This window comes from Gobius niger (assembly GCF_951799975.1).
Source record: "Gobius niger genome assembly, chromosome: 22".
Taxonomy (NCBI): domain Eukaryota; kingdom Metazoa; phylum Chordata; class Actinopteri; order Gobiiformes; family Gobiidae; genus Gobius; species Gobius niger.
In genome coordinates this window covers 2,303,909-2,880,624 of record NC_136873.1, presented here as the reverse complement: position 1 = coordinate 2,880,624, position 576,716 = coordinate 2,303,909, and the positions used below count along the sequence as shown (strand labels likewise).

Genomic DNA, 576,716 nt, shown 5'->3' with positions numbered 1-576,716 from the left:
TTAGCTTTCAAATGAGGTTGTTGATCTCCAGTCGAGAAGCTTTTAGATTTAGGTAAAGCCCAGTATAAAAAAACATGAATCAAAAAGGAATTCCGTGGAGTATGGTATGGTCTTTCCGGACAGGACTTTCCGTGGGAAAGGAAAACTGTACAGCTCATTCAGTTTCCAAAAGTCCGTTAGTGCAGGGGCTTTGATCAATCCCATGAATATAGTGATGGACAAAACGGAATGCATCTCCTCCAGAGTAACATCAGTCCAAGGATTGGATGGTGGATTCATGTTAACGCTCCCATACTGATTGTTGTTGTGAACTCTTGTCCTTAGAATTGAGCTTGTGAAGTGTTGGCCAAAAAGTTGCAATGGACTGTACTTTGCAGTGGAAATGAGCTGGCACCCTGGTTCACGTGGTGGGCGAAAAATGGGCTGGGTAAGCATTATGTCAGGACGGTCAACACCACACCATTCCTCTTCTGATGTTTCCAATGTCAGTCTGGCAATGGCTCCTCTTCCCCTCCCTCTGTGTGTCCCTATACCTGTCTCTCTTCTTGTCCCGCCGCCTGCCCCTCTGTGTGTCCCTCTCCCTGTCTCTCTCCTTGTCCCGCCGCCTGTCCCTCTGTGTGTCCCTCTCCCTGTCTCTCTCCATGTCCCGCCGCCTGCCCCTCTGTGTGTCCCTCTCCCTGTCTCTCTCCTTGTCCCGCTGACTGTCCCTCTGTGTGTCCCTCTGCCTGTCTCTCTCCATGTCCCGCCGCCTGTCCCTCTGTGTGTCCCTCTGCCTGTCTCTCTTCTTGTCCCGCCGCCTGTCCCTCTGTGTGTCCCTCTCCCTGTCTCTCTCCTTGTCCCGCTGACTGTCCCTCTGTGTGTCCCTCTGCCTGTCTCTCTCCATGTCCCGCCGCCTGTCCCTCTGTGTGTCCCTCTGCCTGTCTCTCTCCTTGTCCCGCCGCCTGTCCCTCTGTGTGTCCCTCTCCCTGTCTCTCTCCTTGTCCCGCCGCCTGTCCCTCTGTGTGTCCCTCTGCCTGTCTCTCTCCTTGTCCCGCCGCCTGTCCCTCTGTGTGTCCCTCTCCCTGTCTCTCTCCTTGTCCCGCCGCCTGTCCCTCTGTGTGTCCCTCTCCCTGTCTCTCTCCTTGTCCCGCTGACTGCCGCTCTGCCAGTCTCTCTGGCATGACCTTCTCCTCTCATGTTCTCCACCCTCGGCATCTTTGCCAAAGGTTCTGGCTCCGAATCAGCTTCATCTGGTTGCCTAGATGTAGAAAACAAGCAGAATGTAATACAAATAAAATATAAACTACAGTATTATCTAACAAACATAATGTGGAGTAACAATAACCCGTCCCACTATTCCCCCACTGAGTAGACAATTCACAATTTATAATCCAGAAATGTCTTCTCTTTAGTGATGACATTTACTGTTCTGGCCCTGCATTAGTGGCCAAGCTATTTATTTAAGTAGCTCTAGCAGCCAGAGAGCACATGGCAGCACCGGTGAGAGGTCTTCTTCAATCCAACACCATCTGTGGTTTACGTCTGCGTGGCATCGGCTGTATGTAGATTTCTTTTCCATTATTGTTTGATATATGTTTTATGGTGGAATTTATTTTAGTTTGTTACATTTTCGGTAGTTTGTGGCTACGGTACTTGTTTGTTTATGTTTAAGAAGTCTGAATCTGCCCTTTAATCTGTTGACGCTAGAATTCACCTTTGTTAAAAGAGTGAAGGACAGCATACTTACTGTGCACAGACACAGTTGCTTCAATGAGAACTACAGAGCTTGGTTCCCATTCTGAGTCAAAGTTAGGGTCTGGGCCCAGTCAGGATCTGATTCCTGTCTGTCGAAGACAAAAATGATTTTAGTTTTATTCAGTACCATGAAGCATAAATACAAGGGTACAAAGCTAACAACACTAGCATTTTATTCTGAGTGGGAATCCCATAATACACTATTATAAAATAAATATATAAAGAATATTGTTTGACTGGCAAAACTACTAAAGTTACACTTACCTATCAAGAATGTCATCTAGCCCCTGACGAAACATGTCCTCCGCCACTGAATCCACAGAAGAAACGTCGCTCCAGCCTCAGAAAATCACCATCATCAGCAGGTCTGGTGCACTCCTCGACAGCTTCTTTCGAATTCAAACGTACATTTTGAGGGCGCTGAGCCATATTGTTTCCTCGAGAAAACAAACAAACACACAAACAAACCGCACGAGGACACACAACCGTTCGCTTGTACACGTTTACACACAATAACTCGCTGTAATTCAAGAAAGTAATACACCGGCTCTGTCAAAACACTGGGCGAGTTACACCTTCCTGTATTCGACAGCTTCTGGGCTTCCCGCCAGTGACATCAGAATCAACACGTGGCGGAAAGTGGGCAAAGACCATTTCCGTCTCTGAGGACCTGATTCAATGTTTCTCCTGTCAGTCACTCCATGCACGTTGACGATTGGGGGTGGCTCTTTGGTGTTTGGGGAACTCAAAGAGTTCAAAAGGAAAACGAGGCACTCACTTGACGATCAACCCAGCACAATAGAGGCTATAAAGGCTGTAAATAGTGAATTATGATGATGTGGGAAGATTACCTTACGCCGAATTTACACCAGAGGAATTACAGCGCGTAAACGTTGTAGCGCAGCACACGCGCGTCACTTTTTTCCACTCTAACCTATCATGATATTTACACTAGCCTTGTTATACGCGCGTCGGACGGGCGTATTGACGCGAGGCTGCGCCTAAATTAGAATGGAGTTCTAATTCGGACGCGGCAAATTCCAGAATTTTAGACGGGAAAATGGTGCAGTCTTTCAAAGTAAACTTCCGACACCCTGTCAAAATAAGTTTTCTGTTGATTTTTCGAAGTTCACAACACGCAGCATCCTTGTGTTTGTGATGGCCACAAGGTGTAGAATAGGGATGGGCGGATCGATACCAAAGTATCGATATATCGATACCAAACGGCTACTTTTTAAGTATCGATATTGGGCAAAAAGTATCGATACTAATTTGCATATGTAAAAGGAAGGCGGGGCAGCAATTATCAACACAAAAGGATGATTTATTTCTTTGTTCTGAGCCAAAACAGTCACAACAGCAAAAGATTGAACTGAGCCAGGCATATCATTCTGGTTTAGGTTCTGTTTGTCATTTAAATATTAATTTTAAATGTTGTTTATGTATTCAATTTCACATTAGTATTGTTTAATTAACCAGTTAAAGAAATATAATTTTAATTGACCAGTTAATTATATATAACAACCAGTTTTAGAAATGTATATTGATTGAAATACATTCACCCATATGAAATGACCAGTATCGGTATCGGTATCGGTATCGACAAAAAAGACCCCAAAAGTATCGGTATCGTATCGATTCCAAAAAATGTGGTATCGCCCATCCCTAGTGTAGAAGTCACCTTGCTGATGACGCTGCTGGTTTATTGGATGTACCCATAGTCTGTTGTCTCTCCTGTCTCCTCACTTCTTCTACCAAAAGAAGAAAGGCCAAGGTGCACCTTCTACTCGGTGCTGTTTCTATAAATAAATACACAAGCTAAGCAAGGTAAGCTAAAAAAAAGAAAGAAAATCATTTCATGAATTGGCGGAGCTCGATGTACGACTAGCAAAACGTATGATAAATCATGAGAAATGTTATTACTCACCCATTTTATAGGCAAAATGATCCCAAGTGATTTGGGGAATAGCAGAGACACACTCGTAGCTTTAGCTGCTCTGACGCCGTATGTGTAAATTTGCGCTTTCGAAAATGCGCGCGCATCACGCGCCGCGTACGTCACATCCAATAACAGCTCCTGGTGTAAGTTCGGCGTTAGTGTTTTGTTTTTCTCGTGAATGAATGGCACACAAACAAGATAAATGGGATGTATTATTTGTCACATACATGTGCAGTGAAATTTGTTTTTGTACCTGACTCGAATAGCAACAAGGACAGTATTAAAGTATTGAAACAGTTGATCACATGCTATTGACAAATATCACAATAGTAAGGCCTATATGAGACAATATGAAATAGGAATAAAAGGCCGCAAGTTTGTGTTGTTTTGTGCTGTAAAAATCGTTGTTTGTGTTGTCATCGTTTTTGAGACATTGATGATTGTTTACTTGCATGCAGTGTGTGTTGACACGTGTGCGCGCTTCAGATGAGGACAGGCATGGACGCCTTAAGGCTCTAAACTTTATAATAGTTCAAAAACAGAACCAGCACAAACGGAAATCTTTACAGCACAAACAGCACAGATATAGAGGAAGCGGTTGACACCATTTTTACCTGTTTTGGATCTTTATAACGAGCAGGGTGACCTTCTGTCCAATAAAACAATCATTAATATCAAAAAACGATGTCAGCACAAACCAAGATTTGTACAGCACACCACAGCACAAACGCTTGACATATTTCAGATTTAAATTTGAGCATGATGAGGGGCTAAGTTCACGGAAGTCTAGTAGCTGTGTAATTGCATTACCTGCCACTCGCATTGTGCGACACAATTCTAATGTTTGTGTCAGTCAAACGTCGCTTTGTCATTGCCAGCAGCGCTATGTACGAAGCGACCCCTTTATATAAATATGCTATCAGTGGCTAGCCTAAAAGTAGCATACAGTGCCTCTCGAAAGTATTCATACACCTTGAACTTTTGCACATGTTGTCATGTTTACAACCATAAATTGGTTTTTACTTAGCGTTCACACACAAGTAACAGACAACTGTGAAGTGAAAGCTAAATGATACATGATTCTGTTATTTTTCAAAAAAGTGAAAAGTGAAAAGTGGGGCGTGCATAAGTATTCATACAGCATTTTTGTGAGTGCAATAAATTGCCTTTAAAACATTCCTAATGACTCCAGAATGTTCACACCTTGGCCTAACCATTAAATAGAGGCCACCTGTGTGTAATCTACTCTCAGTAAAATTTCAGCTGTTCTTTTAGGCCCTCGGAGCTGTGGTCGGAGTGTATTGGTCACTAAACAACATCATGAAGGTCAAGGAGCACCAGAGAGGTCAGGGATAAAGCTGTAGAGAAGTTTAAAGCAGCATTAAGTTATACAAAGATTTCCCAAGATATAAACATCTCACGGAGCAACTGTTCAATCCATCATTCAGAAATGGAAAGAGTAAAGCACCACTGTCAACTTACCAAGACACGGCCGTCCACCTAAACTAACAAACTAAACAAGGAGAACACTGGTAAGAAATGCAACCAAGTGCCCCAAGATAACTCTGGAGGAGCTGTGAAGTCCTGCCGCTGAGCTGGGGGAATCTGTACATGGGACAACTATAAGTCGTATCTACACAAATCTGGCCTTCATGGACGAGTGGAAGAAGAAAGACATTATTGAAAGGAGGCCATAAGAAATCCCGTTTGAAGTTTGCTAGAAGTCATATGGAGGACACAGCTCCATGTGGAAGAAGGAGCTTTGGTCAGATGAGAGAAAAATGTAACTTTTTGGCCCAAATGCAAAACGTTATGTATGGAGCAAACCTAACACTGCTCATCGTCCGGAGTGCACCATCCCGAGTGTCAAATATACGGGGGGGAGCATCATGCTGTGGGGCTGTTTTTCCTCTGCGGGGACTGGGGAGACTGTAAGAATAGTTGTGAAGATGGATGGAGCCAAATACAGTGACATTTTGGAGGAAAACTTGCTGGAGTCAGTAAGAGAACTGAGGCTGGGGCGGAGATTCACCTTCAGCAGGACAATGACCCTAAACACAAAGATAAATCTACAATGGAATGGTTTAAAATAAAAAAATAAAAATAAAAAACATATTAATGTGTTAAAATGGCCCAGTCAAAGTACTGACCTAAATCCTATTGAAAATCTGTGGAAAGATCTGAAAACTGCTGTTCACAAACTCCTTCTCCTCCTCCTTCATTTGGACATTTGAATCACAATGTATACATGATGTAATAGGCAATGGAAAGTAACATCACAAAGGTTAGCAGCACATGGTCCAAGGCTAATGGGCCTGAGGTGTTCTACCTGTAACATGGGAGACAATTTACCAGCCTTTAAAAAGTAACTTCACAAATGATTTCCAAGTCACCACACACCTTTAATTACTCTTTTTTTTAATGTATTTGACTTGCATGAATTAATGATCCTATACCTCAATTTCCATATAGTCCTACTGAGTACACAGGTTGCATTCACATAATAGAATTCCATTTCAGTTGGGAGAGAGATACTGTTTGTGAAATAAATGTCTAATACGAAAATGTACATGATTGGTTGATAGCAATTGGATTCACATACTGAAAGTCCTTTCTACTATCCAACATCACACACGTTCATGAAATCATTACACCACTTGTGGACGCCTTTCTGAAGAAATAATTAGACACTGATGTTTGTTTCATGTGAATTAGCCCAGGAATTACAGAAATAAGCAATACACTAAGATGAGATATGTGAGATTTTGATGAAGATCAGACCACATTGTATGACCGATTTGAAAATAGCATGGGGCCAACACAATATGACTATACCTTCAGACACAGGCCCTTAGTGACTGTATGGATTGTACAATCCTGCCTGCAGCTATAGAAAATCAATCTCAATCAAATATAAACTTCCTTGCATAGCTGTTTTGTACAATCCATTTGAAAAAATGAAAGCAAAACTTTACAGTGACATCTGAAATATGACTTTCCCAACAGACACGAAAAAGGCATGTGTCGCCACTTAAAACTCACCGAAAACATCAATCAGCACCTCAATAACCATGAATTTTGGGCTGACCTATGAACAAAACTCACCATACCCAACAACCCCACAAACCGGCACCGGCTCAGAAAGGCCTACATCAACCGGATCAAGGTATGGTTGTATCCCAATCCTTCATCAGTGTAACACGACAATGTACACGAAGGGCATGGAGTTACCAAAAAACAAAACATTTATAATCATATTCACAAGTGTACACCAACATAATACAACAAGAGTGCTTTGCATAAAAGACACAACTCCAAATATTTGAAAGGTACATTGTGGAACAATTATGGTAGAAAAAAATCTTACTGACTCAGTGGCTGTATGGGCGATCAGCATGGCGCCCTAGCTTTCTTTCACAGTGGCCCCTATGACGCACAAGGATTGTTTTGTAGGGTTTCTGGTTGTGTCTGCTGGTGGAACTGTCTCCATGGATTGTGCATATAGGATACGTAACCATGGCAATGGCTCAATCAGAAATCCTACAATAAATAAATAATCCTTGAACATAGAGGCCACAATCATAGAAAGCAAAAGAGTCATGCAGACCACACATACAGCCTGTCCGCCACTATAATGTCAAATATGCAACAGCATCAAGTTCAATTGTTCCCTATAGCACAAAGAGTTCCACACCTTCAGTCAGTCACTGTAATTGTCACATTTCAGACACTTTGTCGTGTAGTTTAAATCACAACTGGCAATACGATAATGCTGTCAGTCATCACCAAATTCACTCCCATGCCATTTGTGACATTGCTTTCACTACAATATGGCCACCTCATTGATCCATCCATCCATCCATTTTCTTCTGCTTTATCCGGGGCCGGGTCGCGGGGGCAGCAGTCTCAGCAGAGATGCCCAAACTTCCCGATCCACACACACCTCCTCCAGCTGTTCTGGGGGGACCCCGAGGCGACACCAGGCCAGCTCGGAGACATAGTCCCACGAGCGTGTCCTGGGTCTTCCACGAGGTCTTGTCCCACTAGGACATGCCTGGAACACCTCCCGCGGGAGGTGACCAGGAGCCACCGCATTGATAGTATACAAATATAGACGTCTTCAATATGCGCCTAAAACATCCTACATGTTCTTCCTTATGCTTCTAATGACAGGATGCTGCAGCTCAGGACCCACCTCCCTCCATCGAGGAAGAATTCGGTGCATCCCTCGCCCCCTTAGACGGCGAAGAAGACGAGCCGCAAGAGCCTGACCCATCTGTAAGAGGTCACACAATGCAACAGAATGATACGCACATTTTGATTACACAATCAAGTCATATTGAGTCACCACTGATGCATAACTTACTTCCTTCTTGTCATTCCAGGCTCATCACAATTCCACAAAAGATTATTTTACAACTCCACTACCCGGCCACCCAACCTTTTTCATTATCAATAGATCGCAACGGGAACAACTCCGGAGCACTCAAAAACGATGCCAATTTCAGGGACTACAGTGGACCGATGTAATTTCACACGGAATCAGAACCATACACCCACACTGCAGCTTCGCCTTCACAGGACACAGGGTCAAAGTGAAAGGCTCAACAAAAAAGGCACCCCTTTTCAAAGCAGGAGCGTACTGTATGTGTTTGCACTGCCCTGCAGAAGTGGATGTTGTGGTGCATGATTACGCAACACTGAAGGCTGAGGTCACCTTTCGAGGTGACACAGTTTGTCACAGTGTGGATGAAATGATTGCCACTGAATTGGTGAGCCTGGCGCTCACTATGTGAAGAGACTTGGTGAACTGGCAGAAAATGTTGTGGAATCAGGGTGCCGGGACACTGCAGTGCCACCGAGAGTGTTAAAAAACATTACATGGAAGGACAAAATGGCCAAAAGAAAACACAAGAAGGAAATATTAAGCCACCAAAAACTGATTGAGGAGAGGGAGAATAGCAATACCTCAAACACAACAATACAAACATTTCCCTGTACCCCAAAGGCGCAATGTTGTGGTCGGAGAAAAGCCTCGCCATTCTACATGAAAGAGCAAAAGATGACATTCTATACATTGATGCCACAGGCAGTATACTGAAGTACCCACAAAAACAATGTGGCCCATTCTACGTATATGAATTAGTTGTAAGGCACCCCCATAAAGTCTCCTCCCCACCGGTTATGATAATCTGTGATGGCTCAATGGCTCTCTTGCAGGCAGTAGTGCAGGCATTCTGCAACATGAGCCTGGATGCCATCTTAACAGAATACTACAGTATCATAACAGGAACAGCCACGGACACACAATTTTCCATTCCAACCATTCACAGATGCTTAAGTCATATAATGAAAAATGGCAAGTCCCTGGCTAAAAAACAGTAAGCAACACAGCAAATAACTAATTACATAAAACATACATGACAAGTATATCCTAATGACAAGCTGTTCTCCAGCCCATGTAGTGGCCCACATGCTTTGTCACACTTTCAGCACCTGCAACATATGCTGCTGTGTATGGAGCCAGTGGTGGAAGAGGCCATATCCCTGAGGAACCGGAGGTAGAACACACATTTCCTTTGAGTTGTAGTCCCCTTAATGTTTTGTTTTCTATCTGACATTGTCCCAGGAATTGGAATTAAACAACACACCATTCACAGAGCACTTCAATAGACTACTCAACAGTTGCACCCTGGACAATAAAGGCCCACCTAACACTTACTGTTCATCAACATTCATGAGAGCTCTGGAACGGTACTTCCTCACGCAAGTTGTCCTGTGGAGCAGCTTCCTACTTGGTATGTAAGCAATTGTGGTTCCATGAACTCAGGGATATGGAAAGCGATTGATCCCCCACAACCTAGCCTTGCCTTAAAGTATTTTCATGCCCAATCCATGCCTTAACATACGTGTGTAAGTGACATTTCATTTTTAACCAGGGGACACTGGCCGACATGGGAAAGGGCAGGCCTACGCCAAACTCACAATAAAATATAAGGAGGTGTCCAAAAAACCTGTCCAGGTAATCTGTTCTAATTCCTGAAGACCTGATGTACATATATGTACGCCAACAACTGGAATGGCCTAAATACACTTCAATGCTGTTTTGCAGAACTTCACAAAGGACAACAGAACCCAGGGGACCATGGAAGAATCTCAATGGGATCTGAAAAACATTCGATTAAGGGGCAAACGGTTCTGGAGGCTGGACGACCTCATCATCGCCTACCAAGACAGCCATGTAGCGCTGCTGCGTGAGTTCGGGGACCATCTAATCCCACCTTACCAGGGTAATTCACATACACGATTGTGATGTGTGAATGTGTCTCACTTTGTTAAACTTGAAACAGAAACATCGCATATTAGTAGAGAAATGGAGGAAGAGGAGGAGGAGCTCCACAAAGAGGGGCGTCTATGGGAACCTGCCCATTCGCCAGGCCTTCCCCTACAACAACATGAAGGTAACTCCAGTCACTCCATTGAGATGGATCATTATCCTTTTAAAACACGTCCACCATTGCGGCCCAAAGTACCCGTATGACGCGTCACCTGTATCTATGCTCGGTCACTTTTCTGGGTTTCGTAAGTGCTCGTTGTTGTGATAAAAATCGAGTTTTTATTTCACTGTATTTGCTAGTATAACGTCTCAACTAGAATTATTTGGCTGAAATACAAAGAAGGACTACAAAAGTGTTTTATATTACATTTTCATTGGTAAAATATGAGGTATTGTTTTTTATATAGCATTTATCTGTACAGTACTGTACTGTACTGGATCCAGGACAGATGCAGAAATCATGCATATTTTGTTATGTTTCAATATTGGTTTTATTGGTACTGTAGCTATGTTATCTGAAAAGAAAAGTATAAACATCCACTGAAGTAACTTATATTATCCTCAGACATGACTGAGCCCCCACGAGGCAGACCTGCTCATGGGGAGTTCAGAGATGGTCCTTCATACACATCCAAGGTAAGCTGATGTAAAATATCTCCACTGTAGCTCATGCCAAAGAATTAGGTTTATTCCTTTTGATTTAAAGAATATATGACTTTGTGTGTCATGTAGGTCTAAATTACTGGTGTCCAGCTGACTTTGACTGGCAAGATCACACTGACGTAAGAATAGAGTTCGGGAATGTGGCGTCATGTCGCTAAGCATTATGGGATTAGCAGCAATTGTAAACTAATGGAGGTTTTAAAAGTTAAAATACTGGAGTAATTGTTCACATTTAACACACTGTGGTGTCCAAGTGTTTTAATGTATTTACCAGCAGTAACTCAGCAGCTAACGGAATGGTTCCACTGTTTTTTTCTCCACTTTTTATACTGTTTTTAGCTAATGTTAGGCTATGGAAATGTATGCTAACAGCTGCAAAGATGGCGGATCTCCATGGTAACTGTGGACATTCCCGAACTCTATTGGAGAGTGGAGAGCAGAAGACAGGGTGAATGAACAGGTGACCTATGGCAGGACAACCAGTAGTTCTCTGGAAATAAACCTCTTATATATATATATGTTATTCATTTACAGAAGACCTGAAGCATGTGCGGACAGAGTATGCTTTGGGGTAGTACAGATCCAGTCCTTTCCTGATGCTGCTGGTGCTTCACTGTCCAATGTAACATAATATTGTAAAAATGTCTCCACTTTGGCTTGTGATAAAGACAATATTTACTCCTTTTGATTTGCAGTAATCTAGTATGGATTTTGTGTCACTGAAGGTTTAACTGGTGTCATGTTTGGGCTCACCGTCCTGATGACCAAAGAGGATCCTTCAGTAATCAGTGAGGAGAGCTTAAGGTCAACAGAGGTGGGTCATGGACATGTGACGTGATACATAAAAATAGCTCATGGTGGACATTTTTTTTTTTACACCCTGTCAGGAGGGGCTTCCCAGCCACATCCACCTCACTCTGAAGGAGGTCTGGGTGTAAAAGGCTCTACAGCGCTGGGACATGTTTAGGTCCTTTTATACTTCAGCAACTCCACACTTGTGGGACGCACGGGGGAGCCAATCAGGGAGTTTGCGACAGCTGCAGCTCCATGGACGAGCCGCTGACGTGCACCTGCTGCACAAGGTGTCTCAGTATCTGCAGAACACAAGCGCCAAGAGTGGCTGATCCTTTTACAAAACAAGGAAACGCACAACACACTCCTTCAGTCTCCCTCTTCCAAGTTATTTTCCATTAATATCTTGTTGCTTATCTGCAAGGTACATCCTCATTGGCATTGGTGTAAGTTTTTTTTTTAGTAGTAGCAGCAGCATCAGTAGGAGTAGTGTAATATTGCCTTGTTGGTTACAGTATATTGATCTATGTATGTATATGTTCTCCTATCCCAACATGTAAATTAAACAGTATTTAGAAAGTGTACAAACCCTTTATGTAGTTATGAAGCAGTTCAATACAAAAATCTTAAAAATGTACTTATATTTGGCAACACTAATCTCATGAAGTAAAACAGAAATCAAGGTTACAATTCATTAACTAATTAATTCTTAACTCTAATGGACTTATGGGAAGTCACAATAATTAGTTATGTGTTGGAAAATGACATGTCTATTTGCAAAAGCCTGGCTCTATAAAAGAACGACAACCTTGTGTGAACCTTGTCAGCATCAGGCAGACATAATAAGGACGTGGGAGTCCTTATTGTGCAATATTGTGCACATGTCCTGGCAGAATAGTAGATTATATTAATGACTATTTTTTAAGGAACATTCAAAAAATATGTTTTCACTCATAGATAGTTGTTTCACCATAAATGGTGTCACACACCTGACTATGAATGAAAAAAACAAACTTCTGTATGATCTTTAAAGGGACTATGCGGAGTCATTTCCTCCCCTACCTCTAAAATCCTGCACTGTCACTCAAAAAGGTGTTACTTCGGGTCAGAAGAGCCGTCATGCACGTTCTCAATAAAGATGGTGCAGTTACACTTGTGACCTGAGGTGGCACTTCAAGTACGAGATGGTGCCAGCAGTGGGCACGGCGCTGCATCTCTTAGTCCTGACTTGGCTATTTTTGGTTCAGATTTCCACTTTCAGCTATCAAAATGTCTCAGCACTAATTGTCAGGGGTGGGAGTAAGTCACTAAATGCAAGTCTCGAGTCAAGTCCAAGTCAATCGGTCATGGGGTCAAGTCAAGTCATAGCTTTTGTCAAGTCAAGTCAAGTCTTGCTTTAGCCGGCAAGTCACCTCAAGTCACAAATGCCAGCGCGTCGACTTTTCATGTGTTTAATCTTGAGAATAATAAGTGCTTTCTCAAGATACCGTAGTTTTGAAAATTTAGGCTAAAATCATTTGGATTTGGATTTGAAGTCTAATTAATATTTAAACGCCAACAGTCAAAATATATGTATTACAAATAAACAGGCTATGTATGTCTATGGGGGGGGGGGGCGACTTAAAAAATATGAAATATAGTATTTTAAATATGAGCTGCTTTTCCCTGCAGTCTGAAAGATAAATATAAAATAATATTTTTATTTTTGTTAGTTTCTGGCAGTTTTTCTGTCAGTGGTTCCCCTGTACTGCCCCAGCCCCTGTATACTCGGATTCGCCCCTGCTCAAAGTAGATTCCGCGTAGCCTTCAGTCCCGCTGTCACTGGGCTGTGTGCGGATGCGTAAAATAACCTCTAAATGCTGTAAACTTTGTGTGAACCCCTTAAAACATCAAAAAGCCCCCAAGATTTCTGTCATTAATCCAGCTCTTACGCATCGTCGTTCTGGAGGCTCCGTCTGCGCTGCCCATTGTTTCAAACATTTTCCTGTCCATAAATCTCCACCTCTTCACTCTGTCGGAAACTCTGTGGAAACTGGTCCTCGGGTGGCGGACCACTTCCCCCTCTGTCTTCCTCCCTGCCCACGTACCTGTACCGCTATGCTCCTCCGTGGATCAGCTGCGCACACCGGCGGAGCAGTGCTACGTCCACCGGCGGAGCAGTGCCGCGTCCACCGGCGGAGCAGTGCCGCGTCCACCGGCGGAGCAGTGCCGCGTCCACCGGCGGAGCAGTGCGGAGCAGTGCCACGTCCACCGGCTTCCCAGGGCGATCAAACGTGGCGTGGATCCAACTAACCTACGTCGGCTACTCCGGGCCCAGTCGACGGATAATTCCGCTATTCAGCTGGCCTTGTTCAACATAAGATCCGTGGCGAACAAAACACAAAAGTCTTGGTCATGGGTCATAATTTCTTCATGACCCAGGACTTGGATTGTATGCTTCTGACAGAGACGTGGCTTCGACCTGGTGAGGTTCTCGCCTTTTCAGAGCTTGTACCCCCAGCTTGCTCATTCTTTAGCTTCCCTCGCACAACAGGGAAAGTCGGAGGACTAGCTACTGTTTTTAAAACACAACTAAACCTTCGAAAACTTCTCTGTGCGCGTTTTGAAAGCTTTGAGCTACAACTCTTTGAGCTCAGACTGAATGCACCGGTCCTATGCGCTCTTATCTATCGCCCTCCTAAATCCAACAAGCGGTTTATAAAGGAGTTTTCAGACTTTGAGGCAGATATTGCTTTGAAATGGGACCACTTCTTTATTGTTGGGGACTTTAACGTTCATGTTTGTGAAACGAAACCACTGGACCTAGTGATATCCCATGGCTTTAACGTGACTATAAATGACATTTCTGACGTGGGTATCTCTGACCATATGCCTGTGTTGTTCTCGATCGCTATGTCTCTCCCTAAAATGAACTGAGATAAAGTGTCTTCTATTCGCTCCTTAACTGCTTGTGCGGCGTTAGATCCCAGTATTGTCCCTTTATGCTCTGCTGTTTTGGGGGATTTTGAACCCATTTCGCTGTCTGATCTGCTCAAGACTGTCCAAACTCTGAAGCTCTCAAATTGTCCCTTAGACATCATACCTGCTAGGATGTTTAAAGACGTCTTGGACTCAGTTGGTCCCTGTATTTTAGATCTGCTTAATCGGTCACTCCTAGAGGGGTGTGTCCCAAATACTTCTAACAGGCCATTGTACAGCCTATCCTAAAGAAGCATAATTTGGATCCATCTGTCTTGTCCAATTACTGGCCTGTTTCTAAACTACCTTTTATATCAAAAATGTTAGAGAAGGTGGTGTATGACCAGCTCCAATTGCACCTTAATTCAAATGATGTTTTTGAAAAATTCCAGTCTGGCTTCAAGTCCTTGCACAGCACAGAAACGGCGTTGCTCAAAATTTTTATTGACCTTTTAATTTCTGACTCTGAAAACAAATCTGTGCTAGTGCTATTAGACCTGACAGCTATCCTTCTTACCCGCCTCGAGTCATGTGCAGGAATTAAAGGCACAGCGCTCAGCTGGTTCCGATCGTACCTGACTGACCGGTCGTTTTCTGTTAACCTGGGTTCTTTTAACTCAAGCAAAGCTCCTCTTGATAGTGGAGTGCCCCAAGGTTCGGTTTTAGGACCCGTTTTGTTTTCACTGTACATGTTGCCGCTCGGATCTATCTTTAAAGGAATAGGCCACCGTTTTTACATACTGAGATATGCTCTTACCTCACTTTAGCCGAGTTAATATATCCCCGTCTGGTCTTTGTCCGTGCGCTCTGCCAGGCAAACGGAGCACATACGCAGCCTCTCCCACATGTCATATAGCTCCAAAAAAGCTCACGATAGAAGCTACCAAGCTCTTCCACATGTTCCCTATTTAAATAAAGTTACCTGAAGTGTTTTCATGCGAAGTATATTTACACAGAAATGTAACGTGTCGATTTTATAAGCAAATAAAAAGAGGGGCTATATTGTGAGGCGTAATGATACGAGGAGCAAAACGTCCGCGCAGTAACTCCTAAAGACTTCCCCCGCTCACTTCCGTCAATAACGTTTAGGAGGGGAAAAAAAACAACAAAAAAACGGTGGCCTATTCCTTTAAAAGACATAACATATCATTTCACTGCTTTGCCGACGATGTTCAGATTTATCTCCAATTTAATGAAAAATCCAACTCAATCCAAGCAGGCCCACCTTAATGTACCCATAGCCCCCCCCCCCCCCCCCCTTCTTTTTTTAATCGATAATAACATTGATAGTTTCTCTTATTGATACTGCTCTTTATCATTTCGCTCAACAATTCATTAAAAAATAGGCTATAAATTAGGCTATAATATGAAAAAATATGACCTATTTTGACATAAACTTCCTCGAAGCATTTTTATAAAGCTAATGTAGAATGGTTATTAAAATAACGGGATTTAAAACTATTTCAGAGGGGCAGACACTATTTTTATGAACGAGGGTCGAAGGATATTCTCAGCCCTTCAGCGTCATAGTTTCTGCAGGCATGTATCTGCAGGCGTGTATCTGCAGCGGCTCCGCGCCTGCAGGTATATCGTATAAAGAAGCTGCGGCACAAAGCGGCATCAATAAGAGGCGTCGTTAATGAAGGAGTCACGCGGTTCTGATGGATTACTCATCAGAACCGGTCTTCTTGTAGATATACTTGTTTCTGCTCCAGTGGGAAAAAAGAGCCACTACAAGGAGGCTGAAGAGCCGCAGGCGGCTCCGGAGCCGCGGGTTGCCGACCCCCGTGATAGGCCCTTGAATACGGTAGGCCCCTGGGCTCCAGCCCCTGCTAGCCCATTGGTTAAGGCGTCCCTGAATCCAAGCCCTGCAGAAATGTCTTGATGATGTAAAGGACTGGATGTCACTCCATTTTTTAAATTTAAACAACAAGAAAACAGAAATTGTCATATTTGGCCAGCCTGAGCTTCCTGTTTTACTGGTGCATGTAGCTACCTATCCTCTTTCTGTCGTCCATTTGCAAAGAGTCTTGGTGTTTATTTTGATGGTGCTTTTAAAATGGACAAACAAATAAGTTCTGTGGTAAGAACAAGCTTCTTCCAGCTGAGGCTTTTGAGCAAGGTCAAACCCTACCTACCACCATGCCAACTTGAGAGAGTGGTCCATGCGCTCATGACATCACGGCTGGACTATTGCAACTCATTATATTACGGCCTTGACCAGTCGTCCATCCCCAGACTCCAGCTAGTCCAGAATGCGGCAGCTCGTCTGCTCACAGGGACCAGACGACAGGGACCAGACGACAGGAGCACATTACACCTGTGCTTTCCTCTCTCTACTGGCTTCCTGTGACTTTTAGAATCCAGTTTAAAATGTTACTGTTCATGACTTGGCATCTTCGTACCTAAAAGACTTGCTGAATTTGCACACTCCTAGCAGATCATTGAGGTCCTCGGACCAGTTGCTCTTAGACTGCCCACGGTCCAAACGAAAAACCAGAGGAGATGGAGCCTTTGCTGTTGCTGGCCCTAAACTCTGGAACTCTCTGCCTCTGCCAATCAGAATGGCCTCCTCTGTTGACAATTTCAAGTCGTTGTTGAAAACGCATCTCTTTGCACTGGCTTTTAATCCAAGTTGAGCTGGACATTTGATTATGCTGCAGTTTTTATTTTTTGTACATTGTTGAAGCGATATGTTTTTTGTGTGTCTGTACTTTTGCACTGAATATGGAAAGCACTTTGGGGCAGTACTCTGTTTTTAAATGTGCTATATAAATAAACCTTGACCTTGAAGTGTCATGTACCATTGATCATTGCTATGTGGGGGGTACATTGAATATTATGAAGCACCCACTCTTGTGACTTGGAAACACAACATTCTTCGTAAACCTTTATTGACATTGATTAGTTATCTGTATAGCATTAGTCACGTAGCTATCACACATGTGGACACAGTACTGAAAGATGAATATTTTGGAAGAGGAGGATTGGGACGCTGGATGTTAGGTTCCTGAGGCACTCCTACAGATCCTCGTCAGGCAAAGTGGCAGGAATATTTATGTTCTAACTCTCCTACGGCGGTGTGTCGGCGCCGACACAGCTGCGCATGCGCTGTTCTTTTCCCCATAACTGCAAAAGTAAACACGCAATCTTAAAAAATTTAACTGTGTTGGAAAGCCAACCCCTTGCGCTGTTTCTCAGTGTTGTTGCCATTACGGTAGGAAGCTTCCTTCGCGTGACACACGTTGTCCAATCACAGGCAAGAAATCAGACGGATATACGCTGCGCGACTGGCGTTCTGTGCAGAGTAGTGGAGATTTTGAGCGAGAGTTTTGGTGTCAGCGAGTGTTTTTTGGAGAATTTGGATTGTTTGGAGAGTTGGAGCGAGTAGGAGAGAGGTGCAGCGATGTCGAGGAGGAGCTGTCGTGTGCCCAAACCCCCCCGGAGGTTTATCGAAGAGGGTGACACTGCGGTGGACGTGTATGGTGGTAGGATAAGTTAGCATGTATGTTATCTGTGTAAAACGATCATAGAGGCGCGTAGCGCCACTTTTCTCTGTTTGTAACTGGGGCGCGCGTAAAGTTTGCCGCGGTTATCTTCGCGGGAAATGTAGATTCGCAAAACTAGGATTTTCATGAGCTACCGCAGACTATGACAAGTTCACGGTCTTTCCTTATGATTTTTGTGTCAGAAAGACCTAGATCTCAAAATGTATGGCATGTTTATTGCTAAATTGAACCCGTGTAGCTTTTCTCTATGAAATCTGCTAGTCTGAATGTACAAATAGGAAATTGAAGTGCCAAACTTATTATTTGAACAGATCAATATATACGTTTTTCTTTGTAAGTACTCACTACTGTGATGTTATACTCACTGTTATATTGAGTTTACTAATGTACATAGCTTCAAGAGCATGTTTTCAGATAGTACATGGGGTAGGCAATACAATAAAGTTTACATGCATGCATGCTGTAGAAACAAGTAAAGAAACTATGGCTATTTTCTGAAAGAATAATGATAGTTAGTAAAAAGTATTGATCATTGAAGTAATTTCATATTATACTAATGTGAATGTACTTCACAGTAAATAATGTGTATTTATTTCTTTATAGGAGGCCTTGTGAGAGGGAAGCCAATGGCCATGCTTTGGTCCGTGGCCGGAGCAGGGTCAGGCTTGGCCGCTCTGTGGAGGGTGGAGACGCCAGGAGCAGGTCGCCCATCAGGCCCGCTCCAGTGGCGTGGAAGAGTGTGGAGGGGCCTGATGTGGCGCCAGCCCAGCCGCCATTCTGCCCTAGGAGGACGCCTGGAGTTCAGCCTCCCTTGAATTCTGGGCGACCCACACCCCTGGATATCTTCCAGTGTTTTTGGGATGCGGAGGTGTTGCGACTGCTGTGTCGTAACACAAACAAGAACGCAGCCAGACTCCAGGCGAGGGGCAGGAAGTATCGGTGGAGGGACGTGACAGAGGCAGAGATGAGGATTTTCACTGCCCTCTTGCTCTACATGCCGCTGCTGAAAACCCCCAAGCAGACTGACCTGTGGAGGAAAGACACCATCTTCGACGTCGGCTTCCCCTCCACAACGATGTCCCGGGATCGTTTCAAAATGATCCTGGCGTCCATCCACCTGAGCGATCCCAAAGATGATGTGCGCAATGACCAGCGGAGAGGCCAGGCGGGCTACGACATTGCCCACCGTGCGCGGCCGCTGATGGAGCTCATGCGCACTCGCTGCATGGCTGTGTACCACCCACAGAAGCACATCTCGGTGGATGAGCGGATGGTTGCCACCAAGGCCAGGCTGTCCATCAAGCAGTACATGAAGGACAAGCCTACGAAGTGGGGCCTGAAGTACTTCGTGTTGGCGGACAACAATGGCTACACGGTGGACTTCAGGTTTGTTTTTGTTTTTTATTTATTGTCTATTTTTATGTACCATGAGTATATAAAAATACAACATATCAATTTATCTTCCTGCAGGCTGTACTCGGGGAGGGCAGAAGTCAGCTCTGGCCACGGGCTGACTTTCGATGTGGTCAACGCGCTGGTGAGGAAGGAGTGGTTGGGGACTGGCTATATTGTCTACTGTGACAATTAATATACCAGTCCCCTGCTGTTCAACCACCTGATCCAACAGGGGTTTGGAGGCTGTGGGACCTACCGCCAGGGGAGGATCGGGGTCCCCAAGACGCAGGAGAACGCTCTCACCAACAAGTCTCCGCGGGGATCCATCCGTTGGCTTCGGGCTGGGGGGCTTCTGTTTGTGAAGTGGATGGACACCAGGGAGGTCTCTCTCTGCTCCACTGTCCACTCTGCGGACGGCGTGGAGACGGTGCTGCGGTGGGGGAAGAGGAGGGAAGACGGGAGCGTGACGCAGGTGCCCATCCCCCGACCAACTGTTGTAGGAGACTACAACAAGCACATGGGGGGTGTGGATAGGTCTGACCAGCTCCTGGGAACCAACTCTGCGCGGAGGTCCACCAAGCGTTGGTACATGACCGTCTTCCGGCACATGTTGGACTTGGCTGTCACAAACAGTTTTGTGATCAGCAGGGAGCTGGCAAAGGCTCGGGAGGAGAGGCTCCCCACACGGCAGGAGTTTCATGAGAGGCTGGTTGCTCAGCTCTTTGGTGACCTTGCGCAACCCCCGCCCCCGAAGCCCGTGCAGCAGCACTCGGATCTGCACACCCCCATGGCGATCAATACAGCACAGGTGGACAAATCCCAAAGGGCCAGCATGGGACGCCGCAGATGCCATCTCTGCCATCGCTCCACTCCCTGGCAGTGTAGGGCTTGCCTTTTGCCATTTTGCGCATTGTTGACCAGAAACTGTCAAGACTTTTTTTTAGAAGCCCACCTTTTGTAAATAATGTAAATGTGTATATAGTTAGTTTGTGTTCATTTTCCAATCCTGCTTCACTGAAAGACCAAAAAAAAGAAATGTTTTTAGTTATTTGTTTTTATTCTAGTTCAACTGTTCTTACACATTTATCCTATGCAGTATTGTAGAAGGCCTTTTTAGAAGCCCACTTTTTGTAAATAATGTAAATGTGTATATAGTTAGTTTGTGTTCATTTTCCAATCCTGCTTCACTGAAACAGCAAAAAAAATATTTACTTATTTGTTATTTATTCTAGTTCAACTGTTCTTACACATTCATCCTATGCAGTATTTGTAGAAAAAAACAACTGCTAGATATCCAAATGGAGTAGGCATGTAATGAGGATCAAAAGCACATGAGGGTAGCACTTTATATGTGTCTGTTACAAGCAAGACAACAGTTATGCTTCAAGGTGAACTATGTCAACCTAAAAACGCCTGGAATGTTCTTCATATTGAAGACTGTACAAGCTAAACTAGAAGCCTAGTGAACATTCTATTTTGTGTGAATGCATAACATTGCCTAATAAAAAAGGCTAAAATTAATTTCCGTTTTTTGAAATGTTCTTCTTTTACAACAGCAATTACACATTAAGTAATAATGCTATGTTCTTGAAACTTTAAATATATAAAGAAGTGGTACTTTTGTGAATAACTGCCAAACCACACATTGATATCTCTTTTTTTGGCCCTACAAGACAAGTTACAAGGAAAATATTCCAGGCGGATTTTTTATATCAGTATTGCAGTCAGACCACAGAGAGCTAAGCCACTACACAGCTGATGTCGTCGTCTTTGGGACTAGAGAGCAGGTTGCCCGTTGTGCCTTAAGCTAAAGGTAATGCATAATGATGGAGGCAAGATGCAATGCACAAGAAAAGAGTAATCGCTGTGACAAATGACAAGCTTCTGAAATGCACGTGTGGTATTTTGCAGATGAACTTTGAACTTTATGATGGACTGATTATATTCGCTGACAGTAAATGTCCAATTTGAGGGGCCATTGACATACAGTCAGTACAGAAACAAATGTTGAGCGAGAACACCACTTAAGGGCCATACTTACACAAGTGTATTATAAGTAAAAGTACCTATCTTACTATTTTGTAACATTAAAGTGGCTCACAGTATTAACGGATTGGGGACCCCAGCTCTATGTAATGTGGGCAAGGCAGCACAACTTCACAGAAGGGCACATGGTTGTGGTGAATGTAACCACACACATTATGGACTGGACATTGGGCACAAACATCATGACCCTGTGTTACTCAAATTACATTTTGTAATTATTACTTATGACTAAAGACCTAATGCTGAGCTTCCCCTCTGTTCCCGACACAATCATACTGGACACATCAACAGCAAACATGGCCAAACAGAGGGAATGCTTGGCCCTGGAGTTATTTGCCAAATCAGGTACAGTATTGGAATCTTGTCAATTAGTTGTCACTAATGTTGTTCAAAGTGTCATCAACCCCAGTATACACAATACAAACTGCTACAACCAAACTATACAGAACAAAACATATGAATAGATATTGTGAGAATAATGTAATCCACAGATGAAAAATATGACAGATTACAATGCATATATTTATATATTTGAGCCAATAATATAACATGCATATTTTTATATTCTTGCCACATTTTACTACCATATTTACTACATGTACGTGATGCATAACAATGACGTGCAACTTGTATTACTCCATTTCAGTCTTTGATGCCAGTAAGCACTGTGCCATGTGCACCACTGATTCAGATCTTCACGTATTGGCTTGGGTACGTATTGGTTCATTTCTGTATATGATCATAAAGTTCATAGCAAGATTGCACCAAGAAGTGAGAAAGACATACTAAATAGGCAGGGTCTGCCAGTACATTGGACCTAATTCAAATATAAAAGAATAAACATTTAAGTAAGGGATAATGTATAGAACGCTGGTCATTATCGGGAAAATAAGCACCAACTGAAGGTGCTTATTTTCCCGATAATGACCAGCGTTCTATACATTATCCCGCTTATTATACGGCCATTTGCCAACTGAACACACACAACATAAACTTTGTACACTTTTATGAAGGTCGAAAGGTTTATTTAAAGGTCCTATATCATGCAAAATCGACTTTTTGGAGCTTTTAGCCATGTTGTTATGCTATTTCCTTATCAAAAACACCCCCAGAGTGGTTTGTGGCTTCATTCACGCAGCTCTCAGTAATCCTCCTGAATCCTGCTCTCTGAGGCTCCGCCCTCTCCTGGTGAACGACTGAGTGTTCAGTTGTGTCGTCACAGCGGAACGGAAGTGCTCAGCGTCTGTAATGTAGTCTCTTAATTCTATACTTACAGCGTGATTTTAATTTGTAAAACAGCTTTTTCATTATTTCTGTCGTAAGAGAGATGAAAGAGGAAATTTTTTTTTAAAAAAAAGGATGTGCCCGAGGTGCTTCCAGGTCAGCTGTGGCCAAAACAAACACATCCCTGAGCGTCTGAACAGATCAGTCATGTTTGCGCTGCAGCTGAAGATGGAGCTCGTTATAACCTACTCTGGACACACCTGTTCTTTATTCTTACCTAACGATCATGTCACGGAGAAAAAGAAGCGCGTTTGGCTACGGAGTTTATTCAACCTTTTTCACGAAGAGGCCACTCGTCTGTTTTTTTCTCCGGGATTCAGCGACTTTCACCAAAATATTGTTTTTCTGTGACTGTCTCTTGATGGATGTTTGATGAACCTTCGCCAGAATCAAAGTGGATTAACTTTTATAACCAACGCGAGTCCCATAATGTAAACAGCGATGGACCAGAGCGGTGAGTCAATCCAAACGCGGGTTAGCTTGTGTGTGTTAGCATATTAGCATGTGTGTTAGCCATTTATGAAGCTGTGTTGCAGATGTCAACTCCGTATAACTGCATCGTGAAGTATCTTCACTTATTGTTGTTTATTTATATTACGGTAAAGTTGTATGTGCGGAGAGAATCAGAAAACACTTATATTTATCACAAAAATGAGTGCTCCATAATGGTAGAGGTACAATATATCATATACATGCCTATACTTAACTTTGGAATGGCTAAAATAGCATGATATAGCTCCTTTAATGACTTCCGCGACAAATAGTTCCCAAAAGTTTGCGCGTTGCTTGGCAACGTTTTGCTAGGCTAGAAGCAGCAAGGCTAGTAGCTAGCCTAGCTACTTAGTTGAAGGCGCAGTTGGAGGAATGGTGGTGAATCTATGGGTAAGTTGAAAGTCAGACTCACGCTAACTTCACGAGCGATTCCCCGACTTCTCTCTCAGTGACGGGACAGATAGTGTCGCTACTACGTACGTGCGGAGTGATATGAAAGCACCAACTCCGTTGCCATTGGCAGCGTCATTATTTTTTTCAGAGGTCCTTTATCAGAAAATAATGACCGGTAGAACGTTGGGAAATCCCATTCAAATCAACAGAGCTTCTACTTACGTTGTGAAGAGCCGTACAATAAATTACGTTAATGTAAATTGTATTGTATTTCTATGTATTATAATATTTATATTACAGGTCACCAAGCTAGCTGCCATTGGGGGCCAAGACCCTAAAAGGGTAACTTGGAATATACTGGGCCATATCTTTGATGACCAGAGTGCGCGCCGGGTTAACTGGAAGGGGGTTAATGGGAAGATGGCTTTTAAAGATATGGCCACAAAGGAGCTTGTGCTGAGTGAGTATTGTCTGACCGATGAGGTGAGTTTAGGAAGCAAATTCATGACCTTCCTTTTTAAATTTAGAAATGTTGCTTAGTGGATTATGTTATCCAGTCCTTGCATGGCAACAAACAAGATGATTTATAAACAGTAGCAAAGTATAGGTGTTGACCCATGCACCATCATTCAAATTATTTTTGCATTAGCATCTCATTCAGCTTCATCTGGTAGTACTAAGTCTGCAGTTTTAGTCTCCCAATTATGCATTAATTATTTTATTGTTGTTCTTTTGTCCTTAAGTTGAATTCACTTGGTCCTGGTCCACAGTCCTGTTCAAATTCTGTTTAACATGTCTCTTTATGTGTTTTTAGATGCTGTGAAGAAGAACCACCTGTGCTCACAACCTACTGACATGGAGGTTCACCATCTCACCATTCGGTGGTTCAACCTCGCAGCAGACAGGGGGCCTGGGAGGAAACGTCCGACTGTCGCAACTTAAATAGTTACTTTTTAAAACTTTTTTTTTAACCTTTTTTCCCTTCTTTTTTGTTGTGTTTTTGTAGCACATTTTTGTCTTTTCTGTTGTTCTTTTGTGGCTTTTTTTGGTCCTTTTTTGGCGTCACTTTTTTTGTCCCCTCCTCCCGACCACCGCCAGTCCCTGCTCCGCGGCTACCTCAGCGGACCCACCGGACCCTCCTCCGCCGCCATGGCCCTCAGCGGACCCGCCTCCGCCGCCATGGCCCTCAGCGGACCTGCCTCCGCCGCCATGGCCCTCAGCGGACCTGCCTCCGCCGCCATGGCCCTCAGCGGACCTGCCTCCGCCGCCATGGCCCTCAGCGGACCCGCCTCCGCCGCCATGGCCTTCAGCGGACCCGCCTCCGCCGCCATGGCCCTCAGCGGACCTGCCTCCGCCGCCATGGCCCTCAGCGGACCTGCCTCCGCCGCCATGGCCCTCAGCGGACCTGCCTCCGCCGCCATGGCCCTCAGCGGACCTGCCTCCGCCGCCATGGCCCTCAGCGGACCTGCCTCCGCCGCCATGGCCCTCAGCGGACCTGCCTCCGCCGCCATGGCCCTCAGCGGACCTGCCTCCGCCGCCATGGCCTTCAGCGGACCTGCCTCCGCCGCCATGGCCTTCAGCGGACCTGCCTCCGCCGCCATGGCCCTCAGCGGACATGCCTCCGCCGCCATGGCCCTCAGCGGACATGCCTCCGCCGCCATGGCCCTCAGTGGACCTGCCTCCGCCGCCATGACCCTCAGCGGACCTGCCTCCGCCGCCATGGCCCTCAGCGGACCTGCCTCCGCCGCCATGGCCCTCAGCCAACTTTCCAGACCTGCCTTCGCCGGAGCCACCAGACCCACCTTCTTGGCCCCCAGACTCTGCTCCCTCCTCCGGACCCCCTCCACCCTCCCGGGGTCGTTGCTGTTGTTGATTGGGGGGGTTGTTTTGTGTTCTGTCCCCTGTTTTGGTTTGGTTCAGTGTCTAGTCTTGTTTTATTTTGTCATGTCTGTTCTGTCCTTGTGGTTTTGCTTTACTTCCCTTGCGTTTACTACCTGCCCCACCCTAATGGGGCAGGTAGTAAACGATGAAAAGACTTGTAAACAAGCAGAGCTGCAACTAACGATTATTTTGGTAATCGATGAATCTACCGATTATTTTTTACAATTACTCGATTAATCGCTTGGCTGTGAAAGATTCATGGAAATTTTATTTTTTTTCTATTTTTTTATCACATAAAGCTAAAGTGGCGCCGCTTGAGGACACGTGGATGGAGTAAACTTAAAGTAAACGTTTGTAGGAGGCTCTTTGTGCTAATTCTGCTTTCTGATTGGACGAGACAAAGACAGATATTTATGAAATTTACGATGTACAAAACACTGCAGACCCTCACTTTAAAAAACAAAGTAGGTTTTCATCCTAAAATACATAATTGTCAATGTCTTTTTTGCTCAATTTTAGCCTGTGTTTACTAGAAAACGATTAATCGATTACTGAAATAGTTGACAACTATTTTAGTAATCGATTAGTTGTTGATTAATTGATTATTTGTTTCAGCCCTAAATTAGACCCCTGTGTTTTCCCTTGTCCGGTTCATTGTGCTTCTATCTGTGCTCCATGTGTGTCTTGGTCTGCTTCCCGGTCTGGTTTGTAAGTTTTTTGCCTTGTTTTTGTCAGTTCTTGGACATTAAATTTGATATCAACTTGTTTTAGGGGGGGGGGGGGGGGGGGGCAACTGAAAAATCACTTCATTTACCATTTGATGTTACCTCCACTACAGTATCAGATACCAAATTCGATATGCAAACAAGACAATGTCTTGCCACTCGTGCAAATGCTTGATCAGCAAGATTTGCAAGAACAGACAAGTGCCTTTGCAGGTCTGTCTCGCACCTCCTGGAGCCGCCACCTTAACGTGGTGGAGGGGTCTGAGCGGTAGGGTCTCCCATGGCAAACAGGTCCTAAGTGACGGGTCAGACAGAGAGTGGTTCAGAAGCCCCTTATGAGAGACCAACAGGCCCGTTTAATCATGAGTATAATCGCTAGTTACAAAAATTACAAAAATGATCATTAATATCAGTCACTGGGTCCACGATCTCTCTGTACAACACCAAACATTTCCGGGGCCCCGAGTGAGTGGAGTTTGCATGTTTTCTGTGTAGGTACTCCGGTTTCCACTAAAACATGTACAATTGGCCAGGATGAATGATGTGTGTGCGTGAATGAATGATGGTGGTCATAGGGACCCTTTGCACAGATGTGTGTCTTGTCAGTCGACCCCAGAGGAAAATGTAGCTGCAACTTACTGCCACTGTGTGTGGCATGAATAAAGTACAAATCCCTTCCACTTTGTAAAGCGCTTTAGCAAACTTGTCTCATGTGAAAAGAGCTTTACAAATAAGCGTCCATGCCATGCATTCTGCAGTGACTGTCATATGCAGCTGCATTGGGATAATAGTCTACACGTGGTAATGAAACTTAATTCAAGACACAGCAGGTCAAAAGTTCAGTTAGTATTTGCCAATGTGTTAAAATGAATTATATTTTGTCTTTCAGTATTTTCTATGGTGGTTTTGTGTTAAAATGAAAATGACAAAGAAGAAAAAGTGCTGTAAGTACCTGTATTGAAGACCTTTACATAATGGCATTATGAAACATGACATGATCAGTCTCATCCATGTTTACGTTTTTCCCCGCTGGTGTCATTTCAGATCCTGTCAGAAGAGGGGACTATCTTTGACTGGACTATCTTTGACTGGATCTTCACCAGGTGGATGTAGCTGCAGAAGAGGAACCCGGCGAACTACTTCTACCCCGACCTACTGCTTCAGACAGACCATACACATCTCAAACTCTGAACACCCAACTCAGGCTACTGTGTATAAGTACAATATTCAATCATCTATTTTATTGTGGGGAACTTTAGGGGGGATTGATTCTTTGGCCGAGCTAGTAGTTTGCTATATCTATATATATTGTTTTTTTAAAGGGGGCTGCACTCAATGTTTTGTTGGTCATTGGTTTTACGTCTCTATTATATTTATTTTCATTGAGAAGCCAACTGTGACGTAAATAGTCTTCAAATTTAGAAACCTATAGCTGATCATTTTGTTATTAAAAATGTCAATATTAATATTTGTTATTGATTAACTAAATACATTTGTCCATCTTGAGGATTATGCATATTTCTACGATTTAAAGTCTATTAGAATGTAAAGTCTTTTAATCCATAGTTTTTTTTACTGTATGGTTTGGCTTTGCCAAATTTGTTTATTAACAATTTCCTTTCAAATGCTAAGCTAGTTTTAGGCTAGATGCTAGTCAGATCACAAAGTTATGAGTGGATCAATAATAAAACGAGAAGGCAATCATGACAAAATAGACACATACGCGGCAGAGACGCCGCACGGATCTGCGGTGGATTAACGTCCTCAGGAAAGCGCATCCGAAGCGGGTCCAGAGCGTATCCGCGAGGTTGGCCGCGGGTCAGCAGCGTCTTTGCCGTGGACCCGTGTTAAAAACGGCGGGTCCGCGGCGGAGGTGTCACTGGTCCGCCTCCGCGCAGCGGACGAGGAACGGATCCGCCGCGATGTCAAGTGAACTCCAATGCGGACCCGCTTTGCGAACCCGCCGTGGATCCTGACACCTCCGCCCTGCGCGTCCGCCGCGGATACTTTGTGCTATGTGGGTAAAGTTGTCCATCACATGCACTACAAAAAAGTGGATTGTTTGAGTTAATTAATCATAGAATCTACGTGTTCTGTTAAAAAATGCCGCAAACCACGCGTTCCACCGCGGCCCCGTGAACTGTCACCTTTTCACTATATATGTGTTTGCCTGACCAGCCATACTATTTTATTTATTTCAAACTGTTTATTCTACACAGGAGATAAGTTTACCACTCTCTAAAGTATATAGAAAATATGAAGGGAAAAGTGTGTATGGCTGGCCAGACTATCCTATCGCAGCTCTATAAGGCTCCCTCTGTGTACTGTACTTTAAAGGAGCTATATCATGCTATTTTAGCCATTCCAAAGTTAAAGAGCTACTAACCCCTCCTTCCAGAGCCTCAGCCTCAGAGCCTCAGATTTGAAAATCTCAACAGAAAGGGGGCGTTGCCTGGAGGACTAAGGGGCACGCGGGAGGGGTGAGGGGTGGGAGGGGCTTCGGTCTGTGATTGACAGGCTTGAGGCTTCTGACTTCGACGCTGCACCTGCAGCACTCCTCGTAAACAAAGTCTGAGCATGGGAGCATGGAGTTCCAGCGAGCTAACTTATTTAGCAACATGTTCCACTGGGACAGCTCTACAGCTCGCTCTACACAGGGGGGGCATCGTGGCAGACAGCGGCCTTGTACCTGAGGCGCTGGGTCATTTATTCCTGTCATTTACAAAGCTAGCGGCTTAGCATTGAGCTCGATCGATGTTAGCATCGCAGCTAACTGTCCTAGCTGCTTTCAGAATTTACCGATCTATTTTAGATGTAGACTTTTGCTGTGGTCTACGTGAACATGGGAGATGTATCTCAGTGTCCTCAGCAGAGTGTGGGATATAGAGACGTGGCTATTTGTATTACAAAGATTTTTATTATTTTATATTATTTTACAGCAAAGTGCACAAAACATATCACATAAATAAATATATGTAGGCCTGTATTATTGAGCAGGAACACTGTCTTTTTGGAATTGTTTTTGGTTTGCCATTGAAGATGTGAAACAATCATCCAGGTCATGTTTCTCTAAAGGCTTGACTGTAACATTGTGAACCCAAAGAGCCAGTTAGCCCTAAGTAAATAACCTGAAGTCATTTCTATTACTAAATTTAGTGAATTAAAGGTCTAACCAACGTAACACATACACTAAACTACCACTGAATGATGACACTGTAGAGTAAAGACTATAATGAAGTATTTATATGAATGCTTTTTTTAGTTGAATATTGAAATATTAATGAAAATTATAGATCTTGTTTTGTACCAGTTTTCTTACTTGATTCTGTACTTCTGGCTCTTACAACAGTGCAATTTCCAAATTGTAGCACAATTTCTTTGGTAAAACTTACTACAAACTTACTACATCAGACAGCTCATATTTCACTTGAGGTTGAGCTGCATGTGGCCTCACTTGGTCTTCATAGATGTGTGCAATAAACAAATTGAACAGACAAAGTTGACTGGTTATGTTATACAATACCAACTAATAATTATACATGCAGTAAGTTTTCAGCTTCTAGAGACAGAAAGTGGTGCTGCATACACCTTCCTGTGACATATCTGACAGAACATATACAGGCTTCATTTTTTTTTCACTGCCCACAATTAAATCTTGCATGAAACATAGATTTTAATCTATTACGTTGTCCAATGGGCACAGAGTGGTTCAGGCACAGGTGCTTTGTCTGTGTGCTCCTGGTATGGGAGAGGATCCTCGACCACACTTTCAAACAGCAGGGCCATTAGTTGGTCAAAGTAGACTGTAAACAAAGCACAAAACATTTGTCCTTGTAAAAGCATTGGTTGTGTTGTTTTTAATGTGACATACCTGAGGTAGCTCTGGTCTTCATGGCTCTCACTGTGTCGTCTCCACGCTTGAATTTTGGATACACTATGACATACAGCAGCATATGACGATTTGCCTTTTTTAATCATAATTCAAGGCACCAACCTGCACCCTAAAATTTCACTAATAAACATTAATATGCAGTATCCATTTTCTAAACATTTCAAAGCGATACAATAACTAGTGAATATTTGTTGAACCTCTAGGATTCATTACCTGGCCAGCATTCCTTTGAATAAGAAGCCCAGACTATTGTGAGAGAATCAGACTATGGATGCCTCAATATACAAAGTGTGGTATTGTGGGCTTATTCTAGCTTAATCTTTCAAAAAACGTGGTGTTTACAAAAGAGTAAGAGTCTCTTGCATGCTGCTGTGCCTATATAGAATTATAAAGAATTACATAGAATAATAAATTGATATGTGAAGTGTAAATGCATCAATATAAATTAGATATTGGGAGTAGTTGTAATTACACATACTTGATTTTGGCCACACTCTTGCATCATCCCTAACAAAAGGCCTGTGAAGACAGCGAGGGAACAGGGGGTTTACCGTGGACATTCTGAATGTAGTGATGCCCAGATGTCCACTCGGCCACAGCCTTTGATGGTGACCAGTAGAGATGGTTCATATAGATGGTTCACAATGCTTTTCTTCCACCTCGTCATTTCCTCCGTTCACCTTTTCTTGCCCAGCGCATCATTTTTTTCCAATCCTGGGACACCCAACAAAGACAAATATATATATATATTGTTACATGATATATAAAATTAAATCACAGGCAAAATTACATAATTACATGACAAAAATACACATTGGACTTTGGTTAATGGTTAGCACTATAGTTTAGCTCTATAATCTACGTCATTTATTTGCCATACAAAATGACCAAGTCCAAACCTTCTTCAAATCTGTATGCAGTACAGGTGCGTTGGTCACCTTATGTCTTCTTGAAGAATCTGGACCTGTGCCTGCTCACAGCGTCCTGTTTGTCTGGCCTCTCATATTGTGCACAGAGTGGGTTCAGGCACAGGGACTTTTTCTGAATGCTCCTGATACAGGAGAGGATCCTCCACCACACTGTCAAAGAGCAGTGCCATCAGCTTGTCGATATAGACTGTAAACAAAGAATACAACGTTTGTCCTCACTGACTTATAAGCGTTGAACTCATTTTGTAAATGTGACATACATGAGGTAGGTTTCGTCTTCAGGGCTCTCACAGTCTCCGTGTTTGTACTTTGGGTACACAATCGCATAGCTCAGCACACCCTCTACCGTCGTGGCGTAAGACCTATTTGCATTCTCATTGTAATGCAATGCAGCAACTTGCAACCTGGGGAAAAAAGTATGTTTACATATACTGTATATACACAGAACATAAACATTTTAAATACTTTCTGTAGGTATTACCGAGCGAACATTCCTTTGAAGGACAAGCCCACACTTTTAGGGGAGAATCTGATAATCAGACTGTGGAAAGCCTCAAGGGTTGATGTGTGGTACACCGGACAAAGCGTGGGGCCAATAGAATGTCTGTGAGTCTCTCACACGCTGCTGTACCGCTTCACGCTTGCTATACTTACTTGGTTTGAGCCACACTCTTGACCCTTCCCCAACCAGAGGCCCATGGAGGCACTGAGGGAACAGGACGTTGTCATGCGTGTGGACATTCTGCATGTGGTTGGCCACAGAAGTCCACTTGGCGACAGCCTCTTGTCCCGAGGAGGACGTAGAAGCTGACCAATAGAGGTGGTTTACAAGGCTTTTCCTCCACTGGCCAGCGTCCTGGGTGCTCTTTCTCTTTCCCAGCTCATCCACTTTCTTCCCAATTCCTAGGTACAGGGTTCGTACAGATTTTCTCTGGAGGTTTTCCATGACTTTTCCATGATCCTTAACAACATTTCCAGAACCCCAATGCCATCATTTTTTAAGATTAGGCCGACTGTAGTCGAGACCAGAACACTAGAAAAAGATCAATGATACTGAGACCAAGACCAGAGCGCCTCCTGACAGGGCTGCAAACTCGGGCTTTTTGAAAAAGGTGACAGCAGGCGTGTGCACGCTCCTGTGCACGTGCCATAGAGCAACACTGAGCAAAAACAACTGGTGAATCACTGGGAATTGATAACAGTGTCACACACATTGATATATTATTTTGAATCAGTTTCTATGATGTGCTTCTCTAGAATTGTGTGTCTGACAGATACATCAAAGTGGGGGTTAGTATAAGGTTTGGGGTCCCCCCCAACAAATTTATAGCTTATCATCCTTATTATCCTGCATTCTAGTGCAATTTCAAGCGTGAGAATGGCCCTAAGATTTAGTCACTTTAAAAGAAACATTTTTTAGTTTTACCTTTGAAACAACTTTAGCTCACACAATGTAACGCACTAAACATCTCACTCTTTTAGCTCTAGTGATGTTTCTGAGCTGCGTGGAGCAGAGGGGGGGGGGGCAATAGTAACATTTAGGCTCAGCGGCTGAACTTTTGGATAAACTGTACAATTAATGGTACTTCTGTGAGCTGTTCTGTCATTGACTTGTACTTGAGTAATACATAAGAAAAACAGGCAAAAGACACAGCCAGGATAAAATACTAATCCTATCGCACGCCTGACGTTATAGCTTTGTTACTTTTAGAATTGTTTTAATACTGCTGTGAAGGCGAACCTCCGGAGATGCGTATTTAACCTACTCTGACCACGGAGACGATAGAACTGCATGTTTTATTTTACTAACGTGACGTTGTTCAACACACGACGCGATCGTGATGAAACAAACACTCATTTTTTGTTCGAGTTTTGTTCGCTGTGAGTTTTCTCGTGTAATCCGAGCGTGATCTGGAGTGGCCTGAAGCGCTGCTCGGGTTGTTTGGGAGCGGCTCGGACACACAGGTAGAAGCTTATGTTTCAGTCGGATGCTCTGAGAGCGTCCGGACACAAAACACTGCGTAGCGCGCGGTACCTGCTATAGTCCCGTTGTTTCGTTATTGCCAAAGAACATGTGTGTATAAAGCACCGGAGTCCTCGTGATCTAATGTTGCCAATTTAAACACTTACATGCAAGAGCGGAGAAACAAGGTCCTTGATTCTTTACTCGCCTGAGGAAAAGTCCATCTCCAACTTCACGTTGTCTGCATTTCCACAGTTACGCGCGGGAGTAGCTAAACTTTCGCTTCTCCGCTTTGCTTCCTCTGATCTTGTGTTCGTGTTATTATTCTGAAGCAGCTCCAATAATGTCCTCCATGAGCGCATTATTGTCATTCTAGCTCACATTAGCTGTTCAGGGAGCCCGGCTCCTACAGACCAGGTGGGGGACCTGTCGCCACTACAGGCTGAACCACTGCCTGAATCAAAATGTGCGCCATGATTCCTGAATTTCTTATGATTTACCCATTATTTTTTCTACTATATTTTAGGATTCTGAAATAAGTTTCTCAAAATTCCAAACAAATTCCAAAACTTTTCCAGGGAAATTTGATTTTGAAATTCCAGGACTTTTCCAGGATTTCCAGGACTGTACGAACCCTGTAGGTATTAAAATATATATTTACTAAATGCACAATAACCATAATATTACACAGCATTACCAAAATGCATACCCTTTCCCATGTGCCATGGGTCAAAGTAGTGACCGATTTCCTTTCTTTCCTCTCGTAAAAACCTTTGCACGCCGGTGTGTCGGTCCGTCACAATGGCCTCCACATTGACACCCCTCTCTTCCAGCATGGTCAGACTCCGCACAAAGCCCTCCTCCTCCATGCACACGCTGTTTCCAACCGCATTGCTCTAATAAGACAAAAAAATAAGAATAAAGAATTCTATCATAATGCACAGTGATCCCAAATTACATAGTTACATTTTTATTGTAATGTTTTACCTGGACTAGCTGGATGTCAATGACTTTGTTACACGTCAGATTCATCATGGTGTAACGGCCATACTTGGCTGAATGTCCTACATGAATGCAAGTTGTACATTAGCTGACTTTTATTAATACTTCTGATAAATGTTAATGAAATGTATTTACCAGGTGAATCTGCCCGCATGTCCCCGCCCAGTGTAACAGAGCCGCTTTCAAGAGCCTCCCTGATGAGGTCATCCTGCTCCAGCTTCCACTGCCAGTTGACCGTAGGGATGAGGAGCTTTGCCTGGTGCCTATAGAAGCACTGCTCTGACAGTCCCCGAATACTGGAGGCCCCCAAGAACTATAAAATTAAAACATCTGTTATCATCGGATAATATATGGAAAAATAAAATGTTTTTGTAGTACCTTTGAAATCTGGCTAAAGGATGAGCCGGTGAACAGCACAGCAGCACAGAGCTGTAGGTTTCCAGCTGGGATGTTGTTCACCATGGGCTGACTGGACCACTGACTGGAGAACTCACAGCGAGGACACTGTTGAGTGACCCGCAGCAGTGTGCCGATGGTGATGGTGTCCACAGCACAGCGACCAGTGCAGACAGGACATCGCCTGAACAGCTCCTGCAGTTGGTCCTCAAGAACAATATATTTTTTGTCCTTGTGTGGAGGGACTTCAGCAGGAATGCTGCATAAAAGAAAGGATATTTCATCCCTCAAAAAACAGGAAGCTGTATATATTTTTTCAATTAAAACTCTTCTTTTCTTTTTACCTTGAACAGTTCACAGTGCTGGTACTGTCATCGATGTGGAAGCTGGGGTCAGACGCAGACACCTCACACCTTCTCCTTTTTAAAGGTGTAGAGGCTGCTCTGGGACTGTCAGGAAGAGGGATTTCCATCAGGTCCCCTGTCCCACAACCGACGCTTGTGTAAGCGGTCCGGGCTCGAGTAGCTGTACAAAACACAAACAAAATAAACACGTTTAAAATGGCAGTAATTACACAACTTGTGTCTAACTATATTAAAAAACAAAAGTGGTGACTGTTTTATACATAAAATGACAGTACTGTTTAAAGGATAAATAGATTTCACCTTTGCTTCGCCTGCTCGGCTTCACATTGGCCTGGACACTTGCATGCCATGTAATGACTGGATCAGTCTGGCAACCAATTTCTCTGCTCACTTTTGGCTGAAAACATAACAATAAATAATATTCATAAAGTGCACACACACGTGACATGCACATAGATTGTAAACCTGTATTGATGATTTACAGGAAAACAACCTAGGATATACTTAAGAATATGCCACCCTATAGCAGATAAACCAAATATTTGTATCAGGTTCATTCTGGCTACAGTAGCTACTAAAAACTTCCAAATGGTTTGGCATTTTGAAAAGCTGCGTCCAAATAGGTGTAAACTTTGGTTCAGTTCAGAAAACTTGTCAACATGAACATAATTAGCAGAATTGATCCTACTTTGTGAACCTGTTCAACAACAACGGCAACAACAACTATACTGATTCTGAAAGCACGTAAGAACAGCTCATATCTGTGACCACAATGACCACACGGTCCACCTGGAGAGGTCAGCCCTCTCCTCACTGACCACACGGTCCACCTGGAGAGGTCAGCCCTCTCCTCACTGACCACACGGTCCACCTGGTGAGGTCAGCCCTCTCCTCACTGACCACACGGTTCACCTGGAGAGGTCAGCCCTCTCCTCACTGACCACACGGTCAGCGTAACTTTGCAGACGGATGCATTAGCAGGCTGCCCCGGGCAGCGAGTAGACGCGCTTATAACCGGTGGCTGCTGTTCCTCAGCCACAGTGAGCGAGTGCGGGACACGTCGCCTGGAGCTGAGGCTGCACAGTCTATTTACGCGCCATATTTTTTCAATAGATCTACACGACTCATGTGATTGGTGTTATCAGAGGCCAAAACGGAGAATTTGATTGAGACACTACAATAACGATCTATTCTGACGTGCACATCAATATTCTATATACTGTACATGACTCAATCTTTCAGCAAAGTAGCTTCTACTGACAGACATGACCGGGACAGAGTGAACCAAGTGCCTCTTTTTACAGCAGCTACAATCAATGCAATTACTACCAAATCCAAAATGGGTAAATCATCATTATTTTTCTCACTCACCTCACATTGGCCCGAAGTCGTCCTGTTGGCGGGGCAGCAGTGTCGGTGGGCTAAGGCTCAGTCGTGGAAGAGCAAGGGTGGGGACGGCCTCGCTCTTCAAACGCAGAAGACTAGCATAGCCCAGTTCAACCTCCATGAAGTTGGCGAAGGAATCGCGCGTAAAATGGTCTTTGCAAACTCCAGCCTGAGCAGGGAGTTCGCAGTCTCCCCCCAAGCCAATGGCGGGGGCGCGTCCACTGGCGCCTCATTTTTAAGTTCTGCGGAAACCTGTGCAAACCTACAGAACTGTGGCACCCCACTACGCTACACTTCCTCCCCATCCTAACACAGTACAAATAACACCTAACAATTAAAGTATACACAATAGAACACTAAAAACAATACTAAAGGTGATACTTTATTGATCTCACAGATGGAGAAATCTGACAAACAAACAAACAAACGCCCTAAGCTAAATTGAGCTAACTAATCTAACAATAAAAGCAACTAGTGACTACAACTACAATACTATTCAACTAACACTACTAAAACTATACAATTATCTATAATAAACAAGCTATCCTAATAAAATCTACCTAAATGCTATGACAACTAATCGCAAACCTGACAATCGATGAAAATATTCTCTCGCTATTCCAACTCCAACTCGCTACGGAGGCGTGAGCGAGACAGTGTTGTTTTCGTCAACGAAGGCGATAACAATATCTTTTCGTTGACGCCCCTTTTTTTAATGACGATAACGTAACGATGACGAGCTAAAATGAGCTCTTTGGGGACGAGAACATGATGAGACGTTTAAGGGTTTACGTCAATGAGACGAGACGAGACAAAAATGGGAGAAAGTTTTTTGTCAGATCAGAGTTTGTGCGCGGAGTGAGAGAACACACCGGTAAACGTGACCCGGAGCGGTGCCGTGCTGCTCATGATGCGCCCGGGCAACGGCGCCGTGATGCTCGTGATGCGCCCAGGCAGCGGCGCCGTGATGCTCATGATGCGCCCAGGCAGCGGCGCCGTGATGCTCATGATGCGGCGGCGGCGCCTCTTTCTCTCTCTCTCTCCCTCAACAAATATGCACTAAACTGCTAAAATAGTGACAGATACACGTAGACAACACTATAAGATACCCATTTATATAACTTAGCTAGAAAAAAAAGTTGATTTGGGGATTAGTTGTTCTTTAATGATATAACCTTTGTTCTGCTAGCATTGCTTAAAGTCTTCTCTGGATTAGCCAGGGGAAAGTAGTGATCATATTTACCTATAAACTTGAAATGTTTAAACAAGACAATTTAAGTCTGTTGCGACCAGAGTGGGCCATACACTTAATCGTTTATGGCACTATGTGCTCTAGGTAGAGTATGCTGCCTTTACGTCACAAGAGGAAGTTCATTCAGCTCCGACAGTACACGGAAAGAGGAGTTCGCTCGAAAGGAAATCTTGACCAAATAGGGCCTTTAAAGGAAATGACCCTACAGAGACAACGAGAGGCAAACTGGGGGCAGGAGAATAGGGGCTTTTGGAAAGTATAAAAGAAGGGAACGCAAGCAGCCGAGTGGGCTTTTTGCTTCAGAGCACCTCCAGAAGAACGGCGAGGACGCAGACCTTCTCAGACTACGGCGCTGAAAAGCCCAAGAAACGCCGAGTAGATAATTCGCCATAGAAGCTGCAAGTTCCTCTTCCTCTCGCAGAGACGGGACTGAAAAAGGGGAAGAATAGCGACCGGCTCTTCCTGAATCAGACAGCTCCATCCTCCCGCAGACAGCGGTTGAGGGCTAGAGTGAGACCGTGCTGCTGACAGGAAGTCACCCGACTCCACCTCTCGGGCCCGCACTCTTGAGAGAGCACGGTGGAGACTCAACGGAGCGCTGTGAAGGCCATCACATTGGCTTCGGAGTACCGCCGCTAAATTGCATAGAATAACCTAAAGAAGATCCCCCTAAGCCGGCTCACGGCGAGGAACGAGACTAGAGACTGTGGAGGCTGAAGGAGGAGACCTCGGTGCAGACGCGTCGAATTGCTGTAGATAAAACTGACATTTTCCCTCTCCTTGAAACCAATAGAAGAAGAAGTGCCATAACTCACAAGTTCAACAATCATCTCAGAACTGCAAAGTTATTGATAATATCTAGTCATAGGTCCTTTCTTATATAAACCTAGTATAGTCATTATATGTTTTGTTATATGTGAATCATGATTTGGCAAATGAGCAGAGCTGTACTTTCATCTTTTCCTGCATTAAAATAACCAAATCGTAAGTTCATCTCTCATGTCATTATTTGGTACAAAGTCTTTTGAATGTAAAATGTTAGGTAGTTCCCCTTTCTGCTCAGAAATAGTTCTATGGGTATTTCTGACAACAACGAGACCAAACACACGGCAAGCTGCTAAGACTGAGGGGGTCGAGGTGAGGATCTCCGGGAGTTGGTGTCTCGACGGTGATTTCACAACGGCGGAAGCGGGGCAGACCTCACAGCAGTAGAAGTCAGACATTTTTGCCGAGCAGCTTTTGTCTAGGTCTCAGAAGTGGCAAAGCCCACTGAGGCATAAGGAGACAGGACCCTTTAAATGGAGAAGCTGTTGTAATGCCAGGTTCTCACACAATGCCAGGTTCAGGCCTACCCAGATCGTATCCCGAACTGTTAACATGACTGAGTGTGAAGCAGATATTGAATATTTTGAGCGTTAAAAATCAATGTTTTAAAAGAATTCTATAAGAAACGGGGACACAGTGTTACTGAGAAGAGAAAAAGAACTCGTGGCCCTTAAGCTAAACCAATAAATAAATAAAAAACAGTGGTTGTATTAAGTAAATAGACGTACTTGTTACAATTGGAGACTGTCCTCCAACAGTGGTCGACACGTGGTCGTTTGTCTAATCCCTGAATTACGACCATATAAGACGTTTACTAAAACAGCGCCCCCAAGCTCCCATTGAGGGCATGTACATTACATTTAACCCGATTCAGAAACGACTTTGCTTTACGTAATGTTTTTGACCACTTGCGGTGACGACTCCAAAACTCAAACGCAAAGAAATAAATCACAAACTTGCAAAATCAGCCCCACATGCAATAAGTAAAGCAGTCCCAGATCTCAGCCCCGCCACAGCTGTGGAGGAACTGAACGTCCAGCGGTGCCAAAGGCTCTCCAAGCGGCTCTGCTATTACGCATCACACCTCGCCAACCGCAGCAGCGGCGACTATTCACCACTCTCATCATTTACTATATTATATGTGAGGCTGTAGGTTATCACCATTTTACTCACAACAACAGCGACACCAAAGCACAACTCACCATTGACGTCTTCATGTCTTCTCCTCCATATGCGTCTCCAGCTCCATCTCTCTCCTGTCACTTCCATCTCTGTCCTCAAACGTCCTCGTGTCTCCCGTACGTCCGGTTGTCCGGTGACCGCGGCGAGCCTCGGATCCGCCCCGGGTTCCAGTGCGTCTGATGCCGGGAAACACCTCTGTCACCCCGGGAAAGTCTGGCCTCGGCTCCGCTGCTGTTCTCCACAAAGTCCTGGTCTCTTTCTGAGTTCCTCTGGAGAACGAGCTCCAAATGTCCCGATGAAACTGATGTGGTTCATTTCTCCGCAGTTTCGTCATTTAAAGATAAAACATATAAAACATCACAGCTGTGTTTAGCTCGCGGGTTTTTCAACTAGATTTGACGGACACTCGCTCTGTCCAATGAAAACACGTGAATCAGCTCGAGGGCGTTTGGGCAGGTGAGGCTGCGCTCTGATTGGCTGAAGCGTCTGCTACGTCATATCCAGTAGTATTTGTTTATATTTATCTTATATTATAAACAATCTGAAATAAACTGTTGTAGAGCATTTCCTCTGATGCCTGTGATTTATATGGACAATATTACACATGGTATTATTTTTCTATTCAAACTAAATGTCTTGATCATAATAGTCATTCTACATGTATGTGTTTCTATGACATAATGAGCTAAACACGTGATGCAGATTAAAGGTTAAGATCATTTATGTGTCATTACAAAATGTGTCTCTGCATTTGGCCCCTCCTTCGACTGAGGCGAGCCGTCAGGAGCAGTGGGCAGGAGCGTGGAGCATCCGGGGACCATCTCCAGATGTGGAGCCAGGCTGATGGTCAGAATCACCTGCAGGAGGATTCACCTAATGCACATGTTTTATGTTTTAAACAAATGTAATAGAGACACTGCAGATGTGGCACTTTGTGTTCAGTGTGAATGTTTCGTCTGATTGTGTGTGTGTGTGTGTGTGTGTGTGTGTGTGTGTGTGTGTGTGTGTGTGTGTGTGTGTGTGTGTGTGTGTGTGTGTGTGTGTGTGTGTGTGTGTGTGTGTGTGTGTGTGTGTGTTCTCGTTTTTATATTCTAGTGGGGTCCGCAACCTGAGATTTGACTCACCTCATGGGGACCAGTTTTACCTCGTGGGGCCCGAACCCCGGACCCCACAAGTCCCACCATAGAAATCAATGGAAAATGCAATTCTAATGTTCCTGATGCCGTTTCTGTAAAAATCTGGAAAAGGCCCCTGGAGGTCAGTTTTCCTGACTAAATGTGTGTAAGTGTGTATGTCCTGGTGGTCAACAGTGGGTACTGCAAGGACCCCACAAGGATCCTTGTGTGTGTAACTTAATGGCCAGTGGCGGGAAATGGACGGTCCCCATAAGGACATTTGTGATGTGTGTAACTTGGTGGCGGGAACTGGACGGTCCCCATAAGGATGTGTGTGGTGTGTGTACCCATGTGATCAATATGAATATTGCAAGGTCCCCATAAGGATATTGTGTTTTGAATATATTGTGTTACATAAAAGTACTAGTACAAATCTATATATAAACTTAATGTGCTCTTTGTATTTAAATACATCTCAATTCAATAACCATGGCCAAACAAGGAAATATTAGCTAGGACTGAGGTCAGTGTTTGCCAAAGCTTGAGCTGCTAATGGCATCTAATCATAAAAGAAAAATCATAGCCACTTAGACAAAATAAACCTCAAAATGATGTAATGTACTTCACATGCATATGTAAATTGTTGGCGCAAAGCAAAATCTTTGGGCAGTATGTGTCCCATCGAGACATATAGCAGCGTTGGCATAGCTGCAGCTAACACCACCTAGCATTATGTTAGATTACCAATTCCTTTCATTCATAGCACATACAGTATCAGGTAAACACCGTGGCTCAGTGTTGGTTTTGTAGGAGCTGCTAGTTGAGGAGCACAATAATAATAATAATTTGCACATGCACAAGAGGGCTATTTGTTATTTAGCATCCCACCTACCCACCGGTGCGCACCGTCTTGTTTAATTTCGTAACAGAGAACAAACTCTTGCATGGGTGATGCAAGTATCGTTAGATTGCACGTTACTAGGAAAACTGAATTTGCAAGTTGTTAAAGAGATGACTAAAGCTTATATCTAAGATGGGTTACAATATAAATATAAACCACCCCAGGACACACTGTTGGTCACACAGAACAACATTATCTCGGCTAAAGCAGAGATGAGATCCTGAGGTTCCCAAATCGCCCGGAAATGCTGTTCATAAAGGTAATGAACGGAACCGGGGGAAAAAAGGAGGGAACAGACAGCCCCTAGCCCCAGACACGGGGCACCCCCTCTTGTAGACCTACTAGTTGTTTTTTTTAATGTAATGTTTAATTATTACTATTTTTTTTAAAAGTTACATTTATCTGCTAATTTCAACAAAAATATGAAATAAAAATGAATAAAAAAGGAAACACATTTCATGAGAATCCAAGTCCGCACACCGCATATGCACCCATCCCCCACTCCATGTGCTCACAGAGTGAAGACCACATAGTTGAAACAGTTCATGTAATGTTTTTTCCCCTTTGACATATTTTAAACATGTTACATTTCGCTGAAACGCGGAAACATCAAATAAAAATGCATAAATAAATCATTTTAAAAGGACACACATCAGAGTCCCCACAAGGCCCACCTTGATGCCCTTCCCCCACTCCATCATGAGGGAAGGACAGGTGGGCGCGTTCAGTATGGCAGACTGCAAGAAGCACGGTTCCTGAGATTTGGAGTCCCCACACCGCATATGCGCCCATCCCCCACTCCGTGTGCATATAGAGTGCAGCTCGTGTAGACCTGTTTTGTGTGTTTGTTTTTGTTAATGGTTAATTATTACTATTTTAAAAAAAAGTTATATTTATCTGCTAGTGGCAAAAAAAATTCTGAAATAAAAAATAAATTAAAAAGGAAACACAGTTCCTGAGATTCCGAGTCCCCACACCACATATGCGCCCATCCCCCACTCCATGTGCTTATAGAGTGAAGACCACACAGTTGAAGGATTTTGTTATATATTTTTTTCCATTTTAAATATTTTAAACATGTTACATTTGCCTGTAATGAGAAAGCATCAAATACAAATGAATAAATAAATAATTTTAAAAGAACACACATCGCGGTCCCCACAAGGACCAACTCGGTTCCCCTCCCCCACTCCATGTGCTCGTTGAGGGGAGGACAGGTGTTTGCGATCAGTGTGGCCAGGCAGACTGCAGCACACGACGGACACAGGGATGAAAGGCAACAGAAATGAAACCAGGGTAAGTCAATCATAATGTTCCTGTTATATTTATTCAAATTAGCTATATTAGCTTATTTGAGTTTCGATTTCTGCAATTGCAAATTTTACACATTTTATGCGGTCCTTGTGTGCAGTACTGCTAGTTGGCTAGCTTAGCTTGTTGGTCTTTAGTCTATTTTGAGTCAGCATTAACTGTATTTTTTTTTTTACCTGTGTTGTCTCAGATTTCTCTCAGTCCTAAAGTATTTTGTTTAAGTGGAGCTCTAATGTAAAGCTTGTAGCTCACCTCATGCCTGCATCATGTTAAGTTTAGTGCCCTCCTTCTGCATATGAGTGCAGCATTTCATTAATACTGTTTATTGTGACAATCAGCAGTTACAGCGACAAGCCATGTCATATTTAGAAGTGGGCAGTAAAAACACTGGCTATTAATCAGGATTCTAGTGATAAGATCCAGAAATATATTTTATTTACAAGCAAGAAAAAAAAACTTGCCTCTCAAAATGCAAGACCTGATAGATTGGTTTCAGGAACATGCCTTTTCTGTGTTATGTACACAATTTTGGGACTTTTCACCATTCAACTTTAGAATATTTATTTAATATATTTAATTACTTTTAGAACAAAGTATGTCACAATGCAATGATGGACAACTAAAGAACTATAAGCACAGTATAATGAAATGTTGTAAAAGTCTGTATCCAGGACTTTAGAATGAGCGATCACTATATAGTAAAGTGTTTTGTGTTGCAGAGAGTTTACTTCAACCCTCAGGCTGAAGGCTCATATTTTTTTGCTCAGTTTGTCCCATTATATGTTTCAGGTAAAGAAATTGAGTAAAAAAGCGAAACCCCGGAAAGCAGCAGCAAAGTCCAAAATGAAAGGGGTTAAACCAGCTCAGGAAACAACTGAGGTGCTAAAGGTAAAATAATAAACTGTTGCAATGCTTTTGACTTGTGTTAAATTGGGAAAGTCATCTACTGACAATACTGTTCTTCTTCCATAGAATTCACAAGATGCTCCTGGAAATCAAACCTGCATGGATGTTGGCCACTCAGATATTCTACACTCCAACACAACCAACACTATTTCAGTAAGTTTACACAATAGAATTGAATGAACAAGCAGTTTTCTGATTTAAGTTCACAGATTCCTTTTAGTTTGTCTTTAATAAGAAACCACAAAACTTGGTGTAAACTTGAATCATTGCATTCTTCCATAGACTACACAACATGGTACAGAAAACCAACTCTCTATGCTTGCTGATGCTGCTGCAGATGCCCCACCCCTGGAGAGAACTGAAAGTGTATTTGTAAGTTCTCACAGCAACAACTTTACATTTTTATTTTCCTCTCACTTCTGACACCCATTTAGTCTCGGGTGAATGGACAACTTTATGATTGGCCCCAGTGCCATCACAAACACATTATAGCGACACCTATAGGGACACCTACACCTATAGGGACACCTATAGGGACACCTATAGGGACACCTATAGGGACACATATAGCGACACCTATAGTGACACCTATAGGGACACATATAGCGACACCTATAGTGACACCTATAGGGACACATATAGCGACACCTATAGTGACACCTATAGGGACACATATAGGGACACATATAGTGACACCTATAGGGACACATATAGCGACACCTATAGTGACACCTATAGCGACACCTATAGGGACCCCTATAGGGACACATATAGCGACACCTATAGGGACACCTATAGCAACACCTATAGGGACCCCTATAGGGACACCTATAGGGACACATATAGCGACACCTATAGGGACACATATAGCGACACCTATAGGGACCCCTATAGGGACACATATAGCGACACCTATAGGGACACCTATAGCAACACCTATAGGGACCCCTATAGGGACACATATAGCGACACCTATAGGGACACATATAGCGACACCTATAGGGACACCTATAGCGACACCTATAGGGACCCCTATAGGGACACCTATAGGGACACCTATAGGGACCCCTATAGGGACACCTATAGGGACCCCTATAGGGACACCTATAGCAACACCTATAGGGACCCCTATAGGGACACCTATAGGGACACCTATAGCAACACCTATAGGGACCCCTATAGGGACACCTATAGGGACACATATAGCGACACCTATAGGGACACATATAGCGACACCTATAGGGACCCCTATAGGGACACATATAGCGACACCTATAGGGACACCTATAGCAACACCTATAGGGACCCCTATAGGGACACCTATAGGGACACATATAGCGACACCTATAGGGACACATATAGCGACACCTATAGGGACACCTATAGCGACACCTATAGGGACCCCTATAGGGACACCTATAGGGACACCTATAGGGACCCCTATAGGGACACCTATAGGGACCCCTATAGGGACACCTATAGCAACACCTATAGGGACCCCTATAGGGACACCTATAGGGACACCTATAGCAACACCTATAGGGACCCCTATAGGGACACCTATAGGGACCCCTATAGGGACACCTATAGGGACACCTATAGCGACACCTATAGGGACCCCTATAGGGACACCTATAGCAACACCTATAGGGACCCCTATAGGGACACCTATAGGGACACCTATAGCAACACCTATAGGGACCCCTATAGGGACACCTATAGGGACACATATAGCGACACCTATAGGGACACATATAGCGACACCTATAGGGACCCCTATAGGGACACATATAGCGACACCTATAGGGACACCTATAGCAACACCTATAGGGACCCCTATAGGGACACCTATAGCGACACCTATAGGGACCCCTATAGGGACACCTATAGCAACACCTATAGGGACCCCTATAGGGACACCTATAGGGACACATATAGCGACACCTATAGGGACACATATAGCGACACCTATAGGGACACCTATAGCGACACCTATAGCGACACCTATAGGGACACCTATAGGGACACCTATAGCAACACCTATAGGGACCCCTATAGGGACACATATAGGGACACCTATAGGGACACCTATAGCGACACCTATAGGGACACATATAGGGACACCTATAGGGACACATATAGGGACACCTATAGGGACACATATAGGGACACATATAGGGACACATATAGGGACACCTATAGGGACACCTATAGCGACACCTATAGGGACACATATAGGGACACATATAGGGACACCTATAGGGACACATATAGGGACACCTATAGGGACACATATAGCGACACCTATAGGGACACCTATAGCAACACCTATAGGGACCCCTATAGGGACACCTATAGGGACACATATAGCGACACCTATAGGGACACATATAGCGACACCTATAGGGACACATATAGCGACACCTATAGGGACACCTATAGGGACACCTATAGGGACACCTATAGGGACACCTATAGGGACACCTATAGCGACACCTATAGCGACACCTATAGGGACACATATAGCGACACATATAGCGACACCTATAGGGACACCTATAGCAACACCTATAGGGACACATATAGCGACACATATAGCGACACCTATAGGGACACCTATAGCGACACCTATAGCGACACCTATAGCGACACCTATAGGGACACATATAGCGACACCTATAGGGACACCTATAGCGACACCTATAGGGACACCTATAGCGACACCTATAGGGACACATATAGCGACACCTATAGGGACACCTATAGGGACACCTATAGGGACACCTATAGCGACACCTATAGGGACACATATAGCGACACATATAGCGACACCTATAGGGACACCTATAGCGACACCTATAGCGACACCTATAGGGACACATATAGCGACACCTATAGGGACACCTATAGCGACACCTATAGGGACACCTATAGCGACACCTATAGGGACACCTATAGCGACACCTATAGCGACACCTATAGGGACACATATAGCAACACCTATAGGAACACCTATAGGAACACCTATAGCGACACCTATAGCGACACCTATAGGGACACATATAGCAACACCTATAGGAACACCTATAGGAACACCTATAGCGACACCTATAGAGACACATATAGCGACACAGATAGCGACACCTATAGGGACACCTATAGCGACACCTATAGCGACACCTATATAGATATAGATATATCTTCAGATTTTTTCTGTCCTTCTATGCAGCTTTCTCAAGAGTACCTGGATAAAGCGTTTCCTCATTCTGAAGATGTGGTTCCTTGTTCTGGTGACGACTCTCTCAGCCTAACTGTGAGCAGTGGCTCAAAGTACAGTCCGTCAAAACAGTCCATACGGGAAGAATCCACAGAAGAAGCAGGTCGAGTGTCAGACGCCATTTTCAACAAAGCAGCCAAGGGAAAAAAAGTAAAAAAGTACAGAAAAAGAAAAGTTCCCAGTACTTCTAAAGACTCTGAGAGTGACTACTATGATGGCTCAAATGATGAACCAGTAAAGAAGAAGATGAATGTGTCCACCATGAAGCTACGGAAAAAGAAAGATGGTGGACGAGTTTATAGAAACAAAATGTCCAGGCAATTGACACGTACACACGGTAATGAAAGAGACTTTCCCTCAAATCGAAAGAGCGTAATAACAATTATAGTATTGTGTCTGTCCAGAGAAAGTGGTGGAGGCTGAAGATAGTGACTTGTCAGAAACAGAGAAAAGGCTGGAGACAACTTTGCAAGGTGAGCTTTTTCATGCTGTGAAACTTTATGGAAGTCACTGTAGGTTAGCAGAAAGTTGGAACATAGTTAGAATCTAGCTCATTGCATTTTGAATGTCTCACCGAGTGGTTTCACTAATAATTTCTGTCATTGTGACAAAGCCGGTCATGGGCAATTCTTATCAAAGATTATAATGACAATATTCAGTCCATATTAGGGCTGAAACAACTAATCAATTCATCGACAACTAATCAATTATTGAAATAGTCGACAACTATTTTAGTAATCGATTAATCATTTTCTAGTAAACACAGAGTCAAAGAGGGCAAAAATGAAAATTGTGTATTTTTTATGAAAACCTACTTTGTTTTTATAGTTAGGGTCTGTAGTGTTTTGCGCATTGAACATTTTATAAATATCCATCTGTCTCATCCAGTCAGTAGCAGAATTGATGTAAAAAAAAAAGTAAATTGGAAGACAGGAGACCCTGTATCAGGCACCCACACTTGGTTAGTGGTGTTATGTTTTTATGTTTCCTGTGTTCAGAATCAACCATTCAAGGAGAGCAGCGGAATGTGGGCCCTAAAGGTGCCCATCATACAGGTACTTTATTATTTATTTGATAGGGACATGTGTGAACAATGAACATGTACAACATCTACAACATTTATAGCCAAGGCTAATTTGCAATGTCCGTCCCTATTTGCTGTCTAGTTTAGATTGGCCAGGCACTAGGGTTGGAAAATTATCTGAATCTTGATAAAATCCTTTTATTGGAATTCCATTGAATCATGGAGGACACAGCAACACAGCACTTACATATTTGTGTTGAGTAAATCAAAATGAAAAGACTAAAATCATCCAAACTTCCAATGACCTAATATCCATTTTACTTTACTGCCAAAGGAACAGGTCGGTGCTTTGTTCACATGGAGAACAAACATGAAGATTGATTAAATATGATTATATTATTATAAATGCAAAGTTGACAAATGGTAAATGGTTTCAACCTACAGTATATAGCACTTTTCTACCCTCCTTTATCTAACTGGTGTCTGTGTGAAAACTGTCTCGCCCATTCTTTTTTGATTCATTTTTTTTCTGTTCTAGAACCTGTGAGAAAGACCTGGTCAGCTGATGAAGTGCGAGCGGTGGAGAAGACCCTCATGTCGTTCATACAGGAAGGAAAAGTTCCAGGGAAGTACGATTGCATGGCTTGCATTGAGGCCTCTCCAGAAGAACTTCAAAATCGAACCTGGTCAGGCATTAAGTTCTACATTAATAATCGAATCCATGCAGGTAATAAAAGAAGCGCAAAAAGAGCTCGATAAAGAGTTCGGTGCATCATTCAATCGATTTTTCTTTTAATGAACAAAATCAATCTTAAATGGCTTATTTTCAAATAATCAATCTGACACTTAAATAGAAATACACATTTTGAAAGCACAGGCTCAGGACGTGATTATGTCATTGATTTTCCTTTTATTTGTAAACTGCTGTTTCATCTTTTATTATTAATTAACATTACAGTTTTTCACTTGCCTGGCCACCCGCCCACTACTTTTTTTTGTTTCTGTTCAAAAGACCATCTGAGATTTGATTGGCTGTTTGCAAAGTTCCAAAACTAAAGAGTTATTTGTGTATATAAAATAAAATGTTTTATAAAATCAAATTTGTATCTTTGTAGTAGTAGACAAAGAGTAATCAAAAGGATTACTCGATGTGTTGCACTGATTTTCTTCATATTAAAGCAAAGAACCAGTCATGACTATAAAAATACTGTAACACAGATATAAAGTAACATAATGGGGACCGGAGTGGGGGGTGGGATGGGGGGTGAGTGGGTCCCACAAGACTGTGTCATGTTAGGGTGACCCTACTGACTAGAAAACACGAGTGTGTTGTAGGTTTCAGGTGACTACTTTGTTAAATAAAAATTATCATGATTTTAGGAGTTAAAACCATGTCTCTAACTCATTCAGAAAGGGTGGACCCCGTAAACACCCAGTAAACCGGTGTGTATCTGAAGTTCAAAGTGACCCCTGTGTTAGCAAAAAAATATCATGATTTTAGGAGTTGAAATGACGTCTCTAGCTCATTCAGAAAGGGTGGATCCCACAAGGCTGTGTCTTGACATGGGACCCCACTAGGTAGTATAAACGGGTATGTGTGTGTGTGTGTGTGTCTGCGCAGATGAGCGGCTCTGTCACCAAAACAAAAGACAAATCCCCTCTGGGGCTAAAGACGTTTATCTTATCTTATTATATCTTATCTTATGTTGTGGTGCAGATGAACTCCACACTGAAAGGGAATTGAACCCAGGACCCTCTTGCTGTGAGGCCAGAGCACAAACCACTCAGCCACATGTGCCGCCGTCATGTAAATCATACAGACGACTGTCAAGTGTGTTTTAATCTATAATAGAAACCACCTGGGCGCCGCCATGTTTATTTCCCATACCGACTTTGAAGCTAAGCAGGGACGGGCCTGGTTAGGACTGGGATGGGAGACCGTTTGGGAACACCAGGAAGCCTGGCGACAGTACTGAGTTTGTGCGTGGTTGGTGGTGGGGGCTGATGTGCGAAGACTGGGTGCCTCGCTTATCATCACCGAGTATGGGGTGAATGAATAATGCATCACATTGTTCAGCAACTGTGAGCGTCTGGAAAAGCGCTATATAAGACTAATGCATTATTATTATTATTATTATTATTATTATTACATCCGCGGCCGGCCCCCACGTGACGGTCCCACCGCCCGCGGGCATTGACCACGGGTCCATATGGACCGCGGTGCTGCTGTCCGAGGACAACCCGCTGTCACAAAAACGCGAGTGCACGAGATCTGACTGCCGTGCGTGTCTGACTGCCGTGCGTGTGCGCGCAATCAAACAGGGCGATGTGTGTGTGCGCGCGTGTGTGTGTGCGTGTGAATGTGTGTGCGCGCGCGCGTGCATGTGTGCGACTGTTTTCTCCTCCGTGTGAGTAAAAGCGAAAATGAAACTACCACTTAACGAGTGCATGGCCTGCACTGCATTGTTTTTTCCTTTTTTTTTTCTTTGCTGCTGTACCATTTGTTTTCTATTTTGCTTTCACGTATTGTGAGCCCAGAGGTACATTTTATTCTAAAGCAGCTTTGAAAGCATTGCCCATTTTATTGTAAGGTTATAAATACTGTCTAACAACGATCATTAGGCTATTTCAGTTCAAAACCTACTTATTATTTTTTTGATTGCACACTACCGTGATGCACCAAACCACGGGTCCTGCACCGTGAACCAAACCGTTAGAGCTGAACCCCTAATATTTATCCATAATTATTCCACTGTCTCTTCAATTCTATTCTCTGAGTTTAGCGACCATATTGTGGTTGTAGTTTATAAGAAAGGAGCACGGGTGCATCAAACACTCCAATTGCAGATTGTTTGAAATTATTTTTAGCATTCATTATTTTAAACATTTGTAGTGGCCACAGTTTTTGGAATGGGTTGGGAACCACTGGTCTACAGCTGAACTGTGTGACGGGTTGGACATTTCTTTGTAATCACTCACAATCTCAGAATATCAAATGTGGAGACTAGCGAGGCCCGGCCGAAGGCCGGGTCTCAGCTAGTAAAATATAGAAATGTAAACATGACTTTATCAAATAGTAACAAATGAGGAGGTTGCATTATTTCTGATCTGTTTTGTGCAGAGGAACATCATCATCATCATCATTCCCTATGATGTAAACTCTAATGAACAGCTGCAGGGACAGATGTGCTTCATGGAGTTCTGGACAGTCCAATTGTGTCCAGTTCTTTGGGTCCCTTTGTGAGTCAGTGTACGACACTGAGATGGTCAAATGTCCACACTCACTTTTATGTTACATGACTTAACACTGATGATCCACATGTGGCTGTGGCTCCTCCTGTGGCTCCTCCTGTGGCTTCTCTTGTGGCTTCTCTTGTGGCTCCTCCTGTGGCTCCTCCTCCTGTGGCTCCTCCTGTGGCTCCTCCTGTGGCTCCTCCTCCTGTGGCTCCTCCCGTGGCTCCTCCCGTGGCTTCTCTTGTGGCTTCTCTTGTGGCTCCTCCTGTGGCTCCTCCTGTGGCTCCTCCTGTGGCTCCTCCTGTAGCTCCTCCCGTGGCTCCTCCTGTGGCTCCTCCCGTGGCTTCTCTTGTGGCTTCTCTTGTGGCTCCTCCTGTGGCTTCTCTTGTGGCTCCTCCTGTGGCTCCTCCTCCTGTGGCTTCTCCTGTGGCTCCTCCTCCTGTGGCTTCTCCTGTGGCTCCTCCTCCTGTGGCTCCTCCTGTGGCTCCTCCTGTGGCTCCTCCTGTGGCTTCTCTTGTGGCTTCTCTTGTGGCTCCTCCTGTGGCTCCTCCTGTGGCTCCTCCTGTGGCTTCTCTTGTGGCTTCTCTTGTGGCTCCTCCTGTGGCTCCTCCTGTGGCTTCTCTTGTGGCTTCTCTTGTGGCTCCTCCTGTGGCTCCTCCTCCTGTGGCTCCTCCTGTGGCTCCTCCTGTGGCTCCACTGGCATCACATATGATCAACCAACACACACATGCACCCACATGTATGTGCGAACCGTCACGGTCCAGATGAAACGTAACATGGTGAAAACTATTCGAAGTATGTTTTTATTTCTTTATTTTATTATTGTTGAAAATACTACTTAACCTTAATGTTTGTCTGATTAAGGTTTAATGTTGATAAAGCAGAGAAAAAACATAAAACAATGGTGAAAATTCTGATATGTGTAAAAAATACCCCATAAAAAAAAATCATAATTCTTATGATAAGACACAAGAACATTAATACAGGTTTAGATTCATTGCGGTTTGATTCATTTTCATTTGTGTTATTCAGTTTGCCGCTCAGTTTGTAGATAATAAGAAATGTATAAATAAATAAAATCAAATACATAAACCCCTTTATTTTTTCTTCCCACCTGTACACCTTTCGCTGTAGGGTTAAATCCTGCTTTAGTCCATGTAAATCACAGGCATCAGAAGAAATGCTTTATTTTATTCACATTTATGACAGACTTTTTTCTGTTTGAAGTGTTTTGAGGAACTTAAAGTTTAGAAAAGATCTGTCTGAGGTAAAAGCACCAAAGCGTCGGGGAAAAAGTGACGCCACAGGACGAGTTCAGAGAAACGGAAGCTTCTTATCGTTCATTCTGATCAGTGTGAGCTCAGCTTAACTCACAAACACATTATGTCTTCATGTTTCTTTTTTCATTTAAACATATTCTTTGGATTCATGTGAAAACCATGAAAAAGAATCAGTTCATTTGGTGATTTGTTTCATGAGGGTTTTGCTGTTTGAACATTTGGTCCTGAATAAAATTATAACATTTCTGCAAAGAGTTCAATTCAAACATGAAATATATTCATCAGGTCCAGTTTATGGTGACAGTGGTGCAGATGGTTTTTGTGACATTTTTGTCACTTTTTTGTGACATTTTTGTCACTTTTTTTGTTGAATTTTTGTCACTTTTTTGCTTAATTTTTGTCACTTTTTTGTTAAATCTTTGTCACTTTTTTGTGACATTTTCGTCACTGGTTTAGCTCCATCGGGCGAGAGCAGGGCTCATATCCACGAGTTTGTGAGATCAATCCTGACCTCCACCCACTGGGAAGAACATAAATCAGCCTCTATGGTCTGACTGATGTTATACAGGGACGGTCTTGACCCAAAAGTCCCGCCCTGATTGGAGCAGCGCTCGGCTGTTCCTCTGATGACGTGGATTCCGTCGAGAAATCATCTGAGGAAGCTCCATCTCCTCATCGTCAGCCGTGACCAGGAGTGTCCAGAAGTGTCCGAGCAGTGAGGAGGGGGTTAGAGGAGCTGTATAATTAATATGTCCTTATCAGAGGAACCTCAGGGTGTTCCTCATCAGCCCATAAGGAGCTCAGAACAGTTTTGCTGCAGGACATTTCATGAAATAAAAACAGGAGCTTTTTATAACTCAGCTCATGCAGCGTCTGAATGAGAGTTTCAGACGGTGCAGATGGAGTTCCTCCCGGTTCAAACACTGACGCCTCAAAACCTGAGGAGCAACATTAGGAAACGAGGCGTCACTGCTCCCTTTGGCCCTGTAGACCCTAAACCCCTGTGTCCTGTTGGGGCATTTGTGCCACTTTTTGCAATTTTTTGCTTTTGATTCAGAACTTTTTCCAGGTATTTTAATATTTTTTTGTGACAAAATGTATTTTGACAAACCATCCATCCATTTCCTCCTCTTTATCCGGGGCCGGGTCGCGGGGGCAGCGTCTCAGCAGAGGCGCCCAGACTTCCCGATCCACCACACCTCCTCCAGATGTTCTGACCCCGAGGCCACACCAGGCCAGCTCAGAGACATAGTCCCACCAGCGTGTCCTGGGCCTTCCACGAGGCCTTGTCCCACAAGGACATGCCTGGAACGACCAGGAGGTATCCGGAACAGATGCTCTGTTTTCACATAATTATGTTAATCCACTTCAGTTCTGCACAAAACGACCAAAGTTTGAAGAAATATCAACATATTTTACTATTTCATCACTGATTTTTTTTAAATGACCAAAAAATGAACACACAAATAAAATAAAAAGTGAGTTTGGGCAGAATTTGGATTTACTTTTTCAAACACTGGGTCAAAGATCAGGTCGTTTTTTTTAGTTTTTATGTAAAGTTGAGTTTTCACATTTTCTCCCATTGACTCCCATTATAAACTCACTTTTTCATGGCTCTGCCGTCACACTGTGGTTTCTTCTGATCAGAGGAGGAAACTTTCATTATTTTTATACTTCAAAGTGAATTTCCAGCATTTACCCTGAAAATGCATTTCCAATGTATTTCTATGGGAAAAACCCACACACACCCTCAACACCACCAACACACCTACACCCCTCCCCAGGCCAGAATATCCCCCAGTAGTAGTAGTATATATAGTATGTAGTATATATATAGTATAGTATGGTTTATATGTACAGCCATACTTATGAACATGTTTGTAATCAAAACACCTGACAACTCCCCCCACCATCGACAACCACCCCCAACTCACAAACCCTTCAACACCCCCCAGCACCTCCCCACAGACCTCCCCCAACGCCCCGTATAAGCTCCTCCCCCACGAGCCTCAGAACTCCACAGAAACAGCCTCACTGTGATGTTAGGTGTGTTTGAGATGAGCCAGACGGACGCAGTTTTACAGCCGACTGCAGACGCACGGTGCATGCCGGTTAGATTTCTGTCCGACTTGCTCCAGACGGGCTCTGATGTCACGGGCACGTGGGGCACGGAAAGATTGTGAGACCCCAACGAGAGCAGCCGACTGGATCAGCCGCTGCATCTCTCCAAAGGCAACTGCAGCGGCTCCTCGGCCCCAGTGCATGATGGGAAAACACCCACCTGTCCTCACGCTCAGGTGATTGGATACGAGTCTGTGTGATCAGAAACGTGCTCCTCGCCCCCTCCCCTCTCCTCTTTAGATCTGAACAAATAAACTATGACTGAAACTCTTAAAGTTATGCATCGCCCCTAAAATAGAGCTCATGTTTGATTCTTTTCAGAACAAACTAATGATTTAAAAGGACGTGTTTTATCTCACAATCTTGAACAAACAAACGAATGGGAAAGTTTTCTCTGATGAAGAACGATGTCTCTAGAGTAAAGGAAACAGAGCAGGAGGTGAATTACTTTTATTTAGGATAAACTTTAAATGAACGCGATATCTGAACGAGACGCTGCGTGATCAGAGGCCGCTCTCGTTGTTCTCTGCATGTGGAGCGGTCGGATTGAATTCAGACTTTTTTTCTCCGCCCTTGTTGCGCCGGCTACTCTCGCCGATCATCCAGGCGAGAAGCAACGGCATCTTAAACACACCTATTGTCATTCCCATAGAAATGAATTTTCAGGGAAAATGCTTGAAATTCAGTTTGAACTGCAAAAATCACTAATGTTTCCTCCTCTGATCAGAAGAAACCACAAATAACCAAAAAAGGATGATTTTAAGAAAATGTGAACAATTGTGTGTGTTCATTTTTTGTGTGTTTTTCAATTGGCTATAAAATATTTTGATATTTTTTCAAACTTTTATAGTTTTATGCAGAACTGAAGTGGATTAACACAATAATGTGAAAAAGGTTTAGTAGTCGTCTCTTCTTTTCATTTTTATTTAGTCATATTTTAATCAACACCATATTTTAGTCTCATAAACATGTTTTAATTTAGTTTTAGTCCAATAGTCTGCAAAAACATGACTTTGACTAAAATGAGGAAATATTTGAGATATAAATGAAGGCAGTTCTTGTTTCTGCAGAAAAATCACAGGAGATGAATCTGATAATAACGTGTTGAAAAACAGGAAACTCAGCCCTTCGAGGCCACACCAGGCCAGCTCGGAGACATATGGCTCGGTTCCACCCTCAACACCACCAACACACCTACACCCCTCCCCAGGCCAGGATATCCCCCACACACCCTCAACACCACCCCACCAACACACCTACACCCAAATCAAACGTGAATTAAAAACCAAGCATTTTGAGCAGGTTTATTTTATTCACATTTATGACAGACTTTTTTCTGTTTGAAGTGTTTTGAGAAACTTAAAGTTTAGAAAAGATCTGTCTGAGGTAAAAGCACCAAAGCGTCGGGGAAAAAGTGACGCCACAGGACGAGTTCAGAGAAACGGAAGCTTCTTATCGTTCATTCTGATCAGTGTGAGCTCAGCTTAACTCACAAACAAATTATGTCTTCATGTTTCTTTTTTCATTTAAACATATTATTCTTTGGATTCATGTGAAAACCATGAAAAAGAATCAGTTCATTTGGTGATTTGTTTCATGAGGGTTTTGCTGTTTGAACATTTGGTCCTGAATAAAATTCTAACATTTCTGCAAAGAGTTCAATTCAAACATGAAATATATTCATCAGGTCCAGTTTATGGAGACAGTGGTGCAGATGCTTTTTGAGACATTTTTGTCACTTTTTTGTTACATTTTTGTCACTTTTTTGCTGCATTTTTGTCACTTTTCGGTTGAACTTTTTGTCAGATTTTTACTGTATTTTTGTCACTTTTTTGTGACATTTTTGTCACTGGTTTAGCTCCATCGGTCGAGAGCAGGGCTCATATTCATAGACATTTCATGAAATAAAAACATGAGCTTTTTATAACTCAGCTCATGCAGCGTCTGAATGAGAGTTTCAGACGGTGCAGATGGAGTTCCTCCCGGTTCAAACACTGACGCCTCAAAACCTGAGGAGCAACATTAGGAAACGAGGCGTCACTGCTCCCTTTGGCCCTGTAGACCCTTAACCCCTGTGTCCTGTTGGGGCATTTGTGACACTTTTTGCAATTTTTTGCTTTTAATTCATAACTTTTTCCAGGTATTTTAATATTTTTTTGTGACAAAATGTATTTTGACAAACCATCCATTCATTTCCTCCTCTTTATCCGGGGCCGGGTCGCGGGGGCAGCGTCTCAGCAGAGGCGCCCAGACTTCCCGATCCACCACACCTCCTCCAGATGTTCTGACCCCGAGGCCACACCAGGCCAGCTCAGAGACATAGTCCCACCAGCGTGTCCTGGGTCTTCCACGAGGCCTTGTCCCACTAGGACATGCCTGGAACGACCAGGAGGTATCCGGAACAGATGCTCTAGCCACCTCAGCTGCTCCTTTCAACGTGAAGGAGCAGCGACTCTACTCCGAGCTCCTCCCGCCGTTAAAATATTGTAGATGAACATTTTTTCAAACTGTTTTCACATAATTATGTTAATCCACTTCAGTTCTGCACAAAACGACCAAAGTTTGAAGAAATATCAACATATTTTACTATTTCATTGCTGATTTTTTAAAAATGACCAAAACATGAACACACAAATAAAATAAAAAGTGAGTTTGGGCAGAATTTGGATTTACTTTTTCAAACACTGGGTCAAAGATCAGGTTTTTTTTTTTTAGTTTTTATGTAAAGTTGAGTTTTCACATTTTCTCCCATTGACTCCCATTATAAACTCACTTTTTCATGGCTCTGCCGTCACACTGTGGTTTCTTCTGATCAGAGGAGGAAACTTTCATTATTTTTATACTTCAAAGTGAATTTCCAGCATTTACCCTGAAAATGCATTTCCAATGTATTTCTATGGGAAAAACCCACACACACCCTCAACACCACCAACACACCTACACCCCTCCCCAGGCCAGAATATCCCCCAATAGTAGTAGTATATATATATAGTATATATATAGTATAGTATGGTATATATGTACAGCCATATTTATAAACAAGTTTGTAATCAAAACACCTGACAACTCCCCCCACCATCGACAACCACCCCCCAACTCACAAACCCTTCAACACCCCCCAGCACCTCCCCACAGACCTCCCCCAACGCCCCGTATAAGCTCCTCCCCCACGAGCCTCAGAACTCCACAGAAACAGCCTCACTGTGATATTGTCATTCCCATAGAAATGAATTTTCAGGGAAAATGCTTGAAATTCAGTTTGAACTGCAAAAATCACTAATGTTTCCTCCTCTGATCAGAAGAAACCACAAATAACCAAAAAAGGATGATTTTAAGAAAATGTGAACAATTGTGTGTGTTCATTTTTTGTGTGTTTTTCAATTGGCTATAAAATTCTAAAATATTTTATATTTTTCCAAACTTTTATAGTTTTGTGCAGAACTGAAGTGGATTAACATAATAATGTGAAAAAGGTTTAGTAGTCGTCTCTTCTTTTCATTTTTATTTAGTCATATTTTAATCAACACCATATTTTAGTCTCATAAACATGTTTTAATTTAGTTTTAGTCCAATAGTCTGCAAAAACATGACTTTGACTAAAATGAGGAAATATTTGAGACATAAATGAAGGCAGTTCTTGTTTTCTGCAGAAAAACCACAGGAGATGAATTTGATAATAACGTGTTGTAAAACAGGAAACTCAGCCCTTCGAGGCCACACCAGGCCAGCTCGGAGACATATGGCTCGGTTCCACCCTCAACACCACCAACACACCTACACCCCTCCCCAGGCCAGAATATCCCCCACACACCCTCAACATCACAACATCAGCTTAACTCACAAACACATTATGTCTTCATGTTTCTTTTTTCATTTAAACATATTATTCTTTGGATTCATGTGAAAACCATGAAAAAGAATCAGTTCATTTGGTGATTTGTTTCATGAGGGTTTTGCTGTTTGAACATTTGGTCCTGAATAAAATTATAACATTTCTGCAAAGAGTTCAATTCAAATATGAAATATATTCATCAGGTCCAGTTTATGGTGACAGTGGTGCAGATGGTTTTTGTGACATTTTTGTCACTTTTTTGTGACATTTTTGTCACTTTTTTGTGACATTTTTGTTACTTTTTTGTTACATTTTTGTCACTTTTTTGGTTGATTTTTTTGCCACTTTTTACTGTATTTTTGTCACTTTTTTGTTAAATCTTTGTCACTGGTTTAGCTCCATCGGTCGAGAGCAGGGCTCATATACATAGACATTTCATGAAATAAAAACATGAGCTTTTTATAACTCAGCTCATGCAGCGTCTGAATGAGAGTTTCAGACGGTGCAGATGGAGTTCCTCCCGGTTCAAACACTGACGCCTCAAAACCTGAGGAGCAACATTAGGAAACGAGGCGTCACTGCTCCCTTTGGCCCTGTAGACCCTAAACCCCTGTGTCCTGTTGGGGCATTTGTGCCACTTTTTGCTTTTGATTCAGAACTTTTTCCAGGTATTTTAATATTTTTTTGTGACAAAATGTATTTTGACAAACCATCCATCCATTTCCTCCTCTTTATCCGGGGCCGGGTCGCGGGGGCAGCGTCTCAGCAGAGGCGCCCAGACTTCCCGATCCACCACACCTCCTCCAGATGTTCTGACCCCGAGGCCACACCAGGCCAGCTCAGAGACATAGTCCCACCAGCGTGTCCTGGGTCTTCCACGAGGCCTTGTCCCACTAGGACATGCCTGGAACGACCAGGAGGTATCCGGAACAGATGCTCTAGCCACCTCAGCTGCTCCTTTCAACGTGAAGGAGCAGCGACTCTACTCCGAGCTCCTCCCGCCGTTAAAATATTGTAGATGAACATTTTTTCAAACTGTTTTCACATAATTATGTTAATCCACTTCAGTTCTGCACAAAACGACCAAAGTTTGAAGAAATATCAACATATTTTACTATTTCATCGCTGATTTTTTAAAAATGACCAAAAAATGAACACACAAATAAAATAAAAAGTGAGTTTGGGCAGAATTTGGATTTACTTTTTCAAACACTGGGTCAAAGATCAGGTCGTTTTTTTTAGTTTTTATGTAAAGTTGAGTTTTCACATTTTCTCCCATTGACTCCCATTATAAACTCACTTTTTCATGGCTCTGCCGTCACACTGTGGTTTCTTCTGATCAGAGGAGGAAACTTTCATTATTTTTATACTTCAAAGTGAATTTCCAGCATTTACCCTGAAAATGCATTTCCAATGTATTTCTATGGGAAAAACCCACACACACCCTCAACACCACCAACACACCTACACCCCTCCCCAGGCCAGAATATCCCCCACACACCCTCATCACCACCCCACCAATACACCTACACCCCTCCCCAGGCCAGAATATCCCCCACACACCCTCAACACCACCCCACCAACACACCTACTCCCAAATCAAACGTGTGAATTAAAAACCAAGCATTTTGAGCAGGTTTATTTTATTCACATTTATGACAGACTTTTTTCTGTTTGAAGTGTTTTGAGAAACTTAAAGTTTAGAAAAGATCTGTCTGAGGTAAAAGCACCAAAGCGTCGGGGAAAAAGTGACGCCACAGGACGAGTTCAGAGAAACGGAAGCTTCTTATCGTTCATTCTGATCAGTGTGAGCTCAGCTTAACTCACAAACACATTATGTCTTCATGTTTCTTTTTTCATTTAAACATATTATTCTTTGGATTCATGTGAAAACCATGAAAAAGAATCAGTTCATTTGGTGATTTGTTTCATGAGGGTTTTGCTGTTTGAACATTTGGTCCTGAATAAAATTATAACATTTCTGCAAAGAGTTCAATTCAAACATGAAATATATTCATCAGGTCCAGTTTATGGTGACAGTGGTGCATATGGTTTTTGTGACATTTTTGTCACTTTTTTGTGACATTTTTGTCACTTTTTTTGTTGAATTTTTGTCACTTTTTTGCTTAATTTTTGTCACTTTTTTGTTAAATCTTTGTCACTTTTTTGTGACATTTTCGTCACTGGTTTAGCTCCATCGGGCGAGAGCAGGGCTCATATCCACGAGTTTGTGAGATCAATCCTGACCTCCACCCACTGGGAAGAACATAAATCAGCCTCTATGGTCTGACTGATGTTATACAGGGACGGTCTTGACCCAAAAGTCCCGCCCTGATTGGAGCAGCGCTCGGCTGTTCCTCTGATGACGTGGATTCCGTCGAGAAATCATCTGAGGAAGCTCCATCTCCTCATCGTCAGCCGTGACCAGGAGTGTCCAGAAGTGTCCGAGCAGTGAGGAGGGGGTTAGAGGAGCTGTATAATTAATATGTCCTTATCAGAGGAACCTCAGGGTGTTCCTCATCAGCCCATAAGGAGCTCAGAACAGTTTTGCTGCAGGACATTTCATGAAATAAAAACATGAGCTTTTTATAACTCAGCTCATGCAGCGTCTGAATGAGAGTTTCAGACGGTGCAGATGGAGTTCCTCCCGGTTCAAACACTGACGCCTCAAAACCTGAGGAGCAACATTAGGAAACGAGGCGTCACTGCTCCCTTTGGCCCTGTAGACCCTTAACCCCTGTGTCCTGTTGGGGCATTTGTGCCACTTTTTGCAATTTTTGGCTTTTAATTCATAACCTTTTCCTGGTATTTTAATATTTTTTTGTGACAAAATGTATTTTGACAAACCATCCATCCATTTCCTCCTCTTTATCCGGGGCCGGGTCGCGGGGGCAGCGTCTCAGCAGAGGCGCCCAGACTTCCCGATCCACCACACCTCCTCCAGATGTTCTGACCCCGAGGCCACACCAGGCCAGCTCAGAGACATAGTCCCACCAGCGTGTCCTGGGCCTTCCACGAGGCCTTGTCCCACAAGGACATGCCTGGAACGACCAGGAGGTATCCGGAACAGATGCTCTGTTTTCACATAATTATGTTAATCCACTTCAGTTCTGCACAAAACGACCAAAGTTTGAAGAAATATCAACATATTTTACTATTTCATCACTGATTTTTTTTAAATGACCAAAAAATGAACACACAAATAAAATAAAAAGTGAGTTTGGGCAGAATTTGGATTTACTTTTTCAAACACTGGGTCAAAGATCAGGTCGTTTTTTTTAGTTTTTATGTAAAGTTGAGTTTTCACATTTTCTCCCATTGACTCCCATTATAAACTCACTTTTTCATGGCTCTGCCGTCACACTGTGGTTTCTTCTGATCAGAGGAGGAAACTTTCATTATTTTTATACTTCAAAGTGAATTTCCAGCATTTACCCTGAAAATGCATTTCCAATGTATTTCTATGGGAAAAACCCACACACACCCTCAACACCACCAACACACCTACACCCCTCCCCAGGCCAGAATATCCCCCAGTAGTAGTAGTATATATAGTATGTAGTATATATATAGTATAGTATGGTTTATATGTACAGCCATACTTATGAACATGTTTGTAATCAAAACACCTGACAACTCCCCCCACCATCGACAACCACCCCCAACTCACAAACCCTTCAACACCCCCCAGCACCTCCCCACAGACCTCCCCCAACACCCCGTATAAGCTCCTCCCCCACGAGCCTCAGAACTCCACAGAAACAGCCTCACTGTGATGTTAGGTGTGTTTGAGATGAGCCAGACGGACGCAGTTTTACAGCCGACTGCAGACGCACGGTGCATGCCGGTTAGATTTCTGTCCGACTTGCTCCAGACGGGCTCTGATGTCACGGGCACGTGGGGCACGGAAAGATTGTGAGACCCCAACGAGAGCAGCCGACTGGATCAGCCGCTGCATCTCTCCAAAGGCAACTGCAGCGGCTCCTCGGCCCCAGTGCATGATGGGAAAACACCCACCTGTCCTCACGCTCAGGTGATTGGATACGAGTCTGTGTGATCAGAAACGTGCTCCTCGCCCCCTCCCCTCTCCTCTTTAGATCTGAACAAATAAACTATGACTGAAACTCTTAAAGTTATGCATCGCCCCTAAAATAGAGCTCATGTTTGATTCTTTTCAGAACAAACTAATGATTTAAAAGGACGTGTTTTATCTCACAATCTTGAACAAACAAACGAATGGGAAAGTTTTCTCTGATGAAGAACGATGTCTCTAGAGTAAAGGAAACAGAGCAGGAGGTGAATTACTTTTATTTAGGATAAACTTTAAATGAACGCGATATCTGAACGAGACGCTGCGTGATCAGAGGCCGCTCTCGTTGTTCTCTGCATGTGGAGCGGTCGGATTGAATTCAGACTTTTTTTCTCCGCCCTTGTTGCGCCGGCTACTCTCGCCGATCATCCAGGCGAGAAGCAACGGCATCTTAAACACACCTATTGTCATTCCCATAGAAATGAATTTTCAGGGAAAATGCTTGAAATTCAGTTTGAACTGCAAAAATCACTAATGTTTCCTCCTCTGATCAGAAGAAACCACAAATAACCAAAAAAGGATGATTTTAAGAAAATGTGAACAATTGTGTGTGTTCATTTTTTGTGTGTTTTTCAATTGGCTCTAAAATATTTTGATATTTTTTCAAACTTTTATAGTTTTATGCAGAACTGAAGTGGATTAACACAATAATGTGAAAAAGGTTTAGTAGTCGTCTCTTCTTTTCATTTTTATTTAGTCATATTTTAATCAACACCATATTTTAGTCTCATAAACATGTTTTAATTTAGTTTTAGTCCAATAGTCTGCAAAAACATGACTTTGACTAAAATGAGGAAATATTTGAGACATAAATGAAGGCAGTTCTTGTTTCTGCAGAAAAATCACAGGAGATGAATCTGATAATAACGTGTTGAAAAACAGGAAACTCAGCCCTTCGAGGCCACACCAGGCCAGCTCAGAGACATATGGCTCGGTTCCACCCTCAACACCACCAACACACCTACACCCCTCCCCAGGCCAGGATATCCCCCACACACCCTCAACACCACCCCACCAACACACCTACACCCAAATCAAACGTGAATTAAAAACCAAGCATTTTGAGCAGGTTTATTTTATTCACATTTATGACAGACTTTTTTCTGTTTGAAGTGTTTTGAGAAACTTAAAGTTTAGAAAAGATCTGTCTGAGGTAAAAGCACCAAAGCGTCGGGGAAAAAGTGACGCCACAGGACGAGTTCAGAGAAACGGAAGCTTCTTATCGTTCATTCTGATCAGTGTGAGCTCAGCTTAACTCACAAACACATTATGTCTTCATGTTTCTTTTTTCATTTAAACATATTATTCTTTGGATTCATGTGAAAACCATGAAAAAGAATCAGTTCATTTGGTGATTTGTTTCATGAGGGTTTTGCTGTTTGAACATTTGGTCCTGAATAAAATTATAACATTTCTGCAAAGAGTTCAATTCAAACATGAAATATATTCATCAGGTCCAGTTTATGGAGACAGTGGTGCAGATGCTTTTTGAGACATTTTTGTCACTTTTTTGTTACATTTTTGTCACTTTTTTGCTGCATTTTTGTCACTTTTCGGTTGAACTTTTTGTCAGATTTTTACTGTATTTTTGTCACTTTTTTGTGACATTTTTGTCACTGGTTTAGCTCCATCGGTCGAGAGTAGGGCTCATATTCATAGACATTTCATGAAATAAAAACATGAGCTTTTTATAACTCAGCTCATGCAGCGTCTGAATGAGAGTTTCAGACGGTGCAGATGGAGTTCCTCCCGGTTCAAACACTGACGCCTCAAAACCTGAGGAGCAACATTAGGAAACGAGGCGTCACTGCTCCCTTTGGCCCTGTAGACCCTTAACCCCTGTGTCCTGTTGGGGCATTTGTGACACTTTTTGCAATTTTTTGCTTTTAATTCATAACTTTTTCCAGGTATTTTAATATTTTTTTGTGACAAAATGTATTTTGACAAACCATCCATTCATTTCCTCCTCTTTATCCGGGGCCGGGTCGCGGGGGCAGCGTCTCAGCAGAGGCGCCCAGACTTCCCGATCCACCACACCTCCTCCAGATGTTCTGACCCCGAGGCCACACCAGGCCAGCTCAGAGACATAGTCCCACCAGCGTGTCCTGGGTCTTCCACGAGGCCTTGTCCCACTAGGACATGCCTGGAACGACCAGGAGGTATCCGGAACAGATGCTCTAGCCACCTCAGCTGCTCCTTTCGACGTGAAGGAGCAGCGACTCTACTCCGAGCTCCTCCCGCCGTTAAAATATTGTAGATGAACATTTTTTCAAACTGTTTTCACATAATTATGTTAATCCACTTCAGTTCTGCACAAAACGACCAAAGTTTGAAGAAATATCAACATATTTTACTATTTCATTGCTGATTTTTTAAAAATGACCAAAACATGAACACACAAATAAAATAAAAAGTGAGTTTGGGCAGAATTTGGATTTACTTTTTCAAACACTGGGTCAAAGATCAGGTCGTTTTTTTTAGTTTTTATGTAAAGTTGAGTTTTCACATTTTCTCCCATTGACTCCCATTATAAACTCACTTTTTCATGGCTCTGCCGTCACACTGTGGTTTCTTCTGATCAGAGGAGGAAACTTTCATTATTTTTATACTTCAAAGTGAATTTCCAGCATTTACCCTGAAAATGCATTTCCAATTTATTTCTATGGGAAAAACCCACACACACCCTCAACACCACCAACACACCTACACCCCTCCCCAGGCCAGAATATCCCCCAATAGTAGTAGTATATATATATAGTATATATATAGTATAGTATGGTATATATGTACAGCCATATTTATAAACAAGTTTGTAATCAAAACACCTGACAACTCCCCCCACCATCGACAACCACCCCCAACTCACAAACCCTTCAACACCCCCCAGCACCTCCCCACAGACCTCCCCCAACGCCCCGTATAAGCTCCTCCCCCACGAGCCTCAGAACTCCACAGAAACAGCCTCACTGTGATATTGTCATTCCCATAGAAATGAATTTTCAGGGAAAATGCTTGAAATTCAGTTTGAACTGCAAAAATCACTAATGTTTCCTCCTCTGATCAGAAGAAACCACAAATAACCAAAAAAGGATGATTTTAAGAAAATGTGAACAATTGTGTGTGTTCATTTTTTGTGTGTTTTTCAATTGGCTATAAAATTCTAAAATATTTTATATTTTTCCAAACTTTTATAGTTTTGTGCAGAACTGAAGTGGATTAACATAATAATGTGAAAAAGGTTTAGTAGTCGTCTCTTCTTTTCATTTTTATTTAGTCATATTTTAATCAACACCATATTTTAGTCTCATAAACATGTTTTAATTTAGTTTTAGTCCAATAGTCTGCAAAAACATGACTTTGACTAAAATGAGGAAATATTTGAGACATAAATGAAGGCAGTTCTTGTTTTCTGCAGAAAAACCACAGGAGATGAATTTGATAATAACGTGTTGTAAAACAGGAAACTCAGCCCTTCGAGGCCACACCAGGCCAGCTCGGAGACATATGGCTCGGTTCCACCCTCAACACCACCAACACACCTACACCCCTCCCCAGGCCAGAATATCCCCCACACACCCTCAACATCACAACATCAGCTTAACTCACAAACACATTATGTCTTCATGTTTCTTTTTTCATTTAAACATATTATTCTTTGGATTCATGTGAAAACCATGAAAAAGAATCAGTTCATTTGGTGATTTGTTTCATGAGGGTTTTGCTGTTTGAACATTTGGTCCTGAATACAATTATAACATTTCTGCAAAGAGTTTAATTCAAATATGAAATATATTCATCAGGTCCAGTTTATGGTGACAGTGGTGCAGATGGTTTTTGTGACATTTTTGTCACTTTTTTGTGACATTTTTGTCACTTTTTTGTGACATTTTTGTTACTTTTTTGTTACATTTTTGTCACTTTTTTGGTTGATTTTTTTGCCACTTTTTACTGTATTTTTGTCACTTTTTTGTTAAATCTTTGTCACTGGTTTAGCTCCATCGGTCGAGAGCAGGGCTCATATACATAGACATTTCATGAAATAAAAACATGAGCTTTTTATAACTCAGCTCATGCAGCGTCTGAATGAGAGTTTCAGACGGTGCAGATGGAGTTCCTCCCGGTTCAAACACTGACGCCTCAAAACCTGAGGAGCAACATTAGGAAACGAGGCGTCACTGCTCCCTTTGGCCCTGTAGACCCTCAACCCCTGTGTCCTGTTGGGGCATTTGTGCCACTTTTTGCTTTTGATTCAGAACTTTTTCCAGGTATTTTAATATTTTTTTGTGACAAAATGTATTTTGACAAACCATCCATCCATTTCCTCCTCTTTATCCGGGGCCGGGTCGCGGGGGCAGCGTCTCAGCAGAGGCGCCCAGACTTCCCGATCCACCACACCTCCTCCAGATGTTCTGACCCCGAGGCCACACCAGGCCAGCTCAGAGACATAGTCCCACCAGCGTGTCCTGGGTCTTCCACGAGGCCTTGTCCCACTAGGACATGCCTGGAACGACCAGGAGGTATCCGGAACAGATGCTCTAGCCACCTCAGCTGCTCCTTTCAACGTGAAGGAGCAGCGACTCTACTCCGAGCTCCTCCCGCCGTTAAAATATTGTAGATGAACATTTTTTCAAACTGTTTTCACATAATTATGTTAATCCACTTCAGTTCTGCACAAAACGACCAAAGTTTGAAGAAATATCAACATATTTTACTATTTCATCGCTGATTTTTTAAAAATGACCAAAAAATGAACACACAAATAAAATAAAAAGTGAGTTTGGGCAGAATTTGGATTTACTTTTTCAAACACTGGGTCAAAGATCAGGTCGTTTTTTTTAGTTTTTATGTAAAGTTGAGTTTTCACATTTTCTCCCATTGACTCCCATTATAAACTCACTTTTTCATGGCTCTGCCGTCACACTGTGGTTTCTTCTGATCAGAGGAGGAAACTTTCATTATTTTTATACTTCAAAGTGAATTTCCAGCATTTACCCTGAAAATGCATTTCCAATGTATTTCTATGGGAAAAACCCACACACACCCTCAACACCACCAACACACCTACACCCCTCCCCAGGCCAGAATATCCCCCACACACCCTCAACACCACCCCACCAACACACCTACACCCCTCCCCAGGCCAGAATATCCCCCACACACCCTCAACACCACCCCACCAACACACCTACACCCAAATCAAACGTGTGAATTAAAAACCAAGCATTTTGAGCAGGTTTATTTTATTCACATTTATGACAGACTTTTTTCTGTTTGAAGTGTTTTGAGGAACTTAAAGTTTAGAAAAGATCTGTCTGAGGTAAAAGCACCAAAGCGTCGGGGAAAAAGTGACGCCACAGGACGAGTTCAGAGAAACGGAAGCTTCTTATCGTTCATTCTGATCAGTGTGAGCTCAGCTTAACTCACAAACACATTATGTCTTCATGTTTCTTTTTTCATTTAAACATATTATTCTTTGGATTCATGTGAAAACCATGAAAAAGAATCAGTTCATTTGGTGATTTGTTTCATGAGGGTTTTGCTGTTTGAACATTTGGTCCTGAATAAAATTATAACATTTCTGCAAAGAGTTCAATTCAAACATGAAATATATTCATCAGGTCCAGTTTATGGTGACAGTGGTGCATATGGTTTTTGTGACATTTTTGTCACTTTTTTGTGACATTTTTGTCACTTTTTTTGTTGAATTTTTGTCACTTTTTTGCTTAATTTTTGTCACTTTTTTGTTAAATCTTTGTCACTTTTTTGTGACATTTTTGTCACTGGTTTAGCTCCATCGGGCGAGAGCAGGGCTCATATCCACGAGTTTGTGAGATCAATCCTGACCTCCACCCACTGGGAAGAACATAAATCAGCCTCTATGGTCTGACTGATGTTATACAGGGACGGTCTTGACCCAAAAGTCCCGCCCTGATTGGAGCAGCGCTTGGCTGTTCCTCTGATCACGTGGATTCCGTCGAGAAATCATCTGAGGAAGCTCCATCTCCTCATCGTCAGCCGTGACCAGGAGTGTCCAGAAGTGTCCGAGCAGTGAGGAGGGGGTTAGAGGAGCTGTATAATTAATATGTCCTTATCAGAGGAACCTCAGGGTGTTCCTCATCAGCCCATAAGGAGCTCAGAACAGTTTTGCTGCAGGACATTTCATGAAATAAAAACATGAGCTTTTTATAACTCAGCTCATGCAGCGTCTGAATGAGAGTTTCAGACGGTGCAGATGGAGTTCCTCCCGGTTCAAACACTGACGCCTCAAAACCTGAGGAGCAACATTAGGAAACGAGGCGTCACTGCTCCCTTTGGCCCTGTAGACCCTAAACCCCTGTGTCCTGTTGGGGCATTTGTGCCACTTTTTGCAATTTTTTGCTTTTGATTCAGAACTTTTTCCAGGTATTTTAATATTTTTTTGTGACAAAATGTATTTTGACAAACCATCCATCCATTTCCTCCTCTTTATCCGGGGCCGGGTCGCGGGGGCAGCGTCTCAGCAGAGGCGCCCAGACTTCCCGATCCACCACACCTCCTCCAGATGTTCTGACCCCGAGGCCACACCAGGCCAGCTCAGAGACATAGTCCCACCAGCGTGTCCTGGGCCTTCCACGAGGCCTTGTCCCACAAGGACATGCCTGGAACGACCAGGAGGTATCCGGAACAGATGCTCTGTTTTCACATAATTATGTTAATCCACTTCAGTTCTGCACAAAACGACCAAAGTTTGAAGAAATATCAACATATTTTACTATTTCATCACTGATTTTTTTTAAATGACCAAAAAATGAACACACAAATAAAATAAAAAGTGAGTTTGGGCAGAATTTGGATTTACTTTTTCAAACACTGGGTCAAAGATCAGGTCGTTTTTTTTAGTTTTTATGTAAAGTTGAGTTTTCACATTTTCTCCCATTGACTCCCATTATAAACTCACTTTTTCATGGCTCTGCCGTCACACTGTGGTTTCTTCTGATCAGAGGAGGAAACTTTCATTATTTTTATACTTCAAAGTGAATTTCCAGCATTTACCCTGAAAATGCATTTCCAATGTATTTCTATGGGAAAAACCCACACACACCCTCAACACCACCAACACACCTACACCCCTCCCCAGGCCAGAATATCCCCCAGTAGTAGTAGTATATATAGTATGTAGTATATATATAGTATAGTATGGTTTATATGTACAGCCATACTTATGAACATGTTTGTAATCAAAACACCTGACAACTCCCCCCACCATCGACAACCACCCCCAACTCACAAACCCTTCAACACCCCCCAGCACCTCCCCACAGACCTCCCCCAACGCCCCGTATAAGCTCCTCCCCCACGAGCCTCAGAACTCCACAGAAACAGCCTCACTGTGATGTTAGGTGTGTTTGAGATGAGCCAGACGGACGCAGTTTTACAGCCGACTGCAGACGCACGGTGCATGCCGGTTAGATTTCTGTCCGACTTGCTCCAGACGGGCTCTGATGTCACGGGCACGTGGGGCACGGAAAGATTGTGAGACCCCAACGAGAGCAGCCGACTGGATCAGCCGCTGCATCTCTCCAAAGGCAACTGCAGCGGCTCCTCGGCCCCAGTGCATGATGGGAAAACACCCACCTGTCCTCACGCTCAGGTGATTGGATACGAGTCTGTGTGATCAGAAACGTGCTCCTCGCCCCCTCCCCTCTCCTCTTTAGATCTGAACAAATAAACTATGACTGAAACTCTTAAAGTTATGCATCGCCCCTAAAATAGAGCTCATGTTTGATTCTTTTCAGAACAAACTAATGATTTAAAAGGACGTGTTTTATCTCACAATCTTGAACAAACAAACGAATGGGAAAGTTTTCTCTGATGAAGAACGATGTCTCTAGAGTAAAGGAAACAGAGCAGGAGGTGAATTACTTTTATTTAGGATAAACTTTAAATGAACGCGATATCTGAACGAGACGCTGCGTGATCAGAGGCCGCTCTCGTTGTTCTCTGCATGTGGAGCGGTCGGATTGAATTCAGACTTTTTTTCTCCGCCCTTGTTGCGCCGGCTACTCTCGCCGATCATCCAGGCGAGAAGCAACGGCATCTTAAACACACCTATTGTCATTCCCATAGAAATGAATTTTCAGGGAAAATGCTTGAAATTCAGTTTGAACTGCAAAAATCACTAATGTTTCCTCCTCTGATCAGAAGAAACCACAAATAACCAAAAAAGGATGATTTTAAGAAAATGTGAACAATTGTGTGTGTTCATTTTTTGTGTGTTTTTCAATTGGCTCTAAAATATTTTGATATTTTTTCAAACTTTTATAGTTTTGTGCAGAACTGAAGTGGATTAACACAATAATGTGAAAAAGGTTTAGTAGTCGTCTCTTCTTTTCATTTTTATTTAGTCATATTTTAATCAACACCATATTTTAGTCTCATAAACATGTTTTAATTTAGTTTTAGTCCAATAGTCTGCAAAAACATGACTTTGATTAAAATGAGGAAATATTTGAGATATAAATGAAGGCAGTTCTTGTTTCTGCAGAAAAATCACAGGAGATGAATCTGATAATAACGTGTTGAAAAACAGGAAACTCAGCCCTTCGAGGCCACACCAGGCCAGCTCAGAGACATATGGCTCGGTTCCACCCTCAACACCACCAACACACCTACACCCCTCCCCAGGCCAGGATATCCCCCACACACCCTCAACACCACCCCACCAACACACCTACACCCAAATCAAACGTGAATTAAAAACCAAGCATTTTGAGCAGGTTTATTTTATTCACATTTATGACAGACTTTTTTCTGTTTGAAGTGTTTTGAGGAACTTAAAGTTTAGAAAAGATCTGTCTGAGGTAAAAGCACCAAAGCGTCGGGGAAAAAGTGACGCCACAGGACGAGTTCAGAGAAACGGAAGCTTCTTATCGTTCATTCTGATCAGTGTGAGCTCAGCTTAACTCACAAACACATTATGTCTTCATGTTTCTTTTTGAATTTAAACATATTATTCTTTGGATTCATGTGAAAACCATGAAAAAGAATCAGTTCATTTGGTGATTTGTTTCATGAGGGTTTTGCTGTTTGAACATTTGGTCCTGAATAAAATTATAACATTTCTGCAAAGAGTTCAATTCAAACATGAAATATATTCATCAGGTCCAGTTTATGGTGACAGTGGTGCAGATGCTTTTTGAGACATTTTTGTCACTTTTTTGTTACATTTTTGTCACTTTTTTGCTGCATTTTTGTCACTTTTCGGTTGAACTTTTTGTCAGATTTTTACTGTATTTTTGTCACTTTTTTGTTACATTTTTTTCACTTTTTTTTCTGCATTTTTGTCACTTTTTTGTTAAATCTTTGTCACTTTTTTGTGACATTTTTGTCACTGGTTTAGCTCCATCGGTCGAGAGCAGGGCTCATATACATAGACATTTCATGAAATAAAAACATGAGCTTTTTATAACTCAGCTCATGCAGCGTCTGAATGAGAGTTTCAGACGGTGCAGATGGAGTTCCTCCCGGTTCAAACACTGACGCCTCAAAACCTGAGGAGCAACATTAGGAAACGAGGCGTCACTGCTCCCTTTGGCCCTGTAGACCCTTAACCCCTGTGTCCTGTTGGGGCATTTGTGCCACTTTTTGCAATTTTTTGCTTTTAATTCAGAACTTTTTCCAGGTATTTTAATATTTTTTTGTGACAAAATGTATTTTGACAAACCATCCATCCATTTCCTCCTCTTTATCCGGGGCCGGGTCGCGGGGGCAGCGTCTCAGCAGAGGCGCCCAGACTTCCCGATCCACCACACCTCCTCCAGATGTTCTGACCCCGAGGCCACACCAGGCCAGCTCAGAGACATAGTCCCACCAGCGTGTCCTGGGCCTTCCACGAGGCCTTGTCCCACTAGGACATGCCTGGAACGACCAGGAGGTATCCGGAACAGATGCTCGAGCCACCTCAGCTGCTCCTTTCGACGTGAAGGAGCAGCGACTCTACTCCGAGCTCCTCCCGCCGTTAAAATATTGTAGATGAACATTTTTTCAAACTGTTTTCACATAATTATGTTAATCCACTTCAGTTCTGCACAAAACGACCAAAGTTTGAAGAAATATCAACATATTTTACTATTTCATTGCTGATTTTTTAAAAATGACCAAAACATGAACACACAAATAAAATAAAAAGTGAGTTTGGGCAGAATTTGGATTTACTTTTTCAAACACTGGGTCAAAGATCAGGTCGTTTTTTTTAGTTTTTATGTAAAGTTGAGTTTTCACATTTTCTCCCATTGACTCCCATTATAAACTCACTTTTTCATGGCTCTGCCGTCACACTGTGGTTTCTTCTGATCAGAGGAGGAAACTTTCATTATTTTTATACTTCAAAGTGAATTTCCAGCATTTACCCTGAAAATGCATTTCCAATGTATTTCTATGGGAAAAACCCCCACACACCCTCAACACCACCAACACACCTACACCCCTCCCCAGGCCAGAATATCCCCCAATAGTAGTAGTATATATATATAGTATATATATAGTATAGTATGGTATATATGTACAGCCATATTTATAAACATGTTTGTAATCAAAACACCTGACAACTCCCCCCACCATCGACAACCACCCCCAACTCACAAACCCTTCAACACCCCCCAGCACCTCCCCACAGACCTCCCCCAACGCCCCGTATAAGCTCCTCCCCCACGAGCCTCAGAACTCCACAGAAACAGCCTCACTGTGATATTGTCATTCCCATAGAAATGAATTTTCAGGGAAAATGCTTGAAATTCAGTTTGAACTGCAAAAATCACTAATGTTTCCTCCTCTGATCAGAAGAAACCACAAATAACCAAAAAAGGATGATTTTAAGAAAATGTGAACAATTGTGTGTGTTCATTTTTTGTGTGTTTTTCAATTGGCTATAAAATTCTAAAATATTTTATATTTTTCCAAACTTTTATAGTTTTATGCAGAACTGAAGTGGATTAACACAATAATGTGAAAAAGGTTTAGTAGTCGTCTCTTCTTTTCATTTTTATATAGTCATATTTTAATCAACACCATATTTTAGTCTCATGAACATGTTTTAATTTAGTTTTAGTCCAATAGTCTGCAAAAACATGACTTTGACTAAAATGAGGAAATATTTGAGATATAAATGAAGGCAGTTCTTGTTTTCTGCAGAAAAACCACAGGAGATGAATTTGATAATAACGTGTTGTAAAACAGGAAACTCAGCCCTTCGAGGCCACACCAGGCCAGCTCGGAGACATATGGCTCGGTTCCACCCTCAACACCACCAACACACCTACACCCCTCCCCAGGCCAGAATATCCCCCACACACCCTCATCACCACCCCACCAACACACCTACACCCCTCCCCAGGCCAGAATATCCCCCACACACCCTCAACACCACCCCACCAACACACCTACACCCCTCCCCAGGCCAGAATATCCCCCACACACCCTCATCACCACCCCACCAACACACCTACACCCCTCCCCAGGCCAGAATATCCCCCACACACCCTCAACACCACCCCACCAACACACCTACACCCCTCCCCAGGCCAGAATATCCCCCACACACCCTCAACACCACCAACACACCTACACCCAAATCAAACGTGAATTAAAAACCAAGCATTTTGAGCAGGTTTATTTTATTCACATTTATGACAGACTTTTTTCTGTTTGAAGTGTTTTGAGGAACTTAAAGTTTAGAAAAGATCTGCCTGACGTAAAAGCACCAAAGCGTCGGGGAAAAAGTGACGCCACAGGACGAGTTCAGAGAAACGGAAGCTTCTTATCGTTCATTCTGATCAGTGTGAGCTCAGCTTAACTCACAAACACATTATGTCTTCATGTTTCTTTTTTCATTTAAACATATTATTCTTTGGATTCATGTGAAAACCATGAAAAAGAATCAGTTCATTTGGTGATTTGTTTCATGAGGGTTTTGCTGTTTGAACATTTGGTCCTGAATAAAATTATAACATTTCTGCAAAGAGTTTAATTCAAATATGAAATATATTCATCAGGTCCAGTTTATGGTGACAGTGGTGCAGATGGTTTTTGAGACATTTTTGTCACTTTTTTGTGACATTTTTGTCACTTTTTTGTGACATTTTTGTTACTTTTTTGTTACATTTTTGTCACTTTTTTGGTTGATTTTTTTGCCACTTTTTACTGTATTTTTGTCACTTTTTTGTTAAATCTTTGTCACTGGTTTAGCTCCATCGGTCGAGAGCAGGGCTCATATACATAGACATTTCATGAAATAAAAACAGGAGCTTTTTATAACTCAGCTCATGCAGCGTCTGAATGAGAGTTTCAGACGGTGCAGATGGAGTTCCTCCCGGTTCAAACACTGACGCCTCAAAACCTGAGGAGCAACATTAGGAAACGAGGCGTCACTGCTCCCTTTGGCCCTGTAGACCCTTAACCCCTGTGTCCTGTTGGGGCATTTGTGCCACTTTTTGCTTTTGATTCAGAACTTTTTCCAGGTATTTTAATATTTTTTTGTGACAAAATGTATTTTGACAAACCATCCATCCATTTCCTCCTCTTTATCCGGGGCCGGGTCGCGGGGGCAGCGTCTCAGCAGAGGCGCCCAGACTTCCCGATCCACCACACCTCCTCCAGATGTTCTGACCCCGAGGCCACACCAGGCCAGCTCAGAGACATAGTCCCACCAGCGTGTCCTGGGCCTTCCACGAGGCCTTGTCCCACTAGGACATGCCTGGAACGACCAGGAGGTATCCGGAACAGATGCTCTAGCCACCTCAGCTGCTCCTTTCAACGTGAAGGAGCAGCGACTCTACTCCGAGCTCCTCCCGCCGTTAAAATATTGTAGATGAACATTTTTTCAAACTGTTTTCACATAATTATGTTAATCCACTTCAGTTCTGCACAAAACGACCAAAGTTTGAAGAAATATCAACATATTTTACTATTTCATCGCTGATTTTTTAAAAATGACCAAAAAATGAACACACAAATAAAATAAAAAGTGAGTTTGGGCAGAATTTGGATTTACTTTTTCAAACACTGGGTCAAAGATCAGGTCGTTTTTTTTAGTTTTTATGTAAAGTTGAGTTTCACATTTTCTCCCATTGACTCCCATTATAAACTCACTTTTTCATGGCTCTGCCGTCACACTGTGGTTTCTTCTGATCAGAGGAGGAAACTTTCATTATTTTTATACTTCAAAGTGAATTTCCAGCATTTACCCTGAAAATGCATTTCCAATGTATTTCTATGGGAAAAACCCACACACACCCTCAACACCACCCCACCAAATCACCTACACCCCTCCCCAGGCCAGAATATCCCCCACACACCCTCATCACCACCCCACCAACACACCTACACCCCTCCCCAGGCCAGAATATCCCCCACACACCCTCATCACCAACACACCTACACCCCTCCCCAGGCCAGAATATCCCCCACACACCCTCAACACCACCCCACCAACACACCTACACCCCTCCCCAGGCCAGAATATCCCCCACACACCCTCAACACCACCCCACCAACACACCTACACCCCTCCCCAGGCCAGAATATCCCCCACACACCCTCATTACCACCCCACCAACACACCTACACCGCTCCCCAGGCCAGGATATCCCCCACACACCCTCAACACCACCCCACCAACACACCTACACCCCTCCCCAGGCCAGAATATCCCCCACACACCCTCATTACCACCCCACCAACACACCTACACCCCTCCCCAGGCCAGAATATCCCCCACACACCCTCATTACCACCCCACCAACACACCTACACCCCTCCCCAGGCCAGAATATCCCCCACACACCCTCATTACCACCCCACCAACACACCTACACCCCTCCCCAGGCCAGAATATCCCCCACACACCCTCATCACCACTCCACCAACACACCTACACCCCTCCCCAGGCCAGAATATCCCCCACGCACCCTCAACACCACCCCACCAACACACCTACACCCCTCCCCAGGCCAGAATATCACCCACACACACCCTCAACACCACCCCACCAACACACCTACACCCCTCCCCAGGCCAGAATATCACCCACACACACCCTCAACACCACCCCACCAACACTATTGGCAATAAAATTCTAAAATATTTTGATATTTTTTCAGACTTTGGTAGTTTTATGCAGAACTGAAGTGGATTAACACAATAATGTGAAAAAGGTTTAGTAGTCGTCTCTTCTTTTCATTTTTATTTAGTCATATTTTAATCAACACCATATTTTAGTCTCATAAACATGTTTTAATTTAGTTTTAGTCCAATAGTCTGCAAAAACATGACTTTGACTAAAATGAGGAAATATTTGAGATATAAATAAAGGCAGTTCTTTTTTTCTGCAGAAAAACCACAGGAGATGAATCTGATAATAACGTGTTGAAAAACAGGAAACTCAGCCCTTCAAACTTCAGACGCTCTTCAGTCTCTCTTCAGACGCTCTTCAGACTCTCTTCAGTCTCTCTTCAGACGCTCTTCAGACGCTCTTCAGACGCTCTTCTTCAGACGCTCTTCAGACTCTCTTCAGACGCTCTTCAGTCGCTCTTCAGACGCTCTTCAGACGCTCTTCAGTCTCTCTTCAGACGCTCTTCTTCAGACGCTCTTCAGACGCTCTTCAGTCGCTCTTCAGACTCTCTTCAGACGCTCTTCAGACGCTCTTCAGACGCTCTTCAGACGCTCTTCAGACTCTCTTCAGACTCTCTTCAGACGCTCTTCAGACGCTCTTCAGACGCTCTTCAGACGCTCTTCAGACGCTCTTCAGACTCTCTTCTTCAGACGCTCTTCAGACGCCGATGAACATGTCTCTCCTGGTCCTGCTCCTGGTCTTGTCTCTTCGTGGTCGAGGTAAGGGTCACCTGTTATAATAACACTTTAAACCGTCATAGACGTAGAGCCACATTGTGCCGTAACTCACTGTGATGCGACACAGACTTTGTTCATCCTTATTTCATCATGTCTGAGACTCACAAAGCGTTCCAGTCTTTGTTCATCCTTTATAAGCAGTAATTATCTTCATGAATATGTTTAGAGTTTATAAAAGAGACAAATCCTTTTCCTGCCCTGAAGACGAGCGAAGTGAAGCTTTGCAAACTTAAAGCTGCAGCGTGTAACTTTTCACCAACACATAGAACAAAACATATGCAGGAAATTCAAAACCAGGATTATTGTGACTTTAAAACATAGAGTCTGGGATCACAGTGGAAGTTGCTTTTCTCCGCCTCGCTCGGCTGCACTACAAAAGCCAAAGGGATTGTGGGAAATGAAGTGCCGTGAACACGTTTGCTGACAGAGGACTGAGTTGTGTTTAGATTAGAAACGTGTTGCCCTGACGCTCCGCAGCTCCTGCATCCTTTCCTCTCATCACCAAGATCTACTTACATCTGCAGAAATGCTTCATATTTGACAGAAAGTGCCGTGTGTTCAACATATGGCCTACATTTAAATAAGCATAAGTTTATTATTCTAATCCTAAACTGTAAGAGGAGAGTCTGTGATTGTAGCTGTAGTGATGGGTCTGTCTGGTGTGTGGGAGAAGCAGAATAGTTAAAATAGTTTTATTCCCAAACTCTTTCTAACAAACGCGAGACGCTGCGTGATCTGAGGCTCCTCCCTGTTCTCGGGGCTGAGATCAGTGGGGGGGTCCGTCCCTTTACACCCGTCTCCAGTACGTGCTAGTGGCAGGCCGTGGTATTGCAGCCAGCAGCCCAAAAAGCCCTTTTTGTCATAGACACTCATGTAAAAGGAGCAGCCTGTAAAATGGTCCTCAGGGCATCTGGAGTTTCAGACTGAGGCAAATATATTTCTTTAAAATTACTATTTTTAGGACATGGACTTTTTTTCTTCGTAAAAAAATTGTAAAGCATCAAAAATACATTTTTAAAAGTTTTCTAATGACGTGACGTCACCAGGGCCGCAGACGTGCGCGAGCGTGTGCGTGACGACTCATGAACGAGCAGATTCTCCCTCGTGTGATTTAGCGGCTGAAGTCTGAGCAAAACAAATGAACTGGACTAAAAACAAGGATAAACGCGAAATAACAAACATCTCAAGTAAGTTTATGTTTCTCTAAGTCTTTAGCCAAAAACTAAATACGAAATGTATGATGAATATAACATGTGTTTATAGCATTGGATTATGGTTAATAAGAAACAACTAGTCTACATGTTATTAAACTCATTTCTGAAAACTAAATAATGACACTAATAACCTGTAACTGTTTTATTAATTTAAAAAATATTACCAGCATTTAATGTACTTATGTACTTACACCATTATTTGTGTAAGTAGAATGAAACACAAAAAAATGCATGATTTCCGCATCTGTCCTGGATCCAGTACAGTACAGTACAGTACAGTACAGTACAGTACAGTACAGTACAGTACAGTACAGATAAATGCTATATAAAAAACAATTTCTCACATTTTACCAATGAAAATGTAATATAAAACACTTTTGCAGTGCTCATTCTTTGTATTTCAGCCAAACAATTCTAGTTGTGACGTTATACTAGCAAATACAGTGAAGTAACAACTCGATTTTTATCAATTCTATCACAATATCAAGACTTCCAGCACTTACGAAACTTCCCAGAAAAGTGACCGAGCGTAAGTTCATGAGCGCGGCTACGTACGTCCGAAGGTCCGCTAAGCGCCCGGTTGTTCCAAGAGCGGCTAAACGAGCTTTTTAAGCCCCAAACTGACAAACTAACCCCCAAAGTCATCGTAGCATAGCAGGTTATTCGCCTGAAATGGCCTTAAAAAAACATTTTGTATTTAAAGAGCGATGATATGAAGAGATTTGACTTTTTGCGTAATGGCGTCCGCTCAGCTCTGAGGCTTCGTCGGCCGCCGTGCGCTCACGCTGCTTTCACCCACTCGGGCCGTGGGAGCAGAGATACAGGTGACGCGTCATACGGGTACTTTGGGCCGTTATGGCGGACGAAACTGGAGTCATGCGCCACTGAGCACCTCTATGTAAAGAGACAGGAGCTGGGACAACATGCCTCTTCCATGTATATATTTCTATGACTGAGATGCTGCGTGATCTGAGGCTCCTCCCTGTTCTCGGGGCTGAGATGTGTCTGCCTTGATTAGAGGCGCCTTTCTCCGCCCTCTGACGCCACCGCGTATATATATATATATATATATATATATATATATCGTCACCGCAATTTTGTCATTTTTTTGTTGAATTTTTGTCACTTTTTTGTCACTTTTTTTTAATTTTAGTCACTTTTTTTTGTTGCTTTTTTGTTCATTTTTAGTCCAGTTTTTTCACTTTTTTGTTGCAATGTTTGATTGATTTTTGAATATTAAAATATTTGTCTTTCAAGTATTTCTTCATTCACAAATGAAGTTTTTTGAAGGATTTGTCTCCCCCAATACTAATATTTTGCTGCTAAAATAAGCAGATGTTGCTGTAGTTCTTCTCACATCTGCATTCATCTGCTGCTGCCTCTTTGCTTTGGCTTTAATTCACGTTGAGCTGGACACTCTGATGATGCTGCAGTTTTGACTTGGTGTCCTATTGTACATGTTGTACATTGTTTTAGCAGCAGATTTGGGTTTGATTTTTCCGTCTCGTATGTGGGACGTGGAAAGCACTTTGGGTCAGTGCTCTGTTTTGAAATGTGATATGGAGATAAAGTGACTTTTGAAAGTGCAGCGTTTCTGGGCTCATATCATGGTCTGTGCTGCCCCCTGCTGTCCTGTTTCTGCTACAGTCGTGTCATCTCTAATCTGTGCATGACACCTGCTGGAGCAAAACTGCCTGCATTACAGCAGCTAAGATGAAGCTGCAGTTACAGCTAAAGCTGCAGCGCCCTCTACTGGGCACATGTGGTATTACTCATGTTTGGAGCCATAGAAGTATACAGTGTACAAGAACAAATCCAGAGACAAAGGTACAGGCTGAATCCGTCCAAATCTTTACACTTCATATAACATTCTTCCTTTGTCCCTATAATCTCAGGCGTGAGAAGAGACAAACTTATTCATATATTTCAATCATGTGGTCTCTACAATAACTTAGTTTAGTCCCTGGTGTCTTATAGTAACAAAACTATCCAGTTACACATGTACATGAAAGACAACAATGCATTACTTTAAGTCAACATACACAATATGTTACACTTTATAACAAGTGTGTCATTGTTCATGTCCTTTCCCCAATACATGAGCATTATTATTCATTATAAGATCATCACAAACCCATATAGTCTTTATATTACACATACATGTTTAACTGCTATATAACATGATCGATATTTATTCATGAGAGGTGTTTACAGTAAACACAGATTTGATGTTGATGGTGTTTGTTAAAAGGAGTCGATTTTGTCACTTTTTTGTTATATTTTTGTCACTTTTTTGCTGCATTTTTGTCTCTTTTTTGTTACATTTTTGTCACTTTTTTGTCAATTTTTAATGAAATTTTTGTCACTTTTGCTACATTTGTGTCACTTTTTGGTTGATTTTTTGTCACTTTTTTGTCACATTTTTGTCAATTTTTTGTCAAATTTTTGTCACTTTTTGGTTGATTTTTGTCACTTTTTTGTTGCATTTTTGTCACTTTTTTGTTGCATTTTTGTCAATTTTTTGTTAAATTTTTCGTCACTTTTTGTTGTTTTTTTGTCACTTTTTTGTCGCATTTTTTTAACTTTTTTGTTGGTTTTTCGTCACTTTTTTACATTTTTGTCACTTTTTGTCATATTTTTGTCACTTTTTTGCTGCATTTTTGTCACTTTTTTGTCACCGTTTTGTCACTTTTTTGCTGCACTTTTTTCTTACCGTTTTGTCACTTTTTTGTTACATTTTTGTATCTTTTTGTCACTTTTTTGTCACTTTTTTGTTCATTTTTAGTCCAGTTTTTTCACTTTTTTGTTGCAATGTTTTATTGATTTTTGAATATTAAAATATTTGTCTTTCAAGTATTTCTTCATTCACAAATGAAGTTTTTTGAAGGATTTGTCTCCCCCAATACTAATATTTTGCTGCTAAAATAAGCAGATGTTGCTGTAGTTCTTCTCACATCTGCATTCATCTGCTGCTGCCTCTTTGCTTTGGCTTTAATTCACGTTGAGCTGGACACTCTGATGATGCTGCAGTTTTGACTTGGTGTCCTATTGTACATGTTGTACATTGTTTTAGCAGCAGATTTGGGTTTGATTTTTCCGTTTCGTATGTGGGACGTGGAAAGCACTTTGGGTCAGTGCTCTGTTTTGAAATGTGATATGGAGATAAAGTGACTTTTGAAAGTGCAGCGTTTCTGGGCTCATATCATGGTCTGTGCTGCCCCCTGCTGTCCTGTTTCTGCTACAGTCGTGTCATCTCTAATCTGTGCATGACACCTGCTGGAGCAAAACTGCCTGCATTACAGCAACTAAGATGAAGCTGCAGTTACAGCTAAACCTGCAGCGCCCTCTACTGGGCACATGTGGTATTACTCATGTTTGGAGCCATAGAAGTATACAGTGTACAAGAACAAATCCAGAGACAAAGGTACAGGCTGAATCCGTCCAAATCTTTACACTTCATATAACATTCTTCCTTTGTCCCTATAATCTCAGGCGTGAGAAGAGACAAACTTATTCATATATTTCAATCATGTGGTCTCTACAATAACTTAGTTTAGTCCCTGGTGTCTTATAGTAACAAAACTATCCAGTTACACATGTACATGAAAGACAACAATGCATTACTTTAAGTCAACATACACAATATGTTACACTTTATAACAAGTGTGTCATTGTTCATGTCCTTTCCCCAATACATGAGCATTATTATTCATTATAAGATCATCACAAACCCATATAGTCTTTATATTACACATACATGTTTAACTGCTATATAACATGATCTATATTTATTCATGAGAGGTGTTTACAGTAAACACAGATTTGATGTTGATTGTGTTTGTTAAAAGGAGTCGATTTTGTCACTTTTTTGTTATATTTTTGTAACTTTTTTTGCTGCATTTTTGTAACTTTTTTGCTGCATTTTTGTCTCTTTTTTGTTACATTTTTGTCACTTTTTTGTTACATTTTTGTCACTTTTTTTGTTACATTTTTGCCACTTTTTTGTTACATTTTTGCCACTTTTTTGTTACATTTTTGTCACTTTTTTGCTGCATTTTTATCACTTTTTTGTTGCATTTTTGTCTCTTTTTTGTTACATTTTTGTCACTTTTTTGTTGCATTTTTGTCACTTTTTTGCTGCATTTTTGTCACTTTTTTGTTGCATTTTTGTCACTTTTTTGCTGCATTTTTGTCACTTTTTTGTTACATTTTTGTCTCTTTTTTGTTACATTTTTGTCTCTTTTTTGTTACATTTTTGTCTCTTTTTTGTTACATTTTTGTCTCTTTTTTGTTGCATTTTTGTCTCGTTTTTGTTACATTTTTGTCTCTTTTTTGTTGCATTTTTATCACTTTTTTGTTGCATTTTTGTCTCTTTTTTGTTACATTTTTGTCTCTTTTTTGTTGCATTTTTGTCACTTTTTTGTTACATTTTTGTCACTTTTTTGTTGCATTTTTGTCACTTTTTTGCTGCATTTTTGTCACTTTTTTGCTGCATTTTTGTCACTTTTTGTTACATTTTTGTCACTTTTTTGTTGCATTTTTGCCACTTTTTTGCTGCATTTTTGTCACTTTTTTGTTGCATTTTTGTCACTTTTTTGCTGCATTTTTGTCACTTTTTTGTTACATTTTTGTCTCTTTTTTGTTACATTTTTGTCTCTTTTTTGTTACATTTTTGTCTCTTTTTTGTTGCATTTTTGTCTCGTTTTTGTTACATTTTTGTCTCTTTTTTGTTACATTTTTGTCACTTTTTTGTTACATTTTTGTCACTTTTTTGTTACATTTTTGCCACTTTTTTGCTGCATTTTTGTCACTTTTTTGCTGCATTTTTGTCACTTTTTTGTTACATTTTTGCCACTTTTTTGCTGCATTTTTGTCACTTTTTTGCTGCATTTTTGTCACTTTTTTGTTACATTTTTGTCACTTTTTTGTTACATTTTTGTCACTTTTTTGTTACATTTTTGTCACTTTTTTGTTGCATTTTTGTCACTTTTTTGTTACATTTTTGTCACTTTTTTGTTGCATTTTTGCCACTTTTTTGTTACATTTTTGTCACTTTTTTGATTTATTTTTTGTCACTTTTTGGTTTATTTTTTTCACTTTTGTGTTGAATTTTTGTTGTGCATCATGTGCATCATGTGACGACCCTGCTCTGCTGCACCACACTTTTTTGTTACATTTTTGTCACTTTTTTGTGACATTTTTGTCACTTTTTTGTTGAATTTTTGTCACTTTTTGGTTACATTTTTGTCACTTTTTTTATAACATTTTGTCACTTTTTTGTTGCATTTTTGTCACTTTTTTGTTACATTTTTGTCACTTTTTGTCACTTTTTTGTTCATTTTTAGTCCAGTTTTGTCACTTTTTTGTTGCAATGTTCTATTGATTTTTGAATATTAAAATATTTGTCTTTCAAGTATTTCTTCATTCACAAATGAAGTTTTTTGAAGGATTTGTCTCCCCCAATACTAATATTTTGCTGCTAAAATAAGCAGATGTTGCTGTAGTTCTTCTCACATCTGCATTCATCTGCTGCTGCCTCTTTGCTTTGGCTTTAATTCACGTTGAGCTGGACACTCTGATGATGCTGCAGTTTTGACTTGGTGTCCTATTGTACATGTTGTACATTGTTTTAGCAGCAGATTTGGGTTTGATTTTTCCGTTTGGTATGTGGGACGTGGAAAGCACTTTGGGTCAGTGCTCTGTTTTGAAATGTGATATGGAGATAAAGTGACTTTTGAAAGTGCAGCGTTTCTGGGCTCATATCATGGTCTGTGCTGCCCCCTGCTGTCCTGTTTCTGCTACAGTCGTGTCATCTCTAATCTGTGCATGACACCTGCTGGAGCAAAACTGCCTGCATTACAGCAACTAAGATGAAGCTGCAGTTACAGCTAAACCTGCAGCGCCCTCTACTGGGCACATGTGGTATTACTCATGTTTGGAGCCATAGAAGTATACAGTGTACAAGAACAAATCCAGAGACAAAGGTACAGGCTGAATCCGTCCAAATCTTTACACTTCATATAACATTCTTCCTTTGTCCCTATAATCTCAGGCGTGAGAAGAGACAAACTTATTCATATATTTCAATCATGTGGTCTCTACAATAACTTAGTTTAGTCCCTGGTGTCTTATAGTAACAAAACTATCCAGTTACACATGTACATGAAAGACAACAATGCATTACTTTAAGTCAACATACACAATATGTTACACTTTATAACAAGTGTGTCATTGTTCATGTCCTTTCCCCAATACATGAGCATTATGTAAGGATTAAACAACGAGGAGCCGCATTAGACGGTTATAATGCACGACGCGGAGTCAAGAACACCACGACACGCAGTGGAGTGTTGTTCCTCCTGCATTATAACATCTAATGCGGCTCCTCGTTGTTTAATCCTCTTATACCAGGGTCCCACAAACGTAACATTTATAATAAGTATTTGTTTCATTGACTAAAGTCACTAAATCTGCCAGACTACGGGACTATTTTGTGTGGGTTATTAGCCGGTCACTGAAGGCTGGTCTCAGAGCGAGTCATTCTCCGCAGCTATTACGAGGATCTCAGTCAGGCTCAACGACACAACATCAGCACAGAATCACAACACAACAGGACTAACCCGGAAACACTTTTCCCTGGAAGGAAACACCGATATGCGGCACTCGTGGGCAGGAGTTATTTACCTTTTACAAGGTTTAACCTGAAGCTAAAGCTAGCTAGCTCAACCAGCTCAACTGTTTATGGAAACAGCTGCGGTGGAGTCGCTCACACCTGGGCCCCCCCAACTGAAACTTTTATGTTTGACTTTACTAATCCAGACAAATATGCTTCAATGCTCATGGAACCAAGATGGCGACAGCGTGAGAGTGTGCAGCACAGGTCTGTCTGAAATAGTCTGCTACATCCCTTACAACTGCAAATCTTGACACTGAAACTGCTTCAAATTGTTCACTACAATGGCAAATGAAGATTTACCAAACCAAAACTTTATGCAAGTCCTGCTGGACAGCTTAAATCAACTAAAGGCGGAAATGCTGTCCCACATGGACGCTAAAGTAGATCCGATTCATTCTCAGCTCAACAACATTCAGCTTTCCTTGAACACCATCGGGGAGCATGTGGGGTTGCTAGAGCAAAGAGTTGGGAAAACCGAAGACGATGTTCAGGATCTTCAAACAAAGAGCAGAGAACTGGAAGAACAAAATACTCACCTTTTGGCCAGGGTTGAGGATTTGGAGAACCGGAGCCGAGCGTCCAATCTACGCTTCATTAACATCCCAGAAAAAGCAGAGGGCAGCGACAGTGGCGGCTCCAGACAATTTTGATTGGGGGGGCAATGGGGGGTCCTGGTCATTTCAAAGGGGGTCTCATGAAAACCAACAAAAAATATAGTGGACACGGCTAATAACTGCATATTACTGCTGCTAAACCATAAAAACAACACAGCAGATCAACTACTTTGTTTTAAATCAATGAATCAATTGCAGTTTGCAAACAATACACTCAAACTTTAATTGCCATATTCACACCTGACACAAAACATATTTACAAAATAGTGGGTGCAGCGAAGTTCATGAGGTGTTGCAGGGATTCTTATGTTTGTATTTTTTATGTGTCAAATAAATATTATTAGGGACGGGAATCGATTTTTACAAAATGTTTACAAATGAATTGCAAATCTAATTCTAAATGCCTTCATGAACTGCCTAAAATCTCCTGACTAGAATTTACTTTGGCTTTGAAAAAGGCCAAAACATTTCTCTTCAGTCTGTGAGCCCCCCCTGCTGTGCTGGTCCTCAGGGGGTCACCAGTTCTATCACTGAAAAGCAGGACTGTTGAGGTCAAAAGTGAGGTCACATGTGAAACCTACAGATGTTATTTTAAATAATGTTACATCCCATCAGGATGTACAAAGCATCAATGTTGTTGCATTATGTATAGAAAATATCATTAGCATAAAGAAGAATTTACATTTTATCAGCTAATGTTTGATGTACTGTAACTTTAAAGGGGCTGGAAGCAAGTTCGCCATGTTATACTCACTACTGCCACCTCAGGCCATATGTGTAACTGCAGCTTCTATATTAAGCTCGTGCATGACGGCAATTCGGGCCGAAGTGACACATTTTTGCGTGACCGTACAGGATTTTAGAGGCAGTTGTGGTGAACAGGTCTGAGCTCATTCTACACATTAGGACATGGCTGGAACATGTAGGGGGAGGAAAATACTTAATTTTAACATTTTTAAACTCCTTATAGTCCCTTTAAGCTCTTTAACATTATGTGGTCATAATGCATTTGGTGGGAACAGGTCTCTATGGTAACGCTGAGGGGAGGGGCTGACTCGCTCTCTCATTTGGTCCATGTTGAGAAGAACTCAGACAAACGGAGTGATGAATGCGTGGTGCCTGTGGTACCTGTGGTACCTGTGGTGCCTGTGGTACCTGTGGTACCTGTGGTGCCTGTGGTGCCTGTGGTGCCTGTGGTGCCTGTGGTGCCTGTGGTACCTGTCTCTTCCCTTCAGTTCAGGGCGCTCGCTCTGTGCGTGTGAGCGGCAGCTGTGCGGTCAGAGTGCAGAGCTGACCCTGTGAGCAGCAGCTGACCGCGGGGCAGGCGGGCCAGTGCACTATCAAAGCAAAAGGTGGACATTGCGTCCGTGAGCGGCAGTAATACTACGTCAAATTGAACACGCGGTTTGTGCGTGACCAGATCCTGATTCCGCTGTGGAGTTTACAGACTTCCATCCGCCCGGTGCAGTTTCATTAATGTCGCTGCAGCTGCTTCTCCCTCAGTCAGCCTCGCGCTCAGCGCATGTTGAAAACAGTGAGACATGCGCCGGTCGTGGCGTCACCGCATGGACAGAAACGTGACAGTCACTGCGCACGAGAGACAGACACAGCAGCAGCGGAGATCATCAGGCCCGTCACTTTCACGGAGGAGGGATTTACATGTATTTAATCAAGAAGGGGTTGGGGGGTCTAATGGGGGGTCAAGGCGTTTTTTGGGAGGGTCTTGAGACCAAGACCCCCCCTGGCCCGCCGGTGGGCAGCGATGTCCTTGGCTTCATGACCCAGCTGATCGCACATCTCCTGGGACGAGAAAACGTTCCTTTTCCCTTGGCCTTCGAGCGCGCCCACCGCACCCCGACTGGCCCACCACCTGACGGAGCCTCCGCGCGCCCCGGCGGCGGCTGAGCCAGACCGAGGCCCATACTCATCAAGCTGCTGAACTTCCAGGATAAACTTAGGATCCTTCGCTTGGCTAGGGACAAGGAGCTGACGTCAAAGGCACTCGGATCCACATATATCCAGACTTCAGCGCGGAGCTCACAAGGAAACGACGTAGCTTTGACTCTGTCAAGCGTAAGCTCCGTGACCTCAACATCAAATATTCACTCCGATATCCATCCACTTTGTGCGTCACTATCAATAACGAAACCCAGTTGTTCACTTGCCATAGAGCTGCTGAAGCCGCTTTTATGTGCACTACAAACTCTCCAACTTAGACATGAGCTTCTGCGTAGAAGTCACGCTGTGTTATTAATTAATTAAGAAACAAGTGCACAACAAACAATGTCCGATGGTGAATTACCCGCTGGATTCTTTGTTTTCTCGTGGATCTACTATATCCTGAACTATTATACCTCCAGCTGATTTTTTGTTTACAGTTTCTTTTCTTCTCCTCCTCGTGGCTACCACAAACCATGAAGATAAGCGCAGGCTCTGCCCCCTGCTGGATTTACACGATATCACCAGCCACCTGGCACTTACTGATATTAGACATAATAGTGTCTGTTCAAAACTTCAGACAGACCTGAAAAATAAAAACGACAATGGTTCTCTTTGTTGGGACTGAGTTCTGCCCTCTCACAGGGATGCTGCGGTTCCCTTTTTTTTGGTGGGTGGGGAAATGCAGTCTTTATGATTCTGTTTTTTGTGTGTCTTTTTTTCTTTTCTTTCTCTCTCTCTCTTTTTTTTTCTTTCTCTTTTGTTTGCTTTTCTGTACTTTGCCGTTTTTGTGTGCGTGTATGTGTGCGTGGCTGTATTATTGTCTTTTACTGTTTGCCCTTATTCAATCAACTGTTCCTCTGTATTTTTTTGCTCACAACTTCAAGTATTGTGGTACTTGTTTTTTTTCTATTTTTTGGCAAATGTCTATGCACCTAACATGGATGATAAGGACTTTTTTGTTAATTTTTTCTCTAATATTCCTAATATTGAGTCCCATCGTCTCATTATTGGTGGGGACTTTAACTGCTGTCTGAATGATGTTTTAGACAGATCTTCCTCGAAGCAGTACGCACATAAATCTACCTCTATAATTAACTCCTTCATCCATGACTACAGTATATCGGATGTTTGGCGTAAGTCTAATCCACATAGACGTGATTATTCCTTTTTTTCCTCTGTCCACCACACGTTTTCATGGATTGACTTTTTTTTGGTAGACAACAATTTGATATGCTCTGTCCAAAATTGCCACTATCAAGCCAGAGTCATTTCCGACCATTCACCTCTAACTATGGACTTGCTCTGCCCCATTTTTTCTTGTCCCCCACCATGGAAATTAAATATTAGACTTCTATCCAAATCTGACTTTCTGACAACAATTAGTAAACAAATCAATGTATTTGTTGAAATCAACAGTACACCTGATATAAGTCACAGTGTTCTATGGGAATCTCTGAAATGTTATGTAAGAGGCCAAATTATTTCCTATGCTTCTTTTGAAAGGAAAAAACACTTATCAGTAATTGAAAATATTACCAATAAGATTTCAGAGATCGACCAATTATACAGTATCACTCCATCAAATGATCTGTACAAACAAAGACTCCTCCTTCAATCCGAGTTTGATAATCACTCTACAGTTAAAGCAGAGGAGATGCTCCTGAAGTCCAGACATGCCTATTATGAATTTGGAGACAAACCGAGTCGGCTCCTGGCACATCAGCTGAGGAAGTCGATGGCAACTAAAATCATCCATGAAATTCAGGTTGGTGACACACTAACCTCTGACCCCGGAGAAATCAACAGTGCATTTTTATCATTCTATACAACTCTGTATTCTTCCGAAGCAAAAAATATAGATGAACTTCATAGCTTTTTTGACCATCTGGATGTTCCCCAAATTCATACTAGTGCAGTTGTGACGCTTGAGAGCCCTATTACACTCATTGAGGTTAAAAGAGCTATTTCCAGCATGCAGAGTGGCAAAAGCCCAGGTAAAGATGGCTTTTGCACTGAATTCTGCAAAAACTTTCCGGATCAGCTGGCACCTCTCCTCCTAAACATGTACAATGACTCTTATACAAAAAATATTCTTCCACCGACTCTACGAGAATCTCTGATATCTCTACTGCTAAAGAAGAACAAAAATCCTCAACATTGTTCTTCCTACCGCCCAATTTCATTGCTTAACATTGATGTCAAAATCCTTGCCAAAATCCTTGCCACTCGTCTGGAAACAATAATGCCTGAAATAATCTCTACTGATCAGACTGGTTTTATCAAGAACAGATTTTCATTTTTTAATTCAAGGCGAGACACGGCAGGTGAAAGTATTGATTTTTCCCGCAGTGGTGGAAGTGGAGATTTGTATCTATTTTCCTCCCTTTACATCTTAGTTTTCATGTCAGATATAAAAATGATGATGTTTATTTTATGATGTTTTGTCTGCGAGGTGGGGGCGACCCGGAAGTAGAAAGTCCGTCTTTCCCGCGGGTTTTCATTCATAAATATTGACAGATTTTACATCCACGTGTCCTGCTAAGGGGCCCCGTGATGACGCTTTCACCCAAATATGGTGTTTTTCCTCCTACGAGACGCTGGAGCGGAAAAGTGGAAGAACGGGCCGAGCATGAGCACTCGCTACAAAACTTCAGGGCTGGTTTTCTCTGAATGAGAGAAGCCGCACTCGGGCAGAGCCTGAGCCCTTATAGAAGCTCCCACAGACTCCAAACTTTACAGTCTGAGACACAACAAGGTTTTTAAGGTTTTTTCAGAGGGATTTTTTAATATCTAATTCCTAGCCTGATTTACTCAACTTTGAAACCAAAAAAACAGGCGGAATTTGAGTTTTTACAGATTTTTTCACTGATGATTAGTTTATTGAAAAACTAAACAAAATATCCAAAATCCCCTCTGAAAAAATCTTAGTCACTAATATGTCAATAAGGTAAAACCATAACATTTAATCTGGCTCAATTCATTATTTTGATTTCGTTGCCCAAAATATAGACAATTTTGCCCATTTTAATGCTCAAAATGCCTTATTTTTATGTGAAAACATAAAATGACAGAAAAAATGCAATACATTTTCTTCTCATATTTATATCTGTGATGTTCAGCAAAAGTTTCAAATTAACAAGGGTAACAAAAAGATGGCCGCTGTGAGGAACGTGAGCTGAGACCGTCTCTACACAAGTCCCAGTATTTAATGTTATAAATGGCATAAACGCGCCAGTGACATAAGATCGAAGTCGTTTCGTTATATATATCCACCTCTACGCAATTGGTGAGATAGATAACTACTCACGAGTGTGATTTGGCTAAAGATAAGAAGCCTCCAACGCTGAGAGGCCTATTGTTCCCCTGCAGCCATGCCAAAACGCGGATCAAGGGAATCTAAACGCGTCCGTGATCAACTATCTTCTAGTGATTTGGACGAAAATGCAACATTTACTCCGGACGATCGAAAAATGTTGCAAGCTATGGTTGAAAAACTTGGAAAACTGGACATTTTGGATGAACTGAAAACTGACGTTGCAGAGCTAAAAAGATCAGTCGAGTACAATCATGCTGAAATGGAGGAAATAAAAAGTAAGTAGTAACAAGCCTGAAACTAGAAACTACTAGACTGACAACGGAGAATGAGAAGCTAAAGGCGGACCTGCTGGAGCTCCGCTGCAGGAGCATGCGGGACAACCTGCTGATCATGGGGATTAGCGAAGATGTAGGAGAAACTTACAGCATCGCGGAGAACCTCGTCGTATTTCTGCAGGACCAACTCGGCATCCCGGAGGAAGACGTCAAGAGGATCCAAATGGAACGAGCACACAGGATTGGCAAGCGCAAGGAGGATGGTAAACCGAGACCTATGGTTGTGAAGTTTACTAGCTCCAAATGCAAAGACGGAGCGCTTGCTCTCTCCAAAAGGCTGAAAGGCACTACATTCTTCATAACCAGCCAATACCCAACGGAAGTGGTGGAGAAACGACGTAAGTTAATTCCAATTATGAAGTCCTTTAGGCAGAAAGGACAACAAGCTCGTCTTGTTGTCGATAAACTGTACGTTAACGGTGAGCTGTACAGACATGGGGATACACGTGAGAAACAATAACAATGTCGCGCAGTGATTGCGTCATCGCGACATCACCATGACGACGGCTTGACTAGCATGACTTGACATTTCGTTTGGAGCTTTTCAGTTTATTCTGGGACTGGACAATGTAGTTAGATGTTGGGAAACGGTCAACGAAGGTTTTATTTTGGGGGGTATGTGTTTGTTTGTCCTGTGTGCTGTGGGTGTGCATGTGGGGTGAATGGTGTGTCTGTGGGTTTATTAGAGGGGATATGGATTTCCTCGGACATAGCAGGTGATACTGTGGTTTTTAGTTACAAGATTTTCATGGTTATGAATCTTATGGTATTAAAGGAACCAATAAAATATAATGAATTCACTCAGGTCTCATGATTTATAAGAACAATAATGAAGCTGGAATAATTAGTTATAATTGTAATGGTCTTGCAGACAACAGAAAAAGAAAACTTATATTTATGTGGCTGAAGGAAAAAAAACAAGATATTTTTTGTCTTCAAGAAACGCATTCAACAAATTTAGATGAAGAAAAATGGAGAAAAGAATGGGATGGTCCGATTTTCTTTTCACATGGTCACAGAAATTCAAAAGGTGTAATGATTTTGATTAAAAAACAACTTACTTTTCAATTTAACTCTATGGAAAAAGACTCACAAGGACGCTGGTTAATATTGAATATGATCATTCAGGGTCAAAATATTTGTGTTTTGAATTTGTATGGGCCAAATGGTGATAAACCTTCTTTTTTTTAAGAAATAAGGGAAATGTTGCAGAAACAACAAGGGGAAATTATTACTGTGGGGGACTTTAATGTTGCCTTGGATAAAGTGATGGACCGAAAAGGGAATTCTTCAATAGATTATCATCCTCAGTCTTTACAAAAGATTCAAAATGTTATGGATGCATTTGATTTAATTGATATCTGGAGATTAAAGAATCCTAGGTTAGTTCGGTATACATGGAGAAGACAAAATCAGGCAAGTCGTATTGACTATTTTTTAATATCATTTTCATTGCTAAGCAAAGTGACTGCAATATCAATTGATGACAAATTGCGCTCAGATCAAAATTGTATAGGATTAAATATTGCAATTGAAGATAATACACGTGGGCCTGGATATTGGAAGTTTAATCAAATGCTTCTAAAGGATGATGAATTTATTGAAAAAACAAAGCAATTTATTACTGACTTTTTTAAAAATAACGTAGGATCTTCAAATCCCCAAATAGTCTGGGAAGCCTTCAAATGTTGTTTTAGGGGATGCCATTGCGTACTCTTCATGGAAAAAAAAAAAAACTTAAAATGGCAGAACAGGAATTAAAGAAAGAAATTGAGGATTTACAACAAACTATTGATAGCAATGATAATCCAACTAATGAGCAACTGAATCTTGTAGCAGCCAAACATGAGGAGTTAGCAGACTTAGTTGAAAAACAACTATTGAAAAGTTATGATTGCAATAGAGCAATCTGGATGAAAAAAGGTGAGAAATGTTCAAAATTCTTTCTAAATATCCAAACAAAAAATCATTCAAAAAAGAACATTTCCAAGCTTATTCAAACAAATGGAAAGGTATTGGCTACACACACCACATTGTTGAAAGAAATGGAAAATTACTTTAAAAATATTTTTTCAAATCCGGTAATCCCTCCTGAAACTACACAATTTTTTCCAGAAAATTATGAAAAAAAATTGAATTCAGAAGAAAGCCGATCGTGTGAAGGCCTCATTAGAGAAGAAGAGCTCATGGAAGCTGTTAAGTCCTTTCATCCACGGAAAACCCCAGGATTAGATGGAATACCTATTGAGGTTTATCAAGTATTCTGTGAAGAGGTTAAGAAACCATTGCTTACTAGTTTCAATTACTCATATACAACGGGTTCTTTGTCAGACAGAAGGTCTTATTTCTTTGTTATTGAAACAGGAAGTAAATGGTCAGTATAAAGACCCAGTTTATCTAAAAAGTTGGAGACCAATAACACTTCAGTGTTACGATGCTAAGATCCTGGCTAAATGTTTGGCTACAAGACTAAAGTCTGTTTTGTCAAACATTATTCACCAAGATCAATCGGGTTTCCTACAAGGAAGAAACATAGGAAACAATATTAGACAATTATTAGAAATCATAGAAAATTATAATACGGAAAATAAAAGAGGATTAATCTTTGTAGCCGATCTGGAGAAGGCATTTGACAAAATTAGCCTAGATTTTATTTGTAAAAGCTTAACTTTTTTCAATTTTGGCTACTCCTTATTGCACTGGATCAAGACGTTATATAATAAAACAAACTGTAGAATTATCAATAATGGATACATCTCTGGGACAATACCTCTGTTAAGAGGCTTAAAACAAGAGTGCCCTCTGTCTCCATACTTATTTATTATTGCTATGGAAATATTGGCTATAAAAGTTAGATTGAACAAAAATATTGAAGGGCTCAGCAACAATAATATTGAAAGTAAAATAACAATGTATGCAGACGATACAAGCTTCTTCATCAGCCCCAGTCCTCATTGTTTACAAAACCTTCTAAATCTTTTGGACATCTTTTCACAGCAATCTGGACTTAAGCTTAATTATGAAAAATGTAAAATATTAAGGATCGGAAGTTTAAAGGGAACGTTGTTTTAAATGGAATGCAAAGTGCCTGTTGTGTGGACAGATGGACCAGTTAACATACTTGGTGTTGTTATCCCAGAGAATCTGGAAGACCTAGGTTCAGTAAATTACGATAATAGACTAAGAAAGCTGGATAAAATACTGCAATTATGGAAAGGGAAATCCTTAACTTTATATGGTAACATATCTATTGTCAACTCTTTAATTATTCCTCAGTTTATTTATCTATTTTTGTCATTACCAGCTCCATCACAAAACTTTTTTAAGGTTTATGAACAGAAGGTGTTCGATTTTGTCTGGGACGGCAAGCCAGAAAAGATCAAAAGAAAGGTTTTGTACAATGAATATGGGGGTTTGAAACTTCTTTACCTTGAAGCTATGTGTCTGTCTTTAAAAGCATCAATTGTTCCAAAGATGTATCTCAATACTGAGTGGTACACAAGTGTCCTGCTGGACAAAAAACATGTACTGTATCATAAGAAATTGTATCCGTTTCTACAAGTGATGCCTGCCCATTTTCCATATGTAGAGAGTCTGCTGGGAAATATCTCGGGGTTCATAAAAGAAACAATCCACTCATGGTGGTGCTTTCAATTTTATGTACCGGAAAAAAGAGACGACATTTTGCAGCAGATAATATGGATGAACTCTAATATTCTAATAGATGGAAAGCCTTTCTTTTGGAAGAATATGTTTGAAAGAGGAATCATTTTTGTCAATGATATTATCAATGTGAACGGTAAGATCATGGAGTATGATGAATTCAGAACTACGTATGTTCCAGCTTTTCATTTAATCAACTAACAGGAGTAATTGGGAAAAAATGGAAACAAGTAATTAATTATGGAACTACTAAATTATATGTCTGTAAACCTCCAATAAGAAACTTTAGTTGGCAAAAAGGAATAAAAATAAATAGAAACATATATAATTTTTATTTAATAAAGAAATCTCTGAAGGCTGCCCCATATAGCACATGTGGAAAATTAAAAATTAATTTACAAAACTACTATCGATGTGCAAAATCGTTATTTTCAAATGAAAATTATTTATAACTTCTTACCCACGCGTAAAATGTTAAAACTGTGGAATATGACAGAATCAGATGTTTGTCGTTTTTGTTGTCAGGAGTCGGAATCCACCCTGCATTTGTTTTGGTATTGTCATATTGTGTCTTTGTTTTGGGTAGAAGTTGAAAAAATGTGTTTAAGGATTGGTTTGTTTATTAAGCTTGATGTGGTTTCTGTTACATTGGGAGAATTCATTGACTGTCATGATTTAGTTAATTTAATTATTGTACTCGGTAAAAGGTTTATTTTTAAGGCCAAAAATAGATATTCACTTAATATTGCTTTCTTTAAACATTTATTCAGAATTTCTTAACTTTAGAAAAGTATATGGTTGAAACAGATAGTGATGACAAAAAACACAAAAGTAGATGGGATGGTCTCAAATGCTTATTTTGAAAGTGTCATTTTGATTGGATTATATGAAATCTGTTGTTTTCCAAATTTGAGAGTACATATAAATGATAGTGTGTGGTGCTGAGCCCGACCTGGACATGATCTGGACTGGACCTGGTTTTAAGAACCCTATAGACCTGGTCTGGTGAAGATAATGTCCTATATTTTTTTTGGAAAAAAACAAAACAAAAACAAAAACAAAAAAATAAACAAAACAACAACAAAAAAAGTAGCTAAAATAAAATTAAAACAATTATGCATGAATTTGTAGTTAATGAAAATGGTGCTGTCAATGGACCAGCAACACACACAGTTCCTGTGCCACAAACTTTGTTTTCTTTGCAGACTGCAGTGATGTATATTATTGTGGGAGCCAGAGTATTGACACTGTCGGTAACAGCCCTTTTGTGTGAATGAGTGTGAATGAGTGAGAATGAGTGTAAATGGGGGTGGAGGGAGGGAGGGTTTTTGGGTTGGTGCACTACCTGTAAGTGTATCTTGTGCTTTTATGTTGAATGAATAATAAAAAATAAAAAATAAAAAGTTTCAAATTGACATCTCTACATTTTTTTTTTTTTCCCTATTCACCTGCTGTGTCTCGCCTTAAGGCGTCTTTTTAATATCATATATCACCCACTCAATTTACCGGTCCCTGAAATGGTAATTTCCATGGATGCTGAAAAAGCATTTGACCGTGTAGAATGGGATTATTTATTCTTTACTCTTGAAAAATTTGGTCTTGGCAAAAAATTCATCTCTTGGGTCAAATTACTGTATACATCTCCTGTCTCCTCAGTCCGAACTAACAATACTTTTTCTAATCAATTTATTTTACACAGAGGAACAAAGCAGGGCTGTCCACTTTCAGCCCTCCTCTTTGCATTCGCCATCGAGCCGTTGTCCAAAGCCCTCCGCCATAGCCCAGTGATTAAAGGAATTACAAGAGAGGGACAGGAGCAGCGAGTATCTCTTTATGCAGATGATCTCCTCTTGTTCATCTCTGACCCCGACACGAGCCTACCTGAGGTTTTCAATATACTCAAAATATTTCAAAAATGTTCTGGGTATTAATTAAACCTAGAGAAAAGTGAGTTATTCCCCATAAATAGTGCAGCTCTTAATTACCCATCTGGGTCACTTCCTTTCAAAACTACCCATCAGTTTGTTTATTTGGGCATTACTGTCACCAGAAAGTATTCCGATCTTTTCTCCACCAACTTCCAACCACTCTTTGAACAGACTAGGTCCAATTTGAGGTCCTGGTCATCCCTCCCCCTTTCTGTTGCAGGCCGCATTAACTCTGTGCAAATGAACATTTTACCCAAGTTTACATATCTATATAAAATCATTTTTTATGAAACTAAACAGCATTATCACAACTTTCATGGCAATGAATGGAATTGCCATGAAATGGCAAGCCCCCCAGAATATCTTGGACCACTTTGCAACAACCAAAAAAGACATGCATCGTCCCGAAATGGATGTGAACCGTCCCAAATTTTGCACGCACGCACACTCGCTTACATAAACATTAGGGCTGCAACTATCAATTATTTACATCGATTTGTCGAGTAATCAGATATGTATTACTATTTATATTGAAAAACTACATTTCATGACTTTAGAGCAGATTATAAAAGGAGAAAAAATGTTTTAAACAAAGGATTTTTCTGCTAGAAATAACATCATTTATTCTTAATTTCTTAGTTTGTCCCAATTGCAGCAACATTTGACTCTCATTAAGAGACGCCTGTCCTTATGTCCATGATGAGGAGAGAGAGCAGCTTCATAGCGTCTTTTTAATGAGTACTTTTATTCCTTTTCAAGTGAAGTAGGTCCTGACTGGAAACAGAATCTTGAAATGTTCTGCTGAAGCTCAGGTGATTGATGTCTTTGCCGGGATCTCAACCAGAGGAGTTTCCTAAAAGAGGGAAAACATTTCAATTATTTTTGTCATAGTATTGCTATAGCAGGGATCAATGTATCATTTTTTATGGTTCATAAATGTATTTGTTGTGAGCAATGAAAGGATGGATATGAGAAATTTAAAGTATAGATGAAACAGTCTGACTGTTGGAGTTTTATTCTGCTTTTTTAATAGTGTGACCACCTCACATAGTTTAATTAAACAGACCAGTGGGACAATTTGGTAGAACTTTGAAGTACAGAGAAATTAGTTTAGTTTTTTAAAGATGAGGCATTTTTTATCCCACTAAAAAGACACACCTTTTCATTATTACAACTTTTATAACACTGGCGAGCAACAGAGTGCAATATATTATTAAGCAGTTAAACACAAAAATCATGAGGGCTTCAGTGATAAAGTGGGACATGTTAAGCAGGGAGGAGAACAACACGGCTCTGCAGGACAGCCAAAAGAGGGACAGGTGGTCACTCTATGTAGATCTGTGTTTTTATTTATCTTATTAATTTAAATCGTAGATACAGCATAAAGATATTTAGCGCAAACCACTTTGCAGCGACGGAGGAGTAGAGGGGGGGAAGGAGAGAAGTTACCTTATCATGTCACACTTTGAAGTAACAGTGGATGAAAGTGTAGATCGTCCTGATGGTAAATCATCACTGATGCAGCTGTCAGTATTGTTGTGGCGGTAGCGGAGCGGGGGGAGTCGTGTCCTTTCGCCTCGTTCGCCTCCGTCCCGTCTTCGCCTCTCGTTGCGGAGTTTCTTCTTGTTTGAGCCGTGTTTTGATGATTACAACAGCCTGGTTCTCCGCTCTGCTACCTGGCCCTGCCCGGCTACGAGGTTTAGCACAGCGCGCTCCGCTCTGTTGTTTACAACCACAGAGCTGCGCTCTTCAGAAGCGGCCGTGCGGAAACAAGCGCCACTTAGTTCCGAGCGCGTAGGCGGCCCCGTTTCATGCGGTTTTAATGAGAAATATTAATTAAGCAAATCATCGAAGCGGGAAAATATTATTCAAAGCATTTTACTAATCGAGTTCATTGATTTAATCAATGAATCATTGCAGCCCTAAAAATACATATATATTAAAAAGGCCTATCGTCCCGAGACCGTCCCGGGTAAGATCTCATCTCGTCCCGTGCATTTTTTTTTCCGTCCCCGGGACGACGGGACTACGTTAGTGTCGAGCCCTGCCCTCATCCCTGTCAGCTTTAACTTTTTCTAATACACCTCCCCCATCTGAATATACTAAGAATGTTGTTGTCAAAAATACTGTCAAAATTTGGTTTCAATGTAAAAAACATTTCAATTGGATATCTTTCTCTCTAAAAGCTCCAGTTTCCTCAAACCACCTTTTTAAACCATCCTTATCAGACAAAACTTTTGCTGAGTGGGATGACTTGGGCATTAAATCATTCACTGATCTATATCAGAATGATACATTTATTTCATTCACCAATCTCCATACTAGATTTAATATACCCAACCGTGACTTTTTTCGTTATTTACAACTACGTGACTTTTTGTCAAAAAAGGTCCCTCAGTTTCCCAACGCTCCACAAAGAAATCCTGGTGACCTCATTCTAGCTTGACCACAAACATTTAAGAGTGTAATTTCAATCCTATACAGCAAAATTTTACAAAACGACAAATCTTGGTCTTCTGTACTAAAAAGTGAATGGGAGACTGAGCTCAGTGTGACCCTCAGTGATGACCTCTGGCTTTCAATTCTCAATAGAGTCCACACCTCCTCTGTCTGTGCCAAACAGTCCTTTATGCAATGTCAAATTCTGCTTTTTTTTCTAAAACTTGAAAAAATTAAGTTTACCCTGCGCGGAAACTTAGCGGAGTGACATCCCATGCACCCACCATGGTCTGGGTGAATACTGGATTCTGATTGGCTGGTGCATTATTTTGGTATAACCGCACACGTAGTCCGGTAGTTAAATCACTGGGATATCACTCCGCTGTGGCATCGCCATAGCAACGCATGACACAGCTGAATCAGATAAACACGTAATTAGTGACTGACAAGAACGTATGAGATGGATTTTGTTTAATTTCAATGTTTTTGGCCAAAACAAAAGGTTTCCTAAATGTTTGTAGAGGAGAGTGAGCAGCTAGGTTAGCTACTGTTAATAACATATGAGCTTTACATTTCTATTGAAAACGGTTAAGGCTATTCATCATTTTCAGGCGTACATAAAATGATCCTGCATTTAAACATATTTGTCTGGATTAGTAAAGTCAAACATAAAAGTTTGAGTTGGGGGGGCCCAGGTGTGAGCGACTCCACCGCAGCTGTTTCCATAAACAGTTGAGCTGGTTGAGCTAGCTAGCTAGCTTCAGGTTAAACAGCGTAAAAGTGAAATAACTCCTGCCCACGAGTGCCGCATATCGGTGTTTACTTCCAGGGAAAAGTGTTTCCGGGTTAGTCCTGTTGTGTTGTGATTCTGTGCTGATGTTGTGTCGTTGAGCCTGACTGAGATCCTCGTAATAGCTGCGGAGAATGACTCGCTCTGAGACCAGCCTTCAGTGACCGGCTAATAATCCACATAAAATAGTCCCAGTGGTCTGGCTTATTTAGTGAGTTTAGTAAATGAAACAAATATTTATTATAAATGTTACGTTTGTGGGACCCTGGTATAAGTGGATTAAACAACTCGGAGCCGTGCATTCGACGGTTATAATGCACTCCGCTGCGCGTCGTGGTGTTCTTGACTCCGCGTCGTGCATTACAACCGTCAAATGCACGGCTCCTCGTTGTTTAATCCTTACTTATAAGATCATCACAAACCCATGTAGTCTTCATATTACACATACATGTTTAATTGCTATATAACATGATCTATATTTATTCATGAGAGGTGTTTACAGTAAACACAGATTTGATGTTGATGGTGTTTGTTAAAAGGAGTCGATTTTGTCACTTTTTGGTTACATTTTTTTCACTTTTTTGTCACTTTTTTGAGGCATTTTTGTCACTTTTTTGTTACAGTTTTGTCACTTTTTTGCTGCATTTTTGTCACTTTTTTGTTTTATTTTTTGTCACTTTTTTGTTACATTTTTGTCACTTTTTTGCTGCATTTTTGTCACTTTTTGGTTGAATTTTTATGACTTTGTTGCATTTTTGTCACTTTTTTGCTACATTTTTGTCAATTTTTGGTTGATTTTTTGTCACTTTTTGCTACATTTTTGTCACTTTTTGGTTGATTTTTTGTCACTTTTTGCTACATTTTTGTCACTTTTTGGTTGATTTTTTTGTCCGTTTTTTTGTGATTTTTTGGCACTTATTGTCACTTTTTTTGCTATATTTTTGACACTTTTTTGTTATATTTTAGTCACTTTTTTGCTACATTTGTGTCACACCTTGATTTTTTGTCACTTTTTTGTTGTTTTTTTGTCACTTTTTTGTTATATTTTTGTCACTTTTTTGCTACATTTGTGTCATTTTTTTGGTTCAATTTTTGTCATTTTTTGTTAAATTTTTGTCACCTTTTTGTTACATTTTTGTTGCACTTTTGTCACGTTTTTGTTGCATTTGTGTCACTTTTTGGTTGATTTTTTGTCACTTTTGTGTTGAATTTTTGTCACGTTTTTGTTACATTTTTGGTCACTTTTTGGGTTGATTTTTTGTCACTTTTTGTTACATTTTTGTCACTTTTTGGTTGATTTTTTGTCACTTTTTTGCCTGGGGTGGCAACACACTTTACAATGTTGAATGTTTATAGCGGGGGTCGGACTCTCTAACTGTCCGCATACGTTAGCATCGAATTTCTCCTTTTTATTTCTACGGCAAACGCAGCCAGACAGAACTTCTGCTTCTTTCAAACAAATAACGTCATTTTAAAACATCTCTGCGTCATGTGACCAACAGCAGCCATTTTACACGACTCCTCTGTTTCAGGAGCCGCACCTGAGAGCGAGAAATCAACAGGTAAATACAGCACACGCTAACCACTGTGCCACCGACACACTAACCACTGTGCCACTGACACACTAACCACTGTGCCACTGACACACTAACCACTGTGCCACAGACACACTAACCACTGTGCCACTGACACACTAACCACTCTGCCACCGACACACTAACCACTGTGCCACCGACACACTAACCACTCTGCCACTGACACACTAACCACTCTGCCACTGACACACTAACCACTCTGCCACTGACACACTAACCACTCTGCCACTGACACACTAACCACTGTGCCACCGACACACTAACCACTCTGCCACTGACACACTAACCACTCTGCCACCGACACACTAACCACTCTGCCACCGACACACTAACCACTCTGCCACTGACACACACTAACCACTCTGCCACTGACACACACTAACCACTCTGCCACCGACACACACTAACCACTCTGCCACCGACATACTAACCACTCTGCCACTGACACACTAACCACTGTGCCACTGACACACTAACCACTGTGCCACTGACACACTAAACACTCTGCCACTGACACACACTAACCACTCTGCCACTGACACACACTAACCACTCTGCCACTGACACACTAACCACTCTGCCACTGACACACTAACCACTCTGCCACCGACACACTAACCACTCTGCCACCGACACACTAACCACTCTGCCACTGACACACACTAACCACTCTGCCACTGACACACACTAACCACTCTGCCACCGACACACACTAACCACTCTGCCACCGACATACTAACCACTCTGCCACTGACACACTAACCACTCTGCCACTGACACACTAACCACTCTGCCACTGACACACTAACCACTCTGCCACCGACACACTAACCACTCTGCCACTGACACACACTAACCACTCTGCCACTGACACACACTAACCACTCTGCCACCGACACACACTAACCACTCTGCCACCGACATACTAACCACTCTGCCACTGACATACTAACCACTCTGCCACTGACACACTAACCACTCTGCCACTGACACACTAACCACTCTGCCACTGACACACTAACCACTCTGCCACCGACACACTAACCACTGTGCCACTGACACACTAACCACTCTGCCACCGACACACTAACCACTCTGCCACTGACACACTAACCACTCTGCCACTGACACACTAACCACTCTGCCACTGACACACTAACCACTCTGCCACTGACACACTAACCACTCTGCCACCGACACACTAACCACTGTGCCACTGACACACTAACCACTCTGCCACCGACACACTAACCACTCTGCCACTGACACACTAACCACTCTGCCACTGACACATTAACCACTCTGCCACTGACACACTAACCACTCTGCCACTGACACACTAACCACTCTGCCACTGACACACTAACCACTCTGCCACTGACACACTAACCACTCTGCCACTGACACACTAACCACTCTGCCACTGACACATTAACCACTCTGCCACTGACACACTAACCACTCTGCCACTAACACACTAACCACTCTGCCACTGACACACTAACCACTCTGCCACTGACACACTAACCACTCTGCCACTGACACACTAACCACTCTGCCACTGACACACTATCCACTCTGCCACCGACACACTAACCACTCTGCCACCGACACACTAACCTCTCTGCCACCGACACACTAACCACTGTGCCACCGACACACTAACCACTCTGCCACCGACACACTAACCACTCTGCCACTGACACACTAACCACTGTGCCACCGACACACTAACCACTCTGCCACTGACACACTAACCACTCTGCCACCGACACACTAACCACTCTGCCACTGACACACACTAACCACTCTGCCACCGACACACACTAACCACTCTGCCACCGACACACACTAACCACTCTGCCACTGACACACACTAACCACTCTGCCACCGACATACTAACCACTCTGCCACTGACACACTAACCACTCTGCCACTGACACACTAACCACTCTGCCACTGACACACACTAACCACTCTGCCACTGACACACACTAACCACTCTGCCACTGACACACTAACCACTCTGCCACCGACACACTAACCACTCTGCCACCGACACACTAACCACTCTGCCACCGACACACTAACCACTCTGCCACTGACACACACTAACCACTCTGCCACTGACACACACTAACCACTCTGCCACCGACACACACTAACCACTCTGCCACCGACACACTAACCACTCTGCCACTGACACACTAACCACTCTGCCACTGACACACTAACCACTCTGCCACTGACACATTAACCACTCTGCCACTGACACACTAACCACTCTGCCACTGACACACTAACCACTTTGCCACTGACACACTAACCACTCTGCCACTGACACACTAACCACTCTGCCACCGACACACTAACCACTCTGCCACTGACACACTAACCTCTCTGCCACCGACACACACTAACCACTCTGCCACCGACACACACTAACCACTCTGCCACTGACACACTAACCACTCTGCCACTGACACACTAATCACTCTGCCACTGACACACTAACCACTCTGCCACCGACACACTAACCACTCTGCCACTGACACACTAACCACTCTGCCACCGACACACTAACCACTCTGCCACTGACACACTAACCACTGTGCCACCGACACACTAACCACTCTGCCACTGACACACTAACCACTCTGCCACTGTCACACTAACCACTGTGCCACCGACACACTAACCACTGTGCCACTGACACACTAACCACTCTGCCACTGACACACACTAACCACCCTGCCACTGACACACTAACCACTCTGCCACTGACACACTAACCACTCTGCCACCGACACACACTAACCACTCTGCCACTGACACACTAACCACTCTGCCACTGACACACTAACCACTCTGCCACTGACACACTAACCACTCTGCCACTGACACACACTAATCACTCTGCCACTGACACACTAACCACTGTGCCACCGACACACTAACCACTCTGCCACTGACACACACTAATCACTCTGCCACTGACACACACTAACCACTCTGCCACTGACACACACTAATCACTCTGCCACTGACACACTAACCACTCTGCCACCGACACACACTAACCACTCTGCCACTGACACACTAACCACTCTGCCACTGACACACTAACCACTCTGCCACTGACACACTAACCACTCTGCCACTGACACACACTAATCACTCTGCCACTGACACACTAACCACTGTGCCACCGACACACTAATCACTCTGCCACTGACACACACTAATCACTCTGCCACTGACACACACTAACCACTCTGCCACCGACACACTAACCACTCTGCCACTGACACACTAACCACTCTACCACCGACACACTAACCACTCTGCCACTGACGCACTAACCACTCTGCCACTGACACACACTAACCACTCTGCCACCGACACACTAACCACTCTGCCACCGACACACACTAACCACTCTGCCACTGACGCACTAACCACTCTGCCACTGACACACACTAACCACTCTGCCACTGACACACTAACCACTCTGCCACTGACACACTAACCACTCTGCCACTGAAACACTAACCACTCTGCCACTGACACACTAACCCCTCTGCCACTGACACACTAACCACTCTGCCACTGACACACTAACCACTGTGTTGTTTCAGAGTCGTTTCTGAGGTTGGTCGGTGGGAACAGTCGGTGTCAGGGGCGGCTGCAGGTGCAGAGGGCGGGGCAGGACTGGACTGATGTGATTCCACGGTACATCCCTCTGGGGTTTGTAAACAGACTGTGTGAGGAGCTGGACTGTGGTTCTGCTCTGAGTCTGGAGCTGAAAATAGTTTCAAAAAGAGGAACAGTTCGTCTCGATCCTTCCCACTGTCTCGACTCTTCACTGATCGACTGTTTTCACTCTTACACTGATGACTTTTACACTCGTCGCTCTGACAGGCGTCTGGAGCTGAGCTGTTCAGGTGAGTCTTAAACACTACAATCATAAATTATCCTACTCATAGTTTTCAGCGACGTCACTTAAAGGTCAGTAACCATGGCGACCAGCGCTGGAAGAAAAACTCAGTTTCAATGAAAGGACTCACACACAGGAGCAAAGACTTAACTGAAGTAATAGTATCAAAGTATCTACTTTCAAAAGTAGGAGTAAGTTGTACTTTAAATAAAAAGTGTTTGAGACGGGTTGAAAAAGTTTTTTTTTCAGACTTAAACCACTTTTCTGTGAGGTCACTGTGAGGTCACTGTGAGGTCACGGTGAGGTCACAATGAGGTCACGGTGAGGTCAGACAGTCTTTTTCTAATCAGAGGTAAATGACTGAAAACACATGGGCAGTCGGTGAGTTTGTGATTCATGATTCTGTTTCAACATTAAAGCAAAACCGATAATATCGCCGCCGACTGCCCTTCACTGATTGGTTTACTCAACTTCCTGTTTGTTTGTGTGAGTTACGCTGCTGGTACAGCCGTGAGGTCACAGTGAGGTCAAAAATGACCTCGACAACGTCGCTATAGCAACAGTTTGGACGGAGACTCTTTGAATCAGTTAAAATGTCAAAGTAAAGAGTTTTCCAATAGTTTTTTAGTTAAAGGTAAAGTAATAGTTTATTTTCCACTGACGGCGACGCTCAGACCCACATCTGTGACCTCATGTGTGTGACCTCATGTGTGTGACCTCATGTGTGTGACCTCATGTGTGTGATCTCATGTGTGACCTCATGTGTGACCTCATGTGTGTGACCTCAGACTGTGACCTCATGTGTGTGACCTCATGTGTGACCTCAGACTGTGACCTCATGTGTGTGACCTCATGTGTGTGACCTCATGTGTGTGACCTCAGACTGTGACCTCATGTGTGTGACCTCATGTGTTTGACCTCATGTGTGTGACCTCATGCGTGTGACCACAGACTGTGACCTCATGTGTGTGACCTCTGACCTCATGTGTGTGACCTCATGTGTGTGACCTCAGACTGTGACCTCATGTGTGTGACCTCAGAATGTGACCTCATGTGTGTGACCTCAGACTGTGACCTCATGTGTGTGACCTCAGACCTCATGTGTGTGACCTCATGTGTGTGACCTCAGACTGTGACCTCATGTGTGTGACCTCAGACTGTGACCTCATGTGTGTGACCTCAGAATGTGACCTCATGTGTGTGACCTCAGACTGTGACCTCATGTGTGTGACCTCAGACTGTGACCTCATGTGTGTGACCTCATGTGTGTGACCTCATGTGTGTGACCTCTGACCTCATGTGTTCCCTCAGACTCGGTGCGGCTGGTCGGGGGGCGGAGCCTGTGTTCAGGATCTCTGCAGATCCAGGACACGTCCTTGGGCCAGTCCTGGGCCGGGGTCTGTGAGGGGGCCTTGGACCGTCGCGGGGCAGAGGTGCTGTGCAGGGAGCTGGGCTGTGGGGCTCCTCTCCTCCAGGGGGCGCTCTCTCCTCTGGGGCAGACGTTCCACTGTGAGGGCCCTGAGTCTAAGCTGATGGACTGTAACCGGACCAGGACCGGCCCAGAGACCTGCCCCACTCTCAACCTCACCTGCAAAGGTAAAGGGGCGGGGCCAGGGGCGGGGCCTGTAGAGGGGCGGGGCTCACCTATGTTTGTGTGCAGAGCCGCTGAGGCTGGAGGGAGGAGCCAGTCGCTGTGAGGGGACGGTGGAGGCGGATTTCAGAGGAGAGTGGAGACTAGTGATGACCCCTTTCCCCTGGGACCTGGAGTCTGCGGCCGCCGTGTGTCGAGACCTGGACTGTGGCTCTGCTGTTTCTGCAGAAGTGAGAGACGGGTTTGACAGTAAAGTGTGGGGGGTCAACGCTTACTGTGTGAAGAAGAAGAACTCTGCTGTGAGAGACTGTCTCTACGGTGATGATGACTCAGGTTCTTCTCGCATCCTCTTCGTGGTTTGTTCAGGTTGGTTTAAATCCTGAGTTTCTTCTTCTCACAATCTCTGCTCAGAGTCGGTTCATTGAATGTGGTGCTGCCCCCTAGAGGAGGACACAGATAATCCTACTCAGTTACTTTTAGTACTTTTATTTAACTGTTTCCACTAACTGTACCTCGATGATCACACAGTACTTTTACTTCTACAGTAGTTTATTTTGAAGTAACAGTACACATAAAAAACTAACTTAATCTTAAATTTACAACTTTACTTTCCTTCGGCTAAAGTTCATGGATTCATCTTTGGAAACAAAGAATTTCACATTAGGTTTTGTTTTGTCTCATTAACATGAAACTGAAACATAAATCAGACTTTACTCCAACAGTTACTCGAGTATTTCACCAAGTACTTAATACCCTTACTGGAGTATCTGTCAGTACTTTTACTTTGTACTTTGAGTGAACTCATTTTAAAGCATCAGATTAAAGGTTTGAAATGAAGCCATTTGGATGATTTTATTTCATTTCATTAAAGGCGACTTTTCTAAATCACTGGTTTGAGTTTTAAATTTGAGACGTGGATTCTAAAGGAAGAACACGAGGCAGCGCGATGTGAAGAGGTGAAGAGTGTGAAGGCTGCGAGTCCTGAAGCGCCTCAGTCGACCTCGTTTAAAAAGAGACGCCCTCTCGCTATGAGGTCACTGAGGTCAAAAATGACCTTGATATCGTCGCTATAGCAACAGTGTGGACGGAGACGCTTTGAGTCAGTTAAAATGTCAAAGTAAAGAGTTTTCCAATAGTTTTTAGTTAAAGGTAAAATAATAGTTTATTTTCCACTGACGGCGACGCTCAGACCCACATCTGTGACCTCATGTGTGACCTCATGTGTGTGACCTCATGTGTGTGACCTCATGTGTGTGACCTTATGTGTGTGACCTCATGTGTGTGACCTCATGTGTGTGACCTCATGTGTGACCTCATGTGTGTGACCTCATGTGTGTGACCTCGTGTGTGACCTCATGTGTGACCTCAGACTGTGACCTCATGCGTGTGACCTCATGTGTGTGACCTCATGTGTGTGACCTCATGTGTGACCTTATGTGTGTGACCTCATGTGTGTGACCTCATGTGTGTGACCTCATGTGTGACCTCATGTGTGTGACCTCATGTGTGTGACCTCATGTGTGTGACCTCAGACTGTGACCTCAGACTGTGACCTCATGCGTGTGACCTCATGTGTGTGACCTCATGTGTGTGACCTCATGTGTGTGACCTCATGTGTGACCTCAGACTGTGACCTCATGTGTGTGACCTCATGTGTGCGACCTCAGACTGACCTCATGTGTGTGACCTCATGTGTGTGACCTCATGTGTGTGACCTCATGTGTGACCTCAGACTGTGACCTCATGTGTGTGACCTCATGTGTGACCTCATGTGTGACCTCATGTGTGTGACCTCATGTGTGACCTCATGTGTGACCTCATGTGTGTGACCTCATGTGTGACCTCAGACTGTGACCTCATGTGTGTGACCTCATGTGTGTGACCTCTGACCTCATGTGTGTGACCTCATGTGTGACCTCAGACTGTGACCTCATGTGTGTGACCTCATGTGTGTGACCTCTGACCTCATGTGTGTGACCTCATGTGTGTGACCTCATGTGTGTGACCTCATGTGTGTGACCTCATGTGTGACCTCATGTGTTCCCTCAGACTCGGTGCGGCTGGTCGGGGGGCGGAGCCTGTGTTCAGGATCTCTGCAGATCCAGGACCAGTCCTTGGGCCAGTCCTGGGCCGGGGTCTGTGAGGGGGCCTTGGACCGTCGCGGGGCAGAGGTGCTGTGCAGGGAGCTGGGCTGTGGGGCTCCTCTCCTCCAGGGGGCGCTCTCTCCTCTGGGGCAGACGTTCCACTGTGAGGGCCCTGAGTCTAAGCTGATGGACTGTAACCGGACCAGGACCGGCCCAGAGACCTGTCCCACTCTCAACCTCACCTGCAAAGGTAAAGGGGCGGGGCCAGGGGCGGGGCCTGTAGAGGGGCGGGGGCTCACCTGTGTTTGTGTGCAGAGCCGCTGAGGCTGGAGGGAGGAGCCAGTCGCTGTGAGGGGACGGTGGAGGCGGAGCACAGAGGAGAGTGGAGACCAGTGGTGACCGATGTCCACTACTGGGACCTGGAGTCTACGGCCGCCGTGTGTCGAGACCTGGACTGTGGCTCTGCTGTTTCTGCAGAAAAGAGAGACGGGTCTGACAGTAAAGTGTGGAGGGTCGTCACTTACTGTGTGAAGGAGAAGAACTCTGTGAGAGACTGTATCTACGATGATGACTCAGATCCTTATCGCCTCTTCGTGGTTTGTTCAGGTTGGTTTAAATCCTGAGTTTCTTCTTCTCACAATCTCTGCTCAGAGTCGGTTCATTGAATGTGGTGCTGCCCCCTAGAGGAGGACACAGATAATCCTCTGCTCCCATTGGCTAAGGCGGGGAGTACTCAGTTACTTTAGTACTTTTATTTAACTGTTTCCACTAACTGTACGTCGATGATCACACAGTACTTTTACTTCTACAGTAGTTTATTTTGAAGTAACAGTACACATAAAAAACTAACTTAATCTGAAATTTACAACTTTACTTTCCTTCGGCTAAAGTTTATGGATTCATCTTTGGAAACAAAGAATTTCACATTATGTTTTGTTTTGTCTCATTAACATGAAACTGAAACATAAATCAGACTTTACTCCAACAGTTACTCGAGTATTTCACCAAGTACTTATGTACTTTTACTGGAGTATCTGTTTGGGTAAGGACTTTTACCTTCTACTGTGAGTGGAATCATTTTAAAGTAGCCTGATGAATATTGTGGCTCCTGCCCATTGGTCAGTTTAGTCACATGACCTTTGTAAAATAATAAACCTATTATTTATGGTAAATAATGTGAGATTGCAGGATAAATGGAGCTCACAGACTTGCAGACACATATATAGTGAGGAAGGTGACAGTTCACGGGGCCGCGGCGGAACGCGCGATGTGCAGGCAGAACACGTATGATTAATGAACTCAAACAATCCACTTTTTTACAGTGCATATGATGGACAACTATTAACTCAACACTAAACTTTCATTTTGTTTTAGAACTGTAGTTCTAATGGCTTCAGTGGACAGAGAGAGTAAATGTACACATTATTTGTACATAATGTGAAATTCCAAATCAGGTTCTGTTCATCAGAAGATGCTGTCTTCTATTTGAATTATTATTATTAAATTATTATTAATACATATTATTATTTATTAAAAAAGGATCAAATATTGTTACATTTTAGATTTTTAAATATGGATTTTAAACTTGTATTGACTATTTATAGAAATATAACTGTACAGCAGAATATGCCGCCCTATACCATACAAACTAAAATGGTTTCAGCTTTTTCAGGCTACAGTAGCTACTAAAAGCTTGGAGAGGTCAGCCCTCTGCTCACTGACCGCAACCGCACATCAAACGATCGCAGAGCGCGCACACCTGCCCGGTGAATTTAGCCTCACAGTAAATGTGGCTATGTTAGCTTTACAGGTTAGCTTCTAGATGCTCTCACGTTTCACGCGGTTATTATCAAATATGAAGCTACAGTCGTTACAAAACTGAGATTAGTTTGGTGCTCGGTCTCGTGCACAGTTACACGCTGTGTCGGCGTAACTTTGTTGTGCAGACTGATGCATTAGCGCTGCAGCTACGAAGTAAAAGCAGTAAAAGTTCACTTGTCGTAATATAAAGCGGTATAACTTTCACCTCAGCGTCAGCGCGATGTCTCATGCGGTTCATCGCCCTCAGTGGTGCGTCTGTTGGAGCGGGGTTAGCGAGTAGACGAGCCCACAGTCAGCCGGCGGATGTTGCGCTGCCCAGGTGAAGTGAGCGAGCGTGAGGCAGCGGCTCACTCAGCCTGGAGCCGGAGGCTCCTACGGCTGAAGCCACGGGGAAATGGCATATTTGGCCGGATCTACACGATTCACATGGCATTCATGGCATGAATGGCATTTTCCAATGCCATTCATGTCAAAACGGTGAATTTCGTTGAAAGGCGACAGATTTTCATGTATGAGCTGAACTAAACCTGATCTGATCAGAATCATGGAACAGGTTTAGGCACTTTACTCGTGCTTAAAGTTCCAAGTTTGGACTTTCATCACGGCTTGATTTTCAATCCGTCAAAATTACAAACGTCCTTCACGTCAAAGGTTAAAACATCCTGTAAATGACGTGGAGTTTCTGGTTAACGTAGCGTCTGCTCCTCAGATCTGCTGAGCGTCCCGGAGGTGTCTGTGTCTGAGGGGGTGTGGGCTCCGCGGGCAGAGGGCGAGCTCTGGGGGCCGCGGGCACAGGAGGGCGAGTGGGCGTCGCCGGGAGAGGGCGGGGCCTGGGTGCAGATGGGGGCACATTTCCGGGTCAAATGCTCCGTGGAGCCGCAGTACCCGGGAGGCTCCTTCCAGCTGCTCTCTCCCACTCTCAACCTCACCCTGCCGGCCGTCAATCACTCCGCCCACTTCCTGTTTACTGACATAGGCCCCGCCCACAAAGGGAACTACACCTGTGTTTACCTCCTGCAGGTGTTCAACCACAACTTCACCTCCTACAGCTCCCTCCACATCCGTCCAGGAGGTAAGGGGTACGGGGCGCCGTCTGGGACACAATTCAAACACACCAGTTCACCATAAAACACAGCTCTTCTCCTCACACTTCTCTTTAACTTGGACGTGGGAGTCACTTCTGCTGAGCCCCCTCAGGGTGAAAACAAAGCCCACAGTTACATATGAGAGCTCTGGGGTCATTTCTCCTTCTGGGATCAAATATTCCTCCACAGAGTCAGAGCCAGAGGACAGACACTTCAGTCCACTGTCAGAAGACCATCGAGAGCTGTTTTATTTTGTGTGGGAAAAGTTTAAAGTTTATCCATCGCTTCCATCTGTCAGGAATCATTATTGGGGAAATAGCTCCCCCTGGTGGCCGTGTATCATAAGCCAAACTATTCTGTTTATTCCAATGTGTGTTTATTCTGAGCTATTGAATATATCTCAAATATGAAGAGAAAGACGTGTGTGTGGTTGGGTTGATCACGGCCCTTTGACTCTTTAGATTTGGCCTAATTAATGATTCTCTGGGTCTTAAAACACACATTAACCTTAGCAATAGTTAAATTAAAGTAAAACCCTCTGGTTTTTTGCTCAGTCACGCAAAAAGACCAAAGATGTTGCTAGCATTTAGCCTCTCCCAAACGGGAGTGAAGTTAGACGCGACCGAGCTCTTCCACGTTTATCCTATTTAAATACAGTTATGTTAGTAGTTACACGATCCACATATAGAAAGGGCTACTATATTGTAAAGCGTAATAACACCTTAGGAGCACTTTGACTTTACTGCGTGGAAGTGCTCCTGGTGTTTTTACGCCTTACAAGAGCATTCCTTTAATAAATTCCCATATCGTAATGTGTTATATTCCTTAGTTACTGAAAAAATAAATATATTGTTATGTAATACGTTTCCCCCAACTTCTACTGTGAGTGAAATCATTTTAAAGTAGCCTGATGAATATTGTGGCTCCTGCCCATTGGTCAGTTTAGTCACATGACCTTTGTAAAATAAAATAAAATGGAGCTGAACTAAACCTGATCTGATCAGAATCATGGAACAGGTTTAGGCACTTTACTCGTGCTTAAACTTCCAAGTTTGGACTTTAATCACGGCTTGATTTTCAATCCGTCAAAATTACAAACGTCCTTCACGTCAAAGGTTAAAACATCCTGTAAATGACGTGGAGTTTCTGGTTAACGTAGCGTCTGCTCCTCAGATCTGCTGAACGTCCCGGAGGTGTCTGTGTCTGAGGGGCTGTGGGCTCCGCGGGCAGAGGGCGAACTCTGGGGGCCGTGGGCACAGGAGGGCGAGTGGGCGTCGCCGGGAGAGGGCGGGGTCTGGGTGCAGATGGGGGCACATTTCCAGGTCAAATGCTCCGTGGAGCCGCAGTACCCGGGAGGCTCCTTCCAGCTGCTCTCTCCCACTCTCAACCTCACCCTGCCGGCCGTCAATCACTCCGCCCACTTCCTGTTTACTGACGTGAGCCCCGCCCACAAAGGGAACTACACCTGTGTTTACCTCCTGCAGATGTTCAACCACAACTTCACCTCCTACAGCTCCCTCCACATCCGTCCAGGAGGTAAGGGGTACGGGGCGCCGTCTGGGACACAATTCAAACACACCATCCATCCATCCATCCATTTTCTTCCGCTTTATCCGAGGCCGGGTCGCGGGGGCAGCAGTCTCAGCAGAGATGCCCAAACTTCCCGATCCACACACACCTCCTCCAGCTGTTCTGGGGGGACCCCGAGGCGACACCAGGCCAGCTCGGAGACATAGTCCCACCACCGTGTCCTGGGCCTTCCACGAGGCCTTGTCCCACTAGGACATGCCTGGAACACCTCCCGCGGGAGGCGACCAGGAGGCATCCGGAACAGATGCCCGAGCCACCTCAGCTGGCTCCTTTCGACGTGAAGGAGCAGCGACTCTACTCCGAGCTCCCGGGTAACTGAGCTCCTCACCCGATCTCGGAGGGTGCGCCCAGCCACCCTGCGAAGGAAACTCATTTCGGCCGCTTGTATTCGCGATCTTGTCCTTTCGGTCATTACCCGAATCTCATGACCATAGGTGAGGGTGGGAACGTAGATCGATCGGTAAATCGAGAGCTTTGCCCCGACTCAGCTCCCTCTTCACCACGACAGACCGATACAGCGACCGCATCACTGCTGACGCCGCACCGATCCGTCTGTCCATCTCACGCTCCATCCGTCCCTCACTCGTGAACAAGACCCCGAGATACTTGGACTCCTCCACTTGAGGTAAGGACTCCCCACCGACCTGTAGAGGGGAAACCACCTTTTTCCGGTGGAGAACCATTGGCCTCGGATTTGGAGGTGCTGATCCTCATCCCGGCTGCTACACACTCGGCTGCAAACCGCCCCAGAGCAGCTGAAGGTCCTGGTTCGTTGAAGCAATCAGAACAACATCATCCGCAAACAGCAGAGATGAGATCCTGAGGTTCCCAAACCGGACACCCTCCGGCCCCTGGCTGCGCCTAGAAATTCTGTCCATAAAAGTAATGAACAGAACCGGTGACAAAGGGCAGCCCTGGCGGAGACCAACACGCACCGGGAACAGGTCTGACTTACTACCGGCAATGCGAACCAAGCTCCTGCTGCGGTCATACAGGGAACGGACAGCCCTTAACAGAGGGCCCCAGACCCCATACTCCCAGAGCACCCCCACAGGGCACCACGAGGGACGCGGTTGAACGCTTTCTCCAGATCCACAAAACACATGTGGACTGGTTGGGCGAACTCCCACGAACCCTCAAGCACCCGACGAAGGGTATAGAGCTGGTCCAGTGTGCCACGTCCAGGACGAAAACCGCATTGTTCCTCCTGAATCCGAGGTTCAACTATCGGCCGGATCCTCCTCTCCAGCACCCTGGAGTAGACCTCGCCGGGGAGGCTGAGGAGGGTGATCCCTCTGTAATTGGAACACACCCTCCGATCACCCTTTTTAAAGAGAGGGACCACCACCCCGGTCTGCCAATCCAGGGGCACTGTCCCCGACCGCCACGCGATGTTGCAGAGACGTGTCAGCCAAGACAGTCCTACAACATCCAGAGACTTAAGGTACTCAGGGCGAATCTCATCCACCCCCGGAGCCACCGAGGAGCTTTCTCACCACCTCGGTGACTTCAGCTTTGGTGATGGACGAGCCCACCCCCGAGTCCCCAGCCTCTGCTTCCTCATTGGAAGACGTGACGACGTAATTGAGGAGGTCCTCGAAGTACTCCTTCCACCGCCCGACAACATCCCCAGTCGAGGTCAGCAGCTCCCCACCCGCACTGTAAACAGTGTTGGTGAAGCACTGCTTTCCCCTCCTGAGGCGCCGGATGGTTTGCCAGAATCTCTTCAAGGCCGACCGATAGTCCTCCTCCATGGCCTCCCCGAACTCCCCCCAGACCCGAGTTTTAGCCTCCGCGACCGCACGAGCTGCAGCACGCTTGGCCTGCCGGTACCTCTCAGCTGCCTCCGGAGTCCCACAAGCCAACAAGGCCAGGTAGGACTCCTTCTTCAGCTTGACGGCATCCCTTACTTCCGGGCGCCACCACCGGGTTCGGGGATTGCCGCCGCGACAGGCACCAGAGACCTTACGGCCACAACTACGAGCAGCCGCATCGACAATGGAGGAGGAGAACAGAGTCCACTCTGACTCCATGTCCCCCGCCTCCCCCGGAATCTGGGTGAAGCTCTTCCGGAGGTGGGAGTTGAAGACCCCACCGACAGAGGGATCCGCCAGACGTTCCCAACAGACCCTCACAACACGCTTGGGCCTGCCAGGTCTGACCGGCTTCCTCCCCTGCCAGCGGATCCAGCTCACCACCAGGTGGTGATCGGTTGACAGCTCAGCCCCTCTCTTCACCCGAGTGTCCGAGACACGCGGCCGGAGGTCAGACGACACAACTACAAAGTCGATCATCGACCTCCTGCCTAGGGTGTCCTGGTGCCACGTGCACTTGTGGACACCCTTGTGCTCGAACATGGTGTTCGTTATGGACAAACTGCGACTAGCACAGAAGTCCAATAACAGAACACCACTCGGGTTCAGATCGGGGAGGCCGTTCTTCCCAATCACCCCCTCCCAGGTCTTACTGTTGTTGCCCACATGGGCGTTGAAGTCCCCCAGCAGAACAATGGAGTCCCCAGTCGGAGCACTATCTAGTACCCCTCCCAGGGACTCCAAGAAGGCTGGGTACTCTGCACCGATGTTGGGCCCGTAGGTGAGAGACCTGTCCCCGACCCGGAGGCGTAGGGACGCGACCCTCTCGTCCACCGGGGTGAACTCCAACACGTGACGGCTGAGCTGGGGGAATATGAGCAAACCCACCCCAGCCCGCCGCCTCTCCCCGCGGGCAACTCCAGAAAAATGGAGAGTCCAGCCTCTCTCCAGGAGTTGGGATCCGGAACCCAAGCTGTGCGTGGAGGTGAGCCCGACTATATCTAGCCGGTATCTCTCAACCTCCCGCACAAGCTCAGGCTCCTTCCCCCCCAGTGAGGTGACGTTCCATGTCCCGAACGCCAGAAGCTGTGCATGTGGACCAGGTCGTCGAGGCACCTGCCTCAAACACACCAGTTCACCATAAAACACAGCTCTTCTCCTCACACTTCTCTTTAACGTGGACGTGGGAGTCACTTCTGCTGAGCCCCCTCAGGGTGAAAACAAAGCCCAGAGTTACATATGAGAGCTCTGGGGTCATTTCTCCTTCTGGGATAAAATATTCCTCCACAGAGTCAGAGCCAGAGGACAGACACTTCAGTCCACTGTCAGAAGACCATCGAGAGCTGTTTTATTTTGTGTGGGAAAAGTTTAAAGTTTATCCATCGCTTCCATCTGTCAGGAATCATTATTGGGGAAATAGCTCCCCCTGGTGGCCGTGTATCATAATAAAACCTTAGGAGCACTTTGACTTTACTGCGTGGAAGTGCTCCTGGTGTTTTTACGCCTTACAAGAGCATTCCTTTAATAAATTCCCATATCGTAATGTGTTATATTCCTTAGTTACTGGAAAAAATAAATATATTGTTTTGTAATACGTTTCCCCCAACACTGTCGATGTGTTCCAGTGTCCGGCTTCCAGACCTTGGTCCGAGTTCTGGTCCTCCTCCTGCTGATGTCGCTGAACTTCATCCCGTACTTCTTCTACCGCCGGGTACGAGCTCACGTCCTCACTCCGCTCCTCACTTCCTGAACCCGTGTTTCCGTGTTTCCTTGTTACCGTGGTTACACACTGGGCCGGGCAGCACGAGCTGGGAAAGTGATTGTTTTGTGCGGTGTCGTTTCAGGCCGCCAGGGGGCACGAGAGAGCACAGAGAGCCAGGAGACGCAGAGCCCGCCCTGAAGAAGAAGAACGCACTGACGTCGTTTTTGACCAGCTGTGATCCAAATACTTCTGTGAGAGATCCACCGATATATCAGGTCGATATATCAGGTCGATATCTGGGTTTTCTTGCCTCATCTAATGCCGATAAAAGCAGAAAGTGTTAAAAACTTCACTTTTCTTTTTTTAAAGGGGAACTAAGAAACATCACAATGACAGTTTTTTATATTTCAGACATTTGCTGATAATTTCTGAACCATAAGTGATAAGAGACTTGGAATCTGCTACATTTTGTCTTAAAAAGAAGTGCCAATTATAAAGGAATGTTCATTAATCAATCAGACCTGTGCCCCTGTTAAAGCGCCCCCTATTGTCACGCTCAAAACTGACACATTTTACAGTTTTGAAGCTTCGTACGCAGGATTATAGATGAGACATTTGGAAAAGGGCTGGGTACCCTTACCCTCTGAAGCCCCGCCTTAACCGAGTTCATTTTCTCCAACTAAGCTTTACCCAAATCTACACTGCGTTCCAAATTATTATGCAAATGACATTTTTCTCTGATTTTCTAAATTGTCAACTCAAATGAGAGTCAGAATAATTTTCAAGTCTTTAACTGGTAGAGGATCATTTAAATGTGGTGGAAAAAATGTCCTAGTGATAACAGTATTTTTTTCAAAAATAAATATAGTAAAAACCTCAAAATCCACTGTTCCAAATTATTATGCCACTCATCGTTTCAATACATTTTAAAGCTTGTAATTAACTGAAAATGGTCAATTGTTGTATTTGTAGCATTAGGAGGTCATACTTACTGAAATCAAAAGCTATTTCAATCAAAAAAATATTAACAGGTCAAGTTATATTTTACCAAAGGAGCCCTTGTGTGATAGCAGCTACAAAATTCTTAAATCAATTAAAATTGTGAGTTTTTGGACAGTTTCTGCTTGGATTTCTTTGCAGGATGTCAGAATAACCTCCCAGAGCTGCCGTTTGGATGAAAACTGCCTCCCACCCTCATAGAAGTTTTTTTTGTTGAGGCTCCAAAGGTTCTCAATAGGGTTGAGGTCAGGGGAGGAGGGGGTCCACATCATGAGTTTCTCTCCTTTTATGCCCATAGCAGCCAGTGATGCAGAGGTTTTCTTTACAGCAGGACATGGTGCGTTGTCATGATGAAGAGGATTTTGTTCGGGAAAGCACGGCTCTTCTTTTTGTAGCATAGAAGACAGTGGTCAGTCAGAAACTCCATATATTTTTCAAAGGTCATTTTCACACCTTCAGGGAGCCTAAAAGGGCCTAAAGGGGCCGACCAGCTCTCTCACCATGATTCTGGCCCAAAACATGCCCCCTCCTTACTGACGTCACAGCCTTGTTGGGACATTGTGGCCATTCACCAACCATCCACTACTCCATTGATTTGACCATCCAGGGCTACACGGCGCTTATCAGTGAACAAGACTGTTTGAAAATGAGTCCTCATGTATTTCTGAGCCATTGCAGCCGTTTCTGTTCATGAACATTTAATTAACCGTTTAGGGGAGGCCCGGATAGAAGGTTTATGCACAACTGCAGCCTCTGGAGGGTCCTACACCTTGATGTTTGGGAGACTCCAGAGGCACCAGCAGCTTCAAATACCTGTATGCTGCTTTGTAGCATCAGTTCTCCTAATCTGATGAGTTTGTCTGGCAGAAACCGTCCATATTGTGCCTTTATCTGCACAAAACGGAGTGTGCTCTGAATCATCCACAAATCTCTTATCAGTTCGATGATTACACTTAATCTTTCATGAAATATCGAAGGTTTTCATACCTAGACCAAGGCATTCAACTATTTCACGCTTTTCATCAGCAGAGAGACCCTTTTTCTTTCCCATATTGCTTGAAAATGATGATCTGCTTAATAAAGTGGAACACACTTTTCAGCAGTTTTTCCCTTAACTGGACTTAACCTGACAACTAATTATCCCAGGTCTCTGAGATTAATGTCAGTGATTCCTAGAGCCCCAAGACACGATGCCATCCATGAGTTTCATTATTATTGTTTTTTTTTTTACCTTTTTGACACAAAAATCCAATTTGCATAATAATTTGGAACGCAGTGTATAAGGCTGCAGTCAGGACCGGCCCTAGACAATTCGGCGCTCGAGGCAAGATTGAACTCCCCCCTCCAAAAAAAACAAAACAGACAGTTCTGCATTTCTTGACCCAAATAGCATTCTGAAGTTGTCTTTTTAATCACTCTTGAACTATGGAAAAGGTTAGTTTTATAGTGTTATGCTACATTATATTATGATTATTATAATAAAAAAGTTGAAATAAGTTTTTACGTTAAGTCTTTTTGAAATGGTGTCATTTATTTTGAGCGACTGTTCCGTCTGTTTAGAGCAGGGGTGCCCAAACTTTTTGTCTCTGAGGGCCAAAATGAAAATGTGCCTGTGGGCCGCGGGCCAAACACAGCGATTTCAAGCATAAAACACAAATAACTGCAAATAATATTACTTACTTTAATTTTTTTAGGCATACGTGTGCAAATAACAGGCTACATTACAACAAATGCTAACTATGGTAAAAGCCTAGTTGAAGTGCAACATATGCAGCACAAATTTGCAGCAATATAGTGCAGAATGTAAACAACAATAAACCTTGTATCTTCAACCATACAAAATTGCAGCAATATAGTGCAGAATGTAAACAACAATAAACCTTGTATCTTCAACAATAGTAACTACTCAGTGAGAGACATGAAGCTGGTCTTTGGACATTATTAGCCTATTAATGTTAGGTTGCAGCTGGGTCACTGACAAGGTGAGTATGTCATCAAGATGTGAGTCAGTCAGTGTACCTCTGAGTCTGGACTTGTTGAGGGTCATGACACTAAAAGTCTGCTCACAGATGTAAGTGCTACCAAACAGTGAAAGCATCACCTGTGCATGCTTCTTTATCTGTGGGTACCTTTCTAGTGAGACCTGTGTATAAAAATCCTTCAGATTCAGTGACATGAATTTATTCTTTAGCTCAGTATCACACTGAAACTCAATGAGCTCCATCTGAATGTGGTCTGGGACAGAGTCAGGAGTAACATTGAAGGGTTGAGAGAATAGTTCCAGATCATCAGCATTCTTTCTGAAGTCCATAAAACGCACATCAAACTCCCTGTTTAGGTTGCTGTCAAGTCCTGCATATTCAGGCAGCCTCTCCTCCACCAGGTTTACTTCTCTCAGGCTGGGGAAGTGAGCCACGTTCCCTGGGCACAAGTTAACAGCCTAAGTTTTGTCCACAATCATCAGTACATTCACTTACTTAGTAACTCAAATTCACAACAGCAACCACAGTGACTCGCGGCAATACATCTACAATAAACACGCACCGCACCATGAAGACCGCACATAGAAGCGCACAGACAGAAGCTGCGCATACGTAAGTCGAGTTTGAAGACATTTCCAAACATACGATTAAAAGCAAGCGTGTAGTGTACATTTGTATGGCCTACCTGCAGAAAGATGACGAGAGAGTAGTCCCAGCTTCATTTGAAAGGCCTTCACGTGATCAAACAGCTCCGTGATAATCTGCTCTTTGCCTTGAAGCTGAATATTCAACAAGTTGAGCAGGTCCGTGATGTCCACCATGAAACCAACGTCAAAAATCCATCTGTCATCGGTAGGCACTTGAATATCTCCGCCCTTGTTTGCGAGAAACTCCGCGATGGCGTGGCGCAGCTCAAAAAATCTTTTGAGAACTTTCCCTCTGCTCAGCCACCGGACCTCTTGGTGGTACAACACATCGCTGTATTGTGCATCAATCTCTTCTAAAAGGGCTCTGAACTGGCGGTGTGAAAGGGCTTTCGATCGTATGCAGTTTATGATTTTAATGACGTCGCGCACCACATCTCCCAGCCCAATCGATTTGGCGCACAGCTGTTCTTGGTGCAGGATACAGTGGTACTGTGACAGCTTACCTCCACATTGGGCAACCTTCTGAGCAAGCAGTGTGGCAAGGCCTGCCTTTTTGCCAATCATTGCCGGGGCACCGTCCGTCGTTATCCCGACCATTTTCTCCCAACTCAAATTGCACCTGCCCAGTACTCGTTTGACAGCTGCAAATAAGTCCTCACTTTTCGTAGTTCCATGCAGTGTCTCAACTCCAGCCAGCTCTTGCGTGATTTCCATAGAGTCACTCACTCCTCGAACAAATATTAAAAGCTGCGCTGAATCAGAAATGTCCGTGCTCTCATCACACGCCAGTGAAAACGCCGTAAATTCTGACGCTTTGGCTTTGAGTTGTTCCTTAATGTCCTGACTCATGTCTTCAATCCGGCGGGTCACGGTGTTGCGGGAGAGGCTGATTTGAGACAAGGCTCTTACCTGGGACGGGCACATTAATGACGCCGCTGTAGACAGACACTGCTTGACAAAGTCCCCTGTTGAAAAAGATCTTCCAGTCTTAGCGATTAGCGCTGAAATTTCATAGCTGGCTCGTGTCGCGCTGTCCTGTACAGCTGAGGGCCGTGATAGAGTGCTTTGCTGTGAACGGAGTTTAGCTAGCAGCTCACTGGACTTCTTCCTTCGCGCTTCTCCTTCGTACTTAGAAAACGCTGAATGCTTCGTCTCGTAGTGGCGACGTATATTGTACTCCTTTTGTACAGCCACGGACTGACTGCAGATGAGACAGACTGCCTTAGAATCAATGTCTGTGAAGAAGTATTTTTCTTCCCATGCTGTTTTAAAATGCCTTCTATCTGTATGCCACTGCCTATTGCGCTCCATCCTGTTCTGGTTAAACCCGCGAAGGTGACGCTACTGGTAGCTAGGCTCAAATATAAACAGACACACACACACATTTTTTTCTCTTCTGTATCATGGAAATAGAATGCACGACACGAACCCACACAATACATTGATAGAAGATAGCACATAAAATATTAGTTCTAAAAAAAAAAAAAAGAAAATTAATGCGGTGGATCATCAAAAGTGGGTCAACCACTGGCGGGCCAACAAAAATGGGCCGGCGGGCCAAAGTTGGCCCGCGGGCCCCACTTTGGGCACCCCTGGTTTAGAGACAGTCATTATGTTAATCTTAATTTTTATACTTTAGTTTTATTCTTGTATCTGTTATTGATTATGTATTTCCTGCTGTAAACGCTTTGGTGACGCAGATCAAATGGAGACGGATGAACAACAGAAAGATACAGTGATGGTTTTGCTGATTCTGCTCCTTTTATGATACATTACTTTTATGATATTTTACTTTTATGCTATTTTACTTTTCTGATATTTTACTTTTCTGATATTTTACTTTTCTGATACATTACTTTTTTGATACATTACTTTTTTGATATTTTACTTTTATGATATTCTACTTTTATGACATATTACTGTTTTGAGTTGATTGATGTATTAGACAAAAAAAACAATAAAACTGAACAAAACCTCTCCATCCCAGAGTGTTGTCTCTGTTTGATCCCAGTGGCTCTGGTTCGTTTCTCAGATCAGAGATAATAAGTTCAAAAGTAAAACCTTCACATCCTTCAGAAGATCCTGTTCTGTTTGGTTCAGATGTTCAGAAGATCCTGTTCTGTTTGGTTCAGATGTTCAGAAGATCCTGTTCTGTTTGGCTCCTCCTTCTCACGGGGTGTGGGTGCTGATAATGAGATAGTGATAGTGAGAAAATATCCGTAAGGGCCCGATTTACACCTGACTTTATTTATGGGATAAATAAGTTCATATTCCACCAGAAAATGGCTTAAAAGAGATTCTAAAGATTCTATTTTCCCCTTCAGCAAAGCCACGCCCCCTTTTATGACGAGATGTCGTCTGTATCCTATACACCGCGTTCCAAATTATTATGCAAATTGTATTTCAGTGTCAAAAAAGGTAAAAAAAAAAAAAAAAATTCAATGAAACTCATGGATGGTTTTGTGTCTCGGGCTCTTTGAATCACTGACTTTAATCTCAGAGACCTGGGATGATTAGTTTTCAGGTTAAGCCCAGTTAAACCGTCCCAAATGTGAATGACAGAGTGATATAAAGACAGAAAAACACCGCCGCGCCTTCTTTTTTTCCACTTCTCTGTTAAACCAGCGGCACAAACAACTCATTTCATGACCACAGCCCCACACACGAAACAGCACAACTTTATATCACCAAAAGTTCAAGACAACCACCTTTTCCAGCAATATTTCAACCACGAACGGCACTTACCGAGTTTGGAGACTAACTGCTCAGCTTCACCTCGCCGCTAACGGCTAGCCTCTCCCCGCTTTCTCCGCTCGCCTCTCTCTGCTTTCTCCACTTTCTCCGCTTTCTCCTCCGCTATCTCCTCCATCTTGAAGCTGACGCCTGTCTCATTTTCTTATTAAATCCACTGAAATACGTCCCGCTTCTTCATGTCGCCAACTTTTATCTCTACTTGACAGAACTATAGCCAAGTTGAAGGCTTCGTAGTAGCAGTAAGCTAGCACTGCGGTGTTGTGACATTGTTGACACCGTTGACCAATCGGTACACGCACACGTTTTCCCGCGCTCACAAACACAGACCTATAGACACAGACGGCATCTCGTCATAGAAGAGGGCGTGGCCTCGCCGAGGGGGAAAATAGAATCTTTTGGGAAACACAATTTTTCACTCTTTTTAGCCATTTTCTGGTGGAATATGAAGTTATTTATCACATAAATGATGATGCAAAATAATTTGGAACAGTAGATTTTGAGTTTTTTTTTTACTATATTTGTTTTATTTTAAATACTGTTATCACTGGGAGATTTTTTCAACCACATTTAAATGATCCTCTACCAAGGGAGTAACTTCATGTTCAAAGCTGATGGGGACATGCTGTGACGTTGAGGAGGGGAAAGGTGGTCAACCCAATCACCACCCAATGTTTTTTTCTTTTTCTTTCTATGCTACAAATAAAGCCAAAACTGTGTAGATTTTACCTGCAAATTACATTTACAAATTTCAAGTTTGTCTGCTCTGGAAAACACTTAACCAACACAACACATTTAAATGTGAAGAATTATCACAATAGTTAATAGCTGCCTAACTGAACCTCATTTCAAGAGTATGTATAACATTATTTAAACCATGAAGACAGATTCTCCTATACATATACTTGATCTCCCTTTCACTATGAGCCATTTCCCCCTTTCAAGCAATATTTTAGATGATTCATTTCGATGCATGTGCTCTCTCCTAAACACTCAGATTGTATAACAAGCCTCCTCAGCCATCTCCAATACAGCAGCAAAAGAACACCATCTTTGAGGATTTTTGTAACCATATTTTTGCCTGCCCACAGGCCTAAGCATCAAATGTTACTCATCCATACACTTATTTACTCTATTTACTGGGTTTTAGTCTCTCCACGTTAAAATGGAAATCCCTACTATTATTTCTACCACAAACCTGGCTCAGCTGGGATACTGCTGCTGCACCCGTTTCTGTACTCTGCTGAAAAACACAAAACACAAGATCTGTATAATAATGAAATAATAATAATGACACAGCTGATGATGCTGGAGTAGCCAATTTTCAAGTCCCCTCTGTATCGCTGTCCTTATCAGTTTGGACATCCTGACCCTCTGCAAGCTGATAACAGAACTTTGTTCATTTACTAAACAATAAATGTCCTTTTTCTTACACATTGAGCTTTTTTTCCACAACAAATGGCATTTTACCTGTAAAACTGAGCTGTCTTTATTTGAAGACTCGAGCTGAATGCCTTTTGATGCCTAGTAGCGACGAGCCGACATACATGCTTTGTCATTTTGAACTGAAGTTGTCAGTCTGACATAACTGAGACTTACATGTTGTTGTTGGAGGAAATAGCCACGGATATCTTGTTTTTTTTCGGTGGCTATAATGTTCTCATCTCAGTGTGGGAACTGGAGACTAAACATCACGCTAAACTCTATCCATAATGAACACATGAGCCGTCGCTGTAGAGTCGTGAACTTTACTGGGTTCATTCACCGGCACAGAGTGAAAACTGTCAAAAAGGACAGAAAAATAAACAATATTACCAAATATGAAGTGCCTGTAGGCTTTTTAACATGACAATGCATAACTCAATGCAGCTGCAATTAGCATAACTGCGATTAGCATTAGCGTTTTTTAACATCGTTTTTAAGCATAAAGTATACAACATTTTTATGAAATAGAGAGTGATATCCGAACATAAACAACAGATGTATGTATTGCAACAACTTACGACATTGATATGTCAGTCCTGGGTAGAGGATGCGAACAGATTGTGCTGCTGCTTCTCAACCTGATGGCTTCCCTGTCTGTCCTTGTGTTTACCAAAAACAGGAAGTGAAGTAGCTGTGCGTCTAACTAAATGGTCTGACCAGAAACAAACTAAAATTTGCTTAGCCTACCAAAATAAGACATTTTACATTTTTACAAATATTTTATGGACATCACAGTGGCATTTTCTAACGAAAGGTCGATTTTTCGAAAATAGCAAGTAGCTACCCCGCTATTCCGCCGGTACCGTTGTTTTTGAATTTGATTGACACACTCGTTAAGTCACGTAGTTACGTACGCCACACAACCAATCAGATTGCATCTATCCAATCAAGCAACCGATATGCGGGGGCAGCGGGCTTGTCGGGCATTTGCGCACCTTCGAATGGCGTCCGCAAATGTAGAAAATTGGTTCAAAATATTGGTGGGGACTGTCCCTGCCCAGTCAAAGTTGGCGGGGACATGTCCACACCAGTCCTTCAGGGAGTTACGCCCTTGCCTCCATCCAGACACCCACAAGACAGCACCCCAGCAGCCACAGCCAATCACCGCTCCCGAGGCAGAGGCTTCTCCAGAGGAAACTGGAAGAGCAGAAAAATTGTTAAAATAAATAAAAGTACGTAAGTAAAATCGAATAATAGGATAATAAAAAATAAGACCGAGAGGTAAAATACATAAATACAAAATAAATATGAATAACTATTAAATGTCAATTTAATTAATTATAAGGCGCTGATGAATAATAATAAATAGGCCTAACAAAAATAAATATCAATTAAAAGCTAAGCTAAAAAGGTGGGTCTTGAGCCTGCTCTTAAAAACATTTTCATTCTCTGCAGCCCTGAGCTCCTCCTCAGGTGGTTCCAGAGGTGAGGGCCGTAATATTGGCAAGACCATGAGTCTTTCTGTTGACTTTAGGAATAACTAGGAGACCCCTGAGGAGGAGCGAAGGGGCCGTGAAGGTTCATAAGGTAAAAGCAGTTCTGAAAGATAAGAAGGACCAAGACCATCAAGACATTCAAAAACCATTAAAAGAACTTTAAAATCGATCCTGAAACACACAGGGAGCCAATGCAGCGATTCTAAAACGGGTGTAATGTGGTCCCGCCTCCTGGTCTTCGTCAGGACACGAGCCGCTGAATTTTGTAAAAGTTGTAAACCTGAGATCCTCTTTTTGGGAAGACCAGAGAGCAGGGCATTACAGTAGTCGATACGACTGGTGATAAAAGCATGAGCGTCTCCGTGTTGGCCCGAGAGAGAATGGGGCGACTCTGGCTATGTTCTTTAGATGGTAAAAACCTATCTTTGTGATATTCTTAATGTGTGGAATAAAAGTCAGCTCAGAGTCAAAAATCCCGGATTCATAGACAGTGACTGTAGTTTGGGTAAGAGTTTCTCTCTCTGGGCCTCAGGACCGATGACTAAAACTTCAGTTTTGTCCTGGTTAAGCTGGAGAAAGTTTTCTGCCATCCAGCATTTGATTCTAAAATGCAGTTAAAAAGTGCATCCATTGGCCTGGTGTCATCAGGAGACATGGAGATGTATAACTGTGTATCATCAGCATAACTGTGAAAGTTGACTCCATGTCTCCTGATGACATCACCAAGAGGAGCATATACAGATTAAAAAGCACTGGGCCTAAAGTTGAACCCTGGGGCACACCACATGTCATTTTATGGACCTTAGAGGAGAAGGTATCCACACTTACCATGAACGTCCTGTCTGTGAGGTAGCAAGTAGTTAGGATTGATGGTTTCTGACGCAGCTACGCACTCAAACTGGATTGTGCTTTAGATCAGCTGCATAACTGACTCTTTCAACATAACTGTTATCAATAAAAAGTAGATCTATTTTTTTTTTGTCTCACTCCAGTTTCTCCTTGATGCAAATTGAAGTTCTACTTTGAACCTTGTTAAGATCCAACCATGCAAAGTTTGGATGGTTTGCATGGTAGACACTTTTCTTCATTGGTCTTGCACTTCAGATCAGGACTGTAGTTCATCAGTGTCAAAAAGGAATCCTGTTATTTCCCCCAATATGAAAAATTGAAGTTGCATTCAAATTTTGTAAGATATAATTTATGATGCACTATCTTCAATTGTATTAATGTCTGTTTTTTGCCCTTTTAGACAAATGATGCTCTGCTGAGGCTCCTCCACCATGCCTGCCCTGCCCTCGCCAACTGTGGGGGGTTCCAACTCTTGAGAACAAAGGGAACCTCAAGGTCTAAATTTTTAGACCTTATGAATTGCCCCAGTGGCGGCTACACCCCACTTTTCCTGGACCAGTTGGCCTCTATTGGGCAGGCCATGATTTATGTACGTCCCTTGCAAAGAGACATTGACATTGAGGTAGGTCTTTTATTGCTTTCATCAGAGTGGCACATGTGGCAGTAATTTTTTTTATTAATGTTGCACTCCTACTATTCGTGTTTAAAAACAAACTTCTTTGTTGAAGGTTGTGGTTAAAGTGCATTTAACACATTAGACACAATTTTTAACATAGTTAACACAATTACATTTAACATTTTCCTAAAGATTGTTCCCAACTTTCTTGTTGTTTGGCCATTTTGGGGATGTCAATAGTTTCACTTGCTTATTGGACACCGACAGGAAGTGACATAGAAGAAGGTCAACCATTTTAAACTGTGCAATCATGTCACGTCAATGGCAAATGCATGAAATAAACTGCTATGGAAGCTAAATAGGCTATATGCTATAGGCTAAATCAGGGGTCACCAACCTTATTTCAGCTGAGGGCTACTTTAAGAGCATTAAGTTGTTCGAGGGCTACCAGTTAAAAACAAATCCTAAAAACTTAAACGTACACTGTTCACTTATAGGATATTGACCCCATATCATATTAAAATAGCTTTATTTTAAACTCATACTGAGTCACAAGACCCGAAATAACTGTAATTTTAAGAATTAGATTCAAGAAAATGAAGTGTTTTACACTTAAGAAAAAGTCCCAAGGGCTACTGGACATGCCCCAAAGGGCCCCTGGGTGCCCGCGGGCACCACGTTGGTGACCCCTGGGCTAAATGCTATAGGCTATATGCTATAGGCTATTTGCACGCTTCACTTCCGCGTTTGAATTAAGCCAGATAAAGAAGTTCCAGTTCGACGCCGAGCGCTGTTAGTAGATGACGATGGCTGAGTCTCTCGAGTTCACGCGCTGTTTGCTGGAACTTCCTAAACTATCAATCAATGATATACAGCGGATTGTACGTTCATCTAGCTCAACTCCACAGAGCCTTATGGAGAAAGGCTTCAAATTTTATGTTTGTTCGTATATAACCTGCTTTTGAAGGTAAGTCACTTATGCTAATGCTAACTTGTAACTAGCATCACAATTCTGTGATAGAAATACAGCACTTTCTGTTTTAATTTAAGACCTTGTTGTAGCAGGTTGACATACTAAAGTAGGGTAATGTTTCAAATGTTATGTCTGTCATTTCCAGCAGTGGCAGCTATGCCATTAATAAAAGGGGAGTTGGACTATTTGACACCTATAATGTATATACACATTTTTTTCTGTACAACATGTATATTCGAAATTTAGATTTACAACCTACAGACTCCCTCCTGGAACCGCCACCTTAAGGTGGTGGAGGGATTTGAGCACCCGAATGATCCTGGAGCTCTGTTGTCGGGGGCTTCGTGCCCCTTGTAGGGTCTCCCATGGCAAACTGGTCCTAGGTGACGGGTCAGACAAAGAGCGGTTCAGAAGCCCCTTATGAGAGACCAACAGGCCCGGTTAATCGAGAGGCCGTCCTCCCTCCAAATGGACTAGTGTGAAGATGGATGGATGGATGGATGGATGGATGGATGGCACCTACAGACTGACGCATAGGGACCTATTAAGCTCCCTTTAACTCTACTGTTTAGCACAATTCATAAAAAAATATACACCATTGTATTTGAAAACTCATCTTCAACAGTATTCTGTATGTTTCAGTTTACGCTCCGAGATTCTATACCAGTCGTGCTGATCAGGAGTTCCTGCTCTTGTGTAGCTGGGAAGGCAATGTGCAACCATTTAGTTGCCCTCCTGTACCAAACTGCTCATTGCTCTCAGTGTGGGAAGTCAGCTGTGCCACCCGTCCTGTCATGCACTGAAACTGAGCAAAAGTGGCACACACCTCGAACTATGTTTTTTTTTGCATGCAGTATTTGTTGTTCCATAGTACTTGTCATCAGTCACTCTCCATGTACTTTGCAGGGAGTAAAGCCTGGACCTGTGGACCGTATGGTTGTTAAGGCCAAAGCAGGAACTACTAGCGGAATAAGGTATAAGAAAGGACTTGATCTCCCAATGGAGAAATTCACTTGTTACATTGGCTTTCAAGAACATTCAGAGGGTGCAAAGAGTGCGATGTGCAATCAAAGAACAGCATAATGTGAAAACAAGTAGTATTAGAAAGAGGTATCTTATGTACAGTGAATGCTGTGCTGCGCATTTGGTATGAACTATTTTTAGTTCATCCTTTACAACGAGTTTAGCTTTGGGCCTGATAAAAGGTAGAAAAGTGCTATACAAGTTGAGTTCCTTTATTGTTTTTATCAACTATATTGTTATATTTCACTTGTAAATTTAGACCGGTTTTAAATCTGGTGATACTTACAAAAAAGCTGTGTGTTTTATTAAAAAACACAATTCATCAAATTTAATGAACTAAATGTCACACATTAGAAGACGTGATTTTTTTTTTTCGTGTTGAGACTTTAGTAATTTTGAAATAGTTGGTTCAGACAAACACTTTAGTTACTCACTTGTCACCGCTTGATTAGACAACGTTGCAGTAAAAGTAGTACAGTACTGTACAGTATTGTCATTAAAACTGGGGGGAAAAAAATCTTGTGTACTTTGAAATATATAAACAGCAATATTCATTCAGCTTTTTTTAGATCCTCACTCTACAAGGGATACAGTGGTGAGCTGCCAGCCCCGTCCACCCTCAACCCTTCAGCTCACTGGGCTGCATTTGACCCAAGCGTCCTGCCCTTGATCTGCCGCAGGAACAACTCGAGCGACAAACCCCTTGTTGACTCTCAGTTTGGAAAATTGCAGGCTGGCAGTTTTCTCTCCTATCACCATCCTCCTCCATCGTCTCCTCATGTTATGACCACACATCAGGATGCACCGCCTTTTCCAAAACTACCACTGGATGACGACCACATGACATCGACTGACTGTAGTTTTGTACCAACGAGCCAGGAACAGCTTCATCTGCACTCTCTGTGTGTAACATTGTCTCAGTCTCGCCTCATTGAAGCCTCAACCAGAGGTCAAAGTGCAGCACCTGAGTGGCATCTTCTGAGGAAGGAGAGGGTGACTGCATCTCACTTCAGAGAGGGGTGTCATGTGAGAGGAGACTGATCATACAGGGGGTGAGACAAACAGCACACATGAAGAGGGGGCTTGACATGGAAGCAGGAGCTTCAAAAGACTATGCGACCATGAAAAATGTCAACCTCACACAATGTGGGCTGGTTGTGCATCCAGATGCGCCATGGTTGGGGGCATCACCTGATGGGCTGGGGTATGATCCACTTGAGAGGCCAGTGTTCGGCCTGGAGGAAGTGAAGTGTCCCATCGCTCAGAGCTTTGTTGACTGTGCGTACCTTACAGCGCAGCAAGGCCAGCACAAGCTAAAGGAGAGTCACTCCTACTATAGGCCCTTTTCACGCTGATGTCACGAATCCGCCATTATACTTCCGTGCAGTGTATAACGACTTACTGTCCGCGTTACTCTAATGGAATGAGATCGTGTTTTTCAATCTGAAGTGTCACATCTTCAAGAAAATCACCATGGACGTCAAGTGGAAGGTATGTAATCATTGACAACATGTCATATATTGTGTAGGGAGTAGAAATATCACCCAAGAACAGCCGTGTGATGATAGAGAAGTGAGTTTGTCCAGAAGCTCGTAGCCAGTTGTAATGCTAACACATGCTAACATGTGTTAGCATGTGGGCAGGTTTCTTCTGGCGTATTTGCTCACATTATTAATCATCGATAACAAGTTGTCCATTGTGTAGGGAGTAGAAATATCAGCCAATGATCACTGTGTGATGATAGAGAAGTGAGTTTGTCCAGGAGCTCGTAGCCAGTTGTAATGCTAACACATGCTAACATGTGTTAGCATGCTAACATGTGTTAGCATGTAGGCAGGTTTCTTCTGGCGTATTTGCTCACATTATTAATCATCGATAACAAGTTGTCCATTGTGTAGGGAGTAGAAATATCAGCCAATGATCACTGTGTGATGATAGAGAAGTGAGTTTGTCCAGGAGCTCGTAGCCAGTTGTAATGCTAACACATGCTAACATGTGTTAGCATACTAACATGTGTTAGCATGTAGGCAGGTTTCTTCTGGCGTATTTGCTCACATTATTAATCATCGATAACAAGTTGTCCATTGTGTAGGGAGTAGAAATATCAGCCAATGATCACTGTGTGATTATAGAGAAGTGACTTTTTCCAGAAGCTTGCAGCCAGTTGTAATGCTAACACATGCTGATGTGGGAAGGTTTCTTCTGGCGTATTTGCTCACATTAATTAATCTGTGTAAACTGTTGTTTGGTTTCCGAGTTATAGATCTGTAGATGGTGTTGCAATCTGTTCACTTCAAAATATAGGCTATCATAGCTCCAAATGTAATGCAACATTAGCAATATGCTACTGAAGAGTGAGAAACGCTTGACTATAGGTGTTAACATGCCGTCACGTCCGGCAACACAAATGTATTTTATAGACGATAATAGTTCTACGGTGGGTCAAAACAATTTTCACAAACAGAGCATTGCTGCCCTTGTGTGGTAAAAGAGCTGTGATTTAAATAAACAGCTCTTCATGACGGAACAAATCAGCTGTTTGTCCACCATTCACCAAGAAATTGCAAAAATCGAGGAAATAAACAACAATGATCCTGCCTAACAGTTATACATTTGCTTGTTATTAATTATACATTGTATGTGTACATGTGTTATATAGGCGACGCTTAAAATTTACATCTTAAAGAGTAAAGACTACCCACTGTTTTATTTCAATTTATTACTTTGTTGCTCCTTATATCCCACCTAAATCTTCTGTGCTAATTAAAGTTTTTCACTCTGGGCTTTCTTTTTTTGTAGGATGGCCCAGTCATCACGTGACGTCTAACATTTATCCCATTACTTTCCAATATACTGCAGAGTGAGGGGACTGTCAGATGTCACAGGCGCATCCTCTTCAGGTAATATTTCAGTAATTGTGTAACATTATGGATAGAGATCCAAGTCTCACTCGTCTTTGTTGGAGTTGCTCTGTAGCAGACACGGATTGCATTGAATGACTGTGTATAATAAACGCTTGTTTGAAGCTACATAAAATGAAGTTGATGTTCTGTACCAATAGACTTAACTGTATTTTTTTTCAACAGATAACCTTCAACTTAAATGATGTCCCGGTTACTGTGCAGGAAAAGTCCTGTGGGGAAGGCCCCCAAACAGCACACGACAGGTAATGATTGGCAATATGAAGCCTCATGAACGAATGGGGTCATTGTGTCAAATTATTAAAAAACTAAAGCCTCATTTGAATGATTGAAGATTTGAATGTATTAAAATCAACAAAGTAACTTATTTTTCTGAATTTTATCTGAATGCCTCTGTTGAAATATTGTATGTGGAAGCATTTCCATTCACCAAGGCATTGGTCACATAATCTCATGGTTCATGAAGCATGAAGGTTCATTTTGGAAACATTGTTTGAAGCCTTTTTCCTTCTGCCCATCATTGTCAATAGGACCATGGGCTTTAAAAGTGTGCCTGTTCCTTTATCCATAAAGTTTTTCTCTGTAATTCTTATTATTAGCTCTACTGTCAAGTAATATGTATCTGTCATTTTAGGAAACTGCACAAGAGAAGTGGTGGTAAAAAAAATCCACAAATACTACAAAAATATAACTATTTGTACAGAAAATCAACATTTTGTGGACCTTCAAACATACGTATATTATGCAGAGTCATTCACAATAAAGGCCTGCAGCTAAAAATAGGAATGAATGAGACTTGGATCTCTATCCATGCTACATGACTGCTGAAATAGAAACTGAAGATGATGTGCTTCCTTGTTTTTCTTCATGGGCTTATGGCATCTTCCCCTGACAGTCACCTCACTCTGTCTGCACTATATTTGAAACTGATAGGGAAAATGGCCGTAGCAAATGGCTGGAAATAGGCCTCTGTCTCTTTAAGACGCTCCCTGACTCTTTCAGACACGCCCCCTCCACACGCTGTCTGTGGCATCACAACACTGCGCTCATTGTCTCCACAGTATTGAATCTACGATCGGTGCTTTTTAATTTTTATTGTTGGAAAGGAGCTGCTGTTTATCACTTTGTGAACAATGGCCACACAGGATATGATTTGGAGACGAACCTTCCACACCGGACGCTTGGAAGGGGCTCTTGCCTGAAAAATAACTGCTGTTTGGAGGCTTCTCTTTGCATCTGCCATGCCCTATGGATCTCTAACTATACCCCCATGGACGACACCAGGATCTGCAGGAGCCCATACGATTCAAAAGACGGACATTATCTGTGCAGGTGGACAATGGTTTTTCGAGGTTACCCGTTAGCTTGTTATAATCGACTACAGCTCATTGTTGATGAAAAGTCTGCAATAAACCACAAATGTGTAAAGCCAGGCTCACTGTGTGATCATCGTAAAGGCTGCTTCAAGTAGTTGCTGCTTTATTGACGTTATTTGTGCATAATATGCTGCCTGTTTTCAATGAATGTTGTGAAGGTGAAGGTTGTTAGCTTGTCGCGGCTAATAGTGCCTTAGCTCCGGGAGAAAACCACTCGGCTACGACTCACTGTAGATGAAATGTGTGCAATAAACTACACAATCAACAAGCCCGGCTCCGTGTGTGATCATCATAAAGGCTGCTTCAAGCAGTTGCCTGTTTTAGTGACGTTTTCAATGCATAATATGCTGCTTGTATTCAGTGAATTTTCCCGTTAGCTTGTCGCGGCTAGCTTGTTAGCTCCGGGAGAAAGCCACTCGGCTATGACCCATTGTAGATGAAATGTGAGCTATAAACTTCCAAATCAACAAGCCAGGCTCCGTGTGTGATCATTGTTAAACGGTTCTTTATGTGTGTGGTGGTTTTATTGACTTTATGTGTGCAGATTTCTCGTTTTCACGTGATGACACGAGGTTTAGCTTAGCATTAGCTTTCTCCGGAGGCTCTGTGCAACATCAAGGCCCAGCGCAGAACCAGTCACTGAAATAAGCGTTCTTGTCACCGGTTTTAATCCTGGGTGTTTCGGTAACAGAAACACTGATGTGTGTCTTTGTAAAAGTCTCAGAGCTGCTGTAGCTCCGGTTCACAACACATGAAGCTAATCCTCCATGATGACTCTGTTTACATCTTAGGGCTAGACACTGCGGGGAGGGGGTTCTGCTGAGGAGCAGTGGTTGGTTACTCGGCTGGTGGCGAAAGGTCGGAGGCGTCTGCCAGGAGATGGAGGCGTTCCGAGGAGGACTCAGGCGTTTTATCCCTAAAATGGCCGCCATCAGAGTTTTTACAGATTACTCAAAAATACGTGAATGTGCCAAGGCAACACTTCAGGCATGGTTTTAATGAGGGAATGACTTAATAACATGATGTAAAGCTTGAAAAAGTCGATTTTGCATAATACCCCCCCTTTAACAGTAAACAACAATATGAAAAAAACATCATACCTCTTGCCTTCCATGTGGTAATCAACTTTCGGGCCTGAATTGGCCTCAGGACCGTAATGAGGTCAGTTTCCTGTACGTAGCCGAAGTCGTTGGAAGACTCCACTCCCAATGTCTGGAGGGTTTCCTCCAAAATGTCAAGCATTGCATCCGATAGTTCCGGTAGCGTCACGCTGATGGCAGCACGCATTTCATTCTGGGGTTCATCCATTTCTGTAAAAGACAATCATAAAACAAAACAAAAAACACATTTATTTACATTCCATGCACTACAGTTTAGTTTGTTAGTAGTCCATGTTTGAGTGGGACCATTTCATGTTCATCCTTCTTATAGGAAGACAAAGGATAGAAATCGGCCAAGTCAGTGATTTTGATGCATTGCATCTTCGTGGATTTCTTTACAGTGTACATGTGGTACTAAGGGAGGAATGTTGACACACAATGTAACACAACTAGATAAACTGTGTCATTTTGTACAAGAATAAGCTGCAGCTCACCGATCTCCACATCATCACTACTGCCTGTCACAACAAAATGTCCATACTTGTATGTAGTTCCTTTGTACACCATCACTGTGGTAACCTTTGTGTTTGTTTCTGTGAAGCCAAAACTTCTGACAGCATCCTGAATGTTTTCACTGTACAGACATTGGTAAAATGTACCATTATTTATTTGCAAGAACTGATTTTTCTATGGCTGCAAAAAGATAGGCCTGCAGCACGTGGTGTCTTTCAGAGAGCGTGAGGCAAAGGTTCTTGAAGTTCTTCAAGTTTCTTACGCACCTTTTGAAGTAACTGTGCTTACTTTCAAAGCGCAAGGTTCACAGACGGATAAGAGGGCCAAATGTAATGATGAGGCGAGGATAGAGTCGCAAGTAGTGATGTTTAGGTTTCAACCTCTGGGCAGGGAATAAAGATTTTCTTGCATATAGATACTCTTCAATTAGTGTATCCAGATGTGCTACCTGAGCTACGGAGATTTTTTGTACACATATCAATTCGACAATATCCTTGAGCTGCACTGTCAGCTGCCACACATCATCAGTTTCATCAAGCGCTTTATCCCCTATTATAAGAGGAAGCAGTCTCAAAAAGTTCCAGTTTTGGACAGCCTGCCCTGAGAGTTTTGCCCCATTAGGGTTAACTTCACAAGGCTTGGTACTGGCATCAGATCCATTGTATTTGAACTCTTTAATCCGTCTATTCAGCAGCGTGTAAGTCCACCATTTCTTGTTTTTTATGAAATACTTTATAAAAAGAGATAAATCATAAGACACAATCCCTTCAAAAAGATTATGCCCAAGACATGGGGACAAACCTGGCTGACATACATGTTTCAGGCGGTTAAAAATTGACGGGAACTTGACCCCGTCTACCTGAGGGGTATCGACTGTCAAGTGATCAACAGCAGTGTTGTGGTTGTTCACACGCCTCACTTCTCCCCATACATTGGGGTCTTCACCCTGAAACTGAGTGCGAGTTACTAGACAGTAGCGACAGAAATGTTCAGATGTGCTGAAATTTTCTGTAAATCCCCAGATACAGTGTGAGCCCAGATTGTCACCTGCAATACAGTACAATGCTCCTTTGAGAGTGGTCCCTTGTGATGTAGTAATGCCAACATCCTCTAAATCTTTCAAATCTTGAACCAACTTTGCAAATTTGTGAGATCAATAAAGGATTATCTTATCTTAAATACTTTATTCTGGCCAAATGTTTTAAAATCCCTTTCTCTGCACAGAGACACCAGCAACATGTTGTCTGTGTGTGAGCGAATATGATTTTGAAAATTTGCCACAGATAGATAAACAGCCAATATTTTGTGTTTTGACTTTGCAGAACCTAATGGGTTGACAACTTCAAAGGCGTCTTGATACAAAATAAGTTTCAGGAATGATGGGTTTTCAACAAAAAACAAATTGTTTTTGTATAGGTACCCATCAAAGCTATCTGACGGTGGCTCTTTGGGGTCCTCTCCAGAAACACAATGCAACCACAAAGCAACAAGGGACTCAAGACTCTGTTTGATTAGCGCATAATACATGAAGCGTTTAGTCCCATTCTCATCCTCTCCAAGAAACATTTTCACAGGCTCAACATAGTTTTAAATACTCATTTCTGGAATATGTGGTCCTCAATGGTCCACTGTGACATGCAGTAAATAGGTTGGATTTCTTTACAGAATCACAGACCTTGTGGATGTCCTCATCAGATAGCGATGTGTCCTGTTTGAGAAGGGATGAGAGCCTGGCCAATGTGTAAGTCTGTCCCAGGTCATGAATACTACACATTTCTTCAACGATTGCCTGTATTACTGAGGCTGGCAGCAAAAACTGACCCTGCAACTTCACGTAGAAGAGGCAAACATTTTTAAGATAAAGTTCTCAAAGTTGTCAGATACCTCTGTCTCACACTCATTGGGTGGATGAGTCTCTCTGTTAGCATCTACTGGCAATGTTTCCACTTGCTCTTGTGACTGTGTAGAATGAGTGGAACAACACAAAACTCTTTACAGTGCACCGACACATGTACAAGAGAACAGCTTATGCTTACGGGAAATATGAGAAGATAAGAGGACTTTTTGACAAAAACTTGTTCGCAACCGGTCACTGGGCATGTTACACCCTGACCTTCAGCAATGTGATTTTTGAGATGGCGCAGTAAAGATTCAGAGTTATTACATGTCCAATTGCATAGGGACAAGGCGCATTTGAAGGCAGAAATAACAGGCCTGATTTTAGGCGGGGAATAGCCATTGTGCCACCGGTAAAAATGCGCCTTTAAAGCACAATACCTTTTGAATGTGCACTTACAACCGAAACACTTAAATATTCCACGCGGTGCATTACTGTGGAACTGGCAATGAAGCACATACGGATTCAAACTTTCAAAAGATTGGCCACAGAAATTGCAAACACACATTTTACAGCATCATGGAAACGCACACAGGAATCTGTCCTTACTTCAACAATGGTAACGATGAACCGCCAAAATTGGTCACTAGCTCAACTGGGCAACAGCCAGAAAGATTTGATATAAGACAATCCACAACAACGAAAATAATTTCATATAAACGTAAAAAATTGTTATCCTTACCTTACGTAATTTCGCCGTCTCCGCCTCCTCGCTTCAACTCTCCTCCACGTTGTCGTAGCATGCACTAAGCTCAAGCCAAGGGGCCCTACACTTCAGCCTCTCAGAGAAAACGTCTAAAAATCCAAAAGGCGAGTCTGCAGCCGAGTCAGACGAAGCTTTTGCGTTTGACTAATGGCTGCACACCTCGCTCTGAGCTGAGCTGTGCCTCGACTGTGTGCGGCGCGCACACACCCACATCCGTTTCCCGCTCACTCGTACGTTTTATAAAACAGAAAAAAAAAAAAGAGAAATAAATTAATTGATTATCTGAAAACCGCGGAAAACCCGCAGACATACGGCGCGGCTGGAATTTTCAATATTGTTTACTGGTTAACAGAGCCCATGTGCTCCTGCGATGATGAGAAACCGCCCCTATTTCCCCCCTTATTGAAAAAGCAGTTTACAGAGCCTTGGATTTGCCTTCGAAATAGTGATTTTGATCAAGTCAACATTGATTACAGCAAGGCAAAAAAACGCGGACAGTTTTTTTCACCCGCGGAATGGCTTTAAAAACCGCCCAATTCCGCGGTTTAACCGCGGACCTGGCAACCCTGGACCAGTGTGGGGGATGGGGGGTTCATACCAGACTAGAGCAGTGGTTCTCAACCTTTTGGAGCCGCGACCCCCATTATAACACTTAAAGGTGTTTGTGACCCCCCGCTCTGGTCTGGAGAATTCGGAACATTATGGAGATAAGTATTTATATTTATCTAGGTTCGAGAGCCGGACCACACCTCCTATACGCCTCTTCCGCCCGCCGGCCTATTTAAGCCCCCCGACTACTAACCTCGTCCTCTCGTTCGGAGTTTCCGGCCCCACCCTCCCTCCCTTCTACTAATAATTTTTTCTGCTATTTCTACAGATAGGGGACGAGAGCCCGTGAGCTTCCCTATCTGAAGCCCCAAAACGACAACGCCAACGTTCTAAAATAAACATCTTTTCATACATCATACCTGAGGTTGTGGTTCTTGTGAGCGAAATCCTACATAATTCTTAAAAAACAAAGAAAAAAACAAATGGCTAAAATAAAATTCATCAAATTACGAACATATAATGGCACTCTGGTAAAATAGTAAACACATACAACAACAAAATATTATAATATACGTTAAAAAAAAGTATGTATATTTTATCTACATGATCTGGCGACCCCCCAAATTCGTCTCGCGTCCAGGTTGAGAACCACTGGATTAGAGGACAGTTAGCATGTATATATGCACTTGTCATTGTGTCCTTGGGCAAGACACTTCACCCACCTTGCTTCCAGCGTCTGTGTACATTGGTGTGTGAATGAGAGGGTGACTGGTTCCTTTCATGTAAAGCGCTTTGAGCGTGATGAAGGTAGAAAAGCGCTTTACAAGTTGAGACCATTTACAATTTACCACAGTATTAGTAGTGGTATCAAATCAAAACGTTTTTTTTTTTTTTTTTTTATCTGAATAGTTTTATTAGGTGTTAAAAGTATAGGCTGTGGAGTTAAAAGGCCTGAATGTAGGGGGAGCTTCTCAGACTTTGTCCAAACAAGGATTTTGGCCAAATTTGGCCCGCGGGCCCCACTTTGGGCACCCCTGCTCTACAGTGTCTTAGGGCGTTTTCACGCAGGTTCTAGTTAGGTCGACTTAAGGGACTTTCAGCCCGACAGCTGCACTTTAGGGTCAGTGTGAATCAGTGGTTTTGCTCGGGATAATTTCTCTCCTTCATTTTGAAGGACAGGGTTGAAAAAATCCGTCATGAGCAATTTTTATCCTTCATGAATTAATCTCTCATAAGTGTTTTTTGGGTTTTTTTTTAAAATAAATGTTTACATATACACAGCAAATTTTGTGACTCTGAAATAAACCCTTTTGGTGTTAATTTCAACACTTTTGAGGTCCAACTAAAAGTACTCCTTTAAAGGTGTAGGAACTGAACTCCCATGAAAACATTATTTATGCATTATTATCCTTATTTTGGAGTAGAAATTACCGCTTAAATGGAGTTTATGTTCAGTATATATAAAATATAAAGTGACTGAAATGATAGAAAAATATGCATTTTATTTAGCATTGACACTAAAACTTCGTAAAATTGAATACATTTCTGAACATTTAAAAAATATATAATTCATTGTACATTTTCTTTTGGGGTACAAATACAGTGTTTACACATAGCAAGTCAAATTTAAAGCTTAAAGGCCACTTTAAAGCACAAATACAAGATTATGAATTACTTACTGCCAACATTCTATAAAGCAGAAATGAGGGAATTTTCAGTAGCAATACATTTTCAGTAGCGAAATCTATTTCAAAAACAAATTCAACATACGGGTAAACCTTTGAGCACAAAAACTGCAGCTGAAAATGTTTGACCACTTTTTACTTATATGTTTTGCACTAATAGCTATACCCACTGAAACCCTGTGACAGAGAACAAAGCTGCTTTAGAAAAAACAACTCTCAGACACCAAATAAAAGTGTCCATTAGATCCATATGACATTTCAACATCAAAACATTTAAAATGGTGAAGCTGGTCCACTTTCATAACAACAACGTTGCTAGGACAGATTTCACTTATTTGAAAAGCATGAAAGTGTTCATCAAAAAAGCATTTACATATTTCACCAAAACTAAAAAAACTATCACAATGAAGAATGATCGAACGAATTTAGCAAAAAATGGGCGCATCTTCATCAGAACCAGAGCAAACAAAAAGTCCAACCCGGTGCTCCGACCCATAACATTTGACCCAGTTTGTACATTTCACAAAATCTTGTAAATCAGTATCGAAAGATGTAGCTACATTAGGTCCAAAATCCAGTGCATCTTGTGATCGGACCAGATTCGATGTAGTTTAAAGTCATGCATTCCCAGTGATGTGCAATGGCAAAGTGGTGTTTGTTTGCGAGCGAGATAGTGAGATTCTTAAAGTTTTTCACAGTATTCTTAAAAAATGTGTGTTTAGCTTCCATTCTCATTGTCCATACATGTATCAATGGTCCAAGTTCTCACACATCTTGGGTAATGAATCAAGAAGTGATGTTTCGGCAGAAGATTTTTAGTGGGATAAAGTTCTTTAAATAATTAGTGATGCTCAATGAGAAGATGCTTCAAATACACAGTCATTCCTTCTGTGATTTTGTATGAAAAGACAATGTTCAAATTATTTAAACACAAAAGCAAAAGGTGCCAGTGCATGTCATCCTGAGGAATGAAGTCACCAAATATTAAAGGAATGTTTTTTAGTAAGCACAAAGTTTGTGAGGCATTCAATTCAATTCCATGACCGCTGCAATCAAGGTTAATGTTAGTTGGTTTGTTTTTGCTTTCCATGTATCCATAATTAAAGGCATACATTCTGTTCAATAATCTTTCTTTAGGGAGAAAATGTGCACTCAAATGACCCAGAAGTAGCTTAATTTCAAATTGACCCACTCTCTCCAAAATGTCATGCATTATGTCAACACTGTAGTTTTCTGCTGTATTATAATACTGCAAATCATGAAGTATGCTTTTTCTTTTAATGCTAAACAAAGATGTCAATGTCATGTCATTTTCCAAACAGGCATAGCATTCTTAGCTGGGGACCTGAGCCTTAGTCTTTGGTCATCCTCTGAAAATATTTTCTGAGCTGATGTTAATTAGGCAAAATTGACAATAATATTTGGCGCTAAATGATTCCATGTAGTGTGCCACGAATTGGCAAGTCAGAAAAGTGAGCAATCACTCCTTCGGTTTCTAATGTTTTCAGATCTCTAATCAGAGGTCTCAGGATCTCATCAAGTCCATACTTTTTAGCATCTTGTGAATGAAACAAGGACACCAGATGAATATTCATTAAAGTAAAATTCACCCTTGGGGGTAAATTTCCCAAAATGAAGTATCCACAGCCTAATTTATGAATTCCCTTTTTTTAACCCCAGGGGGTTTGCACATTCAAACTCATCAAAGTACAAAGTACATTTTAAACTAATCGGACCAACGGTTTTCGAGATATTGCATTCTAAATTGATGCCTTTCAGTTTAAGGTATCATAAATGATGCCTTAAACTGAAAGGGCTATGAGACTGAAGTCACAGCCCTGCCAAAGTTCACAATGAAATGTTATTCACTGCCATCATGGATATTTGCCCAACGCTAACACTGTTTACAGACTAATGTGAACTGAAAACAATGTGAAAAGCAGACAGAATTGCTACTGGGACACTACTGGCAAATATAACCCTCTGTGACTTTTATATTAACTCCAGTATTTTATATTTTAAAGTCCAAGTTAATTTAAAATAGAGGTTAAATAACAGTTAATTCATATTACATCTTCTAAAACACTGAAAACGAATGGATAATTTCATGTTCAGGCAATGGTCAATTTGGTTATATAATACTAACTGACCAGTGACGGCTGAGTTTTACATGCAGTATACTCCATCCATCCATCCATTTTCTTCCGCTTTATCCGGGGCCGGGTCGCGGGGGCAGCAGTCTCAGCAGAGATGCCCAGACTTCCCGATCCACACACACCTCCTCCAGGCGACACCAGGCCAGCTCGGAGACATAGTCCCACCACCGTGTCCTGGGCCTTCCACGAGGCCTTGTCCCACTAGGACATGCCTGGAACACCTCCCGCGGGAGGCGACCAGGAGGCATCCGGAACAGATGCCCGAGCCACCTCAGCTGGCTCCTTTCGACGTGAAGGAGCAGCGACTCTACTCCGAGATCCTCCCGAGTAACTGAGCTCCTCACCCGATCTCGGAGGATGCGATGCGATGAAAGGGTACCTTTGCTAAAGCATGTGGCATTCTTATGGGCATTATCTATGCTGTTGATCTGAAATACCCCCCAAACCTGATGTGCACCTTTGAGACTTTTCAGCGACTATTTCTTGGACTTGATCCTTCACGTCCCAAACCTTCCCAAAGATATATTACTCTCCTTCGGAAACTGTCTTTAAGGTCCTATATCATGCAAAATCGACTTTTTGGAGCTTTTAGCCATGTTGTTTTGCTATTTCCTTATCAAAAACACCCCCAGAGTGGTTTGTGGCTTCATTCACGCAGCTCTCAGTAATCCTCCTGACCTGCTCAGTTGGGACGTCACAGTGGAACGGAAGTGCTTTACGTCTGTAATGCAATGTCTTAATTCTATGCTTACGGCCTGATTTTAATTTGTAAACCACCCTTTTCATTATTTCTGTTGTAAGAAATAAATAAAAAAATAAAGGAAAAGGAAAAAAAAAGAAATAAAAAGGATGTGCCCGAGGTGCTTCCAGGTCAGCTGTGGCCAAAACAAACACATCCCCTGAGCGTCTGAACAGACGTCATGTTTGCGCTGCAGCTGAAGATGGAGCTCGTTATAACCTATTCTGGACACACCTGTTCTTTATTCTTAACTAACGATAATGTCACGGAGAAAAAGAAGCGCGTTTGGCTACGTGGACAGGAGTATATACAGTCTATGGTTCAACCTTCCTAAAGAAGAGGCCACTCCCGTCAGAAGTTGTTTTTCTCTCCGGGATTCAGCGACTTTCACCAAAATATTGTTTTTCTGTGACTGTCTCTGATGGATGTTTGGGGAACCTTCGCCTGAATCAAAGTGGATTAACTTTTATAACCAATGCGAGTCCCATAATGTAAACAACGATGGAGCAGAGCGGTGAGTCAATCCAAACGCGGGTTAGCTTGTGAGTGTTAGCATGTGTGTGTTAGCTTGTGTGTTAGCTTGTGTGTGTTAGCTTGTGTGTTAGCATATTAGCTTGTGTGTTAGCCATTTATGAAGCTGTGTTGCAGATGTCAACTCCTTATAACTGCATTGTGAAGTAACTTCACTTATTGCTGTTTATTTATATTACGGTAAAGTTGTATGTGCGGAGAGAGGGGGCGGAGTTAACTGAATCGAAGCGTTTTTTCTTATGGGTTTGAAAAATACCTCCAGAAAACACTTATATTTATCACAAAAATGTGTGCTCCATAGTGGTAGAGGTACAATATATCATATACATGCCTATACTTAACTTTGGATTGGCTAAAATAGCATGATACAGATTCTTTAAGGAGAATATGCTCATGCAAGAAACAGGTTGATATAGTAATTATCGTGACAGCTGGATCTTTGTTTGTTGAAGTTATTGGAACTGGGATCATGGTTTGGAGGAGCGACTGAAGAGAAAATAAGGAAAGTTAAAGACTCACATTTTCAGGTAAATATTTTGAACATACTTTTCTAAAAAGTGCAATATCATTGATGCTCGTCGAGACACAGCAATTCGCTCAAGCACACAATAAATGCAGTTTGTCAAATCATACGTACGTTTGTGATCATTTATTTGTAAAATGCAACTAAAAATGCTAGAATGCAAGATAAACTGATGTTAAGCCAACTTAAAAATATTGCAAATAACAAACAAATTCAAGTTGTTAACATTTTAAAATGGGTTAAACTCAAATAAGCAAGCAACCAACTCAAACAACTAAATCAATGCAGATATTCATTAAGTATGTATCAGTTAATAAAAGGTTTTACTGTTGAGAAAATCAAGTTAGCTCAAATTGAAAGAAGTAATCAGTTAAAGACAATTTCAATTCAGTTGATACGTAAACGTAACGTAAAAAGACCAATGGAGAGGGTTGCCTCAATTTTTCTCGTTGGGTTAAGTCATTACTTTTTAGATTGTAGATAGATAGACAGAGACAGACAGACAGAGATAGATAGAGAGAGAGAGAGATAGATATAGATATAGAGAGAGATAGTGATAGACAGACAGACAGATAGACTGACAGATAGACAGACAGATTAGCTAAACACAGGTAACAACTGCAAAGTGGGTGGGGCAGAATAAAGTCAATAGAGCTCCACAGTCCCGCCTCCTCTACGGTCTGGAAGTAAAATCCCCCTTTGCTTTGTGACCGTATTGATTTTGAATAAAGTCTTTAACTCTGTAACTGTGTCAGCTTGGGCTGAATCTAGCTGTGTGGTTCTAAAGCGACCGCAAAGTCAGATACAGGTGAAAAAAGCACGTATGAGATTGATCTAGTTTAACTGCGAGCCTTTGTCCTAGAACTATATTACCCAGGATGCTCGGGAGTCCCATGATCTACTACGAGGCTTTTGATTGGTGGAGCTTCACGTGTTTATTTATTGTAATGTAGACGACATATTATAAACAATGTATTAAAACATAATGCAGGCAGATAGTTGATGTTTTATCCATATCTATCACTGAAAGTAAGAAAAACGTCAAAAAAATGTTCCCAACGATCCAATTAAATGAACCACCATCATTTTAATTCCCATTAGCAGGATTCAGATTGTTTAATAGTGAAATAATATAGAACTTTTGTCTGCAAAGTAAAAGAAACTGGCCGTGTTTGCTGAAAACCTGGTTGCCTTGACCAGCGGGCGCGATGTCGCAATGGTTCTTGGGATACGGAGTTTCTATAGTCAGGAAGTGAATGATGTCACAGCCTTGTACCTTTGCCTTTTCTTCAACATGTCGTCTTCTTTTTGAACAGAAATGAAACACTTTATGGTCACGAATTGCTACATAGCTGATTAGCTTTTGCGGTGACGTTAAACTCTTATTATTCTAATATTTGAACTTTTAGAAAATCGACGGCCGTGTAGACAGGGATTTTTTGCTTCCGGACCGGAGCAACAAGACCGCAAGGGGCGGGACTGTGGAGCTCTATAGCCGCCGCACTGGAAGTGTAGTGAGGATGCAAGGTGGTTGTGCTGCAAAAATGTGAGGACCGGCAAAAAAGTTACACAAACTTGGTTAAAACACGACAAAAATGTGACCAAAAAGTTACAAAAACCCAACAAGAAATTTACAACAACGTGATGAATACACAACAAGAACGCAATAAAAACATGACAAAAAGAGATGAAAACATGCTTCAAAAATGTGACAACAACGTGGCGCCAATGTGTCAAAAAGGTTCTGATCACTTTGCAGGTCTTAATTTTGAGGCATTACACCTGGGGCTGGGCGATATGGCCAAAAAACAAAAAAATGTTTTACTCAGTTTGGACAATTACGATTTTGATGGAGTTGAACTTAAAAGGTCTCCTGATTCTTTTATTACATTCATTATGTCTTATTGAGTAACAAATTTTAGTTTTTTGGTTTCTTTTTGAAAGACACTAGTTCACTGTTCAAATACCTAACGCTTTTCGGCGGATACGGAACTACTTCCGTCTTCGTCAGAGGCGTCTCCTCTGAAACACGCAAGGTATTTGAACAGCTTTGTTTGTTTTTGCCCAGTGTCTTTCAAAAAGAAACCAAAAAACTAGGTCTCGTGATATTTCATGATGAAGAAAACTGCTCCGTCCTCATTTATATTTAGGTTAATATAGAGCCTACAATTAGGCCCATTTCAAATTATTATTATTATTGTTATTATCGTCAGGGCGACGTGAAAACAGGAAGTGACCTCCCTCTCTCCTGGTGCAGCTGAATTGTTTGCCTTTTTCAGTGAATTGTTTGCCTTTTTCAGTGAATTGTTTGCCTTTTTCAGCAAACCACGTTGTTTTTCTGGATACTTTTGTTCGTCTTTACCGTGTTTTTGTGGAGGTTTGGTGGATTTGTTTGCTTTGAGAGTCCAAAATGGTCCTGAAGAAAGCAGCTTTTTAAAGGTGAACAAACTGCTAGCTTATCAGCTAAACCCATTTGAGATCTACAAACATCTTCTTCTGAGACACTGAACAGTGAAGAGGCACCAAGAGCCCCCACACCTGCAGCACGGAGGAGGCGTCACAAGAGGAGCTACAGGAAACAACAAAAGGGACCAACGAGGAGATGGTGATAGACTGTGGAGGGAGCTGTGCAGGAGGAAGAGGAAGGACGAGGTGGAGCTGACCAGTGCAGGACACCACGCTCTGAGACGGGGACAAGCCCAGGAGGCGGTGCACCGTTTCAGATAATCATGCGGGTGGAGTGGCTGAAGGACAACGAGATCATGGACCCGGCCGAGGACAGGAACTTCTACATCACCGTGGACACAACCTGATCATCAAGCAGGCGCGTCTGTCCCACATGGCCAACTACACCTGTGTGGCCAAGAACATCGTGGCCAAACGCAAGAGCTCCACCGCCGTAGTCATCGTCTACGGATTTCCCATCAACCAGTGCTCCTCCTGTGACCAATGATCTTTCACCAAAGAAAAAAAAAAAGAGTGGTGCCATTGAATGGTGCTGCTGCCGGATGCTCTCTCATCGAATGCAATTTCTCCATCTGTGAGATCAATAAAGTATCATCTTATCTTATCTCTTATCTTATTATTATTATTATTATTGTTATTATTATTATTATTATTATTACTATTATTATTATTAGTATTAGTATTAGTAGTAGTAGTAGTAGTAGTAGTAGTAGTTGTAGTAGTAGTAGTAGTATTTATTTCTGTTTTAAATATTCCTTGTGTGCTCTCAAAAGTAAAACTTCTCATCCCCTTGAGCTCTGCTGTGCTTGAGTCTCCATGGACACTCAAGGGGAAAGGGGCGGAGTTATAAAAATATATGCTCGTAAAGTGTATGAAAGGAAAAGGTGAAATGATTGTGTATTAATACTTCAGATTCCTGGTGAAAGTCTTCGTTTCCATTCTGCAGAGGGTGATACATTTCCCCCAAGAAGATGCCCTGGAACAGGTGGGATCTGGCTTCGCCCGACTCGCTGGTCACGAGGCCTTCCAGGGCGCCGTCGGTGCCATTGACGGCTCCCACATCCGTGTTGTCCCCCCTGCAGAGCCACAAAAAAGATTCTATATAAACAGGAAACAGTTTCCATCCCTGGTCCTGCAGGGAGTGAGTGATGCTGAGGGTCGCTTCATTGACATTTTTGTGGGCAACGTGGGCTCTGTCCACGATGCTTTAGTTCTCCGGAGGTCACCCTTATTAAAGAAGGCTCTGTACCCACCCCAGGGATTCTTTCTGTTAGGTGATGGGGAGTACCCGTGTCCGCAGCACCCCATCACCATTATGACACCGCACCACCAGCCTTTGGCCAGTAAGACACCTAATCCCTGCAACAATAACAAATGTACATAATGTAATTCTGTGTTTGGAACAGGTGAAATGGAAGCACGATACAACCGCCCCCACGCCAGGGGTCGCAACATTGTAAAGCGCACTTTTGGGGCACTCAAAACGCGATGGCGCTCCATTTTTCTACGTGCCCTTGAGGTCAGCCCTCGGTTCGCTCCGAAGGTGATTGCTGCCTGCTGCCTCCTCCAGAACATCTGTGTGGAGGCAGGAGACGTCCTGGAGGAGGAGTTAGAAGAGCAGGAAGAGGAGCAGGAGGGAGGAGATGGAGGCAGAGACGGAGCAGAGGACGTCTCTGAGAACGTTCCTGTGGCTGACGGAGAGCTCTCCGGAGTTGGGCTGCGAGCTGGACTTGTCGCCCGGGTCTCTGCACCACAAGAGTTGGCAGTATTTAAGATGGATAGATGTAGTCGTGTTCAATCAGACATAAAATGTGAATATTTTTGTGTACATTTGTAATCAAATCTTCATATGTAAATAGTTTTCTTTTTTTTTGTTAGTTTTGTTTCATAGCTTCATTATTGCTAGTTGTAAATATATTTTTTGTGTGTGTGTCATAAAAATATAATTAAATGTCAATCATTGTAAACATCCATTTTCTTCCACATCACATTGCACCAGCCCCTTATGGCTCCTCCTGCAGGCGGTGGGTCCACAGAAGGACGGCCTCATGGTTCTAACCGGGCCTGTTGGTCTCTCATAAGGAGCTTCTGAACCGCTCTTTGTCTGACCCGTCACCTAGAACCAGTTTGTCCTGGGAGACCCTACAGGGGCACGAAGCCCCCGACAACAGAGCCCCAGGATCATTCAGGTGCTCAAACCCCTCCACCAGGTTAAGGTGGCGGCTCCAGGAGGGGAACATGGCGTTGCAGTTAAAGTCGAGGAGTTGTAGCATTGCAAGTTTGTGCACACTGGTTTCCGCTCCTGTAAAAACAGCCTGCACAATAGGGTGAACAGGTCTAACAATGGGAAACTACACTATGCAGTTGTGTCCACTCATACATGTCGAACCCGAACTACATTCAAAATGAATGACACTTCTTTTTGTTCACTAATGTTTATTTAAAATGTATCTACTAATTTTCCAAAAAGGTTCAGATATTTATCTGCCCTTTCAGCAGCTCTCTCCCTCTGTTCTTCTCTGGCAACCATCTCCTTCTCTCTTTGTTCCTCTCTCTCAGCCTGTTCTTTCAAAAAATCCAGCAAATCCTGCCCTCCACCTCTCTTTCTTCCTGTCTGACGCCTGTGGTCCTCAACGCCTGTCTGCTCCTCTCTGCCCTCAGTGGGAGCAGAGGCCAGTGTCACCACCCCACCGAATGTGGCAGACATGCTGGATGCCACGACAACGGGGGGATTTATGGAGTGCTGCCCCCGAAGCGCAGCATCCAGCATATCATACCACACCCAGGTGGCCTCTGACACTCAGGAAAATGTATTCACAAATAGCTCATCCATTTTTGTCTCTATACAAATAGGTGAATGAACTGGGCTTCATTGGAGGTCCTCCAGGTGATCAGGGCTCGCGTTTCCTCCACTGTCCCTGAATAAAGGTTAAATGTTATTCATGTGTTATTTCACCATAAACAAGAATAGTGACAAATTAGGCGCCCAACAAAGAACGCTAGGCTCTGATGCAAGTATAATTTCACTACTTTCCAACTTACATGTGTGGGTTTTGTCCTCCGCCATGTTGAGTTCTGTTTCTTTCCTGGATGAAATTAAAAAGTTTTCCTTTAATTACAGATAATGTTTATTCATAATACGTTTGCAGAAAGATGTGAAGATTTATGAGGATGATCAGTCGAGTGTTTACTAATTTGTCATGAAACTACACTATTGTGAGCATCTTACGTCAGATATTAGCTAAACTATCACCGGTCTACAGTCACTAACAAACATTTCTTCTTTTCACGAGTTTAAGGCGAGACACTGGAGGTGAATAGGGAAAAAATGTATATTTACAGATATCAATTTGAAACTGTTGCTGTCGATCACTGACATAAATGTGAGAAAAAAATACATGGCAAGTTTTCTATCTTTTCATATAAGAACAAGGTGTTTCATGCCTAAAAATGCCACAAATTTCCCATCTTTTCGGCGACGAAATCTGAATAATGGATAGAGCTACATTCAAATTTATGGTTTCATTTTATTGGTAAATGAGTTACCAAGACTTTCTCAGAGGGGATTTAGGATTTCTTGTTTAGTTTTAAAATAAGCTGTTTTTTAGTGAAAAAATATGTAAAAATGTAACTTTCGCCTCATTTTTTGACATTCAAAACTCAATAAATGGGGCTTAATGGATTAAATAATAAAAAATCCCTCTGAAAAAATCTTCCAAATAGTGTTCAGTCCAAGGCTGGAAAATGTGAAGTCTTTAGGTCCGACTGACGTGGACATAGTGTCGCCACAATGACAGAAAAAATGTGTTTTGAGAAAAAGGCCCTTGAAATTGCGTTCTCCCATATAAGTCTATGGGAGAACATTGAATCAGCGCAATATTTAAACATGTTATTGTGAAGATTAGGCGTATTTTCTGTTTCCGGGTGAAAGCTTATATGTTCAGAGACCAATTTGGCCCAAAACCTGAAAACTGAAAAAATTGAGTTTTGCCTGTAGTGTCTCCCCTTAATTACAATCGAGCCGGAGAAAAACAGCGGAGCTTCGTAGAACTGTAGCCGAGTTAGAGCTCACTCTGCTCGGCTACAGCTCACAGCGCGGGCCGCTAACTTTCCTAAAGATGCTACATCGTACATTTACTTGGGATTCAACCGATAAACAGACAATTGGGTTTGCTTGACAAGTGGACGTTTCTCGCCCGAAATCGCCTCAGAAGTGAATTTTAGTCGAGAAAAAGAATAAAGGCAACATTAAACTTACCGCATTCACTTTTGCCGCTGCTGCCCTGTTGCTGCCGCAATGCCTTCTGGGATACGTCGGTCTCCGAGAACGCAGCGAGTCTGCTCTGATGCAGACTCGGTAAAGGGGGCGGGGCGAGAACAACAGTACTCGGGCCGGCTCCGATGACGTTTCACAAGCACGGACAAGAACGCATATTGAGAAACGGCCACAGTAGCAATTTGAGTACTTTGGTAACCATGGTTACTGAGGGCTCACAGCATTTTCCCACGATAGTTCCATTATCTTTGGTGCGTTTCACAAGTGCCTTTTTAAAAATAATGAAATAGATCAAATTTGTAATTCTCATGGTGTGATTTTGTCTGTGTAGTATGTGTGTGTGTGTGTGTGTGTGTGTGTGTGTGTGTGTGTGTGTGTGTGTGTGTGTGTGTGTGTGTGTGTGTGTGTGTGTGTGTGTATGTATGTATGTATGTAAGTAAGTATGTATGTATGTTTGTATGTATTAGAGATGTGCGGGTCGTCTTTATTTCTGACCCGCACCAACCCGACACGCTGTAATTTAAATCCGACCCATCCGACCCGGAAAAAAGCCTCTCAGCTTTCTACCTGACGCTACGAAGTTGCCCTCCTCAGGTCAGTAAGATGCTGTGTCTTTGATTTTAGTTCTACCTTGCTTCTTGTTGATGCATTACTTTCATCACATGTGCTTGTCATCATGTGCTCGGGCACGGCTATTGTGACGCATTTGTAGTGGTGATCAAAGTCATACAGAAGCGATTGTCCAGCTGACATCTAAACATAACATGCTATGGCACGTTTACCCCTAAAACTAAACATTCAACTAAACACACTCGACTTTTGTGGCATTTATGGATAAGAATGCACTGTATGTAGTAAGCCAACAATACAAGGACAAAACCAAAAAAGTGCGCTTTGTAACCCGACCGAATCCGCGGGCACCGCGGGTTGACCGCGGGTTTCAGGTCGACCCGCGCATCTCTAGTATGTATGTATGTACCGTAAATTCTCTAATACTGGCCTGTATTCCATCAGAGGCCGGGTCTCTGACAGAGGCCGGGTTTGCGGCTGGCGGAGGCAAATTAAAGCCGGTCTCTAAAACAGGCCGGGGCTTTTATTAGAAACTATAGCAGTAGAAATATTCCCCATGTTAGGAATTTGTCTCATACTGGTGTAAATGAAAACTCACGTGTAGGAAGTAAACAAACGGGAACCCGGGCCGAGGGGGACGCTGTGGAGGAGCTGATCCGAGCGTAACTTTGACACAGATTTAGCCACTTTTCAAGCCTCCTGTGACTATATTTGGAAACAGGGCAACAAATGTTGTGTGACCCTCCAGGGCAGGGCTGGCTAACTAGTCAGAGACCAAGAGCCGAAATTTTCAACCTTGATCCTGTGAAGAGCCACAAAGACACCGACCATTAGTGAGATCCCGGGGCGGTAGTTTATTGTGATTAAATAGAATGTGACCGTTATATTTCATCACAATAAACTATAACTTTATGCCTCGCCTTTTTCTTTGTTTGTTCAATAATTGTGTTAGATTTAATGGTTTTACTTCTCACCATGATTGAAATACATGTATATTAACTGACATTTTGTGCTGTTCTGCTCTGACTGAGACAGAATTATTTTTTTTAAACTTTTTTTTAATGCTGGGGTGTGTTTGTATGTGGGGCCCTGCTCACTGAGCCCCCTTCTCTGATTCGCCCCTGGCCTGTGCGCTCAGTGCCTGCAGCTTCGTTCTGACTGGACTGTGCATAGAACACACTCTAGGCTGCACAAAGTTCATAAACTTTAACCAGGAGCCTCTGGAGGATCTGAGATTCTCTTTTATGTTGCATCTGTTACAGTTACTGTCACATGTGAAAGAAAAGTCAATGACTTTGCGTATTTCAGCGTTACGATGTCGCGCTCCACATCATATGCTTCAAAAGAGCTCCGCTTTTTGCCATTTCCTAATTTAGATCTTTTTCTGTGAACATGAGGCCAAATTTCATCAAATAAAGATCAGCTGATCAGGAACCTGAAAAGCACAGAAGCTGATCCCAGAGCCCCGATCTGCCTGCCTGTTGTTTAATCGACATCCTGCTGCACGGGCACCTTTTACACGCCGCCTCGAAAAGGAGAGAGACGACTCTCATTCATGTGTTTAGAGATGGAAACTAATAGATTGACTATGGTTGGATTTTTGGTCAAGATTCATAAAGACTGTTGCAGTTTATCAATTATTTTGCAAAGAGCTGCATTGTATTAAATATCACCAGTCATTCAAAGAGCCGCACTCTGATTGGTCAAGAGCCGCATGCGGCTCGAGAGCTGCGTGTTCACCACCCCTGCTCCAGGGTTTTAGTAAAGTCACCATTGCGTCTTCAAAGCACGTCCAGCTGCTCCGTGTGCAGGTCAGTTCCACGCCTCAAAATAACTCTAAAATAATCCGGTCCGCGGTAAAAACGAAACAGAAACCTGCAGTGACATTGATGTCAATGTTCCGCTAACAGCAACGAAACACTTCCTGTTGTCCCGACAAAATAAAAGGCGTATGTTCCAGCCGCTGGGAGAGGGTTTGAAATGTTCATTAATAAATGAACCTAATATTTTAGGTGCAAATGGACACAAGTCTCGTTTTTCTTCATTTTCCTGGTCGTCCGCTTTGCTCAAATAGAAATAAAGGCCTGTCTCTAATTGTGGCCTGGTTCCAATAAAGGCCTGGTCCTAGATGCCCTTGAGTAAATAAAGGCCCCGGCCTATATTAGAGCATTTAATATAGTATGTTGCAAAAGCAGGACATTGAATCAGCCAGACACACACACGCACACACACATACACACACACACACACATGCACACACGCACACACACACACACGCTCACACACACACACACACACACACACACACACACACACACACACACACACACACACACACACACACACACACACACACACACACACACACACACACACACACAGGAGGGGAGGGGAGGGGGAAGAGGAGAACAGACAGGGATCATGACAGTACCCCCCGTCCTCAACGGGAGCCTCCAGGCGACCCCCGATGGAAATCGCGAATGAGAGACCCAATAACGCTCCTCAGGACAGGACAGCCCCTATCCCAGTATCTGAGGCGTTCACTTCTACAACAATTTGCCGTGAAGAATCTGGATGAGCAAGAATTGGAGAAGAAGAAAAAAGTTCCTTTAACCCTTGGAAAGCATGTTTAACCTCTTTCGTCCATTCAAAGGGTACCTTAGGGGAGGTCAGATGAGTCAGAGGTGTTGCAATCACGGATAAAGCAACGATAAAAGTAAGCAAAACCTAGGAAACGCTGGAGCTGTTTAACGTTACCAGGCGTTGGCCACTCTTCAACGGCACGGATCTTCTCGGGATAAGACCTAACTTGCCCACTCTCCACAATAAAACCGAGAAAGCTCCACCGAGCGGTAGGGGGCATGACCAGTCTGTTGGACGTGTTGGGACCGTCAGACTGGTCACGCCTCGGAAGTTAGAGCAGCTGATTAGTGACACATCACCACACGCTGGTGATAGACAATTAAATTCCCTGATGACACCGTGATTGTGATCCTCCTGTATGCAGGTCGCTGCCCTTCCTCATACTACGCAGAGATAAACTCCTTCATCTCCTGGTGTGAGGACCACCACCAGTCACTGAATGCAGTCAAAACAAAGGAGGTCATTTTTGATCCTAGAGCTACACAAAAACATGACCCGGTGGTGATTGGAGGCAAACAAATCCAGCAGGTCAAATCTTTCAAGTATCTCGGTGTACATATTAATGATATGTTCAAATGGGATGTGCACATCAACTGCGTTTCCATCAAACAAAATGCGAATCTTTTCAAAATGCGCTAAAGCAAAGCGTATAACAGATGCGAATTTTACGTTTTTCCATCAAGCTGTTCTAGCGAATAACGGCACTGTTGTAACCATCATTGGGCCATACGTGGGTCCGGTACAAACGCATGGTCGCCCTCCTGACCCAACGAGGAAACGTATTGCCATCGCGTTGTACAAGTTGGCCTCCTGCGCAGAATACCGGATCATCGGTGAGACTTTTGGGGCCAGATCTTGTGGCGGCGCACGGGGCGACGCAGGCTCTTGGTGAATTATTTTCTGAATGGCGGCGCTATATGTGCCATTCCCCTCCGCCACCTGTGAGGGGGCGTCACAAGAGGAGGTGACTGCACTGATGGAAACACGGCTGACATTCACTTCCTGGTTTACATTGCGCTGTCTTGCGTTCTTTCTTAAGCTTTAGGCTCTCACAGGTCAAACTAAAATCTTTATTTACCCCATCGTCTCGAGAGAAAAAGAGCTACAGCGTCCGCTGTGGCGCGGATCGGCCCGCGCTTGGCGTGAACGCGAAGCAAAACAAAAGCACATGTTCACCCCACACAACCACTCTCCTGGACGCGGAGTCGATCTGGTTGGAGGAAAATGTGTGTCTCCACCCACTTAAATGCGCTAAGTCTGGAGTAGCAAGATCACAAAGTGCGCTCCTACTGAGTGCAAAATGTCACGCTATCGTCTCCGTTTTGATGTGCAAGATCGGGCCCTTGGTGTCAGCAACACCACCGTCCATCGATGTGTCTACGCTGTTTGCAAGGCCATACAGCAAACAATGCTTACGAATTTCATCAAGCTGCCAGATGTTGCGGAGGCAAGAGAAATTGCGCACCGAAACGCACAGGCGCACGTTGTCCCACAAGTGTATGGCTCAATTGATGGGACCCACATCCCAGTTCTGCCCCCCTCAAATGGATACAGAGACTACGTAAACCGTAAAGGATGGCCCTCCATCGTCCTCCAGGCGCTGGTGGATGATACGTATCAAATAAGGGACATTTGTGTTGGAACTCCTGGCAGTGCACACGATGCGGCTGTGTTCATAACTTCAAATATGTACAGGTAGGCTTGTTTTAAAATGATGAAATCATTGCAAACGTCATATTTCGTTAAAGTAAAAAAAAAATCATTATGTTATTAATGTATAGCTGTAGCGCCAGCTGCATTAAAAGCTATAGCCTACAATAAATTTGACAATAGGACTCATTTTTCATCAGATTTCCAGAGCGACATCCCCAGGACAACATGGATGTGAACAAGAGGCTTTTAACGCGCACCTCAGTGCCTTAAGGGTTAGGGTAGAACACGCATTTGGGCACCTTAAGGCGAGGTGGCGCATACTGGCAAAACGTTCTGATGTGCACCACTCTTTCATGCCAACTGTGGTAGCCGCTTGCTGCGTCTTGCACAATATGTGTGAGAAAGAAAAACAGCCACGTCCACCAGCCGACCAAGATGCTCCTGATGTTCAACCTCTGGCTGATCAGCACCACCATGAGCCGCCCAATGTCAGAGCACATGAAATCAGGGCTGCTCTTGGCGCTATGTGTCCGCCAGCTTGGAGTCCTCCTGTTTTTTTATATTTAGTAGTTGTAGCAGTTGATACAGAAGTACATTGTAACATTTTTTATATGGAATATAAGAATGAGCCCTTTTTTCATTTAAACGTCTTTATTCAATTATAATTTCAATAATTAACACTGCACACACATTTGTTATTTTACACAATTATATTACACAATATTTAGCGTAATCATTAATAAAGTGAATAGATTGTTGGACAATGGATTTTGTATTTACTTTCTTGTAAATTAAAATACGATTGGGGGAAAACATTGCTTTGATTGTGGGTTGAAGCGGTGACATGGTTGGGGTGTGGAAGGAGAGGGCCAAAAATGATCAGGTGCCCTGTTTGCCGGCGGATTAGCCATGGTCTCCATCGCACGGGCCTGCCTTTCTGCAGCGGTTGCACAGCGCTTGAAACACTCCATTGCTTTTCCCAGGACAGAGGCGATATTATCAATGTTTTCTTTGTCCTTTTCTGCCTGCTCCTGCTGCTGCCGTAGAATCGCCTCAAATAACGGCTGGATCTCTCCACCACGCCTGGAGTTTGAGGAGCGGGACCAGAAACTCCGTGTAGTACTACCACTTGATACTGGTGTGGGGGACTCGACTGGAGGATCGCCTCCAGCCGCTGAAACATCCAATTCTGTTTAAACAAATATTATTAATCGGCATGTTTCTTTTTTTTTTTTTTTTTAAATACGCTAAAGGCTAAACAAGATACCTTCTGATTCGGCACTTTCTGAGTCTGGCATGTCTTCACCATCTCCATTTATATCTGAACGCACAAACATGGATTCGATTAGTGAGGTAAAAAATATCTTTGCAAGTAGCTAACGTAATAAAATGGAAAAATAGATCTAACAAGTTCAACAAATTAAATTAATTAATTAATTAATTCTGTCTGGGCGCTGATCCCCGGGTGTGCTGATGCACAAACGGAGCTTGGAGATGGACTCCGAAAAACTCGATTATCAGGCAAACCTTTAAGTTGGACAATGGGAGGAAGTGAGTGTCTCACCTGTCCTACCCAAGCCCCGGGCTTCCAATATGGCCGCCTGTTGATTTCAATGGCCTGTGCTCATTGGCGCAGCGAGCCAGAAAAAATTCTTACTTCCGCGTTAGTTCCTGGTCCATTGGGCCCAGAGAAAATTTTAACGGCTATTATATGCTTGTATAATTTATATTATTCATCGTTACGCCCATATTAGTGGTCATTTATAATTTCAATTAAAAAACACAATGAAAGGCGGATGTTTATTGCAGCTCCCCATGATTCTCAGCGCGACGAGAACGCGCACCGCAGCTATGGACCGCGGCAGCAGGAGAGTGCGGCAGGGTTATACGCTGAGCAGGTCCAGATCGCTCAGCCTCGCCATTGATGCAATTAAAGATCTGTTCTTCACTTTTTGAACTGTTTTTCCTACGGTTAAAAGATTCATTTCACTTGTACAATTGACTATATATCAAGTCATTTCTGTAGTGCTTTGATCAAATGTGCGACTATCAGGAATCCTTTCAGTGCCTATTGGTGTGACATCATTATTAGGATTATGACTATCTATCGGAGTTTTATATAAAAACATTTGAATAGGTGTCCACATAAGGTAAAATACCCTGTCATTCTAAATGCTAATGTCATACGGTTTGTTTTGCGTTTGGACAATTTTGTTACTTAATAAATATTGCGTTTTGTGTCTTTCTTGTGATACTGTGATGTTACAGACTTTTCTTTTATACACTTAAATCAATTGAATGTACACGGGCACATCTATATTTTAGGAAGGTTTTGTAGCTAAGAGTTTGTCTTTATAACAAATAAGATACGAACACGGTTGTGTGGATATAACCTGCAAAAGTGATGTATCACATTTTCACATTAAAACAACAATGAAAAAAATATAAAAGACAAACGATCACATATGATGTTCAAGTCTATACTTACGAAATCCATTAATCCACTATATTCACAAACCACATGTGTAGATGAAGAATTTGAACCCAATAACTGGAAAGATTAACCTAATGTACATAGGAAAAGTTTATTTAATAACAATTACTCAAGAAAAAAAGTAGAGGGGGGGCAAAAACATATTTGGGGAAAATGTATCTTACAAATTACAATTGACTATTAACAATTCTTTTGATTGCCAATGTCCGGAACAGCAAGAACTATTTACAATGTGAACTATTTACAGTGTGATGAGGGAACACATGCGCGCACTCAACATCCAAAAAAAAAAAAAAAAAAAAGATCCTGCTACAAAGAATGTTCCCCAACATATTTGCAGAGTATAGGCCTACAACACTATGCACTAAAAAAACACAATCACCGGGTATTGTCCTGATTGTCAATTATTTTGATTTTAGACCCGGTGACAGTATTTTTCCAGTGCGTTGGCAAAGTCTTTTAAAAAAATGTCATTTCCCAAATCGGTGAAATGAACCTGGTCTCTCAAAAATAGATCAGGGCAGTCAAACTTTATAGCAGGATGTTCAATCATGCAACCACCAATACTTACAAATACCCTCATCACATTATTTATGAATTTTTTGGCCCGGTTGATCCGCCCCGACCTGGCGTTCCTCCACAGGCGTCGATCTGTCAGGGTGGAGAAGACGATCACCATCTCCGGATACTGCCCGTGGAGGTCCATCAGGTCCCGCTTCATCGCTGCGATAATGTCCACGCTCTTGGTGACTCCAAGGTCATTGCTGCCGCAGCAGATGAGCAGGACAGCCGGGGCGGATTGGCGTTGGAGGGTCCGGCGGAGAAAGTGGACCACGCCGTCCCACTTTAGGCCTCCAAATCCAAACCATCGGATTTGGGCAGCCAGACCCAGATTTGCGCCTGGAGTCTGCGCTGCCCTGTCACGGCCTCGGCGGACGTAACTGTCCCCGACAATCCAAATAGTGGGTTCTATAATGCAGTACACAGTATAAATCTTAGATATTGCAAAGCATATTCAGAGGTTTATAAGAGCATTGATATGTTTACCATGCAAGGGACAGTCATGTGGAGCAGCTGGAGGACTCATGTCTTTCCTAATATCTAAAATAAATTAAAAAAAAAGTTAAGACTTGGTGACTGCAGAATATAGAATTGTACAAATCAACATCCATAAATAAACAGTATAACATACCTTTCAGTAGTGTCGTGGGAATGGGGACTGTGCACTGTCTTAATGTAGGACTAATGTAGGCAAATGTATCAAAATTTGATGACTATGGGGGCGTGCCATGATCCATCAAAATTGATGGACGGTGGGGGATGGGAATTTGACAGTGACAGTATAAAAGCTGTCAAAACCTTCCCACGCTATGACCTTTTGGCCTGTTGCAAGTGCAAAACGCAAAGATGCCTTCTTGCTCTGCCATCAACTGCACCAATCGAACGGATCATGGGAGGATTCCACTTTATAGGTAAGATTAGGCTATCTGTTCATTAAATAAGGTGTTTTGTAATAGAGTATAGCTTCAGACATTCATTGAGTCTTGCCAAGGAACTTGCTTATTTTGAAAAACTATGCGCCATTTTTAAACCACTGCACGCATTGCAAAGAAAACGCAGAGTACATTGATACTACATTTTACAATTGTGACATGATTTTAAAAGATTTATTTCTTGATCCCACATATCTAAAGTGTAATGATAGCAGGACTTTCTCTTTCCAAATGCGCTTTAATATTAATCTTAATTACATAGTTATGTGAAAATGTGCCCAGCTAAAGGAGTCACAAAGCACTTTTCTTTCACAAACCAACATTTTTGTTTTTTCAGTTTTAGTGTGACTTGATGCTGGTTTGAAAGGAAAAAAGTACATATATTCACATTTTGATTTCACAATGCCAAATAATTACACTAAACACCCAACCTGTCTTAAACCATTAATCATATTGCAATACCCATCCAATACATATACATGTGTAAAAGAATGCTTTGTTTTTATTCAGACAAACTCTGGTTAATAATATGTATATGTAATAACATAGACAATCACTTATGAGTAAACTATCACCACTGAGTATGGAGTGAATGAATGATGCATTGCACACAATTGTAAAGTTACTTTTAGCATCTGGAGAAGTGCTAAATAAGACAAATGCTATACACTGCATGGCAACTCAAACTTTTGATAACAATGGGGGGAAAAACGTGTTATATTGTGTGAACAAACATCATTTATAGCCCTAGGCTACTGTAAGTAATATACTGTAATGGTAAATTTAGCAATGGAGAAATAAATTACACTTGAAACAGCACAAAAACGCAATACAAATTTCTTTCTTCAATGTTTCAGGTTTCCTGTGCGTGACAAAAAGAGGAATTCACAGTGGGAGCAGAGAGTGAAGCGTAAAAACTGGGTGCCCAATAAAAACTCCAGGGTGTGTGCAGCGCATTTTGAGGAGGAGTGCTTTTACATCAAAGGTGGGAGAAAGGTACTAAAACCGTCAGCAGTTCCTACAATTTTTGACTACTTCTCAGAAGGTAGGTGTCTGACAACTCGGGCAAATCCCACGAATAATGCCAACTTTCCTGTAGCAGCTAAGGACCACACATACACAGGCTACACAGCCAACATGGGCAACATTGAACTCACTAAGGTAAGTGTTTGTGAGTTTTCAACAGATGAGGCCCACGTAAGCAACATTCATGATGCAGAACTGACAGAAGATGGAGATCTTGAGTTTGAGGATGATGAGCCACCAATGTCATGTGTTCCCAACCAAGTTGTAGGTTGCACCACTCAGGACCATTGTTATGCAGTCACAGGATCACCTAGAGCTGTTAAGCGGCGATTGGAGACTCAGTTATTTTCTGCAGAAGAAAAGGTGGGCCAATGTCGAAAAAAACTCAAGAATGAACAAGCCAAGAACCGTCGCTTGCGGACACGAGTGGACTCCCTGGTGGAAGTCATCAAAAAGCTGAAAGATAAAAGCCTCATTTCCACCGGATGTGCAAAGATGATGGAGAACTCATTCAGTACAGTGACAAAGGAAATTCTCACAAGACTGGAGAAAGGTAATAAGTCAAAAGTGTCCGAGGAATTGCGTGCTTTTGCTTTGACTCTCCACTTCTACTCTGCTAAGGCTTATGCCTATGTGCGAGAGTGTTTTGACTTGGCCTTGCCACATCCAGACACTCTCAGGAAGTGGTATAGTGGGGTCTCTTCAGATCCAGGCTTCACCGAGGCGTCTTTTATTGCTCTTCAGGCCCGTGTACAGGAGAGGCATAAGGTAGGCAAGGAAACCATTTGTGCTTTGATGCTGGATGATATGGCAATTCAAAAGCATATTGAATATAGCGCTGGGAAATTCCATGGATATGTGGACCTGGGATGTGGCATTGTGGACGACAGTCTCCCACCTGCAAGAGAGGCTCTTGTTCTGATGGCTGTTGCCATCGAGGACTCCTGGAAGATCCCAGTGGCATATTTCTTCATTGATTCGCTCACAGGTGAAGAACGTGCCAACATAGTGAGTGAATGCCTTCGCCGCCTACACAGTGTTGGGGTAAGTATAGTTTCTCTTACCTGTGATGGCCCATCATGCCATTTCTCCATGCTTAAAGCACTTGGCGCCAACTTTGATGTTCATTCAATGAGACTTTCTTTTCCTCATCCAGTGTCTGAATCGTCAGTTCATGTACTTCTGGATGTTTGCCACATGATTAAGCTGCTCAGGAATGCGCTGGCTGATGGAGGTACACTGCAAACCTCAACAGGTAAGATTCAGTGGAAGTTTCTTGTTGAGCTGAATAAGCTCCAAGAAAAAGAAGGACTCAGACTAGGGAACAAGTTGAAGATGGCACATATAAAGTGGGACAGGCAGAAGATGAAAGTAAAGCTTGCAACACAAGTTTTCAGCAGCAGTGTAGCTGATGCTCTGGAATACTGCAACAAAGACCTGCATTTGCCAGAGTTTAAAGGCTGTGAGGAAACAGTAGATTTCCTGAGGACAATGGATGCTGCCTTTGATGTTCTCAACAGCAGGAACCCTTTGGGCAAGGGATACAAGGCACCGATGAGAACGTGGAATAAAGACCGAACTGCAGCAATCTTGCAAAAAGCAGAGGCAGCTCTGCTTTCCCTCAGAGACAGCAACGGCAAACACCTGCACTCTGGAAGAAGAAGAACATGTGTTATTGGGTTCATTGCCAGTGCCAGAAGTGCTCAGAACATCTTCCATGACATAGTGGAAAAGGATAATGCCCAGTGCCGCTATCTACTGACCTACAAACTCAGCCAAGACCATCTTGAGCTTTTCTTCTCCTCTGTCAGAGCACGTGGTGGATTCAACAACAATCCCACGACCAGACAGTTCACTGCAGCCTACAAACGTCTTCTTGTCAGGCAACAGGTGAAGACTGGAACAGGCAACTGTCTCCTTCTGGACAATACAAACATCTTGGGTGTAACACCTGCGTCCATTAACACCACGCAAAGGTTCAACCTCCAACCTGTCATGGAGGCCCAGTCTGAGCATGACTACATCAACTGCCCTGATGTCGATGCAATATCTGAGTATAAAGATGCTGCAATCAACTACATTGCAGGATTTGTAGTCAGAAAAATCAAGGAAAGACATCTTTGCTCACCCTGTTCTGAGGCCTTAACATCGGACTCCTCCATCCACCCTTTCATTCAACTGAAGAATCGTGGAGGATTGCAGAAGCCATCACATGGAGTAATTGCAGTTTGTAGAGAGGCAGAGCGCTGTTTCCAGCGCATTTTAAAAGCAACCTCTGGTAAACTTCCCCAAGGACGAGGGCTGTCTGCAGCTATTGCAAATGAAGTTCTTTCTTACAGCAAGGACAAGACTTTGTTTCCAGGGCTGCACAGTCACATGTTTGATACCACTGTTGAGGACAACCATGTGCATCTTTTGGTAAAAATGACAACTTCCATATACTGCACCATTCGGCTCCATCATTTAGCTAAAAGGGAAACAGTGAAAATGACTAAAGAATTGGTTAGACGCAAATTGTCGAAGTTGGTTCACTTTCACCACCAGTAATGCACAAGTGGGTAGCGGCATTTATTGTGTTGAAGCAGTATAGGCTTATATTTTCTGAACTTGATACCAGCAGGCTCTTGTTGGATGGCTTAATTGTGTGACCTGTGAACAAAAGGTAAAATAGTTACCTTCTTGTTTTCACTGATACTTGGAGCTTGCATAAATGAAGCACAAGTGGTAGGTGAAAACATGCTGGTCAGGTTGATCCACAGTGGCGGCGCGGCTCAGTCGCAGTGGCTCAGGACCAACACCTGACACTATTTGGTTGTATGCATACGATGACAAAAAGTGACAAATGGAATATCTGATACTTGGAGCTTGCATAAACGAAGCACAAGTGGTAGGTGAAAACATGCTGGTCAGGTTGATACTTGGAGCTTGCAAAAATGAAGCACAAGTGGTAGGTGAAAACATACTGGTCAGGTTGATCCACAGTGGCAGCACACCTGACACTATTTCGTTGTATGCATACGATGACAAATAGTGAAAAAAACACTTACTTACTTTAGCAAAGTATGGCTCACCAACGTAGGGACCTTTGTCTTGAACTTGGAGCCACACTCACACTCCCAATATTACATACTTGTTATAATAACTTTTTGTGTTCCTTATGAAAAAAAAACTTTTATTTTAACATGTGGACATACCGACGCTTTACGACCACAGGACAGTCATCCCCAGGATGTGTCCTGTGGTCGAAACGCGTCGGTATGTCCACATGTTAAAATAAAAGACTTAACTGTAAGTCAGAGGGCCTCAGATCCTTTCTTTTCTGTTCTCTATGTGTTTTGTATGGTTCTATTTTACAAAATGTAAATGTGTAAAATTAAGTTCAGGAGGATGTTCCGTTGTTCAATGTTCAATGTTTAATGTATTAGCTACATCTTACCTGTGGTCCCGTCAGAGTCTGTTTTGTCCTTGTCTGGTCTTGTGTTCCCACTCGTGGCCTGCACCTTGCCGTGGTGAGTGGGCTTTAAACCAAGACTGGCCATTTTTTTGTGTAATATAAGTTGTATATATACTGTGGATGACAAAATTGTTTAAAGTTAAGAAGGTCATGCTGATAAGAACTGCAATACATTTTAATGTGACACCAATACAATGTATATTGCGTGCTACCAAGATAATGTTATTACAATGCACAATAAAATAATTAACATTAGCTACTGTAATCTTTAGGCAATGTAGGACTTAAAAATAAAATGTATTTGATTTGGTGTGAACCGGCAACTCAACATAACTGTGTGATGATTATCCTTTAAATAGCTGTTGAAGTCTAAGCAATTTCAGTTGGATCCAAGTAAGAGGATGCTCTTTGTTTAATGTTTTTGGATGTCTGCCTCCTGTTCATTTTTGTGTCTTATAAAACCATGGGGGATGGGCACCTTTAATGATGTCCAAATAACTTTATTAAGGTATACTTTATTAATTCCCGTAGAGAAATAAGTTCTCTGCATTTGACCAATCCTTAAAGTCGCTTGGGGCAACCTGTAGGAGCAGTGAACAGCCAGCGTGGGCCGGAGTTCGGGGAACCATCTCCAGATGTGAAGCCAGGCCAATGGTCAGAAACACCTGGCTGTAGGATTAACTTGTTGTACATGTTTTTAGTAAAATAAAAAAAACGTACTGTTATTTATACTTAGTCATATGCTGAGCGGGCTGCAAACAGCAGAACGAAACACTGCTCTGTCCTGGGGCTTACTGGACTATGTGCAGGAGATGGGTGACAGTGTTTTCTTATTACAGCAGTATTTGTGGCTATAAAACACTATAATACAATAAACCAATTAAACTAATAACAGTTAGTAGCCACCAGTTAGTGAAAAAAAAAAAGTTAATGTCAAGTCCCACTGCAACAGACTCCTCTTGGCAGCTTCTTCGGCAGCAGGTGACCTAGGTGCAGAAAGAATAACTGATTTCTCACCCCGATCACACTATATAATATATTTCATGGTCATAACAAAATAGGAATTATGTCTTAAATAGAAATAATCTACTGTGTTATAAGTCTAAGGTTTAAATATAAACACCAGTCTTGTTAAGGTTTCATTGGTGATGTGATGCATATCTCTGTTTTATAATTAAGATGTAATGTTGTCTTTCTTTTCTGTTCATTTTATATTGCTTTATTGAGGCTAAGACAAGACGAAGTATTGCATTAAATTCAACATATTTTGTACTGAAGAAGATAATATACCGTGCGACATAAACTTCTCCCTATATTCTGTCATTAATGTAATTCGGTAATGTAATCTTCGACGATTCTGTATTAACATTGTTCGATTTAAATAACCTTTAAAATATAAATAGACTATAGTTTCTGTTTCTGCAATTTTCACGAAGCTACATTCTATAAATAACTGTCTCCTCGAACTGCGATATTTTACCCTGCATAATTACAATTACGAACAACATACATACGCAACCAACTTACTTGCAGTTTGTTTTGAATCCCCCGTTTCTCTGTTCCAACTCTGTTTAATATTATAGATCCATGGTTCCAACTTCTCCGGTAGTGAGCAGCTGTTTCCCTTCAAGTCAACATGTGCGCGCTCACGGAAATTGAGGGCGCGCTCTGCACGTGCCCGGCTGCACTGCTGACACCACGTGCCTGTTCTGACCAATCAGCGCAGCGGAAAGCTAGAGCCTGGCTAGAGCGGAGCTTGGCTAAGTCCTTACAAAGGTATTTTTTAGGCGATACGTACATTTTGAAGGGAAAAAAAGTACATGATGTTAATGTGGATGATAATCGACAATAAATCCGACCGTTGTGAAAGTTGTAGGCGTCCTGTCAGCCAAATACGGACAGTTTTTTTTCGCACGGCCGCTCTATGGCAAAAATCCTTTCTGGGCCCAATGGGAATTTGCTGCTGCAGTACCATCGAGTGGCCGTCCGCCGACCGGCGCGCGGGGAAGGGGGGAGTGTCTTATCCAGTTATTATTATAGATCCATGGTCTTACCTGGAGAATTGCCCTATTTATGGTTTTAGCCATAAATAGAGCAATTAATCTATATCGGGATGTTTCTGCGCAAAGCACCCCGTGTCCTTTTGTCACGCGTAAATACGCAGCGAGCCCCATGCGTAAATGGCTAGCGTTAATTTAGCTCATCATGCAGCCACAATTTCATAATAATAATAATTTGATATCTATAATTTAGTTTAAACGACACATAAACAGACAAAAGCAGTTTACATTGCTAATTTGCTACATAATCGGAATACTAACCAATAAGAAAAAGAATAAAAAAAATATAATTGGAGCTATTATAAACAACGATCAAGCAGGATTTATTAAGGGAAGATTTATTGGAGACAACTTGAGACAAATACTAGACACTATACATTTTTATGAGAATTATCAGGAACCAGGATTACTGTTTATTGCTGACTTTGAAAAGGCCTTTGATAAAGTTCAATGGAAGTTCACAAGACAATATCTTGTTTTTTTTTAACTTTGGAAAAAACGTATTAACTTACTTAATACAGTGGTTTTACACTATTTATAAACATCCTGTTAGTCGAGTGATTAATAACGGTCATGTATCAGACACTTTTTAGTAAAACAAGGAGTACGCCAAGGGTGTCCTTTGTCACCATTTCTCTTGATCTTTTTTCTAGCTGTAATTCTAACTATTCAAATTAGGAACAATGTATGCTGATGATGCAACTTTTTTGTTTTTATAAAACCAACACAATCTGCTTTGAAAGGCCTAATAAAGGAACTAAATACCTTTTCAAAAATATCTCAAATTTTGGAATACTAATCAATAAGGTAGGGATGTTTAACATTTGACTGTATAGACATAAAGCTTGCCAGAGCTATTGATCACGGATGTAAGTGAGGTCACAATTGGTCGGTGGCCTAGAATCTCGTCCATCTCGTTGAAATATTTGAAGGTGATGAGTTTCTTGCCATGAGCAGCCATTTCACCTCCATGTACCGTTGCTTCAAACTTTTCCATTTGTTTCTCAAAATGGTCCACGGCTTGTCATAGCCCTTTTCAGCCATCAGTTCGCGGATTTCCTGGTAAACCTTAGCATTACGCTGCTGTTTACCATCCAGAATAGATGTGATATTTTTTTCGTGGATGATTATTAAGGAAGGTTTAAATCTCATCCTCCGTCCACACAATCCTGTCCTTAGCAGTCATGTTACCATGGAAACGACGCTAACACCAGCATCTGTTTATTCGCTTCATGACATTTGTTCGACAAACTGCGTTTCCATCTCGCAAAATACGCATCAACAGTTATGCGCACAAATCAAAAAACACCTCAAGCGAGCGGATAAACTTTTTATGCGAATTAAGAGTTTAAATGTGAAATTTGGTGTTTCCATCACTCGTAAATTATGCTTAAAGCAGTACTAAGTAACTCTTCCCCCTAGAGGCCATAAGTGCAACTGCAGGTGTCGTAGCAAGTTACGATTTTTTAACTTATTAATTGTCTTGGAGAGTAAATACTACGCTGACAGGAAAGGCGAAGGAAGAGAGGGTTACTGTGCATCCAATTATACAATGGAAATATTTTTTTTCACTCAAACTTGGCTGTAAATACTGATTAAAGTGACGTTAGCCCGCAGTTAGCTTTTCCCTTTAGCATGTTAGCTTCTTCTTCGTGATTTCATTAGTGTGTATTGCTTTCTCCGGTCCGGTGGCAGTCAAGTTGCAAACATGGTTTTCTGGCCAGAGACACCAGGGGGAGATGAAAGACCCTCCAATCATCCCATAAACACTTGTATTACCCCCACAGGGACTACGGAGAGGATTTATTAAGGTAAACACGTTACTTAGTACTGCTTTAACTTCGAAATGCGCATTTTAGGCCAGTGATGGAAACGCAGTTATTGAGCATTTGTGTTCTAAACTGTCCCAAACACTCCACTTCTTAAAGAGGCTGTGTTTTGGCAATGGAGTATTTTATTTTATATTATTTTTTTTCATTATTATTATTCTGTATTAGGAGGCCTCGGACCTATGGATTGGGCCTAGATACTGAAAGTGGTCAATTTGAACACAATGAAGAAGTGTGAGGGGGAAAAAGACAAGCTGCCTTGTGGTCAGTTCTCCTTTTGTTGGGATCAGGTTATGGGGAGGGCACACTTACCGACTGCCCAGGGGAAGTGTAAAGGACAATGGAAGACCGTAGTTTTAGAGAGAGGTGGGGTCATACTTGGTTGGTTGGTTTTCTGGTTGGAGTTGTGTGTTGGTATGTGTGGGGGGAGTGTGTGTGTGGAAAGAATTTCTGTTGGGGGGCACTACATTATCTAGATTACACTAGTTAAATGTTTATCAAATAAAAAAGCCTATTGGAATTTCTTCATTTAATTGTAATGGTTTAGCAAATATCTCTAAAAGGAATGACATTTTTACTTGGTTAAATGATCAAAGTGACATTCAAATTGTTTGTATGCAGGAAACTCACTCTAATTCAGAAAACGAGTTAAATTTTTTAATCCACGCCTTTATCACCAGTCGCCTGGATTATTGTAATGCATTGTACACTGGGCTGAACCAGACTTCCCTAGCCCGACTTCAACTTGTCCAAAATGCTGCTGCACGCCTCCTATCTGGCACTAAAAATCTGTTTACTGTAGCTTTTAATTGAGTTAAGAATCTTTTGTATTTTATCTTTTTTGCCTGTATTCCTTGTATTCTTTTTACCGATGTGCTCTTAATTTTTGCTGTTGTGTTCTGCACTTTGGTCAACTATGTTGTTTTTAAAGTGCATTATAAATAAAGTTGGATTGGATTGGAAAATGGACATCTGAATGGGGAGGAGATATATATATTAGTCACGGTCTAAAAAACAGTAGAGGTGTTATGATTTTATTTAAAAGTAATGTAGATTATACACTACACTCCGTATCTAAAGATAGATGGATTGTAATAGACATATTGATCAATAACTTGCATATTATTTTAACAAATATTTATGCCCATAATGAGGACAATCCGTTATTTTTTAGTGAAATTAATAAATATTTAGGCTCACTACAATCTAATCAGATTATAATAACTGGGGATTTTAGTACAGTCTTGGATACAAATAAGGATCGAAGTGGCCTACATCCATGCTCTGAGGGAAATGAAAGAAATGGCTGCATCATTAGATCTTGTCGATATCTGGCGTTTGCTAAATAAAGACACAATGAGGTATACATGGCGCAGAGGAAAACAGGCCAGTAGAATTGATTATTTTCCCATTCCCTTCTCATCGGTTCCTAGAGTATTAAACTGTTGTATCGGTGACTGCTTGAGATCTGATCATAGTCTGGTTACGTTACTGATTGACAATCCGCACTGTTCCAGAGGACGGGGTTATTGGAAATTCAATGTATCGCTTCTAAATGATGACTCGTTTCTTGATATTACCAGGAGATTTATCAAGGGATTTTTTGAAGATAATGAAAACTCCTCTAATCTGCATAATGTGTGGGAAGCCTTTAAATGTTCCTTGAGAGGACATGCGATCAAGATGGGATCAATTAAGAAAAAAGAAGCCTAAAACAAGAACAAGAACTTATTGATGAAAAAAGTGAGCTACCACAATTATTAGATAGATGTTACACAACTGAAACTGAAATATGAATATAAGAAAACAAGATAAATTGGAGAGTCTTTATCATGAACGGGTAAACGGAATTATTGTTAGGTCACACGCTGCTTGGATGGAGAAGGGAGAGAAGTGTACAGCACATTTTTATGGTTAAATCAAAGAAATGTTTGTTATTTAAACTATTTCAAAATAGTTTAAAAGAGTTACCACCATTCTTCAAGGATGCATTGAAAGCTTGGTTGAATTTCCAATACCACCTTCCAGATACAGTTCAAGGTATTCAGACACAGTTGCTATGGGTGAATTCAAATATTACCGTTGGAGACAAGCCATTGTTGTGGGAGGAATGTGTTTTTGTAAATGACTGGACCGGAGATTTTATTTCTTATGAAAATTTGAGAAAATCCTTTAGCATTTCGCTCGATGAGTTACAACACAACCAGCTGATTTCTGCAATTCCTAAAACTTGGAAAAGTAAATTGCTAAATTGTAGGAAGAATGAGTTAATGGTTTGTCTCCCACCAATAAGATCTGGTGTAAAAATAAATACAATAATATAGATTTGGAATGTAAATATCACAGGCACTGCACTTTTTCCACACAGAACCTGCCTGTTTTGGGAAGATGAATTTAATGATCCAATTTTGTGGAAAGATTACTTTAGAACGATTAATAGAACTACAATAGATTCATATTCCAGAATATTTCAATTTAAAATCTTTTATAAAATTACTGCAACAAAAAAAATCCCTGTTCAAATGGCAGATAGAAAAGGATCCTTGTTGTATGTTCTGTGGGGAGGAGGACCTGATGCATTTATTTTATTTTTGTTCACATGTGGCCAAGTTGTACAAATCACAATAAAAGCAAATGTTCCGCCTCCGAAAAAAAATAAAAAAATAAAAAATAGGCTGCGTCTGTTTGGTGTGAGCACAGAAATGTTGACTCACTTCTACAATGCCATTCTAGAGAGTATTATCTGGTACGGGATTGCAGCCTGGTATGGTCCTTTAACTGAAGAAGCTGACGAACACAAAAGAGTTTGCGTCCATGAAAGACACCTTTGAAAGCACTGTCCTCATCCAAGCTCAGAAAATCATTGAGAATCCATCACATTTTGTGAATGGTGAATATGTAATTCTCCCATCAGGAAGACGGTACAGAGCACACAGTTTCAAGAACAGATACAAGCTCTCATTTCTGCCCAGCTCTGTGTCTCTTTTAAACAAACTGAAGGATGAAGAGCAGGTGAGGAGGCGTCAGAACTAAGATGAACTGAACTGCTTTATTGTGATGTACTGGCTGCACTGACTAACTGAATTGTTTTATATGAATGGTTGTGTTGTATGTGTGACAAATTTCCACATGGAGGACAATAAAGTTCATCAGTCAATCAATCAATCAATCAATCAATCAATCAATCAATCAATCAATCAATCAATCAATCAAAAGACTTCTGATGACGGCCTGCAGTTGGCGGCTGAAACATATAAAGGTAAAGATTTCAACATCTCTAACCCGAGTGTCTGACAAAATGAACTCTAAAAGTGATACTGTAAACACGAGTAGAAAAATTGTCCCTCCTGACCTCAGAGAGCACAAGATGCCAGACACCGAAACAGATGAAAGTGATGCTGATTTTGAAATATTTTGTCACTTGATGGTTCTTAGTTTTTTGCATCTCAGTTGAAGCTTTAAAAAAGTGGCTGAAATGTAAACATGGCTCTGTAAACCGGTGAAAAACGGATAAACTACGAAGACAAGAGGCTGATCGTTGGACGGACTGACAGATTTGACCAAACCATGGCACAAGGACACTCGTGCATCGTGTTTTCGGACTTTTTCACGGATTATCACGTTATCACGCGGTCCGTGGCAGATGGACAGCGTGTTTCCCTTCTTCATCATCAGTTCAAAGGGCCTGACCAGTAACTTTAAGGTAAGGACATCTTTATGGATGTGTTTACAAGTCCATATAGGGTGATGAAGCTGATGTAGCCTGAGTTTGGGGAAACTGCACCGGGCTGGCGCGAGTGTTTCAATCTGTTAACTCAAGTGTTAAACCTCGCTGTCTGGACTTTAAGGGCGCGCTCACACTTGTCCATCCGAGCCGCGCCCAAGCGCTGGAAGCCCCGTCTGCGCCGTTCGTTTGTGCAGTGTGAGTGCAATCAATCCGTGCCCGAGGTTGACTCGGTTCCGGACTTTGGCCCGCTTGGAAGAGGTGAGCCACAGCTCGGCCCGGATGCTCACGCATGAGCAAACGTATAGCTGTGACGTAGTGTACGTCATTCTACTCGGAGTCCTTTTAAAAATGTCAGCGGCAAAGGTGTCGAGATGGTCAGAGGAGGAGACAGCAGCGCTGCTAGATATTTGGGCTGACAAAAATATTCAAAGTGAATTGGACAAGGTTCACAAAAACACTGTTATCTATGGGAAGATATCAGAGGAGCTCTCTGTGAGAGGGTTCAACCGGTCAGCTGCGCAATGTCGCAAAGAGGTAAACAAGCTCCGTGCCTATTACTTGAAGATACGCGACGCGCTGGCCAGGTCTGGGACTTCTTCAGAGGAAAAGGACAAGTTTAATGGCTCAATGCCACAGGCTGATGCCTCAATGCCACAGTGATTAAGACAAAGGAATCCCCTACAAAGTATTGAAGACTGACGTATCATTTTTAAAGTTTTTATTTCTTTATTTTCTGCAAAAACTGAGAAGTAAATGGTGATTACTTCACAGTATTGTTTTTTGGAAATCCTGTTTTCGTGGGTTTTGCGAGCTGGAAGCCTAATTTATGAACAAATAAACAACTAAATACTTGAAATGGTTAAAGTTATGGGCCCAGAATCTATAATCTATGGAAGTTCAACGTTTTGAATGGAATTATGAAAATAAATCAACTTTTCCATGATATTCTAATTTTTTTTGAAAGGATCTGTAGATGTTCATTAATTAAAGGATAACAATAAATCTCGATTTATCATACTGAGTCAAGGCTATGACAGAGACAGTACGACTGAACAGCTTGACCCAGTTTGATAAATAGCGATATAATGTTATCCTCTAACACTGCTTTCATGTGATTAATCAACCCCATAAGTAATGAAGAATTTACCTTTATGTCTATATCCCTTTGCAAGGGACGGACATAGATCAAGGCCTGGCCAATGTTGGCCGACTGGTCCAGGATCAGTGGTGTGTATCCATCACTTGGAATGTCGACCAAGTCCAATATTCTGGACCGTGTAGATCAGGGGTGTCAAACTCATTTTGGGTCGCGGGCCGAAATTCAGCTCCCACGGCGGGTCGCGGGCCACATATAATAGAGAAAATGTTTCCAATAAATGAATAATAATAAGCTGTGATTTGATCAAAGCCCCAACTTGACTGTAGCTTCATCAATGACAACGGCTTACACTTGTATTGCACTTTACAAGCCGGTGTCACAAGCTCCTGAAAGTGCAGTAGTCATTATTCATTCACTTGGTGGTGGTAAACTGTTATTGAAGCCACAGCCGCCCTGGGGCAGACTGTCCATTTACCACATGGCTTTATAATGTGTTGTTCATATCCTGAGCTCTTATTATGTCAGTGCCCTCTGCTGGACACGTGTGGAACTCTATCCTTTTTTTTATTTATTTAATGCCCCCTAGTGGCTAGAATGAGCATTCTGGTTATTCTTTAAAAATTCATAGCTCCGCACAGGAATGGGCTAGAGACTTACTTTTTTTTTTTACATACTCTGGAATTTATGCTCTACAGGGCAGGGGCCGGATTAAATCATATCCGGCCCACGGGCAGCTACTACGCAGCAGAGGATCTACACTGTAGATCCTCTGCTGCGTAGTAGCTGAAGCCTCCACAGTCTCCCAGGGCAGGAAAACTCATGAGAATCATTTCTGTGAATTGTAAAAAATAAGTAATTTGTGGAAATGTTATAATGATTATTTTTTTTGGTTAATATATGTGTTGACTATTTATATTTTTATAGCTTTATTCAAATAAAGCTATAAAAACATCATAGTTAATAGTACAATTTAACAAGAATGATTATATATTATATAAATAATTAAGCAATGACTATCAAACTATATAACACAGGCTGTACATTTAACTCAAAATACTTTTGGGTTGGGCGATGTCCCCTTAATTGGCAGTTGACGATGTTCACAGTGAACTCTCTCATTTTAAGCATTTTTTAAAGACATTTACATAGACCATATATAAGCTGCATATTATTTATGTTAGGAAAATGTGAGATTGCATCAGAAATGGATCTAAACAAAACCTTATCTTATCTTATCAATTTTGCAAAAGAAATGAAAACTCGTCAGGTGCTCTCATGTTTTCTCTGTGTGGACCCGTTCACCCACTGTTTCTTAAACATTACGTTAAAATTAAATGTGGTCTTGCATTAAATTTAGAATTACTTTAATTTCTCTTACAAAACATCTTATAACAACTATTGCATGTTGTAAAGTAAGACCAATAAATATGTCTTACCTGGGAGAATGAAACGTTTCTCTCCAAGGCTGGCCTTCTCCAGCTCATATTTCTCCCCTGGAGTTGGAACATTATCTTGCCGGTGGTCGGCAAGACAATAAAATCGATGTGTGTAAGACCTTTTTTCCCCAGGAACAGGTCCTGAACTCCCGCATGGCCTTTTATACGGCCTGAAAAGTCGCAATACTTTGGCTGCCCAAAGAAAAAATAAACATTTTTTTACACAAAATTGTTAATCGAATGAAGCAAATAATGAAGCAAAGTTTTATCACGTCAGATAAAGAAACATCATGACTGTAAACTGGAAACAATATTGGCTGAAGACAAGACATTTTTAAAGTATGTATGTAAGCTGGTTAATGTAGTAATGTCGTCATGCTGTTGCATTGTATTGCCTGGTTTGTTTTCAAATGTTATACATTTTACGTTGCTATTGAAAAGTGCCATTTCCCCGGCACCAGGAAAGAACCTCCATAAATAAATCAATATGAAAAGTTAATTGACAAAGGAGCTGTGAAGTGACCTGGAAGCAACCACTTGTAAATAAGTGAAACACACTATAGTGTCCAAATGCTTTAATGTGAATGCAAACTTCATTTATTAACATATAACATTTTCATTTGTGTATGCAATTATCAAATTTAAAAGGTACTATACGATATGGGGATAAAATCTGATGCAAATTGATGATAAAGGAAATGTGGGAACATAGGGCCAAATCTTGGAAAGAAAGAGAAATATTGGCTGTGGGAACTCAAAGGTCTGTGTGGGGATGTAGGGCTGTGGGAACATGGGCGCTCCCCAGATATGTATGAACAGACGGGCGGAGCTACGTGGGAGCCATGGGCACTGGGAATGTGTTCAGTCAATGTGTGAACGGCAGTGGATTTTTTTAATTGTCTTTTTAAAGTGCCACCCCAGTAATATAACTGGACCTCCTTGTCCCCCCGTAACAAAAAGATCCTAGCTACGCCCCTGTGAACAGATCACAAAGAAATTGTCTGACTGGTGAAATCTAATGTTTGACAGTAGCTTGAATGTGTGGGGAATATAAATATTACCTCCGCCCGTGGTCCCACCGTTACTGGTGGCCTCCGACTGCTTCCTGGACGACCTATCAAGCGCTCGCAGCCGTTGGTGCACCATGGTGTCCGCCCTGGGCCCGTGCAGCCTCTCGCAGAATCTGTGGGACTCATTTAGCCATTTATGAATCAAATGATTGTCTGGACTGAGCAGGTGTGCCAAGGCCAAAGCCATGAGGTTGAGAAACGCACGAGCCGAGACAGGATACGATACCCCCTCCCACACGGGACCAGGGTTGCCAGGTCCGCGGTTGAACCGCGTAATTGGACGGTTTATTAAGCCATTCTGCGATTGAAAAAATATGTCCAAGTTTTTTTCCCTTGCTGTAATCAATGGCAAATTGGCTATTTTTTGTTCAAATTCACTATTTCGAATGACTACCTTTCCAATCCGAGGCTCTGTGAGCTGCTTTTTCAATAAGGGAGGGAGGGGCGGTTTCTCATCATCGCAGGAGCACATGGGCTCTGTTAACTAGGAAACAATATAGAATATTCCAGCCGCGCCGTATGTTTTTCGGGTTTGGCTGCCAAGACCTGGCAACCCTGCACGTGTCCCATTCCTTTTTAATTGCTTCAATAACCATTCTGTAGTGTGGGCCTGGATTATGTTCTCGTGCATGAAAAACATCAATTTGTCTCTTTATCATTTCCACAGCCTGTGATACCGTTATCTCTGCACTGCAAACTTTCAGAAAGAGCTTTAAGCTCCTCCAGAGCAACAAGCATCAATCACAAATTCTGCAAAACGTATTTTGATGACATTTTACTTGCAAGTCCCTGAAACAAACATCTGTCATTTAAACTACGTCCTCCATCTTCACTTGCAGTGCAAACATGTGAGTAGAGGGCACTGTACATTGTAGGAATAAGTGGATCTTTTGTGACGTCATTGTTTATGTTTGTCGCGTTGCGTCATGGGAGTCGTGTGGCAGGAAACACCGCATTATACCTGTAGTTCGATTGTTTTGCACGTTTGGAGGAGGATTTAGAGAAGAGGATGGTTCACTCTTGCTGTGTGGTCGATTGTACGGCTCGTTGGGGGCCTGATAAAAAGTTTTTTAGAATTCCCTCCGAAAAGGACCGCGAAAAACGAAAGAAATGGTTGCGTGCAATTAGGCGATTGAACCCGGACGCTCCGAAGAAAGCATGGATTCCTGCAGCTACTGATCGAGTGTGTGAGGCTCATTTTGTTCATGGTAAGTCTTAGTGACTATGTATTTATAGAAGATTGAAAAAATAGAGCTTAGTCAAATCAACCGAGTCATATTTTTTTCGCGTTTTGATTCAGGTGTACCAAACCGCGATCCACAGCACCCGGACTATGTTCCTCACATCAAAATGGGCTATTCTGGATTGCAAAACTTAAAGGCAAAAGAAAAAGCGGTTCAGCGATATGAACGGAGGATCAAAAGGCAACGAGTATCCGCAACGCCTTTCACTTCTGCTACGGGTCCGGGCCTGGGTGGTCATGATGCTAGCATGGACTTCGAAGTGACCGTCACTGTTGACCCTGATCCCGCTTCTGCTGACAATGAAATGACCACAGGAACCAGCATAAGTTGCTCTGACCAGGCAGCGAAAATACAGCAACTTGAAGCTGAGACCAAAAGACTGGCAGGAGAACTTCTGGCGCAGCAACGAGCTGCTGTGTACTACAATGAGAAGAGCACGAAATTCCAAGAAGCTCTAAATAAAGAAGAATTCACTGTAAACAATCTGAGTGAAAAACAACTCAAGTATTTCACAGGTATGTGCTTTTTCTAAGTACAATTTTATTTAAAGTTTATTTGCCCATAATTTGAGCAGATAAAATAAATGAAATTGAGATTTATAATGCAATGATATATATAATTAAAATTGTACATAATGCACTTGGACATGTTATTAAATATGTCTATCAGCAACCAAACTACACCCAATGTAGGTGACATAATCCAAATTACTACCACTTTTTGTTGAAGGCCTCAGAAGTCGGAAACTATTTGATTGGATAGTTGAAGTGGTGTCTGCTCGTCAACTGCCCTCCTTCTGTAAGAAATTGAGCATCCCAGACAAGGTCCTTCTTCTTTTAATGAAGCTGAGGCTGGGACTGCAGAACAAGGACCTAGCATACAGGTAAGATTCACGGAAGTTATCTAATTTGTTGTTTTAACATTGCAAATATATATATATATATAATATATAAATATATTAATGTTGTTATCTTTTTTCAGGTTCAAGATAAGTGCTGACCAAGTAACAAAGATAGTTAAGGTTGGAAGTTCTGTATTGGCTGACGCCCTAAAGTTCCTGATAGTGTGGCCAGAAAAAGGGGCTATAATAAGAAACCTGCCTAAAGCTTTCAAGAAAACTAAAAGATACAAAAAGACTTGTGTCATAATCGACTGCAGTGAGATCTTCATACAGCGACCATCTAATTTACTAGCTCGAAATATCACATACTCTACATACAAACATCACAACACGTTGAAGCTGTTGGTGGGAATTACTCCAACAGGAGCAGTTTGTTTCCTGTCCAAGTGCTGGGGTGGCCGGGTATCAGACAAGGAGCTGACAATCAACAGTGGATTCCTGGAACAGCTCGAGCATGGGGACCAGGTAAATTGTTTCTTTTTATAACATGTAAATGTATCCCCCTCCAAACCCTCCCTCTCAAATAAATAAAATAGTTGTAACATCATTTTTATTTTTTTATGACTGTGTTGAAGGTTATGGCAGATCGAGGATTTCTCATTCGAGAAGAACTTCTCTGCAGAGGAGCAAGCCTCGTCATCCCTGCGTTCACAAAAGGCAAAAATCAGCTTAGCCACAAGGAAGTCATCGATTCAAGGAAAATTGCCAATGTCAGAATTCACGTAAGTTGAAACGGTTCCTCCACATTCAATTTATGGTAAAAATGTTTCTTGTTTTATGAATGCTTATTTACAGAACATTTGACTTGAGGAGGATAAAGAATAATAAGTACAATATGTCTTCTATTAACTTTTGTAATATTCGGTCTAGATTCATAAACCTATGATCTGAAGAATACGAACTAGGTTTCAAACTTACACAAACATACGCTTGAAATTATAACCAGCAATTATTTTAATAACATTTTAAGACTGAAATCCAGAAATAATAACATTCAGTCTGGAAAAATAGACATTCTTAAAAAAAAGTGCATTGTTTTTGCCAAAGTGCTCTGTTGAACATAAATAAAATGCAAAGTACTTCGAATGTACACATCAGCTGATTAAAATGTATATTCTAATATATTCCTTTCTTTTAACAGGTCGAACGGGCCATTGGTCGGATGAAGAAATTCCGGATTCTGAACACAACATGGGAACTCGGACTGGTCAAGAGTGCAGACAACATAGTTACAATAATCGCTGCACTTGTTAATCTGCTCCCTCCACTAGTGAAATAAAAGTTTTCCTTCAGTATCCTTGCATATCACTGTTTTGCTTACATTACTTCGCAGACTCTTGTGACACAATGAACATGGGTAGAAAGTAGGAATAGAAGAATTTATGTAATCTGCAAGCAGCTGACATCCAAAACTGGGGGTTAAATGGAATTCTCTGAATAGCAATGCCAGCTTTTGTGTAAATGACAAAATCGCACCACTGTGCACCAGTAATGGCCATTTGTCCTTGTACTTGGTGGTAGTACTCATGGTCATGTTTGAGTTCTGGGGCCCCATCATGCAATTTGCTCATGAACTTGTCAGATTTTGCCGCCTCACTTGGGGTTTTGTCTCGCACACTATATGGGCATTTCACCTCAATGATCCCCCACTTGCTGACCTCTGTGCTGTCGTAACAAACTCTGTCAGGAGTGGCGGCGAGAATGGGTTCTTCTGGGCTGATGTACAAGCCACATTCATGTACGATGACATGCCTTCTCTGTGCTAGTCCTTTGTAAACTTGAATGGCGATGCTTTCATTTTCCTTTCCCCAAGAGAGCATTCTTTTTTGGAAATCAGTGGGGGGCTTTGGATGAAGCATGTCACGTGCAACAAGTTCTGGTTTAGCATTTTTACTGCTCATTTTCTTGCAAATTTTTCCAAAATTTGAAGCAGTGAGTCTTGAGTATTTCAGTACAAACCATTTGGGACAATCAGCCTGTTGTTTTGTTTCATTCTGAAGTTTATTTGCCTGATCATATGTCACAGAGAGTGAATCTATGTAAACTTTATGCTGAGCTGAGATCTCTTGTGGAGTCTCTCCCCACCTTTGGAGCCTATTGCCACTAAATGGGAAAGGTGGTGGACCAGGAGACTCCTTGGCAAGTAGATGGTCGAGCTGTGGTTCCTGATGTGGTGTTATCGACACCTGATAGGGTTCACCAGCATTCTCCATGTGTGCGGAAACATCCACATCTGTAAAACAGAATAATGAATATTTATGAAAAGAGGTAAGGCACAAGGTGCTAGGCGTAATATAAACCAAAAATAAAATCTGAGGCACACCTGGATTTAATAGAGTCCAATGCGCTTTGACATTAGACTTCATGAGGACAGTATGACACAGGTGTGATCAGTCACAATCAGCTATGCATGCAATAGAGTTCACAATGCAATGCATGCAATGCAGCTAAAACACGGGACACTGTCTCACGTATGTATTGTGTATGTAATAATATTCTATTCTGTAATAGAGCAACCCTATTTTGTATATAGCCAATATCTGATGTCATATTCTTGCTGCATTCTATCCTCCTGAATATATCGTGTATGGATATATAAATATTAGTGCTGTTTTGCATTGTTAATTCTATTGCATGCACAGCTGTCATATGACTGATCACACAATGACCTGTATTTAAATGCCATGCTTTACACATGCGTGTCATACTGCCCTGATGAAGATGCAAGTCAAAATGCATAGGCCTCTATTAAATACAGATATGCTTCAGATTCTACTTTTTCTCATTATTAATGAATTTATTTTAGTTACGTTTAAACATACAGAAAATTGAAACTAATTGGTAAATGTCAAGCGCCAATTTTTACCTTCATCTTCAGTGTCATTTGTTTCGCTGTTTGCTGTGTCAGTCTCTTCTGGGTCCAATCTTGGCAAAGACTTGAATACGCAAGCGGTGGGGCAAATTTCTTTCAAGTCGCTGAGGAACCCACTATACGTCTCCATGTACCCTTCATCCCCTCTGGTACAAGCCAGCGGAATTCTACCCTTCTTCTCACATGCTGGCCTTGGAGCAGTCTCTTTTTTATTACAGGGGTGGAAGTTGATTTCTTCTGCAGGTGCTGTCAGAGAGTTGTTCCCAAAAACTTGATTCCATCTGAAACGTTGAAAAGGAGAATAGGCTGTTTATTTCTGGATTCATATGTTAGGCGCAAAACATCTTTTTTGAGTGTCCATATCTAGTTGATCTGATCAGAATAACCAAACATTACATTCTGCTCTGTGCTTTGATACCTGCAAGCCTCACTGGTACATGCAGCAGTTGTAAGTCCTATCCTGACAGCTGCTTCTACTTTAAACATTAAAGCTGCTGCATGACTGCATGTTTCTCCAAGACTGGATTTGAAAGAAGGAGAAATGTGTAAGCTGTGATATACAGTTTTTCACCATAGACCAGACGCCATTGAAGTCACACACTGAACACAACTGAATTACAACAGTCACTACATTTTCAAAAATGAATAAATAAGATCACTGATCAATGAAGACTTACCCGGCTTTGCAGTCACAGTGAGCAGTGATTATTTCACCGTTGTCTTTGGTGATCACCCACGGGAGATGCGAATCACGCTGTGACTCTGCTTGGCCAGGTCGAACCTCTGCTTTTAGCACGATCACCGCTTTCTGTTTGGCAGAAAAGATTGGCCCAACTTTTCTAGAAACAAAATAATCATAGGCCTCCAGACTTTTGAAAGCCTTTAATCGTTCATGAGTGAAGGGTCCAGGGCTTTCTATTAAATAAGAATAAATGTCTCCCCAGCAGATTGGTGGCCAAGACACGGGCGACTCAGACCAACATTTTTTGTCATCCCAGATCTCATATGGGCTTTGAATAACTTCGATTTCGTCACCAATACAAATTTTGAGCTTCTCTCCAAACCTCCTCCGGTCTTCAGATGTTAAAGTGGTTATATATTGTGGATTTCGCCCGCCAACTCTCTTGAAAGTGCTCGTCGCGTCTTTACAGCCCGCCATATTGTTTGTTTTGTTGCCACACACCCACTCGCGCATGCACACAAAGATGTCAACAAAGATCCGCCTATAGGCAACCCATCTCACACCCAGAACACGGCCAATATTTTTCATTAAAATGCCCAATTCTGAGGCTGCAGAGCACACTTCTCTAGCACAGTGGTTCTCAACCTGGGGGTCGGGACCCCCATGGGGGTCGCAAGACAAATTTGGAGGGTCGCCAGATCATTTAAATAAAATATACATAATTTCATCAGCATATAATCTTATGTTTTATTGTAGCAAGTGTTTGCAATTTTACCAGAGTGCCATTATTTGATCGTAGTTTGATGAATTTTGTTTCAGCCATTTGTTTTTTAAGAATTATGTAGTCTAATGTTCCTATTTTTCACAGTGTGACCCGGGCGGTAGTGATGCGCGGGTCGGGGTTTATTACAGCCCGCGGGTCCCGCTCATGTGGCATTACCTCACCCGCCCCAGCCCGCCCCGCACCGGAGCACCTATTTTTACAACCCGACCCGACCCGCCCCGCAAGAATCAAATGCATATAGAAACAAACAATGATTTCATTTTTATTTCTGTCGGAAAAAAGATGCGCAAAAATGGAGCCAATTGTAGCAGGCAGGCATCAAACATTTTACATGAACCAAACCTTTATGTTTCATGAAAAACAAGGCATATTAATTAACGTATAAAACGTTACAAAGTGCTGATAACAATGCGCGATTGCGCCAGCAGTGTTCAACTCAACAACGTAAGGCAGGCTCTATCATATCACATGTTCTGCATTATGCACCGACTAGACAACACCAAATGGAAATATAAAATGAGTCTCTCGATATGTTAAAGTAACAAAAGCTTTAGGCTACAAGGAAAACAAACAGGCTATGTGTTGATCTGGGCTTTTAAATACAACCAAGGCACTTTTAGCATACAGATCCAACAAAATTTAGCCTAAAAATTACTGGGAGTTTTTATAAGCGCTATGCAAAAATAAAATTGCATCAACTGTGCCCGGATTCAGTCTGTTTCGCCTGGATTCTAGCACGCGCCCAGCAGAGCTGAATGTGCGCTCGCTGGACGCACTGCTGGCTGGTATGCAAAGGATCATTTTTGCCACCTTGGAAAGCAAAGGAAAGGCCTTTGCCTGAGAGTGCCAGAAGTCTAGAACGTCCACCCCATCCCAGCAAAACTGGCTTTCGATGTACCGCTGGATCTCGTCTTTCTCGGTCGCTTCCTCATCCTCATCCTCCCACTCGCTAAACGCTCTTTTTCTTTTGGCTCCCTGGTTTTCCTCATCAACTGCAATAGTGGTAAAATATTCTACAATTAGCTATTATTATTTATAGACTGTCACTGCTGTAATTACAACAAAGATATAGCTCAAATAGCGCGCAGTGGCAAAAGTAATTAAACTGCTGGTGGCCTTACCTGGAGCCGCCGCTTCAGATTCCTCCGTCTGGACTGATGAAGGCGCACTGATAAAATCCTTGACCAGACGTCTAGCCTGGTCATAGACGCCGTTTCTTTCGTCGGCTGGGAACATTTTCAGTGATTTGAACCGGGGACAAAGAAGAGTTTCGAGTTTCTGCGTGACGCCAAGGGAAAGTTTCTCGCTGAGCAGCTGCGCAGCCCGCGCTCGAATATGGACCATGCACTCCGGATCATCGTACTGAGGCTCGCAGTGTTTTTTCAGTTTAAAAAACCAAAGCACAACGAGATGAATGGTGGGGTACCTGTCGCCTTCCAGCTCCTCACTGGCAGATTTAAAGGGTAGCAAAAACTCTGTGATTGTGTTCAATAAGTCCAGCTGAACGCCATCAATTCTGTGAAGCTGATCTTTCTCCTGCAAGGCCTGTTGAATTTCACGGAACTGCTTAATGACCGACTGCATCATTGCGGCTTTGCTGTTCCATCGGGTTTCACATTCTTGTATGACAGCGTGTGGGAGCTGCACTACGGTACCGGATTTCTTAAGGTATTTCACAAGACTTTTGCATTTGTCAATCACTTCTGTCACATCATGCATAAATGCTGGGCTGTCCTTAGTGTCAAACGTGTGTTTGAGAATGATATTGAGGACATGCGCTGTGCATGGAATCCAATTGTAGCTACGAAGGGCCGCTTTTATGTTCGCTCCCTGGTCACTTACAAACATGACTTTTTGTATACGATCAGGATGTATTCCGAAGTCATGCAGCTCTTTAACCATTTGCTCGTGAAGGTTGTATGCTGTCTTCTTCAGAGTAGAGTCAAATTCAGCTGTAGTTATGACACGACTTTCCAGCCTCCAGTTCTCGCTTATGTAGTGACCTGTAAATGCAGGGTATGACCGTTTGTTGAATTCGTCCGTCCACATGTCAGTCGTAATAGCAATCCCACCACAGTCCAGAGCTTTGTTTAATTCCGTTGCACTTCTTTCTTCTCTACAGCCATCACTTTAGTTTTGTCGCAAACGGTTTGCCTATGAGGGAGCACACTACCGACATCCACACGTCCGTAACAAGCTCCTATATTAATGAAGCACTGAGCTACATTACGAAATCCTTTTTCCAGACACGATGTCAAACGGGCGCAAATCTTGACAGCATAAGTCAACACAAGCGTTGATGACATTAGTTTTGGCTTGAGATGGAACACTTGTGCTTTTCATAAAAGATGTGATTGTCTGAGTCGCCGTCGCCCCATGGTTCTTCTTGGCCGCACAAACATGTCTTGTCATGCTGGATGTGCCCGTCTTGTGGCTGTCATGTTTGTATAATTTGTCACAGGTATTACATTTAACGTAGCCAGTGCTGCTATCTTCTCCTCCTGCACTTGAGACCACCTCAGAAAACCTTTCCCAGACATTAGACGTATAACATTGACTTGCTTTTTTCTTCAACTTGTAATCCCCTGACAGCAATTTCCCCCGAATCTTCTCCTCCATCTTCTTGTTTTTTTTTTGTATCTGTGGCTTTGTGGCAAGCTAGCGATGTTTTCGCGCCGTAGTAGCGCTGCTTTACGTGAAGGCCTACGTAGGAGGAGAGCTTAATAAGTAAGTTTTTATAAGCTGATAATGCACAGTGATAAAAATATTAATAATAAAAATAGCCCTTGCAACCATTAAAAAGTACGCATTATTTATATTAAGGGACCACGGCTTTAATTCCGCCCAAAAATGTGCTTAAAAGTTGCCTAAAACAACAAGATGTAATACTCCAAGAGTCAGCAATGAGGCGTGTTAATAAGCTCTTTGTTTAAAATCTTTAATTTTATTCATTTCAAAATGAACGAGACTGGTGTGTCACTATGGAAGCGTATTGGTAGCTTTATTCAATTTGTAATGCAATTGTCAAATGGCTTTACATTATGTTATTTTGGCATGCATTTTAGATTTGTATTTGACATTTGGCCATGCAATCTTTAATTTCACTGTGCAATTTGTCTTTGCAATATGTATTATCAACATGCATTTTACATTTTAAAAATGTATTTTACATTACAAAGATGTATTTTGCATTATGGTTATGCATTTTGCCAATACATATTTCATTTATTTTTTAAATGTAAATGTTTTGATTGCATTACATATTTGCCATGGGATTTTGGTCTCTTTATTCATTTTACAATGCAATTGAGAATCATGCATTTGACATTCTACATTGTGTAATGCATTTTACTTTTTGATAATGTATTATGTATTTTTAGGTGACTTTTGAGAATCATGTATTATGTATTTGTCTTTTGAGAATTATGCATTTTACTTTTTGATAATGTATTATGTATTTGTATTTGACTTTTGAGAGTTATACATTTTACTTTTTGATAATGTATTATGTATTTGTATTTGACTTTTGAGAGTTATGCATTTTGTTAGACATTTTACTTTTTGATAATGTATTATGTATTTGTATTTGACTTTTGAGAATCATGCGTTTGACGAAAAAGAATACATGGTGAAACAGCACCATCTTGTGGTTACAATATTGCGGAATACAAAACGTCTCACGCGCCGAAGGTTGCTAAATTCAATTTGAAAATGCAATCCGCTCCTGGCCAATCAGAGAAGAGTTCGCCTCAGCAGCGCAGGCAGCGCAGGCAGCCGTGAACCAGAGCCAGGCACCGGGCAGGCTCTGGCGACGGTGACTTCTTGCTGGTGGAAAAAAATGCAGTCCTGGCATATTTGATGCAACTGATCAGACTTCATGAAGATTCAGAGCTAATCCTACATTTTGGTAAGTATCTGTCTTGTGGGTGACAAAAAACAAAACAAAGCAAAAGGTGCTAATGCTAAGCTATCATGTAGCCTCGATTCAGTGTTTATGACCAACCTGGCGTCTCTCATCGATGTCTGTTGAACCACGGTCGTATAGCGAGCTTTGTGTACTTTGTTTGTAACCTTAAATAAAACGTACCGTTGTGGTAAGGCAGGATAGGCTAGATGCGCACTAGGCTAGCCGGAGGTACAACATTGCAACTACAGTCCGTCCAAAGCTATGCTATTAGAAGTGAGAAAATTGTATGTTCAGGAGTATATTACATTGGCGTTATGTGTGGAAAATAGGCGTTGTAACTAAAACAGTGATTGCTCCTTTGCCAATGGTCAACAGTGTATGCGCGTTGTGCCATCACAAGCACAACAGCGGCCATTGATGCGCACTGCGTCGGCCTGCGCTCACGACCAATGGTCCTTATGCCCTGATTCAGTATGCTAGATATAACTATGTCCTTTGGTTTTGTTTTGCACAACACCTAGGTGCACAAGTTATCAAAATAGCCAAGGGGCAATGACAACAAGTCTAGAGGTTTTAGAGTTAAGCTATGTTATTAAAAGTAATAAATCCGAAGGGTCAGACATGAGACACTGATTCAATTAATATAGGGAAAACATTACATAAATATCCATAGACACTTTGCCACGTTTTGACGGGTGTTATGTCAGGCAGCAAATTAAAGAGTCCTTAATTTGGTGTAATTGCTGATTATGTGCCAAAAAAGTTACTAAAAATTCATGAATATGGTGGAATGAGATGTTTTGGATTTGACTGTTTATTTTTGCACAGGTTGGTCCTTCACCCTACGTGGCAGACGAGTCGCAAAGGGATGATGCCCTCCTTCCAGAACAGATGCCCTCCTTCCAGTGCAGCAGTTTCCAGTGTTAACAAAGACAGTCGATATTGTGTTTTTATATACTGTATTGCGCCTACTATACATATTATGTAACTAGTTTCCAGATGCCCATTGTAAGCCATAAATAACAAAAATACATTCTAATTGAAGACTAGTATAGTGAAAAAAGGTGTCTTTCGATTACATCATGATAGAAAACTACAGAATCTAGTTACAAAATCCATGTAAGAGTACATTTCTTTCTTTGTCTTTTTTTTTAACAAATATTTTCCAATTTTTCTGCCTATTAGTTTCTTGGCCATCATTTAGTGTTGTAGATGTTACCTGAAAATTAAAAATATGACTATCATGACTACTATTTAAATATTTTTTTCATCCAGTATGATTGTCAAAACATTCTACAATGAACTGTTGCGACCTGTTACTGCGTGTTACGATTAATGGCACAAATTATTACGCACGGTCACAAATATGCGTCCCGCACTGCTGCTGCGGGCTGTTGTGCGCTGCTGCGAGTTATTGGGAATTGTCGCGTTCTGTCAAAAATCTGTCAAGAATTGGGCGAATGTGGACAAGATCGCCCGCGCACACCGGGTTGGAGGCGGAGCAGGGACGTCTCGCTCCGCCGTGCGCCCCTGACCCGTTGGGCTCTCGCCAAATCGGGTTAAACAAAAAGCAAATAGACCAGCTCAGGCCTGTCAATATACTGAAGAATAGCAATAGTTTTTCAGTCTATGGGACAGTCACACCAGTTCAACCCCACTCCTGTCAATGCGTAACACGGGCAAACGCATCAACAAACGCACGCGCGAATGTCAGATAAGTCAGTGCAACAGCCGCACAGTTTGGGCTGACTTTGCTCCACAGAAGAAGCATAAAAACACTACACTCACTGTGCACTTGATCTTCTGAGGATCCGTCGTCGAACTTGCTGCTCTTAAACCTCTTCCATGATTCTCACTCGTCTGGTCAGTCATCAGCTCCAGTTGGAAAAACTTTATAATCCACAAACACAGACGCGTGTCTTCACCTGCCATGCGCCCACCGCGGGACTGGCTCCTAAACATCAGGAGGAACGACCGCAGGAGGAGGAAAAGCCGGCGGAACAACTTCGGCACCTGAGGAGCGGCGACGGCAGGTGCTGTCCTGGGCCTGGAGCGCGGACTGGCTGAGTTTGTGTGACTTTTCTTTTGCTGCTGCAGGTACGAAAATGTACTTTTCGGCGTAGTGTGTGTTCTATCAATTTTGTGCGTGAAAACAGTGATTCTGCTGTACGAATGCCCTCACGCTGAATTACGAAGCGCCACATCACGAAAGGACGCGCTCCGCTGCGAACTCCACGAACAGAGGGTGATTCGTGACATTCGTGGAAGATTTTTTGACAGACAAAAACTTTCTCCACAAATGTCACGAACTGATGCGTTCTGTTAAGAATCCCATTGAGACGCGTTAAGTCATGTTACGAATGTCACGAATGACGAAAAAATGCCATTCGTAACGCATCGTGCCTATGTGTAAACCCAGCATCGAGACAGTGGAGTCAGTCCACATGATCTTCTTCAGGTGCCATCTTCACCATTCAGCGCAGATGTTACTGGAGGCAGTAACAGCTGCAGTTCAGGCTAGTAGCTGTGTGTGCCAGCATAATGCTGGGTTTACACAACTGAGCGTGTCCTTTCGTGATGAGTAGTGGCGCTTCGTAATTCAGCGTGAGGGCATTCGTGCAGCATTCGTACAGCATTCGTTGAGCAGAATCACTGTTTTCACGCACACAATTGATGGTACCTGCAGTAGCAAAAGAAAAGTCACACAAACTCGGCCAGTCCGCGCTCCAGGCCCGGGACAGAACCGCAGCCGCTCCTCAGGTGCTGAAGTTGCTCCACCGGCTTTTCTTCCTCCTGCGGTCGTTCCTCCTGATGTTTGGGAGCCAGTTCCTGCCACCCCTATTGCCCCCCCGCTGGAGAACCCCACTGTTGTATGTTTGTCACGATTTTCCCCACGTTTGTGGGGAAAAAAAGGGACAGTAAGAAATGCGCCTTTCCCGCTGTCCCTGAATGCATCTCGCACGCTGCCTCGCACCAAAACAACAGCGCGTGGTTCCAGCAGCTACACCACAGATAAGTTAAGGCTTATTTACAACCTTAAACATGTAAAACAAGCGGCGGTGTTCGCGGGGCAGGTGAAGACAGGCCTGTGTTTGTGGATTATAAAGTTTTTCCAACTGGAGCTGAGGACTGACCAGACGAGTGAGAATCATTGGATAAAGAGGTTTAAGAGCAGCAAGTTCTACGAAGGATCCCCAGAAGATCAAGTGCACAGTGAGTGTAGTGTTTTTATCCTTTTTCTGTGAAGTAAAATCAGCCCAAACTGTGCGGCTGTTGCACTGACTTATCTGACATTCGCGCGTGCGTTTGTTGATGCGTTTGCCCGTGTTACGCATTGACAGGAGTGGGGTTGAACTGGTGTGACTGTCCCATAGACTGAAAAACTATTGCTATTCTTCAGTATATTGACAGGCCTGAGCTGGTCTATTTGCTTTTTGTTTAACCCGATTTGGCGAGAGCCCAACGGGTCAGGGGCGCACGGCGGAGCGAGACGTCCCTGCTCCGCCTCCAACCCGGTGTGCGCGGGCGATCTTGTCCACATTCGCCCAATTCTTGACAGATTTTTGACAGAACGCGACAATTCCCAATAACTCGCAGCAGCGCACAACAGCCCGCAGCAGCAGTGCGGGACGCATATTTGTGACCGTGCGTAATAATTTGTGCCATTAATCGTAACACGCAGTAACAGGTCGCAACAGTTCATTGTAGAATGTTTTGACAATCATACTGGATGAAAAAAATATTTAAATAGTAGTCATGATAGTCATATTTTTAATTTTCAGGTAACATCTACAACACTAAATGATGGCCAAGAAACTAATAGGCAGAAAAATTGGAAAATATTTGTTAAAAAAAAAGACAAAGAAAGAAATGTACTCTTACATGGATTTTGTAACTAGATTCTGTAGTTTTCTATCATGATGTAATCGAAAGACACCTTTTTTCACTATACTAGTCTTCAATTAGAATGTATTTTTGTTATTTATGGCTTACAATGGGCATCTGGAAACTAGTTACATAATATGTATAGTAGGCGCAATACAGTATATAAAAACACAATATCGACTGTCTTTGTTAACACTGGAAACTGCTGCACTGGAAGGAGGGCATCTGTTCTGGAAGGAGGGCATCATCCCTTTGCGACTCGTCTGCCACGTAGGGTGAAGGACCAACCTGTGCAAAAATAAACAGTCAAATCCAAAACATCTCATTCCACCATATTCATGAATTTTTAGTAACTTTTTTGGCACATAATCAGCAATTACACCAAATTAAGGACTCTTTAATTTGCTGCCTGACATAACACCCGTCAAAACGTGGCAAAGTGTCTATGGATATTTATGTAATGTTTTCCCTATATTAATTGAATCAGTGTCTCATGTCTGACCCTTCGGATTTATTACTTTTAATAACATAGCTTAACTCTAAAACCTCTAGACTTGTTGTCATTGCCCCTTGGCTATTTTGATAACTTGTGCACCTAGGTGTTGTGCAAAACAAAACCAAAGGACATAGTTATATCTAGCATACTGAATCAGGGCATAAGGACCATTGGTCGTGAGCGCAGGCCGACGCAGTGCGCATCAATGGCCGCTGTTGTGCTTGTGATGGCACAACGCGCATACACTGTTGACCATTGGCAAAGGAGCAATCACTGTTTTAGTTACAACGCCTATTTTCCACACATAACGCCAATGTAATATACTCCTGAACATACAATTTTCTCACTTCTAATAGCATAGCTTTGGACGGACTGTAGTTGCAATGTTGTACCTCCGGCTAGCCTAGTGCGCATCTAGCCTATCCTGCCTTACCACAACGGTACGTTTTATTTAAGGTTACAAACAAAGTACACAAAGCTCGCTATACGACCGTGGTTCAACAGACATCGATGAGAGACGCCAGGTTGGTCATAAACACTGAATCGAGGCTACATGATAGCTTAGCATTAGCACCTTTTGCTTTGTTTTGTTTTTTGTCACCCACAAGACAGATACTTACCAAAATGTAGGATTAGCTCTGAATCTTCATGAAGTCTGATCAGTTGCATCAAATATGCCAGGACTGCATTTTTTTCCACCAGCAAGAAGTCACCGTCGCCAGAGCCTGCCCGGTGCCTGGCTCTGGTTCACGGCTGCCTGCGCTGCCTGCGCTGCTGAGGCGAACTCTTCTCTGATTGGCCAGGAGCGGATTGCATTTTCAAATTGAATTTAGCAACCTTCGGCGCGTGAGACGTTTTGTATTCCGCAATATTGTAACCACAAGATGGTGCTGTTTCACCATGTATTCTTTTTCGTCAAACGCATGATTCTCAAAAGTCAAATACAAATACATAATACATTATCAAAAAGTAAAATGTCTAACAAAATGCATAACTCTCAAAAGTCAAATACAAATACATAATACATTATCAAAAAGTAAAATGTATAACTCTCAAAAGTCAAATACAAATACATAATACATTATCAAAAAGTAAAATGCATAATTCTCAAAAGACAAATACATAATACATAATACATTATCAAAAAGTAAAATGTTTAACAAAATGCATAACTCTCAAAAGTCAAATACAAATACATAATACATTATCAAAAAGTAAAATGCATAATTCTCAAAAGTCAAATACAAATACATAATACATAATACATTATCAAAAAGCAAATTGCATATCAAAATGCATGATTCTCAAAAGTCACCTAAAAATACATAATACATTATCAAAAAGTAAAATGCATTACACAATGTAGAATGTCAAATGCATGATTCTCAATTGCATTGTAAAATGAATAAAGAGACCAAAATCCCATGGCAAATATGTAATGCAATCAAAACATTTACATTTAAAAAATAAATGAAATATGTATTGGCAAAATGCATAACCATAATGCAAAATACATCTTTGTAATGTAAAATACATTTTTAAAATGTAAAATGCATGTTGATAATACATATTGCAAAGACAAATTGCACAGTGAAATTAAAGATTGCATGGCCAAATGTCAAATACAAATCTAAAATGCATGCCAAAATAACATAATGTAAAGCCATTTGACAATTGCATTACAAATTGAATAAAGCTACCAATACGCTTCCATATGTCACATGATCTGTTCTGCACCTTTTCACAGAGCAGCAGGAGAGGGGCAGACGGGGAAGAGGAGAGGTAGCGCTGCGCAAACTCGTGCACACTGCACAGCACAGTGGAGCATTCCGTAAAAACAGGAGATACTAGACTCCGCAAAAGTATTCTCTTGGTCACAAACAGCTGCTTGTTTTATGAAAATCCGCCTCATATTATGTCAAGACCCTGCAGCAGTGGCGCTGGGCGATCAGCATTTTTTGACCCGCCCCAATCCGCCCCGCGATCCAATACGAATTTTGTGACCCGACCCGACCCGACCCGCGGGTAACCCGCGGGGACCGCGGTGTAACCCGCAACCCGCGCATCACTACCGGGCGGGGGGGTCACAAACCCCTTTACCTGTTATAATGGGAGTCGCGGCTCCAAAAGGTTGAGAACCACTGCTCTAGCATATTGATGGTACAGACAGTAGAGTTTGTCCATAAAACTGGAGAAGTGCTTTACTTCTGTGCATTGCTTTACAGCATCACCAACAGACAGCTCTAATCTATGATTTAAACAGTGCCAGCCAACCAAACGAGGAAACATATTTTGAAGCTTTGTGAAGACTCCAGCCTTTCTACCTAACATCACAGATGCTCCATCAGAACAAAAACTAACCAAACATTCATTAAAAAAGGCTTCATCAAGACCATGACTTTTTAAACAAATCAAGAGAGCTTGGATAAAGCCTTCAGCATTAGTTGACATCAGTTCCACTAAATCTAAAAAAAGGTTGTAGGTTTGGAATTACTCACAGAACACCTCAAATACACAACCATGCATGATTTCGTACTCAAAGTGGTACTTTCATCAACAAGAACAGCAAGTTTAAGTCGTGTCATTTTTATGCTGGTCAGTGAAGCACGTCTCATTTCTTTTGAAATAAAATGAATGATGTCTGCGCACACAACATGGGACTGCCTTCCCTATATTAATTGCAACATCGTCTCTGTTTGTTTGTGTGTTAAATAAAGTCTTTCAAACTTGAGTGGACATTTCTCAGTGATGACATCACTCCAGAGATCACTAGTACCACACTGTGCCATCGTCATGGTACTGGTTACTATGTCTCCTCGACGTAGCTGCAGGCGAGCGAACGCGGAACAAGCGAGCCAGAAGAGCCAGCCAGGAGCCAGCGAAGAGCCAGCCAGGAGCCAGCCAAGAGCCTCTTGTGGCGACGGGATGTATTTGGAATAATAATGAATTATTATTACTCCAAATAATAATAATTCAAATAATATTTTCAAATTGTCATGGTTTTTCCATGCAATGTTTGTCAGATTACAACTCTTAAAACATTTAACAATTTAACATTTCTTTTGCATTTTGTGAGTTCTCCAAGAATTCTCCTGGTTCTGATGCAGACTCCTCTCCTCATTCTTCTCTTCATCCAGATAACCCAGTGCCACTCTGCAGACGGTGAGGTCATCAAACATGGACCAAGCCTCAGTACACTTTGTTCTTTTGTTTTACCTGCTGCCTGGGATAGTTTTTCCTGGACTGCACCAAACACACCATGGACTTTCACATCCAAGTTATATTCAGATTGATTTGTGTGTCATGGAGTGTTTAACCATTGGTGTCATTTGTACGATAGTGTACAAAATGTGTTGTTTTCGATTGGTGACCATGAAGTAGTGCATACAGGCTGCTTACATATTGTGAAGTGTCTGTTCTGTGTCACCTTGTACACTTTTATTCACATCCTGTCGGTAAATCTCATTAACAGCTTTTTCATATTTGATGGTGCATTTATGGGTCTTCCACTTATCTTTATCATAATGTTTTGGTAAATTTAGGTCAGGGGTCTGCAACCTTCAACACCAAAAGATCTGCTATAGTAAACAAAAACGCATTAACCAATTTTAATGAAAGTCAAATAAATATATTGTAAAATAAATAACATAATAAATGAATAGAATAGAATTTTATTGTCTACCGAGGTACAAACCGACACACAGAAATACAAGACTGAGGACAATACAAACATGCCCAATAAAAAAATAAAACAAAAACACATACATAAGAACGGTTCATTTCTGTGGCGATTGTATTCAGGTCCTTGTCCAGCTCAGTCAAAGGGGCGTCGAGGATTGTGCGGAGGTGCTTGAAAGTGCTCACCATCTCCACGCTCTGACTGTTGAGTGACACGTGATGTAAATTTGTGTTGTGACTGGAGCAAGATGTTAAAACAAGCTCCTTGGTTTTGGCCACATTCATTTGAAGCTGACAGCTGTTGCACCAGTTTTGAAGCGCCTTGGTGTGGTCTTGGTGTGGTCTTGGTGTGGTCTTGGTGTGGTCTTGGTGTGGTCTCGGTGTGGTCTCGGTGTGGTCTCGGTGTGGCCTCGGTGTGGTCTCGGTGTGGTCTCGGTGTGGTCTTGGTGTGGTCTTGGTGTGGTCTTGGTGTGGTCTCGGTGTGGTCTCGGTGTGGTCTCGGTGAGGTCTCGGTGTGGCCTTGGTGTGGCCTCGGTGTGGTCTTGGTGTGGTCTTGGTGTGGCCTTGGTGTGGCCTTGGTGTGGCCTTGGTGTGGTCTTGGTGTGGTCTTGGTGTGGTCTTGGTGTGGTCTTGGTGTGGTCTTGGTGAGGTCTTGGTGTGGTCTTGGTGTGGCCTTGGTGTGGCCTTGGTGTGGTCTTGGTGTGGTCTTGGTGTGGTCTTGGTGTGGCCTTGGTGTGGCCTTGGTGTGGTCTTGGTGAGGTCTTGGTGTGGTCTTGGTGTGGTCTTGGTGTGGTCTTGGTGTGGCCTTGGTGTGGCCTTGGTGTGGCCTTGGTGTGGTCTTGGTGTGGTCTTGGTGTGGTCTTGGTGTGGTCTTGGTGTGGCCTTGGTGTGGCCTTGGTGTGGCCTTGGTGTGGTCTTGGTGTGGTCTTGGTGTGGCCTTGGTGTGGTCTTGGTGTGGTCTTGGTGTGGTCTTGGTGTGGTCTTGGTGTGGTCTTGGTGTGGTCTTGGTGTGGTCTTGGTGTGGCCTTGGTGTGGTCTTGGTGTGGTCTTGGTGTGGCCTTGGTGTGGTCTTGGTGTGGCCTTGGTGTGGCCTTGGTGTGGCCTTGGTGTGGTCTTGGTGTGGCCTTGGTGTGGTCTTGGTGTGGCCTTGGTGTGGTCTTGGTGTGGTCTTGGTGTGGCCTTGGTGTGGTCTTGGTGTGGCCTTGGTGTGGTCTTGGTGTGGTCTTGGTGTGGTCTTGGTGTGGCCTTGGTGTGGTCTTGGTGTGGTCTTGGTGTGGTCTTGGTGTGGTCTTGGTGTGGTCTTGGTGTGGTCTTGGTGTGGCCTTGGTGTGGTCTTGGTGTGGTCTTGGTGTGGCCTTGGTGTGGCCTTGGTGTGGTCTTGGTGTGGTCTTGGTGTGGCCTTGGTGTGGTCTTGGTGTGGTCTTGGTGGACCCCCCCAGCTGACGGGTTGTTTGGGTGCAGGAGACCAATGAGCGCCGTGTCTTCTGCATATTTCAACAGTTTGAATTGGGTGTTATTTATTTGAAATTCGTTTGTAAAAAAGACTGAACAAAACCGGCGACAATACGCTGCCCTGTGGACATCCCGTGCTCACAGTGACACAGACCCTCTGCGGGCGGCCGGAGAGGAACTGTCTGATCCATCAAAGTAGTCCTGAATTGTTGTTAAGGTTGGCAAGTCTCTTTAAAAGGATATGAGTCTTCATTGAGCCGAACTAAAATCTAAAAATAAGACCCTCGCATGTGCCTTTGCCTGAGTGAGGTGTTTAGTGACCGTGTAAAAGCAGCAGGGCATCGTCTGTGCCTCTTCTGCTTTTGTAGGCACATTGGTACTGCGTGATTGTCCAGAAGCAACTGAAAGAGCCTCGTGAAGACCTCATATAGTTGTAAATCACTTTTCACATTCTGTGTTCCTACTCCACTTCACAAAAATGGCTGCAGTAGCCATTTTTTAGGGCATCGGAATAAAACCCGATCACAGGGCTTGAAGTGAAAAAAAATCCTGAGCCTGAACTTTCTGTGGCTCAACCAGGACTTTTATCGATACTCCTTGTCGATCCGGGACTTTAACGGTGCTCTTATCGGTACTTTAAAAAAAAAAAAACGTTAGATAGAGGCTACTGTATATACGCAATGTAGCCTAGGCCAATATTTTTTATTAAACTTTATTATTACACATTTACTCTACATTTGGACCTAATTTATTTCCATTTTGTGCAAACACTTAATATATGGGAAGTAAAATACAAGTATAGACCAAAGTGTAATATTTTTCATAAAAATCTGGTTAAAGTAAAGTAAAGGATTAAGTGTCATACATGTTTTGTTAATCAGGCTGTAAAATAATGACCTGGAGCCACTTTCAGCTTGTGTCCAGAGGGTCAAACACCGGCCGCACTGACACGTGTGCGCGTTCACGCCACTGTGTGCGGCGTGTGCGGAACAAATAGACTCAAATCGGGTATTTGTGACAGTGCGAGTTCAATATGAAGGCGTGACGTTTCCCTTTTTACAGCGGGTCAGCGGCAGCAGCTCGGGGGGTTTTTACACCGCGTGTCTTTCCCGTGCACACCTGTCTCACCGCGCGCACGGCTGCAGAAGGAGGCAGGTCCGACACCGCGCTCTGGTGCGGGGCATCGGGGATGGACAGATCCGATGCAGGGAACGAATTCATGAGAACGACAGAGCCTTTTAGTGCTTATTTTAGCGTTATTTTAGCGTTATTCTGTGAGTACAGTCGGGCTAAGTAAATAAATTCCCTGTGGATCAGTCGTAGAACCTGCTGCTCTTCGCCTCTGTATCCAATGATTCTCACTGGTCTGGTCATAGCGTCCATTTGGCAAAACTTAACCCATAACAAAAGGCCTGTCTTCACCTTCCATCGCCGCTTCTTTCACGTGTCTAAAGTTGTAAATAAGCCATTCACAGTAGCTCCAGCATCCGTGTGGCAGCTGTTTTGGTTTCAGAGGAATCACGTAACAGCGAGACTGTGTGTGAGATAGGGCTGCTCGATTATTGAAAAAATAATAATCACGATTATTTTTGTCATAATTGAAATCACGATTATTCAAACGATTATTTGTTGCCTTTAAAAAAATCCATCAAAAAAAGACAAAAATCCAGCAAAAAAAAGACAACAATCCATCAAAAAAAGACAAAAATCCAGCAAAAAAGTGACAAAAATCCATCAAAAAAGTGACAAAAATCCATCAAAAAAAAGACAAAAATCCATCAAAAAAAGACAAAAATCCAGCAAAAAAGTGACAAAAATCCATCAAAAAAAGACAAAAATCCATCAAAAAAGTGACAAAAATCCAGCAAAAAAGTGACAAAAATCCAGCAAAAAAAAAGACAAAAATCCAGCAAAAATAGTGACAAAAATCCATCAAAAAAAGACAAAAATCCATCAAAAAAAGACAAAAATCCATCAAAAAAGTGACAAAAATCCATCAAAAAAGTGACAAAAATCCATCAAAAAAGTGACAAAAATCCAAAAATGTGAAAAAAAAAATTGAAATTTTTTTTTTTGGAAAAAATTAAATCGATTTTTTGCGATTAAGATAATTTTGTAATCGTTTACTGTTGTAATCGAAACCGTAATCGAATTTCGATTAATTGCACAGCCCTAGTGTGAGATGCATTCATGGACTGTAAGAAGTGCGGGAAAAGCGAATTTTTCACAAATGCGCGGAAAAACGGGACAAATAACTTGCAGTCTGACACTTTGCTTGCGCCAGAGGCCGGACCTGCTCTCAAGCCGGAAATCCGCCCTCCGGCCAGAATACTTTAAGCCCTGCGATCAACTGGTTTCATATATTGTGACTAACCCAGCGTTATCTCAGGAGGAACATCTGGCCTAGTCTAGTGTTGAAAACATTGAAACCAGGCGTTAAAGTTGTTTTTAAGGCGTCTAAACTCCAATGCTTTTCAATGGGGGCCTAGTGGCGATATGGAGGTACTACAGCAATGGCGGCCCCCAGCGTCGTGGTCATAAAGCAGAGCAGCCAGCGCCCATTGCTCCGAGGCCGCAGCCAGACCCGTCTCGATGGAGTGGTCCCTCAAGAGGGGCGGGGCTAAAGGGGGCGCGGCTAAAGCTCAAGCCACGCAGAGGGGCGGGGCCGCGGCACCTCCTGTGAGCGGCTGCCGATTGGACGAGGAGAAAAGGGGCGGGGCTGACGTTCAGGTGAGGCCACAAGTTTAACCTCTTAACCCCCGAGTCCAGCTTTACACAAACGAATCTGTATTCTCGACTGGAGACGCATTTGAAAGCTAAGACCTGATCAAACGTTTTTTCCGCTTTGTTTTTTTTGCTCCTTTGTCGCCTGTTTTTGTTGCTTTTTTGTGCCAAATTTGGCCCGCTGGAACACAGAGAGTGACCTACTTTTGCGCTCTCTCCCATTCATTCTCAATGGTAAATATGGATGCAGTACACTTTTTGGCCACCAGCGACATATTGGGGGCGCTGTTTCACTCCTTTCGCAAAGTTGAAGAAACACTGTTCTGGTGTCTCTGTATTTGTCAGACATAGAACGTCGTAGCATCAACTTTGACATTTCTCCAAATTTTATTCATATATGACTTATAAAAGAATTTATGCTGAACTGACACTTTCAAATTGGTCTAATGTGGCATTTTCTTTGACTTAAAGAAATGAATGAGGTAAAGTCACTGTAGGTGCTGCAGGTACAGGTGGCGTTGTTTACATTTTGTTCCACTAAAACTAGGCTTTTGTAGCATGTTATTTGCATAGATAGAATTAAATGCAAATGTAAACCAAAAAAAGAAAATAAAGTAACTAGTATTATTTGCAGTTATATGTGTTTCACGCTGACATCGCCGCGACCCACAGACGCTTTTTCATCTTGGCCCTCGGAGACAAAAGGTTTGGGCCCCCCTGCTGTATCTTTACTGATCAGGAAAGCGGAGCCTCTGACCTCCGGTTTGAGAGTTTCCCTAAAGTAGATTCTAAAGTGTTTTCGACGCTCTGGGACTCCATTCCGGACTTACTTCAGTCACGTGGCTGTCCCCCAGAGGTACTGTGGATGTCGGGGAAACTCCTCCAGAAGAGGGCCACATAAAACCAATACTATAGTAGTATTGCAGAGTCTAAAAGTATCTTCCTTCACTCATTATTTTAGCAGTTTATGCATTTAAATGTATCAAATACAAAAATCACAATGAGGTTTTTAGTCCAAACATCCAGCTTTACAAAAGGCGATGTCGACGTAAAACAATTATAAAATAAAAACGACGAATTGGGGAGTAACTAAATACATGTATCTGGAATACTCAATTTGAGTAACTGTATCTTGGTAAGGTTACTCTGTTTTGAGTGACAGTGCAGGATTTTAGAGGCAGGTCTGAGCTCATTCTACACATTAGGACATTGTTGGAACATGTAGGGGGAGGAAAATACTTAATTTTAAAGGGGGTATTATGCAAAATTGACTTTTTCAAGCTTTACATCATGTTTTTATGTCATTCCCTCATTAAAAACATGGCTGAAGTGTTGCCTTGGCACATTCACGTATTTCTGAGTCATCTGTAAAAACTCTGATGGCGGCCATTTTAGGGATAGGTTTTGCCTGAGTCCTCCTAGGAACGCCCCCACCTCCTGGAGACGCCTCCGAGCTTTCGTCACCAGCCCAGTAACCAACCACTGCTCCTCAACAGAACCCCCTCCCCACTGATGCCACAGACAGCGTGTGGAGGGGGCGTGTCGGAAAGGCTCAGAGGTTCTTAAAGAGACAGAGGCCTATTTCAAGACATTCACTACAGCCATTTTGAGAGAGACATTTTATACAAGGCAGTTATTCTAATTTACTGCATTTACAGACCAACAGGTTTGGTCATCATTGTAGTGTGATATAGACTGGTGCTGTGAGACTGAAAAAAGCAGAACACCCCCTCTTTAACATTTTTAAACTCCGTATAGTCCCTTTAAGAATACAGTTACTTTCCAAATATGAAGCATCAATAATTGCATTTTAGCTCCATAACGTTATTAAAGGGATATTTCAGGATTTTTGAAACAGGGCCTCATTTCCCAGTTATCCAGAGTGTTGCTGATTTCTGGAGATATTTTTTTTTGTAATTCATGCAGTTCTTATGTTTGAAGAGTTTCGTGGTGCTAGGCTAATGCAAGGCTAGTGCATTTCTATGGTATCAGCTAGCCTGCATTAAAAACAGTGTGACCCGCTCCACAGAGCACCTGAGGCAAATCACTGATAACACCAGACTAACCATATAAATGTCTGTGTCCATAGAATCATGTTTGGAATAAAACTGACCTGCATCACATGAATGATCGCATTTTGAGGGACTATTTTCTAGAAGAACTCCGCCGCTGCGTAGCTTATACAAGCACGAAGCTGATGCTGCTCAAATATAAGTGACAAAAATTCAACAAAAATGTGACAAAAATTCAACAAAATGTGACAAAAATTCAACCAAAAAGTGACAAAAATTCAACCAAAAAGTGACAAAAATTCAACAAAAATGTGACAAAAATTCAAAAAAATGTGACAAAAATTCAACCAAAATGTGACAAAAAATCAACAAAAATGTGACAAAAAATCAACAAAAATTAAACCAAAAAGTGACAAAAAATCAACAAAAATTCAACCAAAAAGTGACAAAAATTCAACACAAATGTGACAAAAATCAACAAAAATGTGACAAAAATTCAACCAAAAAGTGACAAAAAATCAACAAAAATGTGACAAAAATTCAACCAAAAAGTGACAAAAAATCAACAAAAATTCAACCAAAATTCAACCAAAAAGTGACAAAAAATCAACAAAAAACTGACAAAAAATCAACAAAAATGTGACAAAAATTCAACAAAAATTCAACAAAAATGTGACAAAAACTCAACAAAAATGTGACAAAAATTCAAACAAAAAGTGACAAAAAATCAACAAAAATATGACAAATATTCAACTAAAAAGTGACAAAAATTCAACAAAAAGTGACAAAAATTCAACAAAAATGTGACAAAAACTCAACAAAAATGTGACAAAATTCAAACAAAAAGTGACAAAAAATCAACAAAAATATGACAAATATTCAACCAAAAAGTGACAAAAATTCAACAAAAAAGCGACAAAAATGCAACAAAAAAGTGACAAAAATTCAACCAAAAAGTGACAAAAATTCAACCAAAAAGTGACAAAAATTCAACAAAAATGTGACAAAAATTCAACAAAATGTGACAAAAATTCAACCAAAATGTGACAAAAAATCAACAAAAATGTGACAAAAAATCAACAAAAATTCAACCAAAAAGTGACAAAAAATCAACAAAAATTCAACCAAAAAGTGACAAAAATTCAACACAAATGTGACAAAAATCAACAAAAATGTGACAAAAATTCAACCAAAAAGTGACAAAAAATCAACAAAAATGTGACAAAAATTCAACCAAAAAGTGACAAAAAATCAACAAAAATTCAACAAAAATTCAACCAAAAAGTGACAAAAAATCAACAAAAAACTGACAAAAAATCAACAAAAATGTGACAAAAATTCAACAAAAATTCTACAAAAATGTGACAAAAACTCAACAAAAATGTGACAAAAATTCAAACAAAAAGTGACAAAAAATCAACAAAAATATGACAAATATTCAACCAAAAAGTGACAAAAATTCAACAAAAATGTGACAAAATTCAACAAAAATGTGACAAAAACTCAACAAAAATGTGACAAAAATTCAACCAAAAAGTGACAAAAATTCAACAAAAATGTGACAAAAATCCAACAAAAATGTGACAAAAATTCAACAAAAAGTGACAAAAATTCAACAAAAATGTGACAAAAACTCAACAAAAATGTGACAAAATTCAAACAAAAAGTGACAAAAAATCAACAAAAATATGACAAATATTCAACCAAAAAGTGACAAAAATTCAACAAAAAAGCGACAAAAATTCAACAAAAAAGCGACAAAAATTCAACCAAAAAGTGACAAAAATTCAACCAAAAAGTGACAAAAATTCAACAAAAATGTGCCAAAAATTCAACAAAATGTGACAAAAATTCAACCAAAATGTGACAAAAAATCAACAAAAATGTGACAAAAAATCAACAAAAATTCAACCAAAAAGTGACAAAAAATCAACAAAAATTCAACCAAAAAGTGACAAAAATTCAACACAAATGTGACAAAAATCAACAAAAATGTGACAAAAATTCAACCAAAAAGTGACAAAAAATCAACAAAAATGTGACAAAAATTCAACCAAAAAGTGACAAAAAATCAACAAAAATTCAACAAAAATTCAACCAAAAAGTGACAAAAAATCAACAAAAAACTGACAAAAAATCAACAAAAATGTGACAAAAATTCAACAAAAATTCAACAAAAATGTGACAAAAACTCAACAAAAATGTAAAAAAAATTCAAACAAAAAGTGACAAAAAATCAACAAAAATATGACAAATATTCAACCAAAAAGTGACAAAAATTCAACAAAAATGTGACAAAAATTCAACAAAAATGTGACAAAAACTCAACAAAAATGTGACAAAAATTCAAACAAAAAGTGACAAAAAATCAACAAAAATATGACAAAAATCCAACAAAAATGTGACAAAAATTCAACAAAAAGTGACAAAAATTCAACAAAAATGTGACAAAAACTTAACAAAAATGTGACAAAATTCAACCAAAAAGTGACAAAAATTCAACAAAAATGTGACAAAAATTCAACAAAAATGTGACAAAAATTCAACCAAAAGTGACAAAAATTCAACAAAAATGTGACAAAAACTCAAAAAAAATGTGACAAAAATTCAACCAAAAAATTACAAAAATTCGACAAAAACTCAACAAAAAACAAGACAAAAATTCAACCAAAAAGTGACAAAAATTCAACAAAAAAGTGACAAAAATTAAACAAGTGTGACAAAAATTCAGCCAAAATGTGACAAAAATTTAACAAAAAAGTGACAAAAATTCAACCAAAAAGTGACAAAAAAAATCAACAAAAATGTGACAAAAAATCAACAAAAATTCAACCAAAAAGTGACAAAAAATCAACAAAAATTCAACCAAAAAGTGACAAAAATTCAACACAAATGTGACAAAAAATCAACAAAAATGTGACAAAAATTCAACCAAAAAGTGACAAAAAAATCAACAAATATGTGACAAAAATTCGACCAAAAAATAACAAAAAATCAACAAAAAAGTGACAAATACTCAACCAAAAAGTGGCAAAAAATCAACAAAAATTCAACAGAAATTCAACCAAAAAGTGACAAAAAATCAACAAAAATGTGACAAAAATTCAACCAAAAAGTGACAAAAAATCTACAAAAATTCAACAAAAATTCAACCAAAAAGTGACAACAATTCAACACAAATGTGACAAAAAATCAACAAAAATTCAACAAAAATTCAACCAAAAAGTGACAAAAAATCAACAAAAATGTGACAAAAATTCAACCAAAAAGTGACAAAAAATCAACAAAAATTCAAAAAAAATTCAACCAAAAAGTGAGAAAAATTCAACACAAATGTGACAAAAATTCAACCAAAAAGTGACAAAAATTCAACAAAAATGTGACAAAAACTCAAAAAAAATGTGACAAAAATTCAACCAAAAAATTACAAAAATTCGACAAAAATTCGACAAAAACTCAACAAAAAACAAGACAAAAATTCAACCAAAAAGTGACAAAAATTCAACAAAAAAGTGACAAAAATTAAACAAGTGTGACAAAAATTCAGCCAAAATGTGACAAAAATTTAACAAAAAAGTGACAAAAATTCAACCAAAAAGTGACAAAAAAAATCAACAAAAATGTGACAAAAAATCAACAAAAATTCAACCAAAAAGTGACAAAAAATCAACAAAAATTCAACCAAAAAGTGACAAAAATTCAACACAAATGTGACAAAAAATCAACAAAAATGTGACAAAAATTCAACCAAAAAGTGACAAAAAATCAACAAATATGTGACAAAAATTCGACCAAAAAATAACAAAAAATCAACAAAAAAGTGACAAATACTCAACCAAAAAGTGGCAAAAAATCAACAAAAATTCAACAAAAATTCAACAAAAAAGTGACAAAAAATCAACAAAAATGTGACAAAAATTCAACCAAAAAGTGACAAAAAATCAACAAAAATTCAACAAAAATTCAACCAAAAAGTGACAACAATTCAACACAAATATGACAAAAAATCAACAAAAATATGACAAAAATTCAACCAAAAAGTGACAAAAAATCAACAAAAATGTGACAAAAATTCAACCAAAAAATGACAAAAAATCAACAAAAAAGTGACAAATTCAACCAAAAAGTGGCAAAAAATCAACAAAAATGTGACAAAAATTCAACCAAAAAGTGACAAAAAATCAACAAAAATTCAAAAAAAATTCAACCAAAAAGTGAGAAAAATTCAACACAAATGTGACAAAAATTCAACCAAAAAGTGACAAAAAATCAACAAAAAACTGACAAAAAATCAACAAAAATGTGACAAAAATTCAACAAAAAACTGACAAAAACTCAACCAAAAAGTGACAAAAAATCTACAAAAATGTGACAAAAATTCAACCAAAAATGTGACAAAAATTAAACCAAAAAAATTACAATTTTCAACCCCCAAAAAAATATTCAACCAAAAAGTAACAAAAATCCAACAAAAATGTGACAAAAACTCAACAAAAATGTGACAAAAATTCAACCAAAAAGTGACAAAAATCCAACACAAATGTGACAAAAATTCAACAAAAATGTGACAAAAATTCAACAAAAATGTGACAAAAATTCTACCAAAAAGTGACAAAAAATCAACAAAAATGTGACAAAAATTCAACCAAAAAGTGACAAAAAATCAACAAAAATTCAACAAAAATTCAACCAAAAAGTGACAAAAAATCAACAAAAAACTGACAAAAAATCAACAAAAATGTGACAAAAATTCAACAAAAAACTGACAAAAAATCAACAAAAATGTGACAAAAACTCAAACAAAAAGTGACAAAAAATCAACAAAAAAGTGACAAAAACTCAACAAAAATGTGACAAAAATTCAAACAAAAAGTGACAAAAAATCAACAAAAATATGACAAATATTCAACCAAAAAGTGACAAAAGTTCAACAAAAATGTGACAAAAATTCAACAAAAATGTGACAAAAACTCAACAAAAAGTGACAAAAATTCAACAAAAATGTGACAAAAACTCAACAAAAATGTGACAAAATTCAAACAAAAAGTGACAAAAAATAAACAAAAATATGACAAATATTCAACCAAAAAGTGACAAAAGTTCAACAAAAATGTGACAAAAATTCAACAAAAATGTGACAAAAACTCAACAAAAAGTGACAAAAATTCAACAAAAATGTGACAAAAACTCAACAAAAATGTGACAAAATTCAAACAAAAAGTGACAAAAAATCAACAAAAATATGACAAATATTCAACCAAAAAGTGACAAAAATTCAACAAAAAAGCGACAAAAATGCAACAAAAAAGTGACAAAAAATCAACAAAAATTCAACAAAAATTCAACCAAAAAGTGACAAAAAATCAACAAAAAACTGACAAAAAATCAACAAAAATGTGACAAAAATTCAACAAAAATTCAACAAAAATGTGACAAAAACTCAACAAAAATGTGACAAAATTCAAACAAAAAGTGACAAAAAATCAACAAAAATATGACAAATATTCAACCAAAAAGTGACAAAAGTTCAACAAAAATGTGACAAAAATTCAACAAAAATGTGACAAAAACTCAACAAAAAGTGACAAAAATTCAACAAAAATGTGACAAAAACTCTACAAAAATGTGACAAAATTCAAACAAAAAGTGACAAAAAATCAACAAAAATATGACAAATATTCAACCAAAAAGTGACAAAAATTCAACAAAAAAGCGACAAAAATGCAACAAAAAAGTGACAAAAATTCAACAAAAATGTGACAAAAACTAAAAAAAAATGTGACAAAAATTCAACCAAAAAATTACAAAAATTCGACAAAAATTCGACAAAAATTCGACAAAAATTCGACAAAAACTCGACAAAAACTCGACAAAAATTCAACCAAAAATTAACCAATAAATTACAAAAATTCGACAAAAATGTGACAAAAACTCAACAAAAAACAAGACAAAAATTCAACCAAAAATGTGACAAAAATTCAACCAAAAAGTGACAAAAATTCAACAAAAATGTGACAAAAATTCAACAAAAAAGCGACAAAAATGCAACAAAAAAGTGACAAAAATTTAACAAAAAAGTGACAAAAATTCTACAAAAAAGTGACAAAAATTCAACAAAAATGTGACAAAAATTCAGCCAAAAAGTGACAAAAAATCAACAAAAATGTGACAAAAATTCAACCAAAAAGTGACAAAAATTCAACAAAAATGTGACAAAAACTCAAAAAAAATGTGACAAAAACTCAACAAAAATGTGACGAAATTCAAACAAAAAGTGACAGAAATTCAACAAAAATGTGACAAAAACTCAACAAAAATGTGACAAAAATTCAAACAAAAAGTGACAAAAAATCAACAAAAATATGACAAATATTCAACCAAAAAGTGACAAAAATGCAACAAAAAAGTGACAAAAATTCAACAAAAATGTGACAAAAATTCAGCCAAAAAGTGACAAAAATTCAACAAAAATGTGACAAAAATTCAACCAAAAAGTGACAAAAATTCAACAAAAATGTGACAAAAATTCAACCAAAAAATTACAAAAATTCGACAAAAACTCAACAAAAATTCAACCAAAAATTAACCAATAAATTACAAAAATTCGACAAAAATGTGACAAAAACTCAACAAAAAACAAGACACAAATTCAACCAAAAATGTGACAAAAATGCAACAAAAAAGTGACAAAAATTTAACAAAAAAGTGACAAAAATTCAACAAAAAAGTGACAAAAATTCAACAAAAAAGTGACAAAAACTCAAAAAAAATGTGACAAAAATTCAACCAAAAAATTACAAAAATTCGACAAAAATTCGTCAAAAACTCGACAAAAATTCAACCAAAAATTATCCAATAAATTACAAATATTCGACAAAAATGTGACAAAAACTCAACAAAAAACAAGACAAAAATTCAACCAAAAATGTGACAAAAATTCAACTAAAATGTGACAAAAATTCAACCAAAAAGTGACAAAAATTCAACAAAAATGTGACAAAAAATCAGTAAAAAAGGGCTTTTATTTTGAAGAGTGAAGAAAAGGCTTTTATTTTGAAGAGTAGCAAAGGGCTTGTATTTTGACGAGTGAAGAAAAGGCTTTTATTTTGAAGAGTAGCAAAGGGCTTGTATTTTGACGAGTAACAAAGGGCTTTTATTTTGAAGAGTGAAGAAAAGGCTTTTATTTTGAAGAGCAACAAAGGGCATTTATTTTGAAGAGTAACAAAGGGCTTTTATTTTGAAGAGTAACAAAGGGCTTTTATTTTGAAGAGTAACAAAGGGCTTTTATTTTGAAGAGCAACAAAGGGCTTTTATTTTGAAGAGTGAAGAAAAGGCTCTTATTTTGAAGAGTAACAAAGGGCTTTTATTTTGAAGAGTAGCAAAGGACTTTTATTTTGAAGAGCAACAAAGGGCATTTATTTTGAAGAGTAACAAAGAGCTTTTATTTTGAATAGTAACAAAGAGCTTTTATTTTGAAGAGTAACAAAGGGCTTTTATTTTGAAGAGTGAAGAAAAGGCTTTTCTTTTGAAGAGTAACAAAGGGCTTTTATTTTGAAGAGTAACAAAGAGCTTTTCTTTTGAAGAGTAACAAAGGGCTTTTATTTTGAAGAGTAACAAAGGGCTTTTATTTTTAAGAGCAACAAAGGGCTTTTATTTTGAATAGTAACAAAGAGCTTTTATTTTGAAGAGTGAAGAAAAGGCTTTTATTTTGAAGAGTAACAAAGGGCTTTTATTTTGAAGAGCAACAAAGGGCTTTTATTTTGAAGAGTGAAGAAAAGGCTTTTATTTTGAAGAGTAACAAAGGGCTTTTATTTTGAAGAGTGAAGAAAAGGCTTTTATTTTTAAGAGCAACAAAGGGCTTTTATTTTTAAGAGTAACAAAGAGCTTTTATTTTGAAGAGTGAAGAAACGGCTCATCATTTTTACTAAATAAAAATGCCGTATCATGTGAAAGATGAGAATGTGAGTCACAGAAGGGTTCATTAACAAGTCATACTGAAAGGCACTAAAACCAAAAATCACTGGAGTCCTGTCAGTCTGTGGACAGGAAGTGAAAAGACCAACTGTTTCCTGTTTGCCACGCTCAGAGGTCAGGGGTCATTTAAGCCCGGCACTCTTGATAGTTTCACATAAAGGCGACAGAGCGGGCTGGAGTGTGGGTTTTCCATGGCACTTCACTGAAATCAATGGGAAAGTAATGGAATGTATGGAACTCACAAAACTCTATTCATGGCACTTTCAATTTAAAATATCTCAGGAATTTTACAGTAAAATCTAATTATATTAAGTTCACAGGTAGTGGGTATCAGGTCAAACAGAGATTGTGATTAAACGAGGCCTTTTGTTCTTGATTTTCTCAGGACTTCTTCATTATAATTTCATCATATTAACCCTAGAACACCATTGCCGGGTGGTTTTCACTCGAGCAAATACATTAATGTGATTTTCATTATGCTGTGTTTATCTGAGTGTCCTGGGTCTCTGAGCTTCAGCTTTGTCTTGGTCTGGGTGTTTTCCTCCACAACACACTTTTTCCTACAGGCACATGTGATAGTGATTGAAGGTTAGCGCATAATCAGGCACTTTCAAGGTCTTCAACTCCAGCTTTGCTCAGAGTTTGGTGTCTCTGGCCTCACAGTGACTGAGTAACACAGTTATTTTAGTCAGCTGCTCATTTATACACATTCAAAATATGCAAAAAAAATGAACAAAAGCTCACGTTTTTTAGGAATTATTCCCAATTTTCCAGTAATTTTGGAGGATTTTTATCTGGTCCCCTCACATGACACAGTTTAAAGGAATATTTCAGGATTTTTGACATAGGGCCTCATTTCCTAGTTATCCAGAGTGTTGTTGATTTCTGGAGATATTTTTTCTTGAACTTTTTGAAGAGTTTCGTGGCGCTAGGCTAATGCAAGGCTAGTGCATTTCTATGGTATCAGCTAGCCTGCATTAAAAACAGTGTAACCCGCTCCACAGAGCACCTGAGGCAAATCACTTATAACACCCGACTAACCATATAAATATCCATCCATCCATCCATTCATTTTCTTCCACTTGTCCGTTGCCGGGTCGTGGGGGCCGCTGTCTGAGCTGCCCAAATCACATGGTACCATTCCCTTATGGCTCCTCCTGCAGGTGGTGGGTCCACGGGAGGACGACCTCATGATTAAACGGGCCTGTTGGTCTCTCATAAGGAACTTCTGAACCACTCTTTGCCTATGTCAAAAATCCTGAAACATCCCTTTAATATAAAAGAACACTATTCAAATGTGTCATGTATCGTCATGTTTAGATAGATTTTGATGAAGTACTTTTTATTGGGTGGTAAAAATCACCCGGCGTTAGTGATGCTGATCTGAATTTGAGCGATCGTATTCTAGGGTTAAGCACAAAGGTAGAGGACATGATGAGGAACAATAACTCAGTGATGTGTCACTTTAAAAGGGATTGTCATAAATCCTTTGCAAAAGCAACATTTATGGCATTTTGGACAATCCTGATCAGTCAAAAGGATTATTAAAGTGACTTAGGGTTACAAATGTAGTATATACAGCATGGATATGGGTAACGTTGACTATATTAAACCTTTTGTTCATGAACTTCCACACGGACCTGGAGGGATTCATGTTACAGTCTGTCGGGGTCGGGCTGAACGTATATTATTTTATAATTAATAATAAATAGCTCATAAAATAATAAGTCACTAATTGTTTATTCACCGCGATGGACTGAACATAGATACAGACGGCATCTCGTCACAGAAGGGGGCGTGGCCTCGCCAAGGGGGAAAATAGAATCATTTGGGAAACTCAATTTTCCACTCTTTTTATCCATTTTCTGGTGGAATATGAACTTATTTATCACATACAAATAAAGTCAAGTCTAAATCAGGCCCATATGGATATTTTCTCACAGCAGATTGTTCAGTAGAAGTGAAAAAACGGCAGTTGTAGCTAGCGCTAGCTAACCGTTAGCATTAGCCTGATGCTAACATGTAGCATCATGTTAGCATTCTCCGTTTTTTAATGTATTTATGGGCTGTTGAACTACTTTGCTCCTCTCCATGTCTTTCTATCTTTATTTAGTAGAAAACTATGTTCATATTTCAGCATTTGTTAAAGTAGTTTTTGAATAATTAGAGAAAGTTTAGATTTCTTCAAAATTGTTTTCCCCCTTAACTGTTTTCAAACATGACCATATATGGGTGATTCCTGAGATGTATCTATACACACGGCATCTAGAAGGGGGCGTGGCTTTGCTGAGGGGGAAAATAGAATCTTTAGAGAAACACAATTTTTCACTCTTTGAAGCCATTTTCTGGTGGCATATATGCATTTCTTTATCCCATAAATAAAGTCAGGTGTAAATCGGGCCCTTATGAATATTTTCTCACAGCACATTGTTCAGTAGAACTGAAAAAACGGCAGTTGTAGCTCGCGCTAGCTAACCGTTAGCATTAGCCCAATGCAAACATGTAGCATCAAGTTAGCATTCTCTGTTTTTTATGTATTTAAGGGCTGTTGAACCACTTTTCTCCTCTCCATGTCTTTGTTTCTTTCTTTAGTAGAAAACTATATAATTCATCATTTGTTAAAGTAGTTTTTTAAATAATAGAGAAAGTTTAAATTTTTCTCCAAATTGTTTTCCACCTTAACTGTTTTCAAACATGACCATAAATGGGCGATTCCAGAGATGCCGTCTGTATCTATAGAGTTCGGGAAAATCCACAGTTACCATGGAGATCCGCCATCTTTGCAGCTGATTTTTTCCCATAGACTAACATTGGATAAAAACAGTATAAAATGTGCAGAAAACAGCCATGGAACAGCTCCGTTAGCTGCTGAGTCACTGCTGGTAAATACATCTCACTCACTGTGGTGTCCAAGTGTTTTAATGTGAACAATAACTCCAGTTTTTTAACTTTTAAAATCTCCATTAGTTTACAATTGCTGCTAATCCCAGAATGCTTAGCGATATGACATCACATTACCGAACTCTATGGGCAAACGTATGTGAATGCACATATTTCCCATTTACAAGCAATAACATTAAAGAAGCAAATTTTAAGTTTATTTACAGATTGTACATTTTGTCTCAGTTGTCAGAATTTTTACCACAGGAAAAGCTGACGTTTTAAAACTATAACCAGGCCCAAACTGTTCATGAACTATGGGGCCCATTATCAGCACCCACACAGAACAGGATCTTCTGAACATCTGAACCAAACAGAACAGGATCTTCTGAACATCTGAACCAAACAGAACAGGATCTTCTGAAGGATGTGAAGGTTTTACTTTTGAACTTATTATCTCTGATCTGAGAAACGAACCAGAGCCACTGGGATCAAACAGAGACGACACTCTGGGATGGAGAGGTTTTGTTCAGTTTTATTGTTTTTTTTGTCTAATACATCAATCAACTCAAAACAGTAATATGTCATAAAAGTAGAATATCATAAAAGTAAAAAATCATAAAAGTAAAATATCATAAAAGTAAAATACACTGCTCACAAAAACTTGGGGCACACTCAAAAAACACAATGAAACACCGTGCAGCCCGATTGGCATTTGCCCGAGAACACAGCGATTGACAGATTGGCCAATGGTGCCCGGTGCTCTTCACGGATGAGAGCAGGTTCACCCTGAGCACATGTGACAGACGTGACAGAGTCTGGAGACGCCCTGGAGAACGTTCTGCTGCTGCAACATCATCCAGCATGACCGGTTTGGTGGTGGGTCAGTGATGGTCTGGGGAGGCATTTCATTGGAGGGCCGCACAGCCCTCCATGTGCGAGCCAGAGGTTCCCTGACGGGCATTGGGGACCGGGATGAGATCCTCAGACCTATTGTAAGACCATATGCTGGTGCTGTGGGCCCTGGGTTCCTTCTGATGCCTGATAATGCCAGGCCACATGTGGCAAGAGTGTGTCAGCAGCTCCTGCATGATGAAGGTATTGATGTTCTGCACTGGCCTGCCCGTTCCCCAGACTTAAATCCAATAGATACATCTGGGACATCATGTCTCGGTCCATCCATCAACGCCACCACAGACTGTCCAGGAGCTGACTGATGCTCTAATCCAGGTCTGGGAGGAGATCCCTCAGGAGGACATCCGTGGTCTCATCAGGAGCTGCCCAGGCGTTGTAGGGAGTGCATTCAGGCACGTGGGGGCCACACACACCACTGAGGATGATACAGACTCGTTTGGAGGAATTTCTACAGAATTTGGATCAACCAGTGACCTGATTTGTCACTTTGATTTTGACTATGATTTTGGATCCAGACCTCAGGGGCTGAGAATTTGATTTCCATTTATCATTCTTATGTTATTTTGTTCTCAGCACATTGCCCTACACTATGAATAAAGATTTTCATCGGAAAAATCGAATTGATTGACATCTAGGATGTGTTTTTTGAGTGTGCCCTAAGTTTTTGTGAGCAGTGTATCATAAAAGTGAAATATCATAAATGTAATATATCATAAAAGTAATGTATCATAAAAGGAATATATCATAAAAGCAATACATCAATAAAGTAATACATCATAAAAGGAGCAGAATCAGCAAAACCATCGCTGTATCTTTCTGTTGTTCATCCGTCTCCATTTGATCTGCGTCACCAAAGCGTTTACAGCAGGAAATACATAATCAATAACAGATACAAGAATAAAACTAAAGTATAAAAATTAAGATTAACATAATGACTGTCTCTAAACAGACGCTCAAAATAAATGACACCATTTCAAAAAAGACATAACGTACAAACTTCATCATCAAACGTTTGGTTATTTACAAATCATCATTTCTATTTGAGAGATAAGTTCATTTTAATGATTGACGTAATAGGACAAAGTTAATAAAACAGCTTGAAAATACTGATATTGAAAAAAAAACTACAGAAAGTAATTTTTTGACCTGGTCTAAACAGTGAGGTTTAAATAATTCAACTTAAATTGAAAAGTATCGTCACTTTGAATTATTCACTGTGGAAATACTTTTCTGAATGAAGAGTATTTTTATTATATTTTATTTTTTTATTGTAATAATCATAATATAATGTAGGATAACACTATTAAACTAACCTTTTCCATAGTTCAAGTGTGATTAAAAAACAACTTCAGAATGCTATTTGGGTCAAGAAATGCAGAACTGTCTTTTTTTTTTTTTTTTTTTTTGGGAGAGGGGAGTTCAATCTTGCCTCGGGCGCCGAATTGTCTAGGGCCGGTCCTGGCTGCAGCCTTATAGATTTGGGTAAAGCTTAGTTGGAGAAAATGAACTCGGTTAAGGCGGGGCTTCAGAGGGTAAGGGTACCCAGCCCTTTTCCAAATGTCTCGTCTATAATCCTGCGTACGAAGCTTCAAAACTGTAAAATGTGTCAGTTTTGAGCGTGACAATAGGGGGCGCTTTAACAGGGGCACAGGTCTGATTGATTAATGAACATTCCTTTATAATTGGTACTTCTTTTTAAGACAAAATGTAGCAGATTCCAAGTCTCTTATCACTTACGGTTCAGAAATTATCAGCAAATGTCTGAAATATAAAAAACTGTCATTGTGATGTTTCTTAGTTCCCCTTTAAAAAAAGAAAAGTGAAGTTTTTATCACTTTCTGCTTTTATCGGCATTAGATGAGGCAAGAATACCCAGATATATCGGCCTGATATATTGGCCTGATATATCGGCCTGATATATCGGCCTGATATATCGGCCGATCTCTCACATTTGGATCACAGCTGGTCAAAAACGACGTCAGTGCGTTCTTCTTCTTCAGGGCGGGCTCTGCGTCTCCTGGCTCTCTGTGCTCTCTCGCGCCCCCTGGCGGCCTGAAACGACACCGCACAAAACAATCACTTTCCCAGCTCGTGCTGCCCGGCCCAGTGTGTAACCACGGTAACAAGGAAACAAGGAAACACGGGTTCAGGAAGTGAGGAGCGGAGTGAGGACGTGAGCTCGTACCCGGCGGTAGAAGAAGTACGGGATGAAGTTCAGCGACATCAGCAGGAGGAGGACCAGCGCTCGGACCAAGAACTCGGAGTCAGACTCTGGAACACATCGACAGTGTTGGGGGAAACGTATTACAAAACAATATATTTATTTTTTCCAGTAACTAAGGAATATAACACATTACGATATGGGAATTTCTTAAAGGAATGCTCTTGTAAGGCGTAAAAACACCAGGAGCACTTCCACGCAGTAAAGTCAAAGTGCTCCTAAGGTTTTATTATGATACACGGCCACCAGGGGGAGCTATTTCCCCAATAATGATTCCTGACAGATGGAAGCGATGGATAAACTTTAAACTTTTCCCACACAAAATAAAACAGCTCTGATGGTCTTCTGACAGTGGACTGAAGTGTCTGTCCTCTGGCTCTGATTCTGTGGAGGAATATTTGATCCCAGAAGGAGAAATGACCCCAGAGCTCTCATATGTAACTGTGGGCTTTGTTTTCACCCTGAGGGGGCTCAGCAGAAGTGACTCCCACGTCCACGTTAAAGAGAAGTGTGAGGAGAAGAGCTGTGTTTTATGGTGAACTGGTGTGTTTGAATTGTGTCCCAGACGGCGCCCCGTACCCCTTACCTCCTGGACGGATGTGGAGGGAGCTGTAGGAGGTGAAGTTGCGGTTGAACACCGGCAGGAGGTAAACACAGGTGTAGTTCCCTTTGTGGGCGGGGCTCACGTCAGTAAACAGGAAGTGGGCGGCGTGATTGACGGCCGGCAGGGTGAGGTTGAGAGTGGGAGAGAGCAGCTGGAAGGAGCCTCCCGGGTACTGCGGCTCCACGGAGCATTTGACCCGGAAATGTGCCCCCATCTGCACCCAGACCCCGCCCTCTCCCGGCGACGCCCACTCACCCTCCTGTGCCCGTGGCCCCCAGAGCTCGCCCTCTGCCCGCGGAGCCCACACCCCCTCAGACACAGACACCTCCGGGACGTTCAGCAGATCTGAGGAGCAGACGCTACGTTAACCAGAAACTCCACGTCATTTACAGGATGTTTTAACCTTTGACGTGAAGGACGTTTGTAATTTTGACGGATTGAAAATCAAGCCGTGATTAAAGTCCAAACTTGGAACTTTAAGCACGAGTAAAGTGCCTAAACCTGTTCGCAAATCTGTCGCCTTTCGGCGAAATTTGCCGTTTTGACCCCGTAAAATGCCTTTCACGTGAATCGTGTAGATCTGGCTGAGGCTTGTAAAATGTTCACTGGTGCTGTTACGCCGAAAATGCCATTTCCCCGTGGCTTCAGCCGTAGGAGCCTCCGGCTCCAGGCTGAGTGAACCGCTGCCTCACGCTCGCTCACTTCACCTGGGCAGCGCAACAGCCGTCCGGCTGACTGTGGGCTCGTCTACTCGCTAACCCCGCTCCAACAGACGCACCACTGAGGGCAATGAACCGCATGAGACATCGCGCTGACGCTGAGGTGAAAGTTATACCGCTTTATATTACGACAAGTGAACTTTTACTGCTTTTACTTCGTAGCTAACGGCAGCGGCTAATCATCAGCCTGGACAACAGAGTTACACCGATACAGTGCGCAACTGTGCAGGAGACTGAGCACCAAACGAATCTAAGTTTTGTGACGACTGTAGCTTCATATTTGATAATAACCGCGTGAAACATGAGAGCATCTAGAAGCTAACCTATGAAGCTAACATAGCTACATTTACTGTGAGGCTAAATTCACCGGGCTGGTGTGCGCGCTCTGCGATCGTTTGATGTGCGGTTGTGGTCATTGAGGAGAGGGCTGACCTCTCCAGGTGGACAGTGTGGTCATTGAGGAGAGGGCTGACCTCTCCAGGTGGACCGTGTGGTCAGTGAGGAGAGGACTGACCTCTCCAGGTGGACCGTGTGGTCAGTGAGGAGAGGGCTGTCCTCTCCAGGTGGACCGTGTGGTCAGTGAGGAGAGGGCTGACCTCTCCAGGTGGACCGTGTGGTCAGTGAGGAGAGGACTGACCTCTCCAAGCTTTTAGTCGCCCACTGTAGCCAGAAAAAGCTGATACCATTTTAGTTTGTATGGTATAGGGTGGCATCTTCTGCAGTACGGTTATATTTAGATAAATTGTCAATACAAGTTTAAAATCCATATTTAAAAATCTAAAATGTAACAATATTTGATCCTTTTTTGATAAATAATAATATTTATTAATAATAATTTAATAATAATAATTCAAACAGAAGACAGCATCTTCTGATGAACAGAACCTGATTTGGAATTTCACATTATGTACAAATAATGTGTACATTTACTCTCTCTGTCCACTGAAGCCATTAGAACTACAGTTCTAAAACAAAATAAAAGTTTAGTGTTGAATTAATAGTTGTCCATCATATGCACTGTAAAAAAGTGGATTGTTTGAGTTCATTAATCATACGTGTTCTGCCTGCACATCGCTCGTTCACCTTCCTCACTATATATGTGTCTGCATGTCTGTGAGCTCCATTTATCCTGCAATCTCACATTATTTACCATAAATAATAGGTTTATTATTTTACAAAGGTCATGTGACTAAACTGACCAATGGGCAGGAGCCACAATATTCATCAGGCTACTTTAAAATGATTTCACTCACAGTAGAAGGTAAAAGTACTGACCCAAACAGCTACTCCAGTAAAAGTACATAAGTACTTGGTGAAATACTCGAGTTTCATGTTAATGAGACAAAACAAAACCTAATGTGAAATTCTTTGTTTCCAAAGATGAATCCATAAACTTTAGCCGAAGGAAAGTAAAGTTGTAAATTTAAGATTAAGTTAGTTTTTTGTGTGTACTGTTACTTGAAAATAAACTACTGTAGAAGTAAAAGTACTGTGTGATCATCGACGTACAGTTAGTGGAAACAGTTAAATAAAAGTACTAAAAGTAACTGAGTACTCCCCACCTTAGCCAATGGGAGCAGAGGATTATCTGTGTCCTCCTCTAGGGGGCAGCACCACATTCAATGAACCGACTCTGAGCAGAGATTGTGAGAAGAAGAAACTCAGGATTTAAACCAACCTGAACAAACCACGAAGACGCGAGAAGAACGTGGGACACCATCGTAGAGACATTCTCTCACAGCAGAGTTCTTCTTCCTCACACAGTCAGTTCTGACCCACCACACTTTACTGTCAGACCCTCTTCTCTTTTGTGTAGAAACAGCAGAGCCACAGTCCAGGTCTCGACACACGGCGGCCGCAGACTCCAGGTCCCAGGGGTCAGAGGTCACCACTGGTCTCCACTCTCCTCTGAGCTCCGCCTCCACCGTCCCCTCACAGCGACTGGCTCCTCCCTCCAGCCTCAGCGGCTCTGCACACAAACACAGGTGAGCCCCGCCCCTCTACAGGCCCCGCCCCTGGCCCCGCCCCTTTACCTTTGCAGGTGAGGTTGAGAGTGGGGCAGGTCTCTGGGCCGGTCCTGGTCCGGTTACAGTCCATCAGCTTAGACTCAGGGCCCTCACAGTGGAACGTCTGCCCCAGAGGAGAGAGCGCCCCCTGGAGGAGAGGAGCCCCACAGCCCAGCTCCCTGCACAGCACCTCTGCCCCGCGACGGTCCAAGGCCCCCTCACAGACCCCGGCCCAGGACTGGCCCAAGGACGGGTCCTGGATCTGCAGAGATCCTGAACACAGGCTCCGCCCCCCGACCAGCCGCACCGAGTCTGAGGGAACACACATGAGGTCACAGTCTGAGGTCACACACATGAGGTCACACACATGAGGTCACAGTATGAGGTCACACATGAGGTCACACACATGAGGTCAGAGGTCACACACATGAGGTCACACACATGAGGTCACACACATGAGGTCACACACATGAGGTCACACACATGAGGTCACACACATGAGGTCACACACATGAGGTCACAGTCTGAGGTCACACACATGAGGTCACAGTCTGAGGTCACAGTCTGAGGTCACACACATGAGGTCACACATGAGGTCACACATGAGGTCACAGTCTGAGGTCACACACATGAGGTCACACACATGAGGTCACACACATGAGGTCACAGTCTGAGGTCACACATGAGGTCACACATGAGGTCACACACATGAGGTCACACACATGAGGTCACACACATGAGGTCACACATGAGGTCACAGATGTGGGTCTGAGCGTCGCCGTCAGTGGAAAATAAACTATTATTTTACCTTTAACTAAAAACTATTGGAAAACTCTTCACTTTGACATTTTAACTGATTCAAAGAGTCTCCGTCCACACTGTTGCTATAGCGACGATATCGAGGTCATTTTTGACCTCAGTGACCTCATAGCCAGAGGGCGTCTCTTTTTAAACGAGGTCGACTGAGGCGCTTCAGGACTCGCAGCCTTCACACTCTTCACCTCTTCACATCGCGCTGCCTCGTGTTCTTCCTTTAGAATCCACGTCTCAAATTTAAAACTCAAACCAGTGATTTAGAAAAGTCGCCTTTAATGAAATGAAATAAAATCATCCAAATGGCTTCATTTCAAACCTTTAATCTGATGCTTCAAAATGAGTTCACTCAAAGTACAAAGTAAAAGTACTGACAGATACTCCAGTAAGGGTATTAAGTACTTGGTGAAATACTCGAGTAACTGTTGGAGTAAAGTCTGATTTATGTTTCAGTTTCATGTTAATGAAACAAAACAAAACATAATGTGAAATTTTTTGTTTCCAAAGATGAATCCATAAACTTTAGCCGAAGGAAAGTAAAGTTGTAAATTTAAGATTAAGTTAGTTTTTTGTGTGTACTGTTACTTCAAAATAAACTACTGTAGAAGTAAAAGTACTGTGTGATCATCGACGTACAGTTAGTGGAAACAGTTAAATAAAAGTACTAAAAGTAACTGAGTACTCCCCGCCTTAGCCAATGGGAGCAGAGGATTATCTGTGTCCTCCTCTAGGGGGCAGCACCACATCGCCATTGCGATTGACTGCGGAATTGCGGGAAGCGAATGCAGAAATTGCATAAACTGTTCAAATTGCATAAATTGCTTAATTTGCATGATCTAATTAGCAAAAACTGGTAAAATGCATAAAATGTCATGTTGCATAAACTGTATAAACTGCATAAAGTGGTAAAATGCATGAATGGGTTAATTTGCATAAATTATGTAAATTGCATAAACTCTTTAAAATTCATGAATCCTAAATGGCATAAACTCTTAAGTTGCATAAACGGTTTAAAATGCATAAAGTGGTTAAATTCCATAAAGTGGCTAATTTGCATAAATATTGCATACACTTTTATATTCCATAAACTGGTCAAACTGTTGAAATGGCCTCAGTGCTTGATTGGCAGAAGCTGCACAAACAGGCCTGGAGTCTCCCCATTGGCTGGATTCGCACATACACACTAATGCAAAAATTTCAAACACCCGTATAAAAAAACTGGAAAACTGCAGAAGGACATTTTTTTCTCAAAACCCACAAGTTGCATAAGCTGAACATGCACATAGTGCAGAAATTGCAGAAAATGCAGAAAAAAGTGCAGAAAAGCATGGATTTGCGGCAGCCCCATTATAAGTCAATGGGAAAAATCTCCGACATTTCGGCCGATTGCAGAAAAAACGTAAGTTGCAGAAGTCCCAAAAGTAATAGCACCCTTCTCCTCAACATGCGGAACGTTTTGATGCATAACTTGCATAAATTGCACAAAGCATGAAGGTGCTGAAAGCTCTAGAAAATCGGGAAAAAGATGGAAGAGGAATAATAACTAGAAATGCAATGGCTGCGCCATTGCGATTGACTGCGGAATTGCGGGAAGCGAATGCAGAAATTACATAAACTGTTCAAATTGCATAAATTGCTTAATTTGCATAATCTAATTTGCATAAACTGGTAAAATCATAAAATGTCATGTTGCATAAACTGTATAAACTGCATAAAGTGGTAAAATGCATGAATGGGTTAATTTGCATAAGTCCTAAATGGCATAAACTCTTAAGTTGCATAAACGGTTTAAAATGCATAAAGTGGTAATTTGCATAAATTGTTAATATTGCATAAACTTTTTAAATTCCATAAACTGGTCAAACTGTTGAAATGGCCTCAGTGCTTGATTGGCAGAAGCTGCACAAATGGCTGAAAGGCGGAGTCTCCCCATTGGCTGGATTTGCACATACACACCAATGCAAAAATTTCAAACTCTCGTATAAAAAAACTGGAAAACTGCAGAAGGCCAATTTTTTCTCAAAACCCACAAGTTGCATAAGCTGAACATGCACAAAGTGCAGAAATTGCATAAAATGCAGAAAAAAGTGCAGAAAAGCATGGATTTGCGGCAGCCCTATTATAAGTCAATGGGAAAAATCTCCGACATTTTGGCCGATTGCGGAAAAAACGTAAATTGCAGAAGTCCCAAAAGTAATAGCACCCTTCTCCTCAACATGCGGAACGTTTTGATGCATAACTTGCATAAATTGCACAAAGCATGAAGGTGCTGAAAGCTGGAGAAAATCGGGAAAAAGATGGAAGAGGAATAATAACTAGAAATGCAATGGCTGCGCCATTGCGATTGACTGCGGAATTGCGGGAAGCGAATGCAGAAATTGCATAAATTGGTTTTATGCGAAAATCCCTATTAAGTTGCATAATAGTGCTTTAAAATGCATAAACTGTTTAAATTCCATAAAGTGGTAATTAGCATAATCTATTTTGCATAAACCGGTATAATGCATAAAATGTCATGTTGCATAAACTGTATAAACTGCATAAAGTGGTAAAATGCATGAATGGGTTAATTTGCATAAATTATGTAAATTGCATAAACGCTTTAAAATGCATAAATCCTAAATGGCATAAACTCTTAAGTTGCATAAACTGTTTAAATCCCATAAAGTGGTTAATTTGCATAAATTATTAATATTGCATAAACTTTTATATTCCATAAACTGGTTAAACTGTTGAAATGGCCTCAGTGCTTGATTGGCAGAAGCTGCACAAATGGCTGAAAGTCCTGGAGTCTCCCCATTGGCTGGATTCCCCCATACACACTAATGCAAAAATTTCAAACTCCCGTATAAAAAAACTGGAAATCTGCAGAAGGCCATTTTTTTCTCAAAACCCACAAGTTACATAAGCTGAACATGCACAAATTGCAGAAATTGCAGAAAATGCAGAAAAAAGTGCAGAAAAGCATGGATTTGCGGCAGCCCCATTATAAGTCAATGGGAAAAATCTCCGACATTTTGGCCGATTGCGGAAAAAACGTAAGTTGCAGAAGTCCCAAAAGTAATAGCACCCTTCTCCTAAACATGCGGAACGTTTTGATGCATAACTTGCATAAATTGCACAAAGCATGAAGGTGCTGAAAGCTCTAGAAAATCGGGAAAAAGATGGAAGAGGAATAATAATAAAGAACATGAAAACCAATAATTGACTGCGGAAGAATTCCGCAGTCAATCAATAAAGAACATGAAAACCAATAATTGACTGCGGAAGAATTCCGCAGTCAATCAACTAGAAATGCAATGGCTGCGTCATTGCGATTGACTGCGGAATTGCAGGAAGCGAATGCAGAAATTGCATAAACTGTTCAAATTGCATAAATTGCTTAATTTGCATAATCTAATTTGCAGAAACTGGTAAAATGCATACAATGTCATGTTGCATAAACTGTATAAACTGCATAGTGATAAAATGCATGAATGGGTTAATTTGCATAAATTATGTAAATTGCATAAACTCTTTAAAATTCATAAATCCTAAATGGCATAAACTCTTAAGTTGCATAAACGCTTTAAAATGCTTTAACTGGTTAAATCCCATAAAGTGGTTACTTTGCATAAATGATTAATGTTGCATAAACTTTTATATTCCATAAACTGGTCAAACTGTTGAAAGTGCTTGATTGGCAGAAGCTGCACAAATGGCTGAAAGGCCTGGAGTCTCCCCATTGGCTGGATTCCCCCATACACACTAATGCGACAGGTCCACATACACACCAATGCAAAAATTTCAAACTCTCGTATAAAAAAACTGGAAAACTGCAGAAGGCCATTTTTTTCTCAAAACCCACAAGTTTCAGAAGCTGAACATGCACAAAGTGCAGAAATTGCAGAAAATGCAGAAAAAAGTGCAGAAAAGCATGGATTTGCGGCAGCCCCATTATAAGTCAATGGGAAAAATCTCCGACATTTTGGCCGATTGCGGAAAAAACGTAAGTTGCAGAAGTCCCAAAAGTAATAGCACCCTTCTCCTCAACATGCGGAACATTTTGATGCATAACTTGCATAAATTGCACAAAGCATGAAGGTGCTGAAAGCTCTAGAAAATCGGGAAAAAGATGGAAGAGGAATAATAATAAAGAACATGAAAACCAATAATTGACTGAGGAAGAATTCCGCAGTCAATCAATGAACCGACTCTGAGCAGAGATTGTGAGAAGAAGAAACTCAGGATTTAAACCAACCTGAACAAACCACGAAGAGGCGAGAAGAATCTGAGTCATCACCGTAGAGACATTCTCTCACAGCAGAGTTCTTCTTCTTCTTCACACAGTCAGTGTTGACCGTCCACACTTCACTGTCAGACCCTCTTCTCACTTCTGTAGAAACAGCAGAGCCACAGTCCAGGTCTCGACACACGGCGGCCGCAGACTCCAGGTCCCAGGGGTCAGAGGTCACCACTGGTCTCCACTCTCCTCTGAGCTCCGCCTCCACCGTCCCCTCACAGCGACTGGCTCCTCCCTCCAGCCTCAGCGGCTCTGCACACAAACACAGGTGAGCCCCGCCCCTCTACAGGCCCCGCCCCTGGCCCCGCCCCTTTACCTTTGCAGGTGAGGTTGAGAGTGGGGCAGGTCTCTGGGCCGGTCCTGGTCCGGTTACAGTCCATCAGCTTAGACTCAGGGCCCTCACAGTGGAACGTCTGCCCCAGAGGAGAGAGCGCCCCCTGGAGGAGAGGAGCCCCACAGCCCAGCTCCCTGCACAGCACCTCTGCCCCGCGACGGTCCAAGGCCCCCTCACAGACCCCGGCCCAGGACTGGCCCAAGGACTGGTCCTGGATCTGCAGAGATCCTGAACACAGGCTCCGCCCCCCGACCAGCCGCACCGAGTCTGAGGGACACATGAGGTCAGAGGTCACACACATGAGGTCACACACATGAGGTCACACACATGAGGTCACAGTCTGAGGTCACACACATGAGGTCACAGTCTGAGGTCACACACATGAGGTCACAGTCTGAGGTCACACACATGAGGTCACAGTCTGAGGGTATTAAGTACTTGGTGAAATACTCGAGTAACTGTTGGAGTAAAGTCTGATTTATGTTTCAGTTTCATGTTAATGAAACAAAACAAAACATAATGTGAAATTTTTTGTTTCCAAAGATGAATCCATAAACTTTAGCCGAAGGAAAGTAAAGTTGTAAATTTAAGATTAAGTTAGTTTTTTATGTGTACTGTTACTTCAAAATAAACTACTGTAGAAGTAAAAGTACTGTGTGATCATCGACGTACAGTTAGTGGAAACAGTTAAATAAAAGTACTAAAAGTAACTGAGTACTCCCCGCCTTAGCCAATGGGAGCAGAGGATTATCTGTGTCCTCCTCTAGGGGGCAGCACCACATCGCCATTGCGATTGACTGCGGAATTGCGGGAAGCGAATGCAGAAATTGCATAAACTGTTCAAATTGCATAAATTGCTTAATTTGCATGATCTAATTTGCAAAAACTGGTAAAATGCATAAAATGTCATGTTGCATAAACTGTATAAACTGCATAAAGTGGTAAAATGCATGAATGGGTTAATTTGCATAAATTATGTAAATTGCATAAACTCTTTAAAATTCATGAATCCTAAATGGCATAAACTCTTAAGTTGCATAAACGGTTTAAAATGCATAAAGTGGTTAAATTCCATAAAGTGGCTAATTTGCATAAATATTGCATACACTTTTATATTCCATAAACTGGTCAAACTGTTGAAATGGCCTCAGTGCTTGATTGGCAGAAGCTGCACAAACAGGCCTGGAGTCTCCCCATTGGCTGGATTCGCACATACACACTAATGCAAAAATTTCAAACACCCGTATAAAAAAACTGGAAAACTGCAGAAGGACATTTTTTTCTCAAAACCCACAAGTTGCATAAGCTGAACATGCACAAAGTGCAGAAATTGCAGAAAATGCAGAAAAAAGTGCAGAAAAGCATGGATTTGCGGCAGCCCCATTATAAGTCAATGGGAAAAATCTCCGACATTTCGGCCGATTGCAGAAAAAACGTAAGTTGCAGAAGTCCCAAAAGTAATAGCACCCTTCTCCTCAACATGCGGAACGTTTTGATGCATAACTTGCATAAATTGCACAAAGCATGAAGGTGCTGAAAGCTCTAGAAAATCGGGAAAAAGATGGAAGAGGAATAATAACTAGAAATGCAATGGCTGCGCCATTGCGATTGACTGCGGAATTGCGGGAAGCGAATGCAGAAATTACATAAACTGTTCAAATTGCATAAATTGCTTAATTTGCATAATCTAATTTGCATAAACTGGTAAAATCATAAAATGTCATGTTGCATAAACTGTATAAACTGCATAAAGTGGTAAAATGCATGAATGGGTTAATTTGCATAAGTCCTAAATGGCATAAACTCTTAAGTTGCATAAACGGTTTAAAATGCATAAAGTGGTAATTTGCATAAATTGTTAATATTGCATAAACTTTTTAAATTCCATAAACTGGTCAAACTGTTGAAATGGCCTCAGTGCTTGATTGGCAGAAGCTGCACAAATGGCTGAAAGGCGGAGTCTCCCCATTGGCTGGATTTGCACATACACACCAATGCAAAAATTTCAAACTCTCGTATAAAAAAACTGGAAAACTGCAGAAGGCCAATTTTTTCTCAAAACCCACAAGTTGCATAAGCTGAACATGCACAAAGTGCAGAAATTGCATAAAATGCAGAAAAAAGTGCAGAAAAGCATGGATTTGCGGCAGCCCTATTATAAGTCAATGGGAAAAATCTCCGACATTTTGGCCGATTGCGGAAAAAACGTAAATTGCAGAAGTCCCAAAAGTAATAGCACCCTTCTCCTCAACATGCGGAACGTTTTGATGCATAACTTGCATAAATTGCACAAAGCATGAAGGTGCTGAAAGCTGGAGAAAATCGGGAAAAAGATGGAAGAGGAATAATAACTAGAAATGCAATGGCTGCGCCATTGCGATTGACTGCGGAATTGCGGGAAGCAAATGCATAAATTGCATAAATTGGTTTTATGCGAAAATCCCTATTAAGTTGCATAATAGTGCTTTAAAATGCATAAACTGTTTAAATTCCATAAAGTGGTAATTAGCATAATCTATTTTGCATAAACCGGTATAATGCATAAAATGTCATGTTGCATAAACTGTATAAACTGCATAAAGTGGTAAAATGCATGAATGGGTTAATTTGCATAAATTATGTAAATTGCATAAACGCTTTAAAATGCATAAATCCTAAATGGCATAAACTCTTAAGTTGCATAAACTGTTTAAATCCCATAAAGTGGTTAATTTGCATAAATTATTAATATTGCATACACTTTTATATTCCATAAACTGGTTAAACTGTTGAAATGGCCTCAGTGCTTGATTGGCAGAAGCTGCACAAATGGCTGAAAGTCCTGGAGTCTCCCCATTGGCTGGATTCCCCCATACACACTAATGCAAAAATTTCAAACTCCCGTATAAAAAAACTGGAAATCTGCAGAAGGCCATTTTTTTCTCAAAACCCACAAGTTACATAAGCTGAACATGCACAAATTGCAGAAATTGCAGAAAATGCAGAAAAAAGTGCAGAAAAGCATGGATTTGCGGCAGCCCCATTATAAGTCAATGGGAAAAATCTCCGACATTTTGGCCGATTGCGGAAAAAACGTAAGTTGCAGAAGTCCCAAAAGTAATAGCACCCTTCTCCTAAACATGCGGAACGTTTTGATGCATAACTTGCATAAATTGCACAAAGCATGAAGGTGCTGAAAGCTCTAGAAAATCGGGAAAAAGATGGAAGAGGAATAATAATAAAGAACATGAAAACCAATAATTGACTGCGGAAGAATTCCGCAGTCAATCAATAAAGAACATGAAAACCAATAATTGACTGCGGAAGAATTCCGCAGTCAATCAACTAGAAATGCAATGGCTGCGTCATTGCGATTGACTGCGGAATTGCGGGAAGCGAATGCAGAAATTGCATAAACTGTTCAAATTGCATAAATTGCTTAATTTGCATAATCTAATTTGCAGAAACTGGTAAAATGCATACAATGTCATGTTGCATAAACTGTATAAACTGCATAGTGATAAAATGCATGAATGGGTTAATTTGCATAAATTATGTAAATTGCATAAACTCTTTAAAATTCATAAATCCTAAATGGCATAAACTCTTAAGTTGCATAAACGCTTTAAAATGCTTTAACTGGTTAAATCCCATAAAGTGGTTACTTTGCATAAATGATTAATGTTGCATAAACTTTTATATTCCATAAACTGGTCAAACTGTTGAAAGTGCTTGATTGGCAGAAGCTGCACAAATGGCTGAAAGGCCTGGAGTCTCCCCATTGGCTGGATTCCCCCATACACACTAATGCGACAGGTCCACATACACACCAATGCAAAAATTTCAAACTCTCGTATAAAAAAACTGGAAAACTGCAGAAGGCCATTTTTTTCTCAAAACCCACAAGTTTCAGAAGCTGAACATGCACAAAGTGCAGAAATTGCATAAAATGCAGAAAAAAGTGCAGAAAAGCATGGATTTGCGGCAGCCCCATTATAAGTCAATGGGAAAAATCTCCGACATTTCGGCCGATTGCAGAAAAAACGTAAGTTGCAGAAGTCCCAAAAGTAATAGCACCCTTCTCCTCAACATGCGGAACGTTTTGATGCATAACTTGCATAAATTGCACAAAGCATGAAGGTGCTGAAAGTTCTAGAAAATCGGGAAAAAGATGGAAGAGGAATAATAACTAGAAATGCAATGGCTGCGCCATTGCGATTGACTGCGGAAATGCGGGAAGCGAATGCAGAAATTGCATAAACTCTTCAAATTGCATAATCAAATTTGCATAAACTGGTAAAATGCATAAAATGTCATGTTGCATAAACTGTATAAACTGCAAAAAGTGGTAAAATGCATGAATGGGATAATTAGCATAAATTATGTAAAATGCATAAACTTTTTAAATTCCATAAACTGGTCAAACTGTTGAAATGGCCTCAGTGCTTGATTGGCAGAAGCTGCACAAATGGCTGAAAGGCCTGGAGTCTCCCCATTGGCTGGATTCCCCCATACACACCAATGCGACAGGTCCACATACACAACAATGCAAAAATTTCAAACTCCCGTATAAAAAAACTGGAAATCTGCAGAAGGCCAATTTTTTCTCAAAACCCACAAGTTGCATAAGCTGAACATGCACAAAGTGCAGAAATTGCATAAAATGCAGAAAAAAGTGCAGAAAAGCATGGATTTGCGGCAGCCCCATTATAAGTCAATGGGAAAAATCTCCGACATTTCGGCCGATTGCGGAAAAACCGTAAGTTGCAGAAGTCCCAAAAGTAATAGCACCCTTCTCCTCAACATGCGGAACGTTTTGATGCATAACTTGCATAAATTGCACAAAGCATGAAGGTGCTGAAAGCTCTAGAAAATCGGGAAAAAGATGGAAGAGGAATAATAATAAAGAACATGAAAACCAATAATTGACTGCGGAAGAATTCCGCAGTCAATCAATAAAGAACATGAAAACCAATAATTGACTGAGGAAGAATTCCGCAGTCAATCAATGAACCGACTCTGAGCAGAGATTGTGAGAAGAAGAAACTCAGGATTTAAACCAACCTGAACAAACCACGAAGAGGCGAGAAGAATCTGAGTCATCACCGTAGAGACATTCTCTCACAGCAGAGTTCTTCTTCTTCTTCACACAGTCAGTGTTGACCGTCCACACTTTACTGTCAGACCCTCTTCTCACTTCTGTAGAAACAGCAGAGCCACAGTCCAGGTCTCGACACACGGCGGCCGCAGACTCCAGGTCCCAGTAGGGGCCATAGGTCACCACTGGTCTCCACTCTCCTCTGAGCTCCGCCTCCACCGTCCCCTCACAGCGACTGGCTCCTCCCTCCAGCCTCAGCGGCTCTGCACACAAACACAGGTGAGCCCCGCCCCTCTACAGGCCCCGCCCCTGGCCCCGCCCCTTTACCTTTGCAGGTGAGGTTGAGAGTGGGGCAGGTCTCTGGGCCGGTCCTGGTCCGGTTACAGTCCATCAGCTTAGACTCAGGGCCCTCACAGTGGAACGTCTGCCCCAGAGGAGAGAGCGCCCCCTGGAGGAGAGGAGCCCCACAGCCCAGCTCCCTGCACAGCACCTCTGCCCCGCGACGGTCCAAGGCCCCCTCACAGACCCCGGCCCAGGACTGGCCCAAGGACTGGTCCTGGATCTGCAGAGATCCTGAACACAGGCTCCGCCCCCCGACCAGCCGCACCGAGTCTGAGGGACACATGAGGTCACACACATGAGGTCAGAGGTCACACACATGAGGTCACACACATGAGGTCACACACATGAGGTCACAGTCTGAGGTCACACACATGAGGTCACAGTCTGAGGTCACATATGAGGTCACACATGAGGTCACACACATGAGGTCACAGTCTGAGGTCACACATGAGGTCACAGTCTGAGGTCACAGTCTGAGGTCACACACATGAGGTCACAGTCTGAGGTCACACACATGAGGTCACACACATGAGGTCACACACATGAGGTCACACACATGAGGTCACACACATGAGGTCACACACATGAGGTCACAGATGTGGGTCTGAGCGTCGCCGTCAGTGGAAAATAAACTATTACTTTACCTTTAACTAAAAACTATTGGAAAACTCTTTACTTTGACATTTTAACTGATTCAAAGCGTCTCCGTCCACACTGTTGCTATAGCGACGATATCGAGGTCATTTTTGACCTCAGTGACCACATAGCGAGAGGGCGTCTCTTTTTAAACGAGGTCGACTGAGGCGCTTCAGGACTCGCAGCCTTCACACTCTTCACCTCTTCACATCGCGCTGCCTCGTGTTCTTCCTTTAGAATCCACGTCTCAAATTTAAAACTCAAACCAGTGATTTAGAAAAGTTGCCTTTAAAGAGGGGGTATTCTGCTTTTTTCAGCCACATAGCACCAGTCTATATCACACTACAATGATGACCAAACCTTCTGTTGGTCTGTAAATGCAGTAAATTAGAATAACTGCCTTGTATAAAATTGCTCTTTCAAAATGGCGGTTGCAAATGACTTGAAATAGGCCTCTGTCTCTTTAAGAACCTCTGACCCTTTGCGACACGCCCCCTCCACACGCTGTCTGTGGCATCACAACAACACTGCGCTTGTCTCAACAGTATTGAAACTACGATCGGTGCATTTTAATTTTTATTGTTGGAAAGGAGCTACTGTTTATCACTTTGAGAACAATGGCCACACAGGATATTATTTGGAGACGAACCTTCCACACCGGACGCTTGGAAGGGGCTCTTGCCTGAAAAATAACTGCTGTTTGGAGGCTTCTCTTTGCATCTGCCATGCCCTATGGATCTCTAATTATACCCCCATCGACGACACCAGGATCTGCAGGAGCCCATACCATTCAAAAGACGGACATTATCTGTGCAGGTGGACAATGGTTTTTCGAGGTTACCCGTTAGCTTGTTATAATCGACTACAGCTCATTGTTGATGAAAAGTCTGCAATAAACCACACATGTGTAAAGCCAGGCTCATTGTGTGATCATCGTAAAGGCTGCTTCAAGTAGTTGCTGCTTTATTGACGTTATTTGTGCATAATATGCTGCCTGTTTTCAATGAATGTTGTGAAGGTGAAGGTTGTTAGCTTGTCGCGGCTAATAGCGCCTTAGCTCCGGGAGAAACCACTCGGCTACGACTCACTGTAGATGAAATGTGAGCAATAAACTACGAAATCAACAAGCCAGGCTCCGTGTGTGATCGTCATAAAGGCTGCTTCAAGCAGTTGCCTGTTTTAGTGACGTTTTCAATGCATAATATGCTGCTTGTATTCAGTGAATTTTCCCGTTAGCTTGTCGCGGCTAGCTTGTTAGCTCCGGGAGAAAACCACTCGGCTATGACACATTGTAGATGAAATGTGAGCAATAAACTTCCAAATCAACAGGCCAGGCTCCGTGTGTGATCATTGTTAAACGGTTCTTTATGTGTGTGGTGGTTTTATTGACTTTATTTGTGCATATTTCTCGTTTTCACGTGATGACTCGAGGTTTAGCTTAGCGTTAGCTTTCTCCGGAGGCTCTGTGCATCATCAAGGCCCAGCGCAGAACCAGACACTGAAATAAGTGTTCTTGTCACCGGTTTTAATCCTGGGTGTTTCGGTAACAGAAACACTGATGTGTGTCTTTGTAAAAGTCTGCTGTAACTCCGGTTCACAACACATGAAGCTAATCCTCCATGATGACTCTGTTTACATCTTAGGGCTGGACACTGCGGGGAGGGGGTTCTGCTGAGGAGCAGTGGTTGGTTACTCGGCTGGTGACGAAAGGTCGGAGGCGTATCCTGGAGGTCGAGGGCGTTTCCTGAAGGAATCAGGCGTTTTATCCCTAAAATGGCCGCCATCAGAGTTTTTACAGATGACTCGAAAATACGTGAATGTGCCAAGGCAACACTTCAGGCATGTTTTTAATGAGGGAATGACTTAATAACATGATGTAAAGCTTGAAAAAGTCCATTTTGCATAATACCCCCCCTTTAATGAAATGAAATAAAATCATCCAAATGGCTTCATTTCAAACCTTTAATCTGATGCTTCAAAATGAGTTCACTCAAAGTACAAAGTAAAAGTACTAACCCAAACAGATACTCCAGGAAGGGTATTAAGTACTTGGTGAAATACTCGAGTAGCTGTTGGAGTAAAGTCTGATTTATGTTTCAGTTTCATGTTAATGAGACAAAACAAAACATAATGTGAATTTTTTTATGTGTACTGTTACTTCAAAATAAACTACTGTAGAAGTAAAAGTACTGTGTGATCATTGACGTACAGTTAATGGAAACAGTTTAATAAAGGTACTAAATGTAACTGAGTACTCCCCGCCTTAGCCAATGGGAGCAGAGGATTATCTGTGTCCTCCTCTAGGGGGCAGCACCACATTCAATGAACCGACTCTGAGCAGAGATTGTGAGAAGAAGAAACTCAGGATTTAAACCAACCTGAACAAACCACGAAGAGGCGAGAAGAATCTGAGTCATCACCGTAGAGACATTCTCTCACAACAGAGTTCTTCTTCTCCTTCACACAGTCAGTGTTGACCCTCCACACTTTACTGTCAGACCCTCCTCCTCTCTCATCTGTAGAAACAGCAGAGCCACAGTCCAGGTCTCGACACACGGCGGCCGCAGACTCCAGGTCCCAGGGGTCAAAGGTCATCACTGGTCTCCACTCTCCTCTGAGCTCCGCCTCCACCGTCCCCTCACAGCGACTGGCTCCTCCCTCCAGCCTCAGCGGCTCTGCACACAAACACAGGTGAGCCCCGCCCCTCTACAGGCCCCGCCCCTGGCCCCGCCCCTTTACCTTTGCAGGTGAGGTTGAGAGTGGGACAGGTCTCTGGGCCGGTCCTGGTCCGGTTACAGTCCATCAGCTTAGACTCAGGGCCCTCACAGTGGAACGTCTGCCCCAGAGGAGAGAGCGCCCCCTGGAGGAGAGGAGCCCCACAGCCCAGCTCCCTGCACAGCACCTCTGCCCCGCGACGGTCCAAGGCCCCCTCACAGACCCCGGCCCAGGACTGGCCCAAGGACGGGTCCTGGATCTGCAGAGATCCTGAACACAGGCTCCGCCCCCCGACCAGCCGCACCGAGTCTGAGGGAACACACATGAGGTCACACACATGAGGTCACAGTCTGAGGTCACACACATGAGGTCAGAGGTCACACACATGAGGTCACACACATGAGGTCACAGTCTGAGGTCACACACATGAGGTCACACACATGAGGTCACAGTCTGAGGTCACACACATGAGGTCACACACATGAGGTCACAGTCTGAGGTCACACACATGAGGTCACACACATGAGGTCACACACATGAGGTCACACACATGAGGTCACACACATGAGGTCACACACATGAGGTCACAGTCTGAGGTCACACACATGAGGTCACACACATGAGGTCACAGTCTGAGGTCACACACATGAGGTCACACACATGAGGTCACACACATGAGGTCACACACATGAGGTCACACACATGAGGTCAGAGGTCACACACATGAGGTCACACACATGAGGTCACACACATGAGGTCACACACATGAGGTCACACACATGAGGTCACACACATGAGGTCACAGTCTGAGGTCACACACATGAGGTCACACACATGAGGTCACACACATGAGGTCACACACATGAGGTCACACACATGAGGTCACAGTCTGAGGTCACACACATGAGGTCACACATGAGGTCACAGATGTGGGTCTGAGCGTCGCCGTCAGTGGAAAATAAACTATTACTTTACCTTTAACTAAAAACTATTGGAAAACTCTTTACTTTGACATTTTAACTGATTCAAAGAGTCTCCGTCCACACTGTTGCTATAGCGACGATATCGAGGTCATTTTTGACCTCAGTGACCTCACCGTGACCTCACCGTGACCTCACAGTGACCTCACCGTGACCTCACAGTGACCTCACAGTGACCTCATCGTGACCTCACAGCGACCTCATCGTGACCTCACAGTGACCTCATCGTGACCTCACCGTGACCTCACAGTGACCTCACAGTGACCTCATCGTGACCTCACCATGACTTCACAGTGACCTCACAGTGACCTCATCGTGACCTCACCGTGACCTCACAGTGACCTCACCGTGAAGTGCTTTAAGTCTTACTAATATTTCAGTTAAGTCTTTGCTCCTGTGTGTGAGTCCTTTCATTGAAACTGAGTTTTTCTTCCAGCGCTGGTCGCCATGGTTACTGCCCTTTAAGTGACGTCGCTGAAAACTATGAGTAGGATTATTTATGATTGTAGTGTTTCAGACTCACCTGAACAGCTCAGCTCCACACGCCTGTTAGAGCGACGAGTGTAAAAGCCATCAGTGTAAGAGTGAAAACAGCTGATCAGTGAAGAGTCGAGACAGCGGTAAGGATCGAGACAAACTGTTCCTCTTTTTGAAACTATTTTCAGCTCCAGACTCAGAGCAGAACCACAGTCCAGCTCCAAACACAGTCTGTTTCCAAACCACAGAGTGATGAACCATGGATACACATCAGTCCAGTCCTGCCCCGCCCTCTGCACCTGCAGCCCCGCCCTCTGCACCTGCAGCCGCCCCTGACACCGACTGTTCCCACCGACCAACCTCAGAAACGACTCTGAAACAACAGGCAGTGGCAGAGTGGTTAGTGTGTCTGTGGCAGAGTGGTTAGTGTGTCGGTGGCAGAGTGGTTAGTGTGTCAGTGGCAGAGTGGTTAGTGTGTCAGTGGCAGAGTGGTTAGTGTGTGTCAGTGGCAGAGTGGTTAGTGTGTGTCAGTGGCAGAGTGGTTAGTGTGTGTCAGTGGCAGAGTGGTTAGTGTGTCTGTGGCAGAGTGGTTAGTGTGTCAGTGGCAGAGTGGTTAGTGTGTCAGTGGCAGAGTGGTTAGTGTGTCAGTGGCAGAGTGGTTAGTGTGTGTCGGTGGCAGAGTGGTTAGTGTGTCAGTGGCAGAGTGGTTAGTGTGTCTGTGGCAGAGTGGTTAGTGTGTCAGTGGCACAGTGGTTAGTGTGTGTCGGTGGCAGAGTGGTTAGTGTGTCAGTGGCACAGTGGTTAGTGTGTGTCGGTGGCAGAGTGGTTAGTGTGTCAGTGGCAGAGTGGTTAGTGTGTCTGTGGCAGAGTGGTTAGTGTGTCAGTGGCAGAGTGGTTAGTGTGTCTGTGGCAGAGTGGTTAGTGTGTCGGTGGCAGAGTGGTTAGTGTGTCGGTGGCACAGTGGTTAGTGTGTCAGTGGCAGAGTGGTTAGTGTGTCGGTGGCACAGTGGTTAGTGTGTCAGTGGCAGAGTGGTTAGTGTGTCGGTGGCAGAGTGGTTAGTGTGTGTCAGTGGCACAGTGGTTAGTGTGTGTCAGTGGCAGAGTGGTTAGTGTGTCGGTGGCACAGTGGTTAGTGTGTCAGTGGCAGAGTGGTTAGTGTGTGTCGGTGGCAGAGTGGTTAGTGTGTGTCGGTGGCAGAGTGGTTAGTGTGTCAGTGGCAGAGTGGTTAGTGTGTCAGTGGCAGAGTGGTTAGTGTGTCAGTGGCACAGTGGTTAGTGTGTCTGTGGCAGAGTGGTTAGTGTGTTGGTGGCAGAGTGGTTAGTGTGTCAGTGGCACAGTGGTTAGTGTGTCGGTGGCAGAGTGGTTAGTGTGTCAGTGGCAGAGTGGTTAGTGTGTCTGTGGCAGAGTGGTTAGTGTGTCGGTGGCAGAGTGGTTAGTGTGTCAGTGGCACAGTGGTTAGTGTGTCGGTGGCAGAGTGGTTTGTGTGTCAGTGGCAGAGTGGTTAGTGTGTCAGTGGCAGAGTGGTTAGTGTGTCGGTGGCAGAGTGGTTAGTGTGTCAGTGGCACAGTGGTTAGTGTGTCGGTGGCAGAGTGGTTAGTGTGTCAGTGGCACAGTGGTTAGTGTGTCGGTGGCACAGTGGTTAGTGTGTCAGTGGCAGAGTGGTTAGTGTGTCAGTGGCACAGTGGTTAGTGTGTCGGTGGCACAGTGGTTAGTGTGTCAGTGGCACAGTGGTTAGTGTGTCGGTGGCAGAGTGGTTTGTGTGTCAGTGGCAGAGTGGTTAGTGTGTCAGTGGCAGAGTGGTTAGTGTGTCGGTGGCAGAGTGGTTAGTGTGTCGGTGGCACAGTGGTTAGTGTGTTGGTGGCACAGTGGTTAGTGTGTCGGTGGCAGAGTGGTTAGTGTGTCAGTGGCACAGTGGTTAGTGTGTCAGTGGCACAGTGGTTAGTGTGTCAGTGGCAGAGTGGTTAGTGTGTCAGTGGCACAATGGTTAGTGTGTCAGTGGCAGAGTGGTTAGTGTGTCAGTGGCACAGTGGTTAGTGTGTCGGTGGCACAGTGGTTAGTGTGTTGGTGGCACAGTGGTTAGTGTGTCGGTGGCACAGTGGTTAGTGTGTTGGTGGCACAGTGGTTAGTGTGTCGGTGGCACAGTGGTTAGTGTGTCGGTGGCACAGTGGTTAGTGTGTCGGTGGCACAGTGTTTAGCGTGTGCTGTATTTACCTGTTGATTTCTCGCTCTCAGGTGCGGCTCCTGAAACAGTTGAGTCGTGTAAAATGGCTGCTGTTGGTCACATGACGCAGAAATGTTTTAAAATGGCCGACTTTACTCGTTTGAAAGAAGCAGAAGTTCTGTCTGGCTGCGTTTGCCGTAGAAATAAAAAGGAGTTCGATGCTAACGTGTGCGGACAGTTAGAGAGTCCGACCCCCGCTATAAACATTCAACATCGTAAAGTGTGTTGCCACCCCAGACAAAAAGTGACAAAAATGCAACAAAATTGACAAAAATGCAACAAAAACGTGTCAAAAATGAAACAAAAGTGACAAAAATGTAACAAAAAAGTGACAAAAATTCAATCAAAAAGTAACACAAATGTAGCAAAAAAGTGACTAAAATACAACAAAAAAGTGACACAAATTTAACCAAAAAAGTGACTAAAATGCAACAAAAAAGTGACAAAAATGTATCAAAAGTGACAAAAATGTAACCAAAAAAGTGACAAAAATTGGACAAAAAGTGACAAAAAATAAACCAAAGAGTGACACCAATGTAGCAAAAAAGTGACTAAAATATAACAAAAAAAGTGCCAAAAAAAATCACAAAAAAGTGACAAAAAAATCTACCAAAAATTTGAAGAAAAAAATTCAAAGTGGCAAAAAAAGTGACAAAAATGCATCAAAAAAGTGACAAAATTTTTACAAAAAGTGACAAAAATGTGACAAAAATGTAAAAAAGTGATTACAAAAAACAATCAAAAACACAAATGTGGCAAAAATTGACAAAAATGCAACAAAAAAGTGACAAAAAAAAAGAAGAAAAACTGACAAAAAATCACAAAAAATCACAAAAAAATGAGAAATAATAAATCAAAAAGTGACAAAAATGCAACAAAAATGTGACAAAAATTTGACAAAAAGTGACAAAAAATCAATCAAAAATTTGACAAAAAATCAACCAAAAAGTGGCACAAATCTAACAAAAACTGAAATTTTTTTGACAAAAAGCGACAAAAAATCAACCAAAAATTTGTCAAAAAGTGACAAAAATGCAACAAAAAAGTGACAAAAACGCAACAAAAATATCACAAAAAAAGTGACAAAAATTCAACACAAAAGTGAAAGAAATTCAACCATGAAGTGACACAATGCAACAAAAAAGTAACAGAAATGTAAAAAAAAAGTGACAAAAATGCAACAAAAAAGTGACAAAAATTTTACGGAAAGTGACAAAAATGCAACAAAAAAGTGACAAAAATTTTACGGAAAGTGACAAAAATGTAACAAAAATTTGACAAAAAATCAACCAAAAAGTGACAAAAAACAACAAAAAAGTGACAAAAAATCAACCAAAGAGTGACACCAAGTAGCAAAAAAGTGACTAAAATATAACAAAAAAGTGACAAAAAGTGACAAAAAAATCACAAAAAAAAGTGACAAAAAATCAATCAAAAAGTGACAAAAATGCAACAAAAATGTGACAAAAATTTGACAAAAAGTGACAAAAAATCAATCAAAAAATTTGACAAAAAATCAACCAAAAAGTGGCACAAATCTAACAAAAACTGAAATTTTTTTGACAAAAAGTGACAAAAAATCAACCAAAAATTTGTCAAAAAGTGACAAAAATGCAACAAAAAAGTGACAAAAACGCAACAAAAATATCACAAAAAAAGTGACAAAAATTCAACACAAAAGTGAAAGAAATTCAACCATGAAGTGACACAATGCAACAAAAAAGTAACAGAAATGTAAAAAAAAGTGACAAAAATGCAACAAAAAAGTGACAAAAATTTTACGGAAAGTGACAAAAATGCAACAAAAAAGTGACAAAAATTTTACGGAAAGTGACAAAAATGTAACAAAAATTTGACAAAAAATCAACCAAAAAGTGACAAAAAACAACAAAAAAGTGACAAAAAATCAACCAAAGAGTGACACCAAGTAGCAAAAAAGTGACTAAAATATAACAAAAAAGTGACAAAAAGTGACAAAAAAATCAAAAAAAAAAGTGACAAAAAATCAATCAAAAAGTGACAAAAATGTAACAAAAAAGTGACAAAAATGTAACAAAAAAGTGACAAAAATGTAAAAAAAAAGTGACAAAAATGCAACAAAAGAGTGACAAAAATGTAAAAAAAAGTGACAAAAATTTAACAAAAGTGACAAAAATGTTACCAAAAAAGTGACAAAAAAGTGACAAAAACTGACAAAAAATCAACAAAAAATTTGAAAAAAAAATAAAAGTGGCAAAAAAAGTGACAAAAATGCAACAAAAAAGTGACAAAAATTTTACTAAAAGTGACAAAAATGTAACAAAAAGTGAAAAAAATGCAAAAAAGTGATTAAAACAATCAAAAATTAACACAAATGTAGCAAAAATTGACAAAAATGCAACAAAAAAGTGACAAAAAAACAACGAAAAAGTGACAAAAAGTGACAAAAAATCACAAAAAAGTGACAAAAAATCAATCAAAAAGTGACAAAAATGTAACAAAAAAGTGACAAAAATGTAACAAGTGACAAAAATGCAACAAAAAAGTGACAAAAATTTGACAAAAAGTGACAAAAATCTACCAAAAATTTGACAAAAAATCATCCAAAGAGTGATTAAAAAAACGACAAAAAAGTGACAAAAAAATCACAAAAAAGTGACAAAAAATCAACCAAAAATTGATTTAAAAAAAACAAAACAAAAAAGTGACAAAAAATCAATCAAAAAGTAACAAAAATGTAGCAAAAAAGTGACTAAAATACAACAAAAAAGTGACACAAATGTAACCAAAAAAGTGACAAAAATGCAACAAAAATGTAACAAAAGTGACAAAAATGTAACCAAAAACAACAAAAAAGTGACAAAAAATCAATCAAAAAGTAACACAAATGTAACCAAAAAAGTGACAAAAAATCAACCAAAAATTTGACAAAAAATCAACCAAAAAGTGGCACAAAAAATGACACCAATGTAGCAAAAAAGTGACAAAAAATCAACCAAAAAAGTGACAAAAATTCTACAAAAAAGTGACAAAAATGCAACAAAAAAGTGACTAAAATACAACAAAAAAGTGACAAAAATTCAATAAAAAAGTGACAAAAATTCAATAAAAAAGTGACAAAAATACAACAAAAAAGTGACAAAAATGTAACAAAAAAGTGACAAAAATGCAGCAAAAAAGTGACAAAAATGCAGCAAAAAATTGACAAAAATGAAACAAAAAGTGACAAAACTGTAACAAAAAAGTGACAAAACTGTAACAAAAAAGTGACAAAAAAATCAACCAAAAAGTGATAAAAAACAGCAAAAAAGTGACAAAAATTCAACAAAAAAGTTACAAAAATTCAATAAAAAAGTGACAAAAATACAACAAAAAAGTGACAATAATGTAACAAAAAAGTGACAAAAATGCAGCAAAAAAGTGACAAAAATTCAACAAAAAAGTGACAAAAATGCAACAAAAAAGTGACTAAAATACAACAAAAAAGTGACAAAAATTCAATAAAAAAGTGACAAAAATACTAACCTGGCTAACTCCAGGCTGCTGTGTGCGCTCGAATTATATCGAACTGCACAACAGCCTGGGGACCATGGCCACATCTCCGGTGGATTTGGGAACCAATCACAGAGCGAGGAGGGACGGCAAGACGATGACGCGCTATTCGAGATATGGAAGCTTGTAGTTTATTTACGGATAATAAAAAAAAAAGTTTATTTACGGATCCAACATGACAGCAGCAGACACGATGGTATTTTTTGATCAAGCTTTAGACCTTGTTCTAAATAGTTTATATTCAAAAGTTTACAGCGGGTACGTCATACGTCATCTCATACGATGATATGATTGGCTGGGGCTACGTGCAGACGCAAGAGACTTTTTTTTTTTTTTTTTCGTATCGCCCAATAAACGAGTATGGACGATCGTAAACCACACCTCTCCTACGAGAAAATGAATTGGTGGTCCCCAGACTAAATATCACTTGTGATTTTAGTCTGGTGTTAGCCAGGCTACAAAAATACAACAAAAAAGTGACAAAAATGCAGCAAAAAAGTGACAAAAATGCAGCAAAAAAGTGACAAAAATGCAGCAAAAAAGTGACAAAAATGCAGCAAAAAATTGACAAAAATGAAACAAAAAGTGACAAAACTGTAACAAAAAAGTGACAAAACTGTAACAAAAAAGTGACAAAAAAATCACAAAAAAGTGACAAAAAAATCACAAAAAAGTGACAAAAAAATCAATCAAAAAGTGATAAAAAACAAAAGAAAGAAGAAGGAAGTGTGCAATGGCTGACAGCAGATGGCTGTGAGCAACACGCTGGACCAACCTCCCCAAAAGCCATTTAAACATCCGTAATTGAAACAACATTACAAGCTGGAATCAACACGCGAAGAACCGCTAAGTGATTTGGAGTCTTTCATAGACACATATTACGACAAATGGCGACCAAACGTAAGAGTAAACGCGGAAGACCGCAACTCAGCTCGAGTGAGTACGAGGACCAAACAAAAGACATCAGGGAAATTAGAGACTCGATCACACAAATTCAATCCGAGCTGCATAATCTTCAACTGCTGAAACAGCTATCAGAGGATTTTACTGAGGTTAAGCAATCCTTGGAATACCATACTTCATTGGTGGAAATACTCCAGCAAGAGAACGCCTCACTTAGAGCAGAGGTTAATAGCCTCAAGCTACATTCATCTGAGCTTCGCACTTCCAACGCGAAAACTATGGAAGAGATACTGGACTTACAATGCAGGAGTATGCGAGACAATATTATAATTCACGGCGTTCCCGAGGAGAGTAAAGAAACTTACCACACGACGGAGCAGCTGGTCAAATCATTCATGAAGAATCACCTTAAAATGGGAGAGCAAGAGGTGAAATCCATTCGCTTCAATCGAGCCCACCAAATTGGCAACAGCCAGAAGAAGGGCCAACAACGATCTCGACCCATTGTAGCACAACTCGCGGACTCGAAGTGTAAATCCAGTATTATGGAGAAAAGCAGGGAGCTCAAGGGAACGAAGTTCTTCATCGGTGATCAATTCCCCCCGGAGATGGTGAAGAGGCGCAAACTCCTGTACCCGATCATGAAGGATGCACGGCAAGGAGGCAAAAAAGCGCGATTATCTCTGGACAAACTGTACATTGATGGTGCTCTATATAGAGATGATGCAGTGACTTATTGGTTGAGCGGAGGAGTCAGCGCAAGTTCCAATCAGCACACTATAAACGCATGACTTTTGATAAACAAAGGCGCATGCTAATGACGTCGTATACTCGTCGATGATTGGTGCAGGTAATGAGCTTATTTTATTTTAACTGAAATCACCCTAATCACCCCTAATATTTGGATCCATAATCTATCTTTTGTTTTGTTTTTTTACTATTATTGTTGTTATTATTATTATTATTACGTTTGTTTTCCTTCTATTGTGTTTATTATTGTAGATGGTATATGGCTGGTTTTGGTCCACCCTCTCTTGAACGTATATAGGCTACATTCTACTTTCTTTATTATTCTTAATCTTCTGTTTATTTTAGTTGTGTTATTTCCTCTTTTTTTGTTTTCTTCTTTTTCTTTTTTGTTTTCCTTCTGTTTCTTCTTTTACAGTTTTAACTTTTCTAGGATGTTTGTTTTGCTATTATTTTTTGTTTTGGGAAATGGTAATGGGAAGGGGGAAAGGAAGTGGGAGGGAGGGAGGGTAGACATTTGTGAAGCATGCAAGGAGAAGACATATATGCTATATGTTATTATTGTTTGTCCTTTATACATGATGTACATAGCAATCAGAAATGCCATAAAATATTGTAATGAATAGAAAGGGTCTAAGAATTATATCATGGAATGTAAATGGTGCTAATGAAATGGCGAAACAAAGGAGAATTTTGAAGTATTTAAAAAATCTTTCTACTGATATCGCTTTCATACAGGAGACACATTTAAAGACTGAACACTTAAAATATCTTAAAAAGGGGTGGGTAGGAGAAATAATTGGTGTTGGGTTGTCCTCAAAAAGAGCCGGTGTTGCAATTTTATTCAATAAAAACATTAAATTCAACATAAACAGCGTCTTTTTGGATCCAGATGGCAGATATATGTTTATTGACTGCTTGCTGGATAATAACAATATCACATTGGTCAATATATATGCACCCAATGATGATAAGCCATTCTTTTTCGGTGAAATCGAGCTCAAACTGGCTAATTATTTTGACTCTGTCATTATCCTGGGTGGAGATCTAAATTTGACAATAAATCCAAATATTGATAAAACAGGCAAAATTATTAGACCCAAGAAATCTGTTTTTTCTCTCCTAAAAGCAATGCAGACTCTTAACCTGGTAGATATCTGGAGAACGTTGCATCCAGAGGAGAGAGATTTCACTTTCTATTCTAACAGGCATCATTCCTTTTCGCGAATTGATATGTTTTTAGTTCCTAAAGCAATTGTAGAAAATACGCATGCAAAAATTCATCCAATAATTATCTCTGATCATGGTCCAATTCAAATTGATGTAAGTCTAATGCCAGATACTAATCAACCTAGGCAATGGAAAATAAATGCATCTTTATTGGAAAGTGACGAATGTAAATTACAATTGAAAGAATTTATTTCAGACTTCATAGGAAATAACAAGGATTCGGTATCCGACATGTCTACAATATGGGAAGCACTTAAATGTTGTGTAAGGGGAGAACTTATCAGGATGGCAAGCTTAAAGAACAAAAAACAACGTGCTGAAGAAAATAGATTAATGACTGAAATAAAACAATTACAGAATTCCTTGTCCCAAAAGTATTGTCAGGATACATGGATCAAGCTTTGTAAGAAAAGATTGGAGTATGATAATATAATAAGACAAAAGGTGGAATATAAATTAAATAGATCCAAACTGAAATTTCATGAGCATGGTGAACAAGCTGGAAGGCTCCTTGCATTGAGGTTAAAGGAGCAGATGACCAGAAATGATATATCCAATATTAAATTGCCAAATGGTAATATTTCTGCAGACTCAAGAGAAATAAATAAAGTATTGAGATTTTTATGAAAACGTATATAAACCAGAGAACGATCACGATATAAAGGAAATCCAGACATATTTGGATGGAATTCAACTTCCAACATTAGCAGAGGCTGATAAAAAAGCTCTAGAGAAACCTATTCAGGTGGAGGAAATCCAAAAAGCAATAACAATGTTTGCAAAAAACAAGTCTCCTGGCCCGGATGGGTATAACGCTGAATTTTATCAAATATTTAGTGATGATCTCTCACCTCTATTATTAGAAATGTATCAATCATCTTTCAATAATCAATGCTTCGCTCCAACATTCAATTTTTCTCACATCACTTTAATACAAAAAAAGGACAAAGATCCATTGGACTGCAGAAACTATCGCCCTATATCCATTGCTAATATAGACAATAAAATATTGGCAAAAATTGTAGCAACTCGCTTACAAACGGTCATTGGAAAAATAATACACACTGACCAAGCTGGCTTTATGAAAGGTCGGCACTCATCTGATAATAAGGAAATTATTTAATGTTATACACCGTGCCAGAAGCCTTCCTTACTCAGCGGCCGTCTGTACCATTGATGCAGAGAAGGCTTTTGACCGTATACATTGGTCATTTTTGTTCTGTACATTGCACAAATTTGGATTTGGCATCAATTTTATACAGTGGATTAAAATGCTCTACACAAAGCCTATAGCTTCAGTCAAGACAAATAACCTGATCTCAGAAACATTTACTTTAAGAAGAGGAACAAAACAGGGTTGTCCTGCCTCTGGGCTATTATTCAATCTGGTCATTGAACCATTAGCAGCAAAAATAAGAAGTGAAAGTAACATTCATGGCATAACAGTTGGACGTCAGTACAACAAATTATCACTGTATTGTGATGATATAATTGTATACCTGTCTCATGTGGACTCTTCTTTAGAATGTATTAATGAGGCCATCAATCAATATGGGGGCTTATCAGGATACAAAGTTAATTGGGAAAAATGCGAAATATTACCATTAAATAAACATTGTAGGAAATCGCTGATTCAAAACTCCAGTATTAAATGGAAAGAAACAGCAATAACATATTTAGGTTTACATATCACATCAAATCTGTACCTAAGCAGAGATATAAATCTTAAACACCTAAGGAATAAGATAGAATCTAAACTGGAGAGCTGGTCACATCTCCAGATATCGCTCTGGGGTCGAGTGAATATAATTAAAATGAGTATACTTCCAGCAGTTAACTACATATTGAAAATGTTGCCCGTTACAATTAATAAAACATGGTTTAAGAAATTGCATACAATAATCTCAAATTTTATATGGCGTGGGAAAGCTGTTAGATGTTCTTATCTAAGATTGTCTAACTTGCAATCCAAAGGAGGATTACAGCTGCCAAACTTCCAACATTACTTTCTCTCCTTTGGATGCGAACAAGCAAGCCAGTTGTTCCATCTGCAGATAAAGACTGGGTCAAAATAGAAAAAAACCTACTAATGGAATTTGATATTGAAGTGGAAAGCCTATATTACATAAAAAAATTACCACATGAATTAAAACAAAGCCCTATTGAAGCCACCTGTAATATTTTAAAGTCATGTCAAAAAATACTTGGAATCAAATCAGCTACATCTGTGAATCAGCCTCTTTGGTATAATTCTAATTTCACAATCAATAAAAAGATTATAAAATGGGCTACTTGGAAAGATATAGGCATTACTCAGCTTCAAGATATTATTCATGAGAGTTCCTTTAAAACATTTACTACTCTAGTTGATCAATATAATGTCTCCAAAAATAACTTCTTAAATTACATATCTTTAAAATTTGCAGTAACCAATTGTGTATCTTTTGAAAACATGACTTATGGCACCCATCAATTGGAAGATGCACTTTTCAATCAAGATGAAACCAAGAAAACAGTTAAAAAAAAAAATAGAATCTTAAATGAACATCATACTAAAAATGCAAACGATATGTGTATTAGGAAATGGACCAATGATCTAAACATTCAGGAGGACGATTTATCATGGAATGACATCTGGAAGAATGCCAGGCGACCTTTTAGATGCAGCAAAAATAAGCTGAGTCAATTTAAAATCTTGAACAGGCTGTACTATACACCTTCCCAATTGTTTAAAATGGGTGCTGTCGATACTAATTTATGTATAAAATGTCAGGCAGCTGAGGGAACCTTGGTTCATCTTTTGTGGGGATGCCCAAGGATAAAGGAGTTGTGGACAAAAACAACAAATGAAGCCATGTCATATCTACATATTGATATTCCAATGACTCCACAAACTTGCATCCTTGGAGACCTACATCAATTTAGTAATGCTTCATCAACGAAAAAGAATGCATTTCTATCATTATGCATTATAACCAAAAGAATAATTTTGAAAAAATGGATAGACAATGACTGTCCGACTCATTACGACTGGTACGCACATGCTATGGAGACAATATCAGTGGAAAAAACGGCTTTTAGATTATACAATCAGGAATCCGATTATCTTGAAACATGGGATCCATTACATGAATTTATCTTGAGTGTTAATTGAATGTACGTAGAATTCCTTTTTTCTTTTATGTGAATGGAATTGTACTTACTAATATTAATATTGACATTATCATCTGTAAATATTGTTGTGTGTGGTAGAAACGGAAAAAAAAAATAAAAAAAAAAAAAATTGGGAGACAATGTGGCACTGTTAGTGGAAAGTTTTACTGCTGTACATTATACATGTATTTATGACTGTGTGTATATGTATGTGTGTATGTATGTATGTATGTATATATATATATATATATATATATATAAGATAAGATAAGATAAACCTTTATTCATCTCACAAAGGAGAAATTCACTTGTTACAGTCGGCGTTACTTCACAGTCTTATTGCACAGTCTGACAGCAGTGGGGATGAAGGCTTTGCGGTAGCGCTCCGTCCTGCACTGAGGATGTCTCAGTCTGCCACTGAGAGAGCTGCTCAGCTCTTCTACAGTCCCGTGCAGTGGGTATATATATGTGTTTATGTATGATTGTACGTGTATGTATATATGTGTGTGTGTATGTCTATATACATGTGCACATATCGTTATTATTCTTGTGTTTTATGTCTGTTGTTTACTTGAGACCCTTAGTATATATGTCTTCTCTATAGCTTTGTAAAAATGCTTTATACACAAGGTGTAAACGGATTGGGTGCGGGATATTTAGTATTTTTCTCTTTTTCTTTCTCTTTTTCTTTTCTCTGTTGTTTTTTCCTTATATGTTTACATCCTTTGTAAATGTATTGAATAAAGAATTAAAAAAATAAAAAATAAAAAAAAAGTGACAAAAAATCAATCAAAAAGTAACACAAATGTAGCAAAAAAGTGACTAAAATACAACAAAAACAAAAACAAAAACAAAAACAAACAAAAACGCAACAAGAAATTAACAAAAATGTAACAAACGTCCAGACATAAAACAAACACAAAAAGAACCTTGACTCCTTTTAACAAACACCATCAACATCAAATCTGTGTTTACTGTAAACACCTCTCATGAATAAATATAGATCATGTTATATAGCAGTTAAACATGTATGTGTAATATAAAGACTATATGGGTTTGTGATGATCTTATAATGAATAATAATGCTCATGTATTGGGGAAAGGACATGAACAATGACACACGGGACGAGTGTGCACGAGCAGACGCGAGCTCTCTCTGGAAGTGATGTCTTTTTTGGATTAATTTGGCAATAATTGCGATTGATCTTTGAAATTGGACATTTGATTTAATAAACAACTGCTTGCTGCGTTGATCTGCTTGGGAATATCATTCCCAACTCAGCGCAGTAAGTAAGACAGAGCCGAGGCAGGTCAAATACCGGTGCGCTAACTAGCCACGAACAGCTGATTTAGCAGTCAGCTAAAGAGACATTGTTATAAGTAAACTGCACAATATGCCTCCTACGAGAAAGAGCCCGGCGTCAATTGAGGAAGTTGACGAAATGAAGAAGACGCTTGACTTTCTCATTGAACAAACTGACACTGTAAAGACGCAGCAGAAAGAAATCCTGGCGCTGGTTGCGGAAGTGAGAACTTTACGCACGGCGAATGATGAGAAGGACAAGAAAACATCTGAATTAGAATGCCGGATTGCCGATTTAGAACAGTATAGCCGAATAAACGACGTGATCATCACCGGGATTAAAATCAATCCCAGGAGCGGTGGCGGCGACCAGCGATGGGGACCCGGGCGGTGAGATGGATGCGCGTTCCACGGAGCAGCAGGTGGCTGTTTTCCTTCAGTCGAAAGGGATCAACTTTGACTGTAGTAACATCGAGGCCTGCCACACACTCCCGAAAAGGAACAACAGCGACAAGCAAGCAGTCATAATACGCTTTACAAATAGAAAATACAAGATGGCACTACTGAAGGAAGGAAGGAAGCTCAAAGGCACGGATGTTTATATTAATGAGCATCTGACGAAGAGCAACGCTGATATTGCAAAAAGAGCGCGTTACTTGAGGAAAATGAAGACAATCCTAAACACATGGTCCATGAACTGCAAGATCTACATCAAGCTTAATGGCCCACCTGAAGAAGCTAAAGAGGTCGTCGTGAGGAAAACTGAGGAACTGGATCAGTACTGCTATAGCTATGACCAAGTGTGAAGGTAAAGACTCACCTGGACTCATGAATATACACCATGTCACATTTAGAAGGACTTGACAATCTCACACCAGAAAAGAAAAACAATTTACCACTTTGGGTTAAGCAGCATGACAATATGGAATTACAAGCATTTGAGTACACAGATTACAATGAGCATGATGTGGAGAATAACATTGATCCGGACAATCATTTTTTCAATCACACCAATAATAACTGCTGTTATTATTCTGAGGAGCAATATGACAGTATAAATAAGGATGGGAAATGTTCACTGATCCATATCAATGCTAGAAGCCTATACGCAAACTTCTCACAAATTAAATGTTACCTGAGTCAGTTTACACAAGCCTTTAGTGTTATTGCGATCACCGAAACATGGATTAATCCCAACAAGAATGTGAATTTTGACCTCGAAGGTTATGCGTTTGTTCATTTAGATAGGACAAATAAAGGTGGAGGAGGTGTGGGTATATATGTGAGCAACAATCTCAAATTTCAAGTTATAGATAAAATGTCACTTGCTGTAAACAACTTGGTCGAATGCATAACAGTTGAAATATACGATGAAAAACAGAAACATGCACTTGTCAGTTGTGTATATAGATCCCCGGGGTCTGGTATAGAACAATTTAAAGAATGGTTTGAGGAAACGTACATTTCAAGTAGTAACAAAACAGTCTTTATATGTGGAGATTTCAACATTGATTTGCTGAATACAAACAATAACAAAATGATAAATGACTGTATCAATACAATTTACAGCATGCATTTGTATCCAGAGATCACGAGACCAACACGAATAACATCTCATTGTGCAACTCTTCTGGACAATATTTTTACAAATAATATGTCGAAGCATTCAGCATGTGTAATTTTACTGAGTGATATCAGCGACCACCTTCCAGTGTTTTCTGTATTTGACCAAAATTACAGAGTGACTCAAAGATCTGCACCTAAGAGAGAGTACAGTCGAGTCAGAACAGAAGCATCATTAGACGCATTTAAAAATGACTTAAAAGAGGAAAGCTGGGAGAGTGTTTTCACTGACAATGATACAAACAGTGCCTACAATACATTTCTAGATATTTTTTAAAAATTGTATGATAAGAATTGTCCAGTCCGATTGCAATGGAAAAAATCTAGGTATAATGAATGTCCATGGATGACGAAAGGGTTACAGAATGCGTGCAAAAAGAAGAATGTACTGTACAAAGAGTTCATGAGACTAAAAACAAAGGAATCAGAAATTAAGTATAAAACATACAAAAATAAGTTAACAAGCATTTTAAGGACTAGTAGAAAAGAATACTATGGTAAACTGCTGCATAGGAACAAAGACAACATTAAGGAAGTTTGGAAAATCTTAAACACTGTGATAAACAAAGGTAGAACACAAAGGAGCTTTCCAAATTGTTTTCATGTTGACAACAAAGACAACAACAATATGAATGTTGTTGTTGAGAAACTAAATGAATATTTTGTGAACGTGGGTTCTGACTTGGCAGGCAAAATACCTGATTCAGTTCCACCAGATGGGTGGAAGGAACATCTGACTGAACGAAATTTGAGTTCTATGTTTGTATCAATTGTAGAAGAAAATGAAATTATAGCAAGAGTAAACAAATGTGTGAATAAGAGATCCAAAGACTGCGACGATATTGATATGACAGTTATGAAAAAGGTAGTTGAGTGTATATCAAAGCCACTAACATATATTTGTAATCTATCATTCAAGACAGGTACATTCCCTAATAAAATGAAAACTGCTAAAGTGATGCCACTGTACAAAGCAGGAGACAGACATACGTTTAATAATTACAGACCTGTTCCAATGTTACCGCAATTTTCCAAAATTCTTGAAAAACTCTTCAATAATCGACTGGAAAAATGTATAAATAAATATAGTTTACTATCGGAGTGTCAGTATGGTTTTAGGGCTAAGCGCTCCACAGCCATGGCACTTACAGATACAGTTGAACAAATATCATCTGCTCTTGATCAAAAACTTCATGCAATCGGAATATTTGTGGATTTAAGCAAAGCATTTGATACGATAGATCACACAATTCTACTCAGAAAATGAGAACGCTACGGTATCAGGGGTATAGCCTTACAATGGGTAAGAATGGGTGAATATAGATCTAGTTGTTTAAATGTCAATTGTGGAGTTCCACAGGGTTCTGTATTAGCACCAAAAGTCTTTATCTTATATATTAGACCGGGAGCCAGACCCCCCTCCTCAGGCACATTTTTGCTACCTTTTCCAAACTAGTATCTTTCAATAGAGTATATCTTGGGTCATTACCAGTGGGGACCCCCCATTGCAACTCGGCCCCGTTCGGCTGTGGGACCCTAAAAACCACTTTAACGGGACAGGCTTCAGATGGAACTTTGTGATTCTCTCCAAAGTAGTGCTGTGGTCACATACAGAGTCACAGATGAATGAAATTTAGAACAAAGAAAGCTGACATGATGAGGAACAAAGGAATATGACAGTTTTGGGCTTTAGCTTTTTCTTTTTCCATATATTAAACAATATATCTACAAAAATGCTAAATAAATGTCATATAGATAAGAAAAGCGCTTCACAAATGAGTGCATTATTGTCTTTTGTGTTTATCTTTACCTTTTCAAATGTAAATAGAAAACTGCCCCAACTCATTAGCTTCACATTAAGCCCAAGATGAGCTCAGTACCTCAAACGGATCAGCAGCTGTAACAGAAAATGTGTTCCATGTTCTCTCTCAGAGCTGTGGATCCTCATGCATTTGTCCATATAGGCCTGTGAGACCACTCCATGGTGAAGTTACAGCTTTTAGGACAACAGTTCAACTTCACCTTTTTGGATTTGCTTCAAACTTGGCACAGTTGATATTGATATACTAAATATTCTGTGAATACAATTTGAGCTGCATATCTTTTTTAATGTATGAGTTTTAGGGGATTTCAAAAGAGGGTAGGGTTAAAATCAGGCCTTGATGCAACTAACAAGTTTCACTAACTTTAGAGACTACGGACGTTTGTGACAGACTTTTGGGAATTTTAGTACTTATTTCTACTTTTCAAAATATCTTTGACAATCAATACCGAATATGTTGCCAGTGTCATCTCTAAATAAGATACACGATGGTTTAACGCAGAGGTCACCAACGTGGCCCTGCCCCTTTGGGGCGTGCCCAGCAGCCCTTTAGACTTATTTTTCTTGAATCAAATACAAATACAGTTGTTTCTGTTCTTGTGACTCAATACGAGGTTAAAACAAAACTATTTTGCTATAATATAGAGTCAATATCCTATAAGTAAACAGTGTACGTTTAAGTCTTTAGGATTTGTTTTTAACTGGAAGCTCTCAAACAACTTAATTCCTCGATAGTGGCTCAGAAGGTAATCCAATCAAAGCCCATCTATACATCATGTTTAAGTGAATGTGAGTTGGTGGTCTAGATGTAAGCAGCCACGCTTCTGTCAGTCTGCCCCAGGAGAAACTGGCTGTATTGCAGCTGGTATGACGTGAATGAAAATCCCCATTCCTTTTGAGGAGCCCTTTGGGGGACTTGTGTCATGAAACACACTATATAAAGTAAGATTCCCTTCCCCTTTACCCAGTCTAAAGCTGACCTGAGTCTAGGGTTGCCAGGTCTCAGAAGTCAAACCTGCCCAAGAACCTGGCAACCCTGCCTGAGTCAGTCTAACTGGAGCTTGAGTTAACACAGTCTGAGTCTGTGTTTACCGATTCAGAGCCTAAACCAGTTCCTTTTAAAATTTGACTGGGTTCAGATGTGATCCAAATCCAGTCTAAACCCACATAAACCTGGTCTAAACTGAAGCTTAACCACAATAGACTCAGAATTCAAAAAGAACACTCAGTTATCCAGAATAGAAGAAGAAAATACTATTATTATTGTTATTCAGAATAATGAATAACCAGCCATTTTACAATATAGTGACATTGAAATGAAGAAGTGAAATGGATGATTCCTGAAACGTTAGTCTGTGTAATTCTGGAAAAGTCAAGACAGGTTCCCTTGTGTTTTGGGGATTCAAAGCTCTAGAAATCAGGCCAGAAATGAGCTTGAATGGTGAACCAAAGACAAATTTAAACGAGGTGGGCATTAAAGTTGAATCTAATCTAATATAACCGCACCGGGCAGGTCAGGTTTTTGTGAGTGGATAATGCGTTACACAAACTTTTAATAATTTTAGAAAAAAATCCAAAGGTGAATGTTCACAAATGGTCATTTTAATGTGTGAATTTGGTCCAACATTTACTCTCACAATAAAACTAAGATGTTGAGGGAGAAAACATAAACAAAGAACCTAAAAGTGATGACTGTATGAAAAAAAGTCCTCAATAAGTTATTACCCACACGTCGACTCGTCTGCCAGTAGTAACACAGCAGGTGCAATGAAAATGCATAGAAAGATGATAAACCACAAAGCAATACATGTTGCTTCAGTAAACACTGGGTAGTTTAAGTAAAGTCGCATTAGGCTGATGAACAGGTCCCAAACTGTTCTTAAGTTAATGTTTCATATGTTTGAACCGTCATATATCATACTTAGTGATGACACTGGCAACATATTCTTATATATTGTCAATGCAATGTTTCGATAAAATAATATATAATGTATATTAATATAATAAGTACTAAAATTCCCAAAAGTCTGTCACAAACGTCCGTAGTCTCTAAAGTTAGTGAAACTTGTTAGTTGCATCAAGGCCTGATTTTAACCCTACCCTCTTTTGAAATCCCCTAAAACTCACACATTAAAAAAGATATGCAGCTCAAATTGTATTCACAGAATATTAAGTATATCAACATCAACTGTGCCAAGTTTGAAGCAAATCCAAAAAGGTGAAGGTGAATTCTGGTCCTAAAAGCTGTAACTTCACCATGGAGTGGTCTCACAGGCCTATAAGGACAAATGCATGAGGATCCACAGCTCTGAGAGAGAACATGGAACACATTTTCTGTTATAGCTGCTGATCCGTTTGAGGTACTGAGCTCATCTTGGGCTTAATGTGAAGCTAATGAGTTGGGGCAGTTTTCTATTTACATTTGAAAAGGTAAAAATAAACAAAAAAGACAATAATGCACTCATTTGTGAAGCGCTTTTCTTATCTTTATGACATTTATTTAGCATTTTTGTAGATATATTGTTTAATGGGTAGCGTTCACGTGACATCACAACATTCTAAAGAGCCTATAGTTTAACATTGAGGTGGAGGTCAACTGACGGTAACTATGGTAACGGTGGTAACTGACAAAATGCATATTTTTATGTCTTTGTTTTTTGGCTCATATCTCAGTCATTACTGGAAGAATCCACATGAAACACAAACTGTCACAAAGTTCATCGTCTCCTCTGTCGGCACATATGAACTAATGTCCAATTATTATCTCTAAAAAATGTCAAAAAGTGGTGACAATATGCGAAAACATGACCATGATGTTGTCCAATAGAAAGGACTTTCAGACATAAAAATAATCTCACAGGTTTGTGAATCCAATCACAATCAAATACTGAAGAGGAAAAACATTTGTCAATTTTCGTTTTGGAGATTTCTCCAAAAACTGCATTTCTCCCATAGAGTTGCATTGGCCCTGCCCTCCATCTGACATTATGACATCATCACATTCTAAATCGTGAACGCTACCTATATATGGAAAAAGAAAAAGCTAAAGCCCAAAACTGTCATATTCCTTTGTTCCTCATCATGTCAGCTTTCTTTGTTCTAAATTTCATTCATCTGTGACTCTGTATGTGACCACAGCACTACTTTGGAGAGAATCACAAAGTTCCATCTGAAGCCTGTCCCGTTAAAGTGGTTTTTGGGGTCCCACAGCCGAACGGGGCCGAGTTGCAATGGGGGGTCCCCACTGGTAATGACCCAAGACATACTCTATTGAAAGATACTAGTTTGGAAAAGGTAGCAAAAATGTGCCTGAGGAGGGGGTCTGGCTCCCGGTCTATATCAATGATTTGTGCCAAGTGTCATCAATATTAAAACCCATATTGTTTGCGGATGATACAAACCTGTTTTGCTCCGGCTCGGACCTGCAAAAATGAGTCCAGGATGTAACTACAGAATTTAACAAAATAAGAATGTGGTTCAACATAAATAAATGATCTTTGAACATGAATAAAACAAAATGTATGTATTTTGGAAACAGAGCGAATAATGCAGAAATTCCTATATCAATGGATGGCACAAATATAACACAAGTGAATGAAATTAGATTTTTGGGGGTCATTATGGGCAATAAAATTAACTGGAAATCACATATTAAGTATGTGCAAAAAAAAGTGTCAAAAAGTGTCGCGGTCGTTTGTAGAGCAAAGCAGGTTCTAGATCAACGATCGCTGCATATACTTTACTGTTCACTGGTTTTGCCATATCTCACATACTGCACAGAAGTATGGGGAAATAATTATAAAACTAACCTGCAGTCTTTAGTCATACTTCAGAAGAGAGCAATACGCCATGTACATAAAGCAAGATATTTAGATCATACCAACCCTTTGTTCCTTAAGTCAAGATTGCTTAAATGTTCAGATTTAGTTTCCTCTCAAACATTACAGGTGGTGTTTAAGGCCAAGAACAAACTGTTACCATGAAATATTCAAATGCTTTTTTATTGAAAATGAAGGTGTTTATAAATTAAGAAACAAAATGCACTTCAAGTCTATGTTTACACAGACAACAAGAAAAAGCTTTTCCGTCTCGGTATCTGGAACAAGATTATGGAATAAGTTGCCAATGGAAATCAAGGAGTGTGAAAATATCAAACAATTTAAAAGGAAATACACAGAAATGGTTCTTGCAACGTATGACAAAATGTAATCTTAAAAGTCATTACAATGAATGTATATGTATGTATGTGTATGTGTATGCCGGTATATATATCATATATCGGCCATTCGCAAGAATTACCGGCCATTAAAAAATATATACATTATGAACGTGGCTTATTATCATCAACAATCTACATTTAGACAGAGCTACACGAGTACTTCAGTGTGTCCCAAAACACGGCTATTTCTAATTAAAGACTGACGTGAGAAAAATGTAGCAACAGCTAAAATCCAAACATGAAGTTGTGCTCGTGGAGACGGTGGAGCAGCAGGTGTCACGCGGATATACACCACTCATATGCACTTCAACTCAGACAGAAAGTAGCCGATATCTACGACCCTCACGCTGTCCTTATCCAGGTCTGACCAGCTGCTCAGCGAGGGCGGGGCTGCAGATGCCCTTCCACGCTTTTACGTGGCTTCAGGTGTAAAATAATGACTAAGTCCCTCACCACTGAAATATTGTGGAGACAAATCAACAGCACTAAAGTCACAACAGTCAGTCTCGAGCGATTCAAAACGGACCCAGTTCTGCTGCGCTTTAGAGCGGCTCCAACACCGGTAACTGAGCCGAGGCGTCTGCGCAGACTGACCGAGGGAAGCGCCTCCAACACCGGTAACTGAGCCGAGGCGTCTGCGCAGACTGACCGAGGGAAGCGCCTCCAACACCGGTAACTGAGCCGAGGCGTCTGCGCAGACTGACCGAGGGAAGCGCCTCCAACACCGGTAACTGAGCCGAGGCGTCTGCGCAGACTGACCGGGGGAAGCGCCTCCAAACCCGGCCACTCTCTGAGCGGCTCCAACACCGGTAACTGAGCCGAGGCGTCTGCGCAGACTGACCGAGAGAAGCGCCTCCAACACCGGTAACTAAGCCGAGGCGTCTGCGCAGACTGACCGAGAGAAGCGCCTCCAACACCGGTAACTGAGCCGAGGCGTCTGCGCAGACTGACCGAGGGAAGCGCCTCCAACACCGGTAACTGAGCCGAGGCGTCTGCGCAGACTGACCGAGGGAAGCGCCTCTAAACCCGACCACTCTGAGCGGCTCCAACACCGGTAACTGAGCCGAGGCGTCTGCGCAGACTGACCGAGGGAAGCGCCTCTAAACCCGCCCACTCTCCCCGGAGGAGCCGCTGCGGGACAGCGCGTCAGTTTGACTGAACACATGCGCGTTTCAAGAATATCCTAATCAAACGTATTCGCTGCTGAGTTCTTAACACACTTATATAAAAGTAAATGTACCTGTAGTTTTGCCGTTTTCTTGGAAAATGTGACGAAGCACAAAGAAAGAGCGTTACATATCCAGACAGCGATGATGGCGCTTCGACTGCGCTTTGTAAAACGGGCTAAAGGCGTAAATCAAAACTTTTTTGATAGAAATATTGAACCTTTTTTAATATTTAGGCCTGTCTCGAAAACACTTTGTTATGTTAATCACTGACTTAGGTGACATGTTTAATATATTTTTCTATATTCTCTCTCTTTTTTTTACTGTCGGCCAATTTGGCCGATGGACATAATTTTTACCGGCCATTTGCTTTTCAAACCGGCCAAAAGCCGGCTACAGCCGGCCAACGGAAACTCTGATATATATGTATATGTATATATATATATGTATATGTGTATGTATATATGTGTGTACATATTTTTATATATATATAATCTTGCCGATTCTTGAATCTTGAAGATTTCAATTGGGCACCATAAAGTTATCCAAATTATAGAAGCAACACTTTAACTGCTGCTGTTGCTCCGTTGTCGTTGCTATAACGACTCAAACTACACAAAAGTAACTTAGGGGCGAGACGTGGATCACGACGGGCACAAAAAGCCTCGTCCTTTTAACACATCACACAGTACAGGAGGTAAACATCTGGGCGGGGCTTCCACCCACTCTCAACACACTACACACTCTGGCTTTTTAACACCACCTCACTAGAGGGTTTACAAATTAGACATGTCATTGATCTAATATCAATAACAAATAGTGGATAGTAATGACAACAAGGAAGTGGCAAGATGGCAGATTATAAAGTCCAATATGACTATATGAAATCGGACATTCACTGATAATGACAAGAATGACAATTGTTATGATAAATAACATTAACTACCAATTACATTATTACTATTTTTTATTAGCTGCTGTGTTAATGATATGAAATGGTAAAACCTCCTTGTTTGCCAGTGCTGCAAAAGTCTGTTGATTATGTAGACAATTGTACAGTAGGAAAAAACTTAACTGACAAATACATATAGGTATATATTTGTGTTCTGAAACTAGTATAGAATACTCAGAAAGGATTGTACTTTGTTTATTTAATGTAAATGTAAAAGTAATATATAACTGTAGCATCATGAATTGCAAATGTAATGTACATGAACAAGGGGTCGGCACTTATGAGCTTTTGCTTCAGTCGACTCCCTTTGAGCTTCTATTAACTGTATGATTGTGAAACTCTGGAGAAAGAGAAAATGTTAATTGCTCAAATAAACTACACAAACAAACACTTGTTATAAAGTGTAACATATTGTGTATGTTGACTTAAAGTAATGCATTGTTGTCTTTCATGTACATGTGTAACTGGATAGTTTTGTTACTATAAGACACCAGGGACTAAACTAAGTTATTGTAGAGACCACATGATTGAAATATATGAATAAGTTTGTCTCTTCTCACGCCTGAGATTATAGGGACAAAGGAAGAATGTTATATGAAGTGTAAAGATTTGGACGGATTCAGCCTGTACCTTTGTCTCTGGATTTGTTCTTGTACACTGTATACTTCTATGGCTCCAAACATGAGTAATACCACATGTGCCCAGTAGAGGGCGCTGCAGGTTTAGCTGTAACTGCAGCTTCATCTTAGTTGCTGTAATGCAGGCAGTTTTGCTCCAGCAGGTGTCATGCACAGATTAGAGATGACACGACTGTAGCAGAAACAGGACAGCAGGGGGCAGCACAGACCATGATATGAGCCCAGAAACGCTGCACTTTCAAAAGTCACTTTATCTCCATATCACATTTCAAAACAGAGCACTGACCCAAAGTGCTTTCCACGTCCCACATACCAAACGGAAAGATCAAACCCAAATCTGCTGCTAAAACAATGTACAACATGTACAATAGGACACCAAGTCAACACTGCAGCATCATCAGAGTGTCCAGCTCAACGTGAATTAAAGCCAAAGCAAAGAGGCAGCAGCAGATGAATGCAGATGTGAGAAGAACTACAGCAACATCTGCTTATTTTAGCAGCAAAATGTTAGTATTGGGGGAGACAAATCCTTCAAAAAACTTCATTTGTGAATGAAGAAATACTTGAAAGACAAATATTTAAATATTCAAAAATCAATAAAACATTGCAAATAAAAAAGTGAAAAAACTGGACTAAAAATGAATAAAAAAGTGACAAAAATGTCACAAAAAAGTGACAAAAATGCAACAAAAAAGTGACAAAAATGTAACAAAAAAGTGACAAAAATGTAACAAAAAGTGACAAAAATTCAACAAAAAAGTGACAAAAATTCAACAAAAAAGTGACAAAAATGTAACAAAAAAGTGACAAAAATGTAACAAAAAAGTGACAAAAATGTAACAAAAAAGTGACAAAAATTCAACAAAAAAGTGACAAAAATTCAACAAAAAAGTGACAAAAATGTAACAAAAAAGTGACAAAAATGTAACAAAAAGTGACAAAATGTAACACAAAAGTGACAAAAAATAAGAAAAAAAGTGGCAAAAATGTAACACAAAAGTCACAAAAATTAAGAAAAAAAGTGACAAAAATTCAACAAAAAAGTGACAAAAATTCACAAAAAAGTGACAAAAATGTTAAAAAAAGTGACAAAAATGTAACAAAAAAGTGACATAAATGTAACAAAAAAGTGACAAAAATGTAACAAAAAAGTGACAAAAATTAAGAAAAAAAGTGACAAAAATGTAAAACAAAAAGTGACAAAAATTCAACAAAAAAGTGACAAAAATGTAACAAAAAAGTGACAAAAATTCAACAAAAAAATTACAAAAATGTAACAAAAAATTGACAAAAATGCAGCAAAAAAGTGAAAAAAAAAATAAACAAAAAAGTGACAAAAATGTAACAAAAAGTGACAAAATGTAACACAAAAGTGACAAAAAATAAGAAAAAAAGTGGCAAAAATGTAACACAAAAGTCACAAAAATTAAGAAAAAAAGTGACAAAAATTCAACAAAAAAGTGACAAAAATTCACAAAAAAATTGACAAAAATGTTAAAAAAAAGTGACAAAAATGTAACAAAAAAGTGACATAAATGTAACAAAAAAGTGACAAAAATGTAACAAAAAAGTGACAAAAATTAAGAAAAAAAGTGACAAAAATGTAAAACAAAAAGTGACAAAAATTCAACAAAAAAGTGACAAAAATGTAACAAAAAAGTGACAAAAATTCAACAAAAAAATTACAAAAATGTAACAAAAAATTGACAAAAATGCAGCAAAAAAGTGAAAAAAAAAATAAACAAAAAAGTTACAAAAATATAACAAAAAAGTGACCAAATCGACTCCTTTTAACAAACACCATCAACATCAAATCTGTGTTTACTGTATCCACCTCTCATGAATAAATATAGATCATGTTATAGAGCAGTTAAACATGTATGTGTAATATAAAGACTATATGGGTTTGAGAAGATCTTATAATGAATAATAATGCTCATGTATTGGGGAAAGGACATGAACAATGACACACTTGTTATAAAGTGTAACATATTGTGTATGTTGACTTAAAGTAATGCATTGTTGTCTTTCATGTACATGTGTAACTGGATAGTTTTGTTACTATAAGACACCAGGGACTAAACTAAGTTATTGTAGAGACCACATGATTGAAATATATGAATAAGTTTGTCTCTTCTCACGCCTGAGATTATAGGGACAAAGGAAGAATGTTATATGAAGTGTAAAGATTTGGACGGATTCAGCCTGTACCTTTGTCTCTGGATTTGTTCTTGTACACTGTATACTTCTATGGCTCCAAACATGAGTAATACCACATGTGCCCAGTAGAGGGCGCTGCAGGTTTAGCTGTAACTGCAGCTTCGTCTTAGTTGCTGTGATGCAGGCAGTTTTGCTCCAGCAGGTGTCATGCACAGATTAGAGATGACACGACTGTAGCAGAAACAGGACAGCAGGGGGCAGCACAGACCATGATATGAGCCCAGAAACGCTGCACTTTCAAAAGTCACTTTATCTCCATATCACATTTCAAAACAGAGCACTGACCCAAAGTGCTTTCCACGTCCCACATACCAAACGGAAAAATCAAACCCAAATCTGCTGCTAAAACAATGTACAACATGTACAATAGGACACCAAGTCAAAACTGCAGCATCATCAGAGTGTCCAGCTCAACGTGAATTAAAGCCAAAGCAAAGAGGCAGCAGCAGATGAATGCAGATGTGAGAAGAACTACAGCAACATCTGCTTATTTTAGCAGCAAAATGTTAGTATTGGGGGAGACAAATCCTTCAAAAAACTTCATTTGTGAATGAAGAAATACTTGAAAGACAAATATTTAAATATTCAAAAATCAATAAAACATTGCAAATAAAAAAGTGAAAAAACTGGACTAAAAATGAATAAAAAAGTGACAAAAATGTCACAAAAAAGTGACAAAAATGCAACAAAAAAGTGACAAAAATGTAACAAAAAAGTGACAAAAATGTAACAAAAAGTGACAAAAATTCAACAAAAAAGTGACAAAAATTCAACAAAAAAGTGACAAAAATGTAACAAAAAAGTGACAAAAATGTAACAAAAAAGTGACAAAAATGTAACAAAAAAGTGACAAAAATTCAACAAAAAAGTGACAAAAATTCAACAAAAAAGTGACAAAAATGTAACAAAAAAGTGACAAAAATGTAACAAAAAGTGACAAAATGTAACACAAAAGTGACAAAAAATAAGAAAAAAAGTGGCAAAAATGTAACACAAAAGTCACAAAAATTAAGAAAAAAAGTGACAAAAATTCAACAAAAAAGTGACAAAAATTCACAAAAAAGTGACAAAAATGTTAAAAAAAAGTGACAAAAATGTAACAAAAAAGTGACATAAATGTAACAAAAAAGTGACAAAAATGTAACAAAAAAGTGACAAAAATTAAGAAAAAAAGTGACAAAAATGTAAAACAAAAAGTGACAAAAATTCAACAAAAAAGTGACAAAAATGTAACAAAAAAGTGACAAAAATTCAACAAAAAAATTACAAAAATGTAACAAAAAATTGACAAAAATGCAGCAAAAAAGTGAAAAACAAAATAAACAAAAAAGTTACAAAAATATAACAAAAAAGTGACCAAATCGACTCCTTTTAACAAACACCATCAACATCAAATCTGTGTTTACTGTATCCACCTCTCATGAATAAATATAGATCATGTTATAGAGCAGTTAAACATGTATGTGTAATATAAAGACTATATGGGTTTGAGAAGATCTTATAATGAATAATAATGCTCATGTATTGGGGAAAGGACATGAACAATGACACACTTGTTATAAAGTGTAACATATTGTGTATGTTGACTTAAAGTAATGCATTGTTGTCTTTCATGTACATGTGTAACTGGATAGTTTTGTTACTATAAGACACCAGGGACTAAACTAAGTTATTGTAGAGACCACATTATTGAAATATATAAATAAGTTTGTCTCTTCTCACGCCTGAGATTATAGGGACAAAGGAAGAATGTTATATGAAGTGTAAAGATTTGGACGGATTCAGCCTGTACCTTTGTCTCTGGATTTGTTCTTGTACACTGTATACTTCTATGGCTCCAAACATGAGTAATACCACATGTGCCCAGTAGAGGGCGCTGCAGGTTTAGCTGTAACTGCAGCTTCATCTTAGCTGCTGTAATGCAGGCAGTTTTGCTCCAGCAGGTGTCATGCACAGATTAGAGATGACACGACTGTAGCAGAAACAGGACAGCAGGGGGCAGCACAGACCATGATATGAGCCCAGAAACGCTGCACTTTCAAAAGTCACTTTATCTCCATATCACATTTCAAAACAGAGCACTGACCCAAAGTGCTTTCCACGTCCCACATACCAAACGGAAAAATCAAACCCAAATCTGCTGCTAAAACAATGTACAACATGTACAATAGGACACCAAGTCAAAACTGCAGCATCATCAGAGTGTCCAGCTCAACGTGAATTAAAGCCAAAGCAAAGAGGCAGCAGCAGATGAATGCAGATGTGAGAAGAACTACAGCAACATCTGCTTATTTTAGCAGCAAAATATTAGTATTGGGGGAGACAAATCCTTCAAAAAACTTCATTTGTGAATGAAGAAATACTTGAAAGACACATTTTTTAATATTCAAAAATCAATAAAACATTGCAACAAAAAAGTGAAAAAACTGGACTAAAAATGAAAAAAAAAGTGACAAAAAAGTGACAAAAATGTAACAAAAAAATGACAAAATTGCGGTGACGAGATATATATATATATATATTCAGATTTGTCCGTGCCTGTTCTAACTTCCTGTGGCGCAGCAGAGCAGGGGCGTCACATGATGCACATCGGCCAATGAGCTGCCTGCGTTCAGAGGAGTCACTGCCAAACTATTTTTAGACCCACAGCAGCGAGTCAGGAGGAGAAAAGAGTTCTGCCTCTGTGATCCCAGACTCTATGTTTTAAAGTCACAATAATCCTGGTTTTGAATTTCCTGCATGTGTTTTGTTCTATGTGTTGGTGAAAAGTTACACGCTGCGGCTTTAAGTTTGCAAAGCTTCACTTCGCTCGTCTTCAGGGCAGGAAAAGGATTTGTCTCTTTTATAAACTCTAAACATATTCATGAAGATAATTACTGCTTATAAAGGATGAACAAAGACTGGAACGCTTTGTGAGTCTCAGACATGATGAAATAAGGATGAACAAGACATTTTTGTCACTTTTTTGCATAGACTGTAAAAAATAATGGACGTCTTCTGCTCACTCCTCCCCGTTTACCATAATGACCACACTCATGGAGGATTTACAGACTCCTCCTCCCCAGCTCTGACGAAGCATGTTCCTTAAAAGGATAAAAATGTAACAAACAAGTGACAAAAATTAAGCAAAAAAGTGACAAAAATTAAGCAAAAAAGTGACAAAAATTAAGCAAAAAAGTGACAAAAATTCAACAAAAAAGTGACAAAAATTCAACAAAAAAGTGACAAAAATTAAGCAAAAAAGTGACAAAAATTAAGCAAAAAAGTGACAAAAATTCAACAAAAAAGTGACAAAAATTCAACAAAAAAGTGACAAAAATTCAACAAAAAAGTGACAAAAATTAAGCAAAAAAGTGACAAAAATTAAGCAAAAAAAGTGACAAAAATTCAACAAAAAAGTGACAAAAATTCAACAAAAAAGTGACAAAAATTCAACAAAAAAGTGACAAAAATTCAACAAAAAAGTGACAAAAATTAAGCAAAAAAGTGACAAAAATTCAACAAAAAAGTGACAAAAATTAAGCAAAAAAGTGACAAAAATTCAACAAAAAAGTGACAAAAATTCAACAAAAAAGTGACAAAAATTCAACAAAAAAGTGACAAAAATTAAGCAAAAAAGTGACAAAAATTCAACAAAAAAGTGACAAAATTGCGGTGACGACGTGACAAAAAAGTTCACATCACTTTTATGTATGTATATATATATATATATATATATATATATATATATATATTATTTTTTTTTTTTTTTTTTTTTTTTAAATCAATTCAGGTTTGTCCGTGTCTGTTCTAACTTCCTCTGGTGCAGCAGAGCAGGGGCGTCACATGATGCACATCGGCCAATGAGCTGCCTGCGTTCAGAGGAGTCACTGCCAAACTATTTTTAGACCCACAGCAGCGAGTCAGGAGGAGAAAAGAGTTCTGCCTCTGTGATCCCAGACTCTATGTTTTAAAGTCACAATAATCCTGGTTTTGAATTTCCTGCATGTGTTTTGTTCTATGTGTTGGTGAAAAGTTACACGCTGCGGCTTTAAGTTTGCAAAGCTTCACTTCGCTCGTCTTCAGGGCAGGAAAAGGATTTGTCTCTTTTATAAACTAAACATATTCATGAAGATAATTACTGCTTATAAAGGATGAACAAAGACTGGAACGCTTTGTGAGTCTCAGACATGATGAAATAAGGATGAACAAAGTCTGTGTCGCATCACAGTGAGTTACGGCACAATGTGGCTCTACGTCTATGACGGTTTAAAGTGTTATTATAACAGGTGACCCTTACCTCGACCACGAAGAGACAAGACCAGGAGCAGGACCAGGAGAGACATGTTCATCGGCGTCTGAAGAGCGTCTGAAGAGCGTCTGAAGAGAGTCTGAAGAGAGTCTGAAGAGAGACTGAAGAGAGTCTGAAGAGCGTCTGAAGAGCGTCTGAAGAGCGTCTGAAGAGAGTCTGAAGTTTGAAGGGCTGAGTTTCCTGTTTTTAAACACCTTATTATCAGATTGATCTCCTGTGGTTTTTCTGCAGAAAACAAGAACTGCCTTCATTTATATCTTAAATTATTCATCATCATTTCAGTCAAAGTCATGTTTTTGCAGAAAAAACTAAATAAAAAATGTTTATGAGACTAAAATATGTTGTTGATTAAAATATGACTAAATAAAAATGAAAAGAAGAGACGACTACTAAACCTTTTTCACATTATTATGTTAATCAACTACCAAAGTCTGAAAAAATATCAAAATATTTTAGAGCCAATTGAAAAACACACAAAAAATGAACACACACAATTGTTCACATTTTCTTAAAATCATCCTTTTTTGGTTATTTGTGGTTTCTTCTGATCAGAGGAGGAAACATTAGTGATTTTTGCAGTTCAAACTGAATTTCAAGCATTTTCCCTGAAAATTCATTTCTATGGGAATGACAATATCACAGTGAGGCTGTTTCTGTGGCGTTCTGAGGCTCGTGGGGGAGGAGTTTATACGGGGCGTTGGGGGAGGTCTGTGGGGAGGTGCTGGGGGGTGTTGAAGGGTTTGTGAGTTGGGGGGTGGTTGTCGATGGTGGGGGGAGTTGTCAGGTGTTTTGATTACAAACATGTTTATAAATATGGCTGTACATATAAACCATACTATACTATATATATACTACATATATATCCTACTACTACTGGGTGATTATACTGTCCTGGGGAGGGGTGTAGGTGTGTTGGTGGGGTGGTGTTGAGGTTGTGTGGGGGACATTCTGGCCTGGGGAGGGGTGTAGGTGTGTTGGTGGGGTGGTGTTGAGGTTGTGTGGGGGACATTCTGGCTTGGGGAGGGGTGTAGGTGTGTTGGTGGGGTGGTGTTGAGGTTGTGTGGGGGACATTCTGGCCTGGGGAGGGGTGTAGGTGTGTTGGTGGGGTGGTGATGAGGGTGTGTGGGTGATATCCTGGCCTGGGGAGGGGTGTAGGTGTGTTGGTGGGGTGGTGATGAGGGTGTGTGGGTGATATCCTGGCCTGGGGAGGGGTGTAGGTGTGTTGGTGGGGTGGTGTTGAGGGTGTGTGGGGGATATTTTGGCTTGCGGAGGGGTGTAGGTGTGTTGGTGGGGTGGTGTTGAGGTTGAGGTTGTGTCGGGGACATTCTGGCCTGGGGAGGGGTGTAGGTGTGTTGGCGGGGTGGTGTTGAGGTTGAGGTTGTGTCGGGGACATTCTGGCTTGGGGAGGGGTGTAGGTGTGTTGGTGGGGTGGTGATGAGGGTGTGTGGGGGATATTTTGGCTTAGGGAGGGGTGTAGGTGTGTTGGTGGGGTGGTGTTAAGGGTGTGTCGGGGACATTCTGGCTTAGGGAGGGGTGTAGGTGTGTTGGTGGGGTGGTGATGAGGGTGTGTGGGGGATATTTTGGCTTAGGGAGGGGTGTAGGTGTGTTGGTGGGGTGGTGATGAGGGTGTGTGGGGGATATTCTGGCCTGGGGAGGGGTGTAGGTGTGTTGGTGGGGTGGTGTTGAGGTTGTGTCGGGGACATTCTGGCTTGGGGAGGGGTGTAGGTGTGTTGGTGGGGTGGTGTTGAGGTTGTGTGGGGGATATTCTGGCTTGGGGAGGGGTGTAGGTGTGTTGGTGGGGTGGTGTTAAGGTTGTGTGGGGGACATTCTAGCCTGGGGACGGGTGTAGGCGTGTTGGCAAGGTGGTGATGAGGGTGTTTGGGGGTTATTCTGGCTTGGGGAGGGGTGTAAGTGTGTTGGTGGGGTGGTGTTGAGGGTGTGTGGGGGACATTCTGGCTTGGGGAGGGGTGTAAGTGTGTTGGTGGGGTGGTGTTGAGGTTGTGTGGGGGATATTCTGGCTTGGGGAGGGGTGTAAGTGTGTTGGCGGAGTGGTGTTGAGGTTGTGTGGGGGATATTCTGGCCTGGGGAGGGGTGTAGGTGTGTTGGTGGTGTTGAGGTTGTGTGTGGGTTTTTCCCATAGAAATACATTGGAAATGCATTTTCAGGGTAAATGCTGGAAATTCACTTTGAAGTATAAAAATAATGAAAGTTTCCTCCTCTGATCAGAAGAAACCACAGTGTGACGGCAGAGCCATGAAAAAGTGAGTTTATAATGGGAGTCAATGGGAGAAAATGTGAAAACTCAACTTTACATAAAAACAAAAAAAACGACCTGATCTTTGACCCAGTGTTTGAAAAAGTAAATCCAAATTCTGCCCAAACTCACTTTTTATTTTATTTGTGTGTTCATTTTTTGGTCATTTTTTAAAAATCAGCGATGAAATAGTAAAATATGTTGATATTTCTTCAAACTTTGGTCGTTTTGTGCAGAACTGAAGTGGATTAACATAATTATGTGAAAACAGTTTGAAAAAATGTTCATCTACAATATTTTTACGGCGGGAGGAGCTCGGAGTAGAGTCGCTGCTCCTTCACGTCGAAAGGAGCAGCTGAGGTGGCTAGAGCATCTGTTCCGGATACCTCCTGGTCGTTCCAGGCATGTCCTAGTGGGACAAGGCCTCGTGGAAGACCCAGGACACGCTGGTGGGACTATGTCTCTGAGCTGGCCTGGTGTGGCCTCGGGGTCAGAACATCTGGAGGAGGTGTGGTGGATCGGGAAGTCTGGGCGCCTCTGCTGAGACGCTGCCCCCGCGACCCGGCCCCGGATAAAGAGGAGGAAATGGATGGATGGTTTGTCAAAATACATTTTGTCACAAAAAAATATTAAAATACCTGGAAAAAGTTCTGAATTAAAAGCAAAAAGTGGCACAAATGCCCCAACAGGACACAGGGGTGAAGGGTCTACAGGGCCAAAGGGAGCAGTGACGCCTCGTTTCCTAATGTTGCTCCTCAGGTTTTGAGGCGTCAGTGTTTGAACCGGGAGGAACTCCATCTGCACCGTCTGAAACTCTCATTCAGACGCTGCATGAGCTGAGTTATAAAAAGCTCCTGTTTTTATTTCATGAAATGTCCTGCAGCAAAACTGTCCTGAGCTCCTTATGGGCTGATGAGGAACACCCTGAGGTTCCTCTGATAAGGACATATTAATGATACAGCTCCTCTAACCCCCTCCTCACTGCTCGGACACTTCTGGACACTCCTGGTCACGGCTGACGATGAGGAGATGGAGCTTCCTCAGATGATTTCTCGACGGAATCCACGTCATCAGAGGAACAGCCGAGCGCTGCTCCAATCAGGGCGGGACTTTTGGGTCAAGACCGTCCCTGTATAACATCAGTCAGACCATAGAGGCTGATTTATGTTCTTCCCAGTGGGTGGAGGTCAGGACTGATCTCACAGACTCGTGGATATGAGCCCTGCTCTCGCCCGATGGAGCTAAACCAGTGACGAAAATGGCACAAAAAAGTGACAAAGATTTAACAAAAAAGTGACAAAAATGCAACAAAAAAAGTGACAAAAATGTAACAAAAACCATCTGCACCACTGTCACCATAAACTGGACCTGATGAATATATTTCATGTTTGAATTTAACTCTTTGCAGAAATAATAATTTTATTCAGGACCAAATGTTCAAACAGCAAAACCCTCATGAAACAAATCACCAAATGAACTGATTCTTTTTCATGGTTTTCACATGAATCCAAAGAATAATATGTTTAAATGAAAAAAGAAACATGAAGACATAATGTGTTTGTGAGTTAAGCTGAGCTCACACTGATCAGAATGAACGATAAGAAGCTTCCGTTTCTCTGAACTCCCACTTTTTCCCCGACGCTTTGGTGCTTTTATCTCAGACAGATCTTTTCTAAACTTTAAGTTTCTCAAAACACTTCAAACAGAAAAAAGTCTGTCATAAATGTGAATAAAATAAACCTGCTCAAAATGCTTGGTTTTTAATTCACACGTTTGATTTGGGTTCAAACATTAAACAGTTCAGTCAGACTTAAAGACTTTCAGACACAAACAAACCTTTAGTGTTTTACTACAAATATGATTTTAAAGATGTGGGTCCTGGGTTTGATTCTCTCTCCTGACTCCTTTCCTCTCCAATTCAACTGAAAAGGGATAATAATGTAGCCAAAATGTAACAAAAAAATTGGGGGGAAAAATGCAGCAAAAAAGTGACGAAAATGTACAAAAAAGTGACAATAATGCAATCAATCAATCAATCAATCAAATTTTATTTATATAGCGCTCAACAACAACCAGAAGGTGCCCAGAGCGCTTTCCAGGATAAAAACAAGAATCACAGTAGACAACAATAAATACAAAAACACATAAAAACAGCAGTCGAGTCGGTGTCTCTGTATCGAGCCAGTGGAGAGAGCGGAGGACTGGGCTGATGTGTGAGCGTCTGGAGCCGGTGGAGAGAGCGGAGGACTGGGCTGATGTGTGAGCGTCTGGAGGTGTTGGAGAGGAGACGAGCTGCTGCGTTTTGTACCAGTTGAAGTCGATTGAGGAGTGATTGGTTCAGTCCAGTGTAGAGGGCGTTACAGTCGTCTATCCTCGAGCTGATGAAGGCATGGACGGCCTTTTCAAGGTCAGCTCGGGACAGGAAAGACTTGATCTTACTGAGGAGCCTTAGCTGGTAAAAGCTCGCTTTCACAACTGCACCTATCTGCTTGTCAAAGATCATACCGCTGTCAAAAATAACACCCAGGTTACGGATGGTGGGAGCAAACTGAGGTGTAGGAGGACCAAAACTGGGGGAACTGTGAGGTGAGTCCGGGGTGAACAGGATGTGCTCAGTCTTTCTTTCATTCAGGTGAAGGAAAGTCTGGGAGAGCCATTGTTTGATGGTGTGAAGGCAGTTATAGAGAGGGTCCAACACAGCACTGTTGCTCAGAATCACAGGGAGGTAGATCTGGAGGCAAAATGCAGCCGAAAAGTGACAAAAATGTAACAAAGAAAGTGACAAAAATGTAACAAAGAAAGTGACAAAAATGTCACAAAAAAGTGACAAAAATGTCACAAAAACCATCTGCACCACTGTCACCATAAACTGGACCTGATGAATATATTTCATGTTTGAATTGAACTCTTTGCAGAAATGTTATAATTTTATTCAGGACCAAATGTTCAAACAGCAAAACCCTCATGAAACAAATCACCAAATGAACTGATTCTTTTTCATGGTTTTCACATGAATCCAAAGAATAATATGTTTAAATGAAAAAAGAAACATGAAGACATAATGTGTTTGTGAGTTAAGCTGAGCTCACACTGATCAGAATGAACGATAAGAAGCTTCCGTTTCTCTGAACTCGTCCTGTGGCGTCACTTTTTCCCCGACGCTTTGGTGCTTTTACCTCAGACAGATCTTTTCTAAACTTTAAGTTTCTCAAAACACTTCAAACAGAAAAAAGTCTGTCATAAATGTGAATAAAATAAACCTGCTCAAAATGCTTGGTTTTTAATTCACGTTTGATTTGGGTGTAGGTGTGTTGGTGGGGTGGTGTTGAGGGTGTGTGGGGGATATTCTGGCCTGGGGAGGGGTGTAGGTGTGTTGGTGGTGTTGAGGGTGTGTGGGGGTTTTCCCCATAGAAATACATTGGAAATGCATTTTCAGGGTAAAAGCTGGAAATTCACTTTGAAGTATAAAAATACTGAAAGTTTCCGCCTCTGATCAGAAGAAACCACAGTGTGACGGCAGAGCCATGAAAAAGTGAGTTTATAATGGGAGTCAATGGGAGAAAATGTGAAAACTCAACTTTACATAAAAACAAAAAAAACGACCTGATCTTTGACCCAGTGTTTGAAAAAGTAAATCCAAATTCTGCCCAAAGTCACTTTTTATTTTATTTGTGTGTTCATTTTTTGGTCATTTTTAAAAATCAGCGATGAAATAGTAAAATATGTTGATATTTCTTCAAACTTTGGTCGTTTTGTGCAGAACTGAAGTGGATTAACATAATTATGTGAAAACAGTTTGAAAAAATGTTCATCTACAATATTTTAACGGCCGTCAAAAAAGTGGCACAAAAAGTCACTAACATGAGATCAGGGCAGTGAGTTTGTCCCGGGGCATCAGTGACCGATGGAACATTTAAAATGATATTTTGAAAATGAAAATCTCCGTTCCCGCCCTCACTGATGGTCATGAGATCTGGGTCACGACCGAAAGGACAAGATCATATATACAAGCGGCCGAAATGAGTTTCCTTCGCAGGGTGGCTGGGGGTGAGGAGCTCAGTTACCCGGGAGGAGCTCGGAGTAGAGTCACTGCTCCTTCACGTCGAAAGGAGCAGCTGAGGTGGCTAGAGCATCTGTTCCGGATACCTCCTGGTCGTTCCAGGCATGTCCTAGTGGGACAAGGCCTCGTGGAAGGCCCAGGACACGCTGGTGGGACTATGTCTCTGAGCTGGCCTGGTGTGGCCTCGGGGTCAGAACATCTGGAGGAGGTGTGGTGGATCGGGAAGTCTGGGCGCCTCTGCTGAGACGCTGCCCCCGCGACCCGGCCCCGGATAAAGAGGAGGAAATGGATGGATGGTTTGTCAAAATACATTTTGTCACAAAATATATTCAAATACCTGGAAAAAGTTCTGAATTAAAAGCAAAAAATTGCCAAAAGTGGCACAAATGCCCCAACAGGACACAGGGGTTAAGGGTCTACAGGGCCAAAGGGAGCAGTGACGCCTCGTTTCCTAATGTTGCTCCTCAGGTTTTGAGGCGTCAGTGTTTGAACCGGGAGGAACTCCATCTGCACCGTCTGAAACTCTCATTCAGACGCTGCATGAGCTGAGTTATAAAAAGCTCATGTTTTTATTTCATGAAATGTCCTGCAGCAAAACTGTTCTGAGCTCCTTATGGGCTGATGAGGAACACCCTGAGGTTCCTCTGATAAGGACATATTAATTATACAGCTCCTCTAACCCCCTCCTCACTGCTCGGACACTTCTGGACACTCCTGGTCACGGCTGACGATGAGGAGATGGAGCTTCCTCAGATGATTTCTCGACGGAATCCACGTCATCAGAGGAACAGCCGAGCGCTGCTCCAATCAGGGCGGGACTTTTGGGTCAAGACCGTCCCTGTATAACATCAGTCAGACCATAGAGGCTGATTTATGTTCTTCCCAGTGGGTGGAGGTCAGGATTGATCTCACAAACTCGTGTATATGAGCCCTGCTCTCGCCCGATGGAGCTAAACCAGTGACAAAAATGTCACAAAAAAGTGACAAAGATTTAACAAAAAAGTGACAAAAATGTCACAAAAAAGTGACAAAAATGTCTCAAAAACCATCTGCACCACTGTCACCATAAACTGGACCTGATGAATATATTTCATGTTTGAATTGAACTCTTTGCAGAAATGTTATAATTTTATTCAGGACCAAATGTTCAAACAGCAAAACCCTCATGAAACAAATCACCAAATGAACTGATTCTTTTTCATGGTTTTCACATGAATCCAAAGAATAATATGTTTAAATGAAAAAAGAAACATGAAGACATAATGTGTTTGTGAGTTAAGCTGAGCTCACACTGATCAGAATGAACGATAAGAAGCTTCCGTTTCTCTGAACTCGTCCTGTGGCGTCACTTTTTCCCCGACGCTTTGGTGCTTTTACCTCAGACAGATCTTTTCTAAACTTTAAGTTTCTCAAAACACTTCAAACAGAAAAAAGTCTGTCATAAATGTGAATAAAATAAACCTGCTCAAAATGCTTGGTTTTTAATTCACACGTTTGATTTGGGTTCAAACATTAAACAGTTCAGTCAGACTTAAAGACTTTCAGACACAAACAAACCTTTAGTGTTTTACTACAAATATGATTTTAAAGATGTGGGTCCTGGGTTTGATTCTCTCGCCTGACTCCTTTCCTCTCCAATTCAACTGAAAAGGGATAATAATGTAGCCAAAATGTAACAAAAAAAGTGTGACAAAAATGCAGCAAAAAAGTGACAAAAATGTAACAAAAAAGTGACAAAAATGTAACAAAAAAGTGACAATAATGCAATCAATCAATCAATCAAATTTTATTTATATAGCGCCCAACAACAACCAGAAGGTGCCCAGAGCGCTTTCCAGGATAAAAACAAGAATCACAGTAGACAACAATAAATACAAAAACACATAAAAACAGCAGTCGAGTCGGTGTCTCTGTATCGAAAGCTTTTCTGAAAAGATGTGTCTTCAACTGTGATTTAAAAACACTCAGCTCTGTGATGTTTCGAAGCTGTACTGGAAGTGCGTTCCACAGCTTTGGGCCTCCAAACTTTTTGTATTTGAACTTGGGAGTGAGAGGGAGGTGTGTTCAGAGGAGCGCAGAGTTCTGGCTGGTTCGTAGACCGTTACTAATTCGGCGAGGTCGGCCGGGGCCAGACCATTGATGGCCTTGAACACAAACATCAGGACCTTAAAGTCCACACTAAACGCCACCGGGAGCCAGTGGAGAGAGCGGAGGACTGGGCTGATGTGTGAGCGTCTGGAGCCAGTGGAGAGAGCGGAGGACTGGGCTGATGTGTGAGCGTCTGGAGCCAGTGGAGAGAGCGGAGGACTGGGCTGATGTGTGAGCGTCTGGAGCCAGTGGAGAGAGTGGAGGACTGGGCTGATGTGTGAGCGTCTGGAGCCAGTGGAGAGAGCGGAGGACAGGGCTGATGTGTGAGCGTCTGGAGCCAGTGGAGAGAGCGGAGGACTGGGCTGATGTGTGAGCGTCTGGAGCCAGTGGAGAGAGTGGAGGACTGGGCTGATGTGTGAGCGTCTGGAGCCGGTGGAGAGAGCGGAGGACAGGGCTGATGTGTGAGCGTCTGGAGCCAGTGGAGAGAGCGGAGGACTGGGCTGATGTGTGAGTGTCTGGAGCCAGTGGAGAGAGCGGAGGACTGGGCTGATGTGTGAGCGTCTGGAGCCAGTGGAGAGAGCGGAGGACTGGGCTGATGTGTGAGCGTCTGGAGCCAGAGGAGAGAGCGGAGGACTGGGCTGATGTGTGAGCGTCTGGAGCCAGAGGAGAGAGCGGAGGACTGGGCTGATGTGTGAGCATCTGGAGCCAGTGGAGAGAGCGGAGGACTGGGCTGATGTGTGAGCGTCTGGAGCCAGTGGAGAGAGCGGAGGACTGGGCTGATGTGTGAGCGTCTGGAGCCAGTGGAGAGAGCGGAGGACTGGGCTGATGTGTGAGCGTCTGGAGCCAGTGGAGAGAGCGGAGGACTGGGCTGATGTGTGAGCGTCTGGAGCCAGTGGAGAGAGCGGAGGACCGGGCTGATGTGTGAGCGTCTGGAGCCAGTGGAGAGAGCGGAGGACTGGGCTGATGTGTGAGCGTCTGGAGCCAGTGGAGAGAGAGGAGGACTGGGCTGATGTGTGAGCGTCTGGAGCCAGTGGAGAGAGCGGAGGACTGGGCTGATGTGTGAGCGTCTGGAGCTGCTGCGTTTTGTACCAGTTGAAGTCGATTGAGGAGTGATTGGTTAAGTCCAGTGTAGAGGGCGTTGCAGTCGTCTATCCTCGAGCTGATGAAGGCATGGACGGCCTTTTCAAGATCAGCTCGGGACAGGAAAGACTTGATCTTACTGAGGAGCCTTAGCTGGTAAAAGCTTGCTTTCACAACTGCACCTATCTGCTTGTCAAAGATCATACCGCTGTCAAAAATAACACCCAGGTTACGGATGGCGGGAGCAAACTGAGGTGTAGGAGGACCAAAACTGGGGGAACTGTGAGGTGAGTCAGGGGTGAACAGGATGTGCTCAGTCTTTCTTTCATTCAGGTGAAGGAAAGTCTGGGAGAGCCATTGTTTGATGGTGTGAAGGCAGTTATAGAGAGGGTCCAACACAGCACTGTTGATCAGAATCACAGGGAGGTAGATCTGGAGGCAAAATGCAGCCGAAAAGTGACAAAAATGTAACAAAGAAAGTGACAAAAATGTCACAAAAAAGTGACAAAAATGTCACAAAAACCATCTGCACCACTGTCACCATAAACTGGACCTGATGAATATATTTCATGTTTGAATTGAACTCTTTGCAGAAATGTTATAATTTTATTCAGGACCAAATGTTCAAACAGCAAAACCCTCATGAAACAAATCACCAAATGAACTGATTCTTTTTCATGGTTTTCACATGAATCCAAAGAATAATATGTTGAAATGAAAAAAGAAACATGAAGACATAATGTGTTTGTGAGTTAAGCTGAGCTCACACTGATCAGAATGAACGATAAGAAGCTTCCGTTTCTCTGAACTCGTCCTGTGGCGTCACTTTTTCCCCGACGCTTTGGTGCTTTTACCTCAGACAGATCTTTTCTAAACTTTAAGTTTCTCAAAACACTTCAAACAGAAAAAAGTCTGTCATAAATGTGAATAAAATAAACCTGCTCAAAATGCTTGGTTTTTAATTCACACGTTTGATTTGGGTTCAAACATTAAACAGTTCAGTCAGACTTAAAGACTTTCAGACACAAACAAACCTTTAGTGTTTTACTACAAATATGATTTTAAAGATGTGGGTCCTGGGTTTGATTCTCTCGCCTGACTCCTTTCCTCTCCAATTCAACTGAAAAGGGACAATAATGTAGCCAAAATGTAACAAAAAAAGTGGTTGGGAAAAATGCAGCAAAAAAGTGACAAAAATGCAATCAATCAATCAATCAAATTTTATTTATATAGTGCCCAACAACAACCAGAAGGTGCCCAGAGCGCTTTCCAGGATAAAAACAAGAATCACAGTAAACAACAATAAATACAAAAACACATAAAAACAGCAGTCGAGTCGGTGTCTCTGTGTCGAAAGCTTTTCTGAAAAGATGTGTCTTCAACTGTGATTTAAAAACACTCAGCTCTGTGATGTTTCGAAGCTGTACCGGAAGTGTGTTCCACAGCTTTGGGCCTCCAAACTTTTTGTATTTGAACTTGGGAGTGAGAGGGAGGTGTGTTCAGAGGAGCGCAGAGTTCTGGCTGGTTCGTAGACCGTTACTAATTCGGCGAGGTCGGCCGGGGCCAGACCATTGATGGCCTTGAACACAAACATCAGGACCTTAAACTCCGCCCTAAACGCCACCGGGAGCCAGTGGAGAGAGAGGAGGACTGGGCTGATGTGTGAGCGTCTGGAGCCAGTGGAGAGAGCGGAGGACTGGGCTGATGTGTGAGCGTCTGGAGCCAGTGGAGAGAGCGGAGGACTGGGCTGATGTGTGAGCGTCTGGAGCCAGTGGAGAGAGTGGAGGACTGGGCTGATGTGTGAGCGTCTGGAGCCGGTGGAGAGAGCGGAGGACTGGGCTGATGTGTGAGCGTCTGGAGCCAGTGGAGAGAGCGGAGGACTGGGCTGATGTGTGAGCGTCTGGAGCCAGTGGAGAGAGCGGAGGACTGGGCTGATGTGTGAGCGTCTGGAGCCGGTGGAGAGAGCGGAGGACTGGGCTGATGTGTGAGCGTCTGGAGCCAGTGGAGAGAGCGGAGGACTGGGCTTATGTGTGAGCGTCTGGAGCCAGTGGAGAGAGCGGAGGACTGGGCTGATGTGTGAGCATCTGGAGCCAGTGGAGAGAGCGGAGGACTGGGGTGATGTGTGAGCGTCTGGAGCCAGAGGAGAGAGCGGAGGACTGGGCTGATGTGTGAGCGTCTGGAGCCAGTGGAGAGAGAGGAGGACTGGGCTGATGTGTGAGCGTCTGGAGCCAGTGGAGAGAGCGGAGGACTGGGGTGATGTGTGAGCGTCTGGAGCCGGTGGAGAGAGCGGAGGACTGGGCTGATGTGTGAGCGTCTGGAGCCAGTGGAGAGAGCGGAGGACTGGGCTGATGTGTGAGCGTCTGGAGCTGCTGCGTTTTGTACCAGTTGAAGTCGATTGAGGAGTGATTGGTTCAGTCCAGTGTAGAGGGCGTTACAGTCGTCTATCCTCGAGCTGATGAAGGCATGGACGGCCTTTTCAAGGTCAGCTCGGGACAGGAAAGACTTGATCTTACTGAGGAGCCTTAGCTGGTAAAAGCTTGCTTTCACAACTGCACCTATCTGCTTGTCAAAGATCATACCGCTGTCAAAAATAACACCCAGGTTACGGATGGCGGGAGCAAACTGAGGTGTAGGAGGACCAAAACTGGGGGAACTGTGAGGTGAGTCCGGGGTGAACAGGATGTGCTCAGTCTTTCTTTCATTCAGGTGAAGGAATGTCTGGGAGAGCCATTGTTTGATGGTGTGAAGGCAGTTATAGAGAGGGTCCAACACAGCACTGTTGATCAGAATCACAGGGAGGTAGATCTGGAGGCAAAATGCAGCCGAAAAGTGACAAAAATGTAACAAAAACGTGACAAAAATGTCACAAAAACCATCTGCACCACTGTCACCATAAACTGGACCTGATGAATATATTTCATGTTTGAATTGAACTCTTTGCAGAAATGTTATAATTTTATTCAGGACAAAATGTTCAAACAGCAAAACCCTCATGAAACAAATCACCAAATGAACTGATTCTTTTTCATGGTTTTCACATGAATCCAAAGAATAATATGTTTAAATGAAAAAAGAAACATGAAGACATAATGTGTTTGTGAGTTAAGCTGAGCTCACACTGATCAGAATGAACGATAAGAAGCTTCCGTTTCTCTGAACTCGTCCTGTGGCGTCACTTTTTCCCCGACGCTTTGGTGCTTTTACCTCAGACAGATCTTTTCTAAACTTTAAGTTTCTCAAAACACTTCAAACAGAAAAAAGTCTGTCATAAATGTGAATAAAATAAACCTGCTCAAAATGCTTGGTTTTTAATTCACACGTTTGATTTGTGTTCGAACATTAAACAGTTCAGTCAGACTTAAAGACTTTCAGACACAAACAAACCTTTAGTGTTTTACTACAAATATGATTTTAAAGATGTGGGTCCTGGGTTTTATTCTCTCTCCTGACTCCTTTCCTCTCCAATTCAACTGAAAAGGGACAATAATGTAGCCAAAATGTAACAAAAAAAGTGTGACAAAAATGCAGCAAAAAAGTGACAAAAATGTAACAAAAAAGTGACAAAAATGTAACAAAAAAGTGACAATAATGCAATCAGTCAATCAATCAATCAAATTTTATTTATATTGCGCCCAACAACAACCAGAAGGTGCCCAGAGCGCTTTCCAGGATAAAAACAAGAATCACAGTAAACAACAATAAATACAAAAACACATAAAAACAGCAGTCGAGTCGGTGTCTCTGTATCGAAAGCTTTTCTGAAAAGATGTGTCTTCAACTGTGATTTAAAAACACTCAGCTCTGTGATGTTTCGAAGCTGTACTGGAAGTGCGTTCCACAGCTTTGGGCCTCCAAACTTTTTGTATTTGAACTTGGGAGTGAGAGGGAGGTGTGTTCAGAGGAGCGCAGAGTTCTGGCTGGTTCGTAGACCGTTACTAATTCGGCGAGGTCGGCCGACGCCAGACCATTGATGGCCTTGAACACAAACATCAGGACCTTAAACTCCGCCCTAAACGCCACCGGGAGCCAGTGGAGAGAGCGGAGGACTGGGCTGATGTGTGAGCGTCTGGAGCCAGTGGAGAGAGCGGAGGCCTGGGCTGATGTGTGAGCGTCTGGAGCCAGAGGAGAGAGAGGAGGACTGGGCTGATGTGTGAGCGTCTGGAGCCAGTGGAGAGAGCGGAGGACTGGGCTGATGTGTGAGCGTCTGGAGCCAGTGGAGAGAGTGGAGGCCTGGGCTGATGTGTGAGCGTCTGGAGCCAGAGGAGAGAGAGGAGGACTGGGCTGATGTGTGAGCGTCTGGAGCCAGTGGAGAGAGCGGAGGACTGGGCTGATGTGTGAGCGTCTGGAGCCAGTGGAGAGAGCGGAGGACTGGGCTGATGTGTGAGCGTCTGGAGCCAGTGGAGAGAGTGGAGGACTGGGCTGATGTGTGAGCGTCTGGAGCCGGTGGAGAGAGCGGAGGACTGGGCTGATGTGTGAGCGTCTGGAGCCAGAGGAGAGAGCGGAGGACTGGGCTGATGTGTGAGCGTCTGGAGCTGCTGCGTTTTGTACCAGTTGAAGCCGATTGAGGAGTGATTGGTTCAGTCCAGTGTAGAGGGCGTTACAGTCGTCTATCCTCGAGCTGATGAAGGCATGGACGGCCTTTTCAAGTTCAGCTCGGGACAGGAAAGACTTGATCTTATTGAGGAGCCTTAGCTGGTAAAAGCTCGCTTTCACAACTGCACCTATCTGCTTGTCAAAGATCATACCGCTGTCAAAAATAACACCCAGGTTACGGATGGCGGGAGCAAACTGAGGTGTAGGAGGACCAAAACTGGGGGAACTGTGAGGTGAGTCCGGGGTGAACAGGATGTGCTCAGTCTTTCTTTCATTCAGGTGAAGGAATGTCTGGGAGAGCCATTGTTTGATGGTGTGAAGGCAGTTATAGAGAGGGCCCAACGCAGCACTGTTGCTCAGAATCACAGGGAGGTAGATCTGGAGGCAAAATGCAGCTGAAAAGTGACAAAAATGTAACAAAAACGTGACAAAAATGTCACAAAAACCATCTGCACCACTGTCACCATAAACTGGACCTGATGAATATATTTCATATTTGAATTGAACTCTTTGCAGAAATGTTATAATTTTATTCAGGACCAAATGTTCAAACAGCAAAACCCTCATGAAACAAATCACCAAATGAACTGATTCTTTTTCATGGTTTTCACATGAATCCAAAGAATTATATGTTTAAATGAAAAAAGAAACATGAAGACATAATGTGTTTGTGAGTTAAGCTGAGCTCACACTGATCAGAATGAACGATAAGAAGCTTCCGTTTCTCTGAACTCGTCCTGTGGCGTCACTTTTTCCCCGACGCTTTGGTGCTTTTACCTCAGACAGATCTTTTCTAAACTTTAAGTTTCTCAAAACACTTCAAACAGAAAAAAGTCTGTCATAAATGTGAATAAAATAAACCTGCTCAAAATGCTTGGTTTTTAATTCACACGTTTGATTTGTGTTCGAACATTAAACAGTTCAGTCAGACTTAAAGACTTTCAGACACAAACAAACCTTTAGTGTTTTACTACAAATATGATTTGAAAGATGTGGGTCCTGGGTTTGATTCTCTCTCCTGACTCCTTTCCTCTCAAATTCAACTGAAAAGGGACAATAATGTAGCCAAAATGTAACAAAAAAAGTGGGGGGAAAAATGCAGCAAAAAAGTGAAAAAAATGGAACAAAAAAGTGACAAAAATGCAGCAAAAAGTGACAAAAATGTAACAAAAAAGTGACAAAAATGCAATCAATCAATCAATCAATCAAATTTTATTTATATAGTGCCCAACAACAACCAGAAGGTGCCCAGAGCGCTTTCCAGGATAAAACAAGAATCACAGTAGACAACAATAAATACAAAAACACATAAAAACAGCAGTCGAGTCGGTGTCTCTGTATCGAAAGCTTTTCTGAAAAGATGTGTCTTCAACTGTGATTTAAAAACACTCAGCTCTGTGATGTTTCGAAGCTGTACCGGAAGTGCGTTCCACAGCTTTGGGCCTCCAAACTTTTTGTATTTGAACTTGGGAGTGAGAGGGAGGTGTGTTCAGAGGAGCGCAGAGTTCTGGCTGGTTCGTAGACCGTTACTAATTCGGCGAGGTCGGCCGGGGCCAGACCATTGATGGCCTTGAACACAAACATCAGGACCTTAAAGTCCACCCTAAACGCCACCGGGAGCCAGTGGAGAGAGCGGAGGACTGGGCTGATGTGTGAGCGTCTGGAGCCAGTGGAGAGAGCGGAGGACCGGGCTGATGTGTGAGCGTCTGGAGCCAGTGGAAAGAGCGGAGGACTGGGCTGATGTGTGAGCGTCTGGAGGTGTTGGAGAGAGCGGAGGACTGGGCTGATGTGTGAGCGTCTGGAGCCAGTGGAGAGAGTGGAGGACTGGGCTGATGTGTGAGCGTCTGGAGCCAGTGGAGAGAGTGGAGGACTGGGCTGATGTGTGAGCGTCTGGAGCCAGTGGAGAGAGCGGAGGACTGGGCTGATGTGTGAGCGTCTGGAGCCAGAGGAGAGAGCGGAGGACTGGGCTGATGTGTGAGCGTCTGGAGCCAGTGGAGAGAGCGGAGCACTGGGCTGATGTGTGAGCGTCTGGAGCCAGTGGAGAGAGCGGAGGACTGGGCTGATGTGTGAGCGTCTGGAGCCAGAGGAGAGAGCGGAGGACTGGGCTGATGTGTGAGCGTCTGGAGCCAGTGGAGAGAGCGGAGGACTGGGCTGATGTGTGAGCGTCTGGAGCCAGTGGAGAGAGCGGAGGACCGGGCTGATGTGTGAGCGTCTGGAGCCAGTGGAGAGAGCGGAGGACTGGGCTGATGTGTGAGCGTCTGGAGCCAGTGGAGAGAGCGGAGGACTGGGCTGATGTGTGAGCGTCTGGAGCCAGTGGAGAGAGCGGAGGACTGGGCTGATGTGTGAGCGTCTGGAGCCAGTGGAGAGAGCGGAGGACTGGGCTGATGTGTGAGCGTCTGGAGCTGCTGCGTTTTGTACCAGTTGAAGTCGATTGAGGAGTGATTGGTTCAGTCCAGTGTAGAGGGCGTTACAGTCGTCTATCCTCGAGCTGATGAAGGCATGGACGGCCTTTTCAAGGTCAGCTCGGGACAGGAAAGACTTGATCTTATTGAGGAGCCTTAGCTGGTAAAAGCTTGCTTTCACAACTGCACCTATCTGCTTGTCAAAGATCATACCGCTGTCAAAAATAACACCCAGGTTACGGATGGCGGGAGCAAACTGAGGTGTAGGAGGACCAAAACTGGGGGAACTGTGAGGTGAGTCCGGGGTGAACAGGATGTGCTCAGTCTTTCTTTCATTCAGGTGAAGGAAAGTCTGGGAGAGCCATTGTTTGATGGTGTGAAGGCAGTTATAGAGAGGGTCCAACACAGCACTGTTGATCAGAATCACAGGGAGGTAGATCTGGAGGCAAAATGCAGCCGAAAAGTGACAAAAATGTCACAAAAAAGTGACAAAAATGTCACAAAAACCATCTGCACCACTGTCACCATAAACTGGACCTGATGAATATATTTCATATTTGAATTGAACTCTTTGCAGAAATGTTATAATTTTATTCAGGACCAAATGTTCAAACAGCAAAACCCTCATGAAACAAATCACCAAATGAACTGATTCTTTTTCATGGTTTTCACATGAATCCAAAGAATAATATGTTTAAATTATTCTTTGGATATGTAGCTGTGTTGGTGGGGTGGTGATGAGGGTGTGTGGGGGATATTCTGGCCTGGGGAGGGGTGTAGGTGTGTTGGTGGTGTTGAGGGGTGTGTGTGGGTTTTTCCCATAGAAATACATTGGAAATGCATTTTCAGGGTAAATGCTGGAAATTCACTTTGAAGTATAAATATAATGAAAGGACACGCTGGTGGGACTATGTCTCTGAGCTGGCCTGGTGTGGCCTCGAAGGGCTGAGTTTCCTGTTTTTCAACACGTTATTATCAGATTCATCTCCTGTGGTTTTTCTGCAGAAAACAAGAACTGCCTTCATTTATGTCTCAAATATTTCCTCATTTTAGTCAAAGTCATGTTTTTGCAGACTATTGGACTAAAACTAAATTAAAACATGTTCATGAGACTAAAATATGTTGTTGATTAAAATAGGACTAAATAAAAATGAAAAGAAGAGACGACTACTAAACCTTTTTCACATTATTGTGTTAATCCACTTCAGTTCTGCACAAAACTATAAAAGTTTGGAAAAATATCAAAATATTTTAGAGCCAATTCAAAAACACCCAAAAAAAATGAACACACACAATTGTTCACATTTTCTTAAAATCATCCTTTTTTGGTTATTTGTGGTTTCTTCTGATCAGAGGAGGAAACATTAGTGATTTTTGCAGTTCAAACTGAATTTCAAGCATTTTCCCTGAAAATTCATTTCTATGGGAATGACAATATCACAGTGAGGCTGTTTCTGTGGAGTTCTGAGGCTCGTGGGGGAGGAGCTTATACGGGGCGTTGGGGGAGGTCTGTGGGGAGGTGCTGGGGGGTGTTGAAGGGTTTGTGAGTTGGGTGTGGTTGTCGATGGTGGGGGGAGTTGTCAGGTGTTTTGAATACAAACATGTTTATAAATATGGCTGTACATATATACCATACTATAATATATATATATATATATATATATATATATATATATATATATATATATATATATATACTGCTCACAGAAACTTAGGGCACACTCAAAAAACACAATGTAACTCCAAGTCAGTCAAATTTCTGGGATGTCAGACTGTCCAGTTAGGAAGCCACGCTTATTGTGAATCAGTTTCACTTGGTGTTGTGGAAATTAAACAGACACAGGTGGAAATGAGAGGCAATTAGCAAGATCACTCCAAAAGAGGAATGGTTTTGCAGGTGGTGACCACAGACCATTTCCCTGTCTTCATCCTTTGTACCGTATTTTTGGAACACTTTTGCATTTGTCCAGTGTTCTCACCACTAGAGGCATCATGAGGAGCATCTACAACCCACAGAAGCTGCTCAGGGAGTGATGCTCATCCAAAATGGCACGTCCATTCGTGCTGTGGCAAGAAGGTTTGCTGTGTCTCCCAGCGCAGTGTCCAGAGCATGGAGGAGATACCAGGAGACAGGCCAGTACACCAGGAGACCTGGGGGGGGCCGACCGAGGTCAACAACCCAGCAGCAGGACCGCTATCTGCTCATTTGTGCACGGAGAAACAGGAGAAGCACTGCCCGAGCCCTACAAAATGACCTCCAGAGGGCCACAAATGTGCGTGTTGGTCCTCAAACGCTCAGAACCGACTCCATGAGGGGGGTATGAGGGTGGTATGAGGGGGGTATGAGGGTGGTATGAGGGGGGTATGAGGGTGGTATGAGGGGGGTATGAGGGGGGTATGAGGGGGGTATGAGGGTGGTTTGAGGGGGGTATGAGGGTGGTATGAGGGTGGTATGAGGGGGGTATGAGGGTGGTATGAGGGGGGTATAAGGGTGGTATGAGGGTGGTATGAGGGTGGTATGAGGGGGGTATGAGGGGGGTATGAGGGGGGTATGAGGGCGTTGGGCCGGTGCTTACTGCCCAACACCGTGCAGCCCGATTGGCATTTGCCCGAGAACACAGCGATTGGCAGATTGGCCAATGGTGCCCTGTGCTCTTCACGGATGAGAGCAGGTTCACCCTGAGCACATGTGACAGACGTGACAGAGTCTGGACACGCCCTGGAGAACGTTCTGCTGCTGCAACATCATCCAGCATGACCGGTTTGGTGGTGGGTCAGTGATGGTCTGGGGAGGCATTTCATTGGAGGGCCGCACAGCCCTCCATGTGCGAGCCAGAGGTTCCCTGACTGGCATTGGGGACCGGGATGAGATCCTCAGACCTATTGTTAGACCATATGCTGGTGCTGTGGGCCCTGGGTTCCTTCTGATGCATGATGATGCCAGGCCACATGTGGCAAGAGTGTGTCAGCAGCTCCTGCATGATGAAGGTATTGATGTTCTGGACTGGCCTGCCCGTTCCCCAGACTTAAATCCAATAGAGCACATCTGGGACATCATGTCTCGGTCCATCCATCAACGCCACGTCGCACCACAGACTGTCCAGGAGCTGACTGATGCTCTGATCCAGGTCTGGGAGGAGATCCCTCAGGAGGACATCCGTGGTCTCATCAGGAGCATGCCCAGGCGTTGTAGGGAGTGCATTCAGGCACGTGGAGGCCACACACACGACTGAGGATGATACAGACTCGTTTGGAGGAATTTCTACAGAATTTGGATCAACCAGTGACCTGATTTGTCACTATAATTTTGGATCCAGACCTCCAGGGGCTGAGAATTTGATTTCCATTTATCATTCTTATGTTATTTTGTTCTCAACACATTGCCCTACACTATGAATAAAGATTTTCATCCGAAAAATCAAATTGATTGACATCTAGGATGTGTTTTTTGAGTGTGCCCAAAGTTTTTGTGAGCAGTGTATATATATATACTACGTATATATACTACTACTACTGGGGGATATTCTGGCCTGGGGAGGGGTGTAGGTGTGTTGGTGGTGTTGAGGGTGTGTGTGGGTTTTCCCCATAGAAATACATTGGAAATGCATTTTCAGGGTAAATGCTGGAAATTCACTTTGAAGTATAAAAATAATGAAAGTTTCCTCCTCTGATCAGAAGAAACCACAGTGTGACGGCAGAGCCATGAAAAAGTGAGTTTATAATGGGAGTCAATGGGAGAAAATGTGAAAACTCAACTTTACATAAAAACTAAAAAAAACGACCTGATCTTTGACCCAGTGTTTGAAAAAGTAAATCCAAATTCTGCCCAAACTCACTTTTTATTTTATTTGTGTGTTAATTTTTTGGTCATTTTTTAAAAATCAGCGATGAAATAGTAAAATATGTTGATATTTCTTCAAACTTTGGTCGTTTTGTGCAGAACTGAAGTGGATTAACATAATTATGTGAAAACAGTTTGAAAAAATGTTCATCTACAATATTTTAACGGCGGGAGGAGCTCGGAGTAGAGTCGCTGCTCCTTCACGTTGAAAGGAGCAGCTGAGGTGGCTAGAGCATCTGTTCCGGATACCTCCTGGTCGCCTCCTGCGGGAGGTGTTCCAGGCATGTCCTAGTGGGACAAGGCCTCGTGGAAGACCCAGGACACGCTGGTGGGACTATGTCTCTGAGCTGGCCTGGTGTCGCCTCGAAGGGCTGAGTTTCCTGTTTTTCAACACGTTATTATCAGATTCATCTCCTGTGGTTTTTCTGCAGAAAACAAGAACTGCCTTCATTTATATCTCAAATATTTCCTCATTTTAGTCAAAGTCATGTTTTTGCAGACTATTGGACTAAAACTAAATTAAAACATGTTTATGAGACTAAAATATGGTGTTGATTAAAATATGAGTAAATAAAAATGAAAAGAAGAGACGACTACTAAACCTTTTTCACATTATTGTGTTAATCCACTTCAGTTCTGCATAGAACTACCAAAGTCTGAAAAAATATCAAAATATTTTAGAGCCAATTCAAAAATACACAAAAAAAATGAGCACACACGATTGTTCACATTTTCTTAAAATCATCCTTTTTTGGTTATTTGTGGTTTCTTCTGATCAGAGGAGGAAACATTAGTGATTTTTGCAGTTCAAACTGAATTTCAAGCATTTTCTCTGAAAATTCTTTTCTATGGGAATGACAATATCACAGTGAGGCTGTTTCTGTGGAGTTCTGAGGCTCGTGGGGGAGGAGCTTATACGGGGCGTTGGGGGAGGTCTGTGGGGAGGTGCTGGGGGTGTTGAAGGGTTTGTGAGTTGGGGGTGGTTGTCGATGGTGGTGGGAGTTGTCAGGTGTTTTGATTACAAACATGTTTATAAATATGGCTGTACATATATACCATACTATACTATATATATACTATATATATATACTACTACTATTGGGGGATAATCTGGCCTGGGGAGGGGTGTAGGTGTGTCTGAAACTGTCATTCAGACGCTGCATGAGCTGAGTTATAAAAAGCTCATGTTTTTATTTCATGAAATGTCCTGCAGCAAAACTGTCCTGAGCTCCTTATGGGCTGATGAGGAACACCCTGAGGTTCCTCTGATAAGGACATATTAATTATACAGCTCCTCTAACCCCCTCCTCACTGCTCGGACACTTCTGGACACTCCTGGTCACGGCTGACGATGAGGAGATGGAGCTTCCTCAGATGATTTCTTGACGGAATCCACGTGATCAGAGGAACAGCCAAGCGCTGCTCCAATCAGGGCGGGACTTTTGGGTCAAGACCGTCCCTGTATAACATCAGTCAGACCATAGAGGCTGATTTATGTTCTTCCCAGTGGGTGGAGGTCAGGACTGATCTCACAAACTCGTGTATATGAGCCCTGCTCTCGACCCATGGAGCTAAACCAGTGACAAAAATGTCACAAAAAAGTGACAAAGATGCAGCAAAAAAGTGACAAAAATGTCACAAAAAAGTGACAAAGATTTAACAAAAAAGTGACAAAAATGCAGCAAAAAAGTGACAAAAATGTAGCAAAAACCATCTGCACCACTGTCACCATAAACTGGACCTGATGAATATATTTCATGTTTGAATTGAACTCTTTGCAGAAATGTTATAATATTATTCAGGACCAAATGTTCAAACAGCAAAACCCTCATGAAACAAATCACCAAATGAACTGATTCTTTTTCATGGTTTTCACATGAATCCAAAGAATAATATGTTTAAATGAAAAAAGAAACATGAAGACATAATGTGTTTGTGAGTTAAGCTGAGCTCACACTGATCAGAATGAACGATAAGAAGCTTCCGTTTCTCTGAACTCGTCCTGTGGCGTCACTTTTTCCCCGACGCTTTGGTGCTTTTATCTCAGACAGATCTTTTCTAAACTTTAAGTTTCTCAAAACACTTCAAACAGAAAAAAGTCTGTCATAAATGTGAATAAAATAAACCTGCTCAAAATGCTTGGTTTTTAATTCACGTTTGATTTGGGTGTAGGTGTGTTGGTGGGGTGGTGTTGAGGGTGTGTGGGGGACATCCTGGCCTGGGGAGGGGTGTAGGTGTGTTGGTGGTCAAAGTGACCAACACAACTGAGATTATACAGTATTTAGCAGTGTGTTGTGTTCAAAATGAAGTTAAAATACTCTCAAAATCAAACCTTTTACTAAAAAAATGATCAAAACTAACTTTCCTTTGAAATTCACATAGAAATTCTACTCAGTTTCATGCAAGTTTTTGTTGAACAAGCAGTAGATTTCCCTTTAAGACTGAAATTAGGATCAAAACAACCCAATAACATCATTTTAACAGACACAGTTAATGTTTCCATGCAGTTTCAGATGGAAAATATATTTAAAAAAAAGTTCCCTATAAAATCAGGATCCACTTTTGGATCCCGACCTGCCAGTAGAGACTCACTGTTTATCATGATGACCAAGCGGGATGTTCTGACAGGACTATTTCTCGCATTTTAAGGCTACAAGTATTTGCTCTCTTATTTGCAAATATTGTAATATTTCTCAAAATCATTTTGGGGCCTGAGGTTCTGTGTAGAGGGCCAGATTTGGCCCCCAGGCCTGACGTTGCCTACCCCTGGTATAGGCCTTTAGAATGCTGTGATGTCACCTGCAACCCAGCAATACTTGACCTTTTTTCCTCCACTGGTGCAGCAGACAGTTAAAGCAGGGGTGCCCAAAGTGGGGCCCGCGGGACAATTAGGTTGGCCCGCCAGAGAGTGACCTACTTTTGCGCCGCATCTGGTTAATACTAACTCTGTCCTATTCAGTCTCACTGGCAAATATAGATGCAGTACACTTTTTGGCCACCAGTGTCAAATTGGGGGCGCTGTTTCACTCCTTTCGCAAAGTTAAGGAAACACTCTTCTGGTGTCTTGATATTTGTCAGTCATAGAGCGTTGTAGCATCAACTTCAGAACTTTTTCCAAATTTTATTGCAAAGGTCATATGTGGTCTAATGTGGCATTTTCTTTGACTTAAAGAAATGAATGAGGTAAAGTCACTGTAGGTGCTGCAGGTTACAGGTGGTGTTGTTGCACTATATTGCTACAATAATTGATTTTGTTCTACTAAAACTTGGCTTTTGTAGCATACTATTTGCATAGATAGAATTTAATGCAAATGTAAACCAAAAAATAAAATAAAGTAACCATTATTATTTGCAGTTGTATGTGTCTCACGCTGACATCGGCCCGCGACCCTCAGGCACTTTTTCATTTTGGCCCTCGGAGACAAAAAGTTTGGGCACACCTGAGTTAAAGCTTTTTAACCTCTTAACTCCCGCCTGAACCGAGAGGATCTTTTTCCTCACGTCATCAGATTTTTTTCCATCATTTTTTTGTTGGGTGTTCAACTCATTTTTGTAACTTTTTTGTCATTTTTTTTTACATTTTTGTCATTTTTTTTGACACATTTTTGTCATTTTTTTGACACATTTCTGTCATTTTTTCGTCATATTTTGTTATTTTTTGTCACATTTTTGTAAAAAATGTCACATTTTTGTATTTTTTTGGTCAGATTTGATTTTTATCACATTTTTGTAATTTGTCACATTTCTGTCATTTTTTTGTCACATTTCTGTCATATTTTTGTCATTTTTTGTCACATTTTTGTCATTTTTTTGTCACATTTTTGTCAATGTTTTCTCACTTTTTTGTCACATTTCCATCATTGTTTTCGTCTCAGTTTTGTTGCTATTTTCACAGCATTTTTCCAGAAGCTTTTGGACTGGGGTAAAGCCAAACTGGAGAAAATGTGCTCGGTTCAGGTGGGGGTTAAGGGGTTAAGGCTTCCAATGCTATTTTAACCTCTTAACCCCCACCTGAACCGACCACATTTTCTCCAATTTGGCATTACCTTGAAGAAAAACTTTAAAATCGCTACTAAAACAGAAGAAAAAACTTTCACCGTGATATTTTATGGTCAGCTCACATTACACGACTTTTATGCCCAATTTGGGACGCACAGGAGAAACGTGAGTGAATATAGCGTCTCCAAAGCGACACACAGAAGCAGCGGCCAATGACAGAGTGAAAAAAAGACAGAAAAAAAACACCGCGGCGCCTCTCTCTTTCAAAACAGCCACAAAAACAACTCATTTCACGGAACAGCGTAACTTTATCACCAAAAGTTCACGAGAGCCTTTTCCAGCTACATTTCAACCGCGAGCAGAGTTTAACCGCGGCACGTACGGAGTTTGGAGACGAACTTTCCTGCTCCTTTTCTCCGAGTCCGTTAGCTTCTCTTTCTCCGTTTCCTTTTCTTATCAAATCCAAAGAAAAATGTCGACAACACGAAGATGCGGGACGTATGTCTCCATTTTGATCCCTCAGTCTGAAAAGACTGAGGGATCAAGTAGGACTGTCGGGGTCAGTTCTACAGTGGTTCTCCTCATATTTATTGGGGCGTAGCTTTAGTGTTACAGCTAACCAAAAAATGTCTGAGTCTGTGGGTTTGTTTTGTGGAGTGCCTCAAGGGTCCGTTTTAGGTCCCGTCTTATTTTTGTTGTACTTGATCCCTTTGGGAAAGATCATCAAAAGGTTCAGTGATGTTTCTTTCCACCTATTTGCTGACGATATCCAGCTTTACTGTTCCTTTAAACCGTCCGAAATCCAGAAGTTGAACTCTCTGCTCCATTGTCTAGTGGAAATAAAACAGTGGCTCAGCGATAACTCTTTGCAGCTAAATGCAGACAAAACGGAAACCCTGGTAATCGCACCTGATGATTCAATTCCAGGGATTAAACAGTTCCTGGGTGACTTAGGCCAGTCTGCGAAACCAAGCCTTCGTAACTTGGGAGTTATTTTTGACAAAGACATGTCATTAGTGCAGCACTGTAAGCAGCTAACGAGAAACTGCTTCTTTCAACTAAGGAACATTTCTAAACTTAGGAATATGGTCTCACGTAATGATTTGGAGCTTGTCATCCATGCATTTGTGTCTTCACGTTTAGATTATTGTAACGGTTTGTTTTCATGTCTTAACAAGAAGGAGCTTCTCGACTGCAATTAGTGCAAAACTCTGCAGCGAGAATTCTGACCCGCACAAACAGGAGGACCCACATATCCCCTATTTTAAAACAGCTTCATTGGCTGCCAGTGTCTTTTAGGATCGAGTTTAAAGTTCTGGTTCTAGCCTTCAGAGCCGTGCATGGTCAGGCTCCTTCCTATATTAGTGCTCTGGTTCAGCCTTACACCCCTGCGCGGGCTCTGAGGTCTGTGGATCAGAACCTGCTAAAGGTTCCACGTACAAGTTTTCGTACTAGAGGCGACCGATCCTTCCAGGCTGTTGCTCCCAGGCTCTGGAATGATCTTCCGCCCTCTTTGCGCTGTATTGACTCTGTTGATTCTTTCAAAAGCGAACTTAAGACACATTTATTTGTCCAAGCTTTTAATTAGCTACTTTTGGGCTGCTGTGATTTCTGTGTTGTTTTGACCCCTTTTTATATTGTATGTAACTTCTGTTTTTAACTGTGTTGTGAAGCACTTTGTGGCCTTTGCCTGTGAAAGGTGCCATATAAATAAAGATTACTTACTTACTTACTTACTTACTATTTTATACCATGGTCTGGGTGAATACTGGATTCTGATTGGCTGGTGCATTATTTTGGTATAACCGCACACGTAGTCCGGTAGTTAAATCACTGGGATATCACTCCGCTGTGGCGTCGCCATAGCAACGCATGACACAGCTGAATCAGATAAAAGCGTAATTAGTGACTGACAGGAACGTATGAGATGGATTTTGTGTTAATTTCATCGTTTTTGGCCAAAACAAAATGTTTGCTAAATGTTTGTAGAGGAGAGTGAGCAGCTAGGTTAGCTACTGTTAATAACATATGAGCTTTACATTTCTATTGAAAACGGTTAAGGCTATTCATCATTTTCAGGCGTACATAAAATGATCCTGCATTGAAGCATATTTGTCTGGATTAGTAAAGTCAAACATAAAAGTTTCAGTTGGGGGGGCCCAGGTGTGAGCGACTCCACCGCAGCTGTTTCCATAAACAGTTGAGCTGGTTGAGCTAGCTAGCTAGCTTCAGGTTAAACAGCGTAAAAGTGAAATAACTCCGGAGCCAGCTATCAATAAAGTAATCACAAGTCATATATCATCATAACATCTGAAATCTACAAATTCAAACATCCTATAACCAGGTGCTAAGTATTAATGTTATATTTAAGTAAAAATACAGATATGAGTTTAAAAGAAAATGCACTAAAACAAAAGCATCAGATGGAAATTTTACTTAAGAAACATTTTCATGAATAACGTGCCTCAACTTTGTAGTTTTGCTTGGACTGTTGTTTGTATTACTTTTACTCTTTCCACTACAGCAAGTGATTTTCAGTGTCATGGCAACACCTGTATGTACCTACAGTGACCATACTTCATTTGTTAACTCAAAGAAAATACCATATTAGATCATTTTGAAAGTGTCAGTTCAGCATAAATTCATTTATATGTCATTTTTTAACACGTACCTTTGTTGATGTCAACAATCTTTGCATTAAAAGTTGGAAAACTGGGAAGTCGATGTGCTACGACGCTCTGACTGATAAACAACGGGCAATAACATTGTTTGCGGGAGGAGCGAAACAGCGCCCCCAATTTGACGCTGGTGGCCCAAAAGTGTACTGCATCCGTACTGCAAGGCATTACAGAGAGAGAATGAAAGGCGAAAGTTAAGAGTGTTAGTATTAACCATAAACGGCCGGACCGCGGGGATAGATTTTACGTGATATTTTTTGTACTAATTAATACTTTTGGGAGGAAAGCGATTCAACCTGAAGTGCTTTCGCGATTTTATTTTGAAACGTATCCCGTGCATTTCCTGTCCTGACAGTGGAGGCGTACTGACAGTGGAGCCTGCAACGGAAGCGACCTCACAGTGGAGGTCTGCAGGCAGGTGCCTCTCATATTTTCTGATCTGGTAAGATGGCCCACATTACCCGTAACTAAATACTTGGGGACTCCTGCCACAGCTGTCCCATGTTCTTTAGCAGGTCATAGTTGCAGAAGAGGAGATTTAGTTTGTCACAAAGCTACTGACTGTAAACAGTTCATCAGGACCTCTTATGTAGTCGGCCTACAGTTCAAAATGAATGTTTAACTGAATAAACAGTTAGAAAACACAAGTGCATCTTCTTGAACATGAACTATTTTCATCACCAATTATCACAGTAGAACGTTCTCAAGCAGTTTGTGATGCATTTTGGAAACAGGAGATGAGCCCCTGGTCTAACGCACCGCCTGATTTGAGAAACTCGTTCTCAAAGACTTACTTTCAGTCATTATTTGGGCAGCAACATATTCTGAATGGCTTCGGCAGAATTCAAGCGAGACATTTTAATCTAGATTAATTTCAAAATTAATCTAGATTAATCTAGATTTTAAAAAATAATCTATGACTGCCTCTAGTTTTGACCATCTAAAGCAGGGGTCGGCAACCCGCGGCTCCGGAGCCGCATGCGGCTCTTTCATCCTTATACTGCGGCTCTGAGTGGCTTGGGAAAATAAATTACAAATTTAAAAAAAAACCTAAGTATTTAATTGAAGTATATTTTATTTGTGTTAGTTCTTTAATATTTTAGTTCTAAATTGGAAGATTATTGTGATCTTGACATGTTGGAATAAATATATTTTATTGTTTTTCGTCGCTCAAAATAAACGTCATACTCGCGAAAGCCGGTATACCCGCTTCGTAATTCAGCGTGAGAGCATTCGTACAGCATTCGTAGAGCAGAATCACTGTTTTCATGCACAAAATTAATGGAAACACACGCTACGGCGAACAGTAGGGATTTTCGTATACGCAGCAGCAAAAGGAAAGTCACACAGACTCGGCCAGTCCGCGCTCCAGGCCCGGGAAAGCACCTGCCGCCGCCGCTCCTCAGGTGCTGAAGTTGTTCCACCAGCTTTTCCTCCTCCTGCGGTCGTTCCTCCTGATGTTTGGGAGCCAGTCCCTGTCACCCCTATTGCCCCCCCGCTGGAGAACCCCACTGTTATATATTTGTCACGATTTTCCCCGCGTTTGTGGGGGAAAAGGGACAGTAAGAAGTGCGGCTTTCCCGCTGTCCCTGAATGCAGCTCCCACGCTGCCTCGCACCAAAACAACAGCGCGTGGTTCCAGCAGCTACACCATGGATAAGTTAAGGCTTATTTACAACCTTAAACATGTAAAACAAGCGGCGGTCGGCGCGGGGCAGGTGAAGACAGGCCTGTTTTTGTGGATTATAAAGTTTTTCCAAATGGAGCTGATGATAGACCAGACGAGTGAGAATCATGGATAAAGAGGTTTAAGAGCAGCAAGTTCTACGACGGATCCTCAGGAGATCGAGTGCACAGTGAGTGTAGTGTTTTTATGCTTATTCTGTGGAGTAAAGTCGGCCCTTAATGTGCGGCTGTTGCACTGACTTATCTGACATGAAGCGCGTGCGTTTGTTGATGCGTTTGTCTTGATGCGTTTGCCCATGTTACACAATGACAGGAGCGGGGTTGAACTGGTGACTGTCCCATAGACTGAAAAACTATTGCTATTCAGTACATGGACAGGCCTGAGCTGGTGTATGTACTTTTTATTTATCTCGATTTGGCGAGAGCCCAACGAGTCAGGGAGAGCACGGCGGAGCGAGACGTCCCTGCTCCGCCTCCAACCCGGTGTGCGCGGCAGGCGATCTTGTCCACATTCGCTCAATTCTTGACAGATTTTTGACAGAACGCAAAAATTCCCAATAACCCGCAACAGCACGCAGCAGTGCGGGACGCACATTCGTGACCGTGCGTAATAATTCGTGCCATTAATCGTAAAACACGTAGTAACAGCTCGCAACAGTTCGTGGCGGCGCGTGAAACCTCTGCCCCGAATCACTCACATTCGTGATCCTCGGCCTCGAATGTGGATTTGTGGCATTCGTGACTTGTCGTCGTTATGTGTAAACCCAGCGTTAGATGTCAAAAAGTATTTGCGGCTCCCAGTGTTTTCTTTTCCGTGGAACCCGGATCAAATGGCTCTTTCGGTGTTAAAGGTTGCCGACCCCTGATCTAAAGAATGGTCCACCCCATTCTCTCTTGGGCCAAAACGGAGACGCTCATGCATGCTTTTATCACCAGTCGTATCGACTACTGTAATGCCCTGCTTTCTGGTCTTCCCAATAAGAGGATCTCAGGTCTACAACTTTTACAAAATTCAGCAGCTCGTGTCTGGAGGGATGGGAGGGTGTGCCAGGCGTAATATTTTAGATGTTGTAATCTGTAAAGCAGTTTGTGATACCTTTCGGTATGAAAAGCACTTTATAAATAAAGTTTGATTGATTGATTGTAGATTTAGGTAAAGCCAAACGTAAGAAAATGTTTTCCATTCAAGTGGGGGTTAGGAAGAAAACATCACAAAAAGGCATAAAGACTGAGGCACTCCATGGATTTAGAAAATGCCTTTATTAATTCATGGCTATCATCTAAAAAAAAAAAAAGAAAATTTAAAATGGTTTTCCACCTTTCCAGGCTTTCATATAGTTTTTTTTCTACATGGAGTGCCTCTGTCTTGTCTCTGAAGGGCAGTTGGGAGAAAGGTTATGTAGCTAGACCAGAGGTCGGCAACCCGCGGCTCCGGAGCCACATGCGGCTCTTTCATCCTTATACTGCGGCTCTGAGTGGCTTTCGAAAATAAATTAGTAAAAAAAAAAGTATTTCATTGAAGTATATTTTATTTGTGTTAGTTCTTTAATATTTTAGTTCTAAATTGGAAGATTATTGTGATCTTGACCTATTAGAATAAATATATTTTATTGTTTTTCGTCGCTCAAAATAAACGTCATACTCGCGAAAGCCGCCGGCTTTTCCTCCTCCTGCGGTCGTTCCTCCGTTCCCCCGCCGGAGAACCCCACTGTTATATATTTGTCACAATTTTCCCCGTGTTTTTAGGGAAAAAAGGGACAATAAGAAGTGCGCCTTTCCCGCTGTCCCTGAATGCATCTCCCACGCTGCCTCGCACCAAAACAACAGCGCGTGGTTCCAGCAGCTACACCACAGATAAGTTAAGGCTTATTTACAACCATAGACATGTAAAACAAGCGGCGATGGGCTCGGAGCAGGTGGAGACAGGCCTGTTTTTGTGGAAGCAAGTTCTACGACGGATCCTCAGGAGATCGAGTGCACAGTGAGTGTAGTGTTTTTATGTTTATTCTGTGGAGTAAAGTCGGCCTTTAATGTGCGGCTGTTGCACTGACTTATCTGACATGAAGCACATGCGTTTGTTGATGTGTGATTCAGTCTATCAAGGGACAGGAGCGGGGTTGAACTGGTGTGACTGTCCCATAGACTGAAAAACTATTGCTTCAGTATATGGACCGGCCCGACACTGAGCTGGTCTATTTGCTTTTTGTTTAACCCGATTTGGCGAGAGCCCATCGAGTCAGGGAGAGCACGGCGGAGCGAGACGTCCCTGCTCCGTCTCCAACCCGTGTGCGCGGCAGGAGATCTTGTCCACATTCGCCCAATTTAACATATTTACAAAACAAGCCTAAACTACTTCAAACTATTTTTTTTTACTTTTTTTCTTTTTTAAAGCTAAAATTCTTACCTTTAAACTATTTACAACATCTGTTAAAACAAAACAAAAAGTAACAAAATGTCTTTAAAAACTATTAACATGACCGGTCTTTGAAGGTCTTTGAGACCCGTAGTCCATTTTTTGGGCCTTGTACCTTCTTTCCCGTAGCTTTTTTGCATATGTACTGCGCCCTTCCTCCTGGTGTTTCAGAAAACGCTTTTTTTGGGGGGTGTACTTGTCTTTAATCCTCTGTGCATTTATCTACAAAGACAAACAAAATGGCAGATGTAAAATAAAAAAATCACCACGCAATCTGACGTTTGGGTGAAATTCACAGTGAATCTCTCACCTTGGATGGGGACTGGACCCTTTTCTTTTTTTGTTTCAGACTAGTGAGTCCGGGACTGGCACCAAGAAGCCTCCGACGACCACTTTCGGGCGTGGAAAGGGGGCGGACGGCGGTGGAAGTCGATGGTTGCGGTTCGGGCCTTGAAGGCACGGGAGTGAGCTTCTCTGTACAGCTCAGGGCGATGAAGCATTGCCTCATCTCCCGTGCCTTCTTGACTGTTTTGTACAGAGCATAGAACCTCTCTTGGGTGTCCAGGCTGTGGCCACACTGTCCCTGGTGGCCTTGTCTTTGTTCTGTTCAAAGTTCTGGAGGAAAAAAAAGGTATATTACAAAAGAGAAGTGAGACACCTATTTGATAACAATTGGTACATCTTTCCTTTAAACTTACAAATGTTGACACCGCCGTCCTTATGTCGAGGACGTCGGCTGCCCCTCGAGCCCCATTTCGCTCCACGCCCGAATGAGGTACTTCTTGAGGTCTTTCATAGTGCCAGTCCCGGTATTTGAAAAGAAGTAAGGGTTCTTTGGCTGTGCCCGATGGAGGAGCCCGATCCATCTTGTGCACGAGCCATACTCCTCCGGTGTTAGGTAAATCTGTGCCACCCCAAATTTGTGTGTGGTCTTGTGATTTGAAACCTGCAAATAAAATGGTTATTTGCAAGGGTAAACTGTTGCGGCGATCTGCCCTCTCCTCCACCCCTCCCTGTTTGGTTGCCGCCCTCCTCGTCATTCACTCCACTGTCCTGCACCGGGAGCAGCCCAACACCACGGCAGGAGCAGGAAAGCTCGTAGAACTCAACAAAAGACTCTAAATAAACACAAACGCTGAGCGGGACCAGACTCACTTAAAGACCTGAAGAGACTGCCGGTAAGCATGGGGTCCGGGGCCCTCTGCTAAGGGCTGTCCGTTCCCTGTATGACCGCAGCAGGAGCTTGGTTCGCATTGCCGGCAGTAAGTCAGACCTGTTCCCGGTGCGTGTTGGTCTCCGCCAGGGCTGCCCTTTGTCACCGGTTCTGTTCATTACTTTTATGGACAGAATTTCTAGGCGCAGCCAGGGGCCGGAGGGTGTCCGGTTTGGGAGCCTCAGAGTCTCATCTCTGCTGTTTGCGGATGATGTTGTTCTGTTGGCTTCAACGAACCAGGACCTTCAGCTGCTCTGGGGCGGTTTGCAGCCGAGTGTGTAGCGGCCGGGATGAGGATCAGCACCTCCAAATCTGAGGCCATGGTTCTCCACCGGAAAAAGGTGCTTCCCCTCTACAGGTCGGTGGGGAGTCCTTACCTCAAGTGGAGGAGTTCAAGTATCTCGGGGTCTTGTTCACGAGTGAGGGACGGATGGAGCGTGAGATCGACAGACGGATCGGTGCGGCGTCAGCAGTGATGCGGTCGCTGTATTGGTCTGTCGTGGTGAAGAGGGAGCTGAGTCGGGGCAAAGCTCTCGATTTACCGATCGATCTACGTTCCCACCCTCACCTATGGTAATGAGATTTAGGTAACCGGATAAAAGGGGGGACTATATTGTAAGGTGTAATAATACCAGGAGTAATTTGGCATCTGCACAGTAAAGTGAAGATTACTGCATGGATTTCGGACTACTCCTGGTATTATTACGCCTTTTATCCGCTTAGAAAATCCACATTGTTTAATTTTGTGTAATAATACTTTGTAGTGGAACACTTCATGTAACCATATTTAAATAGGGAAAACGTGGAAGAGCTTGGTAGCTTCTATCTTGACCAGTTTTGGAGCTATAGAGGAGAGAGGGAGAGGCTAAAAGCTAACGCCGTCTGCGCTGTGTTTACGTGACTGAAGGCACGGGTGAAGATCAGACAGGTCCTAAAGAACTCGTCAAAGCTAAGGTAAGAACATATCTCAGTATGTATAAACGGTGGCCTATTCCTTTAAAGGGACTATAAGGAGTTTAAAAATGTTCAAATTAAGTATTTTCCTCCCCCTACATGTTCCAGCCATGTCCTAATGTGTAGAATGAGCTCAGACCTGTTCACCACAACTGCCTCTAAAATCCTGTACGGTCACTCAAAAATGTGTCACTTCGGCCCGAATTGCCGTCATGCACGAGCTTAATATAGAAGGTGCAGTTACACATATGGCCTGAGGTGGCAGTAGTGAGTATAAAATGCCGAACTTGCTTCCAGCCCCTTTAAGCAATTCTAACAATTAAGAATACTAACTTATATTTCATCTGTTCTTTTTAGATTTACAACTTGAGGTACGGATACACATGGACAGGCACACAATACGAAAGAGGGCCGTCAAAAAAGTAGGCCATCCTTGGCCTTTTAAATGGTGTGACAAGAAGGGGGTTTATGTCAAACACAGGATGGCATTTCCTGAGGTGAATTGTAGACGTGGCTCTGATGTAGCCTTTGAAGAGATGGGTGATGAGAACCACCATGTCACCAGCTCACCGTTAAGGCTCATAGGCATTGGCATGTGTTGTGACAAGTTTAGTTAAAGTTAAGCGAGTAACCACACTGGCGTCTGGTCTCTGGATCACCTACTTGGGCCTCTGACTAAACCAGGTAGAAAGACCGGCTTCTTCCTGTGCTCCAGACGAGACCCTCACACCTCTACACAATAGGGCCCAAATGGCCCGTTTCCTCAACATGACAAAGATCTCCTTCTGCCTCCAAACGCCACCTTGATGCATTACCAGGCAAAGCGCCTTTTGGTTGCCTGCATTGGCATCCCCAACTGTATGACCAATGACCATTTCTATGTGTTTCTGTGCTTCCCTTTGTTGTGTATGATCCCTGTCCTGCTGCTCTGTCTGTGGTGCTCACCTTATTAAAGGTGATGCCAAAGCTAACTCGGGCAGAGCTTAGCATGAACTCGTGTTATGTGTAACCTCTCCGCAGTGCATTGTGTAATAAACTTCACATCTTGACTAGACAAACATCTCTTAAGCTTTATTAAGCAAGAAAATCCACAACAGAACGCTATGCTCTTGTATTTAAATTGAAACTTAAAAAAACAAGCCTTGATTCGTGTTCTTTACATTGTATCATGATTAGATTTTGTGTATGGTAAACCTGAATGTGGCAGCAATGCCAAATGCAAATTGTAAATACTTAACATAATATTCATTTTTACATATGATGGTAGAGGTAAACAAGAGGGTGAAAAGGTATTTGAATTTTTAAAATTCATCAAGCACTTTCAAAGTCATGAGCATTGTGCCTGTCTGTCTTCACATGTGTCCTCAGTCACGCAAACAAAGCACAGATGGAGCTAGCATTTAGCCTCTCCTCAATAGCTCCAAACTAGGTCAAGCTAAAAGCTGCCAAGCTCTTCCACACAAAAGTAAACAATGTGGAAAATGTGTAAGCGGAAGAAAGGGGGGGGGGGGGGGACTATATTGTAAGGCGTAATAATACCAGGAATAGTTCGAAATCTGCGCAGTAATATCTTCACTTTACTGTGCGGATGCCAAACTACTCCTGGTATTATTACGCCTTACAACATAGTTCCCCCTTTTATCCACTTAGAAAATCCACATTGTTTAATTGTGTGTAATTATACTTTGTAGTGGAACACTTCACGTAACCATATTTAAATAGGGAACACGTGGAAGAGCTTGGTAGCTTCTATCTTGACCTGAGCTATAGTGGAGAGAGGGAGAGGCTAAATGCTAACACCGTCTGTGCTGTGTTTGCGTGACTGGAGACACATGTGAAGACCAGACAGGCACAAATAAACACGTCTAAGCTGTAAGAACATATCTCAATATGTAAAAATTGTGGCCTATTCCTTTAAAACAAAAGAAACTAGTCTGGACAGATTTGCCACAAAGTAGTATGATTTCTAGCTTCAGTGATTCCAATTTCAAACGATTCAAACCGCAATAAATCAGGTTAGAAATTAAATTAAGAGAAATCCCTCTGAGATAACCTTCCGAATATTGTTAAATGCATAACTGAAAAGTATAGCGTTTGCTAGAGCTAACAAGTGTTTTCAGAAGGCATTGCTAAAGCATGTGTGGATTCCTTGATTAAAACTGCATTTAATGGTTCTACTTGTTGAAACATACATCGAATACTGCAACCACTAAAACTTTTAGTGGTTGCAGTATTCGATGTATGGCGCTAAAGAAGAGGAAAGCTCATTCATGTTGTTTTTCACCCCTCAGTGGGCAGTTTTGCCACTACAGGGCAAAAGGGCCTTCATTTTGTTCTGCAGCTCAGGGTGCAAGAACAACAAGTTCTTGTGAAGTATGAATGAGCCTTATGGGGTCAAAATGTCTTTTGTAAAACAATCAAAAGCAAACCTACGGTGGATGACATCATTGGGGAACACCTGCTGGTCCCCAGTTGCATCTGTTATGGCTCCTTTTACGGCTATATGATGTGGTGAGGCAAATCTGTTGGCAAATTAAAACATAAATGATGCGGTCAAAGAGTACTTCATAGTCTATTACATAAATATAATCACAAAGATAACAATCTAGGGCATCTTTATCATAGAGTAAGCAAGAAAATCACTTAACCTCTTACCCCCGCCTTTACACAAATCTAATGCTGGGTTTACACAAAGGCATGAAGCATTAAAAATGGCATTTTTCCCTCGTTCGTGACGTTCGTATGCATCTTAATGGGATTCTTAACAGAGCGCAGCAGCTTGTGACATTCGTGGAGAAAGTTTTTGTCTGTCAAAATATGTTCCATGAATGTCAGGATGCACCCTCTGTTCGTGGAGTTCGCAACAGATGGTGTCCTTTCGTGATGAGTAGTGGCGCTTCGTAATTCAGCGTGAGAGCATTCGTAGAGCAGAATCACTGTTTTCACAAAATGGATGGAAACACACGCTACGCCCAAAAGTACCTGCAGTGTCAAAAGAAAAGTCACACAAACTCAGCCAGTCCGCGCTCCAGGCCCGGGACAGCACCTGCCGCTGCCACTCCTCAGGTGCTGAAGTTGTTCCGCCGGCTTTTCTTCCTCCTGATGTTCGGGAGCCAGTTCCTGCCACCCCCATTGCCACCGCACTGGAGAACCCCACTGTGTCTGACAGAACGCGACAACTTCCAATAACCCGCAACAATAATCAAAGTCCACTCACATTCGTGATCCTCAGCCACGAATGTGGATCCGTGGCATTTGTGACTTGTCGTGGTTATGTGTAAACCCAGCATAAACGCTTCTCGACTGGAGCTTCTCGACTACAAGCAGAGTAATTTGGCTAGAACTCCTCTAATGTGTCCCCAGCTGAAACCCGCTGACAATCGCCTTCAGAAAACAAATAAAATGTGTTATTTTTCACCTTTCATTGCCTCTATGCTGTCTCACCTCCCCCAGACCAGAATGGAGTCTTTTGACCTTGCGCTGTAAAAAAGTTAATTTACATGAATATACTGTATAGGTAGAGCATTTGGACAATACAGCACAGATACGTACACAGCAATTTTCACAACGTTCCTTATACCAGACTTACTGATAAAGCCTTGGGGACTTCAGCTGTTATTACAGCTGCAGCTTGTTCAGGCAGCGGTCGGTCAGCCATCTCAGTTAAGGACTCCAACTTCTGATGTAGGTCCTCCACCCTCTCAGCCAAGCTGTGAACAGCAATGTGAACAACACAAATGCCCCTGAAAAAAAGATGAAAAGGTATTTTAAACCTGGGTAGGAGGAAAAAAAGTGTGCTTTTTTGCCATGCAGTTTCCAATGCAAAATAGAATATTTCTTAGGAAAAATAGACCAAATGCACAGGAAGTCAATGATAGTTCCCCAAACACCTAAGAGCACCTTCCGCCCCAATAACTAATACTAAGACTCAAGCCTTTGTCAAGACTTCTTGTTTGTTTGGAGCCGATACCCGTGGAAGAAACCTGCAATATTTTTTTCTTGAAGGTTATTTTTTAGTTTATTTATTCATTATAATCACTATTTTGAATGCCAAAATCTCAAGTCCAAGGCTCTGAGCTGCTTTTTCAATTAAAAGGGAGACAAGGGCGGTCCGGATCATGGCAGAAGCACACTTGCCAAACCGAACCCGAGGTTAAGGAAGGAAAATGGTGATGCAATAAGGTAATAAATTAAGTGGTATTACAGCGCAATCTAGGTAGGACCGTAACATAGGCTAAACCAGGTCTAAAACGATCACTACATGTTAGCTTTTAAAAGGTTCACTGTTAATGACCCAGTTTATGGATGTTAGTAACAGTTATATGTTTATTGTCACGCGGCTCATGCCATCTATGACAATGTATTGATCACATTTAATAAAACAAAGTCACTTACTTCCAAATGTCATCGTACGTAATGGCACGGCTGCTCGGGCTAGCGTTAGCAACGTTGCTAACCCTAGCCTGACTCTGAGCGGCGCGGCTGGCGGACCTAGAGCTGCTAATCAGCCGCCGGTGCCGGTCAGACCCCCCTTGGGCCCGCCTTGGTGTCTCGTTTGCCATGGCAGAGTCGGAGTCCACGATGCGTCTCTTATGTAGTCGTTTCGCCATCTTCGCCGGTTGCTTTTCTCTTCTTCCGTTTGGCGCTCTGAACTGCGCAGGCGCGTATTCGAATCCTTCCCGCCTCTCCATTTGATTGGCTAAATAAGATATACCGGTTGCTGTGATTGACGTGACTTCACTTGATTGACGTGTGAAGGTGAAGCTGTCACTTTATCTTGCTTTAGTTATAGCTTAAAAAGAATATTGTGTGGCCTATTTATTATTTGGAGGTCATTTTATTTCTTTTTACATATGCTAAAGGTAAATGCATAATAATAGGTAGAAGATAACACAGGTTGAATATAGGCTTCAATAAGTTGTCAACTTAAACATACAATGTCCTGTTTCTTTTTTGTGAACATTTAGACAGCACTTTAAACAAGAGTAATTGTTACTCAAAAATGTTGAACCTGACATCCCAGCTTGGATACTTTGGCGTGCACATTCAACCCTCATGAGATATTCTTTGCTTCAGATACAGGTCCTTCTCAAAAAATGAGCATATTGTGATAAAGTTCATTCTTTTCCATAATGTAATGATAAAAATTAAACTTTCATATATTTTAGATTCATCGCACACCAACTGAAATATTTCAGGTCTTTTTTTGTTTTAAAACTGATGATTTTGGCATACAGCTCATGAAAACCCAAAATTTCTATCTAAAAAAATTTGCATATTTCATCCGACCAATAAAAGAAAAGTGTTTTTAATACAAAAAAAGTCAACCTTCAAACAATTATGTTCAGTTATGCACTCAATACTTGGTCGGGAATCCTTTTGCAGAAATAACTGCTTCAATACAGCGTGGCATGGAGGTTATCAGCCTGTGGCACTGCTGAGGTGTTATGGAGGCCCAGGATGCTTCGAGAGCCGCCTTAAGCTCATCCAGAGTGTTGGGTCTTGTGTCTCTCAACTTTCTCTTCACAATATCCCACAGATTCTCTATGGGGTTCAGCTCAGGAGAGTTGACAGGCCAATTGAGCACAGTAATACAATGGTCAGAAAACCATTTACCAGTGGTTGTGCCAGGTCATGCTGAAAAATGAAATCTTCATCTCCATAAAGCTTTTCAGCAGATGGAAGCATGAAGTGCTCCAAAATCTCCTGATAGTTAGCTGCATTGACCCTGCCCTTGATAAAACACAGTGGACCAACACCAGCAGCTGACATGGCACCCAGACCATCACTGACTGTGGGTACTTGACACTGGACTTCAGGCATTTTGGCATTTCCTTCTCCCCAGTCTTCCTCTAGACTCTGGCACCTTGATTTCCGAATGACATGCAAAATTTGCTTTCATCCGGAAAAAGTACTTTGGACCACTGAGCAACAGTCCAGTGCTGCTTCTCTGTAGCCCAGGTCAGGCGCTTCTGCCGCTGTTTCTGGTTCAAAAGTGGCTTGACCTGGGGAATGCGGCACCTGTAGCCCATTTCGTGCACACGCCTGTGCACGGTGGCTCTGGATGTTTGTATTCCACACTCAGTCCACTGCTTTCGCAGGTCCCCCAAGGTCTGGAATCGGTCCTTCGCCACAATCTTCCTCAGGGTCCGGTCACCTCTTCTTGTTGTGCAGCGTTTTCTGCCACACTTTTTCCTTCCCCCAGACTTCCCACTGAGCTGCCTTGATACAGCACTCTGGGAACAGCCTATTCGTTCACAAATGTCTTTCTGTGTCTTACCCTCTTGCTTGAGGGTGTCAATGATGGCCTTCTGGACACTGTCAGGTCGGCAGTCTTACCCATGATTGCGGTTTTGAGTAATGAACCAGGCTGGGAGTTTTTAAAAGCCTTAGGAATCTTTTGCAGGTGTTTCAAGTTAATGAGTTGATTAAGTTGATTAGGTTAATAGCTCGTTTTGAGAACTTTTTCATGATATGCTAATTTTTTGAGATAGGAATTTGGGGTTTTCATGAGCTGTATGCCAAAATCATCAGTTTTAAAACAATAAAAGACCTGAAATATTTCAGTTGTTGTGCAATGAATCTAAAATATATGAAAGTTCAATTTTTATCATTATATTATGGAAAAGAATGAACTTTATCACAATATGCACATTTTTTGAGAAGGACCTGTATGTCTCAAAACCTGAAGAGGGAGGGGCTGAAGTGGGTCCACTGTTGCTGCGGTAACGAATGAACCAGACCACAGAGCCCTGGAAGCTCAACTTATGCAGCTTTTAACTTGAGACAAGACAATGGCACAAAACAATAATGCAACTACTACTATTCACAATCACAATCACAATTGTATTTATTGCCATTGTTTGAGAACAGGTTCACAAACAATCAGGCAACATAACCCATACAACATATAATAGAATTGTAGATTAAAAAAAAAAGTTATAAAACTTTAAAACTATAATGCTATAAGGGCATGAATACTATGAACTATGAAGAGGGCCGGAGGAAGTTAAGAGAGGCTGAAATTACGTCTGAACTCCAGATGTGGAGCCTGAAAAGAGCAGAAAAAGTCGACGCAAAGCAATGTAAACGTCAAATTAAAATGTTCACTTTCTTGAATTTGAATTCTGATGGAGGAGCGGATCCATGTAACTCTGGGACAGAAACTATTTTGAAGTTCATGTTGATTATTGCACTATTTGGACACATTTTGTGATGTCATGTGTCCAGATGGAGACACCTATTGCATAAACATACGAATTTTTGTGTTTTCAGGAAAAGACCGCGTTTTGTGTCATCCGACTCGGAGGATGAAGTGCCAAGGTCCTCCACCCCTGCGGCCCGAGCTATTCATTTCAATGCCTGCCCCCCTCCTCCCCTTGTTCATTTTAAAACACTCGCCCCCAATCAGTCACCACCCCTCCCCCCAAGATACACGGAGCTCACGACTGGTGTGTGCAGCTTCTTTCGCTAACAACTTCAGTTCTCAGGTATATTAAATAAATACATACATCAAAGCAACCTCTGTTATTTATTTATTTTAGCTCAGCGAGGATACCAGCATTACCACTGGTCCCCCCTACAAGCTCCTCCCCTACAAGCTCCTCCCCTACAAGCTCCCCCCCTACAAGCTCCCCTGCCACCAGAACCAGGTAAGTTCAAAGACCTATAGATCAACCACCTATTTGATTCCAACCTGGACAGGGCCTTTCTGTGGAGTTTGCATGTTCTCCCCCCGTGTCTGCATAGGTTTCCTCCGGGTACCCCCACCACTAAAAACATGTACAAAAGGTGAGCCGGGTGTGTCTGACCATTAGCCTGGCTTGATATGACTCACCAGGCGCTGCTCCAGATGGGATGGATGGGTCAAATGCAGAGGAGAAACAAACTCCACACAGAAAGGCCCACTAGATCCGGGAATACTTATATATATTATGTCATGAACACTGAACAGACTAATACAAATCGGTTTTGTTTATTTATTTTTGTTAAACTTTGTTCTAAATTTTTCTCCTACAGTCGTTTTAAAGGAGGTCTTAACGAAATTAGAAATGGTGCTGGAGCAAAACAACACCATGCTGCGAATGCTCCAGCACCAGGCCAGTCCTCCTCCAGGCTTGGAGGAATCCATTGACCTGCCACTGGAAGACGAGGCAGCTGGCAGCAATGGAGGACAAGCTTGGCTCGGCCGATTTCCGCTCTTCTCTGGTGAGCTTTTATCTATCTGGAAAGATTAAGTGCAATTACAAAATGCAGCTATTGGGAGGGGCCGACCATGGGACAGTCATACTATTTCATCCCTCTTCGTCTAAAACATGTATCATTGACTCTGGTCTCACTGGAAGTTTGCTCGTCTATCTGCATTTATTTGATAGATTTTGGAAAGGATGTTTTGAAAGACTCACTGCATTAAAGCATATCATGTTTTCGGTTAAATTTATGGTAGCCTTAAAATTCACTTGAATTTAGCAATTTACTATTTTACTTTTTTGCAGAATAACAACCTCGGGACGATGGGGGGATCAACGTCCAGGACACGACCTCCCGTGTATTAAAAAAAGTTCTGAGCCATTCCCTGGGCCAGATAATGATTTGGAGGGGGGTCAGTGGAAAGGCTGCTCTGTCCACCACACAACTAAGAAAGGTCATCGTCGGTAAGTGGTGATAGTTTTGTTTTTTTTGACTTTCCTACTGTTGTTGATTTGTTTTGTTTTGTTTTTGTTTTATTCTAAAATAATAATTCATCCTAAATGTTTTTTTATCTTTATTTCAAGATACTGTTTGCAAAAATCCAATAATGGGGTTTACTACCGAGGCAGAGGTGGTGGGGAAAATAAAAAAGATGGCTCCAACTGAGCACAGATAGGGAAGGGGGGGGGGGGGGGGGGGGTAGGAAAAGAAGGCTGCTGGCCAAGGAGGGGCAACAGGCCCAGATTTAGAAATTTAGAAATTAAATTATACATTTCTTAAAGGTCCTATATCCTGCAAAATCGACTTTTTGGAGCTTTTAGTCATGTTGTTTTGCTATTTCCTTATCAAAAACACCCCAGAGTGGTTTGTGGCTTCATTCACGCAGCTCTCAGTAATCCTCCTGAATCCTGCTCTCTGAGGCTCCGCCCTCTCCTGGTGAACGACTGACCTGCTCAGTTGTGTCGTCACAGCGGAACGGAAGTGCTCGACGTCTGTAATGTAATGTCTTACAGCCTGATTTTAATTTGTAAAACAGCGTTTTCATTATTTCTGTTGTAAGAGCGAAACAAAGAGAACAAAAAAAAGGATGTGCCCGAGGTGCTTCCAGGTAACCCGGCATCCAGACTAATCTCCGATGTTTATTCATTAATAAACAGGAGACTAGTCTGGCGACCCTGTCGTAGAAAAGCTACTGCTGGAGACGGGACTAATGTGGGACAACCGAAGCGCAGCAGCCAATGAGAACATAGCAGATGGGACGACAGAAACAGTCACAAGAAAGTTGTATCATTCCGACATTAACAATGGCGCTCCTGCCACACGGAGTTCAGGAAATGAATTCTGTCGTTTATGTCAGAAAAACTTAAGAATACAAGGTGTCATCAGTAACTCGGTGCTTATTTTTGAACAAAAGCCACAAGGAAAAAACGTCTTTGAACAATGCCAGGAACTGGGCTTGTTTATTCACAAGAACGAGACGAAGTCTGTGCGTTGCTGCAAAGCTTGTCTAACTATTGTTTCACGTCTCAAGAAACACCGACCCTAAGGAGCCAGAAACGTCTACTCTGTCAGATGCTGCAAGTATCGCTACGGAGGAACAAACGCCTGTTTCACCTGTGTCATCCAGCGTCAGTGAGAAGCGTGAACACACGCCTTCAAAAACACCCAGGACGGCGAAAAAGCTACGCTGTAGTCGTCCTCCACTTCAGACCTCAGCAAGGAAGAGCTTAACCCAGGCAAACCTTTATCTTGTGATTTGTGTGTTTCCTGGGTTGGGGATTGTGTTGTATTAGCCTGTCTTATATATTATCCTAATTGTAGAAATAAATGGAAATGTAGGCTAATTGACGCCGTTTTTCTGAAATGATCAGTTGGGTAGTCAATGTATTTCCTCAAGTAGTAAAAGCTATTGACCCAAAGAATTACTTGTGTAAGAGTAAAAAAGTACTAGAATGAGTAACTGTGAGCACAGAAGTTTGATTTATTGTTCAGTGGTGACATACATTTTAAGAAGCAAAGCATACAATTCTACTTTTTGAGTAAAAAAAATAAAACTAAACTAAAAAATGCCGTGGAAAGAATTAATTTTGAAATCTAATGATAGAACATACACAAACCGTAGAAATGTAATATCTACAAAATAAGATTAGCCGTGTAAAGATTTACTTACAGTGGCAAAAGTACATTATTTTTACTTAAGCAAGATGCTTAACTCCTTTGTTGTATTGTTACTGGAATTGCAGTAATTTTATTTATTTAATTTATACTTGTTGTTCCAGGTGACACAATTTAAACAGAAAACAGTCATCACTATTTCTTCTGAGTCAGAGGCTGGGATTATCTGGCAGCTAAGCAAAGGTAACTGGAAACCTGCAGCCAGTTTAACATCCAAACATCAACCCCTAATGGAAGAAATAAAACCAAAAATAGTGAACATAATCAATGCAAGAGACTCACAAAACCTCTGAATGGATGCATTCTTTGGAAAACATGAAGACCTCCAAAAACTTTTCTATTACAAGTGTGCTTTCGGACTTACAACGGAGGTCTCCATTTTTGCATTCCATTTTCAAGGGAATCTCCAAAAAACAGTGACCCTGCTGCATGTGCTTCAGTAGCTATAGCACTAAGAGGGAGAGAGCCTCGCATGTCTGCTGTTGCATATCACATCAACACCATCCTGCTGGAACAAAGAAGGCAGCATCCAGTCCACTTTCAAAAATGGGCATCACGACTGCACATGGACATGCCGTAGTAAAAACGTAATACGTGGATAGTAGTTTATGCTGTAAAGTTTCCTTTTTTCTCACAGATGACAGGATTGACAGCAGTGAGTGTCTCCCAGAGGGTTTACAGGAACTACCGTTCAGTTCAGAGCCAGACGAGATAACCATAACCGACACCTCACCATGCTCATCTTCAGATCTTCCACCGACCTACTCCATCATATTCCATAACCTAGATTTCTACATGAAAGCCCATCACCAGTCTTCCCTCCGTGCTATTAAATCCATTCATTGGATCAATCACACAGCTGTCCAGGATCGAATCCAAATAAATCATCTTTCAAACTGCAAGCCGTCATCCAACATCTTAGATTACAACCTTGGACACTCCCTCCCAGACCCAGAGACACTCCCTCCCAGAACCAGAAACACTCCCTCCCAGACCCAGAGACACTCCCTCCCAGACCCAGAGACACTCCCTCCCAGACCCAGAGACACTCCCTCCCAGACCCAGAGACACTCCCTCCCAGACCCAGAGACACTCCCTCCCAGACCCAGAGACACTCCCTCCCAGACCCAGAGACACTCCCTCCCAGACCCAGAGACACTCCCTCCCAGACCCAGAGACACTCCCTCCCAGACCCAGAGACACTCCCTCCCAGACCCAGAGACACTCCCTCCCAGACCCTGAGACACTCCCTCCCAGACCCAGAGACACTCCCTCCCAGACCCTGAGACACTCCCTCCCAGACCCAGAGACACTCGCTCCCAGACCCAGAGACACTCGCTCCCAGACCCAGAGACACTCCCTCCCAGACCCAGAGACACTCCCTCCCAGACCCTGAGACACTCCCTCCCAGACCCAGAGACACTCCCTCCCAGACCCAGAGACACTCCCTCCCAGACCCTGAGACACTCCCTCCCAGACCCAGAGACACTCGCTCCCAGACCCAGAGACACTCCCTCCCAGACCCAGAGACACTCCCTCCCAGACCCTGAGACACTCCCTCCCAGACCCAGAGACACTCCCTCCCAGACCCAGAGACACTCCCTCCCAGACCCAGAGACACTCCCTCCCAGACCCAGAGACACTCCCTCCCAGACCCTGAGACACTCCCTCCCAGACCCAGAGACACTCCCTCCCAGACCCAGAGACACTCCCTCCCAGACCCTGAGACACTCCCTCCCAGACCCAGAGACACTCCCTCCCAGACCCTGAGACCCTCCCTCCCAGACCCAGAGACACTCACTCCCAGACCCAGAGACACTCCCTCCCAGACCCAGAGACACTCCCTCCCAGACCCAGAGACACTCCCTCCCAGACCCAGAGACCCAGAGTCACCCGAGGAGAGAGTTTACAGTTTTGGGAACTCGAATCCTTTCACGCCATTTGGAGATTTTGAAAGGGTTCACACCAGTTGTGATTTATGGTTTAGACATGAATAGTAGAAATGTCATGATAAATGTTGTATTTAATTTGGCATTACATCACCATTGAGCTTTTAGGAGCAACTATATAAGGGAGGAAACCAGTATAAACTTGTGTAATGTTCATGTATAATATCTATATAAATGTATGTTGAATTTTTACAGCTGCTCAAATGCCAAACAAGGTCCTGGTCCCGCCTATGACGCATACAACGAGTTCCTAAAAAAGGATACACTTTTCCTTTCTGCTGCCATTGAGCACTTTGGCCTTACAGACATGAACGGTAAAGTACACTCTTAAATTACTTTTTTTTTAATGTTAATTTGGACACTATGTAAGTAACTAATTTATTTTGCCCTTGTATTCAAAGACTGCCCAAGTGGATTCATTCCTGAAGCCATTCAGAATGGGACCCCAGAGGAAAAAAGAGACTGGATACATCAAAAGGCATCTGAAGTTGTTGACGAGTTTGTTATGTTGATTCGTTTGATGGACACAAACAGACATAGAGGACCCAATGACACCTTTACTTGTTGCCAGCCTGGCTGTGGAAAAACCTACAAAAGTGAAAAGGAACTAAACACTCATGAGCACAAGAAACATCTGCTCATGTCAGCTGCCGTGCAAAGCCCAGTTACACCCCCCCTGAGCAATGATTACACCAACAATCACGTCAATAAATACGTAAAAACAGAGGGGCCTAAACATATGGAAAAAATCCCTTTGTCCCAAACAACATTATCTAAATGCTTCCTGTTTATTTTTGCAAACCTGTTTATATTGTGGTTGCAAGATCCTGATCCTCACATCAGCACGGCTTGACTAGCAAGGCAGTGCAGACTTACAAAGTAATTTTAATAGCATTGATGATGACATTATGTTCATTACAGTACATCATTAATGTAATCAATCATATTTTTATCAGCATTTACTTAAAATGAATATATTACATCATTTTATTTCAAAGGAATGTTATCTGCTTTCACCCCTGTATATAAGAAAGGTATGTTTATAACAGCCTTCAATAGAAGACATTGACATGCTACTACTAAAACGGTGTACGTGTAGGTGTATTTGCGCCAGAGTGCGCGTGGCATTTATGAACCCGTGCTTTACGCTCAGATCTCTCCGTACGCAAAAGGAGCTGATGGTAAATGTCACGGAGAAATCCCAGCATCATTTGAATGAAACGCCCAAAAATATTCATAATCAGGAGGCCTCACCCACGGTTTTACCGCACGCACGAAACACGGCAAAAAAGGACAGATCAAAATGGTGTTCATACTCACTTGTCTTAGCGATTGAACGCAATTCACTCAACCTGGCGAAGCTCTCTCGAAATGCACTTTCCCCCTGTTCCTTAAGTCCCCTTATAGGAAAGAAAGACAGATTTCAGTACAATTGCAAAACTATTAGAAGCTAATACTGCACTAGGTTTAGACTGTAGTTTACCATTTGTAGGTGAGGTGCACCTCGTCCACAACAATCCCGACAATATTGTTCAGCGTGGAGAGGAGATGTCGCCAGTTTTTATTCAGTAGCCAGGATTCTGGACTTCCAAATATTATCTGTGGAGCATTGCTGACAATCTCCGCCCTAGTATGAACGCCAAGTTGCATTGCTGTGACCCTGAGTTTGTCGGCTTCTTTAACTTGTTGTTCCATTAATGCAGTCAATGGTGACACAACGACCACCACGGGATTTGAGGACCGGTCCATTCGTTCAGCTACGAGAGGAGCCAGCTGGTAAATTAAACTTTTACCGAATCCAGTTGGAAGCACGGCGCAAACATCTCGTTTATGCAAAACAAAGGCTTTAAGAGCGTCTTCTTGTTGTGGTTTCAAATATATGTTCAAGTTATTTGACACATACGAGAGAGCCGCTGTAAAACGTTCTTCTGCTGTGGCCGCTTGCATGGTTGGTAGCTTAGCTTCTCAGTGTTTTGCGGAGGATGTCATCCAGTTACCGGAGTATTATTGCTTGTGTTGAAAAACTACAAAACAAAGGCGCAACAACGTGACGCCCGTTCAGGGAGCTGCTCTGATTGGTCGGTCGGCTCCATATCGCTGCGTCACTTCCTTTGAAAGCGCAATGGAGTGTTGCCAGACCCTCTTCTGTAAAGAAGCGGAGTCTGGTTGGCGACACTACGGACCCAGTCCCACCTCGCTTTTTTAAAGAGGTTTGGGACACCACTGGCTCCATTGTCAGGGAGATAGTCAACAGTAGCTTGCTTACTGGAACTGTTCCCACTTTTTCTAAAAAAGCTATCGTTGAACCGCTGATTCAAAAACCTGGCCTTGACCCTATGGTTTTAGCAAATTATCGGCCTATTTCTAAGCTCCCACTGGTATCCAAGATCTTGGAAAAATGTGTTTTTGCTCAATTGCAACCATTTTTAATCTTCACTTTACTGCGCTGTAATCTTCACTTTACTGCGCAGTAATCTTCACTTTACTGTGCAGATGCCAAATTACTCCTGGTATTATTACGCCTTACAATATAGTCCCCCCTTTTATCCGCTTAGAAAATCCACATTGTTTAATTTTGTGTAACTAACTATTTTGTGTAACTAGTATACTATACTACCTGGAAGAGCTTGGTAGCTTCTACCTTGACCTGTTTTGGAGCTATAGTGGAGAGAGGGAGAGGCTAAATGCTAACGCCGTCTGCGCTGTGTTTACGTGACTGAAGGCACGGGTGAAGATCAGACAGGTCCTAAAGAACTCGTCAAAGCTAAGGTAAGAACATATCTCAGTATGTAAAAACGCTGGCCTGTTCCTTTAAGTGGGAGCACTTGCTTAACAGTTGATGTCTCTTTATAGAAAGTGCTGTGCTTATGTGTGACCAGCTATTCGATTTGGATAAAGTTTCATGCTAGTTTTTGTGTTGAGAAGTAAGGTGTATTTTGTGTATATTCACTGTTAAGGTTGTGTATTAACAATACAATTTTAGCTGTACAATTTCTCAAATCTCTTGTAGCATGTGCAGTGATGATGACAATAAGGCGCAAGGTTCGGATAAGATTGTTGCGTCAACCTCAAGCACTTCAGCAAACTGGAAAAATGTTGAAGATCCAAAAAGGGCCATTTCACTTTTTAATAAAGAACTACTGAAGAGTAAGAGCTGAAAGCCAGCAAATCACTTTACTTTGGACTTAAGAACTGGCCCAGAGGAACAGGATCGGTCCCATGTGAGCTTTTATAAAGGCAACGGTGTGGAGTGGGCATCTCCACTAATGTGTAACCTTGCAGGTGTGTCAAATAAAAGTAAAATAGAATTTAGATTGTATTTTTTTTTACTGTCATATTGCTCTGCTTATGTAGGTGATGCAGCAGTGGGACTGGGTGTAAATAGGCATGTTATGTCTACATTAATGCACAAACTGAGAAGTGGATTCCACATCAATGTTGGGACGCATGTTCTTTTTGGGTTCTATGCTAAATAAATTGCTATTGTTTGTAAATGTATCATTTAATCTTCATTAGGACATGGTCCAGTTACAAAGATATTTGATGGCCAAAGCGACCATTTGGTTCCATCAAATTCGGCAATGATGCTCGAGGCTGAACTGTTTCTCATGGCGGGAAGAATGCTGGGCCATTGTTTCCTGTACGGAGGGCCTGGTTTCCCTGGTCTGAGTCCTGCTGTAAAGCATGTACTGTCTGGTGGCTCCATTCAAACTGCCACTGTAGTAGTTGAGGACTGTCCAGACTTGGATCTGAGAGATACTATTGTGCCAGTAAGAACCTATCTTTTGTGGTGTTACTTTTAAGAAGTTTTGCATTTGTCTCATATTTACTTGTGTTGTCTCCAATGTGTAGCTGAAGAAAACTGACCTTAAAGAAGAGGAACGGAAAAGCCTGGTTAGTGCTTCCCACTAAAGACAACATTAAATGGCTCCATGAGAAGCTCCTCCTTCATGCGGTAGTGTCACTGAAGTAGAAGTAGTAGTCACTGAAGCCTGACCTTTGTTCTGCTGGTCAGGTCATAATATTTTATGATAAAGGCAATTTCAATGGTAAAAATAATTCATGACCAGGAAAGAAGTACGGAATGTACAAAACACTCTAATGCCTGTTTGCTTTGTTCAATTTCATTTTGCATTATACTATTGCAAGCAACACCAAACATGCACCAAATTACCAAAAGGTTAGGAACCTCTGCTCTAAAACACAGCCCTTATATGTTGGTTAATTGGTTACATTCAGTATGTTACATGTTTGAAATGTTTGTTAGCCACATACAAATCCACAAGGTTAGAAACTCAACATGTGGCTATCCTGTCAGTGTATAGATAGGAGTGAACCGTTTTCATCTGGGTAGCGGAATGGCAGTACATGAGCAGTTTGTAATTTCTGACAAACACATCACCAACATTAATCAATTAGCTATGAAATTATTATTGCGCTACAAAATAAATGAGCTCACACTAATTACACTGAACTTACGAGCCCTCTAATCTTTCTTTAGGTTTTAGGTCGGGCATCCAAGCAAATAAAACAGATTCGAAAAGGGCTGAAAGAGGTTTTTTATAATTGTTGACTTTAATTGCAACTATTCATATATTAAAAATCCATCTCCCTCTTTTTTTCTAGATGATACTTTCGCCGATTCAATGGCCAAGTCCAAGCATGGACGACTCGGATGACGAAGATGACCGCTCTGCTGATGAGATAAGTCGTATTTTACAGCGTAACAAATCCATTTCTCTTTTTAAATGTAATACACCCCTCACAGTAGATGGATGTATGGATCGCATCTCATCTTTACATGAGATCCATAGCGAGTAGCTGCTATTTAATAAATTGTCTAGCTCTACTCTGAGTTCTGGGAAGGAGTTGTAGGTTGATGGCAATTCCAGTGCTGCCCCACAGGTATGTGCAACTGGGCGGCGCTGAAACCCTTCCAAAACTGTAACAAGGATTTGTAGCTTTTCCACAATGATTATGTCAGAGCCAGTAACAAACCTAAGAATATTCCTGAGGCACGTTTCATCAGCTTCACGGACATTGCTGAAAAAATCTTAGGGCCTGCTGCTCAGCAGGAGTTTTAGGTGTTGCTTTAATGAGCTTCAGGACTTTTTTGCATGTAGGCATTTTCTCTGCATACAAGGCCGCGATATCTTTTTTTTTTTTTTTTTTTGCTCTTAAGCAGCGACTCTGACACAGATGACATATTATCAAGGGCATATTTAGTCTTCTGTATAAAGAGATTGTGCGCAACTTGAAGGAGGAGGGCCTTAAGGTTGAGTTGGAAGTACAGTAACTCCGATCCAGTAAATCAAGCAACTCATCCTTATCATCACTTTCCATGTCCTCACTGAGAGCTTTTGTGATGAGGTCTCTGTCACACTTGCTTAGATAGGACAGTAAAGACTTAAAGAGTACATCTGTTGAGACATGCTCACCAAAGACTAGAGCAGTCGTGAAGGCTGGGGCGAGGCGTAAATGGAAGTACCCTTGGTCAAAGAAGCCTTTTGCCAAAATCCTTCCTATGGCCTGCCACTCCTCCTCCTGCCACTTCGGGGTCAAGGATGGAACTCGCATATCACAACCTTCCGCCACAGTGTTGACAAATTCGTTCCAAAACGCCCCACGCGACACCATCGGCATCTGCCCCTTTTTCACCGACAAATTTGTACTTGAGTCTGTAGTTCATTAATACTTCATCTTTGAAACGATTAATCAACTCTGGGACAACATTTATACGACGCACTTCGACAACAATCGTAATAATATCAAAACCCAAGATGTCACTCGAGGAAGGACTGGGTGATGCTGGAGCCATGGGATCATGTTCACTGAGTTGTCCATCTAAAAATGGTTGAAACTGCTCAGTCTGAATAGAAGAAGATGATGTCATTGCATTATTGGTCTGAATAATCAAAACAGGAATGGTGTCATCAAGATCGAATGGTTGGGGTGCACCTCCACCACCTATCATAACTTCTGAGTCATCCATGTTGTTTAGGCTGCTGGAGTTTCCTTCTCCTGAATCCACAGTAATAGGTTGTTCACGTGCATTGCTTTGATCTTTATTTTGATTTTCTTTCAGCAACACCTCACCACCAGGGGCTTCATATTCAACATCTGACTCATCTTTAACAGATGGGCTGCTGGGTGCGTCGTCGGTTCAATCCACACATGATTCGTTATGATTGCTTTGGTCTTTATTGTCTTTTGCATTTTCTGCCATTTCGTTTGTCTCATCGGTGTTGCTGCATTGGGCGGCAAAAGTGTTCAGGTAAAACCTCAACATGCCACATTTGTGAATTGTAGACAGTTGGCCAGCAGTGCTTCCAGCTTCGATTTTTGATTCTTTGAAATTGTAAATATCGTGCACAAAATCGTCCCAATTTCCATATTTGGACTTATTATTTGGCAAAAAAAAGACCTTTTGAAATGTCCAGAAGGGCATCTTTGTTCTCAGTTTTAGACACAGAAAGTGTTCTGGTTCCCCCACCAGATCTTTTTTTTACTTGTTTCCCCTCATGACACCAAACAATTTCAATTTTACGGGAACTTTTGACTGCATTTTTGGATGGAAACGATTTTGCTTGTGAAGTCTCACCACAAGTTGCAGTTGCAGTTGCAGTCGCAGTCTTCATTTTCTTTTGTAGTGTTTCGAGAAGGGACATTTTTGAGTCAGTATTTTTTTATTTTTTCTTGTCAAGGCAGAATCGTCTCACGGCTAAACGATCTCCATATGCTGGTATGTAGCGTGCAAGGTAACCATCATCAGTTTCACCGAGGATTGAGGAATCAATCTGTAGAAACAAAAACAATTGGGTCACTACAGGCCAAGTATGTATAATAATCGTATAAATTCTCAAATCCATGGAGAAAAGGATCTGAAATTAAAGGAATAGGCCTACGTTCTTTATATACCGAGACATGTTCTTACCTGAGCTTAGACGAGTTCATTTGTACCTGTCTGGTCTTCCCCGTGCCTTCAGTCACGTAAACACAGCGCAGACGGCGTTAGCATTTAGCCTCTCCCTCTCTCCTCTATAGCTCCAAAACAGGTCAAGATAGAAGCTACCAAGCTCTTCCACGTTTTCCCTGTTTAAATATGATTACGTGAAGTGTTCCACTACAAAGTATAATTACACAAAATTAAACAATGTGGATTTTCTAAGCGGATAAAAGGCACAATAACTAGACATACAGTCCACTGTTTTTGGACCATGTTTGAATAAACAGGAGAGGGCGTGGCTCGGTCAGTGCTGTGGGCGCATCCACTTTTAAGTCTTTTTCAAGCTTTCAGCAGTAAAGCGCGCACTTACAAATACGCGGGGTCTTTACGGTTTCTGTAGAGAAAGAGGGATGAACTGTCCCCTCTCAGTTTCAGGAGAGGAAATAGTTACTTGTTGTGGAGTTTGGGCTGGTCTCTAATTGGACAGAAAGTGCAAAAATAACACTGCACAAATGAGTGTACGTGCCTTTGCCCAATTTGTAGTGGTTATACGGTAATTCTGCAGGCTTTCAAGTGGTTATACGGCGTATACCTGCGTATCACACTGCGGTCAAGAGAGCCGTCATCCGCAAAATGCCAGTCAAGCCAGCCGTAATGTTTTGTAGTGCGCGATTATTGCCGCCCAATGGGCTCAGGCTTAGGGACCGTCAACAATGTATTGTACGTCCTTTAGATTATTACCACGACTACACTCGGCCAATGCACTGATTAATAGGGACCGTCAACAACATAATGTACGTGCTCTTAAACGTAGACTACTACTAATACGCAAGACCAATGTAAGGAGAATTAGGGACTGTCAACAATGTATTTTCTCCTCTAAAATGGAATCTTTCCGACATTTCGGATGGTATTAAAGAATCCCTTGAAAGGTTTCACTAATTTCTCAGTGGGTTATTATTACTCACCTCTACCACTCACTATGTGCCTAATTCAACCCAATTTCACTGTACAATTTATGAATAAATACACTACCAATATGACTATTTGGTCATTTTGAACATGTAACAAAAGCTCCTTTTTCTTACATTTAGGGAAGGTTTTAAATAATCCTTTGAAAGGTTTCACTCATTTCTCAATGGGTTGTTATTACCCACATTACATGATTGTTACATTGGGAAGGGATTACAAAAATCCCCTGAAAGATAAAGCTCAAAACTAATCCTCTGTCCTTAGTGATAAGGGAAACTCTGAAAAACCACAAGACACAAAAGACAGAACTCTGTATGTATGTCTGTTTTGCAACTTGGAACAAACTTACAATGCTGTTGAATGGTGGCCGAATGAATGACAAAAAATCGACTATTTTATTCATCTTAGCCCTTTTTTTTAAACTGCAATAACAAAAAAAAGTGGAGTAAACAGATGTGACAACAGGGCTCATAGACTTGCATTATTTCATGCTGCTGTTTGATTTAGATTTTTTCTACATGTTGCACTGACATGTAAACAAACAACTCATGTGCTTCTCTAATCAGACACGGCTCGGTTTGTTTGTACAAGTGTGAGCGCGGGCCTATCGGGGCATCCAGACCTTTCCTCAAACGAACTATGGCATGGTTCAAATGTCAAATCTGGGTGCTACAAACTATGGCTTGTGAGATTAAACAATGAGGGCTTTGATCCTGACCCAACACACTATAAAGTTCGCTCTCAACATTTTATCAGATACATTGATTGGTTTTCCCTTTCATTATAAATCTTTTGTTCTTACGTATGTGCATATTACGATGATTATGTCCGCCTACCCATCGCTCACATGGCTCCTTGTCAGTGAAAAAACACACTTTCGACTACAGAACGCCCAAAGTAGACACAATTATTCATAAAATGGGCATGTGAGCCATACGTAAACATTGCCTATTGCCACACAATGCGTCAGCTCGCTGTCTCATAGCAAATAAAACAGCAAGCCTTATTTGCTCGCTGCCTTTCTCACACTGCAAATGCCACAGGTCACAACCTATCTGTCATTTGAACAAAGCAACTTTATTTCAGGGTTTATAACATCTGTTACAATGTTTCTGAACATGACATCTTACTGTAAATAGATGCAAATTATTACAATTTCTAAAGGCAATATACAGTGGGGCAAAAGAGTATTTAGTCAGCCACCAATGCCTATTGTAGATTCACTCTTCCCAGTCTGGTGCAGGTCTACAGTTCTTTTCCTGGTGTCCTTCGACAGCTCTTTGGTCTTGGCCATAGTGGAGTTTGGAGTCTGACTGTTTGAGGCTGTGGACAGGTGTCTTTTATACAGAAAACCAGTTCAAACAGGTGCCATTAATACAGGTAACGAGTGGAGGACAGAAGAGCTTCTTAAGGGGAGACACTGCAGGTAAAACTCAATTTTTTCAGTTTTCAGGTTTTGGGCCAAATTGGTCTCTGAACATATAAGCTTTCACCCGGAAACAGAAAATATACCTAATCTTCACAATAACATGTTTAAATATTGTGCTGATTCAATGTTCCCCCATAGACTTATATGGGAGAATGCAATTTCAAGGGCCTTTTTCTCAAAACACATTTTTCTGTCATTGTGGCGACACTATGTCCACGTCAGTCGGACCTAAAGACTTCACATTTTCCAGCCTTGGACTGAACAATATTTTGAAGATTTTTTCAGAGGGATTTTTTATTATTTAATCCCTTAAGCCCCATTTATTGAGTTTTGAATGTCAAAAAATAAGGCAAAAAATATTTTTTTACATATTTTTCCACTAAAAAACAGCTTATTTTAAAACTAAGCAAGAAATCCAAAATCCCCTCTGAGAAAGTCTTGGTAACTCATTCATCAATAAAATGAAACCATACATTTGAATGTAGCTCTATCCATTATTCAGATTTTGTCGCCGAAAAGATGGGAAATTTGGGGCATTTTTAGGCATAACACACCTTGTTCTTAAATGAAAAGATAAAATGACAGAAAACTTGCCATGTATTTTTTTCTCACATTTATGCCAGTGATCGACAGCAACAGCTTCAAATTGATATCTGTAAAAAAAAAAAAATCCCTATTCGCCTGCAGTGTCTCGCCTTAAAGAAGAAGTTACAGGTCTGTGAGAGCCAGAGATCTTCCTTGTTTGAAGTGACCAAATACTTATTTTCCACCATAATTTACAAATCAATTCTTTAAAAATCCTACAATGTGAATTCCTGGATTTTTTTCCACATTCTGTCTCTCACAGTTGAAGTTTACCTATGATGAAAATTACAGACCTCTGTCATTATTTTAAGTGGGAGAACTTGCACAATTGTTGGCTGACTAAATACTTTTTTGCCCTACTTTACATAAAAAGACAAGTTAACATTGTACTTTTACACATCTTCTTACACCTTTCCACTGATTTATCTTTGTTACTAGAAAATGAACACAGACTTCAAATATAACCCAGGATGTGAGTGGCGGCCCAGGATTTGGGGATTTTCTCTGTGCACAAAAGGCACAGTCATTATCGAAGTCAAAGACTGGAATGCACAAAGCAGAGTCAACTTCTTTATTGTGAATTTACTTTTTAATAAGTTTTATATTGAAAAGAATTACCAACCAACCTGAGGAATGCAGTATTGTCACTCCAAACTGCGACCGTGCCTGAGCCATTTCCTTTTTTGTGGTCCCAGAATTCAAATTTGGAGGTTGGGGAAATAACTCAATGATTGTAACAGAAAATTAAAGAGACATTTTATGTAATGCCGAGAAGCAAAGGTTTGTGTGTGCTCTTGGCTTACATTAAAAGAAGACACAGACAAGACCTATTAACAAAAGCTATCAATAAAAATAAACACAAAGCCCAAAATATGACTGGTGCTCCAGAAAACATAGAACCACTAACAGTTAAAAGAGTTGATAACTGGGTGTGGGGAGTATACCTGCCAAAAGTACAACCACACCACAGTTGCTGCCATCCTGCTGCACAGGGTGACTCATGACTAGGGCGGGGTACCGTTAAACGATACCCGTACGGTATCGAAAACGAAGATTTAGGTACTACCGGTATCGGAAAAATAAAAGTATCGAAAGCAGGTACCGAAACGAAATGTAAAATCTTTATATTCAAGTTTTTATGCTGTTGGTTACACAAATTTAAAAAGAAAAAAAAAGTGAGAGACAAGTAAAAAAAAATAATAATAATAATAAAGCATATCGTGGGGAAAATTGGGTTAAATTTGGGAAAAATTTGCACAATCAAAAATAGCAAAAAGGGAAAAGAAACGTGGGGGGGAAAAAATGGAAGAAAAAAAATGCCGGGGTAAATTTGGGCAAAACTATTAAAAAAGGGGAAAATTGGGAGAGAAAAAAAAAACACAAAAAAAAATTGGGGAAAAATTTGAAGACGGGGACATTTTTCTTTTAAATTGTTAAAAATGGGGGGGGGGGGGAGAAACGTGGGAAAATGTTTCCCGCCTGTTGTTAAAGGAAGTTTGATCTCAAACAACTAATACAAATGTAAAAGAAATTGAATAGAAGGAAAAGAATAAATTAACATTATTCATCAGTTTTATGGTTCTAAATGAAAAATAATGAAGTATCGGTACCGAAAAAAGTATCGTTTAGGTATCGGTACCGGAAACCAAGTATCGTTAAAGTACCGGTATCGAACAAAATTTAACGGTACCCAGCCCTACTCATGACAGCACCTTTCATTTTCACCTGCCCCCAGTCTGCTTTTTGGCAGTTTTGCCTCATCTTTGTGTACTCACTTTAACAAAAAGAAATTAAAAAAGTAAACAAAAATAAAATAGGTTAAATAGGATAACTTATATTCTGTTGTAATATTTTCCCCTTCTGATATGTAACATTATTATTCGTAATATTGCATACTAAATTGTGAGGTGTAAATTGTATAGTATAAATACTATATTAATAATAATAATGCGTGGCAATAGATCAGCTGTAAACAATTTTAAATCCTTTATTTGTAATGATCTTTTGGTTTTAAGCTGTGACAGTGGGTATGTTAATGTTTTCATTGCTTATTTGTTGTATAAAAAGAAAACATTTTTAGTGAACGAAAATCCTTCTGCTGCATCATCTGATTGACCCTGTTCTTTGTCACTTTTTGCAGGGTCAATAATACTGTAACACAATAAGAGTGACAGATTGTTAGTGCAGAAGAATGAATACAATTACCACGGGGTCAGTAGCTGTGTTAGTGTTACTAGTCGTGTAATGCTGAGGTTTTGCTTACCAGCAGTTCCCAATGTACCTGTCCAACATTGACAAAACTGATAAGTCCTGAGTAGTTACTGAAGTTACTGAATCCACCTGCAAATTTTTTATGTCATCAACAATTTGCATTTTGCATTTTAAAAAGTACGCATACAGCACAATGGCCTAGGGTCTCATTTCTTAGTTATCCAAAGTGTTGCTGATTTCTGGAGATATTTTTTTGGTTATTCATGCAGTTCTTATGTTTGAAGAGTTTCGTGGCGCTAGGCTAGTGCAAGGCTAGCGCGTTTCTGCGAAATCAGCTAGCCTGGATTAAAAACAGTGTGACCCGCTCCACAGAGCACCTGAGGCAAATCACTTATAACGCCAGACTAACCATATAAATGTCTGTGTCCATAGAATCATTTGAACCATTTTGCATTTAAAATACTTACATTTGAGCAGCATCAGCTTCGTGGTTGTATAAGCTACGCGGCGGCGGAGTGATCTGCTAGAAAATAGTTCCTCAAAATGCGATCGTTCATGTGATGCAGGTCAGTTATACTCCAGAAAATATTCTATCAACACAGAAATGTATATGGTTAGTCTGGCGTTATAAGTGATTTACCTCAGGTGCTGTGTGGAGTGTGTAAGACTGTTTTTAATGCAGGCTAGATGATACCGTAGAAATGTGCTAGCCTTGCACTAGCCTAGCGCCACGAAACTCTTCAGACATAAGAACTGCATGAATTACAAAAAAAATATCTCCAGAAATCAGAAACACTCTGGATAACGAGGAAATAAAAAATCCTGATATATCCCTTTAATTTGTCTAAGCTCAGGCAAGAACATATCTTAGCATGTAAAAATGGTGGCCTGTTCGTTTAAATACTAAACTGGACTCCAAAGAGCATTTTAAAATATTGTCAGTAAAGGAATTATTTAAGACAAATGCCATCAAGAACATTTCAGACATTGTCAAAAGGTTGTGGATGACAGTTGATGAAGTGGGCTGAAAATGTGAACCCAGTCGAGGTGATGAAATCCTGCCTTGTGTGGACTGGACATGGCAGGATTTGATCACCTCAGGAGGAAGGAGAAAGAGGAGCTGACCAGTGCAGGACAGCAGGCTCTGAAACAGGGAGAATCCCAGGAGGTGCTGCACTGTTTCAGAACAGCACTGAAATCAGGCAGCCAGGTTTCCTCCGGGTACTCCTGATCTCCAAAAACATGCTGGTCAGGCAGCACGCTCAGTTGCAGCGACTCAGGGCTAACCCATCTCCTGCATTTCAGTGTAATAATAACCCATTGAGAAATGAGTGAAAACTTTCAAATGATTCTTTACAACCTTCCCTATATGTAAGAAAAATGAGCTTTTTTTACATGTTCCAAATAGTCATATTGGTAGTGTATTTAGTCATAATTTGTACAGTGAAATTGGGTCAAATTAGGCACATAGTGAGTGGTAGAGGTGAGTAATAATAACCCATTGAGAAATGAGTGAAACATTTCAAGGGATTCTTTAATACCATCCGAAATGTCGGAAAGATTCCATTTTAGACGAGAAAATACATTGTTGACGGTCCCTAATTCTCCGTACACTGGTCTCGCGTATTAGCAGAAGTCTACGTTTAAGAGCACGTACATTATGTTGTTGACGGTCCCTATTAATCAGTGCATTGGCCTAGTGTAGTCGTGGTAATAATCTAAAGGACGTACAATACATTGTTGACGGTCCCTAATTCTCCGTACATTGGTCTCGCGTATTAGCAGTAGTCTACGTTTAAGAGCACGTACATTATGTTGTTGACGGTCCCTATTAATCAGTGCATTGGCCGAGTGTAGTCGTGGTAATAATCTAAAGGACGTGCAATACATTGTTGACGGTCCCTAAGCCTGAGCCCATTGGCCGACCGTGTTAGCGGCAATAATCGCGCACTACAAAACAACATGACGGCTGGCTTGACTGGCATTTTGCGGATGACGGCTCTCTTGACCGCAGTCGTATCACGTAGATTACTCCACATCTGTGTCTGGGGGGGCACAAGCATCTTGGGGGACGGGCACGGCCCCCACGACGGGTATGGCCTCCCGTGCTCTTGTTAAGAACACCACCACAGTCTCCTACGTCCCAGGCAACACCACATCTGTCTCCTCCATCCCAGGCAACACCACATCTGTCTCCTACGTCCCAGGCAACACCACGTCTGTCTCCTACGTCCCAGGAAACACCACATCTGTCTCCTACGTCCCAGGCAACACCACGTCTGTCTCCTACGTCCCAGGAAACACCACATCTGTCTCCTACGTCCCAGGCAACACCACATCTGTCTCCTACGTCCCAGGCAACACCACGTCTGTCTCCTACGTCCCAGGAAACACCACATCTGTCTCCTACGTCCCAGGCAACACCACATCTGTCTCCTACGTCCCAGGAAACACCACGTCTGTCTCCTACGTCCCAGGAAACACCACCACCACAGTCTCCTAAAGAACCGCAAAAGTCATCTCAACCAAAAAGCACAAACAACCACGAACCAAGACAAAATTGAGAATCTGCGATGCAGGGCTCCCAAGGTTCAAAATAAACATCAGCAAAAGAGAATGGAGAAAAATCAAGCATGTTAGGAAAAGTCACAGCCGTAAAACCTCGTACTGATGTCATGATGTTTCACTTTTGTTCTGCCAAATAACAGCTCTCTCTCTGGACATCGTGAACACCGTGAAAACAAATAAAACAATACCTTGTCACTCTCTAATGTACCTTACAGCAAACATTTCAAAAACAGATCAATGTTCATATTTAGCGTTTGCGCCTCGTAAACCTAATGCAGAATATCCATACTCTCGGACCATGTTTCTCGTTTAGCATTTTCAATCTGACCCACACCAAAAAACAAAACAAAAAAAACATCACCTTCCCTGGAAAACATCACCTTTAGAGTGACTGGAATAGGCAGGGTGACGCATGCGGTAAGCGAACAAAAATTTCGTCCAGCAAAATACACGAGACGTGGCACAATTGCCAGAAAAGTTCAACAATTAGGGATCAGCAATTATTATTACGATAAACTGCAGAAAACGCCCATGGATGAAATGTTGGCTGGAAATGTGACCAGAAGCCTAAGTAAAGACATTCTAAAAACAATCAGTGCAGAAATGAGAAAAACACAGCAGCTCCACAATGACTGTATCCTTGAGCTTATGTACACACTCATAATCCTAAAAGAAAGTGGCAGTCACCCCACATCAAAAGGATGCCTTGCAAACCTGCAAATTGACCCTCTTTCCATTCACTTCTTTCAACATTTTAGCCAAACATCTGAAAAGACGACCTGTGACACTGGATTTGATGTTTTTCACAACCTGTAGCATCCAAACAGGGCAAACGGGTTTTGTATTATGCTCTGGTGCTGCCTGGGATGGGCAAAAACAAGCCACGTCTCCCCGTGACAGAGATGGTCACCAACAGCCACACCACACCCTCCATTTGCCATTGGCTGATGGAATTCAAAAGAAGCCTTTCTTTTCAAACAAGCAGGAAAATCAGCCATGTTCAAGCTGATTTCAGATGGGCACTGATGACCAGGGTGTTGCTCGCCTTCAACAATGAAAGCATGCAAAGTTACCTTCGAAGGGCACATTCTCTGGTACACGGGTCTGATCAAACACCATTCACAGTTCTTCAACTCTGTGCTGCCCACATTATGAAAGCTGTCAGCCAGGCAATTGGCCACAAAACAACACAAAGGTCCTTAAAAGAATTAATATATGCAACATACTGCTTTGCTGCGCTTCAGAAATGTATGAGCTTGGAAACAGCCCTCAAGATTTTCTACAACATGTGCATTGTCGTCCTTGCAGAAGAAGAAAACGATGTTGTCAAAGAAACACGTTTGGAGGAGCACATAAGGGATCCGAAAATGGAGCCTGTGCCAAACAACACGGAGGAGGGTAGAGCAAAGGCAATTGTTGCTGATTCACCCTTCACAAAGGCTTTTGCATTGCAGAGGGACAAGGCAAAAGTGGACATTGCCTCCGAGGTGAAAACTGGCAAAGGAAATGGATATTTTTGCCCTGGTGTTGTGGAGATGCTGCTTAAACGATACACTTTGGAGTGGTATTCTGCTTGGTGATCTACACCGATATGTTAGAGGCGAAGAGGAAATACCACCTCTCCTCAAACGGGCAGAGACGCCAACTGCCACGTCGAACTCTGGTTTTTGGCTGGTGAAAAACTGTGTATTACAGAGAAAGCGCCATTTGAGAGCAGCTGAGTTCATACGGATCATGTTCACTTCACTGCATATGTTGAACATGTCAATGAACACAAACTGCCACTGCAAATCTTGTAGAAATCACATCCCGACATAAAGCCACCAAAAGATGATCACCAGGAGAAGTGACAGAACCGAGTATGTAGCTCTGGGGGACACAAAATCCAGACCCCACACTGTCACCTGTGGGGTCCCCCAGGGGTCCGTACTCGGTCCAACCCTCTTCACCATTTACATGCTTCCCCTGGGTCGTGTCGTCAGCAAGCCTGGAATTAATTTCCACTGCTATGCTGACGACACACAACCCTACCTCCGAGTCACTCCCTCTAGCTCCCCCTCTGCCACGGCTGCCCCGCCTCAGCTCCTGCCTGGAGGAGATAGAGGCGTGGATGAGTCAAAACTTCCTGCAGCTCAACGGCTCTAAAACAGAAGCCATTCAAACTGGAACCTCTCATCCACTCTGCTCCTCTCCAATCACCACTGTTTCATTCTTTGGACACACCATTCCCCTCTCTCCCTCTGTCACTAACCTAGGGGTTAAATTTGACCCCCACCTTTCCTTTGACAATCATGTCACCTCCATCTGCAAAACCGCCTTCTTTCACCTCCGTAATATTTCCAAACTGCGCCCCACCCTCTCCCTTCCTGCTGCAGAGAAGCTCATTCATGCTTTTGTCTCCTCCAGGCTGGACTACATTGACATTGACACAAAAAACCCCAAATCCAAATATTTCAACCCACCCGCAAAATGTCCAAGCCCAAGATCCCAGCTCACAGTGCTAAAGAAGAGCCAGACAAAGAGTTTGAAGATCAGGTATAATGTCTTATAGTATCATGTTTTATAATTTATGTTTTCATTTCAGTAGGATAGATTCAGAGAGAGGGATACATGTAATATTGAATTAATTAATTCTTAATCATGAAAAAGTAAATTTATTTGTTAATAATTAAATTTACAAGGACAAACCATCAGTTAGAGAAACATAACATATAATCCAACATTTGTCAAGCCTTCAATTGTTGTAGATGTTGCTATTATGGCTTATTGATTGTATGATATTGGAATGTCTGGGATTTTGAATGTGAAGGTTTCCTCAGCTGTCAGCCATAACTGTCAGTCGCTATTGCAAAGTCATGTGCAGAGGCTCAATAACAGATTATCGTCCCTCGCCGACCGCCCTGCCCCCTTTTGTCTCCCTCAATCTAAATTAACGGTATTGCTACTGCCTTTATGTTTGTTTTTTCCCGAGGGTCTTAGTTTTAGGATTTTTGGAATGCGTTAATGTGCCCTCTCGGTATCGGACAAAGTTTTTGTCAGAAAAAAAATAAAGTTTTTTTTGACAATGCTGAGAACTCTGACCTTAATTTATACATTATACAGAGAGAAATGTGAAATGTATACATGCAAGTCTGTCGCCTTTCGGCAAAATTCGCCATTTTGACCTCGGAAAATGCCATTTATGTGATTTACGTGTAGATCTGCAATAAAAAAAAGTTGGGGGGGGGGGTGTGTGTGGCGTGTAACGTGTAAATGGCCGAGGCTTGTAAAATGTTCTGTTCCGCCAATTATGCCATTTCCCTGTGGCTTCAGCCATAGGAGCCTCAGTGAGTGAGCCCCGCTGCCCCGTGCTCGCTCTCTCGCTCGCTCACTTCACCTGGGCAGCGCAACAGCCGCCCACATCCACCGTTCGTCTACTCGCTAACCCCGCTCCAACAGACGCACCACTGAGGGCGATGAACCGCATGAGACATCGCGCTGACGCTGAGGTGAAAGTTATACCGCTTTATATTACGACAGGTGAACTTTTACTGCTTTTGCTTTGTAGCTAACGGCAGCGGCTAATGCATCAGTCTGCACAACAAAGTTACGCCGACACAGCGCGAAACTGTGCAGGAGACTGAGCACCAAACTACTCCAACTTTTGTGATGACTGTAGCTTTATATTTGACAATAGCCGCGTGAAATCTATCTATAAGATAACCTATAAAGCTAACATAGCTAGCCTACATTTACTGTGAGGCTAAATCTTATGGCTAAAATGAACCTGTCCAAAGAGACTTGCAACTATTCAATATTGCCAAACCATTTGTAAGCTTTTAGTCGCCTGCTGTAGCCAGAAAAAGCTGATACCATTTTATTTAGAATGGTATAGGCTGGCATATTCTGCAGTGTATGTTATATTTCTATAAATAGTCAATACAAGTTTAAAATCTTTATTTAAAAATCAAAAATGTAACAATATTTGATCCTTTTTTTAATATAATTAAGAAAGACAGTGTCTTCTGATGTACAGACCCTGATTTGGAATTCCACATTATGTACAAATCCTTTACTCTGTTCACTCTGTGGTGAAACTGAAGCCATTAGAACTACAGTTCTAAAACAAAAAGAACATTTCGTGTTGAATCAATGTAGTTGTCCATCATATGCACTACAAAAAAGTGGATTGTTTGAGTTCATTAATCATAGAATCTACGTGTTCTGTTAAAAAATGCCCGCAAACCACGTGTTCCGCCGCGGCCCCGTGAACTGTAACCTTTCTCACTATATACAGTATGTGTTTGTATGTCTGGTGACTGCGGTCCTCTGTGTGTCCTCCAGGGGGCAGAGTGTGTGACTGCGGTCCTCTGTGTGTCCTCCAGGGGGCAGAGTGTGTGACTGTGGTCCTCTGTTTGTCCTCCAGGGGGCAGAGTGCGGTGCTCTGTTACGGCTTTTCCACCAAGGGGTTGGTTCTGGGCCGGTTCGGAGCCGGTGCCGGTTCGGTGCTGCGTTAACTTGGTTTTCCACTGGTGCTGCATAGTGACGCAACGCACCCGGAAGCCAGTAGTCACATCAAACATGGATAACCACAACACCTTACTTCTGCTGCTTCTGGCTGCGCAAATACACACAAACATCCAGAGAAGTGCATTTGCTGCGCTTCGTGACGGCAGAAGGAGGTTCACTTTCATTTCTTGCTAAATGGACAAGGTGTAACGTTACATTTACAGTTGCGTGCGCGACTTTACCGTACAGATTGTATTGTGGCTGAGGGCTAGAGAACGAAGGACGCATGCTGTTTGGACGTATCCCCGCTCCTGCTATTGGTGGGATACCATCGTGCCAAACTTTACGCCAACGCAGTTCGTCCAAAACTTCAGTGAGCCGCAAGTCGTTTGCGTTTATCACGGAGCAGGTTGGTCAACGCATGGCCAAGATTAACACAAACTACCGCCTGGCTCTACCCGTGAAGAAACGTGTGGCAATCGCGCTGTGGAAGCTGGCAACTGGAGGGGAATACAGAACAATCAGCCAACTTTTTGGGGTGGGCCTGAGTACTGTATTCAACTGTGTACAGGACTTTTGCAACGCAGCAATTCAAGATCTGTCACCCCAACACATCTCCACACCTGATGCTGCCAAATGGGTCGAGCTCGCCACATTCTTTAAGGCGAGACACGGCAGGTGAAAGTATTGATTTTTCCCGCAGTGGTGGAAGTGAAGATTTGTATCTATTTTCCTCCCTTTACACCTTAGTTTTCATGTCAGATATAAAAATGATGATGTTTATTTTATGATGTTTTGTCTGCGACCCGGAAGTAGCTGCTGCGCCGCGTAGAAAGGCCGTCTTTCCCGCGGGTTTTCATTCATAAATACTGACAGATTTTACATCCACGTGTCCTGCTAAGGGGCCCCGTGATGATGCTTTCACCCAAATATGGTATTATTCCTCCTACGATAGGCCAGGTCAGGCCTGGTGCGGAAATGCAGAAGAACGGGCGGCGCATGCGCACTCGCTACAAAACTTCAGGGCTGGTTTTCTCTGAATGAGAGAAGCCGCACTCGGGCAGAGCCTGAGCCCTTATAGAAGCTCCCACAGACTCCAAACTTTACAGGCTGAGACACAACAAGATTCTGAAGGTTTTTTCAGAGGGATTTTTTAATATCTAATTCCTAGCCTGATTTATTCAGCTTTGAAACCAAAAAAACAGGCGGAATTTGAGTTTTTACAGATTTTTTCACTGATGATTAGTTTATTGACTAAACAAAATATTCAAAATCCCCTTTATAAAAAATCTTAGTCACTAATATGTCAATAAAATAAAACCATTTAATCTGGCTCAATTCATTATTTTGATTTCGTTGCCCAAAATATAGGCATTTTTGGCCATTTTAATGCTCAAAATGCCTTATTTTTATGTGAAAACAGAAAAAATGCAATACATTTTTGTCTCATATTTATATCTGTGATGTTCAGCAGAAGTTTCAGATTGACATCTCTACATTTTTTTTTTTTCCCTATTCACCTGCAGTGTCTCGCCTAAAGAACCGCTGGAGAGTGCCACAATGTGTTGGTGCCATAGATGGAAGCCACATCCCCATCATGGCACCTGTGGAGTACCCCCGTGACTATTTTAACAGGAAAGGCAGGCATTCCATTGTTTTACAGGCTGTTGTAGATGGGAAAGGGTTGTTTTGGGATGTGTGTGTGGGATTCATAGGTGACCCAGCTTAGCCCATGCTGCTTAGCCATTTCAGTCAGAGGGCCTCGGATCACCTTGTTTTTAACACTGACATTTTATTGGCAAATAGATTTGTGAAGATGAAATATATACGATAAATATTAATTTGAAGAAAAATGTTGATCCTAATATATACAGATTGTCATTAGCTTTTGGTGATACAATAAACAATAAATATTAAGATTAGAAATGATTTTGTAGAAAAAAAATAAAGGTACATATTATCAATTTAGCTTGTAAAAATATCAACAATAAAGAAACTGGATAATTATTTGTCAAAAAAGGCTTGCATATATACAGATTGTTTTCTATTCAGCCTGTGACTCCAGAACAGCCACAATCCTTCCCATGAATCCAAGCAGAGCCGCTGGATCTGCCTCCATCTCTGCCTGCTCATCTCGAAAAACTTCTCATCCGATTTCTCCATGAACTCAAGAAGATCATCTTGATCCCGCTTTCTCTTTCCTGTTCACAAACAAACCAAAAATATGCATTATGATTAATTTGGTTGAACTATGATATGAAGCTGAAACACTCTCACATCAAAATATACATAAACATTGTTTGTAAGAAAGACAGAATTGTGACTAGTTGAAGATGCCCATCACTTTGTCTAAGAACTAAAATAAAAGCGGTCTGTCTCCAGAGTGGACAATTAAAGGAAGCATTTAAAATGTACAAAATGTAACCAGAGGTGTGGCAATGTCAAAAGAAGACTGAACCTCCTACATTTTAGGCCTTTTGTCTTTTGTTTATCATTGTTTTTCAAAAGTGTCAAACTCCGTCGTTGTTCCAAACTGTGGTACATACTGTATACCACAGGTGGTCCTCAGGCTCATCTGTCATTGAATTTAATTGTGATTTGCATAAATATATTACCAAAGGATATATATTTATCCTTTGGGAATGCACAAGTTGTTTGTTTTCTGGTTTAGACATGGGTTTAAATCCAGTACAGTGAATAAAGAAAAAACCTGCACAGTTTCTCCAAAAGGACCTTCCTTTAAATCCAGTGCAGAAATAAACAGAGTTGGTTGTAGAAGCCAAAATATTGGCTCAACCAAGTAAGACGAAGAGTAACGTTACTTTAAAATGATTTTTCAATAGAAGTCAAAAGTACTGTGACAGAATACTCCTTACTTCAGAAAAGAATTCAGTGCATATACTTGAGTAAAAGCAATTCATAATACCATCGTGAGTCCAATTTAAGCTTGTTTAAAAACATTTTAAACCTATTTTACTGATTTTGTCTTGATTTTATCTTGATCTAGGCCTAGTGAGACGACAGTCAAACTTTTTATGAAGTGGTACTTGGTGTGAAAAGTTTTGAGAACTGTGTAAAAAGACAAATAGAACATCTCACCTGGTTTGTCCAGTGGTTCAGATGGTTGGCGTCTTCTGGTGTCACTGCTGCCTCCTCATCTTCCACTTCATCAGGGAGTTCTGTACATAAATGCATTTTAATTATACTATGTGAGTTAGTCACGGTATATGCATGTAGTTATTGATTACTCCACTAGAGGGGCGCACAACTACATATAAACTCGACACACCAGTTTTGACGGGAGTTTTTAGGTCTGAATAACTTTTCTTTGTATAACAAGGTGAGGCCAATTGAAAACCAATCCTCATTTACAAGGGCGACTTGGCCTTTGATCACCACATCTGAGCATAATGTTGGCCTGTTGCTGTCCTGGGTTTAAAATACTGTAGCCCAACACAAATACTAATACATAAATACTACTTACTGTAGTTTAGGAGAATAACAGTGTCTTTGGCTAAAATAAACGTGCTAATCGTCCCTGCTAGCTGACGCTGACCAAACCAAGTTTGAAAGCGTAGCGACATTGTAGCATGATGCAGTGACAGTAAAGGCAACTGTAGCATGTAAGAACAGCTGAGACACGACTGACCCCATTCAGCCGGACCCTGAGCGCTGTCATCGACCACAGCCTCCAGTATGGCGATGGCCGAATTGAGCGCTCCAGTCGCGTTACACGCAGGTCGATCCAGGACATCATCCTCAGGGCTCTGTACTCGGACCCCTGTTGTTCTCATTATACATTAATGACCTGCTAAATATTTGGACACTGACAGGAAGTGACATAAAAAAGTTCATCTACAATATTTTTACAGCCGTCAAAGAAGTGACACGAAAAGCCGCTCACGTGAGATTAAAGAAGTGTTTCTTAAACACAAGGGAAAAAATAAACAAATTAATACAATTAAACTAATCCACTGAGGAACCTCCTCTTCACCCTCTCCTCTTCACCCTCTCCTCTTCACCCTCTCCTCTTCACCCTCTCCTCTTCACCCTCTCCTCCTCTCCATCTCCTCCTCACCTTCTCCTCACGCTCTCCTTCTCACTTTCTCCTCCTCACCTTCTCCTCTTCACCCTCTCCTCTTCACCCTCTCCTCCTCCATCTCCTCCTCACCTTCTCCTCACTTTCTCCTCCTCACCTTCTCCTCTTCACCCTCTCCTCTTCACCCTCTCCTCCTCACCTTCTCCTCCTCACCTTCTCCTCTTCACCTTCTCCTCTTCACCCTCTCCTCTTCACCTTCTCCTCTTCACCCTCTCCTCCTCACCTTCTCCTCCTTACCCTCTAAACACGTGGTGAGAAAGATGTAAAATGAAAATGTAAAATGTAATAAACCAAAGTGAAGTCTAAATCAGATATTACACGCACAGGAAGTGAACACTCCGGCACAGGAAGTGAACACTCCGGCACAGGAAGTGAACACTCCGGCACAGGAAGTGAACACTCCGGCTCAGGCTGAGGCTGAAGTGAATCGATCATAACATCTGACCTGTAGTTTCCTGTCTGAGCGCCGCGGTTTTCAGTGGAAAATATGAGGCGTGTTTTATTACAACCACAGCAGTGACAGAGCGAGCACACGCTGACCACACGCAGAGTTTCACACCGCGAGCCCTCATTTTCAGCTCAGGATATGGTTAATATCTGTGCAGCGCCATCAAAGGTCACATGATTCACAAAGGCGTCGTGTGCGATGACCGGGACGCTCTGTTTCACACTTGTCCATTTTGATTTGGTGGTTCAGGCTGCAGTAGGTCAAGGTCAAATTTATTTAAAAAGCACATTTATAACAACTATCGCTGCCCAAAGTGCTGTACACAGGGAATACAAAGTTTCAACAAAGTTAAAATGCATTACATAACAATAACCACCAGCAATAACAATAACCACCAAAGAAAATCCGGCTCAGCTTGTGTTGAAGGCCAGTGCAAACAGATGGGTCTTCAAAAGCGATTTAAAAACATTCAAAGACTGAGCTGTTAAAGCTCAAGGGAAGACTGTTCCAAAGTGTGGGCGCCGCAACAGCAAAAGCTCGGTCACCCCTAGTTTTGATTTGTGATCGCGGAACAACCAGCAGCATTTGATCTGCTGACCTCGTCGTCCTCTTTGGGACATAAACAGACAGAAGCTCTGACGGGGCCATCCCATTTAAACACTTCAAAACAATCAGTAGGATCTTAAACTGGATCCTGCAGCTCACTGGGAGCCAGTGCAAAGAGGCCAGAACAGGAGTTATATGCTCATATTTCCGTGAGCAGGGGCGTCGGACTGGGGGGGTAAAGGGTACTGAGTACCCAGGGCCCAGAGCAGGGTAGGGCCCTCAAAAATGCTGCAGAAAGTGTTCTGTATTGTACTTTCTAAGTCTCCTCATAATTGATACTATAAGAACTGAACAACCGGGCTGAAATACAATGGTGGCTATGCAGAATTTTGCACAAACAAGAATGATTGATAATATCTCAGGCCCTGACACCCCTTTAAAAATGTGCCAAATGGTTCAGCCCACACACCGGTGTTCAGCACCAGCTTCAGCTCAGCACTGACTTGATGAGGTGGACTCTGTAATGTAATGACACAGAGCTATGAGGAAAGACAGATCTTAGTCTGGCCTCGCTCTAATGTGCTTTTATTTAACACTAGCCTGTTCTAGCGGAGCTGAGAGGAAACTTTCTGTCATAAATGACATTTAAACATGAGGTGAGGTGAGTCCTGCCTCTGCCTGCGCTAAGTCAGAGACAGAGCTGCTTCTCTCCTCGTTTGAACCTCTGAAGTTTCTCTTTCCTCATATTTATTATTTTCGGCGAATTAATGATGCTAATTAGCCGCACGCATTTGGATTCACGCATTATAAATGCGCAGCTTTGGAGACGAGTCAGCCTGGTTCTAGTGAAAGGTGGAGCTCGAGCCATTTAACCGATTCCAGCGTAACTTTATACAACAACAATTTACTGACAATTCACTTAAAGGTAAAGGCTTCAAATATGGTGAGACTAAATCAGACTGAAGCCCTTGAGTTTTTGGTTCAGACATCATATAGTATCATATTTTTTTTGTAAAATAGCCTTTTAATGCCTATTTTAAAGTCACAAATGTGTTATTCTCAGCACAAATATCCCATGTCATGGTGCAGTCGTCCTGTTTAATGTGATGCTAATAATCATTATGCTCTACCTAAGACTAGCCATTTCAATTGGCCCAATGAAAGTAGAATATTCCACCCTAATCTAAATATCTGTCACTACAGGATTAAAGGTTGTTCCATTTCTGTAACTGAAGCCAAATCAGATGCAATTTCAAGTCAAATATTGACTTGAAACAAACAAACAAACAAACAAACAAATAAACAAACAAACCATGACCTAAGTACCCATTGGATTGGATCTGTGTTTTTTTGGCCAACCCATTTCTTCACTTAGTTAAGGTAAATATAATAAAGTTATAATAGAATATAAATGAACTGCGCTGTCAAACCACTAAACCACGGTTATGTGATCAAAGAACATAGAATATGAAATGTGAATTTTATATGGGGGGGTTTGTACCCAGGGCCCAGAATTTGGTGCTACGCCCCTGTCCGTGAGTAAGCGTGCATGGACCAGCTGCAGGCGATGGATGGAGGCCTGGGATAATCCATAGTACAAAGAATTACAGTCGTCCAACCGGCACAAGAAAAGGGCCTGGACTACACGCTCTAGGTCAGCGTGTGGTAGGTAAGGTTTTACTTTGCTTAGGCGTAACTGGTAAAAGACAACTTTTACTACCGAACTGATCTGCTGATCCAGCTTGAAGGAGGTGTCAATAATCACACCCAGATTTCTGACTGCTCTGACAGTGGTGACTCAGAGGGCCTAAAAGAGAAGGATCAGAAGCATTTCCAAGCATTACAACCTCGTTTTAGATTCATTTAACTTTAAAAGGTTTAGAGCCAACCACTGTTTGACTTCCTGTGTCGGAGGAAGGCTGTGCCTTTGATGCCCACACAGTCCTCGAGTCGTGAGAGTAAAATTTGGTGATCCACAAAAGCGGCGGATAAATCCAAAAGCACAAGAACAGTGGAAAAACCAGAATAAATGGATAAAATAAGATCATTAAACTCTTAAAAGTGCTGTTTCAGTGCTGTGACACATTTTAAAACCAGACTGAATTTTTTCCAAAAGGCTATTAGCTTCCAGGTAGTTTTGGATTTGCACGTTGGCCAATTTCTCCAATATTTTAGACAGAAAAGGGAGCTTTGAAATGGGCCTATAGTTAGATTGTACTTCACGGTCTAGGTTGTGTTTTTTTTAACAGAGGCTGCACAACAGCATGCTTAAATGCATTTGGGACACAACCTGACGTCAATGAGGAGTTTATAATGCTCATTATATAAGGCCCAACCACATCAAAGGCATCTTTCAATCATTTAGGAGGAAATCAAGTGGTGTTAACTGGTGCACAATATTTGACACATCATCTAAACCAGGGGTCACCAACCTTTTTGAAACCAAGAGCTACTTCTTGGGTACTGATTTATGCGAAGGGCTACCAGTTTGATACACACTTAAATAAATTGCCAGAAATAGCCAATTTGCTCAATTTACCTTTAACTCTGTTATTATTAATAATTAATGATATTTATCCTTGTGGAAACGCTGGTCATCTTAATGATTTCTCACAATAAATATACATAGTAACAGATAAATATCAATATGCAACACTTTATTTTTATATTTTCAAATGATCACGTCTAAGACAGTCTTGTGAAATCACAATATCCCATTTTAACTAGCCACTAACATTTTTTTAACAAATCATGAATCACTTTGCACCATGTTTGTACAAATAATAACTCATGTAAAATACAAAAGTCAACTCTCAAATCTTTAAATAAATCATGTCACACTTTCAACTGGACACCAAATCTGTTTCTTTGTCAGTTAGTGGGAAGCCTGGCATTGCATGCTGTTACCTAGTGTGTTGTACTCTGGTGTGTAACTTGACACACCAGTGAGGCGTGTTCTGTGTTTGTTCTTGATGAAGTTCATGTCCGAAAAGGCTGATTCACAAAGATAAGTTGAACCAAACAGGCTTGCAACCTTCATAGCTGCTGCGCATACGACACTGTACTTTTCAAAAGTTTGGTGCAGCCTGGTGGGCTTTGAGGTGGAGGTCATTTTGCAGTGTTACAATTTCAATCTCCACCTGTTCAGCATCCAGGCTGAATGTTGCACTCAGCTGCTCAGCAATACACGATATGTCCACGTTCATGAAAGGATAAGAAATGAACGACACACATGGCTCAAGCTGATCCAGGTCACAAAACCTGTTCTCAAACTCTTGCCCAACTCTGTTTATGACCTGAGAGTACTTTTCTGCAACTTTGTCAAAAGCCTCAGATGCAGAAGCATTGTCTTTCAGCACTATCTGCACAGAGGGAAAGTGCAGCACTGTTTTTCTCTGTAAATGCACAGAGAAAAGGTTCATCTGAGCTTTAAATGCATTTAAAGCACTTATCATATCGGCGACAGTTTTACCTTTGCCTTGCAGCTCACAGTTCAAACTGTTCAGTTTTCCAGTAATGTCAGTTAAAAATGCAAGGTCAAGTATCCACTCAGTGTCCTCCAGCAGCACAGTGTCCTCACCTCTGGACTGCATGAACTCTTTGATTTCACCCAAAAGTGACAAAAAACGTTGCAAAGTTCGTCCCCTGCTGAGCCATGGGATTTCTGTGTGTAGTAGCAGGTCACCATATTCAGCGGACAACTCCTCCAAAAGTACCTTGAATGTTCTGTGCTGTTTAGCTCTGGAGCGGATGCTGTTTATGATCTTCACGACGGGAGTCATTACGTGCTCAAAGCAGATCACTTTTGCCGACTCGTCACACTGGATGCTGAACCACCGGCACCTCGCCAGATCACGGTCCAGCTGGTCGGTCAAGTTCCCAGACATCGCCGACACTCTTCTTACCATTGTAGTTGCCCCGAGTTGAACATCGGAGAGACTGGAGAGTACATAGGTTTCATACTTCTCGTCTTCAAGCACAGTTTTAGCAATTTTCATCATTGCTTCTTTGACAACCTCCCCATCTGTAAATGCCTTCTTTTTCTTCATCAAGAATTGCGTAGCTCTAAACGAGGCTTCGGTTGCTTTTTGGGAGTTTTTAGCCGGTCTAGTGAAAAAAGACGGCTGTTTGCACAAAGCTTTAACTCGCCGGCCTCTTCTGCGTGCAGTGCGCTGCCCGGAGGGTAGTTAGCATGGTAGCCTGTGTGATGCGCAGTGCGCTGCCCGGTGGGGTTAGCATGGTAGCCTGTGTGACGCGCAGTGCGCTGCCCGGTGGGTAGTTAGCATGGTAGCCTGTGTGACGCGCAGTGCGCTGCCCGGTGGGGTTAGCATGGTAGCCTGTGTGATGCGCAGTGCGCTGCCCGGTGGGGTTAGCATGGTAGCCTGTGTGACGCGCAGTGCGCTGCCCGGTGGGGTTAGCATGGTAGCCTGTGTGACGTGCAGTGCGCTGCCCGGTGGGGTTAGCATGGTAGCCTGTGTGACGCGCAGTGCGCTGCCCGGTGGGGTTAGCGTGGTAGCCTGTGTGACGTGCAGTGCGCTGCCCGGTGGGGTTAGCATGGTAGCCTGTGTGACGTGCAGTGCGCTGCCCGGTGGGGTTAGCATGGTAGCCTGTGTGACGCGTAGTGAAATGTCTCTCCACATTGTGCCGCTTTGCTATTGCCACAGTTGCCCCGCAAATCAAACACACGCAGGATCCTTTCACAGTGGTAAAAAAAAACTCTACCTCCCATTCGTCGTGAAACTGATATGTTCTCTTTCTTTTTTCTGACATTTTTTGGGGTAACTCTTCTCCTCATATTCGCTGCTTCTTTGTAAAAGCGCAACAAATACAATACTGACCTTTGAACTATACTAGGTCAGAGTTCATTTATATTAAACACAAAAAACACTTTACATTTTAAGTGTTTATATATATATATTGTCATTTGTAAGTTACATGTAAGTGTGATTTCAACAAGAATACCTAAATAATAACATTTACAAAATAGAGGCAGCTCACTGGTAAATGCTGCTATTTGAGCTATTTTTAGAACAGGCCAGCGGGCGACTCATCTGGTCCTTACGGGCGACCTGGTGCCCGCGGGCACCGCGTTGGTGACCCCTGATCTAAACACACAAGCTCAAAGTGCTCATGGCAGAACAGACAGGGCCTTGCAGCAGTGCTGCAAGTGATCGGGAAAATAAGCACCTTCAGGGCGAAACAAGACCGGTTCGCCCTGTCGGTACTTATTTTCCCGATAATGACCAGCGTTCTATACATTATCCCGCTGATTATACGGCCATTTGCCAACTGAACACACACAACATAAACTTCGTACGCTTTTATGAAGGTCGAAAGGTTTATTTAATGACTTCCGCGACAAATAGTTCCCAAAAGTTTGCGCGTTGCGCTGCAGCGTTTGGCTAGGCTAGAAGCAGCAAGGCTAGCAGCTAGCCTAGCTACTTAGTTGAAGGCGCAGTTGGAGGAATGGTGGTGAATCTCTGGGTAAATTGAAAGTCAGACTCACGCTACCTTCACGAGCGATTCCCCGACTTCTCTCTCAGTGACGGGACAGATAGTGTCGCTGCTACGTACGTGCGGAGTGATATGAAAGCACCAACTCCGTTGCCATTGGCAGCGTCATTATTTTTTTCAGTTCTTTATCAGAAAATAATGACCGGTAGAACGTTGGGAAAACCCATTCAAATCAACGGAGCTTCTACTTACGTTGTGAAGAGTCGTATAATAAAATCGAGTATTCACCCAGACCATGGTATAAGGACAAATAAAGCGTTAACACTTCACAATATTACAATACAATAGGCCAGGGGAAGGCAATATCAGGCTCGGGTGCGAAATCCGGCCCTCCAGGATGAAGCCTTTGGCCCTCAAGGTGATTTAGAGTCGCATTATTACATTTTGACATTTTTAGTGTTAATGGGAGAAATACTGTCAATCCACCCAATTAGTGTATAACACTGGCATTTGCACTGGAAAATACTTAATAAAAAAATTACACAAATCTACTAGAATTAAAGGATCTGTATCATGCGATTTTAGCCATCCCAAAGTAAAGTATAGGCATTTATATGATACATTGTACCTCTACCGCTATGGAGAACTATTTATTGTGAGAAATATAAGTATTTTCTGGGGGTATTTTGCAAACCCGGAAGACGAGACGCTTCGATTCAGTTAACTCCGCTCCCTCACTCCGAGCGGATCTGCCCATGCATTATTAGCAGTAAAAACTAGTTGTGTGTGCTAGCCATTTATGAAGCTAACACACAAGCTAACGCGTGTTTTGCTAAACTCACCGCTCTGGTCCATCGCTGTTTACATTATGTGACTCGTGTTGGTTATAAAAGTGAATCCACTTTGATTCTGGCGAAGGTTCACCAAACATCCATCAGAGACAGTCACAGAAAAACAATATTTCATAGTAAATATAAACTCCCGTGAATAAACGCGCTTCTTTTTCTTTTTCTGACATTATTGTTAGGTAAGAATAAAGAACAGGTGTGTCCAGAGTAGGTTATAACGAGCTCCATCTTCAGCTGCAGCGCAAACATGACTGATCTGTTCAGGGGATGTGTTTGTTTTGGCCACAGCTGACCTGGAAGCACCTCGGGCACATCCTTTTTTTTCTTTTTTTTCTTTTTGTTTCTCTCTTACGACAGAAATAATTAAAAAGCTGTTTTACAAATTAAAATCAGGCTGTAAGGCATTACACTACAGACGCCGTGCACTTCCGTTCCGCTGTGACGACTGTTATGGTAAACATTGAGACCATGTTAAATAAAAACCGGAGAGAAGTTGTCATGAATCAAGCGTGCCGAATTATTTAACATAATATGGAGACACACCAAGTACCTGGATACAAGATGCTCTGAAGAACAGTTCACAGTTCACAGTATTTATACACAAAGACAGCACAATGATCATACAATTATGGAATGGACATTGTCTTCATTGAGTTATAGTTGTAATGTGTCTTGGGCTTGATAACTGGCTCCTTTTGTCAGCACTGCCATGCCAGGTGCCTTCACAGGAGAGGACATCTGTGTAAGAACAGCACCATTCTCAGAATCATCAAATACAACAGGTTGTAGCACGATTGAGCGATGCCTTTGACACTGCTGATGGCTTACATGTTATTGAGATATACAGGTGGTGTTGAATGACTGGCGTCTGTTGGTCCTCACTTGACTCTGTCCTTGTGTTTACCTTTTTATCAAAGGTCTTAGAAAAAATTGTATATAGGCAGATCTCTGCATACCTAAATGAAAACAATCTGTTTGAGGTTTTCCAATCCAGCTTCAAGTCAATGCACAGCACAGATTCTGCGCTTTTAAGGGTTTTTAATGATATTCTTTTAACGTGTGACTCTGGTGACTGTGTGGTCCTTGTATTACTTGATCTCACGGCGGCCTTTGATACTGTGGACCATGACATTTTATGTTCACGTCTGGAAAACTGGGTTGGCTTAAAGGGTGTTGCGCTAAACTGGTTCAGGTCCTACCTCAAGGACAGAACTTTCAGTGTCCGTCTAGCGGATCACGAGTCGACACATGCCCCTCTGCATTACGGTGTGCCACAAGGGTCTATTTTAGGCCCTGTTCTTTTTTCATTGTACCTGTTGCCCCTGGGCTCAATCCTCAGGAAGCATGGTATGTCCTTTCACTGTTGACACACACACACAGATGATGCCAAATTTATGTACCGCTCAAGAAAAAAGATGGCTTCTCTTTAAGTTTGCTTCAAACCTGTCTAAATGATGTCAAAGCCTGGATGGCCCTGAACTTTTTGCACTTTAATGACTCTAAAACGGAAGTCATGGTGTTTGGACCAAGTTCCAATTTTAATCCTGTTGACTTGGAAAACCTGAATGTTTGTTGTAAAGGGGAAATGGTCAACCTGGGTTTTAAAATGGATCCATGTTTTAAACTGGAGAGTCAGATCCGCTCAGTTGTGAGGTCGAGTTTCTTTCATTTGAGGCAGCTCGCTAAAGTCAAGCACCTTTTGGCACGACAGCACTTTGAGACGGTAATCCACGCCTTTGTGACCACTCGGCTGGATAACTGTAACTCGCTTTATTTTGGGGTAAGTCAGTCCTGTTCTTCTGTGCCTGTTTTTAAAGCTGTTCTTAAAACGCACTTGTTCACTTTGGCTTTTAACACAGCTTGAGTTTTTGACATTTTACCAGATTTTATCCACTTGTATTCGATGCACCTTTTGTATTGTATTTTATGTTATGTTTGACCTTTGTAGCACTTTGGTCAACTCAGTTGTTTTAAAGTGCATTATAAATAAAGTTGCCATTGCCATTGCCATTAAATCCTTGCCAAATCACTGGCTATACTCGCCATTTAGACATCACTGTACACTTGATAAACTGACACCAATATTACCACGGTAACACTTTAGATTACAGACCTCTACATACAGTGTGCATATAGTGTAAAAATGGTATAACTACTCTGAAATCGCTTTTAATTCAGTGTAATTACAGAATACTTACACAGCACTTACATGGCCATACCGCCTTTGCTATGCCCAACCCCGTCAGACCTGGGAAGCTAAGTTGTCATGGTCTGCTTTCTATTGCCCTGTTTTGGTTTGTTTTCTTGTGTTTATGTCCTTGGTGTTTTATTTTGACATGTCTTTTTTGGTCTGTTGTGATTTTCTGTTTGACGTCCCTCTCGTTATTGCCTGCCCCGCCCTAATGTGTCTCACCTGTGCCCCGTTTCCCTGTGTTCCCCTTGTTCTTTGTCAGTTCATTGTCTTCATGTCCGTGTTTGTGAATTGGGTTTTCAGCTGCTCCTGCTTTACTTTTGTTTTTTGTCAGTTTCAGACAGAGGTCGAAGCTAGTCGTTTTTGGTTGAATAGTGTATTTCAGTTTAAACATAGTTGAGAATAGAGTGAAGGTTATTAACTAGTTTAGTTTTGAGTTAGTAAAGGTGTAGATCAGTTTAGTTGAGATTAGATATTTAGAAAGGTAAAGCATAGTCAGGAGAGGTTAGTTTATTTGAGATCATTACATTTCAGGGTAAGTGTGAGGGACATTTTACTTGGCCGTGGACCTTGTGAAAGTCACGGAGTTGATGGACTGGATGGTGCACGGCAGGTTTCCGCCACAGGCTGAGCTTCGGGACTCCATCAAGAGACGGGCCAAGTCTTACGCTATTAAAGGTCATCACAGTTGCAGAATGTTAAGGATATGGTTTTTAAAACTGGACCAAAATGTACTGACAATGTGGTTCACTCACACATCCTCAGTAGTTTGTATTGTATGTGTCAGATGGAGCGCTGCATTACGTGTGCCGGAGGAAGAAGAGGGTCCACCTGGCCAAAGTGGTGACCTCGGCAAAGGAGGCCAGCCAAGTCTTTGATCAGTTCCATGGCAGCAAACTCTGAGGACACTGTGGCTGGGAAAAAAACGCACAAGACCATTATCGCTCTATCATTGGCCTGGGATGCAGAAGGACATCCAGGACTGGGTGAGTACAGGAATAATTGCTTTATTTATGAACATATTATTAGAGCATCCACCCCATGAGATGAATCGTCTCGTTTTTTAAAGGGGTTCTCAAGATCATGTCCAACCCATGCAAATGACTAACAAATGACAATCATCATAGATCAAGATGTGTCCTCCCTGCCAAAAGCACAGTTGCAATATAAAAGAACAGGAATACCAGTCGATTCAAGTGAGTCGGTTACCCTTTGATGAACTCCTGTTGTAATTCATTTGATTTTTTTTACTTGAATGCAGGTAACAGAGCCCTTTGAATTGGTGGGGATGGACCTGGTGGAGAAACTTACGGAAACTAAAAGTGGTTATCAGTACATTTGTGTAATGATAGACTATTTCACAAAGTGGGCTGAAGCCTACCCTTTGAGAGGGAAGACGGCAGAGGAAGTGACAACATGCATCATGCGCTTTATTCACACTTTGGCGTTCCAAAAAGGATACTAACTGACAATGGCAGCGAGTTCCGCAACAAGGCAAGTCTTCACACAATTTACTTCATTATAATAACTGTGCTCATGGTCTGCACGTATGCATCTTTTAAGCTGAATGCTGCTGTGTGCGCCAAGCTATTGCTCCCCCTACCATCCCCAGACAAATGGTTTGGTGGAAAAGATGAACGGCACAATTCAGGGGTAAGGAGCAATCCATGTTTACTCACTTGATATTTACTGTCCTGATTTAGATATGTAGGACTGTCCTCATTTTCCCTTCTGGTACTTTGTAGATGCCTAAATAAGATGGTAAAGGACCACCCAGATACTTGGGAGGTGTATTTGCAGCCAACAATGTTTGCCTTGCGTACAAAGCCGCAGCACACGACAAAATTCAGTCCATACTACTTGCTGTTTGGCAGGGAGGCCAGATACCCTCTGGAAATCCCAGAAGAGTGCAGGATAATGGCATGTTATGTCATGTTACCTAATCAAATTGATATTGTTGATACTGTTACAGATAACTGACGAAGAAGTCCTGGCAACTGCGAGTGCAGATTTACCTTTTAAGGGGCTCCAGCAGCAAAAGGAGGTCTACGAGGAGGTCAGGGGCAACATTGTGAGAGCTCAGGAGAGGACCCGCAAACGTAAACTAAAGACTGGGCATGATTACCAATTTGCTGTGGGGGACCAGGTTCTTATACGCAATAAAAAGGCGGAATAGAGGAAGGGTGGTAAACTCTCCACTAGTATGCTGGGACCCTTCACTAATGTGTTTCTGCAGAACAAGTATGTGGAGCTCATGGCTCCACAAGGCCAGACCAAAATACGGGCCAACTTGGACCTGCTGAAGCCTTTTTTACACCAAAAGAAAGGATTCCATCTAAACTGAAGGTCAACCAGGCAGAGGAGTCAGGCATTGAGGTGGGACCCCAGGCCAAGGTGGAGTCGGGCGGTGAGGCGGGATCCCAGGTGGAGTCGGGCGGTGAGGCGGGATCCCAGGTGGAGTCGGGTGGTGAGGCGGGACCCCAGGCCCAGGTGGAGTCGGGCGGTGAGGTGGGATCCCAGGTGGAGTCGGGCGGTGAGGCGGGATCCCAGGCCCAGGTGGAGTCGGGCGGTCAGGCGGGATCCCAGGTAGAGTCGGGCGGTGAGGCGGGATCCCAGGTGGAGTCGGGCGGTGAGGCGGGATCCCAGGCCCAGGTGGAGTCGGGCGGTGAGGCGGGATCCCAGGCCCAGGTGGAGTCGGGCGGTGAGGCGGGATCCCAGGTGGAGTCGGGCGGTGAGGCGGGATCCCAGGTGGAGTCGGGCGGTGAGGCGGGACCCCAGGCCCAGGTTGAGGCAAAACCCCAGGCGGGGCTCAATGTGGACACCTGTGAGTATATCTAAGAAGGTTAGCGTATGTATCAAACCATGAAATTACTTGATATGAATTTTTATATATATCCTAGTCCTTCAACTAATAATGGCAAATGTACACCCTGGTACGGGCCTTTGGTCGAAGATTGGGCCATACAAATTGTTTACGGATGATTTTTTGAAACCTGGGGCCAGGAAAAGAGGTGGAGAGTGAGGTATGATATAACATTTAACATTAGCATCAAGGAGTGTTGGCTTAAAAGCTTATTCTCTCAGGTTGTAAATGCGTACTTCACGTTGCTGAGCTCCAAAACGGGGGCATTTGTGATTGACCCATTTGTGGTGAGTGACCTGTGGGAGGGGGAAAAGCACAACCTGATAAAGGTGAGCTTGCTGTATACTTGGTAAAGCCAGAGGCTGTGCATTAACTGTCCATTTTGTATTTCATTTTTGTAGTTGGACATCCTGAGCCATGATGTGGCATTTGGGGCTGTGTGCTCTCACCACCACTGGACACTTGTAGTAAGCTTGGCCAATGTTCTCTGTAGTATAATGCCAATTTAACATTGACTCATGACCTACTACCACAGATGATGTATCTGAAGGACATGAGGGGACTGTACATAAATCCCTTTGGCGCAACAGCAGTTCAAGTGAAGCGCTGCGAGTGGCACATGTGTGAGTGTGCATGTGTGCAGGAACATGTGTGAGTGTGTGTGTGTGCAGGAACATGTGTGAGTGTGTGTGTGTGCAGGAACATGTGTGAGTGTGTATGTGTGCAGGAACATGTGTGAGTGTGTATGTGTGCAGGAACATGTGTGAGTGTGTATGTGTGCAGGAACATGTGTGAGTGTGTATGTGTGCAGGCACATGTGTGTATGTGTGCAGGAACATGTGTGAGTGTGTATGTGTGCAGGAACATGTGTGAGTGTGTGTGTGTGCAGGAACATGTGTGAGTGTGTATGTGTGCAGGAACATGTGCGAGTGTGTATGTGTGCAGGAACATGTGTGAGTGTGTATGTGTGCAGGAACATGTGTGTATGTGTGCAGGAACATGTGTGAGTGTGTATGTGTGCAGGAACATGTGTGAGTGTGTGTGTGTGCAGGAACATGTGTGAGTGTGTATGTGTGCAGGAACATGTGTGAGTGTGTGTGTGTGCAGGAACATGTGTGAGTGTGTATGTGTGCAGGAACATGTGTGAGTGTGTATGTGTGCAGGAACATGTGTGAGTGTATGTGTGCAGGAACATGTGTGAGTGTGTATGTGTGCAGGAACATGTGTGAGTGTGTATGTGTGCAGGAACATGTGTGAGTGTGTATGTGTGCAGGAACATGTGTGAGTGTATGTGTGCAGGAACATGTGTGAGTGTGTATGTGTGCAGGAACATGTGTGAGTGTGTATGTGTGCAGGAACATGTGTGAGTGTGTATGTGTGCAGGCACATGTGCGAGTGTGTATGTGTGCAGGAACATGTGCGAGTGTGTATGTGTGCAGGAACATGTGCGAGTGTGTATGTGTGCAGGAACATGTGTGAGTGTGTATGTGTGCAGGAACATGTGTGAGTGTGTATGTGTGCAGGAACATGTGTGAGTGTGTATGTGTGCAGGAACATGTGTGAAGGAACATGTGTGAGTGTGTATGTGTGCAGGAACATGTGTGAGTGTGTATGTGTGCAGGAACATGTGTGAGTGTGTATGTGTGCAGGAACATGTGTGAGTGTGTATGTGTGCAGGAACATGTGTGAAGGAACATGTGTGAGTGTGTATGTGTGCAGGAACATGTGTGAGTGTGTATGTGTGCAGGAACATGTGTGAGTGTGTATGTGTGCAGGAACATGTGTGAAGGAACATGTGTGAGTGAGTATGTGTGCAGGAACATGTGTGAGTGTGTATGTGTGCAGGAACATGTGTGAGTGTGTATGTGTGCAGGAACATGTGTGAGTGTGTATGTGTGCAGGAACATGTGTGAAGGAACATGTGTGAGTGTGTATGTGTGCAGGAACATGTGTGAGTGTGTATGTGTGCAGGAACATGTGTGAGTGTGTATGTGTGCAGGAACATGTGTGAGTGTGTATGTGTGCAGGAACATGTGTGAAGGAACATGTGTGAGTGTGTATGTGTGCAGGAACATGTGTGAGTGTGTATGTGTGCAGGAACATGTGTGAGTGTGTATGTGTGCAGGAACATGTGTGAAGGAACATGTGTGAGTGTGTATGTGTGCAGGAACATGTGTGAGTGTGTATGTGTGCAGGAACATGTGTGAAGGAACATGTGTGAGTGTGTATGTGTGCAGGAACATGTGTGAGTGTGTATGTGTGCAGGAACATGTGTGAGTGTGTATGTGTGCAGGAACATGTGTGAGTGTGTATGTGTGCAGGAGCATGTGTGAGTGTGTATGTGTGCAGGAACATGTGTGAGTGTGTATGTGTGCAGGAACATGTGTGAGTGTGTATGTGTGCAGGAACATGTGTGAGTGTGTATGTGTGCAGGAACATGTGTGAGTGTGTATGTGTGCAGGAACATGTGTGAGTGTGTATTTGTGCAGGAACATGTGTGAGTGTGTATGTGTGCAGGAACATGTGTGAGTGTGTATGTGTGCAGGAACATGTGCGAGTGTGTATGTGTGCAGGAACATGTGCGAGTGTGTGTGTGTGCAGGAACATGTGTGAGTGTGTATGTGTGCAGGAACATGTGTGAGTGTGTATGTGTGCAGGAACATGTGTGAGTGTGTATGTGTGCAGGAACATGTGTGAGTGTGTATGTGTGCAGGAACATGTGTGAGTGTGTATGTGTGCAGGAACATGTGAGTGTGTATGTGTGCAGGAACATGTGTGAGTGTGTATGTGTGCAGGAACATGTGTGTGTGTGTATGTGTGCAGGAACATGTGTGAGTGTGTATGTGTGCAGGAACATGTGTGAGTGTGTATGTGTGCAGGAACATGTGTGAGTGTGTATGTGTGCAGGAACATGTGTGTATGTGTGCAGGAACATGTGTGAGTGTGTATGTGTGCAGGAACATGTGTGAGTGTGTATGTGTGCAGGAACATGTGTGAGTGTGTATGTGTGCAGGAACATGTGTGTATGTGTGCAGGAACATGTGTGAGTGTGTATGTGTGCAGGAACATGTGTGAGTGTGTATGTGTGCAGGAACATGTGCGTGTGTGTATGTGTGCAGGAACATGTGTGAGTGTGTGTGTGTGCAGGAACATGTGTGAGTGTGTATGTGTGCAGGAACATGTGTGAGTGTGTATGTGTGCAGGAACATGTGTGAGTGTGTATGTGTGCAGGAACATGTGTGAGTGTGTATGTGTGCAGGAACATGTGTGAGTGTGTATGTGTGCAGGAACATGTGTGAGTGTGTATGTGTGCAGGAACATGTGTGAGTGTGTATGTGTGCAGGAACATGTGTGTGTGTGTATGTGTGCAGGAACATGTGTGAGTGTGTATGTGTGCAGGAACATGTGTGAGTGTGTATGTGTGCAGGAACATGTGTGAGTGTGTATGTGTGCAGGAACATGTGTGTATGTGTGCAGGAACATGTGTGAGTGTGTATGTGTGCAGGAACATGTGTGAGTGTGTATGTGTGCAGGAACATGTGTGAGTGTGTGTGTGTGCAGGAACATGTGTGAGCGTGTATGTGTGCAGGAACCTGCTCCTTGCTGTAGCTTCATCCTTGGACTTGACAAGATGGCGTGAAACCCTGGCACATCCCATCCAGAAAGATGGCACCTCCTGCGGAGCGTTTGTTTGTAAAGTAACAAGACAGATTTAAAAGAATGTGATTACTTGAGTAATGTGTCTTAACCACATTGGCCAGCTTTTCCACACAACTGCAAAAAGGGAAGTAGGAGGCAGAATCAAAACTTCCGTAGTAGCCCAATTTATTGCACCGTGGGGAAAACTCAAACTGTACATATTTATAAAAAAGAACTGTCAAAAAAAACTCAACAAATTCATACAACAGAAGTTAACTGAACTCAGGAAAACTCCCCATGCACACAGCTACATGGTCTCCCTCTTGTCTTCTTCTGTGACTGTTTAACGGCGGATGCAAACTACTCTAGCGCATTACCACCACCCACCAGCAAGATTGTGTTTGATCATCATCATGGCTTACAACCCAAAAAAATTTAGATTCTGCCAAAATACATCTTGTCACATTTGTTCCCAACAAAAGCATTAATATTAAGGAGTCCCCAGTTGAAAGAATGTATTGTTAGGTAAGGCACATCCTCAATCTTCTCATGACTCCAGTGTTCTTTAAAAATTCAAACAAATAATTTATTATGCTATGCCTTGAATTCTGAGCCAACACATGTCTACTAGTACATTTTCCCCACATCCCTCTTTTTTCCCCCTAATTAAATCCCTCTCTATTATATTTGTCACACATCATAAGCACATGCTCCACCGTTTCTGGTATATTGCACTTCTCACAATTCCCTGAATGATGTTTTCCTGTTAGTTTCAGTGTTTTGTTCAGCCCAGTGTGTCCTATTCTCAATCTTGTTAAAGTTGCCTCCTCTCTCCGGCATCTTCGTACCTGACGCCCCTGCCCAACCTCAGGATTTATACTATGATACCCCCTCCCTTTCTCTCCACTATCCCATTCCTCCTGTCACAACTTTTTAACAGATTTTTTGATCTGTGACACGACCTCTGCTTTTGATATTTTACACTAACAGAGACCTCAGCCGCCTTCAGAGCCCGCTAGCTAACTTGTCTGCCAATTCATTACCAGCCAAACCTACATGAGCCGGAACCCACACAAACTTTACATGGTCTCCCTCTTGACTGACTGCACGACCCTTTTATAGCAGGAAGCCCCTCCCCTGGTAGGCACCTTCTACCTGGAGGTAAGTTTACATTTGTACATTCACAGGTTAGGTTTCTTTTACAGACAATTTCTCACTCATGGCGTTCATCCCCTTATTTGTCTAGGCTTTGCCCCCCCTCAAACACACAATACTGAACAGAAGCAAACAAATGTTAAAAGAAACACAAAACTCAAAACCAATCCCCCCCCCTGCACATGGACTGGTCCATGGGATACCCCAAGATTTTAAAATGGCTGCCCAAAGAGGCCACACCTCCTCTGTGACCAGGTGGTAAGTGTTACCCCTTTGATTAATATGTTGCTTTACAAACTAAACATTTTACCCCCAAAAAATGTGATGTGTGACGCTTAAATGAAAATGTTAACCAAACAAATAAACAAAACAAACCCAAGATAGTTTAGCTTACTGTTTAGTTGGTTATTGCAAAAAAAAAAGGACAAATGTGAAACAATGAATATCTGAACATAACTAGATAAGATAAAACACGGGTAATACGAGGAGGACTAGCTGAGCATTTTCACCAACCTTGTTGTAAATTGTTTTTTTTTTTCCTCAGAGGATCTGTCTGCACTTTGCAGACAATGTGGGTTCCAGTGAACTGGGGGAGGGACAGTGGCAGGGAAGGCGACAGCGGTCCAGAGGAAGATGCGTGGATCTGCTATGGGACTGCGGATGGAAATTAGCCTTGAGCTAAATCCGGCATATTTACAGCACTAGTTGTCTGTTCATCAATATGCACTGTCCCATTCAAATTAATTAAGAAATGAAATGAATGAAGTGAGTATAGCAGTATCTTAAATGTTTTATCTTTGGCTTTATTTTCTTACATTTTGTTGTTTGTTTCAGATTGAGTGTACTGCCTGCCTCAGGTGGTACCACTGCGCGTGCGTGGCCTTCCCCGACACGGAGGGGGAGTATTTTTGCAATCTGTGTAGTAAAAATGGAATAAACTTACATTTTTTAAGCCCTGTGTCTGGCTCTTTTTGTATGTTTGCTTAATTTTTATTATTATTTTTTGGGGGGAGGGTCAGCAAGAGTGTGGTTTAACAAAGTTCTTCTCGTTGACAACCATTAACGGAGCACCCAAGACTTCCAAGTGCATTTAAATGTACAAGTGCATTTAAATGTACACACACTCCTTACACCCGCAAGTGAAATGCATGTAAATCAAGTTTCGACAGTTTAGTGTTAACTTTACCCCGACCTTCTGATCATAAGACACTGATCTACCATCTGCGCCACTGTCATCCCTAGACTAATGCAATGAATACGATCATTTATTTGAATGCATGGGGACTGTGGCAACGACAATATTGTGTTAATACAACTGTATCAAGACAGCATTAGTGTAAGGCCAGTGGACAGGACTGACAGATCGAGTCGTTTAGCTTTGCAGACACACAGCTCAACAATATGAACCAGCATGTTCACATTTCTGTCATTCGGCAGACACGCTGGACCCATTGGAAAATCAAACATCGCAAAAACTAAACTGCATACATTCAACGTAACCTTATTTGTTGTCTTGTGCTTCTTCGTGGTCAGTGATCGATGTATTAAGCCTGCCTTCACAGCTGTAGAATCACGGCCAGCTGCGGCAAGCCACACCTACCGACAACTGTCATCCACACTGTCATCCATGCTGTCATCCACGCTGTCAGGCAAGATTAACTAGTCGGCGATATAAACTGGGACACCGGTCCGCCGCTGTCATCCAGCTTCGAGTAAGTTTGCAAATGTAGAAAAACTATGTTATCTGTGTAAATCGACTATAGAGGCGCGTAAACGCCACTTTTCTGTTTGAAACCGGGGCGTGCGTAAAGTTTGCCGCAGTTGTCTTCGCGGGAAATGTAGATTCGCAAAACTAGGATTGTCATGAGCTACCCGCAGACCACGACAAGTTTACGTTCTTTCCTTTTGATTTATATGTCAAAAAGACCTAGATCTCAAAATGTATTGCAAGTTTATTGCTAAATTCAACCCGTGTAGCTTTTCTCTATGAAATCTGCTAGTCTGAATGTACAAATGGGAAATTGAAGTGCCAAACTTATTATTTGAACAGATCAATATATACGTTTTTCTTTGTAAATACTCAGTACTGTGACGCTATACTCACTTTTATATTGAGTTTACTAATGTACATAGCTTCAAGAGCATGTTTTCAGATAGTACATGGGATTTTCTATGGGGTTGAGGTCTGGGGACTGGCTAGGCCACTCCAGGACTGTGGAATGCTTCTTACGGAGCCACTCCCTCGTTGCCCGGGCGGTGTGTTTGGGATCATTGTCATGGTGGAAGACCCAGCCACGTTTCATCTTCAAAGCTCTCACTGATGGAAGGAGGTTTTGGCTCAAATCACACGATACATGGCCCCATTCATTCTTTCCTTAACACGGATCAGTCGTCCTGTCCCCTTAGCAGAAAAACAGCCCCAAAGCATGATGTTTCCACCCCCATGCTTCACAGCAGGTATGGTGTTCTTGGGATGCAACTCAGTATTCTTCTTCCTCCAAACACGACGAGTTGAGTTTATACCAAACAGTTCTACTTTGGTTTCATCTGACCACATGACATTCTCCCAATCCTCTGCTGTATCATCCATGTGCTCTCTGGCAAACTTCAGACGGGCCTGGACATGCACTGGCTTAAGCAGGGGGACACGTCTGGGATTCCCTTTCGTTGTAGTGTGTTACTGATGGTGATTTTTGTTACTTTGGTCCCAGCTCTCTGCAGGTCATTCACCAGGTCATTCACCAGGTCCCCCCGTGTGGTTCTGGGATTGTTGCTCACCGTTCATGATCATTGTGACCCCACGGGATGAGATCTTGCGTGGAGCCCCAGATCGAGGGAGATTATCAGTGGTCTTGCATGTCTTCCATTTTCTGATAATCGCTCCCACAGTTGATTTTTTCACACCAAGCTGCTGCCTATTGTAGTTTCACTCTTCCCAGTCTGGTGCAGGTCTACAGTTCTTTTCCTGGTGTCCTTCGACAGCTCTTTGGTCTTGGCCATAGTGGAGTTTGGAGTCTGACTGTTTGAGGCTGTGGACAGGTGTCTTTTATACAGATAACCAGTTCAAACAGGTGCCATTAATACAGGTAACGAGTGGAGGACAGAAGAGCTTCTTAAAGAAGAAGTTACAGGTCTGTGAGAGCCAGAGATCTTCCTTGTTTGAAGTGACCGAATACTTATTTTCCACCATAATTTACAAATAAATTCTTTAAAAATCCTACAATGTGAATTCCTGGATTTTTTTTTCACATTCTGTCTCTCATCTGTCATTATTTTAAGTGGGAGAACTTGCACAATTGGTGACTAAATACTTTTTTGCCCCACTGTAAGTGCCTACTCCGTAAAGCTGTGCACGCAGGGCTACTGCAGTGTTTAGTGTGTGTGCGTGCCTTGCCGTGCGTATCAGATAGCCCTTGTGTGGACAGCTTATACTAGAGCCTTAACCTGCCACTGGCCTGTAGTAGTGACGGTCTGTCTTCTAGGTGTAACATGTAAAGGCTCGGCGGTTGACTGCGAAAGCTAGAATGCACAGAAGATGGTTCGTCACGGAGCCTGGGTTGTGAGTGATTACACCAGAGCCATGGATTTCAGTTTTAGTGTCTGTATTCTTCAAGCACATGACGGAACAACATGAGTACAGGAACACAAAATAGTTTGGACAGTTTCGAGGGCGGAGCAACGCGCCGCCAACGAATGGGAGGGGGAAAAAAACCCCGTCCCGATATGTCCCACGGCCGGAATAGAGTTCGAGTTGAGCGGTAATCCAGTTAGGGCAGAGTTCAAACGTATCAGATGGATGTGTGTTTTGCTTATCCTACCACGTATAGGTCCGAGGGTTCGTAAATCGCCATCTCGTTAGGAGTCCTCGAGTTGGGACCATCGAGAGTTCAAGAGTTCATGGGGTAGGGTTGGGCTTAGTTGGTCCCATACAAAAAACCTGACCTACAAGGCCAAAAACACATGTTAAGTAACCTGGTTACTAAAGTAACCAACAAAATAAAGTAAATCAATATCAATCAATAAATAAATCAATATGCATAAACATACATGCTGAATGCAAATGCATATTACACTCATCATGTGCAATGATGTGTTCAGAATCAAAACAACTCAAATCACATTGAGAAAAATAAACAAACACGAATGCAGAGTTTGGTATTCGAAATGGTATTGCGCAATATTCAGGAAGGGATCTACGTAGCTACGTTAAAATCAATGGGCTTCAATGGCCACCAAACATGTAACCATTTCAGCGGTAGTCACGAAAGTTTGTTCTATCGCTTTCACGATAGAACAAACAAACAATTTACCTTTGAGTTTAGAATGTTTAGCGCGGAGTCTCCAGGCGCGGCCCGACGTCTAAACACAGCGGAACCAGACAGGGGCTCTGGTTGAGGAACGGTAGCAACTATAGTCAAAGTAACGCTTCCGTGAGCAATCACACGGCAAAACGAGACATGATATAGGTTGAGAAGCGGATTGCAAAAGACTTACCTAGGATTCAGAACTTGAATCGCTAAGCTTGGAGCGTGTCGTTCATTTGTTTAAGGACGCCGAAAGATCATGCCACAGCCACAGTGGAGACGGAGAGGAAGTGAACCCGCGTGACCCGTAACTTGTAGGAAGTTGGAAGTTTGGGGTGGCGCAGGAAGTGGACCCGCAAAAATAAAAGGCTCTACTAAATGCGGGTTACATAGGCTTCCCTTTCGGAGCGGCGCCATCGGAGCTACAAAGGAGCTGTGGGGAGCGGGAACAGTGGAGGGGGAGAGTTCACCATCCCCCTCCTCTCAGCTAAATGGCCTTCTTGCGTGTTTTTGGCGTTAAGTGTTTTTGGCACTTTTTTGTGAAGTTGAACAACTGTCCTGACGGCCTGTGTCCTACTTCCAGCCCCCGTTACTCAGACGTGGACGGCGCACTCCACGTCAGCAGAGCGCTTCCCCTCGGATGGACCGGCGCACCTACCGACCAACAAATTCCCCTTTTTAGTCGCTTCTTAGACCATTTTAGCCTGGGCCTGGGACTATATTTTTAATCCTTTAATTTTTTGTAGCAAATAAACTTTGTAAACTTTTCCCTGCGTTGCGTATTGTTGTTTTAATAGAGTTACTCCTCTTGGGACCAATTGTTTTAAAGGTTTGGGGCACAAAGCCCTTTTTTTGGCCCTACAAGACAAGTTACATGGAAAAATATTCCAGGCGAATTTTTTATATCAGTATTGCAGTCAGACCACAGAGAGATAGGAGCCTCCAGCTCCAGGCTGAGTGAGCCGCATCCTCCAGCTGACTGTAGGCTCGTCTACTCCCCGCTACAACAGACCAATGGCCGCTGGCTGCCCTGCTTTTTGACCACAAACGTGGGGGCCGCCATTGCTCCGCCGTTGCTGCAGTACCTCCATATCGCCGCTAGGCCCCCATTGAAAAGCATTGGACTTTAGACACGTTAAAAACTACTTTAAAGCCTGGTTTCAATTGTTTCAACGCTAGACTAGGCTAGATATTCCTCCTGAGATAACGCTGGGTTAATAACAATATATGAAACCAGGCTGGTTTTCGTAATATGATTTTTTGAAATCTCGTATTTAACGAGGCTCGGACTGTTAGCATTGGAGCAGCGCGAGCTACACGTCACGCAAGGGCCGAGTCTACAGTGAAAATCCCGCCCGTATGTCCTTTTTAGGAACATGCTTCGTCAGAGCTGGGGAGGGGGAGCCTGTAAATCCGCCATGAATTGCCCCACGGCCGTGGTCATTCTGGTAAACGGGGAGGAGTGAGCATAAGACGTCCATTATTTTCTACAGTCTATGCAACAGACGCACCACTGAGGGCGATGAACCGCATGAGACATCGCGCTGACGCTGAGGTGAAAGTTATACCGCTTTATATTACGACAAGTGAATTTTTACTGCTTTTGCTTCGTAGCTAACGGCAGCGGCTAATGCATCAGTCTGCACAACAAAGTTCGCCGACACAGCGCGAAACTGTGCAGGAGACTGAGCACCAAACTACTCCAAGTTTTGTGACGACTGTAGATTTATATTTGATAATAACCGCGTGAAACATGAGAGCATCTATTAGCTAACCTATAAAGCTAACGGATAGCTACATTTACTGTGAGGCTAAATCCTATGGCTAAATTAACCGGGCAGGTGCCCGTGGCTCTGTGCGCGCTCTGCGCTTGTTTGATGTGCGGTTGCGGTCATTGGGAGAGGGCTGACCTCTCCAGGTGGACCGTGTGGTCAGTGAGGAGAGGGCTGACCTCTCCAGGTGGACCGTGTGGTCAGTGAGGAGAGGGCTGACCTCTCCAGGTGAACCGTGTGGTCATTGACGAGAGGGCTGACCTCTCCAGGTGAACCGTGTGGTCAGTGAGGAGAGGGCTGACCTCTCCAGGTGGACCGTGTGGTCAGTGAGGAGAGGGCTGACCTCTCTCTGGTGGACCGTGTGGTCATTGACGAGAGGGCTGACCTCTCCAGGTGGACCGTGTGGTCAGTGAGGAGAGGGCTGACCTCTCTCTGGTGGACCGTGTGGTCATTGACGAGAGGGCTGACCTCTCCAGGTGGACCGTGTGGTCAGTGAGGAGAGGGCTGACCTCTCCAGGTGGACCGTGTGGTCATTGACGAGAGGGCTGGCCTCTCTCTGGTGGACCGTGTGGTCATTGACGAGAGGGCTGACCTCTCCAGGTGGACCGTGTGGTCATTGGGTGCTCACAGATATGAGCGGTTCTGACGTGTTTTCTGCTGATCAGAGATGTTAACGTTGGCAGTTTTACTGAACGTGTCTAAAGAGACTTGCAACTATTCAATATTGCCAAACCATTTGTAAGCTTTTAGTCGCCCACTGAAGCCAGAAAAAAACAGATACCATTTTATTTAGTGTGGTATAGGGTGACATATTCTGCAGTGTATGATATATTTCTATAAATAGTCAATAAAAGTTTAAAATCTATATTTAAAAATCCAAAATGTAACAATATTTTGTCCTTTTTAAATATAATTCAAATAGAAAACAGTATCTTCTGATGTACAGAACCTGATTTGGAATTTCACATTATGTACAAATCCTTTACTCTGTTCACTCTGTGATGAAACGACCATTAGTAGAACTACAGTTCTAAAACTAAATGAAAGTTTAGTGTTGAATCTATAGTTGTCCATCATGTGCACTACAAACAAGTGGATTGTTTGAGTTCATTATATCATTATATCATCATAGAATCGATGTATTCTGTTAAAAAATGCCCAAAAACCGCGTGTTCCGCCGCGGCCCCGTGAACTCAGTCCCGTCGCCAGACGTCAGTCTTAAGGGGGGCATATGAAATCCACGGGGGGGGGGAATACCATATTTTTCGAATACCATATTTTTCATATGGTATTCGCGTAGCCCTGGCGCACACTGATCATTACATTAAAAATAATCAACAGCAAATATGACCAGACCAACTACAGCTGTCGTCCCCTCTCTCGGTGTCAAGGGAGGAAATAGTTACTTTGCCCAATTTGTAGTGGTTATACAGTAATTCTGCAGGCCTTCTCGTGGTTATACGGCGTATACCTGCGTATCACGTAGACTACACCACGTGTATGTCTGGGGGGGGCACAAGCATCTTGGGGGACGGGCACAGCCTTTTTCACTATATGTGTTTGCATGTCTGCTGATGCACTTTCACGAGTCATAACAAGCAGTGATAAAGACAATGCTAATGAAAACTACTGTGAAGATAAGGCTGTGTGCTTTAGAGGCCACAGATGCCTTGAGTGAGGACATACTTCGCCAACTGAAAGCGGCAACTGCAGCAGACAGTGTGCTACAAGCACTGCGTGAAAGACACATGAAGTGTTGGCCCACCAGAAGGAAGAGTTTGGATACAACACTCCACAGCTATGGGCCAATGTGACACAATATCAACATTCAGAAGGACATTGTTATGGTCGGAGACAAAATCGTGATACCGCAGAACTTCAGGAAGGTTATCTTGGAAAGGTTGCAGCTAGCTCATCAGGGAGTACAGCGCACAAAAGCCAAAGCTCGCAAAGAACTGTACTGGCCCGGAATGGCACATGATATAGAGACTATGATCGAGAAATGTGCACAGTGCCAACAAATGCAACCAAGGAACCAAGCGGAGCCACTTGTCCCGCACCCAATTCCAGAGCTTCCACCTCAGAGTGTTTTTTGGCTTCATTCGCGCAGTTCTCATTGATCCTCCTGAATCCTGCTCTCTGAGCAGCTGCTCTGCCCTCTGCTGGAAAACCACTGAGTTGGAACAGGAAGAGCACAACTTCTGTAATGTAATGCCTTACAGCCTGATTTTAGTTTCCAGGTCAGGGCTGAAAACAAAGGCAAAACAAACACACCCCCTGAGCGTCTGAACAGATGTCATGTTTGCACTGAAGGATGTGAAGATGGAGCTCTTTCTAAACTATTCTGGACAGTTTTACAATGCGGGAGCTGCTGGTGTCTGGTAGCTCAAATGAAAGCAACGGAGGAGACTATATGGTGCTCACAAATGATTCTGAAGTCTTCATCATAGAGGAGGCTATATGGTTTGCCCATCGAGGAAAGACAAATTTGAAAATAAAAGCCATCATTCTGCAGGACAGAATCTCATCCTTTGAAATTTTAGAAGAGGACATTCGTCCTGAACCCTCAGATGATGGGCTGTTCCCAGAATGGGAATAGCAACTTGTTTTTTTAAATTTCATATTGGTGTGTATGTGGGACCTGGCCCATTAGTGTGTATGGGGGAATCCAGCTAATGGTGAGACTCCAGGCCTTTCAGCCATTTGCCCGAGAACACAGCGATTGGCAGATTGGCCAATGGTGCCCTGTGCTCTTCACGGACGAGAGCAGGTTCACCCTGAGCACATGTCCCACAGTTGATTTTTTTCACACCGAGCTGCTTGCCTATTGTAGATTCACTTCCCAGTCTGGTGCAGGTCTACAGTTCTTTTCCTGGTGTCCTTCCACAGCTCTTTGGTCTTGGCCATAGTGGAGTTTGGAGTCTGACTGTTTGAGGCTGTGGACAGGTGTCTTTTATACAGATAACCAGTTCAAACAGGTGCCATTAATACAGGTAACGAGTGGAGGACAGAAGAGCTTCTTAAAGAAGAAGTTACAGGTCTGTGAGAGCCAGAGATCTTCCTTGTTTGAAGTGACCGAATACTTATTTTCCACCATAATTTACAAATAAGTTCTTTAAAAATCCTACAATGTGAATTCCTGGATTTTTTTTCTCATTCTGTCTCTCACAGTTGAAGTGAACCTATGATGAAAATTAAAGACCTCTGTCATTATTTGAAGTGGGAGAACTTGCACAATTGGTGACTGACTAAATACTTTTTTGCCCCGCTGTAAAAGTGTGTGTATGTAAAACAGTGTTTACAGAAATAAAAATATATTTGTGCCAAGAATGTGTTGTTGTTGTTGTAGCTTGATGTCTTATGTTGGTCAAGTCTTACTGTGGGATACTGATATACATGAATATATCATCAATAAGAGGCTCAGACAGGTAGCTCGAGTCCAGTGGTAGTTTTTTAAACTGTATAAACTGCATAAAGTGGTAAAATGCATGAATGGGTTAATTTACATAAATTGTGTAAATTGCATAAACTCTTTAAAATTCATAAATCCTAAATGGCATGAACTCTTAAGATAAGATAAGATAAGATGATACTTTATTGATCTCACAGATGGAGAAATTGCATTCGATGAGGAGCATCCGGCAGCAGCACCCATTCAGTGGCACCACTCTTTTCCACTCTTTTTTTTTTCTTTGGTGAAAGATGGCTGTGTCGCGGCCGCCATCTTCACTGTTTTGGTCACAGGAGGAGCACTGGCTGATGGGAAATCCGTAGACGATGACCACGGCGGTGGAGCTCTTGCTTGGCCACGATGTTCTTGGCCACACAGGTGTAGTTGGCCGTGTGGGACAGACGCGCCTGCTTGATGATCAGGTTGTGTCCACGGTGATGTAGAAGTTCCTGTCCTCGGCCGGGTCCATGATCTCGTTGTCCTTCAGCCACTCCACACAAGTTGCGTAAACGCTTTAAAATGCATAAACTGGTTAAATCCCATAAAGTGGTTACGTTGCATAAATTATTAATATTGCATAAACTTTTTAAATTCCATAAACTGGTCAAACTGTTGAAATGGCCTCAGTGCTTGAATGGCAGTAGCTGCACAAATGGCTGAAAGTCCTGGAGTCTCCCCATTGGCTGGATTCCCCCATACACACTAATGGGCCAGGTCCACATACACACCAATGCAAAAATTTCAAACTCCCGTATAAAAAGTGCAGAAAAGCATGGATTTGCGTCAGCCCCATTATAAGTCAATGGGAAAAATCTACAACATTTTGGCCGATTGTGGAAAAAACGTAAGTTGCAGAAGTCCCAAAAGTAATAGCACCTTCTCCTCAACATGCGGAACGTTTTGATGCATAACTTACATAAATTGCACAAAGCATGAAAGTGCTGAAAGCTGGAGAAAATCGGGAAAAAGATGGAAGAGGAATAATAATAAAGAACATGAAAACCAATAATTGACTGCAGAAGAATTCTACATGTCTGACATGTTAGAACCAAATGAACCCTGTGTTGGGCCAGTTTATTTGTTTTGGAATGAAGTATGTTTTGTTTTTTTCTTTGTGACTTCTGACCCTCCCTCCTAATCAGGCAGCCTTATCAGCTCACCTGTGGGCAGTTTGTGTGTAGTTGGGGAGGAGAGTGCTTTGTGGGCTATATTTGAGTTACAACCTCCTCTACAAAAATGAACAAAGACTTGAACAAAGGGTTTCCCTGAGGCTGCGCTTCATTTTCATGCAGCTAAAATGTTGGTTTATGAGGATGTGACACAGGCCTCAAATCTGACCATTTTCAAATGTGACATATGAATACGACACTGAAAGCATTTTATCTGCACTCATGCCTTCTGGTAATTTCATGTGCTCCAACAAGCTTGCCTTGCCGGGATTGAACGTAATGTAATTCAGGGGTAGGCAATTATGTTTGGTAGGGGGCCAACCCTCCCCAATTGAAGCCCGAAGTAAAGCACTACTTTCAATAAATGCCAAAGATGTTACACCATAAATGACCTAGTTAGGCGTTCTGTGCCACTATATTGTCAAAGAATTGGCAGTATTTTGCAAATGTTGGAGTACTTTAACAGACATTTAATGTCTTTTTTGTGTAAAATTATTGATCAAAATCATCATTGCAATTACGCAGTCACCTCCTCTTGTGACGCCCCCTGCAGGTGGCGGAGGCCAATGGCACATATAGCACCGCCACTCGGAAAATAATTCGCCAAGAGCCTGCGCCGCCCCGTGCGCCGCCACAAGATCTGGCCCATAGTGTTATGTTTTGGCCATGGATGCATGTTTTTGTCTCCCTCTTGTGGCTCGTTTGTTTTTGTTTTTAGGCTTGGTCCTGGTGGGGCGTGGACTCCGAGCAGACACACCTGACTCCATTTGCTCATCAATGCAATACAAAGACCTCAGACTCGCCTCCACTCATCGGGGGATAGTTCCGTCTATGTTGCGGTACTTCAGCTCAGTGACAGCTTGAATTCCTATGACCGTTTTCAGGTTCTATTTTTGATTCCGTTTTTTGATCTCTTTTAGTACTCGAGCCTGCTCTTAATACATTTACTTTGAACCACGCTTTGGGTTGTTGTGTCTGTTTATGGGTCCAATTTAGCAAACCCTAACACATAGCCTATTTTACAAATCAATATGAAGACTCACCAACTATTTCCAGTGCACGTTGAGGATGTTTATGCAGAACAAGATACCCTCATAACCGTCAAATGTCACCTGTAAATTGAATAGATAAATATTCATTGCATATACTTCATGCACAGTTAAGCCAATGTGAACCAACACAAACCTTAACCTTGTCACTCCTTCACTGATCACAACCGTAGTGGATTATTGCAACTCCCTTTACTTTTGACAATATTCCAACCTTCGTTCCCACATATCCTCCTCCCACCATCTCTTATAACACATTCTGAGCCGAGATGGAGAAATTGCCATTTTTACTTTTTATTCTAGTGTATTTGAATCATAGAAGAAACCCTTATGGGGTAACCTGTTACAAACCGACTTGGTGTTACTAGTTTTTGAAGTCTTCGATGTTATTATGACATAGCAACAGAATGGCCGTTTGCATTTCATCAAGGCAACAGCTACAAATTAAAATTAAAATGTCATTTATGTTGCCACTTAGATTGCAATGTGGAAGGTTCAATTTCTGTTTAGATTTCAAATGTGCATAACCTGCGTACATACAACTGAAATCTTTTGCCTATATAAACTTTTTACTCACCTTCCTCAAAGATGTGACCTCTTCTCGGGTCCCAAACAACATCACATGGCCAGTGAAATGGTCCATAATGTAGTTTTTTTTTTTTTCCAGATTCTGCTTTGCTAATATGCAGCAAAGCCTCAATTATCTATAAGACAAAACAATAGTTACCACACAAAGGGCAATTAGGTTCTGCTAGCTATCAAGAGGACAACAAAGTATCAACAGGCTTCTTAAGATGTGGTTGGACATCATCTGGATCAGGGGTCGGCAACCCGCGGCTCCGGAGCCGCATGCGGCTCTTTCATCCTTATACTGCGGCTCTGAGTGGCTTGGGAAAATAAATTACAAAAAAAAAAACTAAATATTTAATTGAAGTGTGTTTTATTTGTGTTACTTCTTTAATATTTTAGTTCTAAATTGGAAGATTATTGTGTTCTTGACATGTTAGAATAAATATATTTTATTGTTTTTCGTCGCTCAAAATAAACTCGTGAAAGCCGGTATACCCGCCAAAACGCCGGCTTTTCCTCCTCCTGCGGTCGTTCCTCCTGATGTTTGGGAGCCAGTCCCTGCCACCCCTTTTGGACCCCGCTGGAGAACCCCACTGTTATATATTTGTCCCGATTTTCCCCGCGTTTGTGGGGAAAAAAGGGACAGTAAGAAGCGCCTTTCCCGCGGTCCCTGAATGCATCTCCCACGCTGCCTCCACCAAAACAACAGCGCGTGGTTCCAGCAGCTACACCATGGATACGTTAAGGCTTATTTACAACCTTAGACACGTAAAACAAGTGGGCGCGGGGCAGGTGAAGACAGGCCTGTTTTTGTGGATTATAAAGTTTTTTCAACTGGAGCTGAGACTGACCAGACGAGTGAGAATCATTGGATAAAGAGGTTTAAGAGCAGCAAGTTCTACGGATCCTCAGGAGATCGAGTGCACAGTGAGTGTAGTGTTTTTATGCTTTTCTGTGAAGTAAAGTCAGCCCAAATTGTGCGGCTATTGCACGGACTTATCTGACATGAAGCGCGTGCGTTTGTTGATGCGTTGCCCGTGTTACACAATGACAGGAGTGGGGTTGAACTGGTGTGACTGTCCCACAGACTGAAAAACTATTGCTATTCTCCAGTATATTGACAGGCCTGAGCTGGTGTATTTGCTTTTTGTTTAACCCGATTTGGCGAGAGCCCAACGAGTAAGGGGCGCACGGCGGAGCGAGACGTCCCAGCCCGGTGTGCGCGGCAGGCCATCTTGTCCACATTCGCCCAATTCTTGACAGATTTTTGACAGAACGCGACAATTCCCAATAACTCGCAACAGCACGCAGCAGCGCGGGACGCATATTCGTGACCGTGCGTAATAATTCGTGCCATTAATCGTAACACGCAGTAACAGGTCGCAACAGTTCGCGGCGGCGCGTGAAACGTCTACCCCGTATCACCCACATTCGTGATCCTCGGCCACGAATGTGGATTCGTGGCATTCGTGACTTGTCGTCGTTATCTGTAAACCCAGCATTAGATGTCAAAAAGTATTTGCGGCTCCCACTGTTTTCTTTTCCGTGGAAACCGGATCAAATGGCTCTTTCGGTGTTAAAGGTTGCCGACCCCTGATCTGGATCATTTAAAATATTTTAAACATTTAAAATATTGGATGTATTTTATAGCCATTATCATGGCTAAAATATGGCTTAAATAGCCATGATTATTATATCTATAATCATGGCTATTTTACCACAGCAGTAGGTTGGATTGATGTTCTAGTCATGATGCTAATAACATGGAGTTGATGAGCAAAGGTGACTTAAAGGGGGGCAGAAAATATTTTTGACTACAGTGTGTTTACATGTTTAACCAGAACAAACATCATATTCATCAAAGTACATTATGATGCAATATATTGACCTATAGTTTAGATAACATATGAACACTAGTATAGTTCATGGCAGATGTTAATAGGCCCACCATCTACTAACATCAGCATAATGACTATTCTACAATACGATACTACTGTTTAGTAGTAACACTATAGCGTCAACCATTTAATTACTTGTCAACAAAAGGCTTGTTAAATTGTTGTCATGCCAGATATACACCACCAACAACACTGGCAAAAGTACGGAATGTAGGAGAGTGAAGTGACTATGGAAATTATAATGTACTTTCATCAGCTCGCCATACACCCATGTGTGCGGCCATAGAGACAGGAGCTCTCTGTGATGAATGGCAATAGTCACCTTGCGGCTCTCCGTCTTTACCATTGCCACAATCACCTCAGTTGGGAGCTTGCTCCACAAACGTTCAAGCTGCTGGAAATGAACAAAAGAACCCTATTAATATGCATGGGTATATGTTGCACAGAATAATCACTAATGCATGAGTTAATGTAACATATGAGAGAGTGGTAGGTGGCCAGTGGTACAGATTTGCAGCCTCACTTTCATCAGTCTTCTAGCTATAATAATTAGAGATAGCTTAATACCTATTCAATCCCATTAATTGAAAAGGTTCCCCAGTCCTGTGTGAACCTTAATGGCCGCTCTGTCTCCTCCTACTCAGCCTGTTCCTTAAAAGGGCAAATTATTATTATTATTATTATTATTATTATTATCATTATTATTATTATTATACTGAGCCTTGTCATCCCCCACTTGTACCTCTTGGTCTTTGGGAGTCTGTTTTGGTGCCATTGCCAGAGGTGCTGCTGTGTCTTCCTCATTGGCCGCCTCATCGTTCTTGTGGGATGGCAAATATCAGACATTAGAAGCACAAACGCTTTTACCAAGACTAGTCATTCACCACTTGTATCGTATTTTCTTTCAATGTCCCAAATAGCACCGTTGGAGCTGTTGGCTGCGTATCCTGCTTTTGGGACAGTTTAGATATGACCCGGGGATATATGAACATTGTGAAAATAGGCACACCTTCATAAAAAGGAACGCCTTCTTCAGGGCAGTCACATATTGCCCTCTCGAACCTCCACTTCTCCACAAGGACTTTGTGGGTCTGCAGATGTTTCAGGTCCCACAGGCTCTTCTCCATTCTCCATTTTACCTCCACACCGTCTTCAGCCACATCAGGCGGTTGCGATATGTTAAGCAACATCACCTCAATTCTTTCAAAATGATGCCTTACATTTTGGCCGATGCGTGGACTGGCCCAAACCACGGTGGCACTGTTGACCATCTCCAGTTCTTTCACGGTTTGCGCCTTGGTGAACAGGCCGACCACGTGCATGGCCAACCTGTAGTTCCCTGGAGCCCTGTGGGGAAAGTAAAGTATGTATGTAAATGTTTGATTTATTCAACAGTCACAGGCAGCACATGACAATGCACTACATGTAAAAAAAAAAAAAAAAGATTCTCCAAACACCATGGCCTGTAGTGTGTTCCAAAGTGATGCTGATCACACATTTCACCTGTAACAGAGCTGCCTCAAGCAGTAAACGTTTAATTAATGTCAAGGATTCCTTTGATTCCACACAATGACAAAGTGAAGTGGGATTGTAGGGGATTCTAAATTGCAGTGTTAATTTCGTCGACTAAAATATTTAGTCTTAGTTTTAGTCAGTGATATTTTTGACGACTGAAATTGGACCAAAACTAAATTAAAAGTTTCTCATGAGACTAAAACTATGACTAAAATGTCCAGATATTTTAGTCGACTAAAATGACGTCTGAAAGAGCCTCAGATCATTTAAATTCTCTGTCAAATGAACAGGTTTGTGCTTTATTCATGTGAAGCAGCCCCATGAAGTCGAGGACTTTGATTTAATATGATAATAATGAATGTTATAAATGCAAAGTCGACTAAATTAGTCTTAAATTTAGTCGACTAAAATTGCATTTCAATTTAGTTTAAAACTAGACTAAAATTGAAAAGCTTTTTTTGACTAAATCTCGACTAAACTTAAATGACATTTTAGTCAAAAGACTAAGACTAAAACTAAAATAAAATATGTTATCAAAATGAACACTGCTAAATTGGAGGTGTGGTGGACATGTGGCTTTGTAATGTACCAATTACAAAACACTTTGTCTGGAGATTGTGTAATATGAAATCCAATTAGGATATTTTGTCACTTGGGGAAAGTCAAAATGACAAAACATGCAAACATGTGTGCCCTCTGTAAGGTCAGAGGTATTAGAGTGATAGAGTGATGGACAATACTTACTATCGCTTGCACATCTGCTTCGCATTTTTCATTCTGTGGCTGAGGCAGCGATGGAGGACAGTGAGCCTCCAATCCTGGGGTTTGGCCTTCCCCGTTGCTATTCTAAAGGAGGCCTCCAAGGTGTCCTGCAGTCCTTTATGCATGAAGGCAAAGCAGATTGCCTTCATTAGCACAATGGACCCGTCACACATCATCATCACAGGACTCTTTGTGCCAGAACCGTGCCACTTTTTAACATCAGTTCCAAACGCTTGGAGAAAACAGTGGACAGAGGCAACTGTCTGTTCAGTGGTGATGAATGTAGCCACTGCTAGTGGTGCTGAGCCCTTTTGTGGGTGCCTAACTACCAATTCATAAATATAATATGGAGGACTTTTTTGTGTTTTCTAAGTAGGCTCCCAGTGGCATCCAAATATACCATGTCTTCCTGACATCTCTGTGGGTATATTTGGATGCCACTGGGAGAACACAGCGTTATGCCCTTGGGCTGCAGCACCACCTTTCGGAGGGTACCCGTACCTGTTTGCTTGTTTTGAACGCAAACCAATTTTTGGAGGCTCAACATCTCATGCTTGTGGAGCCGCTGGTTCTTTCTGTGCTCATAGCAGATATTTCTGAGGACAGCCACAGGGGGAGCCTCATCTCTGCAGCCGGTGTTAGTATCAACATTCTTCAACAGCTCCAAATGCAGAGCCCTGGCTCCTGGCCCCTGTTGCAGTTTGGCTCCAATATCTGCCCTCTCCTGAGCGCGTACTGGCCGGCTTTTGAGTTCATGGGGCCTGTGGCTGCAGTGTCCTCCCATGAGCCTTACCACCGCCTTACCACAGCCTAACCCTAACTGCTTCAAGGTTTGCCTGTGATGCCACTGTAACAGTGGCTTTCACAAGGCAGTCCTCAAAGCGGCAGTAAGCCAGGCACCAAAATACCAGACTGTTCTGATGTGGCGGTACCTTTTGAAGGCAAAACTGCAGCCTGAGTAGACACTCCTTATGCCTTTAGCCATTATACTTGTCCAACAAAGTCCTTTGAAACCTTGTGGATTTCGGTTGCCTATGAGAAGAGACCAGTCTTTGGGGTCGATGGAGAATTGAAGGGGGGACTGCGGCAGTGGGAATTTTTCCTCTCCCATTATTGAGTCTCCACTCTGGTAAATAAATATCACATACAGTAAATGAATAGTCTTCTACATTTTGTAATTCTATTAAAGTTTAAAGTTTGGGGATGATTTAAGTATTTTTTGTTTATGTATAAAGAATTTTCCAAGACAGAGAACTAAATGATAACACTGTTCTGTCTTTAATTATTGAGATTCCCCTTTAGTTATTTTTGATTGTTTGCATACGCTCAGTGCCATCTAGTGGACTAGCCTGGCTAGTGCAATTATTAGGGTTTTATTTTGAAAGGAACGTTAAGCGGAAGTTGCTTGTTTAACAGAGCAGACAGACCACGGAGGCAAACGGGTCCGAAGTTGAGACCGCCATGTCTTGTTTTTACTTTAGTTTGTGTTTGCATCGCCGGTACGTTTGTTCTAAAATGTATTCATGTCCATGCATTATCTGTGATGTATTTAGTTGCTAAGGCCGATACGTACTACCGTAACATTGACTTTAGTAGCGTGCTAGTGCCGCGAAAATGGCGTCTCGGGCGCTTACCTGAGTACATACATTTTGTGTATGTACTCAGTGCAGTACTTACATTTTATGCATGCATGCATTGAGTAATTCTATTGTTTCTTCTGCCTTTTTTCTATAGTTTTACCATTTTGAAGCACCAATAAACCTGCTGAGATACACAAAGTCTGCAGAGTCATTGGGGCAAGAAAGGGTTAACACCAGAACAACACAAACACAGTTCATTGTTCTTGTTCTGAAGAAGAGTTCCGAAAGTTCTGTTGTCTCTTGAGATGGGGATCGGGATTTCAATTTGCTGTTGTATCCAGTCCTGCATGTTCTTCCAAAATATTTGAGTCTTGGTAAATTCAAGAAAAATATGATCCGTTGTCTCCACATTGTTCTCACAGAAAGTACATGTATTATCATCAATATTATAACACTTTTTTAGCAATTCTTTCGAGGGATAAACAGCATTCATCATTTTAAAGTGTGTCTCTTTGGCTTTTGGTTGAATAGGAAGTTTTAGTTTGTTAATGGATTTTTTATCAAATTTATAAATGATGTTGTTTTGTTGATTTTCCCAGGGAATAAAGTCTCTGTAAGGCATTGTCTAATGAATTGATTAGAGCATTTCTTATCCGTGAGCGATACTCCATGGATGGATATGGTGCCCAGCTGTGGATTTATAGGTTGGTTTTCCATTATGTTTCGGGTTTGAAATATAAATTCTTTTGGCAGCGCCTTCAACAGTTTTGTAAATTCAGATTTAGGAGGATTGAAGTTGTATTTGATACAGAAGTCTTCATAATTTAGTAATTCACCATTTGTTTTCATCAAGTGTATAACAGACCATATATTCCTATTCAACCATTCTTCATAAAACAGTGACTTATTTCTATGTAGTATGTACATATTATTCCACATTATCGTCGAGTTTACAATATGCTCTCGAACCATTATTTAACAGAAAGAACTGTTGCTGACAGGCAGCTTTTGTGAAAACAAAACTTGGCTGTAAATACAAAAGTAAAGCGACGCTAGCCCACAGTTAGCTTTGTCCGTTAGCATGCTAGCTTCTCCTTCGTGATTCTATTAGCAGCAGCTGCTCCGCCCTCTCCTGGTGAACGACTGAGTGTTCAGTTGTGTCGTCACAGCGGAACGGAAGTGCTCGACATCTGTAATGCAATGTCTTAATTCTATGCTTACGGACGGATTTTTATTTGTAACACAGCGTTTTCATTATTTCTGTCGTAAGAGAGAAACAAAGAGAAAAAAATAAATACAAAATAATAATTAAAAAAATAAAAAAGGATGTGCCCGAGGTACTTCCAGGTCAGCTGAGGCCAAAACAAACACATCCCCTGAGCGTCTGAACAGATCAGTCATGTTTGCGCTGCAGCTGTGAAGATGGAGCTCGTTATAACTGGACACACCTGTTCTTTATTCTTACATAACGATAATGTCACGGAGAAAAAGAAGCGCGTTTGGCTACGGAGTTTATTCAACCTTTTTCAGGAAGAGGCCAATCAAAGTTGTTTTTTTCTCCGGGATTCAGCGACTTTCACCAAAATATTGTTTTTCTGTGACTGACTGTCTGTTTGGTGAACCTTCGCCTGAATCAAAGTGGATTAACTTTTATAACCAACGCGAGTCCCATAATGTAAACAGCGATGGAGCAGAGGGTGAGTCAGTCCAAGCACGTGTTAGCTTGTTAGCATATTAGCATGTGTGTTAGCATATTAGCATGTGTGTTAGCCATTTATGAAGCTGTGTTGCAGATGTCAACTCCGTATAACTGCATCGTGAAGCAATTTCACTGATTGTTTATTTATATTACGGTAAAGTATGTGCGGAGAGAGGGGGCGGAGTTAACTGAATCAAAGTGTTGTGTCTTCCGGGTTCGAAAAATACCTTATATTTATCACAAAAATGAGTGCTCCATAGTGGTAGAGGTACAATATATCATATAAATGCCTATACTTAACTTTGGAATGGCTAAAATAGCAGGATATAGCATGTTGCCGGTGTAGCGGTAAACCCCGGTAAAAATGTTGACCATAATAATTATCTTGTTTTTGAAAGAATATTTTACCGCGGTGGATTAACGCGCCTGCGGTTTAGGCAAAGTGAGCCTTATGAGCCACCGTCTCGTATGCTGAAGTCACCGCGCAGGCACCTCTGTAGCTACAACCAAAACAAAACAGCGACAGCGCGCAGGATCTCTCAGCCTCAGAGGCCGAGCCTGAAGTCTGGACATATTTTGGGTATTTTAAGAAAGCTGAGGGACAGTTGATAGAAGTTGATAGAGACAGTTTTCTTATTTGCGGAGCGTGCAGGAAAAAGTGTCTCCAAATGCAGCAATACTTCGAACCTCTTGACTCACCTGCGTGACCGTCTCCCACAGCTCTATAGTAAGTAAGCTAACGTTAGCGTGACCGTCTCCCACAGCTCTATAGTAAGTAAGCTAACGTTAGCGTGACCGTCTCCCACAGCTCTATAGCAAGTAAGCTAACGTTAGTGTGACCGTCTCCCACAGCTCTATAGCAAGTAAGTTAACGTTGGTGTTTCAGCTGAAATGCTGATGTGGGACTTTGGGTTATAAGATAAGATAAGATAAACCTTTATTGATCTCACAAAGGAGAAATTCACTTGTTGCGGGAGAATGTAACGAGTCGCCCCATAGTGCGGCTGCAGCGCCACCGCCAGCATAAGCCGTGTCACAGATACCAATGGCACATGCGTTACGGGGCTCCCGGTGGCAGATTGCAATAGATTCACTCTCGCTGCAGTTTTATGAATTTAATAATGATGGTATTTTCCCAAATCTGCAAATCGAAAGCTCACTGGAAGGACAACAACAATTTATCGGTTTATCTTCGTTTCTGGCGCTATAAACAGTACATGTAACACCCTCGAAACGATCAACAACACATCATTGTTTATCGTTCCTGTGAAAAGGCTTTGTCTGTATTTTTTTTATGTAACAAGCACTGTTAAACTTTTTTGAAACTATTTCAGTTTGTGTAGGACTGTTAATGCTTTCTGAACATATTAACACACATTTAAAAAAAATACCGCGATAATACCGAAAACCGTGATCATTTTGGTCACAATAACCGTGGCGTAAAATTTTCATTCGACTAAAATGATCACAATTTTGAGCCCTGTAAAGTACATGAGAGACAGCAAAAATCAGCTCATAACGATTCAGCATGGAGCAGCTGTGTCTCATTCAGGGCAGTGGACAAACATAGGGAAATGCACCAAAGTCTGTGCTAATCAACCTCTGTCATGTTTGGACCAAAAATGTACACGTGCCTTCGGTAATGACAAGTCAAGGGTGGAGTTTCATTGAAATAATAATTAAAAAATGAGACAATACCTTTGAGATTGCTCCTCAGGAGCACCTCTAGGGGGAAGACTCCCATGAGCAGCACTCTCACCATGGACGTTGGAGAGGGCGCGTGAACAGCTGTCCTCCACGCTGCTTTAGAGCAGAACACTTTGGACCCTTTAATTATTTCAATCTAAAAGAACAGAGATACATGAGCGCAAAACCGGGACAACAGATTGACTCATAGCATGCACAGAAACGTCCTCTTGTGACTTCAGTCAAGCTTTATATAAGAAATATACTGGAATTCTGTGGACACGGGATGTATAGGGTAAGGCAGGCAACCTTTAACACCGAAAGAGCCATTTGATCCGGGTTCCACGGAAAAGAAAACACTGGGAGCCGCAAATACTTTTTGACATCTAATGCTGGGTTTACACATAACGACGACAAGTCACGCCGAGGATCATGAATGTGGGTGATTCGGGGCAGAGGTTTCACGCACCGCCGCGAACTGTTGCGACCTGTTACTGCGTGTTACGATTAATGGGACGAATTATTACGCACAGTCACGAATATGCTCCCGCACTGTTAGGTGCTGCTGCGAGTTATTGGGAATTGTCGCATTCTGTCAAAAATCTGTCAATAATTGGGCGAATGTGGACAAGATCTCCTGCCGCGCACACCGGGTTGGAGGCGGAGCAGGGACGTCTCGCTCCGCCGTGCTCTCCCTGACCCGTTGGGCTCTCGCCAAATCGGGTTAAACAAAAAGCAAATACACCAGCTCATCGTCTGGCCTGCCCATATACTGAAGAATAGCAATAGTTTTTCAGTCTATGGGACAGTCACACCAGTTCAACCCCACTCCTGTCAATGTGTAACACGGGCAAACACATCAACAAACGCACGCGCTTCATGTCAGATAAGTCTGTGCAACAGCCGCACATTAAGGGCCGACTTTACTCCACAGAATAAACATAAAACACTACACTCACTGTGCACTCGATCTTCTGAGGATCCGTCGTAGAACTTGCTGCTCTTAAACCTCTTTATCCATGATTCTCACTCGTCTGGTCAGTCCTCAGCTCCAGCTGGAAAAACTTTATAATCCACAAAAACAGGCCTGTCTTCACCTGCTCCGCGCCCACCGCCGCTTGTTTTACATGTTTAAGGTTTTAAATAAGCCTTAACTTATCTGTGGTGTAGCTGCTGTAGCCACGCGCTGTTGTTTTGGTGCGAGGCAGCGTGGGAGCTGCATTCAGGGACAGCGGGAAAGGCGCACTTCTTACTGTCCCTTTTCCCCCACAAACGCGGGGAAAATCGGGACAAATATATAACAGTGGGGTTCTCCAGCGGGGGGGCAATAGGGGTGGCAGGAACTGGCTCCCAAACATCAGGAGGAACGACCGCAGGAGGAGGAAAAGCCGGCGTTTTGGCGAGTATACCGGCTTCCACGAGTATGACGTTTATTTTGAGCGAAGAAAAACAATAAAATCTATTTATTCTAGTAGGTCAAGATCACAATAATCTTCCAATTTAGAACAAAAATATTAAAGAACTAACACAAATAAAATATACTTCAATTAAATACTTAGTTTTTTTTTTTTGTAATTTATTTTCCCAAGCCACTCAGAGCCGCAGTATAAGGATGAAAGAGCCGCGGGTTGCCGACCCCTGGTATAGTTGAAATGGTAATATAAAGCTCAAAGTTGGATGAAGAAGAAAAAAAGCATAAAATGTTATTTGGAAAAAAACAATTGAGGTTGGAGTTGTGGCAAATGATGGTCAACACCTAAGGATTTGGTTGTCTCTAGTGTGAGACAAAAACAAGTCAGAGGTGAGTTTGCCTTTGCCAAATCCATGCCTCTCCTCCTCTTCAACGGTCTGGAATATTTTTTAACTGGAAATCTGGGTGTCGTTCAATGTTTACTGGGGTAACCTGCAAGTTTGAGGGGGAAGCTGAGCCATTGGCATTGAGCGGAAACATGATATACTGTCTGGCAGGAGGAAGTCTCTTATGTGAAATTGATCATTTCAACAAGCCGAAAAGACGAGAAGACGAAACCTACCTCATGTATGTCACATTTACAAAATGAGTTCAACGCTTATAAGTCAGCGAGGACAAACATTTATTTATTTGTTTACAGTCTTTATCGACAAGCTGATGGCACTGCTCTTTGAATATGTGGTGGAGGATCCTTGCCTTTTGCAAAACAGAAAAGGCAACGCAACTAATATGTGTTGTTACAGGTATCTACAGGAGAGCAGATGAGAAATGGTGTAGTTTTGCTGCAACCAAAATAACTATTGTAACAAATTTAGTCTTGGGCTAGCCCGGCCTTAGCCACCCATAAACTCCGGTCAATTATAATTTCCCTACATGTACGTCTGGGTTTAATCTAAGTGGCCACGTTACATGGGTTGAATGTCTACCTACCATTCAGCGAGCGGAGGAGGTGGGTGCGGCGCCTCATATGGACCAGTAGCCAACCACATATAGAACAATAGGGTGTGATCATCAAGTCCATTATGAACATGTCATTCAGATGTGTCAAGGTTTGATTGTGTGCAGAGTGTGCAGGTCAATGTGTGTCAACCTTCATTATGACAGTCATTTGTAAGTTTATCTTTGGACAGTCAATGAATGTTTTTTTTTTTTTTCATTTCTTTGTATGCAATCAAGGTCTACTTTGTTTCCTTTGCAAATGTTTTATTCATTTTACATAAAGGACTTTTTTTCTGTTATAAGTACTTGTTATCATCCATCCATCCATCCATTTTCTTCCACTTGTCCGTTGCCCAAATCACATTGCACCAGCCCCTTATGGCTCCTCCTGCAGATGGTGGGTCCACAGAAGGACGGCCTCATGATTTAACAGGCCTGTTGGTCACTCATGAGGGGCTTCTGAACCGCTAAAGTCAGATGCTCATTGGTCGCTGTTTAAACCTGCTGTCACTTTGCCTCTGCCCAGGGACTACAGATGAAAAATTAGCTTGTAGCTATCTCTGGTCTGTGCAACAAATGTGTTGTGCAATGTCAAATCAAATCAAATCAAATTCACTTTATTTATCCGTTAGGAACTTCATTTGCAGGAGAAGTGCCAGTACGGGCCCGATAAAAACAGTACATCCACAGACATTCAACAACATACAGCAATAATACATGCATAAAAAAATTAAATAAAAAAAAACAATATAATGGGCCTTTGATAGACCAATGTCCGCACAGTCATTTATTCAGCAGGCGGATGGAGGTCGGGAGGAAAGTGGAGGTCGCCGTCTTTGTCCCCAGAGGGAGGGAATGTCCCTGTCAAATAAATAAATAAATAAAATACAAAACAGCAGACAGGTATTTGAAGCTGCTGGTGTCTCTGGAGTCTCCCGAACATCAAGGTGTAGGACCCTCCAGAGGCTACAGTTGTGCATAAACCTTCTATCCGGGCCTCCCCTAAACGGTTAATTGAATGTTCATGAACAGAAACGGCTGCAGTGGCTCAGAAATACATGAGGACTCATTTTCCTGGAAACCCTGGATGGTCAGATGGATGGAGTAGTGGATGGTTGGTGAATGGCCACCATGTCCCAACAAGGCTGTGACGTCAGTAAAGAGGGGGCAGAGGCATGTTTTGGGCCAGAATCATGGGGAGAGAGCTGGTCGGCCCCATTAGGCTCCCTGAAGGTGTGAAAATGACCTCTCTCTGACTGACCACTTTCTTCTATGCTACAAAAAGAGACGTGTTTTCCTGAACAAGATCCTCTTCATCATGACAACGCACTATGTCATACTGTAAAGAAAACCTCTGCATCACTGGCTGCTATGGGCATAAAAGGAGAGAAACTCATGATGTGGACCCCCTCCTCCCCTGACGTCAACCCTATTGAGAACCTTTGGAGCCTCAGCAAAAAAAACATATGAGGGTGGGAGGCAGTTTTCATCCAAACGGCAGCTCTGGGAGGTTATTCTGACATCCTGCAAACAAATCCAAGCAGAAACTGTCCAAAAACTTACAAGTTTAATGGATTTAAGAATTTTGAAGCTGCTATCACACAAGGGCTCCTATGGTAAAATAAAACTTGACCTATTGAGATGTTTTTGATTGAAATAGCTTTTGATTTTGCTTGCGGCTATATCCAGGGGCACCAAGCCCCCGACAACAGAGCTCCTAGGATCATGCGGGTGCTGAAACCCCTCCACCACGTTAAGGTGGCGGTTCCAGGAGGGGTGATTAAGAACAAATATTTCAAACAAAAAACGCAAAACTATATACAATAAAATACAATAAAACTATACAACAAACTATACAAATTCCAGTGGCGGGAGGAACCCAGTATATTCCCCGTCTTCTGGGAATTCGTGCCTGATCCTGGTCACCACACAGGAGGGGATGACCACGCGAATGTGCCGCCCTAAATAACCCCAGCACCGCCGGACAAAGTTCCTGTATGCCAGGTGCCTGTAACAGTATAATGAGCCAACACATTGTCATACTCTTACTCAAAACTAACCTGTTGATCATGGTCTCTGGCGTGTCTCCAAACAGCTGCACATAGGTTGCATACACTGCTTGGAGAACATATGGATTTAGAGACACTGGCTCTGCGGATTACCTGACAGGCAAAATTAGAATAAATAAGTCAGGGCTAAGACTACAGTGTAGTATAGTCAAGATGTCTGAGCGTGTGTTAAATCAATGTTTCTTTTGCAGGTGCAGTGGCCACAGGTGCACCTATTGAGGCAGAGTCTACAATATTATAACTATATAATAACACAACATATAGTTTATCTTGGTCTGGATTCATTTATTAAAGACAAAAAGGTCAAGCAAAGGACCGCAACATAAGGGGTTACTTTATAATTGTATGGGAATGTGTTATCAAATCAAATCAAATCAAATTTATTTATATAGCACATTTAAAACAACTGCTGTTGACCAAAGTGCTTCACAAAAGGTCTACCGTACAGAGAAAAAAAAAAACATATCAATATAATAATAAGAAACAAAACAGCAAAGCACGAACAGCTTAGGTTTGGCCAGGTATGTGCTAGACAGTGTTAAAAGCTTTTGCATAAAAATGTGTTTTAAGCAACGATTTAAAATATTCAAGTATCTGTGCAGCTCTGATGTGGAGAGGCAGGTCATTCCACAGTTTTGGAGCTGCAACAGAGAAAGCCCTGTCCCCTTTGGTCACATATTTGGAGCGAGGGACCTCTAAAAGCAGCTGATCAGCAGATCTCAGAGCCCGAGCACCAGAAGCTCAGACACATACAGAGGAGCAGCGCCGTGGAGACATTTAAAGACAACAAGTAAAAGCTTAAACCTTATCCGACACCAGGCCAGCTCGGAGACATAGTCCCACCACCGTGTCCTGGGCCTTCCACGAGGCCTTGTCCCACTAGGACATGCCTGGAACACCTCCCGCGGGAGGCGACCAGGAGGCATCCGAAACAGATGCCCGAGCCACCTCAGCTGGCTCCTTTCGACGTGAAGGAGCAGCGACTCTACTCCGAGCTCCTCCCGGGTAACTGAGCTCCTCACCCGATCTCGGAGGGTGCGCCCAGCCACCCTGCGAAGGAAACTCATTTCGGCCGCTTGTATTCGCGATCTTGTCCTTTCGGTCATTACCCAAATCTCATGACCATAGGTGAGGGTGGGAACGTAGATCGATCGGTAAATCGAGAGCTTTGCCCTCCGACTCAGCTCCCTCTTCACCACGACAGACCGATACAGCGACCGCATCACTGCTGACGCCGCACCGATCCGTCTATCGATCTCACGCTCCATCCGTCCCTCACTCGTGAACAAGACCCCGAGATACTTGAACTCCTCCACTTGAGGCAAGGACTCCCCACCGACCTGAAGAGGGGAAACCACCTTTTTCCGGTGGAGAACCATGGCCTCGGATTTGGAGGTGCTGATCCTCATCCCGGCCGCTACACACTCGGCTGCAAACCGCCCCAGTGCGTGCTGAAGGTCCTGGTTCGTTGAAGCCATCAGAACAACATCGTCCGCAAACAGCAGAGATGAGACTCTGAGGCTCCCAAACCGGACACCCTCCGGCCCCTGGCTGCGCCTAGAAATTCTGTCCATAAAAGTAATGAACAGAACCGGTGACAAAGGGCAGCCCTGGCGGAGACCAACACGCACCGGGAACAGGTTTGACTTACTGCCGGCAATGCGAACCAAGCTCCTGCTGCGGTCATACAGGGAACGGACAGCCCTTAGCAGAGGGCCCCGGACCCCATACTCCCGGAGCACCTCCCACAGGGCACCACGAGGGACGCGGTCGAACGCTTTCTCCAGATCCACAAAACACATGTGGACTGGTTGGGCGAACTCCCACGAACCCTCAAGTACCCGATGAAGGGTATAGAGTTGGTCCAGTGTGCCACGACCAGGACGAAAACCGCATTGTTCCTCCTGGATCCGAGGTTCAACTCACTGTGAGATATTTTTTGAAATGCTTACTTAGCCTCTTCCACTCTTTCACACTACATTTCCGAAAATAGAATTCCTTTTCATAATTAAAAGCCTTGTACAAGGTTTAAAATACACATTTTGTTCACAGCTGTGCTGTTCTTTGAAAATACGCTTCTGCTGCTTCCTGATGCGTCATGTGCTCTGCGTGTAATATGCGATATCAGGACGCCGCGTTACGCAGACGGAGACATCCCCGAAACTCTATCCAATCAGCGAGCGCCATTACATCCCCTGAAAGCTGACATTCTACAGAATCCAATGATATCCCCCATGCTGTGACGGACAGAAGCCCTGGCGAATCACAGGCGAGCAAACACGGACACCCCGGGAGCCAGTGTGAGTCACAGTTCCAGTGGCTGTTTCCCAATGTCCAGGATCCTCGGCGTCTCGACCACTTCGGACGTCATCACAGCGCTGCCAAGTGGTTCCATTTCACCTGGACCACTCGCCCCCTCGCAGCTCCACTCCTACGTTTGGCTCATTTACGAAGGATGCACCTGTGGATCCTCCGCTAAAAAGCTCCCACAATGCACCGCAATCAAACCCACGAAACAAATTGCAACATGACAACGACAACACACGGAAAAGAGCACGGAACGGAGGACGGCCAAACCACAAAGTGCCAGTTCACATGTGAGTCTGGAACTGCTGGAACAATCATGTGTATGATTTCCATGTATATCACCACTCAATTTTGACATGTGTCAATAAGGTTCCAGTCTTCGTCCTTTGAGTAAAAAGTTTATCAATTGTTACTTAAGTTGCGGTGAACCAAATCTAAAAAATACTTTAGCCTCTGTTGTAGCACAGTTATAATGTATATGAGTATTAGGCGGTGAATATAACTTATATGAAGCCTTCCAAACTTTTAACATCGAAAGTTTTTATGTATGTAGCCCCTTCCTGTCAGTGATTGAAGTTAGTCGTGCACACGAGCACTTGGACATTAACTCATCACCACTCCTCGCATATCCATCACAACACCTTGAAAACAATACAACAACATTCGACCATCAGCTCTGTTAATCACAGTGCAACATATATACATGTACAACAGAATTTAATGTGACAAATCAGAGATCAGAGGTCTAGACATCCAAACTTCAAATCCAAAATTGTCCATATCAATACGGCACACTCATGAAACACATATTAGATAGATGTGCAAATATACAAATAAGCACATAAATTGGCATATACTCTGCAGTTAAGTAGGCTCTGTAGTACTCTGTACATATTTTACATTTACAACTATTGTCTCGCTGCAGGGAGCCACTCACAGACTGAGGCCTTCATAAAGCTGAGGAGCTCATCGAAGGCGTTCACAGGGTGCAGGGACAACAGTCATGGAATTGCAAGTCATGTTGACAGAAAATCTGCCTTTTATCCCTCACAATCAACTTCGTACCACATATCACAGAGCCATACTGGGGACGATGGGCCTGGGGGCCACTGTAACGCCCGACCAGGCCCAAAAAAATGGGACAATCTCAAAAGAAAGTACAAGGTTAGTCACCTATAGAACTGGCACAACTTTGACACAAGTGACACCACGAAATGGATTATTAGCCAATAAACACAAACCAATCAGCAGAACAAATATTACAAATGGTCGATAACAACTGTTATTTCTGCTTTCCAGGATTGCAAGTACCCCAGGTCAGGCCAGGGGACAGAGGATGGGGAGCCAACAGCGGCAACCTGGACCTATTACACCCTCATGGACGAGGCATTGGGTCAAAGCGCATCGGTTAAACCGGTGTCCCTCGTCGCCTCGCTCCATGGGGGCGCGTCAGGGACAAGTGCTGCTGTTGGCTCCAGCCAGGGCCCTGTGCCCCAAGAGGAGGAAGAAGAGGAGGAGGAGGAGGGTCCATCACTACCAAAGAAAGCAAACAACCAGGAGGACCGCTTTCATGAGCTGTTCCAGAAAGACATCCAGGACACAAAAAGAAAGGGATAAAAAAATGGATGAAAAATTGGACATGCTCTTGAAATTGTTGCAAAAAACCCTTCCTCATGTTCATTACCCCATTCAGTTTACCTTTACCTCTATTACTATTGTTTCTTTACTATTATTTGTTACTATCAGCATTTTTCATGTTCCACGATTTGTTTCCCATGATTTACTATTTGCTTTCATCTTTTTTGTTTTGTTTTCTCTCTTATTCATATCTCACACCTACTCAGCTCACACACCGCACATCCACGCCATGCAGAACCCAAGAACGAAGAATCAAATATGTGCCTACCCTTATGTGTCTTTCCTTTGTCTATGTGCTATTTGTAAGCTTTGTTTTATGTCAATAAAAAAAAAAGATAGAAATTGTTGCAAAAAGATTAATACCTCCAGGACTTTTTTTTTATTGGTTTCGCCCTTAAAAGGGTCATTTTGTGTTGAATAAAAACATTCACAAGAAAATTGACTCACTTGTACATGAAATGCAATGACTAACTCATTCCACATTAGTGCCATTGAGGTGTTATATAAATTACACATGCAGATCATAATGTCCTCCTTTTCATTGACTTGGCTGTTTTGGTTTATATATTTAAATGTCACTTTGGATTCGGCCCTCGGAATCCCAATGTGCCCCCCTCTGTTAGGCCTACACAGTTAAGGATGGCCTGTTTATTTGTTACTTTAGTCACTTTAAAAGGCTTTGTGGCAAACTTGGGGACATTAGCGATACTTTATTGCTGATGCAAAACAACTGACACATCAAAAACCACAGAAGGTCGTTCATGTTGATTGAACAATGATTTTATTTGTGTGCAGATCCAGTGAGGTGGTGAATCGGTGAAGTGACGTAGTGCTCTTGTAGGCCAGTGAAAAGGTGCAGATATTTGTGAGATTGTGGGTCTAAAACTGAGAGCAGAGTGTTAACATCAATATGCAGTAGTAGTTACATTATTACATGTTTACCTTGTCACTCACCTGTGCATAATCGTGATCAAGTGGTGGTTGTTGGAGAGCAGAAACCCGGTTTGTGAGGACAGCCCTTAATGCTGCCCCACTGACCGCATCTGCTGGTGCCTCCAAGCCTCCCACATCCTCCTCCTGTTGAAGGACTTCGTGCAGCTCATCTCCAACCCCTATGCATGTGTTGTGCAATATTGCGCAACATGCCACCACCTGCAAACACCATTTAATGTTACGGATTATGGCATCATGTAGTTTGGCTGAGCAGTTTTATGCATCAACACATTAAATCCGTACGTGGCTAAATTCTATCTGAACAGGTACTTACTTTGGAGATGAACTGCACTTGTACTTCAAGTGTGTTTAGAAATATGCACCTGAAGCAGGTTTTCATCATCCCAAAGGCACGCTCAATGATGCAGCGTGCCTTAGAATGATGATTGTTAAACCGTTGCTCTGCCATGCCTCTCACTGGCCTCTTATACGGTGTAATAAGTGCCAGGGGTTCCTGCAAACATGGGTAGAACCATCACACGAGGAAATACCCTGGAGGTGGGTAAGCCCCCATAGTGTAGATGGGGCTATTTCTGGGAACCCTACAAATATGTCAAGGAACCGTGGTCTGCAACGGCCTGCATTATAATGCTTGGAAAGAGCTTCCTGTTAAAACAAATGACAAAATTAGGCAATGTAGAAATGATACAGCAGTATTTTCAGATGATTAGGAAGCCTACCGGTTCTTGTAGTCTTGCGAATCAGGGCCGGCAGGGCACTTGATTCATATGTGGCTGGCATCAATGGCACCTGCCACCATGCTGAATGCCTGGTGCCCTGCCAGCCTGGCAAAGCCTTCTCCCACCTCTCGCAACTGTTCCTCCCCGCTTGGGAGGTATATGAATTTGGGGAGGACACCAAACACCTCATTGGCCATCCTGTGGACCACCCTGTGGACAGTGGAGAGGGGCATTTGAAAGGCTCTGGACACAATCCTGCAGGCTGAGCCACTGGCCAGCCAAAACAGGAACACGTGTCTCCAGAGTAGAGCCCCATCCATGCCGCCTCTCTGACCCCAGAGCATCCAGGAGGTGCAGGATGGCCTCTCTGGACAGCCGAAAGTCTGGTTTGGTGTCCTCCCCAGTGAAGTACCGTGCCAGTGCGGTTTAGATGGCAGTAGGTCTGAGACACCTTCAATACACAAGGATGGAGAGGCATGTCAGTTGTCATGTCATCAGTAGTATAAGTGAAGACATTTTATTTGTATAGCACATTTCAACAACCATGACAGTGCTTTACAGTGCAAACAGTTATACACTGCTCACAAAAACTTAGGGCACACTCAAAAAACACATCCTAAATGTCAATCAATTCGATTTTTTGGATGACAATCCGAAAAAATACTAGAGTACATCACAACCTACATCCAACATTGGATTTACCACCAACATAATATGTCTTGACACAGCACACAAATGTAGCAGAGTGGTATACTGAGGGTCTGATAAATTATATCATAATAAAATCAAAGCCAAACAACGCCACCTAAGTTTAACTTAGGACCAAAAGCACAAAAGCACACAGGTTCGTTGATTGAGGCAGAGGCAGAAATTATATTTAAGTTAACAGTTTTTATTTTGTTGTTCATGAGTTAGCTTAGTTTCTGGTTATTTCATCATTGTTTCATGATTTTCACAATTAAAAGCAAAACCATATCTCCATAGTCCATGATACATCTTGTTCTTGAAAACAACAAGGAGCAGAACAGCAAGACGGGCAAGACAGCAAGATGCAGACTGAAGAGGTCCATTTTCTGTACATCGGATATTTTAGTTAGCTTAAATTAAAGTAAGTTTATCTACACACCAAAACATACCGCCTTAAAACACGCAGCCGTGCGCCATCAGCGACTTCATTACGGCCCGGGTGGCAATGACGCCCTCAACACCGGCCACCACACCACTGAGACGGACGCACAGTAGAGCGCTATACGCTGCTCGGCGGAAGCTCACAACCGTACTACAGAGGAAACTACATTAGGATCTTTGCTGACAATAAGTTTAGGACAGAAATAATCTTGCATCTACTCCCTGGCATCGCAGAGGACGGGGCACCACGGCACAAACGCCACAACACGCTAGACGGAAGTCAGAGAGCGCGCATGGGGAAGTTACGGGGATTTTATGGGCTTGCGCGCTGGCGCCGCCTTGTGGTGCAAAGTGCACCCTGTTACACACACACAATAAGAAAAAAAATCCTTAAAATGTACAAACTACGGTCCAAATCCATGGTATGATAACCTTGACAAAAAATACCGCAATATCACAGTACACCTTGAAATTGCGTGTTTTATTTGTAAAAACAATAATAATTGGTTATGTCTTAACATGCTGCTAAGGATCAATTAAGTGTACTATTATGAACAAATTAATAACTTATTATCCAACATAACACTTTAAACAAAGGGATATTTTTTTTACTTAATCACTTCAGTCACAGACGGAGTTTGCTGAAGCTCTAATCACTGTTTGTTCGATGTCTGCCCAAACACTTCCAAAGGCTTGCCATTATAATGTGCTGCTTGATTTCTCACTAAAGTAGTCTGTGCATTCAACTTCATATTCACCTTATTCCGCCCCGCCCACTTTTACTTCTGTCCCACACTTCTGTTGTAAAGGGACTTCCGGTTCAAGCGAAATCGCGTTCAATTCAACGGAGAACTACGGAGGATACTCACTTCGAAAATATCACATAAGGTAGGTTATTTTGTGCTAAATGCGTTATGATCATGTGCACCAGCGAGTCCACAATGTACTGCTTCTCTTGATAGTTTGAAAACAACTTTGAGATGTTTCTATAGCCCGTATGCCGGTCAGCTCGCAGCTTCTGTGTGCTCAATACAGAGCAACCTCTCTCCGCCGAGGAGAGCAAAGAGCAACAAGCTGGAGGATTTTTAAGTGTGGAAACACAATATTCAGCATAGAGCTTACTTCATTACAGACTTCACTCTCTAAAACCGAGTCTGAGCTGGATTTAACTGGTGGTAAATGTTGTATTTAATGTGCCACAGCGCCGGGTTTGCAGTGTGCACAAGACAACGGCTAATGTTGCTAACTAATTAGCTATAATGGGTCTGGCGATTCTTAAGCCTAATCATGCTTAGGAACTTAAGGCATCTGTTCGACTTTTTCAAGCTTTCCATCATGTTATTCTGTCATTCCCTCATTAAAAACATGCCTGAAGTGTTGCCTTGGCACATTCACGTATTTTTGAGTCATCTGTAAAAACTCTGATGGCGGCCATTTTAGGGATAGGTTTGCATGTTGAAAACCAAAATAACAAAATCCAGAGATAACCAAAAACCGGGGCTGACAAAGACAATGACGCGAAGGACAAGGGAAACACAGGGGTATAAATACATAAACGGGCACAGGTGAAACACATCAGGGCGGGGCAGGCAGGTAACGAGGGAAGTCAAGCAAAATCACAAGGACAGAACACACGTCAAAATAAAACACAGGACTAGACCAAACACAAGAAAAACAGATGAACAAAAGACAAATCAAGACACAGACGGGTATATATTAACTCGTCTAAGGGTAGGTAAGAACATATCTCAGTGTGTAAAAACGGTGGCCTATTCCTTAAAGAACGCCTGGAAAAGCACCTATCCGAATTAAAATTGCAGCTACTCTTCAATAATTAGGAGTATAGATAATGTGATTGCTGTTTTGTACTCACAGCATCCACTAGCTTGTCCTAAAATAGCTTTTGATATCACAGGAAAAAAAATGTATCATTAGAAACACCAAGAATTCTTTAAATTTTCCTTTCTAGCCAAATTTTTTTGATGATAATAGTGGCAAATATAGCTCCTGTGGATTAGGTATGGGCTGGTTGACACCATTTACCATCAGAACAACATCCTGGCCATTTATATTTCAAAGATTTTATGTTTATCTGTAAAAATGTAAATATTAGAGCGATTTGACTGTGGTTATCTTCAGGCGTTTTACAGAGGGACTTTTTGGAGACCCCAAATGGCCAAAATTGGATCCATCTGGATAGGTTTGGAAACGTTTGGGAAAAAATGAATAGCTTCTGAATGCTTTAACGTACAGATTTCAATAAGGGCTCTATGGAAAGGTAGGGCCAGGGTGAATCAGAATCCACAACCAAAATTGACCTGTCTAGCTTAAAAAAACATATACTATACCAAAAGTAATTGCAAACTGTATACATGCTCACTGTAAAATATATACACTATGATGTCATGCTGGCTATTCTGTTGAGAAAGCAATGACCAGATTGATATTCCAGGCCACTCACAAGTTATTTTCTGTGTGCCACTCGTTGTAACAATCCCGGGACGGGAGAAAGCACAAAGCGACGTCACATGTGCCACATTTCACAGGGGTTTTAGCCTGGCATTTCTTCCACCTTAATCTGCCATTCGTTTTATTGCCACTGTCACTGATGTGCACCAGACGATGATGCTTCACACTGTGTCCTTCCTTCCTCTGGTCGGCCATGTTACTGCTGTCTCTCTAAACACCCTCTGTGACATAGGCTTCTCTTGCCTTTCTTCAGCGAGGCACTTGTACAGGATGTAGGAATTCACCACCGCGATGTCCACAAAATGGTAAAAAAAAAACGTCTTGTACCACTTCCTCGTTTTGTGGAGGACGTCACAGTATCCGATTAGAGCATCGGACAGATCAACGCCTCCCATGTGCCTAAAGAAATACATAAAAATGCGCCTCAACCGAGCTCTAAAAGCAACCAAATCTAAAAGCTAAAAAGAAAAGCATCAAAACACGGACAAAAAAAACTACAAAAACGTGAGAAAAACACAACAAAAAATGACAAAAATGTGGCGACGTGACGAAAAGCTTCCATCACTTTTGCAGGTCTTAGCTTTCAAATGAGGTGTTACATTGTTGATATCCAGTCGAGAAGCTTTTAGATTTGGGTAAAGCCCAGTATAAAAAAAACATGAATCTAAAAGGAATTCCGTGGAGTATGGTGTACCACAAGGTTCAATTTTGGGACCATTATTATTTATTATTTATATTGATGATTTTGCTTCTGTTTCTACGACCACCTTTCCCGTTCTTTTAGCTGATGATACCAATAAAAAAAATAAAAAAAAGAGTCCTGTTTTTCAGTTTTTCAGTTTAGCTAATGTTATAGAATGTTTTTATGAGTTTGATCTATGTGCTTTAAGTTTCAGTTGAAACCAATCTTTTCACACGCACATTGCTGTAACAAAACCCCATTTCTTGCTCTTGAATTCTTTTGCTCAAACCTGTGGAGACGTCCGGTGCCCTCACCGGAGATGTGAAAAAATAACTCCAAATAAGGCAACAGGAAGACACTTCTAGTAGAAAACTACTGAGAGAAAGGCTTGATGACCTTGGCCCGAGCTCCACTCATCTCCTATCTCTTCATGAACGTCACATTTTTTCTGATATATATTTGTCAGAGCACAGTTAGACGGTGCCGTTTCCTGGGACGCCCCGTTCGAGCACCGTGTATATTGTTCGGGGCTTAAGCATTCAGATAACCTGTGTTTAGATATTGTAATTGTTATAGGGAATAATAATAATTGTAGAGCTGAGCCTACTGAAAATCCATGATCTTGTTGAACTAAATACATTAGTAATAGTGTACAAAGCATTTAACAATCTTCTCCCTCCTCCCATCCAGGAGCTTTTTGAACACAGGAAAAGTCAGTATAACCTCCGAGGAACTGCTATTTTCAAAAAAGCAAAAGCGAAAAAGAATAAAAAGAGTCGTTGTATTTCTGTAAGAGGTGTTAATCTGTGGAACGACCTGGAAGATCAGTTAAAACTGTCCCAAACAGTCAAAACTTTCAAAAAGTTGTTTAAAGCTACTAAAATTCAAGAATACATAAGCTTAGGATGAATAAAGTAAGAAAAATAAATAAAAAAATAATAATGATGACATGATTTAGTTTCAACTAATTTAACTTAAAACAAATGTATGTAACATATTTGTTGGAATATTGAAATTTATGTTACTAACTTCAGATACATGCTTATTTCTCTTCTGTTTAACACTTGATATTGTTCATTATTAATGTTTGTGTTTTGTTTTTGTTTTTCTCTCGTGGAAGTCTGTAAACTGGGTTAGGCGTTATAAGTTTTCACTTCAGCCTAAACCCTTTCGGTCGTGTTGTACACAAAGAATTGGAAATGTATTTACGTTTAAAGGAATGAATGAACTGACCGAATAAACTACTACTACTACTACTACTACATAAATCTTCTTTGACTAAAGCGACTTAATTCTGGTGGTTTCTCCTCGGACCTTGGGATCAACGAACACGCTTGGCGAGACCTTTTTGATACTTTAATACTTTAAACATAACTGTGTTTAAATTGATCTTATGGAGTCAGATCTTATGTAAATTTAGAGTTTTAATATTTCCTGTGAAATCGCCCACAGTGCCCCATCTCCGAGTCGGCCAGGACAAACAGCTTGAACCCCCACTTTACAGGTTTGCTTTTAATGTACTGCTTGAAAATGACGCGGCTGGAATCGAGTGCGACAGGCTTCTCGTGAGGCTTGATCTTCCCCAGACGATCAAATTCTGGGGTACCTCTTTTGGCTTCATTTGCCTCATCATCTTCGCGACTGCTGAGGTGAAGAGCCCTCATAATAGTCGTGTACCTCTTTCCGGACAGGACTTTCCGTGGGAAAGGAAAACTGTACAGCTCATTCAGTTTCCAATCGTCCGTTAGTGCAGGGGCTTTGATCAGTCCCATGAATATAGTGATGGACAAAACGGAATGCATCTCCTCCAGAGTAACATCGGTCCAAGGATTGGATGGTGGATTTATGTTAACGCTCCCATACTGATTGGTGTTGTGAACTCATGTCCTTAGAATTGAGCTTGTGAAGTGTTGGCCAAAAAGTTGCAATGGACTGTACTTTGCAGTGGAAATGAGCTGGCACCCTGATCACGTGCTGGGCGAAAAATGGGCTGGGTAAGCATTATGTCAGGACAGTCAACACCACACCATTTCTCTTCTGATGTTTCCAATGTCGGTCTGGCAATGGCTCCTCTTCCCCTCCCTCTGCTCCTCCCTCTGCCTGTCTCGCTGTCTGTCTCGCTGTCTGTCCCGCTGTCTGTCCCGCTGTCTGTCTCGCTGTCTGTCCCTCTGCCTGTCTCTCTCCTTGTCCCGCTGACTGCCGCTCTGCCCGTCTCTCTGGCACGACCTTCTCCTCTCATGTTCTCCACCCTCGGCATCTTTGCCAAAGGTTCTGGCTCCGAATCAGCTTCATCTGGTTGCCTAGAAGTAGAAAACAAGCAGAATGTAATACAAATAAAATATAAACTACAGTATTATCTAATAAACATAATGTGGAGTAACAAAAACCCGTCCCACTATTCCCCCACAGAGTAGACAATTCACAATTTATAATCCAGAAATTTCTTCTCTTATCAAATTGCAAATCCAAAAACAGCAATAAATATTTTTTTTTCAGCATTAGTGATGACATTTACTGTTCTGGCCCTGCATTAGTTGTTGGGCAAATATTGCCCCTAGTGGCCAAGCTATTTATTTAAAGGATTTGTATCATGCTATTTTAGCCATTCCAAAGTTAAGTATAGGCATGTATATGATATATTATAACTCTACCACTATGGAGCACTTATTTTTGTGTTTTCTGGAGGTATTTTCTGGAGGTATTTTTTAAAACACGGAAGACACAACGCTTCAATTCAGTTAACTCCGCCCCCTCTCTCCGCGCATACTTTGCCGTAATATAAATAAACAACAATAAGTGAAGTTACTTCACGATGCAGTTATAAGGAGTTGACATCTGCAACACAGCTTCATAAATGGCTAACACACAAGCTAATATGCTAACACACAAGCTAACCCGCGTTTGGATTGACTCACCCTCTGCTCCATCGCTGTTTACATTATGGGACTTGCGTTGGTTATAAAAGTTAATCCACTTTGGTTCTGGTGAAGGTTCACCAAACATCCATCAGAGACAGTCACAGAAAAACAATATTTTGGTGAAAGTCGCTGAATCCCGGAGAAAAAAACAACTTTGAGTGGCCTCTTCTTGAAAAAGGTTGAACAAACTCCTCGTCCTCGTAGCCAAACGCGCTTCTTTTTCTCCGTGACATGATCGTTAGGTAAGAATAAAGAACAGGTGTGTCTAGTTATAACGAGCTCCATCTTCAGCTGCAGCGCAAACATGACTGATCTGTTCAGACGCTCAGGGATGTGTTTGTTTTGGCCTCAGCTGACCTGGAAGCACCTCGGGCACATCCTTTTTTTTTTTTTTTCCTCTTTCATCTCTCTTACGACAGAAATAATGAAAAAGCTGTTTTACAAATTAAAATCAGGCTGTAAGACATTACATTACAGACATCGAGCACTTCCGTTCCGCTGTGACGACACAACTGAACACTCAGTGGTTCACCAGGAGAGGGCGGAGCCTCAGAGAGCAGGATTCAGGAGGATTACTGAGAGCTGCGTGAATGAAGCCACAAACCACTCTGGGGGTGTTTTTGATAAGGAAATAGCATAACAACATGGCTAAAAGCTCCAAAAAGTCGATTTTGCATGATATAGGACCTTTAAGTAGCTCTAGCAGCCAGAGAGCACATGGCAGCACCGGTGAGAGGTCTTCTTCAATCCAACACCATCTGTGGTTTACGTCTGGTCTGGGCCCAGTCAGGATCTGATTCCTGTCTGTCGAAGACAAAAATGATTTTAGTTTTATTCAGTACCATGAAGCAAAAATACAAGGGTACAAAGCTAACAACATTAGCATTTTATTCTGAGTGGGAATCCCATACTACACTATTATAAAATAAATATATAAAGAATATTGTTTGACTGGCAAAACTACTAAAGTTACACTTACCTATCAAGAATGTCATCGAGCCCCTGACGCAACATGTCCTCCGCCACTGAATCCACAGAAGAAACGTCGCTCCAGCCTCAGAAAATCACCATCATCAGCAGGTCTGGTGCATTCCTCGACAGCTTCTTTCGAATTCAAACGTACATTTTGAGGGCGCTTGGCCATATTGTTTCCTCGAGAAAACAAACAAACAAACCGCACGAGGACACACAACCGTTCGCTTGTACACGTTTACACACAATAACTCGCTGTATAAGTAATACGCCGGCTCTGTCAAAACACTGGGCGAGTTAGACCTTCCTGTATTCGACAGCTTCTGGGCTTCCCGCCAGTGACATCAGAATCAACACGTAACCTCATTGGTTGAAATGGTTGTGGCGAAAAGTGGGCAAGACCATTTCCGTCTCTGAGGACCTGATTCAATGTTTCTCCTGTCAGTCACTCCATGCACGTTGACGATTGGGGGTGGCTCTTTGGTGTTTGGGGAACTAAGACTCAAAAGGAAAACGAGGCACTCCTCCCACAACATGGTTTCTTCCACACGTATCGGCTTGAAAAGGCTTGTTTGGAGCCGACAAGCGTGGAAGAAAGCAGCATTATGTTGATGATCAACCCAGCACAATAGAGGCTATAAAGGCTGTAAATAGTGAATTATGATGATGTGGGAGGATTACCTTACGCTGAATTTACACCAGAGGGATTACAGCGCGTAAGCGTTGTAGTGCAGCACACGCGTCACTTTTTTCCACTCTAACCTATCATGATATTTACACCAGCATTGTTATACGCACGTCGGACGGGCGTATTGACGCGAGGCTGCGCCTAAATTAGAATGGAGTTCTAATTCGGACGCGTATACGCGGCAAATTCTAGAATTTTAGACGGGAAAATGGTACAGTCTTTCAAAGTAAACTTCCGACACCCTGTCAAAATAAGTTTTCTGTTGATTTTTCGAAGTTCACAACACGCAGCATCCTTGTGTTTGTGATGGCCACGAGGTGTAGAAGTCACCTTGCTGATGACGCTGCTGGTTTATTGGATGTACCCATAGTCGCCTGGTCTGTTTTCTCTCCTGTCTCCTCACTTCTTCTACCAAAAGAAGAAAGGCCAAGGTGCGCCTTCTACTCGGTGCTGTTTCTATAAATAAATACACAAGGTAAGCTAAAAAAAAAAATGTAAATCATTTCATGAATTGGCGGAGCTCGATGTACGACTAGCAAAACGTATGATATATCATGAGAAATGTTATTACTCACCCATTGTAGAGGCAAAATGATCCCAAGTGATTTGGGGAAGAACAGAGACACAAGCGTAGCTTTAGCTGCTCTGACGCCGTATGTGTAAATTTGCGTTTTCGAAAATGCACCGTATCACGCGCCGCGTACGTCACATCCAATAATAGCTCCTGGGGTAAATTCGGCGTTAGTGTTTAGTTTTTCTTGTGAATGAATGGCACACAAACAATAAGATAAATGGGATGTATTATTTGTCACATACATGTGCAGTGAAATTAGCTTTTGTACCTGACTCGAATAGCAACAAGGACTGTATTAAAGTATTGAAACAGTTGATCACATGCTATTGACAAATATCACAATAGTAAGGCCTATATGAGACAATATGAAATAGGAATAAAAGGCCGCAAGTTTGTGTTGTTTTGTGCTGTAAAATTGTTGTTTGTGCCATCATCGTTTTTGAGACATTGATGATTGTTTACTTGCATGCAGTGTGTGTTGACACGTGTGCGCGCTTCAGATGAGGACGGGCATGGACGCCTTAAGGCTCTAAACTTTATAATAGTTCAAAAACAGAACCAGCACAAACGGAAATCTTTACACCACAAAACAACACAGATGTAGAGGAAGCGGTTGACACCATTTTTACCCGTTTTGGAGCTTTATAACGAGCAGGGTGACCTTCTGTCCAATAAAACAATCATTAATATCAAAAAACGATATCAGCACAAACCAAGATTTGTACAGCACACAACAGCACAAACGCTTGACATATTTCAGATTTAAATTTAAGCATGATGAGGGGCTAAGTCTAGTCTAGTAGCTGCGTAATTGCATTACCTGCCACTCGCATTGTGCGACACAATTCTAATGTTCGTGTCAGTCAAACGTCGCTTTGTCATTGCCAGCAGTGCTATGTACGAAGCGACCCCTTTATATAAATATGCTATCAGTGGCTAGCCTAAAAGTAGCATACAGTGCCTCTCGAAAGTATTCATACACCTTGAACTTTTGCACATTTTGTCATGTTTACAACCATAAACAAAGATTGTATATGGATTTTTTTTACTGAACGTTCACACACAAGTAAGAGACAACTGTGAAGTGAAAGCTAAATGATACATGATTCTGTTATTTTTCAAAAAAGTGAAAAGTGGGGCTTGCATAAGTATTCATACAGCATACACAGCATTATAACATTCCTAATGACTGCACAATGTTCACTCCTTGGCCTAACCATTAAATAGAGGCACCTGTGTGTAATCTACTCAGTATAATTTCAGCTGTTCTTTTAGGCCCTCAGAGCTGTGGTCGGAGTGTATCGGTCACTAAACAGCATCATGAAGGTCAAGGAGCACCAGAGAGGTCAGGGATAAAGCTGTGGAGAAGTTTAAAGCAGCGTTAAGTTATACAAAGATTCCCAAGATTTAAACATCTCACGGAGCAACTGTTTAATCCATCATTCAGAAATGGAAAGAGTAAAGCACCACTGCAAACTTACCAAGACACGGCTGTTCACCTAAACTAACAGACCGAACAAGGAGGACACTGGTAAGAAATGCACCCAAGTGCCCCAAGATAACTCTGGAGGAGCTGTGAAGTCCTGCCGCTGAGCTGGGGGAATCTGGACATGGGACAACTATAAGTCGTATCTACACAAATCTGGCCTTCATGGACGAGTGGAAGAAGAAAGCCATTATTGAAAGGAAGCCATAAGAAATCCCGTTTGAAGCTTGTAGAAGTCATATGGAGGACACAGCTCCATGTGGAAGAAGGACCTTTGGTCAGATGAGACAAAAATGTAACTTTTTGGCCCAAATGCAAAACGTTATGTATGGAGCAAACCTGACACTGCTCATGGTCCTGAGTGCACCATCCCCAGTGTCAAATATACGGTGAGGGCATCATGCTGTGGGGCTGCTTCTCCTCAGCGGGGACTGGGAAGATTGTAAGAAAAGTTGTGAACATGGATGGAGCCAAATACAGAGACATTTTGGGGGAAAACCTGCTGGAGTCAGTAAGAGAACTGAGGCTGGGGCGGAGCTTCACCTCCAGCAGGACAATGACCCTAAACACAAAGATAAATCTACAATGGAATGGTTTAAAATAAAAAACACAAAAAAAAAACATATTAATGTGTTAGAATGGCCCAGTCAAAGTCCTGACCTAAATCCTATTGAAAATCTGTGGAAAGATCTGAAAACTGCTGTTCACAAACGCTCTCCTTCTCCTCCTCCTTCATTTGGACATTTGAATCACAATGTATACATGATGTAATAGGCAGCGGAAAGTAACATCACAAAGGTTAGCAGCACATGGCCCAAGGCTCATGGGCCTGAGGTGTTCTACCTGTAACATGGGAGACAGTTTAGCAGCCTTTAAAAAGTAACTTCACAAATGATTTCCAAGTCACCACACACCTTTAAATACTCTTTTTTGAATGTATTTGACTTGCATGAATTAATGATCCTATACCTCAATTTCCATATAGTCCTACCAGTTGAGTACACAGGTTGCATTCGCATGATAGAATTCCATTTCAGTTGGGAGAGAGATACTGTTTGTGAAATAAATGTCTAATACGAAAATGTACATGATTGGTTGATAGCAATTGGATTCACATACTGAAAGTCCTTTCAGTATGTGAACGTGTAATGATTTCACGTTCATGAAATCATTACACCACTTGTGGATGCCTTTCTGAAGAAATAATTAGACACTGATGTTTGTTTCATGTGAATTAGCCCAGGAATTACAGAAATAAGCAATACACTAAGATGAGATATGTGAGATTTTGATGAAGATCAGACCACATTGTATGACCGATTTGAAAATAGCATGGGGCCAACACAATATGACTATACCTTCAGACACAGGCCCTTAATGACTGTATGGATTGTACAATCCTGCCTGCAGCTATAGAAAATCAATCTCAATCAAATATAAACTTCCTTGCATAGCTGTTTTGTACAATCCATTTGAAAAAATGAAAGCAAAACTTTACAGTGACATCTGAAATATGACTTTCCCAACAGACACGAAAAAGGCATGTGTCGCCACTTAAAACTCACCCAAAACATCAATCAGCACCTCAATAACCAGGAATTTTGGGCTGACCTATGAACAAAACTCACCATACCCAACAACCCCACAAACCGGCACCGGCTCAGAAAGGCCTACATCAACCGAATCAAGGTATGGTTGTATCCCAATCCTTCACCAGTGTAACACGACAATGTACACGAAGGGCATGGAGTTACCAAAAAATTTATAATCATATTCACAAGTGTACACCAACATAATACAACAAGAGTGCTTTGCATAAAAGACACAACTCCAAATATTTGAAAGGTACATTGTGGAACATTTATGGTAGAAAAAATCTTTATTACTGACTCAGTGGCTGTATGGGCGATCAGCATGGCGCCCTAGCTTTCTTTCACAGTGGCCCCTATGACGGATTTCTGGTTGTCTCTGCTGGTGGAACCGTCTCCATGGATTGTGCATATAGGATACGTAACCATGGCAATGGCTCAATCAGAAATCCTATAATAAATAAATAATCCTTGAACATAGAGGCCACAATCATAGAAAGCAAAAGCGTCATGCAGACCACACATACAGCCTTTCCGCCACTATAATGTCAAATATGCAACAGCATCAAGTTCAATTGTTTCCTATAGCACAAAGAGTTCCACACCTTCAGTCAGTCACTGTTGGCAATACGATAATGCTGTCAGTCATCACCAAATTCACTCCCATGCCATTTGTGACATTGCTTTCACTACAATATGGCCCCCGCATTGATAGTATACAAATATAGACGTCTTCAATATGCGCCTACAACATCCTACATGTTCTTCCTTATGCTTCTAATGACAGGATGCTGCAGCTCAGCACCCACCTCCCTCCATCCAGGAAGAATTCGGTGCATCCCTCGCCATCCCTTGATTACACAATCAAGTCATATTAGGTCACCACTGATGCTTATACCATGGTCTGGGTGAATACTCGATTCTGATTGGCTGGTGGGTGTTAACAAGCGTGCATTATTTTCGTATAACCGCACACGTAGTCCGGTAGTTAAATCACTGGGATGTCACTCCGCTGTGGGCGTCGTCATAGCAACGCATGACACAGCTGAATCAGATAAACACGTAATTAGTGACTGACAGGAACGTATGAGATGGATTTTGTTTAATTTCAACGTTTTTGGCCAAAACAAAATGTTTGATAAATGTTTGTAGAGGAGAGTGAGCAGATAGGTTAGCTACTGTTAATAAAATATGAGCTTTCCATTTCTATTGAAAACGGTTAAGGCACTATGATGATTTTCAGGCGTACATAAAATGATCCTGCATTAAACATATTTGTCTGGATTAGTAAAGTCAAACATAAAAGTTTGAGTTGGGGGGGCCCAGGTGTGAGCGACTCCACCGCAGCTGTTTCCATAAACAGTTGAGCTGGTTGAGCTAGCTAGCTAGCTTCAGGTTAAACAGCGTAAAAGTGAAATAACTCCTGCCCACGAGTGCCGCATATCGGTGTTTACTTCCAGGGAAAAGTGTTTCCGGGTTAGTCCTGTTGTGTTGTGATTCTGTGCTGATGTTGTTTGGTTGCGCGTGACTGAGATCCTCGTAATAGCTGCGGAGAATGACTCGCTCTGAGACCAGCCTTCAGTGACCGGCTAATAACCCACATAAAATAGTCCCGGTGGTCTGGCATATTTAGTGACTTTAGTAAATGAAAAAAATACTTATTATAAATGTTACGTTTGTGGGACCCTGGTATAAGAGGATTAAACAACGAGGAGCCGTGCATCAGACGGTTATAATGCACTCCGCGTCGTGCATTATAACCATCGAATGCACGGCTCCTCGTTGTTTAATCCTTAAATAACTTACTTCCTTCTTGTCATTCCAGGCACATCACAATTCCACAAAAGATTATTTTACAACTCCACTACCCAGCCACCCAACCTTTTTCATTATCAATAGATCGCAATGGGAACAACTGCGGAGCACTCAAAAACGATGCCAATTTCAGGGACTACAGTGGACCGATATAATTTCACACGGAATCAGAACCATACACCCACACTGCAGTTTCGCCTTCACAGGACACAGGGTCAAAGTGAAAGGCTCAACAAAAAAGGACCCCTTTTCAAAGCAGGAGCATACTGTATGTGTTTGCACTGCCCTGCAGAAGTGGATGTTGTGGTGCATGATTACGCAACACTGAAGGCTGAGGTCACCTTTTGAGGTGACACAGTTTGTCACAGTGTGGATGAAATGATTGCCACTGACTTGGTGAGCCTGCCGCCACGGGCTCACTATGTGAAGAGACTTGGTGAACTGGCAGAAAATGTTGTGGAATCAGGGTGCCGGGACACTGCAGTGCCACCGAGAGTGTTAAAAAACATAACATGGAAGGACAAAATGGCCAAAAGAAAACACAAGAAGGAACTATTAAGCCTCCAAAAACTGATTGAGGAGAGGGAGAATAGCAATACCTCATACACAACAACACAAAACATTTCCCTGTACCCCAAAGGCGCAATGTTGTGGTCGGAGAAAAGCCTCGCCATTCTACATGAAAGAGCAAAAGATGACATTCTATACATTGATGCCACAGGCAGTATACTGAAGTACCCACAAAAACAATGTGGCCCATTCTACATATATGAATTAGTTGTAAGGCACCCCCATAAAGGCTCCTCCACATTTGCAGCACCCACATATGTCACCTGCAACCACACCACCACCTCAATAACTCATTTCCCATCCACAATACAAACTCACCTGCAACCACACCACCACCTCAGTAACTCCTTTCCTATCCACAATACAAACTCACCTGCAACCACACCACCACCTCAATAACTCATTTCCCATCCACAATACAAACTCACCAAACAAAACTGTACCATAAAACGCTGACACCGGTTATGATAATCTGTGATGGCTCAATGGCTCTCTTGCAGGCAGTAGTGCAGGCATTCTGCAACATGAGCCTGGATGCCATCTTAACAGAATACCACAGCATCATAACAGGAACAGCCACGGACACACAATTTTCCATTCCAACCATTCACAGATGCTTAAGTCATATAATGAAAAATGGCAAGTCCCTGGCTAAAAAACAGTAAGCAACACAGCAAATAACTAATTACATAAAACATACATGACAAGTATATCCTAATGACAAGCTGTTCTCCAGCCCATGTAGTGGCCCACATGCTTTGTCACACTTTCAGCACCTGCAACATGCGCTGCTGTGTATGGAGCCAGTGGTGGAAGAGGCCATCCCTGAGGAACCGGAGGTAGAACACACATTTACTTTGAGGTGTAGTCCCCTTAATGTTTTGTTTTCTATCTGACATTGTCCCAGGAATTGGAATTAAACAACACACCATTCAAAGAGCACTTCAATAGACGACTCAACAGTTGCACCCTGGACAATAAAGGCCCACCTAACACTTACTATTCACCAACATTCATGAGAGCTCTGGAACGGTACTTCCTCACACAAGTCCTGTGGAGCAGCATCCTACTTGGTATGTAAGGAATTGTGGTACTCAGTGATATGGAAAACGATTGATCCCCCACAACCTAGCCTTGCCTTTAAGTATTTTCATGCCCAATCCATGCCTTAACATACGTGTGTAAGTGACATTTCATTTTTAATCAGGGGACATTGGCCGACATGGGAAAGGGCAGGCCTACGCCAAACTCACAATAAAATATAAGGAGGTGTCCAAAAAACCTGTCCAGGTAATCTGTTCTAATTCCTGAAGACCTGAAGTACATATATGTACGCCAACAACTGGAATGGCCTAAATACACTTCAATGCTGTTTTGCAGAACTTCACAAAGGACAACAGAACCCAGGGGACCATGGAAGAATCTCAATGGGATCTGAAAAACATTTGATTAAGGGGCAAACGGTTCTGGAGGCTGGACGACCTCATCATCGCCTACCAAGAGAGCCATGTAGCGCTGCTGCGTGAGTTCGGGGACCATTTAATCCCACTTTACCAGGGTAATTCACATACACGATTGTGATGTGTGAATGTGTCTCACTTTGTTAAACTTGAAACAGAAACATCGCATATTAGTAGAGAAATGGAGGAAGAGGAGGAGGAGTTCCACAAAGAGGGGCGTCTATGTGAACCTGCCCATTCGCCAGGCCTTCCCCTACAACAACATGAAGGTAACTCCAGTCACTCCATTGAGATGGATCATTATCCTTTTAAAACACGTCCACCATTGCGGCCCAAAGTACCCGTATGACGCGTCACCTGTATCTCTGCTTCCACGGCCCAAGTGGGTGAAAGCAGCGTGAGCGCACGGCTGCCGACGAAGCCTCAGAGCGGAGCGGACGCCATTACGCTTTAAGTCAAATCTCTTAATATCATTGTTCTTTAAATACAAAATGTTTTTTTAAGGCCATTTCAGGCGATTAACCTACTATGCTACGATGACTTTGGGGGTTAGTTTGTCAGTGCGGGGCTTAAAAAGCTCGTTTAGCCTTGGAAGCCCCTCTTGGAACAACCGGGCGCTTAGCGGCCCTTCGGACGTACGTAGCCGTGCTCATGAACTTACGCCACTTTTCTGGGAAGTTTCGTAAGTGCTGGAAGTCTTGTTGTTGTGATAGAAATGATAAAAATTGAGTTTTTACTTCACTGTATTTGCTAGTATAACGTCTCAACTAGAATTATTTGGCTGAAATACAAAGAATGAGCACTGCAAAAGTGTTTTATATTACATTTTCATTGGTAAAATAGGAGGTATTGTTTTTTATATAGCATTTATCTGTACAGTACTGTACTGTACTGGATCCAGGACAGATGCAGAAATCATGCATATTTTGTTACGTTTCAATATTGTTTTTTTTGGTACTGTAGCCATGTTATCTGAAAAGAAAAGTATAAACATCCACTGAAGTAACTTCTATTATCCTCAGACATGACTGAGCCCCCACGAGGCAGACCTGCTCATGGGGAGTTCAGAGATGGTCCTTCATACACATCCAAGGTAAGCTGATGTAAAATATCTCCACTTTAGCTCATGCCAAAGAATTAGGTTTATTCCTTTTGATTTAAAGAATATATAACTTTGTGTGTCATGTAGGTCTAAATTACTGGTGTCCAGCTGACTTTGACTGGCAAGATCACACTGACCTGAGAATCGGAGAGTGGAGAGCAGAAGACAGGGTGAATGAACAGGTGACCTATGGCAGGACAACCAGTAGTTCTCTGGAAATAAACTTCTTATATATATATGTTATTCCTTTACAGAAGACCTGAAGCATGTGCGGACAGAGTATGCTTTGGGGTAGTACAGATCCAGTCCTTTCCTGATGCTGCTGGTGCTTCACTGTCCAATGTAACATAATATTGTAAAATGTCTCCACTTTGGCTTGTGATAAAGACAGTATTTACTCCTTTTGATTTGCAGTAATCTAGTATGGATTTTGTGTCACTGAAGGTTTAACTGGTGTCATGTTTGGGCTCACTGTCCTGATGACCAAGGAGGATCCTTCAGTAATCAGTGAGGAGAGCTTAAGGTGAACAGAGGTGGGTCATGGACATGTGACGTGATACATAACAATAGCTCATGGCGGACATTTTTTTTTTACACCCTGTCAGGAGGGACTGCCCAGCCACCTCCACCTCACTCTGAAGGAGGTCTGGGTGTAAAAGGCTCTACAGCGCTGGGACATGTTTAGGTCCTTTTATACTTCAGCAACTCCACGCCTGTGGGACGCACGGGGGAGCCAATCAGGGAGTTTGCGACAGCTGCAGCTCCATGGACGAGCCGCTGACGTGCACCTGCTGCACAAGGTGTCTCAGTATCTGCAGAACACAAGCGCCAAGAGTGGTTGATCCTTTTGCAAAACAAGGAAACGCACAACAAACTCCTTCAGTCTCCCTCTTCCAAGTTATTTCCATTAATATCTTGTTGCTTGTCTGTAAGGTACATCCTCATTGGCATTGGTGTAAGTTTTTTTTTTAGTAGTAGCAGCAGCATCAGTAGGAGTAGTGTAATATTGCCTTGTTGGTTACAGTATATTGATATATGTATGTATATGTTCTCCTATCCCAACATGAAAATTAAACAGTATTTAGAAAGCGTACAAACTCTTTATGTAGTTATGAAGCAGTTCAATACAAAAATCTTAAAAATGTACTTTTATTTGGCAAGACTAATCTCATGAAGTAAAACAGAAATGAAGGTTACAATTCTTTAACGTTCATGTTTGTGAAACGAAACCACTGGACCTAGTGATATCCCATGGCTTTAACGTGACTATAAATGACATTTCTGACGTGGGTATCTCTGACCATATGCCTGTGTTGTTCTCGATCGCTATGTCTCTCCCTAAAATGAACTGAGATAAAGTGTCTTCTATTCGCTCCTTAACTGCTTGTGCGGCGTTAGATCCCAGTATTGTCCCTTTATGCTCTGCTGTTTTTGGGGATTTTGAACCCATTTCGCTGTCTGATCTGCTCAAGACCGTCCAAACTCTTAAGCTCTCAAACTGTCCCCTAGACATCATACCTGCTAGGATGTTTAAAGACGTCTTGGACTCAGTTGGTCCCTGTATTTTAGATCTGCTTAATCGGTCACTCCTAGAGGGGTGTGTCCCAAATACTTTTAAACAGGCCATTGTACAGCCTATCCTAAAGAAGCATCATTTGGATCCATCTGTCTTGTCCAATTACAGGCCTGTTTCTAAACTACCTTTTATATCAAAAATGTTAGAGAAGGTGGACTATGAGCAGCTCCAATTGCACCTTAATTCAAATGATGTTTTTGAAAAATTCCAGTCTGGCTTCAAGTCCTTGCACAGCACAGAAACGGCGTTGCTCAAAATTTTTATTGACCTTCTTTTTTTAAGGGCCATACTTACACAAGTGTATTATAAGTAAAAGTACCTATCTTACTATTTTGTGACATTAAAGTGGCTCACAGTATGAAATGATTGGGGACACCAGCTCTATGTAATGTGGGATAGGCAGCACAACTTCACAGAAGGGCACATGGTTGTGGTGAATGTAACCACACACATTATGGACTGGACATTGGGCACAAACATCATGACCCTGTGTTACTCAAATTACATTTTGTAATTATTACTTTAACAGATGGCTAAAGACCTAATGCTGAGCTTCCCCTCTGTTCCCGACACTATCATACTGGACACATCAACAGCAAACATGGCAAAACAGAGGGAATGCTTGGCCCTGGAGCTATTTGCCAAATCAGGTACAGTATTGGAATCTTGTCAATTAGTTGTCACTAATGTTGTTCAAAGTGTCATCAACCCCACTATACACAATACAAACTGCTACAGCCAAACTATGCAGAACAAAACATATGAATAGATATTGTGAGAATAATGTAATCCACAGATGAAAAATATGACAGATTACAATACATATATTTATATATTTGAGCCAATAGTATAACATGCATATTTTTATATTCTTGCCACATTTTACTACCATATTTACTACATGTACGTGATGCATAACAATGACGTGCAACTTGTATTACTCCATTTCAGTCTTTGATGCCAGTAAGCACTGTGCCATGTGCACCACTGATTCAGATCTTGACGTATTGGCTTGGGTACGTATTGGTTCATTTCTGTATATGATCATAAAGTTCACAGCAAGATTGCACCAAGAAGTGAGAAAGACATACTAAATAGGCAGGGTCTGACAGTACATTGGACCCAATTCAAATATAAAAGAATAAACATTTAAGTAAGGGATAATGTATAGAACGCTGGTCATTATCGGGAAAATAAGCACAGACTGAAGGTGCTTATTTTCCCGATAATGATCAGCGTTCTATACATTATCCCGCTTATTATACGGCCATTTGCCAACTGAACACACACAACATAAACTTCGTACACTTTTATGAAGGTCGAAAGGTTTATTTAAAGGTCCTATATCATGCAAAATCGACTTTTTGGAGCTTTTAGCCATGTTGTTATGCTATTTCCTTATCAAAAACACCCCCAGAGTGGTTTGTGGCTTCATTCACGCAGCTCTCAGTAATCCTCCTGAATCCTGCTCTCTGAGGCTCCGCCCTCTCCTGGTGAACGACTGAGTGTTCAGTTGTGTCGTCACAGCGGAACGGAAGTGCTCGACGTCTGTAATGTAGTCTCTTAATTCAATACTTACAGCGTGATTTTAATTTGTAAAACAGCTTTTTCATTATTTCTGTCGTAAGAGAGATGAAAGAGGAAATTTTTTTTTTTTAAAAAGGATGTGCCGAGGTGCTTCCAGGTCAGCTGAGGCCAAAACAAACACCCCTGAGCGTCTGAACAGATCAGTCATGTTTGTGCTGCAGCTGAAGATGGAGCTCGTTGTAACCGGACACACCTGTTCTTTATTCTTAACTAACGATAATGTCACGGAGAAAAAGAAGCGCGTTTGGCTACGGAGCTTATTCAACCTTTTTCACGAAGAGGCCACTCGTCTAACTGTTTTTTTCTCTGGGATTCAGCGACTTTCACCAAACTATTGTTTTTCTGTGACTGTCTCTTGATGGATGTTTGGTGAACCTTCGCCAGAATCAAAGTGGATTAACTTTTATAACCAACGCGAGTCCCATAATGTAAACAGCGATGGACCAGAGGGTGAGTCAATCCAGACGCGGGTTAGCTTGTGTGTTAGCATATTAGCATGTGTGTTAGCCATTTATGAAGCTGTGTTGCAGGTGTCAACTCCGTATAACTGCATCGTGAAGTATCTTCACTTATTGTTGTTTATTTATATTACGGTAAAGTTGTATGTGCGGAGAGAATCAGAAAACACTTATATTTATCACAAAAATGAGTGCTCCATAATGGTAGAGGTACAATATATCATATACATGCCTATACTTAACTTTGGAATGGCTAAAATAGCATGATATAGCTCCTTTAATGACTTCCGCGACAAATAGTTCCCAAAAGTTTGCGCGTTGCTTGGCAACGTTTTGCTAGGCTAGAAGCAGCAAGGCTAGTAGCTAGCCTAGCTACTTAGTTGAAGGCGCAGTTGGAGGAATGGTGGTGAATCTATGGGTAAGTTGAAAGTCAGACTCACGCTAACTTCACGAGCGATTCCCCGACTTCTCTCTCAGTGACGGGACAGATAGTGTCGCTACTACGTACGCGTGGAGTGATATGAAAGCACCAACTCCGTTGCCATTGGCAGCGGAGTTATTTTTTTCAGAGGTCCTTTATCAGAAAATAGGTAGAACGTTGGGAAATCCCATTCAAATCAACGGAGCTTCTACTTACATTGTGAAGAGCCGTATAATAAATTACGTTAATATAAATTGTATTGTAATTCTACGTATTATAATATTTATATTACAGGTCACAAAGCTAGCTGCCATTGGGGGCCAAGACCCTAAAAGGGTAACTTGGAATATACTGGGCCATATCTTTGATGACCAGAGTGCGCGCCGGGTTAACTGGAAGGGGGTTAATGGGAAGATGGCTTTTAAAGATATGGCCACAAAGGAGCTTGTGCTGAGTGAGTCTTGTCTGACCGATGAGTTGAGTTTAGGAAGCAAATTCATGACCTTCCTTTTTAAATTTAGAAATGTTGTTCAGTAGATTATGTTATCCAGTCCTTGCATGGCAACAAACAAGATGATTTATAAACAGTAGCAAAGTATAGGTGTTGACCCATGCACCATCATTCAAATTATTTTTGCATTAGCATCTCATTCAGCTTCATCTGGTAGTACTAAGTCTGCAGTTTTAGTCTCCCAATTATGCATTAATTATTTTATTGTTGTTCTTTTGTCCTTAAGTTGAATTCACTTGGTCCTGGTCCACAGTCCTGTTCAAATTCTGTTTAACATGTCTCTTTATGTGTTTTTAGATGCTGTGAAGAAGAACCACCTGTGCTCACAAACTACTGACATGGAGGTTCACCATCTCACCATTCAGTGGTTCAACCTCGCAGCAGACAGGGGGCCTGGGAGGAAACGTCCGACTGTCGCAACTTAAATAGTTACTTTTTAAAACCTTTTTTTTTAACCTTTTTTCCCTTCTTTTTTGTTGTGTTTTTGTAGCACATTTTTGTCTTTTCTGTTGTTCTTTTGTGGCTTTTTTTGGTCCTTTTTTGGCGTCACTTTTTTTGTCCCCTCCTCCCGACCACCGCCAGTCCCTGCTCCGCGGCTCCCTCAGCGGACCCACCGGACCCTCCTCCGCCGCCATGGCCCTCAGCGGACCCGCCTCCGCCGCCATGGCCCTCAGCGGACCTGCCTCCGCCGCCATGGCCCTCAGCGGACCTGCCTCCGCCGCCATGGCCCTCAGCCAACTTTCCAGACCTGCCTTCGCCGGAGCCACCAGACCCACCTTCTTGGCCCCCAGACTCTGCTCCCTCCTCCGGACCCCCTCCGCCCTCCCGGGGTCGTTGCTGTTGTTGATTGGGGGGGTTGTTTTGTGTTCTGTCCCCTTTTTTGGTTTGGTTCAGTGTCTAGTCTTGTTTTATTTTGTCATGTCTGTTCTGTCCTTGTGGTTTTGCTTTACTTCCCTTGCGTTTACTACCTGCCCCACCCTAATGGGGCAGGTAGTAAACGATGAAAAGACTTGTAAACAAGCAGAGCTGCAACTAACGATTATTTTGGTAATCAATGAATCTACCGATTATTTTTACAATTACTCGATTAATCGCTTGGCTGTGAAAGATTCATGGAAATTTTATTTTTTTTCTATTTTTTTATCACATAAAGCTAAAGTGGCGCCGCTTGAGGACACGTGGATGGAGTAAACTTAAAGTAAACGTTTGTAAGAGGCTCTTTGTGCTAATTCTGCTTTCTGATTGGACGAGACAAAGACAGATATTTGTGAAATGTACGATGTACAAAACATTGCAGACCCTCACTTTAAAAAACAAAGTAGGTTTTCATCCTAAATACAGAATTGTCATGTCTTTTTTGCTAAATTTTAGCCTGTGTTTACTAGAAAACGATTAGTTGTCGAATAATTGTTAATTGTTTCAGCCCTAATTTAGACCCCTGTGTTTTCCCTTGTCCGGTTCATTGTGCTTCTATCTGTGCTCCATGTGTGTCTTGCTCTGCTTCCCGGGTCTGGCCTGTACGTTTTTTGCCTTGTTTTTGTCAGTTCTTGGACATTAAATTAGATATCAACTTGTTTTAGGCTGTTTTGCGTTTGGGTCTAATCTCCACCTCACTTACATCAAGGGGGGGGGGCAACTTAAAAATCACTTCATTTACCATTTGATGTTACCTCCACTACAGTATCAGATACCAAATTCGATATGCAAACAAGACAATGTCTTGCCACTCGTGCAAATGCTTGATCAGCAAGATTTGCAAGAACAGACCAGTGCCTTTGCAGGTCTGTCTCGCACCTCCTGGAACCGCCACCTTAACGTGGTGGAGGGCTTTGAGCGGCCGAATGATCCTAGGGGCTCTGTCATGCCCCTGGTACTGGTAGGGTCTCCCATGGCAAACAGGTCCTAAGTGACGGGTCAGACAGAGAGTGGTTCAGAAGCCCCTTATGACAGACCAACAGGCCCGTATAATCATGAGTATAATCGCTAGTTACAAAAATTACAAAAATGATCATTAAATATCAGTCACTGGGTCCACACCAAACATTTCCGGGGCCCCGAGTGAGTGGAGTTTGCATGTTTTCCTGTGTCTGTGTAGGTTTCCACTAAAACATGTACAATTGGCCAGGATGAATGATGTGTGTGCGTGAATGAATGATGGTGGTCAGAGGGACCCTTTGCACAGATGTGTGTCTTGTCAGTCGACCCCAGAGGAAAATGTAGCTGCAACTTACTGCCACTGTGTGTGGCATGAATAAAGTACAAATCCCTTCCACTTTGTAAAGCGCTTTAGCAAACTTGTCTCATGTGAAAAGAGCTTTACAAATAAGCCTCCATGCCATGCATTCTGCAGTGACTGTCATATGCAGCTGCATTGGGATAATAGTCAACACGTGGTAATGAAACTTAATTCAAGACACAGCAGGTCAAAATTTCAGTTAGTATTTGCCAATGTGTTAAAATGTATTGTATTTTGTCTTTCAGTATTTTCTATGGTGGTTTTGTGTTAATCTGTGGTTGGCCACAGAAGTCCACTTGGCGACAGCCTCTTGTCCCGAGGAGGACGTAGAAGCTGACCAATAGAGGTGGTTTACAAGGCTTTTCCTCCACTGGCCAGCGTCCTGGGTGCTCTTTCTCTTTCCCAGCTCATCCACTTCCTTCCCAATTCCTTGGTACAGGGTTCGTACAGATTTTCTCTGAAGGTTTTCCATGACTTTTCCATGATCCTTAACAACATTTCCAGGACCCCAATGCCATCATTTTTTAAGATTAGGCCGACTGTAGTCGAGACCAGAACACTAGAAAAAGATCAATGATACTGAGACCAAGACCAGAGCGCCTCCTGACTGGGCTGCAAACTCGGGCTTTTTGAAAAAGGTGACAGCAGGCGTGTGCACGCTCATGTGCACGCCCCTGTGCACGTGCCATAGAGCAACACTGAGCAAAAACAACTGGTGAATCACTGGGAATTGATAACAGTGTCACACACATTGATATATTATTTTGAATCAGTTTCTATGATGTGCTTCTCTAGAATTGTGTGTCTGACAGATACATCAAAGTGGGGGTTAGTATAAGGTTTGCGTGAGAATGGCCCTAAGATTTAGTCACTTTAAAAGAAACATTTTTTAGTTTTACCTTTGAAACAACTGTAGCTCACACAATGTAACGCACTAAACATCTCACTCTTTTAGCTCTAGTGATGTTTCTGAGCTGCGTGGAGCAGAGGGGGGGGGGCAATAGTAACATTCAGGCTCAGCGGCTGAACTTTTGGATAAACTGTACAATTAATGGTTCTTCTGTGAGCTGTTCTGTCATTGACTTGTACTTGAGTAATACATAAGAAAAACAGGCAAAAGACACAGCCAGGATAAAATACTAATCCTATCGCACGCCTGACGTTATAGCTTTGTTACTTTTAGAATTGTTTTAATACTGTTGCGAAGGCGAACCTCCGGAGATGCGCCTTTAACCTACTCTGACCACGGAGACGATAGAACTGCATGTTTTATTTTACTAACGTGACGTTGTTCAACACACGACGTGATCGTTATAAAACTAACACTCATTTTTTGTTCGAGTTTTGTTCGCTGTGAGTTTTCTCGTGTAATCCGTGCGTAATGTGGAGTGTCCTGAAGCTGCTCGGGTTGTTGGGGAGCGGCTCGGACAGACAGGTAGAAGCTTATGTTTCAGTCGGATGCTCTGAGAGCGTCCGTAAACAAAACACTGCGCAGCGCGCGGGACCTGCTATAGTCCCGTTGTTACGTTATTGCCTAAGAACATGCGTGTATAAAGCACCAAAGTCCTCGTGATCTAATGTAGCCAATTTAAACACTTACATGCAAGAGCGGAGAAACAAGGTCCTTGATTCTTTACTCGCCTGAGGAAAAGTCCATCTCCAACTTCACGTTGTCTGCATTTCCACGGTTACGCGCGGGAGTAGCTAAACTTTCGCTTCTCCGCTTTGCTTCCTCTGGTCTTGTGTTCGTGTTATTATTCTGAAGCAGCTCCAATAATGTCCTCCATGAGCGCATTATTGTCATTCTAGCTCACATTAGCTGTTCAGGGAGCCCGGCTCCTACAGACCAGGTGGGGGACCTGTCGCCACTACAGGCTGAACCACTGCCTGAATCAAAATGTGCGCCGTGATTCCTGAATTTCTTATGATTTACCCATTATTTTAGCTACTATATTTTAGGATTCTGAAATAAGTTTCTCAAAATTCCAAAACTTTTCCAGGACTTAACAAATTCCAAAACTTTTCCAGGGCCTGGAAATTTGATTTTGAAATTCCAGGATTTTTCCAGGATTTCCAGGACTGTACGAACCCTGTAGGTATTAAAATATATATTACTAAATGCACAATAACCATAATATTACACAGCATTACCAAAATGCATACCCTTTCCCATGTGCCATGGGTCAAAGTAGTGACCGATTTCCTTTCTTTCCTCCCGTCAAAACTTTTGCACGCCGGTGTGTCGGTCCGTCACAATGGCCTCCACATTGACACCCCTCTCTTCCAGCATGGTCAGACTCCGCACAAAGCCCTCCTCCTCCATGCACACGCTGTTTCCAACCTCATTGCTCTAATAAGACAAAAAAATAAGAATAAAGAATTCTATCATAAAGCACAGTGATCCCAAATTACATTGTTATGTTTATATTGTAATGTTTTACCTGGACTAGCTGGATGTCAATGACTTTGTTACACGTCAGATTCATCATGGTGTAACGGCCATACTTGGCTGAATGTCCTACATGAATGCAAGTTATACATTAGCTGACTTTTATTAATACTTCAGATAAATGTTAATGAAATGTATTTACCAGGTGAATCTGCCCGCATGTCCCCGCCCAGTGTAACAGAGCCGTTTTCAAGAGCCTCCCTGATGAGGTCATCCTGCTCCAGCTTCCACTGCCAGTTGACCGTAGGGATGAGGAGCTTTGCCTGATGCCTGTAGAAGCACTGCTCTGACAGTCCCTGAATACTGGAGGCCCCCAAGAACTATAAAATTAAAACATCTGTTATCATCGGATAATATATGGAAAAATAAAATGTTTTTGTAGTACCTTTGAAATCTGGCTAAATGATGAGCCGGTGAACAGCACAGCAGCACAGAGCTGTAGGTTTCCAGCTGGGATGTTGTTCACCATGGGCTGACTGGACCACTGACTGGAGAACTCACAGCGAGGACACTGTTGAGTGACCCGAAGCAGTGTGCCGATGGTGATGGTGTCCACAGCACAGCGACCAGTGCAGACAGGACATCGCCTGAACAGCTCCAGCAGTTGGTCCTCAAGAACAATATATTTTTTGTCCTTGTGTGGAGGGACTTCAGCAGGAATGCTATATAAAAGAAAGGATATTTCATCCCTCAAAAAACCAGGACGCTGTATATATTTTTCAATTAAAAGTCTAGATTTTCTTTGTACCTTGAGCAGTTCACAGTTCTGGCGCTGTCATCAATGTGGAAGCTGGGGTCAGACGCTGACACCTCACACCTTCTCCTTTTTAAAAGGTGTAGAGGCTGCTCTGGGACTGTCAGGAAGAGGGATTTCCATCAGGTCCTCAGTCCCACAACCGACGCTTGTGTAAGCGGTCCGGGCTTGAGTAGCTGTACAAAACACAAACAAAATAAACACGTTTAAAATGGCAGTAATTACACAACTTGTGTCTAACTATATTAAAAAACAAAAGTGGTGACTGTTTTATACATAAAATGACAGTACTGTTTAAAGGATAAATAGAGATCACCTTTGCTTCGCCTGTTCAGCTTCACATTGGCCTGGACACTTGCATGCCTTGTAATGACTGGATCAGTCTGGCAACCAATTTCTCTGCTCACTTTTGGCTGAAAACATAACAATAAATAATATTCATAAAGTGCACACACACGTGACATGCACATAGATTGTAAACCTGTATTGATGATTTACAGGAAAACAACCTAGGATATACTTTAGAATATGCCCCCCTATAGCAGATAAACCAAATATTTGTATCAGGTTCATTCTGGCTACAGTAGCTACTAAAAACTTCCAAATGGTTTGGCATTTTGAAAAGCTGTGTCCAAATAGGTGTAAACTTTGGTTCAGTTCAGAAAACTTGTCAACATGAACATAATTAGCAGAATTGATCCTACTTTGTGAACCTGTTCAACAACAACGGCAACAACAACTATACTGATTCTGAAAGCACGTAAGAACAGCTCATATCTGTGACCACAATGACCACACGGTCCACCTGGAGAGGTCAGCCCTCTCCTCACTGACCACACGGTCCACCTGGAGAGGTCAGCCCTCTCCTCACTGACCACACGGTCCACCTGGAGAGGTCAGCCCTCTCCTCACTGACCACACGGTCCACCTGGAGAGGTCAGCCCTCTCCTCAATGACCACACGGTTCACCTGGAGAGGTCAGCCCTCTCCTCACTGACCACACGGTCCACCTGGAGAGGTCAGCCCTCTCATCACTGACCACACGTCAGCGTAACTTTGCAGACTGATGCATTAGCAGGGCAGCGAGTAGACGCGCTTATAACCGGTGGCTGCTGTTCCTCATCCACAGTGAGCGAGTGCGGGACACATCGCCTGGAGCTGAGGCTGCAGAGTCTATTTACACGCCATACACGCTCACATTGGCGCCCGAAGTCGTCCTGTTGGCGGGGCAGCAGTGTCGGTGGGCTAAGGCTCAGTCGTGGAAGAGCAAGGGTGGGAACGGCCTCGCTCTTCAAACGCAGAAGACTAGCATAGCCCAGTTCAACCTCCATGAAGTTGGCGAAGGAATCGCGCGTAAAATGGTCTTTGCAAACTCCAGCCTGAGCAGGGAGTTCGCAGTTTTCCCCCAAGCCAATGGCGGGGGCGCGTCCACTGGCGCCTAATTTCTAAGTTCTGCGGAAACCTGTGCAAACCTACAGAACTGTGGCCCCCCACTACGCTACACTTCCTCCCCATCCTAACACAGTACAAATAACACCTAACAATTCAATTATACACGATAGACCACTAAAAACAATACTAACAAACGCCCTAAGCTAAATTGAGCTAACTAATCTAACAATAAAAGCAACTAGTGATTACAACTACAATATTCAACAACTAACACTACTAAAACAATACAATTATCTATAATAAACAAGATATCCTAATAAAATCTACCTAAATGCTATAACTAATCGCAAACCTGACAATCGATGAAAATATTCTCTCGCTATTCCAACTCCAACTCGCTACGGGGGCGTGAGCGAGACAGTGTTGTTTTCGTCAACGAAGACGATAACGATATCTTTTCGTTGACGCCCCTTTTTTTAATGACGATAACGTAACGATGACGAGCTAAAATGAGCTCTTTGGGGACGAGAACATGACGAGACGTTTATCCCAATTTCCAAGACTTATCGAAATTAATTATCACTTCTTATAATGAAACCGACGAAAACTTGACAAAAACCTTTTTAATTTTCGTCTGACTAAAACGATCACATTTTGAAATGACTAAAATGTGACTAAACCTAAAAGCATTTTCGTCCAAAAGACTAAGACTAAAACTAAAAGGGCCAAAAACAACACTGGAGCGAGACTGAGCCCTTTTATAGCCCAGAGCGGCAGGGCCAGTGACATCATCTCTAACCCCTCCGCTAATTGGGCGCCGAATTCAAAAAATCAAATGCAGTACCGACAGTTCGCTGCAGATGGCGCCACACAGACGGTTTGGGACACAAAGACAGGATTTCAACAAATATGCACTAAATTGTTAAAATAGTGACAGATACACGTAGACAACACTACAAGATACCCATTTATGCAACTTAGCTAGAAAAAAAACTTGATTTGGGGGTTAGTTGTTCTTTAATGATATAACCTTTGTTCTGCTAGCATTGCTTAAAGTCTTCTCTGGATTAGCCAGGGGAAAGTAGTGATCATATTTACCTATAAACTTGAAATGTTTAAACAAGACAATGTATGTCTGTTGCGACCAGAGTGGGCCATAAACTTAATCGTTTATGGCACTATGTGCTCTAGGTAGAGTATGCTGCCTTTACGTCACAAGAGGAAGTTCATTCAGCTCCGACAGTACACGGAAAGAGGAGTTAGCTCGAAAGGAAATCTTGACCAAATAGGGCCTTTAAAGGAAATGACCCTACAGAGACGAGAGGCAAACTGGGGGCAGGAGAATAGGGGCTTTTGGAAAGTATAAAAGAAGGGAACGCAAGCAGCCGAGTGGGGTTTTTGCTTCGGAGCACCTCCAGAAGAACGGCGAGGACGCAGACCTTCTCAGACTACGGCGCTGAAAAGCCCAAGAAACGCCGAGTAGATAATTCGCCATAGAAGCTGCAAGTTCCTCTTCCTCTCGCAGAGACGGGACTGAAAAAGGGGAAGAATAGCGACCGGCTCTTCCTGAATCAGACAGCTCCATCCTCCCGCAGACAGCGGTTGAGGGCTAGAGTGAGACCGTGCTGCTGACAGGAAGTCACCCGACTCCACCTCTCGGGCCCGCACTCTTGAGAGAGCACGGTGGAGACTCAACGGAGCGCTGTGAAGGCCATCACATTGGCTTCGGAGTACCGCCGCTAAATTGCATAGAATAACCTAAAGAAGATCCCCCTAAGCCGGCTCACGGCGAGGAACGAGACTAGAGACTGTGGAGGCTGAAGGAGGAGACCTCGGTGCAGACGCGTCGAATTGCTGTAGATAAAACTGACATTTTCCCTCTCCTTGAAACCAATAGAAGAAGAAGTGCCATAACTCACAAGTTCAACAATCATCTCAGAACTGCAAAGTTATTGATAATATCTAGTCATAGGTCCTTTCTTATATAAACCTAGTATAGTCATTATATGTTTTGTTATATGTGAATCATGATTTGGCAAATGAGCTGAGCTGTACTTTCATCTTTTCCTGCATTAAAATAACCAAATCGTAAGTTCATCTCTCATGTCATTATTTGGTACAAAGTCTTTTGAATGTAAAATGTTAGGTAGTTCCCCTTTCTGCTCAGAAATAGTTCTATGGGTATTTCTGACAACAACGAGACCAAACACACGGCAAGCTGCTAAGACTGAGGGGGTCGAGGTGAGGATCTCCGGGAGTTGGTGTCTCGACGGTGATTTCACAACGGCGGAAGCGGGGCAGACCTCACAGCAGTAGAAGTCAGACATTTTTGCCGAGCAGCTTTTGTCTAGGTCTCAGAAGTGGCAAAGCCCACTGAGGCATAAGGAGACAGGACCCTTTAAATGGAGAAGCTGTTGTAATGCCAGGTTCTCACACAATGCCAGGTTCAGGCCTACCCAGATCGTATCCCGAACTGTTAACATGACTGAGTGTGAAGCAGATATTGAATATTTTGAGCGTTAAAAATCAATGTTTTAAAAGAATTCTATAAGAAACGGGGACACAGTGTTACTGAGAAGAGAAAAAGAACTCGTGGCCCTTAAGCTAAACCAATAAATAAATAAAAAACAGTGGTTGTATTAAGTAAATAGACGTACTTGTTACAATTGGAGACTGTCCTCCAACAGTGGTCGACACGTGGTCGTTTGTCTAATCCCTGAATTACGACCATATAAGACGTTTACTAAAACAGCGCCCCCAAGCTCCCATTGAGGGCATGTACATTACATTTAACCCGATTCAGAAACGACTTTGCTTTACGTAATGTTTTTGACCACTTGCGGTGACGATTCCAAAACTCAAACGCAAAGAAATAAATCACAAACTTGCAAAATTAGCCCCACATGCAATAAGTAAAGCCGTCCCAGGTCTTCAGCCCCGCCACAGCTGTGGAGGAACTGAACGTCCAGCTGTGCCAAAGGCTCTCCAAGCGCGCTCTGCGCTATTACGCATCACACCTCCCCAACCGCAGCAGCGGCGACTATTCACCTCTCTCATCATTTACTATATTATATGTGAGGCTGTAGGTTATCACCATTTTACTCACAACAACAGCGACACCAAAGCACAACTCACCATTGACGTCTTCATGTCTTCTCCTCCATATGCGTCTCCAGCTCCATCTCTCTCCTGTCACTTCCATCTCTGTCCTCAAACGTCCTTGTGTCTCCCGTACGTCCGGTTGTCCGGTGACCGCGGCGAGCCTCGGATCCGCCCCGGGTTCCAGTGCGTCTGATGCCGGGAAACACCTCTGTCACCCCGGAAAAGTCTGGCCTCGGCTCCGCTGCTGTTCTCCACAAAGTCCTGGTCTCTTTCTGAGTTCCTCTGGAGAACGAGCTCCAAATGTCCTGATCAAACTGATGTGGTTCATTTCTCCGCAGTTTCGTCATTTAAGGATAAAACATATAAAACATCACAGCTGTGTTTAGCTCGCGGGTTTTTCAACTAGATTTGACGGACACTCGCTCTGTCCAATGAAAACACGTGAATCAGCTCGAGGGCGTTTGGGCAGGTGAGGCTGCGCTCTGATTGGCTGAAGCGTCTGCTACGTCATATCCAGTAGTATTTGTTAATATTTATCTTATATTATAAACAATCTGAAATAAACTGTTGTAGAGCATTTCCTCTGATGCCTGTGATTTATATGGACAATATTACACATGGTATTATTTTTCTATTCAAACTAAATGTCTTGATCATAATAGTCATTCTACATGTATGTGTTTCTATGACATAATGAGCTAAACACGTGATGCAGATTAAAGGTTAAGATCATTTATGTGTCATTACAAAATGTGTCTCTGCATTTGGCCCCTCCTTCGACTGAGGCGAGCAGACGGCAGGAGCGTGGAGCATCTGGGGACCATCTCCAGATGTGGAGCCAGGCTGATGGTCAGAATCACCTGCAGGAGGATTCACCTAATGCACATGTTTTATGTTTTAAACAAATGTAATAGAGACACTGCAGATGTGGCACTTTGTGTTCAGTGTGAATGTTTCGTCTGATTGTGTGTGTGTGTGTGTGTGTGTGTGTGTGTGTGTGTGTGTGTGTGTGTGTGTGTGTGTGTGTGTGTGTGTGTGTGTGTGTGTGTGTGTGTGTGTGTGTGTGTGTGTGTGTGTGTGTGTGTGTGTGTGTGTGTGTCTGCGCAGATGAGCGGCTCTGTCACCAAAACAAAAGACAAATCCCCTCTGGGGCTAAAGACGTTTATCTTATCTTATTATATCTTATCTTTTGTTGTGGTGCAGATGAACTCCACACTGAAAGGGAATTGAACCCAGGACCCTCTTGCTGTGAGGCCAGAGCACAAACCACTCAGCCACATGTGCCGCCGTCATGTAAATCATACAGACGACTGTCAAGTGTGTTTTAATCTATAATAGAAACCACCTGGGCGCCGCCATGTTTATTTCCCATACCGACTTTGAAGCTAAGCAGGGACGGGCCTGGTTAGGACTGGGATGGGAGACCGTTTGGGAACACCAGGAAGCCTGGCGACAGTACTGAGTTTGTGCGTGGTTGGTGGTGGGGGCTGATGTGCGAAGACTGGGTGCCTCGCTTATCATCACCTAGTATGGGGTGAATGAATAATGCATCACATTGTTCAGCAACTGTGAGCGTCTGGAAAAGCGCTATATAAGACTAATGCATTATTATTATTATTATTATTATTATTATTACATCCGCGGCCGGCCCCCACGTGACGGTCCCACCGCCCGCGGGCATTGACCACGGGTCCATATGGACCGCGGTGCTGCTGTCCGAGGACAACCCGCTGTCACAAAAACGCGAGTGCACGAGATCTGACTGCCGTGCGTGTCTGACTGCCGTGCGTGTGCGCGCAATCAAACAGGGCGATGTGTGTGTGCGCGCGTGTGTGTGTGCGTGTGAATGTGTGTGCGCGCGCGCGTGCATGTGTGCGACTGTTTTCTCCTCCGTGTGAGTAAAAGCGAAAATGAAACTACCACTTAACGAGTGCATGGCCTGCACTGCATTGTTTTTTCCTTTTTTTTTCCTTTGCTGCTGTACCATTTGTTTTCTATTTTGCTTTCACGTATTGTGAGCCCAGAGGTACATTTTATTCTAAAGCAGCTTTGAAAGCATTGCCCATTTTATTGTAAGGTTATAAATACTGTCTAACAACGATCATTAGGCTATTTCATTTCAAAACCTACTTATTATTTTTTTGATTGCACACTACCGTGATGCACCAAACCACGGGTCCTGCACCGTGAACCAAACCGTTAGAGCTGAACCCCTAATATTTATCCATAATTATTCCACTGTCTCTTCAATTCTATTCTCTGAGTTTAGCGAACATATTGTGGTTGTAGTTTATAAGAAAGGAGCACAGGTGCATCAAACACTCCAATTGCAGTTTGTTTGACATTATTTTTAGCATTCATTATTTTAAACATTTGTAGTGGCCACAGTTTTTGGAATGGGTTGGGAACCACTGGTCTACAGCTGAACTGTGTGACGGGTTGGACATTTCTTTGTAATCACTCACAATCTCAGAATATCAAATGTGGAGACTAGCGAGGCCCGGCCGAAGGCCGGGTCTCAGCTAGTAAAATATAGAAATGTAAACATGACTTTATCAAATAGTAACAAATGAGGAGGTTGCATTATTTCTGATCTGTTTTGTGCAGAGGAACATCATCATCATCATCATTCCCTATGATGTAAACTCTAATGAACAGCTGCAGGGACAGATGTGCTTCATGGAGTTCTGGACAGTCCAATTGTGTCCAGTTCTTTGGGTCCCTTTGTGAGTCAGTGTACGACACTGAGATGGTCAAATGTCCACACTCACTTTTATGTTACATGACTTAACACTGATGATCCACATGTGGCTGTGGCTCCTCCTGTGGCTCCTCCTGTGGCTTCTCTTGTGGCTTCTCTTGTGGCTCCTCCTGTGGCTCCTCCTCCTGTGGCTCCTCCTGTGGCTCCTCCTGTGGCTCCTCCTCCTGTGGCTCCTCCCGTGGCTCCTCCCGTGGCTTCTCTTGTGGCTTCTCTTGTGGCTCCTCCTGTGGCTCCTCCTGTGGCTCCTCCTGTGGCTCCTCCTGTGGCTTCTCTTGTGGCTTCTCTTGTGGCTCCTCCTCCTGTGGCTCCTCCTGTGGCTCCTCCCGTGGCTTCTCTTGTGGCTTCTCTTGTGGCTCCTCCTGTGGCTCCTCCTCCTGTGGCTCCTCCTGTGGCTCCTCCTGTGGCTTCTCTTGTGGCTTCTCTTGTGGCTCCTCCTGTGGCTCCTCCTCCTGTGGCTCCTCCTGTGGCTTCTCCTGTGGCTCCTCCTCCTGTGGCTCCTCCTCCTGTGGCTTCTCTTGTGGCTCCTCCTGTGGCTCCTCCTCCTGTGGCTCCTCCTGTGGCTCCTCCTGTGGCTCCTCCTCCTGTGGCTCCTCCTGTGGCTCCTCCTGTGGCTCCACTGGCATCACATATGATCAACCAACACACACACGCACCCACATGTATGTGCGAACCCTCACGGTCCAGATGAAACGTGACATGGTGAAAACTATTCGAAGTATGTTTTTATTTCTTTATTTTATTATTGTTGAAAATACTACTTAACCTTAATGTTTGTCTGATTAAGGTTTAATGTTGATAAAGCAGAGAAAAAACATAAAACAATGGTGAAAATTCTGATATGTGTAAAAAATACCCCATAAAAAAAAATCATAATTCTTATGATAAGACACAAGAACATTAATACAGGTTTAGATTCATTGCGGTTTGATTCATTTTCATTTGTGTTATTCAGTTTGCAGCTCAGTTTGTAGATAATAAGAAATGTATAAATAAATAAAATCAAATACATAAACCCCTTTATTTTTTCTTCCCACCTGAACACCTTTCGCTGTAGGGTTAAATCCTGCTTTAGTCCATGTAAATCACAGGCATCAGAAGAAATGCTTTATTTTATTCACATTTATGACAGACTTTTTTCTGTTTGAAGTGTTTTGAGGAACTTAAAGTTTAGAAAAGATCTGTCTGACGTAAAAGCACCAAAGCGTCGGGGAAAAAGTGACGCCACAGGACGAGTTCAGAGAAACGGAAGCTTCTTATCGTTCATTCTGATCAGTGTGAGCTCAGCTTAACTCACAAACACATTATGTCTTCATGTTTCTTTTTTCATTTAAACATATTATTCTTTGGATTCATGTGAAAACCATGAAAAAGAATCAGTTCATTTGGTGATTTGTTTCATGAGGGTTTTGCTGTTTGAACATTTGGTCCTGAATAAAATTATAACATTTCTGCAAAGAGTTCAATTCAAATATGAAATATATTCATCAGGTCCAGTTTATGGTGACAGTGGTGCAGATGGTTTTTGTGACATTTTTGTCACTTTTTTGTTGCATTTTTGTCACTTTTCGGCTGCATTTTGCCTCCAGATCTACCTCCCTGTGATTCTGATCAACAGTGCTGTGTTGGACCCTCTCTATAACTGCCTTCACACCATCAAACAATGGCTCTCCCAGACTTTCCTTCACCTGAATGAAAGAAAGACTGAGCACATCCTGTTCACCCCGGACTCACCTCACAGTTCCCCCAGTTTTGGTCCTCCTACACCTCAGTTTGCTCCCGCCATCCGTAACCTGGGTGTTGTTTTTGACAGCGGTATGATCTTTGACAAGCAGATAGGTGCAGTTGTGAAAGCGAGCTTTTACCAGCTAAGGCTCCTCAGTAAGATCAAGTCTTTCCTGTCCCGAGCTGACCTTGAAAAGGCCGTCCATGCCTTCATCAGCTCGAGGATAGACGACTGTAACGCCCTCTACACTGGACTTAACCAATCACTCCTCAATCGACTTCAACTGGTACAAAACGCAGCAGCTCGTCTCCTCTCCAACACCTCCAGACGCTCACACATCAGCCCAGTCCTCCGCTCTCTCCACTGGCTCCAAAATGTATTTTGACAAACCATCCATCCATTTCCTCCTCTTTATCCGGGGCCGGGTCGCGGGGGCAGCGTCTCAGCAGAGGCGCCCAGACTTCCCGATCCACCACACCTCCTCCAGATGTTCTGACCCCGAGGCCACACCAGGCCAGCTCAGAGACATAGTCCCACCAGCGTGTCCTGGGTCTTCCACGAGGCCTTGTCCCACTAGGACATGCCTGGAACGACCAGGAGGTATCCGGAACAGATGCTCTAGCCACCTCAGCTGCTCCTTTCAACGTGAAGGAGCAGCGACTCTACTCCGAGCTCCTCCCGACGTTAAAATATTGTAGATGAACATTTTTTCAAACTGTTTTCACATAATTATGTTAATCCACTTCAGTTCTGCACAAAACGACCAAAGTTTGAAGAAATATCAACATATTTTACTATTTCATCGCTGATTTTTTTAAAATGACCAAAAAATGAACACACAAATAAAATAAAAAGTGAGTTTGGGCAGAATTTGGATTTACTTTTTCAAACACTGGGTCAAAGATCAGGTCGTTTTTTTTAGTTTTTATGTAAAGTTGAGTTTTCACATTTTCTCCCATTGACTCCCATTATAAACTCACTTTTTCATGGCTCTGCCGTCACACTGTGGTTTCTTCTGATCAGAGGAGGAAACTTTCATTATTTTTATACTTCAAAGTGAATTTCCAGCATTTACCCTGAAAATGCATTTCCAATGTATTTCTATGAGAATATCCCCCACACACCCTCAACACCACCAACACACCTACACCCCTCCCCAGGACAGATTATCCCCCACACACCCTCAACACCACCCCACCAACACAGCTACATATCCAAAGAATAATTTAAACATATTATTCTTTGGATTCATGTGAAAACCATGAAAAAGAATCAGTTCATTTGGTGATTTGTTTCATGAGGGTTTTGCTGTTTGAACATTTGGTCCTGAATAAAATTATAACATTTCTGCAAAGAGTTCAATTCAAACATGAAATATATTCATCAGGTCCAGTTTATGGTGACAGTGGTGCAGATGGTTTTTGTGACATTTTTGTCTCTTTTTTGTGACATTTTTGTCTCTTTTTTGTGTCATTTTTGTCACTTTTTTGCTGCATTTTTGTCACTTTTTCGCTACAATTTTGTCACTTTTTGGTTGATTTTTTTGCCACTTTTTACTGTATTTTTGTCACTTTTTTGCTACATTTTTGTCACTTTTTCAGTTACATTTTTGTCACTTTTTTGCTGCATTTTTGTCACTTTTTTGTGACATTTTTGTCATTTTTTTGTTACATTTTTGTCACTTTTTTGTGACATTTTTGTCTCTTTTTTGTGACATTTTTGTCACTTTTTTGTGACATTTTTGTCACTTTTTCGCAACAATTTTGTCACTTTTTGGTTGATTTTTTTTGCCACTTTTTTGCTGCATTTTTGTCACTTTTTTGTTAAATTTTGTCACTTTTTTGCTGCATTTTTGTCACTTTTTTGCTGCATTTTTGTCACTTTTTTGTTACATTTTTGTCACTTTTTTGTTACATTTTTGTCACTTTTTTGCTGCATTTTTGTCACTTTTTTGTTACATTTTTGTCACTTTTTTGTTACATTTTTGTCACTTTTTTGTTACATTTTTGTCACTTTTTTGCTGCATTTTTGTCACTTTTTTGCTGCATTTTTGTCACTTTTTTGTTACATTTTTGTCACTTTTTTGTTACATTTTTGTCACTTTTTTGCTGCATTTTTGTCACTTTTTTGCTGCATTTTTGTCACTTTTTTGTTACATTTTTGTCACTTTTTTGTTACATTTTTGTCACTTTTTTGCTGCATTTTTGTCACTTTTTTGTTACATTTTTGTCAACATATTTTACTATTTCATCGCTGATTTTTAAAAAATGACCAAAAAATTAACACACAAATAAAATAAAAAGTGAGTTTGGGCAGAATTTGGATTTACTTTTTCAAACACTGGGTCAAAGATCAGGTCGTTTTTTGGGGTTTTTATGTAAGGCAAGGCAAGGCAAGTTTATTTGTAGAGCACAATTCATACACAAGGCAATTCAAAGTGCTTCACAGTTGCATAAATACAAGAAAGCAAATAGAATCAATAAAAACATCAACAAAAAAATAATCAATTACAGTAAAAAGCAAGAGTGCAGATAAAATACTTTCAGTCATATGCATCGGTAAAAAGAACTGTTTTCAGCCTGGATTTGAACTCAACACCACCCCACCAACACACCTACACCCAATTAAAAACCAAGCATTTTGAGCAGGTTTATTTTATTCACATTTATGACAGACTTTTTTCTGTTTGAAGTGTTTTGAGGAACTTAAAGTTTAGAAAAGATCTGTCTGAGGTAAAAGCACCAAAGCGTCGGGGAAAAAGTGACGCCACAGGACGAGTTCAGAGAAACGGAAGCTTCTTATCGTTCATTCTGATCAGTGTGAGCTCAGCTTAACTCACAAACACATTATGTCTTCATGTTTCTTTTTTCATTTAAACATATTATTCTTTGGATTCATGTGAAAACCATGAAAAAGAATCAGTTCATTTGGTGATTTGTTTCATGAGGGTTTTGCTGTTTGAACATTTGGTCCTGAATAAAATTATAACATTTCTGCAAAGAGTTCAATTCAAACATGAAATATATTCATCAGGTCCAGTTTATGGTGACAGTGGTGCAGATGGTTTTTGTGACATTTTTGTCACTTTTTTGCTACATTTTTGTCACTTTTTTGTTACATTTTTGTCACTTTTTTGCTGCATTTTTGTCACTTTTTGGTTGATTTTTTGCCACTTTTTACTGTATTTTTGTCACTTTTTTGCTGCATTTTTGTCACTTTTTTGCTGCATTTTTGTCACTTTTTTGTTAAATTTTGTCACTTTTTTGTTACATTTTTGTCACTTTTTTGTTACATTTTTGTCACTTTTTTTGCTGCATTTTTGTCACTTTTTTGCTTCATTTTTATCACTTTTTTGTTAAATTTTGTCACTTTTTTGTTACATTTTTGTCACTTTTTTGCTTCATTTTTATCACTTTTTAGTTAAATTTTGTCACTTTTTTGTTGCATTTTTGTCACTTTTTTGCTGCATTTTTGTCACTTTTTTGTTACATTTTTGTCACTTTTTTGTTACATTTTTGGCACTTTTTTGCTGCATTTTTGTCACTTTTTTGCTTCATTTTTGTCACTTTTTTGTTACATTTTTGTCACTTTTTTGTTACATTTTTGTCACTTTTTTGTTACATTTTTGTCACTTTTTTGTTACATTTTTGTCATTTTTTTTTTTTACATTTTTGTCACTTTTTTGTTACATTTTTGTCACTTTTTTGCTGCATTTTTGTCACTTTTTTGCTGCATTTTTGTCACTTTTTTGCTGCATTTTTGTCACTTTTTTGTTACATTTTTGTCACTTTTTTGCTGCATTTTTGTCACTTTTTTGTTACATTTTTGTCACTTTTTTGTCACTTTTTCGTTACATTTTTGTCACTTTTTCGTTACATTTTTGTCACTTTTTTTGTTACATTTTTGTCACTTTTTTTGTTACATTTTTGTCACTTTTTCGTTACATTTTTGTCAATTTTTTAGTTACATTTTTGTCACTTTTTTGTGACATTTTTGTCACTTTTTTTGTGACATTTTTGTCACTTTTCGGCTGCATTTTGCCTCCAGATCTACCTCCCTGTGATTCTGATCAACAGTGCTGTGTTGGACCCTCTCTATAACTGCCTTCACACCATCAAACAATGGCTCTCCCAGACTTTCCTTCACCCGAATGAAAGAAAGACTGAGCACATCCTGTTCACCCCGGACTCACCTCACAGTTCCCCCAGTTTTGGTCCTACACCTCAGTTTGCTCCCACCATCCGTAACCTGGGTGTTATTTTTGACAGCGGTATGATCTTTGACAAGCAGATAGGTGCAGTTGTGGAAGCGAGCTTTTACCAGCTAAGGCTCCTCAGTAAGATCAAGTCTTTCCTGTCCCGAGCTGAACTTGAAAAGGCCGTCCATGCCTTCATCAGCTCGAGGATAGACGACTGTAACGCCCTCTACACTGGACTGAACCAATCACTCCTCAATCGGCTTCAACTGGTACAAAACGCAGGAGCTCGTCTCCTCTCCAACACCTCCAGGCGCTCACACATCAGCCCAGTCCTCCGCTCTCTCCACTGGCTCCAGACGCTCACACATCAGCCCAGTCCTCCGCTCTCTCCACTGGCTCCAGACGCTCACACATCAGCCCAGTCCTCCGCTCTCTCCACTGGCTCCAGACGCTCACACATCAGCCCAGTCCTCCGCTCTCTCCACTGGCTCCAGATGCTCACACATCAGCCCAGTCCTCCGCTCTCTCCACCGGCTCCAGACGCTCACACATCAGCCCAGTCCTCCGCTCTCTCCACTGGCTCCAGACGCTCACACATCAGCCCAGTCCTCTGCTCTCTCCACTGGCTCCAGACGCTCACACATCAGCCCAGTCCTCCACTCTCTCCACTGGCTCCAGACGCTCACACATCAGCCCAGTCCTCCACTCTCTCCACTGGCTCCAGACGCTCACACATCAGCCCAGTCCTCCGCTCTCTCCTCTGGCTCCAGACGCTCACACATCAGCCCAGTCCTCCGCTCTCTCCACTGGCTCCAGACGCTCACACATCAGCCCAGTCCTCCACTCTCTCCACTGGCTCCAGACGCTCACACATCAGCCCAGTCCTCCGCTCTCTCCACCGGCTCCAGACGCTCACACATCAGCCCAGTCCTCCACTCTCTCCACTGGCTCCCGGTGGCGTTTAGGGTGGAGTTTAAGGTCCTGATGTTTGTGTTCAAGGCCATCAATGGTCTGGCCCCGGCCGACCTCGCCGAATTAGTAACGGTCTACGAACCAGCCAGAACTCTGCGCTCCTCTGAACACACCTCCCTCTCACTCCCAAGTTCAAATACAAAAAGTTTGGAGGCCCAAAGCTGTGGAACGCACTTCCGGTACAGCTTCAAACATCACAGAGCTGAGTGTTTTTAAATCACAGTTGAAGACACATCTTTTCAGAAAAGCTTTCGATACAGAGACACCGACTCGACTGCTGTTTTTATGTGTTTTTGTATTTATTGTTGTCTACTGTGATTCTTGTTTTTATCCTGGAAAGCGCTCTGGGCACCTTCTGGTTGTTGTTGGGCGCTATATAAATAAAATTTGATTGATTGATTGATTGCATTATTGTCACTTTTTTGTTACATTTTTGTCACTTTTTTGTGCATTTTTGTCACTTTTTTGTTACATTTTTGTCACTTTTTTGTTTCATTTTTGTCCTTTTTTGCTGCATTTTTGTCACTTTTTTGTTACATTTTTGTCACTTTTTTGTTACATTTTTGTCACTTTTTTGTTACATTTTTGTCACTTTTTTGTTTCATTTTTGTCCTTTTTTGCTGCATTTTTGTCACTTTTTTGTTACATTTTTGTCACTTTTTTGTTGTATTTTTGTCACTTTTTTGCTGCATTTTTGTCACTTTTTTGTTTCATTTTTGTCCTTTTTTGCTGCATTTTTGTCACTTTTTTGTTACATTTTTTTCACTTTTTTGCTGCATTTTTGTCACTTTTATGGCTACATTATTGTCCCTTTTCAGTTGAATTAGAAAGAGGAAAGGAGTCAGGAGAGAGAATCAAACCCAGGACCCACATCTTTAAAATCATATTTGTAGTAAAACACTAAAGGTTTGTTTGTGTCTGAAAGTATTTAAGTTTGACTGAACTGTTTCATGTTTGAACCCAAATCAAACGTGTGAATTAAAAACCAAGCATTTTGAGCCGGTTTATTTTATTCACATTTATGACAGACTTTTTTCTGTTTGAAGTGTTTTGAGAAACTTAAAGTTTAGAAAAGATCTGTCTGAGGTAAAAGCACCAAAGCGTCGGGGAAAAAGTGACGCCACAGGACGAGTTCAGAGAAACGGAAGCTTCTTATCGTTCATTCTGATCAGTGTGAGCTCAGCTTAACTCACAAACACATTATGTCTTCATGTTTCTTTTTTCATTTAAACATATTATTCTTTGGATTCAAGTGAAAACCATGAAAAAGAATCAGTTCATTTGGTGATTTGTTTCATGAGGGTTTTGCTGTTTGAACATTTGGTCCTGAATAAAATGATAACATTTCTGCAAAGAGTTCAATTCAAACATGAAATATATTCATCAGGTCCAGTTTATGGTGACAGTGGTGCAGATGGTTTTTGTGACATTTTTGTCACTTTTTTGTGACATTTTTGTCTCTTTTTTGTGACATTATTGTCACTTTTTCGCTACAAGTTTTTCACTTTTTGGTTGATTTTTTGTCACTTTTTTGCTACAATTTTGTCATTTTTTTGTTGATTTTTTTGCCACTTTTTACTGTATTTTTGTCACTTTTTTGTTACATTTTTGTCACTTTTTTGTTACATTTTTGTCACTTTTTTGTTACATTTTTGTCACTTTTTTGTTAAATCTTTGTCACTTTTTTGTGACATTTTTGTCACTTTTTTTGTTACATTTTTGTCTCTTTTTTGCTGTATTTTTGTCATTTTTTTCTATACATTTTTGTCACTTTTTGTGTGACATTTTTGTCACTTTTTTGTGACATTTTTGTCACTTTTTTGCTACATTTTTGACACTTTTTTGTGACATTTTTGACACTTTTTTGTTACATTTTTGTCACTTTTCGGCTGCATTTTGCCTCCAGATCTACCTCCCTGTGATTCTGAGCAACAGTGCTGCGTTGGACCCTCTCTATAACTGCCTTCACACCATCAAACAATGGCTCTCCCAGATATTCCTTCACCTGAATGAAATAAAGAATGAGCACATCCTGTTCACCCCGGACTCACCTCACAGTTCCCCCAGTTTTGGTCCTCCTACACCTCAGTTTGCTCCCGCCATCCGTAACCTGGGTGTTATTTTTGACAGCGGTATGATCTTTGACAAGCAGATAGGTGCAGTTGTGAAAGCGAGCTTTTACCAGCTAAGGCTCCTCAGTAAGATCAAGTCTTTCCTGTCCCGAGCTGATCTTGAAAAGAACGTCCATGCCTTCATCAGCTCGAGGATAGACGACTGTAACGCCCTCTACACTGGACTGAACCAATCACTCCTCAATCGACTTCAACTGGTACAAAACGCAGCAGCTCGTCTCCTCTCCAACACCTCCAGACGCTCACACATCAGCCCAGTCCTCCGCTCTCTCCACTGGCTCCAGACGCTCACACATCAGCCCAGTCCTCCTCTCTCTCCACTGGCTCCAAACGCTCACACATCAGCCCAGTCCTCCGCTCTCTCCACTGGCTCCAGACGCTCACACATCAGCCCAGTGCTCCGCTCTCTCCAACACCTCCAGACGCTCACACATCAGCCCAGTCCTCCGCTCTCTCCACTGGCTCCAGACGCTCACACATCAGCCCAGTCCTCCACTCTCTCCACCAGCTCCAGACGCTCACACATCAGCCCAGTCCTCCGCTCTCTCCACTGGCTCCAGACGCTCACACATCAGCCCAGTCCTCCGCTCTCTCCACTGGCTCCAGACGCTCACACATCAGCCCAGTCCTCCGCTCTCTCCACTGGCTCCAGACGCTCACACATCAGCCCAGTGCTCCGCTCTCTCCACTGGCTCCCGGTGGCGTTTAGGGTGGACTTTAAGGTCCTGATGTTTGTGTTCAAGGCCATCAATGGTCTGGCCCCGGCCGACCTCGCCGAATTAGTAACGGTCTACGAACCAGCCAGAACTCTGCGCTCCTCTGAACACACCTCCCTCTCACTCCCAAGTTCAAATACAAAAAGTTTGGAGGCCCAAAGCTGTGGAACGCACTTCCGGTACAGCTTCAAACATCACAGAGCTGAGTGTTTTTAAATCACAGTTGAAGACACATCTTTTCAGAAAAGCTTTCGATACAGAGACACCGACTCGACTGCTGTTTTTATGTGTTTTTGTATTTATTGTTGTCTACTGTGATTCTTGTTTTTATCCTGGAAAGCGCTCTGGGCACCTTCTGGTTGTTGTTGGGCGCTATATAAATAAAATTTGATTGATTGATTGATTGCATTATTGTCACTTTTTTGTTACATTTTTGTCACTTTTTTGTGCATTTTTGTCACTTTTTTGTTACATTTTTGTCACTTTTTTGTTTCATTTTTGTCCTTTTTTGCTGCATTTTTGTCACTTTTTTGTTACATTTTTGTCACTTTTTTGTTACATTTTTGTCACTTTTTTGTTACATTTTTGTCACTTTTTTGTTTCATTTTTGTCCTTTTTTGCTGCATTTTTGTCACTTTTTTGTTACATTTTTGTCACTTTTTTGTTGTATTTTTGTCACTTTTTTGCTGCATTTTTGTCACTTTTTTGTTTCATTTTTGTCCTTTTTTGCTGCATTTTTGTCACTTTTTTGTTACATTTTTTTCACTTTTTTGCTGCATTTTTGTCACTTTTATGGCTACATTATTGTCCCTTTTCAGTTGAATTAGAAAGAGGAAAGGAGTCAGGAGAGAGAATCAAACCCAGGACCCACATCTTTAAAATCATATTTGTAGTAAAACACTAAAGGTTTGTTTGTGTCTGAAAGTATTTAAGTTTGACTGAACTGTTTCATGTTTGAACCCAAATCAAACGTGTGAATTAAAAACCAAGCATTTTGAGCCGGTTTATTTTATTCACATTTATGACAGACTTTTTTCTGTTTGAAGTGTTTTGAGAAACTTAAAGTTTAGAAAAGATCTGTCTGAGGTAAAAGCACCAAAGCGTCGGGGAAAAAGTGACGCCACAGGACGAGTTCAGAGAAACGGAAGCTTCTTATCGTTCATTCTGATCAGTGTGAGCTCAGCTTAACTCACAAACACATTATGTCTTCATGTTTCTTTTTTCATTTAAACATATTATTCTTTGGATTCAAGTGAAAACCATGAAAAAGAATCAGTTCATTTGGTGATTTGTTTCATGAGGGTTTTGCTGTTTGAACATTTGGTCCTGAATAAAATGATAACATTTCTGCAAAGAGTTCAATTCAAACATGAAATATATTCATCAGGTCCAGTTTATGGTGACAGTGGTGCAGATGGTTTTTGTGACATTTTTGTCACTTTTTTGTGACATTTTTGTCTCTTTTTTGTGACATTATTGTCACTTTTTCGCTACAAGTTTTTCACTTTTTGGTTGATTTTTTGTCACTTTTTGAGTGATTTTTTTGTCACATTTTTGCTACAATTTTGTCATTTTTTTGTTGATTTTTTTGCCACTTTTTACTGTATTTTTGTCACTTTTTTGTTACATTTTTGTCACTTTTTTGTTACATTTTTGTCACTTTTTTGTTACATTTTTGTCACTTTTTTGTTAAATCTTTGTCACTTTTTGTGTGACATTTTTGTCACTTTTTTGTGACATTTTTGTCACTTTTTTGCTACATTTTTGACACTTTTTTGTGACATTTTTGACACTTTTTTGTTACATTTTTGTCACTTTTCGGCTGCATTTTGCCTCCAGATCTACCTCCCTGTGATTCTGAGCAACAGTGCTGCGTTGGACCCTCTCTATAACTGCCTTCACACCATCAAACAATGGCTCTCCCAGATATTCCTTCACCTGAATGAAATAAAGAATGAGCACATCCTGTTCACCCCGGACTCACCTCACAGTTCCCCCAGTTTTGGTCCTCCTACACCTCAGTTTGCTCCCGCCATCCGTAACCTGGGTGTTATTTTTGACAGCGGTATGATCTTTGACAAGCAGATAGGTGCAGTTGTGAAAGCAAGCTTTTACCAGCTAAGGCTCCTCAGTAAGATCAAGTCTTTCCTGTCCCGAGCTGATCTTGAAAAGAACGTCCATGCCTTCATCAGCTCGAGGATAGACGACTGTAACGCCCTCTACACTGGACTGAACCAATCACTCCTCAATCGACTTCAACTGGTACAAAACGCAGCAGCTCGTCTCCTCTCCAACACCTCCAGACGCTCACACATCAGCCCAGTCCTCCGCTCTCTCCACTGGCTCCAGACGCTCACACATCAGCCCAGTCCTCCGCTCTCTCCACTGGCTCCAGACGCTCACACATCAGCCCAGTCCTCCTCTCTCTCCACTGGCTCCAAACGCTCACACATCAGCCCAGTCCTCCGCTCTCTCCACTGGCTCCAGACGCTCACACATCAGCCCAGTCCTCCGCTCTCTCCACTGGCTCCAGACGCTCACACATCAGCCCAGGCCTCCACTCTCTCCACTGGCTCCAGACGCTCACACATCAGCCCAGTCCTCCGCTCTCTCCAACACCTCCAGACGCTCACACATCAGCCCAGTCCTCCGCTCTCTCCACTGGCTCCAGACGCTCACACATCAGCCCAGTCCTCCACTCTCTCCACTGGCTCCAGACGCTCACACATCAGCCCAGTCCTCCGCTCTCTCCACTGGCTCCAGACGCTCACACATCAGCCCAGTGCTCCGCTCTCTCCACCAGCTCCAGACGCTCACACATCAGCCCAGTCCTCCGCTCTCTCCACTGGCTCCAGACGCTCACACATCAGCCCAGTCCTCCGCTCTCTCCACTGGCTCCAGACGCTCACACATCAGCCCAGTCCTCCGCTCTCTCCACTGGCTCCAGACGCTCACACATCAGCCCAGTGCTCCGCTCTCTCCACTGGCTCCAGACGCTCACACATCAGCCCAGTCCTCCGCTCTCTCCTCTGGCTCCAGACGCTCACACATCAGCCCAGTCCTCCGCTCTCTCCACTGGCTCCCGGTGGCGTTTAGGGTGGACTTTAAGGTCCTGATGTTTGTGTTCAAGGCCATCAATGGTCTGGCCCCGGCCGACCTCGCCGAATTAGTAACGGTCTACGAACCAGCCAGAACTCTGCGCTCCTCTGAACACACCTCCCTCTCACTCCCAAGTTCAAATACAAAAAGTTTGGAGGCCCAAAGCTGTGGAACGCACTTCCGGTACAGTTTCGAAACATCACAGAGCTGAGTGTTTTTAAATCACAGTTGAAGACACATCTTTTCAGAAAAGCTTTCGATACAGAGACACCGACTCGACTGCTGTTTTTATGTGTTTTTGTATTTATTGTTGTCTACTGTGATTCTTGTTTTATCCTGGAAAGCGCTCTGGGCACCTTCTGGTTGTTGTTGGGCGCTATGTAAATAAGATTGATTGATTGATTGATTGATTGATTGATTGATTGCATTATTGTCACTTTTTTGTTACATTTTTGTCACTTTTTTGCTGCATTATTGTCACTTTTTTGTTACATTTTTGTCACTTTTTTGTTGCATTTTTGTCACTTTTTTGTGCATTATTGTCACTTTTTTGTTGTATTTTTGTCACTTTTTTGTTGTATTTTTGTCACTTTTTTGCTGCATTTTTGTCACTTTTTTGTTTCATTTTTGTCACTTTTTTGTTTCATTTTTGTCACTTTTTTGTTGTATTTTTGTCACTTTTTTGCTGCATTTTTGTCACTTTTTTGTTTCATTTTTGTCCCTTTTTTGCTGCATTTTTGTCACTTTTTTGTTACATTTTTGTCACTTTTTTGCTGCATTTTTTTTCACTTTTTTGTTACATTTTTGTCCTTTTTTGCTGCATTTTTGTCACTTTTTTGTTACATTTTTGTCACTTTTTTGCTGCATTATTGTCACTTTTTTGTTACATTTTTGTCACTTTTTTGTTGCATTTTTGTCACTTTTTTGCTGCATTTTTGTCACTTTTTTGTTACATTTTTTTCACTTTTTTGTTGCATTTTTTTCACATTTTTGTTACATTTTTGTCACTTTTTTGCTGCATTATTGTCACTTTTTTGTTACATTTTTGTCACTTTTTTGTTACATTTTTGTCACTTTTTTGCTGCATTATTGTCACTTTTTTGTTACATTTTTGTCACTTTTTTGTTGCATTTTTGTCACTTTTTTGCTGCATTTTTGTCACTTTTTTGTTACATTTTTTTCACTTTTTTGTTGCATTTTTTTCACTTTTTTGTTACATTTTTGTCACTTTTTTGCTGCATTATTGTCACTTTTTTGTTACATTTTTGTCACTTTTTTGTTGCATTTTTGTCACTTTTTTGTGCATTTTTGTCACTTTTTTGTTTCATTTTTGTCACTTTTTTGTTTCATTTTTGTCACTTTTTTGTTGTATTTTTGTCACTTTTTTGCTGCATTTTTGTCACTTTTTTGTTTCATTTTTGTCACTTTTTTGCTGCATTTTTTTTCACTTTTTTGTTACATTTTTGTCCTTTTTTGCTGCATTTTTGTCACTTTTTTGTTACATTTTTGTCACTTTTTTGCTGCATTATTGTCACTTTTTTGTTACATTTTTGTCACTTTTTTGTTGCATTTTTGTCACTTTTTTGCTGCATTTTTGTCACTTTTTTGTTACATTTTTTTCACTTTTTTGTTGCATTTTTTTCACTTTTTTGTTACATTTTTGTCACTTTTTTGCTGCATTATTGTCACTTTTTTGTTACATTTTTGTCACTTTTTTGTTGCATTTTTGTCACTTTTTTGCTGCATTTTTGTCACTTTTTTGTTACATTTTTTTCACTTTTTTGTTGCATTTTTTTCACTTTTTTGTTACATTTTTGTCACTTTTTTGCTGCATTATTGTCACTTTTTTGTTACATTTTTGTCACTTTTTTGTTGCATTTTTGTCACTTTTTTGCTGCATTTTTGTCACTTTTTTGTTACATTTTTTTCACTTTTTTGTTGCATTTTTTTCACTTTTTTGTTACATTTTTTTCACTTTTTTGCTGCATTTTTGTCACTTTTTTGTTACATTTTTTTCACTTTTTTGTTGCATTTTTTTTCACTTTTTTGTTACATTTTTGTCACTTTTTTGCTGCATTATTGTCACTTTTTTGTTACATTTTTGTCACTTTTTTGTTGCATTTTTGTCACTTTTTTGTGCATTTTTGTCACTTTTTTGTTACATTATTGTCACTTTTTTGTGCATTTTTGTCACTTTTTTGTTTCATTTTTGTCACTTTTTTGTTTCATTTTTGTCACTTTTTTGTTGTATTTTTGTCACTTTTTTGCTGCATTTTTGTCACTTTTTTGTTTCATTTTTGTCACTTTTTTGCTGCATTTTTGTCACTTTTTTGTTACATTTTTGTCACTTTTTTGCTGCATTTTTTTTCACTTTTTTGTTACATTTTTGTCCTTTTTTGCTGCATTTTTGTCACTTTTTTGTTACATTTTTGTCACTTTTTTGCTGCATTATTGTCACTTTTTTGTTACATTTTTGTCACTTTTTTGTTGCATTTTTGTCACTTTTTTGCTGCATTTTTGTCACTTTTTTGTTACATTTTTTTCACTTTTTTGTTGCATTTTTTTCACTTTTTTGTTACATTTTTGTCACTTTTTTGCTGCATTATTGTCACTTTTTTGTTACATTTTTGTCACTTTTTTGTTGCATTTTTGTCACTTTTTTGCTGCATTTTTGTCACTTTTTTTTTACATTTTTTTCACTTTTTTGTTGCATTTTTTTCACTTTTTTGTTACATATTTGTCCCTTTAATGGCTACATTATTGTCCCTTTTCAGTTGAATTGGAAAGAAGAAAGGAGTCAGGAGAGAGAATCAAACCCAGGACCCACATCTTTAAAATCATATTTGTAGTAAAACACTAAAGGTTTGTTTGTGTCTGAAAGTCTTTAAGTCTGACTGAACTGTTTAATGTTTGAACCCAAATCAAACGTGTGAATTAAAAACCAAGCATTTTGAGCCGGTTTATTTTATTCACATTTATGACAGACTTTTTTCTGTTTGAAGTGTTTTGAGAAACTTAAAGTTTAGAAAAGATCTGTCTGAGGTAAAAGCACCAAAGCGTCGGGGAAAAAGTGACGCCACAGGACGAGTTCAGAGAAACGGAAGCTTCTTATCGTTCATTCTGATCAGTGTGAGCTCAGCTTAACTCACAAACACATTATGTCTTCATGTTTCTTTTTTCATTTAAACATATTATTCTTTGGATTCATGTGAAAACCATGAAAAAGAATCAGTTCATTTGGTGATTTGTTTCATGGGGGTTTTGCTGTTTGAACATTTGGTCCTGAATAAAATTATAACATTTCTGCAAAGAGTTCAATTCAAACATGAAATATATTCATCAGGTCCAGTTTATGGTGACAGTGGTGCAGATGGTTTTTGTTACATTTTTGTCACTTTTTTTGCTACATTTTTGTCACTTTTTTGTTAAATCTTTGTCACTTTTTTGTGACATTTTTGTCACTGGTTTAGCTCCATCGGGCGAGAGCAGGGCTCATATCCACGAGTTTGTGAGATCAATCCTGACCTCCACCCACTGGGAAGAACATAAATCAGCCTCTATGGTCTGACTGATGTTATACAGGGACGGTCTTGACCCAAAAGTCCCGCCCTGATTGGAGCAGCGCTCGGCTGTTCCTCTGATGACGTGGATTCCGTAGAGAAATCATCTGAGGAAGCTCCATCTCCTCATCGTCAGCCGTGACCAGGAGTGTCCAGAAGTGTCCGAGCAGTGAGGAGGGGGTTAGAGGAGCTGTATAATTAATATGTCCTTATCAGAGGAACCTCAGGGTGTTCCTCATCAGCCCATAAGGAGCTCAGAACAGTTTTGCTGCAGGACATTTCATGAAATAAAAACATGAGCTTTTTATAACTCAGCTCATGCAGCGTCTGAATGAGAGTTTCAGACGGTGCAGATGGAGTTCCTCCCGGTTCAAACACTGACGCCTCAAAACCTGAGGAGCAACATTAGGAAACGAGGCGTCACTGCTCCCTTTGGCCCTGTAGACCCTTAACCCCTGTGTCCTGTTGGGGCATTTGTGCCACTTTTTGCTTTTGATTCAGAACTTTTTCCAGGTATTTTAATATTTTTTTGTGACAAAATGTATTTTGACAAACCATCCATCCATTTCCTCCTCTTTATCCGGGGCCGGGTCGCGGGGGCAGCGTCTCAGCAGAGGCGCCCAGACTTCCTGATCCACCACACCTCCTCCAGATGTTCTGACCCCGAGGCCACACCAGGCCAGCTCAGAGACATAGTCCCACCAGCGTGTCCTAGGCCTTCCTCGAGGCCTTGTCCCACTAGGACATGCCTGGAACGACCAGGAGGTATCCGGAACAGATGCTCTAGCCACCTCAGCTGCTCCTTTCAACGTGAAGGAGCAGCGACTCTACTCCGAGCTCCTCCCGCCGTTAAAATATTGTAGATGAACATTTTTTCAAACTGTTTTCACATAATTATGTTAATCCACTTCAGTTCTGCACAAAACGACCAAAGTTTGAAGAAATATCAACATATTTTACTATTTCATCGCTGATTTTTTAAAAATGACCAAAAAATGAACACACAAATAAAATAAAAAGTGAGTTTGGGCAGAATTTGGATTTACTTTTTCAAACACTGGGTCAGAGATCAGGTCGTTTTTTTTAGTTTTTATGTAAAGTTGAGTTTTCACATTTTCTCCCATTGACTCCCATTATAAACTCACTTTTTCATGGCTCTGCCGTCACACTGTGGTTTCTTCTGATCAGAGGAGGAAACTTTCATTATTTTTATACTTCAAAGTGAATTTCCAGCATTTACCCTGAAAATGCATTTCCAATGTATTTCTATGGGAAAAACCCACACACACCCTCAACACCACCAACACACCTACACCCCTCCCCAGGACAGTATAATCACCCAGTAGTAGTAGTATATATATATATATATATATAGTATAGTATGGTTTATATGTACAGCCATATTTATAAACATGTTTGTAATCAAAACACCTGACAACTCCCCCCACCAACGACAACCACCCCCAACTCACAAACCCTTCAACCCCCCCAGCACCTCCCCACAGACCTCCCCCAACGCCCCGTATAAGCTCCTCCCCCACGAGCCTCAGAACTCCACAGAAACAGCCTCACTGTGATATTGTCATTCCCATAGAAATGAATTTTCAGGGAAAATGCTTGAAATTCAGTTTGAACTGCAAAAATCACTAATGTTTCCTCCTCTGATCAGAAGAAACCACAAATAACCAAAAAAGGATGATTTTAAGAAAATGTGAACAATTGTGTGTGTTCATTTTTTGTGTGTTTTTGAATTGGCCATACAATTCTAAAATATTTTGATATTTTTCCAAACTTTTATAGTTTTGTGCAGAACTGAAGTGGATTAACACAATAATGTGAAAAAGGTTTAGTAGTCGTCTCTTCTTTTCATTTTTATTTAGTCATATTTTAATCAACACCATATTTTAGTCTCATAAACATTTTTTAATTTAGTTTTAGTCCAATAGTCTGCAAAAACATGACAATGATGAAATATTTGAGATATAAATGAAGGCAGTTCTTGTTTTCTGCAGAAAAACCACAGGAGATGAATCTGATAATAACGTGTTGAAAAACAGGAAACTCAGCCCTTCGAGGCCACACCAGGCCAGCTCAGAGACATAGTCCCACCAGCGTGTCCTGGGTCTTCCACGAGGCCTTGTCCCACTAGGACATGCCTGGAACGACCAGGAGGTATCCGGAACAGATGCTCTAGCCACCTCAGCTGCTCCTTTCGACGTGAAGGAGCAGCGACTCTACTCCGAGCTCCTCCTGCCGTTAAAATATTGTAGATGAACATTTTTTCAAACTGTTTTCACATAATTATGTTAATCCACTTCAGTTCTGCACAAAACGACCAAAGTTTGAAGAAATATCAACATATTTTACTATTTCATCGCTGATTTTTAAAAAATGACCAAAAAATGAACACACAAATAAAATAAAAAGTGAGTTTGGGCAGAATTTGGATTTACTTTTTCAAACACTGGGTCAAAGATCAGGTCGTTTTTTTTAGTTTTTATGTAAAGTTGAGTTTTCACATTTTCTCCCATTGACTCCCATTATAAACTCACTTTTTCATGGCTCTGCCGTCACACTGTGGTTTCTTCTGATCAGAGGAGGAAACTTTCATTATTTTTATACTTCAAAGTGAATTTCCAGCATTTACCCTGAAAATGCATTTCCAATGTATTTCTATGGGAAAAACCCCCACACACCCTCATCACCACCCAACCAACACACCTACACCCTAGGGTGCATCAAACGCCCCAATGTCAACCAATGATGATGTCCCCAGTTTTAAAACATTCCTTTGGTCATAAAAAGAATTTCTACCATTTTTTGTCTAATTCCAACATTGTTTAGGGTCCACCTCAATAAGCAAGATCTGCATATGAAGCATATGCGATATTCATTTAGCTGAATGTTTTGTGCTGTTGATCTCTTTACTTATTCCATATTGTACAATGGTTTTGAACTTGATTAAATGACTTTTCTTTGCTTGTTTATTCAAGTTGTTTGTGAAGTTTGCAATCTTTAAGTTTTTACAAAATATTTTGTATTAAACCTTCACAAACTGTTATTACAGGGTTAGATGGGGGTTAGGGTTAGATTTAGCACATTTTGACTGTTAACACATTGAGTGCCAACAATCCAGACCATTTTTAGATCTTGGAAGCAAAGTAGGGTCAGGCCTGGTTAGTGCTTGGATTGGAGACGCCTGAGAATACCAGGTGCTATAAGCTTTTACCTCCTGTCCAGGCCGGGGCTAAGACCTCCAGTCCTAACAGCTCCAGGCCGGGTCTGAGACCTCGAGCCCGGTCCTAACAGCCTCAGGAAGGGTCTGAGACCTCGAGCCCGGTCCTAACAGCCTCAGGAAGGGTCTGAGACCTCGAGCCCGGAGTTAACAGCCTCAGGAAGGGTCTGAGACCTCGAGCCCGGTCCTAACAGCCTCAGGAAGGGCCTGAGACCCCGAGCCTGGTCCTAAAAGCCTCAGGAAGGGTCTGAGACCTCGAGCCCGGTCCTAACAGCCTCAGGAAGGGTCTGAGACCTCGAGCCCGGTCCTAACAGCCTCAGGAAGGGTCTGAGACCTCGAGCCCTGTCCTAACAGCCTCAGGAAGGGTCTGAGACCTCGAGCCCGGTCCTAACAGCCTCAGGAAGGGTCTGAGACCTCGAGCCCGGTCCTAACAGCCTCAGGAAGGGTCTGATACCTCGAGCCCGGTCCTAACAGCCTCAGGAAGGGTCTGAGACCTCGAGCCCGGTCCTAACAGCCTCAGGAAGGGTCTGAGACCTCGAGCCCGGTCCTAACAGCCTCAGGAAGGGTCTGAGACCTCGAGCCCGGTCCTAACAGCCTCAGGAAGGGTCTGAGACCTCGAGCCCGGTCCTAACAGCCTCAGGAAGGGTCTGAGACCTCGAGCCCGGTCCTAACAGCCTCAGGAAGGGTCTGAGACCTCGAGCCTGGTCCTAACAGCCTCAGGAAGGGTCTGAGACCTCGAGCCCGGTCCAAACAGCCTCAGGAAGGGTCTGAGACCTCGAGCCCGGTCCTAACAGCCTCAGGAAGGGTCTGAGACCTCGAGCCTGGTCCTAACAGCCTCAGGAAGGGTCTGAGACCTCGAGCCCGGTCCCAAGAACTCCAGCCAGGCCCCATCACCCACCACAACCCCCCCTCTCTCTCATCCACTAACCCTACCCCGGTCAGGGCACCCCCAAGCCCGCCTACCTGCACACAAATATGCGCTAAATGGCAGATTTTCGATATTTTGACAAAACACATTCCTTTGAATGGTGAACCACCTAAATGTACTTCAAACTTCACCAAACTTTACCATACATTTTCTTTTTTATATATATAAAACAGCTAGACTAGGGACAAAATGATCCATTGAAGTTTAAAAAAATATGGGGCGTATGAAGCACCCTACTACACCCCTCCCCAGGACAGAATATCCCCCACACACCCTCATCATCACCCCACCAACACACCTACACCCCTCCCCAGGCCAGAATATCCCCCACACACCCTCAACACCACCAACACACCTACACCCAAATCAAACGTGTGAATTAAAAACCAAGCATTTTGAGCAGGTTTATTTTATTCACATTTATGACAGACTTTTTTCTGTTTGAAGTGTTTTGAGAAACTTAAAGTTTAGAAAAGATCTGTCTGAGATAAAAGCACCAAAGCGTCGGGGAAAAAGTGACGCCACAGGACGAGTTCAGAGAAACGGAAGCTTCTTATCGTTCATTCTGATCAGTGTGAGCTCAGCTTAACTCACAAACACATTATGTCTTCATGTTTCTTTTTTCATTTAAACATATTATTCTTTGGATTCATGTGAAAACCATGAAAAAGAATCAGTTCATTTGGTGATTTGTTTCATGAGGGTTTTGCTGTTTGAACATTTTGTCCTGAATAAAATTATAACATTTCTGCAAAGAGTTCAATTCAAACATGAAATATATTCATCAGGTCCAGTTTATGGTGACAGTGGTGCAGATGGTTTTTGCTACATTTTTGTCACTTTTTTGCTGCATTTTTGTCACTTTTTTGTTAAATCTTTGTCACTTGTTTGTGACATTTTTTTCACTTTTTTGTGACATTTTTTTCACTTTTTTAGTGCATTTTTGTCACCTTTTTGCTGCATTTTCGTCACTTTTTCGCTGCATTTTTGTCTACATTTTTGTCCCTTTTCAGTTGAATTTTTGTCACTTTTTTGCTGCATTTTTCTCACTTTTTTGCTGCATTTTTGTCACTTTTTTGCTGCATTTTTGTCACATTTTTGTTAAATCTTTGTCACTTTTTTGTGACATTTTTGTCACTGGTTTAGCTCCATCGGGCGAGAGCAGGGCTCATATCCACGAGTCTGTGAGATCAATCCTGACCTCCACCCACTGGGAAGAACATAAATCAGCCTCTATGGTCCGACTGATGTTATACAGGGACGGTCTTGACCCAAAAGTCCCGCCCTGATTGGAGCAGCGCTCGGCTGTTCCTCTGATGACGTGGATTCCGTCGAGAAATCATCTGAGGAAGCTCCATCTCCTCATCGTCAGCCGTGACCAGGAGTGTCCAGAAGTGTCCGAGCAGTGAGGAGGGGGTTAGAGGAGCTGTATAATTAATATGTCCTTATCAGAGGAACCTCAGGGTGTTCCTCATCAGCCCATAAGGAGCTCAGGACAGTTTTGCTGCAGGACATTTCATGAAATAAAAACATGAGCTTTTTATAACTCAGCTCATGCAGCGTCTGAATGAGAGTTTCAGACGGTGCAGATGGAGTTCCTCCCGGTTCAAACACTGACGCCTCAATACCTGAGGAGCAACATTAGGAAACGAGGCGTCACTGCTCCCTTTCGCCCCTGTAGACCCTTAACCTGTTAAGGACCACCTATTTTGATGTCCTCTTGCCTGGCTAAACTAAACAGTAACCTCTCCATATTAAAATTACTTTTAAAACAACATACTTTGTCCAAATTACTTATGTGAACCATCATAGGAATCAGGACAAGAAGTAGCTTCTTTGTACATTTAGAAGGACATTGTTACAAAAACATGTAACGTGTAAAAAGGTTCTGTAGTTATAAAATTTATAAAAAATATAGCTTTTTTACATGTCGAAAATTACACATAAACTGAAATGCCTTTCCTGAAAATATACTTCATAGCACACACTCCAAATTGAGTACAGTTGTAACCTTACTGGTGCTCAGCATGTTTGCTAAATTGCAAAAGTCTAGGTCCAAGTATGTTGGATTTGTAAACTTTTCAATTTTTTGGTGCTATATCTAATTAGCATTGTGCACAAGCCAAAGTGCCAAATGTTAAAAAAGCAAAAATATTTTCACAAATGTGTCAAACAAAGTGCAGCAGTAACAACAAACCTCCCAAAAATTGACTAAACCAAAGCAAAATGAAGTGGGGAAATTTGTTTCCATATTTATCTCAGTGCACAAAGGTGTGTCAGTCACACCCATCCCCCGAAACAAAATGGCCGCCTTGTTTACTCAGAAAAGAGCTTTTACACATCTTCATTCACTGTGGATCTGGACTATGGCAGATTGTTGGACAGAGACAATGAACCTCTACACAGATCTACCACTGTCCACTGTGAAATCAATGGCCCTGTGGACATTTTAGACAAGTTTTTTCCTAAATGCTAATGTGGCTAACATGTGGCTAACATGTGGCTAACATGTGCTTCTGGCACCCACGGAGCACTGCCCCAGAATATCCCCCACACACCCTCAACACCACCCCACCAACACACCTACACCCCTCTCCAGGCCAGAATATCCCACACACACCCTCAAAACCACCCCACCAACACACCTACAACCCCCCCCAGGCAATAATATCCCCCACACACCCTCATCAACACCCCACCAACACACCTACACCGCTCCCCAGGCAAGGATATCCCCCACACACCCTCAACACCACACCACCAACACACCTACAACCCTCCACAGGCAAGAATATCCTCCACACACCCCCAACATCATCCCACCAACACACCTACACCCCTCCCCAGGCCAGAATATCCCCCACAAAGCCACAACACCACCCCACCAACACACCTACACCCGTCCCCAGGCCAGAATATCCCACACACACCCTCCTTACCACCCCACCAACACACCTACACCCCTCCCCAGGCAAGAATATCCCACACACACCCCCATCACCACCCCACCAAAACACCTACACCCCTCCCCAGGCCAGAATATCCCCCACACACCCTCATCACCACCCCACCAACACACCTACACCCCTCCTCAGGCCAGAATATCCCCCACACACCCTCATCACCACGCCACCAACACACCTACACCCCTCCCTAGGTCAGAATATCACCACCCCACCAACACACCTACACCCCTCTCTAGGTCAGAATATCCCCAACACACCCTCATCACCACCCCACCAACACACCTACAGTCCTCCCCAGGCCACAATATCCCCCACAAACCCTCAACACCACCCCACCAACACACCTACACCCCTCCCCAGGCCAGAAAATCCCCCACACACCCTCAACACCACCCCACCAACACACCTACATCCCTCCCCAGGCCAGAATATCCCCCACACACCCTCAACACCACCCCACCAACACACCTACATCCCTCCCCAGGCCAGAATATCCCCCACACACCCTCATCACCACCCCACCAACACACCTACACCCCTCGCCAGGCCAGAATATCCCCCACACACCCTCATCACCACCCCACCAACACACCTACACCCCTCCCCAGGCTAGAATATCCCCCACACACCCTCATCACCACCCCACCAACACACCTATACCCCTCCCTAGGTCAGAATATCACCACCCAACCAACACACCTACACCCATCTCTAGGTCAGAATATCCCCCACACACCCTCAACACCACCCCAACAACACACCTACACCCCTCCCCAGGCCAGAAAATCCCCCACACACCCTCAACACCACCACACCAACACACCTACACCCCTCCCCAAGCCAGAATATCCCCCACACACCCTCATCACCACCCCACCAACACACCTATAACCCTCCCCAGGCCATAATATCCACCACACACCCTCATTACCACCGCACCAACACACCTACACCGCTCCCCAGGCCAGGATATCCCCCACACACCCTCAACACCACCCCACCTACACACCTACACCCCTCTCTAGGTCAGAATATCCCCAACACACCCTCATCACAACCCCACCAACACACCTACAGTCCTCCCCAGGCCAAAATATCCCACACACACCCTCAACACCACCCCACCAACACACCTACACCCCTCCCCAGGCCAGAATATCCCCCACAAAGCCTCAACACCACCCCACCAACACACCTACACGCCTCCCCAAGCCAGAATATCCCACACACACCCCCCTTACCACCCCACCAACACACCTACACCCCTCCCCAGGCAAAAATATCCCCCACACACCCTCATCACCACCCCACCAACACACCTACACCCCTCCCCAGGCCAGAATATCCCCCACACACCCTCATCACCACGCCACCAACACACCTACACCCCTCCCTAGGTCAGAATATCACCACCCCACCAACACACCTACACCCCTCCCCAGGCCAGAATATCCCCCACACACCCTCATCACCACGCCACCAACACACCTACACCCCTCTCTAGGTCAGAATATCCCCCACACACCCTCAACACCACCCCACCAACACACCTACACCCCTCCCCAGGCCAGAAAATCCCCCACACACCCTCAACACCACCCCACCAACACACCTACACCCCTCCCCAAGCCAGAATATCCCCCACACACCTTCATCACCAACACACCTATAACCCTCCCCAGGCCATAATATCCCCCACACACCTTCATCACCAACACACCTACACCCCTCCCTAGGTCAGAATATCACCACCCCACCAACACACCTACACCGCTCCCCAGGCCAGAATATCCCCCACACACCCTCAACACCACCCCACCAACACACCTATGCCCCTCTCCAGGCCAGAATATCCCACACACACCCTCAAAACCATCCCACCAACACACCTACACCCCTCCCCAGGCCAGAATATCCCACACACCCTCAACACCACCCCACCAACACACCTACACCCCTCCCCTGGCCAGAATATCCCACACACACCCTCATCACCACCCCACCAACACACCTACACCCCTCCCCAGGCCAGAATATCCCCCACAAACCCTCAACACCACCCCACCAACACACCTACACCCCTCCCCTGGCCACAATATCCCACACACACCCTCATCACCACCCCACCAACACACCTACACCCCTCCCCTGGCCACAATATCCCACACACACCCCCTCACCACCCCACCAACACAACTACACCCCTCCCCAGGCCAGAATATCCCCCACACACCCTCATCACCACCCCACCAACACACCTACAACCCCCCCAGGCCATAATATCCCCCACACACCCTCATCACCATCCCACCAACACCTCTACACCGCTCCCCAGGCCAGGATATCCCCCACACACCCTCAACACCACCCCACCAACACAGCTACACCCCTCCCCAGGCCAAAATATCCCCCACACACCCCCATCACCACCCCACCAACACACCTACACCCTTCCCCAGGCCATAATATCCCCCACACACCCTCATCACCACCCCACCAACACACCTACACCGCTCCCCAGGCCAGGATATCCCCCACACACCCTCTTCACCACCCCACCAACACACCTACACCCCTCCCCAGGCCAAAATATCCCACACACTCACCCTCAACACTACCCCACCAACACACTTACACCCCTCCCCAGGCCAAAATATCCCACACACACCCTCATCACCACCCCACCAACACACCTACATCCCTCCCCAGGCCAGAATATCCCCCACACACCCTCATCACCACCCCACCAACACACCTATACCCCTCCCTAGGTCAGAATATCACCACCCCACCAACACACCTACACCCCTCCCCAGGCCAGAATATCACCCACACACCCTTAACACCACCCCACCAACACACCTACATCCCTCCCCCGGCCAGAATATCCCCCACACACCCTCATCACCACCCCACCAACACACCTACACCCCTCCCCAGGCCAGAATATCCCCCACACACCCTCATCACCACCCCACCAACACACCTACACCCCTCCCCAGGCTAGAATATCCCCCACACACCCTCATCACCACCCCACCAACACACCTATACCCCTCCCTAGGTCAGAATATCACCACCCAACCAACACACCTACACCCCTCTCTAGGTCAGAATATCCCCCACACACCCCCATCACCACCCCTCCAACACACCTACACCCCTCCCCAGGCCATAATATCCCCCACACACCCTCATCACCACCCCACCAACACACCTACACCGCTCCCCAGGCCAGGATATCCCCCACACACCCTCAACACCACCCCACCAACACAACTACACCCCTCCCCAGGCCAGAATATCCCCCACACACCCTCATCACCACCCCACCAACACACCTACAACCCCCCCAGGCCATAATATCCCCCACACACCCTCAACACCACCCCACCAACATACCTACACCCCTCTCTAGGCCAGAATATCCCCCACACACCCTAATTCTTAAATATTTTGATATTTTTTCAGACTTTGGTAGTTTTATGCAGAACTGAAGTGGATTAACATAATAATGTGAAAAAGGTTTAGTAGTCGTCTCTTCTTTTCATTTTTATTTACTCATATTTTAATCAACAACATATTTTAGTCTCATAAACATTTTTTATTTAGTTTTTTCTGCAAAAACATGACTTTGACTAAAATGATGAAATATTTGAGATAAAAATGAAGGCAGTTCTTCTTTTCTGCAGAAAAACCACAGGAGATCAATTTGATAATAACGTGTTTAAAAACAGGAAACTCAGCCCTTCAGTCTTCAGACGCTCTTCAGTCTCTCTTCAGACGCTCTTCAGACGCTCTTCAGACTCTCTTCAGTCTCTCTTCAGACTCTCTTCAGACGCCGATGAACATGTCTCTCCTGGTCCTGCTCCTGGTCTTGTCTCTTCGTGGTCGAGGTAAGGGTCACCTGTTATAATAACACTTTAAACCGTCATAGACGTAGAGCCACATTGTGCCGTAACTCACTGTGATGCGACACAGACTTTGTTCATCCTTATTTCATCATGTCTGAGACTCACAAAGCGTTCCAGTCTTTGTTCATCCTTTATAAGCAGTAATTATCTTCATGAATATGTTTAGAGTTTATAAAAGAGACAAATCCTTTTCCTGCCCTGAAGACGAGCGAAGTGAAGCTTTGCAAACTTAAAGCCGCAGCGTGTAACTTTTCACCAACACATAGAACAAAACACATGCAGGAAATTCAAAAGCAGGATTATTGTGACTTTAAAACATAGAGTCTGGGATCACAGAGGCAGAACTCTTTTCTCCTCCTGACTCGCTGCTGTGGGTCTAAAAATAGTTTGGCAGTGACTCCTCTGAACGCAGGCAGCTCATTGGCCGATGTGCATCATGTGACGCCCCTGCTCTGCTGCACCAGAAGTTAGAACAGACACGGACAAACCTGAATATATTTATGTATGTAAAAGTTATGTGAACTTTTGTCATGTCGTCACTGCAATTTTGTCAATTTTTTGTTAATTTTTTTTCACTTTTTTGTTGAATTTTTGTCAATTTTTTTTTGCTTTTTTGTTCATTTTTAGTCCAGTTTTTTCACTTTTTTGCTGCAATGTTTTATTGATTTTTGAATATTAAAATATTTGTCTTTCAAGTATTTCTTCATTCACAAATGAAGTTTTTTGAAGGATTTGTCTCCCCCAATACTGATATTTTGCTGCTAAAATAAGCAGATGTTGCTGTAGTTCTTCTCACATCTGCATTCATCTGCTGCTGCCTCTTTGCTTTGGCTTTAATTCACGTTGAGCTGGACACTCTGATGATGCTGCAGTTTTGACTTGGTGTCCTATTGTACATGTTGTACATTGTTTTAGCAGCAGATTTGGGTTTGATTTTTCCGTTTGGTATGTGGGACGTGGAAAGCACTTTGGGTCAGTGCTCTGTTTTGAAATGTGATATGGAGATAAAGTGACTTTTGAAAGTGCAGCGTTTCTGGGCTCATATCATGGTCTGTGCTGCCCCCTGCTGTCCTGTTTCTGCTACAGTCGTGTCATCTCTAATCTGTGCATGACACCTGCTGGAGCAAAACTGCCTGCATTACAGCAACTAAGATGAAGCTGCAGTTACAGCTAAACCTGCAGCGCCCTCTACTGGGCACATGTGGTATTACTCATGTTTGGAGCCATAGAAGTATACAGTGTACAAGAACAAATCCAGAGACAAAGGTACAGGCTGAATCCGTCCAAATCTTTACACTTCATATAACATTCTTCCTTTGTCCCTATAATCTCAGGCGTGAGAAGAGACAAACTTATTCATATATTTCAATCATGTGGTCTCTACAATAACTTAGTTTAGTCCCTGGTGTCTTATAGTAACAAAACTATCCAGTTACACATGTACATGAAAGACAACAATGCATTACTTTAAGTCAACATACACAATATGTTACACTTTATAACAAGTGTGTCATTGTTCATGTCCTTTCCCCAATACATGAGCATTATTATTCATTATAAGATCATCACAAACCCATATAGTCTTTATATTACACATACATGTTTAACTGCTATATAACATGATCTATATTTATTCATGAGAGGTGTTTACAGTAAACACAGATTTGATGTTGATTGTGTTTGTTAAAAGGAGTCGATTTTGTCACTTTTTCGTTTATTTTTTGTCACTTTTTTGTTACATTTTTGTCACTTTTTTGCTACATTTTGTCACTTTTTTGTTGCATTTTTGTCACTTTTTTGTTACATTTTTGTCACATTTTTGTTACATTTTGTCACTTTTTTGTTGCATTTTTGTCACTTTTTTGTTACATTTTTGTCAATTTTTTGTTACATTTTTGTCAATTTTTTGTTACATTTTTGTCACTTTTTTGTTGCTTCTTTGTCACTTTTTTGTTGCATTTTTTTCACTTTTTTGCTGCATTTTTCCCACTTTTTTGTTGCTTCTTTGTCACTTTTTTGTTGCATTTTTTTCACTTTTTTGCTGCATTTTTTTCACTTTTTTGTTGCTTCTTTGTCACTTTTTTGTTATATTTTTGTTACATTTTTGTCACTTTTTTGTTACATTTTTGTCACTTTTTTGCTGCATTTTTGTCACTTTTTTTCTGCATTTTTGTCACTTTTTTGTTGAATTTTTGTCACTTTTTTGTTACATTTTTGTCAATTTTTTGCTACATTTTTGTCACTTTTTGTTGCATTTTTGTCACTTTTTTGCTACATTTTTGTCACTTTTTTGTTACATTTTTGTCAATTTTTTGTTACATTTTTGTCACTTTTTTGTTACATTTTTGTCAATTTTTTGTTACATTTTTGTCACTTTTTTGTTGCATTTTTTCCACTTTTTTGTTGCTTCTTTGTCACTTTTTTGTTTCATTTTTGTCACTTTTTTGCCGCATTTTTTTCACTTTTTTGTTGCTTCTTTGTCACTTTTTTGTTATATTTTTGTTACATTTTTGTCACTTTTTTGCTGCATTTTTGTCACTTTTTTTCTGCATTTTTGTCACTTTTTTGTTGAATTTTTGTCAATTTTTTGCTACATTTTTGTCACTCTTTTGTTACATTTTTTGCTACATTTTTGTCACTTTTTGTCGCATTTTTGTCACTCTTTTGTTACATTTTTGTCACTTTTTTGTTACATTTTTGTCACTTTTTTGCTACATTTTTGTCACTTTCTTGTTACATTTTTGTCACTTTTTTGTTGCTTTTTTGTTCATTTTTAGTCCAGTTTTGTCACTTTTTTGTTGCAATGTTTTATTGATTTTTGAATATTAAAATATTTGTCTTTCAAGTATTTCTTCATTCACAAATGAAGTTTTTTGAAGGATTTGTCTCCCCCAATACTAATATTTTGCTGCTAAAATAAGCAGATGTTGCTGTAGTTCTTCTCACATCTGCATTCATCTGCTGCTGCCTCTTTGCTGTGGCTTTAATTCACGTTGAGCTGGACACTCTGATGATGCTGCAGTTTTGACTTGGTGTCCTATTGTACATGTTGTACATTGTTTTAGCAGCAGATTTGGGTTTGATTTTTCCGTCTCGTATGTGGGACGTGGAAAGCACTTTGGGTCAGTGCTCTGTTTTGAAATGTGATATGGAGATAAAGTGACTTTTGAAAGTGCAGCGTTTCTGGGCTCATATCATGGTCTGTGCTGCCCCCTGCTGTCCTGTTTCTGCTACAGTCGTGTCATCTCTAATCTGTGCATGACACCTGCTGGAGCAAAACTGCCTGCATTACAGCAACTAAGATGAAGCTGCAGTTACAGCTAAACCTGCAGCGCCCTCTACTGGGCACATGTGGTATTACTCATGTTTGGAGCCATAGAAGTATACAGTGTACAAGAACAAATCCAGAGACAAAGGTACAGGCTGAATCCGTCCAAATCTTTACACTTCATATAACATTCTTCCTTTGTCCCTATAATCTCAGGCGTGAGAAGAGACAAACTTATTCATATATTTCAATCATGTGGTCTCTACAATAACTTAGTTTAGTCCCTGGTGTCTTATAGTAACAAAACTATCCAGTTACACATGTACATGAAAGACAACAATGCATTACTTTAAGTCAACATACACAATATGTTACACTTTATAACAAGTGTGTCATTGTTCATGTCCTTTCCCCAATACATGAGCATTATTATTCATTATAAGATCATCACAAACCCATATAGTCTTTATATTACACATACATGTTTAACTGCTATATAACATGATCTATATTTATTCATGAGAGGTGTTTACAGTAAACACAGATTTGATGTTGATTGTGTTTGTTAAAAGGAGTCGATTTTGTCACTTTTTGGTTTGATTTTTGTCACTTTTTTGTTTATTTTTTGTCACTTTTTTGTTACATTTTTGTCACTTTTTTGCTACATTTTTGTCACTTTTTTGTTGCATTTTTGTCACTTTTTTGTTACATTTTTGTCACTTTTTTGCTACATTTTTGTCAATTTTTTGTTACATTTTTGTCAATTTTTTGTTACATTTTTGTCACTTTTTTGTTACATTTTTGTCAATTTTTTGCTACATTTTTGTCAATTTTTTGTTACATTTTTGTCAATTTTTTGCTACATTTTGTCACTTTTTTGTTGCATTTTTGTCACTTTTTTGTTACATTTTTGTCACTTTTTTGTTGCATTTTTGTCACTTTTTTGTTACATTTTTGTCACTTTTTTGCTACATTTTTGTCAATTTTTTGTTACATTTTTTCCACTTTTTGTTGCTTCTTTGTCACTTTTTTGTTTCATTTCTGTCACTTTTTTGTTGAATTTTTGTCACTTTTTTGTTACATTTTTGTCAATTTTTTGCTACATTTTTGTCACTTTTTGTTGCATTTTTGTCACTTTTTTGCTACATTTTTGTCACATTTTTGTCAATTTTTTGTTACATTTTTGTCACTTTTTTGTTACATTTTTGTCAATTTTTTGTTACATTTTTGTCACTTTTTTGTTGCTTCTTTGTCACTTTTTTGTTACATTTTTGTCACTTTTTTGCTACATTTTTGTCAATTTTTTGTTACATTTTTGTCAATTTTTTGTTACATTTTTGTCACTTTTTTGTTACATTTTTGTCACTTTTTTGTTGTTTTTTTGTTCATTTTTAGTCCAGTTTTGTCACTTTTTTGTTGCAAGGTTTTATTGATTTTTGAATATTAAAATATTTGTCTTTCAAGTATTTCTTCATTCACAAATGAAGTTTTTTGAAGGATTTGTCTCCCCCAATACTAACATTTTCCTGCTAAAATAAGCAGATGTTGCTGTAGTTCTTCTCACATCTGCATTCATCTGCTGCTGCCTCTTTGCTTTGGCTTTAATTCACGTTGAGCTGGACACTCTGATGATGCTGCAGTTTTGACTTGGTGTCCTATTGTACATGTTGTACATTGTTTTAGCAGCAGATTTGGGTTTGATTTTTCCGTCTCGTATGTGGGACGTGGAAAGCACTTTGGGTCAGTGCTCTGTTTTGAAATGTGATATGGAGATTAAGTGACTTTTGAAAGTGCAGCGTTTCTGGGCTCATATCATGGTCTGTGCTGCCCCCTGCTGTCCTGTTTCTGCTACAGTCGTGTCATCTCTAATCTGTGCATGACACCTGCTGGAGCAAAACTGCCTGCATTACAGCAACTAAGATGAAGCTGCAGTTACAGCTAAACCTGCAGCGCCCTCTACTGGGCACATGTGGTATTACCCATGTTTGGAGCCATAGAAGTATACAGTGTACAAGAACAAATCCAGAGACAAAGGTACAGGCTGAATCCGTCCAAATCTTTACACTTCATATAACATTCTTCCTTTGTCCCTATAATCTCAGGCGTGAGAAGAGACAAACTTATTCATATATTTCAATAATGTGGTCTCTACAATAACTTAGTTTAGTCCCTGGTGTCTTATAGTAACAAAACTATCCAGTTACACATGTACATGAAAGACAACAATGCATTACTTTAAGTCAACATACACAATATGTTACACTTTATAACAAGTGTGTCATTGTTCATGTCCTTTCCCCAATACATGAGCATTATTATTCATTATAAGATCATCACAAACCCATATAGTCTTTATATTACACATACATGTTTAACTGCTATATAACATGATCTATATTTATTCATGAGAGGTGTTTACAGTAAACACAGATTTGATGTTGATTGTGTTTGTTAAAAGGAGTCGATTTTGTCACTTTTTCGTTTATTTTTTGTCACTTTTTTGTTACATTTTTGTCACTTTTTTGTTGAAGTTTTTGTTGCTTTTTTGTTACATTTTTGTCACTTTTTTGTTACATTTTTGTCACTTTTTTGCTACATTTTTGTCGCATTTTAGTCACTTTTTTGTTACATTTTTGTTACATTTTTGTCACTTTTTTGTTACATTTTTGTCACTTTTTTGTTACATCTTTGTCACTTTTTTTCTGCATTTTTGTCACTTTTTTAATACATTTTTGTCAATTTTTTTCTACATTTTTGTCACTCTTTTGCTAAATTTTTTGCTACATTTTTGTCACTTTTTGTTACATTTTTGTCACTTTTTTGCTACATTTTTGTCACTTTTTTGTTACATTTTTGTCGCTTTTTTGTTGAATTTTTGTCAGTTTTTTGTCACTTTTTTGTCGCTTTTTTGTTGAAGTTTTTGTTGCTTTTTGTTGCTTTTTTGTTACATTTTTGTCACTTTTTTGCTACATTTTTGTCGCATTTTAGTCACTTTTTTGTTACATTTTTGTTACATTTTTGTCACTTTTTTGCTGCATTTTTGTCACTTTTTTGTTACATTTTTTGCAACATTTTTGTTACATTTTTTGCTACATTTTTGTCACTCTTTTGTTCCATCTTTGTCACTTTTTTGCTGCATTTTTGTCACTTTTTTCTGCATTTTTGTCACTTTTTTAATACATTTTTGTCAATTTTTTTCTACATTTTTGTCACTCTTTTGCTACATTTTTTGCTACATTTTTGTCACTCTTTTGTTACATTTTTGTCACTTTTTTGTTGCATTTTTGTCACTTTTTGTTACATTTTTGTCACTTTTTTGCTACATTTTTGTCACTTTTTTGCTACATTTTTGTCACTTTTTTGTAACATTTTTGTCACTTTTTTGCTACATTTTTGTCACTTTTTTGTTACATTTTTGTCACTTTTTTGCTACATTTTTGTCACTTTTTTGTTACATTTTTGTCACTTTTTTGCTACATTTTTGTCACTTTTTTTGTTACATTTTTGTCACTCTTTTGTTACATTTTTTGCTACATTTTTGTCACTTTTTTGTTGCTTTTTTGTTCATTTTTAGTCCAGTTTTTTCACTTTTTTGTTGCAATGTTTTATTGATTTTTGAATATTAAAATATTTGTCTTTCAAGTATTTCTTCATTCACAAATGAAGTTTTTTGAAGGATTTGTCTCCCCCAATACTAATATTTTGCTGCTAAAATAAGCAGATGTTGCTGTAGTTCTTCTCACATCTGCATTCATCTGCTGCTGCCTCTTTGCTTTGGCTTTAATTCACGTTGAGCTGGACACTCTGATGATGCTGCAGTGTTGACTTGGTGTCCTATTGTACATGTTGTACATTGTTTTAGCAGCAGATTTGGGTTTGATTTTTCCGTTTGGTATGTGGGACGTGGAAAGCACTTTGGGTCAGTGCTCTGTTTTGAAATGTGATATGGAGATAAAGTGACTTTTGAAAGTGCAGCGTTTCTGGGCTCATAACATGGTCTGTGCTGCCCCCTGCTGTCCTGTTTCTGCTACAGTCGTGTCATCTCTAATCTGTGCATGACACCTGCTGGAGCAAAACTGCCTGCATTACAGCAACTAAGATGAAGCTGCAGTTACAGCTAAACCTGCAGCGCCCTCTACTGGGCACATGTGGTATTACTCATGTTTGGAGCCATAGAAGTATACAGTGTACAAGAACAAATCCAGAGACAAAGGTACAGGCTGAATCCGTCCAAATCTTTACACTTCATATAACATTCTTCCTTTGTCCCTATAATCTCAGGCGTGAGAAGAGACAAACTTATTCATATATTTCAATCATGTGGTCTCTACAATAACTTAGTTTAGTCCCTGGTGTCTTATAGTAACAAAACTATCCAGTTACACATGTACATGAAAGACAACAATGCATTACTTTAAGTCAACATACACAATATGTTACACTTTATAACAAGTGTGTCATTGTTCATGTCCTTTCCCCAATACATGAGCATTATTATTCATTATAAGATCATCACAAACCCATATAGTCTTTATATTACACATACATGTTTAACTGCTATATAACATGATCTATATTTATTCATGAGAGGTGTTTACAGTAAAAACAGATTTGATGTTGATGGTGATTGATTGTTTGATTGATTGATTGATTGATTGAATATTTTATTTCGAGCTACACAAAACAGCCACAAAAGCGAGAAAAACAATAATAATAATTACTAAAAAAAAAACAGCATACTAGCTCGAAAAGGAGTGGGAAGAAGACAAGCTTATTAACTCCCACCCCCTATTCACTTCAATAATAATGTGGTTGCAATAATAACATATGGTTACATATTTACATCAAATGCAACAATGCATTACATTAAGTCAACAATCACAGCATTTCTTTCCTTATGCCTTTTTTATTACCATGTTAGTATTACTATTATTCATCATCATCATCATCATCATCATCATCATCATCATCATCACCACCATCATCACCACCACAACCCATGTAGCATTACTTGTGTCAAAGTGCATGAATAATACATAACACACTCTGCATTTATTCATGAAATATATTGTATTGCCTGATCGGTGCTCATGATAACAATATTAATCTTAATGATGTGCACTTAAAAGGAATCGAGGTTCTGTTGTCTTTCTTTTTTGTTTTCTCTTATGTTTTTATTTTTTCTGTGCTGGACCAGCTGCCAGAGGGGGGCATCCCCCAAGCAACCGGACCATCATGTGTTAAGTGTCCTATGCTGTGCATTAAAAGAGACAAGATTTCGGAGTCTGCGTCCAGACGATGCTCTCCTCGAGCAGCCGGCCCCGCCCCCTGCCCTGTACTACGAGTTATGTTGAATGCAGAAACACACGGTTATGTACATGTTATCACTTCTGAGAATTTACTTCCTTTTTTATTACCATCAGCACCAATACCAATACCACTGACTCAATCGATTTTGTTTGATTCAAGAATAAGGTATAGGTTGTTATGTATATATAATGATGATAATAACACAACAGCAATGGCCATAACTGAGTTATAGATTCTGTCGTATAATAATAATAATAATAATAATAATAATAATAATAATAATAATAATAATAATAATAATAATAATAACAATAATAATTCATAACAATAACAACAATAATAACAACAATAATAACTATAATAATAATGAACTTCATCATTAGCTTGATCGGTCCTTTAATATATATAGCACTTTCTAACACCCATTAACAATCAATTACCCATTTCCTCTTTCCTGTACTTTGTCCATACAATTTTTTTATATCTTGATTTGAAATGTTGAATATTTGGACATTGCTTGAGCTCTGACCCCAGTTTGTTCCAGAGTTTAACTCCACATACAGACACACACATGCTTTTTCTAGTGGGAGACACTGCTTGAATCTTAAAGTTAGGAAGGTAGCACACTGTTGTTAGCTTTATATAGAAGTTGAGCAGTAGAAAAATCAACTAAGTCATGCATTTTTTACAGTTTAGACTGCAGGAATAATATATTTGTCATCTGAAGGCCACCCCTATCATATGGAAGGTACAGTAATTTAAATCTAAGCCTAGATTTCCTATTATTCCAGATAAACCTACTAAAAATCATATTAATTTCTATAAAAAAAGACTTTGTTAATGGCAGTGGGAGAGATTGAAATAGGTATAAAAATTTTGGCAAAATAGCCATCTTAATTAAATTAATTCGGCCAATCATTGATATGGGCATTGTTGTCCATTTTTCAATTGAATCACGTACTTCACCCATTAACAGATCGTAGTTTTCTTTAACAACAGTATTAATTTGGGGGGTAATCTTAATTCCAAGGTACGTAAAGCCCTCCTTCGCATTCAAAAATGGCGAATTTATGGTTGGATTATTTCTTTCCTCATTATTCAAAAAAAGTATGGAGGATTTTGCGTCATTAATATTGTATCCCGAGAACTGGCCAAATGTATTAATTAATTGTAATATTGCTGGAATGCTAGTTTCCAATTTGGACATCATCTGCGTATAGCGATATTCTATGTTCTTGATCTCCAATAGTTATTCCGGACATATTGACTTTGTTTCTAATTGACATGGAAAGTGGCTCGATGGCCAAAATGAACAACAATGGGGACAGAGGACAGCCCTGGCGGGTTGATCTTTCCAATGTTATTTGGCTTGATAGAATGTTATTGGTCAATACACTGGCCACAGGGTCTGTGTATAACAGCTGAACCCATTTCAAATAGTTTCCTCCAATTCCATATCTTGGCAACACATTGAATAAGTAAGGCCACTCGATTCTATCGAACGCTTGTCTTGCATCTAAAGACAAAAGTGCAGTGTCTCTGGTATTATTATTACCGTCAATTATATTAAGGACTCGTCTAATATTATGAAAGCCCTGACGACTCTTTACAAATCCATTCTGATCATTATGCACCAAAGAAGGAATATGAGGGTCTAGTCTATATTTTTGTATCAACTCCCATAAGGCTAATCGGCCTATACGATGAGCAATCAGTTGGTATTTTACCAGGTTTTAAAGAAAGGATTATTGTAGCGAGTCTTAAAGTTGGGGGCAGAATACCATTAAGAAATGATTCATTGAACATATTTAAAAGTGGTGTTAACAACTGGTTTTGAAATGTTTTATAAAATTCTATGGGTAAACCATAAGGCCCTGGAACTTTACCTGAATTAACACATTTAATGGCCTGTAATAGCTCTTGTGCCGTTATATCATTATTCAAATTTTTCTTGACCTCCTCTGTGAGTACTTGAAATGGAAGTTGGTCAAGAAAGTCATCTCGATTAGCAGGGTCAGCAAAACCTTCTGACCTATACAGTGATTGATATTATTCTTGAAATGCAATATTGATATCTTGTGGGTCATTTGTAATATCACCTAATTGCGTAGTTATGTCATTAATTGCTCTTTCAGACACAATTTTTTTAATTCTCCATGCTAATAGTTTACCAGCCTTTTCTCCTTGATCGTAAAAAGCTTGATTCAACCATAATAAACCTTTTGCTGCTTTATCATTTGTTAGTTTGTTGTATTCCACTCTTAAAGCTAGCAATCGTTTCTGTTTATAAAGATCATCCTTCTTATTAATGTCAATTTCTAAAGATCTTATTTGATTCTCTAATTTTGTAATTTCATCCTTTTGCTTCTTGCTTTTGGTGCTTGTGAAACTAATAATTTCCCCTCTGATGTAAGCTTTGAACGCTTCCCATCTCACAGATGCATTGGTCTGATCTCAAAATAAATGTCTATTTTATTTTCAACATATTTAACAAACTCTGGGTTTTGTAGCCACATTACTTGCAAACGCCAATTAGGACGAGGTAATTTGAGTTTATCAAAAAGCATAGACAATGAAATGGGGGAATGATCACTTATAACTATACAATCATACCAGCATTTATTAATCTTTGAAATCAATTCTTGTGATACCAAAAAATAATCAATGCGTGATCTAGATTTATGCATCCCGGAGTAACAGGAGAACTCTATTTTATCCGGATTAAGTCTTCTCCAGATTTCTGTCAGATTTAAGTCCACCATATATTGAGTTATTGTTTTCCTTGATTGTGGTTTTTGGGTGTCAGATTTTTGTCAAAGTACAATTAAAATCCCCACACACGTTAACAACATCTATTATTTCTGTTTCAGTTCCTCCAGCCAAAAACATAGTTTTTGAATTAATGCTTATCAATGACTCCATTTCACTGCTACAGTCAAGGATTTTTGATGCCAGATCTGGTCCAACATTTACAAAAAAGCTATTAAAACTTTCTACAATTTCATTCATATTGTGAATATCATTAGTCCCATCACTGAAATAGCATGGATATGAATAATTTTTTGCATTACCTTTGATTATATTATTTAGTATTCCCCATACCCCTTTCATGTTGTTCTTGTTTTTATATAATAGATTAGTATAATATAATTTCTTACTATTTCTTAATATATCTGTCAATTTATTTTTATTTGTTTTGTATCTACGTTCAGATTCTTCTGTTCTTAGTGAGTGTTTTTCTTTTTGCAAGCATTATGTAAACCTTTGGTTAACCACGGGCATTTTGTCCCTTTGCTGTTTTTACTGAATTGCCGTATTGGACAGTTTTTATTGTATACTGCACTCAAAATTTCCAAAAATGATTTAAAAGCACTATCCACATCATTCTTGTTCTATACTTGATTCCAGTCTTGTTTTATGAAGCCACTGTAAAGTAGATCAATTGCCTCCTCAGTTCTCACTCGTTTAGAAATACATTTTTCAGATGATATTTGATTGATGTCATTATCATCATACACCGTGAATACGGGCAGATGATCCGTTATATCACAAACCATTAGGCCGCTGACATTTGTAAACTCCATATTATTTGTGAAAATGTTGTCAATGAGGACAGCACTGTGCGTTGTAATTCTGCTCGGTCTTGTGATAGTCGGGTATAAACTCATACTGTACATCCTATTAATATACTCATCGGTTATTTTATGTTTATTTGGATTTATCAAATCAATATTGTAATCCACGCAGATAAATAATACCTTGTTACTTATTTCTGCGAATGTTTTTTCCGCCCAGTTTGTAAATATTTCCAAGCTTGAGCCCGGTGACCTGTATAGACAAGTAACTGTTATGTTCTTCTTTTTTTCATTGATAATTTCTATTGATCAGCATTCAAGCAAGTTGCTTATTGATGTTGACATACTTTCTAATTTTTTTAATTTAAATTTCTTGAGGACGTACATAGCAACTCCTCCTCCCCCTTTATTTGTTCTGTTTACATAGTTTAACTCATAACCATACATTGCATGAAAGGCTTCACTAATGAATCACTGTTCATTTTTTCATTTGTGTACAAAACTTAAGGTGACCATAAAGATGCTCCATTTATGAAACAAGGTGATGCTGGACAAGGGTTTTGGGAACGTTATAGTTGGATTTCTCTAGATATTCAAGCAGAAATATTGATTTCTTGATGCTCTATTACAATTAGGTGTAATGACGTGCTCTGTGACGGTTTTTATCCAAAGGGTTTGTGTGGCTTGACAGATCAAGCTTCTCATCTGAATATTCTGTTAATGTAATCATATATTTTACTATCGTTTAGTAAAAACATGCATGGTGTTTGTTAAAAGGAGTCAAGGTTCTTTTTGTGTTTGTATTATGTCTGGACGTTTGTTGTATTTTTGTTAATTTCTTGTTGCGTTTTTGTTTTTGTTGGTTTTTGTCAATTTTGGTTACATTTTTGTCACTTTTTTGTTGCATTTTTGTCACTTTTTGGGTACATTTCTGTTACTCTTTTGTTGCACTTTAGTCACTTTTTTGTTAAATTTTTGTCACTTTTTTTGTTACATTTGTGTCATTTTTTGGTTGATTTTTTGTCACTTTTTGTAAAATTTTTGTCACTTTTTTGGTAACATTTTTGTCACTTTTTTGGTTACATTTTTGTCACTTTTTTGCTAAATTTTTGTCACTTTTTGGTTGATTTTTTTGTCACTTTTTGTTACATTTGTGTCATTTTTTGGTTGATTTTTTGTCACTTTTTGTAATTTTTTTGTCACTTTTTGTAAAATTTTTGTCACTTTTTTGTTTCATTTCTGTCACGTTTTTGTTTCATTTCTGTCACTTTTTTGTTACATTTTTGTCACTTTTTTGGTGATTTTGTCACTTCTTTGTTATATTTTTGTCACTTTTTCACGTTTTTTGTTATATTTTAGTCACTTTCTTGCTACATTTGTGTCACTTTTTGGTTGATTTTTTGTCACTTTTTTGCTGCATTTTTGTCACTTTTTGTTCAATTTTTGTCACTTTTTTGTTCAATTTGTGTCCATTTTTTGTTACATTTTCATCACTTTTTTGTTGCATTTTTGTCACTTTTTTGTTGCATTTGTGTCACTTTTTTGTTCAATTTGTGTCAATTTTTTGTTACATTTTCATCACTTTTTTGTTAAATTTTTGTCACTCTTTTTGTTACATTTGTGTCATTTTTTGGTTGAATTTTTGTCACTTTTTTGGTTACATTTTTTTCACTTTTTTGCTAAATTTTTGTCACTTTTTGGTTGATTTTTTTTGTCACTTTTTGTTACATTTGTGTCATTTTTTGGTTGATTTTTTGTCACTTTTTGTAATTTTTTTGTCACTTTTTGTAAAATTTTTGTCACTTTTTTGTTTCATTTCTGTCACGTTTTTGTTGCATTTTTGTCACTTTTTTGGTTACATTTTTGTCAATTTTTTGCTGCATTTTTGTCAGTTTTTGGTTGATTTTGATCACTTTTTTGTTACATTTTTGTCACTTTTTTGGTGATTTTGTCACTTTTTTTGTTATATTTTTGTCACTTTTTCACGTTTTTTGTTATATTTTAGTCACTTTCTTGCTACATTTGTGTCACTTTTTGGTTGATTTTTTGTCACTTTTTTGCAGCATTTTTGTCACTTTTTGTTAAATTTTTGTCACTTTTTTGTTCAATTTGTGTCAATTTTTTGTTACATTTTCATCACTTTTTTGTTGCATTTTTGTCACTTTTTTGTTGCATTTGTGTCACTTTTTTGTTACAGTTTTGTCACTTTTTTGTTGCATTTGTGTCACTTTTTTGTTACAGTTTTGTCACTTTTTTGTTGCATTTGTGTCACTTTTTTGTCTGGGGTGGCAGCACACTTTACAATGGTGAATGTTTATAGCGGGGGTAGGACTCTCTAACTCTAACTAACTGGAGGTGTTCCAGACATGTCGGACGGTTCACGCCTCCACCTAGTCCAGTTATTTCTGAAAATGGACACCTCGTCGGGCATGTCCCCTTACATATGTACCCCAGGGGCGGATCTAGACGACCAGACGACTCGCTAACTGTCCGCACACGTTAGCATCGAATTTCTCCTTTTTATTTCTACGGCAAACGCAGCCTGACAGAACTTCTGCTTCTTTCAAACGAATAACGTCGGCCATTTTAAAACATCTCTGGGTCATGTGACCAACAGCAGCCATTTAACACGACTCCTCTGTTTCAGGAGCCGCGCCTGAGAGCGAGAAATCAACAGGTAAATACAGCACACGCTAACCACTGTGCCACTGACACACTAACCACTCTGCCACTGACACACACTAACCACTCTGCCACTGACACACTAACCACTGTGCCACTGACACACTAACCACTCTGCCACTGACACACTAACCACTCTGCCACCGACACACACTAACCACTGTGCCACTGACACACTAACCACTCTGCCACAGACACACACTAACCACTCTGCCACCGACACACTAACCACTGTGCCACTGACACACTAACCACTCTGCCACTGACACACTAACCACTCTGCCACTGACACACTAACCACTCTGCCACTGACACACTAACCACTCTGCCACAGACACACACTAACCACTCTGCCACAGACACACTAACCACTGTGCCACTGACACACTAACCACTCTGCCACAGACACACACTAACCACTCTGCCACTGACACACTAACCACTCTGCCACTGACACACTAACCACTCTGCCACTGACACACTAACCACTCTGCCACTGACACACTAACCACTCTGCCACTGACACACTAACCACTCTGCCACTGACACACTAACCACTCTGCCACTGACACACTAACCACTGTGCCACTGCCTGTTGTTTCAGAGTCGTTTCTGAGGTTGGTCGGTGGGAACAGTCGGTGTCAGGGGCGGCTGCAGGTGCAGAGGGCGAGGCTGCAGGTGCAGAGGGCGAGGCTGCAGGTGCAGAGGGCGGGGCAGGACTGGACTGATGTGTATCCATGGTTCATCCCTCTGTGGTTTGGAAACAGACTGTGTGAGGAGCTGGACTGTGGTTCTGCTCTGAGTCTGGAGGAGAAAAGAGTTTCAGAAAGAGGAACAGTTTGTTTCGATCCTTACCGCTGTGACGACTCTTCACTGATCAGCTGTTTTCACTCTTACACTGATGACTTTCACACTCGTCGCTCTGACAGGCGTCTGGAGCTGAGCTGTTCAGGTGAGTCTGAAACACTACAATCATAAATAATCCTACTCATAGTTTTCAGCGACGTCACTTAAAGGGCAGTAACCATGGCGACCAGCGCTGGAAGAAAAACTCAGTTTCAATGAAAGGACTCACGCATAGGCAAAGACTTAACTGAAGTAATAGTATCAAAGTATCTACTTTCAAAAGTAGGAGTAAGTAGTACTTTAAAGGTCCTATATCCTGCAAAATCGACTTTTTGGAGCTTTTAGCCATGTTGTTATGCTATTTCCTTATCAAAAACACCCCCAGAGTGGTTTGCGGCTTCATTCACGCAACTCTCAGTAATCCTCCTGAATCCTGCTCTCTGAGCAGCTGCTCCTCCCTCTCCTGGTGAACGACTGAGTGTTCAGTTGTGTCGTCACAGCGGAACGGAAGTGCTCGACGTCTGTAAAGCAATGTCTTAATTCTATGCTTACGGACGGATTTTAATTTGTAAAACAGCTTTTTCATTATTTCTGTCGTAAGAGAGAAACAAAGAGTAAAAAATAAATAAAAAATAAAAATAAAAAAATAAAAAAATAAAAAGGATGTGCCCGAGGTGCTTCCAGGTCAGCTGAGGCCAAAACAAACACATCGCGTCTGTACAGATCAGTCATGTTTGCGCTGCAGCTGAAGATGGAGCTCGTTATAACTGGACACACCTGTTCTTTATTCTTACCTAACGATAATGTCACGGAAGGAGAAAAAGAAGCGCGTTTGGCTACGAGGACGAGGAGTTTATATTCCACCTTTTCAGGAAGAGGCCACTCAGCTGTTTTTTTCTCCGGGATTCAGCGACTATCAGCCAAAATGGTGTTTTTCTGTGACTGTCTCTGATGGATGTTTGGGGAACCTTCGCAAGAATCAAAGTGGATTAACTTTTATAACCAACGCGAGTCCCATAATGTAAACAGCGATGGATCAGAGTGGTGAGTCAGTCCAAACGCGGGTTAGCATATTAGCTTGTGTGTTAGCATATTAGCATGTGTGTTAGCCATTTATGAAGCTGTGTTGCAGATGTCAACTCTGTATAACTGCATCGTGAAGTAACTTCACTTATTGTTGTTTATTTATATTACGGTAAAGTTGTATGTGCGGAGAGAGGGGGCGGAGTTAACTGAATCGAAGCGTTGTGTCTTCCGGGTTTGAAAAATACCTCCAGAAAACACTTATATTTATCACAAAAATGAGTGCTCAATAATGGTAGAGGTACAATATATCATATAAATGCCTATACTTAACTTTGAAATGGCTAAAATAGCAGGATATAGCCCCTTTAAATAAAAAGTGTTTGAGACGGGTTGAAAAAGTTTTTTTTTCAGACTTAAACCACTTCACTGTGAGGTCACTGTGAGGTCACAATGAGGTCACGGTGAGGTCACGGTGAGGTCACACAGTCTTTTTCTAATCAGAGGTAAATGACCGAAAACACATGGGCAGTCGGTGAGTTTGTGATTCATGATTCTGTTTTAATATTAAAGCAAAACCGATAATATCGCCACCGACTGCCCTTCACTGATTGGTTTACTCCACTTCCTGTTTGTTTGCGTGAGTTACGCTGCTGGTACAGACATGAGGTCACAGTGAGGTCACAGTGAGGTCAAAAATGACCTCGACATCGTCGCTATAGCAACAGTGTGGACGGAGACGCTTTGAATCAGTTAAAATGTCAAAGTAAAGAGTTTTTTTTTACCCTCAGACTGTGACCTCATGTGTGTGACCTCATCTGTGTGACCTCAGACTGTGACCTCATGTGTGTGACCTCATCTGTGTGACCTCAGACTGTGACCTCATGTGTGTGACCTCAGACTGTGACCTCATGTGTGTGACCTCATGTGTGTGACCTCAGACTGTGACCTCATGTGTGACCTCATGTGTGTGACCTCATGTGTGTGACCTCATGTGTGTGACCTCAGACTGTGACCTCATGTGTGACCTCATGTGTGTGACCTCATGTGTGTGACCTCATGTGTGTGACCTCATGTGTGTGACCTCTGACCTCATGTGTGTGACCTCAGACTCGGTGCGGCTGGTCGGGGGGCGGAGCCTGTGTTCAGGATCTCTGCAGATCCAGGACCAGTCCTTGGGCCAGTCCTGGGCCGGGGTCTGTGAGGGGGCCTTGGACCGTCGCGGGGCAGAGGTGCTGTGCAGGGAGCTGGGCTGTGGGGCTCCTCTCCTCCAGGGGGCGCTCTCTCCTCTGGGGCAGACGTTCCACTGTGAGGGCCCTGAGTCTAAGCTGATGGATTGTAACCGGACCAGGACCGGCCCAGAGACCTGCCCCACTCTCAACCTCACCTGCAAAGGTAAAGGGGCGGGGCCAGGGGCGGGGCCTGTAGAGGGGCGGGGCTCACCTGTGTTTGTGTGCAGAGCCGCTGAGGCTGGAGGGAGGAGCCAGTCGCTGTGAGGGGACGGTGGAGGCGGGGCTCGGAGGAGAGTGGAGACCAGTGATGACCTCTGACCTCTGGGACCTGGAGTCTGCGGCCGTCGTGTGTCGAGACCTGGACTGTGGCTCTGCTGTTTCTACAGTGAGAAGAGGAGGGTCTGACAGTAAAGTGTGGGGGGTCAACACTTACTGTGTGAAGAAGAAGAAGTCTGCTGTGAGAGACTGTATCCACGGTGATGACTCACATGATTCTCGCCTCTTCGTGGTTTGTTCAGGTTGGTTTAAATCCTGAGTTTCTTCTTCTCACAATCTCTGCTCAGAGTCGGTTCATTGAATGTGGTGCTGCCCCCTAGAGGAGGACACAGATAATCCTCTGCTCCCATTGGCTAAGGCGGGGAGTACTCAGTTACTTTAGTACTTTTATTTAACTGTTTCCACTAACTGTACGTTGATGATCACACAGTACTTTTACATCTACAGTAGTTTATTTCGAAGTAACAGTACACATAAAAAAACTAACTTAATCTTAAATTTACAACTTTACTTTCCTTCGGCTAAAGTTTATGGATTCATCTTTGGAAACAAAGAATTTCACATTATGTTTTGTTTTGTCCCATTAACATGAAACTGAAACATAAATCAGACTTTACTCCAACAGTTACTCCAGTATTTCACCAAGTACTTAATATCCTCAGACTGTGACCTCATGTGTGTGACCTCAGACTGTGACCTCAGACTGTGTGACCTCTGACCTCATGTGTTCCCTCAGACTCGGTGCGGCTGGTTGGGGGGCGGAGCCTGTGTTCAGGATCTCTGCAGATCCAGGACCAGTCCTTGGGCCAGTCCTGGGCCGGGGTCTGTGAGGGGGCCTTGGACCGTCGCGGGGCAGAGGTGCTGTGCAGGGAGCTGGGCTGTGGGGCTCCTCTCCTCCAGGGGGCGCTCTCTCCTCTGGGGCAGACGTTCCACTGTGAGGGCCCTGAGTCTAAGCTGATGGACTGTAACCGGACCAGGACCGGCCCAGAGACCTGCCCCACTCTCAACCTCACCTGCAAAGGTAAAGGGGCGGGGCCAGGGGCGGGGCCTGTAGAGGGGCGGGGCTCACCTGTGTTTGTGTGCAGAGCCGCTGAGGCTGGAGGGAGGAGCCAGTCGCTGTGAGGGGATGGTGGAGGCGGAGCTCAGAGGAGAGTGGAGACCAGTGGTGACCTATGACCCCGACTGGGACCTGGAGTCTGCGGCCGCCGTGTGTCGAGAGCTGGACTGTGGCTCTGCTGTTTCTACAGAAGTGAGAAGAGGGTCTGACAGTAAATTGTGGCTCGTCAACACTTATGCTCCGTCCACACCAAACTCGTTTTGGCGCCTCCAAAGCGTCAGGTTTACATTTAAAATACATGGAGGACGCGCCTCCGGGGGGCGTCAAGATGTCCCGCAGCGCGTCACGCGCCTCCTCCGCGGCGCGTTTTGAGGTTTTTCGCGCTTGGTGAGCGTTTGACGCGCCTCCAGGGCGTCGAGCGCGGCCGACGCTCGAGTTGGGAAATGTTGAACTTTTTGGCGAAATTCGCGAGCGTCGACCAATCAGGAGCTTTCTCCCCATAGTGACGTACGTTGTAGCTAAGCCACCGGGGCAGATTCTACGCCGGCCCCACAGATGTCAACAAGTCGCAAGTCACGGACGTAGCTTCTTTGTGAACCGGAGCTACAGCCGCTCTGGGACTTTTTTTTTTTAGAAAGACACATCAGTGCTTCTTTATCTAAACACCAGGATTAAAAGCGGCGGAAGTACCGTTGAAAGCGACTCTCGTGCGAGCGCAGCTCCTGGAGCAAATGGTGAAACTCGCAAAACTGAGAACGCCTTCGGACGATCTCATGAATCCAGACACGGCGCCGACGAGCCCGTAGACGACGTTGTCTGGCTTTATGAAGCAATAAAAGCCAAGCCACTCTCTCTATGTCATCCATGTTGATAACTGATAACTGACAACGGCTCCCAACGCGCTCCACGACGACGCTCTTGACGCGCGTCGAGAGCGTCTTGACGCTTGGTTACGAGCGTCTGACTTGAATGAGCACAGGCGTCCAACAACGGGCGTGACGCGCGTTTTTGACGCCCAAATCGAGTTTGGTGTGGACGGAGCATTACTGTGTGAAGAAGAAGAACTCTGCTGTGAGAGAATGTATCTACAATGAAGACTCACATTCTTCTCGCCTCTTCGTGGTTTGTTCAGGTTGGTTTAAATCCTGAGTTTCTTCTTCTCACAATCTCTGCTCAGAGTCGGTTCATTGAATGTGGTGCTGCCCCCTAGAGGAGGACACAGATAATCCTCTGCTCCCATTGGCTAAGGCGGGGAGTACTCAGTTACTTTTAGTACTTTTATTTAACTGTTTCCACTAACTGTACGTCGATGATCACACAGTACTTTTACTTCTACAGTAGTTTATTTTGAAGTAACAGTACACACAAAAAACTAACTTAATCTTAAATTTACAACTTTACTTTCCTTCGGCTAAAGTTTATGGATTCATCTTTGGAAACAAAGAATGTCACATTATGTTTTGTTTTGTCTCATTAACATGAAACTGAAACATAAATCAGACTTTACTCCAACAGTTACTCGAGTATTTCACCAAGTACTTAATACCCTCAGACTGTGACCTCATGTGTGTGACCTCAGACTGTGACCTCGTGTGTGACCTCATGTGTTTGACCTCAGACTGTGACCTCATGTGTGTGACCTCATGTGTGTGACCTCATGTGTGACCTCATGTGTGTGACCTCATGTGTGTGACCTCATGTGTGTGACCTCATGTGTGTGACCTCTGACCTCATGTGTGTTCCCTCAGACTCGGTGCGGCTGGTCGGGGGGCGGAGCCTGTGTTCAGGATCTCTGCAGATCCAGGACCAGTCCTTGGGCCAGTCCTGGGCCGGGGTCTGTGAGGGGGCCTTGGACCGTCGCGGGGCAGAGGTGCTGTGCAGGGAGCTGGGCTGTGGGGCTCCTCTCCTCCAGGGGGCGCTCTCTCCTCTGGGGCAGACGTTCCACTGTGAGGGCCCTGAGTCTAAGCTGATGGACTGTAACCGGACCAGGACCGGCCCAGAGACCTGCCCCACTCTCAACCTCACCTGCAAAGGTAAAGGGGCGGGGCCAGGGGCGGGGCCTGTAGAGGGGCGGGGCTCACCTGTGTTTGTGTGCAGAGCCGCTGAGGCTGGAGGGAGGAGCCAGTCGCTGTGAGGGGACGGTGGAGGCGGAGCTCAGAGGAGAGTGGAGACCAGTGATGAGCTCTGGCCTCTGGGACCTGGAGTCTGCGGCCGCCGTGTGTCGAGACCTGGACTGTGGCTCTGCTGTTTCTAAAGAAAAGAGAGACGGGTCTGACAGTAAAGTGTGGAGGGTCAGCACTTACTGTGTGAAGAAGAAGAACTCTGCTGTGAGAGAATGTATCTACGGTGAAGACTCAGATTCTTCTCGCCTCTTCGTGGTTTGTTCAGGTTGGTTTAAATCCTGAGTTTCTTCTTCTCACAATCTCTGCTCAGAGTCGGTTCATTGAATGTGGTGCTGCCCCCTAGAGGAGGACACAGATAATCCTCTGCTCCCATTGGCTAAGGCGGGGAATACTCAGTTACTTTTAGTACTTTTATTTAACTGTTTCCACTAACTGTACGTCGATGATCACACAGTACTTTTACTTCTACAGTAGTTTATTTTGAAGTAACAGTACACACAAAAAACTAACTTAATCTTAAATGTACAACTTTACTTTCCTTCGGCTAAAGTTTATGGATTCATCTTTGGAAACAAAGAATTTCACATTATGTTTTGTTTTGTCTCATTAACATGAAACTGAAACATAAATCAGACTTTACTCCAACAGTTACTCCAGTATTTCACCAAGTACTTATGTACTTTTACTGGAGTAGCTGTTTGGGTCAGGACCTTACCTTCTACTGTGAGTGGAATCATTTTAAAGTAGCCTGATGAATATTTTGGCTCCTGCCCATTGGTCAGTTTAGTCACATGACCTTTGTAAAATAATAAACCTATTATTTATGGTAAATAATGTGAGATTGCAGGATAAATGGAGCTCACAGACACGCAAACACATATATAGTGAGGAAGGTGACAGTTCACGGCGCCGCGGCGGAACGTGCGATGTGCAGGCAGAACACGTATGATTAATGAACTCGAACAATCCACTTTTTCACAGTGCATATGATGGACAACTATTAATTCAACACTAAACTTTTATTTTGTTTTAGAACTGTAGTTCTAATGGCTTCAGTGGACAGAGAGAGTAAATGTACACATTATTTGTACATAATGTGAAATTCCAAATCAGGTTCTGTTCATCAGAAGATGCTGTCTTCTGTTTGAATTATTATTATTAAATTATTATTAATACATATTATTATTTATTAAAAAAGGATCAAATATTGTTACATTTTAGATTTTTAAATATGGATTTTAAACTTGTATTGACTATTTATAGAAATATAACTGTACAGCAGAATATGCCGCCCTATACCATACAAACTAAAATGGTTTCAGCTTTTTCAGGCTACAGTAGCTACTAAAAGCTTGGAGAGGTCAGCCCTCTCCTCACTGACCGCAACCGCACATCAAACGATCGCAGAGCGCGCACACCTGCCCGGTGAATTTAGCCTCACAGTAAATGTGGCTATGTTAGCTTTATAGGCTAGCTTATACATTGCTCTCAATTTTCACGCGGTTATTATCAAATATGAGGCTACAGTCGTCACAAAACTGAGATTAGTTTGGTGCTCAGTCTCGTGCACAGTTGGGTGCTGTATCGGTGTAACTCTGTTGTCCAGGCTGATGATTAGCCACTGCCGTTAGCTACGAAGTAAAAGCAGTAAAAGTTCACTTGTCGTAATATAAAGCGGTATAACTTTCACCTCAGCGTCAGCGCGATGTCTCATGCGGTTCATCGCCCTCAGTGGTGCGTCTGTTGGAGCGGGGTTAGCGAGTAGACGAGCCGACAGTCAGCCCAGGTGAAGTGAGCGAGCGTGGGGCAGTGGGGCTCACTCAGCCTGGAGCTGGAGGCTCCTACGGCTGAAGCCACGGGGAAATGGCATTTTCGGCGTAACAGCACCAGTGAACATTTTACAAGCCTCAGCCAGATCTACACGATTCACATGAATGGCATTTTCCGAGGTCAAAACGGCGAATTTCGTTGAAAGGCGACAGATTTTCATGTATGAGCTGAACTAAACCTGATCTGATCAGAATCATGGAACAGGTTTAGGCACTTTACTCGTGCTTAAAGTTCCAAGTTTGGACTTTCATCACGGCTTGATTTTCAATCCGTCAAAGGTTAAAACATCCTATGAATGACGTGGAGTTTCTGGTTAACGTAGCGTCTGCTCCTCAGATCTGCTGAACGTCCCGGAGGTGTCTGTGTCTGAGGGGGTGTGGGCTCCGCGGGCAGAGGGCGAGCTCTGGGGGCCACGGGCACAGGAGGGTGAGTGGGCGTCGCCGGGAGAGGGCGGGGTCTGGGTGCAGATGGGGGCACATTTCCGGGTCAAATGCTCCGTGGAGCCGCAGTACCCGGGAGGCTCCTTCCAGCTGCTCTCTCCCACTCTCAACCTCACCCTGCCGGCCGTCAATCACTCCGCCCACTTCCTGTTTACTGACATAGGCCCCGCCCACAAAGGGAACTACACCTGTGTTTACCTCCTGCAGATGTTCAACCACAACTTCACCTCCTACAGCTCCCTCCACATCCGTCCAGGAGGTAAGGGGTACGGGGCGCCGTCTGGGACACAATTCAAACACACCAGTTCACCATAAAACACAGCTCTTCTCCTCACACTTCTCTTTAACGTGGACGTGGGAGTCACTTCTGCTGAGCCCCCTCAGGGTGAAAACAAAGCCCAGAGTTACATATGAGAGCTCTGGGGTCATTTCTCCTTCTGGGATAAAATATTCCTCCACAGAGTCAGAGCCAGAGGACAGACACTTCAGTCCACTGTCAGAAGACCATCGAGAGCTGTTTTATTTTGTGTGGGAAAAGTCTAAAGTTTATCCATCGCTTCCATCTGTCAGGAATCATTATTGGGGAAATAGCTCCCTCTGGTGGCCGTGTATCATAAGCCATCTATTCTGTTTATTCCAATGTGTGTTTATTCTGAGCTATTGAATATATTTCAAATATGAAGAGAAAGACGTGTGTGTGGTTGGGTTGATCCCTTTGACTCTTTAGATTTGGCCTAATTAATGATTCTCTGGGTCTTAAAACACACATTAACCTTAGCAATAGTTATATTAAAGTAAAACCCTCTGTTTTTTTGCTCAGTCACGCAAAAAGACCAAAGATGTTGCTAGCATTTAGCCTCTCCCAAACGGGAGTGAAGTTAGAAGCGACCAAGCTCTTCCACGTTTCCCCTATTTAAATACAGTTACACGATCCACATATAGAAAGGGCTACTATATTGTAAAGCGTAATAACACCTTAGGAGCACTTTGACTTTACTGCGTGGAAGTGCTCCTGGTGTTTTTACGCCTTACAAGAGCATTCCTTTAAGAAATTCCCATATCGTAATGTGTTATATTCCTCAGTTACTGAAAAAATAAATATATTGTTTTGTAATACGTTTCCCCCAACACTGTCGATGTGTTCCAGTGTCCGGCTTCCAGACCTTGGTCCGAGTTCTGGTCCTCCTCCTGCTGATGCCGCTGAACTTCATCCCGTACTTCTTCTACCGCCGGGTACGAGCTCACGTCCTCACTCCGCTCCTCACCTCCTGAACCCGTGTTTCCTTGTTTCCTTGTTACCGTGGTTACACACTGGGCCGGGCAGCACGAGCTGGGAAAGTGATTGTTTTGTGCGGTGTCGTTTCAGGCCGCCAGGGGGCGCGAGAGAGCACAGAGAGCCAGGAGACGCAGAGCCCGCCCTGAAGAAGAAGAACGCACTGACGTCGTTTTTGACCAGCTGTGATCCAAACACTTCTCCTGTGTGAGATCGGCCGATATATCAGGCCGATATATCAGGCCGATATCTGGGTATTCTTGGCTCATCTAATGCCGATAAAAGCAGAAAGTGATAAAAACTTCACTTTTCTTTTTTTAAAGGGGAACTAAGAAACATCACAATGAAAGTTTTTTTTATATTTCAGACATTTGCTGATAATTTCTGAACCGTAAGTGATAAGAGACTTGGAATCTGCTACATTTTGTCTTAAAAAGAAGTGCCAATTATAAAGGAATGTTCATTAATCAATCAGACCTGTGCCCCTGTTAAAGCGCCCCCTATTGTCACGCTCAAAACTGACACATTTTACAGTTTTGAAGCTTCGTACGCAGGATTATAGACGAGACATTTGGAAAAGGGCTGGGTACCCTTACCCTCTGAAGCCCCGCCTTAACCGAGTTCCTTTTCTCCAACTAAGCTTTACCCAAATCTATAAGGCTGCAGCCAGGACCGGCCCTAGACAATTCGGCACCTGGGGCAAGATTGAACTCCCCCCTCCCAAAAAAAAAAAAAAAAAAAAGACAGTTCTGCATTTGACCCAAATAGCATTCTGAAGTTGTCTTTTTAATCACTCTTGAACTATGGAAAAGGTTAGTTTAATAGTGTTATGCTACATTATATTATGATTATTATAATAAAAAAATAAAATAAAAAATAATAAAAAATACTCTTCTTTCAGAAAAGTATTTCCACAGTGAATAATTCAAAGTGACGATACTTTTCAATTTAAGTTGAATTATTTAAACCTCACTGTTTAGACCAGGTCTAAAAATAACTTTCTGTAGGTTTTTTTCCCCCAATATCAGTATTTTCAAGCTGTTTTATTAACTTTGTCCAATTACGTCAATCATTAAAATGAACTTATCTCTCAAATAGAAATGATGATTTGTAAAAAAACAAATGTTTGATGATGAAGTGTTTACGTTATGTCTTTTTGAAATGGTGTCATTTATTTTGAGCGTCTGTTTAGAGAGAGTCATTATGTTCATCGTAATTTTTATACTTTAGTTTTATTCTTGTATCTGTTATTGATTATGTATTTCCTGCTGTAAACGCTTTGGTGACGCAGATCAAATGGAGACGGATGAACAACAGAAAGATGCAGCGATGGTTTTGCTGATTCTGCTCCTTTTATGATACATTACTTTTATGATATTTTACTTTTATGACATTTTACATTTATGATATTTAACTTTTATGATATTTTACTTTTTTGATACATTACATTTATGATATTTTACTTTTATATTTTACTTTTATGATATTTTACTTTTATGATATTTTAATTTTATGATGTATTACTTTTATGATATTTTACTTTTATGATATTTTACTTTTACGACATTTTACTTTCATGATATTTTACATTTATGATATTTTACATTTATGATATTTTACTTTTATATTTTACTTTTTTGATATTTTAACTTTTTTGATACATTACTTTTATGATACATTAATTTTAGGATATTTTACTTTTATGATATTTTACTTTTATGATGCATTACTTTTTTGATACATTAATTTTAGGATATTTTACTTTTATGATATTTTACTTTTATGATGCATTACTTTTTTGATATTTAATTTTGATATTTTACTTTTATGATATTTTACTTTTATGATATTTTACTTTTATGATATATTACTTTTATGATATTTTACTTTTATATTTTACTTTTATGATATATTACTTTTATGATATTTTACTTTTATGATATTTTACTTTTATGATATTTTACTTTTATGAAATCTTAATCTTAATTTTTATACTTTAGTTTTATTCTTGTATCTGTTATTGATTATTTATTTCCTGCTGTAAACGCTTTTGTGACGCAGATCAAATGGAGACGGATGAACTACAGAAAGATACAGCAATGGTTTTGCTGATTCTGCTCCTTTTATGATGCATTACTTTTATGATATTTTACTTTTATGACATTTTACATTTCTGATATTTTACTTTTATGATATTTTACTTTTATTTTTAACTTTTATGACATTTTCCATTTATAATATTTTACTTTTATGATATTTTACTTTTTTGATACATTACATTTATGATATTTTACTTTTATATTTTACTTTTATGATATTTTACTTTTATGACATTTTACATTTATGATATTTTACATTTATGTTTTACATTTATGATATTTTACTTTTATGATATTTTACTTTTTTGATATTTTAACTTTATGATACATTACTTTTATGATATTTTACTTTAATGACATTTTACATTTATGATATTTTACTTTTTGGATATTTTACTTTTTTGATACATTACATTTATGATATTTTACTTTTATGATATTTTACTTTTATGATATTTTACTTTTATGACATTTTACATTTATGATGTTTTACATTTATGACATTTTACATTTATGATATTTTACTTTTTTGATATTTTACTTTTTTGATACATTACTTTTTTGATACATTACTTTTATGATACATTAATTTTAGGATATTTTACTTTTTTTATATTTTATTTTGATATTTCACTTTTATATTTTACTTTTATGATATTTTACTTTAATGATATATTACGTTTATGATATTTTACTTTTATGATATTTCACTTGTATATTTTAATTTTATGATATTTTACTTTTATGATATATTACTTTTATGATATTTTACTTTTATGATATTTTACTTTTATGACATTTTATTGTTTTTAGTTGATTGATGTATTAGACAAAAAAAACAATAAAACTGAACAAAACCTCTCCATCCCAGAGTGCCGTCTCTGTTTGATCCGAGTGGCTCTGGTTCGTTTCTCAGATCAGAGATAATAAGTTCAAAAGTAAAACCATATCCTTCAGAAGATCCTGTTCTGTTTGGTTCAGATGTTCAGAAGATCCTGTTCTGTTTGGTTCAGAAGATCCTGCTCTGTTTGGTTCAGATGTTCAGAAGATCCTGCTCTGTTTGGTTCCGATGTTCAGAAGATCCTGTTCTGTTTGGTTCAGTTATTCAGAAGATCCTGTTCTGTTTGGTTCAGATGTTCAGAAGATCCTGTTCTGTTTGGCTCAGATGTTCAGAAGATCCTGTTCTGTTTGGCTCAGATGTTCAGAAGATCCTGTTCTGTTTGGTTCAGATGTTCAGAAGATCCTGTTCTGGTTGGTTCAGATGTTCAGAAGATCCTGTTCTGTTTGGCTCATATTTTCAGAAGATCCTGTTCTGTTTGGTTCAGATGTTCAGAAGATCCTGTTCTGTTTGGCTCCTCCTCCTCACGGGGTGTGGGTGCTGATAATGGGCCCCATAGTTCATGAACAGTTTGGGCCTGGTTATAGTTTTAAAACGTCAGCTTTTCCAGTGGTAAAAATTCTGACAACTGAGACAAAATGTACAATCTGTAAATAAACTTAATAAACTGTTATTGCTTTAAACGGGAAATATTGTGCATTCACATACGTTTGCCCATAGAGTTCGGTAATGTGATGTCATATCGCTAAGCATTCTGGGATTAGCAGCAATTGTAAACTAATGGAGATTTTAAAAGTGAAAATACTGGAGTTATTGTTCACATTAAAACACTTGGACACCACAGTGAGTTAGATGTATTTACCAGCAGTAACTCAGCAGCTAACGGAGCTGTTCCACGGCTTTTTTCTGCACATTTTATACTGTTTTTATCCAATGTTAGTCTATGGAAAATGTATGTAATGTACTCTATAGATACAGACGGCATCTCTGGAATCGCATATATGGTCATGTTTGAAAACAGTTAAGGGGGAAAACAATTTGGAGAAAAATCTAAACTTTCTCTATTATTCAAAAAACGACTTTAACAAATGCTGAATTATAAATATAGTTTTCTACTAATGAAAGAAACAAAGAAATGGAGAGGAGCAAAGTGGTTCAACAGCCCTTAAATACATAAAAAACAGAGAATGCTAACTTGATGCTACATGTTAGCATCGGGCTAATGCTAACTGTTAGCTTAACGCGAGCTGCAACTGCCGTTTTTTCACTTCTACTGAACAATGTGCAGTGAGAAAATATCCATAAGGGCCCGATTTACACCTGACTTTATTTATGGGATAAATAAGTTCATATTCCACCAGAAAATGGCTTAAAAGAGTGAAAAATTGTGTTTCTCTAAAGATTCTATTTTCCCCTTCAGCGAAGCCACGCCCCCTTTTATGACGAGATGCCGTCTGTATCCTATACACCGCGTTCCAAATTAATATGCAAATTGTATTTCAGTGTCAAAAAGGTTTAAAAAAAAAACTTTTTCAATGAAACTCATGGATGGTTTTGTGTCTCGGGCTCTTTGAATCACTGACATTAATCTCAGAGACCTGGGATGATAAGTTTTCAGGTTAAGCCCAGTTAAACCGTCCCAAATGAGTGATATAAAGACAGAAAAACACCGCCGCGCCTTCTTTTTTTTCACTTCTCTGTTAAACCAGCGGCACAAACAACTCATTTCATGACCACAGCCCCACACACGAAACAGCACGACTTTATATCACCAAAAGTTCACGACAACCACCTTTTCCAGCTACATTTCAACCACGAACGGCACTTACCGAGTTTTTAGACGAACTGCTCAGCTTCACCTCGCCTCTCCTTGCTTTCTCCGCTCGCCTCTCTCTGCTTTCTCCTCCGTCTCCTCCGCTATCTCCTCCATCTCGAAGCCATTATCTGGTGGAATATGAACTTATTTATCACATAAATACAGTCAAGTGTAAATCGGGTTCATATGGATATACAGCAGATTGTTCAGTAGAAGTGAAAAAACGGCAGTTGTAGCTAGCGCTAGCTAACCGTTAGCATGTAGCATCAAGTTAGCATTCTCTGTTATTTGTGTATTTATGGGCTGTTGAACCACTTTGCACCTCTCCATGTCTTTGTATCTTTTTTAGCTGAAAACTATATTCAGAATTCAGAATTTGTTAAGAAGTTTTTGAATAATTAGAAAAAACCTTTTTTCTAAAAAAAATTCAAAACATGACCATATATGGGCGATTCCAGAGATGCCGTCTGTATCTATCTTTGCGGATTTGGGGTCAGTTTTTGAAGCCGTAGAGAGGACAGACCCGCTGTGTTATAAAACATCAGCTGTTCAGAACTGTGTAGTGTGTTTGCTCTTACGATTCTCAGTCGTTAAGTGTGAACCCCCAGACGTTCTATAATCACACTGAATCTAGTCGTGTAGTGTGGACCCCATTCTATATAAAATCGTTTAAGACTAGAAAAATCGTGTAGTGTGTGCTGACCTTAAGGGGAAAAAATACTGAAAAAGGACGTTCCACTTTATTAAGCAGATCATAATTTTCAAGCAATATGGGAAAGGAAAAGGATCTCTCCACTGATGAAAAGCGTGAAATAGTTGAATGCCTTGGTCTAGGTGTGAAAACCTTTGATATTTCATGAAAGATTAAGCGTAATCAGCGTACTGTTCATAGATTTGTGGCTGATTCAAACACACACAGGTTTGTGCAGAGAGAGGCACAATGAGGACGGTTTCTGCCAGACAAACACATCAGATTAAGAGAACAGATGCTACAAAGCAGCATACAGGTATTTGAAGCTGCTGGTGCCTCTGGAGTCTCCCGAACATCAAGATGTAGGACCCTCCAGAGGCTGCAGTTGTGCATAAACCTTCTATCCGGCCTCCCCTAAACTGTTAATTGAAGCTGAAGCAGAAACGGCTGCAGTGGCTCAGAAACACATGAGGTCTCATTTTCAAACAGTCTTGTTCACTGATGAGGCCGTGTGACCCTGGATGGTCAGATGGATGGAGTAGTGGATGGTTGGTGAATGGCCACAATGTCCCAACAAGGCTGTGTCATGTTTTGGGCCAGAATCATGAGGAGAGAGCTGGTCGGCCCCTTTAGGCCCTTTTAGGATCTCTGAAGGTGTGAAAATGACCTCTCTCTGACTGAACACTGTCTTCTATGCTACAAAAAGGAGAACAAAATCCTCTTCATCCTGACAACGCACCATGTCCTGCTGTAAAGAACACCTCTGCATCACTGGCTGCTATGGGCATAAAAGGAGAGAAACTCATGATGTGGACCCCCTCCTTCCCTGACCTCAACCCTATTGAGAACCTTTGGAGCCTCAACAAAGAAAACAGCAGCTCTGGGGCTATTCTGACATCCTGCAAAGATATCCAAGCAGAAACTGTCCAAAAACTCACAAGTTTAATGGATTTAAGAATTTTGAAGCTGCTATCACACAAGGGCTCCTCTTGTAAAATATAACTTGACCTGTTAATACCTTTTTGATTGAAATATCTTTTGATTTCAGTAAATATGACCTGCTAATGCTACAAATTCAACAAATGACCATCTTCAGTTAATTACAAGCTTTCAAATGTATTGAAACGATGAGTTGCATAATAATTTGGAGCAGCAGATTTAGAGTTTTTTTTTACTATATTTTATTTTAAATACTGTTATCACTGGGAGATTTTTTTCAACCACATTTAAATGATCCTCTACCAAGGGAGTAACTTCATGTTCAAAGCTGATGGGGACATGCTGTGACGTTGAGGTGGTCAACCCGATCACCACCCGATGTTTTTTTCCCCTTCTTTTTCTTTCTATGCTACAAATTAAGCCAAAACTGTGTAGATTTTGCCTGCAAATTACATTTATTAATTTCAAGTTTGTCTGCTCTGGAAAACACAACACTTAACCAACACAACACATTTAACTGTGAAGAATTATCACAATAGTTAATAGCTGCCTAACTGTACCTCATTGTGTATGTATAACATTATTTAAACCATGAAGACAGATTCTCCTATACATACACTTGATCTCCCTTTCACTATGAGCCATTTCCCCCTTTCAAGCAATATTTTAGATGATTCATTTCGATGCATGTGCTCTCTCCTAAACACTCAGATTGTATAACAAGCCTCCTCAGCCATCTCCAATACAGCAGCAAAAGAACACCATCTTTGGACTGCATCTTTGAGGATTTTTGTAACCATATTTTTGCCTGCCCACAGGCCTAAGCATCAATTGGTACTCATCCATACACTTATTTACTCTATTTACTGTGTTTTAGTCCCTCCAAGTTAAAATGGAAATCCCTACTATTAATTCTACCACAAACCTGGCTCAGCTGGGAAACTGCAGCTGCACCCGTTTCTGTACTCTGCTGAAAAGCCCAAAACACAAGATCTGTATAATAATGAAATAATAATAATAACACAACTGATGATGCTGGAGTAACCAATTTTCAAGTCACCTCTGTATCGCTGTCCTTATCAGTTTGGACATCCTGACCCTCTGCAAGCTGATAACAGAACTTTTTTCATTTACTAAACTACTAAACTATAAATGTCCTTTTTCTTACACATTGAGCTTTTTTTCCACAACAAATGGCATTTTACCTGTAATACTGAGCTGTCTTTATTTGAAGACTCGAGCTGAATGCCTTTTGATGCCTAGTAGCGACGAGCCGACATACATGCTTTGTCATTTTGAACTGAAGTTGTCAGTCTGACATAACTGAGACTTACATGTTGTTGTTGGAGGAAATAGCCACGTTTTTTTCCGGTGGCTATAATGTTCTCATCTCAGTGTGGGAACTGGAGACTAAACATCACGCTAAACTCTATCCATAATGAACACATGAGCCGTCGCTGTAGAGTCGTGAACTTTACTGGGTTCATTCACCATGGCACAGAGTGAAAACTGTCAAAAAGGACAGAAAAATAAACAATATTACCAAATATGAAGTGCCTGTAGGCTTTTTAACATGACAATGCATAACTCAATGCAGCTGCAATTAGCATAACTGCGATTAGCATTAGCGTTTTTTAACATCGTTTTTAAACATAAATTATACAACATTTTTATGAAATAGAGAGTGATATCCGAACATAAACAACAGATGTATGTATTGCAACAACTTACGACATTGATATGTCAGTCCTGGGTAGAGGATGCGAACAGATTGTGCTGCTGCTTCTCAACCTGATGGCTTCCCTGTCTGTCCTTGTGTTTACCAAAAACAGGAAGTGAAGTAGCTGTGCGTCTAACTAAATGGTCTTACCAGAAACAAACTAAAATTTGCCAAAATAAGACATTTTACATTTTTACTAATATTTTATGAACATCACAGTGGCATTTTCTAACAAAAGGTCGATTTTTCGAAAATAGCAAGTAGCTACCCCGCTATTCCGCCGGTACCGTTGTTTTTGAATTTGATTGACACGCTCGTTATGTCACGTAGTTACGTACGCCATCAAAAGCCACAACCAATCAGATTGCATCTATCCAATCAAGCAACCGATATGCGGGGGCAGCGGGCTTGTCGGGCATTTGCGCACCTTCGAATGGCGTCCGCAAATGTAGAAAATGGGTTCAAAATATTGGTGGGGACTGTCCCTGCCCAGTCAAAGTTGGTGGGGACATGTCCGCACCAGTCCTTCAGGAAGTTACGCCCTTGCCTCCATCCAGACACCCACAAGACAGCACCCCAGCAGCCACAGCCAATCACCGCTCCCGAGGCAGAGGGCTCCTCCAGAGGAAACTGGAACAGCATAAAAATTGTTAAAATAAATAAAAGTACGTAAGTAAAATCAAATAACAGGATAATATTGGATATAATATAATATGGATATAATATTGGATATTGGAAAGACGCCTCACCATGACTTTCTGTCGACTTTCAGCCTGGCTAACACCAGACTAAAATCACAAGTGATATTTAGTCTGGGGACCACCAATTCATTTTCTTGTAGGAGAGGTGTGGTTTCCGATCGTCCATAGTCGTTTATTGGGCGATACGAAAAAAAAAAAAAAGTCTATCATGCGTCTGCACGTAGCCATGGCCAATCGTATCATCGTATGAGATGACGTATGACGTACCCGCTGTAAACTTTTGAGCTAAATTATTTAGAACAAGGTCTAAAGCTTGATCGAAAAATACCATCGTGTCTGCTGCTGTCATGTTGGATCCGTATATAAATTATTATTTTTTTACCCGTAAATAAACTACAAGCTTCCGTAAATCGAATAGTGCGTCATCGTCTTGCGTCCCTCCTCGCTCTGTGATTGGTTCCCAAATCCACCGGAAAATTTGGGCCATGGTCCCCAGGCTGTTGTGCAGTTCGAAATAATTCGAGCGCACACAGCAGCATGGCGTTAGCCAGGTTAGTCGACTTTAGGAATAACTAGGAGACCCCTGAGGAGGAGCGAAGGGGCCATGAAGGTTCGTAAGGTAAAAGCAGTTCTGAAAGATAAAAAGGAAAATCACGCCCAGGTTCTTCACCTGTGAGGAAGGATTCATAGACAGTGACTGTAGTTTGGGTAAGAGTTTCTCTCTCTGGGCCTCAGGACCGATGACTAAAACTTCAATTTTGTCCTGGTTAAGCTGGAGAAAGTTTTCTGCCATCCAGAATTTGATTCTAAAATGCAGTTAAAAAGTGCATCCATTGGCCTGGTGTCATCAGGAGACATGGAGATGTATAACTGTGTATCATCAGCATAACTGTGAAAGTTGACTCCATGTCTCCTGATGACACTACCAAGAGGAGCATATACAGATTAAAAAGCACTGGGCCTAAAGTTGAACCCTGGGGCACACCACATGTCATTTTATGGACCTTAGAGGAGAAGGTATCCACACTTACCATGAACGTCCTGTCTGTGAGGTAGCAAGTAGTTAGGATTGATGGTTTCTGACGCAGCTACGCACTCAAACTGGATTGTGCTTTAGATCAGCTGCATAACAGACTCTTTCAACATAACTGTTATCAATAAATAGTAGATCTAATTTTTTTTTGTCTCACTCCAGTTTCTCCTTGATGCAAATTGAAGTTCTACTTTGAACCTTGTTAAGATCCAACCATGCAAAGTTTGGATGGTTTGCATGGTAGACATTTTTCTTCATTGGTCTTGCACTTCAGATCAGGACTGTAGTTCATCAGTGTCAAAAAGGAATCCTGTTATTTCCCCCAATATGAAAAATTGAAGTTGCATTCAAATTTTGTAAGATATAATTTATGATGCACTATCTTCATTTGTATTAATGCCTGTGTTTTGCCCTTTTAGACAAATGATGCTCTGCTGAGGCTCCTCCACCATGCCTACCCTGCCCTCGCCAACTGTGGGGAGTTCCAACTATTGAGAACAAGGGGAACCTCAAGGTCTAAATGTTTAGACCTTGTGAATTGCCCCAGTGGCGGCTACACCCCACTTTTCCTGGACCAGTTGACCTCTATTGGGCAGGCCATGATTTATGTACGTCCCTTGCAAAGGGACATTGACATTGAGGTAGGTCTTTTATTGCTTTCATCAGAGTGACACATGTGGCAGTAGTTTTTTTTATTAATGTTGCACTCCTACTATTTGTGTTTAAAAACAAACTTCTTTGTTGAAGGTTGTGGTTAAAGTGCATTTAACACATTAGACACAATTTTTAACATAGTTAACACAATTACATTTAACATTTTCCTAAAGATTGTTCCCAGCTTTCTTGTAGTTTGGCCATTTTGGGGATGTTAATAGTTTCACTTGCTTATTGGACACCGACAGGAAGTGTCATAGAAGAAGGTAAACAATTTTAAACTGTGCAATCATGTCACGTCAATGGCAAAAGCGTGAATCAAACTGCTATGGAAGCTAAATAGGCTATATGCTATAGGCTATATGCTATAGGCTATATGCACGCTTCACTTCCGCGTTTGAATTAAGCCAGATAAAGAAGTTCCAGTTCGACGCCGAGCGCTGTTAGTTGTTGACGATGGCTGAGTCTCTCGAGTTTACGCGCTGTTTGCTGGAACTTCCTAAACTATCAATCAATGATATACAGCGGATTGTACGTTCATCTAGCTCAACTCCACAGAGCCTTATGGAGAAAGGCTTCAAATTTTATGTTTGTTCGTATATGATCTGTTTTTGAAGGTAAGTCACTTATGCCAATGCTAACTTGTAACTAGCATCACAATTCTGTGATAGAAATACAGCACTTTCTGTTTTAATTTAAGACCTTGTTGTAGCAGGTTGACATACTAATGTAGGGTAAGGTTTCAAATGTTATGTCATTTCCAACAGTGGCAGCTACGCCATTAATAAAAGGAGAGTTGGACTATTTGACACCTATAATGTATGTACAATATTTTTTTGTATATTACATGTATATTTGAAATTTAGATTTACAACCTACAGACTCCCTCCTGGAACCGCCACCTTAAGGTGGTGGAGGGTTTGAGCACCCGAATGATCCTGGAGCTCTGTTGTCGGGGGCTTCGTGCCCCTTGTAGGGTCTCCCATGGCAAACTGGTCCGAGGTGACGGGTCAGACAAAGAGCAGTTCAGAAGCCCCTTATGAGAGACCAACAGGCCCGGTTAATCGAGAGGCCGTCCTCCCTCCTAATGGACTAGTGTGAAGATGGATGGATGGATGGATGGATGGCACCTACAGACTGACGCATTTTTTTTAGCACAATTCATAAAAAAATATACACCATTGTCTTTTAAAACTCATCTTAAACAGTATTCTGTATGTTTCAGTTTACGCTCCGAGATTCTATACCAGTCGTGCTGATCAGGAGTTCCTGCTCTTGTGTAGCTGGGAAGGCAATGTGCAACCATTTAGTTGCCCTCCTGAACCAAACTGCTCATTGCTCTCAGTGTGGGAAGTCAGCTGTGCCACCCGTCCTGTCATGCACTGAAACTGAGCAAAAGTGGCACACACCTCGAACTATGGTTTGCATTCTTTTTTTGCATGCAGTATTTGTTGTTCCATAGTACTTGTCATCAGTCACTCTCCATGTACTTTGCAGGGAGTAAAGCCTGGAGCTGTGGACCGTGTGCAAACAAGTAGTATTAAATAGAGGTATCTTATGTACAGTGAATGCTGTGCTGCACATTTGGTATGACCTATTTTTTGAGTTTAGCTTTGGGCCTGATAAAGATAGAAAAGTGCTATACAAGTTGAGTTCCTTTATTTTTTTTATTTTTTTTATCAACTATGTTGTTATATTTCACTTGTAAATTGGTTTTAAATCTGGTGATACTTGCAAAAAACACAATTTATCAAATTTACTGAACTAAATGTCACACATTAGAAGACGTGATTTTTTTTTCGTGTTGAGACTTTAGTTACTCACTTGTCACCACTTGATTAGACAATGTTGCAGTACAAGTAGTACAGTATTGTACAGTATTGTCATTAAAACTGGGGGGGGGGGGGAATGTGTATTTTGAAATGTATATATACATTCAGCTTTTTTTAGATCCTCACTCTACAAGGGATACAGTGGTGAGCTGCCAGCCCCGACCACCCTCAACCCTTCAGCTCACTGGGCTGCATTTGACCCAAGCGTCCTGCCCTTGATCTGCCGCAGGAACAACTCGAGCGACAAACCCCTTGTTAAATCTCAGTTTGGAAAATTGCAGGCTGGCAGTTTTCTCTCCCATCACCATCCTCCTCCATCGTCTCCTCATGTTATGACCACACATCAGGATGCACCTTTTCCAAAACTACCACTGGATGACGACCACATGGTTGGGGGCGTCACCTGATGGGCTGGTGTATGATCCACCTGAGAGGCCAGTGTACAGCCTGGTGGAAGTGAAGTGTCCCATCGCTCAGAGCTTTGTTGACTGTGCGTACTCAGAGCCGGTGCTGGCCCTTCTGGGGCCCTAAGCAAAAATCCACATGGGGGCCCTACAGTACACGTCCAGTACATGGTTATTCGACAAAGAGCGAATCCATTTATGGTCAAAACAGTTCCACTGTGCAGTAATGCAGGGCAGAAGCAGAACTTACAGACCTCAATTCAGGCCCTGCCCCTCTGTGTGAGAACCACTAACCAGAGACTGGGACTTAGGACTAATACTAGTCTATTTCCCTTTTTAAAATAGTAAATGACAAATGGTCCCATTCTCTCACCTCCGGTCCCTGACCCACAGTTTGGGAACTGCTGATTTAAAACTAACTGAAACCTGCTCCTGACGGTTGTTTCTGTCTGAGCACTGAGAATTAGTCTGTGAGTCGCCCAATTCGTTTTAGACTGTGCACATTCAGAGAACCAGAGTTACTGTAAGTTACTGTGCTCGTGAGAACCATGTGGATTCAACTCAACAAAAAGGCCACGGACACGGCTTTACTCTCGTCTACTCGACACACTACTGTCCTGATACTCTAGACTCACCAGACACAATAAGAAGAGTTTAAATGAGTGCGTGGCCGTTGCAGCCCAGAGTCCGCGCAGAGAAAACATGAGAGCAGCGCTTGGGACACGGGGACGTGATGCAGCCGCGGAGGAGACATGAGGCGAAGCACCGGGAGACAGACGGCCGAGCGGGACACGAGCGGAGAAGCACTCTCGCTTTGGAAGAGACAGGGGGAAGGCGGTCGGTCTCTTCCTGCTCATTCTCTTCAGACTGCTCCGCTTTGGTGTTATATGTGGCCAAGTAGACGGAGAGTGAGTGCACGCTGGAAGAGCCTGTCCCGGTAACAACGTTGATTAATCAGTGAAACAACACCGTTGTTTGACTGAGATGCGGGGCCCCTGCGGCTGCGGGGGCCCTACGCACCTTGCGTAGTTTGCATATTGGAAAAACCAGCTCTGTGCGTACTAGAGATGCGCGGCATTGACCCAAAACCCGCGGATTCAGTCGGGTCGGGTACCTCAAAATTACGGCAAACTTAGGGTGCGGGTGGGTCGTGTTACAAAGCGCACTTTTTTTTTTTTTTCTTGTATTGTTGTCTTACTACATACAGTGCATTCTTATCCATAAATTCCACAAAAGTCGACTGTGTTTAGTTGAATGTTTAGTTTTAAGGGGTAAACGTGCCATAGCATGTTATGTTTAGATGTACCTGGTCTATCGCTTCTGTATAACTTTGATCACAGCTACAAATGCGCCACAATAGCCGTGCCCAAGCACATGATGACACGCACATGTGATGAAAGTAATGCATCAACAAGAAGCAAAGTGAAACTAAAATCAAAGACACAGCATCTTAGTAACCTGAGGAGGGCAACTTCTTAGCGTCAGGTAAAGCTGCTCCACTTCAGTCCAAACTCCGTTAACTTGACAGAAAGACTCGTCCATGACGTGGTGGAAGTAAAGCCTCATGATAGTTTCTGCTCCTTGTTTCCTGATAAGTCCATTCGCGATTTCAAAGGTTCCTCAGTGGTGCAGTAAGTTTGAGTGATATCCAGCTGCAGCGTGACTCATGCAGCAATTTTTTAATGTGCGTGGGTCGGATCGGGTCAGCAAACTGAGAGGCTTTTCTCCGGGTCGGGTGGGTCGGGTTGAAATTACAGAGGGTCGGGTTGGTGCGGATCAGAAAAAAAGCCGACCCGCCCATCTCTAGTGCGTACCTTACAGCACAGCAAGGCCAGCACATTTTTGGAGGACATTTTCTGTCCCAGCCTTGAAATTTCACATAATCCATGTACAAAATATTAAAGCATGTAGCTTAGAAGTAAGTTGTACTTGTCCTGATACCAAATGTAAATAAACTGATAGAAAATACTTATTAAATGTTTAAAAAAAAATACCAAGTATGTCTGGAGTACCCCCTAAAATGCAGTATTTTGCTTGTCCCACCCCCTTGATCATCAAATTGAATCTGAAATTAAACCTTTAAAATACATTCAAAATTAATTTTCTTTTGTATTATTTTGTCAAGTGATGTTTCTTGTAATTTTGTACACATTTATTTTATTAAAAAAAATATTTTAAATATGAATTATGATGCAAGAAATCTCTGTCCCACAACATGCATGCAACCCTGTGACCCCAACCTTTTTTTAGCATAGCAGAAGAAGAAAACATGAGTCACATGGTACAATGGAATTGACATCATTAAACACTTTTCCAACAGCATGGGTAAAGCTATTTTATACATTTCTTTAGGATAAAACAAATTCATTGATTATTTTTAGTTACAAATTTCCTTAAGCAAGTTTGTCCTCTTGGTCAGTAGTAACAGCTAGCTAGATAGCTAGTTTTTATTCCTGAGAAAAAGCTAACATTAGCATAATCCTGTTACCAGCAACCCTGTTACCGTGATTGGAGTAACGGGGCTGCACTACAGTAACAGAGTTGCATATCTTTCAGTTTACTCAGAATTAATCAATTATTATTTATGATTCAGTGAAATAATTTGCATCATTTAAACTATTCAAATATATTAATGAACTGTACCAATGAAATTATAATAATAAAGGGGGACTAAATTGTAGTTAGATAATGTCGTTTCTTTCTTTCTTACAGCGTGGACCACCAATGAGCGCGGCTGAAAAGCAGAGACGCTACCGTGCCAGGCGTGATGCTGATTTACAGAGGAGACAGCAATACTTACAAAAAGAGAGAGAAAAATGGAGAAATGACGTAGAAACAGGAGAGAAGTTACTTCAAAAAGACCGCAGCAAGAGAGAAAAGCGGCGAGAAGCACATGAGAGAAGTAAAAAGAAGAAAAAATTACTTGAAGGGTTAAACACCCCTCCAGTTAGCCCTGAAACTCCACTCACACCAGAAATGTCAATTAGTGCCGAATCTCCAGAGTGAAACTCCAGCTCTGAACCGTGGACTTCACGGTCAGTATATGGTTATTGAGCAAAGCAAGTTAGTGTAAGCGCTGAATGTTAATGGCTTGTTTATGTATATGTATGTATCTTTTAGGCAACATAACACTGGTAGAAGAAGAAGATGGGCAAACAGAGAATGCAGCAGGAACTCGAAAAGAAGTTGAGAAGATCAGAACAGAAAACAGAAAAATACAGGAAACGGCTCCAGAGATTGATTAAGTCCAATCCATCTCCAAGATCTAAAGTAAACAAAATGCTTAGGGAAGCTTCACAGACGTCAATAAGAAAAACCCTTTTGTTCCATACAGCAGTAGCAGAGGAAGTGCGTAAAAAGTACAAAAATTCAACCAGAGAAAGTCACAGACAAGTCATTGCCGCAGTAATCACCAGCAAAATCCTTAAGAAGTACAAGCTGCAGAAGCTAGCTCAGGAGGTACTTGGATTTTCAAGGAGAAGATGGAAAATTGTGGAAAATAAAAAGGCCTGCTGCTACAACAGGAAGAAATACTATGGTGTTGGTGCCAGACTACGAGGAGAGGTAATGTCATTCTTTGTAAGTGATGATGTGAGCAGAGTCACTACTGGAATAAAGCAAACAGTTACACAAGGAAAGAAGAAAATGCAAAAACGACTTTACAAGATTCAATGAGAAATCTCCATTTGAAGTTCCTGGCGGAGGATGCCAACTTCTCTGTCATACTCACTATTTTGCACACTTCGTCCATACTGGGTTGTGCAGCCAAAAGAAAGCAATGTATGTATGGAGAATGTGACAAATGCAACAATAAGACCTATCCATTGACAAGCCATTATGAAGCTGCCGATCGTGTAGCCTATGTTCAGTGGGCCACTGTTGACAAAAAACACAACGATGATTCTGGAGCAACATCAAAGATCACTTTGAAAAAAGAATATGAATCTTCACAAGAAGAGCTGGTGGAAAAATTTGCCACTTTGCTCCAGAAGTTTAGACGCCACCTCTACAACATCAGGCAGCAGTATGCTCACTCACGGGCCCTGAAGCAGAACCTCCCACCGACTGAATGTGCAATCCATGTTGACTGCTCAGATAACTATGGTTGCAAATACACCACAGAGGTGCAGTCTGTCCTTTTTGGTGCATCACATCAACAAGCCACCTTGCACACTGGTGTGTATTATGTTGGGGGGGGGGGGAACTGACCCTAGCTCCTTCTGCACTATATCGGCATCAAGACTTAAAGGACCACCTGCAATATGGCAACACCTGGAGCCCATCCTAAAAGAAATCTGAAAAATTTCCAGATGTGACAACTGTGCATTTTTTTAGCGATGGGCCCTGCACACAATACAAACAGTGTGGTAACTTTTACCTCTTTTGCACTGAAATTTTTAAGAAGGGGTTTACCAGGGGCTCCTGGAATTACTTTGAAGCCAGCCACGGCAAAGGAGCCCCAGATGGCATAGGTGGCGCACTGAAGAGGAGGGCTGACAAGGAGTTGATATTCCCACACCAATGTCACTGTACCAAGCTCTGAATGATGAACAATCAAAAGTCAAATTGTTTTACATTCAGGAGCAAGATGTGGATGATGCAGTGAAGAATATGCCAGCTAAGCTTCCAGCAGTACCATCCACAATGAGGCTTCACCAGGTACTCACATCACTATTTCTGTGTTTTATTTATGAAGCACTTTCAACTAATTTATGTTTGAACTGTGGAGTAGAAATGTTCTTGCAACCCCGTTACTCTAATTTCAACCCTGTTACCATGTCAATTTAAGTGCAAAAAAGATTTACTAAATTCATTTTTCACACAAGGGTTTGACCTATTAGATCTAAGAGCTTAATTAATTATACACATAATGTCTGAGAGCAAATATTAGAAATTAAATACTGAAATAAGTAAAGTGAAACTTGCAGATAATGAAAAGTTGGGACAAAAAAAATTCAAAAGTTACTTGATTTTAATTAAATCAAGTTATCTCTGATATGAAATGGGTATTCAGTTGGAATGTTAGTTTCTGTACTTAATGGTAATAGAATAATAGTTTAAAAAAAAAAGGTACTTGAATGTTGGTAACAGGGTGGTACAAAATATAGCAAATAACAAATAAAACATACAATAAAACTAATGCCTTTGATACCTGAGCTGAGCCAATCAAGCTTTATATAGTTTATTACCTATTATTGATGGGTACATAACTGAAAACAGAAAATTTACATTTTTATTTTTCAAATTTTTTGAAGTCAAAAGGTCCTCCAATTCTGGAATGGCCATAGGCCCTTTTCACGCTGACGTCACGAATCCGCCATCATTCTTCCGTGCAGTGTATAACAACTTCCTGTCCGAGTTACTCTAATGGAATGAGATTGTGTTTTTCAATCTGAAGTGTCATATCTTTAAGAAAATCACTGTGGACGTCAAGTGGAAGGTATGTGATCATTGACAACATGTCGTACATTGTGTAGGGAGTAGAAATATCACCCAAGAATAGCCGTGTGATGATAGAGAAGTGAGTTTGTCCAGAAGCTCGTAGCCAGTTGTAATGCTAACACATGCTAACATGTGTTAGCATGTGGGCAGGTTTCTTCTGGTGTATTTGCTCACATTATTAATCATTGATAACAAGTTGTCCATTGTGTAGGGAGTAGAAATATCAGCCAATGATCACTGTGTGATTATAGAGAAGTGACTTTTTCCAGAAGCTTGTAGCCAGTTGTAATGCTAACACATGCTAACACATGCTGATGTAGGAAGGTTTCTTCTGGCGTATTTGCTCACATTAATTAATCTGTGTAAACTATTGTTTGGTTTCCTAGTTATAGATCTGTAGATGGTGCTGCAATCTGTTAACTTCAAAATATAGGCTATCATAGCTCTAAATGTAATGCAACATTAGCAATATGTTACTGAACAGTGAGAAACGCTTGACTATAGGTGTCATCAACATGCCGTCACGTCCGAGGCTTTAGTGGGCAACACAAATGTATTTTATAGACGATAATAATAGTTCTATGGTGGGTCAAAACAATTTTCAGAGTATTGCTTCCCTCACGTTGTAAAAGAGCTGCGATTTAAAGCTGCTCAGTACATGTTACTGTATGTTATATGTTTTATAATATGTACTGTCCCCTCTTAAATAAAAAATAAAAAAGTGAGATTGCCTGTTAAACTGAGCTAAACTAAACATGATTTGAACAGTCAGGGAACAAGGAAGGAGCTTTTAGGCAAATTGAAAAGCAAAAGAGAGCAGTGCCAACAAGAAAGACATCTTTAGTTTTAGCGACAGACCCACAGAGGCTGAGCTTACTGCAGAGAGGGGAATGTCAAAGATTGTTTGTTGAAAGTGAACGCTGTATTAGACATTTTTGGTATAGTTTTAGTCAACTGTTAGTGGCAGAGTGAGCGCTCACACCATGTAAGGATCTTTAAGCGTGAAGATGCTTTAGCTTTGTTGGACAGTGTGTTTAGAAAAGTTTATCAGAAAGAAAACCATGTCCTGATGTGGATGTAGATCTGTTCTGTCTCTGCAGCTCAGGAGGCAATAACGTCCTTTCTCTCTTTTTAGCACTGCTTAAGTGGAAATTGTGCTCCAAACACGAAGCTACAGGTGACGCTGCTGCGGCCTGTGTAGCTTCTGCTGTGCTGTTTAAAGGACTTTTTATCCTGAACTATACTTTTTTATTTAATTAAAATAACATTAAGTACCGTTAAGGTACTGGTACCAAAAATCCGGTATCGTTAAAAAAGTGGTGTCGGAAAAAAACAGTTCCCATCCCTACTGTTTACATGTGCAATTCAAGGACAAATATCTACAAATAACTTTTTCCCCCACATAATAAGTTGCCAGCCTTGATGTTGAGGAGCAGATGACGCTCTGAATGAGTCGTCCTTCTCAGACACTTTTATGCACGAGTTTATGCACATTTAAGTTGCCAAATCCCTGTTCCATGACTGTTCAGATCATGCAGTTTAGCTCAATTTACCCGTGATCTCACATTTTTCCTAACAAAAACAGCCTTTATATAGGGTATATACATTTCTTTAAAAAATGCTAATGAGAGATTAATTCATGATGGATACCATTGACACCACTGTCGCTGATCATCTCTATGCCAATCACCCCATGTTTCTCTTACCATGCTCTTTTGCGTTTCACAGCCATAAGAAAATGCAGCTTGAAAGATCCAATAGCAATCGGTGTATAATTAAATTTAAGACCTGTGTAAAAAGCCCTGCTCACAAATGTTTACCTCTGTAGGAACTCCAGGGTTGATCTCAGAGCCACCGGATAGGGAATGTTCAGGCAGTATTAACTGCCAAACATCAGACAGATGGCCACAGGGAAGGTTGTTTTGTTGTCATTCACAACACGGCCATCGATACATAGCATGAACTTCTTCGCAACATAGCAAGAAGAACCTGGAACATGAGCAAGAAAAACACATCATGTATCATCATACATTGCATTAAAAACTAAATATAATTTAAAGTCCAGCAGTCTTTTCCCTTTTTTTTCCCCAAACTGGCAAAAAAAAGGCACTCTTCTGGCCAATCCCTGTGAGCTCCTGAAAGTAAGCAGACATGCCCACTTCTTCAAACAAAAATGGCCATTCTTCTTTGAGGTATGTGAGAGGTAGTCCTTTGTTAATATCTTTACGTTGCGAGTAGTAAGTGGTTTGCATCAGAGCAATGACTTCATCTGCATCGGGATGTATTTCGTTAAAGGCACCCTTCATTTTTTCTTTTTGTTCTTCTTGGCTATTTTCAGTTTCACTGACAGGTAAAAAGTTAATATCCCACCTAACACACCCATACATGTCTTGCACAACAGTTTTTTTTCTGTTGCCATTTCTTCGGTATCATGCGACTGTGACTTTCGTTTAGTTATCTTTGGAGACATGGTTCTTCTAATATTATCAACACGGTTCTGCATTTGTTTAAGAATTCAATTATACCCTGGACCAACAATTTCACCCTCAATGGTGTCTTGCAGAGAACATTTTTTTTCGTAACGGAGGGGTTGGCCTCTTGTTTCTTTCTAAACATTGTCTGACGTCCTCGGGAAATATGTCAACTGGAATTTGAAATTTGTCAGCCCAATCGAAATCCACCACACGTCTTGGGGAGGGACTCCTCGATGAGAAGGAGGTGGATGGAGATGGTGAAGGCTGCGTCGATTGCAATTGTGATGAATGGTGATTGTTGTCCTCTGTAAAACAAAGATAAAGTGTTAACACAGATATTGTGCCCTATTTTCTATCCAATATTTTGCCAATTTTCCTCCATATTTTGCTAATTTCTACTTTAAAACATGTTTGAATGTGAATTAGGGATTTGTTTCCCTCGGATCAAACCCTTTCCATTTTTCCAGGCTTGGGAACAACACAGAGTAACGATATTTCTCAGCGTTCCTTTTTTAACCCCTAAATTTTGCAGATTTCTAGGGATGCACCGATACCCATAAGAGTATCGGATATCGGGCTGATACCACATGCTTGTACTCAGTAATGGGGTCCCGATACCAGAAACCGATACAGTTGAGGAAATAGCAACAAACTGGAGAATTCTTTAGTGTAAATCCAATATTCCACATAGAGCTGACTTTATTACGCAAGTCTCAGGACAAGCTCATAAACGTAAGGGGTGGGAGTTAATGACAAAAATTAATAGATATTTTTTTTCAATATCTCAATTGTTATTCAGACAAACTGGCAAAGAAGGTCCAGCTGGTCTTTTTGACTTGCTGTATCTGACCTATTGTTGTATAAAATTACTAGTACATAAAGATATGACACATTATTAGGGCAGGGCCATATGAACAAACATTTACATCACGGTATGAAAAATAAATTAGGGCTGCTCGATTAGAATTAATTAATTAATTAATTGAAATCACGATTATTCAAACGATCATTTGTTGCCTTAAAAAAAATCATTTTATTTATTCATTTTTATTCTTATTTTAAAAAACAACCATGGACTACATTTTCTTTGGACAATAAAAGCATTTTTTTTTTTTATATGCTCACACTTCTAAACTAATTCTATAGGGACACCTGCCCCCTGCTGGCCAGCCCTCACACCTGTCCAACAGAGCCGCGCGGCCTGATGACATCATCACACAGCGCTAATGTTTTTATGTCGGACCAAAGCCTGAGCCTTTAGCTCGTGAAATACGAAGGGAACAGAAACAATCATCACAGCAGCATGAAGTAATAAGAGTTTGTTTGGGCTCCGTTGATCTGCTCCTGAAGAAGAGTTTTAGACTTTTCTACTGGACAAAACCAGTGTCTGGGCAAAGGATGTCGAGGCCTCTGAACAGCTGTTCTCCTTTCAGCACAAGGTGAGCTCTTAACAGTGGCGTTTAGGTATAAAAAATATTAATACGATATTATTTAAAGTTCTATCAGGCTGCGCTGGTATTTCAGCTGATCAGACGCTTCACACAAACCATGGCAGACTTTTTGCGCTTTGGATGGACGAGCGGGAGACAGACAGAAAAACTGTCTAACAATAAACGGTCAAATGTCTTGCGACATTTGACCGTTTATTGACCGAAAATATCACAAAACAGCAAATTAAAGACATCAGTTCAGCTGCAGTGTACTCAATCGCCTGTGATGAGTCCAAAGAAAAAAGTGACATTGAACAAATAGCGCTGTTCTGCCGATATGTGAACTCTGCTGGACCACAGGAAGAAATGGTTGAGCTGATACCACTAAAAGGCCAGACACGGGGGGAGGACATCTGTGAGGCTGTGCTTGATTGTTTATGAGCCAAAGAAATAAAAACAACCCACCTAGTGTCAGTGGCTACTGATGGGGCACCGAGTATGACTGGAGCGCACAGAGGCTTTGTGGCCTTGCTGCAGAAGTCACTGGATAGAAAGCTGCTCACTTTTCACTGCATCCTGCACCAAGAGGCATTGTGCGCGCAAACCTTTCCTTCAGAATGCACAGAGGTCATGAATGTTGTCATTCAGATTGTCAATAAAATAATGGCAAAAGGTTTAAATCACCGCCAGTTCCGTTCGTTACTGGATGAGGTGGACAGCACATACTCTGATCTCCTGTCCAGAGGAGAGGTGCTGAAACGTTTTGCTGCATGTCTGGGAGAGGTGAAAACTTTCATGAACAGCAAAGGGCTCACCTTTCCTGAGCTGGAACAGCCAGAGTGGCTGGAAAAGCTGCACTTCATGGTGGACATGACAGCGAACCTGAACACGCTGAACACAACTCTTCAGGGGAGAGGAGGCACAGCGCTACACATGCTGGAGGAGGTGTTAGCGTTTGAGCGCAAACTGACGGTTTTCGCCAGAGATTTACAGAGAGGCACACTGTCTCACTTCCCCTCTTTAAGGGAGTTCAAACAAGTTCACAAAGTGATCAATTCAGAGTATTTGCAGTCTGCAATCACCACAATGCATGCATCGTTTGGGAAACGATTGTGTGAGTTCAGAGAGGAAAAAAACACATTGTCCTTCCCCGTCACTCCCCTGAACATCGATCCATCCCTGCTAAATGTGACTGCATTTGCAGGTGTAAGTCAACCTGATCTGGAGCTGGAGCTGGCTGACATAGCTGACAAAGACATGTGGGTGTCCAAATTCAAACGCTTGACGGAGGACCTTCTAGATGTTGTGCGTCAGAAGGCCACTCCTGCTCAGAATCACAAATGGAGTGATATTGAGAACCTTCCAAGACCGGACAAACTTGTGTTTGAAACATGGAATGCCATCCCCGACACCTACATGAACATGAAGACATATACCTTTGGAGTCCAGTCGATCTTCGGATCCACATATGTATGTGAGCAGCTATTCTCCACCATGAACTACATTAAAAACAAACACCGCTCATGCCTCACAGATGACAGCTTACAGTCCTGACGCATATTCGTGACCATTCGTGCCATTAATCGTAACATGCAGTAACAGGTCGCAACAGTTCGTGGCGCGTGAATCCTCTACCCCGAATCACTCACATTCGTGATCCTCGGCCACGAATGTTGATTCGTGGCATTCGTGACTTGTCGTCGTTATGTGTAAACCCAGATGTCAAAAAGTTGCGGCTCCCAGTGTTTTCTTTTCCGTGGAAACCGGATCAAATGGCTCTTTCGGTGTTAAAGGTTGCCGACCCCTGGTGTAGGGGAAGGGAGGAGGGAATGGTTTCGGAAAGGCCCAGGGTCTGGATCTTCACAATTGCGCTCCGTTTTCAGGTGGGAGTGGTGAACTCCTTTTAACTAACTTAAGTTTGAAATGATTGGATCTGATTGTACCCAGTCGCTAGCCTGGCTTTAGCCTTCCGTAAACTCCGGTCAATTATCATTTCCTACATACAGTGCCTCTCGAAAGTATTCATACACCTTGGACTTTTGCACATTTTGTCATGTTAACAACCTTAAACATAAAGATTTTATTTTGATTTTTTTACTGAACGTTCACACACAAGTAACAGACAACTGTGAAGTGAAAGCAAAATGATACATGATTCTGCTATTTTTCAAAAAATAGAAAGTGGTGTTATAACTTGTGCTCCGTTTATGCGAGCTAATCCAAGTTTTCCAGTAACAGCTGTTCCTCAATATATGAGCCACCTGAATTGAATAAATGCAGTTTGTGCATTACTGATGGTGAAAGTGAACCAACTTGGTGAATTTGTGTCTAACCAAGTCGGTTTTCATCTTCTCGGTTTCTCTTTTAGCTAAATGATGGAGCCGAATGGTGCAGTACATCGAAGCTGTATGCAGCTTCTTAAGCTAAAACATCACACAATTCATGAACCAAAATAATATAGATAGATAGATAGATAGATAGAGATATATATAGAGATATATATATATATAGAGATATATATATAGATATATATATAGAGATATATATAGAGATATATGTATATATATATGTGTATATGTATATAACACGAGAAACTAGAGAAATACCAGGGGCTCAGAGAAGAGCTGGAGAAAACCTGGAAGGTAAAGCATCAGTGGTGCCCGTGGTCGTTGGGGCACTCGGGGCAGTGACCCCCAAACTGGAGGAGTGGCTCCAGCAGATCCCAGGAAATACATCAGACATCTCGGCCCAGAAAAGTGCAGTTCTAGGAACAGCAAAGATACTGCGCAGAACCCTCAAGCTCCCAGGCCGACGGTAGAGGACCCGAGCAGGAGGAAAAAGAGACCGCCCGCGGAGGGTGAGGAAGAGTTTTTTTTCTTTTCTTTTTTTATATGTTGATTTTGGGGGCGGGGCTCACGAGCTTCTTATTTCAGCCCAGTCCTTTAGAGCAGAATGTTTAAAGCTCAAATAAACTCGTTATTTAGTGATTTGGGAACAGCAGAGAAGAGGAAACTTCAGTGTTCACTTTCCAGCACAAACACATTTAAGTGACGTCTGAAACAAACATAACATTATTAGAATATTTTGGAGCTACAGGAGCTACAGAGAACTGGAGACCAGACACAACATCACAGAGCTTCACCCATGAGCTCCAGCCGTCACCAGGTGCCCCCCAGAGCAGATGCTTATGACACACGCCTTAAACCTCCTCATGTTTCTTCATCCTTTGCAGATTCATTTTGAATTTCCGTATAAAGCTGTCATTTAAACATCCAGCTTTAGCTACAACCTGAGAAACGACGGCTGAAACACTCTGAATGTTTTTAATTCAACACATACTTGAGATGTTTCCTCTGCCTCGCCCTCTCAGACTCTCTAATCTGAATCTACATTCAGATTCAAAGCAGGAAATAACACCTGTAACACCATGACTGTAGATCTAGTCAAAGGTAAAGCAGGATAATGTATTGATGACAGTCAATCGTGCCAATCGGTGGTTTTTAAGAAGTGTCCCCTCCAAGACAACTTCAGCAACGAATCACAAACTCAAACTGAGACACCGGACACTCCCATCAGTGCATTTCCCGGGCAGGACTGTAGAAAAGACATGTTCGAATGTAGAGGGGGGGGGGTCATGATTTAACTGGAACTGCTTTCTCAGGAAGTGTCTTTCACCGTGATACGATCGATGGTCCTCCCTCCTCCTTTGATGATTTAACAGATTATGTTAAAGCCGTTTAGCACGAACAAACAAATACCACCTGGCCCAAATGATCACATCCATCAGGATCACCTCACATCTCCACCAGGATCACCTCACATCTCCATCAGGATCACCTCACATCTCCATCAGGATCACCTCACATCTCCACCAGGATCACCTCATCTCCACCAGGATCACCTCACATCTCCACCAGGATCACCTCACATCTCCATCAGGATCACCTCACATCTCCACCAGGATCACCTCACATCTCCATCAGGATCACCTCACATCTCCATCAGGATCACCTCACATCTCCACCAGGATCACCTCACATCTCCATCAGGATCACCTCACATCTCTATCAGGATCACCTCACATCTCCACCAGGATCACCTCACATCTCCACCAGGATCACCTCACATCTCCACTAGGATCACCTCACATCTCCACCAGGATCACCTCACATCTCCATCAGGATCACCTCACATCTCCACCAGGATCACCTCACATCTCCACCAGGATCACCTCACATCTCCATCAGGATCACCTCACATCTCCATCAGGATCACCTCACATCTCCACCAGGATCACCTCACATCTCCACCAGGATCACCTCACATCTCCACCAGGATCACCTCACGTTATCAGGACTCTTTGCTTACAGAGTGAGGCCAGGTCTTCAAACAGGGGCGGACTGGGACTGAAAAACAGCCCTGGACTCTGGTCAGCCGGGCCCAAATTTGCGTAAATGCGACACTTCCACAAATACATATGTGAACCTCTTACCCCCCGCCTTAACCGAGAGCATTTTCTCCAGTTCGGCTTTGCCCAAATCGAAAAGCTTCTTGACTGGAGAGCAACGCTGTAACGTCTCATTTGAAAGGTAAAATCTAGAAAAGTTATGGTTTTTGTTTTTGTTGCTTTTTCATCACTTTTTTGTCACTTTTTCGTCTCTTGTTTTTCGGGGAGTTTTATTCATGTTATTGTGGTTTTTTCATCGCTTTTTTCATTGCTTTGTCGTCACGTTTTTGTCACATTTTGTTGTGTTTTTGTCACTTTTTTGTGGCTTTTCCAGTGCATTTTTGTTTTCGGATGCTTTTCTTTTAACCCCTTAACTCCCACCTGAACCGAGCACATTTTCTCCAGTTTGGCTTTACCCCAGTCCAAAAGCTTCTGGAAAAAAGGTGTGAAAATGGTGACAAAACTGAGAGGAAAAAAATGACAAAAATGTGACAAAAAATGACCAAAAAATGACAAAAATGTGACACAAAAATGACAAAAGTGTGATAAGAAATTGACAAAAAAATAACAAAAAATGTGACAAAAATGTGATAATTGACTAGCCTGGCTAACACCAGACTAAAATCACAAGTGATATTTAGTCTGGGGACCACCAATTCATTTTCTCGTAGGAGAGGTGTGGTTTACGATCGTCCATACTCGTTTATTGGGCGATACGAAAAAAAAAAAAAAAAGTCTCATGCGTCTGCACGTAGCCATGGCCAATCGTATCATCGTATGAGATGACGTATGACGTACCCGCTGTAAACTTTTGAGCTAAATTATTTAGAACAAGGTCTAAAGCTTGATCAAAAAATACCATCGTGTCTGCTGCGTCATGTTGGATCCGTAAATAAACTTTTTTTTTATTATCCGTAAATAATCTACAAGCTTCCATATATCGAATAGCGCGTCATCATCTTGCCGTCCCTCCTCGCTCTGTGATTGGTTCCCAAATCCACCGGAGATTTCGGCCATGGTCCCCAGGCTGTTGTGCAGTTCGAAATAATTCGAGCGCACACAGCAGCCTGGTGTTAGCCAGGTTAATAATTGACAAAAAAATGACTAAAATGTGACACAAAAATGACTAAAATGTGATAAGAAATTGACAAAAAAATAACAAAATATGTGACAAAAAAGTGATAAAAAAATGACAAAAAATGTGACAAAAATGTGATAAAAAAATGATGAAAAAATGACCAAAAAAATGACTAAAAAGTTACAAAAATTAGCTGAACACTCAACAAAAAAATGATGGAAAAAAAAATCTGATGACGTGAGGAAAAAGATCCTCTCAGTTCAGGCGGGAGGTAAGAAGTTAAAGGGGCTGGAAGCAAGTTTGCCATTTTATACTCACTACTGCCACCTCAGGCCATACGTGTAACTGCACCTTCTATATTAAGCTCGTGCATGACGGCAATTCGGGCCGAAGTGACACATTTTTGCGTGACCGTACAGGATTTTAGAGGCAGTTGTGGTGAACAGGTCTGAGCTCATTCTACACATTAGGACATGGCTGGAACATGTAGGGGGAGGAAAATACTTAATTTTAACATTTTTAAACTCCTTATAGTCCCTTTAAGCTTTTAGATTTGGGTAAAGCTCGGTTACGCCCGGGGGTAAGGTAAAGTGAGAGGCCAGACCGGTGGCCCTAGAGCCAGTGGCCCTTCTGTGCTCTTCCAGAATGGACATATGGCCAGTCCGCCCCGTCTTCAAAACGCACACCAGAAATCTGACTACACACTTTGACAATGTGGTTCAGACTAGTCTTGTTTTTCACAGACAGGCGTCAAACCAGCAAATAAAGGAAAAGGTTAAGACACTTTCAATAAAAGAATGATAAAAGTTACTTAAATATTTGCTGATACATTAAAAGAGTTCAGTTTCCTCATCAGGTGGTCCACGTTTGACAATTTGCTCGGTGTTTTTATCAAATCATAGAGAGGAATCTGCTACGGCTCAACAGTGGAGGAACCCAACAATGGACACCAGACGAAGGGAAAAAGGTTTAGTTATAGTTTATTGTCCAGGTAAGTAGGGGGCCGGGAGGTGGGGCAGCTGGTCTTGATGTGGAGGCAGATGTTTACAGGGAAGATATTCCAGGAAATCCAGTGAGAAGCTGAGGAGCACAGGAGAAAAGGTTAGTTAATCAAAAAAACAGGAAAAATGTCCAAAAACTTAGCAAACTAAGCAGCCAAGTAGTTCACCGTGTGACGGAGACAACAATCTGGCAGAGTCTGGCAGGTGAGCTGGATCCTTGAATGGCTCTGATTGAAGATTCAGTTCAGGTGCATGTCGATTTTGCTTATAAAATCGACATGTTACATTTCTGTGTAAATATACTTCGCATGAAAACACTTCACGTAACTTTATTTAAATAGGGAACATGTGGAAGAGCTTGGTAGCTTCTATCGTGAGCTTTTTTGGAGCTATGTGACATGTGGGAGAGGCTGCGTATGTGCTCCGTTTGCCTGGCAGAGCGCACGGACAAAGACCAGACGGGGATATATTAACACGTCTAAAGTGAGCTAAGAACATATCTTAGTATGTAAAAACGGTGGCCTATTCCTTTAAGGCCTATTCATACTCCACAAGACGCGAGAACTTTGTTCTCGCACCCAGAGCTGCGAGAACAAAATGACGTCATTTTGTTCTCGCAGCTCTTGCTGACGCATCAGCTCAGCAGAACTATTTCGGCAGGGCTGCGAGAACTCTGGCTGTGATTGGCTGGATTTTTAGTGGGCGGGGTTATTTTAGCGTAAGCGTGAAGCGAGAATCCAATGTTTACGTCCTAACACCGGTGTGGAAAACGGAGACAACATGGATAGTTTTGCGGCACAGCTCGCGGCAGTAAAATACTTCATTGAAGGATTACAAGGACACGCAACATGGCAACAAAGTCCTGGGGAGAAACACGCAGACGTTTTGGGCGAGGACGAAGAGGAAACAGAAGAGCCTGGCGCTGCCTGCGTAAAAGAGGCGAGTGATAAAGAAAAAAAAAAGTGGTTCAGGCTTGTGGACGGAGGAATACCAGGCTTGTACATCTTAGACCCTTTCATCAAACACCGGGAAACATCACCAACATGTTCAGTGAAGGTTCTTGGATGGACAAAACCTGTACTGAGCTACACAGACGTGAAACTATAAGATACTATAAGACTTGTTCTTCTCCTCTGCTCCGTTTCATTCATACCGTGTTGGCTTGGCGTTTTTTTTGGGATTGCACAACATCACTTTTGAATGAAATAAATAAAATAAAATGAAATGAAACAACATGGTTTTACCTTGTGACACGGAGGTAAGCTTTTAACGTTAACGTTTTCTAACATAATGAACCAGCGCGAGATGTGGCTAAACATGAAGTCAATCTTCAAAATGTTTTCAATATCGTGACTGATACATTTTATAATAGCTTGAAGTCAAATGGCTTGTTTTATTTAGGTCATTCCTTGTTTGTTTTGGATGCAGAGAAAGGGGGCGTGGCAGTTTGGCAGAAACTCGTCTTGTGGAGTATGAAATGTCAGAGCTCAGACGAACTTTGTTCTTGTTCTTTTGCCTCAAGAACAAGAACAAAGTTCTCGCGTCTTGTGGAGTATGAAGAGGCCTTTATGCTCACTCCTCCCCGTTAACCAGAATGACCACGGCCGTGGGGCAATTCATGGCGGATTTACAGGCTCCCCCTCCCCAGCTCTGACGAAGCATGTTCCTAAAAAGGACATATGGGCGGGATTTTCACCGTAGACTCGGCCCTTGCGTGACGTGTAGCTCGCGCTGCTCCAATGCTAACAGTCCGAGCCTCATTAAGTACGAGATTTCAAGAATTCATATTATGAAAACCAGCCTGGTTTCATATAGTGTTATTAACCCAGCGTTATCTCAGGAGGAATATCTAGCCTAGTCTAGTGTTGAAACAATTGAAACCAGGCTTTAAAGTAGTTTTTAACGTGTCTAAAGTCCAATGCTTTTCAATGGGGGCCTAGCGGCGATATGGAGGTACTGCAGCAACGGCGGAGCAATGGCAGCCCCCACGTTTGTGGTCAAAAAGCAGGCCAGCCAGCGCCCATTGAGTGTCACACAGAGGGGTGTGACAGAATCAAAAACAGTCCCCAAGTACTTAAAAGAGTCGACCTTTTCCACCTCCTCCCCGTGGATGAAGCTCGGTTTGGGGCTCTCTGGATTCCTCCTAAAGTCAACAACAAGCTCTTTAGTTTTTGTCACATTTAAGTCAAGAAAGTTGTCATCGCACCCCTGGATGGAAGCAGGACCATGATCAGAGTCAGCTCTGTGAAGAAGGGTCAATAGTGCCGTATCATCGGAGAATTTAACAATAGGTGTGTTTGAGATGAGCCAGACCGACGCAGTTTTGACAGCCGACTGCAGACGCACGGTGCTGGTTCGATTTCTGTCCGACTTGCTCCAGACGGGCTCTGATGTCACGGGCACGTGGGGCACGGAAAGATCATGAGACCCCAACGAGAGCAGCCGACTTGATCAGCCGCTGCATCTCTCCAGAGGCAACTGCAGCGGCTCCACGGCCCAGTGCATGATGGGAAAACGCCCACTGTCTGCGGAGAACTGACATATGATTGGATCAGAGTTCAGTGACAAAAAGATATGAAACGCCCAATTGAATTCCGGTACCATGAACAGTGCACAATCTTGTGAGTTTAGAACTAGGCTACCATTAAATGTCATGGTATTAAAGTCATGTAACAAAATCCTTGGTATTAGGTGTTTTTTATTTAGACATCTTACAATTTGATCTATTTAACTATATATATATATATATATATATATATATATATATATATATATATATATTGGGGGCAGTGACCCCCAAACTGGAGGAGTGGCTCCAGCAGATCCCAGAAAAGTGCAGTTCTAGGAACAGCAAAGATACTGCGCAGAACCTCAAGCTCCCAGGCCTCTGGTAGAGGACCCGAGCAGGAGGAAAAAGAGACCGCCCGCGGAGGGTGAGGAAGAGTTTTTTTTTTTTTTTTTTTTTTTTATATATATATATATATAATTATGTTTTCAATTAACGTTTGTGATGATCACATTTCTGACTGAAGTTTTAACTGTAGCTCTGGTTTACTATGAACTGTTGATCACCATTCAGCAACATAACAAAATAAATCTTGTAAAGGCACTTCACATTCATCCATTGTTCTTTGTTTTACCAAAGCTCCTGGTTATCTCTTATCTCACACTACAGTAAGAATAAACATGAGAATGTTTAACCTCCACTGGTGTAAAGTAGACATGGAAAGCTTTAATAAAATATATAGAACATTAAAGACTTTGACATTTTACTGCAAAAAAAACATGAGGTGGAAACCGAATTATCAAAAAGTGTCCCATTTTAATAATACTTTTTTTCTTTCTAAGCACTCAAGGTAGCCTCACAACAAGGAAACATATTAAAAGAACAATGCACAAACATAAGAACAATAAACAAGACATATTCACCTCATAATTATGGTCATTATCATTATTATACTCATACAAACTTCCTCAAGGTAGTGCTATGATTTTGTATAATTCCCAAATACCACAACAAACCTTCACCATTCATGCCTTTATGCAATGTTGGTCAAAATGTGTTGATCTTCCTGACAAGTTCACACTTGCATTTCAAGCAGGTTTCCTCAACACCATATGCGCGGTTGATGGATGCCACATACCTGTTTTAAAACCAAAAAATAACTTTGCCCTATACTACAACAGAAAACAATTTTACTCAATTAATCTGACTGGATTTTGCACTCACGACAGAAGATTCTGCCACATCAGTGTGGGCCATCCAGGAAGCTGGCCTGATGCCCATGCCTTTCGACACACAGAGGTTGGCCAAATGCTGGATGAAGACGCTCACAGGCTGGTGCCCCAGGGACTCTATATTATTGGGGACTCTGCTTATCCACTTTATCCCCAGCTGATGAAGCCCTACAGAGATAATGGCCATTTAACACACAGGCAACGCAATTTCAATATCAAACTCAATACTGCTAGAGTAGCAATAGAACATGCATTTGGATTACTGAAAGCTAAATTCAGGAGACTGAAGTGCTTACCAATGAAGAACATACATCACATTAGTGAAGCTGTCAAAACATGTTGCATCCTACACAACATTTGCCTGAGCTCAGATGATCACCCGGGAAACCCACTGGACGGTGGTGCAGAAGATGATGATGATGACGATGATGGTCCCTATCCACATCATCTGGGACCTGAAGATGAAAATGCCAATAAAATCAGAAACCGTATCTTCGCTTCTTTTTAGTTATTTGTTTCATTTGTGTGTCAAGAGGTCTCTCTTACAAATTAAATAAATACATGTAATATGAAAAATATGTCATCCCTTCCCAAATCTGTATGTGGGTCCCTTCAATCACAAGACTCACCAATTAAGAACTAAAAGCAGTTTTACCTTCCTTAAAATCCAGCTACTGTACGCTGAATGTCCTCTCCCACAGGCCACACAATGTGGTGTTGGAGATGACGGTTTACCAGCTTGCAGAAATTGTGTAGGTGTGTTGAGAGTGTTGCTTTACAAATACCAAAACGGTCAGATATTCCTCTATATGATTCTTGGTTTGACAATGTCCAGAGGCAGGCCAGGACACTTTTTGTTCTAGGTATTTTTGTTTGTGTGTTGTTATTGTAATGGGGCAAAAGAGCAGCGATGAGTGCCTGTGAGAGATAAATGAATAGAACGTTACATATATTTTACACATACCTTGCCATTAAATTCTGTTACTCGACCCGCAATGTGTACATTGTAGTGGTAATAGGTATGGAATGACACCTTCTGAAAGTGAACACCACACATTCGAAAGAGAAAGGGGGCTCAACAGAGAAGCAAGGTAAACCGACTCCCTAACAATTGTGTGTTGACATGTATTGAATCCATACCCCCATTTGATCATGTGACAGTCTGAAGTGACCCTTGAGTTCTGTAGACGGGTATGATGTCCTCGACATAGTTTTGTATTTTTGGGAGAACCCTGTGAAAAGAATAATGGTAACTGCAATGACTCCAAATCAAAGCATTTTAGAGACATAATACATTGAATTTCTGCTATACCCCAGGTACATCTGTCATGTAGCATGATTGTGCATCACTGAAATATACCAGTATTGTTTATACTCTATCTCCTCACTTTTTAGAGTGATCTGAGATCTGAGGGCTTTGTAGTCCACTTAATTTCTGCTACATTGTGACATCAATGATTTCTAGTGTAGTTACAGCATTGTACTGGCAACAGAATGGCTTTTAGAGCAGCAGAGGCTGATGTTTTAGAGTTACATTACAACTCTTCATCAGGGCAGCATGGAGTACACTTATGAACAAAATGTGTGAAATGTGTTTTGACTTTTACAGTTAATGGAGTGTGTTTTTTCTCGAAAGCGCACAGAAAGCTCTGATTTCACAATTGTCATCATTGACAAGTTGGGCAAGTTGCATGAATTGGACTCAACACTATCTTTATACCTATCTTCATACCTTCGCTGGTCATGATCTGCTTCGTAGATATGGTAGTCTAAAATCTCTTCGATCTCTTCCTCGAGGAAGTACGCAAACGCGATTTCAGCTTCTGCCATCGTGTTGACAGAAGGCGCCCGACTTGGCAGCAGATTTGTAGCCCCGCCCCCGTTGCGCCGGCTACTCTCGCCGATCATCCAGGCGAGCCGCAACGGCATCTCAAACACACCTAATGTAACTGCTCTCATGGACAGACCTGCAGCTGTCTGTATACATGATATAGAGCAATGGCGATAGTACGCAGCCCTGAGGGAACCCCTGTGTCCGAAACAAGAGTGCGAGACATGTGACTGTGTTTTGTTTTTTACAGTTTACGATCTACAAAAACAAAGTCGGGAAAGACGACGTCATCTCAGTCATACCTAAAGAAACGAGGAAATCTCAGGAGGAACTAAAACAAACATCAGGGTCTGAGTGGGAGGTTGTGGCCACGAGGCTCGAATGGGCGTCACACAAAAAGTAACTCTTACCAAGCATTAAATTCTTCCACACCAAAGGAACTTCAGTGACTCACATGCTAATTATAGACTGTGGGCGGAGCCAGGTCGAGGCTGAAGGAAGGTCAAGGCAGGAGTGAAGGGGAGGATCCTCAGGAGGAGGGGCCCCACCTCCACTCAGAGCTTTAGTTCACCAAACAGCAGATACAGATAGAAGGGGAACGAGATCTACCACCAGGGGGCAGTGTGGTGGCAAATGGTCTCAACTTATATAGCACTTTTACACCTACATTAGGCACTCAAAGCGCTTTACAGCAAGGATCCACTCACCCATGCATACTCTCATTCATACACCAGTGTGCGCAGACACTGGTGGTGTTGATGATGATGATGATGGGGCGACAGATGGTAGAGCAGGTCGTCTCATGATCAGGTCGGGGGTTCGAATCCCACCTCCTGAAAGTGCGCACTGTCATTGTGTCCTTGGGCAAGACACTTCACCCACATTGCCCCCAGTGTCTGCGTACAGTGGTGTATGAATGAGAGTATGAATGGGTGAGTGGATCCTTGCTGTAAAGCGCTTTGACTGTGCTGTATATACAGTTGTATATACAGACACTTTTCACTGAGAGGAGCTTGAGAGGCTACAGTCTGGTACGGTCGTAATGTAACTGTACACTGTCCTGATAAACAAACAAGTTAGTTTTTTATTAGTTTAGACCAGTGTTAATTTCGTCGACTTAAATATTTAGTCTTAATTTTAGTCAAAGTGATATTCTTGACGACTAAAATTGGACTAAAACTAAATTAAAAGTTTCTCATGAGACTAAAACTGTGACTAAAATGTCCAGATATTTTAGTCGACAAAAATAAGACTAAATAAAAATGAAAAGGAGAGACTAAAATCATCCAAACTTGTATTGAGCGTCTGAAAGAGCCTCAGATCATGTAAATTCTCTGCTAAAGGATCAGCTCTGAGCTTTGTTCATGTGGAGCAGCTCCATGAAGCAGAGGAACAACATTAAATATAATTATAATGAATATCATCAATGCAAAGTCCACTAAATGAGTCTTAAATTTAGTCGACTAAATTTACTTGCAATTTTAGTCGACTAAAACTAGACTAAAATTGAAAAGACTTTTTGACTAAATCTCGACTAAAATTGAATTACATTTTAGTCAAAAGACTAAAACTAAATTAAAATATGTTGACAAAATTAACAGTGGTTTAGACTTAAATGTGACTAATGTGTGTGTGGGAGTAACTAAATACATGTATTTGGATCTACCACCAGGGGGCAGTGTGTCGGTGATGACACCAGTAACTAAATACTCCAACTGTATTCTGGTAAAGCTACATTTGAGAGTATTTAGATACAGTTACTTTCCAAATCTTAAACCTCAGACAAACTCCAGCTAAAGGAAAGATGAAGTCACGGTGAAGAATCCAGACGCAACGTTTTTAAACCTTTTTTTATGACTTTTTCTAAACAAACTCTTCGTATCCTCTGATGTTAATGTGTTGAAAATCAAACTTGTATTAAAACTGAAACAAACGATTAATCGACGAGTAATCGATTATTGAAATAGTCGACAACTATTTTAGTAATCGATGAATCAGACTTAAATGGAGCAAAAATGACATAAAAAAGGTAATATTTTTGATGAAAACCTACTTTGTTTTTATAGTCGGGGTCTGTAGTAGACAGCAGATATTACAGATCACTGCTGTAATAAGAGTGTGAACAGCAGGGGGCGCTGGAGCTGCTCTCCTTCAGGTCAGAGTCAGAGCTGCTCATTCCTGAGGAGACACACAGAGGAGATGGTGAGACACTTTTAATCATTTTTTAAACTCGTGATAATAAGACGCGAACGATCCGACAGCATCTGTATCTGCTGAAGGAAACCATTCAGAAGCTTTTCTAAACTTTAACACGAAGGCGCTGGAACAGTTCCATGTACTTTACTCTCTCCTGGAGTGTTTGAAGTATCAGTACTTTTATTCTGGAGTCAAACATGTGCGGAAAGATTCATCTGTTTCTTTTCTCTGCTTTTATTCTTTAACGTTCACATCAGTTCTTCTTTTTAACCCAAAATAATCCGTCGAGTCAAAGAAGAAACATTGAATCATTTACTTACCGTAGAGTTTTGTTGTTTTCACGGATTCCTCTCTGAGTGAAGAGCTCCTCCTCCTCCTCCTCCTCCTCCTCCTCCTCCTGTCCTGACCTTGTCCTGTTGTTTTGTATCTTTATCTTCTCTCCTGCATAACTCGCTCAAACAGGAGTCCGTGTGCTAAAGCTCACGCATGAAGGAAATGTCCCGAGGAGAAGTTCACTGAAAAAACACACAGAAGAGGTTTGCACATTGAGTTTAAAGTTACAGCGCCTCTCGTAAGTATTCATACACCTTGAACCGACGCTCTGAGGCTGATGGTGAAACAGTCAGATCTTAAAGAGTCTCCAATCAGCTTTACTTTGCTCTAAACAAAACCTCCAACTGGAAATCTACTCATCGTCTGTAATTCTGGAGTAAATCTACAAATGTTGATTCTGATCTGCATTGAAATGGATCTGACGTTCACGTTTCTGAATATTATCTGCACTTATGGAGACGATGATGGAAATAATTCAGACTGAAGGGAGTTTGTTTGTTTGTATACTCTATAGTTACTTTGCTAAAGGGAGGACGATCACTGTGTTATTATAATGATAAAGACGATAAAGGTGAAAATGTAAATACATCGACTCACTGGCCATAACCCCTTAACCCCCACCTGAACCGAGCACATTTTCTCCAGTTTGGCTTTACCCCAGTCCAAAAGCTTCTGGAAAAAAGCTGTGAAAATAGCAACAAAACTGAGGCGAAAACATTGATGAAAAAGTGGCAAAAATGTCACAAAAATGTCACAAGAAATTGACAAAAAATGGACGAAAAAATGACAAAAAAATTACAAAAATATGACAGAAAATGACAAAAAAAATATTTAAAAAATGAAAAAAAAAATGACAAAATGTTACAAAAATTTGATAAGATTTGATAAAAATGTGATAAAAATGTGATAAAAATGTGATAAAAATGTGACAAAAAAAATTCAAAAAAATGACAATTGACCAAAAAATGTCAAAATGTGACAAAAAATGACAAAAAATTGATAAAAAATGGACGAAAAAATGACAAAAAAATTATAAAAAATTGACCAAAAAATGACAAAATGTTACAAAAAATTGATAAAATTTGATGAAAATGTGATAAAAATGTGACCAAAAAAAAAGACAAAAAAATGACAAAAAATTGACCAAAAAATGTCAAAATGTGACAAAGAAAATTACAAAAATGTGACTAAAATGTGACAAAATGTGTCAAAAAACGACAAAAATTTGATAAAAAGTTGATGAAAAAATGACAAAAATGTGACAAAAATGTGATCAAAAAAATTATAAAAAATTGACCAAAAAATGACAAAATGTACAAAAAATTACAAAAATGTGACTAAAATGTGACAAAAATATTACAAAGATATGATAAAATGTGATAAAAATGTGATAAAAATGTGATAAAAATGTGATAAAAAAATGACAAAAAATGACAAAAAAAATGACTAAAAATTGACCAAAAAAGGTCAAAATGTCACACAAAAAATGACAAAAATGTCACTAAAATGTGACAAAAAAATGACAAAAATTTGATCAAACATTCACGAAAAATGACAAAAATGTGACAATTTTTTTCCCCTAAATGACATAAAATGTGACAAAAATGTGATAAAAAATTGACCAAAAAATGACAAAAAAGCTACAAAAATGAGTTGAATACAAAAAAATGATGGCAAAAAAATCTGATGACGTGAGGAAAAAGATCCTCTCGGTTCAGGTGGGAGTTAAGGGGTTAAAGGAGCTGTGCCTGATTTTACTTCTAGAAATAGAACGAAAATGATTTGATTCCCCTTAAGAATGTTGTTTTGCACATTTTATCATGTTTACAACCCTAAACATAAAGATTTTATTTTTATTTTTTTACTGAAACGTTCACACACAAGTAACAAACAACTGTGAAGTGAAAGCAAAATGATACATGATTCTGTTATTTTTCAAAAAATAGCAAAGTGAAAAGTGGGGCCTGCATAAGTATTCATACAGCATTTTCTGAGTGCATTAAATTGCCTTTAAAACATTCCTAATGACTCCAGAATGTTCACACCTTGGCCTAACGGTTAAATAGAGGCCACCTGTGTGTAATCTACTCTCAGTATAATTACAGCTGTTCTTTCAGGCCCTCAGAGCTGTGGTCGGAGAGTGTTGGTCACTAAACAACATCATGAAGGTCCAGGAGCACCAGAGAGGTCAGGGATAAAGCTGTGGAGAAGTTGTCAAAATGTCAAAATGTGACAAAGAAAATTACAAAAATGTGACTAAAATGTGACAAAATGTGTCAAAAAACGACAAAAATTTGATAAAAAGTTGATGAAAAAATGACAAAAATGTGACAAAAATGTGATCAAAAAAATTATAAAAAATTGACCAAAAAATGACAAAATGTACAAAAAATTACAAAAATGTGACTAAAATGTGACAAAAATATTACAAAGATATGATAAAATGTGATAAAAATGTGATAAAAATGTGATAAAAATGTGATAAAAAAATGACAAAAAATGACAAAAAAATGACTAAAAATTGACCAAAAAAGGTCAAAATGTCACACAAAAAATGACAAAAATGTCACTAAAATGTGACAAAAAAATGACAAAAATTTGATCAAACATTCACGAAAAATGACAAAAATGTGACAATTTTTTTCCCCTAAATGACATAAAATGTGACAAAAATGTGATAAAAAATTGACCAAAAAATGACAAAAAAGCTACAAAAATGAGTTGAATACAAAAAAATGATGGCAAAAAAATCTGATGACGTGAGGAAAAAGATCCTCTCGGTTCAGGTGGGAGTTAAGGGGTTAAAGGAGCTGTGCCTGATTTTACTTCTAGAAATAGAACGAAAATGATTTGATTCCCCTTAAGAATGTTGTTTTGCACATTTTATCATGTTTACAACCCTAAACATAAAGATTTTATTTTTATTTTTTTACTGAAACGTTCACACACAAGTAACAAACAACTGTGAAGTGAAAGCAAAATGATACATGATTCTGTTATTTTTCAAAAAATAGCAAAGTGAAAAGTGGGGCCTGCATAAGTATTCATACAGCATTTTCTGAGTGCATTAAATTGCCTTTAAAACATTCCTAATGACTCCAGAATGTTCACACCTTGGCCTAACGGTTAAATAGAGGCCACCTGTGTGTAATCTACTCTCAGTATAATTACAGCTGTTCTTTCAGGCCCTCAGAGCTGTGGTCGGAGAGTGTTGGTCACTAAACAACATCATGAAGGTCCAGGAGCACCAGAGAGGTCAGGGATAAAGCTGTGGAGAAGTTTAAAGCAGCGTTAAGTTATACAAAGATTTCCCAAGATTTAAACATCTCACGGAGCAACTGTTCAATCCATCATTCAGAAATGGAAAGAGTAAAGCACCACTGTGAACTTACCAAGACACGGCCGTCCACCTAAACTAACAAACTGAACAAGGAGAACACTGGTGAGAAATACAACCAAGTGCCCCAAGATAACTCTGGAGGAGCTGTGAAGTCCTGCTGCTGAGCTGGGGGAATCTGTACATGGGACAACTATAAGTCGTATCTACACAAATCTGGCCTTCATGGACGAGTGGAAGAAGAAAGCCATTATTGAAAGGAGGCCATAAGAAATCCCGTTTGAAGTTTGCTAGAAGTCATATGGAGGACACAGCTCCATGTGGAAGAAGGAGCTTTGGTCAGATGAGACAAACGTTATGTATGGAGCAAACCTGACACTGCTCATGGTCCTGAGTGCACCATCCCCAGTGTCAAATATACAGGGGGGGGGGGGGGGCATCATGCTGTGGGGCTGCTTTTCCTCAGTGGGGACTGGGGAGATTGTAAGAATAGTTGTGAAGATGGATGGAGCCAAATATGGGGAAATTTTAGAGGAAAACCTGCTGGAGTCAGCAAGAGAACTGAGGCTGGGGCGGAGATTCACCTTCAGCAGGACAATGACCCTAAACACAAAGCTAAATCTACAATGGAATGGTTCAATAAAAACATATTAATGTGTTAGAATGGCCCAGTCAAAGTCCTGACCTAAATCCTATTGAAAATCTGTGGAATAATCTGAAAACTGCTGTTCACAAACGCTCTCCTTCTAATGTGACAGAGCTTGAGTTGTTTTGTAAAGAGGAATGGGCTAAAATGTCAGTCTCTACATGTGCAAATCTTGGAGAGACCAACCCCAGAAGACTTGTGCTGTTATTACAGCAAAAGGGGGTCCCACAAAGTATTCATTCATGCTGTATGAATACTTATGCACGCCTCACTTTCCACTTTTATATTTTTTGAAAAACAACAGAATCATGTATCATTTTGCTTTCACTTCACAGTTGTCTGTTACTTGTGTGTGAACGTTCAGTGAAAAAATAAAAATAAAATCTTTATGTTTAGGGTTGTAAACATGACAAAATGTGCAAAAGTTCAAGGTGTATGAATACTTTTGAGAGGCACTGTATCCCCCCCCCCCCCCCCCCCCACACACACACAAGGCCAATCCAGGAAAAGTTAAAGAATGTAATCTTCCAAGGACTCCAGAGCAGCTGCGCAGTCGTCTGTCCCGTGTTCTTTCCCTTGTTGCTTGAAAATGGCGGCACGTCCGAGTTCCCCCCCTCTGACCGCAGTGGTTCCTCTGAGTGTGAGCTGCTCCGTCCTCCATGAATAATCTGTTTGTTTCCACAGGAAGTCGCCGCCGCCCCCGAAGACAGAGACACTTGTGCAGAGAAACGGCACGGCTGTGAGCAGTGTGGGAAGAGCTACACCAGTAAAGCTTCTCTCAGGCAACACGAGCAAGTCTCCCATGAGAATAAAAGGTTCCAGTGTGAGCAGTGTGGGAAGAGATACACCAGTAAATCTTCTCTCAGGAACCACGAGCAAGGCTCCCATGAGAACAAAAGGTTCCAGTGTGAGCAGTGTGGGAAGAGATACACCAGTAAAGCTTCTCTCAGACGCCATGAGCAAGGCTCCCATGAGAATAAAAGGGTCCAGTGTGAGCAGTGTGGGAAGATATTCACCAGTAAAGATTCTCTCAGGCGCCATGAGCAAGGCTCCCATGAGAATAAAAGGGTCCAGTGTGAGCAGTGTGGGAAGTCTTTTACCGATAAGAGTCATCTGAAAGCTCATCAGAAACGTCACTCAGGGGCCGTGTTCTCCTGTGACCAGTGTGGGAAAGAGTTCTATGATAAGAACAGTTTCAAGCGTCACCAGCGCATCCACGCCGTAGAGAAGCCGTTCACCTGTGAGCAGTGCGGGAAATCTTTCCACGCGTCGGGAAATCTGAAAACCCACCGCCTGGTTCACACCGGAGAGAAGCCGTTCAGCTGTGACCAGTGTGGGGCATCTTTCTGTCACTCGGGGCATTTGAGAAGACACCAGGCGGTTCACACGGGAGAGAAGAAACACGTCTGTGAGGAGTGTGGGAGAGGCTTCAGTCAGCTGGGGAATCTGAAACAACACAAGCAGAGTCACGTGGAGAAGCCTCATGGATGCGGTCGGTGCAGGAGAAGCTTCGCTCGTCCTGAGGAGCTAAACACTCACCAGTGCGTGAGCAGAAAGGAGAGGCGAAGGAAACACTCCTCAGACCAGGCGACTGAAACACCAGAGCGTCAGAACCAAGGAGCCAAACCCTCCTCAGACCAGATCCCCCTGGAACAGCAGCCAGTCCAAAGCACAGACCGACGCTCTGAGGCTGATGGTGAAACTGTCAGATCTTAAAAAAAAAACAAAAAAACTGAGGTGAAAACATGGATGAAAAAGTGGCAAAAATGTCACAAAAATGTCACAAGAAATTGTCAAAAAATGGACAAAAAAATAAATTACAAAAATATGACAAAAAATTACGAAAAAATTATGAAAAATGACCAAAAAATGACAAAATGTTACAAAAAACATGATAAAAATGTGATAAAAATGTGACAAAAAAAATTCAAAAAGATGACAAAATGTTAAAAATTAAACAAAAATGTGACAAAAATGTGACAAAAATGTGACAAAAATGTGACAAAAATGTGACAAAAATTCAACAAAAATGTGACAAAAATTCAACAAAAATTCAACAAAAATGTGACAAAAATTCAACAAAAATGTGACAAAAATGTGACAAAAATTCAACAAAAATGTGACAAAAACTCAACAAAAGATGTGACCCCCCCCCCCCCCCCCCCCCCAAAAAAAAAAAACATAAAAAAAGGTGACACAACACAGCAACAACGCGAGGAAAAAGATCAGTTTTGTGGGTCTTAGCTTTCAAATGAGGTGCTACACAGACCTATGTAGTGGCCAAAGAGGGCAGAAGGCATTTGGTTCAGGCGGGTGGAAAGAGGTTAAAGTCTTTTTTATGATCCAGTACTATATGGGTGACGCTGCAGAGGGATCTAACGTGATCACATGATCTTTTAGCTCCAGCTGTGCTTTTCCCAGACTTGAGCAGGACGAGTTTGTCGACTGGATTAAAAACTGGATTCCACTCGGACCATGTTGTGTTTTTTACCGGTTTATTTCCATTTAGGGTCAAGAGAAAATCCCAGTGTAAGTTACACAGTACAAACTGGCAGTATTAGGAATGGAACTCAGTGTACACAATAATATATACATTATTACCTATATTTTATATTTCAAAAGCTCAATTTACCTTTAATTTTTAGCACAAAGCTTTTTAGACACATAGATTTGAACTTGTACAAATAAGAGTTTAACCGTTCACATTTTAAGTTAGAAAGTCTAAACGTTGCACATTTATTGTATATCTCGTTCATGTTGTTTTTATGCACAGATTTCAACCCAATATTGAAACTTTTAACTTTAGCTGAAGTCCTCAAATAAAGTGAATTTGGACACAATCTAAACATTAAGTGTAACTGCCACACTTTCATTTCACTTTGTTTTCAATGCATTTTTATGTTATGATGGTTGAGCGCCACCAGAGGGCGCTGTGGCGCTAAAGTGCGCACTGTCATTGTGTCCTTGGGCAAGACACTTCACCCACATTGCCCCAGTGTCTGCGTACACTGGTTTATGAATGAGAGTATGAATGGGTGAGTGGATCCTTGCTGTAAAGCGCTTTGAGTGTCTAATGTAGGTGGAAAAGCGCTTTATAAGTTGAGACCATTTACCATGATGACGATGATGACGAATGACCCCTGACTGTGCTGTATATACAGTATCGGACACTTTTCCCTGAGAGGGACATGAGCTTGAGAGGCTACAGTCTGGTACGGTCGTAATGTAACTGTACACTGTCCTGATAAACAAACAAGTTAGTTTTTTATTACTTAAATGTGACTAATGTGTGTGTGGGAGTAACTAAATACATGTATTTGGATCTACCACCAAGGGGCAGTGTGTTGGTGATGACACCAGTAACTACCAGAATACAGTTAGAGTATTTAAAGTTACATTTGAGAGTATTTAGATACAGTTACTTTCCAAATCTTAAACCTCAGACAAACTCCAGCTAAAGGAAAGATGAAGTCACGGTGAAGAATCCAGACACAGCGTTTTTAAACCTTTTTTTATGACTTTTTCTAAACAAACTCTTCGTATCCTCTGATGTTAATGTGTTGAAAATCAAACATGTATTAAAACTGAAACGAACGATTAATCGACGAGTAATCGATTATTGAAATAGTCGACAACTATTTTAGTAATCGATGAATCAGACTTAAATGGAGCAAAAATGACATAAAAAAGGTCATATTTTTGATGAAAACCTACTTTGTTTTTATAGTCCGGGTCTGTAGTTGACAGCAGATACTACAGATCACTGCTTTAATAAGAGTGTGAGCAGCAGGGGGCGCTGGAGCTGCTCTCCTTCAGGTCAGAGTCAGAGCTGCTCATTCCTGAGGAGACACACAGAGGAGATGGTGAGACACTTTTAATCATTTTTTAAACTCGTGATAATAAGACGCGAACGATCCGACAGCATCTGTATCTGCTGAAGGAAACCATTCAGAAGCTTTTCTAAACTTTAACACGAAGGCGCTGGAACAGTTCCATGTACTTTACTCTCTCCTGGAGTGTTTGAAGTATCAGTACTTTTATTCTGGAGTCAAACAAGCGCGGAAAGATTCGTCTGTTTCTTTTCTCTGCTTTTATTCTTTAACGTTCACATCAGTTCTTCTTTTTAACCCAAAATAATCCGTCGAGTCAAAGAAGAAACATAGAATCATTTACTTACCGTAGAGTTTTGTTGTTTTCACGGATTCCTCTCTGAGTGAAGAGCTCCTCCTCCTCCTCCTCCTCCTCCTCCTCCTCCTCCTGTCCTGACCTTGTCCTGTTGTTTTGTATCTTTATCTTCTCTCCTGCATAACTCGCTCAAACAGGAGTCCGTGTGCTAAAGCTCACGCATGAAGGAAATGTCCCGAGGAGAAGTTCACTTACAAAACACACAGAAGAGGTTTGCACATTGAGTTTAAAGTTACAGAGCCTCTCGTTAGCATTCATACACCTTGAACTTTTGCACATTTTGTCATGTTTACAACCCTAAACATAAAGATTTGATTTTGATTTTTTTACTGAACGTTCACACACAAGTAACAAACAACTGTGAAGTGAAAGCAAAATGATACATGATTCTGTTATTTTTCAAAAAATAGAAAAGTGTAAAGTGGGGCGTGCATAAGTATTCATACAGCATTTTCTGAGCGCATTAAATTGCCTTTAAAACATTTCTAATGACTCCAGAATGTTCACACCTTGGCCTAACGGTTAAATAGAGGCACCTGTGTGTAATCTACTCTCAGTATAATTTCAGCTGTTCTTTTAGGCCCTCAGAGCTGTGGTCGGAGAGTGTTGGTCACTAAACAACATCATGAAGGTCAAGGAGCACCAGAGAGGTCAGGGATAAAGCTGTGGAGAAGTTTAAAGCAGCCTTAAGTTATAAAAAGATTTCCCAAGATTTAAACATCTCCCGGAGCAACTGTTTAATTGATCATTCAGAAATGGAAAGAGTAAAGCACCACTGCAGACTTACCAAGACACGGCTGTTCACCTAAAATATCAGAGCGAACAAGGAGAGCACTGGTAAGATATACAACCAAGTGCCCCAAGATAACTCTGGAGCAGCTGTGAAGTCCTGCCGCTGAGCTGGGGGAATCTGTACATGGGACAACTATAAGTCGTATCTACACAAATCTGGCCTTCATGGACGAGTGGAAGAAGAAAGACATTATTGAAAGGAGGACATAAGAAATCCCGTTTGAAGTTTGCTAGAAGTCATATGGAGGACACAGCTCCATGTGGAAGAAGGAGCTTTGGTCAGATGAGACAAAAATGGAACTTTTTGGCCCAAATGCAAAACGTTATGTATGGAGCAAACCTGACACTGCTCATCGTCCTGTGTGCACCATCCCCAGTGTCAAATATACGGGGGGGAGCATCATGCTGTGGGGCTGCTTTTCATCAGCGGGGACTGGGGTGAATGTAAGAATAGTTGGGAAGATGGATGGAGCCAAATACAGAGACATTTTGGAGGAAAACCTGCTGGAGTCACAAGAGAACTGAGGCTGGGGCGGAGATTCACCTTCAGCAGGACAATGACCCTAAACACAAAGATAAATCTACAATGGAATGGTTCAATAAAAACATATGAATGTGTTAGAATGGCCCAGTCAAAGTCCTGACCTAAATCCTATTGAAAATCTGTGGAATAATCTGAAAACTGCTGTTCACAAACGCTCTCCTTCTAATGTGACAGAGCTTGAGTTGTTTTGTAAAGAGGAATGGGCTAAAATGTCAGTCTCTACATGTGCAAATCTTGTAGAGTCAAACCCCAGAAGACTTGTGCTGTTATTACAGCAAAAGGGGGTTCCACAAAGTATTCATGCATGCTGTATGAATACTTATGCACGCCTCACTTTCCACTTTTATATTTTTTGAAAAATAACGGAATCATGTATCATTTTGCTTTCACTTCACAGTTGTCTGTTACTTGTGTGTGAACGTTCAGTAAAAAAATTAAAATAAAATCTTTATGTTTAGGGTTGTAAACATGACAAAATGTGCAAAAGTTCAAGGTGTATGAATACTTTCGAGAGGCACTGTATCCCCCCACCCCCACACCCCCACACACACAAGGCCAATCCAGGAAAAGTTAAAGAATGTAATCTTCCAAGGACTCCAGAGCAGCTGCGCAGTCGTCTGTCCCGCGTTCTTTCCCTTGTTGCTTGAAAATGGCGGAACGTCTGAGTTCCCCCCCCCCATGACCGCAGTGGTTCCTCTGAGTGTGAGCTGCTCCGTCCTCCATGAATAATCTGTTTGTTTCCACAGGAAGTCGCCGCCGCCGCCCCCGAAGACAGAGACACTTGTGCGGAGAAACGGCACGGCTGTGAGCAGTGTGGGAAGAGCTACACCAGTAAAGCTTCTCTCAGGCAACACGAGCAAGTCTCCCATGAGAATAAAAGGTTCCAGTGTGAGCAGTGTGGGAAGAGATACACCAGTAAATCTTCTCTCAGGAACCACGAGCAAGGCTCCCATGAGAACAAAAGGTTCCAGTGTGAGCAGTGTGGGAAGAGATACACCAGTAAAGCTTCTCTCAGACGCCATGAGCAAGGCTCCCATGAGAATAAAAGGGTCCAGTGTGAGCAGTGTGGGAAGATATTCACCAGTAAAGATTCTCTCAGGCGCCATGAGCAAGGCTCCCATGAGAATAAAAGGGTCCAGTGTGAGCAGTGTGGGAAGTCTTTTACCGATAAGAGTCATCTGAAAGCTCACCAGAAACGTCACTCAGGGGCAGTGTTCTCCTGTGACCAGTGTGGGAAAGAGTTCTATGATAAGAACAGTTTCAAGCGTCACCAGCGCATCCACGCCGTAGAGAAGCCGTTCACCTGTGAGCAGTGCGGGAAATCTTTCCACGCGTCGGGAAATCTGAAAACCCACCGCCTGGTTCACACCGGAGAGAAGCCGTTCAGCTGTGACCAGTGTGGGGCATCTTTCTGTCACTCGGGGCATTTGAGAAGACACCAGGCGGTTCACACGGGAGAGAAGAAACACGTCTGTGAGGAGTGTGGGAAAGGCTTCAGTCAGCTGGGGAATCTGAAACAACACAAGCAGAGTCACGTGGAGAAGCCTCATGGATGCGGTCGGTGCAGGAGAAGCTTCGCTCGTCCTGAGGAGCTAAACACTCACCGGTGCGTGAGCAGAAAGGAGAGGCGAAGGAAACGCTCCTCAGACCAGGCGACTGAAACACCAGAGCGTCAGAACCAAGGAGCCAAACCCTCCTAAGACCAGATCCCCCTGGAACAGCAGCCAGTCCAAAGCACAGACTGACGCTCTGAGGCTGATGGTGAAACTGTCAGATCTAAAAAAAAAAAAAAAAAAAAACTGAGGCGAAAACAATGATGGAAATATGACAAAAAAGCGAGAAAACATTGATGAAAAAGTGGCAAAAATGTCACAAAAATGTCACAAGCAATTGACAAAAAATGGACAAAAATTACAAAAAATGACCAAAATTTTTTACAAAAATATGACAAAAAAATTCAAAAAAATTACAAAACTGTGACAAAATGTGACAAAAAAATGACAAAAAATTTGATAAAAAATTGACGAAAAAATGAAAAAAATGTGACAAAATGTGACTTTTTTTTTTTAAATGGCAAAAAATGTGACAAAAATGTGATAAAAAAATGACAAAGAATGACAAAAAAATTTAAAAAAATTGACCAAAAAATGACAAAATGTTACAAAAAAATTACAAAAATGTGATAAAATGTGATAAAAATGTGATAAAAATATGACAAAAAAAATTGAAAAACATGACAAAAAATGACAAAAAATTGACGAAAAAATGACAAAAATGTGACAAAAAAAATTTTTTGACAAAAAATGTCACAAGAAATTGACAAAAAATGGACGAAAAAATGACAAAACATGACACAAAAATTACAAAAAATTGACCAAAAATGACAAAATGTTACAAAAACTACAAAAATGTGACTAAAATGTGACAAAAAGTGACAAAAATATTACAAAAATGTGATAAAAATGTGATAAAAATGTGATGAAAATTGACCAAAAAATGTCAGAAAGTGGCAGAAAGGAGAGGCGGAGGAAACACTCCTCAGACCAGGGGGCTGAAACACCAGAGCGTCAGAACCAAGGAGCCAAACCCTCCTCAGACCAGATCCCCCTGGAACAGCAGCCAGTCCAAAGCACAGACCGACACTCTGAGGCTGAGGGTGAAACAGTCAGATCTTAAAGAGTCTCCAATCAGCTTTACTTTGCTCGAAACAAAACCTCCAACTGGAAATCTACTCATCATCTGTAATTCTTGAGTAAATCTACAAATGTTGATTCTGATCTTCATTGAAACGGATCTGACGTTCACGTTTCTGAAGATCATCTGCACTTATGGAGACGATAATGGAAATAATTCAGACTGAAGGGAGTTTGTTTGTTTGTAGACTTTATTGTTGCTTTACTAAAGGGAGGACGATCACTGTGTTATTATAATGATAAAGACGATAAAGGTGAAAATGTAAATACATCTACTCACTGGCCGTAACCCCTTAACCCCCACCTGAACCGAGCACATTTTCTCCAGTTTGGCTTTACCCCCAGTCCAAAAGCTTCTGGAAAAAAGCTGTGAAAATAGCAACAAAACTGAGGCGAAAACAATGATGGAAATGTGACAAACAAGCGAGAAAACACTGATGAAAAAGTGGCAAAAATGTCACAAAAATGTCACGAGAAATTGGCAAAAAATGGACGAAAAAATGACAAAAAATGACAAAAAAATTATTAAAAATTTACCAAAAAATGACAAAATGTTACTAAAATTTGATAAAATTTGATAAAAATGTGACAAAAAAAATGACAAAAAATTGACAAAAAAAATTCAAAATGTGACAAAAAAATTACAAAAATGTGATAAAAAATGGCAAAAAATGACAAAAAAATTATTAAAAATTTACCAAAAAATGACAAAATGTTACTAAAATTTGATAAAATTTGATAAAAATGTGACAAAAAAAATGACAAAAAATTGACAAAAAAAATTCAAAATGTGACAAAAAAATTACAAAAATGTGATAAAAAATGGACAAAAAAATGACAAAAATGTGACTTTTTTTTTTAAATGGCAAAAATGTGACAAAAATGTGATCAAAAAATGACAAAAAAAATTAAAAATTGACCAAAAAATGACAAAATGTTACAAAAAAATTACAAAAATGTGACTAAAATGTGACAAAAATATTACAAAAATGTGATAAAATGTGATAAAAATGTGATAAAAATGTGACAAAAAAATTGAAAAAAATGACAAAAAAAATGAAAAAAAAAATGACAAAAATGTGCAAAAAAATCTGATGACGTGAGGAAAAAGATCCTCTCGGTTCAGGTGGAAGTTAAGGGGTTAAAAGGAGCTGTACCTGATTTTACTTCTAGAAATAGAACGAAAATAATTTGATTCCCCTTAAGAATGTTGTTTTGCACATTGCCATGGAAACGTTGCCTCTTTATTCCTTGTTCTATTCATTCTTAAAAGGCATTTACTTTAGAGTTGTATTTGACAAAGTGGAATGTTTTATCCTATTGTGACATGTCATTTTCTATGTTTTGATATTTCCTGATTGAGCCGCACGACGTCGTCTCAGAAATGGTTTCACTTCACAGATTGTTGAAGCTCATCGAGAAAATGCCAAAAATAAAGGAGCTGATTTTAAAACAAATGATGGGTTATTTCCACTTTTTTTGTTTCCTACACGACCCCACGTGTTCATTCATAGTTTAATGCCGTCAATGAGAATCAAGTCAATAGTGATGAAAATAAAGAAAAGCCGATACAGAAAACTTTTGGCCTGTAGTGGATACAAACTGATAATAGAATGAGAAAAACCTCTGACTAACAGAAAAGTGGATTTGCAGCAGCGTCAGTAAACGGTCTGTGGATCATTTGCAGGAGCAGATGTTTATGCAGCTGCTTCTGTCTGTCTGAGTGGTTCATGTTTGAGTCATTAACCTCTTAACTCCCACCTGAACGGATCCCATTTTCTCCAGTTTGGCTTTACCCTAATCAAAAAGCTTCATGGGAAAAAGCACCAAAACAGCCACAAAAAATGAGAAGAAAACAAGGATGTAAACTCAACAAAAAATTAAACAAAAAATTAAACAAAAATGTGACAAAAATGTGACAAAAATGTGACAAAAATGTGACAAAAATTCAACAAAAATGTGACAAAAATTCAACAAAAAATGACAAAAATTCAACAAAAATGCAACAAAAAATGTGACAAAAATGTGACAAAAATGTGACAAAAATTAAACAAAAATGTGACAAAAATGTGACAAAAATGTGACAAAAATTAAACAAAAAATGACAAATTCAACAAAAAATTCAACAAAAAATGACAAAAATTCAACAAAAATGCAACAAAAAATGTGACAAAAATGTGACAAAAATTAAACAAAAATTAAACAAAAATTAAACAAAATTGTGACAAAAATTCAACAAAAATGTGACAAAAATTCAACAAAAAATGACAAAAATTCAACAATTTTTTTTTTAAAAATTAAACAAAATTTTTAAAAAAAATTAAACATTTTTTTTTTTTAAAATTAAACAAAAATGTGACAAAAATTAAACAAAAATTAAACAAAAATGTGACAAAAATTAAACAAAAATGTGACAAAAATTAAACAAAAATGTGACAAAAATTAAACAAAAAATGACAAAAATTGACAAAAATTTAATAAAAATATGACAAAAAATCAACAAAAATGTGACAAAAACTCTACAAAAGATGTGACCCCCCCGGGTGGAAAGAGGTTAAAGTGTTTTTTATGATCCAGTACTATATGGGTGACGCTGCAGAGGGATCGAACGTGATCACATGATCTTTTAGCTCCAGCTGTGCTTTTCCCAGACTTGAACAGGACGAGTTGTCGACTGACAACAGAGTTTTCTGAGTTTCACCTGTTTGCTATTTGTAAATCTAAAAAACCTTTTCAAAGCGCTCCACAATCCGGCCCCTTCATAAGTCTCTGACCTGCTCCACCATCACAGGCCCTCCCGCTCTCGAGAGGGACTCCGGGGAGACAGAGTCGCACCAGGATCAATCGTTTTCAGGATTAGGTAGGTTTTCACAGCTGATGAATCTATCTTCATGGTCAATCATCTGTTCCTTCCACGAAAACCGACCAGAAACCCTAAAAACAACTGATCCTGACTCGTCATGGCCACTGTGATGGAATGTAAAGGTGCCATGCTGACCGCCCACACAGCCGCTGGGTCTCCATAATGCACCTGTAAATGGTTTGTGAAGTGTGAACTGTGAAGATCTTTCCATTTCCAATGCTTTCCAATGTTATGTCCAAGCAAATGTAAAGTCCAGATAAGCGGTCAGCAGCAGATCCCTGTCCTTAGACTTTCCTCCACGACAAGGTAAAACTCAAACAAACCACATGCAGGAGAGATCCACTCCCATGGAGGAACAGGCTATAGACAGACCCAGGGCTGATAAGACTGAAACCAACATCCAATCCTTCTTGGAACTCAAAACACCCATTCCTGAGCGTAATACAGAACCTGCAGCTACGCGTACGACCTGAGGTGGCAGTAGTGAGTATAAAAATGGCCAACTTGCATCTAGTCCCTTTAAAATCTCCATTAGTTTATTATTGCTCCAAATCCCTTGATACTTGATATGACAGTGTTACGACCCGGCTCTGCTAGTTAAGGACGCAACAAAGAAACAAGATGTAAAATGGTCAAATAAAGTTGTAATTTAATAAAAAGGAGTGTAAAAGGTAAACGAAGGAGTGACAAAAATAACCATAAGAACAAAGGCTATTTACAAAAGGTTAACCAAAACAAAGTTAGTCAAACTAAACAGACAAAATCAGGCCTAACAAAACCAAACAAAGTCATGACTAGAGTGTCACTTGATTCCATGTCACTACATTATAGTGAACATCCCAAGAAGTGACACAAACTAAACACAACACACAGAACGAGTGTCTCTGAATACACAAAAGTTAACGTTAACAACGAAGAGACACAGAACACAAAATAGCATACTGGCCACACAGACCAGCAGCCTACACACACGAGTGTTCCCTGGACACACACAGTCATTAATGACACGAAGGGACACAACACAAAATGGCATACTGGCCACACACAGACCAGCAGCCTAACTAAACACGAGTACAAATGGCGTACTGGCCACACAGACCAGCAGCCTAACTAAACACGAGTACAAATGGCGGACTGGTCACACAGAGACCAGCAGCCCCGAATGTGCCTTTTATAGGAGTGGCTGGCACAGGTGGCTTTAACGAGCTGTCCAGGTGTAGAACTGCTCCCCCAATCAGCAGCCAGGGCCCCAATGCGCTCCACCAATCGCAGCCCAGGACCACAGCAGCAAACTTACATGGGAGACAACAGGTTTAGGCCACACAAACAAAAATATACAAAAAGGAGGGAACCTGGAGGCCTGGGGCCGTAACAGACAGCGATACAGACCACACGGACCACTTCGCCGGGGACAGGCCCGCAAAGATCCGGCGGAAGTTGGACTAAAACATCACATGACAACATCAGATCTGCACATTTTTGGGACTTGTAATGGAGTCGAATGAAGACAACAAAAGGTAAGAAAAAGGCTTCAGAGGGAGCCTTTTAAGAGAAAAGCTCTGTGTGAATTCCGAAAATACTAGTAAGTATTACTAAATGACATTGCCTGCAGCGTGAGCAGGCTTACTGTGTTATTTGGATTAATTCAAGCAATAACTTAAGTAATTTTGCAAAAATACGTAAGGATGTGACGTAATGCAATATTGTGAAAGCGTTCCTGGGGTTTTTATGTAGAAAGTGGGTTGTCCAAAAGACACTCGGTGAACAGTGTTCCTATGTGGCTTTGGACCTCATTTGTACCTCTTCAAATGTGACAATGCTGGTCTGGGTGTCATATTTTAACTACGCTGGTTATTATTATTATATATTCAGAGTTTGACATTTGAATGTTTGGAAAAGCTCATGAGGAAAAGCTTTGGAAAGCTTATGAGGACCCTAACCCTAACCCTATATGTTGAGTTTATTAAACATTTACTCGTATGACTCTATTTGTAAAACAAATGGTATGATCTGAGAAATGACACTGTTGTAAATTAAACTGTGAAAAACAAATACAGTTACATTAAATCCAATCTTTTATTTGATCAAGAATGACATAAAGATATTACATAATCAACACACAAAACTGTTTCTATGTCAAAGTCATTAAAAGCATATTTATCATGTGTGAAGACTCCCATACACTTTTGAAATAACCAGTTCAGTTTATTTTGCTTCAGTCACACAAAAATAATCATATTTTTTACATCCTCATCACAATATAATCCATTGTACATTTACCTTGATCTATTTCAGCCATTACTTTGAGTTCCATCTTGAGCAAATTAATCTTATAGCTGCGTATATCAAATAGTAGAGGGGATAGAGGACATCTCTGTCTTGTACCCCAGCCTGTGTACAGCATTTCAACCATGAACAAAAAGATGCTCCAAAAGGTAAAGGAAATATATGTGTTAAAAACACATATTTTAGCAGAAAGTGTGGTCACTTAAAGAACATATTGATTCTTTGTTCTGTCAATTCCTTAATTCATGTGTCGACTGTCGGCGTTATGTAAAGTAATTTAAACAAACTAGTCTGTACACTTTCCTGATCAATGGCCACAATCAGGGAAGGTCACAATTGTATTCATTTTTTTTTAAATATCAACAGCCAATTTCCTCTTTTCTGCTAAATTGAAAGCAAGGCAAGGCAAGTTTATTTGTATGGCACATTTCATGTACAACTCAATGTGCCTCATAGCAACACCAGACACCCAAACAGAATAAAACATGCAATAAGAAGCATTAAAAACACAATAAAATTACATAAACAATTTAAAATATGTACATCTATATAATGAAATCCATTAAAATAAATTTAATTGCCATAAGCAGCAGTAAAAAGGTGTCCTTTCAGCCTGGACAGAGTTGAGTCCTGTCTCACATCCTCACAGAGACTGTTCCAGACTTTTGCTGTGTGAAACTGAAACGCAGCCTCACTGTGTTTGGTGGTGACTCTGGGAACCACCGGGAGACCCCTCCCTGAGGATCTCAGGGCCCGAGGTGGTTCATACGGCTGTAACATGTCAGAGATGGACTTTAGTGTCTGACCATGAAGAGACTTATACACAAGCCGAGCTGTTTTAAAGTGACAGGAAGCCAGTGCAGAGACCGGAGCACTGGACTAATGTGATCGTATTTCCTGGTTTTGGTCAGGAGCAGCAGCTCGAGTCCTGAAGCAGTACTAAGTAACTTGTCCCCCTAAGTGCCACTGCAGGTGTCGTAGCATGTTGCGTTTTTTTACTCATTAATTGTCTGTGAGAGTAAATACTACGCTGACAGAAAAGACAAAGGGAGAGAGGGATATTGTACATCCAATCACACAATGCAGATCTTTTTTTTTCACACAAACTTGGCTGTAGATACTGTTTTAGTCCCCCAGAGGGTAGGGCCGTGCAATTAATCGAAATTCGATTACGATTTCGATTACAACAGTAAACGATTACAAAATTAGCATAATCGCAAAAAAACGATTATAATTATTTTTATTTATTTATTTTTTATTCATTTAAAAAAAAAAAAAAATCAAAAAAAAATCTTTTTTTTGCAAAGCCGACTTGCGTTATTTCATGGCGCTGGGATTATTTTCCCATCGCTTTTCTCGTGCCGTGGCTCATGCTTTTGTCTGACCTAAAAACAAACGGCGCTGTGTGATGATGTCATCAGGCAGCGCTGCTCAGTTTACTTGCGCAGGTGTGAGGGCTGGCCAGCAGGGGGCAGGTGTGAAACAGGGACCTCTCCTTAATCAAGGCGTACTTGAAATCATCTGTACTTTTATGACTGTCCAGAAAACATAAAATATCATCATAGTGTTTTGATTAATAAATCAATCAAATATAGATACTTTTTTTTAAAGGCAACAAATAATCGTTTGAATAATCGCTATTTCAATTATGACAAAAATAATCGTGATTATAATTTTTTCAATAATCGAGCAGCCCTACCAGAGGGACTACAAAAAGGATTTATTAAGGCAAACAAGTTACTTAGTATTGCTTTAAAGGTACCATACAGAGTTTAAAAATGTTAAAACTAAGTATCTTCCTCCCCCGACATGTTCCAGCCATGTCCTAATGTGCAGAATGAGCTCAGACCTGTTCTTATTAAGTCGTTTTTTGTCTAAACAAGCACCTGTACTTAAATAAATCCTATATTTCACTGTATTTATTGAGTGAAATATAACAAACTGGATCCTAGTATTGGAAAAACCATGGCGGTTGTGAGTAACTTAAGAGTTTTTCGGCAGGGATTCACTAAACCAGAGACTGAATCAAAACTAAACCATGGCTTAAAGGGACTAGACAAAGTTTAAAAATGTGAAGAAAAAAAAAAGTATTTTCCCTCTCCCTACATGTTCCAGCAATGTCCCAAATATGTAGAATGGGCTCAGACCTGTTCACCACAACTGCCTCTAAAATCCTGCACTCGAAAAAGTGTTACTTTGGGTCCGAAGTGCCGTCATGCACGAGCTTAATATAGAAGCTGCAGTTACGCGTCAGACCTGAGGTGGCAGCAGTGAGTATAAAATGACCAACTTGCATCTAGTCCCTTTAAGGTAAATATTGTATACAACATCTCAAAAACATGTAAGGCTGGCTTTGTCGAATCAGGACCTTCAGTGTGCACGGGAGCGGTTTTGCAGATGAGTGTGAAGCGACCGATATGAAAATCAGCAGGTCCAGGTCGGAGGAGAGTCCTGGCCTCAAGCAGCTCCTTTAGGGATAAGATGAGGAGTTTTGTCACGCAGGATGAGCCTGGAGTAGAGCCACTGCTCCTCCATGTCGAGAAGAGCAAGATGATGTGGGCTCTGGCATCTACTGTATTTCGGATGCCTCGTGGTCACCGCCTGGGGAGGTGTTCTGGGCATGTCTCATTGTGAGGAGGCCCTAGACCTAAGACAGGCTAGAGGGACTTTGGCCTCAATCTTATGCCTGGCACAACAACAGCGTTGCTCAAAACAAAGATGATATCTTGCATTAAAACACTGGTGTGCCAGTGCCTGCAGCCAGTAGCCTGAGGGCATAACTTGGAAGCTCAGACCATAAATCTCTCCTCTGCAGTCACAAACCGAGGCGTCCGGTTCGACCCTCAGCTAACCTTCTCTCATCATATCAAGAACCAATTTTTCATCTCCGAAACACACACTTTTGACCGTTCCTGACGCAGAAAAACGTATCCATGCCTTTATTTCCTAAAGGCTGGACTACTGTAACAGACTTTTTATTGGGCTCCCTGCCAAAGAGCTCCAAAGGCTCCAGCACATACAGAACAGTGCAGCTAGAGCCAGGAAGTACGACCACATCACACCCATTCGGTTTTCACTGCACTGGCTCCCGGTTTCTGCCTGGGTCGATTACAAAATCCTGCTGCTCACCGATAAATGCATCACTTGTCACGCTCCACAACCGTATGGCAGAAAGCTGCAAAAATCTTGCATTTTGACCACCTTAAAGGGTCTGGAAGCAAGTTCGCCATTTTATACTCACTACTGCCACCTCAGGCCATATGTGTAACTGCACCTTCTATATTAAGCTCGTGCATGACGGCAATTCGGGCCGAAGTGACGCATTTTTGAGTGACCGTACAGGATTTTAGAGGCAGTTGTGGTGAACAGGTCTGAGCTCATTCTACACATTAGGACATGGCTGGAACATGTAGGGGGAGGAAAATACTTAATTTTAACATTTTTAAACTCCTTATAGTCCCTTTAAGAATATCTCATCAAGTATATGGTATAACAATTCTTTCTGTATTGGTAATACAACGTTTTGTTGGGGGGGAATGGGTCCAAAAAGGAATATTAACACTTAATGATCTCTTTAAAGATAGTAGATTAAAATCATTTGACGAATTATTGGATGAATTTAAGATTCATAAACATCAATATTGGCGTTACATACAAATTCATAACCTATTGAATTTAACTTTCAAAACCAGCTCCCCCCACAAAAGGATGAAATACCCGCATTAATTATGTCACAGCTCAGTGTCCTTTTATTACGCCCTACTTTTAGACAATATCAGCTCTACTAGTGCACTTAAAAATGCATGGGAAAAGGTCTAGGATGCTCTTTTTCAGACAAACAGTGGAGCGATATCTTAGGAAGTATTAAAAGCATGTCAAGAAATATTAGTACTAGACTCACCCAATTTAAAATTGTAAATAGAATATACTGGACACTGTCCAAAATGCATCGTCTTAAGCTAAAAGAGGACCCTTCATGCTGGAAATGCACAAACAATGGTACATTGATACACCTGCCGTGGTATTGCCCTAAAATTCAACTTTTCTGGAAATCTATTTTTAAATCCATAACCTCTATTATTAGGCTTAAAATTCCATTATGTGCTCACTTGGTTATTCTGGGTGACTCATCAACATTAACAGGACTAATCCCTAAAAACTGTATAGAATTTGTTCAGACTGCACTGATGGTTGGTAGGACACTCTTAGCACAACAATGGAAGCAGACTGGAACAACTCACTGTCCACTGTAGCAGCCTATGAGTGCATCGTACTTGCAATTAGGAAAGGGAGAAAAATATCAGTTGAAATGGAACTGTTTTTTGGAGCATATACATGACAAATGAAGCTTATGCGCAAATTCAACCTGGAAGACCTACCAGCTGCATTCATTCATCACCTCATCACCGGCAGCGCACTCCAATCATCCAATCACGGACTCCGATCAAGCCGCACCTTCACAACAGCCAATCACCGCAGCTGCTCATCCCCTCAGCAGCCTTGTCATCGCTCAGGATCCCCTTTTTAAGCTTCCTGGTCAATCACTCAGCCGTTTGCCAGCCGTGCTACGACCCTCCTCCACCCCTTTCTCCGCCTGGCTCCTCCCCGGCTCCGCTCATCAAGTGGCCAACCCAGGTCTCCTCCACCACCACCAGGGTCCAGGCTCCGGGGAAGATCATGGCTATCACTCGTCAAAGCCATGCATTCCATATCGTTCGTTCAGTCTGAGCCCCAAAAATGATTCATGTTCGTTAATAAAACACTCATACCGTCATTCCGTTTCTGTGAGTCTCACAACGCAGGACGATCTCATGTCGGACATTTTAATTATCCTGGACTGAGTAAAGTGGCAACCTTAGCTTGCTGTAATAGAGTCAACTGTGTATGGGAATGCTGATGTGCATGTAATAGGGCTGAAAGATACGGACAAAATTTCGATACGACAGTGTTTTTCAACCTTTTTTGAGCCAAGGCACATTTTTTTCATTGAAAAAATCACTAGGCACACCACCAGCAGAAAATATAAAAAAACGTAACCCTGTAGCCTATTTTTAGTCATTCACATCAAAGTGTCTTGAATAGGAACAGCGTATAGTCTCGCGAGCCACTGTGCCACAGTCACCGCCACCTGCCGCATCCATGCATCACTAATTCTCTTGTCTCAAAGAAATTAGCGACCTGATATGGAGTATTTATTACATGGTTGCTCTACTCTAGACAGCACAGACACTCGAAAACGGTACATTATTTGCGGATAATAATGAATGGTGAAAGTGAAGTGAAATGAAGGTGAAATTGGATAATTTTCCAAGGCACACCAGACAATATAGCACAGTGGTTGAAAAACACTGCGATATGATATAACGATTTCTCTTCAGAAAAATGGAATCATAATGTAAAAGAGTGCAGTTTTATTGATGAAAATCCATATCGTTTATATTTTTCTTTTACGATTTTACTAATCTGAATGTTCATATCTCATTCTGATCAATACGACAACGATATATTTTGCTTTTGCGATATTGATATTTTGAATGCTTATATCTCGATAGCGATATGATGACAATATATCTTTTTTTTTTTTTTTTTTTTTTATATCTTTATTTGAATTGGGACAGTGCACATCAACATGTGTTTCTTCAACATGTAAATGTGCCGGAGTTAGCCATATAGGCTAATTTTCATCCGTAGTCCCTTTCAGCCCTAGCAGTTAATACATCATGGACTTTGATGATATAAATATTTGATGTAAAATATAAGACAGCCTCCAATTATTCTTTTTTTTTTTTTATTCCATTTTATTTTAAGTTGTTTTATTTTAAGCTGTTTTATTCCAATTACTTTATCTCTTACTTTAATTTGTCTATTGTGTTGTTTTGTTAAATTGTCTGTCCTTGAAATAAGATTAAAAAAAATTACTGTAGGCGACATCTTTGCTCTCGCAGGACAAACTACAAACTATTCAAGTCTGGTACGGTCTGTGGGAGGAAAACGCTTTGGGAAGGACCACTCTTCTACATAACATTGCCATGGGCCCCCCCACCACAGACAAAAGTCTCGTCGACAGCCTGCGTTTAGAAGCACAATATTGGGCCGTTTGTCTTTGAGCAGGTCTGGGAACGCCTCAGGAAAACTCTCTACTGTTTACTCAGCTTGTGTTTTTGACACAGTATTCTCCATCTTTTTCTTGCAGCAGACGATTTGCCGAATCCGTGACAAATAAAAGAGTGGTCCGATGTAGAGCCCGAAGTTTGGAAACGCGAACAGAAACAGCAGCGCGTTGCATTGCTCTGGAGTCCTACTGTGTGAACCGCTGGATATTATTGCTGCTATAAACCCCACTGCGATCACTAAGGGGGTGTATGCTATCACTGCAGGGACAATCACCATTAAAATGTTGTTCAAAGCTCTTTTCTTTAGAGAATCAGGGCTGCGGGCGCCATCGCCTGGTCTGTCCTGGCGTAGCTCCCACACGATCCCAACCAGACACACGAGCATTTGAAGAAAAAGAACAATAATGACGACCACCATGGCCAACATCAGCATGAGCCCTTGACGAAAGTAGAACAAAACTGTCACGCACAGGATCAAAACCCAGGCCAGAACACAAAGCGTGATTCGGTATTTCCATTTTCTGAGTTGCAGGAACGTTATGGGGAAAGCGGCTGCGATGTAGCGCTCTGAGCACATGAACGCTAAGAGCAAAGGGCATCCGAAAATGTTTAAAGACGACAGAGATTCGCGCAGGTCGTGAATAGTTTCTGAAGTATCGCACAGCGTGGCATGAACATCCAGCGGCAAAACGAGGCAGTACAGAACGTCCAGAACGGAGATGTTGAGAGCTAAGAGCTGCGACGGGGATAAGCTGCGTCTTGATTTGAAAAGCAGCCACGCGAGGATGATGTTGGCGGGGAAAGCGGTGAGCAGGACGACGATTTTGATGGTGAGGTAAGCCGCTGCGCCAGAACCGACGACGCAGTGGTTCAGCATGTCGGTAACGCTGTCGGTCCATGTCATGAAGAAAAAAGGGAAGCCCCCGGAACCAAAAGAGTTTGAGTAGACTGAGCTGGAGTTGGAGCTGTGGTTGATGGAGTTGGTCAGAGCTGGAAGAACGGAGAAGGTCGAGGAGGCGGAGTCTGCTGCGGTGCTGTTGTTCCCCATTGTCAAGAGTTGCCTGAAAAGGAAAAAAAAAAACTGTTTCTGTGTCAAAATACCTCAAAAGTGTCTGAATCTTTTTACATAATCTAAAACTAAAACATTAATAAACTCTCTCACACATTGGAAATAAACTGGAGGTTCTAAGCTCAATACAGTGCAATCCACTATGTCTGGGGAAGGCAACAGCATAGAACCTCTGAAGTATTTTTACACAATTCAGAGATGAAATACTTGTTAAAGTACTCTAAAATGCAGACTCATTTATACTGTCAATTTCTTTAACCTCGCTACCCCCGCCTTAAAGGGACTATACTAGTTTAAAAATGTTTAAATGAAGTACACTGCGTTCCAAATTATTATGCAAATTGTATTTTTGTGTCAAAAAGGTAAAAAAAAAACATTTTTTTGTATCAATCTCATGGATGGTATTGTGTCTTGCGGCTCTATGAATCACTGACATTAATCTCAGAGACCTGGGATGATTCGTTTTCAGGTTAAGCCCAGTTAAGGGAAAAACTACTGAAAATTAATTAAGCAGATCATCATTTTCAAGCAATATGGGAAAGAAAAAGGATCTCTCTGCTGATGAAAAGTGTGAAATAGTTGAATGCCTTGGTCTAGGTATGAAAACCTTCGATATTTCATGAAAGATTAAGCGTGATCATCGTACTGATAAGAGATTTGTGGATGATTCAGAGCACGATCAGGTTTGTGCAGGTAAAGGCACAATAAGGACGGTTTCAGTTCAATTCCTTTAACCTCGCAACCCGTGCCTTAAAGGGACTATACTAGTTTAACAATGTTAACATGAAGTATTTTCCTTCTTCTACATGTTCCAGCAATGTCTTAATGTGTAGAATGAGCTCAGACCTGTTCACCACAACTGCCTCTAAAATCCTGCACTGTCACTCAAAAAGGTGTCGTCATGCGCGAGCTTAATGTAGAAGGTGCAGTTACATGTAAGACCTGAGGTGGCAGTAGTGAGCATAAAATGGCCAACTTGCATCTAGGTGCACATTTTCTCCAGTTCAACGTTGCACAAATCTACACTCTCAAAATGGCGATGAGGATGGAAACTCCGCAAAATCAAAGCATCAAAAGAGCGACAAACGAAGGGACAAAACAGTTACAAAAACACGACAACAAGTGGCTTTACACAGTCCTATTGATCTGAATCCTCTCACAGCAATTCTTGGAATAATAGATCACAAGGTAGTGAAAAGACAATCACATCACAAGGTTATACTTTTTACTTTAAAAAGATACAAAACTGAAGCACTCAAAGAAAAAGTGCTGGTAAAATGCTTTTGTCAGGGCAGTAGAAAGCCTAAACTGCTGAAACGCGTAGGCAATGTTTTAATCTAATGGCCATGCTGCAATAAAGGCCTTTTACCAGCACTTTTTCTTTGAGTGCTTCAGTTTTGTATCTTTTTAAAGTTAATTGCTGATCCCTGCACTGAAGAGCACCAAAGTTAGATTTTTGAAAAAGACAAGGATATCCAAGCAGCGCTCCTGCATGTTTTAGTTTGCTTATACTTTTTACTTGTTTGCTTGTGCGATGATTAATTTTATTCAATTGGAAGAAGGCAGAGCCCCCCCACACATGTGAACTGGTTTAGAGATGTAATGATGCACTTCGATCTAGAAAAGATAAGATATTCTCTGCAAGGACGGGAAGATACATTTTGGAGGGTGTAGTCATCTTTTTACAATTTGTTTAATAGGGCGAGCAATTGAAGGGATACCAACAATACATACTATTATTGACTTTGTTTTAAATATAAATGCTTTATATTTACATAGATGCTTAAATGTCCACCTATATGTCTGGGGTTTTCTGGGTTTGTGTTTTTGTTGTTGTTTTGTTTTATTTTTTGTTTTATCATTATACACGCATTTACTTTTGTCATTTATTTGAATTTTAAGGTCGAACACTTTAAAGGCATTGTTTATTTTCAAAGTGCAGAAGCTTTGCCTGATCAAACAAGTCATGCGTCCTATTGTCGTGATTAATATGTGAAAAAATCAATAAAAAATAAATAAATAATAACATTTTGAGAGGAAACAGACTCTCAAGCTTTAATGCAGAATCTGTTTGTAATTGAGTCCAATGTAAAACCTGGTACGATTTTCTCTGCAGAAAGAAACAGGTTTTTAAAGTAAATTGTCACTTAAATGCATGTTAGAGCAAAATGCCATGAAGTTCTAATTCAATGAAACATTATGCAACATGCTCTATTTTTTTTTTTAACATATATTTGAAAAATGTCTGAACTTTACCTGAGTGGTGGTTGAAGGCTGCAGTTTGACGGTCGTCCGGGCCCCTCTCGCTCTGCGGACCCTCCTCACTCTCCTTTGTTTAAAACAGACGTGGATTTGCATTGACGTGAACGACATTTGCTTAAGTTTCGTCGAGTTTCATAGTTTTTGTTTTTTTTCTCACATGAAACTGGAGCTACATCAGGACTAATGCGGCATGAGAGGAGGTGAAGAACGGGGGAAAGACATTCAGCAAATCAATCAATCAATCTAACCCCCATGGGAACCAAGCACATTTTCTTCAGTTTGGCTTGACCCAAATCTAAAAGCTTAACAAAAGCATCAAAAGAGCAACCGGACGCCACTGTAGTAGAGTGGTTTGCGCTTGTGATTTCACAGCTAGAAGGTCCCAGGTTCGATTCCCACCTGGACGGGCCTATCTATGTAGAGTTAGGTTAAGTTAAGAGGTTCAGCTTGTTTAATCAATTAAATTTTGTCAATATCAAATGCGTTCTGTACTGGCGGTGGAGGGATGGAAGTAGGGCTGCTCGATTATTGAAAAAATAATAATCACGATTATTTTTGTCATAATTGAAATCACGATTATTCAAACGATTATTTGTTGCCTTTAAAAAAATCCATCAAAAAAGTGACAAAAATCCAGCAAAAGTGAAAAAAATCCAGCAAAAAAGTGACAAAAATCCATAAAAAAAAGACAAAAATCCAGCAAAAAATGACAAAAATCCAGCAAAAAAATGACAAAAATCCAGCAAAAAAAATTACAAAAATCCATAAAAAAAAGACAAAAATCCAGCAAAAAATGACAAAAATCCAGCAAAAAAATGACAAAAATCCAGCAAAAAAAATTACAAAAATCCATAAAAAAAGACAAAAATCCAGCAAAAAAATGACAAAAATCCAGCAAAAAAGTGACAAAAATCCAGCAAAAAAGTGACAAAAATCCAGCAAAAAAATGACAAAAATCCAGCAAAAAAAGACAAAAATCCAGCAAAAAAATGACAAAAATCCAGCAAAAAAGTGACAAAAATCCAGCAAAAAAGTGACAAAAATCCAGCAAAAAAATGACAAAAATCTAGCAAAAAAAAGACGAAAATCCATCAAAAAAATTACAAAAATCCAGCAGAAAAAGACAAAAATCCAAAAATTAAAAATTAGAAAAAAAAAATTGAAAAAAAAAATTGAAAAATATTTTTTTTTTTTTTTTTGAAAAATGAAATTATAATAGATTTTTTGCGATTATGCTAATTTTGTAATCATTTACTGTTGTAATCGAAATCGTAATCGAATTTCGATTAATTGCACAGCCCTAGATGGAAGGGGAGAGTTCAGCTTACTGAGAGCATGGTGGATGAACCTGTCCTTTCGTCAGGTCGAATGGTCCCTGTCCAGATCATTGTTGAGCCAAAACCACAAGTCTCAAACAGAAGCTTATTGAGAAGTCCAGACTGATGTTGGTCATTTTCATATTCGGCTTCTCCTCTTGTTTCTGTGGTTTTATTTGATACATTTTAAGGTCGGCTATTCTGTATGTACAAAACAAAACAAAAAAATATATTTACATATTATTGAATCAGGAGGACAAAATGCATACAAATCCGGGAGAGCAAAGACTGAAAATGAACAATCTAAAACAGCCCCGTGGTTGAGAGTTTGCATTGGCAGGATGTAATTTGCGTGCGTTTCATAACCGTGGTTTTTGAGTTGAAACTTGTGAAAAACACCGAGATGCAAATGCAGATCCGGTGACACTCGACCACTGCCCCTCATTCAAATACGCGGCTCAGGTCAGGGCTGGACATGCACCACCATGTCAACAAAAGACAGAAACATCCAGAGTCCATTACTCTTTGGAGCTTTAGTCTTTAGTTTCCTAATGATTTTCTGTTCAGTTCAAGAACACTCAGCTCCACCTAGTGATGTCATGAGCTTTTTTTCTCAGCTACGCCAGACCCAGTTTTCTTTGAATCCTCTGCTCAATGTAAACTTTAGAAGTAACAATGAAAAAGGAAGCCTCCACACTGAGAAAAATAAAACATTGGTTTAATCTGAAAATTGTATAGAAATCATTTACATTACAATTTTCCTAGTCGTTCATAAGGATATTGTTAAAGGAGCCTTTGGGCCTTGAAGCGAAATCTCTAAAGCATGATCATATATGGATTCATCTGTTTTTGAGTGTGCAACAGGCTCCAAGTCAGCTGATCTTCTGTTGGAGGGCAGAATTCACCCTTTGGGGCCATGACAACTCAAATTGTTATGAAATAAACAAAGATGTGGTGACGGGTCAAAAGAGTTACAGGTCTATAGGTACCTTCCATGTGACGTCACGCCAACTAAGTGACTCCATCTTGACAGGATACATGCTAATGAACTCCAGATAAACTCACCAACGTGGCATTCAAAATCTACATTTCAAAACCGCTGAAATGCCTGAAACTTGTTTGCGCAGTTGGATGCAACAACGTCAGAGATTAAATTGCTGGTATTTCGTTGTATAGAAAACCAAAAGAGAAGGAACGAATGTTTAGCATATAAGAATGTACTGTCAATGTAAGATTTACTGTTCACTAATCTGTGAAAGATATCTTTACAACGAGCTGGGTGTCCAATCCAATGTGTTTTACAGTATTATTAGCCTACTGGTTTTTAAGTGCTTACCTTACTCCTGACAATGAGAATATCCTTTCCTTTTGGTCGCCATACAGATGTATTTGATGCCCATCCTGACTCAAAACATCTGTATGCAGAAAGGCTTTTATATGCTTTTATTGATTTTCCTGTGTATGAAGACGGAAAGTCTATCAAGTAGCTGTAAATATCGCCAAACTCGAGTGAAGGGATGTTGACCGAGAACTTCACGTCAGTAAATAACTCGGCCGAAGCGTGTCTGGGTCTGTAATATCCAACAACGACAGTTTGTTTGCGTATGGAAGTGCCGCATCTCCTTGTAAGTGAGTTGTAACAGATGGAGGTGAAAAAACACTGCATAACTGTGTGGAAACGCGATCGTTTTCTGTAGTATTCGCCATTTTTGTTTCCCTTCAAAATGTTGCGCGCTTGCATTTCTAGTCACGTGACTGGGAGACGCCTATATGGTGGAACGAGGCTCTGACCACAAGCCTATGTGCACAAGCAACACCTTGACCACGGGCCCCTCTAAGAAGAACAAAAAGCCCCAGCCACACGACAATGGAAAGTGGAAAACCTTCTAAAAACACGGGGCGTGCTGATGTATCTGAAGCCACACGAGACTGGAGAAAGGTTAACTTCGAGTTTAAGCGCAGAATGTTCTGGAATATGCAAAATAACAGATGTGCTGACGTATGTAAAATGACGTATGAGTTCTTTGATGTTACCGTATAAAATGTAAACCTCGCCCAGTGTTCCTCAGACCATCAGGTCAACTTCTTGGTTGATCGTTTGCAAGGCACTTGGCTTGGTGCACTCGAACTGTAAACGTTTAACTGTCTTTCCTATTGAATCTGATCTTAAATCTCCATTTGTGATCAGACTGCCTCGACCTCTGGACATCCATGGGCGGTGTTAGTCAGGCGAAGTGGACACAGGGAGAAAGAGAGCGCACTTTGCCCAGGCTGGAGGCTGGTGTTGCTCTGTCCTCTGTTCGCACCTAGACTCTCATCGTCAACCGTGGGTGTTTTCCTTTCTGTATCATCACTATTTTTCATTAAATCCACAAGAAATCTTCATTGGGTGAGTTGAATTTGTTATTGCATTTGATTGTACACAATTGTGAAAGGGGAAATTACTACAGGCATTGGATGAATGGTAAGACTCGGGGGGTTAAAAGGTTTGAGTGTATTGGATTACTTCACAATATCACTAGGTCAATGTAATTAGGAGTACAGTTACAGTTAGAAAGAAAGTAACGGAGAGAAGCAATATTTTACAGATATATATCCATTAGTCAAACTGTAAATGCTTCATCTATAACCTGGAATATTTTAAATTGGTTCAACAAGAAAATGTTTGTGACTTAAACGTTTAAAAGCTCATTGAGTCAATTCAAAACTCTTCATTAGCTGATATTGGCCAATTTAAAAAACTTTCATTAAAGCAATGTACGTTTAATAAAAGGCCTAATTTAAATTTAGTCATTTCACTCAACACATTTTGATTAATTGAATCAATTATTTTATTAAACAGCACTCAACGCACAAATGCAAATTCCAGTCATTTGTAACTTTTTTTTTATCCTGATAGCAGGAAACAGTTTGCTTTTAAATGCCCAAAATACAACTTTAATTCCAGTAATGCATGAAAAATCTTGGTTTGAATTTGAGCAGAAATGAATTAAGCCAAGGAAAGAAAAAAAAAAAGGTTCTGAAGCATTGGTTTACAACTCAAGTTTTAAAGAAACAAATAATTTCTGTTAAACTGCATTTGAATGTATAACCATATTTTTATGCATTTTCAATAAACGTGCATAGTAAAATTCAATGAATTTTTCAAAGAACAATAAAACGGTACTGCCAAGAGTATAAGAATACTACTCACTGTGCAGCAAAACACTCAGCCTATGAACTTATGTGTTTTTTTTAACATCAAGTCCCATGAGGACCTTTTGAACGAACTCAAATGTGCGTTCACATCGTTTCGGGTACTTCAAGTTCAGGGCATAGATGAGGCCGAAAAGCCTTGCGAAGCCTTGGACCATGGAGTTCAGAGCCGTCATCACTTCCAGTACAATCTTGACATCGGTGGGTGTGGTGACAACTGCCATCATCTCTTCCTCCACGATGAAGTCTTGCAGGATCTGAAAAACATGAGTGGAATAACAGAATTTACAAATAATGAAAAGATGTTTATGGTCGGTCAAAACCCGACTAAACTAAGTCTAAACCAGGTTAACCAGTCTGAATGAGCCTCCAGTACTGTAGACATTATACTTACGCTTTCGATAATTACTTTAGAGAAAATGGATACATGGATTTAATGTAGTGAAGTAATAGCATGAGAGCAAGGCATCGGTTAACATAACAAAGCAGTCCCATTCTAAACAAAAGTACTTTGATTGGTATCTGCAATACGAGCTGCAGAATTTACTTGGTGTTAATCATTATCAAACTTTTAGGTATCACACCCTCTCCACAAGAGGAAGACTTTTGGCAATAGGTTTTTATGGTAGAATTTACAAAAATAGGTACATTTTCTGATAGAATTAAAACCTTTTTTATGTGTTACTTTAGATCCAGAGGAACTGAGGCTAATTTCAATAGCGATTTCAATAGCGATCAACAGAGCGATAATATGTACACTCCATAGGTAATGATGTGTAGTAATTCTATTTTCTCCACATGTACCTGAGAGCGGACGAGATAAATAGGTGACTGCTGTTCTTAACTGACCTGAAGGAGCGGCCCGAAGTGCAACATACTAGTACTTTAGCCTCTAAAACATTTAGCACAATGTCCGCAGCTTTTGCTCCAGCAGAACCCCCCTTCTTTCTTGCAGCTTCCAGAAGTTTTGAAGCATGTCTGTCAAGTTGAGCTAACAAAGTAGACTCTAATGGACGAGTGGTGATGCGGACAAACTCTGCATTAACCTTTAAAATACAAAGAAATAATTAAACCTTAAAAACACTCATACTACTCAATTTGATTAATATCATCTAACAACATACCTCCTCCTCTTGGAAAAGAGCTGGCCATCTCTCCCTTGACTTCTTTTGTGCTAGGCTCACTTTGGACAATTTCTTGCCTACGGTACCCAAAGGTTTTTGCCATCTTCATTTTAACAACTTGTCTGTTGTTGCGCTTCTTCATTTCTCCCAAAATGGAAACCCGCTCTTCTTCCATGCTCTCAGCTGTCTCGCCAATTGGCAGAGGTGGAAAATGGTTGACCTCAGCTCTTTTAGCCTTCTTAATGTTTTTAGTTGGCCTGTCTTGAGGGGATGAGGCCCTACGTTTTTAAAGCGTTCACACTGGCTTCAGGAGATGATCCATGTGCTCTAAGGGTTGACCTGTAGTTGGCCATTTTAACCTTGAGTTTTGACTTCCACCCCTCGATCTCATCAGAACAACCACCTTGTTTGAGACATGGATGCTTCACTAACAAAGCCTTGGCCACATCACCAAAGTCTGCATCACTAGGATAAGCTTTGTACATTTCATCTCCAAGTGTTTCCAGGATGTTAGAGAGCATTTTAGCGCTAGGAGTCAGTCTAGACTGGTTGTTAACATAGGAGGAGGCTACGATCTGGTAATTCATGAAAACAAAGGAACGACAAATGAAGCTAAAAACTCTACCTCAGTCGTCAACTTTCACACACGTCACATTTCAGGTTTCAATTTGTCAAAATCACAAAAGAAAAACATCCAAAAAGTCTAATAAGGTGTGAGTGAGGATCAGAGGGAGGTGAGTGAGGATCAGAGGGAGGTGAGTGAGGATCAGAGGGAGGTGAGTGAGGATCAGAGGTGTGAGTGAGGATCAGAGGGAGGTGTGAGTGAGGATCAGAGGGAGGTGTGAGTGAGGATCAGAGGTGTGAGTGACGATCAGAGGTGTGAGTGAGGATCAGAGGTGTGAGTGAGGATCAGAGGGAGGTGAGTGAGGATCAGAGGTGTGAGTGAGGATCAGAGGGAGGTGAGTGAGGATCAGAGGGAGGTGTGAGTGAGGATCAGAGGGAGGTGTGAGTGAGGATCAGAGGTGTGAGTGACGATCAGAGGTGTGAGTGAGGATCAGAGGGAGGTGTGAGTGAGGATCAGAGGGAGGTGTGAGTGAGGATCAGAGGTGTGAGTGAGGATCAGAGGTGTGAGTGAGGATCAGAGGTGTGAGTGAGGATCAGAGGGAGGTGAGTGAGGATCAGAGGGAGGTGTGAGTGAGGATCAGAGGGAGGTGTGAGTGAGGATCAGAGGGAGGTGTGAGTGAGGATCAGAGGGAGGTGAGTGAGGATCAGAGGTGTGAGTGAGGATCAGAGGTGTGAGTGAGGATCAGAGGGAGGTGAGTGAGGATCAGAGGGAGGTGAGTGAGGATCAGAGGTGTGAGTGAGGATCAGAGGGAGGTGTGAGTGAGGATCAGAGGTGTGAGTGAGGATCAGAGGGAGGTGAGTGAGGGTCATAGGTGTGAGTGAGGATCAGAGGGAGGTGTGAGTGAGGATCAGAGGTGTGAGTGAGGATCAGAGGGAGGTGAGTGAGGGTCATAGGTGTGAGTGAGGATCAGAGGGAGGTGTGAGGATCAGAGGGAGGTGTGAGTGAGGATCATAGGTGTGAGTGAGGGTCATAGGTGTGAGTGAGGATCAGAGGGAGGTGTGAGTGAGGATCAGAGGTGTGAGTGAGGATCAGAGGTGTGAGTGAGGATCAGAGGGAGGTGAGTGAGGGTCATAGGTGTGAGTGAGGATCAGAGGTGTGAGTGAGGATCAGAGGGAGGTGTGAGTGAGGATCAGAGGTGTGAGTGAGGATCAGAGGGAGGTGAGTGAGGGTCATAGGTGTGAGTGAGGATCAGAGGGAGGTGTGTCCATACGTGAGACACAAGGAAAAAGTAACTTTAGTAACTGAAGTTCTTTAACTCAGGCTCACCCCCATGAGAGGGCACCCTAAGGTGACTTTATTTTGGGACCACAGTTAAATGGAGGACTTGATACAGTTGTGCGAGTGGTGAGAGCAGAACAGTTTATTATATTGGGTTTCACACATCAAGCTTCACTGGTGAGTTTCATTTGTTAATCAACACAATTACAATAAACATTTGGTTTGAACCTGAATCACACAAAATATTTCCTGAATATTTGTACCATCACACACTTAATCAGTTATGCACGTGTCATGATTTTTATTTGAACAAAGCATTAGACATTTCTTCATACATAGACCTGGTTTCCCGACACCGTGGACCTCTAATAAACCGTCTCACAGAGGAGATCCAAGACCCTGCAGATAAACACTGTTCATGTGAAGCTCTGCATCGTGATTAACCCAGACTGTTTATTCAAATTAGCTGTTTCCTGTGATTCCATATTCTGATCAGAGCCTGTAACTGCACAGGGTTTATTTGAACACTGGGAACAGGTCCCCGTCGTTCACTTGTGTCCAGTCCAAGCGATCTTGAAGAGAAGGAGAGTGCAGCGCCATCAGACGGCCCAGCCGATAGCACTCAGAGACCAAGTCCAGCTCCTCAGTTTCTTCTGGTGCATTGGGGAACTTGGCCTGTAAGAGATGATCATAAACATATGAGAAGCACAGGAGGAGCGTTTTCTCCAAAGACTGTGAGACGTCACCTTATACGCGTCCTGTTTCCTGCTGCTGCTGTGGAACAGAGCCAGCTGTAGGTTCTCCAGAGCCGTCTGTCTGAACTTCTTCACCTGTGACAGACAGAGCTGAGCTCCTCATCATCATCATCATCATCATCATCATCATCATCATCATCATCATCATCATCATCATCATCATCATCCTCATCCTCATCCTCATCCTCATCCTCATCCTCATCCTCCTCCTCCTCCTCCTCCTCCTCCTCCTCCTCCTCTTCATCATCATCATCCTCATCATCATCCTCCTCTTCATCATCATCATCCTCATCATCCATCCATCCATCCATTTTCTCAGCAGAGACGGCCAACGATCCACACACACCTCCTCCAGCTGTTCTGGGGGGACCCCGAGGCGACACCAGGCCAGCTCGGAGACATAGTCCCACCAGCGTGCCCTGGGCCTTCCACGAGGCCTTGTCCCACTAGGACATGCCTGGAACACCTCCCGCGGGAGGCGACCAGGAGGCACCCGGAACAGATGCCCGAGCCACCTCAGCTGCTCCTTTCGACGTGAAGGAGCAGCGACTCTACTCCGAGCTCCTCCCGGGTAACTGAGCTCCTCACCCGATCTCGAAGGGTAACTAAGGAAGGAAACTCATTTCGGCCGCTTGTATTCACGATCTTGTCCTTTCGGTCATTACCCAAATCTCATGACCATAGGTGAGGGTGGGAACGTAGATCGATCAGTAAATCGAGAGCCGCACCGATCCGTCTGTCGATCTCACGTTCCATCCGTCTCTCACTCGTGAACAAGACCCCGAGATACTTGAACTCCTCCACTTGAGGCAAGGACTCCCCACCGACCTATAGAGGGGAAACCACCTTTTTCCGGTGGAGAACCATGGCCTCAGATTTAGAGGTGCTGATCCTCATCCCGGCCGCTGCAAACCGCCCCAGAGCAGCTGAAGGGCCTGATTTGTTGAAGCCAACAGAACAACATCGTCCGCAAACAGCAGAGATGAGATCCTGAGGCTCCCAAACCGGACACCCTCCGGCCCCTGGCTGCGCCTAGAAATTCTGTCCATAAAGGTTATGAACAGAACCGGTGACAAAGAGCAGCCCTGGCGGAGACCAACACGCACCAGGAACAGGTCTGACTTACTGCCGGCAATGCGAACCAAGCTCCTGCTGTGGTCATACAGGGAACGGACAGCCCTTAGCAGAGGGCCCCGGACCCCATACTCCCGGAGCACCCCCCACAGGGAACCACAAGGAACACGGTCGAACACTTTCTCCAGATCCACAAAACACATGTGGACTGGTTGGGGCGAACTCCCATGAACCCTCAAGCACCCGATGAAGGGTGTAGAGCTGGTCCAGTGTGCCACGACCAGGCCGAAAACCGCATTGTTCCTCCTGGATCCAAGGTTCGACCATTGGCCGGATCCTCCTCTCCAGCACCCTGGAGTAGACCTTACCGGGGAGGCTGAGGAGGGTGATCCCTCTGTAATTGGAACACACCCTCCGATCCCCCTTCTTAAAGAGAGGGACCACCACCCCGGTCTGCCAGTCCAGGGGCACTGTCCCCGACCGCCACGCGATGTTGCAGAGACGTGTCAGCCAAGACAGTCCTACAACATCCAGAGACTTAAGGTACTCAGGGCGAATCTCATCCACCCCCGGAGCCCTGTCACCGAGGTGGTGAGAAAGCTCCACCGAGGAGCTTCCTCATTGGAAGACGTGACGGTGGGATTGAGGAGGTCCTCGAAGTACTCCTTCCACCGCCCGACAACATCCCCAGTCGAGGTAAGCAGCCCCCCACCCGTGCCGGATGGTTTGCCAGAATCTCTTCGAGGCCGACCGATAGTCCTCCTCCATGGCTTCTCCAAACTCCTCCCAGACCCGAGTTTTAGCCTCTGTGACCGCACGAGCCGCAGCACGCTTGGCCTGCCGGTACCTCTCAGCTGCCTCCGGAGTCCCACAAGCCAACAAGGCCAGGTAGGACTCCTTCAGCTTGACGGCATCCCTTACTTCCGGGCGCCACCACCAGGTTCGGGAATTGCCGCCGCGACAGGCACCAGAGACCTTACGGCCACAACTACGAGCAGCCGCATCAACAAAGGAGGAGGAGAACATGGTCCACTCGGACTCCATGTCCTCAGCCTCCCTCGGAATCTGGGTGAAGCTCTTCCGGAGGTGGGAGTTGAAGACCCCACTGACAGAGGGATCCGCCAGACGTTCCCAACAGACCCTCACAACACGCTTGGGCCTGCCAGGTCTGACCGGCTTCCTCCCCTGCCAGCGGATCCAGCTCACCACCAGGTGGTGATCGGTTGACAGCTCAGCCCCTCTCTTTACCCGAGTGTCCGAGACACGCGGCCGGAGGTCAGACGACACAACTACAAAGTCGATCATCGACCTCCTGCCTAGGGTGTCCTGGTGCCACGTGCACTTATGGACACCCTTGTGCTCGAACATGGTTTTCGTTATGGACAAACTGTGACTAGCACAGAAGTCCAATAACAGAACACCGCTCGGGTTCAGATCGGGGAGGCCGTTCTTCCCAATCACTCCTGTCCAGGTCTCACTGTTGTTACCCACGTGGGCGCTGAAGTCCCCCAGTAATACAATGGAGTCCCCAGTCGGAGCACTATCTAGTACCCCACCCAGGGACTCCAAGAAGGCCGGGTACTCTGCACCGATGTTGGGCCCGTAGGCCGAGACAACGGTGAGAAACCCGTCCCCAACCTGAAGGCGTAGGGACGCGACCCTCTCGTTCACCGGGGTGAACTCCAACACGTGACGGCTGAGCTGGGGGGCTATTAGCAAACCCACCCCAGCCCGCCGCCTCTCCCCGCGGGCAACTCCAGAAAAATGGAGAGTCCAGCCTCTCTCCAGGAGTTGGGATCCGGAACCCAAGCTGTGCGTGGAGGTGAGCCCGACTATATCTAGCCGGTATCTCTCAACCTCCCGCACAAGCTCAGGCTCCTTCCCCCCCCAGCGGCACCTGGCCTCGACTGCCACACAGTTTTCTTGGCACCCGACCCCTACGGATCCCTCTGCGGGTGGTGAGTCCACAGGAGGGTGGGGCCACGCCGTCTCTTCGGGCCTCATCATTCTCATCATCATCAACATCCTCATCATTCTCATCATCCTCATCATCCTCATCTTTAGTTTCACAGTTTTAGACGCCAACTACAATCTGCTGCTGTTCAAGTGGCAGCTACACCATCTTTCCTTCTTCTATGTAACTTCCTGCCGTTGTGCAATAAAGAAGTAAAACTATAAACATCACAATCCTGGACAAAATAAAGAAAACTGGGAACAATCTTTACCAAATATTAAATATAATTGTGTTGATGTTTTAGCAAAAATGGTATGTAATGTGTCGTATGCACTTTAAACTGTTTCCTTAAGGTGGTAAATTATATCTCCTGCTGACCAGGAGGGAACAGTCAAGGATGTATCATTTAAAGACTTTAACTCCTCACGGACTCAACATTTATATGGATTATTCTATCTATTCAACAGTGTGGACTGTGTGTATGTTACAGTGATGACATTTACATGCAGTCAAAAACCCTTTCATAACCTGAATACTAGTGATAATCTGATGTAAAATACACAAGAAGCAGGTTTGCATGTCTGTACATTTTCTGTCTTACTTTTATTCTTATTGTCATGACTTATCTGTTACTGATACTAGTTTTTTGGGGGAAAAAACAGCGCTGAACATTAGATATGGGTGAAACCTAAAACTAGCAACACGCACACGGTACAGTAGGTGGCGGTATTGCAACCGCCAATAAACTTAAGATAACGCAACGCAGCAGCACACTTTCAGAGCCGGAGGAAACCCTTACATTGGAGAAAGACATGAACATTGGAGAAAGACGTGAACATTGGAGAAAGACGTGAACATTGGAGAAAGACATGAACATTGGAGAAAGACATGAACATTGGAGAAAGACGTGAACATTGGAGAAAGACGTGAACATTGGAGAAAGACGTGAACATTGGAGAAAGACGTGAACATTGGAGAAAGACATGAACATTGGAGAAAGACGTGAACATTGGAGAAAGACATGAACATTGGAGAAAGACGTGAACATTGGAGAAAGACATGAACATTGGAGAAAGACGTGAACATTGGAGAAAGACATGAACATTGGAGAAAGACATGAATATTGGAGAAAGACATGAACATTGGAGAAAGACTTGAACATTGGAGAAAGACGTGAACATTGGAGAAAGACGTGAACATTGGAGAAAGACGTGAACATTGGAGAAAGACGTGAACATTGGAGAAAGACTTGAACATTGGAGAAAGACGTGAACATTGGAGAAAGACATGACGATTGGAGAAAGCGTCCAGAGTGTCTTTGTGTCATGATGTTCTCTGTGCGTCCCGGTTCGGGATATCCCAACTGAGTTCAAAGACCATGTAAACAGGACTCGCTCTGTCTGCTCACGCATGTAAATGGGTTATTCCAAACGGTTCAGAAACCGGAATAATATATTAGCCCGATTATTGTAAACGTAGTCAGTGTTGCTGATCCAGTGTTTTTTACACCTAATGACCTAAAAACGCCCCAGGACAGATCATGTGAGTCCTACCTGTGGGTTTGAGCCCTCCTCTCTGAACATGTCATCAATGGGTCTCTTCATGCTCTCAACTTCTTCAGCTGCTTTTTGCAACACCTCCTGTGAAGATTCAATGAAAAATGTTACTGGTACAGAAACACAATTATTTGCTATTATTTAACTAACATTTTTAATGGATTTGATGAGTGTTTTACTCAGACTCATCATTCATTTAACCTTTGTGTCCTGTTGAGGAATTGTGTGACTTTATACCATTTTTGCTGTTAATTTGGCCATAACTTTTTCCATATTTGAGATATTTCAATAGTTTTGAAACAAATCGTATTTTGACAAACATTATCGAACTTTTTTCACATAATTATGTTAATCCACTTCTGTTCTGCACAAAACTATTAAAGTTTGAGCAAATATCAAAACATTTTACTCTTTTACTATAAATTACCAAAAATGTACGAGTGTTTGAAAAAGTAAATCCAAATTCTGCCCAAACTCACTTTTTATTTGGAAAATGACACATTTTGTGTGTGATTTTTTTGGTAATTAAAAAAAAAAAGCTATATAATATCCATCCATCCATCCATTTTCTTCCGCTTTATCCGGGGCCGGGTCGCGGGGGCAGCAGTCTCAGCAGAGATGCCCAATCTTCCCGATCCACACACACTTCCTCCAGCTGTTCTGGGGGGACCCCGAGGCGACACCAGGCCAGCTCGGAGACATAGTCCCACCACCGTGTCCTGGGTCTTCCACGAGGCCTTGTCCCACTAGGACATGCCTGGAACACCTCCCGCGGGAGGCGACCAGGAGGCATCCGGAACAGATGCCCGAGCCACCTCAGCTGGCTCCTTTCGACCTATATAATAGTAAAATATTTTTGTATTTTTTAAAACTTTGGTAGTTTTGTGCAGAGCTGAAGTGGATTAACATAATGAAAATGAATTGAAAATATGAATCTACAATATTTTTACGGCAGTTGAAAAAGTGGCATGAAAAGCCTCTAACATGAGATTAGGGTCGTGTTACTTAACGGAACATACGGGTTAGAGCTTAACCAAACTAGGATGACATGTAAAACCCAGCAGCATAAATCTGGATATAAATCACTTACATAATCACTTGACTTTGGGTAAAAATGTTGACCCACAGTTACATCTGAATGTAACTAATAATTAAGTTCAGTTATGCACAAAACTCCTAAAGATTGGAAATGTGTAACTACTTTATAGCAAATTTTAAAAATGACTCACAAAATGAAACAATTACAAACAAAGAATGGAAAAGTACTGTGAAGTATAGAGACACGTCTGGTTGGAACACATTATTAATGCAAACAGTAAATAGCAATTTAAAGTCCTTTTGAAAAGGCCTCTTTGTGTTTATTGAGACAAAACATTGTAAACATCACTCAGTTGGTAAAGACTGGTCCATTAAAGAAGATTAAACTAATTATGTGACCGTCCATCCATTTTCTTCCTCTTGTCCGTTTCGAGGTCGTGGGGGCAGCTGTTGGAGCTGCATCCCCTTAAGGCGCCCCCTGCAGGTGGTGGGTCCACAGAAGGATGGCCTCATGGTTCTAACCGGGCCTGTTGGTCTCTCAAAAGGGGCTTCTGAACCGCTCTTTGTCTGACCCGTCACTTAGGACCTGTTTTCCATGGGAGACCCTACAGGGGCACGAAGGCCCCACAACAGAGCTCCAGGATCATTCAGGTCACACACTCCACCATGTTAAGGTGGCGGCTCCAGGAGGGGATTATGTGACTAATGGTGGACTAATTAATTAGACCATTAGTGCAATTAATGCAGTCAGTACATGTATTATTAAAATAACCACAGTGTGTTAGATTATCCCTCATGTATCTATAATCAGTGTTAGCTTATACTCGGTACATTTGAGTGTGTGTCTGTGTGGGGGGTTATTGTTGTTGTTAACTGTAAATATTGTTTAGTGAGCAGCAGCTACATTGACTCCAGGAAGAGTAGCTTTACTCACAGCTAATGGAGATCAAAATAAATACACATAAATACAAATACATCTCAGTCTAGAAAAGTGCAGTTCTAGAAACAGCAAAAATACTGCTCAGAACTCTCAGGCTCCCTCCCGACTTGGAGGAAGGAGACGGCCCACGGAGGATGAGGAATGTAGAGATGACGTTTTTTTAGAGGAGGTACATACATTACCTTAATGTGTTCTTTTGTAAGTTCCAGGTCTTGCATCTGTGACGACTCAAATTTCATCGTCGCGTACATTTCTTTGAGTCGGCTGGTGTTCACTGGGCTGTTCATATTTTCTACGTTGTCGGGTTTGGGGGCCTTGCTCAAAAATTTTGCCACTCTGCACAAACAGAGGAAAGATGAAGATGTACATGATGGTGATTATGCAGTAGGGAGTGTATCACCTCTGGCAACACGATTCATAACAATGTTTAAGTATCGATTCAGACGCTTTTTGCATCGATATGAGAATCATGCAACATAATGTCGCAACCATCGCCGATCGATTGTTTGCCCCATGCACAAGTTTGACAGACAAGCCTCACATTTGTATTGCCTTGTCTTTCTGTCATTGCACTGGTGTTTAAACATTTCTCTGTTACCTCTGTGAAATGTGTTCAAGTGTCATGAAAAGTGCTTTTTAAATATATTTAATACCGGTCTTTGAGTGACTTGAGCTCCTTGTCTTTGTCCTCCAGAGCAGCCCTGTGGATCACAGTCATCAGTCGCACTGACATAAGCTCCGGGTTCATTACAGATGTTTACCTCGCCTTTTGTAGTTCCTCGGCGAGTTTCTCTTTGTTTTCCGTTATCTTGACAATTCTGTCACAGAACAGAAAAGGGTGAAAAGACAGAACGGACCAGTCCATGGATCAGTGAGTGAGTTACTGACTCCTGTTTGTGTTCCTGGGTCTGCTGCTCACAGCGCTGACAGCTGCTCTGACGGCTGCTCTGACGGCTGCTCTGACGGCTGCTCTGACGGCTGCTCTGACGGCTTCTGATCCAAACAAAAAGAAAAGACAGTGGTTAGTAGGGCTGTGCAATTAATCGAAATTCGATTACGATTTCGATTACAACAGTAAACGATTACAAAATTAGCATAATCGCAAAAAATCGATTATAATTTTTTTTTGCAAATTTATTTTATTTTTTATTTTATTTTATTTTTTCAATTTTTTTTTCAAATTTTTGTTTCTAATTTTTAATTTTTGGATTTTTGTCTTTTTCTGCTGGATTTTTGTAATTTTTTTGATGGATTTTTGTCACTTTTTTGATGGATTTTTGTCTTTTTTCTGCTGGATTTTTGTCTTTTTTTGATGGATTTTTGTCACTTTTTTGCTGGATTTTTGTCACTTTTTTGCTGGATTTTTGTCACTTTTTTGCTGGATTTTTGTCATTTTTTGCTGGATTTTTTTCACTTGCTGGATTTTTGTCACTGTTTTGATGGATTTTTTTTAAAGGCAACAAATAATCGTTTGAATAATCGTGATTTCAATTATGACAAAAATAATTGTGATTATTATTTTTTCAATAATCGAGCAGCCCTAGTGGTTAGAGTTTTCTAATGTCTCGCAGCTACATCAGCATCACACACAACAGTTCCAAAGTTTAAAGCTCAAATGGTCCTGATCTAATGCAAATTAAAAACTGTCACATAAAGGTTTGACAATTTGACTTTTGCGATGCACAAAAACTGTTCACAAAATGAAATAAAAGGAATTCAAGAGCATTTTGGCTGTTGGCCGCTGACAGGACACCCCTCCCCTTTATTTTAGGTACAGCTAAAACAAGGTCACTGGTCGTTTAAAGATTAGTCGTGATAGTTGGCTGGAGTGTGTCTCAGCCCACAGGGAACAGGGCTCGTTCCTCTTTTTCCCTCACTGAACAGAGTAACTACACAATCACTGTCACATTTCCTCATCAGAAATTACCCAATGGAAAAAAGGCTTTGAATAAATCGAAGAAACACATTTCCAGATTTTGGATCAGCTCCGGGCCCGGTCTGACCACTAATACAACACAAGAAAAAGTTAACGTTACAATTATACAACATACGATTATTTGAAGAGTTGATATACCAATGAATTATGACGACACAATATCTTAAAAGGTAAAAATGAGCTCCGTTATCTGCAATTGTCATTGAATAGGTTGCGTCTAATGATGAATGCAAGACCTCATAAGTCATGAATAAAATGTGTATCATTTTAACTTGTTAATCCATTGGAACTGTTTGATGTGATGTTGGTTGTTGTGCCACCTATGTATAGATATCACCAAACCCTTGGTACTGCATTCTCTACAGTAGACTTTAACATTGGCCAAGTGCACTATTTTCTGGGATTATGAATACAATTACAAATTAGAGATTAACCGGAGAAACTCTAAACCAGGGGAGCCCAAACATTTTGTGTCTGAGGCCAAAATGAAAAAGTGCCTGTGGGTCACGGGCCAAACGCAGTGATGTCAAGCGTGAAACACATATACCTGCAAATAATAATAGTTACTTTATTTTATTTTGCGGTATACATTTGCATTTGCATATTCTATCTAAGCAAATAACATGCTACATGAAAACAAATGTCAACTATGGCAAAAGCCTGTATCTACAGTGACTTTACCTCATTCATTTAACTCAAAGAAAATGCCATGAAAAATCATTTTGAAATTGTCAATTCAGCATCAATTCTTTTATAAGTCCATTTTTAACACATACCTTTGTTGACGTCAACAACCTTTGCAATAAAAGTCGGAAAACTGGGAGTTGATGCTACAACGCTGTGATAAACACCAAGACCAAGTGTTTCCTTAACTTTGTGAAAGAAGTGAAACAGCGCCCCCAATTTGACTCTGGTGGCAAAACAGTGTACTGCATCCATATTTACCATTGAGAATGAATGGGAGAGAGTTGTTATAAACCAGATGCAGTGCAAAAGTAGGTCACCCTCTGGCGGGCCTATGGAATTTTTCCGGTGGGCCAAATTTGGCCCGCGGGGCCCCACTTTGGGCACCCCTGCTCTAAAGCAAAGTTAAAAACAACATCATGGAGCAGTCACACTGACCAGATACTTTACACATACCTTAACAGCTCCTCCACAAATTCATCCATTTCTTTGTTGCTGAAATGAAAATTGTCATTTGTTGTCATTCAGTCAATATACTGCTTTACTGCAGAGTGTGTTACCTTTTATCCAGATGACTAATCCAAGCAGCCCTTTGGTTGGCCCTTTGGTTTGAAAAAGGAAACGCATAAATAAACAGGATAAAGCAGATGTTTTAGTGCATGGACAAAGCTTTGTTCATAATAAGTCTCTTCAGTCACATATCCTGCAGTAAAGTTACGTGATGTTTCTGTGTCATGTCTGGTCAGCTGATGTAGTCCTGATCCTTCCTCTTATATGGAGAAAGAAGAGGACAGTGCCATCTCCAGGAGTTTGTGAGAGGGTTCATGATATAGTCCTGATCCTTCCTCTTATATGGAGAAAGAAGAGGACAGTGCCATCTCCAGGAGTTTGTGAGAGGGTTCAAACTGTCGACAAACACAAACTGTTTTGCAAGGAACAACCCAAGGTTAATTGTTTTTTCTTTCAAGAAACACATTCTACCAAGGATGACTTAGATTTTTGGAAATTACAATGGGGAAGTGGCGACATTTTTCTTTCTCATGGGTCATCTCATTCTGCTGGAGTTGGGATTTGTCTTAATAAATCTGAAGGTAAAGTTTTGGATCAGAGAAGTGATGATGAGGGTCACTGGTTGATGCTAACAGTCGAAGTAAATGACACAAAGTATATTTTGGTAAACATATATGGGCATAATAATAGAGCTAAAAATAAATTGTTCTTCACCAAACTAAAACTTTTAATTGAAGAATGGAGGAACTTGTTCTTTACAGATAAAGTAATTTTAGGAGGAGACTTAAATGTGGTACCAAACGAAGCTATGGACAGACTTCCAGTGCAGCATCATTTAGCATGTTTAAATCACGTGATGACAGACTTTGCTAATCCCCTTGACCTTACTGATATTTGGCGAGCCAGACCAAATTCAATACACATGGAGCAACAATTCTGAACGTTCCCAATGCTCTAGAATTAACTACTGGTTGATTGCGAGCAAAAACAGTCTCCAGTTGTGACATACTTCCTTCTCCCCTCACTGACCACTGTGCATCACACTCTCAATTTGACCTAATAACATAATACAAGAATGTTTCACTGGAAATTCTATAGTTGCTTGTTGAAAAACTCTCATTTCTGTAACAAAGTCACTAGTGTCGAAGATTAAAGAAATGACTGAGCTATCGCCTACTAGCAAGTGGGAGTGGCTGAAATTCAATGTTAAAAGAATTAGTACGGAAGAGGGTAAAGCAATTGCTCAAATGAAGAAAGAACTTCAAGTCCAAATTATTTCTAAAATAAATTCCTTCATCTTAGTGAAGATGATGCTCTTGAATTGTCCATGCTGCAAATTAATATGGACAATTTTTACACTGAAAAATCTAAAGGGGCTTTTATTCGTTCCAGAGCAAAATGGATTGAAGAGGGGGAGAAAAACTCTACCTATTATTTTTATTTGGAGAAAAACAGACAAAGTAAAAACATTATAAATAAACTATATATTAATAATACTATTTTCTATTTTCCTCCCCCTATATGTTCCAGCCATGTCCTAATGTGTAGAATGAACCCAGACCTGTTCACCACAACTGCCTCTAAAATCCTGTCACTCAAAAAGGTGTCACTTCGGCCCGAATTGCCGTCATGCACGAGCTTAATATAGAAGGTGCAGTTACACATATGCCCTGAGGTGGCAGTAGTGAGTATAAAATGGCAAACTTGCATCCAGCCCCTTTAAGGAAATGCTTCTAGAAGTTTTGAAGGAATGTACTGACAAACAAATGCCATCCCCTACAATGAAAGGAGGAATAATCTCTTTATAAGCAAAACCTAACAAAGATTTTCTCCTGCTAGATAACTGGAAGCCAATTACGCTTCTTTGTTCTGATTATAAGTTATTAGCACATGTGTTTGCAGATAGGTTTAAAACAGGAATAAGTCAGATTATTGATGAAACACAATCAGCTTTCATTAAAGGACATCATATTCACCACCATACGCGTTTAATTTGAGATTTTCTCGAATATAAATATGCAGCTCCTCACGATAGCCTTATTTTGTTTCTTGATTTCTTCAAGGCCTTTGATTCCTTACAACATCCCTTCCTTTTCAGGGCACTCGAAACGTGATGTAGTTAAGATGCTTTACAATGACATAAGCAGTAATGTAACGCTTAACCAAGGTTTTTCTAATAGTTTTTCAGTAAATCGAGGGATCCACCAGGGCTGTCCAATCAGTCCTCTGTTGTTCATTATGGCAGCAAAGCTTCTGGCCATTTTTCTTAAAAATTCTCCAGACATTGAGGGAATAAACATTTTAAATAAAGAATTCACCATTAGTCAATTTGCGGATGACACCGCTTTATTTCTTAAGAATAAAAATATTGTTCCTATAGCAGGAAACAAAATAAAACAATTAAAAAAGTTTTTACCCATTGGCTGAGTCGAGATCTATCTATTTTAGGTCGCATCTCACTGTCTAAAGCAGAAGGTCTCTCAAGACTCGTTTATCATTGCCACTCAGTTTTCACATCGCCTAAGATTATTAAGTCATCCAACTCTGTTATATTCAATTTTATTTGGAGAAATAAAACTCACTATATAAGCAAATCTCAACTGTGAAAGAACTATGACAATGGAGGCTTGAAGGCACTTAATTTTGAATCTATTATAGCTGCTTTCAGAATGAAATGGTTAAAAGAATGTTTATCTCTGCCTCAATCCATATGGTACCATATTCCAAATAAATTATTTAACAAGGTTGGAGGATTAGATTTTCTTCTTAAATGTGACTATGATTTGTCCAAAATACCCTTAAAATTATCCCCTTTTCGTAGGCAAGCACTTCAATTTGGGAAACTGCTTTTCACTCACAACTTCACTCCCCATAATACGGTGTTGTGGAATAATAGAGTAATTACTATTAACAAGAAATCTTTGTTCAAATTAGACTGGCATGAAAAAGGGGTGTGTTTCATACATGACTTGATGCACTCAAATGGTCAACCGCTGTCCTACGAAGAATTCTTAAACAAATATAGTGTAAAGATTTCATGTAAAGGTTATGAGAAAATATGTAAAGCTATCCCCTTACCTTTACTTGACTGGGTCAGCCAAGTAGGGCTGCAACCAACGATTATTTTTGTGATTTATCGATTAATCGCTTGGCTGTGAATGGTGTAGGAACATTTTATGTTATATTACACTGGTGAACCTGCTGCATCCTCGTTGACCCCTCACTAGCTCCACTCGGTGCAACAATCACTGATCAGAAGGAAATACATCACTGATATAGAATGGACTAGAAATCTGGAAACAATGGGACATTAAACTGGGACATGTTGTCTTTTTGAAGAGGTGATGCTGCTGACGTCTCTGTTGTGCTGCCTTTTCCAGGAGGAAACAAAGACCTGTAGATCAGCTGACCAGACTGTGACAACCTCACACAACTCTTCTGAGGACGACTGTAGGAAATGAGCTTCCCAAGTATGAAGTCAAACATGTCGACTCCAAGTCCCTGCAGTTTATTCATGACCTTTATGTGATGAAACATTACCTCATGTCTTTATATCTTTGCAGGTTGAAATTACTGAAATGAAAAAGAGAGTTAGTAATAGCTGATTTACATCATTGAGGCGATAGTAGTGCAGAGATCTTGCCTCTGGTGTGTGATTGAGACAATGACTACTAAGTTTTAGTTTAATCAGTCCACAGTATATTTTGCCAGTAGTGCTTTGGAGCATCTAAGCTCTATCGCAAACCAAAGTTGAACAGTTTAACACATTGAGTGCGGCCCCCAGCGTTTTATGTTTGTGGTGCTGTTTTTTGATACTCGCTTGACTACAGCGAGAGGAAAGAAAGCAGCATCTAGAGATTACAGCGAGAGGAAGGACATCAGCATCTAGAGATTACAGCGAGAGGAAGGACAGCAGCATCTAGAGATTACAGCGAGAGGAAAGACATCAGCATCTAGAGATTACAGCGAGAGGAAAGACAACAGCATCTAGAGATTACAGCGAGAGGAAGGACATCAGCATCTAGAGATTACAGCGAGAGGAAGGACAGCAGCATCTAGACATTACAGCGAGAGGAAGGACAGCAGCATCTAGAGATTACAGCGAGAGGAAAGACAACAGCATCTAGAGATTACAGCGAGAGGAAAAACAACAGCATCTAGAGATTACAGCGAGAGGAAAGACAACAGCATCTAGAGATTACAGCGAGAGGAAGGACAGCAGCATCTAGAGATTACAGCGAGAGGAAAAACAACAGCATCTTGATATTACAGCGAGAGGAAGGACAACAGCATCTAGAGATTACAGCGAAAGGAAGGACAACAGCGTGGAGAGACTGCACCCGGAGCCATGGGTTACTGGCCGCAGAGAGCCCATTATTGACATCATTTACAGTTTTAATTTTAGTTCTAGATGGACTCACCTCATGTTGTCCTCAGTGATGCTTCTTTGAGGCTGAGGTGTTTCTGAATATTGATGTTGGACAAATGCAAAGGAAGTACTTTTGCAGACATGAAAAAAGAGAGAACATTCTTCTATGAACACAGTGGTTTTCATGACATAACAAACAAGCAGCAGTGGATTTGAACAAGTGTCCTTGTAGAGCGCCCTGTAAGTGTAAGTGCGTCTGTCACACTTCTGTAAACCGCACGCTGTGTCGCCCCCTCAGACTAACACATCCAAAGTTGTGAAACACTGACTTAATGTACATTGGTTTGTCAATGAGCTCCAGTTCTGCTGGACATCATGTGACTGGTTTTAGATGGACTCACCTCATGGGTTCCTCAGTGAAGCTGCTTTGACGCTGAGGTGTTTTTTGATGTTGGTCAGATTCCAGGGAAGTTCTTTTGCAGAGACATGAAAAAGAGAGAACATTCTTCTATGAAGACAGTGTCCTTGCTTTAAGTGGAATAACAAACAAGCAGCAGTGGATTTAAACAAGTAAGTGTCATTCACTGCTAGTAGAGCACCCTCCTAACCCTAACCCATCTCAATTCCTCAGAGACAAGTTCATACATGTCAAATTCAGAGCAGATTCCTTAATGTTCTTGTCTTTAGTATATTTATAGCCGTTTAATGTTTGTGGTGCTGTTTTTTGATACTCGCTTGATTACAGCGAGAGGACGGACAGCAGCGTCCAGAGATTACAGCGAGAGGACGGACAGCAGCATCTAGAGATTACAGCGAGAGGAAGGACAGCAGCATCTAGAGATTACAGCGAGAGGAAGGACAACAGCGTCCAGAGATTACAGCGAGAGGAAGGACAGCAGCGTCTAGAGATTACAGTAAGAGGAAGGACAGCAGCATCTGGAGATTACAGCGAGAGGAAGGACAGCAGCGTCCAGAGATTACAGTGAGAGGAAGGACAGCAGCGTCTAGAGATTACAGCGAGAGGAAGGACAGCAGCATCTAGAGATTACAGCGAAAGGAAGGACAACAGCGTGGAGAGACTGCACCCGGAGCCATGGGTTACTGGCCGCAGAGAGCCCATTATTGACATCATTTACAGTTTTAATTTTAGTTCTAGATGGACTCATCTCATGTTGTCCTCAGTGATGCTTTTTGAGGCTGAGGTGTTTCTGAATATCGATGTTGGTCAAATGCAAAGGAAGTACTTTTGCAGACATGAAAAAAGAGAGAGCATTCTTCTATGAACACAGTGGTTTTCATGACATAACAAACAAGCAGCAGTGGATTTGAACAAGTGTCCTTGTAGAGCGCCCTGTAAGTGTAAGTGTGTCTGTCACACTTCTGTAAACCGCACGCTGTGTCGCCTCCTCAGACTAACACATCCAAAGTTGTGAAACACTGACTTAATGTACATTGGTTTGTCAATGAGCTCCAGTTCTGCTGGACATCATGTGACTGGTTTTAGATGGACTCACCTCATGGGTTCCTCAGTGATGCTGCTGTGACGCTGAGGTGTTTTTTGATATTGGTCAGATACCAGGGAAGTTCTTTTGCAGAGACATGAAAAAGAGAGAACATTCTACTATGAAGACAGTGTCCTTGCTTTAAGTGGAATAACAAACAAGCAGCAGTGGATTTAAACAAGTAAGTGTCATTCACTGCTAGTAGAGCACCCTCCTAACCCCATCCCATCTCAATTCCTCAGAGACAAGTTCATACATGTCAAATTCAGAGCAGATTCCTTAATGTTCTTGTCTTTAAATGGTAAAATGGTAAATGGTCTCAACTTATATAGCGCTTTTCCACCTACATTAGGCACTCAAAGCGCTTTACAGCAAGGATCACTCACCCATTCATACTCTCATTCATACACCAATATATGCAGACACTGGGGGCAATGTGGGTGAAGTGTCTTGCCCAAGGACACAACGACAGTGTGCACTTTCAGGAGGTGGGATTCGAACCCCCGACCTTTCGATCATGAGACGACCCCCTCTACCATCTGCGCCACCGTCGCCCCGGTGGCCCCCGGTTAGTATATTTTTAGCCGTTTAATGTTTGTGGTGCTGTTTTTTGATACTCGCTTGATTACAGCGAGAGGAAGGACAGCAGCGTCCAGAGATTACAGCGAGAGGACGGACAACAGCATCTAGAGATTACAGCGAGAGGAAGGACAGCAGCATCTAGAGATTACAGCGAGAGGAAGGACAGCAGCGTCCAGAGATTACAGCGAGAGGAAGGACAGCAGCGTCTAGAGATTACAGCGAGAGGAAGGACAACAGCATCTAGAGATTACAGTTAGAGGAAGGACAGCAGCATCTGGAGATTACAGCGAGAGGAAGGACAACAGCGTCGAGAGATTACAGTGAGAGGAAGGACAGCAGCGTCTAGAGATTACAGCGAGAGGAAGGACAGCAGCATCTGGAGATTACAGCGAGAGGAAGGACAGCAGCGTCCAGAGATTACAGTGAGAGGAAGGACAGCAGCGTCTAGAGATTACAGCGAGAGGAAGGACAGCAGCATCTGGAGATTACAGCGAGAGGAAGGACAACAGCATCTAGAGATTACAGCGAAAGGAAGGACAACAGCGTGGAGAGACTGCACCCGGAGCCATGGGTTACTGGCCGCAGAGAGCCCATTATTGACATCATTTACAGTTTTAATTTTAGTTCTAGATGGACTCATCTCATGTTGTCCTCAGTGATGCTTTTTGAGGCTGAGGTGTTTCTGAATATCGATGTTGGTCAAATGCAAAGGAAGTACTTTTGCAGACATGAAAAAAGAGAGAGCATTCTTCTATGAACACAGTGGTTTTCATGACATAACAAACAAGCAGCAGTGGATTTGAACAAGTGTCCTTGTAGAGCGCCCTGTAAGTGTAAGTGCGTCTGTCACACTTCTGTAAACCGCACGCTGTGTCGCCTCCTCAGACTAACACATCCAAAGTTGTGAAACACTGACTTAATGTACATTGGTTTGTCAATGAGCTCCAGTTCTGCTGGACATCATGTGACTGGTTTTAGATGGACTCACCTCATGGGTTCCTCAGTGATGCTGCTGTGACGCTGAGGTGTTTTTTGATATTGGTCAGATACCAGGGAAGTTCTTTTGCAGAGACATGAAAAAGAGAGAACATTCTTCTATGAAGACAGTGTCCTTGCTTTAAGTGGAATAACAAACAAGCAGCAGTGGATTTAAACAAGTAAGTGTCATTCACTGCTAGTAGAGCACCCTCCTAACCCCAACCCATCTCAATTCCTCAGAGACAAGTTCATACATGTCAAATTCAGAGCAGATTCCTTAATGTTCTTGTCTTTAAATGGTAAAATGGTAAATGGTCTCAACTTATATAGCGCTTTTCCACCTACATTAGGCACTCAAAGCGCTTTACAGCAAGGATCACTCACCCATTCATACTCTCATTCATACACCAATATACGCAGACACTGGGGGCAATGTGGGTGAAGTGTCTTGCCCAAGGACACAACGACAGTGTGTACTTTCAGGAGGTGGGATTCGAACCCCCGACCTTTCGATCATGAGACGACCCCCTCTACCATCTGCGCCACCGTCGCCCCGGTGGCCCCCGGTTAGTATATTTTTAGCCGTTTAATGTTTGTGGTGCTGTTTTTTGATACTCGCTTGATTACAGCGAGAGGAAGGACAGCAGCGTCCAGAGATTACAGCGAGAGGAAGGACAACAGCATCTAGAGATTACAGCGAGAGGAAGGACAACAGCATCTAGAGATTACAGTTAGAGGAAGGACAGCAGCGTCTAGAGATTACAGCGAGAGCAAGGACAACAGCATCTAGAGATTACAGTTAGAGGAAGGACAACAGCATCCAGAGATTACAGTTAGAGGAAGGACAGCAGCGTCTAGAGATTACAGTTAGAGGAAGGACAACAGCATCCAGAGATTACAGTTAGAGGAAGGACAACAGCATCTAGAGATTACAGTTAGAGGAAGGACAACAGCATCCAGAGATTACAGTTAGAGGAAGGACAGCAGCGTCTAGAGATTACAGCGAGAGGAAGGACAACAGCATCTAGAGATTACAGTTAGAGGAAGGACAACAGCATCTAGAGATTACAGTTAGAGGAAGGACAGCAGCGTCTAGAGATTACAGTTAGAGGAAGGACAACAGCATCCAGAGATTACAGTTAGAGGAAGGACAACAGCATCTAGAGATTACAGTTAGAGGAAGGACAGCAGCGTCTAGAGATTACAGCGAGAGGAAGGACAACAGCATCTAGAGATTACAGCGAGAGGAAGGACAACAGCATCTAGAGATTACAGCGAGAGGAAGGACAGCAGCATCTAGAGATTACAGCGAGAGGAAGGACAACAGCATCTAGAGATTAGTTAGAGGAAGGACAGCAGCATCTAGAGATTACAGCGAGAGGAAGGACAACAGCATCTAGAGATTACAGCGAGAGGAAGGACAACAGCATCTAGAGATTACAGTTAGAGGAAGGACAACAGCGTCTAGAGATTACAGTTAGAGGAAGGACAACAGCATCTAGAGATTACAGTTAGAGGAAGGACAACAGCATCTAGAGATTACAGTTAGAGGAAGGACAACAGCATCTAGAGATTACAGCGAGAGGAAGGACAACAGCATCTAGAGATTACAGTTAGAGGAAGGACAACAGCATCTAGAGATTACAGCGAGAGGAAGGACAGCAGCGTCTAGAGATTACAGCGAGAGGAAGGACAACAGCATCTAGAGATTACAGCGAGAGGAAGGACAACAGCATCTAGAGATTACAGCGAGAGGAAGGACAGCAGCATCTAGAGATTACAGCGAGAGGAAGGACAACAGCATCTAGAGATTAGTTAGAGGAAGGACAGCAGCATCTAGAGATTACAGCGAGAGGAAGGACAACAGCATCTAGAGATTACAGCGAGAGGAAGGACAACAGCATCTAGAGATTACAGTTAGAGGAAGGACAACAGCGTCTAGAGATTACAGTTAGAGGAAGGACAACAGCATCTAGAGATTACAGTTAGAGGAAGGACAACAGCATCTAGAGATTACAGTTAGAGGAAGGACAAGAGCATCTAGAGATTACAGCGAGAGGAAGGACAACAGCATCTAGAGATTACAGTTAGAGGAAGGACAACAGCATCTAGAGATTACAGCGAGAGGAAGGACAGCAGCGTCTAGAGATTACAGCGAGAGGAAGGACAACAGCATCTAGAGATTACAGCGAGAGGAAGGACAGCAGCATCTAGAGATTACAGCGAGAGGAAGGACAACAGCATCTAGAGATTACAGCGAGAGGAAGGACAACAGCATCCAGAGATTACAGCGAGAGGAAGGACAGCAGCATCTAGAGATTACAGCGAGAGGAAGGACAACAGCGTCTAGAGATTACAGCGAGAGGAAGGACAACAGCATCTAGAGATTACAGCAAGAGGAAGGACAACAGCGTCTAGAGATTACAGCGAGAGGAAGGACAACAACGTCTACAGATTACAGCGAGAGGAAGGACAGCAGCGTCCAGAGATTGCAGCGAGAGAATCAAACAGCTGTCTTAATCATGTGTGATATTTTTCATCATCAATGCTTGCATACAAATGGTTATGATGCAAAGTGGCTAACCTTTATCTTGAGCTTTTAATGATCCACAACTTCCTCTCAGGCAAAAAGGCAATAATCCATTCATGTCAGATCAATGTGAAATAAAACGTGTCTGACTGATATTTATATTATATTCCCGGAGTTCAGCGACTGATTGTAGATGCAGTGTTACGGTAACGGTCATGTGACCTTTGAAAAGCAAAAACACTCTGCAGTACAGATCATCCTGTCACTGAAATGATGAGCTGCTGATCAGAGGCCTGTGCTACGCAGGTGTAAATGCTACAAGTGGCCTCTAAAGAAACAGCGCCACCTACTCTGAACTGTTGGAACTGACGTTAACCCAAACAGGCGGGAGTTCGTGTTTATGTTCCATGCTTAACCAGAGCTAATGACTGAAACATCTGCCTTTGTTTTGTATCATTATCATGAGCTACGGCTAAATACGTGTTTGTAAACAAAAACACCTGACAACTACCCCCACCATGGACAACCACTCCCAACTCCCAAACCCTCCAACACCCCGCAGCACCTCCCCACAGACCTCCCCCAACGCCCCGTATAAGCTCCTCCCCCATGAGCCTCATAACTCCACAGAAACAGCTTCACTCTGATATTAGGTTTGTCCCATAGAAATGCATTGAAAATGCATTTTCAGGGTAAATGCTCTAAATTCAGTTTGAACTGTAAAAATCACAAATGTTTCCTCCTCTGATCAGAAGGAACACAAATAACCAAAACAATGTGATTTTAAAGTGTGACGGCACTTTTTTATAAAAATCAAAGTTGTTCCTGATCTTTGACCCAAGAGTGTTTTAAAAAAGTAAATCCAAATTCTGCCCAAACTCACTTTTTTTATTTGTGTGATTTTTGGGGTCATTTTTAAAATTAATTAATTCATAATTAAAATAGTTAAATATTTAGATATTCTTTCAAACTTTGGTAGTTTTGTGCAGAACAGAAATGGATTAACATAATTATGTGGAAAAAAGTTAGAAAAACTTGACACAAGGGTTAATTTACTAAAGTAAATTTAGAAAATATTGCTTTAAAAAATGTAATGTGTGAAAATCTGCGCTAAAAATAATAATGATTAAAGCAGCACTAAGTAACTTGTTTACCCTGTGGATTTTTAAAGCTTCTGCAGTGAATAAAATGTGGGAAAGTCTCAAACACAATGTGACTGAGTGCACCCGTCTGAGCCCGCGGGAAAGCTACCGCCACCCACCTAAGCCCACACGCACACATCCACACTCACCTGTTGCCGGTTCCCATTCCCATGTAATTACTAATAGGAAATATGTATATTAGCCCCTCCCCCGGTCCTGGTGTGACTGTGCCTCTGCACAGTGCACTACAGCGGGACCATTCCCTCTATTCTCTGGTCAGCTCATTCACAGCTCTTTGTCCTGAGAGCGTGACAGGATGTAAATGCAATTAAAAGTTATGAGGCCATTATTTGAAATCATTTTCAACACTAGTCCATAAGAGGCTTTCAGACACTTTCAAGTGAAACATGCATTGCATGCACACTGTTCTGATAAAATAATAACAATAATAATAATTTGTACCTTCTTACTAGGGATGCACCGATCAATTACTGGTATCGAATATCGGAGCCAATACTGGAAAAAATATGATATCGGGTATAGGTGACAAATATCCGATACTGAACTGATACCAGTTGGCTGTAGAAAAAAAGCTGAATCGGTGCATCTTTACTTCTTACACGCACTCTTGACCTGACTTAGAAATCTGAGATTGTCATCAGTTAAAGGCTTCAGTAGAGACAGAAAAATGTCAAAAGAAACTCCGCGGATGCAATTCCCTCACACACTTTTCAGTTGTAGAAAAACAATAAAGGTTCAAATAAAGTTATTGTACGTTTCAAAACTGAGCACTTCAATCATCAGCAATAATAAGAATCATTAGGTTGATATTTACCTGTCCTCCATGCTGACAGTGTCTTGTACTCTGCTGCTTTAAGGCGCAGTGATTTTGTTCCAGAGTTTTATCAGAGTAATGTGTGGTCATTCCAGATGAACCAGTCTGAAAGTCAGCTGAGAGAGAGAGAGAGAGAGAGGGAGAGTTTTTTTTTTTTTTTATCTCTAGAGAGAGGTGTGTTCACTGATGCAAGTGCAGAGACAGTCACAAGAGGCTTATTGTGCGGCCCCGTTTAGTCGACTAATGAGTGGAGGTCTTGGACAAACACAATGTATGAGAATGAGTCAGTTTAGACGTTTGAGTTTTTTCTCAGAAATAAATAAATAAATCTGTTTTACATGTTATCACATACATTTGAATATCTCACCATCAGTTTCATCAGTTTTAGTGCTCCAGTAACCCATTTCATGTTTTCACTGCTCAGGACCTTTGCGTTCATTGACTTTTCAAAGTTAAAAGGAAGATGCAAAATCAAAAGCTGAGACCGAACATTGTACGTGTACACTTGCTTTTTTTTCATTGAACTATATCTGACCTTTACTTGATAATAGACACTGCTAACAAAGGCAACAATGAACCTTTATTGATTACGTTGAATCCTTTTCTGATCAACTCAAATGCCCGGAAGTGAATCTCGCTTGTTGAGGAAAACGGCGCGAATGAAAGTTTTGTGCATCTAAGTCTTTTGGTACGAGATAAACTCCTGACAGGCTGTGCAGCGTGGCTCCAGACAGGCAGACGCAGATGTGGGGGGTTTCTGCATAACAGAGTATTCTAATGCTACCTTGTGTTATATATATGTGTTATATATATATTACGTGAGGCCAGTGCTGCATAAACATTGTGCTCCTCATGAATTTCAATGCTTTACAAATTGCAGATTTGTTCACACAGAGAAGTCGTTGTTGGTCAAACACTTAAATAGTACTGTTGGGCAAAGCGATGCACACATTAACTTTACCAAAATCAGCCAGAATCCATTTGCAGTGGAACTCAGCTCTGTTCGGCACAGGGGACTCCCTGGAAAGGCTGCCGAGACAAGAGCGGCCTCAGACGCCAGGGCACTCACAGACACACCTGCTTGAGGTCATGTGTGTTTTAATATCAATACTTCTGTACTTCTAAAGTTATTTACACCTCTTACAAATGCAAATGCACCTGTTACGGTCCTCACAAAGTTTGATGGTGCACAGGCAATTCCCGTGATGCTATAGTTTATCAGTCATGTGTATTTCGAAGTGGCAAAAAGAGAGGAGGGTATCATCTGTGACATCATCCTCAACTGCTCTGGGCACAATTTACCTGGAAATTCAACAAACTGGCCAACAGCCTGTATGTGGCGGCGTCATGTGACAGACATGGCATCTGCAGGCTGGACAGCGCAGGTAAATGAACAGGTAACCTGCTTATATGATTTACACAACGAACGCTCCACCCAGTGCCATCTTTACGCATCTGTTTATGCCCGTCTGGTATTGTCCTTTCACCTCGAAGTCTGAAAAGTGCGCCCAGTACACGAGCTGCGCTATGTCCACAGAACTCACTGTGCACATTTGGCAGGAGCACACAGATACAGATGATCTCCTGAAATACCTGTGTGAAAACATCATGTCACACAAGCGTCATGTCACTGGCACTGCAGAGGGCGCACTACAATGGCAGAGTGCACAAAGTGTTTGTGACCAGGAGCAGCACCAAACCAGTGATCATGGTGATAAACCCTCTCCTCACTGTGGAGTCTGGAGCAGGAGCATCATGGTGTTAAACCCTCTAACTGTGAAGTCTGGAGCAGGAGCATCATGGTGATAAACCCTCTCCTCACTGTGGAGTCTGGAGCAGGAGCATCATGGTGTTAAACCCTCTCCTCACTGTGGAGTCTGGAGCAGGAGCATCATGGTGTTAAACCCTCTACTCACTGTGAAGTCTGGAGCAGGAGCATCATGGTGTTAAACCCTCTAACTGTGAAGTCTGGAGCAGGAGCATCATGGTGATAAACCCTCTCCTCACTGTGGACTCTGGAGCAGGAGCATCATGGTGATAAACCCTCTCCTCACTGAAGTCTGGAGCAGGAGCATCATGGTGATAAATCCTCTCCTCACTGAAGTTTGGAGCAGGAGCATCATGGTGTTAAACCCTCTCACTGTGAAGTCTGGAGCAGGAGCATCATGGTGATAAACCCTCTCCTCACTGTGGAGTCTGGAGCAGGAGCATCATGGTGATAAATCCTCTCCTCACTGAAGTCTGGAGCAGGAGCATCATGGTGATAAACCCTCTCACTGTGAAGTCTGGAGCAGGAGCATCATGGTGATAAACCCTCTCCTCACTGTGAAGTCTGGAGCAGGAGCATCATGGTGTTAAACCCTTTCCTCACTGAAGTCTGGAGCAGGAGCATCATGGTGATAAACCCTCTCCTCACTGAAGTCTGGAGCAGGAGCATCATGGTGTTAAACCCTCTAACTGTGAAGTCTGGAGCAGGAGCATCATGGTGATAAACCCTTTCCTCACTGTGGAGTCTGGAGCAGGAGCATCATGGTGATAAACCCTCTCCTCACTGTGGAGTCTGGAGCAGGAGCATCATGGTGATAAACCCTCTCCTCACTGAAGTCTGGAGCAGGAGCATCATAGTGATAAACCCTCTCCTCACTGTGAAGTCTGGAGCAGGAGCATCATGGTGTTAAACCCTCTCCTCACTGTGGAGTCTGGAGCAGGAGCATCATGGTGATAAACCCTCTCCTCACTCTTATCTTATCTTATATTATCTGTTGCAATCAAAAATGACCTCATCATCCATAAATGGTAAACTAGTTACTTTTCTGTTTTAATCTGTTTACACTAATTCAAGGGTGCTTATTTCAAATTATTGTGTTAACATGGTCGAATTGGTCAGATGAGGTCATTGCCCATATATGTTATATATGTATATAGTTAAATTAAAGTATTAGTTGTGTTCAGTTTGTATTTTATTTAAAGGACGGGTGGAACATAGCTGTATTCATGATTCAACATCAACATAAATAACTTTATCTTACTTCAAAACAGACATTTGTCAGGTTTAAGTTGAAACTAATTGTTTTAACTATTGTTTTAGGGAAATGTTGCTGTCTTTGTGCCGTTTCAAGTTGAAAATAGTTTCTGCTGTGATGGGAAAGTCAATGAAATAGTTTCTCACTGACTCATTGTTACATAAATTCACAAATGAAACTGTCAGGAACAGATTTGATCGTTCATTAGAAACCAAACCTTTAATAAACAGGACGGGCAGGAAAAGATTTGATAGTTCATTAGAAACCAAACCTTTAATAAACAGGACGGGCAGGAAAAGATTTGATAGTTCATTAGAAAAACACTCTTTGATAAACAGGCCGAGCAAGAAAAGATTTTAAAGTTCATCAGAAAAACACTCTGATAAACAGGTCAAACAGCGTCCACTTCTTCAGAAACACTCCTCTGTGTGAGTGTCTATTCAAACAGTGGCTCAGTGGTTAGACCATTAGTCCATGAATCTGTGGGTCAGTGGTTCCAAAGCTAAGACCAGTACACTTGTCCAGGGACTGTTTAGTTGGTGCAGATACTTTTCTGTCGCTCCTCAGATGTCACTCTATATTGTAATGGCAAGACTTCATAGTCAGGGGGAAACGCAAAAATGTGCTAAAAAACAAATCTACGGTCATTTCTTTAATAAAAAAAAAAAGTAATAATAATCTAATCTCCACTGGAAAAAGGTGCTTCCCCTCTTCAGGTCAGTGAGTCCTTGCCTCAAGTGGAGGAGTTCAAGTATCTCGGGGTTTTGTTCACGAGTGAGGGACGGATGGAGCGTGAGATCGATAGACGGTGCGGCGTCAGCAGTGATGCGGTCGCTGTATCGGTCTGTTGTGGTGAAGAGGGAGCTGAGTCGGGGCAAAGCTTAATAATAATAATAATAATAATAATAATATGAATATATTGGTTATATATAGCGCTTCTGGACACTCTTTACATGGCATTATTCATTCACTACTATTGTAGCCACAGCTGCCCTAGTTAGATTGTTGGAGGCAAGGCAACCAGTCTGTTCCATCAGCTCCTCCGACCACCACCAACCACTCACTCACTACATTCGCCCAGGCTTCCTGGTGTTTCCCAAATGGTCTCCCATCCAAGTCCCTCCAGGCCCTTCCTGCTGAGCTTCAGAGGTCTGACAGTATCGGGCAGAGCAAAGGCGGGACGGCCACATTTATTTATGATTTTTGTCAACAGAGCTACTTTAATTCGAAGGCACTAATTTCAAAAATCACTGTTATCAAGTCAAATTATTGCTTTTACATGGTCTAATCCATCATCAAAGATGACATCATTGCTCATATGTGGTGAATAGTTAGTTTAATAAAAGGCCAATGTTACACTCGCATTTCCTGTTTAGTTCATACATTTGTTTGTAGATGTGGATGATAAAGACAATGATCATAAAGCAAAACAACTAAAGGTTCAATCTGAGCCTGATGATTTTAATACAAAAGTCTGTCTATCACTGTGTGAACCCTCACACAGGCAGACGAGTGCAGCTCACAATTCTCCACGCCCTCAAACATGGCGTCTACAAATCTTACAGTAAATGATCATGTAAAGTTCACCAACTCAGTCCAGACGACTATATTTTAATATGAAGGACAGGTGGAACATAACTGTGTTTAATAATGATTATTGTTCTGGAAAATCTTCATTAACTTCTACAATGAACATAAATAACAGACTTCCTCCATAACAGCGGTTTGTCAGGTTGAAGATCAAACTAACATTGTTTTAGGGAAATGTTAATGCATTTGTGCCGTTTTAAGTCGACATCTGAAAGAAAAGTGTCTTTCAGAGGTGTGATGGGAAAGTCGATTAAATAGTTTCACACTGACTCATTGTTACGTAAATTCATAAATGAAACTGTCAGGATCAGATTAAATAGTTCATTAGAAAAACCTTCTTTGATAAACAGGACGAGCAGGAGCAGCAGACCTGTTCAGGGACTGTTTAGTTTTAATGGCAAGACTTCATAGTCAGGGAGAAACTAAAACTTGAACACAGCCTCACAAAAACGATGTCTCAGACATATCAAAACAAAACAAGTGGACTCCAGGACGAACTGCATCCTCTCTATCTCTCTAACTATCCACAAATCTGAGCAACGTGATGGTCAGAGCTGATTAAACCTCACTTTTTACCGCAAATCCCATATGGTAACTACAGATGGCCACTGGTCTTTTGCTTAAAGTTACATTGAGTACAAACTATTCAACCACCAAAGAACTGGAAACTCCTATCGTAACAAAGGCGTAACCCTATTGCCTAAATAGGCAAAACCACGAGACCTCTCAAAAACAGGGTTAGGTGGCGTGTAACGTGTAAATAAACTATGCACTGGCTGAGGCATGTATAATGTTCACTGGTGCTGTTACGCCAAATATGCCTATGGCTGTGAGTCATTGAGCCCCGCTGCCTCACGCTCGCTCACTTTACCTGGTCAGCTGGTCAGCGCAACAGCCGCCCACATCCTCCAGCTGACTGTGGGCTCGTCTACTCACTAACCCCGCGCCAACAGACGCACCACTGAGGGCGATGAACCGCATGAGACATCGCGCCGACGCTGAGGTGAAAGTTATACCGCTTTATATTACGACAAGTGAACTTTTACTGCTTTTACTTCGTAGCTAGCGGCAGCGGCTAATGCATCAGCCTGCACAACAAAGATACGCTGACACAACGCGCAACTGTGCACGAGACTGAGCACAAAACTAATCCAAGTTTTGTGATGACTGTAGATTTCATATTTAACAGCAGCCGCGTGAAACATGAGAGCATCTACAAGCTAACCTATAAAGCTAACGGATAGCTACATTTACTGTGAGGCTAAATCCTATGGCTCAATTGACCGGGAAGGTGCCCGTGGCTCTGTGCACGCTCTGCGCTCGTTTGATGCGCGGTTGCGGTCAGTGAGGAGAGGGCTGACCTCTCCAGGTGGACCGTGTGGTCAGTGAGGAGAGGGCTGACCTCTCCAGGTGGACCGTGTGGTCAGTGAGGAGAGGGCTGACCTCTCCAGGTGGACCGTGTGGTCAGTGAGGAGAGGGCTGACCTCTCCAGGTGGACCGTGTGGTCAGTGAGGAGAGGGCTGACCTCTCCAGGTGGACCGTGTGGTCAGTGAGGAGAGGGCTGACCTCTCCTGGTGGACCGTGTGGTCAGTGAGGAGAGGGCTGACCTCTCCAGGTGGACCGTGTGGTCAGTGAGGAGAGGGCTGACCTCTCCAGGTGGACCGTGTGGTCAGTGAGGAGAGGGCTGACCTCTCCAGGTGGACCGTGTGGTCAGTGAGGAGAGGGCTGACCTCTCCAGGTGGACCGTGTGGTCAGTGAGGAGAGGGCTGACCTCTCCTATGACAAGTTTACTAAAACTGAACCTGTCCAAAGAGACTTGCAACTATTCAATAATGCCAAACCATTTGTAAGCTTTTAGTCGCCCACTGAAGCCAGAAAAAAACAGATACCATTTTATTTAGTGTGGTATAGGGTGGCATATTCTGCAGTGTATGCTATATTTCTGTAAAGAGTCAAAAAAAGTTTTAAATCTATATTTAGAAATCGAAAATGTAACAATAGTTTGTCCTTTTTAAATATAATTCAAATAGAAGACATTATCTTCTGATGTACAGAACCTGATTTGGAATTCCAAATTTTGTACAAATCCTTTACTCTGTTCACTCTGTGATGAAACGACCATTAGTAGAACTACAGTTCTAAAACAAAATGAAAGTTTAATGTTGAATTAATAGTTGTCCATCATGTGCACTACAAACAAGTGGATTGTTTGAGTTCATTAATCATAGAATCTACATGTTCTGTTAAAAAAACAGCCGCAAACCGCGCGTACCGCTGCGGCCCCGTGAACTGTCACCCCTTTCACTATATACGTGTTTGCATGTATGAAGGCTACAGGGGCATGGATAAAGTATGATAGGACAACAACTCCAATTGGACATAGAACAACAGTGGTATTGTATTCACACATGTGCAGGTGTATTCAGTGATGGATATGAGTGTGGACAGACCAGATAGTGCAATAGAACAGTGCAAATGGCATGATCCTAAGAGCCCTGTCGCAATGCACTTTAGATATGGGGCGACGGTGGCTTGTGATCGGAAGGCCGGGGGTTCGAATCCCACCTCCTGAAAGTGCGCACTGTTGTTGTGTCCTAGGGCAAGACACTTCACCCACATTGCCCCCAGTGTCTGCGTACATTGGTGTATGAGTGAGAGTATGCATGGGTGAGTGGATCCTTGCTGTAAAGCGCTTTGAGTGCCTAATGTAGGTGGAAAAGCACTATATAAGTTGAGACCATTTACCATTTAGAACATCACAATGTGAGCATGTTGCGATTTAACTCTTATTAAGAATTTTGTATTTACACGCTGGACACAAAGAGACGTAAAGGCCTCATTGAGGATTTTTTCCACAGTACCTTTCTGTAATCATGCTTCCAGTGTTTGTGAACTGGTTTTTATTTTATTTTTACCATCACTGCAGTGTGTGCCATAAATGCAACTACCCCTATTTGCACGTATAATTCACAATATGACAATATCATATTGTGACACAGGCAGTGGTTGTGTTGGCTCACATACATAATACATAACAGGCCACTCTCCAGAGACAGATTCCATATAGAATGAAAGTCATCAACCGTATCAGATTAATATAGGACGGCGACTACAAGAAAAATAAACTCTGATTGTCCATCTCAACCCAGTCAGCTCCCTTTGCGTTACACCAGAAAGACAAAGATCGGATATTACACGACCAGTATTAGAATCTGAGTGTTGGCTCACAATTTTTGAGGAGCCAGTACACATTCCATGTACTGTCTCTCCCTCTATGTTAATCTGCTGTCCATTGTCATTGTCAGCAAATGAAGTCACTTGTGCATCTACAGGTGTGTCAGAGCCTCTTCAAACTGTCTGATGAAACGTCACTGTGGTTGTTCAAACTTACACAAATGGATCTTTAGGATATGATATGGGACTGTTATGTCATGAAAATCTATACGACTGGTCAAAAAAATAAACACCCACATCCATAGCAGCCTCTTCAGTCTGTTCTCATCAGGCCCAAAGAGGTGTCTCACATATTTTCCGTTTACATTCATTAATTTGACTTGTTTAATATTATGAATAAAGACATTCAAAAAACATTTTGAATAAATACGCAAATGTTTTATCAGATAAAATTTTCTGCAAGGTGACTTTTGAGAGGTCTCACTCATACAGTGCCGGCAATAAAACACAAAGTTAATTATGTATTCAAATGAAGGTAAATTATATATAGTATTATATACATATAGTATTTTATTTCTATATTTTTCATTGATCACGCACAAACTAAGGCAAAGTTTGCAGTAACAAAAAAAACTGTTCAAGCTTAAAAAACTAAACCAATATAAACCTTTTATGATAAAAAAAAAAAATGTAAATAAACGTTGAATGACAGCCAATCAAGAATACAGGTTCACGAGAGTACATCCCTCTCTGAGGTCACAGGTCACCAATCAATCAACCTTATTTCACTTTTACGCTGTGTAACCTGAAGCTAGCGAGCTAGCAACGTGTAGCTCAACTGTTTATGGAAACAGCTGCGGTGGAATCGCTTTGGCCTCACGAACTGAAACTTTTATGTTTGCCTTTACTAATCCAGCCACACATGCTGAAGTGGCAGATCATTTTACGTCTGAAAACTATGAATAGTGCCTTGACTGTTTTCATTAGAAATGGAAAGCTCATATTTTAGTAACCTAGCTGCTCACTCTCCTCTACTTCCCATTTATCTAACATTTTGTTTTGGCCAAAAACGTTGAAATTAAAACAACAAAATCCATCTCATTCGTTCCTGTCAGTCATTAATTGTTTAAAAAAATAAAAGAAAATGTTTTTATCTGATTCTGTTGTGTCATGCGTTGCTATGGCGACGCCCACAGCTGAGTGATATCCCAGTGATTTAACTACCGGACTACGTGTGCAGTTATAACAAAATAATGCACGCCTGTTAGCACCCACCAGCCAATCAGATTCCAGTATTCACTCAGAACATAAGTAAGGGAAAATAAGTACCGACAGGGCGTTCTATTGGGGTCAGCACAAGGGGTCAGCGTTCTATACATTATCTCGCCATTTGCCAACTGAACACACACAACATAAACTTCATACACTTTTATGAAGGCTGAAAGGTTTATTTAATGACTTCCGCGGCAAATAGTTCCCAAAAGTTTGCGCGTTGCTTGGCAACGTTTGGCTAGGCTAGAAGCAGCAAGGCTAGTAGCTGCGTAGGTTTCCTCCGGGTACTCCGGTTTCCCCTACCACTAAAAACATGCACAATAGGCCAGGATGAATGATGTGTGTGAGTGAATGTATGGTGGTGTCAGAGGGTCCGTTGGCGCAGACGTGTGTAGTCGCGAAAGCGCCTCTGACAGTCTCCCCCAGGGGAAACTGAAGCGACAAACGTAGTTTACCATCACCGAGTGTGGACTGAATGTACAATTGTCTCATGTAAAGCGCTTTGTGACCAAATGTCTGTGAAAGGCGCTATATAAATAAAGATCTTCTTCTTCTTCTTCTTCTAGCCTAGCTACTTAGTTGAAGGTGCAGTTGGAGGAATGGTGTTGAATCTCTGGGTAAGTTGAAAGTCGGACTCCCACTAACTTCACGAGCGATTCCCCCAACTTCTCTCGCAGTGATGGGGACAGAGATAGTGTCCGCTACTACGTACGTGCAGACTGATATGAAAGACCTGTATTACAAGCACAAACTCCGTTGCCATTGGCAGCGGTCATTATTTTTTTCAAATGTCCTCTATCAGAAAATAATGACCGGTAGAACGTTGGAAAATCCCATTCAAATCAATGCGTTCTACTTACGTTGTGAAGAGCCGTATAATAATATTCTATAATAACGCCACAAAATGATGGTCACTCCATTTTTCCAAACACTTAAACTCTTTATTAGGCAAGTTTGCAGAGCAAAAGTCATACACAAAGCAAAAAAAAAGCAGTAAAAATCGTATTTCTAAAGCGCTTTTCATACAAGGTTGTAACACAAAGTGCTTTACAGATTAAAAGCAGTTCCCGCCCACCCAACCACCCACTCTTCCAAACAGACAACACTGCTCTCTTATAAACATGAATCATTAGTAAATCATATTCAACTAGATAAATCATCTAAAAATATATATCATTTAAGTGATTTATTTTACCACTGAGTTAATCACAGTGCCCTTTACCATGTATCAAGGTGCATCTAATGTAATGTTTATATTCATTGAATCACTAATATTTACAAAGATTGTCTAAAATCGGATGCTTAGACTTCACTACACATGGTGAGTTTCTTATTGAGTAATGAAGTCGATTTTGGCCAACACAGTGGACTTTGACTCCACATCTGTCACTTCAGCTTTGATTTCAGTGGCACCAAAGAAGATTTTAAGTTTGATTTCACGATCAAGGCCCTTTGAAGTACCAGAGCCCCTTTCATTATGACCTCCTGTGGGTTTATTGGACACAGAACTTTGGCTTTATCGCTGAACTTGTTGGAGATCATTTCACGGAGAATTTTGCACTGAGCAAATCCCCCGACTAACAGGATGTAGTCAATCTTTTCGTGTTTGGCGAAGATGCCGCCAACACTCTGTTCTATGTGTTCCAGACTGTCCTGGAAAAACGACACCATCTTATCTCGGGAAATAACAATCTTGCCATCGACCCACTCTAACCCTTCCATTTGTTTGAAAGAGTTGTTTGATTGGATTATGAGTCCAAGTTTGTTATCAGCTATAAGTTTCAGTGGCTTTGGTTTACCAGCAGATTGTTTGGCTATTCCAAAATCACTGAGGAGTTTCTGAGCCTCACTGGGATGGTCTTTCTCATATGTATCCCACTGACCACCACTGAAGAACTCCCTGAGACACTCTCTGAACTGTCTGTCCACATGTTGACCTCCTTTGTCGTTCCCTGAGGCTCTGTGCAGCTCTTTAAGTGCTCCACCTTCCAGAACCTCATGAACCGTGATGTCAATGGTTCCACCTGCAACACAAACAATCAAGTAACGTTAGAACCTCTGACCCAACTCCACAGCAGTAAACCAGTCCTGAATGATATTTCTGTTCAGTGGAACATATATCACACGGATACTTTTCATCACTTTTGAGTAAAATATGCATTTTCTGTTTTTTGGAAATAAATATTCTAAATATTGTCGTTTGTGACATATATAAGAGGGGTAACTTGAATACATTAAAGCCTGTATGATTATTCTTAACGACTGTTTTATCATTAACATTCATTATCACAATGGTAAAGAGCAAAAGTCGAAAACTCAATGCATAAGTATCAGCTTCTGCTATGCACTTGGGGTGAACCAGTCTCATTGGAGCTTACAAGAAGAGCGGATTGTCCAAGAAAAAGCTAATTTGTAACACAAGAGCCCATAATGGTAAATGTAACAGGGTAAGCGTGCCTCCAATTAAAGTACATTAAAGTGGCTGGCTCAAAAAATTCAAAATCTTAACAAATAAAGGCTTGACATATGTCACTTTGCATGTAATGAGTCTATATCATATGTTAGTTTCACATTTTAAGTTGAATTACATAAATAAATAAACTTTTTCATGATATTCTAATTACATGACGAGCACCTGTATACATTACCCTGCAGTGATTGTCTGAATAGAAATGAAAGCTCTGAAACAGTAAGTGATGTCACTCACCTCCACAATCGACGACAATGTACCGAGTTCCTGGAGCCTGTGATATGTTTGATTTCTTTGAAAACTCAGAAATGAAGCCTTCAGAAGGAAGTTTCCTGCACCACACTGAGGCTCCTTCAGGCTCCAGAGCAATCACCAGCTTTTCTGGTGAAGATGTGGACACAATCCCAGCCTGAAAACAAAAGTTAGAGTAATCATTCCCTTTTTGACAATGACTTCATGAATCATCTGTTGGAGGTGAATGAAGAATTTAGCTATGACAATGTTAGTGTTACCTGCTCAGCAGCTTCCCTCATGAACTGCCGTGCTGGAACGTCCCAAATGGCCGGCACCGTCAGGATCCATCTGAAGTCTGAGGCAACTAACTCCAAGTCAGAGAAATAATCATTGATGGTTGTCAGAGCGTCTTCCTTTATAAACTTCAGAGCTGCAGAGAACACTTTCAGGGCGTTCATCGGCTTCTGATTCACATCTTTGATCGTCAGGTCTTTGGTGATTTTCTGTTTGGAGAATTAGAACAAAGCTGGAGAGGTAATCAACATTATAAAACAGTATAATTGTAGTGTTTGGATATTTGTGACTCACCTGTTCGTAAAGCTGCATCTTGAAGTCTCTGAAGAAATAGCTTCTGTTTGCCTCTTCACCCATGTCTAGGTAAGCTGCCTTGGCCTCATACCCAAAAGCTAAAAAGTCTTGGTTTTCATCAAAGAGGATGCACGTGGGAGTTTTTGTACTGTTTTGCCCATACTGTTGTCCCCATCGCCTTGAAAGTGGTTTAATTTCTTCATTTCCCTGCATAATACTGAAAGCATAACCACTGAAAGCTGTGCCAAAGTCAATCGCTACGAGATATGACTCACTCATCTTGGAATCAGGTCCGGCAGGTGTGGGGCATCAGATGCAGTGAGCTGTTTATATCAGTGTATTCTGACCCCGCCCTCTGGGCGTGTCCTTTTCACAAAGTTGTCATATCACAAGAGGACATAAAGATGGACAGTTAGATACTGATTTTGTGTTATTATTTTTTATTTATGAAAGAAAAAAAGCTTTCAGATTCAGTCGGGACAGTGCATGTTAATGAACATACATGGGTCTCATACATGTAAACACAACACATTGGATTGTAGCCTTGGGCTAATTTCCATCCGTCGTCCCCTGTGCGCACTCTCAAACACACTCTCATTCATCCTGGTTTATTGTACATGTTTTTAGTGGTTGGGGAAACCGGAGTACCCGGAGGAAACCTATGGGGACACAGGGGAACATGCAAACTCCACAGAAAGCCACCGTCCATCGATCCCTGGACCTTCCAGCTGTGAAGCACGAGTGCCAACCACCGCGCTACTGTGCCGCCCAAGCTAGTTCCACAAGGGACTTACAGTGCATAGTTTTTGTGATTCTTGATTTGGTGGAATAATACCTGTTTTAAGTAAGTAAGTGCTTTATTGTCATTGTACAATGAAATAGTGTTCAGGTGTCAGTCCTGAGCTGCTGCCACTGCGAGTCAACCTGACCCGCATGAGGCCGGAGAAACTGTAGCACTCAGAAAAAACCTGGCTGGCTGCTCTCCGTCTCCTCTGATCCTCTGAAACGGTGCAGCGTCTCCTGGGTTTGTCCCTGTTTCAGAGCGTGGTGTCCTGCACTGACCCTGACCCCCTGACTATGAAGTCTTGCCATTATAATGTAGTTGAGTGACTTCTGAGGAGCGACAGAAAAGCATCTGCACCAATCAAACACTCCCTGGGCACAAGTGTGTTGCTCAAGGACAACTGGACAGGTGCACTCGTCATAGCTTTGGAACCACAGATTCATGGACTTATGGTCTAACCACTGAGCCACTGTTTGAATAGACACTCACACAGAGGAGTGTTTCTGAAGAAGTGGACGGTGTTTGACCTGTTTATCAGAGTGTTTTTCTGATGAACTTTAAAATCTTTTCTTGCTCGGCCTGTTTATCAAAGAGTGTATTTCTAATGAACTATCAAATCTTTTCCTGCCCGTCCTGTTTATTATAGGTTTGGTTTCTAATGAACTATCAAATCTTTTCCTGACAGTTTCATTAATTAATTTATGTAACAATGAGTCAGTGTGAAACTATTTAATCGACTTTCCCATCACACAAGGCAAGGCAAGTTTATTTGTAGAGCACAATTCATACACAAGGCAGTTCAAAGTGCTTCACAGTTGCATAAATACAAGAAAAACAAGTAGAATCAATAAAAACATCAACATAAAATGAATCAATTACAGTAAAAGTCATATGCATCGATAAAAAGAACTGTTTTCAGCCTGGATTTGAACATTGTCAGAGTTGAGGCCTGTCTCACATCCTCGTGAAGACTGTTCCAGATTTTAGCTGCATGAAACTGAAACGCAGCCTCACCGTGTTTATTATTGACTCTGGGAACCACCAGGAGGCCCCCCTCCCTGAAGTTCTCAGGGCCCGAGATGGTTCATACGGCTGTAACATGTCAGCCGTATGAACCCAGGGCGAGTCATTCTCCGCAGCTATTACGAGGATCTCAGTCAGGCTCAACGACACAACATCAGCACAGAATCACAACACAACAGGACTAACCCGGAAACACTTTTCCCTGGAAGTAAACACCGATATGCGGCACTCGTGGGCAGGAGTTATTTCACTTTTACGCTGTTTAACCTGAAGCTAGCTAGCTAGCTCAACCAGCTCAACTGTTTATGGAAACAGCTGCGGTGGAGTCGCTCACACCTGGGCCCCCCCAACTGAAACTTTTATGTTTGACTTTACTAATCCAGACAAATATGCTTCAATGCAGGATCATTTTATGTACGCCTGAAAATGATGAATAGCCTTAATCGTTTTCAATAGAAATGGAAAGCTCGTATGTTATTAACAGTAGCTAACCTAGCTGCTCACTCTCCTCTACTTCTCATTTATCAAACGTTTTGTTTTGGCCAAAAACTTTGAAATTAACACAAAATCCATCTCATACGTTCCTGTCAGTCACTAATTACGCCTTTATCTGATTCATCTGTGTCGTGCGTTGCTATGGCGATGCCCACAGCGGAGTGATTTCCCAGTGATTAAACTACCGGACTACGTGTGTGGTTATACCAAAATAATGCACCAGCCAATCAGG

General features: G+C 41.8%; 3 protein-coding genes and 3 long non-coding RNA genes across 6 annotated transcripts; 2 read left to right on the top strand and 4 right to left on the bottom strand.

Moving 5' to 3' along the window:
- Nucleotides 1-107,503: 107,503 nt before the first annotated feature.
- Nucleotides 107,504-468,680, top strand: LOC306981545 (uncharacterized protein; the record flags this gene model as incomplete). Its single annotated transcript, XM_079581152.1, has 7 exons — nt 107,504-107,720; nt 109,404-109,688; nt 109,754-110,044; nt 113,518-113,880; nt 467,105-467,467; nt 468,356-468,441; nt 468,575-468,680. The coding sequence occupies 7 exons, from the start codon at nt 107,504-107,506 to the stop codon at nt 468,668-468,670; spliced, it is 1,701 nt and encodes a 566-aa protein (XP_079437278.1). The 3' UTR covers nt 468,671-468,680.
- Nucleotides 131,572-133,359, top strand: LOC306981679. Its single transcript, XR_013794126.1, has 3 exons — nt 131,572-131,702; nt 133,011-133,111; nt 133,298-133,359. It is a non-coding gene; the product is annotated as an uncharacterized lncRNA (long non-coding RNA).
- On the bottom strand, nt 162,932-165,681 carry LOC306981687. Its single transcript, XR_013794129.1, has 3 exons — nt 164,965-165,681; nt 163,292-163,995; nt 162,932-163,179 (listed from the first exon to the last, which is right to left on the bottom strand). It is a non-coding gene; the product is annotated as an uncharacterized lncRNA (long non-coding RNA).
- LOC306981475 (uncharacterized protein) lies at nt 214,494-301,705 on the bottom strand (the record flags this gene model as incomplete). Its single annotated transcript, XM_079581083.1, has 14 exons — nt 214,494-214,661; nt 214,795-214,880; nt 215,417-215,779; nt 223,213-223,506; nt 223,571-223,855; nt 228,632-228,928; nt 228,993-229,277; nt 232,022-232,318; nt 232,599-232,667; nt 268,570-268,819; nt 273,326-273,748; nt 295,239-295,531; nt 300,078-300,257; nt 301,564-301,705. 14 exons carry the CDS (start codon nt 301,703-301,705, stop codon nt 214,566-214,568), a joined length of 3,360 nt encoding a protein of 1,119 aa, XP_079437209.1. The 3' UTR covers nt 214,494-214,565.
- LOC306981476 (CD5 antigen-like) lies at nt 217,754-218,514 on the bottom strand (the record flags this gene model as incomplete). Its single annotated transcript, XM_079581084.1, has 3 exons — nt 217,754-217,786; nt 217,893-218,122; nt 218,187-218,514. 3 exons carry the CDS (start codon nt 218,512-218,514, stop codon nt 217,754-217,756), a joined length of 591 nt encoding a protein of 196 aa, XP_079437210.1.
- A 94,933-nt stretch (nt 468,681-563,613) lies between the features above and the next one.
- On the bottom strand, nt 563,614-564,204 carry LOC306981722. Its single transcript, XR_013794132.1, has 3 exons — nt 564,101-564,204; nt 563,965-564,058; nt 563,614-563,877 (listed from the first exon to the last, which is right to left on the bottom strand). It is a non-coding gene; the product is annotated as an uncharacterized lncRNA (long non-coding RNA).
- Nucleotides 564,205-576,716: the final 12,512 nt, after the last annotated feature.